This window comes from Lissotriton vulgaris, chromosome 5 (genome assembly GCF_964263255.1).
Source record: "Lissotriton vulgaris chromosome 5, aLisVul1.2, whole genome shotgun sequence".
Classification (NCBI taxonomy): Eukaryota; Metazoa; Chordata; class Amphibia; order Caudata; family Salamandridae; genus Lissotriton; species Lissotriton vulgaris.
In genome coordinates, this window is record NC_141693.1 from 1697103952 (window position 1) to 1697680667 (window position 576716).

At 47.4% G+C, this 576716-nt stretch overlaps 1 protein-coding gene across 1 annotated transcript; it reads left to right on the forward strand.

Annotated features, from left to right (window-relative positions):
* The first annotated feature begins 28043 nt into the window (after positions 1 to 28043).
* Positions 28044 to 441616, forward strand: PSMD11 (proteasome 26S subunit, non-ATPase 11). Its single transcript, XM_086923842.1, has 14 exons — positions 28044 to 28382; positions 80414 to 80515; positions 112441 to 112565; positions 163087 to 163158; positions 163668 to 163725; positions 181202 to 181396; positions 184260 to 184404; positions 202544 to 202604; positions 251527 to 251589; positions 291240 to 291365; positions 331570 to 331605; positions 364063 to 364114; positions 395608 to 395750; positions 439895 to 441616. Exons 1-13 carry the CDS (start codon positions 28292 to 28294, stop codon positions 395748 to 395750), a joined length of 1269 nt encoding a protein of 422 aa, XP_086779968.1. The 5' UTR covers positions 28044 to 28291; the 3' UTR covers positions 439895 to 441616.
* Positions 441617 to 576716: the final 135100 nt, after the last annotated feature.

Here is a 576716-nt window from a genome sequence, read left to right on the forward strand (position 1 = left end):
TCGGCATTGCCATGATCAGTACCAGGTCTATGTTCCACTGTGAAGTCCATCCCCTGTAGGGAAATGGACCACCTAAGCAGTTTGGGGTTTTCACCCTTCATCTGATTTAGCCACAAGAGGGGCTTATGGTCGGTCTGAATCTTGAAGTGAGTGCCAAACAAGTATGGCCTCAGCTTCTTCAGGGCCCAAACCACAGCAAAGGCCTCCCTCTCAATAGCTGACCAATTCTTCTCTCTAGGGGTCAGCCGTCTACTTATAAAAGCAATGGGCTGGTCTTGACCATCAAAATTCAGTTGAGAAAGAACAGCTCCCACACCCAACTCAGAAGCATCTGTTTGGACAATGAATGGTTTGGAGTAGTCCGGACTCTTGAGGATAGGCGCCGTGCACATGGCCTGCTTTAGGTCATCGAATGCTTTTTGACAGCTCGCTGTCCACTGAACCTTTTTTGGCATTTTCTTACTTGTCAGTTCATTTAACGGTGTCACGATGGACCCATAGTTCCTGACAAACTTCCGGTAGTATCCAGTCAGGCCCAAGAAAGCTCGAACCTGAGTCTGGGTGGTTGGAGGAGCCCAGTCCCTGATTGACTGTATCTTGCTCTCCAGTGGCTGAACCTGACCTCCACCTACAAGGTGGCCCAGGTATACAACCTGTGTCTGCCCTATCTGGCACTTGGTGGCCTTGATAGTGAGACCTGCTGCTTGCAGTGCCTCTAACGTCTTCCGCAGGTGGACCAGGTGATCCTCCCAGGTGGAGCTAAAGACAGCAATATCGTCAAGATACGCCGCACAGAAGTCATCCAGCCCAGTAAGGACATGATTCACCAACCGTTGGAAGGTGGCAGGTGCATTTTTCAGACCAAAGGGCATCACCACGAACTGATAATGCCCACCAGGGGTTGAAAATGCTGTCTTAGGCTTGGCGTCCTCAGCTAACCTGATTTGCCAATACCCAGCTGTCAGGTCAAACGTACTTAAGTAGTTGGCCGAAGCCAGCCTATCAATAAGCTCGTCTGCCCTTGGTATTGGGTGGGCGTCAGTCTTAGTGACTGCATTGAGACCCCTGTAGTCTACGCAGAACCTCATCTCTCTCTTACCACCCTGGGTGTGAGGTTTCGGCACTAGAACTACGGGACTAGCCCAAGGGCTATCCGAGGGTTCAATGACTCCCAGCTCCAACATTTTCTGCACTTCACTTTTGATGCAGTCTCTGACGTGATCGGGCTGCCTGTAGATTTTACTCTTTACGGGCAGGCTGTCACCAGTGTCGACCTCATGGGTGCACCAATCGGTCTGACTGGGTGTCAGAGAAAACAGATGTCGGAACGACTGAAGAACCTGTTTACAGTCGCTCTGTTGATGGTCGGAGAGGCTGCCGCAAAAGACAACACCATCTACCGAGCCATCGTCAGGATTCTGAGAGAGCAGGTCGGGGAGAGGATCACTCTCCTCCTCCTGTCCCTCATCTATGGCCATGAGCAAACTCATGTCCTTCCTGTCGACATATGCTTTTAGCCTGTTGACATGAAGCACCCTGTGGGGGCTCCGGGGAGTTCCCAGGTCGACCAGGTAGGTGACCTCTCCCTTTTTCTCCAGGATGGTGTGGGGCCCGGACCATTTGTCCTTGAGTGCTGCTGGGGCCACTGGCTCCAACACCCACACCTTCTGTCCGGGCTGATAAACAGTCAAGACAGCCTTTTGGTCATGCCAAGCTTTTTGGAGTTCTTGGCTGGCCTTAAGGTTTTCAGATGCCTTTTCCATGTACTCAGCCATCCGCGAGCGGAGGCCGAGCACATAGTCCACTATGTTGGCTGCAGGCTTTTTGAGAGGTCTCTCCCATCCTTCCTTCACCAAACACAGGGGTCCTCTTACAGGATGCCCGTACAAAAGTTCAAAAGGGCTGTAGCCAACCCCCTTCTGTGGGACTTCTCTGTAGGCGAACAAGAGGCAGGGGATCAGGACGTCCCATCGACGCCGAAGCTTTTCCGGTAGTCCATGAATCATCCCTTTTAGGGTCCTGTTGAATCTCTCAACAAGCCCATTGCATTGTGGATGATAGGGGGTAGTGAACTTGTAGTTAACACCACATTCCTTCCACATAGCAGTTAAGTAGCTCGACATAAAGTTTGCACCTCTGTCGGAGACGACCTCCTTAGGGAAGCCCACTCTGGAGAATACTCCAACTAGGGCTCTTGTCACAACAGGTGCTGTAGTGGTCCTAAGGGGAATAGCTTCAGGATACCTGGTGGCATGATCCACTACCACCAGTATAAACTTGTGCCCTGATGCTGTCGGTGGTTCCATGGGACCGACGATGTCGATCCCCACCCGTTCAAAGGGCACCCCCACCACAGGCATTGGTATAAGGGGGGCCTTTGTCGTGCCACCTGACTTACCACTGGCTTGGCAAGTGACACAGGAGCGGCAAAACTCCTTGGTATCCTCGTTCATGTGAGGCCAGTGAAAGTGCGAGACAAGCCTGTCCCACGTTTTCGTCTGGCCTAAGTGACCTGCTAAGGGAATCTCATGGGCCAAGGTAAGTAGGAAACCACGCTGAGACAAGGGGACGACCAGCCTCCTGGTCATGCCAGGCTTGGGGTCTCTTGCCTCAGTGTACAGGAGTCCATCTTCCCAGTATACCTTGTGGGTACCTGTGGCGTTCCCAGCAGCCTCAGCAGCAGCCTGCTGTCTGAGGGGTTCAAGAGAAGGGCAGTCTAATTGGTCCTTCCCCAGATCTTCCCTTGAGGGTCCCCCTGAACCCAAGAATTCAACTTGATCAAGTTCGAACTCTCTCGGCTCAGTTTCCCTCAATTCCTGTAGGTCAGCCTCCTCTGAGACTTGATCCTCGACCTGGGGCAAGGGGGAAGGCGCAGCCTTAACCCTACTGCTCTTTTTCTTGGGAGGTGTCTGGTCCGTTGTTCCAGGATCCAGCACCTGTTCAGTGGGGCATTTCCTGACCTGCGACCTAGTCACAGCGAACACATGTGCTGGCAAACCTAACATTTCCATGTGAGTCCGGTGCTCCACTTCTGACCATTGTGACGACTCCAAATCATTGCCCAACAAACAATCCACTGGGAGGTCTGGACTAACTACAACCTTCTTTTGGCCAGTTACCCCTCCCCAGGAGAAAGCTACAATTGCCATACTGTGATTGGTAGTGACATTGCTTGCATTGGTCACCAGGAATTCTGTACCTGGCATGATCTGTCCAGGGTCCACGAAGTTAGGCGTCACCATGGTGACGCTGGCACAAGTGTCCCTATAGGCCTGAGCCATCTTTCCATTTATGAAAGGCGTCTGTCTGTATTTGCCCAGCGTATTGGGGCTTACGTCAGGGGATACGTCCGCGTCCCCTGTACTGACAAGGACAGCCTGAGTGAGTGTGCCAACTAAGTTGTCACGCCCCTCAGAACCCAGGGTTAACCCTACTAAACCCTTGGGAGGCGCACTACCACTGCTGACTGTACTAGGGGGCACAGGTGCCTTAGGGGCTGCAGTGGCAGGAGTCTGCCCTCCTCCTTTCTTGGTGCACTCACTAAACCAGTGAGACTTACTTTTACAGTACTGGCACCAACGTTTGGATTGGCCTTCTTTCTTCTTTTGGGGAGCCTGACCCCCACCCTCTTTGGGTTGTTGGGGACCTGTCGAAGACTTCTGGTCATTTTGTTCCCCCTTAGAATCTTTACCCTTCTGGTCTGCTTTCTTCTGACCACCTTGATTCTGGCCCTGGTTCTGTTTAACTCTCGTGCGAACCCATTTGTCCGCCTTCTGCCCCAATTCTTGAGGAGAGGTCAGATCCGAGTCGACAAGATGCTGATGCAACAACTGGTTCTGACAATTGTTTAAAATTTGTTCTCTCATCATCAAATTATACAATCCTTTGTAATCAGTAACCTTACTGCCCAGCAACCAGCCCTCAAAAGCCTTAGTGGCACAATCGACAAAATCAGACCAGTCTTGAGACTGCGTTTTCTGGGTATCCCTGAACAGCACCCTGTACTGCTCAGTGGTTAGGCCGAACCCTTCAACGAGTGTATTCTTCAAGACTTGGTAATTGTTAGCGTCCTCTACCCTTGTGGTGAGGAGCTTGTCTCTTCCTTTACCTTCAAAGGAGAGCCACAAGATAGCTGCCCACTGACTCTGGGGTACGCCTTGCACAGTGCAGGCCCTCTCCAAAGCAGTAATCCATTTGTGGATGTCGTCCCCTTGCTTAAAGGGGGGCACTATCTTCCCAAGGTGTTTCGTATCGAAACTCTTTTCCCTATTACTAGGTACATTGCTGCCACCAGTGGGGACTGCCCCACTTAACTGTTGCTCTCTAGCGAAAGCAAGCTTTTCTTTGGCCAGGGCAAGTTCTTCCCTTTCGATCCGCAGATTAGCTGCCCTTTCCTTCGCTTCGTACACTCTCCTCTGAGGGGACGTCATCCCTCTTTGAGAAGAGTTGTGAGAGCCGTTGGTATGAAGGGATCTGCCAGAGCCTCTTGATAGAGATCTGGCTCGTCCATTCCCCATGTTAAGCTGACCTGATAGTGGCCCCAGGGGTCCCCCAGTACCGCTATCATGTCTGCTTAAGTTGGACCTGCTTAGTCTGACGACTTCTACCTGTCCCTTATCTGCCTCGTCCCCAGAGAGATCCTCATCCTCATCCTCCTCCACATCCTCGTTCTCGGTTGCGAGATGAATGAGGTCAGGATCGTCTCGGGTTCCCTCGAGGGGAGGCATGTCTCCTTCTGGATTAGAAGAGCTACGAAGTTTCTCAGCTCTCCTGGCATCATAAGTCTCCAAGAGACCAATCAGAAAGGACGTTGTGGGGTTAGACCCCTGCTGAATCTTCCGGGAGTGACACAATCGTCTTAACTCCTTGAAGCTCAGCACAGTATATCCTGAAGGGATGACCTGTGGAGGGTCAACTGACACAAGGGGAGACTCAGAGTTTCCTCCTTGGCCCGACATACTGTTTCTAGTGTGGTGTAAGTGATGCACCTACCTACACTATGTGTTTTCCTACTTTTCCCTTGCTAAGAGCTGTAGCCAAGGTGTGCTAAGCCTTGAGGAGCTACAACAGCTGGTTCAGTAGAACTCAGAGTATTCTAAGCTTTAGTTATATGTACTAACAGTACTTGTGCGATCTTTCAACAAGATATTCTTAGGATACGTGTGGTAAAACAACAGCAAGCTCAAATCCCAACCGCTGCTCACCAATGTGAGAAGTTGGCCCGATATGCAACGTTCGCTATTCTAGCGACCGCTATGTATCGTTCCAACGACCCTTATGGTGTTTGGTTGTAAGTCAACCTATAGACCAGCTATCCTAGTAGCATGGATACGAGCAGTCTAAGGCTAAAGACTCGAGAGGGCGCGTTAAGCCAGCTGTTTACCACACATGTACCCCTTGAACACCCAGTGAAAGGACACCACACAAGTGTTATGAAAATAAACAGTATATTTATTAAGAATCACAACAGCCCTGTACTCTTTATGAGGACAGGGTACTAAGCACAAACCAAATCTCTTTAGCAAATACTTCAAGTGCACAGTTTAAAGACAAGTGTCCTAGGACACGGAAAGGTTAAGGCAAGTCGGAAGCGAGGGACTCGGGACCCTAGAGTAAGGAGGCTATGCAGGCACCGAAATGCCGAGTTACCTAGCCACGAGGGCTGCGGCTGCACAAGTCTTACAGGCGTCGGGGTCTTCGCTGACGAGCCAGGAGCCGGAAGAAAAGGAGTTGCTGGCCGGCGACCAGTGCTGAATAGTTCGTAGAGATCCAAGCCTGGATCGGAGATTGATAAAACCTGAAAGCAGAGGGGACCAAGTTCGTACTACTAGCCAGTAGTCAGAGGGTGCCAGGAAGGCACCGGTTGGCCGTCACCTCGACCAGGTGAGTGGGCGACGCTAGGCTCTGCAGTCTCTCGGACCAGGAGGCGTTGTCGGCGACCACGGTGGAGGTGCGAGCTGTCCCACGACGGATGTCGCTGTCGGCGTCTTGGGTGGACCAGGAGGGTCCGGGGTGCCTCTCAAAAGATGGAAGCAGGGGCCAGTCTGGAGCAACCAGACCGGCAGTGATGATTCTTGGTCGTCGTCACAGAAGGGCACGAGCCAGCGGCAAGTGACCAGACAACGTGCTGAGCAGCGAGCAGAAGGGCCCCACGCAGATCGTGGAGATGCTGGGAGACTGCACTTCGGTGCTGGAGCGGCTCAGGGTCGGGGCTTCTCGGACCCCAGAGCACTCACCAGAGAGTTACCTCGATGGTCGTGCTGGTTTTTAAGAGCGTGCAGGTTCTGATGATGGCCGGTCCCTCGAGGTCTCGTCGCACCCACAGATCACAGCTGAGCTGATGACGTGGGTAGAGGTCAGAGGTGCCAGGGAAGCCGGTTCTCGTCGAGCTGGGCCGTCGGATTCCTTGAGGAAGGACTTACAGCAAACCGCAGAGTTCTTAGATGGTGCCCGCTGATGCAGGGTGACTACTCCTTAGCCACAAGGGAGAAATCTTGAGAAGAGTCTTGAAGTCCTTTCGTAGAAAGTATTCTTGATTCAAAGATGATCTAATTTGGAAGGGTCCCCGCTCCGGTCTTTATCCTAAAGAAAGGGGTGGGTACATGACTAGGTCCTGCCCTAAGGGTGGGACCAGGAAGGGGGGTAGTTACGCCCCTCTCCCCTGCCGGACTTTCCCCAGGCCAGGGCTGTCGCCCCTGGAACTGGTTCTAACCGGCAGATGCGTAGTGAGCACCGGGGTGCCACTCCGCAGTCACCTTCTCGCCAAAGCCCTACCTACCCAGAATACACAAACCCTGTCTGGGACGGTGCGAACAGCGCCCTCGACAGGAAACCCTTTGTCCAAGTGCTCCTCGCTGGAAGGACTCCCAGCAGCAGGAGGTCAGACTTGTGTCTGTGGTGGCAGCATCCATTTTGTGGAGCTGAGGCTTTAGTTAACTTTAACCGGGGTTCACAGTTACGTGCATGTCGTGTCCCTCTAGAAGGGCGGAATGCTAACCTCGTCGCCAGGGTTGGTGAGAGGGCAGCATCCCGATTCGTATGACACCTTACTCGACATGCCTTGATAACGCGATACCGGAGTTACCGATATGGTACGCGTTATCATGGAACAGCCATTGGGTCTTGATTCCGCAAGCTGCAACCGGGCTCGGCTCGGGCCAGAGCTTAGTTCACACGAGCCCATGCACTCTGCCTTCAGGATTGTCAAGGCCCGCCATAGGAGTGACTGATAGGGACTCGGGTGTCCACTGTATGGTTAGATATAGAGCTACTATATCTAAAGCAAAGGGTGATTACACGTCTTCGCCCCAGCTGTCATGCAGCCAGTTGTGTCAAATTTAGGAGGCCAGCCAGGGGTGGCATAATACATGCTGCAGCCCCTGGCGGCCCTGGGTACACCTACGCCCTGAGTTACAGGGTCTGATAAGGTGGCCCAGTACCAATTGGTATATGCACCTAGGGTACATCTCGTAATTTAGAAAGAGAACAGCCAGGCTGTGGGTCTGATTGGCAGGCCCACAGCCAGAGAAAGTCGTAAACCAGTGAAACAAAAGCAAAAAATCTGGGTGATCATAGGATTGCAGACCCTACTCTCCTACAGGAAGGACCTTGTACTCGTAACAATGACTGAGCAAGAGGAACTGAAGAAAACGTCTGCGGGCGAAAAAATGGGTACATAGAGATACACGTCTTTCGAATCTAACCAAACTGTCCCACACCTCCATCTTGAAATGACTATAAACAATCCGACCACTGAAATCCTTGAGATTTAGGATCAGACGAGCATTACCCCCTTTCTTCTCCACCATGAAGACGCAACTGAGAAAACCATTCGGTGGGGAATTGATGTCTCTATGGCTCCCTTCTGCAGTAGAGTTTGAACCTCTGAGGAGATGAAATCATGCTCTTGTTGGGTTGAAGACATCATGTGGGGGGAATAACCTGCCTTCTGGAGCTGGAGAACTCCAGTTTGTAAATCTGACTAGCCTGTAGAAGCCAGGGATCCTGTGTAAGATTCTGCCAATTTGGTAGAAATTACTGGACCTTGCCCCCCCCCAGTAACACACAGGAAAACAGAATTTGTCTCACCTTTGGTACCATACTCTTGAGAGAAGCTCTGCGTAGTGACCTCTCTGCAAACGATTCGTGTTTCCTTGGGGACGAGAGGGTTAGAAGTTGGAATTTGTGGAGGCCTCTTGGTAACCACCCTTGGTTTGGTAAACACCACTCTGCAGGCCTTGGTGGTACCCTTGGTCGAACACCTTCCCTCTGACGCGCCCTATACTTCCAAAAAGTGGACAGAAGACTTTGCAAAGGGATCCATGCGCTTTATCAAGATTACTGAATGTAGCTAAAAATTTAGATAACTCTTTGAGAAACGACTGACCAAACTGCAGGCCCTGCACCACTGGACCAGATTCAGAAGATGCAAGCTCTGTGTGTTAAGATAGACTGGCACTGTTCGCTGGAAATAGCTCAATTTGCATTGCCCAATTGGCATAAAGTCCTCTGCGGCCAGCTGACCAACTCATCTGGATCAATGGCCATAGCTGACTCCTTGGCTCTGTAGTCTAACTCTAGTATCTTGATACGGGGTCCTTGCATGTCGAGGAGCTTTTCCTGACAGGAACGCCAAGCTCTATCTATACCCTTCTTTTGGTCCTTAGAATACTATTTGAGATAAATAACGAGGGTCTGATCCACTTCAGGAGTGTCAGTAACTTTGCCCCGGTGATCAGTCTGGGGACACTCAAAGCGCAAGCGCGTTCTTACATCTTTGTCATACGCAAGGCGGATATGCAGATGAACATAGTCCGCCACTTCTTGTTGTTTAAGCCATATAGAGGACTTTGGGTGAACAATTTCAGTTGGCTCAAACGTGAAAACCTTAGCTTGAGGAGAGGATCAACATGACATGACTTGCGTTTATGCTTGCTAAGACCAGGTTCGTCTTCATGATCCTAACGCTGAAATGATAAAGTACTGGAATCATCTGTTGTCAGAATGGGGGCTGAGAGTGTAGTGGAAGTGCTGTTTTCATGATCCATTGCTAAGGAGCTGGCCAATCTCTCGAAATCCATGGCATGTGGTCCTTTAGGGATTGTCCTACTGCCTTTAGCTTTAGAGGATGATTGACCCCCTTTACATCTGAAGTGGAGGTATGCAGCCAACCTTGTTGCTCAGCCTAACCATATAGGTGTTGCTTCAGGGATTCAAGGGCTCTCACCAGGCCCTTGTTCACTGAGTGCTGCACCCCAGCGCCAAGAGCGTCTACAAGGTATTGTTCCAAAGAAGCAGAGGGGTTATTATAATAATAGTCCTTCTCTTAGTACACAGCCATGTTCCAAAAGCCTGCAAATCAGAACAAACAATATCTCTGGAGGGAAAAAGATCAAATCAAAAGGCTAGAGGAAGTGAGTCAGGCTTCTGAAATTGAGAAATCAAGGGGAGTGCTGCAGATTGACCCTATGAGCAGGCCAGCAAGTCATGAGGGCTAATGCTAGAGCTTTCTTAAAACATAGAGGGAGGGCCTGCACTCACTCTAGGCAAAGACTATATCAATTATTCCAACCCTGTGCAAACAGCTACAACAGGGTGTAGACAGGGAGGGAGAGCAAACAAAGAGAAAACGGAGACTAGAGAACTTGTACGCGTCCACCTGTGTTTAATCAAACCTCCAGCAACCGAAGGCAGAAATCCAGCTGTTGGGCATGCCTACTGGACGTTCTCTTGATGTAATATAAAGAGGATTGCGCGACTGAAGTCGTGTGGCCTTACTTCCCTTTCTCTCGCTCCACACAATAAACAAGGGCGGTGAGGCGCCCTGTTGAAGCAAGACCGCACTACCACGCAAGCTCTGGAAGTGTAGAGAACTTTGCTGGTATGAGCAACATGCGGTGATGCCGAGCAGGCGATAGCTCCTTAAAAGCAAGTCATCCAAATTTGAGCATGCGACAACAATAAGGCACAATAAAATCAACAAGCAGGAAATAAGCTTAAAGCATCAGTAGTATAAGCACATAATTGAATAAGGCACATAACTGGCTGAAAAGCAGTACAGAAAGAGGAAGATGGACTGTTACAAAGGGGTAATATGGGGCTGGGTCTATAAGGTTATCATGTGACTGTTATGGATTAATGAGAGAAGTAGTGGTTTTGAAACTTTAATTTGATTGGCTGCTGTTTTGAAGAGTACGAGATAGATACGCACAATCAGAGCCTCCGGTCCTGACATTGAATTTTGTGGACTGATTATTGTGATCGAGGGACTGTTCGGTTATTTTGTTGCAATTCATTTACCCTATGAGTCTTGGGAAATGTAGTGTTTATTACCGATGAGAAAGATACTTGGCAGCAACTGTTTTGAAAAATACAGTGAAGAACGTTATGCATAATCCTCACCTCAGTGTCCTTTCTATACATTCCAATATTTTTAAATGAAAAACAGGAGATTCCGAAAAACAGCCAGGGTAATTAATGTTCCCCATTTCTTAATATTGAAGTGGAGGACATATTAGGCCAGAGTCACATTAAAGTGATTGTTTATACTAGGAACCCAGTCTCCCACCTAAATCAAGTGTGTTAGCATGTATGCACCATTTATAAATGTTCCCTCTCACCAGTTTGAGAATGAAAAATGTCCTAGCTTACGAGAAGGAAAGTTTCAATTCTATTAAGGACTAGGAGGCGAGGATTCTGCATATCTTCCTCCACTTTATTGTGCACAGCAGTTTTTAAAGAACATCTTGAAAACACGATCAAATACAGTAAAACACAAAAGAAAACTACACCACCCATGAACACAGGGGTAGTCTCTATGACAATAGTCCCAAATAGTCCACAATATATCTTTTGATAACGTCCCTTCCTTTTCCTCTTCTTCACTGCAGGATGTTAAGCTGGCATTACTGCATTATTCAAACTTTTGGTCATTCCCTGTAATAAAGAAACAATTCCGTTATCCAGCTCTTGTAAACCAAAACATCATTAAATTATCCAGCTCTCGTATACAGAAACATCATCAAATGTCTGGCAACCGAATTACAGCAAAACACCAAGGCAAAGCATCAAATGCAATGACATAGGCGGCGGGAAAAAAACAATACATGATAGAATTGATTGAGCAGAAATGGAAACATATACTTACAAATAACGACAGTCTCCAGGGCAGGAGAATAATGAAATTAATCCCAGGGGGGGATAATCCTCGCCTCCTAGTCCTTAATAGAATTGAAACTTTCCTTCTCGAAAGCTAGGACATTTTTCATTCTATGGCAGGACCGAGGCGAGGCTTATGCAAGTTCAAAGCTTGCTTACTACCAGCGACGCTGCCTCTGAGATAGGTTTGAAATAAAACCTCTTGAAGGTAGAGTCGGAAGACCAGTCAGCTGCATTCATAATATCTTCCAACCTACCCCCCACCTGAATCGCCTTAGATGCCAAGGCCCCCCTCGTGAAATGCGCACCAAACCTATTCACATACACAACTGCCTCTGACATAACCCATCGTACCCACCTGGCGATGGAAGGGGAAGAGACCGCTTTAAAAGTTTTCTGAAGGGCAATAAGCAACTGTCTCTCCCCCGGGGGCCGGAGTTCCGAGGTCATCTCCTCATAAACCTTAATGCATCTCACAACAAATAACTTAGACTGATCCGGAAAAGAAGGATAAGATACCGAGCTGGTATTAGTTTTGGTCCTCCGAGCAATGGTAAATGTAACTCCTTCCGGAGTAAAAACCCGAGCCGTAACGTCCAGAGCTCCGATATCCGACACTCGTTTACATTAAATAAGACAAGGGAGGATGGCTAATTTAGCCGACAATTCCTTGCGGGAGAGATATTGATTATCCCACCAATCCAATAAGAGCCTCAAGACCCGGTTGACATCCCACAGGCCCGAGTATCTAGGTTCAGGAGGTTTGGACAACCGAATACCACGCATTAGTTTGCAGACCCAGGGATGTTCCCCCACTGGCCTGCCATCAATCTCACTTTGTCCCGCGGAGATGGCTGAGCGGAAGGAGTTAACCGTCCGGTAGGCCAGCCCCTCTCGGGAAAGTTCTGCCAAGAAGTTCAAAATATGGGCAACTCGTGCCCCCATGGATTCCACGTGTCTCTCCAGACACCAACAATGCCATTGTCGCCAAGCTGAGCGATAACGCTTGATTGTTCCTGACGCCCATGCTTGCTGGATGAGTTGCGCAGCGTCCGAAGAAAGTTGGTCGTCCTTCCAACGTCCCCTGAAATCTTCCACGCCATGAGTTGCAGATGGCCCTGAAGAACCAGGGGATGAAGATTCCCTTGGGGATCCTTTAGAATAGAAGGGAATGAGTGCAGAAGACGTGGGCAATCGCACAACAGCTCCAGCAGAGTCGGGAACCATGCCTGAGCCCTCCAAACCAGAGTGACCAACACCACTGACGCTGCCTGACGACGAACCTGAGCTGCCACTCTGGGTATCATCATGAATGGAGGGAACACATAAGGGTATTCCGTCGTCCAAGCCAGATTGGATAAGTCCAGTGATCGAGGACTTCTTAGGCGATTGATATACTGCACCGCTGAAACATTGTCCATCCTCAGGAGGATGCAACAAGAGATCCTGTCCTTGGTCAGCGACTTCACAGCAAAAGATCCCGCCAGCAGCTCCAGACAGTTGATATGCAGGCGGAGTTCCTCCTCTGACCATCTACCGCCCATGGAGATGTCTCCGCACAGGGCTCCCCAGCCCGATCTGCTGGCATCCGACTCGATCACTAAATCTGGGGCCGACCCGAAAATCGCCCGGCCGTTCCAGGCCGCCATTTGGTCGATCCACCACCGAAGTTCGTTCCTGGCTTCCTCCGACAACGAGACGATCTCCGAGTAAGTCAACCCCCTCCGAAGATGCTGAGCCTTCAATCTCTGAAGGGCCCTGTAATGCAACGGGCCGGGGAAAATGGCCTGGATCGACTTTGAGAGCAATCTCACTATTCTGGCAAGTTTGCGCAGTGAGATCCTGTCCTTCCGTAGAACCTGGGGGAGTTCCTTCCGTATCTTGGTGACCTTCGGTTCTGGTAGACTCAAAGACGCCGAGACCGAGTCTATGAGAAAACCCAGAAAGACCATCTGTTGCGCTGGACGAAGATCCAACTTCTGCGCGTTGATCAAAAAACCCAGATCTTGGAGTAATGCGATAGTCATGGTCATGTTGCAGGTGAAATGTGCCAGGGACTGATCCATGATTAGGATATCGTCCAGGTAAATTATCATCCTCACCCCTCTTTGATGGAGAACCTCCACCACCGGGCGCAACAGCTTCGTGAAGCACCACGGTGTGGAAGAAAGGCCGAAAGGTAGTGCCCGAAATTCAAAATCTGTCCTTTCCAAGCGAACAGGAGAAAGCGCCTGTGAGGGGTAAAAATGGGTATCGTCAGGTACGCATACTTCAGGTCGATTCTTACCATCCAATCCCCCGGAAGAAGGAGATCTCGGAGCAAGTGTATCCCATCCATTTTGAAGTGACGGTAAACCACCCACTCGTTGAACTCCCTTAAGTTGATCACCGGCCTGAAGCCCTTGTCCTTTTTCTCCACTAGAAAGAGATTGCTTTGAAAACCATTCGGATGAAGTACTGACCTGCAAACAACCCCTTTCCGTAAGAGATCCAAGATCTCGGCCTCTATCAAACTCTCCTCCTCTGCCGAGAAGTGTAGGGGCCTTGGGCGCAGAGACTGAACGGGGGTGCCGTAAAATCCCTGTCCTCGTCGGAGAAGGCATCACCCTCCGACACAACCTCCCCATCTAGGGACAGACCACCATCGGGGTCCGAATTTGGGGCGACAGCGTCACCAGTTTCTCCGGGTGCATCCTCCTCCCGGCAGGGTGCCTCTTTAAGCATTCGCGCACTTTTCAGGAAGGATTCGTGCAGTCTGTTGAACCCTTCCAAGTGCCTCGCGTGATGCTTCCTGGCCTTCTTAACGTCCCCTTGAGAGCCACTAGGACCTGCCACTACCAAACTAGGGTCACTGAACACCCCCGGGATACTTTTGGCTAACTGGTCCACCATATCCTGCTAGGGGGCCAGCGCCGTAGAGATGGCCTGTGAAAGGGCCTGGTTCAGGGCCGGAGGGAGACTCTGGGGTTGCCATACAACTTCCGCCCCTTGCGTAGAGGCATAAATATGTTCTTCAGAGGAAGACATAACTAGCAGAGGGTGAGAGCACAAACGCCTAAGACTCTAACAGGCAGCCTCCTCTCCAGTGCTCAATACAACCAGTAAATAAAAAACACCCCAAGCCTGCAACTCGGGAAGAAAAAACCAACAGACGCCACTAGATGGCAATGCTACTGCAGATATAGTGATAGGTCTGTGAGTCGGTTTTTGAGTGTTCAGAAAATTGTCGCGCAACTTGTTACGGTAGGATAGTGGTTGATAGATTTGTTACAAGTATATTCTGGTAGGTGCTTCTTGGTCAGAGGACAAACCTTAACCTCTGTAGTGAAAAGAAGATCAGAGACCTCCTTTTCGGTGAATTAGGCAACAAGGTCCAGAGCACACAATATGTATATATAAGTTAGTTTGTCTTAGACTAGTGTTAGTAGGGATAGACCGGACAAAGTGTATGATTTTCAAGGTTTTATTCACCAACAGTGTCCCCACCTGGGAATCACTGCAAATATCAATCAAGCCGACACGTGTTTCGTCACACCACGTGGCTGTGACTCTTCAGGGCTGATTTAAATAATCAAATGGCGGGGTCGGTGAACCGGTGATAATGCATTCGGCAACCGACTGACATCGACGCCAGTACTCAGGCTCCACACGGCCTCCGCTCCCCAGAATTTTGTAGATTGAACAAAATTCCCCACCCACAGCTCGGCATTAGCAACCCGACTGGTGCCGTCCTCTTTAAAATGAAAAACCACCCGATTAGGACCGGGTTGGAATTATCACCGGTTCACCGACCCCGCCATTTGATTGTTTAAATCAGCCCTGAAGAGTCACAGCCACATGGTGTGACGAAACACATGTCGGCTTGATTGATATTTGCAGTGATTCCCAGGTGGGGACACTGTTGGTGAATAAAACCTTGAAAATCATACACTTTGTCCGGTCTATCCCTACTAACACTAGTCTAAGACAAACTAACTTATATATTGTGTGCTCTGGACCTTGTTGCCTACTGCAGATATAGAACAAGCACCGTGAACGGTGTCAGGGAGAGGGTTGGTAGGGACGCGGGCTGGCGAAGAGCTCAGCGCCCGGGTTCCTAATCGCGCTTCCAAGGCCCACGGTAGCACTGTCACAAATCTACCACCCGCGTGAGGAAGCACCTGAAGGAGTCCCCGGAGCACGCCCAGCGCACACCGCGAGGCCCGCGAAACGGGAAACCAATGCGCTCAGCAAAGCCGCTGCGCGAAATAAACACCCCTGAAAAGGCACAGTAAACACGCAGCAGAACCGCTAGGCAACAAACACCAGTGGAAATAGTATCACGCGACAAAACCACTATGCAACAATACAATACCTGTCAGAAAGCGAGAAGAGAAATGAAGCCACTTAACTGACAAGCAGTGAAGAAAGTGGAAAATGAAGGGACATCTGCAAGAGATATATTGTGGACTGTTTAGGACTATTGTCATAGAGACTACCCCTATGTTCATGGGTGGTGTAGTTTTCTTTTGTGTTTTACTGTATTTTGATTGAGTTTTCAAGATGTTCTTTAAAAACTGCTACGCACAATAAAGTGGAGGAACCCTGAAGCATTTCCAGAGTTGTTCTATGCATAGATCTGAGGAGTGATGACAGCAATGGGTTCAGATTCCTGCACTTAAGGTTGACTCGCACCACTCATGTGTTTGTAAATGAACTCCATGGTGGAATCCTCCGATAGAAGCACCCCCGGGTGGCGGATGATGTGTGGCGTGAGCAGGGAGTGAATCGCTGCCCCGGGAGAGTCTGCACTCGGAGTTTTCGATTGCGGCTGGCTTCAGCGAGAATCAAAATGACGGGTGGAGCTCCTACGTCCCCAGAGCAGAGATAAACATCGGGAGTGGCGTTGTGACTATGGCGGACGAGTGGCATCATTGAAGCCTAGAGGATTTTTGGGATGAGTCCCGCGAGTGGCTTTGAAGGTCCCTATCAGCGGCGAGCACTGCCACCACTGCAGCCTCCAGGGGAGCCCGCACCATGAGCCGCTAGCGCGGGGCAGCCGCAGCGATCGGCAGCAAACGGCGTGCCGAGAGGGGCATTGGGGAGCGGGAAGCCCGCCAGCCTGGCGTCCAACCCGTTAACCAACAACAGCGGCTCCGCCGGCCCGCTCTGAAGCGGTTCCCGGGCTCCCCGCGCCGCACCCCCGGGGGCCAGAGCAGCGCCGGAGGCTCTTCTCCACACCAGGGATTTATGATTCTCCTAAACCTGCAGGATCACCATGCAGCCCCAGCCAAGACAGGAGAGCCCTGGCCACGCTCCCTCCCCGGCCACTCCACGTCTGCGGCAGCCCCCGCAATTCTGGGCCAGTAGAGAGGGCCCGTGCAGAGCGGCCCTCTGGGCACACACAACCCTCCGCAAACCAAAGCAGCGGACAGTGAAAACGCCAGATGCAGGCAGCAGCCCTGCAGCCACATTCGAATGAAAAAAACTACGCCACGGACTCTCCTGGACTTCTTTATACTTTTTCTTTTGTCCTGGACACAATTTTGCTGCTGCTCTCGGCTGCTTTTCTCTAGACCCTGACCTGCCACCTTGCCCATTCCCTTGTCCTTTAACCCTCTCCCTCATTTCCCCCTTGACGATCCTCAAATGTTTCCTCCCTTTTCTGATTTGCCTTTTCTCCATACCCGTGATTCCCTCCCACCCTCCCTTGTGTAATGTCAGCGCTCCAGCTGACTCACGTTGCGTGATGACGCAAAGCGCCCCCCTGCCATTTTGTGGATGCGCGCGCATCCCAGTTGGTAGAAGCGCGAGTGCCGGAGCCGGGAGTGAATCGGCTTGGCGCTCTCTGATTCCCACATTAGTTAAATAAATCCCTGCAACTACAAAGCGGTGTCCTGTCGTCATTACAGATAGGGCTAACATTACAGTGGCGACGAGGTCGGATTAAGAAAAAAAAAACTGAAAAAAAAACCCGGAAAAAATCGAGCAGTGGACCCAAGCAGGTGCAACCATCAGACCATCACAAGGTGACTGAGAGAGCCACAGCCAAGCCACAAAAAAGAGGTCCAGAGGCAGGACAACGACAGCTTAGCCACACTAAAGGGCACCAGGGACATCAGAGAGCACGGCAGAGCCTACAACTCCCCACTCCACGAAGGAGCCATAGGAAACCAGGTACGAGGAGCCCCCTGCGCAAACACCCACAGAGGGAGCCAGACAGGGCACATAGGAGGACAGAGAGGGCACGTAGCAGTGAAGGAACGCAAGGGGCACCCCCACTGCAAATACACACCCGAGGGGCAGGAGCACTGGCGACTTCAGGGTGGAGCGAAGGAGAAGAGACAAAGAGTCCCCAACTTCAACCAAAGAAGCAGGAGGAAGACAGCGCACCACGCAATCCTAAGGGCCAAAGTGGGAGTGCGAAACCATGTGTGCGCAGGCGTCTTGTGCGACGGCGCCCGTACCGTTCCTGCCCAAGCCAGGAGAACCCCTCATGAAGTGGGAAGACTGGAGAGATTATATAGATAACTTTATTGAAGTACTAGAGGATGAAAACGAGGAGAAATTTACAAATAAGAGGAAGAAACGGATACTGCTACACAACTTGGGTGCGGAGGGACTCAGAGTATTCAAAAACCTAGTACCTAAACAACGTGATGATACCGACGACGATGTCTATGCCCACACAATTGAGGAATTAAATGAGCACTACAGGCCAGCAGTATGTGTCTAAATTGACCAATACAATTTTCAACAGAAAAAGCAGGAAGCTGGGGAATCGGTTGAAGAGTATGTAGCGGCATTAAGGAAACTAGCATCCATGTGTAGATACGCCGCATTTCAAGAAGAGTTCAAAAAAGACCAAATAGTGATGCACACCACAAGTAAGGCTGTGCAGGATAAATTATGGGCAAGCGGGGAGGCCACGCTGAAGAAAGTCATGGCAATAGTTAAGAAAGCGGAGTTGGCACGACGATGCGCGGAGGCGGCGAAGAAAGAGACGTTGGCCAGACCTATGGTGAACAGAATAGAAGAGGAGGAGCCCCGAAGAGACAGCAGGAACAAGGGAACCCCTCAGAAAGGCCCGAACAGGTGGCGGGGAAATCCACGCCCACCGGGAAAACAAACGGGAGGCGGCAAGAATGCCTGCTACCGATGTGGAAGCACGGCACACGAGGCCTATGACAGCAAATGTCCAGCGTTTTGCGCCAAATGTATGTTATGCGGGATTGTAGGGCATTACGAGAAGGTGTGCCGTAAGAAGTCAGCCAGGAGTGTGGTGAAATATGTCGACCAAGGACAAGAAGACCCAGAGGAGAGCAACCACGAGGAAGAGGACACGGTACTCTGCATTTATGACCAGGTGCTATGCGTGGATACCAAGAAATCGAGCAAGCCGGTGCTGGACATGACGATTGGTGGAATGCCAATAAACATAGTGGCAGATACGGGTTCGCCCTACACGATAGTCCAGAGGGCGGTGTGGAACGAGACATTTAGACCACATTTGGGCTCAGAGTTAGAGAGGTTGGACATAAGGCCCGTCTCATAAAATGGAGACCGCAAACCCATGGTGGGGTACAGACTATTAAAATTTGAATTTAAAGGACACAGCGCGAACTGCAAGCTCTACATCTCGGAAAAAGGACCATCGGTACTGGGGTGGATGGACCAGGGTGACCTGGGCATCAAACTGGACCCGGGAGGAGAGGTTCAGGTTTTGCTCACCGAACCAGAACGATGGCCAGACCTGGACAGATGGAAAAGGGAATACCCTAGGGTGTTCGGAGGGAAGGTGGGAAAACTAGAGAAGTTTGCGCCCAAGATTTTACTCAAAGCAAGAGCAGAACCAGTGTCCCACAGAGTGAGGAATGTGCCCCTCGCTCTGAGAGACGCGGTGCAGGTAGAACTGCAGGAGTTGGGGAAAAAGGGCATAATCGAACCAATCACGTGTGCCGAATGGCTGGCACCACTGGTGGTGGTGATGAAACCCAGTGGAAAGGTCAGGCTATGCGTAGACCTGCGTGAGTTAAACAAGAACATCGTAGTGGAGAAGTTCCCCTTGCCACGGATTGAAGAGATGTTGGCCAAAACAAGAGGAATCAAGTGATTCTCCGCCATTGACCTAACCTCAGCATACCACCAGATCGCGTTGCACCCGGAGAGTAGGAGGCTAACGTCATTCATCACCCCCTTCGGATGCTACCAGTTCCGCCGTATGCCGTTTGGGCTGGCGTCAGCGTCAGCGTCAGCGGTATTTCAAAAACTGATGCACCAATTGTTTAAGAACATGGACGGCATCCAGTAATTTCAGGATGATATCCTAGTGATGGGACGAGACAAGATAGACCACAACGCGAAACTTGCTAAAGTGCTAAGGGTGCTGGAGGAAAAAGGCCTCACTGCAGAGTGGGAGAAGTGCCGCCTAGGTATGGAGTCAGTGACCTACTTGGGACACGAAATTGGGGTGCAAGGAATCACGCCCAAGACTGAGAACGTGAAAGCGATTTGCAACGCGCCACTCCCCACCAGCAAGGAGGACGTCAGGTCCTTTTTAGGCATGGCAGAATATTATAGTAAATTAGTTCAACATTTCGCAACAAAAACTCAGCACATAAGACAATTAACAAATGAAAAATCGATCTTCAATTGGACGGAAGAGGCACAAAGGGAGTTTGAAAGCATAAAGATGTATGTGGTAAGCGCCGTACCCCTGCAAGGTTACGACCCCCAAGGGAGAACAGTGCTCACGACAGATGCCAGTGACAAGGGACTAGGTGCCGTGTTGATGCAGGACAGAGGACAAGGAGTAGTCGAGACATTGAGCTTTGCATCTCGCACACTGAGTGACACGGAGAAAAAGTTCAGCATCATAGAAAAGGAGATGTTGGCTGTGGTGTGGGGAATGACAAGGTTCTGACAATTTCTATGGGGTACACGTTTCCAGTTGAAGACTGATAACAAACCGTTGGTGAAAGTACTCACCTCAAGTGGTCATGCCAGTGCCACACCCAGAATTTCAAAGATGACTCTGAAACTTTTGGAGTACAGATACGATGTGGAGTATATCCCGGGCAGTTGGAATAAAGTGGCAGACTACTTGAGCAGGGCGGCAGCCATGGAGACAGAAGAAGAAGACACGGAAGCTGGAGAGAAAATGGTAGCCTTGATGGATGACCAGGAGAGGGTCCTTAGCAACCAAGAGTGGGATGAAGCCTATAAGGAAGATCAGGACATACAGGAGGTGAAGGAGTGCATGGTGAATGGTTGGCCAGAAAAGAAACACCTTAGCGAGAATCTACGGAAGTATTATGAGGTCAGGGAGGAACTGTCAGTGGATGATAAGGGAGTGTTCGTATACAGGGGAGACAAGGTCATTCCCCCAGCAGGAATTGTTCCGAGATTACTAGCGATACTCCACGAAGGACATCTGGGGATCGGGAAAAAGAAACTACGGACAAAACAGGGATACTGGTGGCCAGGCATGGACTTCCAAGCTGAACGATACGTCAGGTAATGCATCCAGTGCCAAGGAGCGGACAAACCGCTTAAGCCTTTAAGACCTGCGCTGGGAAAATTTGACTCCCCGAAGAACCCGTGGGAAGAGCTGTCTATTGATATCTTGGGCCCGATCTTAGATGGACAAGGAACCCAGAAATATGTGTGTGTTCTCATAGACAGGTACTCCAAGTGGCCAGAAGTGAAGGTGGAAGAAGTAATGGACACAGAGACAATTCTAAGGTTTCTGAATGATACGTTCGTGAGAGAAGGCATTCCCAAATCCATACTGAGCGACAATGGGCCTCAGTTCACCTCAGAAAAATGGACAAAATTCATGGAGAGAAATTGCATCCTATCCAAACACACCTCCATATATCACCCGGCTGGGAATGGTTTAGTCGAGCGCTTTAACCGAGTGGTGATGGGATCGGTACAGGCGGCTATAATGAGTGACAAGGATTGGGAGAAAGAAATATGGCAAATGATCTGGGCGTACCGAATCACCCCCACTGGAACAGGGTATAGCCCCTTCCAAATTCTGAGGGGCCGTGATCCTTTCAAGAAGGACAACCGAGTGTGGAAGGAGAAAACAGTGACCAGCAAATGGTCCCCAGCAGTGGTTCAGGCGAACTTGGAGAGAGCACAGGCTGTCTACGCCAAGTACTATAACTTACGAAGGAATGTGAGAGACACTGGATTAGAGGAAGGCGAATGGGTGAGAGTCAAGTTGGCGGTAATGCAAAGGAAGGGGGACAGCAAATATAGTAGACCCCTTCAGGTCAAGGAGGTGTATGATAGAGCTGCCCTATTAAGCGATGGCAATGTATGGTCGCAAGACCGCATGGCAAGATGCAATAAAATATTACAGTGGAACTCTGGTGAGCAGGAGCAGGAAGGGGCAGCGGAGCCCAATGAAGGAAATTAACTCTCCAACTTGGAGGTGGACACGGAAGATGGAGACTCGAGCGAGGAGCAGGGCAGCAGAGGTACCCCCAGAATAGAGATGGAGAGGAGTGCAAGGAGGTCGATGGGGAGCCCAGCTGAACCGAGCCAGAGAGGAAGTATTGGAGAGACTCAGGAGAGAGAAGCTACAGCCACCGGTAAGACATACAGAGGGGGGAGAGTGGTGGTGAGACGTTCCAGGACTATGATATGAGTGATGGACTATAAAGTTTCATGTTTGTTTCAGTGGTGGAAAAAAGGGGAGATATGTAATGTCAGCGCTCTAGCTGACTCACGTTGCGTGATGACGCAACACGCCCCCCCGCCATTTTGTGGATGTGCGTGCATCCCAGTTGGTAGAAGCGCGAGTGCCGGAGCCGGGAGTGAATCAGCTCGGCGCTCTCTGATTCCCACATTAGTTAAATAAATCCCTGCAACTACAAATCAGTGTCCTGTCGTCATTACAGATAGGGCTAACATTACACCTTGGTGCTGTGACTGCATCCCCCCTCCGACCCAACTTAATGGAACTCTGCTTTTCTGTATATAGAGATAACTCTAATCACTAGTATATGCAGTAGACCTTTGTACTCTCTACCATTCCTATGTGACTCTTAGAGTATATCCATTTGTATCTCTCCCTTGAGTGACTTTACTATTTGTGCATTTGCAATTTTTCTTTCTGTTTGTATCTCGTCCTTGTGTGACTTTACATCTTGTACATTTGCAATTTTTAGGGCTCGCCCCTTTCCTATTCCGCAGGAATAGGAAAAGAGCCCTAATGCAGGCAAACCATACTTAAGGCCAAGGGCTCTCCAGCGGATTTTGGGAAGTGCACGCCTCGTGCACGAGCTTGCCTGAGCCTTCTGCCTATCAGCCTGCCAGTTCTCCTCCCCTAATTATTCACTTCACTCACTCTGGCTCTTCAAAGGCTCTGCTCCCCGCCCCCCCGCCTGCACTTCACGGGCGCTTGCCTTCTGTCCCTTAATCTCCCCGTGACTCCCCCCTCACCTCTCCCACTCCACTGCTTCAGGCCCCCACCATTTGCTCAGGACATTGCTTGTTTTTATTACTTTCAGCCACTGGCTGCCCTCGCCAAAGAATGTCTTTTAATCACAAATTGATTGTTTTCTTAGATAATCAATTAGTTTGTTTTAAGAATTGACTTGCTTTGTAACATATGGATTTTTTAAGAACCAGTTTATTTTTTAATAAAACGATTCATGTTTGACATTTTAAAGGGGTTTTATGAACAAAATTAGGTTGTGGATAGAATTGTTTGCCCAAAATGTACCCGATCTGCTTTTGGGCAGTTTAATTCATTGAGCCCTGTCTCGTTATTCGGCGGCATTTTGCAAAAATCAATTACCTCTTCCAGTGCTGAACTTTAGTTAAAATAAGCTTTATTTTAACTAAAATCTGCACCAGTGCCAATTTGATTGTTTCCCTGTTTCTCGGGATCTGCAGGGAAATCCCATGGCGGAAGGAGGTGGCATCATTTTGTGTTCCGCCACTGTCTAGCGCCTTTAGTCATACAGTTATAATGTGATGTGCAAAACCACAAGTACCAAACAGCTAAAAAAATACTAAAAACCTCGATAAGCTAGAGTTTGACAGGAGGGCTTTGTGGCCTTCATCTGTTATGTTTGTAGCCCACGGATCTACCCAGAGCATTTCAACGAATCAGACCTTAAGGAACGTGCATCAAATGAAAGTGTCACGTGTAGCTTTTATATCCAAGTACTTGACGTCGTGTTTTGCAAGCAAGCCACATGTCCCCGTAAATACAAGTAGTGACAAAGAGACTACCACACGCCCTGCCCCCTCGCCTGCCCGTGTTAGGAGGCATTCGCCACACACAGGAGCTATTGTTATTCCATTGTTTTAAACACGCCGCGTAACAAGCCGCTTCCAGGGCAGCGTTGAATGGCGGCTGTGGTGACTAAACACATTAGGCCAGATGTGCTACAATGGGAGCTAAGCACCCCGGGGGCTCCTTATGTACACAGGGCGCAGCGCTGCCCCGGGCACCGCGTGCAAAGCACGCACCTTGTAGAAAAGAGACCTCATTTGAATGCTTACCGAGGAGGAAAGGAGCCCATTCCAAAGCATTATGCAGACTTCGTGTTTTGAATGTTTGCAAGCAGTAGGGGTCTATTCTCTGCGCGCCCGGGAATACCTGCACTAAGCTACTAATGTGTCTTAACTCTTCGACCTGTATGAGTGTCCACTCGGGCTTTAATGCCGTTGAAATTACAATAACACCAATTAAATATCCACAGATCCTGGATAGATTAAAGATCTGATTAGGGACTAATGACAGTAAACATCCCCACCTTTGACCCGTCCAATAAACGCTGCAGCATGACCTCTGACTCCCTCTTAAAGGAAATATGCCCTCGAATGAAAGGGGCAATCAATAGCAATATGTAATAATATGCTACATAATTACACTGCACTCAATGCAACATACACTCCACACAATACCACTCAGTGCCACATAATTATATGCTACATAATTACACTGCGCTCAACGAAACATACACTCCAAATACCACTCAGTGCCACATAATTACACACCACATAATTACACTCTATTTAATACAACACACACTCCAAACAATATCACTCAGTGCCACAATTATATGCTACATAATTACAATGGAACAAACACTCCAAACAATACCTGTGAGTGCCACATAATTACACACCACACAATGACACTCTACTGAATACAACATACACTCCTCATAATAGCACTCAGTGCTACATAATTATATGCTACATAATTACACTGCGCTCAACGCAACATACACTCCAAATACCACTCAGTGCCACATAATTACAAGCCACATAATTACACTGCAGTCAATGCAACATACACTCCAAATACCACTCAGTGCCACATAATTATAGGCTACATCTTTAGACTGCGCTCAACGCAACATACACTCCAAATACCACTCAGTGCCACATAATTACATGCCACATAATTACACTATATATCTATCTATCGCCCTCACTCTATCTATCACCCTCACTCTATCTACCACCCTCACTCTATCTATCGCCCCTCACTCTATCAATCTATCGCCCCCACTCTATCACCCTCACTCTATCTATCTATCTATCGCCCTCACTTTATCTATCGCCCCTCACTTTATCTATCGCCCCTCACTCTATCAATCTATCGCCCCTCACTCTATCAATCTATCGCCCTCACTCTATCGCCCTCACTCTATCTATCTATCTATCTATCGCCCTCACTTTATCTATCGCCCTCACTTTATCTATCGCCTCTCACTTTATCTATCGCCCCTCACTTTATCTATCGCCCCTCACTCTATCAATCTATCGCCCTCACTCTATCACCCTCACTCTATCTATCTATCTATCTATCTATCTATCTATCTATCTATCTATCTATCTATCTATCTATCACCCTCACATTATCTATCGCCCTCACTTTATCTATCGCCCTCACTTTATCTATCGCCCTCACTTTATCTATCGCCCCTCATTTTATCTATCGCCCCTCACTCTATCAATCTATCGCCCTCACTCTAGCTATCGCCCTCACTCTAGCTATCGCCCTCACTCTATCTATCGCCCTCACTTTATCTATCGCCCTCACTTTATCTATCGCCCCTCACTTTATCTATCGCCCCTCACTCTATCAATCTATCGCCCTCACTATAACTATCGCCCTCACTCTATCTATCGCCCTCACTTTATCTATCGCCCCTCACTCTATCAATCTATCGCCCTCACTCTAGCTATCGCCCTCACTCTATCTATCGCCCTCACTTTATCTATCGCCCTCACTTTATGTATCGCCCCTCACTCTATCAATCTATCGCCCTCACTCTAGCTATCGCCCTCACTCTAGCTATCGCCCTCATTCTATCTATCGCCCTCACTCTATCACCCTCACTCTATCTATCTATCTATCGCCCTCACTTTATCTATCGCCTCTCACTTTATCTAACGCCCCTCACTTTATCTATCGCCCCTCACTCTATCAATCTATCGCCCTCACTCTATCACCCTCACTCTATCTATCTATCTATCAATCTATCACCCTCACTTTATCTATCGCCCTCACTTTATCTATCGCCCTCACTTTATCTATCGCCCCTCATTTTATCTATCGCCCCTCACTCTATCAATCTATCGCCCTCACTCTAGCTATCGCCTCACTCTAGCTATCGCCCTCACTCTAGCTATCGCCCTCACTCTATCTATCGCCCTCACTTTCTCTATCGCCCTCACTTTATCTATCGCCCCTCACTTTATCTATCGCCCCTCACTCTATCAATCTATCGCCCTCACTATAACTATCGCCCTCACTCTAGCTATCGCCCTCACTGTAGCTATCGCCCTCACTGTAGCTATCGCCCTCACTCTAGCTATCGCCCTCACTCTAGCTATCGCGCTCACTCTATCTATCGCCCTCACTCTATCTATCGCCCTCACTTTATCTATCGCCCTCACTTTATCTATCGCCCCTCACTTTATCTATCGCCCCTCACTCTATCAATCTATCGCCCTCACTCTAGCTATCGCCCTCACTCTATCTATCGCCCTCACTCTATCTATCGCCCTCACTCTATCTATCGCCCTCACTTTATCTATCGCCCCTCACTCTATCAATCTATCGCCCTCACTCTAGCTATCGCCCTCACTCTAGCTATCGCCCTCACTCTATCTATCGCCCTCACTTTATCTATCGCCCTCACTTTATGTAGCGCCCCTCACTCTATCAATCTATCGCCCTCACTCTAGCTATCGCCCTCACTCTAGCTATCGCCCTCACTCTATCTATCGCCCTCACTTTATCTATTTATCGCCCTCACTCTATCTATTGCCCTCACACTATCTAACGCCCTCACACTATCTAACGCCCTCACACTATCTATTGTCCTCACACTATCTATCTATCGCCCTGTATCTATCACCTTCTATCTATCGCCCTCTATCTATCGATCTAACGCCCTCTGTCTATCTATCGCCCTCACTCTGTCTATCTATCTATCGCTATCACTTTATCTGTCTATCTATCTATCGCCCTCACTCTATCTGTCTATCTATCTATTGCCCTCACCCTGTCTATCTATCTATCGCCCTCACTCTATCTGTCTAACTATCTATCGCCCTCACTCTATCTATTGCATTCACTCTATCACCATCACTCTATCTATCTATCGCCCTCACTCTATCTATCTATCTATCTATCTATCTATCTATCTATCGCCCTCACTCTATCTATCTATCTATCTATCTATCTATCTATCTATCTATCGCCCTCTATCTATCTATCTATCTATCTATCTATCTATCTATCTATCTATCTATCGCCCTCACTCTATCTATCACGCCCTCACTCTACCGCCTTCACTCCATCTATCTATCTATCTATCTACCTCACTCTATCTATCTATCTATCTATCGCCCTCACTCTATCGCCCTCACTCTATCGCCCTACCACCCTCCGTCTATCTATCACCCTCCCTCTATCTATAGCACTCACTCTATCGCACTCACTCTATCTATCGCATCACCCCAGCATCACTGAGCACCACCACAGCATCACTCAGGGGCACCACCGCATCACTCAGCGGCACCACAACATCACGATGCGCTACCACAGCATCACTGAACGCCACAGCATCCCTTGTCGCCACCACAACATCACTCAGCGCCACCATAGCATCAATCTGTGCAACCATTCAACAACAACTGGTTCAAATATGTTCTCTCAATGTTTCAAGCTTTATTACAAATGTCACAAAAAGATGTTAATATTTCACTTCTGTTCTTGGATTTTCGTCAAAATAAAATACACTGAACATAATCTTCACAAAAGTTATTTACAAAAGTTTAAGCTATTGCCATTATAAATTACAATAACTTATTTAAGTATTAATTATAAAAAAAATAAAAGCCAATATTATTTGTAATATCAATACATATAAGTCAGTAAATACAACAGATATTGCATTACAAATGCTATAGGTGTCACATTTGCAAAAGTTATAACTATTGGCATTGTAAATGACAAAACTATTAATTTCTCTATTTTCAAAACCAACACATAAATAAAAAATGTGTCATTTACAATACCAATAGCTCAAACTTTCCTAATGCGAGACCTATTGCATTGTAAATGCTTGTTTCTGTTTGTATCTTTTATGTAACGCATGTAATCCTTAGTCCTTATGTTTTGTAACTGTTTTTTATGTAAAGCGCTCTGACAGCTTCGGGTAAAGTTCGTGCTATATAAATCGCATAAAATAAAAATAATAAAAAAATGCATAATACTCGCCTCTGTCCGGCCATAGAATAATTCACTCGTACTCGGATGCTTTGGCGTGGTAGTCCTATTTTACTGTCTATCGGTTTTCAAACCATTTCAAAGACTAGATCGAAAACCAATAAGCGTTGGCGACCATCTTGTGCGTGAAAAAAGCACTAAGTTTCTGATTTCCACACTTGTGGAAGGAATGAGGATAAACACTCTCGCAGGCCGACCACGGGAGATGCCCGTCGATTGGGCGGTCTAATTGTTTCAGATCTTTGTGCAACCTTAGATTGCTGCAGGACTACGATTCCCAGCGCGCCGCGCTTGACAAGCCGGCGTCGGTACTTTCGGCACGCATTTCCGGTCGCCTGGCTGTGCGGAGGCTGGTGCTGCTGAGTTGAGTGGAAGATGGCGGCCGCGGCGGTAGTGGAGTTTCAGCGGGCGCAGACCCTGCTCAGCACGGACCGGGACGCGAGCATCGACATCCTGCATTCTATCGGTGAGAGGCCATGGTGGGCTTATGCTGGGACTATCTTGTGAGTGGTTAGCGAGGGTGAAGGGCTTCACTGTCACACGCTGCTGACTCACCGTGCCGGCTAGGCCGGGGCAGGTATTGAAAACTGGCGAGGCTGAGACTTACTTCGACTAGACTCGTTATAGTCCTGCCAGTGGTAAGTTGTGTGTTTGTCTGCCCTCCACATCCTCTGATCAGGCACGATTAGTGACGGAACGCCTGACTTCGGGGCATGCTGAAGGGACCAACTGTGCTTAAGTCATTGGAGAGCACACCTGTGAGTACATATTAATTTTAGTGGCTGCTGGGTAGCTTAACCGTCTGGATAGGGGTGGGTTTCAGAATGCATTTATATGAGTTTATATAAGAGCCCGAGTACAGCTGTCTGAATGGAGCCACAACCTGTTCCCGATTCTAGGAGTAGTAGCTAGGTGTGGCTGTCATACCGGTGTTATAGGACACTGCCCCTGTGCCCCATCCAAGGAATATGCCTGCAGCGATAGTCTCGGTTGCAGGAGAATGTGTTGAAGGCTGATAAAAAATGAGCATAGCACAGTTGCTTTTCTGTGGTATTTAAGGAACTATGTTCGCGAGGTGGTTTAGTGTATAGAGATACTGGTCAGCCAGCTGGGGCCACCACTACAACGCCGCATGTGGTCAGGTGTCATAGCTGTGGCACCTATTCTTTTGAGGTTTTTTTTATCTAAAAACTAGTGCTCCTATCTGCTCGGAATGTACATTTGTTAGAGGTAATTCCAGTGGATTGCCTCTGCAGCCAGTTTGAAGTTGGGATCACGGTTTTCTATTCCGGATACCTAGTTGTACAGTGAGACGCCTTTCCGAGACTCGCTCTTATAAACAGTAAAATACATGTCCAGCTGGGCGAGGGGTGGAGCTGGTATGTTGGGTGTATGGGAGTGGGTATGAAACGTGGTCTTAACTTTCTTTATAGACGATATTCTGAGAACACAGGAATGTTCATGTGTTTTTGAGGGAGGCCTGTGCTGCCGACAGTAAGCTGGACCACCAGACTACTCCATTGGGCGCAGAGTACCTTCGCATTTTTTGATTCTTGCTCGAACCATGATAGCTTGCCATCAAATCAAATACCCAGGTTGTCATAAAAATGAACCCTGGACAGAACACTACCATATATTTTAAAGGTAGACCCAAAGGGGTTCCTGCAGTTCAAAATCCTGAATCTTGTTTTCGTTGTGTTTATCACAAAGATTTTTCTTGGTACGGGAGGTCTCAAAGTAGCCCAATAATTTATGCATTGCCAGTTTGGTGTAGGAAAGGAGGACTGCATTGTCTGCGTAGAGTATTATTGGAATGTTGTCACCCCCCGATTTGGGAAACCTCCAGATATAAGCGTTGGAGCACTGAGCCCACGTTTATGAAAAGATGAAATAGTAAGGGCGCCAAGACCTGCTGTTGTCTTATCCGGCTTTCTATTGCAAAGTTAGATGTCAGTTCTCGCAAGTCAAATGTTGTCTTAAGATCTGTAAACATCATATCAAATGATGCATTTTTTATGACCGTTTGTTTAAGACATACGGTATATCATCTCAATGCTTGTTGATTGTGCTGTGGTATTTCCTGAAACCGGTCTGGAGCGTTGATAGATTATCCTTAATACCCCTGGTAAAACTTCCTAGCACTGTCAAGCAGTTAAATTGAGCGATAAGTTGCTGGGTCATTCCGTGCGCCCTTTTTAGGCCTCGGCCTGACATAAGCAGCGTATACGCTACTCTCATCATACAAGGCTTCTTGGAATCAATACGATTCCAGAAGCCTCGTCCCAGCTCCGCCTTCAGTTTTTATTGGTGCACATCGTTTGGCGTCACAAATTATGACAAAGGCAGTGCAATGATTGCACCGAAGGCATGTCAATCACTGCTTGTTGCCAACCTGTCTCCTTTTATCCAGGCTTAGCGGGATTGGATCTCTTACTGCTGTCGGGAGAAAGTGTCTCCTAATTAGAAGCTACACACTTTTTTGTTAGCATTCACCTTTGGCAAATGGAGCCACGTGTTTGTCTCTGCCAGATGTAAGCAGCGCATTCGCTTCTCTCATCATACAAGGCTTCTTGTAATCAATATGATTCCAGAAACCTCGTCCCCAGCTCCTCCTTCAGTTTTGAATCGTGCGCATCGTTTGGTGTCACAAATTATGCCAAAGGCAGTGCAGTGATTGCACTGAAAGCATGTCAATTCGCTTCTTGTTGCCACCCTGTCTCCTTTTATTCATGTCAACAAAAAGAGAGAAGACCCCACATGTTCCAGGGAACAGGGTACTGCAGACAATGAAAAGTCAAAGAACTATCCCTGCAAAGGATGTCTTTATGGGAAGTTCTCACTCACTCACACTTAATACTACAGGTAATATTTAGGTCCCTGGTCATAAACTAGTTTATACCGTTCAGTCTTTTAATTAAAAAAACATATAGATAAAAAATTCATTACAAAATCAATTCAATAATACATGTAAAATAAAAACATTTCATATTGTACAATAAATTAAAAAGAATGTTAAAACATAATCATTTTTATACAGTGATCAAGCAGAGAAAGAGAATACAAATTCTAAAGTGTCAACATAATCCTATCATAAATTGTAGAAAACATTATTGAGGAAGACCAAGGAATGACAAATACTTTCTACGATGAGATAAAAAGAAACGAAACCCCTACTCTAAAACACCTCTTTTTGTTACAGATTTTGAGATTCACCAGCCCTTACAATACTTCAAATAGGTTTCCCGTATTGCAATATGCCAAGTATCGAGAATTTCCTGGGCTTGAATTCTACTCAGGAATGGCACCCAGGATCTGGAACTCACTCCCTCCTGAAACCAGGCTCATCTCCTCCTTCACACTCTTTAAGAAAGAAGTAAAAGCTATTTTTATGGCCAAATACACTTGACCTATTAGCTTGGATTTGGAAAGACCCTACTCTGACCTGTATTACTTTGTTCGATCTCTATGACTATGTATTTCACCTTGAGCCATTTTGTGTTGGAGTAACACCGCGATTATGTATTTCACCTGAATTATTGTCGCTACTAACTATCTACGCACACATTTAATTCGCTGTCCGAACTCTATGAATATGTATCTTACCTGTATGATTCATGCCACTGACTATCTATGCACACATTTAACTGTTATACTTGTACTATTGATTTGCTGTACTACTTATGTGTAACCCCTCTCTTGCTGGCATTCCCAGCCGTGTAAAGCGCTCTGATATCTGCAAAGATCCTGTTCGCGCTATATAAAACTTTCTAAATAAAATAAATAAATGAGACAAAAAGCGTCGACGCGTTTCAGTGTATCGGCCCTTGGATATGGTCACACCTTCCTCAGGACAGTCCAGAATCGTTTGGGGTTATATCAAATATCCTTCCTGTGTATTAGAAAAGGATCAATCAATATATGGTAACTTTTGTGGCTCAATGTCATTTTCTTATCTAGGCTAATGTCAATCCTAAGCAGATTGTACACATGCGTTACAGACATTTCTGCAATCAGAGAGACATTGTATGTCCTGATGCTACACAATTAATTAGAGATTTCCCTTCATGATTTAGTCTTTGGCATACAATGTCTCTCTGAATGCAGAAATGTCCGTAACACGTGTACAATCTTATGCTTAGGATTGACATTAGCCTAGATAAGAAAATGACATTGACCCACAAAGGTTACCGTATATTGCTTGATCCTTTTCTAAATCACAGGAAGAATATTTGATATAACCCCAAACGATTCTGAACTGTCCTGAGGAAGGTGTGACCATATCCAAGGGCCGATACACCGAAACGTGTCGACGCTTTTTGTCTCATAGAATTCAAGCCCAGGAAATTCTCGGTACTTGGCATATTGCAATACGGGAAACCTATTTGAAGTATTGTAAGGGCTGGTGAATCTCAAAATCCGTAACAAAAAGATGTGGTGTTTTAGAGAAGGGGTTTCGTTTCTTTCTATCTCATCGTAGAAAGTATTTGTCATTCCTTTGTCTTCCTCAATAATGTTTTCTACAATTTATGATAGGATTATGTTGACACTTTAGAATTTGTATTCTCTTTCTCTGCTTGATCACTGTATAAAAATGAATGTTTTAACATTATTTTTAATTTATTGTACAATATGAAATGTTTTTATTTTACATGTATTATTGAATTGATTTTGTAATGAATTTTTTATCTATGTTTTTTAATAAAAAGACTGTGAACGGTATAAACTAGTTAGTGACCTAAATATTACCTGTAATATTAAGTGTGAGTGAGTGAGATAACTTCCCATAAAGTCATCCTTTCCAGGGATAGTTCTTTGACTTTTCCTTTTATCCATGGACATCGGGATTGGATCTCTTACTGGCGGCGAGAGACTGTCTCCTAATTAGCCACTACGCTCTTTTTTGTTGGTATTCGCCTTTGGCAAAGGCAGCTGCGTGTTTATTTTTGCACCGCGCTTTCACTTAAAGTGAAAGTGCGGTGCAATTTAAACAAGCGGCTCTGCCTTAGCCAAAGCAGAGAGCTTGTTTTCTTTGAAATTGTCACAAGAAAGGAACGAATCATTCAGGCTGAGGATTATTTGTGTTTTTTTGGTCGGAGGGAGCGGAGGCAGATAGCACGCTTTTAGTTGCGTGGGGGAATTTTTTGAACACCGACAAAATACAGCTGCTCCCATGCCAATATTGTTTCACCTTCCTGAATGCCGCCAGAGCAGTGTTAACCCTGCACAGCATAGTAATTGCAAGTCCAGAAAGGCACCTGTTAGTTACTTTTGCAGGCATTTCCTTTGAGGTTTGAGTGAGTTTTCGTCATCTGCTGTCAGCAACCCCCACTTTTTTTTTTTTTTTTTTTGCATTAGTCTCAAGTGCTTGCCGCTTGATGATTGCTCATTCTACCCATGCATACAGTGTGATCGGCGGCCCTTCGGGCAAGCATTTATGATACCATTCAAATTTCTGTACTGTTTCAGAGCTCCGTGCGCCTGATGTCTACTGTTGCTATATCCGCAGTGGCAGATTTGATTCAATGTCATAGGAGCCATCATCACACTATTCACTCCAAGTTTCAAGTTGTGGAGGTTACTGTACGTTGATACAACAACTTGAAATCACCTATGCGGTAGTGACGGAGACTTTGTATTTACACGTTGAGGGACAAGGCTCAAAAGTGTCTCAAAAAGAATTCTGCTACATTCAGATGATTAAAGACGTTTTTTTGGAATGCAGTAAATACGTTTTAAAGTTTACTAATTGTAGTATCCTCCCCAGTACAGGACCGTCTCCAATGACTACGCCACACTCTGAGAGTTATTCACTCTTTAATCTTAAGCATGTAAAGCAAGACCCAAACGTTCTAAACCTGCATTCACCTTATTACCTAACAGCGCTTACATCACAGGTCTACGGAGTCCACCCTGAACCAAAGTTCAATCATTCTTTATTTACACAGCGCTACACCTCCCCCTTTGTTAAATAAAGTTGCAACTTATTTACAATAAATAAACCAATAATTACAAATGCAAATGCACTCATCTTTTCAATGAGCCCTAGTGGCGCTTGGACTACCCGTCCTGAGCGTGTCATTGGGAGCTGGCAGTCGAAGTGTAAGTGATATGCATAGGTGAGGTGGAAACACCAGCAGTTGCAAAATTATAACAAGCACTGAAAATACAATAGGTCTCGCCTTTGATTAAGTTAAAGCCATTTGCTTTGCTAACGGCATTGTATAGAAAAGCAAATGGCTTTAACTTGATGAAAGGCTAGACCTATTGTATTTTTAATGCTTGTTATGAAGAGGCACTATGACTGCTGTTGCCCAAGAAGCTGGGACCTTCTGTTTCATTCTTTATCTTTGCGCCTTGACCACTATGTCTAATACACTCGTTTGTTTTTACGAAGCACATTTCTATCGAGCTTGGTGAGCCTAACGTGTCTTCTTGAATGCATGCCATATTTTCACTGATTATGCCCAATTTGAGCACTATATAGCATGCCACCTACCTCACATTCAGGGTGCCTTTAACCTTTTTTGCGACTTGGAATTTTGGTTACTATTCACTTAGTTAATGATTATAAGGCTGGTTGGCCTTCTTGGTATTTTATTTAAGGCTATATTTTGTATTGTAGAGCTCCCAGATGAAGGGTTCCTTAGCTCGAAATGCATTGGAGCATTTAAGAACATTGATACACTTCCACAAGTGAAATTTAACTGTATGGAATTTATGCGAATTGAACTTTGATAACGTTATGAATCAAAAAGAAGGAATTGGAAATAAAAAGTGCAAACTGACTGCTCATAAATAATTGGAGTCTTGGTCTTTCAAGAACATAAGGTGTGCCCTGCCTCAGGGATGCATCCATTGATACGTGGGTGCACTTATTCATGTGTATTAGCATTGACGTGTTAGGACGGACACGCCACCTGAAGGAGCACCAAACCACTATACATTTGGATTACTTGATATATGAATTGTGATAAACTTTAGGCTGTGCATTCTCCTACTTGCTAATTTGGTCACCTTCTCTGTTGTCCAATCTTCATTAAATACTGCTGTAATACATGATCCCTTAGAGATACGTTATTGTGAAAGGTATTGCTTGGCATACCGTTGGGGCCTAGTTTTAGAATGTAGGTTGGGTTTTAACACATTTTCTCTTTCTGGGGATTGGTCAGGTTATGGCGCTGGCTTTTCAGAGCTGCCAGCAACCACATCTCCTTTATTGCCTAAAAGTATGTCTGCTTCACTGGATTGGCACCCTGAGCAGGAAAGGAACTAGATGGGAACTGGCTGTGATGTTGATCTGAGGAAGGCTGCACTGCCGTGTGTAGTGACTTCTTACACTCCGTGATGATTGAATAGATTACTTTCGGAACTACTCCTAATTTGGCTAAAATCTCAGAGCAATTGGAGGGTTCTTGCAGTGGGCTTCTTTTCCCAAAGCGGTCTAGCACTGCAGGTTTCATAGCGCATTCTTCCTTCGGTTGCTACAAAATTAGCTGCTAGGTCACGCATAATATCAATTTGCATTTTCAACTTAGAAAACTGAGCAGTTGGAGCCCTAGCAATAATATCTGATGTGCAGCATGTGGCTCTCGTGATAGCAAGAATAGATTACGCAGCTTAAGTTACTGAAATGTTTGAGAGGAAGTTACACTGCTCCTGCAGTGACTGCTGGTAATCCCAGATACAGGCTTCGTGACAGATTTACAGATTGTGATTAAGGGACTGTCCCCTGTGGATTGTAAAAATCGACCAAATCCAAGACGTCCTCATCCAATTCAAAGGCAGAACTTTTTTGTCATTCTTTTGGGTTAAGCCATCTGATGAACAAGGTGCTCGTGTAGCAGCTGGATTAGTTTGATGGTTTTGTCTCACATCCACAGATATGGAGGAATAGAATGTGGGACTGAAGGGGATAGAAGAATTCTCGGGGTCTGGGTCTCTATGTACCATATCGTTTGCAGTTATATCATGTGCCCAAACTGGCAGGCATAATTTCCGTTGGTAGGTCCGAGATATTATGTTGTTGAGGCCGTAGGTGGAGCTACTGAGGGAATTGCTAATTTGATTTGAATACCAGGTTTTACTCCTGAAGTAGCTCATTTCACTAAAGTGTGGGATTGTGTGGGTAGGCTAAAAGTGCTGAGCTGCTTAAGTTTGTTTTCATAACCCGTTAGAGGCTCCCTGGACAGGATGTGAAAGTGCAGGGGGTTGCGTATGTTGCAAGAGGTAGTAAAATCGTTCATTCATAGTGACTTTGCTGGATCATTCCTTAAATTCCCTATTTAACGCAGTAGGCAAAACATTTTATGAAGATGTTTGATCCTGTTTGATATTGGTGTACGGGCTGGAACAGATCTTGATCTAAGTCTGCCCCCTGAAACATTTGCTGTCTGGTTGAGAGGGTGCAAAAGTGCTGAAGGCCCCCACTGCGACTTTGCAACCTCCTACTTCCTCCACGCTATACGAAGAGAAAAAAGTAATATTTAATGTAGCTCTCCTAATCAACTGATATCCAGGTGCTATCATGTCCTGGGAGGCTTATTCCAACATCCAGGCCTTAAGGACCCTTTGGAATTCCAGAAGTGAAGTAATGTTCTGGAGCTGCATTGGGAGGCAATTCCAGGTTTTTGCAGCGACGTAGGCAAAGAAGCGTCCTTCACTTCTTCTTCGTTGAATGCGGGTAGTGTGGGCAAATGAACTGGAGGAAGAGTGTAGTGTTCTCGGCGTTAGGCGGAATTCAAGAGGTGGTAATATAGGCAGATCCTTGCTTGTGTAGAGCCTTGTGTGGGTGGTTCAGCAGCTTGAATTGGCATGTCTTCTGGATGGAGAGCCAGCAGTTGCCTGAGGTGTGGTGTGATTGTAATGTGGGCTCGTCGAGGAGTCTGGCTGTGGCGTTCTGTATGGTTTGAAGTCTCTAGGAGGTGTTCAGCGCTATCTACATAGAGGACATTGCCATCGTAGAGTCAGCTTGCGATGTGGGCCTTTGTCACAGTGCGTCTCGTGTGCAAGGGTAGTCACTTGAACATCTTATGTAGCATATGAAGAGTGAAGAAGCAGGCGAAGACATCGTTGATTTGTAATTTCATAGAGAGCTTCTTATTAATGATGTATGATTATCAATAAGGACTAGCTATGTTTGTGGTTAGAGACTCAAGAAAGGGTACGTGTGCAGGCAAACCATTAGGTTTGATCATGAAGCCCTCACCCACCAACCTAGTTGGTGGCATGCTTCATCATCGGGCCCACCACAGTGAGACCGAATGTGTCCCGGGTGTGCTTCGACCTCAGATTACTGCGGAGCTGGTATTGTTGCTGAGTGTGAGTGAGTTAGTGATAATTAAAAGCTATACAGTGGTACCCAGTACCCGAGGGTAAATGGATAAACTTTCATCACTGGGCCCCTGTTAGTAGCTAAAAGGCAGACGGACGCGCTGGAGTGCGGATTATGACCTCCTGCGTACTGTGTGGTCTACATGTTTCAGCCAGGCCTTTAACTTTGAAACTGGCTTTCCTCAGGACCAATGAGTATGTGAAAAGTGCAAATAAATACTTGATTTTAAGTGATTGTGTTTGTTTAATTTATGTGTCGCACTTGCTAAGGTGCGTTTTATGTCAGATGGGGATTCCCTCTTGCTTTAACTGGCTACTTGCTGTTAAAGCCTCCTTGGGTCACTTGGCAGAGAAAAAGACCAAAATTGCCGGTCTAGATCCTCCTTGGACCTGTCGTCCTTCTGCGGTGCCCCGAATGAATATTAATGATTCAGAGGTTTTGGCCTGGTCTACTGGTATGAATCTGCATTCCAGGTCTGAGGGCCACCAGGAGTCAGTAGTTCCAGGCGTTGCTGTTAAGGAAAGGTTCTAAGCTGTGCGTAACTTGAAGAGTCACTAAAAATGAAAATTTCCTTTTTGATATTGTTACTACTCCTACAAAGAAATTGTGTACATATTACAGTGAACCAAAGAAAAAGAGCAAAAAAGTCCCCATATATAGCAACACGTAATCTAGACTTATATTATGCTTGGTATTTTTATTATTTGTATCTTTATCAAAACATCCAACAATGTTGTATTATACTTAAAAACATTTTATATTTCATTTCATAGAACACATTTGTATAAGATTAAAAATAAACATTAGAAAGATGATATCTTTTACAATCATTTTTTCAACAATGACTAATAGTCAAGTAGATTTTATATACTTCCTAGTACATATCACAGTATTAAAAACATAAACAATTTTTATTAAAACAAAATGACTGTGTCCTCTTGTCGACGCGTTTCGGTGTGTCATGTAGTTAAAAACACCTTCAGGATCCACAACATATAATCACAAAGTGCTCAATGTTATTAAACCAAAACATGTAAAAATAAGATATTAATTAAATTAATTAATTAATTGTGTACTTGTATAGCGCAGGAATAACTCCCGAAGGGGTACCTCCGCGCTTCGACCGCTGCGAAACCCTTCCTGGCTTCCCTGAGAGATGGTCCCTTAATGGGTATCTCCAGGGTGAGACCAGGCATCCCCGGCGGTCTGGTGGGGCCGTTAGTGAAGATGAGGCAAGCTAGTGCCCAGAGTTGCCGAGTGTGATCGCTGATCAGAGTGGGCACCGAGGCGAGAGAATTATCGAGTCTGCTGACCCTGGTCCAGAAACCTGCCGCGTCGGGAATCGAACCCTGGTCCCGGGCCGTCCTCTGCTCTCGGGTCTGCCGCCTCTAACCAGTGAGCCACACTACTTCACGATACATACAGTTAGATGCAGGACGTGTGCTCAGATTTAATTTTCTTTGGTCCATTGTATTACACTATAATGTGACAATTCACTAGTACTGAATAGTGCAATCGCTTGATTGCAAATCTTAGCATTATTTTATCGCTATTATTCAACCTTCTGAGGCAAATATATTTCTTTTGTCAATAAAGTCACTAGTACCAAATAGTGCACTCGCTTTATTTCAATTCTAAGCATTATTTTCTGCCTACTAGTCAACCATCTAAGGCAAATATTTCTCTTGTCAATAAAGTTATCGCCCATTGCTATGGATTATTATTGTCTAGCGGTAACCAACCATTGTATAGGTCCCCACAAACTCCATAGCTTACCCTTATTCGGGATTCGGTAGGGAGTACGTTGTGAAATTATCGTACTATTTCTAAAGTCCCACTGTGTGGAACTTCATCGAATCTAGGGAAATTTACAATTTGAGTAGTTTTAATTTAGCTCAAAGGCAAAAAAATAAAGATAGTGACATAATTTTGTCGTGATATACTCACAATTAATATATAAATTCCTTTTCTTATTTCTTTAAAGGAATGGTGGAGGTATGGACATCGCTTCCCCCTATTGGGTCAAAGAGTATATGATATCAATGTGTCAATTTCATCTAGGCCTATTGTTTAGTGTAAGATTTACATTAATTTACTCACCCTTTGGAGGCCGATATTTTTATTAATTTTCTAAATCGTTGCCTTTTCCTAATAGGAAGACAGAGCTGGCGAATAACGGAATACAGTTTTCTTCACCCTATTTGATTAATAGATGAATACATGGTTTCAGTAAGTGCATTACATTCTGATTTAGACCTATTCATTAGTATGAGGTTTGCATCAAATAACTCACCCTTGAGAGGCCTGTATTCTCACTGTATTTCTTTTAAACATTAGCCTTTTGTTGAATGCCGGTGCAATGTTCCACCGTTGAAAATACTCCTGCCTTTTTTTCAATTGGGTCCGAGATAGATTCCTATAGTTAAAGCCAAACACAACAAAGAGGATGATTTTAATTACTCAATTAATTCCAATAGTCTCCTTATTATACTTCTAGCTTTTAGATAGCGGTTCCCCACCTACTTAGGCCCTATTAACATAGATACTGTAGAGAAGGGTTAAAACACCTTCATCATTCGGTTTATCATATTCGCCAATCACAGATTAAACTAGAGTAACATGTTTCATAAATGTGTTAAATTGGTCAAAGTGCCTAAATATCGTTTTTCAATTGTTACAAACGCCCTTCTTTATTTCTTCTTTGGCAGGCCTTATTGTCTTTTATTCCATCAGATCGAACCCCACCAAGGGTCTATGGGTTCAATAATGTTTTGTATATGGAGCATTGCTTTTTAGCCCCCTTTCCTATGTTTTAGTCAAAGAAAGTACATTTACTTCCTCCGTATAGTAACCACTCCCAAGGGCCTTTTTTAAAAATGATTTTAAAATGGATATGTTTACAGCCTTCGTACATTCAAATACCTGACAACCACTGGGGAGCTGTTAAAACTCCTTACCGTGTTAGACGCCTCGCATCTGCTGACTGGATTCTTGTTTGATGAGCGGAAAAAACTGCACCGTAGTATTGCTCGCGCTTAAATGCAATGCGCATGCGTTAATCTACGCGTTGACGCTCCGTTCGGTCATTTTTGTAGTTTTAGATCAGTAACAAGTTGAGTGCTAATCATTTAAATCACTACTCAAACTTTATTACACCCATTTCGTCCCGCGTTCAGACATGCTGTTTTCAGTGTCCTTACTACTAAGTCTAATGTACATTCAAATACCGGACAACAACTAGGGAGCTGTTAGAACTACTTAGTGTTAGACGCCTCACGTCTCTGCTGACTGGGTTCTTGTTTGACGAGCGGAAAAACTGCACCGCTGTATTGCTCGCGTTTAAATGCTATGCGCGTGCGTCAATCTACGTGTTGGCGCTCCGTGCGGCCATTTTTGTAGTTTTAGATCCGTAGCAAGTAGTGTGCTAGTCATTTAAATCACTACTCAAACTTTATTGAACCAATCTCGTCCCGCGTTCAGACATGCTGTTTTCAGTATCATTACTACTAATTCTAATATATAACTTTGCTGCAAGCTATTCCCAATAGTTAGCGTAACTTGGAGAGCATATTACTATGGGGCAATAATTTTGGCAAACACTCTTTTCCTCTGTGCACTCTTAAATAACTGGAATTGAGCCTTGGATACAGAGCGCTGTAGTGAAGCCACAGACAGTTAAGTAAATGCAGTGTGTGGAAGGGAACCCAACTTCATATCTATATCCTTAGGTGGGCATTTGTCTGGGCAGACCACGGAGGCTGGAGTCTCATTTTTGCTCTGAGATTAGTGTTTCTGATTCCAGGTGTGTTAAATTTAGGATTACAGGAGGAAAGCTCTAAAATATAGGAAGAAGTGGGGGGGGGGGGGTAGCAGCTGGCTCACTCGGGTACTGACTGCTCTAACACCAATTCGCCAGTCTTAAGTTTTTTGGTGTTGATTGTAGTTTACATAGACGCTTACGTGGGTTTTCACCCAGCTCATTCAGTTAGTACTTCCTTTTGTTTTAGCCTATAAGCCATATGGTGTGGGCTTCGGGTGGTACAAGGCTGTCAATGTAACCAAACTGGGCACACAAACACTCCTGATACTCTCTTCCTCTCTGCCAAGAGAATGGAGGAAGCAGGAGAATACAACCATGCACAAAGATGACTCTGGTGCCAGAACTGCTGAAATTACTAAAACAACTACAATTATTGCGGTCTCTTTCAAGAAAATAGGCAGCAATTGAGAGGGTGGGTGGTCAAAAGGAAGCAGCAACAGTCCGATAGCAGTGGGCAGCCGAAGTGGCCAAAAAAAGCCATATATAACTGACAGACTGGAGTTAAGTAGTTAGGCCGTTAGTTAGGCAAACCGAGCTGAGACCGTATCCGCATGGGTGTCCAGACTCCTGAGAGGCACTGGCTGTGCTGGTCACCTCCACGTGAAGAGCATGCGGCCTAGAGCCCTTACCATCACGACGCTAGAGAGACTGCTGTATGCTTCCTTGATTACACCTTAGTAACGTCGCTTTCGCTTCCGGCTGTCCCAAGTGCTTTCCCCGCCCTTCCTTTGAGAGGTGGGCAACGCAGCTTGCTAGCGGCCGGTAGCGGGGCCACCCTGCCGAGCTGCTGTGAACTCTCCACTTTGCCACACCCAATGACATCTGCGTTAGTATCTGGGATACTGTTGCAAGTCATTCTGGCTCCTTACCCTCTACTCAGTGGTGCTGGGAGTCCAGGGTCACGGACTTGTATGGAAAAAAGTTGTGGCACAACAGTATGTTTTCTTTTTTATTAGTGAACTTATATTTTTTTGTGCTCCTAATAGGTTATGTGGATTTTTATTATGATATGGATATTAAAACTCATACCAATTGGTGGTCTACCCAAGATATGCGACAATATCTGTTTGCAGGTTTTACTGGCGTCACACCTGCTTGTTTATATAATGATTTTTGCCCTTGTTTTATACCAATATAAATAAGTTGTCTCTTAAGCAACTTAATGGTAGTTTCTGAGGAATTTAGCCACAATTTGGTAATCGAGCTCACAGGTGCTGGGCACATAGAAGTGAATAAAAGTTCTGGGCAGGCTTGTCATTTGCTATGAAATGTTTTTCAGGTTTGCTGTCTATTTACTGTATGTGCTCCAAAATGTTAAAAGGCCTATACAGAGTTCACTGCAGTACACACTTTTAGACAATGAACCATTCAGTAAAGAAGTATCTTTTTGCACTGTTTCACTGAACACCGGTAATTGAAAGTGCAGAACAAGCACAAATAATGACGTTGCCCATCCGACATCTATTTAATTGGGCGAAAATTGAAGTCTTTGATTTAAGACTACAATTAAAGGAGTACACTGAAGCAGATGACCTGCGTGAGCTTGGTGTGATGTATGAGAGACTAATGAATGACTAACGCACTCTAGGACTGCTTCACATTGAATGATATGGCTGGCGATATCAGAGAAGCATGCAAGCATACTTGACTGCTGGAGGGTGTATTCTGACAAACGGACCAAAGTACTCTGACTTTAAAGCTTTTTTAGAAAAGGATGCTGAGAGAATAACTTTGAAAATTATGCAATGCACGGTGAACTTGTGTTTGCTGTAATTAACTAAAGTAAAATTGATTTCAAGGAAATAAATACATTTGTTTTGACGTAACTTTGTATATTCTTTTTCGAGTATATTGTTCTTCTTGACCTTACTTTTATGTTTGACATTTTTTTTTCCAGGTATCTTTTCTTATGTATTGTGATACATAATAGCTTGCTGCCTTGTAAATTTGTTATATAGGTTTTGTCAGTGGATTACTTTTTGTATAAGCTCAATCAAAAAGAAATTATTGAGCTATGTTCAATTGAAAACTGACTAATGTGTTTGCGTACAAGGAAGTGCAACGCGCCTTTTATGATTTAATGTTGGTCATTCGTGGTATGCTTTATCAGTGTGTTAAGTTTACATTACTTGTGATCTGCCCATGGCTGAAAGTAAATAGCATAACAAAGTCCTGCTTGATATGGCCCTAAAAAGACCATACAATGTTGATGACAAACCCTTTGAAATTTGCACAATTTGTGGATGTGGGAGTGCGGGTTCCAGCCAGGGGCATTTTTTTTAACAAAGAGCTCGGTTCTACTCTTTCGAAGTTCACTACACATGGGTGTAGTAGCAATGTTGTGTGTAGACTACAGTATAACAGATATGTCTCATCGGTCCATATACGAGTGTGCACGTTAGTATGACTGAAGTTCTTTAAAGTCACTGCCTTTCGGGCTCAAGCTTGTGGCCTCTTTTCAAGGTGTAATGTTCACTCCTAATGCTTTACTGTAGCATGCAAATGTGACCCTGTCCAGTGTACAAGCACTGCTCTGATGCTAAAACACTAATGCCCTACGGGTTGAAAGTTCTGTTTTAAAGTATTGTAGATGATTGTGTGTGGGGTTGGGGTGTTCCATTCATATCCCATAAAGAAAAAAATCCCTTCATTTCGGACCAGATATTCCCTTTTATAATGCAAATTGATTTTATTTACTTTATTTTGTAGGTTTTATATAGCGCGGACAAGACCCTGGCGGGTATCGGAGCGCTTTACAAGCAGATAAAGCAAATAAAATTCAAATTCTAGACGGAATCGAAAAATAGTTTTGATACAAACACATCATACAAAGACTGACGGCATGTAAACATAGTTCATGTGAACTTGGTCAGGAGAATATCTTTCACTTATTTTTTGAACGATAGAGTGGAGGGATTCTGTCTGGTTTCAAGAGGTAATGCATTCCAAATCCTAGGGGCAATCCCATAGAAGGCCCGATTGTATGTTTTCTTCTTAGAAAATCGTTGTGGTTTTAGTAGAAAGTTATTAGCGCTTCTAGAGTATCTATTGCCACAAGAGTACCAGTTTTTGTGCCAGGTAGTTCGAAGCCTTGCGTGTCATGCATGCGATTTTCAGTTGAACTCTTGCTTCTAAAGGTAACCAATTGAGGGCTCTTAAGTCTAGGGAGATACAGCAGTTTCTTTTGGAGCCAGTGATGAGTCTGGCAGCTGAGTTGATTGAGGCTCTTAGGGGGGGGCAGTCTATCTTGTTTGCCCACAAAGGTTAGCACTCATATTCAATTCTATTATGAAATGCTTAGCTGGACACATGCGTTGGTCGTCATAGCTTTCTTTTGCTTTGTTTAATGATGGGCATGGAGGTAAGCTGAGTTTGTCATCCAGCAACAAGAATGTGGGAGCCTGTTTGGGTTAGCGAGGATTTGGAAATGTTTAACCTTAAGACACAAGTACTTCACCAGTGGGATATTCTGTTCTTGGGACAGAGTTTCCATAACCCAGCTCAAGAGAGAGCCGAGAGAAGAGGCATACATTTAGCGTCAGAATTGTTATGAAGACCATTGCAGTGGATTAAGGCTGTGAAATCTGAAAGATGCTGCGGTCTGACCAATACCCCTTGCCTGTAAATACTGTGTAGGAGGAAATTCCATACTCCTTTACAAAGTGTCAGGTTGGGGCTTGGGTGGGCAGGAGAACGTTTGCCATAGACGTTAAGCAAATTAATTGACCTGGCTGTGTCCATAGATGGCAAAGAGAATAAAATTATTACAAATGAAACCGTAATTGAAAGATGCACAAAAGGCTGTGTAAAAGTCCAAGCAATATTTTTTTTGCTGATGGCAAGATGTGAGAAGGCTGGGTATTCCATCTCCACTGATGGCGCATATAAATATGTGAACTCTGTTTAGTCTTGCTTTAAATTAAACTTCTCCTTCCGAGGCTATCTAGGCCTAAATGGAGAGTAATCTTTCCATTTTACCTAATCAAATGTATTGACATCTTGTTGAAGACCGCCAAGCTGCTGGGCGGACATTCTGGTCAGGTTAATGTGAAAGTATTTTCTGTCTTTGATCTCATCAGACTAAGGCTTTGAAATGGTCGAGTCACTCTTTTGTGCTTTAAAGGCGTGGTGACAAGACATCCCGGATTAGCACGGACAGTGCGTGTTTTTCGATTACTAGCCCATCACTGTGATGTGAAGGTGCATGTTCACCCCAGTCCTCTCATGACACTAGGGAGAGTTTGTTTAAAAGAGTCTCCTACTGTGCTGCCTGACTTAATTCAGGCAACACAGCAAGATTTAATGAGGGGTGAATCCATCCCCCTGTAGAGCCCATCACCCGAGGAGAATCACAGCTCTACTTGCAACACCCCCCCAGCATGGCAGAGGAAGTATTAAAAAAAATGTTATATATATATTTCAACCAAATTGCCCTGCCGCTTGAGAAGGCACTCAACAGCGTTCCCGTGAGATGCAGCTTGTCTCCTTGTTCCAACTTTAAATTGTTCGTGCTGACGCGTTTCAAGTAAGCATGGGCGATTTTTTTTTTTTCTTCTTTTTTTTCTGTTCGCAAGGGTTTTGTGCCAGTTCGCAAACACGAACTTACTTGTCGGGTCGCAACTATGTTGTTTTTGCGTCTGGTACATCACTGCCACCCTCTGGTTCATCACTGCCACCCTCTGGTTCATCACTGTAGAGTATGGGGGGAAAAGGCAGCACACCTGCCCTGCTTCAACTGACATGAATTAATTTGGGGTTGATTAATGTCACGGAGTCCGACACCTGCTTCCTTATCTGTAAATGCTTTCTGTTGTAGTGCAATTTTTTTCACAGGACCTTTGTGGTCTACTTGTAGCTATTCTCTGAGCCTGCTGTGAGGGTCAGAGCAGGGTCATAGAATAGTTGCAAGTAGGCAACTGAACTCTTGAGGGGGCCCTCAGGAAGCACTACAGGGAATGGTTACTAATGATGAGGTTGCACTTTTGCCCCTTCTGAGAGCTTTGTTTTGCAAAAATCGTTTTTTCTGCAATTTCCCGGGTTCGCGGGGCGCGAATTTGCGCGAGATCTAATTCGGAAGCAGCAAATTCGTGCGAATATGCGTTTTGTTTTTTGCGGCGTGTTAGTTCGCAAGGTTTTGTGCGTTTTAGCGAGCCGCTTGTAGCGCACCGGCGCAAAGTTACCCTCACGGTCGTTCACGGGCTCGGCCATTTTGTTAGCGTGACGTATTTCTGTTTCCGGGCGCTTAGTGTAATCTCGCAAAGTGTGCGGCTCGCTAGTACAAGTTCGCATGTGATCGCAAGGAAAATCTCGTGCGAACTTACCCACGCGGTCGTGAGCGGGCGCGGCCATCTTGTTTTTCATTCATTGCTATGGTTCTGGGCATGCTTTCTGTATCCTCCTGTCAATCTCTGCCATCCTTTGCTTGTTTGAAGTTTTTTTTTGGATTTATTTTACTCATCATCTATCCCTCTATTTTTCTAGCTCTATATTTTTGTTTTCTGCTACTTTTGGTTAATTTTAAACTACTTTATCAAACTCTTTTCTTTTCCCCTATTCTATTTCTTCTTTATTATTTACCTTCCTTTCTGCCCAGACCATGGTAAAGGGAGCCGAGAAGCAGCCTGAGAAGGGGATGGGTCCCGCACCCCGTGCCCGGCTCCCGTGCGGGCGTTTGAGGGGGGTGACAGTCACAGCCCGGGAGATCTTTAGCGCGGAGGAGGTGGCCGCACTAGTCTTTTATGTCCAGCGCCGCCTCCCCAGGACAATCATGGCAGGCAGCAAGATCGCTAGCGGCTACGGGATCTGGAAGCGGTGGGAGGTGTGCCGGGCCATGTACCAACACTCTCGGGTTGCTATTTCGCCAAAATATTTTTGTTATTGTTCTTTGTAATGTTTGATTTGGTTGACAACAATCATCCATGTTTTCGGGTCTTTCTTTCTTTCATGTTGTACATCAGCTCCCCCAAGTGGCAAGAGGACATAGGAGGAGGCTGCTGCTGAACAAGGCCAGGATCGGTCAGGCGAGGGCTCCTTTGCTGGCCCCGGTAAGTTTTAATTTTAATATAGAGTACCTATTTTTTCCTAGCGTTCCTCATTCGATTTTTTCGAAATCGTCTTTGATCTTCTTGTAGACTGCATCTAAATTCTTATCCTGCGTAGACTATGACTCCCTGTGGTATTACTAGATTATTCTTATTAGTCTGTCTGTGTAGCTAACTAAGATTGCACATTTGGCAAAAGGTGTTAAACGAAACTCCCATTCTAGTCCGCAATAGCTCTCTATGCACTGAGTGCAGTCCTCTGGGATTGTCCATAATGTCTTTTCAAGTCTTCTAAATGTTTATGCTTTGACAATTACCAACAATAAAAAGGTGAATGACCACCAAGAAAGAATAAGATACTACTTTACTTTTGGTTTGGATAGGAGGACAATCCATACTACTACTGTTGCAGGGACAAATCTGCACAAACAACTATGGACACTAAATAGTGCATTGTTTATCAATTAGAATAGGCGCAGGTAGACTTTCCACATACCTCAGTGATATCAGTCTTTGAAGAACCCCAAATCTCCTTACTGACTAGATAGTGTGGTAGTCATTTAGCTCTCGAATTCATCGATGATTGATCCCCAATGATGATTATCCAACGCAGGACAAGAGTACGGAGTCTGAGTCCAGAAATGTCAGAGGCATGGCCTCATGCTTGCAAATTGCAAAACCTTTTGCTCATTCACTCTTGACCAAAAACCAGAGTCTATTTAAGTTTTAAAGCTTTAATAAAAGTAAAAATATTTATTAAAATCAAGCTTGTCATAAAACATAAACGGTTGATTAAAAATGGAAAAGTGCTTATAGTGATTTATTTCACACATTTATTGTGGGCGAGCCGAGCACTCACCTGGTATGAACTTTAATTTTTCTTTTTGGTGCTGAATCGTTGGTCCCTCTGTCCTAGTGGTGGTGATGATTTGTTCTTAGAAGTGAAGCTTCTGTCTGTTATGAGAAAAATGGTGAGTGTTAAAAAGCAAGCATTCATCAGTTGTGCCAAAAAGTGCAGCAAGACAACACCCTTGCCTGGAAAAGGGACATTTTTACTTTAGAGTAGACAGTCACAAATTATTAGATTGGTTTCTGTATTCACATTTCTTCATTCCTAGACAAAATACTAGTGAGTGGTGTATGTCTATGGCATCTAACGTTCTTAAATGTACTTTGTAGGTGGAACATCTGGTGCTGGGCCCAGCGCGGAGGTGGAGGAGGAAAGCTCTGGGGAGGAGGCGGTGCAAGTGCCGGACCAAACTGCTGTGCGGGTTGCCATGGTAGTGGCGGGCAGTGGTAAGCTCTTATATTCCTTACTTACAAGTCTGTCTCACTCATCATGGCGGGCGTTTGTTTTTCTCGGGTGCAAGTTGACTGCGCTGGCATTATGCCGGCTTGCAGAAGTTAACGCACCAATTTTGCTAAACAGGAGAGAAGAAGAATAAGACTGGTGTACTGTCATAGTCGACTCTAATGGAGTGAGTCCATAGTGCTCGTAGAATTGATTCCTTAAACTCCCACTAATGTTAGAGCAAGTATGAAGAAGTGGGAGGTTAGATAGATACTTGCCACAATAGTTATGTACTGCGCTTGCAAGTTGCTAGTTCTACTGTGACACAACTTTCTGCTGAATCATTTTGTGTTAATCTTAAAGAGCATTGGTTACAGACTGGCTTTCTTTCTTCATATAGATGCTCCTTCCAAACCAACACGGAAGGAGCTGGCTAAAAGGGCCCGGCAACGGAGGCTGGAGGCCACTGTCTCCGAATATCGGCGGCTGGTGGCCCAGGAGGAGGAGGAGGACACGCAGACTAGTACGTCAACAACATCCACGGCGACACCTGCATCTTCCTCCGCGCTCCCTGGGCCAGCCAGTCAGCGCAGCAGGTCTCCAGCGGTACAGAGCCGGGGTACCGCAGCCACCAGCCAACGCCGAGCAGCAAAGAATCAGCTGCACCCACAGCAGTTGCAAAAAAAGGATGCACTGCCTTTCCCTGAGGGTTTCCTACCTCGAGCAGGAGCTCCTCAACACCAAAACACTGCTCGAGACCCTCCGCAAGGAGCATGCCGACCTGATCCGAAAAGTCAACAGCAGCCAGCAGTAGGAGGAGACTGTCCCTTGCCCTTCTGGGGGGTGGGAATTGGGTGTTGGGTTTTCTACTTTTTTGGACTTCGTTTTCAGGGACATTCGTTTGGGTTCGGGGGGGGGTTGGGTTGGGTCTTGCGGTAGATTAATTATGTTAGGGATATATAAATATACTTTAAACTTTATCTTAGCATACATGTTTTTTTACTGCTTTTGAGGCTGGTGGGTGGGGGTTTAACAGTCCAGAAACTTAAGTGGCATCTTGATTCAAGTTGTGTAAGTACTAATGGCCCAAATGTTTTCAAAACTAAGTGCCTCTCAGAGTAAGTGAATTCAATAGTCCTAGGACCGTCAGTCTCTTGTCTCTCCTAATACTCCATTATACTACCTCCCCCCAAACTCTTTACTTATCTGTAATTTGTGTTTGGAAATAGGGCTAGTCACAGGGCTGGCTGCACGCGAAATGGCGATTAAGGTTGGCAATCCTGGGCGGATGAAATGTCATTATTCCGGTGGTACTTGTGGTGTTACACAGAGGCAGTTGCAGCATCTGAAAAAAAAGAAAATTAAACCTGGTTTGTCCTTACCGTAGCAATAGAACGGTACGATAGAGAATATAGCAGGTGACAGTACACTAGAACAGTGCCACAATGTAGCCTAACAAATGGTAAAGTATTGAAAGTATAACTAGTACTTGCGTTGAAATTCTTTGACATTGGCTACTACTACAAGAAATAGTACTGAAGGTGAAGGACACAGCAGCGTAATAATTTGCCACGTCTAGGAGGAGGATGTTCTTGATGACCAATCAAGTTGATGGCGCACATGAAAATCTGCTTTAATTTGCCAATAGTGACTGAGTGTCAAGCTGAGTAAGAATAGAATATATGCTCTGATTCCTTCACCAGCCTGTTGCTATGACCTTATCCTCCCCAGCAAGTGTGTGGAATTATTGCTGTCATTTAGTCACCCATCAATCAAAACCACACAGCCTGGGGGAAGAGGGTTAGGGTTTGGAAAATGGATGGGAATGGGGGATTTTGGGAAAGTTTTGTTGAGAGAAGAAAAAAAAAGCACAGCATGGACAAACAACTTGCAAGCAAGCAAAAGTATCCATACCCAGCATCGCTCAAAGACTCGCAAACCCCCCCACAAACAGCCCCTCCGCCCAAACACATGCAATACAATACTGCTATCCCTAACGAGCCCTAAGTTAAGAATAGTGGCAAACGCTTTCTTTAACTAGGCCAAATCCCCTCTTTCCCACCATGGATTTTCTTCAAACCACTTGCAACCAAAATTACACATTCCCACGAGTCCTCTAAGACCCCAGAACTCAGTTGCAAAAATGTAGAACACCCCGAAACACATGCAATCCTGCTGCTAGTGCTAACACTAACGAGCCCTAAGTTAATGTGCCAAAACGCTTTTCAGCATGGATTTTCTCCAACCCACTTTTATCCGGTATTAGACTTTCTCAGCAATGCCCCAAGACCTGCCAACCCACCCACAAAAAAGCAGAATACCCTCATACAGGCAAAAATGGAAAATCTCATCCTTAGAATATTTTCGCCTTCTTTCAATTCTGTCCAAACGCGCTGTGCAGCTAGGCCCCAACTCCCCTTTTCCACCATGGATTTCCTGAAAAACAAATGCAATCCACATTAGACTGCAGCAGTGCTCCCAGACCCCAAAACCCACCCACAACAACCTAAAAGCCCGCCAAACCGCACCCCAAAGACAGGCAAGTGATCAAAAGTGCAAAATCTTTTTCTGCTCCGATTTTATCCAAACCACTTTTATCCGGTATTAGACCTTCCCAGCAATGGCCCCAGAGCCGCCAACCCAGGCGGAAACAAGTAGAAGACCCCCCAAACAGCCAAAAAGCACAACTACAAAAATGGGGACTTAGTAATTTTCAGGCAAATTTCCAAAATAACTCGGCGCACGCTCTGCAGCTAGACCCTAACTCCCCTTTGCCAGCATTGATTTGCTTCAAACCTCTTGCAATCATAAGTATCCATACCCAACAGTGCTCCCAGACCCCAAAACCCACCCACAAACACCAGGAAGCCCCCCAAACAGGCCCCCGAAAACATGATAGTGAGCAAAAAGGCAAAAACTTTTTCAACTCTGATTTTCTCCAAAACATTTTTATCCGGTATTAGACCTTCCCAGCAATGCCCCAAGACCCGCCAACCCACCCGCAAAAAAGCACAACACCCCCAAACAGGCAAAAAGCAAAAATGGAAAATCTCATACTTACAATATTTTTTGGCCTTCAGTCCAAACTCGCTGTGCAGCTAGGTCATAACTCCACTTTTCCACCATGGATGTCCAGGAAAACAAATGCAATCAACATTAGACTGTGCCAGCAGTGCTCCCAGACCCATAAACCCACCCCCAAACACCAGGAACCCACCCAAACAGGCCCCCGAATAGTGAGCAAAAAGTTTTTCAACTCTGATTTTCTCCAAAACACTTTTATCCGGTATTAGACCTTCCCACCAATGGCCCCAGACCCGTCGACTCACCCGCAAAGAAGTAGAACACCCTCACAAGTACAGAGTCTTTCTTCATTGGGAGTAATCCAGCCATCTGCTTTGAGGGAAATAGGAGTCTGGAGGAGGAGGATAGAGGAGCATGTTCTTGTGAACCTGAGGAATGCAGACTGCGGCACCTTCAAATCAATAAGCAAATAAGTGAAGACCGTTCTGCTGATGGGCTTGTTTTTGTGACTAGGTGATTAAAGTTTTTTTATATAGATTTTGCAAAACAAAGAAAGACAGACACACAGGAATAAAAGTGAATAAGGACGAAAAAGAAAGTTATTGATTCATTGGCTCCTTTTCAGGGCTCGGTGTCAGGGAAGAAGAGTTCGTCCTCATACTCTGCGAATTCAGGTGGGAGTAGGTCACCTAACGGAGAAGAACTTCCCTCATCTAAGTTGGTGTCCTCCTCGTCGTCTTCCTGCGTGTATTCTCGTATTTTGTAATCTGGTGGTATGAGGTGCTGATTCATCTTGATCATTGTTAACCTCCACATTTTTGGGCGAGAGGCGGGTCCTTTTGCAAGTTACAATGCCACCAGCAGCACTGAAAACACGTTCAGAAGACACGCTTGCGAGTGGGCAAGACAAGTAATTTATAGCCAGGTTGGAGATCTCTGGCCACAATTCTTTTTTCCCATGCCAATACGCCAATGGGTCATCATGAACATAGACCTCTGTTGAGTCATTCAGATAGTCCTGCACCATCGACTCCAGGTTCTCCACGGTTCCTCCACTTTGCTTACTTTTTGCTGGGACCTTTTTGAGAAGCAAACCCAAACTGAGTTAGCCAATCCTCTTCTTCACACAATGTTACTGTTGTGTCTGGTGCAGATGATCCGGTTGCTGGTGTCTTTAACGACTGAGAGGGAAAATCACTCACTTCTGCCACAGCCACAAGTGCAGAAGTGGATTCTTTTGACTCCGGATGGCCTGCTGATGCTGATGTACTGCCTTTTCCTTCAATTTCCTGCCGTTCTCTTTCAAACAGAGTGGCTGACATAGCTAGCCAACGTTTGTACTTTGTAACGTCTGCGTCATCAAAAGGAAAGAATACTCTGCCTGCCAGTGCCTTTTTGTACCGTGGATCCAGAATAGTAGCACAAATGTAATGCTGTTCTGTGTGGATCTTTTGAAGACGTTCATCGCAAAGTAGGCGCTCCAATAATTTCTCCGCCAAATCAAAAGCTTCTTGCTTTTTTTCATCTTTTCGAAACGTAGAAGACACCGCCTTCAGTTGGTGCACTAGCATGCGCAACAATGGGATAGCTTTTCCCAAATTACAGTCCTCTCTGCTGACTGCACGTGTGAAGACCTCAAAAGGACGAAGCATGTCTGTCAGGCTTTGAACTAACTTCCATTGCTCCGCCTGTATCCTCTTGTCCTTCATAGCTGCACCCTGTGTAAAGAAATACTGATCGACTACCGCACACTGCTCATACAGACGCTCAAGCATTTAGAAGGTTGAGTTCCAACGTGTTGCCACCTCCTGGATGAGTGCTTTCACTGGCAGTTTACGTTCATGCAGCAGGCCCCTCGGATGCTTCCGGGCCTTAAAAGAATGATTGAAATGTGTGCACATTCTTCGGCAGGTGGTCAGTAACTCGCACACTGGACTTTCTTCACTCAAGAATTTTTTAACAACCAGGTTTATACAGTGCGCCAAACACAGCACTCTGAAATAGTTACCCATATTCATGGCCTTAACTACATTGGCGCCATTATCCGTGGAAACATAACCAATCATGCGTTTTCTTGGGGACAGCCATTGAAAGACCTTTGTGTTAAACTCATGCAAAATGTTTTCTCCTGTATCACTTTTCTCCATGCCAAACATGGCTAGTGTTGCATGTTTCGGAGCAGCTTTAAAAATGTTGTCCGGGTCAACACCTGCCCTTAGCTTTGCTGTAACCCCTAAAAAAGAGACCAAGTGTGCAGTGATGCACATGTAATCAGTGGCTGCGCAACTGGTCCACATGTCTGTTGTCAGATGTATAGTGTGAACAGCACTCTTCTGCAAAGCTGCCCCAATCATCTCCAGCACATCTTCATGTAGTGCTGGAACCGCAACTCTGGCAAAATAGAACCAGCTTGGAACCTTCCATTTAGGTTTAGCGTTGCCACTAATTCAAGAAAACCAACTCCTTCCACAATAGAAAAAGGGAGAAGGTCCAGAGCTAGCATTTTAGCCAGCTTAGTGTTATACAGACACGTCATTGGGTGGTTGCGTTCAAATGGCGCATCTGTAAACAACATGCTTCTAATGGTGGGCTGGACCATTTTACGGGATGATGATGATGACTTCTTCGACCCAGTTACGCTCGGTGATGTTGTTGAACTTTTTCGCATTGGTGTCTCACTCTCTCCCACACTCTTAGTGTGGCTCATATATCTTGCAGGGGGTGTGCTGCTGACAGGGGTACTGGGTGTAACTGAAGGAATGTTTGACCCTTCTTCCTCCTCGTCATCATCAGATGAAACATCAATGGATACATTTTGTTGACTTGCAATTCGGGCTTCCTTGATCTCCTTTAGGTGCGCATGCCATTTGACAGTGTGCTGTCTCTCAAGATGACCTCTCTGGCCTCCGGTACCATAGTTGGTACCAAGCTTACCACGACTAACTTCAAGCTTACAAATGGCTATGTTTTCCCTTGTTGTGCTAACACTAAAGAAGTCCCAAACTGCGGACTTCAAATGTCTGTGGGGGGCGGAGGAGGCGATACTGGTCATGCTAATGCCAGATGAAGTGGAGGATGTGTGTTGCCGAACTTTACTACGTTGTGCACTTGCAGCACCATTAATTGAGGAAATGGAGGTCGAGGTGGATGGAGGTCCCTTCTGGCGAGAAAATATGGAAGCGGTAGGTGGTGGTGTACTAGTTAACTGCATTGGTGGTGGTCCCATTCCCACGTCGCCAACATCACGCTCAGCAGCATTTCGGGCTAGGGTAAAAATGTCTGTTTGCATGCCCGCTGAGCCTGGAGTGACGTTTATGATGACTGCGTCGTCGTCGAGAGTCTTCATCAGCAGGAGTATACGCCACTTCTTCAGCGTCTCTCATCACACTCCATAAGTACGAGACTTTCGGGGACCTTCCTCTTACGCTTAGCTACCTTTGTCAGATCATGGTGTGCCTCACTCTGACGGCTGTGGTGGTTCCCAATTTAGATCCATATCATCAGAAGGATGGGGGCTTGAAGAAGATGTAGACACCATCCTTTATCTTTTACTTGCTAGGGATCTGGAAGACAATGAATGATCAGGAGGAGTGGATTCCTCAAATGATACCTCGGCTTGAATGTAGATTCCCTGATGTGCCCCTACTTCGGGAGGAACAACTATTGTGGGCACTTGTGCCGCTCCATGCACCTCTGCCTGCGCATCTCCTTGCTCTGCCTCTCCTTCCACATGTACTTGCACATGTGGTTGTTGTTGCGGCTGTGGTTGTTGAACACTCGTCAGATGAGTTACAACAACCTGTGTTGATTGAGGGATGCTGCTACTTTCTTGCGATGAGCCAACATCACTGGTCGATGGTGATTGAACAACTAGACTGGCTGCCTCTAAAGCACTCAAGGGCTTGGACTTAAGTTGGTGTGGTGGTGGCAGTACTGAGCCCAATGGAGCGGGGGTGCTGCTCCCAGCTTGGTCCCCAGCAGATCCCGCTGCTGCAGCAGGCGTACTTTTTTTTTTTTATTCCCAAAAAATGTAGCGGGCGGCACACCAGTCTCCTTGGTAAGTGGCGCCACTTGCTTCTTCTGCTCCTTACTGGCAACTTTCTTGCTAGAGGAGCTACGGGGAACTTTTTTGGGGCCATCTTCAGATGTCAGAACAGCAGGCCGCAGTTGCACGAGTTGCAGAGTTGTCTTGAATGTGGCCACACGTGACGTCGCGTGACGTTATGCTGCACACACCGCTGCAGGACTTCTTCCTGGCACTGGTGGTTCTCTTGTGCACCTAAAAGCAATGGAAGACAGAGGAACATCAGTTATACACCCCAAAAAGTCGAAAAACACACAAAAATCAGCACAATCCCATGCCCTCCATGCCCTCAATGATGTTTATCAAGACACCCCACAGAAAGACTAGGCCCATGTACCACTCACTACCCCTGGGCATAAAGGATGAAAGCTAGGCAAAATGGGTGCCAGCCTGAGAACACTGCCTGCCTTCAAAATGGCCCCTTGCCCCCCCCAGCACATAGCCAAGGCCTGCCTGTACCAGTACTCCAAATGGCCCCCACCCACATGGCCAGTCCCCATCAACACCCCAAAAAATCGAAAAGCACACAAAAATCAGCACAATCCCCTGCCATCTATGTCCTCCATGATGTTTACATTAAAGAGACCCCACAGAAAGACTCAGTCCATGCACCACTCACTACCCCGGGCAAAAGGCCCCAACAGCAGCCAAAAAAATCAAAAAACACACAAAAATCAGCACAATCCCATGCAATCCATGCCCTCTATGATGTTTACATTGAAGAGACCCCACCTAAAGACTCAGTCCATGCACCAATCACTACCCCTGGGAAAAAGGTCCCAACAACAGCCCAAAAATCGAAAATTGTAGTTGCAGCACTGTAATGCCCCAAACAAACTTACTTGTGAAATTTCTAATCCAAAAGTGATCCAAAGAAAGTCAAAAAGGCCTCCAATATCCAGCAGCATCCACAAAAAGTAATCCTTCAAGGTCAAGATCCAAATGAAAGTGACCAGCACATGAAGAAAGCACTGGGAGGAGCCTGCTGGACAGGAACAGGAAGTTGGAGACTGTGGGGCACCCCCCCCCCCCCCCACACCCCATGGACTCCTTGCAAAAACAAGCACTGGCGTTGCCAATAGGTCTCGCATTAGGAAAGTGTGAGCTATTGGTATTGTAAATGACAATTATTTTTTTAATGTGTTGGCATTGAAAATATATACATTAATAGCATTGTTAGTCCAACACATCAACTGATGCGTGGCTAAACACTTGCAAAGTCCCAAAGGAGAGACCTATTGGCTATGGCAATGCTTGGTGTGTATGTGTGTGTGGTTGTGTGTGTGTGTGGGGGTGTGGTTGTGTGTGGGTGTGGGTGCAATGCAATAGGTCTCGCATTAAGAAAGTTTGAGCTATTGGTATTGTTAATGACACATTTTTATTTATGTGTTGGTTTTGAAAATAGTGAATTGAATAGCTTTGTCATTTACAATGCCAATAGTTTTAACTTTCGCAAATGTGTCACCTATAGCATTTGTAATGCAATATGTGTTGTATTTACGTGACTTAGATGTATTGATATTAAAAATAAAAATGGCTTTTATTTTTTTAATAATTAATACTTAAGTTATTGTAATTTATAATGGCAATAGCTTTTGTAAATAACTTTTGATAATACAAGCAGTAATGGCAACTCCCTTTACTTGGGAGCCCCAAAAGCAACAATAAGGAAACTCTAGGTGGTACAGAACTCTGCCGCCCGGTTACTGTACAACATACCAAGATACCAATCCACCCAACAAGCCCAGAACTACCTACACTGGTTCCCTATAACTGAGAGGATCAAATTTAAATCTCTCTGTATTGCCCACAGGGAGCATTCAGATAAAGGGTCATTGATCTCCCGTTCTCTGCTCTCCTCCTATTCCCCTGGAAGAAACTTGGGATCTCTAATGCACACCTGGCCAATGTACCCAAGATCAGAAGGGAAAGATTCAGAGGGCGCTTCTTTTCATAAAGTGCAGCTAGTCTGTGGACCAGCAGTCCTCTATCTACGTTATGTAAATAAGCTAACCCCCTTCCGGAAAATGCTCAAAACATGGCTCTTTCAAAAACTCCCTTCTATAGTGGAAAACAAAAACTAAAAACTTGTCTAATTATTCTGTGCCGCACTCTCAGCACGGGGATGCCAATGGGTAGCTATGTACTTTATAAGTGCTTTATAGAATAGAATAGGGGAGCAGAGAAAGTTACAGTGAAGAGTGAAGTCATGGGGAGAAGCAAACACAGTGAGACTTAGCCTTTATGAGGCAAAGAAAGACACAGTGAAGAAAGTTAGAGGAAGCAGTGAAGGTAAGTGGCTACACCTTGCTACCGAAAGTCCTTGATATGGGCCTTCTGCCTGACCCGGGCTGCAAGTGCCGTGTCCACCCTCTGCTGACCCCATGCTGACCTGTAGCATGCCCCCTGTGCCCCTTCGTAAGGCATTCCACAGGCACATGATAGAGCTGCTCCTCTTGGCTATTGCGCTCTGTCTACCGACCTTTGTGCTGTCTCCGCCTCGCTCGAGCCCCTCTCCTGCGGCTGCGACGCCTGCTTCCTGGTGTGGGTGGGTCAAAAGCGAAGGCAACTATTACCTGGCCCACTTGCTAACCTAGTGCAGAGGGGGACACACCCCTTGGTATCAGGACATTGTATATTTATAGAGCAAATTACTTTTTTTCTTCCATGTACGCAAAAGAAGCCACCCATTGACTCCCCCCCCCCCCCCCCCCCCCTCCCCACCCCAAACGCCACTCGGCCTTTACTGTAACATGGGCCCAGGTCTGAAAAAAAGCGGGAGAGAAACCATCCTGCGAGTGGTGACGATGAAAGGAGGCATGACTGTAAATGGCTTGAAAAATACTATTTCCAGATTAGGAACAACAAAGAGAAAACAGGCAGAACGTTCCAGTTTGTAAGAAAAGAGCCGTTTAGCCTGAAGGTGGAGGCCGTGGCAGCAGGCCCGGAGTCGGGCGCGTACAGAGGGAAACATGTCCTCTCTGGCGGCCACGAGCCAGACCACTGAAGGCGGCCTCCGAGGAAGGCAGTGGACACCGGCCAGGTCTGTTTGGGGACGGTTAAAAAAAAAAAAAAGACAGCGCATATTGCTGTGCTTCGGGGAGAGAGGGCCTTCCTATGTTTTCTTAGTTTCAGATGGTGGCGGTACGAAACACATATAAGAGATTTTCTCTGCAATAAGCACTGGAGCGAAGGCAAGCTTTGAAATATATCTTGAGGATGTGGTTAGACAGCGAGTTTCACTTCACGTACACACGCATGCGCGTGTCTGAAGGAGGGCGCGCTCGCGCCTGCCTCAGTGCACCGGGCGTGTTCACTCTAATAAACAGACCTGCATAAAACACACGCACACCACAAGGACTGCACCACACTGGCTCCCATGGGCTAGTGCACAGAGGGGCAGATTCTAAAAAACGCATAGAAAATGCAATACTACGAGGGGCCTTACCATTCTCAGGTTGAATTCACAGGGGTAGAAATTCACCTGCATAGTTGTACTTCTGCAGTCAAACTTCGGGGTAGTGTCGAGTATGTGGTTGATCCTGGCTAGACTCCCCCGTAAAACGTTGGTGAACCCCTCTTTTAGCCATCGCTATAAAGCAAAGCAGACTTGACGGTTGTGAGCCTGCACTTACAATGGAAAAGCAATCTACAAGTTCCAGCATGATCTGTGCTGTTATGCCGGAAAAGAGGCACAGGGCATGGAGGCTACTCGGCAACAAAGGGCTTCAACATGTTACAAAATGAAGATATCTGCAATAGGCCAGCAGGCTTGCACAAGTTTGTCTGTCCAAGTGGTACAGTTTGCCAGCTAAACTGCATTCTATAGCGCCATCTGCGTTTTTCACAGGGTGAAAAACAAGACGGAGGGAAGGCAGAGAAGGGGAGGGGGGAGGAGAAATGCGACACGGTGTGAAGCAGCAGGGGCCTTTGAAGTGAAGCTAAGCTTTACTTCAAAGGTGTGGGAGGAGTGCTGCTACGGCCTGGGGGAAGCTGGCTGGGGAGGGGGAGGAGAAATGCAAGTAAGGCTGTGTTTGCGGGGAGAGAGAGGGGAGGTGCTGGAGCTGGGGAACAGAGTTTATGGCCCAAAAGCGCGTGCCTGTGGCCACGTGAACTCAAAGAAAACCACAGCAAAAAGCACTTGAATTCTCGCTCCGCTCAATGCGCTTGCGCGCATTGATAGGTCGCGAGACCTAAAAAATGCAGGCAAATGTCAACCTGAGGAGTTATTCTGATAAAAATCATCATTTTCAGAAGGTTTATGCTGCTTGCTGGTGGATTTCTTGTGCAGAATTGCTAATTTTGTAATTTCGCGAGATTGTTGCTGCCCGTTGCATTTACGTGTTCGCAATTGCGAACTCTCGCGATGCGTGCTGTGCAAGGTGGCAAACCGCGATGACGTAATCGCGGTCGCCAAACTCCCACGGGATCCCGCAGCAAGATCCAAAATGGCGCAGCACACGCAAAATATGGAGAAAAACAACTCTGCAAACGCTGAATGACGGTAAGTGAACGCCCCGTGCCGCAATATTGTATCACCAAGCAAAAAAATCCGCTGCGTGCGAATTTTCGGCAAATTCGCGAGAGTTCGCGGATTGCGAATTTGCCGAAAATCTGCAAATTCCGTGAGCGGAACTGATTTAACACCCATGCTTAGTTTCAAGGCTTCTAGCCTCTTCTTCTTGGGCTGCTGGAGCGTACCATTAGCGGCTCATGTTTGTTAATTTCCGGTATTCCTCATTTAAGTTTTCGGCCCCCAGTGGGCGTGTCGCTCATTATGATCTTGTTTAGTTGCATGAAGTCTCAAACGTGAGCTTGTAAGTTTACTTCGGTAAGTCTAATGTGCGTTCCAATTTTAAAGCAGTTTTAATCCTTAGTAGGTTTCAGAACATAGAGGCATGCTCAATTAGCATATTGAACGCTGTGCTCTAGTGATGCAAAGCAGTGTACTTTGAAGTGCTATTGTAATTTGCGGCAAACTCAGATTTTGAATCTGTTTAATATGCCAGTCTGTGCCTTGCTGTAACTGTACCACTATTTTTACTTTGTACTTGATAATCAAAATAAATTTAATAAAAAAACTAAAAAAACGTGTAGGTGGTGGTTTCATACACTCTGGTCAAAATGGGCAAACACACTCACACAATGAGGGTTATGTCGTCCCCTCCTCGAGAGAACCACTGAGATAAACTACAACATTTTTAGTGGCGTTTGGAAGTGAAATTGAAATTTTGTAAATTAACCCGGCGGAGGGGGGGGGGATGGGAATAATAACCTGTTCATATGATTGACAGCCTGAGAGCCAGTACTCGTGTAATCCATTGGAGATCTTCACCAACGACCATACCCCATCTCATGTGCCTCGGGAGTGAGGACTTGGAGTTGGTCGTTCGGTTTATAAACCCTCCATCCTGCCCCAACTGCTGACAGGTGGTCCATATCAAGTGGTTAATTGCTGATCAAAGGTCAGCAGTGATGGGCTGGGGATCGTGGGCGCCATCTTGTAGTGGGTTAGGAGCCCATGTATCACATGGATTGTTGCTAAAAATGTGTGACTGGGTTCAAAATCATTGGGTGCTCCCATTGAATTAGGGCGTGTATGCGCCTATGTTGGAATCCGATTGTGGAAAGGCAGGCGGTGCGTTAATTGATGATCAAAGGTAAGCTGTGATGGGTTGGGATATTGGGAGCCATCTTTTATCGGGTTAGGAGCCCATGTGTCACATGTATTGTTGCTTGCAGTTAATGTGACGGGGTTGAAAATCGTTGGAGCGCTCCAATTAAATGAGGGCATGTATGCAGTAGAGAATTGACTGGGACAAACAGACCTAACTCTCACTGAAGTAATGTAGTCCAGTATTAATCATGCGGTATCTTAAGAGTCTGATTACACAGTGGGCTCTGGCCATTAGCCAGAGGTTGAACCTGTGTCATGGGTACTCCCATGGCAGAGATGGAATATGGTGCCAGTAAGGAGGACACATGTAATGTTTGAAATAGCATATTGCCAAATAGAGATTATTGAAAGATTAGTGAAGGCTACCAGTTGATCTCTCCCCTTGGTATATATTTATTCAATCCCTGAATATGTGTGGACAGACGGAAAATCCAGTGTTTCCTTTTAAAGGGTGCACCTTTTCTCAAAATGGAAGCCGCTTCCGTCACCTTCCATCGTAAATCATCAGCTCTGTAGCCTAGGTCAATAAAGTGTGTGCACATTTTAGTGCTAGTACTTTTACACCTAATATTGCTGCGTTGCCCAGAAATGCGTGTCTTGACTGGTCTGTTAGTCACCCCTAAGTGTCTTTTATCACAGGGGCATGTGATTGTGTAAATACAGTTGTTAGGTCGAGGACCGAAGGCTGCGCCTGCGCAGTCTCCGGGAGGAGATTTAATGATTTTGAGTATGGGGGCTTGAACCCGCCTCTCTCCTCCATTGGCTGGCTTCCTAAACGGAGGCCAGCCATTGGAGGAGAGGGGAATCACTCCGGTCGAGCCCTGTCTCTTTCGGATTCGGGGGCGTGTTTTTTTGCGTTCTTTCGACTGTGACGTCATCAGTCACTCAGAACGGCAAAAACACGCCCCCGAATCCGAAATTTTCGGATGTTTGCGCCAGTCATTTCTTTTCTTGTTTTTTTTTTTTTTCTCAGCCTTGTAACTCCTGGTTCTGGGAACCCTTGCCAGGAATAACCCCTTGTCTGTGTCTGCAGATCTGCAAGTCACAGACACCGCTTGGTCGAAAAACCATGCCTTCGGCCCGCAGCCGGGAGAGCAGATGCAGCCTCAGAGCTCTCTTGTGAACCTCCTGCCTGGCTTTTTTTATTTCATTCATGAACACTCATTTCTTTAAACGTCCGGAATAAATGAAAATAAATACTGACTGGCTCGCCTCAGTGGATTTAGGTAGGAAAAGGGGAATTCCGAGCTGCAGCCAGCTGTCACCTCATCACAACACGCTGGTGCCAGTGAGCAGCAACAGACCGGGGTTTCCTGCTGCCGGACCCTCCTGGGGACTGTACAGGTGAGTGCTGCTGAATCTGCAACCGCACCCCCGGTGGAGAGATGAGCCCTGCCTGTCACAACGCTCGCATCCAACCCCACTACCAATGTCATCAGATCAGACGCCTGCTGCACTGAGCCCTGTGACACCCCGATTATGTGCCCTCCACACTGTGCCCTCATGCACAACCGTTCATTGATAACCTAAAGGATGTTTTGGGCAGACCAGCTCCCAAACTGCACGTCCCTTCATGCATTCAAGTATTCCCATTTGATTGTTTAAACAGCCTTTATATCATCATCTGAAGTTGTCGTCATATTTAGTATTGTCAACCTCTAACCCTGGTGATTATTTTCGATGTAATAATGCCCAGTCTTTTTTCGATTGTTATTTTATTTGAAAAAAAGGATGTTCCACTCTTTTTTTCCCTTAAAAAATATTTTCCCTTCTGTATTATTTATGTCCGTGAATGTGTAGTGATGGTTTCTAAATTCCTCAGCAGGAGTGAGGGAGTGCAATTAGGGTACTTGAACTATCCTGGTGGGGTGTCTTTTTTTTATAGGTAAAGCCAGAATTTTCAGAAATACACTCGGCAGTAGAATTATGTTTTCAATTTGCATTAAAGGTGGTTACATATACTTCAGTTTTTCACGGTCTGCTTCAGACAAGCAGTTGGGGTTTACAGGGGTAAGCGACGTCTGGTCCTCTGTGGTTTAGCGAGGATCCTTGCCGAGGAGTCACCATGCAGTTTTCTCTGTTGGTTCAGTCATTGATAACTGTCACCGGTGATTACCTGTTGAAGGCTGGGGTCCCTAGTGAGAAGCAACTTTGTCAATAGCAGGGATGACTGGCAGAGGGTTGATATCCACGCTGTTCTGGGGCATGAGTTGGTGGAGTTCTGGGATCTGGGTGTATACAGCGGATGAAGGGGGTGGGAAAGTCTGAGGTTGACAGGCTGGGCCGGTGGTCTTGTTGGCAGAGGTGATCATTAAGGGTGCTTCTGTGAGGGAGTATACCAGGCGCACTGAGCTGCTGCTCTTTCAGCTTTGGGGGTTTTAGTACCGGGATCAAAAGGAAAGACTTGATGGTAAACGCCAAGGTGAAATAAGATATCATGAAAAGCTGGTTTGAAATATTATTGCGTGCCATATGATCTGTAATTCTTTCACACAACTCTATTAGTGTTGTTCTTTTTCTCGATCTGTTTCCAGTGCTGTATTAGATGTAAGCACTCCTGGTTTTTAATACACAATATGAGTTTATCTAACTCAGTTCCTGTTTCTTTCTTGTGCACACATCGCTTCTTTCCATTGGCACATGACTGTATTCCCTTCAGTTTCTTGTTTCTGCTGCCCGCAGCCATTATCTTCCTTGCTTGACATTGTGTCCTTCTCGCTGCCCCCCTTCCTCGTTCTCTTTTTTATGAATGCTCGACATGTGCAGCCAGCTTTTGCCACCTTGAGTGCTCGCCCCCTTCTCAAGCTCTCTCTATTCACCCGCTCTTTCCTGTTATTGGCTGCCTCTGTCACTCTGTCTGCTTTCATCCACTTCCGATCCACCTGTCTGGCTGCCTCTGTTATATCAAGCGCCTGTCTTGGTCTGCTCCCTGTCCTCCCCGTTTGCATCCCTGCTTGCCACCTGTGTCGCTGTCCCTCTGTACTGGCCATTCCATTTACGATCGATAATCTTCCTTAGTTTTTCACTGACTCACCCCACAACCCACCCGTTCTAACCCTCAGCCTGTGTTTATCACTCTTTGCCCATCTCTCTCATCCGGTTTCTGTACATTTCGTCCATTTATTTTATGCGATTTTCTGTAGCTCAAACATTACCCGAAAGGAATCCTGAGCAAATCTACTATTTGTATATATATGTATATAGAGATCACTCTAACCACTAGTATATGTAGTAGGCATTTGTACTCACTACCATTCCTATGTGATTCTTAGAGTTTATCCATTTGTATCTCTTCCTTTAGTGACTTTACAACTTGTACATTTGCAATTTGTTCTATTTGCATCTCTTCCCTGTTGCCTGTTACTTCGCTATGAGTCTCTGCATCATGTTCACAGCGGTCAGTGCATCTCACCGCACTCCTGACTTTGACTTTCTCCTCTGCTCCTGTGGTGCTTGTTTCTGGTGCTGTGTTTGCACGCCTGTCTTGAACCCTCTGTACATGCGTCCGTCTCCCTGCCTCTGGCCTGTCATTTCCATATTCCTTCGACAACCCTTCCCCCCCCCCTCTGCCCCTGCTGTCTCTGCCTCCCCCTTGTCTGCAGAGGGTCCCCTTGAAGCTGCCCGTTTGTCTCAGGTTAACATCGCGGACTGTCATGTCCATGGCTAGAGAAGGGCTGCGGGGACTCTGCCGTCAGAATCCCGCAGTGTGAGAGAGCCCCGCAACGGAAGCAAGAAAGAGAGACGAGCCCTCGACTGCAGAGACCCGGTGAGTGCAAGACCCGGGTTGTTGGTTTCAGGGAGGTGCGGGACTCATCGCACCCATCCCCAAGCGGCCCCGACTGGCAGTGGGCCGCTCCAACGAAGCTCCCACGTTATTTCCAACCTCGGGGGCAGCAGGCATTCCGCATTTCGAACCTGAAGGGCTCCGGGGGCATTTTACAATTTCGGATACATCTGTCAGGCTACTGTAGTCTTCACATCATTTGCTTTTCCCTCCTCCTCATCCCCAGCTAACAAAGAATCTGTAGAAAGTCTTACCTCAGCTTCTCACCAAAGGTAAAGGAATATCTGCATTTTATCACACATGCCTACTACCAACTTCTGTACAGTCTTTATTTTTCACCTGTATGAACACATGTATTTTGACTTATGTCATTTTTTGTAAGTGTCCATTATCATAATTGAAGCTCCCTGCCTCTCACCCCAGTAAAGGGAAGAGGCTGCAAGTGGCCTTTACCATCAAAGAGGGAATGCACCTCCTCTAGTGAAAACTGGCTCTGTGTGTGTGTGGGGCTCTGTGTGTGTGTGGGGCTCTGTGTGTGTTTGGGGCTCTGTGTGTGTGTGGGGCTCTGTGTGTGTGTGGGGCTCTGTGTGTGTGTGGGGCTCTGTGTGTGTGTGGGGCTCTGTGTGTGTGTGGGGCTCTGTGTGTGTGTGGGGCTCTGTGTGTGTGTGGGGCTCTGTGTGTGTGTGGGGCTCTGTGTGTGTGTGGGGGGCTCTGTGTGTGGGGGGCTCTGTGTGTGTGTGTGGGGGGCTCTGTGTGTGTGTGTGGGGGGCTCTGTGTGTGTGTGTGGGGCTCTGTGTGTGTGTGGGGCTCTGTGTGTGTGTGGGGCTCTGTGTGTGTGTGGGGCTCTGTGTGTGTGTGGGGCTCTGTGTGTGTGTGGGGCTCTGTGTGTGTGTGGGGCTCTGTGTGTGTGTGGGGCTCTGTGTGTGTGTGGGGCTCTGTGTGTGTGTGGGGCTCTGTGTGTGTGTGGGGCTCTGTGTGTGTGTGGGGCTCTGTGTGTGTGTGGGGCTCTGTGTGTGTGTGGGGCTCTGTGTGTGTGGGGGGGGCTCTGTGTGTGTGGGGGGGGCTCTGTGTGTGTGTGGGGGGGGGGCTCTGTGTGTGTGTGTGTGGGGGGGGGGCTCTGTGTGTGTGTGTGGGGGCTCTGTGTGTGTGTGTGGGGGGCTCTGTGTGTGTGGGGGGGGGGCTCTGTGTGTGTGTGTGGGGGGCTCTGTGTGTGTGGGGGGGGGGCTCTGTGTGTGTGTGGGGGGCTCTGTGTGTGTGGGGGGGCTCTGTGTGTGTGTGGGGGGCTCTGTGTGGGGGGGCTCTGTGTGGGGGGGCTCTGTGTGGGGGGGCTCTGTGTGGGGGGGCTCTGTGTGGGGGGGCTCTGTGTGGGGGGGGGCTCTGTGTGTGTGTGGGGGGGCTCTGTGTGTGTGGGGGGGCTCTGTGTGTGTGGGGGGGGGCTCTGTGTGTGTGGGGGGGGGGCTCTGTGTGGGGGGGCTCTGTGTGGGGGGGGTGTGTGTGGGGGGGGGCTCTGTGTGTGTGGGGGGGGGGCTCTGTGTGGGGGGGCTCTGTGTGGGGGGGCTCTGTGTGGGGGGGGGGGCTCTGTGTGTTTAGGGGGGCTCTGTGTGTGTGTGCGTGGGGGGCTCTGTGTGTGTGGGGGGGGGCTCTGTGTGTGTGTGGGGGGGCTCTGTGTGTGTGGGGGGGGCTCTGTGTGTGGGGGGGGCTCTGTGTGTGGGGGGGGCTCTGTGTGTGGGGGGGGCTCTGTGTGTGTGGGGGGCTGTGTGTGTGTGTGTGGGGGGGGCTCTGTGTGTGTGGGGGGGGCTCTGTGTGTGTGTGTGTGGGGCTCTGTGTGTGTGTGTGTGGGGCTCTGTGTGTGTGTGTGGGGGGCTCTGTGTGTGTGTGTGGGGGGCTGTGTGTGTGTGGGGGGGCTCTGTGTGTGGGGGGGGCTCTGTGTGTGGGGGGGGCTCTGTGTGTGGGGGGGATCTGTGTGTGTGTGTGGGGGGGGGCTCTGTGTCTGTGTGGGGGCTCTGTGTCTGTGTGGGGGCTCTGTGTGTGTGTGTGGGGGGCTCTGTGTGTGTGTGTGGGGGGCTCTGTGTCTGTGTGGGGGGGCTCTGTGTGTGTGGGGGGGGCTCTGTGTGTGGGGGGGCTCTGTGTGTGTGGGGGGGGCTCTGTGTGTGTGGGGGGGCTCTGTGTGTGTGTGGGGGGGGGCTCTGTGTGTGTGGGGCTCTGTGTGTGTGTGGGGGGGCTCTGTGTGTGTGTGTGTGGGGGGGGGCTCTGTGTGTGTGTGGCTCTGTGTGTGTGTGTGTGGGGGGGCTCTGTGTGTGTGGGGGGGCTCTGTGTGTGTGGGGGGCTCTGTGTGTGTGGGGGGGCTCTGTGTGTGTGTGAGGGGCTCTGTGTGTGTGGGGGGCTCTGTGTGTGTGTGTGGGGGGGGCTCTGTGTGTGTGTGTGGGGGGGGGGCTCTGTGTGTGTGTGGGGGGGCTCTGTGTGTGTGTGGGGGGGGGCTCTGTGTGTGTGTGTGTGTGAGGGGGGCTCTGTGTGTGTGGGGCTCTGTGTGTGTGTGTGGGGGGGCTCTGTGTGTGTGGGGCTCTGTGTGTGTGTGTGGGGCTCTGTGTGTGTGTGTGGGGCTCTGTGTGTGTGTGTGGGGCTCTGTGTGTGTGTGTGGGGCTCTGTGTGTGTGTGTGTGTGTGTGTGTGGCGCTCTGTGTGTGTGTGTGTGGGGGGCTCTGTGTGTGTGGGGGGCTCTGTGTGTGTGGGGGGCTCTGTGTGTGTGGGGGGCTCTGTGTGTGTGGGGGGCTCTGTGTGTGTGGGGGGGCTCTGTGTGTGTGGGGGGGCTCTGTGTGTGGGGGGGGGCTCTGTGTGTGTGGGGGGGCTCTGTGTGTGGGGGGGGCTCTGTGTGTGGGGGGGGCTCTGTGTGTGGGGGGGCTCTGTGTGTGGGGGGGCTCTGTGTGTGTGGGGGGGGCTCTGTGTGTGTGGGGCTCTGTGTGTGGGGGGGCTCTGTGTGTGTGTGGGCTCTGTGTGTGTGTGGGCTCTGTGTGTGTGTGGGGGGCTCTGTGTGTGTGTGGGGGGCTCTGTGTGTGTGTGGGGGGCTCTGTGTGTGTGGGGGAGCTCTGTGTGTGTGTGGGGGGGGCTCTGTGTGTGTGGGGGGGGCTCTGTGTGTGGGGGGGGGCTCTGTGTGTGTGTGTGTGAGGGGGGCTGTGTGTGTGGGGCTCTGTGTGTGTGTGGGGGGGGGGCTCTGTGTGTGTGAGGCTCTGTGTGTGTGTGTGGGGCTCTGTGTGTGTGGGGGGGGGGCTCTGTGTGTGGGGGGGCTCTGTGTGTGTGTGTGGCTCTGTGTGTGTGTGTGTGGGGGCTCTGTGTGTGTGTGGCTCTGTGTGTGTGTGTGTGGCTCTGTGTGTGTGTGGGGGGCTCTGTGTGTGTGTGTGGGGGGCTCTGTGTGTGTGTGTGGGGGGCTCTGTGTGTGTGTGTGGGGGGCTCTGTGTGTGTGTGTGGGGGGCTCTGTGTGTGTGTGGGGGGCTCTGTGTGTGTGTGTGTGGGGGGCTCTGTGTGTGTGTGTGGGGGGCTCTGTGTGTGTGTGGGGGGCTCTGTGTGTGTGTGGGGGGCTCTGTGTGTGTGGGGGGCTCTGTGTGTGTGGGGGGCTCTGTGTGTGTGTGGGGGGGCTCTGTGTGTGTGGGGGGCTCTGTGTGTGTGTGTGGGGGGGGGCTCTGTGTGTGTGTGGGGGGCTCTGTGTGTGGGGGGGGGGGCTCTGTGTGTGGGGGGGGGCTCTGTGTGTGTGTGTGAGGGGGGCTCTGTGTGTGTGGGGCTCTGTGTGTGTGTGTGGGGCTCTGTGCGTGTGTGTGGGGCTCTGTGCGTGTGGGGGGGGGCTCTGTGCGTGTGTGGGGGGGCTCTGTGTGTGTGTGGGGGGCTCTGTGTGTGTGGGGGGGGGCTCTGTGTGTGTGTGGGGGGGCTCTGTGTGTGTGTGTGTGGCTCTGTGTGTGTGTGTGTGGGGGGGGGGCTCTGTGTGTGTGGGTGGGGCTGTGTGTGTGTGTGGGGCTCTGTGTGTGTATGTGGGGCTCTGTGTGTGTGGGGCTCTGTGTGTGTGTGTGGGGCTCTGTGTGTGTGTGTGGGGCTCTGTGTGTGTGTGTGTGTGTGGCGCTCTGTGTGTGTGTGTGGGGGGGCTCTGTGTGTGTGGGGGGGCTCTGTGTGTGTGGGGGGCTCTGTGTGTGTGTGGGGCTCTGTGTGTGTGGGGGGGCTCTGTGTGTGGGGGGGGGGCTCTGTGTGTGTGGGGGGGCTCTGTGTGTGTGGGGGGGGGCTCTGTGTGTGTGGGGGGGGCTCTGTGTGTGTGGGGGGGGCTCTGTGTGTGTGGGGCTCTGTGTGTGGGGGGGCTCTGTGTGTGGGGGGGCTCTGTGTGTGTGTGGGCTCTGTGTGTGTGTGGGCTCTGTGTGTGTGGGGGGCTCTGTGTGTGTGTGGGGGGCTCTGTGTGTGTGTGGGGGGCTCTGTGTGTGTGGGGGGGGCTCTGTGTGTGTGTGGGGGGGGCTCTGTGTGTGTGGGGGGGGCTCTGTGTGTGTGGGGGGCTCTGTGTGTGGGGGGGGGCTCTGTGTGTGTGGGGGCTCTGTGTGTGTGTGGGGGGGCTGTGTGTGTGTGTGGGGCTCTGTGTGTGTGTGGGGGCTCTGTGTGTGTGTGGGGGCTCTGTGTGTGTGGGGGGGGGCTCTGTGTGTGTGGGGGGCTCTGTGTGTGTGTGTGGGGGGCTCTGTGTGTGTGTGTGGGGTGCTCTGTGTGTGGGGGGGGGCTCTGTGTGTGTGTGTGGGGGGGCTCTGTGTGTGTGTGGGGGGGCTCTGTGTGTGTGTGGGGGGGCTCTGTGTGTGTGTGTGGGGGGCTCTGTGTGTGTGTGGGGCTCTGTGTGTGTGTGTGGGGGGCTCTGTGTGTGTGTGTGTGTGGGGGGCTCGGTGTGTGTGGGGGGCTGTGTGTGTGGGGGGGGCTGTGTGTGTGGGGGGGGCTGTGTGTGTGTGTGGGGGGGGCTCTGTGTGTGTGTGGGGGGGCTCTGTGTGTGTGTGGGGGGGCTCTGTGTGTGTGTGGGGGGCTCTGTGTGTGTGTGGGGGGCTCTGTGTGTGTGTGGGGGGCTCTGTGTGTGTGTGGGGGGCTCTGTGTGTGTGGGGGGGGCTCTGTGTGTGTGGGGGGGGCTCTGTGTGTGTGTGGGGGGGGCTCTGTGTGTGTGTGGGGGGGGCTCTGTGTGTGTGGGGGGGGGCTCTGTGTGTGTGTGTGGGGGGCTCTGTGTGTGTGTGTGGGGGGCTCTGTGTGTGTGTGTGTGGGGGGCTCTGTGTGTGTGTGGGGGGCTCTGTGTGTGTGTGGGGGGCTCTGTGTGTGTGTGGGGGGGGCTCTGTGTGTGTGTGGGGGGCTCTGTGTGTGTGTGGGGGGCTCTGTGTGTGTGTGGGGGGCTCTGTGTGTGTGTGGGGGGCTCTGTGTGTGTGGGGGGCTCTGTGTGTGTGGGGGGCTCTGTGTGTGTGGGGGGCTCTGTGTGTGTGGGGGGCTCTGTGTGTGTGGGGGGCTCTGTGTGTGTGTGGGGGGCTCTGTGTGTGTGTGTGGGGGGCTCTGTGTGTGTGTGTGGCGGGCTCTGTGTGTGTGTGGGGAGCTCTGTGTGTGTGTGGGGAGCTCTGTGTGTGTGTGTGTGTGGGGGGCTCTGTGTGTGTGTGTGGGGCTCTGTGTGTGTGTTGGGGGGGGCTCTGTGTGTGTGTGTGGGGGGCTCTGTGTGTGTGTGTGGGGGGCTCTGTGTGTGTGTGTGGCGGGCTCTGTGTGTGTGTGGGGAGCTCTGTGTGTGTGTGGGGAGCTCTGTGTGTGTGTGTGTGTGGGGGGCTCTGTGTGTGTGTGTGGGGCTCTGTGTGTGTGTTGGGGGGGGCTCTGTGTGTGTGTGGGGGGGGGCTCTGTGTGTGTGTGTGTGGGGGGCTCTGTGTGTGTGTGTGTGGGGGGCTCTGTGTGTGTGGGGGGGCTCTGTGTGTGTGGGGGGGGCTCTGTGTGTGTGGGGGGGCTCTGTGTGTGTGGGGGGGCTCTGTGTGTGTGTGGGGGGGGCTCTGTGTGTGTGTGTGGGGGGGCTCTGTGTGTGTGTGGGGAGGGGCTCTGTGTGTGTGTGTGTGGGGGGGGCTCTGTCCACTTCCCTGGCTGTACTTGCTCTCCTGCCCCCGGGCTGTGCTTGCTCTCCTGCCCCCGGGGCTGTGTGTGTGTGTGGGGGGCTCTGTGTGGGCGCAAATGCAATAGGTCATGCATTTGCGAGCGATTAAGCTATTGGCATTGTAAATGAAAATGCCATTTATTTAACGATTAAGCTATTGGCAATTTTAAGTTGGAGGGCTTGTTTGTCATAGTCAGAAACTGAGCTAAAATTACGGCGCAATTGTAAATTGTCCCTACGGGACGTTGTCTAATAGTACCCTGGGGTAGTGGCTACAGTATAATAGCAGGCTGCTGCTATCTGTTTTTTTTTTTTTTTAGGTCTCGCCTAGCGATGCAGCGTAGCTTCGCCTTGGCGAGAGCTAGTGTCGTCGGTTTGTGTTCTGAAGGGAGACAGAAGCTGTGAACGCGCCCGGACAGGCTATGTGCACGTGATCGTCTCCAAGCGTTTCAGCAGAACGCGCGCATGGCGCTTTCACTTTCTCAGGTTCCTGCATGGACACGGATCTGCTGTGTCTGTTCTAAAACGCTCTTCGGCTGCGCTTCGCCCTACTAGTGCGAATAACATTGAGCTCAGAACATTTGAATACATTACTAGAAAGTGAAGATTCCTAATTTAAGCAGTGTAGTTAGATTACGGTTTCACCACACAAAGTGCACATTAATTTGACAAGATACTGTTAATATATTATTGCTAAAAGAGACATTGGTGATGGAGGTTGCATCTGCAACTTTTTGTATTAAACCTATTATAGTGGAGGGAGCTCTGCAGAGAACTTTTAACTGCTGAGGTGGTCGAGAGCGATCAACATAGTTCAGATGCGAGTGATGGTGGGTCAGAGAGCAGGAGTTCGTGATGTAACTGTATCAAGTCCCTTGGTATGATTGTTGGCCCCCAAATTGTTCTGACCTTACTGTCATTATGTTTTGCGTTGTCTTGTGCTTGAATTTCCGTGGGCTGTTTGTTCGCACCTGTACACCCACCATGTTGTTGTGAAATGAAAAATAAAGGTTTTGGAGAAAAAAAAACATTTTATAAAATAATTTTAGGAGCTGTATGGAGGCTGTTTCTAAATGAATGGTGGAGAACTACCTGAAATTGAATGGTGACAAACCAGAGGTACTGATTTTTGTGACTAACCAGGAAATTAGGTCTAGTGAGTGGTGGCCGCCCTCGCTTGGGGTATGCCCCTGTTCAGTCCTTCATGGGAAGAACCTGGGGGTGATAATGGACACTGCTCTCCTTTGATCTTCAGGCAAACAGGACTGTCTCCACCTGTTTCGGGATCATTAGGGGCCTCAGAAAGATCTCCCACTACCTCTTCCCAGACTCTCGGAAGCAGCCATTCTGGCCTTGGTATCCTCTAGGCTGGACTATTGTAACAACCTCTATATGGGCATTAACAAGAGACTCATTCATCGACTCCAAATGGTCCAGAATGCCGCAGTGAGGATGGTGTTGAATCATTCCAGATACAGCTCAGCCTCAGCCGCACTCAAGAGCTTGCATTGGCTTCCAATTGACCGTAGGATCTCCTTTAAGATCCTGTGTCTGACTCATGAAGCCTTCTATGACGCTGGTCCGGAGGGCATCAAGTCACTTGTTCATCACTATACTCCCAGAAGATCTCTTCGACCCTCGAACAAAAATCTCCTTGCTGTCCCTAGGTTCTCTACAACCACATCCCAAAGCCTTGTCTGCCTAAGGCCCACCAATAAATTAAGCCCCTGGGATCTCTAGAACAGCCTTTTAACCTCACTCAAAACATCTTCACTACACACTCACTTCACAAAACCAGCTCCGCTGTAACCAGGCATCGTAGCACACCTGAGTTACACTTGGTGGGGCCCGATGATGAAGAATGCCACCAACTAGGTTGATGGGTGAGGGCCTTCATAAAAACCAATTGGTTTTTCCTCAGACACATACAACATCACACTATCAAGGTAGCCAGCTCCTTTTGATTACCACATATCCCTCGGGGAAGCGAACTAGCTACTCTAGTTCCTCGCTCTCCTTTTGATCCTCAACAATAATTTTTTTTTAAAAGCACAGCTTTCCCAGACACACAATGTTAGACCTGTCTGTTTCTGGGAAGACTCTAACCACCATGATTTATTTTTGTCCCCCTTAGCCTCCCAGACTTTCTATTTTTATTTTACATGTGTCCATCAGGAGGATTTTTTATGCTGTCAGGGGGCTAGGTGTTCCTTGGCGATGACGCCATTTTTCCCTCATCACTTGTGAGGCCTAGTCACCCCCCTTGAAACCTAAGGGATCTCCAGAGACCTAAAATGGTGTCCACCAACTGCCATAACGGACACTACTGGAGAACAGGTCCATAGGATAGCATTAAGGAACTTTCTGGAACCTACTAGAGACTTCTGCAGGTCTCAGGCCAACCTATATAAGGCCAGTGACCAGCAGCCATTTTGTGCTGACCCCAGAGTAGAGGAGTGAGGCAGTGGTGAGAGGAGGTGGACACACTGAGAGCAGCTAGTTTGTCACTGAGGCTGACAGTTACTTCAGAGGATTGTTCCCCCTTCAGCCTTTGACCGATCCCTCTCTCAAAATATCCACTATTGGTAAAGAAATCGAGCTACTTGAGGAAGCAGCCACTCACAACTTGGAATCCCAATAAATCCACTCAGGAAACCCCTGACTGAAGATATTCCTGACTACCCCTAATCAGCGCTAAGCTTACCGGGGACGTGGAGTAGCTGTAGTGAGCGCGGGGGTCTGTGGCACCCTGGTGACCTGTGGAGCGAGGGCGCTGTGTATGGACATCCTTCCTGTGAAGCCCAAGTGAGTGGTGACTGGAGGGAAGCAGCGACGCTGCTTTGATCGGCATCGGGACCCCGGGGGCACCGGCCGCGTCAAAAGCGAAGAAATCGGCGCTTCCGCGCATGACCAACAATCAGACGCTTCTCGTGTGGCAGGAGGGGCCTATGATCGGGCAGGCCCAGGAGATCAGCGTCGACGTGAGGAGCAGCGTCCTTCCTGGGAGCCAGCGCGCAGAAACGGAAGGAGAGTGAGCGCGATCGCGCATGCCCAGCTGAGGAGTGTCGTTTGAGGAGACCCGATCGCGTCGGAGCACCGGTAGCCGTTTTCCCCGTCCAAAGGAGGCAGAAGCGCCACAGCGGACGCCACTGCGAGGTGCCTGGGGGCCAGGGAAGCCGTCCTCGTCCTTCCTCGACCGCCGTCTGCTGCCAGGTTTCAGCGCGAGGGGAGAGAGCCCTCGAATCACCCCCAGAAGCCTACAAGTAAGCTGGGTAGTGTGGGGACGGGAGGCAGCAGCACCAGGGAAAAGATACAAGACAGGTTGAGGCTACAACTGAGACTTGAACTGAACTGCACCAGGAAGCCTAAGTGAAGAAAACGGGCTTGTGTTCAGCTTAATAATAACTTCAGAGTCCCAAAAGTAACTGGAGTAAAGAGGAGAAACCCTTGTAGTTTCTTAATAAATGGGAGGGAAAGATCTCCTGTTAGCCAATGGAGCCTTTAAATTAGAGTGAGAGGAATCTAGCTAAAATTGTTGTGTCTCTCCCTTTAGCCACATTGCGGATTGGGTATGCAGAGAGGAACTATACCCAGGTCATTCTGTGAGTTGAGCAGAGCTTAGGAGCTGTGGGGTAATGTACCTGCTAATGAATCTTTAAATATATATTGCACTGTCAGGCTGCATTTTCCTTTCTGTAAAGTTCTAGTGAAGCATATTGTGTCCTGAATAACCCTAAACCTTAAATGTACCATTGATTCTTAAATTCTGAACAGGAAAAATATTGAAGTGTGATTTGTATTTCATGTAAAAGGTGTAATGTGATGGACTTCATCCCTGACTAAAAAGCATAACAAGAAGAGCATATTATTTTTATAAAAAGGTAACGGTATTTTTCCAAACAGAGGTGTTGTGTCTTTATTTTGGTGGTTCATCACTGTGTTACTGTGGGTAAGATTTGTAAGTACTTAGCCAACGCCTGGAGTTAGCTGTAGACCACTACTGTGCCAAGCTACCATATGTAGGCTTGGGTAATCTAGGTCCAACACACAATGTCTCTTTTTTATTTTTCGATGTCAAGTGTAAATGACAAGTGATGCAAGCCAGCACATATTGAAAACTCATTCTAAGCCAAGTCTCAGTTGCTGGCTGTTAGTCAGCTGTTCTAAGACGAACCATGGGACATGTACATCTGTGACCAGAGCACTCTAGCTAACGAAGCAATATAATATGTTCACGTCTGGAAGTCCATGAAAAAGTAAAGATGATCGCAGTGACCACAATTAGCGCACAAACTGACACAGCCCACTGAACGGGACAAAAGCAACTCCAAACAAAGATGGCGTCAGCGTGCAGTCTACTATTGGAAAGCATCGGTCATGGAAGAGTCTGTCCGTTGTCAGGCAACCAGGATACAAAAGCTGTGTTATCAGAAACGAGAGCTTGCACTCATTAAAGTAAAACAAGATGGCGTAGGGCCGTCCACATGGGCTGTCCTAAAAGTGGACAAGGCGGTAACCCAAAAGCCCGGTTTCCAATCACACGCTCTCGTTTAACATAAACGAGGACGTGAGCCAATTGAAAAGAAGGGCGTGGCTTTAAGCCCCTTTCTAAAATCGTATTGATTCCAAAACCCCGCGCATGCGCGCTGATAACGCCAGGCGAGACCTAAAAATGCTTTGCTTTTATGGCACTAACACACCAAATTAAAACTGCTTCAAGGTGTGTGAAATTCACGTTACTTGTTTTTGTGCAATTGCTCAAACTTATGTGAAATGCAATCCCATCATTTTGTGTTACTTTTTAGTGTGAGGGTGTATTTAAAGAAGAGCATTGCAAACAGCTTTGTTCATGTGTTTTTGTGGTAAATTTTTACAGAGAGCAGTGCAGAATTGCTCGGAGTGACTTAATGGCATTATTTAGTGGAATTCCCAAAAATGCGTCTATTTTAATTTGAAAAAATACTGGGGCAATAAAGGAATAGTTATGGTTGCTGTGAGCTGACTGCACACCCTAGATTACCACAGCATCATAATGATTTGCCAAAATTAACATTAACACACATATGTATATCTATCTATATATCTCTATATCTATATCCCTGTCCATCAGGGCAGTCGTATACCTCAACTGTTGTACTCCTAAGAGCCCTCTCCAGTGTCTGATGTAGCCCTGGTTGTATCTCTCTCTGCCACTTCTCATCTCATCCATTACTGCCTGTTGAGTTGCGGGCTGTTTGAATTTTGTTTTTAGGGCTCGCGCCCTGCGTTGCACTGCGTAGCAGTGCTTCGCAGCGCGAGGCATTTTGTAATGGAAAAACACAGTATGTAAGCTGCCCTAGGAATCACACAAGCTTGTGCATGTGCTTTTCCTTCTGTGGGCAGCTATTGGCCTTTGCGTGCATCTTTTAATGAAAGGCTGACCGCAATGGGCCACAGGCGGGCGCATTGCTCCACCCATGGCCTATTGGTGTCTATTACGCGCTTGGTGCGCGTAATAGACACCAATAGGCCGTCATGTGTGTCGCAGAGGCGCGTGCGCACCACTCTCACCATTCGCTGACTTGTTTAAAGGTAGAGTGCATTCCGAGTCTGTGGTTTTAATTGTTGGACCTGGTGTTTTGATTCGTTTAGTTGTATCGCTTTATTGTTGCTTGTTGTTATTTTATAGTGTGGCGTTTAATTTCAGTTACGACCACCACGCTTTAACACAGCATGTGCACCTTTATTTCTTCACGGTGCCCGCACCCTTCACCTCATCCCAGCAAGCAGGCGCGGCGCAAACAGAGCAGGTTGACTAAAACAGCTTCCTTCCTCTTAGAGCCCACAGCCCCTTCCACCTTTCTCCACCACCACAAAAGCTGCAGCACAGTGCCCACAGTCTCTTCCACCTCTTCTCGCTGCTACGAATCCCACCAAAGACAGGCAGGGCGTAACCAGAGCAGGCGGCCTCAGATAGCTTCTGCCCGCTGCCGGAAAACGCGTTCAATTTAAATTAATGAGCCTCGGAGCAGCTGTCTTTGTTTATAGGTATTAGTCTACAAACAATTGGGGGATATATTATGTGACGTCAAACTAATTAATTGGGTTTATGCTACTTTAGGCGCAATTACACAATTGTATTCATGAGCATTTTACATTTGCAAGTAAAGTGCCATGGATCCCGCTCAGATGATACCACTTTCATTTAGACAGTGTTTTTATACGAAGTCGGGCTTTCAATCACCACTGTTTTGAGCACTTCCCACAACTGATTTGAGTTTTGCTGGAGGGCGCGGGGTAGAGCCGGGCAGCTCTGTGGGCTTATTTTCCACCTACCATGCTCAGCTTTTTACAAAACAGTAAAATGTAAACAAATAGCTGTATTTAGTTCTATCTTTTATTTGCATGCCTTCAAGCTGTGTGTTAATCAGTTGCTAGCCGGTGTCTAGTCGAGACCCTCCACCCTTCCCCCAGAGGGCCCCTGTTGAAGCTGAATCAGATTGGTAAAACTCGGAGTATATTTTCTTGTAAGTTATTTGTTGCAAGAACAGTCTTCTGTGTGCTCCCATTCATTTGCTTCCAAAATAAGTAAGGTCATGGCGGCAATTAGTTCACTTAACTACAAAAAAAGCTTGCCTCACGGCTTAGAAGAGTGCTCTCTGTTTGGTTCTATGGCAGAAGGAAACAGTGGTTGAGGGGGAAGTGACATGCCAGACCTCTGTGCTATGGCAGCGCTACCAGTTAATTCTGTAAACAACCTCGCGTTTCCTACGTGACCTAATGTTACAGCTAAGCAGAATCGCCCTCCTTTGAAAGAAATGATTATTTATTTACTGGAGAAACGCCTCATAGACCCTTGGATGATTCTAAATCACAAACTAATGCATACGTTATTCCACACTACACAACTTTATTTGCAAACCGTAACAAAAAATAAGGTTTCGCAATACAATAGGTCTCGCATTTGCGAGATTTTGATCTATTGGCATTGTAAATGACAATGCCTTTTATTTGTGTTTAAAAAAACCTGCAATAATAAAAGGCATTATCATTCACAATACCAATAGGTCAAAGTTTCGAAAATGCGAGACCTATTGCATTGCAAATGCTTGTGTTTTTTGGAACAACTGTTAACGCAAGCTAATGTTACAAGGCACTGTATTACTTCAAGCGCTCACCCTAACAATAAAGGCTTTGCCTTAATAAACCATTTACACTAATTTTAATGTAATGATGCATAAGCTGCCTCAGCAGCAGAGGAGTCTCCTTCCTGCATTCCACACTGTGACACTAAACTGGCAGCCACACAGGCTGCTCTGCAGGCTGAGTCTTCTTGTTACATGGATTATATGCAGACTTTTTGTCCTTAACTTCAAAATAAATTTTCACACCTCTGCCCAAGTCAGTTTTTAGGTCGAGCCAAGGACATTTCTTCCGAACATCGGTATTTGTAACTATGATTCCGTTTCGACTCTCCATTGTTTCTTTAATTGTATTCATTCCAATTTGTATTTTTTGTAGGCAGGCCATTGTTTGTTTAATTTGATTGGTTTTGATTAACTTTTAGGCACGGGAGAGCCAACACCAGAACTGACAGTTTCAAGTCCCAAAGTTGGCACCTCTATACGTTACATACACCATGCCCTCTCAGGCCCCTTACTTGTTTCTTTCCATGTGGCTGGGAATACCTGTTAAAATGAGATGTGCTATGCAAATTATACGCATCTAATCTAATGTCCAAAATAAGAAAAAACTAATTTTGTGTACAGAAAATGTTTTCAGTGTACACCAAATGAGCATTATTTAATTTGAGACCGTAACATATACGTGCCACGTATAGGACTTATATGTTCAAAGTATATTCATAATAAACTATCCCCTTCTCTTCTCTAATCGCACCAGTGGAATACCGTTCTCTGTGCTGTATGGTGTCCATATCGACATCCTGCAGTGGCTGTGTAGGTCAACTGAAAAGGGTGGCGCAGCCAGGTGGTGAGCACTGTGCAGTTTTCAGGAAGAGACATATATTGGGGCAGCTTGGCCCACACTGGTGTAGAGCAATATGCTGTGTGTCAACCCATGCAGTGTTCCCTATGATGTGTTTCGCCCTCCTCTGATGAGCCGACTGTGAGCGCATTGCTCCTAGAGTTAAGCGGCTCCTCCTGAGTGGTGCACGGGGGAACCAGGCTATTCCCTGCATGGTACATTTAAAGTAGGCAATGACGTTAAATGTATTTCTTTCTGGCGATAACAGTAAATGTATTGCTTTCTATTGGCATTTCTTGTGGTGTGACTTGATCCTTGTTAGATCCAAAGACCTTCCTTAATGTGATGTCTATAATAATCCCACCATAAAGAGACCAAGCATTTGCAATGCAATAGGTCTCATTACTGGAGCTATTTTCGTTGCAAATGTTAATGTTTGTCAGTTTTTCTTTTGTTTTTTAACAAATGTCCCAGCAGTAGCAGCAGTAAGCTGCAGTACCTTGTATGACTAATAGATGTACCTGTACAACTCCACAGGGACACCTAGTAACAGCCTGAAGTACTGCACTCTTGCTTTTTATTATTTATGCTACTGCTTAGATATTTTTTAACACAAAAAGCCAACAAACATTAACATTTGCAACGCCAATATCTCAAACTTTCAGTAATGCGAGACCTGTTGCATTGCAAATGCTTGTTTCTTAATGAGGTTTGTCTTTATATATGTTGCCTTTCCCCATATACTTTCAAATTAAAATTAGTCATTCTGAAGTCTTACTGGGTCACGTTGTTACTGTTAACTGTTTTGTAACCATTTCCATATCTCAGTACACAAGCTTGTTTGAATCATCTAGTACAAAGGGTAGTGTTACTCGGGGGCGTGGCGCAATTGAGAGGCCCCATTTGGTGTTGCCTCGAATGTTGACTTATCAGTGTTGATGTACTCTGGTGAACATGTATTGGATTCACTTTCATTATTTTCAGAAGAGGCCAGTGACTTTGAAGATTTGATCACTCATTTATCCTTCTGTTTTGGACCACAAAAGAAAAATTAGAAACACATTAGCAGGGGAGCATAAGGGAGAACTGTCATTCTATTGCTCACTTTGTACCAGTTCTGTGAATGAATTTTGGGGGAGGAGTTAACTAGTAGTATTGCATGCCTAAGCTTTGTTGTTGAGTTGTTTGAGAATGATTCTGCAAACAAAATACCGGGATTCTAACTATGCAACTGTATGCTTAATTGTCATTGATCTTGATTCAGAAGTACGATTAAGGCGTATATATGCTCATTTCAAACATAGTGTGACTTAACTCAGAGTTTTAATTGATAATCTTCAAAAAAGTATATTTTATTTATTATTTCTAGTAAAGCGAGATATCCAGGACAGTGATGAAGAAGCGGTGCGGGTCAAAGAGCAGAGCATACTGGAGCTTGGGGGACTCCTGGCCAAAACTGGGCAGGCTGCAGGTAACAAAGACCCATTTCGTGGCAAATGTGCATAACCATGTGTGCCTGGTCAGAAGAATTATAACAAAATCTGCAGGTTTGAAGGTGTAAAGATAAAGATGCACTTTATGTAGACGTGCGATTTTGAGTTATGGCTGTTTGGCCTTTGATGCCAAAATGGATTGTTACATATATAGGTTATTTTTACAGTGATGAGAAACCAAATTTAAGTTTGTCTGCTAAATGTACATTTCCACCTTTCCAGTGTTTTGGGAGTTAATAAGTAGCAGAATGTTATTGTCTTTCTTTCCTGAACGATGTAAATGCAACTATAAATAATTACCTCAGTGGTCTTTATTTTGCAATTTTGGTGGTCTATTGCAAGTGGTCAGTGACACTGACAATATAATGGTCTTCAGTGCTCTTGTTGTAGCACAAGTGCAATTGTTTCTGCTTCACACGAATAGAAAGAACGCTGAACATTCTTCAGTGGGGGCAAAACAAACAATATATATATTTTGAGGAAGTATAAGAAATAATGAAACAATTTTGAGACTATAGCTGCTGAGCAACACCCAAAAATTCGGAGTCACGCTGAGACAGACAATATTTGTACACAGCGCTAGTATGCCTCATGACCAGCAGCAGAATGGTATGCTTCTCTCAATCCTCAAATTAATCTAGCATAAATTCATGCTTTGTGGGATCATAGACTTGTATTCAGCAGTGCCTCTCCCTTATAAATGAGGCCAGCCTGTTCCGTTCTCTTTTACAAGTATGGTATACAGCTAGGGCAAGAAAAATGTTCCTACTGCTTCATGGTCTAAATACTGACACCTTTGCAGCTCAAAGAATAATAATCTTCTTTGCTCTATTTTTCTATATCTGGTTACTGACATTTTTAAGAGATGGAAAGAGCCATTACTTTAACAAGCATTGGAAATGAAATAGGGCTCGCATTCGGAAAGTTTGAACTATTGGTCTTATAAATGATTTTTTTTATTTATGTTATTTTTTAAAATGGCTAAATTAATAGCTTTGTCATTTACAATGGCAATAGTTATAACTTTCGCAAATGTGACACCTATAGCATCTGTATTGCAACATGTTTTGTATTTACGTGACTTAGATGTATTGATATTACAAATAACAATGGCTTTTAATTTTTTTGAATAATTAATACTTAAATAATTTATTTAATTTGTAATGGCAATAGCTTAAACTTTTGTAAATAACTTTTGTGAAGATTATGTTCAGTGTTTTTTATTGTGACGAAAATCCAAGAACAGAAGTAAAATATCATCTTTTTGTGATTTGTAATAAAGCGTGAAAGCTTGAAAACAGCTTGAAACATTGAAAGAACATATTTGAACCAGTGATGCTGTGGTTGCGCTGAGTGATGCTGTGGTTGCGCTGAGTGATGCTGTGGTTGCGCTGAGTGATGCTGTGGTTGCGCTGAGGGGAGCGGGACGAGAGGAGAGAGGTAAGAGGGTAGAGAGTAGATAGGAGAAGAGAGGTGAGAGAGAATGGGAGAGGGTTGAGTGAGGAGAGGGTTGAGTGAGGAAGAGGGGGTTGAGTGGGGAAGAGGGGGTTGAGTGGGGAAGAGGGGGTTGAGTGGGGAAGAGGGGGTTGAGTGGGGAAGAGGGGGTTGAGTGGGGAAGAGGGGGTTGGGTGGGGAATAGGGGGGAGGTGGGGGGAGTAGGGGGCAGTAGGGGGAAGAGGGGGTTGAGCGGGGAAGAGGGAGGAGTAGGGGGGAGAGTGGAGAGATAAGAGGGTCCGCGAATCCCTCATTTCAGTTCTTCTGTTGTGGGCAGTGGAGTATCTTTACTCGAAGCGTTTCTGCGCAGAAGATTTTACGCCTCTGGAGAAACTTCTACCCTTATACATGCACCGATATGGTGGTATTTCCTGCCCATTGCTCCGGGAAAGGTGATTTAATTCAGCCTTGAACTTGAGGTACAACTCCAGCCGAGTGGAAATGGGTGGTGTTTGTGAATAACCGGAAACAAGTTACCTTGGGTATGTCTACAAACGTTCATGGTATTCCTGTCCCGAAACGCTCACTCCCCATCCATGGCAGTGGACTTACTCTCAAAAAATCCTCTTGTGTCTAAGTACCCAATTCATAAAGCCATTTGCGCTCGTATCACACGTTTACATGCAAAATGAGCAGGCCTTACGACTGCTAAGCATTCACTAAAGGTAATCTAATGCTTGCAAATTCCACTACCCTTACCTAGTATCATCTCACATTAAAATCATCAAAATATGACGCTGAAGTTAATCACATGCACCGATGGGGAATGTGCGTTCAATTCCGCTCTGAGGAAATGCCAATACAAAGCACAGAAAAACTGTAAATGTGAATTCCCCGAGTTCATAGCATGACTAAATCACAACCATTGTAGGAAGAGAACAAGAGAATGCAGGGCGCTGTGCGAAAACAGGATGCATATAGAATTAAACTAACTGGTAACGATTATTTGTAAAGCATAAAAGAATCAGAAATATAGCCTTTTGAGCCAGAAAAGGAAGGGAAAAAAAAGATGCCATGTTAAAATAAACGCGAGACACGGCCTGGCGGCCGTGTAAAGTGAAAGTACGGCCGGCCTGGGCAGTGAAAGGGGAGGAGGGAGGAGAAATGCGAGTCACGGCAGCAGCAGCCTTTGATGTGCCGGCCAGCCGTGCAGTGAATAAGTAGGGGAGGAGAAATGCCGGCTGGGGGAAGCTTGAGATGCCTGAGGAGGCTGGTGGCTTTGATGTGCACGCGCTTTTTGCCAATGCGCTTGCGCATTGATCTTGTTTTTCTCGGGCACTGCAACAAATTGCCAAGATGGTTAAGCTATGTTTAAGCCACAATATAGCTCGCAGCTATGAGCAAGCGCATCAGCAGGCGAGCCCTAAAAAGTAGAGAGGCAGTTTTGCCCTGTGCCACCGAATCCCTTATACTCTCATTGCCATGCAGTGCTAAACTCTATTATTTTGGCAACAGTCCGAACGTGCTCTAGCATGCCCTACAACATTTTCTAATGGGGGAGACGCAAGGTGGAGACCTAGTCGGACACATAACAGAACATTGGCTATTCCAACACCTAAATAGATATTTTCAGCAACAATGGAAGGACATTGAAGAACTCCTAATGCATTTACCTCGCTGCTCTAAAGATACATTGCAAATTAAGGTATATTGTTGGTTAATATCTGCCTTCAAAGTTTTCTCATTTTAGGTATCCAGGCCTCTGACCACTGGTTTAGCTATTTGCATATGCTTGTGATGGCACTTTTTTGTGGATTTCGCTTAAATGTCAAAAGCTAAGTCATTAACATGCTGTTTAATACAAATACTTGTTTTGGTAAGTGGAAGGGGAATAGATTGGACATAATTTGCAAGCATTGGCATAGCCAGTAGATCTGACTTCTAATTTAAAAAGACATTCTTTTTATTTGTTAAGTAGTTTGTGAAAAGAACAGCTCCTTCTTGTAACCAGTGGACAGTGTGAGATATGAGAGGGTAGAAGTAGGGAGTAATATTTCCAGACTAAACTTTGCAGAGAGCCCCTGCTAGTGCTTTTAAAATTGATTTACATTTGTAAGTGCTTGGATGCACCCACACATTCATCTGCCCATGCACTCACACATCGTTCATGCACTCAGTCCCATTCTTACACTCCTGCAACTAGTCAGCCATTCATTTGCTCATTCTTGCATTCACCCACTTGCCCATCCACATTAACACCGAAATTAATCAGTGATGAATCATTTTCCAGACCCTTTTTCTTTGCTGCTTGTTTGTTTGAAGAGAGTAAGTACTTCTGGTAGCATGACTACTATAAGCAGTGTGAGTGCACAGTCATCATTTAGATTGTTTTAGTTTCCAACCATAAAGGCTTCTTGACTGATGCTGTTATCCATGCAGCAGCGACAAAGCCACTTCAGCCTTTTATACGCACGGCACATTTGCAAATGGCAAGCTTGACTGGAGCAACTATTGTACCGCACTGTGTGCGCTTAAAGTTCTGTACTTTTGCACTTGATAAACTAACATAGCAAAGCTTCAAAACCACCTACTGCTGGTATCACCCAGTGAGATGGAGTAGTAGCAACTTTGCTTAATGCAACAAACTTCAATAATCTAGAACAAATCTTCTTAACCCGTGGTCTGGGGGTCCACAAATCCTACTCTGGGCCCGCAACTCCTTAGAAAATAACTGATTAATGAAATGTATATAAAGAAGCAAAATGTCCAGTTGAAAATTTTAAAACATACTTTGAATGTTTAGCAATTTGAAATTGGAAACTAAAGATTCCAGGTATGTTTAGCCTATATTCTCGAAATGAAAACAGTTGCACGCTGGTAACAAAACTAATAATTAAAAACTGCAGTATGTTCATTTTTAAAGTGCACAATCTTTAGCTAAAAAATCAGTTCACTTTAAAACTTGCTCGTTCATACAGTTGAAGTAAAGGGTTGACTCTTCATCAATAATCTTTATTCGGTTTCCATACTTTTCTAGGCAACCATAAAAGCACATAATAAAAACGTTGCCCAATATATAAAAATATAAAAAAGACTGAATCAATTCTAAGTGCAGAAATTTAAACAGTACATAAAAGTTAATATTTTGTGCGGTTGTAAAATTCACAAAAGTGCTAGTGCGTCTCGAGTTAATCATAATTCTTACGGTATTTAATAAAAGCCTTTAAAAAACAAGCAATTGATTTGGCACAGAGTTCAGTATCTAGGCATTGTAAAGCAAGGAAAGCCGTACGACAAGATCGCAGGCCCATGAGTTTCAGCAAGGGTATAATCCACCTCCTTCGTGGGAACACGTAATAGCTGCAGAAAAATACTTCGTGCAGTGAAGATTGTTCTGAAATTTAACTCAAATGTGTAATGGTAGGTTGTTCCAAATGATATTAGTGACTAGGTAGAGAACATATTACTGTGGTAAGCATGGCGATAGCTGTGCGACTGAACACAATCCGCTCTCTTCTGCTTTAGATGGGCTTGACTCCAGTGGTGTGGTAAACCCTTATTCCAAAAGTAAAATTAATAATGCTCAGATTGACTATAGCATAGAAAATGAGTGGCCCTAATTTAATTTAGTGAAGCTCCAAGCTTCCTGTTAAAATTTAGATTAGTTTATAATGCTTATTTCTGTATTTTGTCATTCAAATTATTGAAAATGATTGGGCCTGGATGCCCAACTTCCAGTAACAACTCAGTGGGCGTCCCCAGTTTTAAATAAGCGGAAGTCCACAGAAGTCAAGCCTAAGAACCACTGATCTAGAATGTACATAGAGTATCACCAACCTGCCATACCTTCTGACTATACCATCTAAAACAGACAACTCAGACCATGCTGGTTTTTTTTAATCACAATTCAGGGCATCCCACATTAGTTCACCCTTTGGACTTGGATAAGCAAGGTATAACTAAATGTGGAGTTTCACCTGCAGCTAATGCCTGCCTCCACTCTTGCTCAGAAACGACACCCCTGCATGATTCCTCCACAGAGGACACTAACGTGTGTGGGAAGGACGATGAATGGGTAAAGTTCTGCACACCTTACCAACATGCTCATTCCCCTTTTCTATTGTAGAATATGTGCCTTTAGCATTCTTGATGCGAATGCAATTCTCTTGTTTATCACCCTTCCTTTGCATCAACACAGCCCTGAGAAGATAAGCACTAGTATCCCTAACTACTATGAACTTTCTTGAGGCGCACAGCCTTGACAATGGCTTGCTTAACAATTTCGAACACAAGTAGACTCTCGAGCACCCCCTTTTTCATCAATAGACGTAACACACTTTGGCAGAGAAGTGTTCCATAAACTTGGAATAGTATTCAGCCAGACCCAGGAAAGAGCAAAGTTGGTCTTTATGAGCTAACGAAGGTGCCTTCTCAATGGCTACTACCAATTTCATTTTAGGTTTGATCCATCCCAAGATAATGCGTGTCCCAGGTAATCCACTTGACATACTCCAAACTTGCACTTCTCAATGCTGTTGGACCTGCATGTTCTAACCTTTATAGTACTCCATTTAAGACACATTATGTTCTATTTTGGAATCCCACACCAGAATGTTGACCTGGAAAACACATTAGTTATGCCCTTTAACATGTTTTTCATCACTGTTTGGAACACAGACTATAAGGCACAAAACGGATTGCCTTAGGCTTCATAGCGCCATTAGATTGAAAATACATGAAAAGACAGCGCACCCTCAGACAAGCCACTTAACAGAATAGACATGTTTAATGCCCATCAGACATGGGGTTATACATTTGGAAAGGGGAGGGGGTCAGCTCAGTTAACACACTTTGGTTAGGTTTAACCACAGTTGTGCGAGAATCTCTGCTTAACCTCTTGTAGCTATAGCACAAACAGCCGACACTCTCCAGAGAGGTACATACTAACTTTAAACAGTACCAACAGTTTTAAAGTAAAGAACACATTGCAATAACATTCTGAACCCAATTTAGAAAAATTTGAAAAATGTAAAGAGCTAAAAGGCACCATGATCATAAAAAGAGCTATTTGGGGGGGGGGGGGGGAATGGCAATATAGTTTTAATTTTATTGTTTATGGCAAAAAGCTCCCAGAAGTTCAAAACTACAGAAAAGAGTTTTGGGTGGACTGGGACTTATGTGTAATTTCAGGCTAACTGTGATGGAACGGAGGTCGGATACACCAAGCAGGTTGTTCCAGTCAAAGGATTTACCGTTAGATTTGGTGTTCAACTACTGGAAGGGATTCTTAGGGGACCTCCTAATTCCTCAGAATAGTCTTCTGAGCAGCATGTCTCTCTCCAGACAGGTCACCAACAGGGTCTAGCCCTGTTTAGTCAGTTGGGCCCTCTTGGAGTCAGGAGGAATCTTACTTTTAGTGTCATTGAAACATTTTACCATGAGTCCACCTCCTTGACTGTTGGGGCCCAATTTCAGCACAATTAAGTAGCCCTTGAGTTCTTGTGTGAATACTCTACCTCCAGCCAGGGCTTCTTCTACAGGTGGAGTCTTCCCGGGTTCAAGAATGTTCTAAAAAGGTGGTAGGTGTGCCACATTTAACCTGTGCACTAGAAGGTAAGTGGAGGCAGGGTTGTGGAATGTAGTTAATATCTATTTGTCCATGGGGCAAGTTGCTTCATAAATCTACTCGTCCTGGATTATATGTATTATTTACATATAATCCAATGAATATTCGACCAATACTTCATATCATGTTTCAACTTTTTACATGTGCGACCTTAATGATTTCAATAATTTCTCGTGCGCAGATATGCCGATCCGGGCCTTTTTCTCACGCATGATGAATCAATGATGAATCAATAGGCATCCAGAAGATCTTAATTTTACCCAATGCATTTCGGGCTCATAATAGCCCTTCTTCAGGGGTTTGCCTTCCGCATGTCACAGCATAAACCTCCTTCTCCCCTCTAACTTAACTCAAACTTAACTCATGGAGTTCAGTCCAACGTTGAAAAGTGGATGAAATTGTTGGTGTAGTGAATAACAATCATGTGAAAAGCTGTGCAACCGGCGGTGGAGTGTAACTTCACTCCATCTTCTCTTCCAATCCTGCCAGAATCTGCAACATTGAAACTATTTTCCCAGTTCCACCCTCAACACTCATTGCCAGCTCGAGTGTTCATGCAGTTACTAGGAATGATGGCGCCAGTGGAATAAGTCTCCGGGTCAGTTATCAGATCTAGAATTGGTGGACAGCCACACATTGCTCTCTGCAGTGGTGGAATCCACAAAAGCTTTCCAAAGGGCAGCCCTTCTTTGACCCAGTTCCACAGACCGTGCTAACAGCAGACACATTGCTTACTGATTGGGGAGCTCATCTCATACAATTCAGGGCATTTGGAGACCCATCAAAAGCATCTTCACATACATCTAGAGCTTCTAGCGATATGCTCGAGGCATATGAGCTGCAGATAGTACACTGCATTAGATCGCCACCTGGTGTTGGGCTAGGATGATTGCTAGTCCTGATAGGTGACTCCTCCCTTGAACAGTACTGCGCATGGGCATCGGCTCCATCCTCAGATTGTTTTTTTCCGCCACTGGGTTCGGATGAAAGTTTCTCCACTCCGGCCAGGAACAGTTTTTCTGCAATTTCGACGCGCAGAACTTCATAAAACAATTACTACCTGCCTTCGACACAGACGGCGGCACCTTTCGATGCCTAAGTTTCCATCCTGGTCATCCAAGAGGGCCTCTGGGCCTATCGTTTGCGTGCGGCCTACACCATAAGGAAAGGACTCCATTCTGAAAATGCCCGAAATGTCAAGCAAAGTTTCCACATAGCGACCACCACGAGGTCTGTAACCTCTGTCTGTCGCCGGACCACAACGAGTCGACCTGCACAGCCTGTACCTCCTTCCGCTCGCAGAAAACCATCCGAGACCGGAGGGCCCGTCGACACGAGAGGAGATCAGCCCCAGCACCGGAAGACATCTTAGACGACGAGGCTCCACTTGTTCCCGAAGAAGACTCACCAGATCTCCAGATAGTCTCTGAGGCAGATGACTCAGACGACTCCATTCCATCGGGTCAGCGCGTGAGTACTATTGCCCCTGCACCACATACGCCCAAGATCTACTTCGAAAGTCTCGCCTTCCAGCTCGACTCCGAAGAAATCTTCCGGTGCCTCGACACCGACCAAGAGTCTTCCCTTGGCTCCGAAACAAGATCCTCCGCCTTCCGGTGCCTCATCACCGAGCAAGACTCCGTCGACACCGAAGCCAAAACACCCTTCGGCTCCGACACCGAAAGAAGTGCTGCCACCGAAACATGTCGGCCCCAAAACCGAAACCAAAAGACGCACCTGCTCTGAAGCCGCACACTGTGTCGAAAAGCTACAAAGCCTGTTTCTGAGGCCGCCGAACCCCGAACATGCCTTCCAAGCCAAAATCAACGCCTTCGTGCCGAAACCTAAGCCACAGGACCCTCTAATACCTCCTAAGGCTAAAGACACTCGACAACCTTCGCCGGCACCGGAAAAATACGCGCCGAAGAAGGTTGCGCCTCGAGGACCTTTTTCTACCAGATCCTCAACAGAAAAAGATCTTCGTCGACCCGAAAACAGTCAAGTTGGTGTCACACCACTCCAGAAGAGACCTGTAGCTACACCACCTACACCGGTGGTTCCTGCCAAGAAGGACTGTGCAACCTCTCCTCTGCACTTTTCCTTTCTTGTCTCTCCTCCTTCTCCCGCTCCTCCCTATGTTTCACCTCAAAACTCTCCCATACAATGAGAATTTGCCTAGCTTTAGTGCTGGTAAGTTCCAATTCTATTAAGGACTCGGAGGCGAGGATTATGCCTTACTTTCTTCACATTATTTTTTACAGCAGCAAGAAAAAACGTATAAAACTACTTTTCCCATGAACACTTGGGAAAGAAACAGGAAACTGAACCATAAGTCCTTTGTTAGTCTCCGTACTCCGGCAGCACCCATCATGCCTTGCAACCGCTTCCTCTTTCTTCGCGCGAAGCCCATGTTCCGGCAGTCTCACGCATCCTGTTTTGGACCATCATTCCCTGCAAGAAACCTCAGTCAGACACAGATCGTCTTAAGAATAACAAGGTACGTAACATCGATTGCATACAGATTAACAGCATTTCAACACCTTGAATTCCGTGAACAGGTTACTTACATTCTGTACGGGGAGGGTCCACTTCGAGGGAGTCCTTGGGGGGGGGGGGGGGGGGGGGAGTAGTCCTTCATAGAATTGGAACTTACCAACACTAAAGCTAGGCAAATTCTCATTCTATGGCAGGACCGGAGGCTTCGGATTATGCCAGTTCAAAGCTGATCGACGACTAGCCGAGCCACTTCTGTTACTGGCTTGAAATAGAACCTCTTAAACGTGGAGTCCGCGGACCAATCTGCGGCCCTCATCAGGTCCTCCAACCGAGCCCCTAGGGCAAAAGCTTTCGAGGCCATAGCTCCACTTGCTGAGTGAGCACCAAATTTCTTTGTATCAATCCCCGCCTCCTGCATCACCCAACGCACCCATCTGGCTCACTGTAAAGGACACCCCTTCCGGGGAAAACACCCTGGCCGTAACATCAAGCGCTCGTACATCCGAGACCCGCCTGCAGGAAATCAGGCACATTGCTAACTTAGCCGTAAGCTCTTTTCGAGACAGAAACTTGTTTGGCTGCCAAGAAAGAAATAAATTCAGAACCCTGTTCACGTCCCACAGGACAGAATACCGCGGTTCGGGTGGTAGCGAGAGGCGAATCCCCCTCAAAAGCCTGCAAACCAAAGGGTGCTCTCCAATCGGGGAACCCTGCACCAGGTCATGTCCCGCCGAGATGGCCGAGTGGAAGGTATTGATCGACCGATAGGCTAAGCCGTCCTCCGCCAAGGAGGCCTGGAAGTTGAGAACATGGACTACATCCGCCCCCACGGGATTGAAACCCCGTCGCACACACCAGCGACGCCATCTGTGCCACGCTGAACGGTATCTCCGGGTGGTGCTATCCGCCCAGGCCTTAGAGAGCAGGTCCTCTGCCTTTCCCAAAAGGCCTGGGAGAGACCAGCGACACCGGAGATCCTCCATGCCATCAGTCTCAACGAGCCCTCCTGCACCAACCGGTGGGGATTCCCGTCCGGATTCAGGAGAATGTGAGGAGAGTGGGGGAGTAGGATTGGAAAATCCCAGGAAAGTTCCAGAAGAACCGGAAACCAAACTTGAGACCTCCACCACTGCGTGATCATCCCCACCTGCGCCGATTGGCGGCGCAGCAACGCTGATACCCGCGTTATCATTGAAAATGGTGGAAACTCATAACCTTGCTCGCCCGACCAGTCCTGGAGGAACGCATCTGTCGCCTCCGCCGACTGGTCTGGGCGCCAACTGAAGTACCTCGGTAACTGGTGGTCCAGGCGGGAGACGAACAGGTCCACTGAAAACGGACCCCAACGGTCCATCAGCTGGGAGAACACCAGCGGATCCAGCTTCCATACGCTGGCATCCAGGAGGTGCCGGGAGTGCCAGTCGGCCACCTCGTTCTGACGGCCCGGCAAATACTCCGCCGTGACTGAAACCTGACGGTCCAGGCAGAAGTGCCAAAAGTCCCTCGCGAGATCCGCCGGCATCTTGGATCTGGTGCCGCCCAGATGGTTGATGTAGCGGACCGCGGATACGTTGTCCATCCGCAGGAGGAGACACGACTGGACACGATCCTTGGTCCAACACTGGACCGCAAAGGAACCCGCCAGCAACTCCAAGCAGTTGATATGTAACGACTGCTCGAGGGCAGACCAGGCGCCGCCCGTGGAGAACTCTCCGCACCTGGCTCCCCAACCCGAAGGACTGGCGTCCGACTCTTTATCACGATGTCTGGGGCGGAGCCAAATATCGCACGACCATTCCAGGCCTCCATGTGCGTCAGCCACCAATGCATTTCGTCCCTCACTTCTTCCGACAGCGGAATCAGGTGAGAGTATGTCAGACCTTTCCTGAGATGCAACGCTTTTAAGCGTTGCATGGCTCGGTAGTGTAGCGGGCCCGGGAAGATGGCCTGTATCGAGGACGATAACAGGCCCACCAACCTCGCCAGATGACGTAGCGATATTAGCGGTTTCGCCAGGGTTTGGTGCAACACGCGCCGAATTTTCGACATCTTCCTGGCTGGGGGACTTAAAGAGGCTGTTACTGAGTCGATGCTGAACCCGAGAAAGGGTGCGCACTGAGTCGGAAGTAGGAGAGACTTTTTCTTGTTGATAACGAATCCTAGACCCTGCAACAGGTTCACCGCGAACTGCAGCTGGGATACTAGGCGCTTCGGACACTGGTCCATGAAGAGCATATCGTCCAAGTACACTATCATTCTGACACCGCGCGCTCGCAAATCCTCCACGGCCGGGCACAACACCTTTGTGAAACACCACGGCGCTGAGGAGAGCCCGAAGGGCAGCGTGGTGAACTCGTAAACCTGCCCGTCCCACCTGAACTGGAGGAAACGACGGTGCGGAGGGAAGATAGGGACCGCCAGATAGGCGTCTTTTAAGTCGAGCCTGGCCATCCAGTCGGACGGCCGTAGCACGTCCCTCAGGAGAGGAATTCCCTCCATCTTGAAGTGGCGGTAAACCAGTCACTCGTTGAATTCCTTCAGATTGATAACCGGACAGCGGCCTCCGTCGACCTTGTCGACCAAAAAGATATTGCTGAGCGAACCGTCCGGATGCTCGCATGCGCAACAAATCGGCCCTTTGTGAAGGAGGGCGGAAACCTCTTCGCGCACCAATTCTGCATCGCGCTGAGAGAACGTAATGGGACGCGGACGCTGGGGCTGCTGCGGACAGCCATGGAACTCCAGCTGGAAGCCCCTGAACCGTCTGTAGTACCCAGGCGTCGTTGGTAAGGGAAATCCATGCTGGGAGAAACTGAGCCAGGCGCCCCCCTACCCGCAAACTCGCAGAGGGTAGCACACTCACCTCATCCACCCTGTTGCTGACCTCGATGTCCCCCACGGCCTCGGAACTTCTGACCTCTGGTGGGGTAGAAATTATGGAAGCGGGAGGTGTTCTGTCCAGGAGCCTTGTCCCCTGTCAGAGGGGTTGCCTCGACCGAACGAGTGGCCCCTGCCTCATCCGGCCCCTTCAAAAACCAGAGGGGCAAAAACTTTCTTATTAGATTGGGCCCTGTCCAAGGACGTGAACGTTGCCACAAATCTACCGAGCTCCTTAATAAAAGGATCCCCGGATAAACCACCATGCGCCACCGCGCCAGCCTCCGAAGAGGCGCGGTCACCCAATTTAGGGTCAATTTTAATTAGCAATGACCTCCTTCTCTCCGTGGAGAGGGCACAGTTGACGTTGCCTAGGAAGATAATGGCGCGCTGCTCCCAATTAGACAAGACTTCCGGGGAAATTAGGTCCCCTGACACCTTGGCCTTCTCCGCCATGTCGAGGATTTTGGTCATGGGGCCCACTGCGTCCAGAAGCTTGTCCTGGCAGGTGCGCCCGGACCGATCTATACCCTTCCGGGGATCTTTAACAAACTTAGCCAGGAAAGTGGCCATTTCCAGGGAGGGGCGGGGGCACTCCGCCCGAAGGCGGCTACGCGCGTCCTTGTCCACCGGTCTCCGGAGACGGTTCGCCACATAGAGGGCCACCTTATCTCCCGGGACCCATTCTGAGGACCGGGGGTGTACAATGTTGTTAGAACTGGCTATTTCTGGTAGGCTAAGGCTGACGCCAAAGCCAGGCAGAAACCACCATTCTAGTCAGGGCAAGGAAGTCACACGCCAAGATAACCCCTGCTCACCCCCTTGGTAGCTTGGCACGAGCAGTAAGGCTAAACTCGGAGGCAATGTGTAAAGCATTTGCGCCAGCACACAACAGCAACAACATACTAGGCACACCACAAAAGGAACTCCACACAAGGTTATTATAAAATAACTTTTGTATTGTCAAAACACATATCAGATAAAAATCACACATGTACATTGTGCCAACTGGCACGGGCAACATTCATAAGGGATTATTTACAAGACAGGGCCACATGGGCCACTGTCAGTCAGATATAGTACTTTTAGAATAAGACATACTAAACATAAAATGGTAATCAAAAAAAAGATCACAACCAGTATCCACGGGTAACAGGAACCAGGACCTTACTAGGACCACCTGTACTAAAAAGGACAACCACCTAAGAATAAAGTACATTTAGTGGTATACCAGAACACATTACCCATGATGCTTGAACCACATTCAGAGGAGTAATAAAGAGAAACACATGATGCCTAAACATTCAGAGGTGTTAAGAATAAAGCACATGATGCAATAAAATACATTCAGGGGTGCAGCGCAAGAAGACACATGATGCCTAAAACATTCAGAGGTGCAGCGCATGGAAAGAAAGACACATGATGAATAAACCTACACATTCAGAGGTGCCAGAACATAAGTCAATAGCGCAAAAACACACAGTAGGCAATTACTATTAAAAACATAGGAATCACATTGCGCATAACTTACATAAGCCACCACTTGTGGCAGTCCCTAGGCCTACTGGCCTTGTTGGGGCTAAGACGCCCTGAATCTCAATGTCAGGGTGCGCTGCCATGCAGCGCCAGTCGGGGTGCGCCACTGGCGCAAAACCTAAACGGTGCAGGTGCCCACTACTTGCTGGGCACCTGGAAATACTCACAAAATCTAAACGGTGCAGCTGCCCACTAATTGCTGGGCAGCTGGGGAATCATGAAGGAAACTGCGACAGGGTCCTCACTGACCCTTGGGCGCAAACCGCACCCACTGTGGGAGCCACACAGGCTCCAAAAACAAATTCCTCGCAGGTAGGAGAGGGCGGGCACCGGCAATGTGCCCCGACGCCCCCCCTAACTAAATATAGCCAAACGCTGGAGCCAAACAGGCTCTTAAACAAAATATGGCCCCTCTGAGCCACACAGGCTCTGTACACAACTTAGGGCCGTTGGAGTCCCTCACGGGGGGCTCGAGTCAAGAAAACGCCCTTCTGAGCCTCAACAGGCTCACTAAACAACCTGCGGGCACGAGCCTCTCACAGGGCTCCAAGTAATATGCCCCGCGATCGTCGGGCGGCCTCTGCCAAGTGGGGCCGCCCAAAGCATCCTCGCTCCGTTGGAGTCCCTCACGGGGGACTCTGACACAAATACTGCCCCCGGGTTGTGGGAGCCTCCACAGGCTCTGCGCGACGTTGGGGCGGCCCACTGCCATCTGGAGCCGCCCTTGAAGCCTTCATGGCTTCATACTGCCAAGGAGCGCGGGCTCGCACTACTGGGGGGGGGGCGGACACCGTCAATGTGTCCCGGCGCCCCTCCCCTTTGACTGCCTCACTCACTGGTGGCTCCTCAGTGCAGGCGGGCCGCCAGTCGGGCATCTCTCTTCGGTTGCGGTAGGGGCAGGCACCGACCATGTGCCTCGCGCCCCCGCCGCTCTTCTCACTCGGGGCTCCCTCCGCACACGGGAGCCCCAGCAGCCATTCTTCGGCACGCCTTCCTCGGCGCAGCAGCTCCGGTCTACCTCTCCTCATGGGAGACCGGACAAGGACACCATGGCTTCCCCCCGGCCGGGGGAGGCGAGAACGACTTCCTCCTCTCTTTCCCGGGCCGGCCTCGACATCTGCAGCAGCTCCTCACCGAGGGGCCAATCCGGTCGCGGCTCGGGCGGCTCGCCTCCATACTCGTCACGAAGCGTCCAGGAGTCAGCCAATTGCAGCGCGGCTCCTGGACCAGGCCCCCTTCAAAGGGCCAATCAGGTCGCGGCCCCTTCGTGGTTCTCCCCGCTGCTTCTGGTCACCTTCAGGCCCCCGGGCCGCAGCGGTGACAACACGGGGCAATGACGGGTGGGCACCGGCCTCCATTAAATGCAAATAAAAGTGCTACTAAGCGCTTGGGCCAGATAAATCGCTCCAAGGCGCTAAAAGGGCAAGAACACGCGCCCTCCAGCCCAAGAGTAAAAATAAAGCGCTAACAGCGCTAAGAATCAAACCACAACGCCTCCAGCGCTACAAGGACATTCAAAGTCCAGTAAAGTTCTCCAGGGGTCCAGGACATCAGCAGTCCATCCAGGGTAAAGCAAAGTCTCCCATCAGCCCAGGCAAGGCAGAGGGGTCCCCCAGAAGTCCTGGAAAGTCCATCAGAGGTCCAGGGGCTGGGCAGAGCCCAGGGATTCCCCTGAGCCCCAGCAGCAGCATGCCCCTGGCAGATTCAAGTTAGAAACAAGAACATTTTGGAAGGGGACACAGCCCCTTCTTATGCAGTGAAAAGTCTTTGAAGTCCTTTGAAGTCCTTTGAAGCAGGCAGTGTGAGAACCTGCTAGAACTGGTTACAGGGAAGTCCCTTCAGTATCAGGGACAGAGGTGAAAGTCGCCCAGCGGGAGGTGGAGCCAGCTTTGTAGTCAGGCAGGCACAGCCCTTCACTATCAGGTGCCATCTCCTCCCACTTCCCTGGCAGCAGATGCTGCCTTTCATCCATGGGCTGACTCAGACAACCTCCTGGGCTCTCCAGCCCCTGTCACCCTCAAACCAGACAGTCAATCCACAAGCAGGCCCAGGCACTCTGGGCCAGGCTCACCAGCCAATCACACGCTAGACACAAATTACACAAATATGCCAACTTCTAAAAGAGGCACTTCTAGACTAGACACACTCATGCCGCATATACCATTTTGCAGCATTCAGTCTCACGAGTTCGTACATATGAAACTCGACCCTGCACTCCCCACACATCAGGAACTACCATGGGCATACATATTCCCCATTCATTCCTATGGGAGGGCAGGTCACTCACCACTCATTCACAGAGAGCTCAAGCACTTTACACTGTACCACAGTGAAAAAGTGCGCAGAGGCCTAAAATCACCACAACCAGGTTCCAGAAACAGGCTAGGAAAAAGCAAAAAGTCTCGGGGTGAACCTGCCCAAAGGGCCGGGTCCAACAAATGTCATCCGGGTCCAACATGTCCAAAGGACCCGCAGAGGTGGACGGCTGGGATGGGAGCCACGACGTAGAAGAGCAGGCCTCCTCCTCTGAATCCGGGGAGTCTTCATCCTGCTGTGGCTCCGGGGACATAGTGCGGGGAGTAGGAGGTGGGACTCCTCCGGTAAGGGATGGATCGGGTAAGGGTTCCTCAGTCGCTTAAAGGCGTGCCTAACCTTATCAAAGGCCACCGGGTCAATCCCCTCAGTACATGGTTTTTTAGGTGGGGGTGGGACTGAAGACTGGGAAGCATCAGGGGCCGGGGCAGGCGCTGGAATGAGGGCCGCGATCTTCGCGTACGCCTCCTCCAAACGCGCCGAGAGGCGTGCTCCAGGGGCGCTATCGCCTGATCCACCGCCTTGTAGATGGAATCATCCACCGCCTGGTAGAAATAGTCATCCGATGAGGCATAATTCAGAGGGTCCTCCTCCGTGTACTGGCCTGACTCTCTGCATACTGAGGTAAATTGGGCTCTACAGGAAGGGAGGTACAGCACAGCCGTTTTCAAACCACCCAAGGGGCACACTGTGGGACTGGGGCAACCCAGAGGATATGGCGGCACAGAGGCACTGATGTCGGGACTAGCCCAGGGGACGCAGTAGCCCTCTATGTACTAGGGCACCACCCAGTCAAGCGTCCCCTTGCGCCACACCAGCGCTTATTTCAACCCCTTCGGGGTGTTCGCCACGAAAATACAACCCACTCTGGGCGTCCACAAATTTGGGAAACCTAAATTACGACCCCGCAGGGTGTCATTACTGGGTGGCCAGGGTCGGTGTGCAAAACTGCGCAAACGCGGTAAAAAACGCGTTTAAAACAAGAGTTCTAGCGCATTTACTGACAGAGAACACTGCCCCCTTGCGGCGCCAGAGGCACACCGCACTCTGCTGGGTCAAAAATCGCGTTCGGATCGCCAAAGCGTCCCGAGATTATCAGGGGAACCTGTAGGGGTGTAAAATCACCAGCGCTAAGCCACAATGTCAAACGCTACCCACAGACACCCCCAAAACACAGGAGAGAGTGAAAAAAGCACTTAACTTGCTGCTGAGCAGCGAAGGAAGAGGAAGCGGTTGCAAGGCATGATGGGTGCTGCCGGAGTACAGAACTAACAAAGGACTTATGGTTCAGTTTCCTGTTTCTTTCCCAAGTGTTCTTGGGAAAAGTAGTTTTATACGTTTTTTCTTGCTGCTGTAAAAAATAAAGTGAAGAAAGTAAGGCATAATCCAAAGCCTCCGGTCCTGCCATAGAATCTCCATTATCATCACATTCACCATAGAATGATAATGAATACGATTTAGGTGGAGGGGACGGGGAAGGAGACACTACATACCCTGAAGGTGAGGGCACATGGACTTTTCCATACACAAAACCTGTGCCTAGGTGGGAGTTTCCATACCCTGCAGATGAACCTGATGTCCCTGAGGCACCCCCATACCCATCTAAACCTTCCCCTCCTGAGGATACTATTGGGTTTGGCCAGCTAATCAACAGAGCTGCTACATACCATGGTGTCCCCATGCATTCTGAGGCCATTGAGGAAGATTTTCTCTTAGATACCTTTGAGCAGTCTCAGAGATCCGCTCACATTCTTCCCATGATCAAAGGGGTGGTTAAGCATGCTACTGAGGTCTTTAAAGATCCGGTGCGTACCAGAATTTTAAACCTCAGAATTGAAAAAAAATATAGACCTGCACCCTCAGACCCAGTCTATATTAAAGGACACCTACCACTAGACTCATTAGTGGTGTCCAATGCACGTAAAATGGCCAATTCTCAGACTTCTGGTGAAGCACCCCCGCCTGACAAAGAATCCAAGATTATTGATGCGTCAGGCAAGAGAATAGCTGCGCAGGCTTCCAATATATGGCGCATAGCTAATACGCAAGCCCTCCTCTCCCGTTATGATAGGGCTCACTACGACCAATTGGAGAAATTGCTTGAACACCTCCCAGAACAGTACAAAGATCAAGCTACTGACCTCATACAGGAAGGCAAGTTAATATCTAACGCTTCCATCAAATGCGCACTAGATGCCGCAGGCACAGCATCTAGAGCTATTAATACCAGTGTCATCATTAGGGGACGGGCGTGGCTACGCGTTTCGGGGTTCAAACAGGAAGTACAAACCAGCCTTTTAACCAAACCCAGTTATTTGGTCCGGAGGTACACTACCCTCGAAAAAAATGAAAAAAGACACTGCCAAGTCTATGGGGGCCTTACAGTCTACCCCAGCTCGAGGCTCCTTTCGTCGCTCCTTTTACAGAGGCTGCTCCAAACAAACAGGAACTGACACCAACACGTCGTTCAAGACACAAACCTCCTCTACCAAGAGTTACTATAGAGTAGGATACAGAGGCAATAATACCAAGGGCAGAGGTAGAGGCAATAACACTCGAGCCTCTTCCGCCACTAAGCAATGACTTCCCTACTCTCCCCCCGCAGCATTCCACTCCTGTAGGGGGCAGACTAACACAGTTCCTGCCTGTCTGGAACTCTATTACAACAGACAAGTGGGTAAGACAGATTATCCAACATGGCTACTGCCTAGAACTTGCAACCTTTCCACACATCCCTCCCAGACAGCGTCTAATGTCTACCGATCATCTAGCTCTGCTCCGGCAGGAGGTTCTATTCCTTCTGCAGAAGGGTGCGATTCAGATAGTTCCTTTACAGGACCATGGGACGGGGTTTACTCGTTGTTTTTTTTATTTCCCAAAAAAGATGGAACCTTGAGACCTAGACGATTGGCTCATAAAAGCTAAATCGGCCAGCCAGTGCGTTGCACGCGCGCGCGCACACACACACCCCAAACGATCCAGACACTGCACAACCTAGGGTTTACAATAAACGACACCAAGTCGCACCTAGAGCCTTTGCACGTACACCAGTATCTAGGGGCTACAGTAGACAAGTCTACAGCTCTAGCTTATCCCAGTCCAGCCAGAATACAGAGAATTCAAAACTTAGTTGCTGTTTTTCAACACCAACAATCTCTCCCAGTCAGAGTGTTCATGAAACTCATAGGCATGATGGCATCTTGCATCTTCATAGTTCCACACGCAAGATTGCAAATACGTCCGCTACAAGAGTGTCTAGCACAACAGTGGAACCAAGCTCACGGTCAATTAACAGACCTGGTGTTGGTGGACAGCCGCACACATCGCTCTCTGCAGTGGTGGAACACCAAAAACCTGACAAAGGGGCGGCCGTTCCTAGAGCCAGTTCCACAAGTAGTGCTCACAACAGACTCATCCCTCACAGGATGGGGAGCCCATCTCCTACGACATACCACTCGGGGTCAATGGACTTAACAGCGGCTACTCCATATCCACCATCTCGAGCTGCTAGCAATATTCCTAGCACTCAAGTCCTTCCAACTTCATGTGCAAGGCTGTCCTCATCCGGACGGACAATATGACAGCCATGTACTACATTCAAAAACAGGGGGGGGACACACTGTCTGCAACTGTCCCAGCTTGCACAAGACATTCGGAGATGGGCCATTCCCCAAAACATACCTCTGTTAGCAGAACACCTTCCAGGAGTTCACAATCAGATAGCAGATCTGTTGAGTCGACAGTCGCAACAGATTCACGAATTGGAATTGCATCCACAAGTTCTTCAGCCATTCTTCCAACAGTGGGGTTATCCACACAGACCTGTTCGCCACCCACGAAAACACAAAATGCCCAGCCTTAGTCGCCAGGTTTCCACACCCACTGTCCGAAGGCAATGCAATATGGATGAACTGGTCAGGCAGATTTGCATACGCTTTTCCGCCTCTCCCACTAATTCCATTAGTGGTGCGCAAGCTCAGACAACAGTCTCTCAAACTAATCCTTGTAGCTCCCACGTGGGGACGCCAACCGTGGTTCACCACGCTGTTGGAACTATCTCTAGTTCCACACCAAAAGCTGCGGCTCACTCCATCTGTTAACACAGAACCATGGCGAAATCAGGCACCCAGACCCGCACCAACTGAATCTAGCGATCTGGCTCCTGAAGTCCTAGAGTTTGGTTACTTAAACCTACGACCAGATTGTATGGCCATTCTTAAACAAGCCAGGAAACCCACTACCAGAGCGTGTTACGCTGCTAAATGGAAGAGATTCGCAATTTATTGCACGAATGATCAAATTGACCCCCTAGATGCTTCCTCCAGAATATCATTTGTTACCTTCTACATCTTCAAAGATCTAATTTGGCATATTCTTCCATACGACTGCACCTTGCAGCAATTGCAGCTTATTTGCAGAACAGACAACATCTGTCTCTCTTCAGAGTTCCAGCGATTAAAGCGTTCATGGAAGGCTTAGAAAGGATAATCCCACCCATGTTGCCTCCTTCTCCTGTGTGGAACCTAAATCTTGTCCTTACCAGACTTATGGGACCCCCTTTCGTGCCCCTACATAGATGCGAGCTGCAATTCCTAACATGGAAAACTGCTTTCCTTGTTGCTATCGCCTCTCTCAGAAGAGTAAGTGAAATACAAGCTTTCAATATACAAGAACCATTTTTTCAGATACATCCCAACAAAGTGGTTCTTAGGCCTAATCCAACATTTCTCCCAAAAGTCGTCACACCTTTTCACCACAATCAGTCTGTCGAGCTACCTGTGTTTTTCCAAAACCCAGACTCAGTAGCAGAAAGGGCTTTACACACCCTAGATGTTAAAAGAGCTCTACTCTACTACACCGACAGGACTAAATCATTTAGAAAAACTAAACAACTGTTTGTTTCTTTCTCTCCTCTGCACAAAGGCAACCCCATCTCCAAAGGCGGGATTGCACGGTGGATTGTAAAGTGTATACAAATATGCTATATAAAAGCTAAACGTACACTAACAGTTCCTCCTAGAGCGCACTCCACCCGCAAAATAGGAGCCTCTATGGCTTTCTTAGGAAATATACCACTAGAGGACATATGCAAAGCAGCAACATGCTCTACATCACACACCTTCACTAAACACTATTGTGTTGATGTTCATGCCAAGCAGCAAGCTGCGGTAGGCCAAGCTGTCCTTAGAACTCTTTCAAACTACTGCAACGGATACAAGTGACCACCGATAGAGGGGATACTGCTGCACAATCGATGCACAGTGTACTATCTGCAGCTCATATGCCTCAAACGGAAAATGCTACTTACCAGTATGCATCTGTTCTTGGCATGTAGAGCTGCAGAGTAGTACACGCCCTCCCGCCTCCCCGGCCTTGTATCCGTTCCAGTTCTCATCTTACTTAGATGCATACGCATGGACTTCCTTCTTTTCTTTACTTCCACTGACTCCATCATTTCCCATCATGGCGAAAAATAATCTGAGGATGGAGCTGATGCCCATGCGCAGTATTGTCCAAGAGAGGAGCCACCTATCGGGACTAGCAAAGACTTCTTCCAAGAAGACAACAACCTGCAATCATCCGACGCCAACACCAGGTGGCGATCTAATGCACATTGTACTACTCTGCAGCTCTACATGCCAAGAACAGATGCATACTGGTAAGTAGCATTTTCCTTCTAGCACTCAAAGCCTTTCAAATCCACCTGGTACGCAAATCTGTGCGACAACATGACCGCAATGTATTGCATACAGAAACAGGGGTGGGGGAGACACGCTCTCCAATGGTCACAATTAGCACAGACCATCTGGAGGTGGGCCATACGTTACAAAATGTATCTTCTCGCAGAACACCTTCCAGGAGTGGACTATCAAATTGTGGATCTGCTCTGCACAGTCAACAGATCCACGAGTGGGAACTCCACCCTTCAGTTCTCCTCCCGTTTTTTCAAATGTGAGACATCCACCACACACAAACTCAAAATGCCCAAGCTTCTCATCTAGGTATCCTCACCCATTGTCCAGAGGCAATGCACTATGGATAAACTGGTCAGGGATATTTGCCTATGCTTTTCCGTGCCGAAGCTCAAGCAAGCGTCCATGACACAAGGACCATTCAACAGTGGTTCACCACCCTGTTGGAGCTCTCAGTAGTCCTCACCAAAAACTACATCTTACACCCAATCTCCTCGTGCAGAGCCGTGGAGAGATAAGACATCCAGATCCCGGTTGTTAGACTCGGGACCCCGGGCTGGCCAAGGCTCACGCCAAAGTCAGTCAGAGATCACCATGTCTAAGTCGGGGCAAGGGAGTTACACACCAAGATAACCCCTGCTCACCCTCTAGGTAACGTGGTGCGAGCAGCAAGGCTAATCTCAGAGGCGATGTGTAAAGCGTTTGCGCGCGCACCCAGCAACAACACCCAAGGCCCACCACAAAGAAAATTCCACACAAGGTTATATAAAAAAATAGACTTTGTATTATAGTAAAAACACATTAGATAACACACAAACTTTACAATGTGCCAACAGGCACGGGCAGAATTTACATGGGATTATGTACAGGACAGGGGCACGTGGACCACTGTCAGGGGTAGGCACTTGTTAGAAATAATACTTGTAGGTATAACACTTAGCACATAAACATATAATGACTGTAGCACTAAGATAGTGAATGCAGCACACAACCAGTACTCACTGGTAAAGAGTAAATACCTCCTACGCAACCCTAAACACTGTAGGAAAATCACGCAGGGAACTAGGACCTTATCATCAGGACCTATAGAAGGAAAACCATCACCTAAGCAGGTCACTTTTAGCAAAGGGAAGGAAACCTAAACAATCACCTAAGCAGGTCACATTTAGCAAAGGTAATAACATAAACAATCCTAAGCAGGTCACTTTTAGCAAAGGGGATAAAACATAAAATACCTAAGCAGGTCACTTTTAGCAAAGGTAATGGAACATAAACAATCCTCTAAGCAGGTCACTCTTAGCAAAGGGGATAAAACATAAAGCACATTGCACATGAGGCATTAAAACACATTCAGAGGTGCAGGTAGAACACTTGCGCAGGAATCAAATAAGCAGTAAATCACAATGCGCAGGGTGCACATAGCACAACACTAGAACTGTCCCACAGGCCAACTGGCCTCGCAAGGGCTGGAATGCCCGGAGTCCAAATTGTCAGGGAAGGCTGCGCAGGCAGCACAGAACACCAGCCTAAACGTAGCAACTGTCCACTAAGTGCTGGACAGTTGTAAATCACAGATGATGCCAACGTTGGAGCCACGTGGGCTCAAGAACACAGGTGAGGGCAAGTACTGTGTGGGAGCCTCGGGGCTCTGACCACACTCGTGTCCCCTAAGAGCCTCTCAGGGCTTGCAAAACAAATATGCAGGCACTTCGAGCCTCTCTGGGCTCGTAAATCAAATAAATACGGGCTGTGAGCCTCTCTGGGCTCGAAGAACAACTGCGGGGCCCTGGAGCCTCTCTGGGCTCTTCACAACAAATGCCCCCTCGAGCCTCGCAGGCTCGCCAACAAATATGGCCATTGTTGGAGCCTCGCTGGGCTCAAAACACTGAGATGCCGCCTCGAGCCTCACAGGCTCGTAAATACAACTGCCCCCGGGATCGGTGGAGCCTCTCAGGCTCTCTGCACCGTTGGAGCGGCCCGCTGTCAACCGGGGCCACTCTTAGTACGAAAGGAAACTGGTGGAGCCTCTCAGGGGCTCAAGGCAGTGACACCCTGCCACACGGAGCCTCCCCTAGCCCTCCTCACTTACCGGGCTACTCTGGCGGGGGCTTCCTGCGGGTTTCTCGCTGCTCCTCTCTGTTCCGGGGCTTCCCTCTGACTCGGGAGCCTCGGCAAGACGCGGCAGGCTGCTTCCTGCTTCTCGGCTCCTCCCAGCCAATCCGAGCGCGGCGCTGGCGCCAATCCCAGCGCGGAGTTCTCGTGACGCTGCAGGCAGGCTTTCCCGAGGCTGGGGAGATCCGGGCTTGCGGCGGTAATACACAGGGCAATGACTGGTGGGCTCCGGCTTCCAATAATTAAAATAATACGGGGCAATGCCGGGTAGGCACCGGCCTTTGCAATTACAGCACTCACGAGCGCAGTAAGTAAAATAAAGCGCTCCTCAGCGCTGAAGGCAGGTAAAGCGCTCCCCAAGCGCTGTAAGCAAAGAAAAGCGCTCTCAGCGCTAGGCAGGCAGGGAACAGCGCTCACAGTGCTAAAAGGCACAAATAAAGCGCTCCCAGCTCTGGGGACAAGGGTAGAGCGCTTCCAGGCGCTCCAAGCAAAAAGTCAAGCTCCAGCAGGGTCTGGAGGCAGGCAGGGGGCAAGGCTGGGCCCAGAGCCAGCTCACTGGGTCTCCAGGCAGGGAGACAATCCAAGTGGCGGTCCTCCTGGCCCCAGCAATAGCAGCAGCCCCCTCTGGCAAGGATCCAAAAGCAGAACATGATGTATGGGGACACAGCCCCTTCTTATGCTGTAAATTCCTTTGTCTGTAGGTGCAGGGTGGGGGAGAAACCAGTCGCAGCTGGTTTTGAAGCACCCTGGATAGCTCAACCACCCATTTCATTCACTGGCAGGGCTAGGGTCATCAGTCGCACTACAGGGGGTGGAGCCAGCATTGTGTGGGGAAAGTCCAGGCCCATCAGGGACCAGGTGCACTCCTCCCCAGCCATCAACATGCTAATCTCACACTCACCACCGGACAGACCCATCCAGCCTTCCTGGAGCCAGGCTCACCAGCCGGCTCCAGCCAATCACACGCCAGGCATATTTTACATTAATATGCCAAGTCCTAGAAGTGTTTAAAGCAGAAAATGCCAGCAAGGGATTTATTTAAAGATCAAAGTTTTACAGTGTAGTTGACTTCTTTTAAAAATAATAAATAGAAAGTCAAGTGCAGGATGTAGACATGCATCAGTCCATGTCTACATCCTGCACTTGACTTTCTATTCATTATTTTTAAAAGAAGTCAATTTTTTATATATATTTTGTTAGACTGGATTGTTTTCTTATGTACTAATGGATTGTTTTGTCATCTCCATTTACTTAAGACATATGCAATTACTATTGACTGTGTACCCTTGAAAATTTGATAATCTGAACTCCAAAGAATATAAATAATAATTTTCTTTGAAGAACAAACCTTTCCGTGTTGCTTTACCTTCTTTCTTGTTTCTAATAGTCCATTCATTGAGCAAAATCACAAAAAGTGTTGTTAATCTGTTTAATTTGTTTGACTTATATGGGGCTAGTGTGGTAGCTTCTATAGGGTCCAGAAACCGATAATAAATACGAAGAACAGTTGCTGTTCTGCTCAGCTGATAAGTCTAAATAATATAGACTTCACTACACTGTAAAACTTTGATCTGTAAATAAATCCCTTGCTGGCATTTTCTGCTTTAAACACATTGATTGCCCAAGCCCGCAAGGGTATATTGGGTTACCCACCCCTTTAACAAGTCCTAGAAGTGGCATTTCTACACATGCATCATTGCGAAGCATTCATTCTCACGAGCTCGCACATACCAAATTCGAGTCTGCACTCCCCACTCATCAGGAACTACCAGGGACACAGACATTGTTATGCATCCCTATGGGAGAGCAGGCCAGCCTAACTACATGCACGCACTTTACTCTGGGACACAGGGAAAAAGTGCGCACAGAGCAAAAAACATTAACACAGATCTTAGATTAAAAATCAAAAAGATTAGGGGTGAACCTGCCAGAAGGGCCAAGTCCAACACCGGTCATCTCAACTTTGCGATCTGGCACCTGAAGTCATAGTTCGGCTACCTCAATCTTCCGCCAGACTGCATGAACATTATCAAAGATGCTAGATTTTCTATTACAAGAGCTTGATATGCAGCAAAGTGGAAGTGGTTTGTGATTTTTTTTTTTTTTGTAGTAACAATCAAATCAACCCGCTTAATGCTTCCGTTCAAACCATCTATTTACTGCTTCTACAGTGATCAAATTTAGCGTACACACTCATATGCTTGCATCTTGCTGCAATAACCTTTTCAGAGTACCTGTTAAGACATTAATGGAATGACTCCAGAGTCATTCCCCCAAAACTTCCACCTGCCCCAGTGTGGACTCTCAATATTGTCCTCACCAGACTGATGGGTCCACCCTTTGAGCCATTATACAAAGGTGAGCTGCAATTTCTCACATGAAAAGTTGCTTTCCCTATAGCTATTACATCACTGAGGAGAGTAGAAGAGCTTCAGGCACGAACTATACAGGAACAATTTTTACAAGTACACCAAAACAGTGTTTCTTCGGACTAATTCTACATTTTTACCCAAGGTGATTTCTGCCTTCCATATCAGCCAATCAGTTGAGTTGCCTGTGTTCTTCCCTTAACCATATTTTGTGGTTGAACGGGCTCTACATAGCTTAGATGTTAAAAGAGCATTACTCTACTACATAGAAAGGACAAAACTTGTCCGTAAAACGAAACCGCTCTTTGTGGCTTTTGCTCCACCTCATAAAGTCAATCCCATCTCAAAATAGGGTATTGCATGGTGTATAGTTAAATGCATTCAAACATGCTATGCAAAAGCAAAACTAACATTAACGATTCCCCCTAGAGTGCACTCCACTCGCAAACTAGGGGCTTCTATGTCTTTCTTAGGAAACATCCTCATAGAAGACATCAGCAAAGCTGCTACATGGCCTACACCTCACACATTCATTAAACACTATTGTGTAGATCTTAGCAAGACAGCAAGCTAGTGTGGGCCAGGCAGTTCTACGTACACTTTCAAACCACTGCAACAGCTACATGTTAGCCACCGCTTTGGGAGATTACTGCTATATAGTGTTTGCAAAGCATGTGATCTACAGCTCACATGCCTCGAACGGAAAATGCTACTTACCCAGTATGCATCTCTTCTTGGCATGTAGAGCTGTAGATTCACATGCGCCCACCCGCCTCCCCGGGTACCTATACCTGTTGCAATGATATCTTACTTAGATGCATAAACATGGATATTTCTATTCTACTACTCTTACTAACACCGTTTCCACCCTCTGCGAGAAAACAATCTACAATGGAGTCGATCCCCATACGCACTTTACATGCCAAGAACAGATGCATACTGGGTAAGTAGCTTTTTCCTTCAACTGGACAAACTGGTATAGACTTAACAGAGCTGGCATAAGAAAATACAATGCTTTCACTTCTGCTCTACTCCAAAAACCCTCTGAATGAATAGTATTGGTAAACTGTCGGATCTAAGGGACTTCCGGAAGGGCTATCTAGGAAGCAGATTTCAACTTTTATCTTTTAGATGAAATCGTTAACAGTAGTGCTTCTAAATGAATCTGCTTTTCTGAGGATAACCAGTGAAAAGCGCTTCAGGCCTCCGATACATGATCAGATTTCTAAAGATTGGAAATAAACATTGTCTGAGTCTGGATCGTTTGAAGAGATTTAGTTTGGCGTCCTTAATAACAATCATTGACTTAATCCAGTGTTCCGGTAATAGCAGAATTGAGCACCATTTCCTTATATTAGTCATGAATCAACTGCATGAAAAAAGTAGTTTCCAGAATTAGAGCTAGAAGTCGTCCACTCAGAAGGATGGTAAAGAAGCTCTACTCCATAGGAGGACAAATGCAAGTTGAGTAAGGAAAGCCGTCTAATAAGAATCAAGCAAATTATATTGGAATGCACTCCAGCCAGTGGTAAGCAATGAGCTGAATCATAAGCCCACTAAGTTTTTGGTATGATCCACAAAGATCTTTTGCAAACACTGGCATATGCGGTCTGCAGGTGAGATTTATTGAAGGCCAACAACATCCTTCGCCTGTTGAATGAGGCAAAGGTGCTCCTGAACAGAGATGGTGCCATTAAAGTTACCTGCCACGAAAGAGTAAAGGAGTTTAGTCAGTTTATTTTTAATTGCAAAAAGTGCAGTATTTTGTTTCCACGCGTTAATGGCTGCTGAATAGTTAAACATTTCCTCTGGCACAAGATGTTAACTTTGCAGTATGTTGTTTCCATGTTTCAAGAATGCGTCTGCTTGGTTGCAATTTACTTGCCTAACACTTATTTCCATATTCTGATGTTTTCAAAACGATGGTAATGCCTTCACTCTGTCATATGTAGCTGATGTCATCAGTTTTCTATACTACTGTTAAGAATAGGCTCCTTGATGATTCTTTACAAAATGTTTGTTGGTAGCTCGGCATATTACGTGTACCCTCCCTAGATGGTTGCTTGTTGGAAGAGGGTTAATTTAATCAAATCCAGGATGATGCTGATCTAACATAAAACTAATGTATTTGTTATGCTTTGCAGTAATGACATGCACAACAGAATAACTTACTTTCTAGGATTTGAACTGATATAATCCCTCATTTAAATTGTCACAAAGTTCAGAAGTTTCCGTTAATGCAGATGAATCTAGAATTAAGGACCATTCAAAATAGGTGTAGGACATCGAAACCTAGGACCATAGTGAAAAATGTTGGACAAATAGATAATGTATGAGAAATACTCTCAACCAATAAGCTAGTTTGCTTTGGTATCCTATTCTTGTTCTCGGAGTATTGCACCAGAAAGAGTTTGAGGCAAGAGGTTAAAGTTGGAGGATTTGCAGAGGATACAGTCACACCTGTTAATAAAATGTAAAGCCCAGCTTCCAGTCTCTTGAAAACAATCCTTCAATTACCCTCCTTCCTGTGTTAAAATTGTTGGAGATTCTAGTGCCTATAGAAACGCTCAGATCTTCTATAATGTAAGGGGTAGGCTAATTTATTGAACAAGCATTTGCAATGCAATAGGTCTCGCATTAGGAAAGTTTACCTATTAGTATTGTAAATGACAAGTTTTTTATTTAGGTGTTGGTTTTGAAAAATAGTGAAATTAATAGCTTTGTCAGTTACAATGCCAATAGTTTTAACTTTTGCAAATGTGACACCTGACATTAGTTGTGTAAGAAACGCTTGCAAGCAGGATTGGAGTCTTGATGTTTTATACTGTGTTAATCTCATTGTCTGTTTACATGGATCCTGCAGTTAGTTTGAAGTGCATGCATGTTCACCCAGTTAGCATACCTTGTATTGTTTGATGCTCTGTATTTAGCGTCTCTGGTGCTCTGCAGGCAATGCTCTGCATTTCATCTGTATTTTGGCTTCACCTACTAGGAGCAGCGCCTCATCCCGCGCAGTGCAGCAGGCTCCGCTTCCGTGGATGGGCCGGCATCCCACAACCCTCCTCCCGGCCTTGATTTGCCTAGAGCCCGCATCAGCGAGAGTCCTGATGGATGGGAGGGAGGTGGAAGGGACGGCTGGGATCGAAGCAGCGCCGGGAGCTGAGTGAGGGCGGGGGGAGACAACTAGACACTGCTGCAGCACGGCATGGATTCCACCAGGACAATCCTGCACGAGATCATCTGCCTGAAAAGTAGGGGGCTTTGAGGGAGGGGCTGGGGCGAGGTCATGGACCTGAACTTATACTGCGAATGGCATTCCCTGCACTCAGCCTGGGGCGTTTAACAACCCGGTGTCCTGCCCCAGTTGTATGTCCCCGCCCCCTTGTTTGGGGTCTTGGTGGTGGGAGGGGGTTCATGAGTGGTGGGGGCTGGGCGGTCCTTTCTTTCATGTAGCGTCTCAACTTTCCCTGCCATATGTCTGGGACCCCGAGCATGCTGCCACGAGGCTGGGCAGATAATGGATGTTCGATGGCCGGGACATGAAATGTGCACCGCAGAATGGGGGTGGAGAGAACGTACTTCAGGGAAACGTTGGTTGCTCGAGGTCAGGGGTGAGTGGGTCACCCGTCCCTGTGACAGTGGGAATTCTCCATTTTATGACCATCTCGGATATGCCCAGTGTACAGCAATCAGCCATCCATCTTATTTTTTACAGTTGCATGACAAGCTCTAACATGAACAGTACAAGTTTTACATCAGTTCTACTCTGCCTCACACCATTACCTTTTCGTAGGTCCCAAGCATTGATGTCCGGTTTGTTGAAGTACGTAACCCACTGAGCATCAAACTCTTCATCTGATTCATGCTTTGCATGGGAATAACAGCGAGCAGCTGCTGCAGCTGTGAAGGATCAAGCGCTTGGGAGCGCTCCATGTGCCTTGGCCGGTGCCCACCCGGCAATTGACACCCCGTGACGTGGCCGAGCGGCGCGGGTGCCACCCCGCCCATTGCCGTCCTCAGTTGCCACGTTACGAATTCACTCGAGAGAGCCTTCCCCTCTGTGAGTTCAACCCCCGCCTACAATGCCCGGCCGGCCGGCCAATTGCATCGCGGCTCGGCCGGAAGTCCCACCTCCTCGAGCACCCGAGAAAGGAGAGGAAAAGTCCGCCTGCTGCCCGGGGCTCCCGTGAGCTGTGGAGAGCCCCGGAGCCGCCTGCGCAGAGGAGTAGCCTTTTGTCCCGCGGCCCCGGAGAAGAGCTGCAGAGCCGAGGAGTCACACTGGGAGCAAAGAGAAGTGCTGCGGAAAGAGCCCCGAGGAGCGAGAGCTCTCGTGTAGCCCCCGCCAGCAGAGCCCGGTGAGTGTTGTCAGGTGGGGGGGGGGGGGAGAGCTCCGGACCTTGCCACAGTGCCACCGAGCGGCCCCACCTGGTCAGCAGGGCCGCTCCAACGAGACCCCCAAGAAAACACTGTATTGCCCTTGCAGGCCGGTCCTGCACTGCAAGGCATTATGGGCTGCGCCGCATATTAAATGAGCGGCTCTCCCGCTGCTCCGGGGAGAGCTGCTCTGGCGCTTCGCCGCTTCCTGGGCCCTAGGTGGGGGGTCCGGGTGGGGTGATTGACTGAATATAGAGAGACGCCGCACGTTCAAGACGCGTTGACGCCAGCCCCTTTGAAGAAGAAAAAAAAAAAAGAAACTGACGATGTAGCGCGCGCACCGCCAAGCAGCTAAGGCGCCAAAGCGCGTCCACGAGGTCAAATCTCCGGCAGGAGAAGCGCGTGACAGTCTGCTGTCCACATTCCCCCAAAAGTGATAACGTAAGTAGTCTCGCCCTAGACAGCAAAAGCTTCGCTTTTGCTTTCGTCTAGGCGAGACCTAAAAATGCATCAACTACTTAATCGAAATCTTTCCACTGAGGAGACGGTAGAATTACTGTAGGTGGTTTAAACAGTATAATGGGTTCACTTCCGGTTAACTTTCAACTTATACAGTCCTCAAAACCAGCAAAAAAAATAGAAGACTAGCTCCTCCTAAACATTCCAGATATGTTTAAGCTTTATTCTCAAAATGAAAACAGTTGGACAGTTAACTGCGCCATTAATTAAATGCTGTAGAATGTGACTTTTTAAAATGCCCAATCCTTAGCCAGAATTCACCTTGAAATATGCCCCGTTAGAACGTTGAAGTAAAGGCATGAATTAAATTTGTAATGGTATGCGGTTTCAAAAGCCTTTAGTGACAATATAGAGAGCATATGTTATGGCAAGCATGGTGATAGCTGTGTGGCTGGAAACAATCAACTCTTTTCTGTTTTAAAGTTATGCCTGATTCCATTAGTGCAGAGAACCCTTATTGCCAAAGTGAAATTAATATGAGCAAACTAGATGTCTCTTTTCAGTTCTTCTACTGTTTGGTTGTGTACAGTTAAATTGTAGATCTTTATTTGCAGAGCTCGGGGGTCTCCTGAAGTATGTCCGACCTTTCCTGAACTCCATCAGTAAAGCAAAAGCTGCCCGGCTTGTCAGGTCTTTGCTCGACCTCTTTCTGGACATGGAAGCAGCCACAGGACAAGAGGTAAGCCTGGACTAAAGGTGAAGGATTACCTAAACAGCATGTCGTCTTTAACTCATGATAATGGAGACTAAGGTGTTTGCTTTAACCAATGATCTGTGAGAGAGAAACTGAGCTGATGAGTTTTCAGCACTTGACTGACTGAAGATCTCTTGGTTTTGATAGAAATTTAAATTCATGTAAGTTGATGTGTATCAGCAGTTTACACAATTACACCTCTGAGAATTTTTTTCATATAAATCTGCTTATTTAGAAATGAGGGTAATATAGATGTACTGAGCATAGTATACAAGCAAAGAATGTTATACTATCAAGAGCTTGACAGTGGGGATGTGATAGAACTGACTAATATGCGTATAGTGCCATTGTTTGCCATCATTCGAAGTGTTCTTAGTCAATAGAAAGCATTAACTTGTGAGCGGTATCCAGCTGTGTATCCTCCCGACATTGTGAAGAAATGATTTTTTGAATAATTGTTTGCATTCATTTTTTTGAAGCATGTATGTACAGGGTGTGCTTTTTTCACAACCGATATCCACTTTCAAAAGGAAGTTACTTTTATCAAGCATAATTCTTTAGAAGCCGCTGTTCTGGAGCTTTTGTGCATTGTGTAGTTTTAGTACTGTTTGTATTGGGATGGCAGCGTCGAGATGCCCTAGGGTGAGTTGTGCAGAATAATAAATGTAATTAACTTAACATGGATTCTGCAAAATATATTTTGCACGGTTGTCTTTATTCTTTATTCTGTCTGGATCCTTCTCTGTGGATATATTTGTAAATGTGTTCCACCTGACTGAATATTCTTAGATTAAGAGGGGCCTGCAGCATCCTCTGGAGCAGATTTGGTGCATCTAGAGTTGCTGCTCCGTGTACCATGTAAAAATGCTCCTAGGTTCTGGGGGACATAGGTGTAGTTGTCTTAACCAGAATCTAATAGGCAAAACTATGGTATAGAGCAATAAATAAGCTGGGTCTTAGTTGAGTCTTGTCTTTGTTCAATTGTTTGTTCTGCCTTCACTCATTATGGGAGGCCTAGTCTCCGTAGAGAAGGCCTGGACTCTTAACATATTTTGCTCTACTGTTTCCAAAACTTGTGCGAGAGGTGTGGCGCTGCAGCCAGAGCTGCTGACTTCGGAGTGCAGGGTTCATGGTTCGATATCCAGCGGCAGCTGAGCATCATGTTGCTCTAGACAATAGGCCACTTAAAATCCCTGAAGGCCCCCTGCTGCTTGAGATTCGTAAGGGGGTGTTATGTTCGTGCTTTACAAATAGGAATTAATAATAACGTGGTAGATGCCTTGCATGTTTTCAGCCATTGTTGTGGGAATGGGAGACTCCCATCTGTGGTACTGAATCTTCATATTAATAATACTTCCCAGACCTAGTTATGGGTTTTAGTGACAGAACCGTACAACCCCTTCATTCCCTCTTTATTTTCTAACACACAATCCTTTCATGTTACCCTAAAAATACTGGGGTCACAGCCAGTAGATTGCCTAAGCTCCTAAGGAAAATGTAATCTTTTCAAAGAAAAACTAAGATATAGCTCTCGCTGCTTCCTTAATGTTTTTATGGGTAGTGGTGTGGAAGAAAGAGGGTTCAGCTCGCCCTCTGCCTCTGTTTTGCTACACAATGCTTCTGTTAAACGTAGGGAGTACACAGAAACCTACTGCTGTGGTTTTCTGACCTTCCTTCACAATGGAATGGTGATTTCTCCCTGCAGCCATATAGCAGATACCATATCTATTAAAGTCCTTTGGACAATGGAAAAATCCCTTCTCTGGCCGTTTAATACACATCTCATAAAGACAGCTGGGTACATATTTTGTTAGTCTTCTCAAGTTAAATGGCTTTTGTTAGAAATTTACGTAAACATTGTTTTCTACACTGCCAAGACTGACAGTCTACCAAAATGGAGAACGTCGAAGAATACACACACAGTAATGCTACCTAAAGAAGCACCTGTGCCTGACTGGGAGTAAGAACTCGCACCCAGAAAAACATCCCGGGCGAAGTACAGATCCAGTGGCAGAAAGGCATAGACCAGAGCCTCTCCTTGAGAACTAAGAATGTGCACAGGACAGGAAGGGACAAACCAGACCTCGTGTCCTGCCAGAAACAAGGAACCGGAGACCGTGCCAGGGAAGACGTGTCCCCCACCCCCCTGGTGCTCTTGTCCACAGATATAGGCAAGACGTGCACAGTGAGGTTGCAGAAACACGCCAGTTTGACACAACACCTTACTGAGGCGGGGATGTATTACAGACCAACCGTAGACCACCAATTGTAGCCCTTGGAGAGAAACTAATCCCATGGATCTCATCAGAGGAGACCTCCTACAACAGTAGGAAGAGTCAACGTGCATCAATAGTTCCTGGGCAAGGAAGAGTAGCCATGAGTGCCAACAAATACCCCACATAGGGTAAGGTACAACTCTACAAAAGAAGGGTCCCTCTTGAGACAAGCTCGAAGGCAGAGGCTCAAAAGAAAGGCGAACCCAGCTTAACCAGCTGTACCAGAATAAGTAAACAACACAGCTGATCAGCCACACAACCCAGAACATCTGCGGCCCACAACGGGTAACCGCAAAGAGATACATATACAGGAGGTCCTGGACTGCAGAATCAGCACGGGCGTCAGTGACCCCATAAATGGTATACCTTTAAGCCGCTCCTGAACATGCTCTTGGAAAACGCCATCACTCAACCACGCATGGCGGCGTATGGCAACCGACCTGGCCATAGTACGACCCACAGTGTCCGTGGTGTCCATGGCAGACCGAATTGAAAAGTGCGCCACATCATAGCCATCACTGATCAGGCGGGCCAGATCGGCACGAGAGATCCCTGGGAAGGAGGGGTGGAGCTGGTCAACAGCGTACAAAAGTGCAAATGCAGCCCGAGTAAATACACACGTGTGGAGGGACCCTTGGCCCGAGCTAGCGGATGCAAACACATCGCGGCCATATGACTCCAACCATCGAGACTCCCGAGTGGGAGGATGCAACGGAACAGGACTCAGAGAGCTGCTCAAGCACAAGCTCTCCAGCTCCCCTCCAGGATGGAGGGACAAGCAGTCTGGGCCAGTGGGAGCCGGACGATGTGCCACAGCCCGATCCACAGGGTCCCCAGAGGAGGGTCGTGCCCACGTTCCGAAAGGGATGTTGAACAATGACCCGCAAAAGGTAACTATGGTTCCCCGCGCCCTGGTGGAGAATATCCTGCAAAGGCTCTGAAGGACTAGAGGCTGAGGGCGACTCCATCCTTAAAATGGCCACTTAATAGAGGCTCAGCAGCAGGATGAGTAGGCCAATACTCTACTGGCGCCTGCTCTGGAGAGCAGTGAAATGACTGACGGGGTGGAGAACCCACCGGGACCACATCCTCTACCACTAAAGCTGGAGACAGTACCGGCGGCGACACCGAGCCGGCGTCTGAGGCCTCTGAAAAGGCCCGACTGGCGGAGTGGGGCAAGCGTCAGCGACCTCCGAAAAGGCCTCGACCACCCAAGTTGAGCCGGTGACCTCCGAAAAGACCTCGACCCTTCGAGTCAAGCCGGCGTCGGCGACTTCCGAAAAGGACTAGACCGCTCGGAGTCCGACCGGCGTAGACTCAACATTCCCCGCGGTGGAAACCTGCGGGAGATAGTGCGCCAAAGCGGTGTTTTGCACTGTGCCGCAGCCACCTCCAGCGATGCTGCAGGGAGCCTCACAAGGCTGTACAACAGCGCTATGGAAAGGCTAGATGTCGTTGGATGCCCCTAAGGGACTTTGTCCTGACGTTGCAGCGACTCTGGTGGCAGTCAGGGCACTCTGTTGGAGCTGAGGGTAAACCCGCCGGTGGTGTCCCAACCGGAGTTCCTACCCTTCTGTGGGGCGAGGAGGGTAAGTGGGGGGGGGCAATGCTTACCTGAGGTAGGCGAAGGACGGCGATGGTGCTGGGACCGGCCGCATGGGCGACTCTGCTGGAGATGGACCCAGCATCACGAGGGGTTCGTTCGGGACATCCGGGCAGACAGCAGCGTCATGCGGCATTCCCGCAGTATTTGCTGCTGCTGCTGGCGGCAAACATTGCACTTCACGGGGTCATGGTGCTCTCCCAAGCACCATATAAGATTTCGTTAGTCAGTCTCTGACCTCTGTTGCAAGCAGGACTGGCAAGGTTTGAAGCCCACAAAGGGCATTAAACACACTGTACCTGGACACGAAAGGGCGTAGAAAAGGCCTGTAATAAAGCAATAACAGGCACGAGGTATTACTTTCCTGGATGGAAAAGAAGAAAACTGACGTCAGCACGCCACATCACTTCCGTGGACGACATCAGGATGGAGCTGGGCGTGAGTTAAAGAATCTGCGGCTAGATGTCTCTATCAGATAAATATTCTTGTACACAGGCCAAACTATGTGTAGTCTTGTTTACTGAACATTTTCTACAAATCAATACTATGAGGTATATAGTTGAGGTTTTTTTTACATACAAAATCTCTCAAGCACAAAACTGCTCCAAAACACTTTTCAAGGTGGTAAAAACTATCAGGCTCAGAAACCCAGACTACTCCCCTTGCTCTTACTGCTACCCAATGTGAAGAACACTCCCTATACGTTACGGATAAAGTTGAACAAATACACACTGCGCTGCCAAGTACAAATTCTCAAAATATTCCACCTGAGACCAAGACCACGGCTAATGCTACACCAGATTTTATGGTAACCGGGCCCCTCAATAACATGTTCGAGGCATGTGGGCTGCTGAATTCATATCTGTGCATAGGTCCGGATGATTGCACATTGTTGTTGTGATATACACCAGTTCCGGGACCGCAGGGGGTTCCTCCATGTCGGGGCCCAGCAGCTCCAGCAGGGCGCTACGGACCCGGTGATACTGAAAGCGTTGGAGCAGTGTGGGGCTCTCCCTCCGATGTGAGATCTGTGCCCACGTCTTCACCTGGCCATGCTCGAATAGGTCCCCCAGAGTAAGAGCACCCAATTCTTGAAGGGCCCTATGGACTCCCGGTTCCGCCAAGGTTGGTAGCCAGAGCGCCCAGTGTAGGGGCATGTTGGGAGCGTACATTAGCACTTTGTTTTGCCTCTGCAGTAGAGAATGCCAAGCATGGTTGGTAGACAGGAGGGAGTCTAGTACGCCAACTCTGCGGTCTTGTGGGCCACAAATGGTAGCCGGAAGCGGAGTAGGGTCCGCGAACAGCCGCTCCAGTATCACGTGCGGAACGTCACGGCTGCCATGTATCCAGGTGTGGAGGTGGGAGGCCTGCGCTATCCTGTAGTAGCGTTCCAGGTCCGGGGCAGCTAAGCCCCCCTGCTCATACGGTAATTGCAGTACCTTCCACTGCACCCTAGGTTGTTTTCCGGCCCACCAGATTTTATGGTAACCGGGCCCCTCAATAACATGTTCGAGGCATGTGGGCTGCTGAATTCATATCTGTGCATAGGTCCGGATGATTGCACATTGTTGTCCTGGAAGAGTCTTCGAAGTATCACGAGATAGGTGGCTCCTCTCCTGGACTACAGTGCGCATGGGCATCCTCTCCCTCCTTAGATTGTTTTTTTTTTTCTTTTTTTTTTTATTGTATTTATTATGTAAAAGCACAGCACAATGTATACTCAGTCACTTGCCTACAACCCATCCCGGGCCGGCAACAGGTATCCAAGCAACAGCAAGTACAAATATCATGACACATTAACATCATAGAGTCCAGAGTGAGAGTTCGTTGGTGGTCTGCCGGGGACAGGCCTCCTCTGTAGGCTCGTGCCATCTGCATAGTAGTGTGCAATTCAGACAATATTGGCAAAGCAAAAAACAGTTTTATATTTTTTCCCCCCCCCCAACCAACCCCAACCCTCCTAACGCCCCCCTCCCCTCAACCGGTCCCTCATTTGTGCTCCCCAAGTCGCCTATAGACGTCTCTATCACCTGTAGTAGCCAGTGCGGCCTGCCGCCCTCCCCCTGCCCGGAGTGCCTCCCCCCTGGTCTCACTTCTAGTAGAATGGAGAAATCTCTACCGTTTACAGTACATTAGTCGTGCGGAGGAGCACCCTAGTCGTGTGTATCCGATGGCTCTGGCACGTCACTCCCTCTGTCTCCCCCCTCCCCCTCCTCCGAGACTTCCCCGTCCAGCTTGGAGGACAAGTAGGTCTGGTACAGCCCCCAGAAGTTCTTGGGGCGACTCCCGGGCGGCAGGAGCTCACTGTATGTGTCCGACTGCGTGTTGCAGTATTTCATGTCGCTAACCCATCGCTTGAGCGTAGGTAATGGCCCCCTCATCCAGCATAATGCGACTACCCTCTTCGCCAGGAGCAGTCCCACGCTCACCAGTTTCCTAATCGCGACTGGGATTGATTTTGTGTATCCCAGTAGAGCAAGGGCTGGATCCATTGCTAGATCCAATTCCACTATGGCGCTTAATTCAGCGAATACGCTGGCCCAATACTTCTGGACTCCCGGGCAGCCCCAGGCCATGTGCAGGAAGTCCGCAACCCGAGCCCGGCACCTCTCGCAGTGTGGGGTGTCACGAAGACCGTACCTGTGGAGCCGCTCTGGTGTGTGGTACACCCTTTGTAAGAATTTAAAGTGGATCAACCGGTGCCTCCCATTCAGGGAAAGGCGCCTGGTGGCCGCACAGCAGTAGGCCCACATGCCGTCATCGACGTGCGTATCCAGGTCAGTCTGCCAGGCCAGCCTCGCCCTAGTGTAGAGCAGGGCCGTGTGCTCGTGCCCTATCCTGTACAATCTAGTAATCAGCTTCTTCGGTGAGACGGTGTCAATGATATACACCAGTTCCGGGACCGCAGGGGGTTCCTCCATGTCGGGGCCCAGCAGCTCCAGCAGGGCGCTACGGACCCGGTGATACTGAAAGCGTTGGAGCAGTGTGGGGCTCTCCCTCCGATGTGAGATCTGTGCCCACGTCTTCACCTGGCCATGCTCGAATAGGTCCCCCAGAGTAAGAGCACCCAATTCTTGAAGGGCCCTATGGACTCCCGGTTCCGCCAAGGTTGGTAGCCAGAGCGCCCAGTGTAGGGGCATGTTGGGAGCGTACATTAGCACTTTGTTTTGCCTCTGCAGTAGAGAATGCCAAGCATGGTTGGTAGACAGGAGGGAGTCTAGTACGCCAACTCTGCGGTCTTGTGGGCCACAAATGGTAGCCGGAAGCGGAGTAGGGTCCGCGAACAGCCGCTCCAGTATCACGTGCGGAACGTCACGGCTGCCATGTATCCAGGTGTGGAGGTGGGAGGCCTGCGCTATCCTGTAGTAGCGTTCCAGGTCCGGGGCAGCTAAGCCCCCCTGCTCATACGGTAATTGCAGTACCTTCCACTGCACCCTAGGTTGTTTTCCGGCCCACGCTAGTCGCACCAAGAGTTTGTTCAGGGTTGCAAAGAAGGCTTTCGAGAGAACAATCGGGAGATTATTGAACAGGAACAGAAACCTCGGGAGAATGACCATTTTCATTAAGGCAATCCTCCCCATCAGAGATAACGGGAGTTTAATCCAGAGCTCTACGTCATCCGCTAATTTGCTGTATGCAACCCCGTAGTTTTCCCTCAGCATAACTTCAGGGTCCGTGTGGAGCATGATGCCCAGATACCGTATCGGTTCAGTGGACCATTGGAGCGGGTAGTCCATCTCGAAGGGGACAGTGATAGGGGTTAGTGGGAAGGCAACTGATTTCGCCCAGTTAACCTTCAGTCCGGAGAGCGCGCCGAACCTCACCACTTCTCTCAGCACCGACGCGAGGTTATTGGCCGGGTCCCTGACATAAAGCAGGGTGTCGTCCGCATATGTGGAAATGCCCATTTTGTAGGTGGGGTAGTTGATGGCTTCATACGAGTGGTATTCCCGAATCGCACACGCCAGTGGCTCTGCCACAAGGGCGTAGAGTAGCGGGGAAAGGGGGCACCCCTGTCTCGTGCCTCTGGTGATGGAGATCGGCTCCGAGACTGCATCCCCCAATCTGACTCTGGCCGTGGGCTCGTGATAGAGGGCACCCAGCAGTTGGAGGAAAAGTTCTCCTAGCCCCAACTTTTGCAGCACCTTGCGCATGAAGGGCCACTCCACAGAGTCAAAGGCCTTCTCCATGTCAAGAAAGACCGCAATGGCCTTAGTGTCATGCCTAGTGTGCTGCATGGCTCCCATGACCGTGCGGATATTGTAAGTGAGGTTCCTGGTCGGGATGAACCCAGCCTGCTCCGGGGCTACCAACCCCGGCGCCACGAGTGCCAGCCTGGTAGCTAGTACTTTTGCATAGAGCTTAGCGTCAACATTAAGAAGGGACAGTGGACGGTACGAGCCTGGCTGGTCGCTGGGCTTACCAGGTTTGAGTATGGTGACAATCAGCGCCTCCCGCATGGAGTGTGGCATAGCGCCGTTCTCGCAGATTTCGTCAGAGGGTGGAGAGGTGGGGTAGCAACCTATCCTTATACGCCTTGTAAAAGGCCACCGTCAGACCATCCATCCCGGGGGCACTATCCGCTCTCATGGTGGCCAGTGCATCAGATATCTCCTCACGGTGTATGGGGGACATCAGGAATTCCCTCTGCCAATTCTCAAGGAATGGCATCCTGATATAGTCGAGGTAGTTGTCAATTTGGTCCTCGACCCCGGAGAATTTAGTGGTGTAGAGCTCCTCATAGAATCTCCTGAATTCCGCCAGAATGTGTGTCTCCTCCGTGAGCGTCTCCCCCCCTGAGGTACGCATTTCCGCGATGGTCTGTTTGCGCCTAGTGCCTTTCATGATCCTGGCCAGCAGAGCACCCGGGCGGTCCCCTTCGCCATACGCACGCGCTGCCGCGTATTTCCCTAAATGTCGCACTTCCCTGTCCGCCTCCTCGTGGAACTCACTCAAAAGGTCCTGCAGGGTCCCGTCCCCAGGCAGGTTCGGGTCAAGCCGCTGGCGGCGTTCGTAGTCCGCTATCTGCCCCTCCAAATATTTCAGCCTGTGTCTAATTGCTTTTAGTACCCCTGAGTGTTTCGCCATGACCACCCCCCGCACGTACACCTTAAATGTCTCCCAAATCGTCCCAAAGCTGTCCACTGATCCCAGATTGGTGTCGAAGAAGGTGTCTATGTCCTCCCCCAGGTCAGCCCTGAAAGCCTCATCCAGCAGCGAGTAGGGTGGAAAGCGCCACGTGAATGGCGGGATTCTCTGCTGGGGAGTACGCAGTGCCAACAGCACCGGTGAGTGGTCCGACAGAGTGCGGGGAAGCACACTGCAGCCCCTGACCATGGTGAGCAGGTGGTGTGAAGCCAGCCAGTAGTCAATCCTGGTATGGATATTGTGGTAAGCTGAGTAATGCGTGTACCCCCCCTTGGCGCTATTTCTATCCCTCCACACATCTACCAGCCCCAATCTCAACATTTCTGCCTGCATGCGCTGCGCCGCCGCCGCCGGGCAGGGCCCGCAGACCTATCTAGCTCAGGGCTAAAGGTGAAATTGAAGTCCCCGCCCCAGATCATAGCTCCAGCGGCCCATTCAGTACAATGTTCCGCAACCGTTGTATAAAATTCAGGGGAGTCATAGTTCGGGCCATAGACATTCATGACCAGCAGGTTGAGTCCCTTGCCCGTGCACTTGCTTAACAAAAACCTCCCCTCTGGATCCGCCTTTACTAGGGCGAGGGACAGCTTGGATTGTGGATTGACCCAGGTGAGGACCCCTCTGGCATGGGTGGTGAAGCCTGCGTAAGTGGAGTGACCCTGGATCCCTCTGTGCATTAGCATCTTACTGGTGTTGGGCAGATGCGTTTCCTGCAGCAGGGCCAGGTCTATGTGGTGTCTCTGTAGATAGTGTAGCACCTTACGGAGTTTCCGATAATCATTCAAACCCCTCACATTCCAGGTAAGAGCCCTGAGGGACTCGGTATCGCTCAGAGTGTCTGCCTGTGGTGTGTCAGCCATTAACAGTGAAGGAGTACAACAATAGTAGTGCAGTGTCAGGGACCCCCCCGCACCAGTGGCAGCAGCCGCCCACCCATCCTATAGCATAAGACATTTTGGAGCACATGTCGGACCTTTCCCCAAACATCCCAAACTTCCCCGAACTCAGAACCCCCCTCGCCCCCCACCGCCCACAGTCAACCAACCCCAACCTGGTGTGACCGAAATTCCCACATTCACCCCCCCCACCCATCTTCAAACTCTCCCAAGCAGTCCCAAGAAGAGCCGCAAGCACTATGAGCGCCAGGGCAGAGGTAGCACGCTCAATGTCTCAATCGACCCACGTCCGGTCGTCGCCTCTGCGCAATGTCTTTTGGCCGCCCCTACGCCAGCGCCCCCAGCTGCCAGTGCGGCTTTTAGGTAACAAGAACAATACCGTATCCGCCTTACCACTCTCCCCCCCCCCCCCCCCCCCCCCCCAGACCCCATCGAACTCTCCCTGTCGTGGGCCGTTATCAACGCCGCCCCCTGGCAGGCTAGTTGAGTCATGGATAGTATCGCCCACCACCTTAACCCATGTGGCCCGTGCAGATCTCACCCGTGATGCCATGTCCGGATGTCCGCTCACTGCAGTGGAGAGCCCAGATTGGGCAACCTCCGGGCCAAGAGTCTGTGGTCATGGCTAGGCCTCAAGTGGCCAGGTCCTCAGGAGAGACCACTGCGCCCCTCCGTCACACTAGTCCTGCTCTTCCAGATCCTCGTTGTCAGCGCCCTCCTCCGCAGGCGCCGTCCGGCTGCCCTTATGCTCCTTGATCCATTGCTTCAGGGATTTCTGCAGCTCCTTCGGGTCGGTGAAGAAATGTGAGTGGCCCTGCCTATTGATGCGCAGCCGTGCCGGATACAACATGGCATAGTCCAAGCCCAGGTCTCTGAGCTGCTGCTTATATGGGACAAATCTCCGCCTCTCCTCCTGTACCTTGGAGGTAAAGTCAGGGTATAGCGAAATGTTCATTCCCTCGAACTGCAGCTCCCCCTTCTCTCGAGCAGCGCGGAGGGCAGCATCCCTGTCCCTGTAGTTGAGGAGTTTTGCTATTATCGGCCGAGGGTTCGCCCCCGGAGCGGGCCTCGGGCCCAGGGTACGGTGGGCTCGCTCCACTATGAACATGGGAGAGAAGGTGTCGTCCCCCAATAGAGTTTTAAGGAGTTTCTCAACAAATAGCTCCATTTTCCCTGTCTGGGTCGACTCCGCCACGCCCGTGATGCGTATGTTGGACCGCCTGGAGCGAGCCTCTAAGTCCTCCGACTTTTCTTGTATCACCTGTAGTAGCCTCCCAAACTGCTTACGGTCAGCGTCCCACGTCGTCTGCGCCTCCTCCGCCTCCGTCAGCCTGCGCTCTGCCATGTCCAGCCTCTCTGCATGCTTATCCACCCTCTCCGTCATGCGATCCATTCGATACGCCAGGGCGTCAATCTTGGTGCCGATTGCCGTCATGCCCTCTTGCAGGCCTTTCTCCATTGTGTTGAGCATGCCTCTGATTTCTGTGCACAGCGCAGTGTTCGTGTCCGCCGTTGCATCCGGGGACTGGGCCGCCGGTGTCTCCGGTGCCTTCTGTCTCCTCTGGTCGAACAAAAGTTTCGTTTGCGTCCTATCGTTCTTGCCCATCGTCGCTGCTGACAGGGAGGCCAGCGTTCACAGACCTTACAATGTCAATGGGTCCCAATGGGACGATGCAGGAGCTGACCTCGTGCACAGACCGGCACCAGAGGCCACGCGGTCAGGCCGCTGCCGCGTGTAGTCCTGCGTGCCCAGTAAAGCCTCAAGTCGGGGTAGGCACTCGCCTCTTGTTGTCTTCCTCCAGGTGCCTCAGTGTCTGGACACCCCCAGTCAGCTCGGGGGTGCAGTGCTCTTGTGTGCTAGGCTCGTGTTGGGTGGCCTCCGTCCTAAAGCTGCCCGCTGCTCCGCGGGGCTCCTTCTGAGCGTTCAGGCCGTCAGGCGGGTCCCCACCGCAGCCTGCAATGGCGCCCGTGAGAGCGCCACGTGTGTGTTCCCAGCCGGGCCGTTTCGCCACGGGCTCTCACTCAGCGCCTCCGCACCTCTCCAGGGGTTCAGGCGTCACAGCAGTGGTCCGCAGCTCAATCGCGGAACGTTGGTTGGGCCTCGGCTCCCGCCGGTCACGCCGCCCGCACCACAGCGGATCTTCCTCTCGCCGGGGCCGCACGTCGGGTGACGCAGAGCGGCCTCGGCTTTCAGGGCAGAGCGGGGATCCCGGCCTGGTCCGCGGCTCTTCGGTCGGCGACGGCGCCGGGGGAACCGGTGCTCGCAGCCCCTCGAGAGTCACACCGGAGGTCCGCAGGGGGTAGGGGAGGCAGCCCCCGCCGGAATTTCGCAGGTTTTGCCGCTTTTGCAGGATATTGGACGGATTGTCGGCAGCGCTAGCGCAGAGCTCCGCACTTAAGCGTCCACCATGAACGCCGGCTAGCTCCGCCCCCCTTAGATTGTTTTTTTTTACGCCTTTGGGTTCTGATGTACTTTCCTTTACTCGAAGTTCGGAATCAAAACTACGCTTTCTAGAGGCCAAAAGGCCTTCGGTATCGTCGGTATTGTCTCGAATCGGTGCCGACAGCTTCTTTACAAACTTTAATCACCTTGGGACGTCGAATCGGGCCGCGGGCCTTCTCGGCGCCACACGACCAGTCGTTGATGGAACGGAGCCCATTTAAAAGATGTCCCCTTTGTAACTCTAAATACCCACATATCGATAAACACCCCGTTTGTAACAAGTGTTTATCTCCAGAACATAATGAATCCGACTACCTAGCCTGTGCCCAATTTCGATCAAAAAAGACACTTCGGACTCGACGGGCCGCTAGACTAATCATGCAGAAACAAGCGCCAGTGCCAGACAATATCCTCGGCGACGAAGAAGATCTTGTAGAGGCCGAAGAATACGAACAACTGTCGGATCAAGAATCGGAGCATGACTCCGACTACTACATCGAAGAGGAAGAAGACATCGTCGAGGTAGGGGACGACTAACAAGGGATGGGAGCCGTAGAGGACGACTCCAGTGATGAACCGGGTACAAGCGTGAGTATGGGAGCCTATACCTTTACCTCCATGGTTCCATAGGCTCAGGTCGAGGCATCGCCACAAGGCCTTAGCCAAGACCTCGAAAGACATTCTATAGCCCCGCAATACAACCCGGCTAAGAATATTCACAAAGAGCCATCGGATCAACGTACCCCGAGATTGGGGATATCGAAACCAAAAATGGTGGAACACAAAACGAAACTGAAACTGATCGACTACACGGTCTTCGGACCACACTACGTCGAGCCATCGGAGTCGACACCAAAGAAACTTTTCGACAATACAGTCTTCGGCCCGAACTACATCGAACCATCGGCGTCGAATACAAGGGTCGTCGAGCCTAAAACCAGCGACCCTATATCTACTCCAAAACCAATGTCCGTTGAACCGAAAACTTCGGCGTCGACGGCAGACAACACAAAAAAGCGACTCGATCCAAAGAAGGTTGTCGACCCCAAACTAAAAGGCGACAAACCATTGGCTCCGCTAAAGAAAACAATCGAGCCCAAGAAAATCGAGCAAAAAAAGGCCATCGAACCAACACCAAAGTGCGTCGATCCGAAACCATCGGTTCCGAAATCGACACAAGGACACAAGACCATAATTGAACCGAAGAAAACGGTCGACACTGGAAAAACTTGCTCCAAAGACACAAGCGCTACAGAAACAAACTGTAGTGCCACAAAAAAACATCGGACCGATTAAGTTTGGCCTCCCACCTTCCTCAAAAACAAAGGCGGGCGACCCAAAAAGCAGCATCGAACCAAAACAAACTAAACAAAGGACATTGGCTAAAACAACCACAACTGCTGAACAGGAAGTCCTACATCCAGACCCTGAATCAGTTGAACAGTCAAAACTTTACATTGACCCAAACTCTGGGAAGGTCACTCTCTACAAGAGGAAAATCAGACCAGAGACTGTGAAAGAGACTTATACTATACCACTCAAAAAGAAAAGGGACTGTTCTACCTCACCTATTCTATTTGAGCCTATTCAGCCAACTAGGCCTAACCAATACTCATATACACCCATACACTCAGATGAAGAGGTGGATGAGGAATATGATCAGGAATACAGCTACCGAGTAGACACTGACCAAGACAGTCACACTCAACTATGGGCTTACCCAGTACATCCTAGTGACTCAACCCATTCCTGATGCACCTGCATACCCTGCTAGGCCTTCTCCTACAGAGGACACAGCTGCTTTTAATTCATTAATCGAAAGGGCAGCCCGCCATCACAATGTGGACATGCATGCAGACCCTGTGGAGGAAGATTTCCTCTTTGACACTTTTGCCACATCAGAAAGAACGGCTAAAACACTACCTATGTTGAAAGGGGTACTTAAACATGCAGGAGACATCTTCAAAGATACCACTAGGGCAAGGGTCATTAACCCAAGAATAGAGAGAAAATACAGGCCAGCGCCACTAGAGCCTACATATATTAAGGGACAACTGCCTTTAGATTCTCTAGTGGTGGCAAATGCACGTAAACGTGCAAACTCTCAAACTACTGGGGAAGCTCCACCTCCCGACAAAGAATCAAAAATCTTTGAGGCTTCGGGAAAAAGGGTAGCCGCACAGGCAGCTAACATATGGAGAATATCTAACACGCAAGCCCTGTTAGCTAGGTATGACCGGGCACACTATGATACCTTAGAAACACTTCTCCAGCATTCACCTGATGCCTACAAAGAACAGGCTGACAATTAGTACAGGAGGGAAAGCTAATCTCCAACTCCTCCATTAAATGTGCCTTAGATGTAGCAGATACAGCTGCCAGGTCTATTAACACCAGTGTTATGATCAGGAGACATGTGTGGCTACGAATTTCTGGTTTTAAAAACGAAGTCCAGTTCACTTTGTTAAACCAGCCAGTCAACCCTGACTACTTATTTGGTCCAGGAGCAGATACAATACTGGACTAAATGAAAAAAGACAGACGGCTAAGCCTATGGGAGCCCTGCAGTTACAGCAACATAGAGGCTCCTTTCGTCGCTCAAGTTACAGGGGGGGCTGCAAGAGGCAACTCATCACAGCAGACAACAAGCTACAAAGGAAGCACACAAACCACCTACATAAAAACAATAGAGGTGGATACCGAGGCAATAACAACAAAGGCAGAGGACGAGGGAACAACACCACCAGATCCTCTACCAATACTAAACAGTGACTCCTTAGTGCTACCCCCAGACCATATAACACCGGTCGGGGGACGATTACAACAATTCTTACCAGTCTGGGAAAACATCACTACAGACCAGCGGGTAAGGCAAATTATCCAAATTGGCTACTGCCTAGAGCTAACCTCCACACCACCCAACATACCTCCAAAAAACCGTCCAATGTCTGTAGAACACCTCAACTTATTGCAGCAAGAAGTCATCACTATGCTGCAAAAAGGGGCCATAGAACTAGTGCCATTAAAGCATCAAGGTACAGGAGTATATTCACTATACTTCCTCATTCCCAAAAAGGACGGGTCTCTCACACCAATATTGGACCTCAGACCCCTAAATCATTACATCTTATCAGAACATTTTCATATGCTCACTCTACAACAAGTGTTACCACTGTTGCAGCAAGGAGACTTTCTCGCAACCTTAGATCTCAAAGACGCATATTTCCATATCCTGATACATCCAGCTCACAGGAAGTATCTCAGGTGCACGCTATTAAATCAACAGTTCGAGGCATGTGGGCTGCTGAATTCATATCTGTGCATAGATCGCCGCCTAGTGTTGGGTCCGGATGATTGGACATTGTTGTCCTGGAAGAGTCTTCGCAGTATCACGAGATAGGTGGCTCCTCCCCTGGACTACAGTGCACATGGGCATCGACTCCATCCTCAGATTGTTTTTTTCCGCCATTGGGTTCGGATGTCTTTGGGTTCCCTCTAGTCGGAATCGATAAACGTTCTTAAGACCAAAAGGTCTTTAGTTTTCTTCGTCGGTATAGTCTTGCGTTCGGTCTTAGTTCTTCCAGCTCGGTTCCGAGCCGGATCCAATACACCCGCGTGCTTTCGGCGCGGAAGGCCCAGTCGACGCATCAGACCCTATCGACTGTTCATCAGGGACCGAAGTCCATTCAAGAGATGTCCCGTCTGCAACTCGAAGTATCCCCACATCGACGTCCACCCGGTGTGCAACAAGTGTCTGTCGCCGGACCATGATGAAGCCAAGTGCATGGCTTGGTCCCGCTTCAGGTCCAAGAAGACGCTTAAACTTCGACGCGCTGCGCGCCAGGAGGCCCAGCAAGCTGCACCGGCGCCTGCGGACATTTTCGATACTGGGGATGTCGAGGAAGAATCTACCAGGGACATCAGTGAGTCGAATCCCGCGTCGGACGTCGAGTACGACTACGACGCCGAAATGTTCGAAGCTGAAGAAGTTGTCGACTAGGTATGAGACGACGACGGGGCACTCTGGGCCATGGAGGATAGCTCGGACGAAGAGCTACCTCAAACTGACACTGGGGCCGTACCAATTCATGAGGCTCAGGTCGAGGATTCGCCACTAGGCCTTACCCAAGATCTTACAATGGGTTCTACGGCCCCGCCTTCGGGCTCGGCCACAGACCTTGCTATTGAGCCACACCCTGGAAAATCGAAACCAAAAGTGAAACCTACGGTCTCGACACAAGAGACAGCGCAGGTGCACACCTCGAAACCGAAAGTGCGCATCGCTTTAGTCGGATCCAAGGCCTCGGGGCCCTCGGCGCCGAAGAAGCAGAAGGGTGCTGTCGAGCCGAAGGCTCAAGTCAAGGGCGTTGAGACGAAGTCTGCCGCGCCGAAGACTAAAGTCAAGGTGGTCGAGCCGAGTACGTCGGCGCCGAAGGCGGTCGACACCAGCAAAGGACTCGGTGACCCGAAGAAAGGCCTCGGTGACCCAAAGGTTCTCGAGACTCCGCGTCAACAGGACAGGGCCAAGAGCGGCGCACCCCGAGAGTCCACTCCTGGTGAGGCCTCGAAGGATCCCGTCGACTCGGTGCGCCCGTCCGCCGCGTTCACCAAGAAGGTGACGTACTCCCTACAGCGCATCAGTGAGAAGGCCTCGACGGTCGGACCAAAAGATCCTCCACCTCCGAAGCCGGTCGAGAGACCTCACAAGACGTCGACCCCCATTCACTTTACGTTGCCGCCGAAGGTGGCGCCGAAGGCTTTCACTCCTAAAGCAGTCGCCAGCGTCCCCGAGAAGGTTTCCTCGGTGCCGAAGTCGTCGACGGTGGTCCCCACCCTGAAGCCTCGACAACCTTCAGTAGACGAGCAACAAGAACACTTTATTGATGCCGAAACGGGCAGGCTTTCCCCCCACAAGCGGAAAATTGACCCAGAACAACCAATCGAGTCCTACAAGATTCCTCTGAAGAAAAATCACTCTGATTCCACTCCTGTCCTGGTGGAACCACTTTCTCCACAGACTCATGATGTCTCGCCCACTTACTCTGATGTGGACGCTGGGGAGGGTGATGATGAGGATGAGTACAGCTATCCCGTCTATACAGACCCTGATGATACCAATGAACCCTGGGCTGCTGGTGCTGACCCGGGTGATCCTCATTCAGGACAAGACACTCCACTCTATTCTGTGAAGACGTCTCCCACAGAAGATTCTGCAGCATTCAATGCCCTCATTGAACGGGCAGCTAAAAATCACAACGTCCAGCTCCATGCTGACCCTATTGACGTCGATTTCCTTTTTGATACCTTCTCAGTCTCGGAGAGGACTGTCAAGACTCTACTTATGTTAAAAGGTGTCTTAAAACATGCTGGAGAGATCTTTAAAGAGCCTACCAGGGCGAGGGTGATAAACCCTAGGATTGAGAAAGTATAAGCCAGCGCCTACTGATCCTACCTACATCAAAGGACAGTTGCCTCTGGACTCTCTTGTCGTCTCGAATGCCCGGAAGAGGGCTAATTCTCAGACTACGGGTGATGCTCCTCCCCCAGACAAGGAATCTAAGGTCTTTGAGGCATCAGGGAAAAGGGTGGCAGCACAAGCGGCCAACATCTGGCGCATTTCCAATACGCAAGCGCTTCTAGCGAGGTATGACAGGGCACACTATGACACACTGGAGACCCTTTTGCAGCATGTGCCTGATGAATACAAGGAGGCAGCTGATATGCTTATTCAGGAGGGGAAGCTGATCTCTAATGCTTCCATTAAGTGCGCTCTGGACGCGGCTGACACCGCAGCCAGGGCTGTCAACACTAGCGTCCTGCTGAGACGACATGCCTGGCTGAGAATCTCTGGATTTAAGCCAGAGATACAAACCACCATCCTTAATCAAACGGTCAATCCAGATCACCTGTTTGGCCCAGAGGTTGACACCACCTTAGAAAAGATCAAGAAGGACACTGAAACTGCTAAATCCATGGGTGCCTTACAGTCCCAGCAGTTTCGGGGTGGGTCTTTTCGTCGCTCAAGCACTAGAGGCGTTTCCAGGGGCCAGCTCTCCCAATCCACGCAGTACTACAAAGGCAGCACGCAGTCCACATACACCAACAAAAGTCGAGGTGGATATCGTGGTAACAGCGCCAAGGGCAGGGGTCGTGGAAACAACAACTCCAGATCCTCTGCCACCAACAAACAGTGACGCCTTGACACTGCCCCCCGACCATGCAACACCGGTCGGGGGGAGACTTCAGCAGTTCCTGCCGGTCTGGAGAACCATCACCACAGACAGGTGGGTCAGAAAACTTATACAATACGGTTATTGTCTGGAGTTAACATCCACTCCACCCAACATACCGCCAAGACACCGTCCTATGTCGGCCGAGCATTTGCACTTATTGCAGCAGGAGGTCCTCGTCATGCTGCAAAAAGGAGCAATAGACCTCGTGCCTGTGCAGGAAAGAGGCACAGGGGTCTACTCCCTGTTCTTCTTAATACCAAAAAAGGACGGATCCCTCAGGCCCATCCTGGACCTCAGGCCCCTCAACCAGTACATCCTGTCGGAGCACTTCCATATGCTGACCCTGCAGCAAGTGCTCCCGTTTCTCAGTCAGGGGGATTTTCTCGCAACTTTAGACCTAAAGGATGCGTATTTTCACATTCCACTGCACCCGTCACACAGAAAATACCTCCGGTTCACCATCCAAAACCAACACTACCAGTTCAAGGTTTTGCCTTTCGGAGTCACCACGGCACCCAGGGTGTTCACAAAGTGCCTGGCGACAGTGGCGGTGCACCTAAGGAGACGGAACATTCACGTCTACCCTTATCTGGACGACTGGCTCATCCAGGCGAGGTCCGCCCAGCAGTGTGCCGCTCACGTGTCCCACACTATTCACCTCCTTCACGACCTGGGATTCTCACTGAATTACCCAAAATCCCACCTCCAGCCCGCCCACATACGGCAGTATCTGGGTGCGACGATAAACACTCTGGCAGCCACAGCACAGCCAAATTCAGTGAGGGTCAGCAGCATTCAATCGCTGATACGATTCAAACCCCAACACTCGCTTCCAGCGAGAGTATTCATGCAGTTGATAGGCATGATGGCCTCCTGCATCTCCATAGGCCCGCACGCGAGACTACATATGCGTCCGCTTCAGGAGTGCCTAGCACGTCAGTGGACTCAGGCTCACCGGCAGTTGAAAGACTTAGTGTTGGTGAGCGGTCGGGCATACAACTCTCTGCATTGGTGGAATCCACGAAACCTTTGCAAGGGACGACCGTTCCAAGAGCCTGTGCCACAGATCATCCTGAAAACAGACGCTTCTCTCCAGGGATGGGGAGCTCATGTACTCCATTACACTGTGCAGGGACTATGGACGCAACAGCAACGGAAGATGCACATCAATGTTCTGGAACTGATGGCAATCTTCATGGCACTTAAGCTTTCAAAGTAGATCGTGTTGATCCGGACGGACAACATGACAGCCATGTACTACATTCAGAAACAGGGAGGTACCCACTCTCCGCAGCTGTCTCATCTGGCTCAGAGCATGTGGAAGTGGGCCATTCAGAGTAACATCTTCCTCATGGCAGAACACCTCTCGGGCGAGGACAATCAGATGGCGGACCTGCTCAGCAGGTTCAGCCACCAAATGCATGAGTGGGAGTTGCATCCATCAGTACTCCACCCGTACTTCCAAAAGTGGGGTCATCCAGAGATAGACCTGTTCGCCACAAGGGAGAACGCAAAATGCCAAATCTTCGCCGCCAGGTTTCCACACCCACAGTCGCAGGGCAATGCGATATGGATGAACTGGTCAGGCAGATTTGCGTACGCTTTTCCCCCAGCACCTCTGATACCGCTGGTGGCACGCAAACTCAGGCAGCACTCGATGACTCTCATCCTGGTTGCTCCAACGTGGGCTCGCCAACCATGGTACACCACGTTTCTGGAACTGTCTGTGGTACCGCATCAGAGGCTACGCCTCACACCCAGCCTTCTGACGCAGAGCCATGGCGACATTCAGCATCCAGATCCGCAACAGCTCAACCTGGCGATTTGGCTCCTGAGGTCTTAGTTTGGCTACCTAAACTTGCCTCCAGACTGCATGGACATCATCCGGGAGGCAAGAAAGCCCACCACTAGAGAATGCTACGAGGCGAAGTGGAAGCGGTATGTCATTTACTGTGCAGACCACAACATTAACCCGCTAGATGCATCTATTCAGAACATCATTTATCTTTTCCATCTTTACAAATGTAATTTGGCCTATGCTTCCATTCGCATACATCTATCTGCGATGGCTGCTTATCTCCAAAACAGGCAGCACCTCTCACTTTTCAGGGTGCCTGCTATTAAAGCCTTTCTAGAAGGGCTCAAGCGAGTTATTCCTCCGCGGACTCCGCCAGCTCTGGAGTGGAACCTCAATGTGGTCCTCATCAGGCTGATGGGTCCCCCCTTTGAACCGCTGTTTTCCTGCGAGATTCAGTTCTTGATATGGAAAGTGGCTTTCCTTATTACAATTACATCGCTGCGACGAGTTAGTGAGCTCCAGGCACTAACTATACAAGAGCCATTTATTCAAATTCATTCCAACAGGGTGGTGCTTCGCACTAATCCTAAATTCCTTCCTTAAGTAGTGTCTCAATTCCATATTAACCAAACTATTGAATTACCTGTGTTCTTCCAAAATCCTGAGTCATTGGCGGAGAGAATGCTCCACACCCTTGACGTCAAAAGGGCCTTGATGTATTACATTGATAGGACCAAGGATTTTAGGAAAACTAAACAACGCTTTGTTGCCTTTGCGCCACAATACAAAGGTAACCCCATTTCCAAAGCTGGTATAGATAGGTGGATAGTTAAATGTATTCAGATCTGCTATCTGAAAGCCAAACGTACTCACCATTCCACCGCGGGCCCACTCCACCAGAAAGTTGGGGGCCTCCATGGCTTTCCTTGGAAATATCCCTTTGGAAGACATATGTAGAGCAGCCACATGGTCTACCACACACACATTTACAAAGCATTATTGTGTTGATGTGCACTCCAAACAGCAGGCAGCTGTAGGGCAGGCTGTTCTAAAAACACTTTTCCAGACTGCTGCAGCTGGCACGGGCCACCGCCGCTAATGGAGGGACTGCTATGTATTCTATGCACAGATATGAATTCAGCAGCCCACATGCCTCGAACCGACTATGCTACTTACCAGTATGCATCTGTTCTTGGCATGTAGGGCTGCTGACATTCATATTGCCCGCCCTCCTCCCCGGCGCCTGTAGCAGCTGCAGAATTCACACATACTTCTAGCATGGTCATCATTCACTTAGTTTCACTCCATCTTGGTCACAATGGCTAAAAATAATCTGAGGATGGAGTCGATGCCCATGCGCACTGAAGTCCAGGGGAGGAGCCACCTATCTCGTGATACTTCGAAGACTCTTCCAGGACAACAATGTACAATCATCCGGACCCAACACTAGGCGGCGATCTATGCACAGATTTGAATGTCAGCAGCCCTGCATGCCAAGAACAGATGCATACTGGTAAGTAGCATATTCGTTACCAGTTCAAAGTCCTTCCATTTGGTGTAACAGCCCAGAGGGTGTTCACAAAATGCCTAGCGACAGTAGCTGCACATTTGAGAAGACAACATATTCACGTCTATCCGTACCTGGACGACTGGCTAATACAAGCAAAGTCGACCCAGCAATGTGCCAGCCACATGTCCCGCACCGCTCTAAAGTCTTTTTTTTTCCTCTTCCAATTACTGTTGTATGGTTTTTAACACAAGTTAAAAAATTGTGTTTGCCTAAGTCTTGTTCGGCTGCCAACCAGTGGGAATGCTTGCAAATTACAGATTCAGAAATTTCTCTAAGTCGCAAAGCTGTCAGTATATGGGGGCATGAAATTTATGCTGAGGAGCTGCATACTTCTCTTCCAGGGGATCCTCATCAATAGTAGTTCAAGTGTATTTTGCCATGAGGATAGCTTTTACTTCATTTTTAAAGAGTGTAGTGGAAGAGATAAGCCTGGTTTCGGGAGGGAGTGAGTTCCAGATCCTAGGCACCATTCCTGAGAAGGAGTGCTTATAAGTTTTTTCCTTCCGGAATCTTCGAGGTTTCAGCAGAAGATTGTGTGTGCCTCTAGTGTTTCTAGCTCCGCCAGAGATTGTCAGCTTCTGAGCGAGGTAGCCGGGTGAGTTTAGGTGTACCGCCTTGTGTGTCATGCAGGCGGTTTTCAGATGTATTCTGGCTTCAAAAGGCAGCCAGTTCAGGGATTTCAAGTCAGGGGTAATGTGGGAGTGCTTTCTTGACCCAGTGATGAGTCTCGCTGCAGCGTTTAGAGAAGCTCTTAGGGGTGCGGTTGTAGTTAGGGGGAGTCCGCAGAGGGCGGTGCTGCCGTATTCTATTCGAGGGATGACTATTGCTTGTACTGCGGTTTGGAAGTCTTTTGCTGGGAGGAAGGGTTTAAGTTTCCTCAGCTTATTGATTTGGAAGTTCGCTCCCTTTGATGCCTTGCTGACATGTTGCTGCATGTTGAGATTGGTGTCGAGTGTTATGCCTAAAGATTTTGCTGAGTCCACGATGGTGGGTTGGACATGGAGTGCGGTTAGGAGTTTAAGCCAAATTTGAGTGGTGGATATCTTCGCTGGAGGTGAGATCAGAAGGAACTCTGTTTTCAGGGCATTGAGTTTGAGATGATTATCGGCAAGCCAGGATTGGGTGCCTCTGATCGTTGAGTTCAGGAGCAGGATGTCTTTTGGGGATTGTAATTTGAGATAGTTGGGTGTCATCGGCGTACATGTGAAAGTGCACATTGGATGCTTGTAGCAAGGTGGTCAGAGGTTCCATAACTAGGTTGAACAGAGTTGGGGATAGAGAGGATCCTTGGGGGATGCCTAGCATTACAGGTATTGGCGAGGACATCCGGTTGTTGCTCTTGAATTTCTGAGACCTGTTGTGAAGAAGAGGTGAACCACTTGAGAACAGTTCCAGATAAACCCATTCTTGTGTTAAGTAGTTCTAGTAAATTCTCATGTTTAACGGTGTCGAATGCTGAAGAGAGATCAAGAAGGATGAGGAGGCAGGTGTCGTTTTGGTCTAGCATTTGAAGTGCGTCGTCAATTATGTGAGTCATAGCAGTTTCTGTACTGTGTCCTGCTCGGAAGCCTGACTGGTGAGGATTGAGGAGATCAAATTGTTCAATGTGTTTAGGCAATTGTAGTTGTGCGCATTTTTCCAGCAGTTTGGCGAGAGTGGGAATATTAGTAATGGGACGGTAATTGTTGAGATCAGAGGGGTCGGCTGTAGGTTTCTTTAGAAGAGGTGTGACTTGTCCGACTTTGAGGGAGTCAGGTATGCGTCCTTGTTGGAGAGAGCTGTTGATAATTTTAGTCCAGAGAGGGAGAAGCAAAGGGGTAAAGTCTTTTACTGCGGTAGCAGGAAGGGGGTCTGTGAGGTGATTGGATGGTTTCAGGGTGCTGAGTAGTTTGCCAATTTCTTCTTCCGAGTATGTGCCAAAGGTTGACCATGTAGCATTGTTTTTTGGTTCAATGGGTGCTAAGCGCTGGGGTTTGGAGTATAGGCTTGCGTCAATGAGGAGATCGCTCTTTATGTTGTCAGTTTTTTGGATAAAGAAAGCAGCGAAGTCTTCACAGGAGGGTGCTTCACGCCCAGTGTTGAGTGGTTGGGGTTGATCCTTGGATTGTGATCTGATTAGCTCAAACAGTTTTCTAGGGCGGTTTTTTGCTTGGTCGAGCTGGAGGCTGAAGAAGACTGATTTTGAGCGTTTTATTTTCTTGAAGTAGGCGTTTCTCCTTTTCTTCAGAGCTTTTAGGTGCAGTGCAGATGGTGCTGATCTCCAGGTGCGTTCTGCCATTCGCATGTCTCGTCTATCCTCATTGAGACTCCCGTCGTACCATGGATTGGAGATTTTAGAGGAGACTCTTTTTAGCTGCATAGGTGCAGCCGCATTAATTGAGGTCATAGCGTTGAGATAGTGGTCAGTCAGGGTTTGAACGTCCGTAGCGCCTGTCGGTGGGAGTAGGAGATTGCAACTGTTAGGGGGCAGAGAGCCTGGGTTGAGTTTTTTCATGTCTCTTTTCCAGACTTTGGGCTTGGAGAGTTGAGCCGGGTTAATTTTAACTTTTTCATTGATGAAGAATGTGACAATATGATGATCTGACCAGTCACAGGGTTGGATGGACTCAAGTTGGATAGATTCCTCTTTGGAGATGATCAGGTCGAGGATAGATCCTTTCTCGTGGGTCGGGCTGTTGCATATTTGGGTGAGGTTAAGGGCATCGAGGAAATTTTTAAGACTATTTACCACCGCGTCATTGCGAGCGTTCCAGTGGAGGTTGAAGTCACCAAGGTATATTTGGGTGAGCTGCCGTCCGGAATTGGTTGAGATCATATCCATGATTTGTTTGGAAAAGGTGAGGTTGTCCCTGGGAGGGTGGTAAATGCTGTGAAGAGAGAAAATCGGTTTGCCCTCACTAATAATGTCGAGGCAGATGTATTCCCAGGATGTTGGGTATGGTAGGAAGGTGGAATTGACTTTCAGAACAGAAAGGTTGTTCCTGTAGATGCATGCGATTCCACCACCTATTTTGCCTTTTCTGTCGAGCCTGATAATGTGGTAGTTGGAAGGAACCAGAATGTCCATTATAGGTGACGAAGATTCAGTTAGCCAGGTTTCAGTCAGGATGATTAGGTCAAGGTCCAACGATAAGAGTAAATCAGCAATGGCGGCGGAATGTTTCGAGGCCGATCTGCATTTGAGGAGAGTGCATTTGAGTCTGGGTGTGTTGAGGGTGGTAGAGGGTTCTAGAGAGAGAGGGACTTTTCTAAGGTTATTGGGGATGGAGAATCTGCTGTTTAGTGTGGGGGGTCTAAGGGGATTTGAGTGTATCGCGGGAATGGTGAGGTGGTTGTGTGATTTTGGGGGGCTGGGTCATAGGAGCGGAGAAGGGTGAGTTTGTCGAGGTGAGAAGTAGGGTTGTGGGTGCGACGAGGGCGGTTATTGCGATTGCGATCTGGGATTGAGGTCCGGTGCGGGGAGAGTTGAGTGAGAGAGTTAATCGGAAGGGTGGGGGGCAAGTCGGGCGGGGAGGTGTAGGTGTGTGAGGGGTTGCAGGGGCGCCGAGGGGGACAAAGGCGGTTGCTGCGAATATGAGCAGGGATTGACGCCCGGTGTGGGGCGAGTTTCGTGAGGGAGTCAGCCGGAGGGGTAGGGGACAAGTTGGGAGGGGAGGCGGAGGTGGGTGAGGGGTGTATGGGGTGTGTGGAGAGTAGTTCTTTGATGATGTGTATGTCTTCTTTGATCTGGGTGAGGGTGGCCATGACGTTGTCCATCGTGGGGTAGGTGGTGGAGGTGGCGGTGGCGGTCAGAGGTAAATGACTGACCAGGGAATTCGCATGCAGGTGGGAGAGTGGGCGGGTGTTCGAGCAGGGCTGCGTTGTTAGTGTACGGTATGGTGTTAGGGCGGAGAGAGCTTTTGGGCGGGAGGGGTGTGGATGAGGTACGGAGGATGTTGGTGGTATGAGTGAGGGCATTGATGATGGGCAGGGGCTTCAAGGTGTAGGCTGGGAGACTGATAGTAGTGGTGGGGGTGCAGGAAGGGTAATGGGGGCTGAGAGTAGGAGGGGAAATGGGATTGGAGATGGTCCTGTTGTGAGGAGGGGGAGTTAAATTAAGAGAGGAGGTGTGTTCTGCGTAGTTAGTTAGAGGGTAATGGGGACTGAGCATGGGGGGGGGATAAAGGGAGGGATTTGTCGATGTGCGTGTCGTTCTGGTGCAGAACTGGGTTAGGTGTGTTGTGGATGGGAGCTGTGCTGTCGGGGGCGAGAAGAGTGTTAATGACAACTGTAGGTGTGAGGGGAGTGTTGATGTGTGGAGGTCCGAGGGTTGGTGGAAGGGGTGGGGGTGTGAGTGGTGTATGAGGGGGAGCGATCTGTGTCTGTGTTTGTGTCGTGTGTGGCAACTGCCTGGTGCTGAACTGGGATAGTGGGGTTGTGGGTGGGAGATGAGGTCAGGGGTGGTAGGTGTGTCCCTGATTGATGAGTATGTAGTAGAACTATTATATCGAACTCTGTTAATACTCTGCACCAATATGTACTACATGTTTGACCCCTTTGCTTATTTGTATTAGTTGTCTTATTACTCACATGATTGGCTTGCAGCCACCTATTTGTACTGTTTGTTCTAATGATTTATCTGTCTGACTATGCTCCCTCATGTACCCCTCCTATGTAAAGCGCTCTGATATCTGCAAAGATCTTGTTTGCGCTATATAAAACTGTCAAAATAAATAAATTCACCTCCAGCACAGTCTAGGCTTCACGTTGAACTACCCAAAATCTCATCTTCAGCCGTCCCATGTACAGACGTACCTGGGAGCAACAATAGATACTCTAGCAGCAAAAGCATACCCAACACTGCAAGAATCAACAGTATGCAACTACTGATCTAAAAGTTCAAGCCCCAACACTCGCTCTCTGCCCGAGTGTTTATGCAACTCATAGGCATGATGGCTTTGTGCATCTTCATAGTCCCTCACGCAAGACTACACATGCGTCCGCTACAAGAGTGCTTAGCACGGCAGTGGAACCAGGCTCAAGGACAAAATAAAAGACCTAGTGTTGGTGACCAGTCGTGCATTCAACTCTCTGCATTGGTGGAATCCACAAAACCTTTGCAAGGGACGACTGTTCCAAGAGCCTGTACCACAAATAGTGTTGACGACAGACTCATCCCTGATAGGATGGGGAGCCCATGTCCTTCAGTACACAGTGCAGGGCCTATGGACAACACAACAAAAGAAAATGCACATCAACTTGCTAGAGCTGATGGCAATTTTTCTGGCAATGAAAGCGTTCAAAGTACATTTATGCAACAAACCTGTGTTGATCCGGACGGACAACATGACAGCAATGTACTACATACAGAAACAGGGAGGAACACACACTCCACAGCTATCACATCTAGCCCAAAGCATGTGGAAGTGGGCCATTCAGAGAAACATTTTTCTCATGGCGGAACACCTCCCAGGCAAGGACAACCAAATAGCGGATCTGCAGACCCAGCCAACAGATGCACGAGTGGGAGATTCACCCCACAGTGCTCCAACCATACTTCCAACAGTGGGGACATCCAGAGATAGACCTGTTCTCCACAAAGGAAAACGCAAAATGCCAGTACTTTGCCGCCAGGTTTCCACATCCGCAATTGCAGGGCAATGCGATATGGATGAACTGGTCAGGCAGATTTGCGTACGCTTTCCCCCCAGCACCGTTAATATATCTGTAACTTCAGTTATCCAGTATTGGAGAATACTGGATAACTGAAGTTACAGGTAAGTAACTTGTTTTCTTTGGTCCTAGCAGTACCATGTTGTGGCCTTTGGTGGAGGCTCGCACAAACACTAGTGGGCTGACTTGGTTATATGTTTGACTCAAAGAAAAATATTCTGAGCCTGCTTTCTTGCAACAAATTCTGAAGCTAGAAAGAGTACAAGCTCTGATGTGCTGCCACTGGTTTCTGTATGCAACTCTTTCAGGTCATTCTTTGAGAAGGCATTAATAAGCCTGCAGGGATCACAGTGTCTTTATGGTGAGTGCCACAGGTGGGCTCCGGGGCATCCACAATAAAAAAAAAAAAATGGCCAGCGCTGCCAGCACCTGCAATGTCCTGCAGCGCCTAAATATGCATAAAATGTCTCTCGTAGGTGGGACAGGGACACCAAATACATTTTTTTTAAAAAAATGAGCGTCCTGAGGTGCTCGGTCATTGCTCTAGTTAGAGTGCAAGGGATTTTAAATGATATTTTTTGATCCTGCTAGTGCACCTGGAAGGTTAAGATGGCACCACCAAGCATTTTTTAATGTTTTGGAGACTTGCAGGGAGCAGAGCAACCCCCCAGCAACATTTAAAAAAACCACATTAAGTATTCTGTAGTAGGTGATCTCTGTTTATAGTCATAATCTAGTGAATAGTCCCGCCCATGTGCGTGGACCCCGGAACAATCAAAAATAATCTCTTAAGGTGTCTTCAGTGCAGTCCTGTATAGACACTTAAGGGAAAATTAAAGACAGTAATGCAGCCTATATCCACATTGCTACACTGTCTAGTACTTCAACTAGAAATGCAAAGGATATTCCACCAATATCACATTTAACACAGTCTGCTAAGTTTCACCAATAGAGAAACTTCCCCTTCACAAAATCCTTGGAATAATAGAGAGGAAGGGATGGACAGACAAGCCCCATATGCTGCTATTATGAGTCTGCAAAAGGGATACCGTGCCTTTAAGGAACTCTCCAGAGACCCTCAGTATCCCAGGATGCACAGCAATAGTCCTTTTACTTTGTTTTTTCCGGCTCCTGCTAGCAGGAACCTGGAGCATTGAGCTCTCCCTTTTTGGGTTTAATTCAAATTTTTTGACACTTCAAGTGTTTAGAGTGTTTCCCTCGACGTCTGCCTACTCCGTCTTCCATTTGCTGGGGTTTTTTGCCAGTTTTGTGCCAATTGTCTGTCGAAAATACCTGCATTGTTCGACAGGTGCCCTGAATGTGCCAGGAAGAAGGCCAAATCAGACATCCACAGAGTGTGTATCCTCTGTCTCACTTCATCCCATGTATGTCCCTGAAGATTGCGAGATCTGTAAGTCCTTTTCCAAGAGGACCCTGAGGGACAGAGAGGGGATCCGGCTCCAAGGCCTGGAGCTAAGGAAACTTCAGGATCAAGGTGGGTTTGGGCATGGGAGGACTGGATCCGAGTCCTCTGCCCGTGCTGTGGCCTCTGGGGGGGCTCTCCAGTCAAGAGCAGGCCAGAAAACCGCACAGACCTGTCGACGTCGAGTGGATTGACCGTGTGCTCCCCCACGACATCGAGGGGGCTGACGTCGTGATCTTAAACGAGGTCGACGTCAAGAACTACATCAACGTCGAGGAGTCATCGACGTCGTGATGAGTCCAGGCGCCGGCGCTCGCCGTTGAGGCGACACCACCGTTCACCGTCTAGGTCTACTCTGCATTCGACGTCTAGGAGCAGGCACTCGACGTCTAGGAAAAGGAGGTCGGCGTCGAGGGATGTGTCGGCGTCGAGGAAGAAGTCGATGTCTAGGAAGGAGAAGTCTACCTCCAGGAGGCGATCCAGGACAAGGACGGCGTCCCCTGGCTCGGTGGTCAGCCTGTCCTTTGCTTCTACGAGCCCCCGGTGGCGCCGGCACTAGTGTAGTAGAAGGTCTGCCTCTAGGACTTCATCACGAAGGCCTGCAAAGAAGAAGAGTGGTTAGATCTTCCCACTCTGAGTACTCTCAAATTTACTCACCTTCTCAGCCAAGGTAGCCTACGCCTCCGTTGCCGCAGAAGAATCCCACTCTTCCACCTCTTCCTCCACTTCGAGGACTCCTCCTTCTCGTCCTCCTCTTCCGAAGACTACTCCTCCTCCGCCTCCACCACCTCCTCAAGGTCCTCCAGCTCTTCTGCCACGGCCTCCTCCAAGGTCTGTCTCGATGCTGCACTTGCCTTCACCACCTAAGGGGACGCCACAGCCGAAGACTCCGGCTCTGACCCCCTAAGCTTCCACTCCCGACCAGGCCGGGGGAGCGTCCAAGGCCTCGGAGGTCCAGATCACGCTCTCGACCCCTGTTGCCCTTGGTGCCGGGGCTGGAAGAACCGGCAATGGAATTGTTTCTAACGCCGGCATCAACAAGATCCTCCCCCTCACGGCTGCAAAAGAGACCACCTGACTCTGATCCAGCTTTTCTCAGATGAGACTCGGTCCCAGATTCGGTGATAGTCACAGCAGCCAGGAAACACGCTACTACTCCATCATCCACTGTACCCCGTGATAAAGAGAGTAGGCAGATTGATTCTGCGGGTAGTAAGGTCTGCAGTATGGCGGCTACGTCCATGAAAGCCGCTAGTGCTATGGCTCTCCCAGGACGATACGACCGGTCGTTGTGAGACTCCCTAGAGCAGTTTCTGGAGCATCTCCCTAGGGACAAGAGGGAGGATTTTCAGGAGATCATCGAGGGCATGTTGGTGTCCAATCAAGTGATCAGTGCGGCGGCGCATTCCTCGCTCTTGGCTGCCCATGGCTACTGCCATGTGATACATTTGAGACGTCATGCCTTGTTGCGCCTGACGTCCCTGAAACCAGAGGCCCAGCAGAGGTTAGCTAACCTGCCATTCTCTAAAGCGACATTGTTTGGGAAACACACCGATGAGGGGATGGCCCGCATGAAGGCGGAGGCTGAAACCCTGACGGCCGTCTGGTTAGAAAAGCTGAAGGAGCAGAAGAAAGACTTTCCGCCTCTTCCAGAGGCGTTTTGGTGCACAGGGCAGGGGGCAGGGTCGTCAAACTGGCCAGCAGCAATAGCAGCAGCAGTACCAGAGGCGGCCTTTCCAGAAGCAACAGAGGGGCAGAGGCGGCCAGCAGTCCTCCTCGATGCCCAAAGGCCCAGCTGGGTCTAGGCCCTGAAGTGCTACTTCCTCCTCATCTGTTACCTGCTCCGGTGGGGGGAAGCATCCAACATTACCTGGCAGAGTGGAGAAAAATTACTCCGGACAAGTGGGTGCTGAATATTGTTTGCAATGGATAGTCTTCGTTTCTCCAGCCCGCCTCCAACAATTCACTGGTTTGCTCGCAGTTCCAACTGCGCGAGCTCCAGGTGGAGGCTGATATCCTAATAAGAAAAAGGGCGATAGAAGACGTCCCTCTGTTTCAAAGGGGAAAGGGTCTTTACTCACGTTTCTTCCTAGTGCAGAAGAAGGACAAGAGCGAGTTCAGGCCCATTCTGTATTTGCGACATGCAAATAAATGGATTCGCAGGGAAAAGTTTTGAATGCTGTCTTTGCACCAGATCTATCCTCAGCTACAGAGGGGAGACTGGCTTTGCGCGATAGATCTGCAAGATGCGTACTTCCATGTGCCCATTGCACAGAAACACCAGAAATTCCTGCGCTTCCTCGTTGGCACCAGTCTCTATCAGTACACCGTACTACCATTTGGACTAAAGTCTGCACCCAGGACTTTTTCGAAATGCATGGCTGTGGTGGCAGCTCACCTGCGCAAGACCAAGGTGTTTGTCTACCCTTACCTTGACGACTGGTTGATCAAGGCCTCCACCTTCCAGGAAGCACAATTGCACTTCAACAGGACGGCCGTCCTGTTGAACCAGCTGGGGTTGCACATAAATTTGTCCAAGTCTGTCCCGATTCCTGTCCAGTGCCTCCAGTACTTGGGAGCCTCCATCAATACGCCGTCAGCAAGCGTGTCTCCTTCGAAGGAGAGACGCTTATCGATCCTTCGGAAGGCTCAGGTTCTCATAGCTGCTCCATCTACAACAGTGACGACGGTGTCTTCGCTACTGGGGTCGAGGGCCTCTTGCATCTTCCTCACTCCACATACGCACCTACACATGAGGCCGCTGCAGGAATGTTTGGAGGATCAGTGGGACCAGAAGAGAGGGTGCTGGGGCGACAGGGTCCGGTTGTCGCTTCATGCCCGACAGTCCCTGAGATTGTGGTGCTCAGTGGAGAATCTCCTCAGAGGGGTTCCTTTCCACAAGGACATTCCCACTCAGACTATCGTGACAGATTTGTATCTCCAGGGATGGGGAGTGCATTCAGACATCTACAGATCCGGGGAACGTGGTCTCCGGCGGAGTCCTTATATCACATCAATTTCCTGGAACTCGGAGCTGTTCACTTGGCACTGAAGGCCTTTCATCCGTCCTTCCAGACCAACTCTTTGCTTGTGCAGACGGACAATACGACCACTATGTATTACCTCAACAATCAGGGGGGTCTCAAGATCGCTCACCCTGTCACAAGAAGAGCAGGCGATATGGCACTGGCAGCTAGCCAGAGGATTGACGATAACGGCGACTCATCTGCCAGGTGAGTAGAATGTTCAGGCGGACGCCCTCAGCAGGTTGATCCAAGAAAACCACGAAGAGGTCATAAACGACGAGGTGCTAGACGACATCTTCGCCATGTGGGGCACTCCAGACTTAAATCTGTTCGCCACCGCTGAAAACAGAAAATGCCGCGACTTCGCCAGGAGGTATTACCAACCGGGGACTCTGGGGAACACGTTATGGATCAGCTGGTCGAACAGCTTTCTGTATGCTTTTCCACCCATTTCCCTGATTCCGGCGGTGCTCATCAAGCTGTCCCAGTCCAGGGCGCGAATGATCCTCATTGCTCCGGAATGGCCCAGACAGTGGTGGTTCACGGACCTGCTTCACTGGTCGCTCCTACCTCACCGGCGGCTGCCGTGTCGGCCGGACCTCCTCACGAAGTTCGGGGGGCAGATGGTGCACCCCAACCTCTCAACGTTGAGTTTGGCGGCATGGCTGCTGAGATGGTGCAATATGGCCACTTGAATCTTCCTGAGGATTGCATAGACATATTGAAGGAGGCTAAGGGGCCTTCCACTAGGACTTCTTACGCTTACAAGTGGAAGAGATTCTGCATCTGGTGCACGTCTAAGAACTATGATCCGACGACCTGCAAGGAGGCTGTCATCCATCCATACCTTCTGCATCTATCTCATTCTGGCCTTAATTTCCATTCCATTAAGGTTCACCTCGCTGCATTGACTGCATACAGGAAATGCCCATCGCAAACATCCTTCTTCCAGATTCCTGTGATTAAGGATTTTTTGGAAGGGTTGAAGGTGTTCCCTGCTGTTTGGCTTCCTTCACCTTCATGGGAACTGAATGTGGTGCAGTCAAGGTTGATGAAGGAAACTTTCAAGCCTATTCAGAAGGCTTCACTGCAGCACCTGTTGTGGAAGGCGGCGTTCCTCGTGGCCATTACATCGGCCCGCTGGGCGAGTGAAATTCAGGCATTGTGTTGCCAGGAACCTTATACTGTATTGCATGCTGCTAAGGTTTTCATGCGTACTCACCCTAAGTTCCTTCCTAAGATGATCTCTGATTTTCATGTTAATCAGACTATAACTTTACCAACGTTTTTTCAGAACCCTTCCACTCCAGGGGAACGGTCTCTTCATTCCCTGGATGTCAGAAGGTTGTTAAAATTCTACCTGGATAAGACCAAGGAGATTCGTAGGTCTGTCCAATTGTTTAACTATGGGTCGGTCAGGACTGGTCTGGCTACTTCTAAACAGTCCATCTCTAGAACGCAAGGTACTACTGTTTGGGCATGATTGCAAGGTGCTGGGATTTGCGCTAGAAGCATTGCCGAACATAGTGTTTTTAAATATTTTTATAGCGTTTTTGTCTGGGATCCTGTCCTCATTTCTTTTGTGTTACTCGCACTTTAGAATCAAACGACACTCTCCTGCTGTTTGAGCGGGGTCATTCAGCTTTCCCCCTGACTTCACAGCCATCTTAGGCGAAGACTTGCCATTTTCGGGCACCATCTTGGGAGCGCTCTAGTGGTGAGGTCGACCATATTTCTTAACCATTTAAGCCAGAACAATGCAAGCGCGCAGGGCGTGCGGCCGAGGCGTGCCAGAGGCAAGCCCGTCTGCGCCCAGCCGGGACCAGGGGCCATAACCCCTGGGACCTAACATTTTGTATTCCAGGCTAGAGGTCCTATCACTAAACTTGGGCGACCTACAGCTAAGCCACCATATCACTAATGAACTACGGCGTGAAGGGTTCCTGAAACCTTCACTCTCTGCCCCTGAATGTAAGGTTAAGAGAAGTTCAGTTAAAAAGGCAATGCCTATTAGGTATAGCTTTGCACTACTTAACACCCGCTCCCTTCAAAACCTTAACTTGGAGGTTTTTTGGCTACTCCAGGAAGGTGGTTTAGATATTCTGGGGGGTCACCGAAACCTGGCTCTAAGAATTTTCTACCCCATATCTGGTGGCATCCCTACCTCCAAACTACGTGGCCATTCATAAAAATCGGTCAGGCACTCCGAGGGGGAGGGGGGGGGGGGGGGGGGGTGTTGCTTTTCTATATAACAGTTCCTTCAAATCGGAAATCTGTACAGAAAAGTCTGGAGGGTGCAGACGTTCTCTGGGTCAAGTTCTACTCTACGACCTAATGTTTGGTAATACTCCTATTCCATCGTCCCCCACCTACACCACCAGGTTTCGTTGATACTTTTCTGGAACGATTTCATGACTTTCGGTCGCGGTATGAAGGACTGGTGGTAATGGGAGATTTTAACTTACATTGGGAAAAATCTCCCAAAGATGGTCAGGCAAAACAGTTGGGTGAGACTATGACCTTATTAGGCCTTGGTCAACGGGTGGTGGGCCCGACACAGAACGGTCACACTAGATTTAATCTGGATGACTGGCCCATGGGTTAGCCCACTTGTCATCTCCCCTTGTTCGTGGTCAGATCACCATTTATTGCGGGGCCATCTTGCGTTTCCAGGCGAGTGGGAAAGCCACCAGTTATTAGAAGCTGGAATAAGATTGGAGCATAGGAATTGATAGCTACCTTAAAGACTCCTGTTTCACTCAAACGGAGGGCGATGTAGAGGCTGTTTGCCTCAATCTGACATCAAAACTCGTAAGGGCCATTGATGCTATCGCACTGGCCCGTAGGGTGAGAATTGAGAATAAGGGTACAGGGGCTCCATGGTTCAATAACACCCTTAGGTCATGGAAGCGAGCCCTGCGCAAAAGCAAGCGAGCATGGCGTAAAGAGTACGAACCTAGTGCACGGGTTACGTATGTGCAGGAATTCGCTATCTATAAACAGGCAATTATTTCTAGGAAAGCGGAATTCTCTGAGGGTTGAAAGCGAAAAGCAGAAGCGAGAAGTGAAAAGCAAAAAGTGCAAAGCAAGAGCGAGAAGCGGAGAGCGAAAAGCGAAAACTAAAAGGAAGAGCGAGAAGCGAAAGCGAGAAGCGAAATAAAATATTGGACCTTTTGACAGAAATACATCACAATCCGAGATTGGCCTGCTCTGTTCAAACTCCTTTGATAGCTCCTTTGATCACCCATTCTCTTAGCATGTTGCCCCCAATTACTAAGGAGATGTTGTCAGGTCTGATGGGGCTAGTAAAGTCAGGGTCTTCAGCGGACCCTTGTCCTCCGAGGATATTCAAGCTAGCACTACCAGGAATAGAGGACGATGTTCTCTCCCTCCTTAACAGCTCCTTGAATACAGGACTGGTTCCTACCAATTTCAAGGAGGCTCGTATGATCCCGCTTTTGAAGAAGCCGGGGGCAGATGTTAAGATCCTGAAAAACTTTAGGCCCATTTCACAGCTACCTTTTTTAGCTAAAATACTGGAACATGTGCTTACACATCTGTCATGCCACCTTAAAAATAATCAGTTGTTAGAACAGAATCAGGCTGTCTTTAGGGCTCACCATAGTACGGAATTGGTCATGCTTTCCGTACTTTATGATCTGAGATGTAGAGCAGATAATTAGATCCCATGCGCCCTGGTGCCGCTAGACCTCACCGCGGCATTTGACACGGTTAACCATGACCATTTACTGTTGCGGTTGAGGGACTGCGGCATCCAGGGAACTGCACACGCCTGGCTCACTTAATTTCTTCGAAATCGCTCCCAGAGAGTCCAATTGGCAGACCTGGTTTCGTTGCCAGACGGTATTACCTGTGGAGTTCCCCAAGGCTCTGCACTTTCACCTCTCCTCTTTAACGTCTATTTGCAAACTCTGATCTCTGCATTAAACCAGATGGAATGCCAGATTTATAACTATGCTGATGATACACAAATAATCATTCAAATTGATAGTTCATCCTCGGCATATGTTAGGCTGCAAAATATTCTGTAATTTACTGTAAATTGGATGTCTGCAATTTAATTAAAGATAAATCCGGACAAAACAGAGATGTTGCCAATCGCCATAATATCCAGCCCTTGGAATGATCTATTCTAGCCGAATGAACTAGGGCCTTTCCCAGAATCAGCAGTGGTGGTAAAAAGTTTGGGCATCTATATAGATGTTAAGCTGTCTATGATAAAACACGTTTCATCATTTGTGTAGGCCTGCTGAGACAACTGCGGAGAATATCCGGACTCCTGACTTCGGCCACCCTTAGACGCGCGGTATCCTGTCACGGACTATGGCAACTCGCTGTATGCTGGCCTCCCCCAACAATCGCTGACTAGATTGCAAACTGTTATGAATGATGCAGCTAGATTAATTTTTCAAAAACCAGACGGGCGCAGGCTACACCTCTGCTTCGTGAGCTCCACTGGTTGCCAATTAGGCAGAGAATAATGTTCAAAGGCCTCTGCATCACACACAAAGCTTTGTACGGACTAGCGCCAAGATACGTCAAGGAGCGCTTAGTTCCGTATGTCCCCAGTGGGACACTCCGATCGGCAGATGCTGATCTCCTGGTTTGCCCCCGTTTTAGACTATCTGCTACAGGAGGGCGTGCTTTCTCTAATGCAATTCCGGTGGCCTGGATCAAACTGCCAATGTATCTGCGTAAGGAACCGAACCTCCTATCCTTCAGGAAGATGTTTAAAGCCGTGCTCTTCCGGGAACGTGGGGCTCTTTCTAATAGCTTCTTACCCCATGATCAAACTAGTATGTGGCTCTGGACAAGCGCTTAGAGACCTGGGTGATGAGGCGCTTTATAAATCTAAATAAATAAATAAATCTCTAGGTGGATTGTGTCATGTATCCAGCTATGTTATCAGAAAGCGAACAAGACCTTAGGGGGTAAGCCTAAGGCTCATTCTACCAGGGGCAAAGCAGCTACAACAGCTTTGCTTCGAAATGTTGCCATTGCAGAGATCTGCGGGCTGCCACTTGGAAGTCGGTCCATACCTTTGCTAAGCACTACTGTCTGGACTCTGATGCCAGGGCAGATGCTCAGGTTGGGCAGGCTTCGTTGCGAAATCTGTTTGCACAGTAGTGGTGTTGTCTTTTTCCTCCACCGCCGGGTTGTTTGTGGGGATGGGCTTGCCATTCTATTCACTAGATTACGACTATACACAGAGATCCCCTACTACAGAAGGATTCGTTTCTTAACTGTAACTCAAGTTCTGTAGTAGGGGTATCTCTGTTATAGTCATAAGCACCCGCCCTCCTCCCCGGTGGAGAAAATGGTACTGTAAGGCATGCTACAGGCCTTGCTTTATACACCTTCAAAAAGAACTGAAAGTAAAAGGACTATTGCTGTGCATCCTGGGATACCGAGGGTCTCTGGAGAGTTCCCTAAAGGCAACAAGTATATAAAGGATCCCTGGAAAGCACAGTTCATTCACTCACAGTTCATTCACTCCTTCCCACTAGAGATAATCATTGGTCATAAACTACTTTATACCGTTCACAGACTTTTTTTATTAAAACAAAAGAAAACCTACATAAATAGATAAAATTCAGTGCATTACAGAATTTATGTTGTTAATTAAAAACACAGGAAAAACAATCCATACAGTAGATAAAAAAATCATAGTAACAAATTAATTCACCAATGTATATGTGTAAATCAGTGTAAGGCCTAACATATGACAAAGTATCAACAGATCCTAACCTCAAGTGTAACCATTTCCTATAAAGAAACAATGTCAACAGTGTGAATTCAAAAGCAACCGTTACAATTATTACTTGTAAGATTCATACAGCCCTGTTGATGGTTTTTGAACAAATCTCTTTTTTCTTTTTTTATACCAGAGATTTACTGGGCTTGAATTCTATGTGCAAAGAAAAAAGCATTGACGCGTTTCGGTGTCACAGCCCTTGGATATCGGCACACCTTCCTCAGGACAATAATTCAAGTCCCTTGGGGTAAAACTCACGTATCCTCCTTAAAGAGGTATATTTCTTAAAAGGCAGTCTCTATCTTCATGGATTATAGAGACAGCACATCCACATTACGGAGACATCAGATCGACATTAGGTTCGGTATCTTTACAACTTGTGGTCGTAAATATGGAGGATATTCTCTTATATTTTCTTCTCTTGCCTTCTGATTAGGAATCAGATCGCATGTCGTTCCCACTGGATATGGGGATATACCTTTTTAATGTGAGGCCCTGTGTTTTTATAAGGAGCCTTGTCCCCGTGGCGTCACTCGCCCTTTTGAAGAATATTCCCGCGCTTTTAATTGGCGGTGAGTGGCTCGTCGAGGGTGATGCCTGACCTTTGTTTACGGATGACTCTGGACTGGCCACGGGTACGTCTGCTTCTCTGTCTAGTTCCCTAAAGGCACAGTATCCCTTTTCCAGACACATAATGGCAGCCTATGGGGCTTGTCTGTCCATCCCTTCCTCTCTATCATTCCAAGGATTTTGTGAAGGGGAAGTTGCTCTGCTGGTGAAATTTAGCAGACTGTGTTAAATGTGATATTGGTGTAATATCCTTTGCATTTCTAGTTGAAGTACTGGACAGTGTAGCCTTGTGAATATAGGCTGCATTATTGTCTTTAATTTTCTCTTAAGTGTATGCAGGACTGCACTGAAGACAGCTTAAGAGATTATTTTTGATTGCTCTGGGGTCCACGCACATGGGCGGGACTATTCACTAGATTATGACTATAACTGAGATACCCCTACTACAGAACTGGAGTTATAGGTAAGAAACTACTCCTTCTGGGTCATTGAATCTGACCCCTGGAGAGCTTACCATTATTTTCAAAACACTCTCAGCTGGAGCTGTATGCTGTTCAGCTGGAGTGTAGGGGGAACCCTGTGGTGGGGTCTGTAGTTACATTTTGTGGCCTGGAAAATGTGTTTAAATAAAGGTACAAAGTCCTGTTATTTTTTTGTTTTAATGTTTTTTTTAATAGATTTTGTTTTGTGGTAATCACTAAAACATTGCAGTGTGGGAATTAATAAAGTATACATTTGTTTAGTTATTGGTGACTTTTTATCAAAGACAATTCGTCTGCTTTACCTATGTTCATGCACTGATCCCTTGATAAAGCCACAAGGCCTACTTTTTATATTTGTATTTTGTGACCCTTTGGAAAAGTCCGGTCTATCTGCCTTACTTAAAATGTCACATTTTATATTGTCACATGAGTTAGCCATGTGCTGCAGTAGGGGTAGGGATTGAACACCTTTGGGTGCCTGCACGCTGATAGGCATCTGGCTTGACGTTAAAGAACATAGAAATTCACTGTAAAAACCAAATATTTAGTAGACGGTATAGTTGGGAATTGAAATAATGTTTTAAGTTTAAAAAAATAGTTATCCTTAGAAAAGCACTCAAAAACATAGGTTAAGGGTGCGTTCTGGTTAGGTGGAAATCTCAATCAAAATGTAATGTTTGAAACTAACAAAACCACTGAAGGTCACCAGTTATCTCAAGTAAATAGAACTATTGGCCTAAATTAACTATAACGCGCGGCCGCACTGCTGATCGCCTTACATATTGCATCACAAATGACCTGTTCTTTGACTTGATTGATAAAATCACTGCAACATCTGAATTGACATCATTGATAACACTGTACATGATTGGGGCTAGAGGTATAGTTGTGTTGTGCATTATGCACTTTCACAAAGTAGTCCCCTTGTACAGTTAAAAAAAAAAACTGTCACAAACATTGGTAATGCAGAAAGGTGGCAGACTGCGCTAGACCTACTTACTTTGCCAATGCACGTTTAAATAAAATATTCCTAATAAAGATATAAGAATAAGTATAATAGTTGTAATCCAGTTTGGCACCGTGCCCTTAACATTGCTATGCAGGTATAAATGAGCATAAATAAGGGAAGCGTGTACACAATTACTTTAGTGGCTAGCAAAGTTGGGAAAAGAGCGAAAGTAGAATAGCAAAGAAGAATAAATAGTGCGGGAAACTGAGCAGAAGATTGTTGATCAGCGAATAATTCATTTACTTTTGCAACGTGAATCTTTCTGGATTCACTATGCTGTGCATATTCCGCAATGTGGTGGTTGGGTCCGGAATCGTAGTTTTTTTTTTTTTTTTTTTCCGTAGCCCAGGTGGGCTTCGACTTCTCACCATTTGGTGTACCTTCCGTGACGTCGGCATCATTATTCCTGCGGAAGCTCCCACCCTTGGGCGCCATCTTCAGATTCTTTTTTCCGCCGTTTGGTCTGGATCGTCGCGTGAAGCTCCAGAAGTTTTGGAGGAGAAAAGAAGATAAAACCAATTTTCTACAGAAAAGGACTTGAGAAGACTAGTAGAAGACCATCAAAGCCGGGATGACTAAGTAGGAGAAGTAACTCGAGATCTTCGACGTCCGATGGGGAATGCGCGCAAAGGGGCCCCCTTAGCGCAGTAATGGTCAATACACACTTTAAATTCTGCCGTAACTGCCACCACAAGTATGCGCAGAAGGACCAGCACTCGGTCTGCAACCTCTGTCTGCCTGTCGACCATGGGAGCAAGGACTGCAACGCCTGCTCCCACAGGCTGCATGACAAGGGCCAGGCACTGTCACTGTATGAACTAATGTTTCACAAAAAGTGAGAACCCAAATATACCCTTGAGGGCTTGGGTAGTTAAATGAAAAGGTAGGGAGGCCTTCAAGGGATTTGATTTAAAGCAAAAGTATGTGGTTCAATTAACTCTGAGGTTAAAATTAAATAACTCAATGTATAAATCGTGTAATTAAATACATTCAATAAATTCATAAAACACAAAAAAACATATAAACATATAAACAACAAAACACAAAGGTGTATCAGAAAAGAGCTTTATCCAAAATTCATTAAGTCAGCAAAAAATCAAAGAAGCAGGTAAGGAAATGCTGGTATGAAGAGCCTAATAGCAAATAATCAATAATACAGCAAAACCTAGAAAAAACATCTATCTCAACAAAAGAAGTGAATAAAACACTGTGGAGATAAGATGAAGGTCGACGTTTCGGTCTCTCTACAACAGAATTATCGAGACCATCTTCAGGACTGTTGTCATTCAAACACTGCTATAAACTGTGCTGAGATCCAAATGTAGAACCACACTGTTGGTCTTGCGGCAAAAGTCACGCTTAGGAAGCCTGGACAGGAGTCCTATGTGAGAAAACGCAGTGGTCCCACAGGAGAGGGTGACTCGAATGCCTTGCTTAGTTAGTCTAGAAATGAATGACTCAAACCATGGGGGAGCTTGCACAATCTCTCTACAACGTGGCTTGGTAGACAAGGGACCGTTTTGTTAGCACACGGTATTTTCGTCCATGAATATGAAATCTTGTGGATTGGAGCTGTTGTCCAAACGAGGGTGGAGTACGCGCTTGTCAGCTTCACTTCGAATTTAACTTTGAGCACGAAAAAGCGGGTCAAAATCAATCTGACTGCATACACGGGGAGAAGAACAGCCTACCTACCAGAGCATTTCCAACAGAGAGCCACACACCTCGTGGAAGAGGGAAAAAAACATTGCAAACTTGTGCCTGAAGACTGCTGTGGACGGAGCAGAAACCTCCAGCAGACTGATGGCTATAGGGATCACAGAGAGAAGGCAAGCCTGGCTCAAAATCTCAGGCTTCAAGACGGAGGTTCAGAACAACATCCTGAACACTCCATTCAACGGAGAATCGCTGTTCAGCGACCCAGTTGATGAGAAGCTCACCCTACTGAAGAAGGATAACGAGACCGCAAGGTCCATGGGGGCCCTGCAATTCAGAGGTATGAGAAGAGGCACTCTGGCAAGGAGGCCAAACTGAAGAGGTGGTAACCAGACTGGAACATCGCACCATGCATTCCACCAAGGTCACCAGGGTGACAATCAGGGCCCGCAGTGGCAGCAGAAGCAGAACTGGCACTCCAGAACAGGGGCCGAGGCTGTTCTTCTCCCCGTGTATGCAGTCAGATTGATTTTGACCCGCTTTTTCGTGCTCAAAGTTAAATTCGAAGTGAAGCTGACAAGCGCGTACTCCACCCTCGTTTGGACAACAGCTCCAATCCACAAGATTTCATATTCATGGACGAAAATACCGTGTGCTAACAAAACGGTCCCTTGTCTACCAAGCCACGTTGTAGAGAGATTGTGCAAGCTCCCCCATGGTTTGAGTCATTCATTTCTAGACTAACTAAGCAAGGCATTCGAGTCACCCTCTCCTGTGGGACCACTGCGTTTTCTCACATAGGACTCCTGTCCAGGCTTCCTAAGCGTGACTTTTGCCGCAAGACCAACAGTGTGGTTCTACATTTGGATCTCAGCACAGTTTATAGCAGTGTTTGAATGACAACAGTCCTGAAGATGGTCTCGATAATTCTGTTGTAGAGAGACCGAAACGTCGACCTTCATCTTATCTCCACAGTGTTTTATTCACTTCTTTTGTTGAGATAGATGTTTTTTCTAGGTTTTGCTGTATTATTGATTATTTGCTATTAGGCTCTTCATACCAGCATTTCCTTACCTGCTTCTTTGATTTTTTGCTGACTTAATGAATTTTGGATAAAGCTCTTTTCTGATACACCTTTGTGTTTTGTTGTTTATATGTTTATATGTTTTTTTGTGTTTTATGAATTTATTGAATGTATTTAATTACACGATTTATACATTGGGTTATTTAATTTTAACCTCAGAGTTAATTGAACCACATACTTTTGCTTTAAATCAAATCCCTTGAAGGCCCCCCTACCTTTTCATTCACTGTATGAACTAGGCCTCTCCACCGACTACTAGGACAACATCGCCGAAGGTCCAGATGTCTCTACGGTCGCAGAGACCGACAAGAAAACATCAGACAAGGTAGGAGTCTACGACCCCGAAACCCTCAACAGGGCCTCGAAGGCCTGAGGCAGATTCTCGAAGGGAGCACCGGCGCCAAAAACCTCGACGACCAAAGCTGCATCCTCCGAAAAACAGCCTAGTGGACCTTCGAAAAGGACTCCCAGACGGCGAAGACCGGCGAAAAGCCAAGGTCGTCGAAGCAGGTCCCCGAAAGAGGAACCTCAACTTCGAGGGAGAAGGAGCCGAAAACCACTTAGACGTCGACGATGCCGTCGAAGAGGGATGCCGAAACGCTAGACGCCGAGCATGCCGCGCAGATGGAGAGGAAGAAAAGAAGGCTCGAGGCCGAGATGGAGAACATCCTCCAGAGGAAGAAAGACTTTGAAGAAAAGATGAGAAGCTACAGGATCCCCTCGAAGCCCGCGACGGCAGTCGCCGAGGTAGAGTAGCACGAGGAGTTCGACGCCGAAGAGCCGCCGAAAACTCCGGAGCCCTCGGAGCAGGGAGAAGAGGAAGACCTCTATTACACAGAGGGGGACTATGGGAGATCAGCGTTCGAGCTACGACTCTGGATCCTTTATGGCTAAAGACCTGGACTGGCAGGACATCGATGCCGTAGGAGGCTGTGGAGAAATACCCCTTGAGGTCTTCGCCGCCAGATGACATTAAGGTCATCAAGAAGGCAGCAGCAGCTTAAGGGTTAAATTGGAAGAAGAGCAGCCTAAAGCAGATTTCTTGCTGGAAACCTTGCTCCTCACACAGACAAGAAGCCAGTTCCTGCCCATGCTGAAGTGTCGTGGACCAAGGGAAGGAAGCGTTCAAGGACCCAGCGACTTGCAGATCCGTCACGCCAAGGACGGAGAAGAAGTACAAGTTCTCCTCCCAGGACCCTCCCTACATCAAAGGGTCCGTCACAGCAGACTCGATTATCGCTGCAACGGCAAGGAGAAGGGCCAATGTCCCGACAACATCTGGGCCACCACCTGACAAGGAGAGCAGGAGGATTGACCTGACAGGCAGAAAATTCAAAAGAAACGCTGCAATGCACTGGCGGATGGCAAACTCAAATGCCCTCCTGAACAGGCACCAATATCAACATTGGGACGAGGTGGGGCAATTGCTCAAACACCTACCAGAGCATTTCCAACAGAGAGCCACACACCTCGTGGAAGAGGGAAAAAAACATTGCAAACTTGTGCCTGAAGACTGCTGTGGACGGAGCAGAAACCTCCAGCAGACTGATGGCTATAGGGATCACAGAGAGAAGGCAAGCCTGGCTCAAAATCTCAGGCTTCAAGACGGAGGTTCAGAACAACATCCTGAACACTCCATTCAACGGAGAATCGCTGTTCAGCGACCCAGTTGATGAGAAGCTCACCCTACTGAAGAAGGATAACGAGACCGCAAGGTCCATGGGGGCCCTGCAATTCAGAGGTATGAGAAGAGGCACTCTGGCAAGGAGGCCAAACTGAAGAGGTGGTAACCAGACTGGAACATCGCACCATGCATTCCACCAAGGTCACCAGGGTGACAATCAGGGCCCGCAGTGGCAGCAGAAGCAGACCTGGCACTCCAGAACAGGGGCCAGTCCTTTCGCGGGAGAGGTAACGGGCGAGGCCAGAGAAGGAGAGACGGTGAGCAACCCCCCTGTAAGTGACTTCGCACGGAAGGATGTGTTCCCCCACTCAAGCCCTCCAAGGGAAGAGCACAAAAAAGCAAAGGGGAGAGGGTTACACGGACAAGACACAAAAGAACATGTAACACCAGTGGGTGGCAGACTAAGAAGTTTCCTCCAGGAATGGAGAAAAATAACCAGACTAGTGGATACTCAACATCATATAGTTTGGATACTGCATAGAGTTGGAAAAGAGGCAGCCAAGCAGAAGACCAAAGAAAAAAGAGCACTCTGGAAGCACTCTGGAAGGGAGCTAATGCTGCTCCGAGAAGAAGCTCAGGAACTCCTCCGGAAGGAAGCCATCGAGCCGGTCCCATTTAGAGAAAGGAACAGGGGAGTATACTCAAACTACTTCCTGGTACCAAAAGTGGACGAAAGCCTAAGACCCATCCTGAACCTACGCTTCCTAAACAAACATATAAAGACTCAAAAATTCAAGATGACGTCCCTACAGGAGGTCATCCCACAAATAAGAGACAGTGATTTCATGTCCACCGTGGACCTCAAAGATGCATACCTGCACATACCAGTGAACAGACAGCACTAGCACATGCTAAGATTCACAGTAAACCAGGATCACTACCAATTCACAACCCTGGCATTCGGTCTAAAGCCCGCTCCAAGGGTGTTCACAAAATGCCTCGCAGCAGTGGCCGCACATCTGCGAAGAGCGGGGATCCACGTGTACCCCTCCCTCGACGATTGGCTGATAAAGGCGAACTCTCGCAAAACATGCGCGGAACATGCACAGCGAGTCAAAAAAACGCTGCTGGACCTGGGATCCTCCATACACTGGGGAAAATCATCAATGGAGAAGGAGCAGGTGAAGATCTTCCTGGGGGCTCAGATCAACACAATTCAATGCAGGGTGTTACCCAGCGAAAAGGCAAGCTCTGACAGTGAGGACAGCGAGCAAGATCATGGGGATGATGGCCTCATGCATACACCTGGTCCCCAATGTACGCCTACACATGAGGCCACTCCAAGAATGGCTGCAACAACAATGGTCATAAGCTACAGGAAGTTGGTGGTAGTGGTTGTAACGCATGAAGTGCAGGAAGAGTTGAGGTGGTAGACCAAGGAGAACATTACAATAGGGAAGCCTCTAACTCCACCAAACCCAACAGTGACCATCACCACAGACTCATCCCAGAAGGGATGGGGCGCACACATGAACAGGCTCAGAGTGAGGGGTCTGTGGACACCAGTGGATGCGGTCAGACACATCACTTACCTGGAACTGAAGACTGTTACTCGCCCTGAAGGCCTTCCAGAAACAGCTGTACAAACAGAAGGTGTTGATACAAACGGACAACACAACGATGTTCTACATCAACAAGCAAGGAGGGACTCAGTCATTCCCTCTGTCCAGCCTAGCGCAAGAAATATGGAGATGGGCAATACCACTCAAAATAGACCTGCTGGCCATACACCTGCCAGGGAAGGACAATGTGGAGGCAGATTGGCGCAGCAGGCAGACTTCAGCATCCCACGAGTGGGAACTCAACAATCCGGAAACAGACTATTCAGGAGATGGGGCACCCCAACAATAGACCTGTTTGCAACACGCCAGAATGCAAAATGCATCCAGACAACCAGAGGAACAATCCCAGGGGAATGCCCTATGGATAAGCTGGTCAAAAACATTTGCCTATGCTTTTCCCCTGATACCATTGATCCCCAGGGTGCTCAACAAGTGCAGGATAAGCAACATGACACTGATCCTGGTGACACCTAATGGGCCAGGCTGGACCTGGTATTCACAGATTATGGAGATGACGCAGTGTCCACCCCATCCACCCCACAAGTTTGCAAAAAGAAAGGACCTACTCTCCATGCAGAAAGGAGAAATTCTACACCCAGAGGGCCTCAGCTTAGTGGCTTGGCTCCTGAGGACTTAGAGTTCGCACACCTAAAGCTCCCAGAGAGCACCCTGCGGGTGTTGTGAGAGGCAAGGAGGCCCTTCACACGCAAATGCTATGGGGCAAATGGAAAAGATTGACTCAATGATGCAGCAAGAAAAATCTGCAGAGGAAGCTGACCAAGGAATCAACGGTGCTAAGATACCTTACGCACCTACTCAAAGCCAAACTAAGCTCCTCCTCGCTGAGGGTACACCTGGCAGCAATTGTGGCATACACAAGGGGAGAGACTGGGAGAAGCTTCTTCACATCGCAGGTAGTAAAAAGATTCCTGGAAGGGGCAAAGAGAATAGCGCCACCAAAAAGAATGCCGCCGCCGGCATGGAACCTGAATGTGGTGCTGACAGAGTTCATGAAAGCACCTTTCGAACACATCCACAAGGCATCACTGCAAATGCTGACAATGAAGGCGGCCTTTCTGGTAGCGATCACCTTGCTACGCAGGGTGAGCGAGCTGCGGGCATTGACACTACAAGAACCCTATATCCAGATACACAGTGACAGGGTCGTAATGAGAACAGACCCGCACTTCATGCCAAAGGTGGTGTCAAGGTTTCACATGAATCAGAGTATTCAAATTCCTAGCTTCTTCCAGAAGCCCACGACAAGCGCTGAGAGGGCGCTCCATACTCTAGACGCAAAAAGGGCAGTAATTCACTACATTGAAAGGACGAAGGAACACAGGAAGACAAAACAGTTCTTTGTGTCCTTCGCAAACAGTTTCCTGGGTGGACCAGTGACTAAGAACACCATCGCTCGATGGATCGCACAAACGATACAATTCTGCCACAAGCAAGCGGGGCAGGAGCTAACAGGAGGGGCACAGGCCCACTCGACCAGGAAGAAAAGAGTAACAATTGCCTTTCTGGCCAACACACCAATTCAGGACATATGCCTGGCGGCAACATTGGCTTCGGTGCACAAGTTCACTAAGCACTATTGCGTGGATGTACAGATGAACAAGGAAGCAAAAGTAGGACAGAGTGCTTCAACATATATTCAACAACCAACGCTCATCTTCCACCCAGCCGCCACAAAGTAACAAAACCGCTACAAAATCTATGCACAGCATAGTGAATCCAGAAAGATTCATGCTGCAAAACGAATAGTTTCTTACCTATCGGTGTAGTTTTGCAGCTTGAAGATCTTTCTGGATTCACTAGCGAACCCACCCGCCTCCACCAGAAAGATGAGGCTGGAGAAGAAGGTGTAAACACATGGAATAGAAAGCAAGTTGAAGCTTACAAGATATGTGAAAAGAATTACGTTGGAAAAAGTATTAACAAACATAGCCATGGATTCGCTCCGAGAACACAAAAGAAAAAAGAATCCGAAGATGGTGCCCAAGGGTGGGAGCTTCCGACGCAAGAATGCCGACGTCACGGAAGGTGCACCAAATGGTGGGACGTCGACGCCCACCTGGGCTACGAAAGAAAAAGAGAAAAGACTACGATTCCGGACCCAACCACCAGATTGCGGAATATGCACAGCATAGTGAATCCAGAAAGATCTTCAAGCTGCAACACTACACTGACAGGTAAGAAACTATTCGTTATCTTTCACCACCAGCTCTGGATATCTGTGGATTGCAGACTAGTACATTGTAGATTGCAAAACGACTGTAACTCAAACACCCTGCTATATTAACAAAGTCGTGGTGCTCGTGGCATTTATAGGAAACTCACTGTTGTACATAATAAACAGACGATGCAAATACACTGGCCACAGAGGTAATTAAAATAGCATGGTGCATCGTAAATACATGACGGTAATAGACAGCAAGTACAGACATAATTAGAGTTGAAACATAAGATCTAACATCGTCCAGTAACCAGGATGAATAAAATTGTGGAACAGAGTTCAGGCTAAAAATGTAGATAACTCAGGAAAAAGAACCATTTCTTGGAGTGATGATGTAACTATATGTACATTCCGTTAAATCCCCTAGAAAATCCTGAGGCCTTACATGAGGGTCTAATAACACTTGGGAAGCTGAAAGAGAAACTGAATACTATATTTCCCTGTGAGTCTTATTTGCCAATACCTTTCAAAATGTCATTCTGAATGTTTGCGGAAAGGGGGTGAGGGTAAATTCCCTAGTTTGTAAGATGGAGGTGTCACGTTCTGAAACGACAACTGATGAGTGGGTTGTTGATGGATCGAGGTTATGAAAAGACAAAGCTAGTCAAGAAGGAGCAGTGCAGGAGAAGTGGAAATGAGGTATGGAAACCTTCAACCAACGCTTACCCAATAATCCATTACTAAGGAACCATTCCTTCCTTTAGCATTGAATGCTGCTTCTAACAGATTTTGTGAATCTGGGTTTATGCAGGACCCCATGACCAACCCGTGCTGCTTATTGCCGTAGGCTATGTACTTTGAGGTTGGGCCTTTGCAGTGGGTTTGGTGCACAGGTGTGCCACAGGCTACTCCTGCTCCAATCAACTTCTTTTGCAACTTTTTCTCCGGTTGCTTGGCAACCCGTAGTAGTTTAAATGCATGTGGGATAAGATCAAAAAAACCTTTGAAGTTCACTTAAAAACAAAAAAAGCGAAGTCATAGTTGCAAATTATATCTGAATAATCACTGAAATTTGCAAGTAATGGTTGATAGAAAATCCATAGCTCTCAACAGACATTGCAAACCATGACTAGCGCACCAAATACAGCATTACAATATTTATTTTGTCATGTATTAACAATTAAATTACAATACATACTTAAACCAATACTACATTCACAGTAATGTGTTTTGTAGTGTTATGGGTAGTATATGTAAACTCATCTTTAATATTATTTTCAACGTTTATAATTGCATTTGTCAAATCGTGTTGAAGCCATTAGCATTGGTGTTCCTGTCTTTTTTTGTTATGAATAGATTGTGCTCCTAACCATAACTTAGAATTTCATTGTTTTTTTTTTGTTGTTGCAATTTTAATTCGCAGCCATAGCACCTCCTTGACTTAACTTGATCTTGGAGCTTTTTTGGCTAGCCCAATTATCGCTAATAGCCAGGTCACATAGTGTGCAGTTGCTTGTTTGGCATGGTATTCTTTGGCTACTTGTGGTTCACCTGTTGCCATGCAGAAAGTGCTATAAAGTACTGAAAAGAAAGACCAATCAGTAAATATGCCAACCACAAAATATGTATGCCTGCTAAAATCGCCTAGTGGCAATAAGTTAGCTTGTCCTCACTGGATGCTGCATTTAAGTAGGGCCTTTTTAGGAACTGATAGCACAGCAGAGTAATTTTTGGAATCTTTGAATACCTGCACCTTTCTCACAGTGCACAGATCATCTCCATGAATATAAAGCATTTCTTCTGCATCCTACTGTTACTCTGGTATCTCCAGGGCAGGAGCAGTGGGTCATAAGTTATCATTCTTAGGCTCATGGTCATAATCATGGTTTTGCCGTTGTGCGTGCTCCCTTCCAGTTCTATGTGCACCCTGCAGTGAGCATACATTTATTGAGGAATGAGATTATTATTCCCCACCACATTACAGTACCAGTAGATAAGAGAATTGGCTAAGCAGCCTCATCATTTGTGCCATTTTCTTGATAAATATCACAACTTGCTCTGCTGCATACCTTGATCCACAGATGGTGAAGAGGTAAAGCAAGCGTGCAGGCTTCCTGTAAATGTTTCACTGACCTGACCCCTAGAGAATACTGAATGTCTGTTAGAAACAAGAATGAATATTCTTCGAAGGAAATCCCTGCTGGCTACTGCACACTCGTGTATAAATGTTACAAGAGCATTATTCAAAGGTTCACATTTATGTTGAAGAAAAGGATTTGAAAATAAGAGCAAAAACCGGCCATTGACCGTTTTCAGCTCCGTGGTAGCACCTGAGCCATGTTACAGTTGATGTGACCTTGTGTCGATCTGAGCAATTACAACCATACTAAGTTGTCTGTCCCTTTCTGACTGGTGCATTCTTTTGTTTTTTTTAAGGTCGAGTTGTGTTTAGAGTGCATTGAGTGGGCCAAATCAGAGAAGCGAACCTTTCTCCGCCAGGCATTGGAGGTAAGAGCTCTCATCCATTCCTTTGTTTCAGATCAATGAGATACTTTTGTTTCTAAGAGAGGGTAATGGCATAGTTGGCCTTAAACCATTCTGTTTTCCCATAATGTTGAGATCTGCACGTAACTTTAGTTGTCCGTTTTCCCCCCTAGCCTTGATAGTTTGCTTTTCTGCCTATGCTTTTAAGATCCCTGTGTACTCCCAAACACTCATAATGCCTTTGCTGTTACCAGCTTATTTGACTTTTCTTAGTTAGGTTTAAAAATGCTGTTTTAGTTGGTCTGACTGTACACACAAAACTGATGTGGGCTTTGTTCTGTACAGTTGAAATTCTCTTATTGTATGTAATACTCTCAAAAGCACGTGCGTATTTCGGACCACAATGTTTTCCAGAAAATGTTCATTGCAGGCAAAACAATTTTGCTGCAGTCTATTGAGTTGGTTGTGTGTTTTTCTTCTAAGGGCTCGGCTGAGAACCTCCATGCTCAGTCTATTCCGTCTTTCTCTTGCAGGCACGGCTTGTATCTTTATACTTCGACACAAAGCGATATCAGGAGGCATTGCACCTTGGTGAGTCTGCATGTTATTTGCAAATTGGAATATGCAGTGTCTGCGTCAAAGGTCATATAAGTGTGCAATTGTGGCCAGTGCTGTTTCATCCTTTGCATGATATTACTCTTAATTGGCTGTGTGCTGTATTTGCTTCTGATTTTGGGTGCTCTTTCATTAATCCACTAGAGGCTGGGGAGAAAAGCAGCTGCCCAGCAGGGCTCTACTCTGGGCACTCTAAAGGGCTACCTCTCTGCCATTTCCCTTATCTGCCCTCTTTGTTCAAGTCCCCAGTTGTAAATAGGTTTTTGAAGGGCATCACTCATATGTTTCCTCCTGTTCCTTTCGTGATGCCTCAGTGGGACTTCAACCTTGTTCTGACTTATCTGATGTGTGCTCTCTTCGAGCCACTTCATAACTGTCCTCTTCGCCTCCTTACTCTTAAGACTGCTCTTGGTTGCCATCACCTCTGCCAGGAGAGTAAGTGAGCTCCAGGCCCCTTATTCTAAACCTCCTTTCTTTTCTGTCCATCCGGACAAAGTTATGTTGCGGACGCGACCCTCGTTCCTGCCCAAGATAGTCACAGCCTTCCACATCGGGCAGTCCATCACCTTGCCCACCTTCTGTCCGCCTCCGCATCCCTCGAAAGAGGAAGAGAGGCTCCACCGTCTGGACCCAAAACTTGCGCTCTCATTCTATCTGGATCGCACACGCCAGTTCCTGGTGGATGACCAACTCTGTCGGTTACGTGGGCGCTAAGAAGCGACGGGCGGTGCACAAACAGACCATTTCTCGATGTGCAACAAGGCTTGTTACTCTCTGGCTAGAAAGGAGCCTCCTGTGGGGCTACGTGCCCATTCTACTCGGGCCACGGCGGCTACTACTGCCCTGGGTCGGGGAGTCCCCTTGCAGGACATCTGTCAGGCAGCTACGTGGGCCTCGCTGTACATGTTCGCAAGACACTACTGCCTGGACAGCCAAGTCCGGAGGGATGGCTTTTTCGGCCGTTCCGTTCTCCAGAACATTCTGGTGTGATCATTGGTTCGCAGACCCACCACCGAGGTTGGTATTGCTGGGGTATCTATTCTAAGGTAAGGAATCTAATACTAACTGGTTTCTTTCACATGCACAAGTTACTTACCTTCGGTAACGATACTTACTGTAAGAAACAGTAGTTAGTATTATATTCCGTACCCCCCCACCCACCCTCCCCGTACTGCGAACAGATATCTAGGGTTAAGGTCATCCCCTTACAGGGCCCTAGTTTTATGGCACTAGTGTTGGTTTTTATCATGGCTTTGCGTTTCTGGTGCGGAAAAGCTGTGTATAACAACGGACGTCAGCGCGTGAGGGCGGCGTCTAAGTACTCTGGCGACGTCATCCCGGCGTCGTCATCCTGGCGCCAACGATGCCGACGACTGACGCGGAGCCACAGACGCCTACCGATGCGCAAGGGCACTGCTACGCAGGTTTCCGGATCCAGTCTGACGCCTGGAGATATTCTAAGGTAAGGAATCTAATATTAACTACTGTTAAAGATATACCGTTACCGAAGGCAAGTAATTGTGCTTTGTTTTTAGGGAGATTGCTAGTGCTAGACCATAGTGCCTTATGCTGTTCTTCGGTGCCACAAAGTGGCCGCCTGTATCCAGCTTCACGCCTAGGTATTTGCACTCAGTTGTGTCCTCTATTCTGGTCTCTCAACAGAACCAGGCAGCGGTTTGTCGCCTTTTTTCCCCGACTGTCATTGTTCTCGTCTTGTCCAAGTTAATTGTTAGATCATTAGCTTGGGAGAAATCCAGCGATGTTTGAGATATTGTAGCCCTACTTTTGCTTTGCTGATCAGGACTATGTCTCCTGCGTAGAGGAGACGGAGTAGTGAGATGTCTCCTAATTTCGGGGTGTGTGAGTTACAGCTGGTCGTGGGGTGGAGTAGTTCTCCAGTATTAGGGGTGTCTTTCATAGATTCACATGCTTGAATATTCCCCGTCGTCGAAGTGGGAGTCCCACAGTACATAAAATAGCAATAAATGCTAAAATATACATATATGTGAGAACATAACATAAGAAAAAACTACAAGTAAAAACATAACTAAACTCTAAAACAATTCCTCCATAGGAATGCATGGTAGAGAAAGAAAACACTTGTAACATATCATTGTCATTATGTTAGTCCAAACTACAGCCAATCAGGCGCCAGCACCCTCTAGAACCTTCTCCTCAGAAGCTCAAGTCCTCAGATTTTCTACCGCACGTCGTGTGAAGGGAGTCTCCCTGAGCTCTGCTCAGTTTTTTCCTCAACTGCTTCTTGTTCCTGAACTTTCATCATGTCAAGTAAGACGTCTTTATTCCGACCTTGCTCTTCTTTTGGGAAGTTGCGTCTTTTTAATTAGGACCCCCACAAGAAATGTATTTATTGTCTCTACCCTGAGCATGAAGTTGGCAGCTGCAAGTTTTGTAGAACCTTTTCTAACAAGTTGTCTCCTCCTTTGGCTCCAACGTCTTAAAGACCAGGATTCTGCTCTGTCTGATGCCGAGAGTTTTCAATTTAGACCCTCATCCTCCGCCTTTAAGCGTGGTAGTGCGCAGGATATGCCTTCTCCTTTTCTAAAGAAGAAACTGGCCCTGCCTTTGGCCTCCGTGGTGTCCCCACCAGCTCCTACTACTGCTTCGCCCACGAGACTTGGTTCTCAGGTGTCTTCTGCTGCCTCACAGCGTGTTTCCACACCTAAACATGCTTCGTCATCGACCGGAGCGCCTATGAGCGTTCCGACGACGAGATCTGCAGTCTATTCATCATCGACGACGACACTAACAACGGCATCTGCTTTTAGCTTGTCGATGATGAGCTCGTCGACTGCCTCTACATCGACGAGAGTTTCTTTGGCTTTTCAGACTGTCTCGTCGACTATTCCTATCACCTCGTCGGCGAAGAAACCAACATCGTCTACGAAATCCATCAAAAAGTCTTCGTCGTCGACGAAGACTCCGACTAAACCATCGTCGGCGAGGGCTCCGTCTTCAGGAGTGACTACTGCGTCGACTACTTCGGCGGCTTTGACATCTAAGAAAGTTCCGTCGACGACAGGACCGTCTACGACAGCACCGTCGACGACATCACAGTAGATGCGCCTACCGTTGATGCTGGATTCATTAGTCATTTTCGACGACGGCCATTTCAGCACCGTCAACGATAACGTCGACAGTCGACGGTGACACCATCTTCTTTTGCCTCGTTGCCTCTTGTGCCTCTATCTACTTCAGTTTCTGCATCCGTTGGCACTGATTCGTCACACCATCGCCGTCCACTGCCATGCCACCAGTTGTCTGCTCCAGATCTGCAGCCTCCTTCACCTATGTTTGCCACTACCTCTGAGCCTGACTCGGACTCTGGTAATGATGTGGATGACTCTTTCGGGGCGGCTCACAATCCGTCTGATCCCATCATCAAATGTCAAGATTCCGGCAGTGATTACGAAGGCGGCGACCAGGAGTCTCATGCTGAAGACCAGTTCGTCCAGGTTCCAATGGCTACTTTGCCTTTGTCTTTGATTTCAAATCCCCAGCATATGCTGGACGACTACAACTGGCGATTTCCACCAACGCCTCAAGGTACTCCTAGACCGTTACCTGCTGCAACTGCGACAGCTCCGCCAACTGTTCCCCCGCCTTTGCCGTCGAAGCCTTCTCCTCAGGTTCAAACGTCGGTCAAGATTCACACTGCTCTGTATCCTCAGGATGCGGATGATGAGGCAATTCCAGAATGGGAGGATGGAGAGGTCCACGTTGACACGGATAATGATGACGCCTCAACCGACATGGCAAAGTGGGACAACTAACAAATGCAGACGCCCTCCCCTCAACCAGGAGAAACTGGAGATTCCCCTCCAGTCGATATTGCCAGTTGACATCTTTTGATGGATCGAGCGCCTCGGAGCTTTAAATTGCCAAGGACACAGAGAGGAGGACTGTTTCCTCTACGACTTCAAAAATCAGCCTTTCAAAGTTCACACGATTTCAATAATAGATTTCATATGGAAGGAGGAAGTTAAGCTCATGCAGGCTCCAAACTCGTTACCTGCCCAAGTACTGCGCCTTGAGAAGAAATATAAGGCCCCAACTGGTTCACCAGCATGCCTGGTCTCTCACCCTAAGCCGGATTCGGTTGTAACTCAAGCCGCACAGCGTCTGGCCCGTAACACAGCGTCTCCAATCACCGCGCCTCCAGATAGAGGGTCGGCGCCTAGACGCCATTGGATGGAAATTCTCGACCATGGCTTCCACTATAGTACGGGCGGCGAATGCCTTAGCCATCTTGGGCTGCTACGACCCGCAGATGTGGTCGGACATATCTGCCCTGGTCAACCTCATTCCGGACGCTTCCAAGGCTGACTCTCTGCAACTGAAGAGATGATTGACTGCGCAGTCAATATTGCGGGCACTGGTGTCCGCCAGCTTGCTAGTGCGGCTGCCTTACGACGCCATGGTTGGTTGAAGTCCACCTCCTTCCGGCAGGAAGTTCAGTCCAAGATCCTGGATATGCCTTATGATGGTGAATCGCTATTTGGTTCCCACATTGACGAAGCTTTGGAGTCCATTAAAAAGGACACTGATACGGCTAAATCACTGGGCACTTTGCAATTTCGGAAACAGTCATTTCGAGGTGCACGCGGACGCAGCACTTCAACTTTTCGAGGAGGACAATCTCAATATTGCTCCTACAATCAGAGCAATCCACGTTACTCTTCCAATCACCAGCAATCCAATCGACAGCAGTCCTCAAACCCTTATAGGGGAAAGTCATCCTATCTGGGATCCATCCCCAAACGCCAATGACTTTTGTCATCCCCAAAGTGTTGGAGGTCGAATCTCAGTGATCCTCCATCACCACGGACCGCTGGGTTTTGGACATTGTGATAAAAGGTCATACCTTAGAGTTCGTCAAGATTCCTCCTCATACCCCACCGTCTGGCTGGCCACCTCCCCATCTCGAGGAGCTTTACCATCAAGTCCGTCTTCTTGTTCAGAAAGGTGCAGTCGAAGTGGTTCCAGTGTCTCAGAGAGGAGAGGGTTTTTACTCTTGATTCTTCCTCATACTCAAGAAGACGGGAGATTGGCGTCCAATTCTGGATTTGGGAGCTCTCAACAGATACCTAAAGTCAATATTTCCGCATGCTGACACTACTGGAGATCCTGCGTCTTATGGCCAGCGGGGATTTTATGACCACCATAGACCTTCAAGACGCATATTTTCATGTCCCAATTCTCCAACAGCATCGCAGGTACCTGCGCTTCAAGGTGGGGCAGACGCATTATCAGTTCAAGGTGTTTCCTTTCGGACTCCGCTCCGCCCCTCGTGTGTTCACGAAGGTGTTGGCTCCTGTGGTGGCTCACCTACGCCTCCGAGGCGTCCAAATTTTTCCATGCTTGGACGATTGCCTCCTCAAGTCTCAATCACGTCATCTTCTGAGCCAAGACACTAGTCTTTGTCAGGAGGTGTCTCAATCCCTCGGCTTGGCCATCAATGTCGACAAGTCACAGCTTGCACCAGCGCAAACCAGGACTTTCTTGGGAGTGATCTTGGACACTATGCTTTCAAAGGCATTCGTTGCCCACGAACGACAACAGAAAATCCTCCGCCTAGTGTCTCTCATTCGATCAAGGCAGTCTGTTTTTGTCCGGACGTTAGTCATTTCTGTAAATGGCATCATCTTGTATTGCACTGATCCCACATTGTAGACTGCGGACCCGTCCCATTCAAGAGGAACTGGACGTACAGTGGCGTCAGGTCTCCGGATCTTTCAACGACCAAGTGGGTGTGGACCCGAGCCTGGATCCCTGCTACGGCCGCCTGGGAGGCTCCGGACGGACGACTGAAACCCACTGCCACGTGAGTACGGAGGTGTCCTGCCTGCCTGCAATCACCGCCTGCAATTCACCCCCTCTCTGCCCGGGGACCCGAGACTGGACGTCTGTGTGCCTGTCCCGGCGATCTGTGTGCCTGTCTGCTCGTGGCTGGACCTATGTGTCCCGGCGATCTGGGTGCCTGTCTGCTCGTTCCTGGGCTGGTTCCCTCGCACCCCAGTGACGCCCGGAGGAGGTGGCGCCCTGCTGCCACGGAGGGTTCGGCGTACCCCGCCTACCCCCCCCACCCCAAACCGTGTCATTGGAGCCGCCGGGGCGGGAGTCAAGAGGACGGGAGTTGGTGCGAACCGACCCGGCGCGGGTGATCGAGAGTGTCCAAGCTGGATGCCGAACCCCCCCACACCCCCTCCTCCTCCCAAAGGATCAGCGAGAACGGAGCAGGTGGCATTCAGGGCGTCTCCGGTGTGCCCTGGTTGTGTGATCGGGCAGCCAAAGCGCAGCTCTGCTTTGGAGGTGCCTGATTTGAGCAGTGTCGGTGCAGCCTGACGACCCGGAAGGTATCTGCACGCAAAATTATTACTTTGAATATTCATGCCGGTTTGCACTCTCTGCCCGGAATCTTAAACTGGTATCGGCATGCTATTTATTTGCGCGGACAATGCGGTATTTTCACTTTCCATTGTCCAAAATGGCGGGGGCCATAAATCGGATCCATACATCACCCCCTCTGCCCACCAGATGACCATGAGGCTACATACCAACGCGGTCATGGGTCATCTAAACAGAGATAAGCCTCTCTCCTCACCACCCAGCAGCATAGAAGCTGAACTCTCCTCCCCATCAAGCAACATAGAAGCTGGACTAATTCGACCTGCCCCAGAGTAGAAAGGGAAACGAAACTCTGTAAATCACTACAACAATAGACCAAGTACTACTACTCTTGTCCCTCTATATGCTATTTTGGCGGCCATCTTTGACTAGTCCTCCACTTTGGCGGCCATCTTAGACTAGTCATCCTCATCAACTGCCCACACCTAAGGCTATCCTCAATTTTTCTTTCTCTTCATTCTTACTGCCCTGTAACTTCTCTCAATCACCCACGCACACCCCCCCCCTCTTCTACCTGCACCTCTTCCACCATGGAACGCATGGGCAAGCACACATACAAAATTAACTACCCACTCGAGCTCACCCAAAAAAACGCCAAACGCAACTTCCTGAAGGCCCAACCTGAAAGCCTGTTTGTGGACACCTACTTTTCACTGATCAATGGAGCCACGAGCACCGATATCATTCTCTACACTCTACGTAGAGCACAGTGGGGGAAAGCGTTCCTCTCCATTCTCACTATCTCCTCCACCAGAAAATCCGCTCATGGCCTATCGCTTTCTGTCACACCATCCCAAGTTTTCCCAGGCAGAGCCACCATCACCATCTACAACGGGACCAGCCTATTCCAATCCACTGATAGGACCCTTGACCTACTCGACAACCTGTTCCCCACCTTCATAGAACACATCTCCAACCGGCGGACCTCCGTTCCTAACATCTCAGACTACACAACACCTTCCACTTTCAATCTTCAATCTAACATGCCATACCTATCACAACAGCTGAACGACTCGCACCTCTCCCATCCCCCCAGCGCTGTAGTCGGTCACCCACCCGATGTAACCTGTCCACACCCCTCACTCACTGGCGAAGATCACTCCCCCTCTTACATCCTCCATACCCCCCCTTCTCCACCCCCCACCTCACACCTCCTACGAGTCTCTCAGAACCCACCACCGCCCTGAACTTATCCCCCCCGCCCCGTGGCAGGTCCATCTCCCACCCTATCTCCCCCCCACTCTCTCTCCCCACTACCACACTCTCCCAACTAGACTCACAGAACACACCACCTCCCTTACCTTAACCCCCCTTCCTCCCCTCCCATTCTCAGCCCCCACTACCTTCCTTGCACCCCCACCGTCTCCAGCCTACACATCCCTCAACCCACCTGCGCCGCCTCCCACCAGAGTCCTCACTTATGACTCCAACATTCATCCACACCCTTCACCCACAATTTCTCCCACCCATCGAATGTCACCCCACTTACTATTACCGCAGAGCCCTGCACTTACGCTAGCATTTCCCAATTCCCCCCCCCCATCCCAATTCCCTTTCCAGCTCCCTACTCAACCACTCGCCCACGGTTCTCATCCCCAACTCCATCCCCAATCCAACTCTGGACATGATTATATCCACCCTCCTACAAGTCAAAGATCTCCACACCATCAAAGAACTTCTATTCACACACCCCCTACCTACCACCACCTGCTCATCCAACAAGTCGCCCACCCGCCCCACAGACCCTCTCAATCAATACTCCCAGCGTTGGCCCTCTATCCCCGCTCGCAATCACACCTACCGCCCTTCGCCCCCTCAACACCCTTTCGGACCACGACTTATGCACCCTCCTTCGCTCATTTGGCCCAGGTCCCTTAAAACACACAACCACCACACACCACCCCATACCCACAATTCTCACAATCCCCTTAGGCCCCCCACTCTAAGCAACAGAAGTTCCGTCCCCAATAATCTCAGAAAAGTCCCCCTCTCTTTAGAACACTCGACCACCCTTCTCACCCCCAGACTCAAATGCATCCTACTCAATTGCAGATCGGCCCGAGACACTCCTCTGACATCGCCCATCTCATCATATCAATGGATCTTGACCTAGCCATTCTGACTGAAACGTGGCTAACTGAAACTTCTACACCTATAATGGACATACTAGTCCCTCCCAACTACCACATCATTAGACTCTACAGGACCGGCAAGACGGGCGGGGGAATCGCATGCATTTTTAGGAGCAACCTCTGTTACCAAAGTCACCTCCCCCTCCCTCACTTCCTGTGAACTCTTCTGCCTCGATATCTCTATCGAGGGCAAACCTGTATGCTCTTTACATGTCATCTACCACCCGCCCGGGGACAACCTCACCTTCACCCAACAACTCATGGACACGATCTCATCCAACGCCGGTCGGCAGATCACTCAAATCTACCTGGGTGACTTCAGTCTCCACTGGAACGATCAGAAAGACGCAGTGGTGAATAGTCTCAAATCTTTCCTTAATGCGCTTGACCTCGCCCAAATCTGCAACAGCCTGACACACGACAAAGGCTCGATCCTCGACCTTATCGCCAAAGAGGACACTACCCAACTGGGGGCGATCCAACCCTGTGACTCGTCAGACCACCACATTATCACTTTTTTCAGGGGCAGGGGTCTATCAAGCACAATTGACTTTATTCTCTGTTCACAGAATCTAAGGGGCCAACTGCAAAAAATTTCTACTGGCACAGACATCAGTAGCGACCATTTCCCAAACAAAATTTTAATCCAGCCAAAAACCGTTTCATTACATACAAATACCAGAAGCCTTTTAACACAAGAAACCCTAAAAATGGACAAAGTGAACGGGTTTTCAGTAAAGTGGGCAAAAATAGATCCTGACGCAGTGACAGAACAGGTTCTCAAAAAAGCTAACCTTTCCGTAATTGATTGCCTAAATCCAAGCTCTTCGCCCCAATCAGTTCTGAACAGCTTTGACAGGATCTTGAGAACAATAAAAGAGAAACTAACGCGCACAAACCTATGTAAACCATCGGCTGAGGGTTGGTTTAATCCTGGATGCCGCAAAGCACTTTCAAATCTTAAGACGGCTCTGCGGATAACTCCAAGGAACCTCCCCGAGATTGCCAGGTTGAGAAAACTCTATAAGGACGAAAGGGCAAAACGCATCAAAGAAATTAAGGCGAATCTGTGGCTACAACTCCATGACAGTTGCCGAGCAAGGGATAGCGGTCACTTCTGGCGAGTCATAAAATCCCCCTTTTTGTCAGACTCGCTGTCTGTCCAACATCTCGACGTCGCAGTGACAGCTGAAGAATGGGTTGCCCACTTTTCGGGAATCTTTGGCGGCTCCCAACCTAATCCAACAGAGGGGGATCCTTCTTCACCCACAACATCGGTTTCAAAGACGTAACCATTAAATATTTGCTTTGAACACGGTGAAGTAGTCAGCTCTAAAGGCCTCCAAATCAGGTAAGGCCCCTGGGCCGGACCGGGTGCCGGTAGACAATTTTACTCACATCGAGCTCTGGTCTCCACTTCTCACCCAAGTCCTGGCAGCAGTAACAACAGTAGGCCTTATTGATTCATGGTCATCATCTATTCTCCTCCCTATCTTCAAAAAGGGCGACCGAAACGATCCGGTCTGCTACAGACCTATCTCCCTCCTGGACTCCATTGGAAAGGTAGTAGGTCGAATACTACTGGTGCGTCTTCAAGAGTGGGCAACATCTAAGAAAATTATGACTGACCTCCAATTTGGGTTCCAGGCGGGTCTCGGGACCGTGGAACAGACTTTAAATCTTGTTCTCCTGACCGGAAAGTATGTGAACGCCAAAAAGGGCCATCTATTTGTTGTCTACGTTGACTTAAGTGCAGCGTTTGACTGTGTACAGCATTCTAAACTCTGGGCCCTGCTTGAGGAAATGGGAGTCGATCCCGCCCTTATTGTATTCCTGCGCGAACTGTACTCGAACGCAACGGCGAGAGTAAGGTATGGGATCAACGGAGAACTTACCTCCCACTTTCAAATCAGACAGGGGGTCAGACAGGGCTGTGTACTGGCTCCCTTCTTGTTTAACCTGTACACCAATGGCTTGGAGGCAGTGTTGTTAGAAGGGAGCCAGGATCTCCCACAAATCAATCACCGTCCCATACCAACACTTCTATATGCCGATGATTGTTATTTTTGCCAGGACCCTGACCCAGTTGCAGGTACAACTTAACAAATACTGTTCGTATATGGACTCTTTGGGCCTCAAAGTTAACATTAAAAAGACTTTTGTAATGCATTTTGGCCCAAGACTAAAAAACCCTAAACCCATCTTTGTTAATAAAACTAAGCTGGAACGAACTGGTGCTTATCCCTATCTCGGAATTCTGGTGGACGTATCTTTGAGGTGGCGGCAGACGGTGGCAAGCAAAAAACTGCTCTTCCAGAGAACTACATCAGCCCTAGTTTCTTTTTCTAGGAAACTGGGAAAACCAGCTCCTCCGGAACTACTTAAAATATATTATGCTAAATGCCACAGTGTGGCCACGTATGGTGCAGGTGTTTGGGGTTATGGCCCAATCAACTCACTACAAACAGTAGAAAACGGGTTTGCCAAATACCTGTTGTCCTTACCATCTAGCGCCCCAACCTATGCTTCACTAGCCGAATTAGGTATGGACTACATCACGAACACTATTCGCTGCCATCCTATGCTTTTGTGGCACCGCATATGGACCAAAGAGGAGTGCCACCTAACACGATCTCTAATTCTGGATTGCACTGCCCTTGACAACTGGGAAAAAATATCCTGGCTAGTATACATAAGGAATTTTAGCCGGGATATGGACCGTAGCAATTTCTTTTTGGACCCTCCCTCAATGGGTGACATTTCAAGAAAAGAGCTAAAAAAACTGTGCTTGAGTCACCTCAGAGCCCTCCGAAGTGCAATAGAACTGGCAAAACCTACAAACTCTCAAATTATTGCTGTCCAGACCCATCTGGGTATACAACCATATTTGACTTTTCATTTAAACAATTATGAAAAGTATCTCCTTACTAGGTTTCGTTTTAATTTCCTTTTCAGGTTAGTTACTTTCCCCAACACTCAAGACTGGTCTCATACACTTATTCCCTGTCCCTGTGACAACTCTTCATCCCAATCGACAATGCATATTTTATTTTTTTGCAAATTTTATTCTTTTCCCAGAAAGGCCTGGATTTTGCCTGTTGTTAAATTACTAGGTCTCAGATCACGTAAACCTGCATTCCTGTCCCTGCAATCCCTGGAGTCAAGCTTTATTGCAAAGTTCATAGCTAGCTTTTTAAAAACCTGTATTATATATGGATGCAATCATGAGTAATTATCATTCTCTAGTCAATGTTAATACTTGTTCTTTTTTTAATTTTTTTATACCTTCCTTAAATCATGACTGATTTACTCTGCAAACGTCTTTTTAAAATGTATAAAATATTTTTAACTGCTTTTGTACTTTTTATGGTCGCAAAAACAAATGGCAATCGAATAAAAGATTATGAAACTTTTTTTTATCAACGAAAAAGTTAAACTTAACCCGGCTCAACCCACCAAATCCAAGATCTGGATATGTTGGTGTAGGCTGCGCACCCCAATGCTTCGCTAGATTGCATTTCGCAATCATCATGCCTAGTGTCGCCCAGTCCTGTTTGCGATGAAGGTCCGTGATTTCCCTGATATTGAGAAGACCTCTTTTGGGATTAGGTATTATAGGGGCCACACAAACCTGTGTAATTGTGTTCATGATTGTTTCCCAGTAATTCCTAATTTCCAGGCAATCTCACAGGATGTGGTACAATTTGCCTGTTCCCCACACTATTGCAAAAAGGGCTGGGAGTCTATTTTACCATTTTAACTAAGGTTCCCCTATGTAAATATGTTCTGTGGAGCACCTTGAGTTGTACCAATCGCAGTGTAGTGGGTATTGCCTCTGCCCGTGGGGACATGCTTCCTGCCAGTTGGTGTCTAGTTCCCCTAGGTCTTTTTCCCATTCCTCCAAAGGCCCTGCATTGGATCTGGCAAGTTATTAATGAACTTTTGGTACGTTTGAGAGATTGTCCTCTAGTCCATCCGGTACCTCAGTAACCTGTCCTCCAGTGGTGATGCTTCTGGGAGGGTTGTCTGCCGGGATAACGGCCATGAGCGCATGCTGATCTGCAAGTAATGAATGTTTCTGTTGATGCCATAATATATTGTTGTAACACTTCAAATGGGATAACTCTCCCCTTATCCCAAAGATCTCCCACCCTTGAGATTCCTATTAGATCCAATTTTTGGAATCCTTTGCAACTAATCAGTCTGCCCAGTTTCTCGTTCTCCCAAAGCGGGGTGGACTGCGTCCTTCGGTTATGCCAACCCAGCTTCTTGTGTATTGTGTGCCATAGATGGATTGTTTGTGCTGTGGGTCCCGTGAGATTTGTAATATTTGCTTTGGTGTATAATGCTTGCACGCGTCCTCCTTTGCCCATGGTGTGTCTATCCATTCTGAATGCGGGGTCCGTCTGAGGGGAGTATGCCCAGTAGTTAAGGACTATGAGTTGCGAGGCCCACTAATATGCCCGTTGGAGTGTGATTCCACCATCGTACCGCCCTTTAGTTAGTTAATGGCTTTGTGGGGCGGTTTCCCATACCAATGCAGGTTTCGCACTTTGGTCTTTATTGCTTCAAAGTATGTCTATGTGGGACGATAAATGCTGTGTTCTGGAGGGCCTATAAGAATCTAGGTAGTGCAATCAACTTAAAAGATGCCGCTCGCCCTAGTAACGTTTATGGGAGTGATCGCCAATGTTTGACATCATTTCGTAGATGTCTCCGGCGTTCCTGAGTGTTCCTGTTCATGAAATTCCTCCAGGTTTGCTGTAATGAAGATACCCAGGTAGCCAAAGCCATCCTCCACCAGTCTCACTTCGCACCCTCTGGGCATCTTTCTTTCTAGATACAGACTTGATTTATTCCAATTTATCATGTATCCCGAATACTTCCCAAAGTTCGAGAACATATTCATTATTCTAGCCAGGGAGCGCATTGGTGATGCCATGTACAGCAGTATGTCAGCATATGATAATATCCGGTCCTCCGTCCAATGAAGTCCCCGTATAAGGGGATCCCTCCTCACCCACGCTGCGAGAGGTTCTAATACTAAAGCAAAAAGGATTAGCGCCTGTCGAGTCCTTCGCCCCAGGGGAAATGTCGTGGACAGTCTAGCGTCTACCACTACTGTGCTAGTGGCTTTGTGTACAATAACCGGACTCAGCACCTCAATTTGGGGCCAAGCCCCATATGTTCTAGCACTGCGAAAAGAAATGACCATTCGATAGTGTCAAAAGCCATGCAGACGTCTAGGGAAGAGGATTGCTGCTTCCACCCGGATAGTATTTTTACGCCCCAGTACCCCATAAAGACGCCATCAATTAAGAGGAGTGTTCCTGCCGGGCATGAAGCCAGATTGGTCTTGGTTTACAAGCTTGGTGAGATATGGAGTCCGTCTGTTCGAGTGTTTGTGCCAGAATTTTAGCTTCTGCTTTAAACAGTGAGATAGGTCGGTATGATGTACATTCGTCCTCTGGCTTGCCTGCTTTACGGATTGCGACAATTGTCAGACGTTGGTCCCCGGGGAGCTCCCTGGCCTCCAAACTGACCTGGTACGTGATTTGTGTTAGCGTTGGAGGGGTCTTGGCAATGAATTGTCTCTAAATCCTGCATTTCCTGTTCTAGGGCCTCAGTCGCTCGTTTTTTTTTTGTGGCCTGAAATTAAGAAGATTGTGTGTCTCCTGATAACTGGCATGTATGCTTCACAAAGTGTGATTATGGATGTGACTGACTTTTCTATGAAATATTGTTGTGTGGTCCTGGCAAGGCCTTTCTGAATTTTGGGGTTTTTCAGGTACCCTGGGTATATAGGGAACATGCGCGTTGGCTTTAGGTCTCTACGGCATAGCAGGCTAGGATAGGAGAATGGTTCTACATGCCTCTCGCTAGGTGGTGTACTCCCTTGAATCTAGCTACTCTGTCCGCTAGTGTGATCACATCATCTATTTGTGATAGGCTATTGTGTGTTCCTGAGTGGAACTTTTATTGTCGAAGTTGTGGATTTAGTGTATTAGAGCATTAATTTATTTTTTTGTGAGGCACAGGGAGATTAAGTGATTTGCCCAGGATGTTGAGCGTTGTTGCTGAGACTCTAACCCGGTTCCCAGACTTCGACTTTGACCGCTCTAGCCGTAAGGCTACACCCTCTCCCATTACATTTTCAAAGACATAGTTTCACTGATAACAGAATACAGCGTGCAAACAATTGTGGAAATGGCATCACCGGCTGTATTGATTTGGTTAGATAGTTTTAAAATAGGTTTACACCACACTTAAAATTTTTACCCAAAATTTTGCTTCATTTGGGCTTTTCTAATCCTGAAATATCAGCACAGTTCATTTACAGACATTTTAAATTTTAGTCATTGTACAGCCTTCCTCAAGTACTCCCCCAGAGCCAGCATACTTGTGTGATAAATCCTCTCACTTTGAAGTCCGAGAAAGAAAAGTAAACACCAAGCTCTCTGGTAGACAGAGCCTGACATTTGACCTCTGTCTTTGAATGCACAGCAAATGTGACCAGATAAGAACAAGATTAAAAGACTTGTTTACAAAAATCGAGCACTGGTGGAGGAATAAAATAAATAGGGTTTGGGCTGGGGTAAGGACGAACTCTAGCTGTACAGCCTAAAACCAATACATCCAGCAAATAGAAAGCAAGCAAATGTGAGTTAAAAGCCACAAAGTCAATGGTAAATAACAGGCGGACTGTATTCCCAGGGAAGCTTTCCGAATGTCCCCAAGATGATAGCAACCTAGAAACTGTGCGGTCTGGGAGGTTTAAACCTAAAAAAGTGAGATTATTCTCAAGTTTATGAGCAGGGGAAGGGTGAATGACAGGTAGGTTCATCCATACTAATATAATAGAGAGAGCCCAAACCTTTGAGGCGGGTAATCTCAGGAACCACAGCACCAATCACAACACCCAATACAGCGTTGTAAAGGGAAGTTGCAGCAGAAGGCCATAGGCTATGCAGACGCCCACCATATACATTTAAAAGGTAAAAGAACCGTGCCAGCAAAGTAGTCCCTTGTGGGCGTGTCTGCGTTGTGCTGTGGGCGTGTGGTAAGTTCTGCCCTTCATGCCATGTCTCATATCGTGTGCTAATCCCACCATGCTCCCTTTAAATACCCCTGCACCCCATAATCATAACCCACCCATACTCCTTAAAATACCCCAACACCCTTAAACACTAACCCATCTTAACCCTATAAATATACCCTGTACCCCAAAACCCAAACCTATCCCTAAACCCTAAAAATACCCCTGTACCCCAAAATGCAAACCTAGCCCTGAACCCTATAAATACCCCTGTACCTCAAAATCCAAACCTACCCCTGAACCCTAAAAATACCACTGTCCCCAAACCCCAAACCTACCCCTGAACCCTAAAATTACCCCTGTACCCCAAAACCCACCCCTGAACCCTAAAAATACCCCTGTACCCCAAAACCAAACCTAGCCCTGAACCCTTAAAATACCCATGTACCCTAAAACCACCCCTAAACACTAAAAATACCCCTATACCCCAAACCCAAAGCTAGACCTGAACCCTAAAAATACCCCTTTACCCCAAAACCCATACCTATCCCTAAAACTACCCATGTACCCCATAACCCCAAACTATATCTGAACCCTTAAAATACCCAAACACCCCAAAACATATACCTTAGTACCCCAAAACACATACCCCCATACCCATACTTACCTTATCCAAACATTAAAAAAAATATATATGCTTTTACCACGCATACATTTACAACGAATTTCGTTGTAAATGTATGCGTGGTAAAAGCATATAAAATGTAATGCCATGCGTTATAATGGCATTTCGGAGTCATGGTGCTTTCGTAATGAAAGTATGCGGAGTGATGGTATGCGGAAAGAAAGTTGCGGAATAATGGGTGTTTACCCTCCCCTGGTAAGTACATTGGTGGCACGGCAGCCCACATCTCAAGCAACATACTCATATTTTTTCACCACCCATTTGAAAAATGCACAGGTCTCTCTCATTGATGGCCAGCACCGACATACACATTTAGACACACCTCCCGCCACAAGTTCTAGAATTGCGAACTTTAGAGCTGGGGAGCTACGTTTGAATTTTGGCATCAGCTCAACATCGTGTGATTCCAGGCAAATCGCTTTGTCTCCCCGTGCCTACCACAAATGAATGTGTTCATCTGTAATGTAAATTGCGCTCATGCCATGTTGTCGAGTTCGTGCTATATATTATTGCAAGAAAATATAAAGTAGGGAAACTAGAGTTCACACACTACTGAACGTGCACTCTTAAGTGCATCAGCAGTGCACTGTGAATCGGAGTGTTTCACAGCCCTGTCACAGATAGGAAATGCTATCAAAACGAAATCCTACAAAACCTTTTACTACTGGCCGGCAGCAATTCATACCCGGACAACGTCTGGACGGGCTGCTAGTATAATACAAAAATAAAATGGAGTTTCCGTACAAAAGTGAAACAATGGCTTTTCATAGCTGCATGTACATTGTATTCCATTAACAGGATGCATGGGCTCTGGGGAAACCAGAATTTTCAGCAAGGCATGTTTCATATGGTGCAATTGAATTCTGGTGAAATATTTAGGGGACAGTCAATGTGAAACTCTAATTAAATCCTAATTCTAGAGATTGGTTGTCTAGTATAATTTATTTTCTTAATATATGATGCAAGAAAAGGAGGCTGGATTACAATGATGTAGCACTTGTTGGCGTGTTGTAACTGTTTTTTGATCGTCTGATTGAAATGCATAGGCATTGTGGACTAGTAACTATGTTGACTCTGAAATGTATGTCAGGGCTTGGCTTTTTTTGTGCCTTATGATAAATGTTGTCTGACTTCATTATTGGAACCAACCCTGACCCCTTTCTCATTTAGGTTCTCAGCTTCTGCGGGAGCTGAAGAAGATGGACGATAAGGCCCTGCTGGTGGAAGTGCAGCTTCTAGAGAGTAAGACGTATCATGCCCTGAGCAATCTGCCAAAAGCAAGAGCCGCCTTAACGTCTGCAAGAACCACTGCCAATGCCATCTACTGTCCGCCCAAACTTCAGGCAGCACTTGACATGCAGTCAGGTATGCATCTGCCAATTTATATCGAAAATGGCAACTGCGCATTCAAGCATGAAGTGTCAGTCAACATAATTAGTTCAGTCACCTGCTTATTCACAGTCCCAAATTACTACACTTAATTTGTGTCTAAAGTCCCTGTACATAGTCTTTCATGCCCACTGATAGCCAATACCAAGCAATTGTTAGTGCCCACTATTGCTTTATTGTACGCCAGCTGAATCAGATGATGAATGTTCACTGCCCACAGACAGAACTGGTATGACTCCTTTGAACCCAAGCTTCAATTCTTAATATTTTAGTACAGTGTTTTCCAACGTTCAGTGGGGCATCACATTACCAGCAAAGCAGAATCTAAAAATATATGTTACCTTGATTAAAAGAACAAGGAATGCAAGAGGTATAAACATACAAACTTAAAAAGTTGGTATTTTACAACTTTCTGACCCAGTGATAGTTGATGTGCATATTTATTTATTTATAGAGTTTTATATAGCGCTGGCTAGACCAGAAGGTATCCGAGCGCTTTACATGAGAATCAACAATGTAACAGAAAGACATCAACAATTACACAATACCTCAAAAAATAGGGAATACATTAGGAGAGGAAGAAAGGAGAGAGAAAAGTAGTGGAGGGGGCAGGGGAGGTGAGAAAGGGAGGATAAGGGAAGAGACAGCAAGGAGCGATGAAAGGAAGTCTGTCTAAAGACCGACTGGGTAGGCGATGACCAAGGAGGGAATCCACGGCCCATCTCCCCTATAGCTAAACTAGGTAGCTCCATCGGGCATCAGACAAAATAGTTCAGTCTCAATACATTGAGAGAGGAGAGACTTAAATAGAGAGAGGATGCGGGAAGAGACGACAGGAGAGATAAAAGGAAGTCTGTCTAACGATCGACTGGGTAGGTGACATTCAAGGAGGAAATCCCTGACCTGTTTCCCCTATATCTAAACCAGGTAGCTCCATCAGGCACATCTTTTAAATATTTGCAAATTTCATTTGCTCCTCACCCTCCCCCTGAACACCACAATAGACCTAAGATTGAAATCAAAGGAGGACATAAGAGTAATGAGCTATCTACTCTACTGTGCTTGCGTCTCTCCGAAGAATGAATGTTCGTGCTGATATTTTCTTCAAAGTTGGCTTACAGTGTCCATTCACAACTTTCTCTATTTGGTTTGCTGCCACTAAGTAGTTGGATATAAAAAAGCCTTGAAATAGGAGCAAGAAGATGTCGTCCTGTTGACTTCCCAATTCTGCAGTTCCAGTAATGACGCATTGGATCAGTACATTGATGCCCGCCACATAATCTATGGGTCAAGACCAGTAATCTGCTGGGCGGGAGAGGTGACTAATTGCATTGTCATTCTTGCCCAAAGTGAATATGGTAGTTTTGAACAGGAACTCACTTTAGATAGCATTGGGAAAAGAACTGAGAAAAGTAATTCGGTGACTCAGAATAGCCTGTGTAGTGGTGGAATGTCTTACATTTTGCATGGTATAGGTGCTAGAAAGGAGGGCGATTGTGCACTTCTGGCAAATCTAGGTCTGAATCAATCTCTCCTCTATGGGTGAGTCACTTGGTGAGTAGTATTTAGGGCCTTAGCCTAGCAATGAAATGGATATGGAAGAGGGCTCAGAGCAAATTGCAGTGGCACTGTTGGTCAGCACCCACTTTTTTCCCAGGTTTAATTCTGTTAATGGTCATTGGACCGTTATTAAACATTGGGGAAGTTGTTAAAAACATGTAAATGAAGGATCCCATTTATAAGTGTACACACATTAAAGCAACAGTATACTCAATTTTAATACTGTTTCAAAAGCTGTGTAAATCAATGGGCCAAGTTTCCTATCATTAGTATCCAGACGTACCCAGGTGGTTAGAATTGTAGCCTGCATTATGTTTTGATGCCATGAAGGTAATTATTTGTGGACGATATTAGTTTAAAGCTCTTATAGCTACACTAATATAGGTCAGAATTCTTTTTTATGCACTCTGTAGGGTACCTGTCCTGAGGTAATTATGCATTGTATAAACACTATCTGGAGTAAGTGTGCATCCTCTGTTAAATTTAGAATACATTTTAAATAATGCAATTTTAAAGATCAAGACTGCTTCGTCTACCCCGAGTGATGATCACTGCTGTTCCACGAGGCTTAGAGCTATTCCAGATTACCAGAAGGTCCATGGGACAAAATGATATGCAATTAATCTTAACAGCTGGCATATACTTTCTGGTTATCCTGTCTGTTGGATTGCCACAACACTGATGTGCAACATTGGACACCACTATAGTGATTCCATGGATTCTCAGTGCGTTTTACTAGAGAAGAAAACATTGTTGATGAAACTTGTTTGCCAATTATTTTCCCCTCTTGAAATATTGAAGAGATTACCATATTATGCCCCCCTGCACCACTCAGTGTGAGGCTTGCTGCTTTCTGCACCCGAGTAAAATCGGGATTGCCTCAGGAGAGCTGAAGATTTTATGGCCTTGGGCATGCTTCATTATAGTGTACGTGTTAAAGGACTTTACTCTTAATATGCTGGTATTCAAATTGTTTGAAAGATGGCAGTGTTGGAGAAGCATTGTTAGTAGAACAGTCTTCTCATTTTCCTTCAAAATTGTGTGCTGTTTACACAAAAGTAGCCTTCCCTGAGCACCTGCCTAGCATTCAATCCTCCAAGCTTGGATTTCTGCTCTTTGCTTGAAGAAGCAGCCGTAACATGCTGCAATTGTCCATGATCTGCCTCTCCTTCAGTAAGACAGTATCCACAGTTTGCTGTAATATTCTCCTTTTCCAGCCTGATCTACTTTTCAATGTTTTCACCCGCACACAAACTGTTTATGCTGTTTCCCTTCACAGGTATCATTCATGCTGCAGAAGAGAAAGACTGGAAGACAGCCTACTCCTATTTCTATGAAGCCTTCGAGGGTTATGATTCCATTGACAATCCAAAAGCCATCACCGCGTTAAAGTACATGCTGCTCTGTAAAATCATGCTCAACACGTAAGGAACACTGCACACATGGCATGTTTTTTGTGATGGTATATAATGGTTGTTGGGCATAATGGAGCTGCTGTTGCTCTAAGGGCTATTATAATCTATAATTCCCCAAACCTAAGAGAAGTATTATTCTCTTCCAGGGGATCCTCATCAATAGTCATAAGCATTAGAATATTCCCGCCCATGCGCGGGACCCCGGAAACACTATATTATATGTGCCCCACATACATATACATATATAAATAAACATATATATATAAAAACATGCAATAGCAGCCAAATAACATCAGAGCTGAAATATGCTGTGAAGAATTTCCACCATACATGAATAATAAGCATTAGAAACATGAGAAACAACACCAAAGATTGTTTAGAAACTGTTTTAATGTCAGAAAGCAGTAGAAATTCTCATATCTCACTGGAAGTATAGGAAGCTCCCAGGCTGCATTGCAAACACAGTCTAAAAAGACTGAAAAGCTAACCTGTAGCTGAATAGCAATAAACTGACACCGTGCCTTTAAGGCACTCATGACCCCCTGTATCCCATCATGCCCCAGGGGTGACAGTTAGGTCAGTTGTTCTTTCCTGCTCCTTCAGGAACGATCCTGGTTACACAGCTCCACTAATTTTCTGTTTTCTGACAGAAAATTGCTCACTTTGAACAACTTTTTTCACTTACTTTGACATTTTTCATCTTGTCAAGTAAGGACCTGCCTTTTTTAAGTCAGTTTACTGGGCTTTTTCAGTGAAAATGCCTTCACTTTTTGATAAGTGTCCTTCTTGTGGTAACAAGAAAGCAAAATCAGACAACCACGATGTTTATATCCTGTGTCTGCCTGAAGAACATGATCCAGGCACCTGTCCTCACTGCGAGCACCTGTCAGGAAGAACTCTCAAAGACAGGGAGAGAATTCGCATCTATGGCCTGGCTCATAGGTCATCCAGAGGAAGGTCTCTGGGGAAGAAGGGTTCCAAGAAGACTAAAACACCTTCAAAACACAGGTCTTCCATCCCTTCAGCCTCCGCGTCGGGCTTGGCGCTGAGGAAAGAACCACCGGTGGATCGTTTGGCGTCAAAAAGGCCGGCGATGGCGGGCTTGCCGTCGAAAAGAACGTCGACGACGTCGAAGGATCCAATTCCGTCGTCGAGATCCCCTCCGCCGTCGTCAACCGGGTGACAATCGGCATCGAGAAATGTGACTCCGAAGCCGTCAACCGGGCGACGGTCGGCGTCGAGATCAAAGGCCCCTCCGCTGTCGTCAACCAGGCGACGATCGGCGTCGAGGGAGGTCACCCCTCCGCCGTCGTCATCCAGGCGGCGACCGGCGTCGAGGTGTGACCCCTCCGCCGTCGTCCAAGAAGCGGCGTTCGGCATCTAGGACCAAGACCCCTCCGCCGTCGACAGTAACTCGTCGATCGCCGTCGAGGGTGCCCAATACCCCTCCGCCATTGTCGCACAGGCACTCTATGTCAAGACAGAAGACTCCGTCGACGGCCGGTCATCGCCGTTCGACGTCGAGGCAGAGAGCTCCGTCGACGACTGGACATCGTCCGACGTCGAGAGAGAAGCCTCCGTCGACGACTGGACATAATCGGTCGACGCCGAGAGAGAGGGCTCCGTCGACGGCTGGGCATCGCCGTTCGACGTCGAGGCAGAGAGCTCAGTCGGCGGCCGGTCATCTCCGTTCGACGTCGAGACAGAGGACTCTGTCGACGGCTGGTCATCGCCGCTCGATGTCGAGAGAACATAGATCCTCACATAGACATTCGAAGTCGAGATTGTTTGACACGCCGACTACCCGAAGGCGTTCGGCCGCGAGGGAAGAACACTCGACGTCGAGTCATTCAGATGTGTTCATGGTAACGGAGTCTGCTTCCCGTCATTCCTCTGCACGGTCCTCTGGCTCCTCAACTGAATCTTCAAGGTCCAGAAGTCCTGTGCGCAGATCTCCTGAGCGTCGGCCAGATCCTTCGGCAGAGCAAGTCAGACTGTCATCTAGATGGTACAAGTCTTTGGACCATTGGCGAAATTCTGGGGCTATCAAATGTATGCAAGAATATGCCAGCCCACAACACAGGTCTCCTCTTCAGAATCTGGTAGAGGAGATGGACAAGCGTAGTCCTCCCAGGCGCAAATCACCTGTGAGAACACCAACCAGATCTCCCAGAAGATCCCGATCTCCCAGAAGACGACCTCGGTCAGAAGATCGGATCAGATCTCGCTCTCCTAGACGGGAGGAGCGTTCAAAAAGATCGCGGGAGCGGAGGCACAGTGCTCACCGTAGACGTCGACGAACTCAGTCTACTTCATCTATCTCTTCTACTAGGTCGTCCCAGAGGGACTACTCCCCTACGTTGACGGACAGTCCTACGTCCAGATCCTCCCCAGTGGATGACATTGGCACGTAGCTGGATGTCCTGCAAAGAGGAGCACTGAAACTGAACATTGAAATGTCTGTTGCTCAGGTAACGACAGTCATTTTTGAGACTTTACACAGAAAGCCATCTCCCGTCCACTGCTGCCTTTAGTCCTGGGGATTATGGATCCTGTCAAAGAGGTTTTCCTAACTCCAGCGGCTATCAGAGCGATGCCAGCCCGCATTCAGAAAAAATACAAACCGGCCTCATCTGACCCGGATTTTGTAAAATCGGACCCTCCAGCAGATTCTGTAATTGTGGCAGCGGCGAGGAAGACGCACGCAGTCGCTGGTTCCTTTTCAGTCCCCCCAGACAAGGACAGCAAATCTCAAGACTCCTGGGGTTGCAAGGTTTGCAACTCAGCTGCATCCACTCTTAAGGTTTCTAGTGCGGCTGCGCTTCTGGGTCGATACGACAGAGCCTTATGGGACTCCATGGAAAGGTTCAAATCCAAACTGCCAAAGGAGGACCAGCAGGATTTTGAAGAGACTGTGACAGAAGGATGTCTGGTGGCGAATCTGATGATAAGCACGGCTGCGGATGGTGCAGTACTAGCAGCACATTCCTATTCACATGGGGTTTGTGCCAGAAGGTTGGCCTGGTTGCGCCGTACAGGTCTGAAGCCGGATGCTCCGCATCGCATCCTTAATCTCCCCTTTTCGGGTTCCGCTCTCTTCGGGGAACATGCTGATGAAGAGATGACCCGAATGAAGACGGAACTAGATACAGTGAAAGCGGTGGGTTTGGAGAAGAAAAAAGAATTCAAACGCCACTTCAAGACCAACAGGGGGAGAGGGGCTCAACAGAGGGTTCAAACCCCTCAGTGGTCCCAAAGTAAGAACCAGGGGAAATCCCAGTTTCGAGGCAAACCCAGCAGAGGTAGAGGAGGTCACCAACAATCCTCTAACACCACAAGAGGAGGAAGGGCCTGAGCAGTGGCTTCCTCTGGCGCCGTTACCCACTCCAGTGGGAGGAAGTGCTTCACAACACCTGGCAGAGTGGGTCAGCATCTCAAAGGATCAGTGGGTGCTGAATATACGGCGCAATGGATACAAGATACGTTTCCGTGCGCTTCCGAAGTGCATTCCTCCAAAGAGCTCTTGCCCTCACCAGCTAAGCTTGCTCCGAAGAGAGGTGAAAGTCCTACTGCAAAAAAGAGCGATAGAGGAAGTTCCTCCCGCTCAAAGAGGAAAGGGAGTTTACTCCAGATATTTTCTTGTCCCCAAAAAAGATCAGGAGGACAAGTTCAGACCAATACCCGATCTGCGACTCTTAAACAAAGTCATCGTCAGAGAAAAGTTCCGCATGCTAGCTCTTCACCAAATATCCCCACATCTTCAAGCCGGAGATTGGATGTGTTCGGTGGATCTGCAAGATGCGTACCTCACATCCCTATTGCTCAACAACATCGCAAGTACTTGAGGTTTGTCGTAGGGAACAAACACTACCAGTACAAGGTGTTACCCTTCGGTCTCAAGTCCGCACTATTCCCACTCCAGAGAGTTCAAAAGTAGGGAAAGCATTGGATAGCGTAGGGGTAAAAGTTACTATTCCCGCTCCAGCGAGTGCAACAGTAGGGAAAACATTGGATAGCGTAGTGGTAAAAATTACTATTACCACTAGAGTCTTCACCAAATGCATGGCAGTGGTGGCGGCTTTTCTTCACAAAAAGGGTCTCTTCATCTACCCATACCTGGACGACTGGCTCCTAAAAGGCCCATCTCCGGTACAGGTAACGCACGACCTACAACTGTGCCTGCACCAGCTAGACAGGCTCGGCCTCCATGTGAACCTGGAGAAGTCAGTCCAGCGGCCTACACAGTCCATCCACTGCCTAGGCTCCGTTCTGGACACATGCTTGGGAAAAGCGTTTCCTTCGGAGGAGAGACTTTTTTCCATGAGTCAGAAATGTGGGATTCTGCTAGAGTCTCGGCTTCCAACAGCCCGACAAGTAGCATCCCTGCTGGGTTCCATGGAGTCCTGCATTTTTCTAATCCCAAACGCCAGGCTAAGAATGCGCCCTCTACAACAGGCTCTAGAGGACCAGTGGGACCAAGCAACAGGACGTTGGGAAGATCGTATCACTCTTTCCCAAGCGACGAAAGATGCCATCAAATGGTGGACTTGGAGAAAGAATGTACTGGTGGGGGTACCATTTCACCAACCCTTTCCATCCCAGTCTATAGTGACGGATGCCTCCCTGCAAGGCTGGGGAGCACAAATGGGCCCGCTTCAAGTTCAAGGCCAGTGGTCTGCGCAGGAGCAGACATACCACATCAACATGCTGGAGTTCAGAGCGGTATTCCTGGCTCTCAAAGCTTTCTTTCCAGCGATAGAGTCCAACTCGGTCCTAGTTCAGACGGACAATACGACCACCATGTTCTATCTTAACAAACAAGGAGGCACAAGATCTCGCACACTCTCTCAATCTGGCATTGGCTTCTCTCTCGAGGCCTCACAGTAGTGGCAGTGCACCTTCTGGGCGAGTTGAACGTAAAAGCAGACGCACTCAGCAGGCACTGCGAAGATCAGCCAGACTGGGTGCTAAACGACAAAGTAGTAGAAGAGCTTTTTCGCTGCTGGGGTCGTCCATCCATAGACTTATTTGCAGACGACAAAAACGCCAAATGCCACGCCTTCGCGTCCAGGTTCCACTGGCCAGGAACGCAGGGGAATGCTCTACTGATGGATTGGTCAGGGACATTCGCATACGCGTTTCCTCCCCTGGCTCTGATTCCGAGAGTAGTTTCCAAGCTCCTCAGGTGGAACATGGAAATTATCCTGATAGCTCCGGATTGGCCACGGCAGTGGTGGTACCCGGACCTTCTACATCTGTCTGTGTGTCCACACAAACGACTCCCTTGCAGGCCGGACCAGTTGAGCAAGATGAACAGGAGGGTAATGCATCCCAACCTCCCATCACTGAACCTAACAGCATGGCTCCTGAGGTCCTGCAATATGGACATTTGAACTTGCCTCCCGAATGCATGAACATTTTAAAGGAGGCTAAGAGGCCTTCCACGAGGGAGTCCTATGCGTTCAAGTGGAAAAGGTTCTACATATGGTGTAGGGATCATCACTTGGATCCGACTAAAGGGCAGGAGGCGCCATCTTGCCATACCTCCTTTCCCTGGCAATGGCTGGTTTAAAGTACACTTCTATTAGGGTGCATTTGTCAGCCATAGTAGCATACAGAAAGTCTCCTGATCAGATTTCTTTCTTTCAGGTTCCAGTAGTTAAGGACTTCCTCCAGGGGTTGAAAAAAGTGTATCCCCCTGTGCGAAACCCATCTGCTCCATGGGAGTTGAACCTGGTTCTATCCAGATTAATGTTGCCTCCTTTCGAACCCATCCACAAGGCCTCCTTGCAACATCTCTTGGAAGGCGGCCTTTTTGGTGGCAATTACCTCTGCGCGCAGAGTAAGCGAGATACAAGCGCTCTGTGCGAAAGAACCATATACTGTCTTCCACCACAATACAGTAGTCCTAAGGGCTCATCCATCTTTCTTGCCTAAAGTCATTTCTGATTTTCATATAAATCAGTCCATTTCCCTCCCTTTGTTTTTTCCAAATCCAACGACCCCGGCCGAGCGGTCACTTCACTCCTTAGATCTTAAGAGAGTGCTCAAGTTCTATTTGGAAATTCCTAATCCCTTTAGTCAAACAGATCAACTGTTTGTGAACTATGGTTCAATGCGAACAGGTTTTCCAGCGGCCAAGAGATCCATCTCCAGATGGATTGTCTCTTGCATTAAATTGGCCTATCAGCTTGCAGGCAAGCCTTTGTTGGGGTTACCCAAAGCGCATTCCACTAGAGGGAAAGCCGCGACAGTAGCTTTCGTGCATGACATTCCAATGTCACAAATATGCAAGGCGGCAACCTGGAAATCGGTTCATACCTTTACGAGGCATTACTGTCTCGAATCTGATTCCAGGGCCGATACTCAAGTAGGGCAAGCCTCCTTGAGAAATCTGTTTGGGTAGTCTATAGCCTACTCCGACTTGTTGATGAGATTACTGTCTTATCATTACTTTGCCCGCAGGGAAGAGGAGACGCTCGCTATTCTATTCTAATGCTTATGACTATTGATGAGGATCCCCTGGAAGAGAAGGATTAGTTACTTACCTGTAATCCTAGTTCTCTGCCAGGGGTATCCTCATCAAAGTCATAAGCAACCCTCCCGCCTCCCCGGGCAAAGGATACTCTTTAATAAGGAGATATTGTTAACCTATTTGTTACTGGGTTTATTTTCAGTCTCCGAAAAGAACGGACCTAATTGTCACCCCTGGGGCATGATGGGATACAGGGGGTCATGAGTGCCTTAAAGGCACGGTGTCAGTTTATTGCTATTCAGCTACAGGTTAGCTTTTCAGTTTTTTTAGACTGTGTTTGCAATGCAGCCTGGGAGCTTCCTATTCTTCCAGTGAGTTATGAGAATTTCTACTGCTTTCTGAGCATTAAAACAGTTTCTAAACAATCTTTGGTGTTGTTTCTCATGTTTCTAATGCTTATTATTCATGTATGGTGGAAATTCTTCACAGCATATTTCAGCTCGGATGTTATTTGGCTGCCATTGCATGTTTTTATACCTATCCTACGCGGACGATACTCAGCTGGTGGTCTCCTTGGCACAGGCAGGGGGATCTTCGGCGTGTGTAGATCTTGCTGGTTGCCTGGAGATGGTCAAGAGCTGGATTACCAAGTCTTGTCTCAAACTCAACGGAGACAAGCCTGAGCTCATGCTCTTAGGTCACACTGCACCATCTACCATAGACACTCTTTGGCCATCCAGTTTAGGTCCTGCCCCTGTTCCCAAAGACGCCATTAAGAGTCTCGGTGTCTAGCTGGATAGGTCCCTGTCATTCGATCAACAGGCAATAAAACTTTCTGCCATCTGTTTCGGCATCCTGAGAGTCATCAGGAAGATTCTAGCTTTACTCCCTTTCGAAGCGAGAAAAACCGTGGTTCTGGGCCTGATCCAATCACGGCTGGATTATGGGAATGCGTTATATCTCGGAGCTCCTGACTTTATTTTGCGCAAACTGCAATTGATACAGAACTGCGCAGCACGAACGCTTCTACAAATCCCCCGCAGATCCTCAGTAAAGTCCGGACTAAGGAAACTGCATTGGCTTCCCGTAAGGGAAAGAGTAAAATTCAAATCACTATGCATTGCACACCAGGCCTTCTGGTCTTTAGGTCCGGCAATTAATCTCCCTCTTATCACACCCTATCTTCCCACCAGACAGCTGCGCTCTGCCTCTGCTAATCTAGCCATTGTGCCGCAAATAAAGAAATCAAGATCTGGAGGCCGCTCCTTTTCTTATAATATAGCCAAGTTGTGGAATGCCCTTCCCCAGCATCTAAGATCTAAACCCAACATCCTCTCCTTTCGTAAACAACTGAAAACGCTCCTGTTCACCACGTAAATAGTGGAGCTGACACTCCTCCTTCCTTATTATAGCTTCAGTTGGTATTCTTAGCGCTTGGTTGCCTCTGGGCAGCTATGTGCGCTCTAGAAATCTAAATTCATTCATTCATTCAAATGTTTATTTAAATATATATATTCCACCAAAACGCCCTTGCGCTCAAGCGTGCACTCTCGATGTCCTCATATTCTCCTCGGGGCAACACACATTCCCACAGCATAGTGTTCACCATGTCCGACGCGTTTCGAGGACTCCGCCTCTTAATCATGCACTGCTTGCAAGAACATGGAAGGCTCACCGGTGATTTTGTATCGTAGTTGTTTACGATCAACTCCCACAATGGGCGTGGCTAGCATGGTTTTCCACAGGTGCATGCTGGTACTTGCAGTCAGTTTCCGGTGAGTACAGTGTTCCACCTCTAGTAGGCTCCATGTTCCTGTGAATTAAAAGCATTTGAAAACCTTTAGTAGGAAGGCTGCTTGCTCTGTGTGTCTTCTTTAGCCTAGGACATCGTTCTTATGGAAAGGAATTAGTGTTCTTCCCAGACTTTCACCTTTGAAATGGTGCACAGGCTTGTTAGACGCGGCTCGGGCAGCCGCGCAATTTCTATTCCACCAAAACGCCCTTGCGCTCAAGCGTGCACTCTCGATGTCCTCATATTGTTCTCCATATATATATATATATGTATATATATGTGGGGCACATATAATAGTGTTTCCGGGGTCCCGCGCATGGGCGGGAATATTCTAATGCTTATGACTTTGATGAGGATACCCCTGGAAGAGAACTAGGATTACAGGTAAGTAACTAATCTGTCTGGTCATTTACAGTGTATGGTAAAATGCAAGAGATTGTGATTCAAGTGCATCTACTAATACTACCTTCATGTATCCTTTTTATATATTTATGCTTTAAATCCCCAAGTTTTTATGCTCATGCCTTTTTTGCAGTGCGCAGCAAGAGCCCTTTTGTATGGGGTTCTGAAAGCTGCTCAGATGCTCGTGCGTGAGCATGCTTTCGCTGGCTGCCATTGGGTTTAGCTTGCTTAAAAAAAAAAAATGCATGCAATTGGGCAAAGGCGGGCGCATATCCCGCCTTTGCTCCCTCTATTCCCACCGGTGGCCAGCGTTCGCCTTGCTGCAGCGCTCCCTCCCCCCTCCCCTCACCAATGACCCCAGCACCGCCAAAACTAACCTACACGAAGGAATGAAAGAAGTTGCCGAATGGATGAAACAAAGCAGTCTGAAACTGAACTCAGACAAAACAGAAGTCCTCATCTTAGGTACATCCCCCTCTGCATGGGACGACTCTTGGTGCCCGGAAGCCCTCGGAAAAGCACCCATCCCGACAGACCACGCACGGAACCTAGGCGTCATCCTCGATTCTTCACTCTCAATGAACAAACAAGTCAGCGCCGTATCCTCTTCCTGCTTCAACATTCTTCGCATGCTCGGAAAAACATTTCGCTGGATCCCCACCGAAACAAGGAAAACTGTCACCCATGCTCTGGTCACGAGCCGCCTGGACTACGGAAACACCCTCTACGCAGGCACTACCGCTAAACTCCAGAAGAAACTCCAACGAATCCAAAACGCCTCAGCCAGGATCATATTAGACATCCCACGCAACGAACACATCTCTGGTCACCTTAAAGACCTCCACTGGCTACCCGTCAATAAGAGGATCTCTTTCCGACTGCTAACCCACGCACACAAATCACTCTACAACATCGGTCCAGAATGCCTCAACTCACGACTATCCTTCTACACCCCCTCCCGCCAACTACGTTCTTCCAGCCAAGCCCTCGCCACTGTACCTCGCATCAACAAGACCACCATGGGAGGCAGATCCTTCTCATACCTGGCTGCTAAAACATGGAACTCACTCCCCGCTTACCTTCGCCTTACCCAGAATCACCTAGCATTCAGAAAGCAACTTAAAACGTGGATATTTGACAAATAATCCTCCTCCCCTTTCTAAGCGCCTTGAGACCCTCTGGGTATGTAGTGCGCTATATAAATCCTCTGACTTGACTTGACTTGGTGGGCACGCACCACTACTTTCGATTCCCGGCCCTGCTCGTCTGTGGTGCATGCGCACCACTGGTTTATCTTTAGTTTGCACGTATTCTGAATGTTGTACTTCATGCAGCCACTTGTTAAAAAGTTTGTTACATAGTAACAAATGCATATATAAATACATTTTTACCTCCACTTTCTGCATGTTCATGACCCTATCTGCTGAGCAAACAGCCTGATGAGGGCGAATGGGGATGCACTGCATTACTTTTGCAGAATAGATGTTCAAGGCACCTCGTTAAGCGTTGATGGGGGTTTTGCTAGAGTGCGTCTGGGAATGCAGCTGGAGGATGCTTTTTAACCTCCAAGGCGTAGGAATCCGACTTCGCTAGCAGCCCAGAACATGACTCTTGGTACTGGTGGAGGCTGTCATTTACCAGCGTGGACACTGCTATCAAGTGCGGGTGAGATGGAACTGTAACAGCTGCTCTTCATTTCCATACTTCAAGGAACGTGTAAAGGGATTGAGGGGGGCGTGAATGTGACTGGAATGTGCTTAAGAAAATACTCTAACTCACACAGCTCCACAGCACTGTTAGGGAGCTTCCGGGCGCGCTCTAAAACAAAACTGAAAAAAAGAAAGAAAGCCAAATTAAATAGTCTTTTGTTTGTAGATAAAGTAAAGTATTATATGTGTAATTCCAGTTGTTCCTGGCACTAAAGGGGCCTACTTTTTATGTTTCGCTTGTACAGTGCTTGTTCTTATTTACTACAACCTGCAACAGTAAAAACACAATTCTAACGACATTTAAGAAAAGCCCAAATGACATCATTGACTGCCCTCCAGTCCACTCTTCCCTCCTTCTCCAAGGAGTGACCACACCCACCACAAAACTCAAAGAGCCGGGTTCACCCGCCTCAACAGTCCTACTGCTTTCCGTGTGTTTCAGCAATAAATCAGTGTACTGTGAATTATCTACGAAAGGGCACGCAATGGTTCCGCTTTATTTGAAAGTAGATTATACTTAAACAAATTGTACCAGAACAGTTGAGGATCTTTTGAATAGGCTCAGCCCCCTCCTGAACCTCCATTGAATGAGCAATATTGTTGCTAATTCTGGCAATTTTAATGTGATGGTTATCTTTATGTAGTTCTTTTTTGGGTGTCAGCACATCACGGATCTTTAATAATATAGACGCACAGGATAAGCAGTAGTGCATCAAATGCAGACAGATGCATCAGACAAAGTGCACTGTGTAACAGAAGCAGTGAGCGGGGTTCGAGACGAGCTCATGATCCCTTGAATACTGTAACCCGTGTTGAATTTACCAGGAAACATGTGTGATGTGACCTTTGGGGCTCCGAATGGGTTCGGCCATTCTTGCTCGCCGAGAGCCACACATATGGTGTCACTTTCCCTAAGCCTGCCATTCGGTTCCCTGTCTGAGCGGGAGCTTTGCAGATGTAGGCATGCATCTAGTGGGCCATGGCATCTTCCTTCTTAAAAATAAAAAAAAGGAAACCAAGACTGAACCAGGTGAATTCAGGCTACACTCCCATCCCTCTTAGTCAGGGATTGCAACACACCAACTCCACAATAAATGGCGGTCTCTTCAAGGTCCCACAACCACCCAGGCTCTGCGTGTGCTTACATGCGTTTTCCACATGTAAGACGGATGTACCCCCTCCACTGTCACATTTATATGTACTGTGTTCAAAAAAGCATGTTGCCCTTGACAATCTTGAATAAAGTTCATATTTATATGTACAGCGCACATATGTTTTGACTTGTTACGATGGGTTAAGGGAGTCCAGCATGTACCTCAGTTTTTCTTCGGTTTGCAAACTCTGCTTGTTGTAAAAATAAACTCGTAATTTAAAAAATGCAATAATTATCCCTAGTAGTAACATGCCAACTTGCAGTAAATGGAAGAGTCGCCCCAGTACGTAGACCACCTAGGGCGATGTTCTCCACTATGTTTGATCTTGTGCATGTTTGCCAGACAGAGGCGTGTTTTGTCTTTGCCAGCGGGCAAGCTCGCCACCGCCCACATTTTGCAGTCATGCTCACCAGCAGCATTGAGGGTCCCCGCTGCAACACACACATATGCAAATTAGCCATGCAGTGGCACACAGCGGTCTCCCAGAATCCGGGCGTAAACAATAAATGTAGCGTACTTTGTCGTCCGTTATGGGTTTTGTGATTAGCAGAACTAGGGCGCTTCAAGCAGTGCAGTTTATAGTTTGAGGTGAAGGATATGGTCGTATGACGGTGCTGCCAGTTTAAAGGGGAACCCTGAAACCCTCTTAAAGGAGCTAGGCGGGAGAGGCCATAGCACCATAAACATACACAACAGATACTGGGCACACGTATAGTAAGTGGTTCTGATACTACAACAGTAAAAGACGAGATCGATTGACACCGGTAATATGGTAAAAACAACACGTTGGCTTTATGTAGATTTTTCTACAGTTTTGACAACGCCAGCCGACACGTGTTTCGTCAACAGGGCGATACCTGTGACTCATCAGGGCTGTGCAAACACATCATGGTTTAAATATGACAGTAGGTGAATACAGTCAAAATATGTATAACTGAGGTGGATTGGAAACGGCAACTCCGAGGGGAAATATAAGTTGACCCTACAAAAAGATAAATAGTCGAGATGTGGGGTGGGGGAGTGACAGGATAGGTTTAGTGAGGAAAAGGCTCCAAAATTTACGTGTGGCGATCTGACAAGGCTAGGAGATCTGTCAGGTGAGAAAGGCGTGGGCAGGGTGAGGAAAGAAGAAACAGTGTTAGGTTCACGGCGAATTTATTGTGCTTAAGAGCCGGTTCTAGTGTGCCAATGGTACTGTGGCTTGCATGCAATGGTAACACGAGCTAGTGTATGGTAACAGATCTTTTTACGCGCGTGTATTTTGTTTGGGTTTTCCACCCATTATGTATTGTTTTTACCATATTACCGGTGTCAATCGATCTTGTCTTTTACTGTTGTAGTATCAGAACCACTTACTATACGTGTGCCCAGTACCTGTTGTGTAAATAAATGTAGCGTAACCAAATGTTTACGTTAGAGGAGCAAAAGCTACCGCGCTCTGCCCAGATGAGTGGGTGAAAATGACTTCATTTGTACTTAACACTGTGTTGATGTGAGTGTGAAACATGCGATTCGGTTTAAAGTGAGCAGACAGAAAAATGTGCCTCTGTTACAGAACCAGTCCTGAAAATGAAATACTTCATGCATGACTGTTTCAACTGAAAAATAACGTATGCACCGGAATGTCATACTCACTTGCAAGTCTGCAGGCGCAGATGCAGAACAGACATCGTCCTGTGGTCTCCCACACTCACTGACTTGACAGTGTAGTTAGACGTGTTTCTGATTAATTTTTTATGGTTTGTTTTTCAATGTGTGCATATATGTGCGCAAGGGTGCACAGTTGATATACAAATCGCAGTCACATTCAACAGCAGATAATGCTTCGGCTGATGTAATATTCACTCCGTGTGTGCAGTACAGAAGTACGGCTCATTAGTAAGGGATGACGTGTCGTTCCAAGTTGAGAAACTGTGCTCTTCAGGGCTGCATGTGAGAGTGACCTAAGGACCCAGCTCAGCTGAAGGATTTTCTACCGTGCTAACTGCGAGCATTTAAAGACCAGAAGCGAGCACAGAGAGATGGTATTAGAATGGGACTTTTTGTCGGAAGAGCACACACTTATAACTACCAGTGGCTTTGGATACAATGAAGTGGGCATAACAGGGGAGCAGCCTTTGGCAGTGGTGTCCTGTTACAGGGCATGGCTGAGCTAAGGTGGGGGGATGGAATGCCAAAACGCCTGGGTAGCCCACCGCTGTAGGCGGTATGTTGTGTCAGCACTGTGTCAGCACTATTCATCTGATCTCGTGGGAAGGAACGAGCACAGGAAGTTAAACAAGCATTTGCAATGCAATAGGTCTCGCATTATTAAAGTTTGAGCTATTGGCGTTGCATTATTTAGCAATGCCATTAGCTCAAACTTTAATGATGCGAGACCTATTGTGAGAAAGTGCCATATGTCTTGCATTGGTATGCCCCCACTTTTTGCTGAACTTCTGATGTGCTTTGACTGAGTGTGCCCTGGGCTCCTGCCAACCAGGTGCTCAGGGCCTGTGTTCCTTCCCTTAAAACTGTGTTGAAACTCAAACCCAATTGGCATCTCTGGCCACCTGTCAGCCCCTAGTAAATGGTACCCAGGGCATGGTGACCAGAGAAGACTCTTAAGTGTTACAGCACTTATTGTGCCACCCTTAGGGGTCCTGTACCCTGACGTCCACACACTGCCTTTGCAGACTGAGTGTCTAAGTACAGAACTAAACAAAGAGTCGACATGGCACACATCCCTGTGTGCTATGCCCACAAAACCCACTGCCCTGGCATTCCTCAGTCCCCCCCTCTAGCTGGGTGCCCTATGCCAGTGGTGTCGGCACAGGTGCATGAGCCCTGTGCCCCTACAGTACCCAGGGCCATTCCTCTGCACTATAAGTGCAGTGATGCCATCAAGAGTATATGGTGCTGGGAAGTTAACATTACGAACTCCACAGCACCATAATGGCTACACTGAAGACTGGCAAGTTTGATATCAAACTTCTCAGCACATTAAACCCACACTGATGCCAGTGGGGGATTTAATGTAAAATGCACTAAATTACAGGTAATTTATCCTTCCAGTCTTTGGGACCAAAGGTCAGCAAGGGGGTCAGGTGAGTACCAAAAGTGCACCACCAGCGGCACATGGGCGGCCAGGTGCAGAGGACTAAATCTGAATTCGGACAAATGCGCTTCAAAGGAGACTGGGGGTGCTTGAAGATACGCTGCTTTGGGGTCTATAGCAAGCACAGGGGGCCACAAAGCAGCACTAAACATACACCACCAACAGGCTGAGGTGGGACACCACCTATTAAGTTTTCCTGCTGGGTTTCCTACCCAAAGTGGGAGTGTAAATTGGGGGCTGCCATCTGCTGTTAGTAGCAGAGGCTGGGGGTTGCATTACAAAGGTGGCAAGCCTTAGGAACTTACCTCCCTGTGCTGATTCCAGGGGAGGAGGTGTGACACCTCTGCCCAGGATGTGCATTGTTCCGGGTCTCAGAGAGCAGTCTCTCTCGACACAGGGCCCAGAGACATGTCTGGTGGTGGCAGGCTGCCTACAGCCAGTCTGTGACAACACCAGGGTTGGTAGGTTTTCAGGGGCACCTCACAGGTGTCCTCTGACTACATGATACAATAAATCCCCACACTGGCATCAGAGTGGGTTTATTGGAAGGAGTGTTCAGAGAAGCCATCATGGTGCTGGAAAACTCAGGTTGTTGAGTTTTCAGCCTGTGTACTCTGTGGCTTTCCTCGCACTTACATTGTCTAAGAATGGCCTTACATATTGTTGGGGCATATCTGCTCATATAGCTATACCCACACCTGTGGTATAATGCACCCTACCATAGGGCTGCAATGCCTGTTGGAGGGTTGACTTACCTATACTTTAGGCAGTGCCAGTTGGCACGGCACGCAAGAAGTGTTCCATGTTGACTTAGTGGTCTTTGTCTGCACCAGGCCAAGCATACTGCAGTAGCAGTCTGCATGGCTAGGGTGAGTTTGTCCCTCTTCAGTCCCAATGTCCTAGCTACACAGGTACTATTTACTAGGGACTAACAGGGGGGCCGGAAAGGCCAATTATAGAATAGTTTTTAAGGGAAGAAGCACTGGCACAGGGAAACTGGCTGGCAGGGACCTTGAGCACTACAATCAAAACCACATCCAGTCCAGGCAAAAAGTTGGGGTTAACCATGTCAAAAGAGGCATTCTCTCACATTGTTCTACTGGACTTAAAGTAACTATGGGGCAGGGTCTAAGGCAGCACTAACAGGTCACATTGGTCGGCTCTGGGGCAGCTGGGTTCAGAGGCGTCTATCGGAAACAACCGTGCTGCAAGTGTAGACTCGGGGGTGAGGGGGCGGGTGCAGTCCAGTTGATCCCACAGAGGGAGCTTCAGGTCTTGAAGGTCTTGGGCATGCAGGGGCACCATCATTCCACTCTAACTCAGGCTGGAGGAGGGGGGAGGGGGCGGGGGGCTTGTGTGCAGTGGGGCTTTTTTTCTGGTGGGTTGCATTGCAGAAGACTTGTGGTTCTGTCCCTGCTGCAGGTGGCGACTGGGGGACCAATCTGGCTAAACCCAAGGGTGGGCTCGGCTCTTGAGGGTCTAAGGAGCATGTTGGCTTTGTCACCCTGTGGATTGCAGGTGCAGGGGTGCTCTGAGGTGTCCAGCGTGGTCAGTAAGGCTCACTCTGTCTTGGTAAGATCCACTGTGAACCGGCAGATGGTTTGCTGTGCTTGCAGGTGAGCAGCTCCTCTACTCCAATGGAGGTCTTTCCTGGTTGTTGAGGTGCTGGGCAGTCCAAGGGTTTGGGGAGGGTGTCCAGCTCTTGGCGAAGTAAGTCCAAACGATAGTCGAAGTGCAAGCAGCCTTGGAGGGTTTTGCACCACTCTTGGGTGCAGGTCTTAGATGCTCACTCTCTTCGGTCCTTCTTTCTTTCTCACTTCCCAGTAGTCTTATCTGATTTCCAGGTGTTGATGGGCCCCATACAGATAAATTTAGTGATGTTAGGGAGAGTAAAGGGTAATAGCAAATGGGCTCCTTACCCCCGTGGCCACTACACCCTCTAGATGACCACTTCCAGTGGGAAGTGGACCATCCTGTCCCAGAGTTTCTAATTCCACTGCACACAGATGGTGGGATCTCCCTGGTCTGGGGTAAGCCATGCTCCATATCAAAGACAGTGTGCTCTTTGAAGCTTCCTGCCTTGACACGCTAATTTCCTAGTTATCCTGCCAGAGCAGATATTGTTTCTGACCTTTGAGAGCTCACCTGCAGGTGTTTGGGGGGGGGTGGTGGTGAGGAGGAATTGAAAATAAACTTGTCAGGCTACACAGGACTAGTTGGCGAGCACACTACAGGGCTTGTAGGGTTCAGGGGTACCTCTAAGGTACTCTCTGGGTGCATGTAATAATAAATCCATCACCGGAATCCGTGTGGTTTCATTAATACGAGGTGGTTGAAACCAAACACCACAGATTTCAGTGAGGCAATAATGTAGCTGGTAAACTCGTTTTGACCAGTGCCCAGTACAGACCTTAAAATGGCTTCCCTGCTCATTTGTAATATCCAACTATGGGACTAGACATTACAGGGGCATATCTGCTCATGCTGGTATGTCCTCACGTGCTATAATACCCCCTGCCTTAGAGCTGAAATCCTGCTGTAGGGGGAAATTACGTATAGCCCATGGAGTGTCATGTCATGTTTTCAAACATGGTTTACACCATGTCATGCTGCCTGCAGTGGCAGTCTGTGTGGAATTTGTGTGTTTATTATCTTAGGGTGGCATAAGATGTACTTCAGCCATTAGGGGACCCTCTGTAGTAACCATGCCCTTGGTACCTGCAGTACCTATTACTAGGGACTTACAGGTGTGCTAAAGTCCTTAGCCAATTGTGAAAATATCAGACATCACTTTGTTTTAAGGAAGGAGCACTGGCACTGTGGTCTGGTTAGCAGGCCCCGGTGTTCTGTATGAGTCGAAAATAGGCATCTAGCAGCTAAAAAGAGGGCAACAAGTTGAGGGGCCACTGGAACATAAAAAGCAGTTTCCTATACTGTTTCACTGTCTTCAGTAGAGGATTGGTACCAGCCATCTTTGTTTTCTTAGCCATGTGTCTTTGAGGGTAAAGTTGATGTCCAGGATGAAATCCAAGTGCCTTGGTGCTGGGTAAAAAGTGGGGGGTTGAAGCTATATAGAGGGTTAGGTAATTGAGTCAAGGTTGTATATTTTCTGTGTTTTTATTCTCAGTAAATAGGAAATCTTTAATGGGATTGAGCTTCAGGTAGGTGCTGGATATCAAGTTCTTGCTAATGTTCAGGCAGTGTTTGAGGGGTTGAATGTCTGTAGAAGGGTAGACTTTCAGGGGGGGGGATCTTCAAGTTATAATCTTCTGGGACTTCGGAGATGCTCACATAAAGAAGCAATTTTAAATATTTAGCCTTTTATTGTATAATCCAATATCCACTTTTAGCTTAATTTTATGGAGTAGTATTTCTGTTTTATAGCAGTTAAAGATAATAGATCACATCTAATCCTTGTAGTTGACAGTGCCTCAATGCAATATTCTATGTCAAGACAGTGGTGATTATTCTAGACACTTTCCATTTATTGGTAGTAAATGTCAATTACACTTTTTACAGCCCAGAGGATGTGCAGACGTTGGTGAGTGGGAAGCTTGCCCTCCGGTATGCTGGAAGACAGGTATTTCACTTTTGAATTTGTGTACATTAATACTTGTGGGGTGTAAGGGTGAAACCTTACTAGCAAATTGATAGTGTTGTTTCATATATTTCCCTTTATATAAAAGGTGCATCACTGATGTAAAATTAGAGATCACTTCTATTTTCCTATTCTGCTCAATTACTTCGCTTAACCCGTTTTCTTTATCCTTTAAAGTCCTTTACCAAAAATTACTGCTGGTTGCTTCGAAATATAACATGAAAGTAATAATGACTACACAAAATCATTGGTCATACTGAAGATCTTGAGTTCACATCCAACTCACTTCCACCCTATTCTTTCATTGGATCAGGTCATTCAGAATTCCTGTTTACAGTAGCCAACTCTTGTCCAGTTCTGTGCACTTTTTAAAACATTTTTATGTTCTTTTTTTTGTTGTTGTAATAAACATGCCATGAAACAAGTGGTCAAGATCATAAAGGCTGTTATTCATGAGACCTAAAAAGCGACCAATATCGATCATCTGCCCAAATCTGATAGTTAGAATAGGCCTTTTAATATGTCCATGGGCACCCACTGGTGCTCTGGCCATATAATTTTAAATTGTCATTTGAAGTATCAAGATGCAAAACAGTTTAGTCACAGGAACCAAATCTTGACCAGTTTTTTTCTGACTATCCCTGCCCTCTTTTTAGGTCCCGGACTAGCTTCCCACGCAGTGGGAGGAGTCCGAGATTTTATGTTTGCAGTATGGGGGCTTGAACCCGCCCCTCTTCTCCATTGGCTGGCCTCGTAAATGCTGGCCAGCCATTGGAGGAGAGGGGCGTCACTCAGTTCTAGCCCCGTCTTGAGCAGATTCGGGGGCGTTTTTCTCTTTTTTTAAGCCCCGGCCCTTTTCTAGTGGTGGGCGTCTGTTCCCTCCCTTTCCGCCCCCTCCTCGTAGCCATTTCTGCCCTTGTTTTTTTTTATTTTTACAATCTGATCGCTTTCGCGATCCGTTGAAGTGCCGCTTTTTTTCTGCACCAATTCATTTTCCCCATCCATGTTTGTTTCATGTGTTGTGGAAGATCTTACCACTCACGGCTGTATCCTTTCAAGCAAACAGCTGTCCTAGGTAGAAATTGTAAGTTATGTTTGAGGATGTTACAATCTCCCCATACACCCAACATAGCTGTATGAGGTAAAATTATTCCACCATTTAGTGATTGGGTTGAGAATAATGGCTTGTTTTTCAAAGAAATAATGGCTTGTTGAAAGATTTTACTTTGTGTCGACCACAAGTCATGATGACTGACACCAACCATAATCTCACAATGCCCCAATATGCAACCACTACTTTAGATATTTTTTTTCCAGTAGTTTATTTGGTAGTTCAAGAAAAAGTTAAAATTCTTTCCCTGCTTCTGAGCACACTGTACGAGCTGTAAGGGAGATGGCAGGGAGAGAGGCCAAGGGGATGAATTTCTAAAATGGTATTGGGACAATTTTGTCTTATGGTCAATGTCCTAGTAAATCAAATAACTCTGCCTGCAATCGAAGCCCAAAGTAAAGCTTTGAAAAGCCGGATGCAATTCTAAACGCAGCTGCTGGATGGCAAAATAAGGATTATTGCACAGCATTAGAATTCAGAACAGAACAAGCTGCCACGTTTTTGTAAATAATAAACTGTGTATTACTCTCCCCATATTTGGTCTTAATCTCAGCAAAATCATGTGTAAGAACATTCTTATCTCTTGTGAAAGCAAGCTGGTTATGTAATCTGCACCATAGCAAAGAGTTTGGAACTCTGATAATATACTTCAGATTTGTGTGTTTTGGGCTTGAATGTATGGCCACTTTGGGTGCATCAAAGCTTTCTCCCAGTCTTTGTCCTGGAGTAAAACTAAATCAAATTTCCACCTCCTCCTCATTCCTGCAATATTGTGTACAATAAGGACATCAAGGCTAGACTGCAGCAAATGAATATAGGAACCAGGACTCCATCCTTCTTGTATTGACCAAAAGGTATTTTTCAGACCGATTAAGAAGATGCCTTTTGAAGAATTGATAATGGCCAGTGCTCAATAGCCCAAGGGGCAAAACAAGTTTTGGCTGCAAATTTATCTTGAGTAAAATGTACTGAAACATGCAACATGCAAAATGTAACCCTTGAGGCACAAGTATTTAATTTGAAAAGCACAACAGCCTGAATGCTTTATTTGCTTCAGATATTTACAGCTCAATACTCACCTGTGAAAAGGCTTGCCTGTATTTTTTTTTTTTTTTTGAAAACCTTTATTGAAAAATCAGGATATACATGCGCAAGCCCACAACCACCATGGCCGGCTGCAAAGACGATCAATAAAAACAGGAGAGTAGCATGCAATAGGCAAATAAACTAACAGGATACATCAAAGTATAGTATACGGACTGTGGGGTATGCGACATAGGATATGTGGTTTTCTTTTTTAAAATTTAGAAGAGAGGGGGCCGCAACAACCAGGACTACACACCTTACGTAAAGACATAGAAGAAGCAGGGGGGATAACCCCAGTGGTATTCGGTGGTGGGCTATACGTAAAGCAACTCTACAGTCAAGCGGCCGTAGCGTCAGAACCTAAACAGTAGCGACGATATAGAGGGCAACTTTACCAAGTCCGATCCCCGAAAGCCCACCCCTAAAAAGCGAGGAATAGAGAATCATGGAGATGCCAAGTATAGAAAAAGAACAAAGGTGTGAGACCCCGTGACGCCAGCCCCACTAAAGAGGAAGACCCTCCCAAAGCCGGAAAAGAGCGATAGGGACCATAGAACAAAACAAACTAAAAAAACAAACCCCCCCCGCACCCACCACCCTGCACCCCTGTAATGGCTACGGCCTAACCCACTAACAGTGTGCCTGTCGCCCCGGAACTGCCCCACAGTAGGGAATTGTAAAGAGTGGAGGAGGAGAGGAGCGGACCCGCTCCTGGGCACCCAGTGCCCCCTAGCCGGCAATTGACCATCTCAGAGCAAGGGGCAATCATTGAGCAACGTATACATAGTAAGGAAAACTACTAGCAGTGCGTGAGAATTAACACATCGTAATCAGGATTAATCGCAAGGCAGTACAGTTTACATTCCCAAAGCATTAAAACCCACTATAGTAGCAATAGCATGATGCATTACCCCCTGCAACCAAAAGCACAAGCAAGAATAGAAGCCAGCCTATAGCAGTCCCTCGGCCCTTCTCGTACGTGAAATTATGAGCACAGTACATGAACCAAGGCAGCAAGAACCAGGTCAGAGTAAAATATTCAGGAACAGAGTCAACTCAGCGCAGCATCAAGGAGGTCAACGTGTCGCGCAGCCCTCAAAGTAGTAGCACAGAGGACGGCGACCCGGAGGGGGGATAGTTATCCTTGTCCAGTCTTGCGTGAAATACCAGAGTCAGCGACAGTACCAATCTCCAGAAAGTGCGGCATGTGAAACCAGTCAGTGATACAGCCCTCCCAGACTCCATGGAACAAAGCAATACAGGAGAGCCCCAGTTCAATGTTAAAACACAGCAGGAACAGCGTAAAAGCAGTCAGCAGCAGGTCGTTGAGGAAGGATATTGCAGCCAGATCCAGAATAGCATGTCCAAAACGCCCGGTGCATCCAACCGCGTACATATGGTAAATCCGAAGACGCCGTGCTTTCGACCATCCAGCTGCGGTGAAAGGCGCCATCTTGAAACCTCCTGGCGCTGAAGACGGCGTCTCGCTGTACACAAGCGGGCTAGATGAACTCAATGGCTCCAACGCTAGGATCATGATATCCAACTTGCCCCCCAACAATAGGGCGCCCTGCACCAAGGTGTCACGGAGGGCAGCCAAAGATGCAAGTAGTGCGTCGAGGCGCAAACCAGTTCTGTATGTCCCGTGTGGTGCGGTCTCTTCCACCATAGTAGCACGGGCAAAGCGGGGGCACAGCTGGGCCGATACGGAGCTGGGGCGCGGGCTGTAAGGCGGCGAACAATGTAGTCCCCTCGGCAAGGCCATCAAGAGCAGTTCAAATGTGCCGCTGGAGTTAGTGCAGGTGGAGGGTGGCCCACAAGAAAATAGGGAGCCTGCCGCGACACTCGGAATATTAAGTAAATACCTGTCAGCGGAGTGTACACAATGTTGCACTGTCCGGGGACGCAGGGGCACAGGGAGAGTCCCGATCTTCGCTTAGAGTCAGGAGAATCACCGTCACACGCCCCCTTAGAGCTGATCGATCCCTCCAGGTCAGCAGCGGCCGCTGTTGTTTACTCGGGGTCCAGCCTCGCAAGATGGCCGAGTCCCCGGTCTTAGAGCTGCTGCGGGCCGCTGGAATCGCCGACGTTTTCTAGCCTCCAGAGGCAAGCACGGACCTCGGGATTGCACCCTCGATGGTCGGATACTTTCAGGACTCCGTACCCTCCGTCTTGCCGCGGCGGTGCGCGCAGGATGTACGTTCGTCAGGAGACGATGATCGGAGCCGAGGGACTAGGCGGCCATCGCGGTCGCCGGCTTGGCTCCTCCCGTTTTGAGGCTTGCCTGTATTAATGAAATTGTAGTTGGGTGGGTTGTATAAATGAAGTATGTCAAAAATCAAACACCTAAGGGTAATTCTTTAAAGCTTAATTGACCCAAGTTGCAGTTTAACATATAGGTGTTTACTAATTAAATATGAATCACACATGCCCAATGCTCCTCTGTGTAATATCAGGTGATAAAACTGTGATGCATGCTGTATAACAACCACAGGAAGAGAAAATTAAGAGATGTATTTTAAAAAAAATTGAAAAGTAGAGTGGAAGAAAAAAATTAAGACTTGAATTGGGTGTTCCTTTTGAAAATGCATAGCAGACTGTGAATATTGAGTCTCCTCAGTAATCTCTTTAATTCTGGCTGGAGTTCAGATCTTAGGTGTTTTTCTGTGCTGTAGGAAGGGCCTTTTTTGGTCTCGCCTGAGCCAGTGCATGCGTTGCGCTGGGGAGACATTTAGTAACTGTGTTTTCAAAGTGCTACCCAAAGGCTTTTGCCGGCCTCCAGCGTGCTGTTACGCACGCATGGACGTGCACAGGCCAATTGGCTTTCTGTAATGGGTCATTAAGTCTTACAGGGTGTGAATCCCCTCCCCTAGCCCCTCCCTTCTCCCACTCCCTCCTCATCCGCTTCTCTTATTACAAGCTTCCTGTGTCGTGCGGCCAATGCTTGTTGGATCCATTTCACAGGGAAGCAACTAATTGAAAGAAGGAAAGAGGTGGGCTGCTCGCACGCACCACTCACGGGTTTGTTTCTTTTTGTTTAAGCACTATACAAGAGTGCATGTGTTCTTCAGCTTTCGCCCTCGCTTTCTTCTCCCCCTCCGTATTTCTCTTGTCTCCCTCTGCTTTTCTCCCCATGCTGCTGTCTCATTTATTTTTGGTTAAGTACTCCACAAGTGTATGTTTTCTCAATTTATCTCTGCTGTGTGCTACTCCCCCTAGTGTTTTCCTCTCGCCCATGTGATTGTCGCCTCACCCTGCTCTCTGTGCTTCTCTCCATTGCCTGTATATTTGTGTTTTTCCTAACTTCCTCCGTGTGCAGCTTTTCCCTCCCTACCCCCCCCCCCCCCCTCATAGCGTCCTTCTGTTATGCTCCACCCACACCTTTGGTCCTTTTTAGGTCGAGCCTGGCGTTCGCAGCGCGAAGCGCTGTCGCCAGCGAGCTCTATTGTTAGGGACTTGCCTCGGAAGTGGGACAGGAGATGGGCACGCGCAGAGCTTTTGGCGATTTGCGCAGGTGGTACGCGCACGTACAGCCACGCGCCGTGCACATCTCCTGTCCCACTTCCGAGGCAAGTCAGCCTCCTGCATTAGCATCATTGTAATGCTCTCTCACGGAGACAGACAGACACTACCCACCACCCGCTCCCCCCAGCAGCCTAGACAAGCAAGTGGTGAACGCGTACACAAACACACACGCGTTACCTGGCACACGCGGGGCTTCCCTCACTCATGGGAGCCCTGCACTTGCATCGACAGCCTCAGCCGCCACTACTGACCCAGGGCTTCTTACTTCTACAGCCACCGTGGGGCTCTCCCTCTGGCATGGGAGCCCCGCGTCACCACTGCTACTCTGGGCCAGCCACTCCGTGGGCGCGGGCTTTCCGCATAAGGTGGAAGTCCCACCCCACGACAGGTGTGACGCTCCCGAACATAAGGTTTTAGCGCTGAATCGGGCCGGCAGAGGTGATACCTTCACTTATAGCATAATGAGGGGTAGGCTCCCTCATTGATTACAGGATCCCTTTCCCTTGTTTTTGTACTCGTTTACACTATTTGGGCAAAGATTTCCCTTCAGAGTGGGGTCAGCTTGACACCCACGTACAGCAATCCCGAACGCACATAAATACCTTGTTGCTCATGGATCGCAATTACAAGGGGAGCAGAACTGGCCTCATTTAGAAATTACAGGGCGCGGTAAAGTCTGCACCCCTGGATTTCCCTTACTTTAAATACTGGTAGGTCAAACCTGGTGACATTTAACAGGTGAAAAGACCCCATTTGAGATGGAGAAACTCTTCTTTAGAGATAAATATCGCGCCTGGCAGATTCCAAAGCAGATGAATTTGAATTTAAAATTATTTATATAACGCACGTTCACCAGCGGATTCATGGCGCTGCAACTGACAGATATCAGAGCGGGAGTGGCAGAAACTAAGTTAAGAAGGAATCAGGACTGCTGGTAGACTAATTAAAAAATTTAGAAAACAAATGAGCTTTGAGCTGTTTCCGGAATTGCGCATAGAGAGTTAAAGCTCTAAGCTCTGGAGGCAGGGAATTCCAAAAGAGTGGAGCAAGGGTCGCAAATTTCGATCCTCCCCATTTCTTCCTCCGGAACCGCGGGACTGTGAGAAGGGATTGAGTGGATGAACGCAGTTCCCTAGTAGGAACATAGGGGATGATCTCAGATGAGATAAAAGCCGGTGCCGTGCCCAGTCGTGCTTGGAAGGTGATAGAGGCAAGCTTAAACTGGACACGTTCACGGACTGGGAGCCAATGTAGAGACTTAAGGAGGGGAGTGACGTGGTGGGACTTTGGTAATTTAAACACCAGGCGCGCCGCCTGGTTCTGGATTCAGATGCTGTGTGTATCACATAATCAACTTAGTGAGGGCTGGTCGCACTAAACCTAGCACTGCCAGAACCACATCCTTATGGCTTATGATTGCAGAATTATAGTGTTTTGAAGATTCATGAAATTCACAAGTCCTCCTCCTCCTCCACCCCAAACACACTGAAACCCCCCCACCCCCGCGCTTGTTAATATTACTGGGTGACCCTAGAACAATTGAGGTTCCTGCCATCAAAAAATGTTGCTCAAAGCCATCTGTTGTCGACATGCAGACTCCAGCTAGCGTACTATCCTTGAGTGCCAACAGACCTCCCTTGCCGACAGGAACTATGCCCAGTGACCCCTCTCCTCAGCTCCACTGCTCAGTTCCCCTGTGCACCAGAGTTCCAGGTACATCGAACCGGGCCCGTTTCCTCGTAGCCCCCTCTCCCAGTGACTCGGTATCTCAGTTCGCTTTTGCGAGATACATTAGCAAGTTCTAAGCACACCGCTACAGCACTGACTCGTACCAGCTGAGCTATCTTCCTTGGCCCTGAGCAGCAGCTGGCTGTCGCGCAGAGTCACTGCCTCTTCGCTGCTCCGCCCCGGACCCTTCATTGGCTGGGCTGCAATTGATGCATCTGATAGCAAGCCCCAGGCTTAGAGAGCGCCACTCAGTGCGGGGCGGGTGGAAGGGGCAGGGTGGGCAGGCAACAGCATGCCTTGTACAGTGTGCGAAGTATGGACCCGTGCCTGCAGCAGAGAGCGCCTCCTGCGCACCTCCATGTTTGTAAGCCCTCGCCACTGATGTTGTAACCACACAGCCCCCAAATAAGCCGCCTTAGAAATATTCATTACATGCAGCATCTCTGATGGGCAGGAAGATGGTAGGAGTAGATTTCTACAAGTCCTGACCCAAGTGATTGGCGAATTAATTGATTCAGCACATCCCTTAAGAAACACGGCGGCGTCCTCAATCTGCCAAGAAAAAAGGACTCTATCAGACTTGATACCTGAGGAGATCCCAAGAGTATAATATACAAAGGGTTAGCTGTCTCTATTCCAGGCACTGCTGTCTTTCAGAGCCGATTCAGAAAAGGGGGTGGTGATGAACAGAGTGTCTGAATTAAGCAGACCACTCTTACCCAGTCCAAAGATCAGGGCTTGATCCATCACTGTTTTTTAGCTCACTGCACCATCACAGCTCAGAACCTGGCTACATGCAAATTAGTCCTACCCTGGCCCAGTGCATCATGGGAACAGGGCAGACCAAACTACCAGTTTGGTCTGCCCTGTTCCCATGATGCACTGGGCCAGGGACAGACTAATTTGCATATAGCCAGGTTCTGAGCTGGGATGGTGCAGTGAGCTAAATAACGGTGATGGATCAAGCCCTGATCTTTGGACTGGGTAAGAGTGGTCTGCTTAATTCAGACACTCTGTTCATCACCACCCCCTTTTCTGAATCGTTTTTGGCCACTATAGGTGTGGCAGGGTATACTCAGACATGAGTCCCTTGCTCACTGCACCATCAGGATTCAAGCAAGCCGGGCCGACGACGGCTGAAATGCCAGAAACCGGTCCCCGGAAGCTTGTCTCCTTTCTGGTGAAGAATTGGCTTGGTAGTTTGGTCTGCCCTGTTCCCATGATGCACTGGGCCAGGGACAGACTAATTTGCATATAGCCAGGTTCTGAGCTGGGATGGTGCAGTGAGCTAAATAACGGTGATGGATCAAGCCCTGATCTTTGGACTGGGTAAGAGTGGTCTGCTTATTTGACACTCTGTTCATCACCACCCCCTTTTCTGAATCGTCTTTCAGAGCAGCATCTGGTACGTAAAGATTTTTTACTTTATTTCGTGCGGTATTATTTTTAACAAGAGTTTTATATAGTGCAAACTTGACCCCAATCGGGTATCGGAGCGCTTTACATAACACCTGTTGCATTACATGAGAACACATTCATTTTTGTCAGGCATTGGGAGATTAAGTGATTAAACCAGAATCACAGGATGTTCCGCGTCATTGCTGTGACTCGAACCCAGTTCCCCAGATTCGAGGTCGACCACCCTAGCCGTAAGGCCAACGCCTTTCCCCATGAACTTAGCTGTTATATGCTTGATAAATTGCACCCTTTTGTTCCTGCTCTGCGGCCATACGCCAGCCAGGAGTCAGTCTGGATGATATACCGACTGTCTCGCTATAAAGGAACAAGACCTATTGCATTGCCCTCCTTGAACCCCATATTTAAGCACGTGATTTTTCTCCTTTTGCATCCTCCAGTTTTAGGGATTGTGACCCTCGCTTTAGAACAAGAAGCAGCACACATATACTATTTACACACAGAACAAACAAGGAGCACATAAACTAGTTACACACAGGACGAGTAACAGCACAAACACACAAACCCTCACTAGGTAGACCTAGAATAGCAGAAGACACACCAACTCACACTAGGTGCATACAGAACAGCAGCACAAACACACACACTAGGTGCACATAGAATAGCAGCACCGAGACACCAACTCCCACTATGTGCACAGAAAAGAGCAGCACAGACACACAACACTTAGTATACATAGTAGTGATAGTGGCACCGCCCCCTGTTCCTACAGCATACACATCGGCGCCAGACCTCCAGTCGCTGTTACTCACATTGTCCAGTGCTGCCGCTAGAGCCCATGCTGTCTCTGAGCAGGCCTCCCTCTCGAACGGTTGCTTGAGGGGGAGGCTTGAGCTTGGGAGCGGTAGCAGGTTTAGAACTCGGTGCTGAATGACCCTATAATCCAGACCAGTGATCGTGCAAAGGTCTGGTAGGTAGAACGAGGCGCTACGCAGAGCGCCAGGAGTTGCTAGCACCTGCTGGGACCCAGATATGGTCACACATGTTTTTCGAGCATGTATACATTCTATGATACTTTACACTGATTGTGATCAGCCACACAACCCCACACCCTCTGCCCCACACCCTCTGCCCCACACCCTCTGCCCCACACCCTCTGCCCCACACCCTCTGCCCCACACCCTCTGCCCCACACCCTCTGCCCCACACCCTCTGCCCCACACCCTCTGCCCCACACCCTCTGCCCCCACACCCTCTGCCCCCACACCCTCTGCCCCCACACCCTCTGCCCCCACACCCTCTGCCCCCACACCCTCTGCCCCCACACCCTCTGCCCCCACACCCTCTGCCCCCACACCCTCTGCCCCCACTCCCTCTGCCCCCACACCCTCTGCCCCCACACCCTCTGCCCCCACACCCTCTGCCCCCACACCCTCTGCCCCCACACTATATCGCCCTCACATCATCAATCTGTGAAACCATTCAACAACTGGTTCAAATATGTTCTCTCAATGTTTCAAGCTTTATTACAAATGTCACAAAAAGATGTTAATATTTCACTTCTGTTCTTGGATTTTCGTCACAATAAAATACACTGAACATAATCTTCACAAAAGTTATTTACAAAAGTTTAATCTATTGCCATTATAAATTACAATAACGTTTATAAAAAAATAAGCCATTGTTAGTTGTAATATCAATACATCTAAGTCACACAAATACAACACATATTGCATTACAAATGCTATAGGTGTCACATTTACGAAAGTTATAACTATTGACATTGTAAATGACAAAGCTATTAATTTCGCTATTTTCAAAACCAACACATAAATAAAAAAAATTGTCATTTACAATACCAATAGCTCAAACTTTCCCAATGCAAGACCTATTGCATTGCAAATGCTTGTTGTAAATGTAATTGACGCTTTGGCACCAGAAAATAGAATTTTTTTTATTTACCAACACAAGTCGTGTCCGCCAGATAGGATCGACAAATGAAAAAGTAAAGAAAATGGCACATGAATAATTCCGCTGGCATGCACATGCGCCTCCCCACCACAGAGCGCGTCTCGCAGCTTGTTTTAAACTTTCAACACGCGCTGGTTATATCCAGCAGTCCGGTTCATTCCACAGCTTCGAGTCTGGATATTTTTCATCTCAAAATTGTCCAGCTCTGTCCTTCATTTCCTATGCATGCATAACTCCCTGCGTAGCCAGGAGCAACGTATGACCACCCGCTCATTTTCCCCAGGCCCCCTAGAAATATCTGATGGCTAAAAGCTTTTGTGCCCATTCAGCCAACAAATTGTTGGAATAGCAACTAATAGATGAAAGAACTTGTCAGCATCGGTAAAATATGTATGACCTTGAAGCTGCTCATTGAAATTCTAGTACAGTTAACTGATTTATCTAAATTCGATTTTTTTCGCCTTAATTAAACACACGTTTTCTATTATATAGAAGTGCGTTTGCTTAAAACTACTAAAATCATTGTAAGATTTACTTCTTCAAATGAGCGCACTCTGGTCTGGGGAAGTCATAGGGGAAGGGCCAGATCATATTTGATTTTATTATTATTCCTTTATGTTCACGTTTCAAAATGAGGTGCGGGTGGTCAGCCAGAGCGAGTGATTCACCAGGCAATCCCTGCAAATGAACAGGCTTCTGGATCGAGGGATTTAGGTACTAAAAAATATGACTCAGTGCATGTTTCACATCATTTTAGGCACAGATATTTTACAACCACGTCTGCTTTACCAAACATTACATTTGATGTTTGCAGGCGCCTCATTTGAGCCAGTGGTTTCCGGTGTTCGGCACTGTACTTCATTGTTACCACCGGCACTTATCACAGTCTGCCCTGGTGGAGTTGTGTGTAATTTAGAGATAATCACAACCGCTATTTAGTAATTCTAATGACTAATGCATGCCCCCCTAATGCATTCTTATAGCTTTTGAGGCCTGGAATAGTCTGTGGGCCTTACTTATGAAGCCCTTACAACACTTTTGCGCTGCCGTTGTCACTTTTCGTTACGCAGTTGCGGCGAAACAATGCACCACTTTGTGCCATATTTACAAGATGAGTATCTAGGCAGATGTGTCATCTTGTAAAGCCTGCGCCACATTACACCTGTATCGGGAATAATGTATGCAGGGTGGCGTTACCATGTAAACCAAGCATTGGCACAGCCAATAGGTCTCGCCTTGGGGACCTTATAAGTGTTTAGCCATGTAACAGGTGATGTTGTTGCACAAAGGATATTGTGCTGCATAACTAAATACTTATGAGGTCCCATAAGCGAGACCCATTGGCTATGCCAATGCTTGTTTGACATGGTCACCTGCTCTTCCTTTTTTTAGGTCTCGCCTGAGCCAGTGCATGCGCTGCTCTGGCAAGATTTTTAGTAAGGGGACTTCAAAAAGCGGACCACATGCTTTTTGTGTGGTCTAAAGCGCAAGGTTACGTGCACTGTTACGCGCACAGGCGCCATCTGGCTTTCCTCTCATGGCTCATTTAGTGTATCGCTCGCTGTCACTCTTACTGCGCATCCACATCGCACACCACTTGCCAGGCGTGCCTCCTTGTTTGGTATGTTTTACGCCCAACATTTACCTCTCGTCTCCGTCTTGTTCTTAAATCCTCTTTCCCTAGCAGAGTTTGGTTTGTTTTCTGCCAACCACCGTCGTGGCTTAACATGCTACTTCTCCCCCAACCACCCTGCAGGGCTACTGCTCCGTCGCCCTTGCCCCGCTTGAGTCTAATATATATTCCACCCTCGGCAGACTGCTGCTTGGTTCAGCTCTCCTAGCCTCCTGGTCCCACCCTCCAAACCTTTCGAGGCTCGGCCACTTTCCCCCAGTCTGCCTGCTGTGCTGAAGTTACTCTGCCCCACGCCCTGAGCTGAGCGCTTTGTTTACCTTTCCAAATGAATATTTGTTTATCATGCAGCATGAATATGGAGTTTTGTGTAAGTCTTCGACAGCAGTGAATTCTGCTGCGCATTTGGACTTCACAATATACTGTACGCTTACTTCCTATATACACGCTCCTCTGCAGTAGACCGATTTTGGCGTTTGCAAATATATGAAATTACTGCACATTACTGCACATCACTAAACGTGTTGACCAGTGGTGAATACGTTTATCGGAAACCGAACGTGAAACGTCCACTTAAGCATGTGCGCGCTTAGCTGTGCGTAGAGTGCACTGATTGTAAATCAGGCTCAGGTTGTCTCCGAACGTTTCTCGCTTTGCGTGCGAATATATGTATTTAGGAGTTTACATTGTACGGCAAGTCATCAAAACAAGGTAGGATTGCGGCTGCAGAGGTAGTAAAAGCTCTTACAGCCTGAGGGGTCCAAAACCTAGGGTGAACTAGGCAGTCTGAAATCACTCACCATGATGGTGTTAAACTAATACACAAGCACAGTTGCTATTACTAACAGTCTTCTCAGGACCTGGCTTCCCTGGCGTATACAAGTTTTTTGTTTGCAGTTTTCTCTTGCGCAAACTAGACCTGAAGGTATTTCAGCGTTCGAGGTATGTGGGCTGCTGAATTCATATCTGTGCATAGATCGCCGCCTAGTGTTGGGTCCGGATGATTGCACCTTGTTGTCCTGGGAGAGTCTTCGAAGTATCACGAGATAGGTGGCTCCTCCCCTGGACTACAGTGCGCATGGGCATCGACTCCATCCCCAGATTGTTTTTTTCCGCCATTGGGTTCGGATCCCGCATGTCGGAATCGATAGATATTAACTTCACTTTGCTTAAGACCAAAAGGTCTTTAGGACTTGCGTCGGTATTGTCTTTCGTTCGGGTTCGTAAGTTCTCGGCTCCGAACCGCCATTACTCTTCCGCGTGCTTTCGCCGCGGAGGGGCCTACTCGACGCTCCAGACTCTTCATCCATTATGGAACGAAGTCCATTCAAGCGATGCCCGGTGTGTGCCTTGAAGTACCCACATATCGATGTACACCCGGTGTGTAACAAGTGCTTGTCACCGGACCACGACGAGGCCAAGTGTATGGCCTGTTACAAATTCCGGTCCAAGAAAACGCTCAAGCTCCGTCGAGCTGCGCGCCTGGAGGCCCAGCGAGCAGCCCCACCACCTACGGACATCTTCGATGCTGGGGATGTCTAGGACGACGATATCCAGGAGATCATGGAATCTAACCCCGCGTCGGAGGTCGAGGACGACTACGACCCGGAGGACGAGGATTTCGATGAAGTCGTCGAGGAGGTAGGGGACGACGACGGGGCCCTTGCCACTGTAGAGGATAGCTCGGACGAGGAGCTTCCTCAGACTGACTCCGGGGCCGTCCAAACTCATGAGGCCCAGGTCGAGGGATCGCCTTCGGGCCTTACCCGAGACCTTGATGTACGTTCCACGGCTCCGCCTTCCGGCCCGGCCACGGACATGGATACAGAATCACTCCCGGTACCTCCAACACCGAAAGTGAAACAAACGGTCTCGAAGCCAGAAAAATCGAAACCGAAAGTGCAGGTCGCACTGGTCGGGTCGTAGACTTCGGAGGCCTCGGCGCCGAAGAAATCAAAGATGTCCGTCGAGCCGAAGAGCCATGTCAAAATGGCCGACCCGAAGGCCACTGCATCGAAGCCTGAGGCTAAGCTGTCCGACACAGCCGCATCGGCGCCGAAGACGGTCGACACCGCCAAGGGTCGACTCGAAGGCAAAAAAATGGTCAACGACCCCAAAAGGTCCACTCTCGATCCAAAGAAGCGGCAGGACGACCCGAGGTCCCTCTCTGCCTCGCCGAGTGCGTCGACTCCGAAGAGTGCTTCCTCGGTCTCCGCTCCAAAGCTAGTCGCTAAAGACTCTGTCGAACCGGCGCGTCCATCCGCCTCGTTCACTAAAAAGGTTACGGAGTCCCTGCAACGAATCAGGGAAGGGGACGCAGTAGTCGAGCCGAAGGACCCTGTGCCGCCCAAGCCTCTGGAGAAACCGGCGAAGGCGCCTACGCCGATACTTTTCACCTTGCCGCCTAAGACGGCGCCGAAGGCTTTCGCAGCTAAACCAAGGGCCGCCGTGCCCGAGAAGGTGTCTTCGACGCCGAAACAGTCGTTGGTGGTCCCCGGCCCACGGCACCCACCACTTGCAGAGGAGGAGCCTCAGGAGCATTTTATCGACGCCAACACGGGCAGACTTTCCCTCCTAAAAAGAAAAATCACCCCTGAACCACTATTGGAGTCATACAAGATTCCACTTAAAAGGAAGATGGACTCTGCTGGTACTCCTGCCTTGGTGGAGCCCATTTCGCCACAGGCTCAAGAACTCTCGCCCACTCATTCCAATGTCGAGGCAGGTGAAGGCGACGACTAGGATGAGTACAGCTATCCCATCTACACAGACCCAGAGGATGTGACTGAACCATGGTCTGCTAGTGGCGATCCAGGGGACCCGCATTCTGGACAGGAGCCTCAGCTTTTCTCAGCCAAAACTTCCCCCACTGAGGACTCTGCGGCCTTCAATGCCCTCCTTGAGAGGGCAGCAGCCAATCACAACGTCCAGCTCCATGCTGACCCAGTGGACGTCGACTTCCTCTTTGACACCTTTTCGGTCTCTGAAAAGACTGTAAAGACTCTGCCAATGCTGAAGGGTGTTTTGAAGCACGCAGCTGAGGTGTTCAAAGAGCCCACCCGGGCCAGGGTCATCAACCCAAGAATTGACAAGAAATACAGGGCAGCGCCCACTGATCCAACTTATATCAAGGGACAGTTGCCTCTGGATTCCCTGGTTGTCTCCAATGCCTGCAAAAGAGCCAACTCACAGACTACGGGTGATGCTCCTCCCCCAGACAAGGAATCAAAAGTCTTTGAGGCTTCAGGGAAAATGGTGGCAGCGCAGGCAGCCAATATGTGGCGTATATCCAACACGCAGGCGCTACTGGCAATTTATGACAGGGCACGCTATGATACTCTAGAGACCCTTTTACAGCATTTGCCAGATCAGTACAAGGAACTAGCAGAAATGTTGATACAGGAGGGGAAGCTTATCTCCAATGCTTCCTATAAAGAGCGCGCTAGGCGTGTCTGACACCGCCGCACGCGCTATTAACACTAGCGTTATGCTTCGTAGACATGCATGGCTAAGGATATCTGGGTTCAACCCGGACATTCAAACTACCATCTTGAACCAAACGGTCAACCCTGATCACCTGTTTGGCCCTGAGGTTGATACCACCCTTGAAAAGATGAAGGACACTGACACCGCAAAATCGGGTGCCTTGCAATCCCAGAAGTTTCGGAGTGGGTCCTTTCGTCGCTCCAATACTAGGGGCACCTCAAGGGGTCAACTCTCGCAGTCAGCGCAGTTCTACAAAAGCAACACCCAAACTTCATATTCCAACAAGGGTAGAGGTGGTTACCGCAGTAACAACACCAAGGGCAGAGGACGTGGCAACAACAGTTCCAGGTCCTCCACCGCCAACTAACAGTGACGCCTTGTCGCTGCCCCCCCGACCACGCAACACCGGTCGGGGGGAGACTCCAGCAGTTCCTGCCCGTGTGGAAGTCCATCACCACGGACCGGTGGGTCAGGACACTTGTCCAATTCGGTTATTGTCTGGAGCTCACATCCACTCCACCCAACATACTCCCAAAGCACCGTCCTATGTTCGGCGAGCACTTGCACTTATTGCAGCAGGAGGTTGCAGTCATGCTGCAAAAAGGGGCAATAGAGCTCGTGCCCTTGCCAGAAAGGGGTACGGGAGTTTACTCCCTGTACTTTCTTATTCCAAAGAAGGACGGATCCCTCAGACCCATCCTGGATCTCAGGCCCCTCAACTTTTACATCCTATCGGAGCATTTCCACATGCTCACACTGCAGCAGGTTCTCCCACTGCTTCAGCAGGGGGACTTCCTGGCAACTCTGGACCTGAAGGATGCCTACTTCCACATTCCACTACATCCTTCACACAGAAAATACCTCAGGTTCACCATACTAGACCAGCACTACCAGTTCAAGGTTTTGCCTTTTGGGGTCACCACGGCACCCAGGGTTTTCACAAAGTGCCTGGCGATGGTGGCGGCACATCTCAGACGTCAAAACATTCACGTCTACCCCTATCTGGACGACTGGCTCATTCAGGCGAAGTCAGCCCAGCAGTGTGCCGACCACGTGTCCCACACCATTCACCTTCTGCACGATCTGGGTTTCTCACTGAATTACCCAAAGTCCCATCTCCAGCCCGCCCACATACGGCAGAATCTGGATGCGTCTATAGATACTCTGGCGGCCACAGCACAGCTGAATTCAGTGAGAGTCAACAACATTCAGTCGCTGATCCACAGATTCAGACCTCAACACTCGCTTCCAGCGAGGGTGTTCATGCAGTTGATGGCCTCCTGCATCTCCATTGTCCCGCACGCGAGACTACATATGCGTCCGCTTCAAGAGTGCTTAGCACGTCAGTGGACTCAGGCTCACAACCAGTTGACAGACCTAGTGTTGGTGAGCGGTCGGGCGTACAACTCTCTGCATTGGTGGAATCCACAAAACCTTTGCAAGGGCCGACCGTTTCAGGAGCCTGTGCCACAGATTATCCTGACGACGGACGCTTCTCTCCAGGGATGGGGAGCGCATGTACTCCAATACACTGTGCAGGGACTATGGACGCAGCAACAGGGGAAGATGCACATCCATGTTCTGGAACTGATGGCAATCTTCATGGCACTGAAGGCCTTCAAAGTACATCTATGCAACAAGGTCGTGTTGATCCGGACGGACAACATGACGGCAATGTACTACATTCAGAAGCAGGGAGGCACGCACTCTCCGCAGCTGTCTCATCTGGCTCAGAGCATGTGGAAGTGGGCCATTCAGAGGAACATCTTCCTCATGGCAGAGCATGTCCCAGGCAAAGACAATCAGATGGCGGACCTGCTCAGCAGGCACAGCCACCAAATGCACGAGTGGGAGATACATCCATCAGTACTCCAGCCGTACTTCCAAAGGTGGGGTCATCCAGAGATCGACCTGTTCGCCACTCAGGAGAACGCAAAATGCCAAAGCTTCGCCGCCAGATTCCCACACCGGCTGTCGCAGGGCAATGCGATATGGATGAACTGGTCAGGCAAATTTGCGTACGCTTTTCCCCCAGCACCACTGATACCGCTGGTGGCACGCAAACTCAGGCAACACTCGATGACTCTCATCCTGGTTGCTCCAACATGGGCTCGCCAGCCATGGTACACCACGTTTCTGGAATTGTCCGTGGTACCACATCAAAGGCTACGTCTCACCCCCAGCCTTCTGACGCAGAGCCATGGCGACATTCAGCACCCAGATCCGCAACAGCTCAACCTGGCGATCTGGCTCCTGAAGTCCTAGAGTTTGGCTACCTAAACCTACCTCCCAATTGCATGGACGTCATTCGGGAGGCAAGGAAGCCTACTACTAGAGCCTGCTACGCGACAAAATGGAAGCGGTTTGCCATTTATTGTGCGAACCACAACATTAACCCGCTTGATGCTTCCCTTCAAGACATCATCTGTTACCTGTTCCATCTGTACAAGTGTAATCTGGCCTATACTTCCATTCGCATTCATCTGTCTGCGATGGCCGCGTATCTCCAAAATAGACAACACCTTTCGCTATTCAAGGTGCCGGCCATCAAAGCTTTTTTGGAAGGCCTCAAACGAGTTATTCCGCCACGGACTCCACCAGCTCCTGAGTGGAACCTCAATGTGGTTCTTACCAGACTGATGGGTCCTCCCTTTGAACCACAGCATTCCTGCGAGATTCAGTTCTTGACGTGGAAAGTGGCTTTCCTCGTAGCAATTACATCGCTACGGAGGGTCAGTGAATTGCAAGCCCTCACAATCCAAGAGCCATTTATCCAAATTCATTCCAACAGGGTGGTGCTCCGCACTAACCCTAAGTTCCTGCCCAAGGTTGTGTCTCAGTTCCACATCAACCAAACAATCGAATTACCTGTTTTCTTTCAAAATCCTGAGTCACTGGCGGAGTGGATGCTCCACACCCTTGACGTTAAGCGGGCCCTATTGTATTACATTGATAGGACCAAGGATTTTAGAAAGACTAAGCAACTCTTTGTCGCCTTTGCGCCACACCACAAAGGTAACCCTATTTCCAAGGCTGGTATTGCTCTGTGGATTGTTAAATGTATCCAGATCTGCTATGCAAAAGCAAAACGCACTCTTACCATTCCGCCAAGAGCCCACTCCACCAGGAAGTTGGGGGCCTCTATGGCCTTCCTTGGAAACATTCCCTTAGAGGACATATGTAGAGCAGCAACGTGGTCTACCACACACACATTTACTAAACATTACTGTGTTGATGTGCACTCCAAACAGCAGGCATCTGTAGGGCAGGCTGTTCTCAAAACACTTTTCCAAACTGCTGCAGCTGGCACGAGCGGCCACCGTTAATGGAGGGACTGCTATGTATTCTATGCACAGATATGAATTCAGCAGCCCACATGCCGCGAACTGAATATGCTACTTACTAGTATGCATCTGTTCTTGGCATGTAGGGCTGCTGACATTCATATCGCCCGCCCTCCTCCCCGGCGCCTGTAGCAGCTGCAGTATTCACATATTTACTCATAGCATGGTCATCATTCACTGAGTTTCACTCCATCTTGGTCACAATGGCTAAAAACAATCTGGGGATGGAGTCGATGCCCATGCGCACTGTAGTCCAGGGGAGGAGCCACCTATCTCGTGATACTTCGAAGACTCTCCCAGGAAAACAAGGTGCAATCATCCGGACCCAACACTAGGCGGCGATCTATGCACAGATGTGAATGTCAGCAGCCCTACATTCCAAGAACAGATGCATACTAGTAAGTAGCATATTCAGCTTTACATAAGCACCAGTTACATTACACAAGGAAACATTAATTTTTGTAGTAAGCATGGTGAGATCAAGTGATTTACCCAAAACCCAAGATGTTGCACTGACGCGTTCCCCAGGGTAAAAGCCGGCAGCTCTGGTCCTTACACCACATCCTCTCTACATGTAAGGTTGTTGTAATTTATGTGGTATCCGCCATAATAGTGAACTTTGAGCCATTTATCATTTGTGTCGCAGATGGGCACAAACTCAGCCCATACCTCTAGCGTAGATTAGAAGTCCACACAGCGAGCAAATATGTACTTTCTGTGGTTCTAGACTTCAGGGCCTCGTTCATCACATCCTTATCACGTCATTATGACCATGAAATGTTGACCTGTGTGCAGTGTCCTCGTTACACAGGCGTTTACTGAGTAATAAAATATAATGACACACGTTACTCTAGGTAGCATGGCTACATCACAAACAGGTAGGTGCCTACTCATGCGCAGTTGCATCTTTGCCAAAGACACTCATTACTTCAAAGAAGGTCACATTGACAAAAGCAAGAGGCCTGGCTTTTTTATTGTGAAAAGCTTCTGGATGTTGTACGCAGAATACATTGTGTAAGGTAGCTGTGTGCAGGGAACAGTTTTGTAAAAGAGGCTGAGCAATTAACACCGAAAGAATAGGAGATGTTTGGTAAGAGTTTGAGAGTGAAGCAGGTTTAGTGGAAGAGCAAAAAAAAAACAAGCATTGGCATAGCCAATAGGTCTCGGCTTTGGAACCATCTAAGTGGTTAGCCATGCAACAGTTGATGTTGTTGCACCAAGGATATTGTGCTGCATAACTAAACACTTATAAGGTCCCAAAAGCGAGACCTATTGGCTTTGTCAATACTTGTTTACCCTGGTATTTATTGTGATTTCAACTGGAAGTGCACTGGGTACCTGCCAACCAGATGCTCAGTGCCAGACCTTTAGTACCCCTCTGTATGACCAGAGTAAATAATAACCCTGGTACCTATGGCCTGAGGTACTAAGGAGGGACCCTAAGGGCTGCAGCACAAATTGTGCCACCTTTCAAGACTCCTCACCCAAGTCATGCAAAACTGCAGTTGCAGGCTGCGTGGTTTTGTGCAGTCCAAAGTGAAAACTCAACATGGCACACATCCCTGTGTGCCATGTCCCCTACTACTGCATGTAATATTTGTTAGTCACCCCTATTACATATGAAGACTTATATGCATGAGCAGATATGCCCCTGTGCTGGTCAGTTCCATTACTGCCAGTGCAAGTGATTATGGAAGCCATTTCAAAAGCATGTGCTCGACACTGGTGAAAATGAGTTCCCCAGCTACAGGATGGCTTCACTGAAGAGGGGGATGTTTTTTATCAAACATCTCGTACTAATAAACGCACACTGATTCCATTGTTGGATTTATTAATACTTGTACACAGAGGGCGCCTTAGAGGTGCCCCTGAAAACTTACCAGCTACTGGCGTGGTGACTGATTGGTGTTCGCCAGCCTGTCACCAGAGACTAGTTTTTGACCCCCCAAGGGTGAGGGTCTTTACTCTCAGGAGGTCAGAAACAAAGCATGCTTGGGCAGAAGGAGTTCACACCCCTTCCCATAGGATGACTTACAAATTAGCATTTGAAGGTAGGGGGCTTCAAAGAGCCCACCACCTTTGGTATGCAAGTCTGGTTCCGTCGAAGTAGAGGATGCTGCCCTCCCTTTGTCCATAGCCTTTTGATACCTGGACACGTAGGAAAATTAGCTAGACAGATAGGCATGTCCACCCTCCGGCTAGTACCACCGGGTTATGCCCACTTCCCACAGGAAATGGTCATACAGGTGTCATAGTGAACCGAGGGGTTAGTATCCCTTTGGTTACCAACTTACACTCTCCTAATACACTTAAATCTAGCATTTAGGGGGAGCCAATGGCACCAGAAAAACAGATCTGCTGACAAACTAGTACACTGAAGAGCCACAAAAGCCAAGATGAAAGAAGAGCAACTGACTTGGTACCAGACCCGCCAGACGTCTGCTGTTCCCTGTGGAATTCCGCCAAAGATGTCTCGTCCTGAAAGCTGTTGCCTCCAAAGTCTGGGAGGACTGCCTGCCTTCAGTAAATATTCAAGGACTCCCTTGGAGCAGCAGAGCTGCTCTCCTGCAACCTGCAGACACCCCAAGAAGAACCGCTAGGACACCGAAACTACCAAAACCCAATACCGCCAAGCATCACTGCACCGGAGCCCCCCAGCCCGACTTGAAGTAGGCCAAGTGGGTCATCATGGTTCCCCAGCCATCGAGATAGTGTCCACTTTGGTTTCACCTCTTGTGAACTCCCCGACGCTGCCTGCAGCCTCTTGAGTGCAGGCTCACTCAACCACGAGTGCTCCCTGGCGAAACACGACACCTCAGAGGTCCACCGGTGTCCCCATGGCCCAAAGCATTGCAAGACTTGAACCCACTGGTGGGTTCAGCCTGACTGGCCTCCCAATCTGAACCTACAGCCTCTGTTCGCAAAGACCGATCCCCATTGACTAATATTGGGCACCGACAACTGTTTTGCACCGCTGCACTTGACTCTCTAGAGGCACTGGAGATGACCTGCTGGTGCTGCCTTTGACCTTGCCCCATACTCTCCTTCAGTCCAGGAGGTTGGTCGCATAAGTCGCTGCAGAGAACTTGTATGCTGTATTTGTTTTTCCTCCTATAGGATACCATTACAGCCTCTGCAAAATGCACTTTTTTAAAAAAAAAAAGGGTTTCTCTTCAAAAACATACTTACCTGATCAAATTGATTCTGGTGCCTAAACATATATAACGATATGTTACTTCTACAAATTGGTGTGCATCTCCTTGAGTTGTGTGCATCATTTATTGACTACTTATTTCTATTTGTAGATGTCGAACGCTCCTCTCTGATAAGCCTAAGGCTGCTCGACCACACTACCCCCTAGAAGAGCACCTTTGGATTGCTAAAGCAAGCCCCTGTCCACTTATGAGGGAATACCTGGACTCTTTGCACAGTATATCTCCTTTTGATATACGATATAAAGAGCCAGCTTCCTACATGTGCCTCCTTAGTAGTAATCCTCCGATCCTCATGTGTTTCCTAATAGTCTATTACCTTTCTTTTCTCCAGCTGATCTGTACTGAGTATTATATTGTTAACACATGCTCAGATCTATAGACCTGACGTTTTTGTTTTGTGTGCAGTACTGTAGCCACAGGTAAACTTCTACCCTATGCATTTAGCCTCATACAGTACCATAGAATTGTCCCCAAGTGTCAGACTTGGATCTGGAATTTTTCAAGCAGTTCTCCTGCCCGTCGGTAGGTTGCATTTGGCATAGCTTTGCTAACTTTGGAAATTACATAAGCTGTACCTATATAGGTGCCCACCTGGCACGCTGACATCAGTACTTTCCTTTCTGCACCAGATATGGCAGATCTGTGAAGAGCTACCCCTCAGTCACTTTAAAACTAGCTTTTCTCGATGTTTTGTCGAACGTTTTTGAGAGAAAATCCTTTCTCCTGGTGAGACTGGGTTGTCTCAAGAAACAATCTGGTTTCAAACCATGTGGCACCTGTCACATACAGGTGTTTGTAACAGATTCTCCATCCCCCTCCGCCCTTGTCTGTGGTTCTTGAGTAAGACCATGACTCGAAGGGCTGCGAAGATTGCCGTACCACACACCAGAAGCGCTCCTTCAAGCTCCTCACCACCCACTGTTGGATGAGCCACATAGCAATCAAGATCCCAGTCGTTTCAAAGGTCCCAGAACTGCTCGCAGAGCTGCACCTGACGGTTGATGTCACATTTGAAGTAGTGTCTAATACAAAGCCTAACAAGTCAAAGATCTTTGAATTGTCTGCGTCAGTCTCAATTTTCGGATGAGTCAAGAGAGGTCTCACTCCTTCATGGAGCCCCAACCAGGCTTGGTTCCGCAATCCCCCGAATTTCCAGGAGCAAACCCCACCCAACTACGTGAGTTCTATGTGGCAAAGTACCTGATTTTGGGCGGCCTGATTCTTCGGGCAGCCTTTGGGCCCTATGGGTTCAGGTGGTGCCCCCCAGATTTTGCCATTGGGTACCTCTTCAGCACCAGTTGGGGCCCATGCATTGTGTTGGAACCGGAGCAGCACCACCAGTCCAGGGTTCCTGTCTTCACATACCTAGACAATTGACTGTTAAAGGTGGGTTCGCCCCAGGTGGTCTTCTCTCCACTTCAACCAATGGCGAACCTCCTGAAAATTGCAATGTGCTGAACGCACACCTGACTCCTCAGGTGTCAGGCTATGACACTGACGTTTCAGCCTCTATCCTGTATTTGGCAAGACAGATTCTGATGCTGCTGCACCTCATAGGCTCCTGCATCCGGTCGGTAACATATGCCCATTGGCAAATGCTGGCTTTGCAGTGGAGCTTGTAGTTCCAATGGACGCAGCATCAGGGGAATCTCTCTGATGTGGTGTAGGAAGCTGGCTCTGTCTATCCTATACCAAAATGAGGCGCAGTGTGCAGAGTCCAGTGGAACCCCAAAGGTAGCCAGAGGTAAAACTAGTCTCTATTAGTCGTAGTGCGGGCGAGCAGTAAGGCTTTATCAGAGGGTAATGTTAAACACTTGTACACACTAAGGCAGCAAATGATGTCACACACTCAGTAACTGAACTCAGACCAATTGTACCAAAAATATTTAGTTATTTTATTTCTACAACCAAGTCAAGCCTGGTGCAGGTAAGTGAAATAAATGCTTTGCAACCCAATTGAATGCAGGTTCGAATGCATTTGATTTGAAATACAGGTTTGTCAAAATGTCAATTACTGTTCAGATTACTTTTTAGCTTCTTTTCAGATTCGTTTTTTAGTTACTTTTTCTACTTATTGTGATATGCCTAGATATCACACTAGGACATTTCCTAGGGGTGCAGAGTGCTGAGGCCCAATGTTATTTGATGGGGGCATCCGGTTGATGGCTGCTCGCGCTAAGGATCCACGAGGTCCGGTAGTAGGAGACGCTAGGTGCCGCGCGGGTTCTAGGTGTTGCGGGCGGTGTGCCATTGTCGCCTCCACCCCCCTCCCGAGACCTATGGGGTGTGGATCTTTTAACTTACAAACTACACAGGTTCCTCTAAACTGAGGCAAAACCCACAACTTGATGGTTTGTTGTTTGCACCCTTTAAATTTTACACCTGATTTTAACTTTCACGTCCTCTGGTAAGGGTGGGCCTTAGCGCGCCCACACCGCCGAGGTACACTACGAACGGTCCTGAAGAAAGCCCAGTAAAATTACACATAAACGGGCAGAAACTTGTCAACCCCACTCTAAGTGGAAATATCCAAAACATTATTTGGTAGATTTCCCAACACATACTTTTATTCATGTCAGGCTGACCATTGAATAAAACTTTTGTGTGGTACAGCCTTTTGACATTTTTAAATCACATTCTTTTGACACTATTGCCACGAATAACCAGCTCCGCAGTATCCTGGCGTTGTAGCACACCAGGGAGGCATTCAGCTTCTCCTGGTGGGCCCGATGATGAAGCATGTCACCAGCTATCAATAGAGTTGTACAGAGTTCCCCAAGGGGAGCTTAAAGAATTTTAGCTCAGCCTTTCTTCTCTCTCACTCACTAAAAAAGTGGGGGTTAAGTGCATGGTGTAGACCCTTGTCAGAATGTAAGGATACCTCACACAGGCTATCGGCAGGACCACAACTGTTGCCCCAGCCGATGACCGTCCAGCGTCATCATCGGTATCCTGCTCCTACGGCAGGCTGGCGGTGCAATGCCCGTCGGGCAGCTAGAAAAGCTGCACTTTGGCGGAGATCTTCTATTCCGTGCCAACGGGTGTGTGGGTGTGAGGGGCCTGTAAAAAGGTGCAATAGTGAGCGTGGTGGTGTGTTTTTAAAAAAAGTCAGTAGAGTCCTAAAATAGAGAGAATTTTATTGGTCAGGCTCACTGCTTTATTAAAAAAGTGAAGGGGTATTAAGGAGTGGTGAACAATGAGACCAAACCTTTATTCAACCCTTGTTGTGAAAACGGTCAACATGTTTCTCGCCCTAAGGGCGATTCATCAGGACCTTGTGCTCATATAATTGCTAGCATCCCCCGGGATTTTGGAGGACACTGGTATACGACCTGTATGGTGTCGCTCGCGGATGTTTCCTTATAACAGGACTCCCAGAGGAATTCCTGTATAAGGCCTCACAAGCTGTCCAGGTGGGGCCAGCAGCGATTAGGGAATTCCTCGGACGTCGCTGGTGGCAGGCTGCTCTACACCTACCCCTCCCACTGGAACTCCGGTGACTGGAAGCATGTCACCACCCAGGGTGGTGAGTGAGGGCTTCCTAAGAAATCCCTAATGATTTCCAATGCGATTCATTTTGGTTGATTCTTCCTTCTGTTTTCTGTGCCTACACATATGTTTTTCACACACTCTTTTGTTGTTTGACAAAGATTGACTAAGGGGGACTAAGAGTGTCCCTTACTCTTCCCTCTCTCTCAAATTGTTAATAAAAATTGGCTTAGACACAGTAGGGGTACAGGGCTCATGTACAAGTACCCTCACCACTGGTATAGTCACCCAGCTAGAGGGGTGGCTGACCTATGCCAGGGCAGTGGGTTGTATGCATGGCACACCGGGATGTGTGCCATGTCGAGTCTTCACTATGTTCTGCACCAAAGCAGCCAGCAGAGTGTACAGGGCCTCTAAGGGTGACACAATAAGTGCTGCAGCCCTTAGAGGCCTTCTGTGCCCTTTTGTACCCATGGTACCTTTTACAAGGGACTGACATGTGGCCAGAGAGGTGGCAGTTGGGGGTGCAAGGTACAGTTTTTGGGACAGAACACAGGCTCTCGGAACCTGATTGGCAGGACCATGGGCACATCAAGTCAAAGTGCATCAGTGGTCTGTCAAAAAGTTTTTTTTTTTTTTTGTGGGGGAGTGGGGTTACTGCATCAGAAACCCAGCTTCCTAAACATGGTCCCGATTTCGGAGGATACTGAAAAATCTGCGGTGGTGCCTTACGAACCACGAGTGGGTCACTGACAGACCCCTCTCCTTTCTCCATCCAGAACTGATTAGTTGCTAATTAACCACTTCTGGGCTAGGGTGGCCACCTGGGAGAAGTGGAGGTCAGGTAAATGGTCACTGGCATAGTCTGGACTCCACTTATACTTGTGCTTTAGGCAATTCGCTTGGCGTTGGAAACCTTTCTACCCTCTGGAGGATGCTGCTTCTTTATATAATATACCAAAAATAGGTATACTGTCCAAAGAGTTCAGGTATCCCTATTAAGTGGACAGGGGCTTGCTCTAGCAATCTCAACGTGTACTCTCTAGGGAGGTGGTGTGGTCAAGCCTCCTTACGAGTGTTGGACATCTGCAATACCCACGCAATCAATAAATGGTACACATGACTCAATAAGGAGTTCCATAACTATTTGTAAAATGACACTTATCTTTATATAACTTTTTTGTACTTCAAGATCAGGCTTAGATGCAATGGTGCTTACTGGTGTATGGTTTTGGTGGTCCGGAGTCCTCACTGGTCTCATAGAGTGCCTGCAGGGTGCCGGGAAGCAGCTCAACTACTCCACAGGAGTTCTTGGGTATTTGGAGAAAGGCTGGAAGTTCTCCTGGGCCTTTGGAGTTACAACAGTTTCAGGACCATTCAACCTTGGTGCAATGTTGCAGGACAGCAGGAAGGCCTGCAGGGTTAGTGTTATGTCAGTAGCTGCCCTCTGTTTTCCATTGCAGCTCTTCAGGGTCGGTTTTCTTTCAGGTTGGCAGTACTGATTTCTGGTGCCAGGGGCTAACCTAAATATATAATATAGGGGAAGCCCCTGGGGAGTGTAGGGTCGTAGCCAATTGCTACTTACCCATGGGGTCACTATGCCCCAATATGACCTCTTCCTGTGGGAACTGGGCATAATCCTTCCCAGAGTTCTTAATTCTGCCATCACCACAATGACACTTTGAAATGTCACCTCCACGTTAGGTAGCCCACCTTAGGGGCGGAACTAGCATGAGAGTGGACATACCTCTCGGACTACTAATTTTCCAAATGCCCACCCAAGAGCATGGCTTTCACCTGGGGGTCAGAATCTAGTATGTGGTAGCAGACTGGTCTGGACCAGTCAGCCAGCACACTACAAGTTAGGTTTTTACATGGAACCTCGATGGTGCCTTCTGGGTGCTTGTATTTATAAATCCACCACTATAATCATTGTGGATTTATTAAACAAGATGTCTGATACCCAACATATTTAGTTTGAGTGAAGCTATCATGTAACTGGGAAACTCATTTTTGATCAGTGTTCAGCAAATGTACTTAAAATGGCTTCTCTGGTCACTTATACTGGTAGTAATCGAACTGGCAGGTACAGGGGCATATCTTAGGCAGTTATGCACTTGCACGCAGTATAGTGCACACTACCTTACGGCTGTAAGGCCTTCAGTAGGGGTGACTTACCTATACTACAGCTGTGTGCTGTCGTGTTTTCACATTTGTCTGCACCAAGACACACAGCACCAAGACACAGCCTGCAATTAGTCTGTATCGTTTTGGTGTGGGGTCGTTTAGGGTGGCACTTTGCATGCTGCAGCCCTAAGCCTCTTTAGTACCCCATGCCTTAGGTACTAGGAGTACCATTTACAGGGGGTGCTAAAGGTTTTGCGAATTGGAGAAACAGTTGCACCGTTTAGGGAGCCTGGTTAGCAGGAATCCAGTGCACTTTCTGTCCAATTGCACCGAATACCAGGCCAAAAGTGGGAGTGACATATCAAAAAGAGGCACTTTCCTAGATCCTTCATCAAGGGAAGGCTAGTGCAGGTGTTCACAGACAACACCATGCCATGTGGTACTGCAACAAGCAGGGCAGGGTGGGGGTCATGGACTCTTTAAGAAGGCCTGTTTCTTTAGATATGGCTAGAATACCAAGACTGATAGTGCAACACCTGGCAGGCTCTTTGAATGCCAGGGCAGACAAACTCCGCCGTCAATGCCTAGCGTATCAAGTGGCATTGTGTATTGGGCTAAGGCTTCATCTGTAGTTGGGTAAGGCCTCCTCCAAGATGGGGGACAACCTTGGTTAGATCTGTTCGCCACCCCCAAGAATGAGCAATGTCAGCAGTTGTGCGCAATGGGTCAGACTGTTTTGCATATGGCCATGTCTGAAATGGGGTGGCAGAGTGGGCTAAAGAACGGTGATGGATTAAACCCAGATCTGTTGACTGGGTGTGAGTGTTTGATTGGTTCAGATGCTCCGTCCATCACCACCCCCTTTTGTACCGCTGGAATTTCCATGGCGGCTCTCGCTTAGAGACTTTGTATCCAGTGGAGCTCTGGCATCCTTTACACATTTCTGTCAATACCTCCCCTGCTCAAAGTACTCGAAGATCAGGAACGACTGGGCCCAAGTCATTCTTGTGGCTCCGAACTGGGCACATAGTCTGGTATTCCGAGCTGATGTGTATGATAATTGGCTTTCGGGTCAAGCTGCCTCTGTGGTAGGTACTTATATCGCAGCAACAGGGGAGTGTCTACACCCAAACCTGTACGCTATCTGCCTCCATGCATGGAGATTGAACAGCAACAGTTGTTAACCTTTGTCCTTCCTCCCTATGTCAGTTATGTTATTCTTGCAGGCAGGCCAATTCTGCGTTTTTGCGGTTGCCAGACCAGTCTATTTTTTTAAGTCTCCTTTTGTGATGAGATTTCTGAAAGGTTAGCAACATATATTCTCTCACCCCTCCCCCAAGGGCATTCATCATGCTCCAGTGGGACATGAACCTGTTCCTTACTTTTCTGATGTGTGCTTCTTTCGAGCCTTTATGCAACTGCCCTTTTCAGTTATTAAAAATCAAAACCGCCTCTCTGGAAGTCATTACATCGGCCAGGAGAATCAGCGAGTTGTAGGCTCTCTGTGCACCTGCCTTATACTACTTTTTATCCTCCTAAACTGGCGCTTTGGATATGTGCCTCCTTCCTCCCAAAGATAGTCACCCCATTCCATGTAGGCCAGTTACACTTTCTACCTTTTTTGCTCCACCTCATCCTTCTAAGGAAAAAGAGACCCCACCATCTGGTTCCAAAAAGAGTATTGCCGTTCTACCTTGACTGCACAAAAGAATTATGGGTGGCTGAGCAACTCCTTGTAGGATGTGTTGGGACCAAGAAAGAGAAGACTGTGCAGAAATGTACCATTTCCTGATGGATTGTGCCCTGCATAAAAATCACCTCAGCATTGGCCAAATAACAACCACTTTAATACTTAGGGGTTCATTCTACCGGAGGCAAAGCTGCCCCCACTGTGTTAGATGTCCAGTACGGACTGTCAGGCTGCAACGTGGGCTTCACTACACACGTTCACAAAGCATTACTGTCGGGTCTTTCAGGATGGGCATTTTGCCTGTTCTGTCCAGCAGGACTTTCTGGTTTGTTAGATTTGCACACGCCTCCAGGGAGGTATCTCTTGGGTATCTGTTGTAAGGTAAGGAATCTTCAGCTAGAAGTCTCTAATAGATGAACAAGTTACTTATATTCGGTAACTCCTTACCTGGTAGAGACTTTATCTAGCTGCTGAATCCTTACTGCCTTTCCCATCCTCCCTGCTTTGCGACCTGATTAACAGATAAGAGCTTCCCCCTACGAAGGCTCCTCGCAGCTCACACCAGTGATCAATCTTCATCGGCCAGTCCATCACTTGTCATGTGTTCCTACCCATCGCACTAAGGAGAAGAGTGCATAGACTGGAACCAGAAGTGTGGTTTCTTCCTTCATGAAACACACAAGACAGTTGATGATCAGCTCTTTTTTTGTGATAAGCAAGCGCATACAGATTGAGCTCTATCAATTCCAGTTACAAGAGGCTTAATTAAGCCTCAGTTGCTCTTATCAGGACAGTGGTAGAGGTTGATATAGTCTTGGCTGTCAACTTGTGGTCTTTCCATACATATGCAAAACTTGATGTGTCATGGCTCATGCTTGAAATGAATGGCTATGTTGCATCAGTACCGTAGTAAACTGTCACAACGTACTCTCTCTTTCTAGGAGTGAGGTATTGCTTCGGGACCCAGTCATAAGGTGAGTAATCTATATCCATTAGAACAAAGGTCCTCTCACCCCAATAAGTTAGTGCCATGATTAAGGGCCTAAGGTATGGAAACTTACTCTGTGCAATGTCATAAGTGCGGTTCATTTCCCCTCCTCTCACCTTTAGTTGCAAGGAAAATGTTATATGTACTGACGCCAGTGCACCATCAATTTGTCTCATAAGGTTGTGAATGACACCATGGCTTAAGCTGCATGATTGCACTGGTCAGCGGTTGAGTTATTGCTGTGGAATAAGTATATGAATCCACCCAGTTGCCTGGGGAATATTCATAAAGTGAGGAATCTGTGAGTTGATCAAATATATAACAGAACAAGCATTTGCAATTGAATAGGGCCCCCATTTGCAAAACTTGGAGTAATTGCTTTTGTAAATAGGAATGCGAGCGCAGTTCTCAAAGAATGGCTCCTGTGCATATAAAAGGTATGTGCATGACCCCCCATGAAGCGGTACCATGGTATTAAAAACAGAAAAAAATTAATGTATTTTTTGGGCATAAAACATTCCAGTAGTAAACAGCATGCAGTGTTGTGAGGGTGCAGTACCACAGGTTGTCTCTAGGTGTCCCGCAGCCTCTTTTGGCTACATAGGGTACTGCACCCTGCAACATGACCATGAAAAGGATATGGCCCAACGGTAAGAGCTGACAACTGGGGAGCTGGTGATCTGTGTTAGATTATGGTGTCAGCCTGATTGTTTTTTGTTTTTTTGTTTTGTTTTTTTGGAAAACCTTTATTGATGATTCAAAGCACACAGCTATTCAGCCTTACATCCCTGAGGCTAGGCAGCATTATAAAAGCGGAGGAAAAGTGTGCACAAAACAATTAGAGGAGCAATCAGGTTTAATTTTATAATATAAATATGAACCTAAGGAACAAGATAGAAACCTAAAAGGAAAAGGAGAAGAAGGGGGGAGGGGAAAAAGGAAAGGTGGCAAGGCAAAACATAGGAGCAGTAAAGCACAAATCCAGGGGGCGAGTGGGACCTGTCGGCATTTTGAACGAAACATATCGAGGAGAGCATACAAGTGTGGGGGGAAGAAAGAACAGGATTATGTTAAAATGGAACATTGAGTGGAGGGAATGGCTAGGGTGAAAGACGAGCCTCCAGCGGACCTACATCCGGGGGCACACAAATATCGCCCCTGTAAGCATTCCATGCCCCCCAGACCATCCCCCACATCTTGGGCTTACCCCTAGCTAGGTACAGTTTTCTCACGGAGCATGCACCAGTCCATATTAGTTTTCCAGAGGCTCACAGAGGGGGGGGTCGGGGCGCCCCACTTTTGAGCAATATCTCGCTTGGCCACCATGTTCCCTAGCTTGACCCAACGAGTTTGTGCAGTATTGTAGTCAGTCGGACCCCACACGTTCAACAAACAACGTCGAGCTTCCGCAGACAAATCAACGCCAGTCACGTCACGCATAACCGCATGCACCCGTTCCCAATAGGAGGCAATGGACTGGCATTCCCAAATGGTATGCATAAAGGTGGCCAGTGCATCGCATCCTCGCCTACAAAGGCCATCCTGGGAAAGCCCCATGTGAATCAACCTGGGGCCAGTAACGTAAACCCTGTGGAGAATTCTAAGCTGAACTAAGCGCAGCCTGGCAGAGATCGCTACTTCCTTGGGGGAGGACACCGCACACTGCCAATCTTCATCATCCAACTCAATCCCATCACGCACCCACTGATCACGCACTTTCAACAACAGGTCCGTCCGAACGTTTATTAGTTTTTTATAAGTTAGGGAAATGGCGCTATCCGGCATATGGCCGTCCAGCACCCTGTCCTCCAGCGGGGACGACTCGGGGACCTTCACACCAACAGGCAGGGTAGACGTAAGGGCATGTCTCAACTGTGCATATCTCAAATATTCCGTGGCACCCAGTTGGAATTCAGTCTGCAGAGTCTCAAAAGATTTAATTTCACCTCTGGCCATCACATCAGCTACCTTGGAAATACCAATGAGGTCCCACCGGTCACACCCCTTCGAGTGCCACAACCTACCCAACAAGTCGGAGTCATAGAGGGGAGTGGCCATAGTGAGCCTACCCTTCCACCCCAGTGCCTTCGTAATGGCCCTCCATATCCGTACAGCGGTCTTGGTGGGACCAGTTAATCTTCCGTCCAGAGATCTAGAGTACAACGCCCTGTAATACATCCCGTCATTCATGAGCCAGCGATCCATGGCGTACCCCGGGCTTTCCGCTGGGCCATAAAAGCCATGATTAAGAGCAGCCAATTGGGAGGCCCAGTAGTACCGGCGGACATCAGGTAAGGCAATACCGCCGTCGTACCACGGAATGGTCAGCTTAACTACGGCTATACGCGGCCTACCCTCCCACAAAAGGGCCGCTGTAGACCTTCAATTACCCTGAAATACTTCGAAGGGACGGGGTCCTGCGTATTTTGAAGCGCGTATAAGAATCTCGGCAGGGACATCATCTTGAATAATGCCGCGCGGCCCAACAGGGACAGCGGCAATCTTTTCCATCCCTCCACATCGCGCCTAAGGCGCGCAAGAGGGGGAAGCAAGTAGTTGGCGTATCGCGCCCGGGCATCCTTTGATACGTAGATACCCAGGTACTTGAATCCCCGCTGCAAGACCTGTATCGCACAGCCCCTGGGAAGACGTGGAGTGTCTCCGCTAAGCACATAGAGGTAAGATTTGGACCAGTTGATAACCAGGCCCGAGTACCCACCAAAGGTGCACAGTACGTCAAACATAACAATCAAAGACCGACAGGGGAAGGTAAGGTAGAGCAGAATATCGTCCGCATACAGCGAGACTCGATCCTCAAAGCCAGGCGACCACTTGATCCCACAGATGTCAGGGTGAGTGCGGATCCAAGCAGCCAGCGGTTCAAGCGCCAGGGCAAAAAGGAGCGGTGATAGCGGACATCCCTGTCTAGTACCCCTGTGCAAGGCAAAGGAAGCAGACATCCGGCCGTTGACCGTTACATTGGCCAACGGGGAGGCATAGAGAAGCCGGACCCATTTTATGAAGTCGGGGCCGAACCCAAACTTGGACAGTACCGCCCAGAGATAATTCCATTTGAGGGAATCAAATGCCATTGTTGCGTCCAGTGAAGCCAGGACCGTCGGCTCGCAAAGCTTGTGCACCCGCGCCATGACAGCGTGAAGCCTCTGCAGGTTAAGGGCGGTATTGCGGTGGGGTATAAAGCCCGACTGGTCTGGATGGACCAAGTCTGCGATCACACCCACGAGCCAATTAGCCAGCAACTTAGCCAGGATCTTGGGTTCGGCATTCAGCAGAGAGATTGGGCGTTATGATCTACAAAGGTCTCTAGGCTTCCCCTCCTTATGAATGACCACAATAGTGGCAAGGCGCTGATCAAGTGGGAGCTCACCAACCTCCCGGGCCTCCAAGAACATACGCCGCAGGGGCACTGCGACGGTATCTGCTTTAATCTTGTAGAGTTCCACCGGAAGACCATTAGGACCGGGAGCCTTGCCAGATCGCAGGGACCGTATCGCAAGCGCCACTTCATCTGCCGTAATACCCCGGTCCATGTCGTCACGCTCGGTGTCTGACAGGCAAGGAAGCTCAACCCCTTCCAGGAAAGAGGCCGAGTCCGACTCAGTCAAGGTGGAGACTGAGGTGTAAACCGTCTCGAAGTAGTCGGCAAAGGCCGAGGCGATATCACTGGGGTCAGTAACAATCACCCCGTCTTCGCCCAGAATCTCAGGCACTACACGGGAAGCCAACTCCCTCCTATCCAACCAGGCAAGGAGCTTGCCCGCCTTGTCCCCAGCATCGTAGATTCTCCCTTGCTGTTCCCTGCCCATCGCCTTGGCAGCGTCAGTGGCAGTGGCTCGATATTCCGACTGCTTTAGGGAGAGAGCGTGCAGCAGTTCGGGCGTCGGGTCTAATGCCAACTGGGAATCCAGGCCCGCAATATCCGACTCCAACCGCACCATTTCTTCATCCCTTCGTCTGCGCACCTCGGCTATCAGGGAGAAAGCTTCTCCTCTCAGGACAGTCTTAAAGGCCTCCCAGAGGGATAAGGCCGACGTTACCGAACCCGTATTCCCAGTGAAATACAGGTCGATGGCTTTAGCTAGGATGTCTCGAGTCTTGGGGTTGCGGAAGTACCATGGGTTGACCGGCGCCACCCTGGTCCTCGCCCGAGTACCAAAGTCAAAGGACACCCAGACAGGGGAGTGGTCGGATATACCTCTGGCCATAAGGCGGGCTCCAGAGACGGTCGATGCCTGGACCGCCGGAGTCAAGATGTAGTCAATCCTGGAAAGGCTACCGTGTGCGCCCGAGTGAAAGGTGTACTGCCGCTGGGCAGGGTGTAAAAGCCGCCAACAGTCAATAAGGCCCATAGTACTCATGAAATTCGGGAGCCATGATTGCGCACTGCGAAGATCTCTGGACGGAAAACGGTCAAGGGTCCCCGAAACCACGGAATTGAAATCCCCACCAAGGACAAGCAATCCCTCCGGGAGGCCCAAAATGGCACCCCGAGATCCTGAAAGGTAGTCGTCTGCAAACCCGGGGGGACGTAAACTGAAACCAAAACCAGGGTGCGCCCCTCCCACCTGCCCACCACAACAACATATCGGCCCCTATCATCAATCACGGTGGACTCCACCTCCAGGGGGAGAGACATGCGCACCATGATTCCAACCCCTCGGGACCCCGAAGAGAACCCGGAATGAGCCACCATTTTAAACCCCTTTCTGTTAAGTGCGTGACAAGTATTGCCAATGAGATGCGTCTCCTGCAGGAGGATAACATCGGGTACACAACGCGTAAACATTTGTAACACAACCCCATGTTTAATGCGATCCCCCAGCCCATTCACGTTCCAACTCAACACATTTAAAGTCCCCCCATCATCAAAGATGCACCGTCCCACCCACCACCCCCAGAAAACAGCCACTGCAACGTTGCAACCAGAACAATAGTAGCCTTGCCATAGTAAGAGAGAAAAAGGAAAAGCAAAGGAGAAACACACAAACCAACCACCCCCCACCCTGCACCCCTGCATTAGACTAAGAAGCCCCCCCCACTAGCAGTGTGCCTGTCGCCCCTAGTAAACTAACCTACGAAAAGCCCCCAGAGGAGAAAGGAGACATCCTATCACCCCCCGTTACCCTCCAAAGTTGAAAAACAGCAGAAATGAGAAAAGAAAACAAAAGTCAGCAACTGCTTGCATCCGCAGGGTCCTCCACCGAAAGAGATCCGGAGAAGCACAGTTCATTCCTGAGAGTCAGGACCACCCAACGCCTCTTCCGACTGATCCTCAGGGGTAGACCGACGTTGAGGCAAAGTGTCCAGCCAGTCCCCAGCTGCCTCTGGCAAGTCAAAAACCACCGCTCGAGCGCCATGTTCTATACGAAGCTTCGCTGGGTAAAGCATGGAGTACTTCAGCCCCATCTCCCTCAATCTCCGTTTAACACCCATGAAGCTCTGTCGACGCTTCTGTACCGCTTGAGTTAAGTCAGGGAAGAAGTTCACATCAGTGTTTTGAAATTTCAACGGGCCTCCTCTCCTTGATGCCTGCAGGATCGCATCACGGTCTCTGTAGTTAAAAAGTCTGGCAATGATGGGGCGCGGAGACGCTCCCAATTTCGGCTGGCCTCCAGGCAGTCTATGCGCTCGCTCCACCGAGAAAAACGTACTCAGGCCACCTGGAGCCAAGTGCTTCGGCAGCGTCCTCTTCCGCACCCTCCGGTACACCTATAATGCGGACGTTCTGGCGCCGTGCCCGTCCCTCAAAATCATCGAGCCGGCGGGCAAGCATCGAATTGGCGGCCTTAAAGTCCCGAACCTCCGACTGCACATCAGACATGTCCGTAGTCAAGCTCGACGTCTTGATGTCGAGCGACTTGACCCTGTCATTCGTTTTCCCGAGGTCGGCTCTGATTAGGTTGAGTTCAATCGTGAGGGTATCGACCTTGTGCGACAACACTTTGTGCTGCTTATGCATTTCAGCCTTAACGCCCGCAATGGCTCCCATTACGTCCCGGAGGGTGGGTTCAACATCTTCCGGAGACACATCTCGGTGTGAGTCCTTGGTGCGGCCCGAAGCACCAGGCGAGCCCTTAGGAAGGGAGAAGCGCTCAGAAATGGTGGTCTGCGAGAGGGAAGGTTTCCTGCTGACTCTCGGTGGCTTCCCCTTGTCCTGGTCTCCTCTGCCCGCCATGATGGGCGACGGGGATCGTGCGGCCCAAGGCGGTGTCAAGCCAACACTACCACCACCAGACGGTCGAAGTCAACAATCACCTCCACCGTCCCAGCGGAACTCCAGGCCTCCAGGCAGGCCAGTCAGGTCACCGGTACTGAGCAAGGCAGCTCATACCCTCTCGAACTGCCACCGTGTAGAAGCACCGCCGTTCCCCTCACAATGCCAGACCAGTATGGCGTCGCCGTCACCAAACTTCACGACGGTGTAACTCTGCACAGGAAGCCCGGATCTTCAATCGGAGAACGGGCCCCGCATCCGCAACAGCACCGCAACTGATTCCCACCACCGTGGGACAGGATAGATAACAGGATCAATGCGGAGGATCGGAGGGTCTTTGGAGCTCCGAGCTCACGCGGCCATCTTGGTTGCCCGCGAAGCTCCTCCTCCGTCAGCCTTATTGTTTAATTTTCCCCGAGTGCATGGATAGGTGTGCTATATAAATACAAGTTAGAAATGTAAAATAACTTAAGTATTCAATGCTTGGGAAAGGGTAAGTAGTGTCAAGAGCAAAACAGCAGTGGCCTCGGAAGGGACGTGGGGGCATGGAGCATTGTCGGGGGAGGCACAGGCAAGCAACATCTGTGGTTGCGGGGGGGGTGGTTGGTGTGGGAAGTTGGCCCGATGTATGATGCTCACTAGTTCTAGTGATCACCTTGTATCATTCCAAACAACCCTTATGGTGATTGGTTGTAAGTCAACCTTATAGACCAGCAATCCTAATGGTAGCATGGACAAAGCAGTCTTAGGCTAAACTCGTTCGGGGCATGTGGGCTGCTGAATTCATATCTGTGCATAGATCGCCGCCTAGTGTTGGGTCCGGATGATCGCACATTGTTGTCCTGGAAGAGTCTTCGAAGTATCACGAGATAGGTGGCTCCTCCCCTGGACTACAGTGCGCATGGGCATCGACTCAATCCTCAGATTGTTTTTTTTTGCCATTGGGTTCGGATGTATATTGGTTCGCTCTAGTCGGAATCGATATAAAACTTTCTTAAGGCCAAAAGGCCTTTAGTTTTTTCGTCGGTATAGTTTTGCGTTCGGTGCCCGATTCTTCCAGCTCAGTTCCGAGCCGGATTCCAGAGACGCTGAAGGCCCAGTCGACGCCGAAGACCTTATCGACGGACCATCATAGACCGGAGTCCTTTCAAGAGATGTCCCGTGTGCAACTCAAAGTATCCCCACATCGATGTCCACCCGGTGTGCAACAAGTGTCTGTCGCCGGATCATGACGAAGCCAGCTGCATGGCTTGTTCACGATTTCAATCCAAGAAGACTCTTGTGCATCGTCGCGCTGCGCGCCAGGAGGTCCAGCAGACTGCACCGGCGCTTGTGAACATATTCGATGCCGGGGATGATGAGGGAGCTGACCGGGAAGTTAGTGAGAACCTGTCTAATCCCGCGTCGGAGGTCGACTACAACTACGACGCGGACGTTGAAATGCTCGAAGCAGAAGAAGTCGTCGACTAGGTAGGAGACGACGATGGGGCCTTTGGGGCCATGGAAGATAGCTCGAGCGAAGAGCTAACTCAAACTGACATTGGGGCCGAAACGCTTCAAACCGCTCAGGTCGAGGGATCGCCACTAGGCCTTACCCAAGATCTTCCACTGGGTTCTACGGCCCCACCTTCGGGCTCGGCTACGGACATTGTTATTGAGCCGCACCCTGCGAAATCGAAACCGAAAGTGAAGACACCGGTCGCGACGCAAGTGAAAGCACTGGTGCCCCCCTCGAAACCAAAAGTGCGTATTGCTTTGGTCGGATCAAAGCCCTCGGACCTGTCGGCACCGACAAAGCAAAAGGGCGTTGTCGATCCGAAGAAACAGCTCAAGGGTGTCGAGACGAAGCCTGGCACGCCGAAGACAAAAGTCAAGGCGGTCGAGCCGAGCACATTGGCGCCGAAGACGGTAGACACCAACAAAGGGCTCGGTGATCCGAAGGTTCTCGAGACTCCGCGTCGACAAGACAAGGCCAAGAGCGGCCCAACTCACGAGTCCACGTCTGGTGGTGCCTCGAAGGATTCCGTCGACTCGATGCAGCCGTCCGCCTCTTTCTCCAAGCAAGTGGCAGACTCCCTGAAGCGCATCAAGGACAAGGCCTCAAATGTCGGGCCAAAAGATCCTCCACCTTCGAAGCCTGTCGATAAACCTCAGAAAGCGTCGACGCCCATTCACTTAACGTTGCCGCTGAAAGTGGCGCCGAAGGCTTTCACCCCTAGGATGGTCACCAACGTGCCCGAGAAGGTATCCTCTGTGCCGAAGTCTACGACGGTGGACCCGGCCGTAAAGCATCGACAATCTTCGTTGGAAGAACAGCAAGAACATTTTATCGATGCCGAAACAGGCAGACTTTCCCTTCATAAGCGGAAAATTGCCCCGGAACAGCCAATGGAGTCCTATAAAATTCCACTGAAGAAAAAGAAGGATTCCTCTTAGACTCCTGTTCTTGTGGAACCAATTTCTCCACGAGGCCATGATGTCTCACCCACTTATTCAGATGTGAACACTGGGGAAGGTGATGTTGATGAGTACAGCTATCCTGTCTACACTGAGCCAGATGATACCAATGAACCCTGGGCAGCTGGTGCTGACCCAGGTGATCCTCACTCTACCCCAAACACTCCGATGTATGCTGTAAAAACGTCTCCTACAGAGGATTCAGCTGCGTTTAATGCCCTCATTGAAAGGGCAGCTAAGAATCATGACGTCCAGCTCCATGCTGACCCCATTGAAGTGGACTTTTTTTTGGACACCTTTTCCGTCTCAGAGAGGACTGTCAAGACTCTGCCTATGTTGAAGGGTGTCTTGAAGCATGCTGGGGAGATCTTTAAAGAGCCTACGAGAGCCAGGGTGATAAACCCTAGAATTGAGAAGTATAAACCGGCACCTAGTGACCCTACTTACATCAAGGGACAGTTGCCTTTGGACTCTTGTTGTTTCTAATGCCCGAAAGAGGGCTAATTCACAAACAACGGGTGATGCTCCTCCCCCAGATAAGGAATCTAAGGTGTTTGAGGCATCAGGGAAAAAGGTGGCAGCTCAAGCGGCCAATATCTGGCGCATTTCAAATACACAAGCACTTCTAGCAAGTTATGACAGGGCACACTATGACACACTGGAGACCCTGTTGCAGCACCTGCCAGACGAATACAAAGAGGCAGCTGAGATGCTCATCCAAGAGGGGAAGCTGATATCCAATGCTTCTATTAAATATGCACTAGACGCAGCTGACACCACGGCCAGAGCTATCAACACTAGTGTCATGCTGAGACGACATGCCTGGCTCAGAATCTCAGGATTTAAGCCGGAGATACAGACCACCATTCTTAATCAGACAGTAAACCCGGATCATCTATTTGGCCCAGAGGTGGACACCACCTTGGAGAAGTTCAAAAAGGACACTGAACCGGCTAAGTCCATGGGGGCTCTGCAGTCCCAGCAGTTCAGGGGTGGTTCTTTTCGTCGCTCAAGCACTAGAGGTGTTTCCAGAGGCCAGCTCTCCCAAACCACACAGTACTATAAGGGCAACACGCAGACCACATACGCCAAACAAAGTCGAGGTGGATATCGTGGAAACAGCGCCAAGGGCAGGGGTCGTGGAAACAACAACTCCAGATCCTCCGCCACTAGCAAACAGTGACGCCTTGTCACTGCCCCCGACCACGCAACACCGGTTGGGGGGAGACTTACACAGTTCCTGCCAGTCTGGAAGTCCATCACCACAGACAGGTGGGTCACACAGCTTATACAGTACGGTTATTGTCTGGAGTTAACATCCACTCCACCCAACATACCCCCAAGACACCGTCCTATGTCCGCCGAGCACTTGCGCTTATTGCAGCAGGAGGTCCTCGTCATGCTGCAAAAAGTGGCAATCGAGCTCGTGCCTGTGCAAGAAAGAGGCACAGGGGTTTACTCCCTGTACTTCTTAATACCAAAGGAGGACGGGTCCCTCAGACCCATACTGGACCTCAGACCCCTCAATCAGCACATGCTGACCCTGCAGCAAGTCCTACCGTTGCTCAATCAGGGGGATTTTCTCGCAACACTAGATCTGAAGGATGCGTATTTTCATATTCCGCTACACCCGTCACACAAAAAATACCTACAGTTCACCATCCACAACCAACATTACCAGTTCAAGGTTCTGCCTTTTGGGGTCACCACGGCACCCAGGGTGTTTATGAAGTGCCTGGTGACAGTGGCAGCACACCTAAGGAGACAAAGCATTCACGTCTACCCTTATCTGGACTACTGGCTCATCCAGGCAAGGTCGGCCCAGCAGTGTGCCGCCCACATGTCCCACACCATTCACCTTCTTCACGTTCTTGGATTCTCACTGAATTACCCAAAGTCCCACCTGCAACCCGCCCACATACGGCAGTATCTGGGTGCGACAATAAACACTCTGGCAGCCACAGCACAGCCGAATTCAGTGAGGGTCAGCAGCATTCAATCGCTGATACAAAGATTCAGACCTCAACACTCGCTTCCAGCACGAGTGTCCATGCAGTTGATAGGCATGATGGCCACCTGCATCTCCATAGTCCCGCACGCGAGACTACATATGCATCCGGTTCAGGAGTGCTTAGCACGTCAGTGGAATCAGGCTCACGGACAGATGAAGGACCTAGTGTTGGTGAGCGGTCGGGCATACAACTCTCTGCATTGGTGGAATCCACAAAACCTTTGCAAGGAACAACCGTTCCAAGAGCCTGTGCCACAGATCATCTTGACGGACGCTTCTCTCCAGGGATGGGGAGCTCATGTACTCCATTACACTGTGCAGGGACTATGGACACCGCAGCAAAGGAAGATGCACATCAATGTTCTAGAACTGATGGCGATCTTCATGGCACTAAAAGCCTTCAAAGTACATCTGTGCAACAAGGTCATTTTGATCCGTACGGACAACATGACGGCCATGTACTACATTCAGAAGCAGGGAGGTACACACTCTCCACAGCTGTCTCATCTGGCTCAGAGCATGTGGAAGTGGGCCAAACAGAGAAACATCTTCCTCATGGCAGAACACCTCCCGGGCAAGGACAATCAGATGGCGGACCTGCTCAGCAGGTACAGCCACCAAATGCACGAGTGAGAGATACATCCATCAGCACTCCACCCGTACTTCCAAAGGTGGGGGTCATCTAGAGAGAGACCTGTTCGCCACAAAGGAGAACGCAAAATGCCGAAGCTTTGCCGCCAGGTTTCCACACCCACAATCACAAGGCAATGCGATATGGATGAACTGGTCAGGCAAATTTGCGTACGCTTTTCCCCCAGCACCTCTAATACCGCTGGTGGCACGCAAGCTGAAGTAGCACTCGATGACTCTCATCCTGGTTGCTACGACGTAGGCTCGCCAACCATGGTACACCACGTTTCTGGAACTGTCCGTGGTACTGCATCAAAGGCTGCGCTTCACACCCAGGCTTTTGACGCAGATCCATGGCGACATTCAGCATCCAGATCCGCAACAGCTCAACCTGGCGATGTGGCTCCTGAAGTCTTAGAGTTTGGCTACATCAACTCACCTCCGAACTGTATGGACATCATCCGGGAGGCAAGAAAGCCCACCACCAGAGCATGCTATGCGGCGAAGTGGAAGCGGTTTGTTATTTATTGTGCAGACCACAACATTAACCCGCTGGATGCATCTATTCAAAACATCATTTGTTATCTCTTACATCTGTCCAAATGTATTCTGGCCTATGCTTCCATTCGTATACATTTATCCGCAATGGCTGCTGATCTCCGGAACAGACAGCACCTATCACTTTTCAGGGTGCCTACCATTAAGGCCTTTCTGGAAGGACTCAAACGTGTCATTCCTCCACGGACGCCACCAGCTCCAGAGTGGAACCTCAATGTGGTCCTCACCAGGCTGATGGGTCCCCCTTTTGAACCACTGCATTCCTGCGAGATTTAATTCCTGACATGGAAAGTGGCTTTCCTTATAGCCATTGCGTCGCTACGACGACTTATTGAACTCCAGGCACTAACTATCCAGGAGCCATTTATTCAAATTCATTCTAACAGGGTGGTGCTTCGCACTAACCCTAAATTCCTTCCTAAGGTAGTGTCTCAGTTCCATATCAACCAGACTATAGAACTACCGGTGTTCTTCCAAAATCCAGAGTCACTTGCGGAGAGAATGCTCCACACACTTGACGTCAAAAGGGCCCTAATGTACTACATTGATAGGACCTAAGATTTTAGGAAGACTAAACATCTGTTTGTTGCCTTTGTGACACAACACAAAGGTAACCCCATTTCCAAGGCTGGTATAGCCAGGTGGATCGTTAAATGTATTCAGATCTGCTACCAGTAAGCCAAGCGCACTCTCACCATTCCACCAAGGGCCCACTCCACCAGAAAGTTGGGGGCCTCCATGGCTTTCCTTGGAAATATTCCTTTGGAAGACATATGTAGAGCAGCCACATGGTCTACCACACACATTTACAAAACATTACTGTGTTGATGTGCACTCCAAACAGCAGGCACCTGTAGGGCAGGCTTTTCTAAAAACACTTTTCCAAACTGCTGCAGCTGGCAAGGGCGGCCGCCGTTAATGGAGGGACTGCTATGTATTCTATGCACAGATATGAATTCAGCAGCGCACATGCCTTGAACCGAATATGCTACTTACCAGTATGCATCTGTTTTTGGCATGTAGGGCGGCTGACATTCATATCGCCCGCCCTCCTCCCTGGCGCCTGTAGCGGCTGCAGCATTCACACATACTTCTAGCATGGTCATCATTCACTTAGTTTCACTCCATCTTGGCCACAATGGCTAAAAGCAATCTGAGGATGGAGTCGATGCCCATGCGCACTGTAGTCCAGGGGAGGAGCCACCTATCTCGTGATACTTCGAAGACTCTTCCAGGACAACAATGTGCGATTATCCGGACCCAACACTAGGCGGCGATCTATGCACAGATATGAATGTCAGCAGCCCTACATGCCAAGAACAGATGCATACTGGTAAGTAGCATATTCGTTCTGGCATGTGAAGCCAGCTGTTTTACCACATATAACCCATTGAATACCAAATGAAAGGACACCACACAGGTTGTTATGAAAATAAACAAGATATTTATTACTAACAAAACACCTCTGAACTCTTTGAGATCAGAGGGCTAAGCACATGACAAGCCTCTTAAAAAAAAATACGTTAAGTTGCACAAATTACAATGGTGCCCTAGGGGCACGACAAACCATATACTAAGTAAATGGTATAAGGAAATCGATAGAAGGAATAGAGCTGTCCAGAGGCTGTAGGATCGCTGGGACTACACTACCCTAACCTTAGGTAAGGGGCAGGAGGCCCATGGGACCCGTGTGCAGAGTCTGAACTCGAGATGCGCAACAAAGTCAATGGACACTACAAATTACGAAAAGGTAAGTAATAGACAGTTCCGACTGGTTAAGACTAAAACGACTGGATACCTGGACACTAGGAGAGTCAATTTTTTATTTATTTTGTTTAAGAGGTTTTATATAGCGCTGGCTGGAACCAGGAGTATCAGAGCGCTTTACAAGGTGTTTCCATACAGGTATAGTGTGAATAAGCACACACAATGGCATAATAAAAGAGCAAGTCCACATAGGATTCATGACATCTAGATAAAGTAAAAAACTATTGCTAGACACTATGAGTAATACAAAGTAGCGGTCACAGTTTGGCGGGAAGCCTCACTTAAGTATACAAAAAACATGCAAGAGAACTGAGGGTCCAGAGGAGGGGAGGTAAGGTGATCAGATAGAAGGAAAGGGAGTTGGCCAGGCGGGTGGTCACAAGTCATATGCGGAGCAGCTAGGTGGGGTGATGCAGAGGGGCGAGGCTACCAGGGAGGTATTAAAAACCCCAGTATTTATTAAGGAGAAGAAGTTTGAGTTCTTTTTTGAAGCTGGGGTAGGACTGGTTACAGTGGAGGTCTTTTGGGAGGGCATTCCAAATAAGTGAGGCATTGCCTGAAAAGGAGCGTGACTGAGTGGAATTCTTTTTCTGAAGGGGGGGGATAAGTAGGAGGGTGTTGGAGCTTCTCAGTGATCGCGTGCAGCCTGCTTTGGTTAGTTTGTTGGAGAGGTATGTCGGTGTGTTTTGGTGGAAGATTTTGTGCGTAATGCAGGCGGTTTTATATGTGGATCGAACTTCAAAGGGCAGCCATTTAAGGGATTTAAGGGCGGGAGAGATGTGGTCAAATCGTTTGCAGTCCGTGATAAGCCTAGCCGCGAGGTTGAGCACAGATTTAAGAGGTGCCAGGTGGGTTTTTGGAATTCTGGTGAGGATGGCATTGCCATAATCCATGCGCGATAGAGCAAGCGATTGGACTGCCAGTTTAAAGTCATCAATGGGGATGAAGGGCTTAATTTTCTTATGGTTACGGAGGGTAAAGAGGGCTCCTTTGGCAGAGTTGATGTGTACGTTGAGAGTTAGGCGGTTGTCAAGGGAGATGCCCAAGGATTTGACTGAGGTGGCTAGGGACAAGGAGCAGTTGAGGGCGTTAAGGTCTGTGATCCACTTTTGAATTGGGAGCTGGTTGTTTTTTGGGGAGAAAAGAATAATTTCGTTTTTTTTTGGGTTAAGTTTGAGATGGTTCGAGTGGAACCAGGCTTGAATTTTGATGAGGGTGTTGTTGAGGTGGAGGATGTCAGCATGGGTTTTTATCTTATGGTAGAGTTGTGTATCATCAGCGTAGAGGTGATAGTTGATCCCTGCTTGTTTGAGAATGAGGGTGAGAGGTTCCATGAAGAGGTTAAAGAGAGAGGGAGATAGTATGGATCCTTGTGGAACTCCTAGAGAGATGGGGGAGGGGTTTGAAAGGCAATTGTGGATTTTAATTTGCTGAGCGCGATGCTGCAGGTATGACACAAACCAATTGAGTCATGCCATTAAGGCCGAATCGTTCTTTAAGGACTTTGAGAAGAACAGAGTGGTTAACGGTATCGAACGCTGCGGAGAGATCGAGGAGTGGTGAATGTCATCTATAATGTTATGCATGGCGGTTTCGGTGCTGCAGCCTTTCCTGAAGCCTGTTTGAAGGGGGTCAAGTAAGTTAAAAAGTTCAATGTGTCTGTCAAGCTGAAGGACACATTTTTCAAGGGCTTGCGATAGGAGGGGCAAGTTGGAGATTGGACGGAGGTTGTTGAGGTCGTTATGGTCAGCCATAGGGTTTTTAGGTCTCGCTTAGAGAGACCTAATGCCGTCCATCCACAAAGCTGACTTTTACAATCCGGATTTTCGAAAGTGCACGCCTCGTGCATGAGCTTCTGCCTATCAGCCTTTCACTGACTGGCTCTTCAAAGGCTCTGCTCCCCGCCCCCCGCCTGCACTTCAAGGCCGCTAGCCTTCTGTCCCTTAATCTCCCCGTGACTCCCCCCCTCACCTCTCCCACCATTTGCTCGCTCGCACATCAAAGGCTTTCACACATCAAAGGCTTTTTCTCACTTGTTTTTATTTCGGCCCTCTCCTCGCCGCAGCCACAGCGCTGCTTACACTTTATTTCATCAACCCCTGCCTTCCACCAACACCCTCTCCCGCCCGGAATGTGCATCTCATGGTGAAATAGCCGCAGCCGTGTCCAGTTGATTGTGTAAAGGTTGCCAGCTACATGCTACGGCTAAGTAAATTACCTATTAAATAAAAGAACTGCTCTTAAGCATATTTATTTTTATATCACCCTTTCCTCGCCAGGGAGCTGCTTCCAATTCACTTCATCTTCCTGTGCCTTCCCCCACCACCACCTCCCACCCCAGAGTATGCACACATTACTTTTATTTTATTTGGCAGCATTCCTAACTCTCAATCCTGCACGGCACTAATTCTCATCCACCAAGTCTAAAATACATTCTCTATTATAAGCAGCACGCGCTCTCCGTTGCAGTCCTTTCCCCTTGTTGTGCTTTGCGAGCTTTTCCGTTTGTCCGGAAATCGCAAATTAGGGTTGGTCAAAGATTGTTTACAACATAGGGTCTTTCAAATTATAGACGGCTAGGTCAACTTGGTTAAACATAGTGTACAACACATAGCCATTCAACTCGATGCCACGCCGCACCTCTGACTGACTCTGCCCCAGCCCCTCCTTACAATGCAAGTGGCATCCACAGTGGCACATCGCCTACAAAACTCGTCAGGTACCCTCCCAGTGGACAAGCATCGAAGCCAGTACCGCAGGATCCTGGCAGAGAACCCCTCCACTCCTTCCTCTGGCCGGATCTAAGATTTCTAAGATTGAAAAAGGTAAGTATAGAAAAGAAGCTGCCCACGTCCATACCCGCATCACCCGCCCCCACTCCTCTCTCGCACCATCATTCTTAACCAACCCTCCCTTCACATGCTTGCCTATCCGTCCCCATAACCCCTCCCCCCCGACCTAATGTCAATTTTAACGTACAAATTCACCTTCACTTTACCACTATGGCTCTTTTCTCGCTACCCCTCACCCAGCCCATCTCACTGTGTTCACTATGTCTCTCCCCCTCCCCACCCCCCCACACACAAACCCTTCCTGCACACATTTAAATCTCCCATCACCCTTGGGAGAAGCCAGCATCCTGCTCGGCTCCGAGCTAGCAGGCGGCCATAAGCTAATATGAGGCATGTAGTAAAAGTGAAATTTTTATCTTAAATTCAAGTAAACCAAAAGAACTTTCCTGGAATGTGATGTTTTGAAACGTCTTGCCCCTTACACCTGGCATGCACACATAACTGTGCCCCGCAGACAGTACGCTGAAGGCACTATTTGTTTAATCCTTTCTAACTGACCCCCTTGCCCCCCGGGAGAAGGGAACTACAAATATTCTAACTTCTCACCAGCCCTGCCCCCACCCAACCTCAGTGTCTACCTGACTTGCCATTCTACGAGAAATCTCACCAGCCCCGATGAAAGTCCATCCTAGCCCGACCAATCACCTCAGTTATGATCGGTAGAATGCAGCACTGCCATCACAGGAAACCACAGGCCACTGCCGAGGCCCCTCAGCCTTGGAATGCAGTGTTGGCAGACTGATACAACTGAGACCTCACACAGCTCTGTTAATGTATATTTCATAGCGGAAAACTGCAAAACAGAAATTATACACGGGCTGCACATATGTTCTCAACCTTCAATTGATGCATGGATGGGTAATGGATGTGTAGGTGGATAATGCAGGTTCAGGGGTGGTTAAATGAATGCACAAATGATTAAATCAGTGATTAACAGGATGGTTTAATGAATACATGGTTGTTGGTGCATGGACGGATACCTGGATTGTTCATGTGGAAGTGTGTTGGCAGACATGAAGATTATAAGTAGAATCTATAGCGCAACATTAGGCATACCAAAAAGATATTTCCTTGAATTGAGATATAGTGGACAAAATAGAGATGTTGCCTTGAATCTTTTGCTTCTGCTGGTTATGTTAATTTTAGAAAAAAAGATTAGAAGACTACTAGTTCAGTACTAATTTTCTTTGTTTAAACTGCAGCCGGATTGTAATTCTGCTCTGACTTTTACCTTGGCTACTGGCATTCACTTCTCAACTGTAACATTATTTTTGAGCAGCAGCATCATTTCTTTTCACTGCTAACGAGGCGCCAGAAGAAAACTGCATTAAGAAAATTAGAGACATGCTTCTAATAGGGATTACAAGCTCCAATGTAATATCTGATTCAGTGCAGAGTGCAGTAAAATGTTGTCACTAACCAAAATGTGACGTATCAGCTGTTTGATCACACATGGTAATAACTTGCTTGGATAAAAATCAATAAAGATATTTTGTTCTGGTGTTTAATCAGAGTAGACACAATGGGCTTGCTATGAAAATAAATGGCAGTTGTGAGTAAAGAAATAGTAAGAGCTCTTTTCTTTCAGACAGAAGCATTGAAGTGTGTGGCGCAAGCAAGCAAGAACAGATCGCTGGCGGATTTTGAGAAGGTGAGCAATGTTTCGTTTTTTAATCTCTAAACTGTTGTACAGTGTTCAGTTAAAGGAGAGCAGTACAATGGGATTCCTGTAGACCAAAGAAACCAACCGTATACGCTTTGGCAAGATAAGTTGATTTGCATGCATCTGTCATATCCAAGCGCAATATTAAATATAAACAAACTGAGATGTATTTGTCCGTTTTTGACATTGCTAAATGTGCTAGGTTTTACAATCACACCTAGTTCTTATTGAAGTACTTGCATTAAGTCCTTGGAGCAAACCAAAGGAAATGTTCTTAAATTTGAACACTTACCTGCCTGACAATTGCTTCAGAGCTCAAGATGAGTGCCACAGAACCCAAAGCAGGGTACACGAGTGACTGCATCTTCATTGTAGGATATTTATTGGTAGTTAGAAATTTTTTACTAATTTTGCTCTATATGCATGGGCCAAACACATTTACATTCAATGTAAACACAGGGTGGTAGTGTCCATATGTCTGTGATTTACAGTACCTTTCAACGACCTTTCTGAGGTGAAATTATTTCCTGAATTTAGCCTTTAAGACTGAAAAAAACCTGCATTACAGGATCTTCGCAGCAAAAATGGCCGTGAAAGTGTATTACACGAAGAAATAAATGTAGCTTTTTTTTTTTTAGTTCACAAAAATTTTTATTGAGAGATATACAGAGAGCATTACAGTCAAGAGCATATATCAAGCATGGTTCAAATGTTAACGAAAGCATAGCATAAAGGGAACATAAGGGGGATAAAGTAAATATAAACAATAAGGAAATTAGACATTGCATCAGTACACATTACAGGTGTCACAACAACAAGAGGTGCGAGACAATCGTACATTCTAGTAAGATCAGTATCTTGCAAAAAGGCGCAAGACGTTCTGTGAAAAGGTAGGTGTCAGCAATTAAGCTGATAGGTATTGAAAGGGCTCTATCAAGAGAAGTACATGTGGCTATCAGGCAATCATGGCGGCTTGAACAGGTCGAAGTGAGTGTCGAGCAAGGACCATAGTGTCCTATGTGGGGGACGCCATGGTGTAGAGGCCAGCGCTATATTGTCGGCTCCTCTAAGATTTGAGATCGAGTTGAGCCAATGGGGGAAAGAGGCTTTGCCTGTGTCCTTCCAATTATTCAATATGATTTTAACCACCGCCGTCAGAAGCAGGTCAAGTAGGGCTTTGTCATTTTCATTGAGGGTGACGGCTTTGGTAAATCCCAAGACTAAGGTTGCAAATTTTCTCGGGAGAGAAATATGTAGTACTTTGGCTATGAACTCGAAAATTCTATCCCAGTATGTGGTGACACGAGGGCATTTAAATATTAGGTGTTCAAGGTCCCCACCCTCCGCCATACAGTTCCAGCAGGAATCATCTTCTTTGATGTTGTGCAAGAAGAGTCTCCTGGGCGTCCAGAAGGCTTTGTGGAGTAGCCAGAATTTGGTTTGGGATAGTGTAGGGCTAATTTTGTGTCGTGTGGTTGACTCCCATATTCTGGCCCACTCTACTTCGGAAGTTGGTGTGGAGGAGTATGAATCCCAGAATGCCTGTGTGGAGTTAGTCAGGTTGGACCTCTGTGGACGGATTATTTTGTATATTCTGGACACCTGATGGCCAAGTCTATTGAGTGTGTGTAGGTAGCCAGGAAGGGAGGGGGTGATGTCGTTCAGATCTGCTTTTGTGAGTGCCACCTTGAGGTGCAAGAAATAGTAGAAGTCTATGTGTTGGAGTTGAAATCTACTTTGTAATTCGCAGAAAGGGAGTGGCGACGAACCTTCAAATAGTTGGTGAGGGAAGTATATTCCTCTCTCTATCCAAGTAAGGTTATTTAGTGGTTTCCCTTTGTATAATAGTTTGTTGTTGTGCCACAACGACTCCAATTTCGAGTTACGGAATTGGTGAGGTAAAAATTTGCTTACATGCAGGAGGGCTGCCTTCGTGTGTTTGAAGATGGTTCCTGAATTTACAGTGGGTTGTAGTTTGGTTGTAAGAAGGGCGGAGGGGTCAAGGCTTCGAAGAAGGGATTTTTCCACCGACAGCCACACCGGGGTGTAGTCTGTGTGTGGAGTTAGCCAGAATGACCCCTGTCTGGCCAAAAAAGCAGTTTGATAGAGCTTAAAGTCAGCCAGATTGACGCCTCCCAAGGATTTATCAAGACGTAATTTTTTCAGGCTAATTCTGTCCTTTTTTCCTTGCCAAAGGAAGGAGGAAAGCAGTTTATCAAGCTTGGAAAGGAATTCTTTGGAGAAGGTAAGTGGTAGCATTGTGCTCAGGTAGTTGATTAGAGGGGATATCATCATTTTTATAGTTTCCACCCTACACCACCAGGTGATAAATCGTGGGGACCAGCCATCAAGGATTCTTTTAACTTTTGTCAGTGTCGCCGTCTCGTTGTGCTTGAGTGTACTCAACAGTTTATCGGTGAATTCTATCCCTAAGTATTTTATAACTTCTGTTTGCCAAGCTAGACCCGAGCTACCAAGGACGACTTTGGTGGTGAGGATGTTTAGTGGTTTGACTTCGGATTTGTCCTTGTTTAGCTTATATCCAGACAGGGCCGAGTATTTGCTGATAGAGGTCATGAGTCCCTCGATTGATTTGGCCGGATTTTCTGTAGCGATCGTCATCATCAGCATATGCTGCTAATTTTATCTGAGAGTCTCCGAAGGAGACTCCCTGAATGTCTTCATTTTGTTTGATGTCCGTTAGAAGTGGTTCAAGGGCCAGAAGGAAGAGTGCCGGTGAAAGTGGGCAACCTTGTCTAGTGCCTTGGTAGAGGCGAAATGGATTGGAAAGGGTGCCGTTGAGTGCTATTCGAGCTGAGGGGGAGGAGTATAGGGCCATCACCATTGTGATGGAGTGACCGAGGTTGAATGAGTGCATACAGTGTTGAAGAAAGGACCATGAAACCTTATCGAAAGCTTTTTCAGCGTCCAGGGTGATCGCGACCATTGGAGATTGGCAATTGTTAGCTTTCTCTAGTATATGGCACAGGAGTCTGGTATTGTCGTTCGACATCCTGTGCTTCAGGAAGCCAACTTGCGATGGGCTTATCAGATTGGGGAGAACATTGTTTAATCGATTTGCTAAGATCTTGGCATATATCTTGCAATCAAGATTTATTAGAGAGATGGGGCGGTAGTTTTTGGTTTGGAGAGGGTCTTTCCCTTCTTTAGGGATTACAATTATTGTAGCCTCACTCATTGAGGGTGAAATACACCCACTGGACGCGGTAGAATTGAAAACAGTATGGAGCGTCGGGGTAAGTTGGTTTTCAAAGGCTTTATAAAAAGATGCAGTGAAGCCGTCCGGGCTGGGGGCTTTGTTGTTTTTCAGAGATTTGATGGCCACTGAGATCTCGGTTTTACTGATGGGGGAACCTAATTTTAGTTTGTCAGCTTCTGATAATTTAGGGAGGTCGAGAGACTCAAGGTAGTCGGTGCAAGTTGCTATGTCCAGCGGTTTGTCATTCTTGTAAAGCTCTTCATAGAAGGTTTTAAATGTGTCTAGGATTTTGGTCTGGTTGGTGTGGGTGATATTTGCGGAGTCTTTTATTGAGGATATGGTTGATAGCTTTTGTTTGTGTTTGAGGTATGAAGCTAGCAATTTACCCGCTTTATTCCCTTCGCACAACTTTAAGGCTTTGAAACGGTTGATCCATACACCCGCTCTTTTGCTAGTGATGGCATTGTATTCATATTTCTTTTTAGTTAGGAGGTCGAGGGGCTTGGGATCTTGGGGGTTGACTTTATGTTGGCTTCTAGGGTTCTGATTTCTATTTCCAGTTGTTCCAGGTCTTTGTTTAAAGCTTTGTTGGCTTTGGCTCTAATATTTATAATGACTCCACGGATCGTGCTTTCAGAGCGTCCCATAGGGTGTTAGGCGTGATATTCGGGGTATTATTTAGCAGTAAGTATTCCTCAATGGCGTTAGCTATTATGAGTTTGTCGTCAGGGTTAGTTAGGGTTTCCTTGTTAAAGCGCCATCTTCTAGGTGGACGGATCGAGCGGGAGCCGGCAAGCTTGGTGTGGATACATGCATGATCAGAAACCAGTTTGGGGGCAATGTCTGTTTCTTCAATCAGATGTGTGAATGAGGTGGATATTAGGATAAAATCAATACGCGAATAGGAGTTGTGCGGAGCAGAGTAAAAGGTGTAGTCTCTCCCATCGGAGTTCTGGAGCCGCCATGAGTCCTTAAGGCAGTACCGCTCACAGAGGCGTAGAAGGGCCTCATGCGAACGTGAGGGGTGGAATGAGCATTTGGACTGTCTGTCTAATATGGGGTCAAGGGGCAGGTTAAAATCGCCCCCCACTATCAGAAGATCGTCTTGTGGGATATGCTCCATAGACCGAGAGACTGAGTCCCAGAATGCGGGGTCATCGGAATTAGGGCCGTAAATATTCACTACGTGTATGGGATCATCCTCTCTGCGAAGATGGGCCACTAATAATCTGCCTTCTGTGTCGTGAGTGTGTGATAGTAGTGTCAAATTGGCTTTTTTCGATAACAGTGTGATTACTCCACCCTTTTTGTGTGGCGCAGGAGAGGACAAGACATGGGACGACCAGTGTATGTTAAGGAAGCGCAAGTCATACTCTGATAGCTTGGTTTCCTGCAGAAGGACAAAATCCCCTTTTGTTTTAGCAAGATAATCAAACACTTTCCGCCTTTTCACAGGATGATTAAGTCCTTTGACGTTTAAGGAGATTGTTAAGATCGTCTGTTATTGAATTGGTGTTAGACATTGGTGTTACATTTTACCGCTAGATGGAGAGCTGGCGGCGATACGTGAGTAGATCGAGTCGTCGTGACCTATTCATGCGCATTACATTGGAAATATTGGTTAAGTTTTAATGTGAAAGTTGGTAATAGGTTGTAAACGTTGGAGCGTTGAGATGCAAGCCTACAGACAGGGAAGGGGAAACAATAAGGAAGCCAGCGGACTTGGAGTGTTGGGTTGTGAGTGGTATCTCTGCGTAGTTCAGACACCCCTAAAAACAGAATACAATACAAAATGAGGTGAAAAATTCTTAAACTCTGACGTGTTCTTGCTCCTACATACTCTCTCTTTTCCCATTCCCCCAGGTGAACCCTCCCCCCCCCCCCCCCCCCCCCAAATACGTACGTAGGTAGTACGACGACAGTACCGTGCTACGCAAAACAGGAGTAACAATAACAGTGGTAAGTACATAGTAGCAATCCCAAAGTTGAACGTACTTGGATAGTATATCAAACAAGTAAGTGTCTCAGAATAAACATTTTAGCAAACATACTATTAAGCAAGCCTTCCTTAGATAATGACCTATTATTGAAAAATAAGTAGGCAAGGAACTGTTTTACTATTAAGCAAGCCAGGTTTAGGTATTGCTCTAATTTTGAAAATGAGTAGGCAAGGAACTGTTTTTCAAGGCAATGGCTCTATGCAGGTATCTCGCACCTGGTGCACCTTTTGGGTTAACCTACCCACATCAAAGACCCACAACAAAGACGAAGTCAGAGTATTAGATCTAGGAGTGTGGGAGCTACCTGGAAGTGAGCATGTTGTATTAATTGTACTAATTGCACTAATTGTAACAAGCTACACAGAGCAAGGTTCATTAAGAAACGCAAGTAGTCTTACATTACAAGAAGTCACTGATTTGGCCTAGGAGGCCTAGACTATAAACTCACGGTACTGAGGACTCGGTGAGACTGAATGTCGGTTTTTATGGCCGGAAGTCATGAGTCGAATAAAGTACTTCGAAGAAAGGTCCATCATGAGGCAACCGCTGCAATTCTTCTGTAGAAATAACAAAAAACAATGAAACTAACTGACTTCGTCTTGTTGGTTCGGACATGTGGACTTTCTTTTGTTGGACAGACCAATTGATTGGTCCATTTCTTGAGTCGGGCAGTCTTCGAGGTGGTGTGCCAGGTCTCTCGGGTCCGTGAAGAATCTTGGACGTCCATTTACCGTGATTTTGAATTTGGCGGGCCCTGCGAAAGAGAAGCGGATGTTCATGGACCTAAGCTTGGGTCGGAGGTCCAGGAAGCCCTTGCGCACATCTAACGTATCCTTGGAGAAGTCCTGCGTGAAGATGATCTTATGGCCTTCCCAGATAATGGAGTGATTTTTCCTTGCATATTGGAGAATCAGTTCAGCGTGCTGAAATCTAAGCGGTTTGCATATCATTGGTCTGGGCCCTTTAGCATGATTGTTCGTGAAGGTAGGGATCCTATGCGCCCTGTCTAATTCGAGGCCATGTTGGAATTCAGTCTTGGTGATCATGGGGATCAACGATTCTAAGAAAGCCACGCAAGAATCAGCATCTTTTTCTGCGTTTTCTGGTATGCCGAAAATTCTAATGTTTCCCCGTCTGTTGCGGTCCTCCAACTCAGCATTATGGCGTCTGAGGGTGTCGGTGACATTTTCCAGGCGTTGGATTCTGGTTGCCGACTGGCGCAATAGATCTTCTACTTCGCTAATGCGTTGCTCTGCTGCTCCCAGGCCTTATTTTAGAGTGCTCATGTCGGCCCTGATCGCCGTCAGTTCGAGTTGCATTGAGTCAGTGTTAGCCTTGGTTGATTTGGAGATATCCGTAAGGTCTGACAGTTTCTTTAAGATCATCTCCATCGTTGTCGCCATGTCCGCTTTGCTTTTAATGGGAGAGTCGGAAATCAAAGGCTCTGGTTTCACCTTCTTTGGATTGGTTCTGTCTTCCCTGTTCGCCATTATGGTAAGGTATGTTGGCACTAGTAGTAGCCGCAGAAGGAGATCGATACAGGAGGGCCCAGGTGGTCAGTGGCCGATGCGTGGGCGAGAGCGGGTGGTCACGGTACCAAGGTCTCAAGGATGAGAGGGAGGTACGAGCCAGTCACCAGAAGCACAGGAGCGTGGGCAGACTATCACTTTCGTTAGCGGTGGATTTGTGTTGGGCAGTACATTTTATAGGAAAGAATAGTACTATAAGACCTTACTTGCAGGAGTTCGCCTCCACGTGGCTTGAAAAACAACATCAAAGCGCTCTTTCCTCATGCCGGAAGTAATGAGGGTTATTGCTGGGCGGAGGGCATATGCTGGCATAGGTTTCTGTCTTCTGTCCGATTCCGACGATTTGGTAGAGGTTCGAGGGCTCTGGTGGCGTTCTCCCTGCTTACAGTGTATGGGTTCGTGGTGGGTGTAGATTCCCTCTTTTCGCTGGCATTAGTGAGATTTTAGCCCAGAAAAGATCTTGATCAAGGGCTGGGTAGAGTGCCTCGTTTAGTGTTGGGGAAAGTCGTTTGTTACACTTTTCCCTCGCTTATTTGGTTGACAGGCGATTTATAAAGGAGATCGCGTAATAAAAGGAGCCGCCATTTTGGGGTCAGGCAGGCTGTGCCGGTCACTGTGTTGCCGCGGTTGAGTTTGGTAGTGATCCTCACCTTATAAGGAGATTGCCGAAGGTCTGGATGAGTGCTCGTTCCCCCGGTCACGTCTGCCTCGAAAGGTGGTGATGGAGAGCGGAACCATCGCGCTCCATCAGGCAAATCTATTGTGACAGTGCGGCGCCATTTTAGGAGACTTCTGATGTCGGCGCATGGAGGGCTGAAAAACCTGCTTTAAGACCACAGGTGCGGGACCACAGAACCCATTCAGGCATCCGGAGGGTTCCACATTTCATGAGACAACGTAGTCCTCGAGTTCCAATCGAATCGTGTTCCGAATACAGTGGGAAAGGGTCGTAGTCGCTCTCCTGTGATGCGGAGCTCCAGGTTAGGCGGCCATTCCCACTGCCGTGTAGCTTTATAGGTCTATATTGAAAGCTATGATAAAGGTATCCTGTTCCTTTAAGATTCCCTAAACTTTTTGTGCCCATGATGCAGTGTACTGGCAGTTGCCTCACGGAGCAATTTAATTTTTTATGATCTGTTAACAAACTGGTCAGGTGTTTCTTTTTCATACGCCTTTCCTTTCATACCTTTAATCCCCTCTAAAATCATGAAAATCTGAGTCCCTGGACAAAATGATTGTGAACACCGCAGATCAGGTGAGTCAATGGTGGGACCCAGATCTTCTTCAGTTGTGTGTCAGGTCGCCCAGGATATTCCCTTGTCAGCCCAGCTAATTAAATATTCCAACCTAGCATTGTTGAACTTACTTGCATGGCTCTTGAGGTCAGACAATGGAGGTGGATATTGGAGTTTTTATTAAACTTTTCAAAGGCAAAACGCCCTTGCACAGAAACATGTTCTATGAAATTGAAACAGTTTTGTACCCCGTTACAGAATGACAGGATCTAATTTCATGTAAAGATAACATTGTCTGTCTGCTGCATTTAACTCAGTCCTAGATATTTTCTTATCTTGTTTTCTGCAATGTAGCATTTCAAGAATTACTTGGCCCATTGTTATTGTTGGTTTGTTGCAGAAGTTTACAAATTGTGGATTTGAAAGTTGGAACAGATTTCATGAGTCTAGTCCCCTCAGAGTTCCATGAAGTTAGAAAGGAACTCTGCCTTTGGCCTTTTTCCTCTCTGGGCACAAAGCGCCTCAATCACTTTAATCCCGGAGAACGTTATCCCATATATTGCAGGTCATAAAGTAGCTCAGTGACTTTATTAAGTAACAAGGCAGAAGGCATGGTTCCTTTATAAGCTCATCAAACCGAGGTGCCTTAACCCCTTCCACACTCATGACGAGCTGGGCTCGTCATGGTGTAGCCTCCTCATACACTGATGACGAGCCCAGCTCGTCATAAAACAATGAAAATAGCAATTTCCCAGCACAGGAGGGGAATTGCCTTAGCAGCCATGGAGTTAAAATATTCTTTTACAATGCAGCAGAGGGTTTAACAGTTGGGTAAACTATCACCCTTTCAACAAAACACTTAATTGCTTGGCATCTTGCTCTCATGTGGAAGTATGTTGGCAGACATGAAGATTCTAAGTAAAATCTATAGTGCAACATTAGGAATACCAAAAAGATATTTCCTGAATTGAGATATAGTCGACAAAATAGAGCTGTTGCCATGAATCTTTTGCTTCTGCTGGTCATGTTAATTTTAGAAAAAAAGATTAGAAGACTACTAGTTCAGTACTCATTTTCTTTGTTTTAAACTGCAGCCGGGTTCATTTAGTAGCGATTGTAACATACAAAAAATCTCTGAACCAGGTGTTTGTTTCATAATTGATTAGTGTTTTTTAGGACTCTGGGAAAGTATTTCCGTTAGTCAAGCATCCTTCTCCTCCATGGGAGTTTAATCTTGTTTTATCAAAGTGAACAGACCACCTTATTGAGCCGACCCGCAAGACTACATTACAGCATCTTTCATGGAAAACAGCTTTTCTGGTGACCTTCACCTCTGCCTCGAGATTGAGCCAATTAAAGGCTTTATCTACCATAAAGCCCACCCAGTATTTCATTCTAATAGGGTAGTAATGAGCACACATTCTTCATTCCTTAATGAGGTTTTTTAGATTTTTATATTAACCAAATTATTATGCTTCCCACATTCTTTCCCAATCCATCCACTGCAATAGAGCATTCTTTTCATTCCTTATTCTTTAGAAGGGTGTTTAGTTTCTATCTAGATAAAACCAAGGATCTAAAATGGCTAAATAGCTCTGTGAATATAAGTTCTGGAGCTAGGTTTACCATCCTCTAATCAGATAAGTAGATAGTAAGTTGTACTACTACTTGGTATCAACTAGCTGCCAAACTCCTTGGATGTGAGTATACATATTCAGTAGACATTTTTGTCTAGACTTAGACACTCAAGGGGATGTGAGGATGTGTCAGGAAGCACTTAAAACCTGTTCAAGTGACACATCTCGTTACATCCAGAAACTCTGTTACCCGTACTTGTTATCCTGATCGCTGCCATCTTTTCTATGATTTCATCTACATTACTACTCTATTCAAACATTTGACCATGAATGTAGAACCTATGATGCAGAAGAAAGGGTTTATTTTAATGGTTCTGCATCATAGGAATAGTCAAGTCATAAATGAACCACCTGCCGCCCTCCCAGGCGGTTAGGGCTGGGGACTGTCAATTTCTAATGATATATTTTTTCCTCAAAAGGAAAGGGTTCTGTGAGGCCACTGCTAATGCAGTGAATCATGGGTAGGGGCAGCTCATTGTTTGTTGCAGGTACAGAATACCCTTTTCACAGATTTTAGTATAGGCCTAGGCTGTGGTGATTCTTCTGCCATACACTTTTGACCTACCCCCTATTTTTTCCAACTAAAATGCTGGAATTCAGGATAGAAATAAATGGTTTCAGTCTTAAAGCCTACATTCACCTCCACTAAGACTCTGAAGGGTGCTTCATCATATGAGCAGTAGCACCCTGTGTTTTTATTCATAGAAAGTGTATACATATGGACAAGTAATCCTAGGTCCACATGTAGTTATTCAAGCATTTATAACTTTAGTGAAGATTCCATCAATGCAGAACTGCAGGCACAAGTAAATAACCTTGTCTTATCCAGGGATAGTAACCTACTGCCCTGGGATGCATACTACTTAGTCATGTTTAAGCCTAGCTGGTTGGTGCAAGGAAGTGACTGGCCAGACTGATTGTTGAAAGATGTCATGGCAGTCAAAAAAAATAAATCTTAACTGTCACATACAGGGTTTTTGATCAACAGATAGATATCATTCTTTTTGTAAACACACTGACCTTGATTAAAGATTGTTAGAAGGTTACAACTGTTAGAAGCTACAGAAACGCCAATGTATATCTCTGTTGGCAGGGTCATACGGATTGTGCTATTCTGAATGGCATTGTGCTACTGCATCTGGGATTAGTGGATATGGGAGCACTGTGCTTGGTTTGCCACAGAGTCCATAGACTGTTTTCACCTGCTCAGAGTAGGTGAAACATTTTCAGTGGAAGGTACTGGATATTGGAAACACCTGCATTATTTTCCTGCAAATGATTCACCATTCTGTAACCTTCAAATCATAATGGCTGAAAACTAGTGTATCAGAGCAGGTAGAAGAGAATTACACAAGGGAGTGGAGATGTGTGGCTCAATGGTTAGACCGGCAGACCCTGATGCAGAGGTCTAGCCCGGGACCAGGGTTCAATTCCCCAACTCGGTGGGTCTTGGGCTCAAAATTCCACGGACCTGATAATTCTCGCCTCTGTGCCTATTCCAATCATGGAGTCCCACTCTGCAACTCTGGGCAATAGCTTGCTTAATCTCCACAACGGCCCCCACAACGCTAAGGATGCCTGGCCTCCACCTTGGGGGTGCCCAGGAGTGGACGCCTCACAGGGAAAGCCAGGATGGGTTCCACAGCGGTATTCGTACAAGCGCCTTGAGACCCTCGCGGGTGAGTAGTGCGCTATACAAGTATCAATTTAGAAGGGATAATTAGAAATAGATGCATTTACCAATAAAACAAATCGCCCGCAATCTTACCCTGCAATGGAGAGATTTTGATAGCTTGAAATAGATTTGAGGGATCAGAAAAACTACTGTGGCTCCAGTTAAAATTAATACTTAAAAGAATAGCTATACCGCCACAGCATGATCCCTACAACTACCCATTGAGCTTTAAGTCTTTTGAACACCAGTTTTCCTGATTGCAAATCACGCCTGCGTTAAACCATTTGAAAAAATTAATGTTATCGGGGTAATTCAATACACCAGCCGCATTCCAGGAACCCACTTTTAAGCTATTAACTATGCCGATAATTCATTGGTTCCGGTCCCCAATTACTGTTGAGAGGGATTGGCAAACTCGGTATTCTCAGTTCATCTTCGAGTGCGGTATGAACACTTATCTCCTCTGGAACGGGCAGACCTCTCCTTCTGTCCCCCAGGAATACTAATAGATGTTTACCACTCTTTTAAGAGTGGTATTATTCTTATTACATTGCTTGCATTCAGGTTTACAAATTTGCATATCAATATCTCTTATCAGGGGCTTGGTCCACAGGCTTTAGTATGGAGAACATGTACTAGTCCTGTTGGCTATCCAAACCCACCCTTTTAACATCAAAGTGCACAACTGTGCCTTTTATACTCTTCTTCCCTTATTTTTGTCCACCAATAAATTGAGAATGTTCGAAGCATGTGGGCTGCTGAATTCATATCTGTGCATATATCGCCGCCTAGTGTTGGGTCCGGATGATCGCACATTGTTGTCCTGGAAGAGTCTTCGAAGTATCGCAAGATAGGTGGCTCCTCCCCTGGACTACAGTGCGCATGGGCATCGACTCAATCCTCAGATTGTTTTTTTCCGTCATTGGGTTCGGATGCATATTGGTTCACTCAAGTTCGAAATCGATATAAAACTTTCTTTTGGCCAAAAGGCCTTTCGTTTTTCGTTGGTATTGTCTTGCGATCGGTGCCCAGTTCTGTTCCAGCTCAGTTCCCGAGCCGGATATCCAGAAGAGCCGCGTGCTTTTCGGCGCTGAAGGCCCGGTCGACGCCAGAGGCCTTAATGACGATCCCCAGCAGACGGCCCCTTGAACCGGCGAACATCTTCGATGCCGGGGATGATGAAGGAGCAAAGCGGGAGGTTCGAGAACCTGTAGGATCCCGCATCGGAGGTCGACTCCAGCTACGACGCTGATGTTGAGATGCTCGATGCGGAAGACGTCGTCGACGAGGTAGGAGACGACAATGGGGCCTTTGGGGCCATGGAAGATAGCTCGAGCTAGGCCCACAAACTGATACTGGGGCCAAAACACTTCATAAGGCTCAGGTCGAGGGATCGCCACAGGGCCTTACCCAAGATCTTCCATTAAGTTCTACGGCCCCGCCTTCGGCTCGGCTGCAGACATGTCTAAGGAGCCGCAAGTTGCAAAACCGAAAGAGAAATCTTCGGTGTCAACGCAACCCAAAGCACTTGAGGCAAAATCGAAACCGAAAGTGCGTATTGCTTTGGTCGGCTCTAAGTCCTCTGAATTGTCGGCACCGACAAAGCATAAAAGTGTTATCGACCCGAAGAGGCCGCTAAAGGGCGTCGAGCCAAAGTCTGGCACGCCGAAGGCAAAGGTCAAGGACGTCGACCTGAAAAAATCAGCGCTGAAGACAGTCGACACCGACAAATGACTCGGTGATCAGAAGGTTCTCGAGCCTAAGCGTCAACCGGACAAGGCTAAAAGTGGTACAACCCCCGAGTACACGCCTGGCGGTGCCTCGAAGGATTCTGTCGAGTCAACGCAGCCGTCCGCCTCCTTCTCGAAGCAGGTGGCGGAATCACTGAAGCGCATCAAGGACAAGGCTTCGGCTGTCGGACCAAAAGATCCTCCACCATCGAAGCCTGCCGATAAGCCTCAAAAGACGTCGGCGCCCATCCACTTCACGCTGCCACCGAAAGTGGTGCCGAAGGCCTTCGTCCCTAAAATGGCTGTCGAAGTGCCCAAGAAGGTGTACACGGGGCCGAAGCCCACAACTGTGGTCCCGGCCACAAAGCATCGACAGCACTCGCTTGAAGAGCAACAGGAACAGTTTATCGATGGCGATACAGGCAGACTTTCTATTTATAAACGAAAGATCGCCCCGGAACAGCCAATGGAGTTGTATAGAATCCCACTGAAAAAGAATGATTCTACTACAACACCTGTTCTTGTAGAACCTGTATCTCCACGTGGCCAAGATGTCTCGCCCACTTATTCAGATGTAGAAACTGAAGGTGACCATGACTAATACAACTATCCTTTGGACACTGATGCAGAAGATACTAATGAACCCTGGGCAGATGCTGCTGACCCTGGGGATCCACACACTGCCCCGTACCCTCATGTGTATACTGTAAAAACATTGCCTACCGAGGATTCGGCGACGTTTAATGCACTTATTGAAAGGGCAGCCAAGAATCATGACGTCCAGCTCCATGCTGACCCTATTGAAGTAGACTTTCTGTTCGACACCTTTTCCACCTCAGAGAGGACTGTCAAGACTCTGCCTATGCTGAAGGGTGTCTTGAAACATGCTGGGAAGATATTTAAGGAGCCTACAAGAGCCAGGGTGCTAAACCCCAGGATTGAAAAGAAGTACAAACCGGCGCCTGGGGACCCTACCTACATTAATAGACAGTTGCCGTTGGACTCTCTTGTTGTTTCTAATGCCCGGAAGAGGGCTAATTCACAAACAACGGGTGATGCTCCTCCCCCAGATAAGGAATCTAAGGTGCTAGAGGCATCAGGGAAAAAGGGTGGCGGCTCAAGCGGCCAACATCTGGCGCATTTCAAACACTCAGGCACTCTTAGCCAGGTATGACAGGGCCCATTATGACACACTGGAGACCCTGTTGCAGCACCTGCCAGATGAATATAAGGAGGCAGCTGAGATGCTCATACAGGAAGGGAAGCTCAAATCAAATGCTACTATCAAATTTGCACTGGACGCAGCAGACACCGCGGCCAGAGCCATTAACACAAGTGTCATGTTGAGGCGACATGCCTGGCTCAGAATCTCCGGGTTGAAGCCAGAGATACAGTCCACCATTCTCAATCAACCAGTAAACCCTGATCATTTATTTGGTCCAGAGGTAGACACCACCTTAGAGAAAATCAAGAAGGACACAGACTGCAAAGTCTATGGGGGCTCTCCAGTCCCAGCAGTTCAGGGGTCGTTCTTTTCGTCGCTCAAGCAGTAGAGGTGTTTCCAGAGGCCAGCTGTCCCAGCAAACACAGTACAATAAAGGTGGCGCGCAAAACACCTATGCCAAACAGAGTAGAGGTGGCTATCGTGGAAACAGCGCCAAGGGCAGAGGTCGTGGAAACAGCTCCAGGTCCTCCGCCACTAACAGTGACGCCTTGTCACTGCCCCCGACCATATTACACCGGTCGAGGGGAGACTCCAACAGTTCCTGCCAGTCTGGAAGTCCATCACCACAGACAGGTGGTCAAAGCTTATCCAGTACGGTTATTGTCTGGAGTTAACATCCACTTCACCCAACATACCCACAAGACACCGTCCTATGTCCACAGAGCATTTGCACTTATTGCAGCAGGAGGTGCTCGTCATGCTGCAAAAAGGAGCAATCGAGCTCGTGCCTGTGGAAGAAAGAGGCACAGGAGTTTACTCTCTGAACTTCTTGATCCCAAAAAAGGACGGGTCCCTCAGACCCATACTGGACCTCAGACCCCTCAATCAGATGGCGGACTTGCTCAGCAGGTACAGCCACCAAATGCACGAGTGGGAGATGCATCCATCAGTACTCCACCCGTACTTCCAACGGTGGGGTCATCCAGAGATAGACCTGTTCGCCACAAAGGAAAACACCAAATGCCGAAGCTTTGCCGCCAGGTTTCCACACCCACAGTCGCAGGGCAATGCGATATGGATGAACTGGTCAGGCATATTTGCGTACGCTTTTCCCCCAGCACCTCTAATACCGCTGGTGGCACGCAAGCTGAAGCGACACTCGATGACTCTCATCCTAGTTGCTCCAACGTGGGCACGCCAACCATGGTACACCACGTTTCTGGAACTATCCGTGGTACCGCATCAAAGGCTGCGCCTCACACCCAGGCTTTTGGCGCAGAGCCATGGCGACATTCAGCATCCAGATCCGCAACAGCTCAACCTGGCGATCTGGCTCCTGAGGTCTTAAAATTTGGCTACCTCAACTTGTCTCCAGACTGTATGGACATCATCAGGGAGGCAAGGAAGCCCACCACGAGAGCATGCTATGTGGCAAAATGGAAGCGGTTTGTCATTTATTGTGCAGACCACAACATCAACCCTCTGGACGCATCTTCTCAAAACATCATTTGTTATCTGTTACATCTATACAAATGTAATCTGGCCTATGCTTCCATTCGTATACATTTATCCGCAATAGCTGCTTATCTCCAAAACAGGCAGCATCTCTCCCTTTTCAGAGTGCCTGCCATCAAAGCTTTTCTGGAAGGACTCAAACGAGTCATTCCTCCCCGGACCCCACCAGCTCCTGAATGGAACCTGAATGTGGTCCTCACAAGACTGATGGGTCCACCTTTTGAGCCACTGCATTCATGCGAGATTCAGTTCTTAACATGGAAAGTGGCTTTCCTGATCACTACGACGCGTTGGTGAACTCCAGGCACTAACCATCCAAGAGCCATTCATACAGATTCACTCCAACAGGGTGGTGCTTCGCACTAACCCTAAGTTTCTCCCTAAGGTGGTTTCACAGTTCCATATCAACCAGACTATAGAACTGCCTGTGTTCTTTCAAAATCAGTCAGTTGCGGAGAGAATGCTCCACACGCTTGACGTCAAGAGAGCCTTGATGTACTACATTGATAGGACCAAAGATTTTCGGATGACTAAACAACTATTTGTTGCCTTTTCGCCACAACACAAAGGCAATCCCATTTCCAAGGCTGGTATAGCCAGGTGGATCGTTAAGTGTATTCAGATCTGCTATCAGAAAGCCAAGCGCACTCGAACGATCCCCCACGGGCCCACTCCACCCGGAAGTTGGGGGCCTCCATGGCTTTCCTTGGAAATATTCCTTTAGAGGACATATGTAGAGCAGCCACATGGTCTACCACACACACATTTACAAAACACTACTGTGTAGATGTGCACTCAAAACAGCAGGCAGCTGTAGGGCAGGCTGTTCTAAAAACACTTCTCCAGACTGCTGCAGCTGGCACAGGCGGCCGCCGCTAATGGAGGGACTGCTATGTATTCTATGCACAGATATGAATTCAGCAGCCCACATGCCTCGAACCGAATATGCTACTTACCAGTATGCATCTGTTCTTGGCATGTAGGGCTGCTGACATTCATATCGCCCGCACTCCTCCCCGGCGCCTGTAGCGGCTGCAACACTCACGAATACTCTTAGCATGGTCATCACTCACAGAGTTGCACTCCATCTTTGCCTTAATGGCTAAAAACAATCGGAGGATGGAGTCGATGCCCATGCGCACTGTAGTCCAGGGGAGGAGCCACCTATCTCGTGATACTTCGAAGACTCTTCCAGGACAACAATGTGCGATCTGGACCCAACACTAGGCGGCGAACTATGCACAGATATGAATGTCTGCAACCCTACATGCCAAGAACAGATGCATACTGGTAAGTAGCATATTCGTTCCAAGAGAGAATCTTGTACATGGTCCGAGTGCTTTACTGATTTTGGAAGAAAGGACAATAGGATCCTTTCCAAACATTTGAGTGATTCAAAGAATTGCACAGAAGTTACTGGCAAATTGCAGGAGTTTAAGGGAAATTATAGTTCAAGGGGGACCAAAGTATCCAGTACTTATAAGTAAGTTCTCACTAGGAGTGCTACGAAAGAGCTTTAACACATTGTTAGTATTTCACGTAGGGATTCCAAGTGTTGCATAAGAGTTTTACTGCACTCAATTTATCCTCTTACTATCCACATCTGGTAGTGTGAAATCTCCATAAGAGTAGGGATATCCTTTCCATCAGCTGGCTATGGTGACTCTCCTTGGGACAGCACCAGAGTAGTGTAAAGGACAGTCTTTGCAGGCTCTGTACCTGAATATTTGATAGACCTCCTGTTTGCATGAATATGAACAGAAGTGGTGTCCACAGCGTCATCCTTAAAAAAAGAAAAAAAGCTGAAATGAGATTACAACCCTTGATAGCATTTAGGTGCATAGAATTTTCTCAACGGCTGGATTTAACTTAGACTCTTGTGTGAATCATTCTCTCAGACCTACGTTTCAGTATTGTCATATATGACCTCAAGGGTTATGCTGCCAGACAACAATAAAAGCAGCCCTACAGAGAACCTTGAAATCCAGTTAAGCAGGCACCAAGGAAACCCTTGCATAAGGTTTACATATTCAAGTGATCAGTGGAGCAGAATCAGCCATATCCACTGGAAACCTTAATGGAATGCTTCTTAGTTCTCCAAGCAGCCAACTTCCCAATCAATTATAATGCTATTTCTTATGCAAGAGACTGTGGCATAGCAACAAAATGGTTTCTTGAACAAAATGCCACAAGAGAGCCTTACCTGGATTGCAAGCCGAACCAGACCTGGTCAGCCCGCTTCTGCAATAAATACTCGGCTGGACTCAACCCTTTGACCTGGGTCTAATACCACGAACTAGCTCCTACAAAAGGGCAACAAAGCACACACTGCCAACTTGTACCAGTTGCGAAACCGTGCTCCAACAATGGAGCTTAAGAACTCAGAAGAACCTTGCCACTTCCTTGCTTTCTGCTTCTCTGTTTCTTCAAGTGCCCCTCAGTCACCCAGCAACGAAACGGTAAGCGGTTGGTGAGGGGTCATGAGAACATGGGCCAAGATTCAAACAGCAGAGGGAATAATCTATGCTTGTTGCAAAAAAGGTGACGATCAAAGCAAGGCACTAGTAGAAACCTCCAGCACTCTCCAGTTACCCCACGGAGTTGACTGGTGGGGCAGAGTACTAACAGAGCTATATGCACGGTTGTGTACAGCACTGAGACAAGGTTCCCACCTATGACTGAAGTGTTGGATCTGCAGGCACTGACAACAGCGCCAATCGCTACTATGTCTTCTACCCGACGCCGAGGTGTCACCTCTTCGACACTGGGGCGGTGGGGGCGCCTCGGCAGAACAGTTATTTTTGGGCTGCCTGCCTCTGCATTCAGAGGAACCCCTCCTATTTACCCCTCAGAAGACTAGTAATTCTGGTCATGTACATGATTACATAATTAACACTATCCCCATTCTCCGAGGTTTCATTGGGTGTCTGACCTTCGTCCTCTGGCTTGCTTTCTCCTCCTCACCTAGTACTAAAGGTGGCACTGCTTTTGCTGAGCTTCTGCTAACAGTTGCTGTGGTTCTTGAGTTGCAGTTCCCTTCTGTAGAGGTGGCCATTGATCCCCTAATTCAGGGGTCCCCAAACCGGTACTGGAGGGCCGGATCCATGCCAGATTTTTGAAATTACTACATGTATCTCAATGGGTATATCTCAAAAATCTGGCATGGATCCGGCCCTCCAGGACCGGTTTGGGGACCCCTGCCCTAATTGGAGTCCTTCATTTTGTATTTCATTTTACAGAGTTTAATATAGCGCAAACTTGACCCGAATCTGGTATCAGAGCGCTTTACATAACACCAGTTACATTACATGAGGACACATTTATTTTTGTTAGGCCCAGGGAGATTAAGTGATTTGCCCAGAATCACAGGACGTTCAGCGTCATTGCCAAGACTCTAACCCAGCTCCCCTGATTCGATTTCGACCGAACTATCAGTTCGGCCAACTCCTCTCCTCGTCATCAGGGCTATATGGTAGCTGAACCTCTGTGAAGCCCTTTTTTATATTCTGTTAGGCTCTGAGGCTAAACCCATTTCAAGGGACTTAGTGGATTGTCTATAGCTCATAGGCACCGTCCTGCCCCTAGAGACTTGATCTGCCACTTCCGATGGCCTGCTCCACGCACCTTTGTGGTTCAGGGTGCTAGAGCCTCCCCAGACATCGGTACCCTGCCTGATGTCCCTCCAGACAGGGAGTCTAATAGCCTTGATGCTCTTAGTCGATATGGCTTTTCTTTTTTTTATTTTAAATTTGTTTTTATTGTTGTATCACATTGCAATAATCAGTCATATTCTTCCGTTGGCTGCAGCGTCAACATTCTGCTGCAGTCAACCAATAGCGCAACTTTTTCTTTTTTAATAAACAACTCTTAACTTTAAGGTCATCGATTGGATAGTTGGTACATTTTAGATAGATTAGTAGAGCATTCAAATCAACCATTACAATGGGCAAAGCCTTTAATACCACAATTTGCAGAACTATTATGCCAACCCTACGAGCCCGGCAGACCCTGGGGCTACCCTGTCTGAACCCCTCTCCACATTCCATACTCCCCTACTCAGTTTCCTCCTCATCCCCTGAACTATCCATGTCTTCCTCTTCCGGCAGCGGCTCACACAGCTCCCCCCTATAAGTGTTCCAAGGTGTCCATATTTTGTTCCATTTACGTGGGTTGGCTCTTTGTTGGTACACTGCCCGTTCCACCACCATAAGCATGTCCATATTCCGGCACCACTGTGCCAGGGTCGATGTCTCGGATGATCCCCATTTCTGCGCTATATTTCGCTTTGCTAACATCGTTCCAATGACCACCCATTGCCTTCCATATGATGTTAAGTTGTTTGGGCCCCACACATTCAATAGACAAACTCGGGGGTCAGGTGTGATCGGGATTTGTAAGGTTTGGGCCATCGTGCGTGTTACTCTCCGCCAATAGTCCACCATGCTGGGACAGGACCATAGGGTGTGGTACAACGTGCCCTCCTCTCCACAATGCCTCAGGCAGTAGGGGTGATCTGCTCTTTGGATTTTGTGCAGAGTGGTGCGTGTATAGTATACTCGGTGCAATATTTTAAACTGCACCAACCTAAATCTTGATGAGATGCTAGCTTCTTTAGGCGACGCCAGCGCTGCATTCCAGTCTGTCTCATCTAGTTCTCCTATTTCCCCCTCCCATTTTCCTTCAATTTCTGCAACGGGTCAGGTAAGTTGTTTATGAGTTTACGGTACGTGAGGGAAGTAGCACTGGCCTCCATGTAGTCTGTAAGTAGTTGGTCCTCCAACGGGGCCGATTCTGGGACATTAGTGCCTGGTTCTATTGCTGACAGTAATGCGTGACGAATCTGTATGTAACAGTATGTTTCAGTAATGCCCAATTCGTACTGTTCCCTCAGGGTCTCAAACGAAACCACCCCATCCTTCGTCCACATATCACCCACCGTGGAGATCCGGATATTGTCCCACTGTTCGAAGCCTTTACTGTGTCTCAGATTCCCCAAAATTCTGGAGTCCCACAGGGGTGTAAGTAGTGTAACTACTCCCTCCCATTTTAGTCGGGTTTGGGCTTTATGCCATAGTGTCACAGTGTGTTTAGTTGGGCCGCTGAGTTTTGCCATCAATCCTTTATTGTAGAGTGGGGCCAGAAGCATATTTGTCCCTAGCTGCCTCCTATCCGCCATATATGCCGGATCGTCCTGCGGCCTGTGTATCCACTGGTTAATCACTTTGAGGTGGGGGCTGCCCAGTAATATAGTTCCAAATTTGGGAGCGCTATCCCCCCACTATACCAGTCTCGAATCAATTTCACATGCGCCACCCTGGCTGGTCTGTTCCCCCACAATAAGCTGGACAGTTGAGTCGATAGTTGTCGGAAGAACGATGATGGGTCCAACACTGGCGTATTTTCCAGGACGTATAGGAAACTGGGTAGCTCCATCTTGAAAAGTGCGGCTCTGCCCAACAGTGTTAATGGGAGGGTTTTCCAGTGACGCACGTCTGATTTTAGTCTGTCGAGCAGCGGCCTGAGATTTAAGTCCTGAAAGGTCGCATGCTCCCGTGTAATTTGGATCCCTAGATATTTAAAGGAAGTGGATTCTAATAATAATGGGCAGTCCGCACTTAGGATCAGCGGCGTGCCGTGAAGCATATAGAGCACAGATTTCGTCTAATTTATTTTGTACCCGGAGGCTGTGCCATGCCTCTCACACAAGGCCAGCAGTACCGGAATACCAGTTGCTAAGTCTGTTAGGTAGATCAACATGTCATCGGCATATAGTGACACCCTGTCTTCCCAGTCGCCTCCCCACCGTATGCCCTTCAATAACTGGGTGGTCCTGATGATGGTGGCTAAGGGTTCCAGGACCAGTGCGAACCGGAGCGGCGAGAGTGGGCACCCTTGTCTCGTTCCCCTCGCTAGTGGTATTTCTCTCGATGTGGCCATTTGCTGTCACTCGGGCTACTGGGTTTTTATACAAAAGTTTAATCCTCGCTACAAATTTTGGGCCGAAACCCATATGCTCCAGAACCGCAAAGAGATAGCGCCATTCCACCAGGTCAAACGCCATTTTGGCGTCAAGTGACAGGATAGCTGCTGGTTCTGACAGTAATGGAGCCCGTGCCATCACGCCGTGTAGGCGCCTAAGATTCATCGCCGTACTCCTGTGCGGCATGAATCCGGATTGATCAGGATGTATTAGGTGCACCAGATGGGGTATCAGTCTGTTGGCTAGTAGTTTCGCTAAGATCTTACTCTCGGCATTAAGTAGAGATATTGGGCGGTATGACCCGCAGTCCTCAGGTGGCTTTCCGGGTTTTGGTATTGCTATTATAGTCGCCGCGCGTTGATCAGGCGGCAACTGTCCCTGTTCCAGACTGGCCTTAAACATATTTAGTAGGGGGGTCGCAAGCGTTTCCCCCCTGGTTTTATACCATTCAATCGGTATCCCATTGGGACCTAACGCTTTTCCTGAGTGTAACTCAGTGTTGGCTATCTGTAACTCTTCAGCAGTCAGGTCCATTTCCAACTCGTCTTTGTCCTGTGACAAGGTGCGAGTGGGTACTCCTACGAGAGACGCCTCCGCCATCTCTCGAGTAACATCAAATTCAGGGGAGTATACTGTTTGAAAGTGGTCAGCCAGGAGCTCTACAATCAATGAGGGACGGGTTTGTAGTACCCCTGCAGGATCTCTCAAGTGTAGGATAGCCCTCTGCCCCTCCCGTTTTTTCTCTAACCAGGCAATAAGCCTACCGGCTTTGTCACCTACATCGTAAATTCTGTGTGCTGTCGTCGCTATATTGTCCACTACCTTGCGGCGTATGTGGTCGGTATGACGCTGCTGACACAGTCGAAGTCTGTGCAGCGTGTCCCTCGTCGGGCCAGTCTCATGATCTCTGTTGGCCTTGGCGAGCCTGTCTTCTAGGTCTAGGAGCTCTTGTTTTTGCGTTTGTTTGTATCTCGTGATAGTGGAAATAGCCTGCCCCCGGAGAACCGTTTTGTACGCTTCCCATAGGATAATGGGGGACTTAACGGACCCTACGTTCTCAGCGAAATATGTCCTTGTCTCCCTCGTTAGTGCTTTTGCTACTAATGGTACTTTAAGGTATCCCGGGTAGATCGGGTAGATGCGTGTCCGGGCCCGTCCAGGGTTGGAGAGACTCAGTGTCAGGGGAGAGTGATCCGAAACACCCCTTGGTTTGATTTGTACGTCTTCTATAGTGAGGGTGCCGTGTCCCAGTGTTAGGAAATAGTTGATCCGTGACAAACTATCATGGACTGCTGAATGAAATGTGTATTGCTGGTCGTCTGGGTGGAATCGCCGCCAGAGGTCCACCAAGCCCTGTGCTTCCATAAAATCATGTAGTCGGGAGGGCCCGGGAGACTGAGTTCTCACCGGGAATCTGTCTTGTGTGTTGTGTGCTACTGCGTTGAAGTCCCCACCCACAATGAGATCTGCCTCTGGAAGGTCTAGCAGGAATTTCCCCAATTCTGGTAGTGCGACTGAATGCAGTGCCGGCGGGATATAGACCGAGACCACATTGAGCGGTCTTCCTTCCCACTGCCCATTTGCCGCCGCAAAACGTCCCTGTGTGTCTGATTTCGTGGATTGGAGTATGAATCTCGATGAGCGGTGCATCAGAATCCCTGTACCACGGGACCCTCTAGTGAACTCTGAGTGTACGATCATACTGTAGCCCTTCCTATCAAGTGCTTTGGTTGCTGTGCCTGTTAAGTGTGTTTCTTGGAGTAGGCCCAGGGCTGGGTTTAGTCGTTTTATGCTCTGTAACACTAAGCCTCTTTTAACTTTATCCCCCAGACCCCTAACATTCCATGTCATAAGGCACAGTGGTGTCACCTGCCCCGTCCTGGCTACCTCCCTTTCTACGTCAACCCGCGTGGTGTGTGCCATAATATCTGTGGTGGCCGACCTTAGTGTGTCGTGGTGATTGTGTGCGAGCGCATTTCCAATGCGTCGCCTTTCGGTTGGTGTGTACCATATAGTTCCAATCTTGACCGGTAGAACAATTTAAACAATGCAAAACCTCCCGCCCCCCCAACACCCCCTCACCCTGCCCCCCTGCTAAACGGACCTAAAACTGCCCACCCCCCCCAACTCAGCAGAGTGCCTGATCCCAACCCAAAACACAGTACTTGCTCGCCGGCGTGAAGGACTCTCCGGAGTCGGTGGCCCCCCTCCTTAACCACGGAGGATCTCTGCCCAGTGTCCATGGCAGCACCCCCGGTCAGCGACACAATTGGCCCAGGTAGGCCGCATCGGGAAGTCATTGGTCTTCATTGTCTTCTGTTTCTGGTACGTCGTTCAGAGGTGAGTGTGAGTCTGCTTCTCCCCCAGATGACTGGGATCCCGTTCGGGGTCCGTTATTGCGATGCTTGTTCGACCTGTTGGAACGGCGAGGCAGGCCTGCTGGTCTCCATCCCTCCAGCCAATCCTGAGCTGCCTCCGGAGTGTCGAAGAACCATGTTTTATTATCCGCCACTATCCTCAGTCTGGCTGGAAAAAGCATCGAGTAGGGAATCTCCCTCGTTCTTTTTTTACTTCGAAAAAAGTTCTCCTTCTACGTGCGACTTCCGCCGTATAGTCAGGGAAGAATGCCAGAGTGGAGTTTTGTATTCTGATGGGGGGTGAAGTTCTTGCTGCCTGTAGGATCGCATCCCTGTCTCTGAAATTGAAGGGCTGAGCAATGATCGGCCTTGGTTTAGCCCCGGTTTTCGGGCGTCCCCCGGGAACTCGGTGCGCTCTTTCCACTGTAAAGAAAGCGGAGAGACCCTTGGGCTGAAGGCTTTGCGTGATCAAATCTTCAACATACAGGTCCATCGCCCTTGTGTCCTCCAAATCCGGAACCCCTATGATACGAATGTTGTTCCATCTTGAGCGCCCTTCCTGGTCATCCAGCTTGTCCCGCAGCTCCTTGTTTTTTTTTGTGATCCGCTCCACACTTATCTGCAGTTCGGAGACATCTTCCACCAACGATTTGGTCACTACTTCCATTGCATTCACTTTTTCTGTCATTTTATGGAAGTCTGCACGTATGAGAGTTATTTCTGCTGAGATCGATCCCACTGTTGCCTGTACCTGGGTGAGGGCCCGCATCACGTCGTCCAAGGTCGCTTTTTTGCCTGCCGCTGTGTCCGCGGTTTTGCCCGCCTGCTGTTTCGCGTCTGGCGGGGAGGAGGTAGACTTATCGTAGGCATATCTTTCAAGTCGGGCTTGCGCCGCTCCGCTTTTCGGCCCTTTACAGGCCATCCTGGCGGTCCCTTCCGCTGCGGTCCGCAGAGGTCGCTCGTTATGAAATCAGTTCCCGAATGGTGTTGCGACCGTTAAGGTGAAACCCCTGCGGCGGCCTTCTGTTCACTTTACGCTCACCGAAGTTGGGCCGATCGATCTCAAGGGCCACTGACCGATGGGGTTTGCTCCCCTCCGTGCCACCAAGTCTGTCGCGGAAGCGGCTCGCACTTCCTGCTAAGCACAAGTCGCCGCCCAATCTCTGTATGTAGGTCCTAGTCTTAGTACAATGCCTCTACGGACCGATTATCTCGGAGCATATCGTTGCATGAGGGGGTACGGGGCCCCGAGAGGTTGAGTCTGTGCCCTGGGGCCTGCGTGGTGGTTGAGTCCGGATATGCGCCTGCTTGCCTCCGCCTCCGGTCGCGCCACTATGCGACAGATTTTGCACACTTTTTCACCGGGCAGCAGGGGTCTGTAGGATGAGTTCTGTTGTCCACCAAAACTGTCGGCTCTCGGGGAGCGCGGTCTTTTCGCTGTGTCGCACCCCGGGCTCACCCGTGCTCCGTGTCCAAGATGGCGGCCTCGGCCCGGAGGTCGCAGGGATTTTTGCTTCCGTATGTTCGCTGGGAGCTTCTGAACCACCACGGAACTACCGATCAGGATGTTTGGTCCTCCGGACCCCAGCCCCTCAAGTTCGGCGATGGCGCTGTTCCGCTGTTCCTTCCTGCGGCACTAGCTCGTCCACGAGCGGGCGCTTCCGGTGTTGTCTCGCCCTGATTGTAGCACTTCCTGTCGGCTCGCCGCTTCAGTCTGCGGCCCGGCTGTAGCCCTTCTCTGCTGCCCGCACGGGCGTCTCTCGGAACTGTACTTCCCGATTTCGGATTTTCGTTCCGATTGTTTCGATTTGTGCCGCCCGGTCCTGGGCGTCGATCCTTTCCCGTAGGAGATATTTGTGTGACGGATCAGTGGTCGGATCGTCGAGGAGGCCGCTTCAACCGTGGAGCTCGCCTTCTATGCTGCCGCCATCTTCGGCTGCTAGCCACGCCCCCGTCGATATGACTTTTCTGTTACCAGTTCTGCTTTGCGGTCTCTTATTACTGCTTGCGTTCTGGTCTAATTTTTTTTTGCGTGTTGTGGGGTTCGGTCTTGCGCCTTCTCCCCTCTGTCCCTGATGACACCTGTTGTGCTCTAACCCAGCTGCTTCAGGATGTCTGTCGGCTGATTTGCTGTGGCATGAATACTACAATCTTTCGGGTGAGCCGTGGCTCTTTCGTTTGCTCTTCACCGGCGTGCCTGGCTACATACCTTTGGTTTTTCAGAAGCTGTTCAATCCACCTTGGTGGACATGCCTTTCGATGGTCAACATCTGTTTGGAGCTCAAGTTGACTCTGCCGTACACTGTTTTCAGGATAGTCTGTTTGGAGCAAATCCTAACCCTGCTTGCTATACTGCACGCTCCTCTTTTTCCCCTGTACTGAGCTTGTACAGGGTATGGTCACCTGGTTTCTCTTTTATGTATGAGCCATTTTGGAGTGCCATTGGCTTTTTCTTTCACTCTTCTTCTGAGTGGCACCTGGTGAGGTGCTCATGTGTCCTGCAGGTATTTATTTCTTCCTGACCTGTCAGACTAGTTATTGTCCCTGTTATTGAGGCACATTTTATTTTATGGCCCTTTTGGCTTTCACTCATGTTGATGCAAGGTGTCATTTTGTTTTTTTTCTACCAGTGTTCCTTTGAGTTATTCTGCTCGTCTTGTGCGGATGCACTGTTGCCTTTGTCCCTGACCTCCAGGGTACATCGTCTGTATTCCCTACGGGCATTCCTTCATATGTTTCTGGCACTTTGGTACCCCTTACAGGGGATTTCACATTGAGTCTTGTCATTTCTGTTTCGCTCAAGGTTCCTTGTGGATGTTCTTTTTTACATTTCATGGCATGTGTGGTCTACTCTGCCGACTTTTGCTTCTATGCCACCGCATGGTCTCTTTTTACTCTGCTTCTTTCCTGCACTAAGCTGCTATTGCTTTTTGCTTTTGGGCAATGTTTTTGTACTTTGTTGGAAATATTTCCATGACTCTTCCAATACCAACACCAACATTTATTTACTGAACTGGTTGTTTTTCTCTAATGTGTGTTCCTTGACACCTTTTCCTGGGTTGGTTCATACGGATGTTTGGTTCTCCTTTCTGATTCTTCTGGGGACTTTCCTTCCCTTCCCTGCTCGTGAGCGAGGATAAAAAAAACTCCTTGGGGGGGTTCGTTATCCCTTAGACTTATGAATGGGAAAATAATGCTTTTTGGTAACCGAGATCCTCTCTTTTGATGTGTCGGGAACAGTTGGCTGGATACAAGTAGTCCTGTGGACACTTTTGCTCATGGAATTTTCTCTTCCTCCCTTTTCTAACACTGGAAGAAGAGAAGGTCTTTTTCCTCCGTAGTCATGGTATACTATGAGTTTCTTACTGATTTTCTGTTTAACATTCTGACCCTTTTATGGCTCCTGTCTCCTATGAACACTTTTGTTGTTGCCACAGCACTTGTTATGCTGTGTGTGCTGCCACTCTGTTACTTCAGTTAGTCTACTGATCTGTTGATTGTGAACCCCCACTTGTGGTGTTGGTATTCCAACACTTATTATTCTGTCTTTCTCTGCAGCTTCAACCAGCCCTCCCCTCTTTTCTGTCTGTTTTTAGGTCCAGCCTAGCATTGCAGTGCATGTGCTGCTCGCTCTGCGGGGCATGCTGTAGTAGGGTTTGTTGTGGAACTGCTGTGGAAGACTCTACCATATTTTTCATTGGCTGGTGTCATTGCCTTTGATAAATGCTGGCTTCCGATTCAATATGAGGCCTCTTACTTTCTCCTTGTTACCGCCCTGTCCTCTTTTGTGACAGCCCATCAGGACTGGATCCTTTACTTGTGGCGTTACATGGTCTCCTTCATTAGTCTGTAAGCCCTATGTTTTTTCAGCCAACTTTGGCAATGGCGGCTGCGTGTTTATTTTTGCAATTGCATTTTCACTTTAACAATAGCTTCCGCCCCATCACACGAGTGCTGTGTGGGGCGGCAGCTATTGTTAAAGTGAAGGCGCAATGCAAATCTAAATAAGCAGCTGCCTTTACGCAATGCAGACAGCTTGTTTTTTACTTTCGATCTCAGTACAGCTGGAGAGATGGGGCATGCCCATCTATTCTGCGGGTTTCACCCGCCTGAGAGCAGCGCAGAGCTGCTGAACTCATTAGACGAGTCTGCCCTGATCTCGCCATCTAACCATGGGGCAGAGAGGAGCGTGACGACCTATGTGATAGGTCCCACCAGGATAGGATGGTTTTAAGTTTCTCACTTGGGTGACACCCTCTTACGCTTTGCAGTATTAGTGCGCCAGAAATGACATGTTGCTCCAGTTATTTTGTGAGGTTTACCTGCCTCTCGCCAGAGAAGCACAGAGCTGCTGAACTAATTAGACAAGTCTGTCCGAATATTTCACCATGGAGCAGGGAGGAGGCCCCAACAACCAAAATGCCAGGTCAGCGACCATCCCGAAGCAGTGACCCAACGGTTCCCTATTTGAGGATTCTGTGTTGGCCCCTTGGAATCTGCCTGAGAAGGCCCCAGAGCCAGGCCTGCACTGCTATAAGTACACCCCACCCCGCCTAAGGATTCTACCCCCTTATTGTGTGCGCCTCTGGAGGGGCTGTACTGACCGTTATTTCTCTTATCAAGAAAATGAATATTTTTGGGATAACAAGGCCTTTGCTTAAAAGCATCATTCTACTTACAATTGATCGTAATTCACACGTTTTACTGCACCCTTGTGAGACATAGCGTATTACATGTAAATATTTTAAAAGTGCCTGTTCCTATTTAGACCTACGTTTACTTTTTTGGCAGTTTTATATCCTGGAGCGATTCTTTTTCATTTCTTTTTTTCACAGTTTAAACTCAGCCTGTGTTTAGCTGGAATTCCATGCACCTGTTGGCCTGGTTATTGAATTGCTTTCTGTCTTCAAAAATAACACTCGGCAAGACCTTTTCACCGTTGCTTTTAAATTCTTCATATTTTATAGAAAATTTGTGGTTTGAGGTTAACCAGGTTTTAGCTTAGAAGCATCATTCTGATTTCAATTGACTGTGATTCACTTGTTTATTGGCATTTGCGATATGCTAAGTATTATATGTAAATGCGTGATAAGTTCATGTTAGCCCTACATCTAAAAAATGTTATGCAGTTTTATATCCCGTATACTTGCACACAAGGTATTGGAGCGCATTAGATAAGCACCAGTTACCCTCCACAAGGATACATTTAATTATGGTGGGCACAGGGAGATTAAATAATTTGCCCAAAATAACAATATTTTAAGCCAACACTAAAACTGAATTCCAAAGTTCCAGCATCAGCTGCTCTGACTCTTACACCACAATTTATTCTGTCCCAGCCTTATAGTTGCCTGCGACATCCCCAGCTCTACCTAACCTGCAATATGCTTATTAGTTTTTTTTTTACAAATCTTTTTATTAACATTGCTCATATCATCGAACAAAACAGGGTAATCATGATGGTGCATGTGGTAGAATCGCAGTCTACAGTACAGCATAGAATCTCCAATGGTACAGGTAAGGCAAGCAATAATTGGCATCACACTCCTGATCCCCACTCCGTCTCTCTGTACTTCCTCCATGGCCCCCAAATTTTCTGCCATTTCTTAGTGCATCCCCTGCTTTTATAAATAGTTTCCTCGGCCCTTTGACACCAGTCCAGGTCACGCACCCATTGGTCCCATTGTGGCGGCGTCGGCGAACCCGAGCCCCTTGCAATGTTTCTTTTGGCCACACCTGCCGCCAATGTCAGCCATATTTCCTTATATCTAGTCCAATCCGAATCCTGCCGAATCAGCAGTAGCCATCTGGGTTCAAGCTGGACCAGCAGGGAGCCCACCACGGCTGACATAGTCAACCACCTTAGTCCAAAAAGTCACGATCTCCGGGCAGTCCCATAAGATATGATAGGTGCCCTCCATCTGGCACCCCTGTGCACAGATGGCCGACCCACTGCGCCCCCAGGCGAAGAGGTGAGTGCGGGGGTAGTACACCCAGTGCAAGATCTTAAGCTGCAGCAAACGGAACCTGCACCGTATAGCTATCTCTCGTGTGCTTTGTAGGGCGTCCTGCCAGTCGTCGCCCTCTAATTCGCTTATGTTTTCCACCCACCGTGCCCTCAATGACGTCAGCGGATCCGGCATATTATTGATGAGTTTGCGATATATTGTAGAGGTGGGTTTCTCTAGTATCTGATTCAGGAGCAACCTATCCTCCAAAAGAGAGTACTCCGGGATTGACAAACCATGTTTAATGTGGGCCTGCAGGGCATGGGAAAGGCATATGTAGTGGTAATGTTGTGAGTCGTGAAGATCGTATTCTTGTTGAAGATAGGCAAAGGATCGTGGGGCATCCCCCCCTCCAGAAATCCCCCAAGTATTCAATGCCTATAAGCTTCCAACCTCTGAACCCAGTCAAATGGGACACCTCCTTTAGTAGATCTCCATGCCACAAGGGGGTTCTACAGTCAAGGAACCGGACCATCCCAAGAATCTATTCGCCTCCCTCCAACACTGGACCACCACCCCTTTGTGAGACGGCCAATCTTTCCCTGGCCTACGAGCATAGAGAAGCGGTTCACAACTGCCAGCTGGCATAATCAGCCGGTCTACTCTATTCGCCAGTTCGGACTCATCCGTGTAAACCCAATCATTCACCACTTGCAACTACGATGCCCAGTAATAAAGCTTGATGTCTGGGAGGGCCAGCCCCCTATCGTAAACTCTTGTCAACTTGCGGAGTGCTATCCTAGGGTTGCCCCATCCCAGAGGAGTGTCCACTGAGCTTGTTGTATTCGAGCAAATATTTTTTGGGGAATCAAGTATGGTGAGTTTTGCAGGATGTAGAGCTAACGTGGCAGAGCCAGCATCTTAAACAATGCTTCCCGGCCCATGAGGGAGAGCAGCAGCTTCCTCCAATGGTCGACGTCCGTACAGAGGCTCGCCAATTGCAGTCCTATATTCCTGGCGAAGAACTCCGCCCTGTCCCTCGTGATGTATACCCCAAGCCATGTAAGGCGCTGGAAGCGGGACACCCGGTCGGAATCCGCGGGGGAGATTCTGAGAGGGGAAAGATTACTGACTTTGCCTAATTAATGGTGTTGCCAGAATAGCTGCCAAAGAATTCAAAAAGGTGCAGGGCCCGGGCTATCGACTGGTACTTCCTGGCCATATACAGTACAATATCGTCCGCATATAAGGAAATGCGCTACTCCCAGTCATCGTTCAACGCCAAGCCCCAAAACGACACGTCCCTCCTTATCCAGTGAGCCAACGGCTCCAGGGCTAGTGCAAATTAGGGGGGGGGGGCAAAGGGCACCCCTGTCTCGTGCCCCTCCTCAGGGGAAAGAACCTGGACACTGCACCATTGACTCGCACTCTTGCCACCGGTTGCTCATATAAAAGCTGCACCCAGCTGCAGAACTTCGTACTGAACCCCAGTCGCTGAAGCACCATGAATAAATAGGGCCACTCGATACATCAGTGCCGTCTGGGCGGAACCCAAATCCTCAGTCATATATAGCACGCCATAGAGGCGGCGTAAATTGTGTTGTGTGCTCCTACGCTGCATAAACTCAGACTGATCAACGTGGACCAAGTCGGGCAGGACCACTAACAGTCTGTCTGCTAATGCCTTCGCTAGGACCTTTGCCTCAATGTTAAGTAACGAGATTGGGCGATAGGACGAGCATTGATCAGCAGGCTTCCCTGCTTTGTGAATCACGACTATCGTGGCCTCCCTTTGGTCAGGTGAAAGCCGTCCTATTTCCCGCGCCTCAAGATACATCTGGAGGAGAGGGTCGTTAACAATGTTGGCCTGGCGCTTGAAGAGCTCCACCTGCAGCCCGTTCGGCCCCTGCACCTTTCCAGACTGGAGGGAATTAAGGGCCTTTCTTATGTCGCGCCCTGTAAGGTCTACCTCCAGACAGTCTCTTTGTTATTGGGATAGGGTAGGCAGCGTGAAATCCCGTAAAAATTCTGCAGTCTTGTTCCGAACGGGTGTTGACCGGGGTATAAACCTCTTCATAGTAGGACGCGAAGGCTTCCGCTATATCTGTACTACGTGAGGCTAATGAGCCTGCCTTGTCCCTTACTTTAGCCACCCATTAGAGCTCCCTGTCGCGCCGCTAGAGCCACGCCAGGAGCTTGAGGGCCTTATCCCCCAAGTCATAGAGCCTATGTTGGGTGGTAATTGAATAAGCGCACACTTCGCTCTCAGCCAGGGCCTTGAGCTCCTTCTGCTTAAGTGCCAATGAATGCCGGAGATCGTCGGACGGCTCAATCCCAGCTTCTCATTCCCTATCTCATCCTCCAATTGAGTGATCTAAAAAGACTCTGCTTTCTTTTGGCCCCAATCAGGGCCTGAGCCTGCCCCCTCAGCAACATCTTAAAAGCCTCCCAAAGAATATTAGAGTTCACCGCGCCCCTGTTCTCAGTAAAGTACAACTCTGAACTCTCCAAGAGCTTATCACCTATGATATAGTCCCGAAGTCACCATGGATCAATCTCTGCAAGGATGCCCTGTACGTCACCTGGCCCTTGAGCGTAACACCGACCGAGGAATGTTCTGAAATACCCCGGGCCAGGATATGAGATTTTACATAATCGCCCAGTTGATCAGTACGCGAGGAGAAGTGATCCAGGTGGGAAAAGGAGCCCTGTCTTGCTGAGTAGAAGGTGTAGTGTCGCTGCGAAGGATGGTGCGTATGCCAAATGTCACTCAATCCCAGGGCTGAAACGAAGTCCTGCAGCCCATGCTCCCCCTGGATCCCCGCCCCCTTCCCGACCGGTCCAAATCAGCGTTCATCACAGCCTTTACGTCCCCACCCAACAGGAGGGTACCCCATTGAAGTTCAGTCGGGAAGGACCCCAGCCGAGTGAAGACCTGGTGGAATATAGCGAGAGCCCAGAACTATGTTCCGCCCTTACCACCTACCGGCTGCCGCTACCATACAGCCAGTTTCATCAGTCCATGTGCGGGAGACTACTGTCGGCACAGAGTTGCAGATTAAAATGCCCATCCCCCTGGAGCCCGATGTAAACCCCAAACCTGTCACCATTTTGTACCCAAATCTGTCAAGGGCCCTACACCTGTTAACCTGCAAATGTGTCTCCTGGAGCAGGAACACCTCAGGGGAGTGTCTCTTCAGATATTGTAGCATCAGTGTGCGCTTAATCTTGTTGCCTAACCCATTCACATTCCACATCCATATTTTAATGCTTGTCTGGTCCCCCATCCTGTAGATCTTGCCTCCCACACCTCTGCTTATCGGCGCCACGTTGCTCTCCTTCCGTCCCACCCCCACATGCAAAAATACAATAATGATAATGAGCAGAACGTACCCCCACTTTAACCCCCCCCCCCTCCCCCCAGCCAGCTCCCCCCTTCCTGCGTGGTGGGTCCCCAACCTCCCACTTTCCAAACATGCAGAGTGCCTGTCGTCCCATTCATCCCATATCAACCTGAAAAAAGCGTGGGCTAGCAGTCAGCAAAAGATGGTATCCATATCTGACGGAAGTCCAACCCATTACAATAGAAGCAGTCAAGCAACACACCATCAAACCCACTAGCCCCTTCTCCCCCCCTCAAACAGTAACAGATCGACTATGAGAACTGTGGCCGAGGATTGACGTCAAGCCCAACATAGACCCCAGGGTCCAATGACTCATGGCTTCCAAGGGCAGCCATATGCAGCTGTCAGTCCCAGGGGACCCCGCTGGTCATTCGGTCTCTCCGGACAAATCACACGGCCGACTCTCATGACCTGGATCCATTCTGAACACTTCCCTGACTTTCTGAAGCACGTCTGTCCACTTCCTCTGTCTCTCTCGTCCTGGAGGGCGCTGTTCTGATCTGCGTGTGCCTCCAGACTTGCCCACTGTACGCCATCCCTCCAGCCAGTCGTTGGCCTCCGGTGATTCAAAAAAGTAAGACTTGCTTCCGTCCAGGATCTTCAGACGGGCCGGAAAGAGCATCATGTATTCCACACCTTGTTCTCAGACTGCCCTCTTTACCCCTTCAAAGGATCTGCGTTGCCTCTGCACATGAAGAGTAAAGTCCGGGAAAAATCGGATGGTAGCATTGTCAAGCTGGAGATCCCCAGCTACCCTAGACACCTGTAATATGGCATCACGATCTCGGTAGTTCAAGATCTGGACAATGATAAAACGTGGGGGTGCCCCAGGCCTAGGTTTCCCCCCCAGCGTACAGTGGGCTCTTTAGACCGAGAAGATATTTGATAGACGCTTCGGCTCCAGGTGGTTAAGAATCCAGTCCTCCACAAACCAGTCTGTGGATAGCCCCTCCATGCCTTCCGGGACCCCCACTATGCGGATGTTGTGATGCCTGGCCCGCCCCTCTTTGTCCTCAAGCCGGGCATAGATCTCCGTCTGATTTTTCATTAGGGCGGCCACTTGCTCCTCAAGCCTCTTTGTTTTGGACTGGAGACTGCCAATACCGGTCTCCGCCACCGCCACCTTCTCGGACATCTTCCGGAAGTCGGCACGTAGGAGGTTGAATTCCTCAGTCACGGAGTCCAACTTGGGCTCCAGGGTTCTGCGCAGATCTCTGATGGCCCCCATGAAGTCTCTAAGCGACCGGTCCGGATCACTGTCAACTAGCTCCCCTTATTGGCTGCCCGATGTAGGCCCATCACCTCTCCCCATGGCCGCAGTGTACTTGTCTATGTGGCTGGTCTGGCTCTGTCCTGGCGGCTTGTTGCGGCCCATATCTAAATGAGCAGGCCTTGTCTGTGCGATATACGGGGCGCCCGCGGCCCCATCTCCGCGCACCAATCCCGGGGGATCGCTTCCACCGCTACTCTCAGGTCTATCGTGACGCTGCTCATGCCAGTCTGAGCTGATCTCCGAAGCTCCCTTGTAAGTCTATCTTACCACTTCACAAGGACTGCACCCTCCTCACTGAAGAAACTCGCTGTAGCGTCCCAATTAGTGCACTCCCGGTGTGCAGACCCCCGGGGGGCGCCCTCACCCTTGATCACAGATCCGGGGCGACTGCTCCCAAGCCAGTCCAAGCTGATCTCCTAAGGTCCTTTGTTGGTCTCACACTGGTGTAGTGTAGTTCCTATTTTCCCAATAGGCCCTGCGCATTGGAATAACATAAACAGCAGTATAGACGTAGAAGTGCGGTCTTCCAGGTCTCTACTGACTATGCTAAACTTAATTGGGTTTGTTACCAACTAGCTCAGAGGTCACTGGAAACTTTCTTGACTGAATAGGAAGTGATCAGCTTCCCTGTTTTCCAACAACCGCATAAACATGACAACTTTGCTCCTTAGAATAAGAGTCAATCTCTAGAGTCGTGTGAAACAATAGACAGTTATTTTACTCAGTCAGTTGTGCAGATTACTTTCACCAAGATGCAGAGAATAGAGAGACGGGCGCTTTCAATAAAAAGGTATTTATTGAACAGTCTTTCTTCTCGTGCAAGAGAAATGAATTGCCACAATTGCAAGACTAGGTATTATAAAAAGTGCGTACAGTAAAATGAGGATTGCGAAATAATACTGTGAAAGCATTGATATGGTTTCTTAGCCATACAATGGTTAAAATGAATAAATATATACATTTATATATACATTTGTCTCACGTACTCAACTGGTGCTTCTAACTACGCCTACCCCAGTGTACCTGACCTAAGCCTAATACTTGGAAGGGAGTAAGTAAGTAGCAGTTTTAGTTAAGTTGGTTTTGCCAAAGTTTGCTTCAAGAATTCTCTCTAAGGGTTTAGTCAACACCATACCTCTGAAATAGAATGTTGGAGGTCTTGTATCTCCTTCCAGGACTCGATATCCCAGTCACTCGCAAGAGTAGGCTGGAAACGCCGGAGCTGGATTTTCTTGGCAGGAGAAAAGACAGCGTCTCTCTCAGCGCGTCAAGGAGGAGGAGGGGCAGCGTCCGTGAGCAGCTTGCATCTGCTGGGTTCTGCAGGGGACAGCTGTTCTGCTCCTATGTTCACCACACCATTGCTATCATCGATGTCGTTGAGGCAGCGTTTGCATAAGGCAACGTTGGTAATATTTATACCTAAAAGGTGCCTTGTTTGACGTAAGTTTTTGGACATAAGACGTCAATAAAGATGTCACTAGGTAGTGATCGTCTCTCAGTGCTCATTAGAGTTCTATTACTAATCAAAACATAGCAAGTGGGGTTTTCCCAGGTTGCTGAGTTTTATCTTGTTGAAGAACTCGGAGTGTAATCTAGGAATCTTAGATAGTGGCTTCTGCTGTGTCATTTGCTCTAATGAGCTGCAGAGGAAGAGATTTCTGAAATGTGGCTCTGATCGTGTTAGGCCAGAGACGAGTTTCTGAAATATCACTCTTGATCGTTTATGCCATTATAGGGGTACAAATGGTTTATAGCTGTATAGGGGCATAAGGTCACAGTATTGATCGGGGTCCTAGATTAGAACGCGACACTGTCAACCGCGTGATCTGCTCTCTCCTCACATAGGCCTATCGGCACGCTCTTATTAATGCACACAGTGTGCAAATCCCCGCCACACCACCTCACAGGCCCCCCGTCCTTGATAAGTCCGCTGGAAGCAGGAGGCCGCAAGGCGAGCCGCAACGGATCCGTGGCCCGTCCTGCCCCCCGCTAATCTGGAGGGCACATGCTCCCGGGCCTGCGCCCGACACTTGCTGCCTGGGCCCACAAAGTCTTTGGTCCGGGCAGATTCCGGTCCCGATTGCCCTTCACAGAAACTTAGGCAGGGGACGCGTCACCAGGGGACCACACAGACGGGGCTCTACTGCTGGGTGCACTTCGGCCGATGCCGCACTCTCCTCAGGCAGCAACAGGACCACACGGAGCTCACGGTCCGCGGCGTCTCCCACACCGCCGAAACCATCACTCACGGAGGTCAGCAGAGAACACCCTCCGCACAGCACACAGCTCTCCGGTCTCGGGCCCGCTATCTTCGGCCCTCATGCTGGCTGCATTTTGCCGTGCCGGCAAGATGGATCACAGCACAGAAAACGAGCGTTAAAGTGCTCCGGGGGGGGTCTCTTCAGGGCTCTATTGGACTCCACCAACTTCCGATGTCCTCCTACACCGATGGCTGCAGTGGTTGCTCAGGATAAGTATGGATGTGGGTGAGTAATAGCCGACTGTTAGCGCTGCTCGCCTAGAGTGGGCCATCTTCGGTGGCTGCAAGCCATGCCCCACAAATGCTGATTTTTAATTAATATTTCACTAGTATACAATTGGCTTCATCCCAACCCTTTTAAGATGCTGCATATCTCACATCTCCAGCCCTACTGGCTGTTCAGAAGTGGTGGTTTCTAATATGTAATTGCCTTATCTTGCCCAGTCTGCACCATATCGGCCCATCCAAAGCACTATTCCGCTTACAATTTGGCACAGGGAGATTAATTGATTTGCCCAAAAACAAGACCTGTTTAAAACCAACATCCAACGTGAATATTTACTTGTTGTATTAACATTTAGCTTTTTCGTTATTTTAAGCTCCGTCCATATTGAGCTGGGACCACTGCATACAAAAAAGCATAAAACATTGTCTTTTTCAACACCAAAAGCTCTGACTTTCACAAATGCGAGACCTATTGCATTGCAAATAATTTTCTTCTGAGATTTAGAATCTTCATTGCTCTATTCTAGGTTGTTTTTCCCTGCTGTTTTCCCTTTCGGTCATCTCTCAGCTGCCTGATTGTCGCCATTCAGTTGGTAGTGTTTTATGTCCTTTTGCTTTTCTTTTTCTGAGATTCTTTTGTGGTACCCTATGGCTGTTGCTGGCCCACCGCTATCACATCTCGGGCAATGTTCACTGCTGTGCACATTTCTATGTATCCTTCTTGGGTATATTTTACACAGTGTGTATGGTGCATTTCTATGTAATTTATATATTATACATATATGTCCATATATATTATTCTGTTGTCTGTAGTCCTACATCTTATTGGTATTTCTATAGACAGTCCTGTATTGCAACCTGTCTAGGAGGGAGCGCATTTTTGCTTGCGTTGCTGTATTTTTCCTCCTGTCCCCACAGTGTCTTCACTTGTTTGTTGCTTTGCAGTCGCAAACATTGCTCCTCTATGGTTCTCTGTTGCATGGTACCACAGGGCTCGCTCTTCTCTGGGAGTGTTGCTTTTGGCTGCAGATTTTCTATGGCCAGCCTTGTTGTTTGCCATGCTTTCTAATGGCTTTGGGTGGTGCTTTTTGCATCTTTGGCAGGGAGCCTGAGCTCGGTGATATTAGCAATTATCCTTAGCTTTCGGCCCTGTCTGCTAATGTTCTGGTTACCATTGAGGGTGATCTATGGTGCTGTAATGATCTGAAGTGTTCCTTCAACCCATCCTTTTTGTTCTGCAATGGGTGTCTTTTCCCAGATTTTCTATGATATTTTTCATGGTGTCTGCTCCCTCACCTACCTTTCCAACAGCTGCTCTCTGTCTTATAAAGGCTGGCTAGTCCTAGTCCTAGTCCTTTCATGGACTAGTTCACAGACCCTCCGGGGATTATATTGCTTGGGTTCGTATTTCAAAGGTAAGGAATCTGGCATAGATGTCCCTATAAAATGAATGTTACTTACCTTCGGTAACGCCTTATCTGGGAGAGATAATATCTAGCTGCAGATTCCTTACCGACCCACCCTCCTCCCTGCTCTGCGAACTGTCCTTTACATCCCCAGATCCCTTTTGACATTCTTTTGCAATCAAGTCAAAAGCACATAATATAACAAATGAGTTACAAAAATAAAATTATTTTTTGACAGTCTGTTTCCAAGCAGTTTCTATAAGATTCTCCAAATTTTAGTGCGGAAAGTAGTCACCAAAGAAACTGACAGCAGGGAGGGCTTGAATGTAATCTGTTGATGTCTCATCCGGTGGACGATGTTGCTACAGAGTCATAGGACTTAATCTATCAATGTACAGAGGTACTGCTGTAGAAAAGTTTCCGGATCCAGTCTGGCACCTGGGGATAATGAAAGGTAAGGAATCTGTGGCTAGATCCTGTCTCTATCAGATAAGTCATTACAGAGGGTTAGTAACTTATTCATCACCGCTACAAGAATTGTGACTGAGCTATAAGTAACAGGAGAAACTGCTCACTTAATTCAAAAAGCCCCAAGCAGTCTTAGGTTTTTCCTGCAAGGCTGGGAGCACTCTTGGAGTGGCCAGCAGGGTTGGAACCAGCACTGATTAATCCCTTCTCTCAAAGCTCCCTCTTCATTATTCCTTTCCTCCCCTCCTCCCGAGCTGTAATGTTGCTGCTGGGAAATGACACTTTTGCCAGGAGCTTTCAACTTTGCTTCCTTGTTCCCGCTCCTCCCATTCCTCCATTCCGCACCTCACTTTCCCACAGGGCGCAAACCAGGGCCGCCAAAAAACGGAAACTAGTGTAGATACCAGCCCATATTGTTAATCGAATATTCCCAATATTGCCACATGCCAGCTATCTTGTAATGAATTCTAAAGTGATAAGAAAACATTAGTTTATGGATGAAGGACCCAAGTCAATCAGTACATGCACTGGAGTTGTTGCACATGGGAAGGACTTTTTGGATGGTCTTGATATCTTCTTTTCTTTCTCTGCCCCACTGCCATTCTTCACAGGCACTGACCGATTACAAAGGGGAGCTCAGGGATGATCCTATCATCAACACGCACTTGGCCAAACTCTACGATAATTTATTGGAACAGAATCTCATCCGAGTTATCGAGCCCTTCTCCAGAGTTCAGGTGAGGATTTGATCATTCTTTTACTGAATGTGTTTGGTTCCAAATGTTAAGTGAGTGAAAACCCAATAGGTACAACCAGTGGGCTCTAGTTTTGAATGTATGTGATCTTTCCTACACCAAGTTTCATTCAGATATTCATTTGCGATGTCCCCTTTTTAGGTCTCAGCCTGCGATGGCTGCACACATGCGCAGTCTCGCTGGAAAGATTTAATGAGAGAGCGCATATCACTAGCGAGGTTAAGCCCCGACCCTCTTCTCCATTGGCTGGCCTCCTAAACGGTGGCCAGACATCGGAGAAGAGTCCTAGTGACGTTCTTCTTTCTCTTTAAACCCGTCCTTTTCAGATTGGATTCCTTGACTTACTGCTGAAGTAAAAGGTTTCGTATCTTCTTTATGGATCCAGATGGCCCCATAAAGAATATAAGGAACCTTTTATGCCAGCAGGAAGTCCGGGCGCCCAGTCTGAAAAGGACCGAGCTTAGAGACAAATGGCGAGCGCTTCTTAGGACTTGTGCCCTGCGAGGGTTAGTGACTGCCCCGTCCCCCTGGGGGCATTGGTGACCCCTGAGCAGCGTGACGTTGCAATAGAAATAGATATTACTTTGGTAGCGTTGACATTTGAAGGATTGTTTTAAAATGACCTATTTCTGGTTTTTCAATCCATGTCTCTGCCCTTCTACTGTTGCCCTAGTCTTTGTGGCCATCCTGCGGGCACGTCTTCCCTGCTGACCACTGCTGGCATCTCTTCTTCCCCCTGCAAATGTCACTTCCTCCCATGCCCCTCTTCAGGTGTCCTCGTCCCAGCTTCCTTTTCCCTCAGTGTGTGATCTTGGCGTGTGAAGAATGCATTTCTCTTTGTCTTCCACAATCTGGTGTTATTTGCATGGACACTTCCCATTAGTGAGGTGAGAGCAGGACATGGTATCTTTTCGACCCACCCACACCTGAGGGAGCGCCCTCCCCCAGCCCCCCGCCCTCTGTTCAATAACTGACTCGCCCTCTTCCTTTTCGGGGTGGACGAGATCTTCAGCCCCTGTGCCGTCCGTGCCCAGGAGATACGATGTGAGATAGCGCTTCATCTATTGTATCCATTGTGATGCTCTACACAAACTGTTCTGTTTGCCGGCCGCCTCTAGGCGCTGGATGCTCGGGGCGCAGCTCACGGAGTCGTGGTGCGGGTGGAGGATTGAAGGCGGGCGTCAGTGTGCGGGAATCTGCGTGGATGTGGCCGTGGCACTCGGACAGGTGGTGGGATTGAGTGGGGTGCACGACCCCCCAGTGCCCAAGACCAAAGTCAGCGCGAAGTGCATATGTAGCACCAACATTTACAGCTCCAAGATCTCGGGGCGAACTACGGAGTGCCGAGAAGCGAGGACGCGAGGCGCCCAAACGGCAAGAGGCTTATTTACAAGCCCCCTGCGCGGCCAGTGCGTCTCTTTTAACATGGGAAGAAGTGAGGTATCGACGGCGCAAGGGGCTTGCAAATAAGCCCCAAACGGTCTTTGAATTGTAGAATGTTTACTTTTCCAGACCCCAAAAATAGTAACGCAAATGCAGAGCGTGGGCCTGTCCCAGCGCGGCGCCTGTCCGTGGGTCGAGCCTTAAGCGCTCTCATGGAGATGTATTTGTTTTATTTTACGTGCTTATAAAGCACTGCGTGACCGCGAGGAGTGTTAACACAACACTTTGAGAGTATCTCTATTAAAATAAAATGCTATTAACGGAGGAAATAAATGAAAGACCTTGCAACCTTGGGGACAACTTCGAAAATTTTAAGATCAGATTCTGCATGCCGAGCTGCCGTCTGTGCCTTTCAAGGACCTCAACTCTGAAGGGCCCTGGGAGCATGAAAGACCGAGTCATCCCTGCGATCAGCAGCTTACACACACACACACACATCTCCGCAGCAGGCACGTGAACCCACAGAATTCACAGAAATAAAATCTCGCTGCACAAGCTTTCCTTTAAAATAGCCCCGTCTGTTTCACGTGTAATTGGAAAGGCTACATTCGGGGTTTATTTCTCGTGTAGGATTGTAGAAAACTATTTACGCATCAAACCCACCTCAGCTGTTGGCAAGAAAATAAAAAGAAAGTGTTAGAAAACAAATAGCTATAAATTTTGTACTAGCCACAAAGAGTGAGGATTTGCCAAATGCCCGTGGAGCTGCCCTTGAACAACATTGCGGGGGGCACTCTTGCTTCGGGGAAGGGAGGCAGGGAGGCCCGCGGCAGGTGCCGGTCAGCCAGCTGTGTCGTCCTGGCTCCATTCCCGAGAGTCCAGTGCCGGGATTTGTGCGCAGCCCGCTGCTCGGTGTATTTGAATGTAGAGACCGGTTGTGGCGGTTGATTGTGTCCACGTTATGCTCTGGCGCCGCACATTCTGCAGCCACCTGTAAACACTCACCCGCCAGCTTGGAGTTTGGTTTTGCCAACACATCAGAGGCGGGTCATCTGACGAAGGCTGAAGGTAAGGAACATCCGGGACGAGGGGAGGTGGTGGTCACCGGGTCTGGAGCTTGACGGACACGGTGCGGACGGGGGAGGGGGAGGACGGGGTTGCGCATCCTACTTTAGAGACACCGGCTTTGTGCAGTGTGTTCCTGGAATGTTAGACAGAACTTGCTGCGGGGACTGCTTTTTAATAAAATAGCGCCTTTTCCCCTCAAGTTACTCAAACTGCACTGAATTGGGTGGCCACTGGTTTCGTTTCTCTTTGCCTTGTCTTTTGTTTGGGATGAAGGCGAGTAGCATCTTTGAGTTTGCTTAGGACTCCCCTCCATATTTTTCAACGCGGTCTTCCTACTTAAGTGCAACATTTCTACTTTCCGTGAATGCTTACTACTTTTCCCTCTTGCTCACAAAATGCCCCTGGGTGCAACAGAAGTCAATTAAGAAACACACAAATTTCTCTGCCATTTTATAGCCATCTCGTCCGCTTCCCCCTACGTTTTATTTCTACAATTGAATTCTCTCAGACACCTGACTGGTGCTGAAGATATATTCAAATATGGAGCTGGTCACCTGCTGCGGAGTTCATAACTCTGAAACAGGCGGCAGAGAGAAGCGTGCCCTCTGCCTGCACCTTTACAGCCCTCCCCCCCCTCCTTGGAGTCTCGGACGGCCCTTTGTGTCTCTGGCTCTCGTCATGTGACCTCTCTCCTCACAGCCAGACAGCAGCCCTCCCCCGGCCCTCCAGAGATTGTTTGCAGTGGGGTGGATAACTCCAACCAGAGCCGAATAATAATAACAACGTAATTTTATAAAGCGCGCAGCTGCCCCAGCAAAGGGGCGTCCTGGCGCTAGAAGCAAAAAGCAGAACAAAGGCAGCGGCACAGTCTAGGCAGGAAACAGGAGGGTTTTGATGGCCTTATGGAAGGGGAGCAGACCATCCAAATGGCGAACATAGGCAGGGAGGGAATTCCACAGCCTAGCCGCCAAAAGGCAGAAAGACTTCCCCCCGGCTCTGGCCAGCTTCACACGGGGAACACACATTTCCCAACTTCTCAAGGCGCTTGTTTCATTAAACCTACAGACACATGCCCCCTTCTTTGGACTTTATCGTCTCTGCCCAGGCGAAGAGGCTTTTGTTTCTCCCTGTATGAGTTGTCCGGATTAAACCGCTTCTATTTTTTTGTTTATTTTGTTGTTGCCATCTTTTCTACTACTGCCTGGTGTTCCTCTCTCATAATGCATTTTCAGCTCTGTGTGCGACAAATATTGTGTCCTTAAATTTTCTTGAAAGAACTCTCATGGGAAAGAAATAACTACTTGTGATTGCGAAACACAGTGTTAATATTTACTTTTGGGTTTTGACTAGGAATCCAATTACTTGGCTCACTCTATTAGTATTTGGCAGGGAAATGCAGCTGTCAACCATGTGTTGGTCCTACCAGGGCTTTTAGTGTTTTTAGGTCTCGACTATTCTATCACGTAAGTGATAAATAGAAAGGAGTATTGAGGACCAACCAAGGTCTGAAACCACCAGGCGGATTACGTCGACTGCATGTGCCCGTGCACGTGCTTGCCGTTTGCTCCCCCGAGCCGCCTCGCATCACCGCATTAATCAGCTCTCCTCTAAAGACTTGTTTTTATTGTGGCTGCTATTTTCCACCTAACACTCCATCTAGGGACCAGCAGTAGTATTGCAAGCTTTACAGCAGCTTTCAGAAGAAGCATCCATCTTCGTACACACTGAGCACACTTCGTCAGCTCCAGTTTTTAAGCAAAACTCAGTCTACAGTGCACCTCCCAATCGGTGTGTGTGTGTGCACATTATCGTCTACAATGCCAATAGCTCTAACTGTTCCACATGCGAGACCTATTGCATTGCAAATCCTGTACTGTGAATATTTCATGCTTTCACAGTTCTTACTGTGCTCTGAAAACTGTCGGAACGTGCTGCCTCCATCTCCAGAAGTTGTAGCGTTGCCATTTCAAACTACTACTTTAAATTGTAAAACTCGTGACTCCAACTCCATTTCTACCCCTTTACATACAGTTTATGGTCCGATGGTGAAATTAATAAAGAAAATTGCGGCTGCTATTTTCCACCTAACACTCCATCTAGGGACCAGCAGTAGTATTGCAAGCTTTACAGCAGCTTTCAGAAGGGGCATCTATATTCGTACACTGAGCACACTTCGTCAGCTCCAGTATTTTTGTGTATTTCCAGCGTGATTCATATTGTGGTGCAGGTTTTGGGAATTACACATTTTTATGGTCTACAGTTGTGGTATGTTAGAAAGTTTAATAACCTCAAATTCATTGGTATGAAGATGGTGCACATGTGGAATAACAAAGATGGAGGATGGTTGACTAGTGAGATCAGAGAGTGGCAGCAGCAACTGGCAGCAAACAGCCTCACCCATAACTTGTTTTCTCTCACTGCCTCTCGTATTCAGCCTTCCATACTACCACACCCACCACCACCACAACATCCACCACCGCCACAATATCCACCACCACATCCTTCTGATAGATACATCTGCCGTGTGGATTCCTCACCTTGTGAATATCCCCCTTGCGTCAGCAACATTCGGAAATTCTTTTTGTAGCTTTGCGCCGACGTGGACGCGGACGTCAGAGTCACGGCTCCGCTCGCGACTCCGCTGACGTCACCGACACCTATAACAGGCCCACGCCGGCGTGATGACATCAGTTCCCTTTTTTCCGCGTCGTCGACGCTAATGGTTTTCAGGGATCGTACTGTAGCTTTACAGTAACTTTGTTACTATTTACCTGTTATTCTGTTTATCTTTATATTGTTCGGGATGTCGTCGAAGAAGACTGGTTTTAAGGCTTGTGGCGAATGTGGCAAGACTATGTCTATCACCGATCCACATGACTGCTGTGTCTGGTGTTTAAGCTCCGACCATGATGTCGAGGACTGTGCTTGCTGCAAGAAGATGACTTCGAAGGCGTTAAGAGAAAGAGAGGCGAAACTCCTTGTGGCTAAGCTAAAGAGTAAGAAGGAAAAGAAATCTTCGAAGTCTCGAACTCGTCGGTCGAGGTCTCGATGGAGGTCACGCTCGGAGTCGTCTTCAGCTCACGCTTCGAAGTCATCGAGGAAGAAGCACAAGAAGAGGAGCCATGAGTCACGTCATCGCTCCGGAAAAGACTCTGGTTCGAGACCGAAGTCCCAGGTCAAGCTCCTGAGTAAAGAGGTGGTGGTTTCGGAGTCGGAGCATGTCTCTGTTGGTGAGGCTTCACAACCAGGTTCACCCGATTCACAGGAGCAGGTCCATTCTCCAGTTCCATCCAATCCTTCTGGTCAGGAGGATGAAGGTGAGGAGCAGGGGGCTGGTGAAGTCGAGGTTCCGGTGCCTGCGGGTTCGTCGACCCCGGTTCCAGGACTCGTTGAAGAGGTCGACGTCGTCTCGACTCCGCCTCCTCAGGAACGACCCAGAGAATCTTATCCTGAGTTTCCAGCTCCAGGTCAGGATCCATCTCAGTTTCTGAACGCCATGTTTGGTGTCTATTCTAGGGCAATGTTCCCGTCTGGTGCACCTGTTGGTCCCACGGGTCCTATGGCTTTCAACTTGGGTGTTCCCCAGGCTTACGCCCCTGCGCCCTTCATGCCTTTTATGCCGGCTATTCCACCGCATTGGCATTTTCCGACACCTCCGGTGTCGTCGACGCCGAAGCGCTCGAAGCCGACTCAGTCGACGCCAGTCACATCGACGCCGATGCCTACGACTCCGAGGCAGGATTCTGTCCGACCTCGAGCTGAGAAGCCTCGTCCGACGTCGGGTTCGGCGCCGGCTCCGGCGCCGTCTGAGTCGATTCCGAACCCGTTGGCTTCGGTTGTGAAGGAAAGGTCTCGGAGAAAGGCTCAGACTTCTGGCAGAGGATAGGTATCAATATTCAGATACTGAAGGAGAGTTACGGGATTCTGAGGATCCTTTTGAAGATGTGTGAGGCCAGTGGGCTTGAACTGTCACCTGAGTGGGAGTTGGCTTCAGTTTCCAATGTGCCATCAAAGGATGTGGTGCCTTATCACACTGTTATTAAAAAAGCAGCGAGTCTGTTGAATATTACTCTTCCTAATGCTGACTATAAGCCTAACATCTTGACTGAGGTTCTTCACTCTCACTCGTCAGTAGTTGAGCCTGTGTTACCCTTCAACGAGGCCTTGACTGAGCCCATCTATGAAGTCTGGAAAAAGCCTTTGTCTGCTCCTGCAGTTTCAAGAACAGTTGCGAGGAGGTACAGAGTGGCACCTGAGGACCCTGCGTTTTTATCGATTCATCCCTTGCCTGAGAGTTTGGTGGTGCAGGCTGCTTGCTCTAAGAAATCTCCTGGAGCTTTCCCACAGGTTCCTGGGGACAAGGAATTCAGGAAGCAAGATCAGGGTCCCAGGAAGGTCTTCATCAGCCAGTATGGCTTTAAAGTCAACCAACGCAACATGCCTGATGGGGAGGTATATCCATGCCTTGATGGATTCTGTCAAGCAGCTAGTTCCGAAAATTCCTGAAGATGACCGGAAGGATTTTCAGGAGGTGATTTCAGACACTCAAGCAGCTGCGAGACAGGTAATTCAAAGTGGCCTGGACACTGCTGATTCGGTGGCAAGAGTCATGGGTTCATCTGTGGCCACCAGGAGGGCTGCCTGGCTTAAGTCATCAGAGTTCTCTGCGGACGTCCAGTCTGCTTTGTTGGACTTGCCTTTTGATGGCTCAGGATTGTTTGGCAAGAAGGCTGATGCTGCCTTGGAACGTTTTAAGGACAGTAGGGCCACAGCAAAGTCCTTGGGTCTTCAGTCCAGGGGATCTACTGGTAGACGCTTCAGGGGGTTTGGAAGATCTTCCTTTCGCTCTTACAGACCTTCCCAGCAGCAGCCTCAGCAGCAACAAAATACGCTGTACAAGTCGTACAGGGGCAGACAAAGATCCCGCCCTAGAGGTCGTCAATCCTCCTCCTCCTCCTCCTCTCCTTCCCAACCCCCAGCCAACGCAGCAAAGCAGCCCTAGATCCGCCATTCCGGATCATGTGGGCCCAGTGGGGGGTCGGCTTACTCATTTTCTACAAGATTGGGAATTAATAACATCGGATCTTTGGGTTCTCAATCTTGTAGAGAATGGGTATGCACTTCCTTTCCAGGAATTTCCTCCCAATTACCCTCCTTGCCAGGGTTATTGTTCGGAGGACCACCTGCTTCGCCTGCAGGAAGAAGTCCTGGCTCTTTTCAAAAAAGGTGCGATAGAGGTGGTTCCAGAGCAGGAAAGAGGTCGGGGGTGCTACTCCCGGTATTTCCTGATCCCCAAGAAAGATGGCATTCTTCGGCCTATCCTGGATCTCAGGATCTTGAACCTTTACCTGAAACAGGAAAGGTTCAAGATGCTCACTCTTGCGCAGGTTCTTCAAGCGCTGCTGGAAGAAGACTGGATGGTGTCAATCGACTTGCAGGATGCGTATTTTCATATTCCCATCTTGAAGTCGCACAGAAAGTATCTCCGTTTTACGGTTGGGTCACAACATTACCAGTTTGTGGTCCTTCCGTTTGGACTTACTACTGCGCCTCGAGTCTTCACCGAGGTGATGGCGGTGGTGGCGGCTCATCTCAGAAGAACGGGGATACATGTGTTTCCGTATCTAGACGACTGGCTGATCAAAGCGGAGTCGCCGGAGAAGGTGTTCCATCATCTGCAAGAGACAACTCAGTTGTTGCACAGGTTGGGTTTTTCGATAAATGTACCCAAGTCTCACCTGGTGCCCTCACAGCGCAACCTGTTCATAGGTGCGGTACTGGACACTACTGTATGTGGCGCATTCCCTCCCCCTCAAAGGATTCGCGACATTCAGGAGATGATTCCTTTGTTTTTCCCTGGAGCGGTTGTTCCAGTCCTGAAGGTCCTTCGCCTGCTCGTCCTTTGTTTTTCCCTGGAGCGGTTGTTCCAGTCCTGAAGGTCCTTCGCCTGCTCGGTCTGATGGCTTCATGCATCCTGTTGGTCAACCATGCACGCTGGCACATGAGGGCACTCCAGTGGTGCCTCCGCAAGCAGTGGTATCAGCACAACGGAGATCTCAGGGAATCAGTGAAGATCTCCAGAGAAACTCCAGCGGATCTGTCTTGGTGGAGTGTGGAAGGCAATCTGTCTCAAGGGAAGCCTTTTCAGATTCCTCCATCGGTGGCCACAGTAATAGCGGACGCGTCCACCCTCGGGTGGGGTGCTCATCTGGGGGACCTGGAGGTCAAAGGTCTTTGGTCTCCAGAGGAAAGGTTGCTTCACATCAACCTTCTGGAATTGCGGGCTATACGTCTGGCGCTCAAGGCCTTCCTCCCTTCCCTTCGCGGGCGGTCAGTTCAAGTCCTGACGGACAACACGACCGCGATGTGGTACATCAACAAACCGGGAGGAGTAGGGTCGCAGTGTCTCTGCAGAGAGGCTCTGCATCTCTGGTCCTGGGTTCAGGACCATCAGATTTGTCTGATGGCAAATCATCTGGCCGGAGTTCAGAACGTTCGTGCAGACAGTCTCAGTCGGCAGTTCTCTGCCGATCACGAGTGGAGGCTCCATCCAGAGGTAGTTCTCGACATCTTTCGGATGTGGGGGACTCCTCGGGTGGATCTGTTTGCCACTCACGAGAATGCTCACTTCCTGTCATTCTGCAGCCTCCAGTTTCCGATGCAGGGAGGCTTGGGGGATGCGTTTCAGTTGAGTTGGAGCTCGCAACTCCTTTACGCGTTTCCTCCCATACCTTTGATTCCTCGGGTTCTGAGGAAAATTCGCCAAGACCGGGCCTGAGTCATATTGATTGCCCCGGATTGGCCAAGAAGGGTGTGGTATTCAGACCTTCTCCACCTCTCCTCTCACCTGCCGCTCCGTCTCCCTTGCAGGGCAGATCTCCTCTCTCAGATGGGGGGGCAGGTTCTACACCCCCACCTCCAGAACTTACACCTTCATGCCTGGAGATTGAACGGGGCAACCTGATGTCTTTTTCTCTCCCTCACGATGTGGTGGATGTCATTTTGTCAGCCAGGCGTGACTCCACTAAGTCCATCTATTCTTATAGGCGGTCTAAGTTTGTTGTTTGGTGCATGGAGAAGTCCATAGACCCTATGAGGGCCCATTTATCTGATGTTCTCCAGTTTGCCCTTTCCCTAGCGCAGCAGGGTCTTGCTGTTGCCACGGTAAAGGGTTATCTGTCAGCGCTGTCGGCGTTTATCTGTTTGCCTGACCAGCCTTCTCTGTTTAAATCTCCTATAGTTTTGAGGTTTTTGAAGGGCCTCATTAATAAGTTCCCTCCTTCACCTTTTATTGTGCCTCAGTGGGATTTGAATCTAGTTCTGACATTTTTAATGGGTGCTCCTTTTGAGCCTCTTCATAAATGTCCCATGAGGCTCCTGACTTTCAAAACTGTTTTCCTCGTTGCAATAGCCTCGGCAAGGAGGGTTAGTGAGCTTCAAGCTCTTAGTTCCAAGCCCCCATTCCTGTCCATTCATGCTGATCGAATGGTTCTTAGGACCAGGGCTGCTTTTCTGCCAAAGGTGGTGACTCCTTTCCACCTTGGTCAATCCGTTACCCTTCCTACCTTTTATCCTCCCCCACACCCTTCCAAGGAGGAGGAGAGGTTACACCGCCTTGACCCCAAGAGGGCGGTGTTTTTTTATTTGGACAGAACTAGAGACTGTCGCATGGATGACCAGCTCTTTATTGGCTTTGCTGGCTGCAAGAAGGGAAGAGCGGTCCATAAGAGGACTTTGTCGAGATGGATCGTCCTCTGCATTAAGATCTGCTACTCTTTGGCCGGTAAGGAACCACCAGAGGGCATAAGGGCTCATTCAACTAGAGCTAAGTCTTCGACCTCTGCATTGGCTAGAGGTGTGCCTGTAGAGGATATTTGTAGATCGGCAACTTGGTCTTCCCTCCACACTTTCGCGAAGCACTACTGCTTGGATTCTGAAGTGAGGAGGGACGGTCATTTTGCGCGCTCTGTCCTTCAGGATTTCCTGGTCTAGAAGAGTGGACACCCTCCTCCGGGAGTGGGGACTGCTGTGGGACTCTATTCACAAGGTGAGGAATCCACACGGCAGATGTATCTATCAGAAGAACAAGTTACTTACCTTCGGTAACGCTTTTTCTGGCAGATACAATATCTGCTTGTGGATTCCTCACTGACCCACCCGCCTCCCCGTTGTCCACTCTTCTGTGCCAGAGTATCTCTAATGGATTGTTTTATTGTAAAATGTTTTATTGCATTTACTTCACACTGTGTGTGTTACTTTGATTTCTATACTGTGTATATTGTGTACATTTCTACTGTCATCGGTCCGTCCGTGTGCCTCGAAGGCACGGAAAAAAGGGCGGAACTGATGTCATCACGCCAGCGTGGGCCTGGTATAGGCGCTGGTGACGTCAGCGGAGTCGCGAGCGGAGCCGTGACTCTGTGACGTCGGCGCGAAGCTACAAAAAGAATTTCCAAATGTTGCTGACGCAAGGGGGATATTCACAAGGTGAGGAATCCACAGGCAGATATTGTATCTACCAGAAAAAGCGTTACCGAAGGTAAGTAACTTGTTCATCACCACCATGTCCACAACGACCACGTCCTCCACCACCACCACCACACCCACCACATCCACCACCACTGTGTCCACCAATTCCATGTCCACCACCACACCCACCTCCACCATGTCCACCACCACCACACCCACCACCACGAGGCCACTACCACGTCCACCACCACATCTACCTCCACCACCACCACATCCACTACCACTACCACCACCACATCCACCACTACATCCACCACCACCATGTCCACCACATTCACCACCACGTCCACCACCACGAGCCCACTACCACGTCCACCACCACATCTACCTCCACCACCAAGTCCACCACCAAGTCCACCACCCTCTATCTGTCTATCTAACGCCCTCACTCTATCGCCATCACTATAGCTATCGCCCTCACTCTATCTATCGCATCACCACAGCATCACTCAGGGGCACCACAACATCACTCGGGGGCACCACAACATCACTCGGGGGCACCACAACATCACTCGGGGGCACCACAACATCACTCGGGGGCACCACAACATCACTCGGGGGCACCACAACATCACTCGGGGGCACCACAACATCACTCGGGGGCACCACAACATCACTCGGGGGCACCACAACATCACTCGGGGGCACCACAACATCACTCGGGGGCACCACAACATCACTCGGGGGCACCACAACATCACTCGGGGGCACCACAACATCACTCGGGGGCACCACAACATCACTCGGGGGCACCACAACATCACTCGGGGGCACCACAACATCACTCGGGGGCACCACCACATCACTCAGCGCCACCCCATCACTCAGCGCCACCCCATCACTAAGCGCCACCCCATCACTCAGCGCCACCCCATCACTCAGCACCACCACAGCATCAATCTGTGCAACTATTCAACGACAACTGGTTCAAATATGTTCTCTCAATGTTTCAAGCTTTATTACAAATGTCACAAAAAGATGTTAATATTTCACTTCTGTTCTTGTATTAAGTCACAATAAAATACACTGAACATAATCTTCACAAAAGTTATTTACAAAAGTTTAAGCTATTGCCATTATAAATTACAATAGCTTTTATTTTAGTATTAATTATTTTAAAAAATAAAAGCCATTGTTATTTGTAATATCAACACATCTAAGTCGCGTAAATACAACACATATTGCATTACAAATGCTATAGGTGTCACATTTGCGAAAGTCAAAACTATTGGCATTGTAAATGACAAAGCTATTAATTTCGCTTTTTTCAAAACCAACACATAAATAAAAAAATGTGTCTAAAGGCCCCCGACTCCCATGGTCCGGAGCTGAAAAAGGCCTCGGAAATGAAAAAACACCACGTTCCGACCAAGGACACTGCAAAAAGTCACGGTTCTAAGCCAAAAGACGCTAAAACAGCTACTGAGTCGGTGCCGAAAAACCCCCAGAACCAAGAACTTCGACACCAAACGATCTACCTTCCAACAGAAGAGCTTTTTACCCCAGATCCAACTCAAAACACTCTTATAAAGGATCCTAAGACTGGACAATTGGCTCTTGGTTCCAAAAAGAGACCACTAGAGGCACCTGCACAATTAAGGATCCCTTCTCCACCTCCTCCCCCTACTCCTCCTACTCCACCTCCTCAACCACTACATCACTCTCCTACACCAGCCCTTATTCCAGATGATGTAGAAACAGATTCTGATGATACAGGTGGGGGTGCAGATGAGCCATCAGGGAACAATAGTCCCCCTCAGTCACCTAACCCATGGGATGAGTATAACACCCTCCCCCCCCAAAGGACACGATAGGTTTTAATCTACTTGTCCATAGGGCTGCCCAATACCATGGGGTTGACCTACACACATACTGTGGAGGAAGATTTCTTAATGGACACGTTCGACACCATACAAAGGTCCACTTCAATTCTGCCAATGCTTAAGGGGGTCATTAAGTATGCACCAGAGGTATTTAAAGATCCAGTCAGGGCTCAAGTCCTCAACCCCCGAATTGAAGAAAAAATACAAAGCTGCATCTACAGATCCAGCCTATATTAGAGGGCCCGCACCGCTAGACTCCCTCGAGTGCAGGGAAACGGGACAATTCTTAAACATCAGGTGAGACCCCCAATAACAAAGAGGCAAAACTAACAACTCCCACTCTGCATCCACCCCTACCCAATGACTTTCCTCCCCTTCCCCCTCACCATTCCACTCCAGTGTGTGAAGACTGCAACAATTCCTTCCTGTCTGAACCAACATCACCTCAGACAGGTGGGTGTGACAAATTATTCAATCAGGTTTCTGTCTCGAACTAACCTCTACCCCCCAACATACCACCAAGGCAGCGTCCATTGTCACAAGAGCATCTATTACTGCTAAAGCAAAAAGTAATATCCCTACTAGAAAAAAGTGCAATAGAACCAGTTCCTCTGCACCAACAAAACAAGGGAGTTTACTCCCTATACTTTCTTATCCTAAAGGAGGACGGTTCTCTGAAGCCTATTCTAGACCTCAGACCCCTAAACGTATACATATAGTCTGACAATTTTCACATGGTCACAAACCAACAGGTCCTTCCTCTTCTTTCACAAAACTACTTCCTTGATACTCTAGATCTCAAGGACGCATACTTTCCCATTCACAATGCTCACAGGGAGTATCTCAGATTTGTAATAGAAGTCTGCACTATCAATTCAAAGTACTCCCATTCGAAGTCACAACAGCACCAAGAGTATTCACCAAGTGCCTAGCAGTAGTGGCAGCACACTTAAGAAGACAGCACATTCACGTCTTCCCATATCTAGACCACTGGCTCATAAAAGCCAGCTCCTACAACCAGTGTGTACAACACTCTCCTGCCCCTATCCAACTGCTTCACGACTTGGGGTTCACAATAAACTACATCAAGTCCCATCTGCAACTGTCCCACATACAACAATACCTAGGTGCCACAATAAACATCTCAACAGCGCTAGCTTATCCCTCTCCGGTTCAAATCACCTTCAACGGTGTGGAATTTGAACATTGTTCTCACACGGCTAATGGGACCTCCCTCCGTACCCTTTACATAAATGTGAACTACAATTTTTAACATGGAAGGTTGCGTTCCTAGTAGATATTACTTCTCTACGGAGAGTTGGTGAACTACAAGCACTAACCATTCAAGAACCTTTCCTGCAAATGCATCATAATAAGGTCGTTCTCCGTACTAATCCTAAAGTCAGTAACTCCCTTCCACCTCAACCAATCTGTGGAACTGCCCGTTTTCTTCTCGCAGCCACAAACACTCGCAGAAAGAGCTCTTCATACACTAGATGTCAAAAGAGCATTGCTATACTACATTGAGCAAACACAACCCTTTCGCAAGACCAAACAACTTTTCGTGTCTTTCTCACCCCCACACAAGGGCAACCCTATATCAAAATCTGGGATAGCTAGATGGATTGTCAAATTTATACAAATTTGCTACCACAAAGCTAAACGTATGTTATCTGTTCCACCTAAAGCCCACTCTAAAAGAAAAATAGGGGCTTCAATGGCATTTTTAGGGAACATTCTCTTAGATATCTGCAAAGCAGCTACATGATCTACACCGCACACATTCACAAAACTTTATTGTGTAGATGTGCAAACTAAACAACAAGCTACTGTGGGCCAGGCTGTACTCAAAACACTATTTCAAACTACTGCAATAGATACAGGTGGTCTCTGCTAAGAGTGGGTACTGCTGTATAATCTATGCAACAGTGTGTAATCTGCGGCACATATGCCTCGAACGGAAAATGCTACTTACCAGTATGCGTCTGTTCTTGGCATGTAGAGCTGCAGAGTTACACACGCCCACCCACCTCCCCGGCTACCTTTATCTGTTCCAGTATTATCTTAGAGACAGCTTACATGGACATCATTCCTTTTCTTGCAAAGCTCCATTTCCCTAATGGCGAAAAACAATCTGAGGATGGAGCCAATGCCCATGTGATCCGAAGGAGGAGGCACCCATCTTGTGACTTCCATAGAACTTTACAGGACAAAAACAAGTGCAAACATCCGGGCCCAACACTGGATGGTGATCTATGCAACAGTGTGTAACTCTGCAGCTCTACATGCCAAGAACAGATGAATACTGGTAAGTAGCATTTTCCTTTTAGCTGATTCTGCATTGAACAGCCCCACAAGTGAAGTATCATATTATTTGGGAGATCAAGGGGAACGCTAGGTGGTGGACATTTGTGCCGGCACAGGTATCCCAAACTAAAATGTGGAAACTGTGCTAAATTTGAGGTTTGCAGGAGATCTGGCTATGGAAACGTTGGGGGATCCACGCAAGCCATACCTCACTGGACTCCCCATGGTGTCTAGTTTTTAGAAATGTGTGTTTGGTAAGATTCCCTAGATGGCCGTTGGGCCCAGTGCCAAACCCCCAAACCACACTGCAAAAGTAGGTCGTTTTGTGATGGGGAATATTGATGTCTCCACAATAAGACACACCCACACAAGTGAGGTATAATTTTTATCGGAAGACTTTCGGAAATGCGGGGTGGGTGGATCTATGCAGGTTCCAGAACTTTCCACCATAGAAATGTGAGGAAAATGTGGATTTATTTGACAAAGTTTGAGGTTTGCAAGGTATTGCGGGTAGGAGAACCTGGTGAGAGCCACGCCAGTCATCCCATCATGGACTTCCCTGGGTGTCTAGTTTTCAAAAATGTATAGCTTTGCTAGGTTTCCCTAGATGCCGGCAGAGCTATGGTTCAAAATCTACAGCTAGGCACTTTGCCAAACAAGGGTCAGTTTTCACTGTAAAAATTCTGTGTCCATGTTGCGGTTTGGGCCGTTTCCTGTTGCTGGCACTACACCGCCCCACACAAGTGAGGTATCATTTTTATCAGACAACTTTGTGGAATGCAAGTCGGGTGGAAGTTTGTGGATCTGCGCAGATTCCAGAACTTTCCATCACAGAAATATGAGGGAAATGTTTTTCTTTTTTGTTTTTTTAAGTTTGAGGTATGCAAGGGATTCTGGGTAACAGAAACGAGTGAGCCAGACAAGTCACCCCATCCTGGATTCCTCTGGGTGGCTAGTTTAAAAAAAATGTATACGTTTGCTAGGTTTCCTTGGGTGCCAGCTGCGCTAGGACCCAAAATCCACAGGTAGGCACTTTCTGAAAAAAGTATCTGCCTAGGGGACTTTCTGCTGCCCTAGGGAGGGGGGAAATCGGGGGCTATTGCCCCGAAATGCCCATTTTTTTGGGGGGTGGGTGGGGACATTGGGATGCCTATTCTGGCCAGCACCCCCCTACGTAAAGAAAAAAGCCAGCATAATCTTGTGGGCTCTCTTCCCCCTCTAAGGGCAGATCAGGAGCTACTGCTCCATCTGCCTCCTGGGAGAGAGGGGGGGGGGAGGACGGACACAGAAAGACTGTGGCATCTTTTTATAGGGGGGGGGGATTGGCATACCCATTCTGGTGAACCCCCACCCCTGAATTTAGATTTTATTTTACCCCTGGTGGCTAGTGGGCTTTCTGCCTCACCCCACCCCTACGTTTAGAAAACAACCAAATCCCTGCTGCCCAGTGGGCTCTCTGCCCCCCCTGTCCTTAATGTGACTGAGGACTTCTTTCCGGATCAGCTGGCGGGGGCAGATCCACCAAATATGAATAAAATCTCCTATTGCAGTTTGGCATCTCCAACATATCTGGGAAAGGTTTGGGCATATCTTCTGGAGGTGGGCAGTCAGTTCTTCTGGATTGCGTCATTAGTTTGTAGGCTGATTCGTTTGGGGAATGCTTCTGTACATTTTTTGAATATCGCACCAGAGCTGTTCCCAGCTCTCTAGTGTGACCTCCTCTTCAGCATCCGTCTTTCATTGTTTCTGGTATGTGTGGAGTTGGTTCTGGTGTGAGTGTTGTATTACCTTGTTTGTGCGGGAGTTTGAGCCCCGTGAATCCTCAAAGGCCATGGACCGGGGCTTCGAAGGGGGTAAGTGATCTAGTTGCTCCCTGTATGTAGTTGGGGGCGAGCAGCCAGAGACTAAGTTGGTAGTATTGTAGCCTCATGGATTCTGTAATATGAAATACATGTTTACATTGTTGAAATGTTTTAAAGGTCTTCCCTTCAAATAGGTCCTGAATTGGGTGGCATTCACCGTCCTATCACGATAGGAAGACGTGAGGTTGCACGACTTTATTTTTTATTTATTTTCAAAGTTTTATATAGCGCGAACAAGATCTTTGCAGATATCAGAGCGCTTTACAGAAAGAAGGGGTAAGGGAAACAAGAGGGTGATTGAGCAGACTTTTTGTTACAATAATGGTAATAAGTAGTACGTGAGTAACAAAATAAGATCGCAGTCAGATAAAAGCATAATACATGTAGATAATCAAATAAACAGCTAATACAGAGTCGGTGAAGGAAGATGTGATTGGGTGCTATTGGGATATTGGGAGATGGGAATATTAGGCCTCCAGAGACCGCAAGTTTATCCCAAATGTCACGTACTGGTTTTGTAGGGGTAGCTATATATTCACTGAGGCAGCGCGGCAATCTGGAGAGCCAAGCTAGGTCCCACTGGGGCCTGCAGAAGACCACATTGTCCATTTGGAGCCAGTATTTTTCGCTTTCCCGAACAGCCCATTCTGATATGTAGTGTAGGTGACATGACCAGTAGTAGTCTAGAAGATTAGGACAGGCAAGGCCTCTGCGGTCTCGGGAAGCGTAAGTAATTTATTTGAGAAGCGCAGGTGACCTTTGCCCCATATAAAGGCATTTAGATCTCGTTGGAGGGTCTGGATGTGTACCTGTGGTATCTGGGAGCGCATTTGTGGAAGAAGGGAAATTTTCTATCGTGTTGAGGTGCCCCAACCAAGAAAGCAAGAGGTTCTTCCACCGGCATATGTTCTCCCGTATGTCACGTCTGCACAATGGCCAGTTAGCCTGGGTCCAAGAGGACAGTGAGGGAGTCGGGTTGAGGCCCAAATATCGTATTGAGTGATCAGCCCAGTGTAGAGGAACCAGGGCCTGTAGTCATTGCACCTCTTGGGTTGATAGGATAAGATTCAGGGTGTGGGATTTGGTTGTATTAATTTCGAAGTCTGAGGCTCTTACAAAAGAGTGAAGAAGCAAAACAAATGCTGGTAGGGAGGAGTCTGGGGCCGTTAAGGAAAGAAGGCCATTGGCATAGGGAGATACCTTGTGCTCGTAGCCTCCAAAGGGGATACCGGATATGTCTGGCGATTGGCATATTGTGATCGCCAGAGGTTCCACTGCCAAGTCAAAAAGGAGTGGAGAGTGGACTGCCTTGCCTGGGACCCCTGTGCATGGGCATGGGGTGTGAGTCAGCCATTGATGCATATTAGCATGCACTGGTAAACATAAGGAGCCATCAATTTAGAGATCATGACCGGGCCTGGGCCTATTTTGTGTAGATCCACTCTTAGAAAGCACCAGACCAAAAGCCTTCTCCACATTCAGGGACACCAGGCAGGCTGGGATGTTGCTACGTTGGACGTTTTCAATGAAATGGGCTATGCTGCGCATATTTTCCGCCCGTTAGCCATGTCTGATAAATGCTACCTGGTTCGGGTCTATTATACCAGGGGGATAGGATTCAAGGAGGTTTGCGAGGACCTTGGTGTAGATCTTCACATCCGTGATCAGGAGAGTTATAGGCCAGTTCGAGGCATGTGGGCCGCTAAATTCATATCTTGTGAATAGATCGCCGCCTAGTGTTGGGTCCGGATGATTGCACCTTATTGTCTTTGAAGTATCACGAGATAGGTGGCTCCTCCCCTGGACTACAGTGCGCATGGGCATCCTCTCCATCCGCAGATTGTTTTGTTCCGCCATTGGGTTCGGATGTGTTCCGTGACTCTCGTTCGGAACCTATAGGAAAAACTTGTTTTCTTCAGGCCAAAAGGCCTCTTTAAGTGTCGGTATTGTACTTCGTTCGGTCTGAGTTAACTTATCCGGTTCCCGGATACTTGAGCACGTGTGCTCCCAGCTTTTAGGCCCAATCGAAGATTGACATCGATGATGGAATTCCAGGCCCCGTTTAAGCGTTGCCCGGTCTGTAACGCGAAGTATCCTCTCTCAGACGTGCACCCTGTGTGCAGCAGATGTCTGTCTCCAGACCACGACGAGGAGAGTTGCTTGGCCTGTTCGACATTCAGGTCGGAAGAGGCGCTCGCTCTTCGACGTGAGGCGAGACTACCGGCGCACAGAACGTCGGATGTGGAGGATATCTTCGAGGCTGGGGACGACGAGGGCGTCCAAGGGGAGGAACCGGAGCACTTCTCCAACCCTGCCTCCTGTCAAGAATCTTACTACAGAGAAGAGGTAGACGATGAGAACATCGAAGCCAATGAAGCCGTCGAGGTAAGAGACGACGGTATGGCCATTGGAACCGCAGAGGGCGGCTCCAGCGATGATCAAGACCCAATCGAACCTTCGGGGGTCGAAAGTGACACTGTCTTGTCAAAGGCTCAGGTCGAAGCATCGCCGGAAGGCTTAACCAAGATCTTTCTACTCATTCTACAGCCCCGCAATCTGGCCCGGCTAAGAATATTTCAGAGCCTTCGGTGGGTACGCCTTTGAAAACGAAACCGAAGCTGACTAAAGACAAATCGAAACTGAAACTGGTCAAACCAGTATACGTTTCGCAAAGCCTCGTTCCGTCGGATCCTAAGAAGGCTCGGAGTGTCATTGCCCCTTCGGGGTCACAAAAGGGTGCCAACCCGAAGATCGGTACATCCAAGAAGGTGCCAAAGGCCCAAAGAGACGGAGCGACGTCATCTAAGGCTGCCCTCGGGGGTGTGGACACTGAAGACGGACTTGAGTCGCAGCCGCCCCTCAGTCCGAATGCATACAAGTTGATGCTGGTGAAGGTTCTCGAAGACAAGCACAAAATGGCCGCGTTGGAACGTGACGCATCAAGCCGCGGCCATTTTGGGAATCCCAGCGCAACACCTGGCTCGAAGTTGGCGATGGCCGTGAAAAAAGTCAAACGGCCATCGGAGCCTCAACCTATAGTTTTTGGACTGCCTCCGACTGCAAGACCTAAAGCGTCTAAGACTGCACCGGGCACCGACCCTGGTACAATAATACTGTCAAACCTTGGGGGAACGACCGCCACTCCTGAAGGAGTCGGTTCCACTCCACCTTCTTCTGAAAGCTCAAAGATGTTGTACATTGACTCTGCAACCGGAAGACTCACCCTTTTCAAACGGAAGGTCTTGCCGGAGAAGCCAATGGAATCCTATCAAATTCCACTCAAAAGGAAAAGACTCTGCTTCCTCGCCAGTTCTTTTCGAGTCAGTAAGGCCTTATGGACAAGCCTTTACTCATTCCCCCACACACACTGAGGATGGTGGGGGGGATGACAAGAATGACGAGCAATTCAACTATCCTGATGAATGTACTCAGGATGACTCGCAGGATGTGCTCGACGATCAAGGCATGGCGGACACCCAGTCTTACCAAGTAAAGACAGCCCCCGCGGAGGATACTGCGGCGTTCAACGCTCTAATTGAAAGGGCAGCGAGCGTTGAACCATGATGTTGTCATGCATGCAGACCCGGTTGAGGATGGCTTTCTTTTTGATACCTTCTCTACGTCGGACAGATCAGTGAAGACGCTGCCGATGCTGAAGGGTGTCCTTAAGCATGCCAATGACATTTTTAAGGACCCAACCAGAGCAAGGGTGGTGAACCCACGTATTGAAAAGAAATACAGGCCTGCTCCTGTGGACCCTACAGGGTAATTGCTCATTGGGTCAATTGCCATTGGACTTTTTGGTGGTTTCCAATGCCCGGAAGAGGGCGAACTCACAAACAAGTGGTGATGCTCCTCCCCCAGACAAAGAATCCAAAGTATTAGAAGCCTCTGGGAAGTGGGTTGCTGCGCAAACAGCGAATATTTGGAGAATTGCCAATACGCAAGCTCTACTGGCTAGATACGATAGGGTTCACTATGATACCCTAGAGCAATTGTTGCAACACTTGCCTGATGCATATAGAGAGGGGGCGGAGATGTTGATTCAGGAAGGGAAACTGATATCAAACGCTTCTATCAAGTGTGCCCTAGATTCAGCAGACACTGCAGCCAGGGCCATTAATACTAGTGTAATTCTAAGGAGGCAGGCATGGTTACGAATTTCAGGGTTTAAGCCAGAAATACAAACAAGTTTGCTCAATCACCCGTCAACCCAGATTTCTTGTTTGGGCCTGACGTTGACACGATTCTTGAAAAGACCAAGAAGGACACCGAGACGGCTAAGTCTATGGGGGCCTTGCAGTCTCAACAGTTGAGGGGGTTCTTTTCGTCGCTCAGGTAGTAGAGGGCCGTCAAGGGGGCAAACGTCCCAGCAAACACAATACAATAAAGGTGGTGCACAGACCACCTTTAACAAAAACAATAGAGGTGGTAACAGCACCAAAGGCAGAGGACTTGGAAACAATAACACCAGGTCCTCAGCAAATACAAAACAGTGACGTCTTGTCACTGCCCCCGGACCATATAACACCGGTTGGGGGACGACTCCAGCAGTTCCTGCCAGTCTGGGAAGGCATTACCACAGACAGGTGGGTGAGGCAACTTATCCAGTACGGGTATTGTTTAGAACTGACATCCACTCCACCCGACATACCACCAAGACACCATCCTATGTCCGCAGAGCACTTAACCTTATTACAGCAGGAAGTGGCCAGCATGCTGCAAAAAGGGGCCATAGAACTGGTGCCTCTAGAGGAGCACGGAAAAGGGGTGTACTCTCTCTATTTCTTAGTCCCAAAAAGAGACTTGTCTCTCAGACCCATTCTGGATCTGAGACCCTTGAACCTATACATCCTTTCAGAACATTTCCACATGCTGACTCTGCAGCAGGTCCTGCCATTGCTCAGTCAGGGGGATTTCCTGGCAACTCTGGATCTGAAGGATGCATATTTCCATATACCCATACAGCAGGCACACAGGAAATACCTCAGGTTCACTATACAGAACAAGCATTACCAGTTCAAGGTGCTACCCTTTGGAGTGACCACTGCTCCCAGAGAGTTCACCAAGTGCTTGGCGACTGTGGCGGCACACCTTCGGAGACAACACATTCATGTCTACCCTTACCTGGACGACTGGCTTGTGCAAGCGAAGTCGGCCCAGCAGTGCGCCAGCACGTGTCCCGTACAATTCATCTAATGCACAGTTTGGGGTTTTCTCTGAACTATCCCAAGTCGCATCTTCAACTAGCTCAAGTACAGCAATACTTGGGAGTGACGTTGGACACTGTGACGGCCACAGCCCAGCCAAACTCAGTGCGAATCGACAGCATGCAGCTGCTGATTCGCAAATTCAGACTACAACACTCACTACAGGCGCAAGTGTTACTGCAGTTGATAGGCATGATGGCCTCCTGCATCTTCATAGTCCCGCACGCGAGACTACCTATGCGTCCACTCCAAGAGTGTTTAGCACAACAGTGGAATCAGGTGACCGGTCGTGCGTACAACTCTCTGCATTGGTGGAATCCACGCAACCTTTGCAAGGGACGACCGTTCCAAGAGCCTGTATCACAAGTAGTGCTCACGACGGACGCATCCCTCCTGGGGTGGGGGGCGCATCTCCTTCATTATACAGTGCAGAGACTATGGTCGGATCAACAGAAGAGGATGCACATCAATCTGCTAGAATTGATGGCGATTTTCATGGCACTCAAGGCTTTCAAGATAAATCTGTGCAACAAGGTCGTGTTGATCCGGACGGACAACATGACGGCTATGTATTACATTCAGAAGCAGGGAGGTACTCACTCTCCACAGTTGTCACACTTGGCTCAGAGCATGTGGAAGTTGGCCATTCAGAGAAACATTTTCCTCATGGCGGAGCACCTCCCGGGCCAGGACAACCAGATGGCGGATCTGCTCAGCAGACACAGCCATCAGGTGCACGAGTGGGAGATTCATCCCTCGGTGCTGCAACCGTACTTCCAGCAGTGGAGACATCCAGACATCGACCTGTTCGCCACAAACGAGAACGCAAAATGCCCAAACTTTGCCGCCAGCTTCCCACACCCGCGGTCTCAGGGCAATGCGATATGGATGAACTGGTCAGGCAGATTTGCGTACGCTTTTCCGCCGGCCCCGCTCATACCTTTGGTGGCACGGAAACTCAGACAGCACTCGATGACTCTCGTCCTGGTTGCTCCAACGTGGGCGAGGCAAGCATGGTACACCACGTTCCTAGAACTTTCCATTGTGCCTCATCAACGACTGCGTCTTACACCCAGTCTTCTCACCCAGAGCCGTGGCGCATTTCAGCACCCATATCCGCAACAGTTGAACCTTGCGATATGGCTCCTGAAGTCATAGAATTTGGGTATCTGAATCTGCCTCCTGATTGTATGGACATCATTAACATCAACATCCACATCAGTATTGGTTTTGCTGTCTCACATATTAGATGAGTGTCTAAAAAGGATGCAAGATACATGCTTGAGCATTATATAATTCTATGAGGTTGGATTTTTATACCTTAGGGTACTCTGCTCCTCTACCTGTGTAGTTGTAGTACGGGTAGAATGTTCTAAATTAAAGAGACAAACATACCAGCCATTATAAGCTTGGAGCTACTCCTCTGTCTTCAGTGGAGCTCTCAACACTCCAATGTGCTAAATAGAAATATAGACGTGATGGTACTGGCTACCCAGAGACCCTACCTGTTTGGTCTTCAGAAGTGCTGGTAGTCTCCCATTAAAAATATTGTAGCTGGGAGTCCCTTTCAAATTAAATATGAGGCGGCATTCAGTACCAGACAGGACCTGCCCATTTCAAGCATTGCCAACACATATGTCAGGCTAGATTAGTTGCAGTGACATTCAAGTGTTTCCAATCACAAAGGGACTGAATGGGAGGCAGAGGTGATCTGTGAAAGGGTTAAATCCTTGGACTCTGCTGCCATTTAGTAGCCAGCTCTCCTTCTGCAGGTGTGCCCAGCGAGATGGAGCAGGACAAGCTGGGACCTGGCAAACAAAAGGGCTTCCCTTTCTGGGTGTTAGCTTTGGTTACCAGAGCCAGACAATGGCGCCAGTGGCGTGTAAGGAACAAAATGGCCGCCGCCAGCTGTGCCGTTCAGTCAGTTGATCTCGGTGCAGCTCCAAAGGCACTGGCCTGTTGTGGCCTGAGGCAGGATGGTGGATGATCTACACACAGAGCCCAGGTCCGAAGAAAGGCAGAAGTTCAGTTCAGGGTTGTTAAAATGCTAATGTGGGCAGGCCAACAAAAGACTAATGGGTTAAAAAAAAAGTTAGAGAAGTAAACACACACCACACATGTGAAACCGTGATTTTGTTCCCTTGGATTACACAAACATATGATGTTCAGAAGTGAGTGAGACAATTTAGCAAAGCTTCTCACTTGAATACAAAAGAAGCAACCGTTAGCATACAACATGCTGTAATTATTCCCTGTGCTTGTGGAGGCAAACCAGGCCAATTGGGGAGTGGGGGCTCTCTGAAATGGGGTATAGAGAGGCAGCCGAAATAACTCCCAGTCCTTCCATTTAGCAGTTCTTCCGCGTGACACTAGAACACGCCAGAGAGAACTTTCTTCCTCCTGAACTTTAAAGTTTCAACTGGTAGCCAGCTTCGTTGCAGGACGAGTAAAAACGTAACAACGTGCCTTATGAGGATTTTCCATATAACCGCGGCGGCTTATCCAGGGCATTAGCGCCAGCTCATCTCTCCCTTCAGCAGTTCTGATAAAAAAGGCACCTTTTCAGCTGTTAATTGCTTGTGCTGTTCTAAATATACACAATCAACCATGGGTAAATATTGCACTTTCTGCGCATTGTTAAACACTCCGGGAGCACACCATTAATCCGGGCGCGGGAGGGGCGTGTGTTTACCCTCTTATAGGAACAGGTAAAAGGTGTGCTCAGCGAGTGGAGACCTGAATTCAGCTCGCCTTTGTTTTTCCCCGAGCTACCGGGGAAGAGCTAACTCTCCTACGCCCACTACCCCTCCCTTTCCACCTGGAATACAAAAATCAAGGGACTGAAATACGACACGACCAATCACCTGGGATCCTGCCTGTGCCCCGGCACGGTAGTGAAATAATCTCTCTCTTCCGGAGGTGCTTTAAAGTCAAACGCCCAAACAATATCAATGCTAAATACTTCAATGGTATAATGACCAAGCTTCGTGCAGGAGTTTGTGAAGTTTTAAGGTATTTTTGTTTATATCGAGACCAACGTGACCTGTGTACCAAAGCCCTACAGTAACATCGTTTGTAATACATGAAAAATGTGTTTATTTCATTTATGTGTTGCCTTTCATGGAGTACCGAGTGGATTTACAACTAAAAAGGGTCTGTAAATCCAAGTCTATGCATCAGTTATAACAGCTCCTTACAAATAAACATTTTCATAAAATTTACTTTAAACCCTCATCAGAAGGCGTGTCTCCGAGCGCTATCCACATACTTTGGGCAAAGGAGTAACCAAAACGCGAAAAATCAGGCTCCCACATTTTATTTACTACTGTTTCGTTTGTTTAAAATAAACCGGACTAGAATAAGCATTGATAAAATTCACTCTAAGAAAAAAACTACATTTAAGCAAAAGTAAGATTTTAAAACGGCCATCGGATACGGACTAAATCCACATATTCGTCGAGTTTTAACAGTATAAACACATCGCAGGAAATGACAAAAATGTCCAGCGCCAAAGGAAAGGGCGAACAGCAGGCAAAAAAGCATACGTTTTTTTAAAAAAAAACTGTTTCCATGACAACTATAACAAACATAAAACCCTACTCTGCTTTGATATTTTGTCACGGTGAACTTGAAATCAGTGCAGGGAAGTCGTCCGTACTCAAAAAGCTGGAGTTGTCTGTACACCAGAGATAGGCAGGAAAGGCGGCTGCTAGCTCACACACCTCTATCTCAGTGGGTCGGGACCTCGGTGGCTGACACACACTGCTGCTACAAGCACGCCTTTAAAAAAGACAGCACTTTCATTGCTAGCAGGCATCTTGGGGCGCAAAAAGGGGAGGGGCGAGGCATGCAGCCAAACATGCAGACAAAGGGTGCACATCCTGACACAACAGGGGCTGTAGTTTTCCGCCAGGTTTCATCTATACCGCTTCCAAAGCCGGGACTCTGATGCGGCCGGCAGCTGAAAGGGGCGCAGGAAGTTTCGTGTTCTGCCACTGGAGCAGCCAGGCTGGGGCTGCGGTTTCTTTTCGGAAAACTGGAGCAAATGTTTGTGATAAATTGGAGCAAACCTAACACCCATGGCAATAAACCCAGCCCCCCTCGGACGCAAGCGCCATGTACGGAATTAAAGGCAAACCACCAAGGCCGTGTTTAGATAGGAAGAAAGGAGTGCCTGTTCTCTCCCAGCACAAGGGGGACAGCACGGCCTCATACAGAGAGCCCTGTGAGCTGCACGAGAAAGACTAGCAACAAATCACCTTCTTCCAGAAACCATGCTCACCCAACGCGTAATTACGCAGGCCTTTGCACCAGTCACGTTGAAGAAAATGAATGTGATGATAGGTGGAGGTCTCAGTATAGCGCTTAAAGCTTCAGTCTAGCCCGTTTCAAAGAGCTGTAGAAGACAACTGATATTGTAACCCAACTTTACGGATATCGATGCATCGACCTCGCGAGGGGAGAGGCTTCGGGGGAGGAGGCGGTTTGTTGTGTCGGCGTGAGTAGTAAGCAGGTCAGGTCTGTGTCCTCACATGGAGAGCAGTCCGGCTGGTGTGAGGAAGGATGCCGCAGAAAGAAAGAAAAAAATAAACACGCCCACCACCGCGATGACTATCAGGAGAGGGAAGAAATCGCGGGAACGCCCACGAATCTGGTCCGGCCATGACGGACAGATCTCTGTTCCAATGGCTAGCCTCCATTTATGGAGCTAGCCAATGGAACAGAGGGGCGGATTCCAACACACTCTTTTCTAACATTAGATTTCGCCTGCGCCGAAAAGCTGCGCAGAGCGCAGCATTCGGCGAGGCGAAACCTAAACAATAAAAAGGGGTATACAAGCCACCACTGGAACTGTTTTGCCTCAAAAGAGTCATTCCACCACAGACTCCACCAGCTCCTGAATGGAACCTCAATGTGGTTCTTACAAAACTGATGGGTCCTCCCTTTGAGCCACTACATTCCTGCGAGATTCAATTCTTAACGTGGAAAGTGGCTTTCCTTGTAGCAATTACATCGCTACGGAGGGTTAGTGAACTGCAAGCCCTCACAATCCAAGAGCCTTTCTTCCAAGTTCATTCGAACAGGGTAGTGCTCCGCACTAACCCTAAATTTCTACCCAAGGTTGTGTCTCAGTTCCACATCAACCAAACCATTGAGTTGCCGGTTTTCTTTCAAAATCCAGAGTCACTGGCGGAGCGGATGCTCCACAACCTTGACGTTACACGGGCCCTAATGTATTACATTGATAGGACCAGGGATTTTAGGAAAACTAAGCAGCTTTTTGTTGCCTTTTCACCACATCACAAAGGTAACCCTATTTCCAAGGCTGGTATTGCTAGGTGGATTGTGAAATGTATTCAAATCTGCTATGCAAAGGCAAAACGCACTCTTAGCATTCCACCAAGAGCCCACTCCACCAGAAAGTTGGGGGCCTCTATGGCTTTCCTTGGAAACATTCCCTTAGAGGACATATGTAGAGCAGCCACATGGTCTACCACACACACTTTTACCAAGCATTACTGTGTAGACGTGCACTCCAAACAGCAGGCAGCTGTAGGGCAGGCTGTTCTCAAGACGCTTTTCCAGACTGCTACAGCTGGCACAGGCGGCCGCCGCTAATGGAGGGACTGCTATGTATTCTATGCACAGATATGAATTCAGCAGCCCACATGCCTCGAACTGCAAATGCTACTTACCAGTATGCATCTGTTCTTGGCATGTAGGGCTGCTGACATTCATATCGCCCGCCCTCCTCCCCGGCGCCTGTAGCAGCTGCAGTGTTCACATATAATTTCATGGCATGGTCATCATTCACTGAGTTTCACTCCATCTTGGCCACAATGGCTAAAAACAATCTGGGGATGGAGTTGATGCCCATGTGCACTGTAGTCCAGGGGAGGAGCCACCTATCTCGTGATACTTCGAAGACTCTTCCAGGACAACAATGTGCAATCATCCGGACCCAACACTAGGCGGCGATCTATGCACAGATATGAATGTCAGCAGCCCTACATGCCAAGAACAGATGCATACTGGTAAGTAGCATTTGCATTCCTCTGCTTGGTTGAGTGCATAAATATTGAGGTGGGTCAGGGGTTGGGTGCCAAGATGCGCTTGGATCTTTAGATGACAACCTTCGATGTTCCGGGCTACACAGGGGTGGGGGGCCCTCGAAGCATGCCTTTCATTATTATTGCAGCCCCCACCGATTTAGAGGAATAATGACATGGATATTTGGAAAAGAAAGAATTGATGGACGAAATATTAGACAATGCAGACATTCATCCCCAGTCACAAGGATCTGGGTGTAATCCATCATTCTTTTGCTCACCACACCACCCCAGATTGGACCAAGCCATAGGCAAATCAGTCTTGACCCTGTTCCTTGTGGGAACAGTCCAGCCTGAGCTGCCAAGCCAGGTCCTCCCTGAACCGGAAGCAAGCATCCTGGGACCAGCTTTAGGGCATCACCCTTCATCAGCCAGGCTAGCTTGAATCCAGTAGTGTAGTGAGCACGGGACCCATGTCTGGGCATACCCTTCCCACTTCGGGCGATATATGCAAAAGAAAGAATTGATGGACGGAATACTGGACAAGGCAGACACTGACCCCTAGTCACAATGATCTCGGTTTAATCCATCATTATTTTACTCCCTCACCACCCCAGATTGGACCCCGCCATATGCAACTCAGTCTTGACCCTGTTCCTTGGGAGAACAGTCCTGCCCGAACTGCCAAGCCAGGTCCTCCCTGGACCGGAAACGAGCATCCTGGGACCGGTTTCAGGGCAACACTTTTCGCCCTAAGTCGGATGGGTATGCCCTGACGTAAGTCTCTTGCTCACTGTGCCTGCCACTGGATTCAAGCTAGCCTGGCTGAAGGGTGACCTAACCCGAAACAGATCCCAGGATGCTTGTTTCTCTTTTGACTTGATGTGCCCTTGGTCCCTGCCAATCAGGTTCCCAGGCCTGTGTTCTTCCCAAAAACTGTACCTTGGACCCCCAATTGGCACCTTTCTGGCCCCCCAATTGGCACCTTTCTGGCCATATGTCAGTCCCTTGTAAAAGGTACCATTGTGAAGAGTTAATATGGCACACATACCGGTGTGCCATGCCTACAAACCACTGACATGGCATAGGTCAGCCACCCCTCTAGCTCGGTGCTCTATAACAGAGGTGAGGGTACATGTGCATGAGCCCTGTGCCCCTACAGTGTCCAGACCAACTCTTAGACATTGTAAGTGAATTAATGCCATTAAGCGTATCTGGAGCTGGGAGTTTGTCATTACGAACTCTACAGCACCATAATGGTTTTACTGAAAACTGGGATATTTGGTATCAAACTTCTCAGCAAATGGAATCCACACTGATGCCTGTGTGGGATTTATTGAAAAATACATTCAGAGGATATCTTAGAGAAGCCCTCTGAAAAACGGCCAGCCTGAGTTACCTGACTGGTACACACCAACCTGCCACCGCAAGACATGTTTCTGGACCCCTGGGGAGAGAGCATTTGCTCCCTGAGCTCAGAAACAAAGCCTTTCCTGGGCGGAGGTGTTCACACGTTCCCCAGGTCAGACAGAGCCATCTGTGGCAGGGGAGCTTCAAAGGCCTTACCATGCCTTTGTAACACGATCCCTAGCCTCTCCTGATATCAGGAGCAGGCCCCCTTGCTGCCTCCCCACATTTTCGGCAGGAAGTCAGCAGGAACAAATAACACACACCAGAAGGTGTGCCCACCTCTGCCAACCCCACCCCTCAGATGGGGAGGTGAGGTGAAGCACACTCTTCAGTTCCCGTTATCTTGCAGATTGCATGCACACACTAATCTGGATTAGGGATTGTGCCCACTACCCCACGTAGGGTGAGAACACAAAGGGTGTAGTCACCCTAAGGTCAGTAGCCCTTTGGCTACGGACCTCGAGACCCCTAAATACAGTATTTAGGGGGCAGCCCTGAACCAAGAAGACAGATTCCCGCAAACTGCGACTTAGAAGAACGAAAGAAGACGCCCAGCAGAGGAGACTGCTGAGAAGAATTGACTTGGCCTATGCCCTACCGGCCTGTCTGCAGTTTCCAGAAATCCTACGCCAAAAGTCGCCTTGTCCTGCAGCCAGCGACCTGCGACCTCCAGAACCCTGGGAGAATTGACAACCTTAAACAAAGACTGGATCTGCTGTGAACAGCATCTCTGTTCAAAAGAAACTCCCAAGACAGATTCTGAGCCTGCTGAGGACAAAGAAACCAGACGCCTGGAACCAACACTGTACCCGTCGCCTACGGCCCGAGTTTGAGTGGGCCACCGGTCCCTGCGAGGTTCACCAGTGCTCCAGATTCCGAGTCCACCGTGGGCTGCCCCCTCCAGGACTCCCTGATGTCGCCTGCAGCCTCTGCATGGAGACGCTTCACATTTGGCCTCAACAGTCTGCACCCGGCTGCCATAGTGCCGCTGAGGGTGCTTGAAGAAAGCATCCTTGACCCTGGGGGAAACCCTGGTTCGAACACCAGAATACCAACTTCCACAAACTTGTACGTGCCTGCAAACCGTTAAATTCATTTTCCTCCATAGGAATACATTGACTGTTTTTCCTTGGAAATTGTTTTAAGTGTGGAGGTGGTTTGTATGAGAATCTGAAACTGCAAATGTACAAAAACTGATCTGCTTACCTTTTGTCTAGGAAATGCCCCAGTGTGATATCTAGGCATATCACACCGAGTAGAAGTAATGTACAAGGTAATCTGTAAAGTAACTGAAAAGTAATTTAAAAAACTTGACTTGCCTGTAATTGTCAACTGCATTTGAACCTGCATTCAACTGTAAATCATTGCATACGATTTTACAAAGCATTTATTTCACTTACCTGCACATGGCTTGGTTCTGGAAATAAGATAACTTAATATTTGTTATACAAACAAATTGGTCTGAGTTCAGTCTTTGTGTGTGTCACATAATTTGCTACCAGAGTGTGTACAACAAATACTTAACACTACCCTCTGATAAAGCCTTACCTGTCGCCCACACTACCACAAACAGAGAGTAAGGTGCGATCTACTTTTAATATCTGCTTAGCTTTGGGGTTCCACTGGACTCTGTGCACACTATACCTCATTTTGGTATAGTATATATAGAACCAGCTTCCTACATCAGGTCCCCACGATGTTGGTGGTAGAGCGCGGGAAGCACAAAGAAGTGAGACCGCTACCCGGGCTGCAGCTCTGGCAATGTGGCCCCACAGATCTCATAGTGCGGATCCGCCGTCTGGGCCTGGCACGCCTTCAGTTGTGCTCATCTTCAGGCAGGCAACAGTCCCGGGATAGTCAGATGGGTCTGAGGCAACCCCCTAGGCGTATGGGGCCTGGTGCTGGGAGGCGAGGGTGGAGCGGGGCTTGGTCCCTCCGCAGGCCCAAGTTGGTGGTCGTGGGCGAAGCAGTGCTCCTGCCCCTAGAAGGTAAAGGGCCTGCTGCGCAAGCTCCCAGACAAATGATCCCACCTTGATTAGCCCTGGCTGACGAGCACTGGTCTGGCATGCGGCGTCGATGTGGAAGATGGGGAGCTCCATTACCTGCGTCATTCACCTGGAAATATTCTAGGTTAGCTCAAGAGGGCCTCTCTATCTCAGCTGCCCTGTAATGGGCGCAGCAGGATCCACAGGGAAGGGGGCTTGCCGTTAGGCCCGACAGACCCCTAGCTGGCCCTTACTTCAGGCAGGTCACGATCCCGGTCTGGCAGTAGTCCTAGGAGAGTCCGCAGTCGGGCCGGCCCTCCAGGCCAGGTGTGGCCCGGTGCTCGGGGTTGAAGGAAGGGGGGACGTAGGTCCCTCCAATAGGCCTAAGATGGCAGCTGCGGTGGCGAGACTCTCGCCTCCTGGCACCAAAAGTGTTAGGTAGCCCAAGGCGGCGTCCGGTCCCTGGTAGGGTCCAGGATTCTATTCCCAGGTCATATGCCCACAGCAAAGCTCCGGAACAGGTGGGCAAGCTTTAGCAGGTTACGATGGAGCGTAGACCCATCAAGTCACGTCTCACTCCTTTTGCAGCTTGGCCACTCCCCAAGTGTTTTAAAGCTTTGATCATATCAAAAGGGAAGTAAAATTGACTTTGCCAGTGCTAGTGTTTTAAAGATATATATGTTCGAGGCATGTGGGCTGCTGAATTCATATCTGTGCATAGATCACCGCCTAGTGTTGGGTCAGGATGATTGCACATTGTTGTCCTGGAAGAGTCTTCGAAGTATCACGAGATAGGTGGCTCCTCCCCCCGACTACAGTGTTCATGGGCATCCTCAGATTGTTTTTTTCCGCCATTGGGTTCGGATGTACTTTTCTTAACTCAAGTTTGGAAACTCTTTAAAGGCCAAAAGGCCTTCAGGCGTCTGTATAGTTTCGATCGGTGCCGAGTTTTTGTTCCAGTTTTCTTGAAGCAGGACGTCGTAGAGCGCTGCGTGGCCTTTTTGACACCGGAGGCCCGATCGTCGATAGAACGGAGCCCGTTCAAACGATGCCCCCTTTGCAACTCTAAGTACCCGCACATCTTTGTACACCCTGTGTGCAACAAGTGCTTATCACCAGAGCACGATGAGAACAACTGTCTAGCTTGTGCTCGGTTCAGGTCGAAGAAGCCGCTAAGACTCCGACGCGCAGCGAGGCAAACTATGTTGAAGCCAGCGCCGACCCGGTGAATATTTTTGACGAGGACGACTATGAGGTCGTCGAGACCGAGGATCCAGAACACCAGTCGGATCCCGGTTCGGAGCATGACTCCACCTATTATGAAGACGAGTACAACGTCGAAGAAGAAAACGTCGACGAGGTAAGGGACGACTTATGCCCCATCGGAGCCGTTGTTCATCGCTCAAGTCGTCATCCAGGCCTAACAGTCGGTACTGGGCCCAAAACAGACACTCAAAGGCTTTCAATGGCTCAGGTCGAGGCATCGCCGGAAGGCCTTAGCCAAGATCATCAAGAACATTCTATAGCCCCGCGTCAAGGCCCGGATAAGAATACATCACAGGAGCCATGGGTTCAACTGGTCCAAACGAAACCAAAAGCCGTCGAGTGTAAACCGAAACTGCTGAAAACAGTCTTCGTGTCTAAAAGCAAGGACCCATCTGAGTAGACTAAAACAAAAGGTGTTGACGACCCTGCGGGGTCAAAAGTAAAAAGCGTTGAACCGAAGATCGGCGCGCTGAAGTCCGCCATTAAAGCTAAGCACGTCGAACCGAAGAAGTAGATGCCGACGGACGGCGACACAAACAAGGGACTCGAGTCTCGGAAGATTCTCTGTCTGAAGCATCAGGTCGACAGGCGCCAGTTCGTCAAAGGCCTCGAGTCGAAATCCAAAAGCGCCTCGAGGGAACACGTCGAGTCGCAGCAGAAGAGCGCGCCTCCGACGCCACATGCACCGAAGTAGACGCAAAGCCAGAAACCTATTGGCGAGAAGGCCAAGCCGGTCGACCCTACATCGACGCCGGCACCGAAGAAGCCCGGCCTATCTAAGGACATTGTGCCAGCGATAAAATTCTGACTGCCACCAACTGCACTCCCCAGGCGCTCGATCCAAAACCTGGAGTCGAAACACCCAAGCAGGTGTCATTAGGAAAACGGCGTCATCCTTTGGAAGAGGACGTTATGTACCAAGAGCCCTCATATGATGACCAGTCGAAGCTACATATCGACTCCGAATCTGGTAGGCTTACTATTTATCAAAGGAACATTAGGTCGGAAACTCCTCTGGAATCATACAAAATTCCACTCAAAAAGAAAAGGGACTCTGCGACATCACCTGTTCTTTTTGAACCTGTGAGGTACAAAGATATGGCCAAGACACTTCTGCGTACTCACCCACGCCCACTGCTGAGGATATAGGGTATGACGATGAGATGATGAACAATATCATTACCCTGCGGACACTGACCAGGATGACCAGACTCAAGCCTGGACAGACCCTGCTGACCCAGGGGGAATCACAGACTATTCCTGATACTCCCTCTTATCCTGTAAAGACTTCACCAACAGAAGATACAGCTGCGTTCAACGCTTTAATTGAAAGGGCAGAACTAAATCATGATGTGGACATGCATGCTGACACCGTTGAAGAGGACTTCCTGTTTGACACTTTCTCCACTTCAGAGAAGTCTGTTAAAACTTTGCCAATGCTAAAAGGTGTCCTTAAATACGCAGGGGACATTTTCAAGGAAACCACTAGAGCAAGTGTTATTAACCCCAGAATTGAAAGAAAATACAGACCGGTGCCTGTGGACCCTATATATATATATATATTAAGGGACAGCTGCCGTTACTCTCTGGTGGTCTCAAATGCTCTTAAGCGCGCCAACTCACAAACTACGGGTGATGCTCCTCCTCCAGACAAAGAATCGAAAGTGTTAAAAGCTTCTGGGAAAAGGGTGGCTGCTCAAGCAGCTAATATCTGGAGGATTTCTAAAACACAAGCCCTATTAGCCAGATACGATAGGGCGCATTATGAAACTCTAGAGCAACTGCTACAACATTTGCCTGAGGCCTACAAGGAAGGAGCTGAGATGCTAATACAGGAGGGTAAACTCATTTCCAACGCATCCATCAAATGTGCTCTAGATGCAGCAGACACTGAGCCAGGGCCATCAACCCAAGTGGCATGCTCCGGAGACATGCTTGGTTGTGCATATCTGGGTTCAAGCCAGAGATTCAAACTTCATTACTGAATCAGCCTGTGAACCCTGATTTCTTTTTTGGCCCTGATGTTGACACAATTTTAGAAAAAATTAAAAAAGACACAGACAGCCAAATCTATGGGTGCCTTGCAGTCCCAACAGTTCAGAGGCGGTTCCTTTCGTCGCTCCAGTAACAGAGGAGCTACACGAGGCCAGGCAACACAACAGATTCAATACAATAAAGGGAGCACACAAACCACCTATAATAAAAATAATAGAGGTGGATACCGTGGCAACAGCAGCAAAGGCAGAGATCGAGGGAATAACAACACCAGTTCCTCCGCCAATACTAAACAGTTACGCCTTGTTACTGCCCCCGGACCATGTAACACCAGTCGGGGCGATTACAACAGTTCCTGCCAGTCTGGGAGAGCATTACCACAGACAGGTGGGTGAGACAACTTATTCAGTACGGCTATTGTCTAGAGCTAACTTCCACTCCACCCAACATACCCCCAAGGCACCGTCCTATGTCCGCAGAGCACATAGACTTATTGCAGCAAGAAGTTGTCTGCATGCTGCAAAAAGGGGCCATAGAACTCGTCCCCATACAGGTACAGGGGTATACTCTCTGTACTTCTTAATCCCCAAAAAGGACCGGTCTCTCAGGCCAATACTGGACCTCAGGCCCCTAAACCAATACATCTTGTCAGAACATTTCCACATGCTCACTCTACAGCAGGATCTACCATTGCTCAGCCAGGGAGATTTCCTCGCAACACTAGACCTAAAGGACGCATATTTCCACATCCCGATACATCCAGCACACAGGAAGTATCTCAGGTTTACCATACAAAATCAGAACTACCAGTTCAAGGTACTGCCTTTCGGGGTGACAACAGCCCCCAGGGTGTTTACCAAGTGTCTAGCGACAGTAGCTGCGCACCTATGGAGGAACCATATTCACGTCTACCCCTAACTGGACGACTGGCTTATCCAAGCAAAGTCGGCCCAGCAATGTGCCAGCCACATGTCCCGCACTAGTCACCTCCTACACAGCCTCAGATTCTCATTAAACTAGTCATCTCCAACCCGCCCACGTACAACAGTACGTGGGGGCGACTATAGACACTCTGGCAGCAAAGGCACAGCCAAACCTAGCGAGAGTCAACAGCATTCAATTGCTGATTCACAAATTCAGACCCCAACATTCGCTACCAGCACAGGTGTTTATGCAGTTGATAGGCATGATGGCCTCCTGCATCTTCATAGTCCCTCAAGCGAGACTACACATGCGTCCACTTCAAGAGTGCTTAACACGGCAGTGGAACCAGGCTCAAGGACAATTATAAGACCTAGTGTTGGTGACCGGTGGCGCATACAACTCTCTGCATTGGTGGAATCCACAAAACCTTTGCAGGGGACGACCGTTCCAAGAGCCTGTACCACAAATAGTGCTGACGACGGACGCATCTCTCCTGGGCTGGGGAGCGCATGTCCTCTATTACACAGTGCAGGGCCTATGGACGACACAGCAAAAGAAGATGCACATCAACCTGCTGGAACTGATAGCAATCTTCATGGCACTGAAGGCGTTCAAGGTACATTTGTGCAACAGTCGTGTTGATCCGGACGGACAACATGACTGCCATGTACTACATACAGAAGCAGGGAGGGACACACTCTCCGCAGTTGTCACATCTAGCGCAAAGTATGTGGAAGTGGGCCATTCAGAGGAACATATTCCTCATGGCGGAACACCTCCCAGGCATGGACAACCAGATGGCGGATCTGCTCAGCAGGCATAGCCACCAAATGCACGAGTGGGAGATACATCCCTCCGTGCTCCTACCGTACTTCCAGCAGTGGGGCCACCCACAGATAGACCTGTTCGCCACAAGGGAAAACGCAAAATGCCAAAACTTCGCCGCCAGGTTTCCACATCCGCAGTATCAGGGCAATGCGATATGGATGAACTGGTCAGGCAGGTTTGCGTACGCTTTTCCCCCAGCCCCGCTCATACCACTAGTGGCACGCATACTGCGACAACACTCCATGACACTCATCCTAGTTGCTCCAACGTGGGCGAGGGAACCGTGGTACACCACGTTCCTCGAGCTTTCCGTGGTGCCTCAACAAAGGCTGCGATTAACACCCAGTCTTTTAACGCAGAGCCATGGAGACATTCAGCACCCAGATCCGCAACAGTTGACCCTTGCGATCTGGCTCCTGAAGTCCTAGTTTGGTTACCTGAACTTGTCTCCTGACTATATGAATATTATCAAAAAGGCAAGAAGACCTACAACGAGAGCATGCTATGCGGTGAAGTGGAAACGATTTGTCATCTATAGTACCAATAATGACATCAATCCGCTAAATACATCTACTCAAAACATCATATGTTACCTCCTACATTTACATAGATGCAATCTAGCCTACAGTTCCATACGTATACATTTAGCTGCAGTGGCTGCAGTGCCAGGAGGCAAGGAACTTAGGGGTCTGGCTGGACTCTGGCCTGACCTTTGATACACATGTGGGCCGTGTGGCTGGGGTATGCGTCGGCGTCCTGAGGACCTTAAAAAAGGTGTTAGATCTTCTCCCCCTTGCGGCCCGCAGAACATTGGTGCATGCCCTGGTGCCTTCCCGCCTCGATTATGGCAACCTATTATATCTGGGTGCCTCCAGCAGGGCCATCGGGCGACTTCAGGTGCTGCAAAATGCGGCTGCCCGTTTGGTGTTGAGGCTCCCCAGGAGATCCCCCTCCAAACCCGCGCTCCACGCACTTCACTGGCTTCCAGTTGCCAGTCGGGTTGAATTTAAAACTCTCTCCACATGCCATCGTATTGTGAATGGCAAGGCTCCTGCGTTGCTCAGGAACTTGGTGACCGTGTATGAACCCACACGTAGCCTTCGATCCTCCTGCACAGGGCTCCTAACGATACCAAGAGTAAGGAAAGCCCGCAAGGGGGGTAGATCTTTTAGGCATCTGGCGGCCATACACTGGAATGCTCTTCCTTCAAGCCTGCGTTTGGAGCCATCAGAATTGATTTTCAGAAAAAAACTCAAGACCATTCTGTTTAGCAGGTAGTCGGCGGGGAGGGTGGGTGGAACCTCAGCTTCTCACTTATCACAGCGCGGGGACACGCCGGTGGGCGTACTTCCAAGCGCTTTATAAATGTCCAAAATGAAAATGAAATGAAAATGGCAGCTTATCTTCAGAACAGGCCTCACATTTCCCTCTTCAGAGTACCTGCTATTAAAGCTTTTATGGAGGGACTCAAACGAGTGATTCCTCCAAGACACCCTCCTTCACCTGTCTGGAATCTGAACGTGGTGCTAACCAGACTTATGGGACCACCTTTTGAACCTCTACACTCGTGTGAGATACAATTCCTAACGTGGAAAGTGGCTTTCCTAGTGGCAATTACAACACTTAGAAGAGTTAGTGAGCTACAAGCCCTAACTATTCAGGAACCATTCATACAAATTCATGCAAATAGGGTAGTGCTACGTACAAACCCAAAAGTTATGCCAAAGGTGGTATCCCAGTTTCACATCAATCAGACTATCGAACTGCCAGTGTTCTTCCCAAATCCAGATTCAGTGGCCGAAAGAGCTCTACATACACTGGACGTTAAGAGCTCTCCTGTATATATAGACAGGACAAAACCTTTCAGAAAGACCAAGCAACTGTTTGTTGCTCTTTCACCACAGCACAAAAGGCAACCCCATTTCAAAATCAGGTATAGCCAGATAGATTAAGTGCATACAAGTTTTCAGAAAGCTAAACGCACATTAACAGTTCCCCCAAGAGCACATTCCACACGCAAGTTAGGGGCATCCATGGCTTTCCTAGAAAACATTCCTCTAGAAGACAGATGTAGAGCAGCCACATGGACTACCATACATACATTTACCAAACACTACTGCGTAGATGTACACTCCAAACAGCAGGCAGCTGTAGGACAGGCTGTACTCAAAATTCTTTTTCACGCTGCTGCAGCTGGCACAGGCAACCACCGCTATGCCTCCAGCATTGACACTGCTATACATTCTATGCACAGATATGAATTCAGCAGCCCACATGCCTCGAACGGAATATGCTACTTACCAGTATGCATCTGTTCTTGGCATGTAGGGCTGCTGACATTCATATCGCCCTTCCTCCTCCCTGGTGCCTGTCGCAGCTGTAGCACTAAGATTTATTCTTAGCATGGACATCACTTACTGTATTATACTCCATCCCTGCCACAATGGCGAAAAACAATCTAAGGATGGAGAGGATACCCATGGGCACTGTAGTCCGGGGTCCGGGAAAGGAGCCACCTATCTCGTGATACTTCGAAGACTCTTCCAGGACAACAATGTGCAATCATCCGGACCCAACACTAGGCGGCGATCTATGCACAGATATGAATGTCAGCAGCCCTACATGCCAAGAACAGATGCATACTCATAAGTAGCATATTCCTTTTAAAATATATATCCGCATTAAGATTTGCTGATGAAGAAACCTGCGTTTTTGGTTTGCAAAAACGTGTGTGGGGGTGCGTGATAAGTAGACTGAAGAAAATAAAAACTAGAATGGGAAAAAAAGTTGTGGCTAAAAAATTGAAAATTGTTGTGCCTTATAGGTTAACTGTAACGGGAGCAAGGACAAAGAGGCATTCCTCTGCTGAAGTAGAGGTTAACATTTACAGTGAAGAGGGGAATGGACTGAGTGTATACTACTGGGGTTTTCAAGATTCATTGAATAGTTAAGGGGATTTCAGAGTTCACGGAAGGCTAGTGTATTTTTGTGCTTATGGGTTAATAGAAGGGTAATGTTAAGTGGTTCCAAGTTTGTACTTTTTGTTTCTAGTCCGAGGAGTAGTTCAAGGTTTTAAGGGTTCACGGATGAGGAGCATTAGTTGTTACTAAGTGATTACTAGGGTGCAATTGAATAAATTAAAGGCTGCATGTGAACAAGATTTTAAATACTAGTTGCAGCTGAATGCAACACCTTTCTGGAGCACATGTATAACTTATACCACCGAAGCAACTTCTCAGTAGTCTATTGTGCATAGGGTCTAGTCATGGATTGAACATTTTAGGAGTCTTAATCTGAAAAATATGACCAAGGCAAGGAGCTAATTCTTCCAGGTCGTTACAACTTGAACCTGTTGGGTTATTTTTTTTGTATACAAGAACGTACATCATGTTTAGTCACATGTCCAAGCCCTCCACTTCCTTGAGTCACTTGCACAGATGCCAGACACACCCCAGTGGCTTCTGCTGCTATTATATTTTATTATTTAGAGGTTTACTAAAGCACTGACCCCTTTTCTCCATTCTGATATATTGTTTCTCTTTCCAGATTGAACACATATCAAGTTTGATCAAGCTGTCAAAGGTAAGAATCTACACTACATGGTTATTGGGCCAGTTCATTGTCACTTCCAACCAGATGGTTTACAAAGCAGTCAATTGCCAACTCTAGAAAACACCCACATTTCATTTTACTTGTAAAAGTGTCCAGAGTGTCATGTTTATATAGCAAGCCAACCTAAAGAGCGCTCCTACATAAAGCACTGTTTGAGTGTGAGGATCCTCTAGATTGATAAGCTGTGCATGTATCCTGCCACCTAATAGTTGAAGTTTTTGCTTGTTGAAAAGTCCCAAAACAGAAAGGGACCTTGTCTCTTTTAAGAGATGCTGGATCCTTTCATGGGTTCGAATCTAAAATTCAATTTGACGATGTATAAATGTGAGCTCGGTACTTTTTGCATTGGGTCCACTTGGCTTCAAAAACTGTTCCTGGAGGCGAAGCATTGGCAGGAGTAAACTTTTATGCCTCTCATTACCTTAGGGGTCATGGGATACATTGAGTCTCTGGGTGCCAGGCAGAGGCCTCCAGCATTGTCCAGTGCAAGTTCTAGTTGCCACTAGTCCACTGGAAATTGTAGGGAAAGTCCTCTTGCTGTTTTTTGTGTCCTTATAGCCACACAGGTCAGCCCACTAGCTCATGGAGCCCACTTCCCGGTTACAAGATGGAGTAGATCCAGTCCTTCAGGGCTCTTCTCATGTCAAAATTTTAAACAATGGAGGAGTACCCCCTTGGGAGGAAAATACAAAGAAGGATTTCTTCTGTATCTGGAGCTTAAGGCTCAGATTAGCACTAGGTGCCCCAACCCTTTACCGGACAGTAATTGTCCTTGAAGAAGACCCCTCACTCACCAACCTGGTTGGTGACATGCTTCATCATCGGGGTCCCACCCCATAGGCCGAGTGCCCATAGGGTGTGCTGCGACACCTGATTACAGTGGAGCGGGTTTCTTGTTTTTTTTTATATGTGCAGAAGAATATTGTGATACGTGTATTAAAAAGGGCCAAGACTACTCACTCCAAGACTTTATTCTTGAGTGCTTGAACCCTGCTAAAAACAATGTGGCACCTGTGCCTATTTAGGAAGGCTTTGGTGTCTCGAGAAGTGTGATAAATTAAAAATAGCGTAGTGTGCTATGTGATTTAGTTAAAAATAGGTCTACATGTTTCAACCATATGGAAAAATTATTTGGTTTTCGTCAGGACCGTGTGTTTTGAGCGGGGTGGTCCGCACACGCTAAGGCGCGTCCAGCCCTCGTTCAAACAAACCTACTTGGTTGTTACTCGTGAATGCCACTCAAGATGAGCAGAAGCCGCAAGTGACGGATACTTGCCGTCTTGGATAACTCGATGCCCATGAAGCGATAGTTACTGCTTCAAGTGTTTTCTCCTGAACCAGGAAAAGACACTTTTTGTACACCAGACCACAATTTGTGGTCTTCATTTGAACGAGGGCTGGACGCGCCTTAGCGTGTGCGGACCACCCCGCTCAAAACACACGGTCCTTACGAAAACCAAATAAAACAGTCTTTGAGTGAGTAGTCTTGGCCCTTTTTAATACACGTATCACAATATTCTTCTGCACATATAAAAAAAAAAGAAACCCGCTCCACTGTAACCCAGCTAGAGGGGTGACTGATCGATGCCAGGGCATTGAGCGTGTGGGCATGTCACACAGGGAAGTGTGCCATGTTGACTCTGTTTACTTCTGTACTTAGACACTCAGCCTGCAAAGGCAGTGTGTGGGTGTCAGGGCACAGTGTAACAAATTGAAGTCCTTAAGTCCAGTATATAAAACAGATTAGGTTTATTGAAGATAAGATTCAGGACAGGTAGATAACATAGAATAAAGTAGATCCAATAATAGAAACCCCACCAGGAGCAGATGGACTCCAGCTCAGCCTCAGATGTAACTGTCCCTTCTTTCAAGCATACACAATTAGAACACTATGTGACATCATATATGCCTGCTGAGCAAGTAATGAGAAACACTAAAGGACTGCGAAGAAATGAAAGCAGGATGCAACACATCTCCCCCCTTGACAAAATAAAACAAGAGAAGAAAAGTAGATAATAGAACATACAGCACATACACAGTAAATGTTACTGGTGAAATAAAAGAAAGAGATAGAACATCACCCACAAAATACAAAATACATAAGAATAGAAATGAAGGGATTTGATAAATTAAATGTGAATTTCTCTAAAACAGACATATAAATAATTCATATCAATGAGCAATCACAGCTCTTTAAACACCCAACAATTTGAACACCTCTAAACCTTAGAGCACTTTGTGGTTCAATAAATAGATAAAAGATAGCGAACACGAGTGGTTCTACAAATGAGCAACCAGCGGCTCTCTAGGCATGAAAGATAGCGAACCCCTGTGGTTCTACAAATTAAACATAGCGAACTGCTGTGGTTCTAAACATCAAACATAGCTAACACCTGTGGTTCTACAAATCAAACATAGCGAACACTTGTGGTTCTTTAAACATTCAACAAACTGAACTCCTCTAAAAACATTAGAGCACGTAAGTGGTCCGGAAATGCACTAAACTCTTCAAACAGTGAAATTTGTAAAACAAGGTTCATCATTAGATGCAAACCGTAAACACATAAAATCGAGAAGCACCAAGAACGCCTCACAACGTTCACATTCAATAAGTCCCATGAACAACTAAATGAATGTAACTGCAAACACACATCTTGAATTGAAAACTTATCACCTCAAACTTAGTTGAGCATATGAATGGCTCATTCCAATAAAGAAACTAACTCACCAGAAATTTGAATTAAAAACAGAGCACCTCAACCAACGTTGAGCATAAAAATGGCTCCCTCCATTAAAGATACTATCTCACTGTAGTATTATCAGCTCCAATACACACATGCAAAATTAAAATGACTAAACACCTCAACCATTAAAGATACTGTAGTATTATCAGTTCCAGTACATACATTAAAAACAACTGAACACCTCGACCATTAAAGATACTATCTCACTGTAGTATTATCAGTTCCATTACCCACATATACCAATCATAAATCACAACATAAATAATATGGACTCCTTCCCAAAAAACATATATGAGACTCTACCACCTCTTTCATAAAACTAAATACAATAAAATGTTAATATTCCCTTAAGCAATAAAATGAGTAAACAAACTCCGGTGAGCGATCTCTCACCCGAGTTCTCTGTCTTTGAATAAAATGAACATAAATACCATAATTTCGTACATGTGACATAAAATAGAAGAAGCTCTGGTCCGAAATGTTGATCCGATGCCTTGCAGAGGTGTTGTCATGGTGATATTATCTAAAATGGCCGCAGTCGTCGTAATTACGTCCTTTTCACAGAAAGTTGGACTTGTAGAAGCAACGTGAATGACGTGATGCAAGCATTGTTTCTATCGGGGGATCAAACAGTCATTGATGTAAGACTTAGCTCGAGATCGCTCCAAGTAACAGTTCGCTTGAGCCAGTTCTGAAGGTAACGGTAATTTGGCTTAACTGTAGAAATACTTCAATTTTGTGACATCCGATGAGGATTGAAATATTGTTTAAATAGTTACTAAAATGCTGTAATAACACTGCCAGACATCCCAACTGACTTTGAAAAAAAAGATGATTAAAATCTCCCTATACTCGTAGGTGTTGTATTCCTCCTCCGCCTCCTGGATTACATCAGTAGGAAAGCAGGAAACTAAGCACCCAAACAGTTCCACTAGATGGCGCTTGATCCTCACACAGTCAAACAGTCAAGTGTAAAACGATCTTCTTCAATTCCCGTTGGAAGACAGCCAGTTTAAGTGCAAAAAGATTGGCATTCCCCACATTGTCAAACAATCTAAATCATTTCTCAAGTAATCTTTTGGGTGGCAGGAAACTTTAGTGTGAATAAATGTCACAGCTTTACACATTACTTGCAGACGACAAGTTTGAAAAGACAGTTTCCTTTCCAGCTTCAGTGTAAATATTGCCACTTGCTCCTCACGCTGTCATCACAGTTTAAATCTAGATCAATAAACGATCTCTTATACTTGTAGTAAGGCAGGAGGCTTCAGTGTGAATATTACCGGTTGCAAGTGACACAATCACAATTATGGTAAATGTTAACCATTGAAACACACTGATTTTACTTCACCTCTTCACCTCTTCTTAACGGTGCTTTGCTATGCTAACAATGTCATTAGTCCAGTCATTTCTTCGCGCATAGGCCCATCCTCTTCGCCAAAATTGTATCAAATTGAAGTCCTTAAGTCCAGTATATAAAACAGATTAGGTTTATTGAAGATAAGATTCAGGTCAGGTAGATAAAATAGAATAAAGTAGATCCAATAATAGAAACCCCACCAGGAGCAGATGACTCCAGCTCAGCCTCAGATGTAACTGTCCCTGCTTTCAAGCATACACAATTAGAACACTATGTGACATCATAGATGCCTGCTGAGCAAGTAATGAGAAACACTAAAGGACTGAGGAAATGAAAGCAGAATGCAACACACAGGGCCCCTAAGGGTGGCACAATAAGTTCTGCAACCAGTAGGGGTCTTCTCTGGTAACCATGCCCTGGGTACCTAGGGTACCATTTACTAGGGGCTGACAGGTGGCCAGAGATGCCGATTTGGTTTTAGTTTCAACTCCGTTTTAGGGAAGGAACACAGGCCCTGGGCACCTGGTTGGCAGGACCCCAGGGCACACTCAGTCAAAGCACATCAGCCATTCAGCAAAAAGTGGAGGCATGCCCATGCAAGAAAGATGGCACTTTCTCACAATGCCCATGCGCACTATCGTCCTAAGGAGTAGTCGCCTACCTCGTGACTACAAAGACATTTTACCAAGACAAAAACAAAGTGTAAACATCTGAGCACCAAGTGGCGATCTATGCACAAGTATACGAATCTACAGCACTACATGCCAAGAACAGATGCATTCTGGTAAGTATCATTTATTTTCCTTTTGCATCGTGAATCCTTTTGGTATTCACATTGTGTGCATTATTCTGCCATCTAGTGGTCAGCTTGAATGCTCTTAGTCCTTTTTCTCTTTTCAGTTACTTTTCCTGGTGGGACTATGACTGGTGTGCGCCCATTTTCAGATGATTTATTCTGGCATTGGGTCTGTAAGCATCAGCCAAAGCAATGCGAATGCTGGCGTACTAAGAAAGGACCTCTTTAACACCTTGGGTTATTATTATATATGAGTTTATTCAGCGCGCAGCTACCCGTAGGTTTACCGGTGCTAGGAAAGCAGAAGCAGAGGAGTGTGAAGGAAAAAGGTTACAAAGAAAACAGCCAGGTCTTCACTCCTTTGCGGAACTTGAGATAACAAGTTTCCGACCGCAAAGGGACGGGTAGCGAATTCCAGAGTGAGGGCGCCACGTAGGAGAACGACCACCCACCAACTCTAGCCCGCTTGAAACGGGGAACACAGAATCTGCTTTGAGTTGAGGATCTAACAGTGCGTGAGGGACAGTAGAGATGGACTAAGGAGGATAGATAGTGAGGGGATTTTCCAGCTTTGATGCGATGCATGAAGCATAGTGCTTTAAATTTGGACCTAGACTCTATGCGCAACCAATGCAGGCTGCGCAGGGAAGCAGAGACTGGGGCAGTTCTAGGCAGATTGCAGAGTAATCGGGCAGCCATGTTCTGGACCACTTGGAGCTTGCGGGTGAGCCTCTTTTCAGGCACCTAGTAGAAGTACATTCCCGTAGTCCAGCCGAGATGTCACTAAGGCCTGGACTACTGACCTCTGGGTGCCTGAGGGAAGCATCCATGTGATCTTCCTCAGCCACCTGATGACGGTAGTACAGGTGGCTGAGACTTTGACCACATGTTGCCTCATAGATAACCGAGATTGCGTGCTGTTGTTGCTGGGACTGGCAGCGGTCCCATTTGCTGAGGCCAATGTTGTGGGCCCCAGAGAGCGGAGTCCGGCCCAAACAAGAGCAGCTCCGTTTTATCGCCGTTCAGCTTCAGTTAGTTAGTCAGCATCCAATTGGCGATATCAATAAGCCCAGAACGAAGAGAAGATGAGGGAGAGTTGGTTGGAAGAGAGAGAAAAGATGATTTGAGTATCATCTGCGTAAGAAAAAATAGATAACCCAGATTGTTCAGCAAGAAAAGCAAGAGGTCTAACATAAAGGTTGAAAAACAAAGGACTAAGAATAGAACCTTGGGGAACACCATGAGGGGAATTATGAACAGATTACACAGAGGAGGGGGAGAAAACCTGAAAAGTGCGATCTGAAAGAAAATTGGAAATCCAGGCAAGTGCGGAGCCACAGATACCAACAGACTTCAGGGCAGAAAGAAGGATGGAGTGGGAGACGGTGTCGAAAGCGGCACTCGGGTCCAAAAGGATGAGTGCCACCGTCTCCCCTCCATCTACCTGGCGTCTGACAGTCTCCGTGACTCCCAAGAGGGTGGACTCCGTGGAGAAGCCCACCCTGAAACCTGACTGGGAAGGATGAAGGACGTTCGCCGATTCAATGTGAGATGTTAAGTGACGATTGATATGTTTCTCCAGCACTTTCGAGAGGCAGGGAAGCAAGGAGATGGGTCGAAAGTTGGCTGGGTTGCTGGGATCAGCATTAGCTTTTTTTAAGAGCGGAACCACCATCGCATGCTTCCAAACATTAGGGACAATAGCCTCAATGAGAGAGGCATTCAAGAGAGCCAAAATGGGATAGAGTGAGGAGGTGGCTAGGGTACAGAGAATCTGGGGGGGCATAGGATCCATGGGAGAACCGGATTTGATCCCCGCCAGCAGATTCAGAAAAGAAGGCATAAAGATGAGTTCCCATTTATTTACCAGAGGAAATAAGGACCGTGCAGAGTCTTCCTGAAAAGGAAGTTGGTCTAGGCTCTGCATGGAGGAGCTGGATGAAACAGGTGGTATAGCTCCAAAGCCAGCGTAGATTTTGTCAATTTTCTCCGTAAAGAAGTCAGCCAAGGAATTACATTGCGTGGTGTCCAAGCAGGGGGCTTTGGGAGCGCATGACATTCCGGAAAGTTCCTGTACTGCTTTAAATAGGGCTTTGGGACGATTCTGGGCTTTCAGTGGAGTTGACATGATTGGCCCTGGCGGTGTTGCATAAAGAATGGTATTTACGTAGTGCAAGTTTATAGTTTTCTTTATCTGTAGTGGAGTAGTTAGCCCTCCAAATACGTTCCAATCTTTTGCAGCAAGATTTCTCTATTTTTAGCTGTTCGTTGAACCAGGGGGCAGCGGGGTGGAGAAAGTTTTGTTTACATTTACGTGCCGGGAGACAACAGTAGATTGCAGAGGTAAGCCAGGCACCAATCGTGCCCACATCATCAGTAGTGATGTCTAAGAGAGGAGGCAAGGTCTTCTCCAAACAGTTATTAAGTTGCTCCGGATTAAGTTTTTTCCGGTTTCTACTGGTTCTAAGGGAGTGTGGATTGCCAGAGGGGCAAGGCGCAGTCTTAATGTGAAACTCCACAATAAAATGGTCAGACCAGGGTGCTAAGGGTTTTCCCCCTCCGGTGCTGCTATTTACATTTTCCCATTGTTTGTGACAGTCAACTCGTCATAAGCACAGGGCAGGTAAAACCCATGACGAGTTGACCTTGTCTCAAGCATGGAAGGGGTTAGAGAGAGGAGAGAAATAACTTAAACTCAGATTACCAAGATGGTAGGTGAAAAGCGTGAACTGACGACCACACATCGAACTGTTGAGGGAAGTGGATAACTCTTCCTTTAAGTTATGAGCCACTGTGTCCCTGTAAGTTCAACCCGAAGGACAGCTATCCTTTCTGCAGCCTCCACTTCTGCAGAGAAACCAGAAGGAGCACAGCCCTGAAGGCTGCAAACTGTACACAGTTACTTCTGAAAGCGCTAAAGACTACAGGGAAGCAGAAGCAGGCAAACTATACCACCATGCAGCACAGAAGAAAGGGATATCGTCAATGAGGGAACATGGGCTGTTGAGTAAAGAGGAGGGCTGTATGACACTGAGGCAGCACATGAGATTAAACCTCGAGGGAGAAGTTTTCGAGTTGGATCCAGAGGTGACACTGAAGAGACACAAGGAGGAAGAACCCTATAAACATCCTTAGGTAGCATTGAAATACCTACGGGTAATCAAATAAGTTGTTGGACCCCAAGTTCTACGAGACTGCCTTGGTGCTGAGAGAATCATCAACTGAAGTGACATTGAAACCCAGCGACCCACACAGACCCTGAAACAAGTATACTAGTAGAGGATATCCCTTGGAAAAACGCTGTCGAAATTTGAGAGGTAGAGGTCAAAAAGAAATTGACCGATGTTGAAGACCCAGCTCTAAGCAGAAGCCTCCGACCACAACCGATGATGGATAGATCTACCTTGGAAGAAAATACGCTTCGTAGCCAAAAATTTGGGGATTCTACACAATAAGAGGTATTTAGACTCCTCTCTTCCAGAATTTCGGTTCCCATCAAAATCTTCGAGGGAGCTGACCCAAGAGGCAGCAGAGCAGGTTTAACTCAAATAGCTTACTACACCACAGCCTCAAGATGAAGAGCAGGATATGTTCTTCGAAGAGCAAGTTCAGGAGGACCATGGAACATTTCAGTAGGGCAACAGCAGTGGCAGTACTCGAAGCTGGCTTGCCAGAGGAGTGAGTCGACTTCTGCCCTTCGAGGCCCTTTCCCCTGGAAGATCTCTTCATGTACAATGTAATGCTGATAAGAGTGGCGGACTGGTATGGGTCCAGCTGGAATAAAAAGTACTTAATTGCTTTCTACTAGAAACCTTCCTACCTTCGCAAAGTAGTTGCCAGTATCTACTGATGCTTCTCAGCATTCTAGTTCCAGAAATAGAGCTTGCAAGGCTGAAACTCAGAGGTTCCAAAAGAAATATAAACACTCTTCCAAGAACCCACTTTACATCTGTGGAAATGCAGTGGCAGACTCAGACATCCTGCTCATTGCAAGAAAGAGGGACAAATGTCCCCCATCTACCAACCTACCACTGGAGAAAGAGCAAGAGAGGTGAAATGGTGGGCCAAAAAATGGAGAAAGGGATAGCAGCACAGTGGAGGATTGTTAACTCCAATGCTCTAGGGAAGAGGTGGGAGAGGTAATAAAGCACTCCGCAGAGCAATCCCAAAGACTGGCAGTTGCAGTCATAGAAGGGGCGAGGACCATTGCCAAAACGTTCTTGAAGTCTTCACTCAATGCCACAGATACAGCCAGCAAGGCAATGGTCACAGGTACAACCCTGAGGAGGTACGTCAAGCTATGGATTTCAGGGTTCAAGAGCGAGGTGCAGGCAAGCATCTTCGACTGTTTGGCTCAGCTGTGGATGACATGCTGAAGCAGGTTAAGAATAACTCGTGGCCAAATCCATGTAGGTGCTGCTGTTTCAAGGTCACCACCTGAGGGGGACAACCCCACAAGAAGTACAACTAGATGGGGAGCTTTCCAGAGCCACTCTTCCAACAAGCTGGACAACAACAGTATGAAATGCATTAGTGGCAGCTCCAAGCAACTGAGCACCAGGCTGCTAGGGGTAGAGAGAGGGACAAGCCAGACCTCCAGCAGAGCAAGCTTATCAAACAAGGGACTCCACATACAAGCCCCACCACAAAACACCAGTGGGGGCAGAAAAGGAGCCTTCGTTCACGAGTGGAGGAGGATTAATTGGGATAAGATGGATAGGTGTGGTGCAGCGGCCAGGAAGCTTACATCTGAGCACAGGGTTCACGGTTCAATCCCCGGTGGCAGCTCAGCACCATGTGACTCTGGTCAATAGCTAACTTAATTTCAATGATGGCCCCCAGCGCCTTGCGACCCAGAAGAGTGAGTAGTTTGCGCTTTACAAATACGGTTTTACATTTATTTATTTTTACAAATGGATCCTAATCATCCAACATGGTTATTGCATAGAACTTATAAAGATCCATCCTGGGATCCGACAAAAAGGAAAAATGTACACTGAAAGGAAGAAATGGGATGCCTGCAATTCGTAGTGCAGGAACTCTTAGAAAAGCAGAAAATAGAGTACCCACAGCCGAAATCAATCAGGAAAACTACTTAGCATACTCCTTAGTTCCAAAACTTGACAATTCTTTAAGACCAATTCTGGACCTTCACTTTTTAAACAAATTTATAAAAACACAAACAATTCAAAATTACAGTCCAGGAGTTCATCCTAAGGCTGCGGGAAAAGGAGTGAGTGTATGGCGACTATAGTCCCAAAGTGCACTTATTTACACATCCCCATGACTCACAAGCACAAAAGGCACCTACGTTTGCATCAACCAGAACTGTTATCAGTTCACAATGCTCTCTTTCAGGATCAAGTCAGCACCCAGAGTGTTTACAACATGCCTAGCTTCTGTGTCAGTATACCTACGAAGGAAAGCAATGCATGTTTATCCTTACCTCAGTCAAGGCAAGCTTGCAATTCAGAGAAGCACGGTCATGGACACCCTTCAAAGAGTAGAGTCCATGATAAACCTAGAAAAGTCACGAAAAAAGTCTTACAGAGAAAAGATCTTTAAAGGAGCAATAATCCACACTGTGGCAGCAAGAGCTTTCCCTACCCTCAAGGGGATTCGAGCCATCCCATAACAGTCTTGCCTCTACCAAAAGGGTCAGTGTCTAACAGTGAGGACCGTGGATAAAATAAAGAGCAATATGGTCAGATTCCCCATGCAAGACTACACATGAGACTACCCAAGGAATAGATCCAAAACCAATGGTCACCGTCAGCAAAAAGCTGGGAATATCTAGTGGCTGGAATACAAAAGTTACATAAAGAGATGACATGGTGGAATGTGGCCAACATAACAGTGGACAGACATTTCATACAACAAACACCAACAGTAAACATCACCACAAATGCATCCAAAAATGGTTGGGGGAGCGCAAATGAGAACTAAAAATCAGAGGGTTATCGAAAGGGGAAAACAATTATCCAACACGTATATGTCCTGGAGCTCGGGTCTATCTTCCTGGTTCTAAATGCCTTCCAGATGCTGGTGTGGGAAAATACAGTGCAAATCCAAATGGACAACACAACCACAATGTTCTGTCTGAACCAACAAGGAGCTACATGGTCTCATTTGCTATCAAAACTAGCCCAGAAGATTTGAAGATGTGCTAATCAGAGAAAAATAACTTCATTAGCTATACTCCTGCCAGGAGTAGATATTGAACAAGCAGACACATTAACCAGACAAGCATCTGTATAACATGAGTTGCAGGCAGGCAAACAAACAAGTGCTTCAAGAGCACTTCCAGCAGTGGGGCATGCCAGAGATCGACCTGTTCCGAACCCCCATAAAACACAAAATGCCAAGACTTTGTATCCAGACACACAGATTTGGGTAGGCTTCTCCACCAATTGCTCTCATACCTCTAGTGATACGTAAAAACAGTTGCAAATGACCCTAATATCAAGTGCTCCACAGTAGGAAAGGTGGATGTAGTTGTCAGACCTACTGGAAATGGCACCTTCTCAACACCAGTTATTAAAAGATTTCTAGAAGGAGCAAACGTGGTAGCTCCACCCAGATGAGCATCTATGCCAATTTGGAACCTAAGCCTGGTGCTACACAGCTAATAAAGGAACCATTTGAACTTCTCCAGAAGGCAGAACTGAGGTTCCTTACCTTAAAAGACTGCCTTCCGAATTGCTATCCCGTTGCTGCACAAGGTGAGCGAGATGCATGTGCAAATACGCAAGGAGAAGGTAGTCCTGTGGACCTCCCTATGGTTCCTTCCATAGAGTGGATGTCCATCCCTCCCACATCAATTAAATAATTAGATCCTAGGCTTCTTCCAACAAGCAAAATCTGTAAGCTAAATACCCTAGATGCACATAAGGCAGTCATATACCTTCTACAAAGGAAATCCAAATAGGAACTTTGGCCTTCATAGCAAACGTTCCAGTGAGCAACATATGTATGGCTGCCACATAGTCATCCGTCCACACCTTCACCAAAGTACAAAGTAGTTTATTGTGATGATTATATAAAATCTTACAACATTACACATCTAAAAGAAAAAAGAAAAAATTTATTTACCAATATAAAATCACATAAAATGGCATTGCGTGGCATTTACAAACAATTAAGTATTTGCAATAATTACGTCTGAGTTTCCTTTTAACTAACAGTAGGAACTTTACAAAGGAAGCATTTAAAACAATATCATTTGAGACCATACACTTAATCACGGCCTGCCTGCATGTCCGTATGCCGCGTGACTTGAGAGGAACCTTAAGCAATGTCTTTCTCTCTTGAAGGAGTTCAGGGCAGGTACACAGAAGATGTTGAATGTCTTCCTCGCCCCTGTTACATAGTCTGCATTTCGTTTGGGTTTCTTGAAATTCCCATGGGGGACGATGACATAGCCCTGGCATGGATCCAAATCTCGCTTTATGGAGCACCCATTGTTTTTTTCCGTCCACGGGGTTTTCAGATATTGTTGTATCTCCTTCTTTTTATAGCCATTTAGCACCGTCCAGGCGTGTTTTCCCTTGATAAGGGTAGCCTTATCCTTTAGAATGGATAGGTGGTCTGCGGTTTTATTAATGATTTTCTTAAATGATGACTTGGTTATATTAATATCCCATATAGACATGACCCCAAACTCATTAATTGCATCTCTAAGGTAAAGAGCTGCACTAGAGTTAGTGTCCTTCTTTATTTCTCTCCATAAGAGCAGCAATATCTCATTTTGTTGGTCATTTTTTATTTGAATCCAGACTTTTATAAAATGGCCTTGGCTTGCGAACTGTTGATTGGTTAGGCCAAACTCCAACCTTACTTGCGCCGGGGAAGCGTTCACTGAGAGATGGAATAGCGCTCGGTATACTCTGGTTATGATTTTGTTCAAAGTATCACTATCTTTACCCATTAAAGCTTCACTATCATATGTAATAGTGGGTAAGAGTTTTGCACCAACAATGCTAAGATGGAGCCCACGAAGGGGGACTTCTGGGGCGCACGTCTGACAACATGGAGGGGCCACAGAGCACCAAATGTCTGCAGACCATGCACAAAAATAGAGGGGAAAAGGGATTAAGAAGAGTATTCCTGATCCAACTACTAGAAGGCAGAGTAATGCACATACTGTGAATCAAGACATACTTTAAGGTGCAAAACTAATGTGTTGAGAGGCATTGTGATCCCCCAGGTCACGTCTTTCGTCAACACCTGGAAACTGCCTAAATAAGTAGAGGGAACTGTCCAGGTTACAGAATGCAACCATGGAGAATGCACTTGAGAAGGGTTATTTAGAGGCTCTCCACTTGAAGATACTGGAAAAACAAGCGTTTACAATGCAAGAGGTCTCGAAATGACGTTGTTTTGAGCTATTGGCATGGAAAATATTCTTTTGTTTTTTTCCCCCTTCGTGAAGCATTAATCAAGTAATGGTGTTGAAAATGACAGTCTTTTACCCCCATTGACCCCCGCTAAGCTCATCAGCAACCTAAAAAGCAGTAATCAACCAAACTAGCTTAAAATAACTCTGTGGTCTGTTACGATTGTGCCTTAGAGCAGGCACACTACCCCTGTGTTATGTGTAAGTGGACTGTCAGGCTCTTCTTTTCAACTGTCACACCTTGGCCCCCATTTTATGGGATCCAGCAGTAATTTTGTTTCGATTTTTATATATAATTGGCTAACGCCAGGCCTGCACATGAACATGGCTGAGAAGCTTAACTAGCAGCCTCAGGGATACCCCTGGTCAGTGACCTCTCCTATGTTTGGCGCCCTGAGGCTCACAGGTCGGCCCCTGGGTTCCGACTGTGGGTGCATTATTCTATCACAGTTACTGCTGTGAGATTCAGCCCTCGCCTGTGTTGCGTTGGGATCGCGTGACGACCCCAACAATATTCACAGTGGGGTCCATATGATTTGCGTCCAGTAAGCACTCCCTGTCTGAGTGAGGCGGCGAGCGTCAGTTATGTTACTTTGCGCTCCGCTGTTTGTGCTGACAGTTCAGTGCCTCACTGTGCCATGCTGCAAGACTTGTCCGCTGCTCTGTCTGTGAGTATTATTCATGGCTGACATGTTGTTCTTGATTTATGTATTAATAAGTTATTTCATTTAGCAGCCTGAGCCTGCAAGTAGAGGTCACCTGCTCACCTCGAGCTAGGGGCTGCTGCGTGCTGGGCTTATGCAACACTAATGATGATCAGCTGAGTTGACCCTGCAGCACCACGGGTGCAGTCTGTAATATGGCCTGGAGTCCCTTGCATCAGTAATCTAAATGAATCCAGGATGGGACATTCCCTGTTGCTGAGTGTTTTTCTGGCGACTCAGGTGCTACCCCCAGTGTCACTTAAGTTGCAGCACTTTCGGCAGCAGGGATTTTGGCATTCTGAATGCCGGAGGATCATTGTGAATTGGCATGGCATGTGTGCAGTTTTTTTATATTCTCCAGCGCAAGAATGGGACAGCTGGTGCCTCTCAAATCTGTCGCCTAGACACACTTGAGTGTCAACAATTAATTATACTGTTTTGGCAATAATGACCCAACATAACAGGTGGCAGGATGATTTTAATTTCCTGTCAGCCCAGACCCCTAGGAATTGTTACTGCTGCCTGCACCAAAATCAAATTAGAACAACACTAATCTGACCTCGACCAGTGCTGCTGCCCTGTCTTTGGATCCGGTTCTTTCCGGTCAATGTGAGTCCGAGAGCAGGTGCACACAGCACAGTTCTCAAAACAGGAGTGTCATCACTAATTCGACTCCCTCCACAAGCAGCTCTTCTCACGGTCCCTCATGTGATACTGACTTCAAGCTCATCTTAACCACAGCAGCTCGGTCTGCAGCAAGTGAGTGTGACAGTGACTCACAGAGACACGTTAGTAAAAAATACAGTAGCAGTAGAATTGTTGTAACTCAGAGACATAGGTAAGTAAAAAACTAAGGCTGCTGTAATTAAATGTTCTTGTTCGAAAGTGGGAGATTTGTGTACTGGCAATTCACTCTGCGTGCTCTATCGCAGAGAGTTAATATCCCTTCTGCAAAGAATGCCACTCTACTATGAAAGAAGCAAAACTATTTATGGGGATCGCTGTGAGTTACTCGATGCCATGTTAGTGCTCTTCCATTTCTAGTGCTGTGCAACAGTTTCAAGGTCCGATGAATAATCGATGGACAGCTAAACTTAGTTCCTCTCAGCCCTTCGATCTCTTATGTTTATGGGGCCATGTGTTTATTAGCCTGGAGCCTGTCCGGATGGGCTGCCTGAAAAAGCAGCGGCCACAAAATCCCATTTCCAATGGCAGGCCACCATTTAGCATAAATGGTGACAGTAGCCAACGGAAATGAGGGGCGGGCCCCTTTCCTAAAACTCCTCTCTAGCTATAAGTCTCGCCGAGCGAGCAGCGCATGCGGTGCAACGCTAGGCGACACCTTATGATGGGAGTTGTTCTAGAATAAATAATTGTGGCAAGTCCTACATAGAAGAGGAGACCAAGATGACAAACTACTGTCATCTTGAAAGGAATCTCGGAGGCCATTAAGGAACTAAACACTCGTAAAACTTTGAGCACTCCTGGCAAAATGGTACGAGGCGTGTACTGGTAGGCTGGCTGGCAGACTGCTGTAGGTATTTCAAGAAGCGGGGATAGGGGCATTTTGCTGAAAACCCCTCAAGAAGCACTGATAGTACTAAGGAAGCAAAGGTTGCAGGACTTCTTATGCCGACCGTAGACTTTCTCTGATCAAAACGAATAAGGTACTGGGCAAACTGCTGGCATTGTGGTAAAAGACTATAATTGGACACTTAGTACATAGTTTTCAATGTGGTTTCGTACGGGGTAGGAGGGCAATTCTCAACATCAAATGCCTGTTGAACTTTGGCAGTACTGAGGAAATGGGTTTGTTCTCACTGACACAGAAGGTGTTTGACACTCATGGCATTATTGGTTTAGCAATAAAACTGTTAGCTAGACAAATGGAATACTGTCAAAGGAATGGAAGCTTGAGAGAAGCACATGTCAGGGATGCCCACTTTTCCAATTTCTGTTCGCTCTGGCAATGGGGTCCCTGATGGGTCAAGTACAACAATCCATGAACAAGTGGGCAGTAAAGATTGGGACCCACACACAATTGGTTTTCCAATAAGCATATCTTCTGCTGTACCTAAGAAAACTGGCAAAGGCAATTTCATCCCTACTGGCAGTACGTAATGAATTCTGCAAACAGTCTGGCCTATAAGTAAACAAAAGTAGTTTATTAGCCAAATAGCCTATCTAAGTTATCATCACAAAATGTACTGATCCTGGATGGTCGGTGACATCCCTAGATGTGTCCTACAAAATCTTGCCTACTTCATGCAATGTATCCAATATGGAGAGATACCCAGTGTATTTCTAGGATATCTGTCATCTTAGGTCTCCTGGTGTTTGCAGATGAGGGACGTGGTATCACTAGATTTTATACTGAACTTGGAGATGACACAAGTAGATAACAGCGGAGGGCACATGCGCAGCGTGAGACGGTTTGTGGGACAGATTTTAATTAAATCCAGTGGGGAGGTATAGTTACACTAGAGGTGTCTGATAATGCAAGATTTTGGCTTCTCCATTTTAATTTTGTGTACACAACCTATGTAACACAAGTTAAGCTACATAAAATTGACCTACCTTTAGCTAGCTACCTTTAGCTAGAGTGATAAATGTATTAGTATCAGTAAACTGGGAGCTTGAGAGGCACACTGCAGTGGTACCCACTTTCCCCATTGTTGCCTCAGATGCATTTAACTTACGACAACTTTTCCATTTGGTATGGAATTACCCTTAGATAACGACTTACTGGGTAAGGGTAACTAACCGATAAAGGAACCCACAACTGCATCACAATACAAATTGCCCTACAGACATGCATAGTAGGCATTGATGCCTTTAAGTTTGTAACACAAAATTAAGAATAGGTTTGTACATTTTACCTTGCTCTTAGCTAAAAGACAAATTGCAATCACATGGATGAGCACCCGGGGACCAACACTAAAAATCTGAATTGAAAAGTTGCTAAATGGTGTCTGGCAGAGCAGATTGCAATGAAAGTTACCACTACAGATGAGAAACTACAGACTTATTTAGATACCCGGAAAGCACTGTCAACAGAATTGGTGTCCTCTCCTGATATGAGGCTCCCATTAATTTATATTTGAACCTACATTTGTACTTAAATGTGGCTGTTTTTATCAGGCTACGTGGTATGTATCTGACTTGCTCAATACATGATTGTTGCTGTGCATTGGAGGAGAATTAACAAAAAGTAAAATAAGAAGGAAAAAGTGCTATTGTAGAAATAACGGTCTCACAAAAAGTATACTTGTGCCGTGAGCCACGAAAAACACGTTTTGTACACAAAATGTGTGTGCTGTTAAGAAAAATCAATAAAACTAATCGATGAAATAATAATTAAATTAAGTAGGAACAAAATCAAAAGGGGACCATCTTCATGTGTAGATTTTTGCCCAGATGGCTTGTTTATAAAATTAATATATTGCTACATCCATCAGACACTTTTGGTCGCAGCGATATATAGTGTTTGTTAGATGTCCTAAAGCACTTGATAGCCAGCGTTAACAGCCGAACTGCTGCTTATGTTTCTTAATTTTGTACCAATCATGCACAAATTCTAGTAAAATGTAGTGATTTTAGATCGAACCTGGGCAGCTCATGTCTGTTAACTAAAAAGCTGCAGGAACTGCTCATGAGCCACCTCCAATAATGTGCTTGCCGCAATGGTGAATCTCTCATTCTAGACGTGTGCTGTGTTGGGGGCACCTTCCACATCTCTGCTGCGCAGAGGCATTAAAGCATTGCGCCTTGACATTTAAATCACATTCTAATCAGGAAGGTACTATGCGTGGATCCAATACTATGCGTGGGACTGCTCTTTAACAGAAAACTGTGTGTAAACCACATCCTATAGTAGGCTGCATTAACCCCTTCCATTCTCATGATGAGCCAGCTCGTATTGAGGCACATTAGAGCTGTTCTCATGACGAGCTGGGCTCGTCGTAATGGCCGCGGCCTGCCCACGTGCGGGAGAATCAATCAGTGGGCGGGGTTGTGACGAGCCCAGCTCGGCATGAGCTCAGCTCCACTGTGCATCAAGCCGAGCTGGGCTCGTCACGAGCACCGGGCGCCATGACCCCCCGGCCCCCTGAACTGTGGGGGAATTACCCCTGCGCCCTAGAGGTTAAGGGTGCAATACCTTATAGAGGTCCCTTTAGAACATCAAAGGGACACCTCATAACAGTCTGTAGTACTGCACCCTGCCCTTGCTTTGTGAATTTCTTTGCTTATGTTACTGCTGGGATAATGTTTACAACAAAACATAACTAAGAAACCTTGTCATTTGCAGCGCCAAGAGATTTAACTTTCACTAATGCAAGACCGCATTTCAAATGCTTGTTTCAAATGTGCCCAATGACCTAAGTGTAGAAATAGTGGTTATTTGTGCAACTCTGAATTTCAGGTTACCCATACTATTATGTGTTCAGAAGGCATTTTGCAAAATGTTTTTTTTGTGCACACTGGCTTTGGAAGCCTATAATGCAGTGTTTATGTAGATTTATAGAGCCACTATTACCTGGGAGGGCTTCCTGGTACTAAGTAGGTGTGAGTCTAGCAAAACCTTGGGCCTAGTGTGACTTTTTGAAAACTCATTAGCTTCTTGCGGAATTCAAGAAGTGAAGCGGAGGCTCTTGTGTAGTGGCAGGTCGTTCCAAGCTTTTGGAGTGATGTAGGAGAATGCTCAACCACTGTATCTGGTTTTCTGTACGTGTGAAATTTGTGGAAGCAGTAGTCCAGACAAGCAGAGGTGTCTGGAAGGTTTGTGATTGCAGATTTGATTGTTGAGGTATGCTAAGCACAGAAGACTTGGCTTCTAAAGACTTTTCTGCTACCCTCCAGAGTTTGAACTTTACATCCCACATCTTGGCCCCCACCCATGCCCAGGGTCATATCCTGGATCAACTCTGGTCATCACGCTGCGACGTCTCACCCCCTTCTATACTCCCTTGCATCTGGTCCGATCACTCCATTATTCCATTTCTCATTTATTCGGCTTCAGCTGACAAGCTGCCTTTACTCAAAAATATTCTGGCTTGCAGTTGGAACCAAACTGACCTTAACTCTCTTTCGCTCTCTCTGGCCTCTTCAGCCCCGGATCTCACTGACCTTTCTTTGGATTCGCAGACGGATGCCATTAGTACCTGGCTCTCCTCTTCCTGCGATCAGGTCGCTCCGCTTAAGAAGGTCAAATCCGTCCGCCCTTACGATGCGCACAAATGGTTCACCAATGAGCTTAAAAATCTCAAACTTGATCTTAGGCGGTCGGAGCGTCATTGGAGACGGAACTACTGCCCTAATCTCCGCGCTAAATACAAACTTCTCTTGGACGACTATAAAAGAGCGATCCTTGCGGCCAAAACCAAATATTTTACCGAGAGTTGCCCTCTCTGCTAACAAATCCCGAGAAATCTTCTCTCTGGTTCACAATTTAGCTACTTCTGACCGTACCAGCACCAGTAGTGTTCCATCTCAGACCCTCTGTGTTTCACTCAATGCCTATTTCATTGATAAAATCACTAACGTTAAGGCCAACATCCCTACGGTGCTCCAAGTTGGCTTCTCCTGCTCCCTCCCTTTGCCCCTCTCCGGATCATTTCCCACCCATTTCTATGGACCGGTTCCTTAACCTGCTTACAAAAGTCAAGTCTGGTTCTCCGGCGGACTGTGCTCCTGCACGGGTCCTCAAAACCCTTTTCACTAGCTGTCCTGACCCCCCCCCCCCCCCCCCCCCCCCCTGCCCTTCTTAACGCCTCTCTAGCTTTGGGCTCTGTCCCTTCATCTTTCAAATCTGCTATAGTTTTCCCCATTCTTAAAAAAACTGGTCTGGATCCCTCTCTTCCCTCTAACTTTAGGCCTATCTCTCTTCTTCCTTACTTGGGTAAGATCCTTGAAAGCTATGTTACATCTTGCCTGTCCAACTACATCGAGGAGAACCACCTCCTGGCCTCCCATCAGGCGGGTTTTCGCCCAGGCTATTCCACGGAATCAGTAGTCATTGCGGTCCTGGACGAACTCAAAGGGAAAGCTGACACCAATCTCCCCCAGGCCCTGGTCCTCCTCGATCTGTCCGCTGGGTTTGACACTGTCGATCATTCCATCCTTCTCGACCGTGTCAGCGCAGCAGGCATCTGGGGCGCTGCCTTTTCCTGGCTTGAGTCCTTTCTTCAGGGCAGGTCCCAAGCGCTTCATCTCTCTGGCTTCTCCGCTCCTCCTCGCTTGGTTACCTGTGGGGTCCCCCAAGGCTCCTCCTTTTCCCCTCTCCTCTTCAATCTTTATATCTACCCTCTTATCACTTCTCTTCTCGAGCTGGGGGTCTCTGTGTACAACTACGCGGATGACCTCCAGCTCGTCTTTGATCTTTCTTCTCCTTCTGTCTCTCTTCCTAAGTTCTGTTCCACCTTAGTCTTTATATCTGAATGGATGAGCATCAATCATTTGAAGCTCAATCCGGACAAGACGGAGCTTGTCTTCACGGGTGGCCCCTCCAATCCCTGGTCCGCGGCTCACTGGCCCCCTTCCTTTGGTTCCCCCCCTTCACCGGTTTCTTCTGTTCGGACCTTGGGCATCAAGGTCAGCCATGATCTGACTATGCATGCCCAAGTCAGCTCCGTAGTATCCTCTTGTTTTCTGTCCCTCCGCCTCATTCGGAAAATCTCTCTGTATTTTTCTGCGGACGCCCTCAAAACCATAGTCACGGCCCTTATCAACTCCCGCCTTGACTATGGGAACGGCTTGTACGTGGGCATACCTGCCTATGAAACCCGCCGTCTTCAGGCCATTCAAAATCAGGCTGCCCGCCTCATTCTTGGCCTTCCCAAATCTTCCCACATCACTCCTGCACTTAAGTCCCTTCATTGGCTTCCTGTGCACCTTAGATCTTTTTTTAAATTGGCTTGTCTGGCCTTTCGCGCTCATACCCACTCAGCTCCCCTCTTCATCGGATCTCATTACTCCTCACGCCCCCAGTCGCACTCTCCGCTCCTCTTCTCTTTCCCTTCTCCACGTCCCCCGCTTCCGTAAATCCAGAACAGGAGGCACCCGTTTTTCGGTTCTGGCCCCCCGGTTCTGGAACAGTCTTCCTCTGTCTATCCGCTCTATTCCCATCTATACCCACTTCCGTAAAGCTCTTAAAACTTTTCTGTTCTCCCAGGCCTTCCCCTGTTAGTCTCTCCTAGCCCCCTCTGTGAATCTGGTCAAAACCCTCAGCGCCAGGAAGCCGCTTGGCCGCAGTGCGCTTAACCAAGTTCTTTTTCATTTCATTTCACTATTATGTAGTGAATTGAATGTGCGGGTGAGGAGTTTGAATAGTGCTTGTTTGTGTATGGAAAGGCAGTGGAGCTCCTTCAGGTGTGGTGTCGTGCGAGTGTGGCTTGCGACGTTGAGTTATTCTGCCGGCTTTGTTCTGAATGGTCTGCAGCCTCTTGAGAGTTGTTTGTTGATCTATGCAAAGTGGATGTTCCCGTTGTTTTGCATGTTTGTAAGGAGGGTGTATATTTTTTTGGGGTGTTAGTTGGGATTAGTTAATAAATCTTTCTCCACATCTTCAGCTTATGGAAGCATGAGCCTGTGACTGCATTGACTTGGGCAGTCATGTTGAGTTTGCTCTTTGACTATCCTGAGGTTCTAGGCGTGGGTGGTAGATTTGTGTTGGGTCTAGTGCGGTTGGCCACCAGGTGAAGTGCTTTTCCTGAAGTTTGCAATTGGTCTTTATCCAGTAGCTGTTTTTGGTTATGCAGGCATTGAACTTGATCTGGGTACCGGGGAAAAGTGGGGGGTGGGGGACTTGTGTGTGAGGGGGAGAATAAGTTGCATACTGTGGGCATAGGCGAGGGCATTGATTTTGCGAGTGGATGATGCTAGCTAGAGGGATCATGTATGCCTTGAAGAGGGTCTGGCTCAGGGAGGATCCTTGTGGAACTCCTCAGATGAGATCCTGCATGTCTGAGGTGTACATGCTAGGACCACTTGGTCCTTCCAGTCAGGAAGCAGCACATCCATCGGAGTGTGTCCTTGGATTCTTATATCGTGCAGTCATTAGGTGGGGGTAGGAGACTGTGTCAAATGCTGCTGAATTGGAGTTGATTGCGCTAATCATCAACAAACACCTCACCGAATACCTTAAAGACCTTGTCTGGGAATGGTAGCACTGAGATCAGTCTGTAGTTGCCATGCATTGATGGGTCCGTGGAGGGTTTCTCCAGCAAACCTAGGCCTGGTGTGTATTTTCAGGCATCTCGAAAGGTCGTTGAAGAGGTGGAGAGTTTCAGAATAGGTGTGAGCTTGGTGATTTTAGGTTGCAGTCCTCTGGAGTAGGCGTAATGGTGGCAGGGGTCCAATCGGGCCCCTCACTGGATGCCCTTCATGGTGGCAGTGGTTTCTTCTGGGACAATGACAGGCCATATGGATAGCATTGATACTCTGGATAACATCGGGAGGCGTTTAGCAAGGTCTGTCTAGTCCAGTTGTGGGTTCAGGTTCCTGTAAACGCAAATAATAATTCCCACACTTTTCTTGCTAAAAACTGTACCCCACTTGGGTGGATGGGCCTATCATGTACTACAGGAAATGCCCCAAAAAGCAATGTACAGACATCACATTTTTACCATGAAAAATGACTCTTATTGACTGTGTGTGGCAGCAGATTTTTGGCCTTCATCTGAGGCGATCCTTCTAAACTCAGATTTCGAAAAACAAGACACCAGGGGAATTCCACAATGTGACTTGCATGGACCTTACTAAGTTTTGTTACCCAGCATGGCCAGCAAAACCCAAACCTTTATAAAAATGTTTTTTTTTTTGCTTTTTGTGAATGGAAATTCCTAAATCTGCAGGATTACACAAGTCCTACCATCCATCGCTCCTACTTTTGTCGATAAAAGATGCCCCACTTTTGTGGCTGGCCCTAAGGCAAGCAATGCATTCGGCCCCAAAACTCAAGGTGCAATCTTGATTTCCTTATCAAATCTAACCTTGTTAGGTTGAGCCTGCCAGGCAGCACATCTGTCTAGTTGAGTAAGGACCTATTGTTAGCTTATCAAGAACGTATAGTAGACTGAAAGCCAGCCCATTGCTTACCATTGGTTTGCTGCGTCACTCTCATGCTTGCTTCTTATTCAGTGGCTTGTTTTGTCCATCAGGTTTGGCCATCTCCTGGATCATATTCTCTTTACAAGTGCCCTTACACTGCTCACTTGGATGAAACTTTTTTCTTTTTCCTTAAATACTCCAGGAGAGAGAATCCCCTCTACTTCATTTCCCCACCAAACTTTTCTTTTATATAAAATGTTATACTTAAAAAAAAAAATGCTTTTGCGTTAATTATTTTTAACAAAATGTATTCATCTTTTTTGGATTGGTGTAAGAGGCATTTGCATCATAATGGAGGCACATGTGTGTAGTAATTCACGTAAGCTTGAGTGAATACACAGGACACATCATTGCGCCTATTTTTACTACTTTTGTTCATGGTTTACAGCATAAGCATTTTTTGCTGATCTTGTACAGCAGAACAAAATGCGTTGACAAAGCAAATATGTCTTGCATGCAAGACTTAATGATTTTTGTGATGTGTTGCTCTGGAAAGTCTGGCTTGTTAGGATCACCGCGCAGTTTTTTTATACCCACAATACCGGCAAATAACATTTTGGCTACAGTGACTCATTTTGAGGAAATGTAAAGAGAATTTGTGATTTTAGTCACACTAATTATTATAAAACTGAACCCATAACTTACTGTTGTAAGCAGTAAAGCTGCATCAAAGCAGCAACCATTTTACTATCCATTTATCTCCTTTTCATGCATCAGCCATGAGGCCAACGCTCTTTTAAAGATCAGTGCTATTCAAGACCCCATCACATTCATATGCCTAAAGGACTGAAATGCACTTGTAATGTGGTGGAAGGAACATCTGCCACCTTTTGATGGAGGATGAAGGTGGTAAGCGGGTCACAATCAAGACCAATGTACCTATTTGCTGGATTCGGTAAAGGCACAGTGCCTCAAATCTACTACCTGAAAATCTACTTTCTCAAGTAGTCTTCCATAATTTCTCCTTTGTGTAATGCAAATTGAAATGTTGGGGTGGCACACTGCAGAATTTGAGCGACACTGAGGTGGTAGTCCTGTCTCTCCACTGACCCTTTTTGGCCCATACTTAACAGATCTGGTAAGGTTGGCATGTGTTCTTTATTGGAGGAAGATGTTCTGGAAAGTGCTGCCAAGCCCACCTTAAAACACACCAACTCAAGGGGAACAGCTCCCATAGAAAAAAAGGTTGCTGATGACTGCTTTCTCCCAGAAACGTAATCTTCTGTCTGAGAAGTGAATGGCAATACACAACATACGCATTGCAGGCTGCCATTTGCATCGGATGTACAGCCAACATCTTGTACCAGGGGCAGGTCTTATGTGCAGTACAGTAAGGCTGAAGCATCTGGTTGTGCTGGGCAAAACTCCTCAGGCTTTTGGACTTCTCCCGTCAAACCGTGCACAGAGACTGTTAATGTGGTCTCATATTGGTGGTCAAAAGATGTCTGTCTGCGATCTTGGAAATTGAGGGCTGATAGTTCCTCACTATGAAAACAACTGCACTGCCTTTTTGCAAGCTTCTTAATAAGCAGCCCCAGAGGAAACTGTATTCTGTTCCTAGTTGTACCACACCCAGGTGTGGCTAGAAATCACTACATGAAAAGTGGATTTCCAGTATAAACTATCTGTATACAAGTGGTGGTTCTTCAATAAGACATATGTAACACACCAAATAATGTTTCCACTGCTACCAATAGACTCTGGCAACTTGGCAGTGGAATGCTGTGTACTGAAGTGAATCTCTGATCTTTTGAACCGCCTCGCTAAAACTCATAAAATGGAAACAATAATGGAAAAATAGATAATTGCCCAAGTGAGCAGAATATCATTAATATGTGTATCTCTATTGTAATAAGAGGAATTTTTTAGGATACACAGCCAGATTGGTCATATGAGTGTTGTTTGAATTTCAGAAGATTCTTTCTTTGCAATTTATACATTTATGTTTGAATAATTAAATAACTTTTGTCCACTAGGGTTGTATGTGTGAACTTGCATTTGGATTGTTTTTTCCACCGACTACATATAGAGGTTTTGGTATGTAGGCTGTTATGTTTTGCAATCGTGACAAAAAGCATCATAATGTTCACTTGGCATTATTATTCTGCTCAAGCACGCCACAAGATGGCACACAGCAATTGTTAGTCCTTCAGTTATTTCTATTCAAGTTAAGGTTGTGCACTTCCAAAGTTTTGCCATGTATGTGAACAAGGCCGCTCTGTGGCACAAACGTATTGAGCCATTTTGTCTAAATTAAGACTTTTTCCATCCCTGTATACACAGCGTGTAATTTTTTCTATAGTGGATATTGATAGATATATATATACATACATATATATTTGTGTGTATGTATTTGTAGCTGGATGCATGATGCATACTGGTAACCATGTAGTATGATTCACTGTTGCCATCGGGGGATTCTGATTAGGTTTGCATATGTTAAACCGATCAAGATGGCAATACTTGAGCGTGTAATTTGTTATGCATTGTGCATTTTTTATGTTGCATGTTTGTGGAGTAAGCTTGAAAAGCTTTTATTCATAGTGAAGTTGATGATGAACACTGATTAGAATTGTAACATTTAGGTTTTGTTTACCGTCATGATTCATCAGTGGGTGGGCTAATCCTCTCCTCTGTACTCTTCATAGAATTTAAACTTCATTATGATAGCTAGGAAATTTTGTATTCTATGTCCATACTCGTAGGCAAGTATTAGGCTATTCTGTAGGTTGTCCACAACCAGAGCCGCAGTGGAGGAGACTAAAGCGATACCAAAGGGGAAGATGTTCGGAGCGCTTGAGCAAATCACTCACCACCAGTCAACTGATCTGGGTTTAATCCATCATCATTCTTTAGCTCACTCCACCCCAGTTCAGACATGGCCATATGCAAATCAGCCTGACCCTGTTCCTCATGGGAACAGTCCAGCCTGAACTGCCAAGCCATGTCTTCCCTGGACCGGAAACAAGCATCCTGGGACCAGTGTCTGGCTAATCAGCTGTCATCAGCCAGGCTAGCTTGAATCCAGTGGCAAAGTGAGCAAGGGACCCACGTCTGGGCGTACACTGCCAACTTGGGGCGAACAAAGCGATACCAAAGGGGACTGGCTTGAAATAAATGATCTTGATCTTGAATCTGAAGGCCAGTCTGCTGCATTCAATATCATTCAAGCAAGGCTTTCGAGGCCATTGCACCCCTAGTAGAGTTTGGGTGTCCATGCCAGCCTCCTGCATTTTCCACCGTACTCCTTGTGCTATGGTCGGGAGGAGACCGCCCTAAAGATCTTCCTCCGGGCAATCAGTAGCTGCTTTTCCCCGTAAAGCCGCAGCTCTACAGTCATGGACACATGCCTTTATGCACCTTACAACACACAACTTGGGTGCTTCCAGAAAAAACAGGTTGGAAATCACCTGAGATTGACATGTGGAATGAGACACCATCTGGAGTGAAGGAACATCCCATAACATCATGGCTTCTAACTTCTGATACCCTCCTGCAAGAGATTAGACTCTGAAGGATTGGCAACTTGGGAGAAAGGTATTTGTTCCTATGCCAAACCGACAACCAGTTCAAAACCTTAACATCTCAAAGAACCGAATACTTGGGCTCCGGCGTAAGGGATAAACTAATCCTGCGAAACAGATACTTGATTAAAGAGTATTCCCCAACTGAAGGCCCGGGACTACCACTGGAACTGCTGAGGTCGCCGACCTAAAGCTATTGACTGAGGGATGAGCCATTCCAGTTGAAGCGAGGGATGCTAGGAAGTTGAGGACGTGACCGTCTGCCACAACAGGATCCAAACTTCATTGTAAACACCAACTTCTCCCCATCGAGCCCAGGCCCAGCAGTACCTTGTGCCAAGGCTCAGAAAGGAGATCTGCAGCGTTTCTCTAAAGACCTGTGACTTGCCATCGAGATCTATAATTCTCCACACCATAAGCAGGACGCTGCCGCTCCTCACCAGGGGCTGAGGTTTCCCAACGAGATTGCTCAGGAGATGAGGATATGGGTGTAGACTGATTGGAGAAACCTAGGAAAGTTCCCTTAGAACTGGAAACCAGACATGCAACTTTAACACCAGAGTGATCACCACCAAATCTACCTTCTGCCGGTGCACCAGAGTCGTCCGCCTCATGATCCTGGCAAAAAGGGGTAAAGGCATAAACTTGCTCCACCGGCCAATCCTGGAGAAATGTTTCAGTGGCTACTGCTCCCGGATCTGATCTCCAGCTGAAGTACCCGGGAAGCTGATGATTGAGGCGTGACGCAAACAAGTAGATTGTGAAGGAGCCCCACAGGGCAAGAAGGTCCACAAACATTGCTGGGAACAGTCTCCAGAGGCTTGCGTTTTGAAGATGGGATCGCCAATCCGCATCTTGGTTGGCTGATCAGAGATGATGATCTGCTGTCACTGAAACAGATTGCTCCAGAAATTCTTGGCCTAACAAGGGCTTTGGACCGCATACCTCTGGATAGTTGATGTAGCGGACCGCTGCCACGTCCATTTTGAGAAGAACACATGACTGCACCCTGTCCCTGGTCCAACACCTGACTGCAAAAAAAAACGCCATCAACACTAGGCCGTTGATATGGAGGGACTGCTTTGCAGTGGACCATCCTCTTCCGGTGGTGGAGTCCACCAACTAGTCCCCCAGCCTGAACTGCTGGCATCTGACTTGATCACTAGATCTGGTTGCGAGCCTAAAATAGCATGATCATTCTGCGCCTCCAGATGGGAGAACCACCAGTTGAGCTACTCCTTTGCTTTGTCGGATAGGGGGAGCATACGGGGAGTACTTGAGGCCGCGATAAAGGTGAGACACCCTGAGACGTTGCTGGGCCCAAAAGTGTAGGGGCACCAGGAAAATGGCCTGGATAGAGGACAATAATAGTCCTACCACCCTGGCGCAGGGAGGTTTGTGGCTTCTTTAGCTTTGTTCACGCTAGATCTTTGTTACATTCCTGGTGGGCAGGCTCAGCGTTGAGTCCACTGAATGGATTACAAAACCCAGAAAGTTGATTGAATGGGAGGCCGAGAGACTGGATGTCGCTCGGTTTATAACTAACCCCAGCAACCAAAGCAGATCCACCGCAGTTCGAAGGGTTCGAAGGTGGTGATAAAGGGTCTGTGGGCATTGGTCCATGAACAACATATCCCCCAAGTACACAATCATCTGCATTCCCCACGCTCTGACATTCTAGCACTATTCCCACTACCTTGGTGAAACACCAAGGGGCCAATGACATGCCGAAAGGAAGAGAGGTGAATCTGAAAGTTTGGTTATGCCATTGGAACTGGAGAAACCGGTGATGCAGTGGGAAAATCTGGACCGGGAGGGACGCATCCTTGACATCCAACGGGACCATCCAATTGTTTGGCCGAAAGATGTGGCAGAGAAGATGAATCCCCTTCCGTCATGAAGTGGCAGTACACCAGCCACTCATTGAATTCACAGAGATTGATCACTGGGTGTTGACCCCATCCGGCTTCTGTACCCAACACAGATTCCTTAAGAACCCTGAAGATGTAGAGTGGTAGGACAAATCGCCCCCTTAGTTAAGAGCTCCTGTACCTCCCGTTCAATGAGTGGCCTCCAGGTCAGAGACCAGGAATGGCCGGGCCGGGGTGGGATGGTATGGGAAGGCTGGAAAGGAGATTCATAGAACTCATGTGGAACCCATGCACCCCCCAGAAGCACCCAGACATAGGTTTTAAGAGCCTGCCAATTGGCTATGAACTGTCCCAGACGACCCCCTCCCCCAAGCGAGTGCATGAGGCAATTGAAAAACTCTGTGTGAGTTAGAGGCTCCTCTGCTACAAAGTCAGTTGCAATAGCTTCTGTGGCATGATCAACCTTTGGTAAGTTAAAATCCCTCAAATCTCGAAGAATCCTCTCATTGGCCTCTCTGGGATGGTTGGCCTCTGCCAGAGGGGGAGTAAGAGAAAAGGCCAGCCGAGCACCCCCTAACACCGACGGCCCCACTGAAAATGTGCATTAAAGATGCACTAGACCGTCGATTAGGCCTTGTCCAGTGAATTGAACGTGGGCACAAGTTTGCCAAGCTTCTTGACGAATTAATCGCCACACAGCCAGCCCTGGGCCACCTGACCTTCCTCAGACGTGGCCAATTCCCCTACCTTGGAATCTAATTGTATATGCTACGACCTGCACCTCTGTGTAAATGGCGCAGTTGGTGTTGCTGATAAATAGGGCTTGTTGGGCCCAACTAGAAAACACATCTTGGGAAATCAACACTCTGACAGCTTTAGCGTCCTCTGCCATGGCACAAAATTTCTTGCCCAAGAGCCTGTAATATCCAAGAGCTTATCTTGGCACCACCACCAGGAGCGCTCGATGCCCTTATTAGGCCAAGAAGGTAGCTGTCGAGAATCTGTCTTGGGCATGACCACCACCTTACCCTCCAAGGATGGCTGAGGGCAATTTGCCATGAGCCGGTAACGGATCTCTTAGTCAAGTGGTTTGCACAGCCTACCGGCCAAATACCTAGCCACTTTATCAAAGGGGACCCTCTCCTAGGAGTAGGGGTGCAAGAGCTCTTCGCCTCAAGAGGTCTGACTGGATTCCCTTGGAGTGTCCTTAGTAGGTAGGGCAGGTTGGTGGAAGGGAGCTAGGTCCGGTCGTGGTCAGAATCCCCACCTGACCCCGCAGGAGAACCATCAGAGGGTGTGTTGGGGGTGTTGGTGGAAGTATTGAGACCATACTTGCCCGCTGTGGCCTCACTGCAGGGGGTGGGGGGGAAGGGGGATGGAAGGCATCTAGGTCCACCCCTGCAGGATTTGAGCTTTGTTTGCTCAGGTTCTCGGAGGAGGAATGGGGATCTAGGGGCCGAAGGGACCAGGAAGGTCTTCCCTCAGTGCGAGGGATTGTAGGCATACTTGTGCCATCTCCATAAGTCCCTTCTCCAGAGGGGCTGTTACGTCCCACTACGCCATAACTATGGAGGCTTTCACCGCATCACAGAAGCCATCCGTGACCAGGAAATACTGGACATCTTCATAATTGTCCCCAAACATTTTCAGTGCTGTAAGTATACCAGCTCGCAACCTGGCTATAGAAAGTATAAATGGGGAATAGTGGCCACTGACCAATTTAGAGGGAGCAATTATGTGGCTGGGCGAGCCCCAGAAGTTAGTAGTAAGAGCCACAGACCTTGTGACGTCTTCTCTAATGTTGTTACTTGCAGCCCTATAAGGGTTATGATAACCCAGGGCCCACGGCCTTAATGGCTCCAGCAGAGAGGTGAAGGGATCTTAACAGGGGATGCTCTAAGAGTCAATGTGGACCTAATAATCCTACTAGGACTGAGGCAGACCAGTCTCGCCCCAGGAGTAAGGCACAGGCACCTCACAGAAATCACACAGCCTGGGCTTTTTCTGCCTACATGCAGGATTGATCATTTTTTTTCCTGCCGGCCCTAACACTAGGGGTGTCACTGCTCCAGGCTGTATGAGCACACAACTCGCCAATACCAAACGCGGGCGGAATCACTCAAGGAAAGCTGGAACAGGCGCGCCCTCCGCTCCTTTCCAAGATGATAGTCTTGAAATTGAAGCAGAAAGTGGATGCCCTCTAGCGGCCGACAGACTGCTGCACACCTCAGCCCCGGTTTCCTGAGGGGAAAAACTGATCAGTGAGCGAGCACATAGGAGTGAGACAGCGTTCCCGCTTAAGCGAAGCAAATACTTTGTGTATACACAGTTACCTGCAAACAGAGCAGTAAACAAGCGCACAAAATAGCACTACTAGAAAAAAAGGAACCAGAGTCCCAGTACTCGTCTGACATGTCTGCAAGCAACAAAGAATGAGGAAGATAGATGGACAACACGACAAACGGAGGCCGGAGGCCTCTGATTAGATGGGCTTGTTTTTCTTGGAACTTCATGGTTTCCCTGGGAACATGGGAAATTAGGTCCTTTGTTATGTTCATTTTTTTGCATAGCAGCCATGTTAACTAATAAAGAATAGCCTAATCCTCGCCTCCGGTTCCTGACATAGTTTTAATGTACCAGTATTTACAAGTTTTGCACTGATGTGCCTTGTACTAGGGTTGGTGTTCTAGACTAGCACCCCTCTCTTTGTGTCCCTGGAAAGTACATGACATGAATGTGGAAAGCCAGCAGATGCTCTAGGCAGCTGAGGTACTTTTTTGATATTTACTGCGGATGCCTTTGGTTGGGCATCCCATGAGTCTGGAAGAATGAAGGGGCAAGATTTTCAATATACGACACAGATATTACCTAGTATTTTCTAACCTAGAGGATGTTAGATTTCATGTTGCTTTTAAGGACTTCAGATATGCATATGAAGCAACTGGCAGATCACCTTATTTTGTATCCCATGTAATGGCCTATCTTATATCGGAAAGCACACTGGAGTACCATAATTGATGTCGGTCCCGACCCAATGGCAGTGTGGTATGCAGCTGCTCGGGTTAATTTGAGTACAGTGTGACCGAACTCGCCACAGAATGTTCTGACTGCCACAGAATGTTCTGACTGCCACAGGTCTGTACAAATGCTGAATATGCATGCCTTACAGAGCCCCCACATAACTCGCTCCTGATGAGGATGCAAATCAATTGTGGACAGACTAACGGGACAGATTATTATTCATGCAAAAGGGTATAGAAAAGCAGATTCCACTCGCTTCTCCCTAGGCTCCGTCAGCTACTGCATCCTGCATTCCTGCTGGGGCCAGACACCAGTTGTGGCAGAGACAGACAGTATTGCGTATTGTTCAGAGACTGCCTTCTAAGGAGCTGCTAGGAGTCCACATTACTGGGATATTAGTACCAATGATCCATATCCAAGATTAGGTCATGAACATAAGCCACCCGAAGAAGAGTACGTACGTAGCTCAAAATGCATTGGGGGGGGACAGTTTCAAGAGAGCTCCTTACTTGGTTTGCTGATCAAGCCTTTCTTTGCGACAGTAATCCATCATTTATCATGGTTTACAATCTTTGCTTTAATTTATGGCTTTTTTACACTATGAGCTGTAACTATCTTTGTACTATAGTCATTTGTTCTCAGCTTCTCAGTCAAGGTGTACTGCGACCCTTCTGACATTGCTTAATCAATTTCTGCGACCAAGAATTAGTTGTTAATCCAGAATGTCAGTTCTATATTGTGACCTCAAACCTAAGTTCAAGGTAGTGTACTATGTTTCATGTCTGCCTTAATTAGTCCTCTCTAGTCTGTTTTGCTTCTTAATGTGAGACTGTACTATGCCTTATTGTTTATTGGCTGTTCCACTCAGTTCTGAACTTGTTTTTATGACGCTTTTTCATGACAGCCTGATGTAGAAAGAAAATTATCGCAGATGATCCTGGACAAAAAGTTTCATGGTGAGTTTCTGTACTTGTCATGGTCTGGTTTGATAGTGCAGCTGTCGCCAGACCATTTTGAGCAACACTAGAGGGTCTGGCCACATGTTGGGAGCGAGGAGTACATATTTTGATTCTGCCGAAGTTGTGTTCTTCCACAAAAAAGTGCTTGCCATCAACGCAGCTATGATCACTCATCTATTTATCCAGATGACCATGCTTTAACTTTCTGGAGCACACACACAAAACATTGGAATGATATAAAAGTGTCTTAAAGAACTAGATAATTGGTGTTGGTCTCTGGCAGCAGCACAGATGGGAGGATGTCCGACATTAACATGAATGGTCTATTAGGTTTGGCTTCACAGTGCGATTGCCACCTTACCTTTTAACCTACACCAATAATATTCTACAGTTCTTTTTGTCCCTACAAAAGTACATCTCTATTCCCATGTTATGTACTTGTTAACTTGTAATGCTCCATATTATCATACTACATTTCTTTATAGCCAGTCCTATTGCCACTACGTTTTGGCTTGGTGGAGTTTTAGCACTAAAGTGGCAAACTATTCCCTCAGTATTCACAGGAATACAAACCAGACTTCTGGAAGTCATAAAAAGTATGATCTATCCTTGATCTTCAAACTGCTTTAATTTCTTTGCATGCTTTGTGTAAGACACAAATTAAGATCCTCTTTGGGTACTCTACAATCTTGGATAACTGTCCACTTTTGTCCATTACAATAACAGTACACGTGTTTTAATTGTAGAGATTCCATTCCATTAGCAAGCACTTTTGTGTGTGTAGCCATGTGTGTTACTGAAAAGTTCATAAACCAGATTTCGATGGAGCATGCTGTGATAGTCTGTGCACGAACCCTGGGTGTCAGAAAAATGCTTATAGTTGATTGTGCTCTGTGATGCATGTTAATGGATACGTGTACTCTTGGGTACCTGCTGATTTGCACCATGCCCACTGACAACCTTAGGCGAAATAGCTGCTCTTTGCGTCTTCGGTGAGGTGCTGCTTGGCCTAAAAGCACTAAACAGCATTTGAGGGAATAGCCCCTTCAAGCTTATCCCAGGCCCTGCACTTTATGGATCTCAAAACTGTCTGATCTTTGACTTTGTACAGTGCCCACCTAAGGTTGCCAATAACCTCTTGTAGTCCTGGGAATACATCCAAGACCTTTTCTGTTATTTGTAGTTTAGTGGCGTTCGGTGGTTATTGGGAATGCAGTTAGTGTATGCCTCTAGTGTCTTATGTCTGTAAAACTGGTATAGACTAATTTAAAATGTTTTAATTGAAGTTGAGTTGGAATGGAGTAAACCTTTGGTTTGCAGCACATGTGGCTGTAGGAACGTGTGCTCTACATACTCCTGCCAACGTATTTTTTGTCTGGACTGTTGCAATTTGTTTTTCATCAAAGTCTTTTGAGTCACAAGGTGACTCCTTGTCTAGTTTGAACGTGCATGGTTACTAACTCCATTTTTAGATTGCTCTTCTGCGATAATGGGTTCGGATAGGTTTCACCATTGCTCCCGGACTTGTGGAGGTAGACGCTGAATGTCGTGGTGTGGGTCACATTACTTCTCTTCCTGTTGCTGAGAAGACTTCATCTCTGGCATTTGTTCTGTTTTCTCCTTTTGGCTTGACCTGCTGGCAATCAGAGCAGCCCCAACCCTTGGGACCTTGCACCTTATCGACTACAGAGAATGAAGAGTTGTAACTACATCTGCCTCAACCCCTGCTGTGCCTTCAGGAACAAGACAATCCTTAGGCAGCAGAGAGAAAGGCTCTAGGCACACAACAAATTGTACCGCCTGTGAGAAGTTGGCCTGGCATATGCTGTGGTACAAAAGGGGGTGGTGATGGACAGAGCATCGAACCAATCATACACTCACACCCAGTCAACAGATCTGGGTTGAATCCATCACCGTTCTTTAGCCCACTCTGCCACCCCAGTTCAGACATGGCCATATGCAAATCAGTCTGACCCTGTGCCTCAAGGGAAAAGTCCAGCCAGAACTGCCAAGCCATGCCTTCCCTGGACCGGAAACAAGCTTCCGAGGACCGGTTTCTGGCATTTCAGCTGTCTTCAGCCCGGCTTGCTTGAATCCAGTGGCAAAGTGAGCAAGGGACTCACGTCTGAGCATACCCTACCAACTTATGGCGAACAAAGTGGTACAAAATGGGGTGGTGATGGACGGAGCATCTGAACCAATCAAACACTCACACCCAGTCAACAGCTCTGGGTTTAATCCATCACCGTTCTTTAGCCCACTCTGCCACCCCAGTTCAGACATGGCCATACGCAAATCAGTCTGACCCTGTGCCTCATGGAAACAGTCCAGCATATTCTGTCCACTATTCTAGTGGGCACCTTGTACCAGTCCAAACGACCCTTATTGATAGGTTTAAAGACAACCTATATAGAAAGCTATCCTAATGGTAGCTGCAGACTCTATATAGGCGCAAGTCCCACATGCAGGTGTCCGTTAATTTCTTTCCATCACCAGGTACGGATATAGAGCTATCTTTCATCGCTTTGATACGTATTATCTCAAAGCTTTAATGTTCAAGGGAAATGTCATCTCCCAAGACAAGTTTTCCGCCCTGTAAGGACTTGTCCTCATTGAGTTTGCCTGTTGTGCCTGGGTTTGAGTCACGACACGAAGGCCTGCAATGACTGTGTGTCGATGAACCTGAAGGCAATACGGGACCATAAGGTGAACTTCTACATCTCCAAACACCGGAAGACTCCTCGGAGTTTGGTCCAAGTCCAAACTTAGATCTTGGTCTTGTGCCCAGTCCAAATGTCGCAGGAGGGGATACACAGGTCATTCATAGGCCCGCTCAAAATATTCAGGTAAGTCGAAGAGAAAACCTAAAAATTCCGAGCAGGACTCTGCCTTCACTCCACTCCTACCCTGAGAAGGCGTGAGGGCTTCCCCATTCTTCCTGATGTCGCTCCCAAGGCAGCCAATTTCATAATGAATCCCATAGATTGTCCCAGCACAACCAGAGTTTCCAGGGTAGTTTGTGACACCTAGGCAGATCCAAGAGGCCATGCTCTGGCTTCAGGTGCCTTCCAACTCCCTCTGGCACAACTGCAGCCCCTAGAGAGCCTAGAGGCCCGCCATCTGGGATACCTCTGGCAGCAGTTGTACACTTTGATACCCAGACTCCACCTCCACACCAATTGCTTTGAGCATTGACACCAATGCATACTCCATCACCGCCCGAGGACAAGATTCCCATTGTGCTCCCCAACTTGAGTCCGCACCGCTACAACCTCGAACGTGTCCTCTCTCTGTTGAACCAAATATTACACTTGGCCTCCCACCTCCACATGCACTGTACTCCTTGTTTGGCGCAGGTTCTGACGCAGGTGACTAATTTGTTCAACACTACAATGAAGAGTTTTTGGATGATGACCTCCAAGAGACCCCTGCCCTTCACACCTCTCTTGATTCTGGTCTGCTTACACTTACTGATCCTGCCACTCAGGAGAGTGCTTCCTTCGTGAAGGTCATGAGGCAGGTGCTGAAGTTCTTGACCTCCTGCGCCCCATCCTTAGAGGTTGAAGTTCTCCAGCCCAATCAAACTGCTAAAGAGCCCCTCCTACCTTTTAATGAGGCACTCCGATACCCTTCTAGGGCCATGGCCAAACCTTGCTCTTGCCCCCCCTGTAAATTGACCTTCCCTGGGCGACCCTGTATTTTTGTCTCTGCGCCACTATCCTAACTGCTTAGTGGTGCAGATGTCTACTAATCAGGCAAACCCAAATACTTTTCTAACTGCTGACCGCACTCCCCCCACCAAATAGGTAGTCAAACAAAGTGGAGTGCTATGAAAATAGGATATTTACTTCTACTGGTTTAGCCTTCAGGTCCATCAATGCCAGTTGCCTGCTGCACCCTGATTCCTACACTCTTTGGAATTCGGTGGGCAAGCCCTCCCAGGTGTTCCATTAGACCTGTTCTGACCCAAGCTATTCAGGACAGAGTTTAGGTGGCCAGCTTTTATCATTCGGTGTGGCCTGGACACCACTGATGCATTTGGCGAAGCTTCGGTACGTGTCTTCATTCCTCACCACGCCTGGCTACACTGAACGAGTTTTTCATTTGATATCCAGTCGTCCCTTATTTGACATAGCCTTTGACTCTCCTTTTTGAGAACCAGGCAGATTTTATTCTGGAACGTTTTTAACCCCTTCCATGCTCATGACGGAACGGTTCCGTCATGAGCATAAGGTGGCCTGTGCTTATGACGGAACCGTTCCGTCATGGTTCCATAGGCCCAATGGAACGTTCAGCATCGTGGGAAAATCCGCGCAGCACAGAAGGGGTTAAGAGAGCAAAGCCACAGCACGCTCCCTGGGCTCATCAGCCCTGACTTGCCAGACACATTACCCCCATTGTTCCTTTCGCAGTTTCAGTAGAGTCTCACCATCCCGGCAGCCACCTCAGCAAGGTGCCCAGCAATTTCAAGGCAGTGGCACCCACTGTCACTCCTGCCCCCCTCCCCTGCCCCTCCCTACCCTCCCACCCCCGCAACCTCCCCAGCCAACTCGCTTTATCATGCCCTTAGTGGAGTACAGCACCCTTTTGGAGGCAGGATCCAGTGATTTCTGCCTGACCGTAACATTGGACATGTGGGTCCTGCAGCTTGTCGAAGAGGGATGCACCCTAACCATTTTCCACACCTTCCATTAACCCAGGGCCAAGTAATAGATGACCACAGGACCATCTTACGGCAGGTAAGTTAAGTGTTTTTGGACAAAGGGGCCATCAAGAGGGTGCCTGCATCAGAAGTGGGTTTTGGTTGTACTTCCTGCTACTTTGAGGCCTTTGTCATATGTTATACTTGTGCACTCTCAGTGCCTTCCTCTGGAAGGACAAATTCAGAATGCTTTCTGGCCCCAGTCTGGTCTACCTTCGACACTGGAGACATCGAAGTGGCATTGGCTCTGCAGGAGTCCTTTATATGTTCAAGCTGTCCAGGCACATTGGCACTGCCTGCAGTTCATGCAGTTTGTGGTTCCCACCTTTGGTCTCCTCAGGTGTTCATGAAAGTGTTGGCCCTTCAGTCTTTCCCTACCTCAGTGACTGGCTGAATGCGGAGTCGCCCCGGGCAGTCGCCATCCACCTCCAGATTATTTAGAATCTCCTGTCCTCTTTGACATTTACCATCAACTTGCTGAAGTCACATCGGACTCCTCAGACACACCCCTTCATTAGATCTACGATGGACACAGTTCGGTTTCATGCATTTCCACTGCAAAGGAGAGCCCATGGCATTAAGGCTGATCCCAATCTTTTAGCCTCTGCCCTGGGTTTCAGTAAATTAGACTGTGAGGCTGCTGGGACAGATGTCCTCCTGAGCATCCCGCTGATCAAACACACCAGGTTATCTATGCAGGCTCTGCAGTAGGATCTGAAGTCTCGGGGCCCCACGTCACTGGGACCTCTCTGACCATGTCCAGATTTCAGAGGAGACTGCAAAATATCTGCAATAACTCTGGCGGAGTCCCAGCTCCACATCAACCTTCTGGAGCTGAGGGTCATCTACTTGAAAGTCTTCCTTCAATTACTCAAGAGTAGGCTGGTACAGGTGCTTGCAGACAACACCACTGCCATGTGGTATTGCAACATCCAGGGTGGGGTGGGACCACAGACCCTGTGCCAGGAGGCCCCGCTCCTCTGGAAACCGGCTGTACCATCAAGGGAGTTTCTTTGTGGCAAAGCATCTTGTAGGATCTCCTTACATGCAAGGGCAGACAAATTCAACTATAGACACTTAGCAGATCACAAATGGCAGTTGCACCTGAGGTAGCAAAAGGTATTTTCTGCAAAAATAGAATAACTTTGCTCCATCTATTCACCAGTGCTGAGAAATCATGTCAGCAGTTCTGCTTGTTGGAGTTTCTAAGGTGTCTCGCTCAAAAACTTGTTCCGCCTAGGGTGGAACTCTGTACTTCTGCTGTATGCCTTCACTCCTATACCTCTTTTGCCCCTAGTTCTAAAGATCAGAACCTACTGGTCCAAACTCATCCTAGTGGCCCTGAATTGGGCATGGAAAGAATGGTTTCTAGAGCTCCTGGGCATAACCATCTGTTCTCTAATAATGCTGCCCCTCTGGTAAAATCTGTTGTTGCAGTGGTCAGGGTTCTCAGTCTGTGCCTTCACAATCTCCATTTTTTTGCTTGGCGATTGAGTGGCTATGAGAAAGTGCCTCATTTGACGTGGTTAGCCCTCACTTTTTGCCTGGAAATTGATGTGGTTTTGATTGTAGTCCACAGGGTCCTTGGCAACCGGGTCCATTTTGCCAATGCTGCGTCTCTAAAACGATTCCTCAGTTGTCCTTCAGGCCCCTGTAAGCCCCTAGTAAATTGTACATAGGGACTCAAGAGGGTCCCCTGGGGACCCCCCACCTAGGCCATTCAGATTGCCGCTGCAACATACATGGCCTGGTGCAGTCAAAACGACAGTTGACATGGCACACGGCCTGTGTGCCATGCCTACTAACACTTTCTCAGGTATAGGTAAGAGCCTCACAGCCCGAATGCAGAGTACACTATACCCCAGGTGTGGACATATCTGCATGAGCAGATATGCCCCTACAATATTTAAGGCAATTCCTAAATAATGTAAGTGCCAGGGAAGTCATGGAGTGTACATGGGCTGGAAACTTGACAATACTACTTCACCAACACCATAATGGCTTCTCTGAAACCAGGAGTGTTTGGTACCCAACTACTCATCTGAGAGCCCACACTGATGCCAGTGTGGGATTTATTGAACTATGTACTCGGAGGGCACCTCAGAGGTGCCTCTTGAAAATCTACCAACCCGGGTGTGGTCATAGACTAGATGTAGGCAGCCTTCCACCACCAGACATGTTTGTGGACCCCTGGGTATCTGGGACCAGAAACCATGCACATCCTGGGAGGAGGTGTCACAGGATGGGCACAGTGCTTGAGAGGGAAGATTCAAAGGCTTGCGCCTTTGTAATGCTACCCCAGCCTCTACTGATAGCAATGGATGGCAGCCCCTGATTTACACCACCACTTTGGGCGGGAACACATAGAAGAATAGGTGTGCCCACCTGTTCCTACTCCACCCCTGAGGTGGGGGAGGCGAGGTGAAGCATATCTTTCAGTTCCTGACATCTTGAAGATGGAGAGACTCCTCCAATCCGCTCAGGCCTACTCCGAGACCTTAAGCAGCACCTGAGCAACGTATCCCAATGCGAATGGGAGTATCAACCCAAAAGGTACGGAGAAGGTGGCTTAATTGAGGGTGTAGGCACGCCAGGTTAGGTGCCCATTGGCCCTACCTGCTACTCGTGTAAAACGCCCCTAAATGGTATGCTTAGGTGACTCCCCCAGACCCGAAAACCATTTCCTTCCAACTAAAAAAGAAAAAGGATGAAGAAGATTCAGCGCTGAGGAAGACTAAAGGCGCGTACGTACTTGGCCCCAGCCCTACTGGCCTGGCTGTAGCCCTCGAGAATCCTGCCAAGATACACCTGGCCAGTAGTCCGCACCTGAAGCCCCTGAACTGACACGACGATGATCCTTAACACCTCAGTCTACCTCTGCTGTCGCTGGCTATCTCTGTGCAGCCCCCAGTTCAACTTCTGCTGACTGTCAATAAGAGATTTCGGATTGAAAAGCATTGGGCACCCTACGCTGTGTGTGCACCCTGCACCCAGTCGCCCCTATTCTGCTGGTGGTGTATGTTTTCTGTTGACTGAAGTCCAGCCGTGCTTGCTCTAACCCTAAAAAGATCTGCCCTTGCAACTGATGTACTTACCTGCAAGCAGTGTGGCTTCGAGCACCCCCAGTCTACATTTAAAAACATTGGACCTTTCTCTGAATTTGACCTCTGTACCAGGCCACCACTGTCCCACTGGTCGTGCAGACTTTGCGCTTACCCTAAACCTTGCTCTCTTTGATCTTAACCCCTGAAAATTGAAACTGTAAGTTGGGTACTTACCCGTTAAACCGCATCGATGTTTTCCTCCATCGGATAACATTGAACTGTTGGAAAATTTCACAGTTTACTTTTGAAAGATTATAGTATTTTTCCTGAAAAACATACTTACCTTTTTGCAAAGACCTTAGTCTTAAAATAAAACTCGGACAAACCTTTTTTTTCAAAAATTGGTGTGGATCTCTTTTTTGTCGTCTCAGTTAGTGGTCAATGTGTGTGCAATAAATGTCTTACACATCCTCTGTGTTAGCCCTAAGGTTGCTCGTCCACACTACTACTGATAGAGCACTTTGGGTTTACATTGAGCCCTGTACACTTTCGGGAGGACTCTCTGAACTACTGTATAACCACTTAGTGATATAAAATATACAGAGCCAGTTTCCTACAGTGATGACAACTGAACACCTTCAACCGTCTACCGGAGGTGGTTGATGTCATCTTGGCAGCCAGGCATCTCTTGACAGATACTTGCCCTAAAAGAGCAGGTTCGCTCCCGGCACTAGTCGGGCCTCTTGGATCAATGAACGTATCCGGACTGGTGCTGTTCAACCCACCTCAACCTTCCCTGGCCCCGCTACCGATGTTCCCAACACAGGCCCCATTCTCATCTTTACTCCAATACAGCCGGATGGGCGTTGGCTGAATGGCTGCATTTCATCTAGGCCGAAACCGGAAGGACCCCCCGAAACCAAACCTGAAAAATGACAGCCCCTAGATATCACAGGGACCTGGGGTGAGGATTTAGCAGATACCAGTGGATTTGACAACTCCTCAGACACTGGCCTGGTCTCTCCTCCTCCAGTGGCTATCGATGAGTAAGCCTCATTTGCTATGGTATTGAGGAGGGTGAGCAAGGTCCTCTAGGATCAGCAGCCCTCCGTGGCTTTCCAGACTAACATCTTAACAGAGGTGCTTCAGCTGAAAGTCACCCCTTCTGAACTGCTCCCCTTTAATGAAGCCCCCATGAAGGTCCTACCTGGGCCTGATCCAAGCCCTGCGCAGGGACTACTGTGAATAGGACTGTTGCCTGCCACCATAATCCTTCCTCGCCTCAGGGTCCCCCCAACGTCCTCCCCCAAAACCCCACCATGGAGAGCTTGGTGGCCTGCACTTCCAGATGTAAATCCAGGCACATTCACTACTACTCCACCAGACAGGGAATCCAAGAGACTGGATACTGCAGTCAGTAAACACAGTGTACCTTTTTGACTAATACTACCTTTCGCTCTGGGACTCTGTTGCTCAAGTGCTGCCTATGGTCTCAGAAGAGGCCAGAGCCATACCCTCCCAAGCTATTGTGGACGGGAGAGGCACAGCAAAGTTCGCCATACACCGTGGCCTAGATACAACCAACTCCTTAGTCAGAGCAGTTTAATTGTTCGTGGCCCTAAGGGCCACGCCTGGTGGAGAACTGGCATTTCAGGGGATGTCCATGTCTTGCTTATGGATATACCCTTTGATGACTCCTGTCTCTTTGGAGACTTGACAGAATCAGCGCTAAAGTCTTTCAAGGCTAACAGAGCTACGTCCAGGTCCTTGGGCCTTGCCATTGCCCCTTGTCTACACCCCAGTCCACCTTTTGTGGTCTCGGATAGGGCTTCCATTTGCGTCTCTACCTGCCCAGCCACCACAACAAACAAGCTTCCCAGTCCCTGCATGTCAGAGGACGTGGTACTCACAGACCTTGTCTGTCAGGTAGCTCGATTTTGGACCAGTCCACTCCTGGCAGCCTCCATCTCCAAGCCTCTTTAGTTTGCCTTCCGACCATCACGGGCACCCAGCAAGAGGCAGGATATGCCATCATCTGCACCACTATGGTCAGCATCCGACAGCTGAGTTCTCAAGATTTTCCAAAGGGGACCCCCCACCCCCTCTTGGTGAGTACCCCTCCAACCATGCCACCCATTTGCAACAGGCTGATGGAGGATTATATTTACCTACTCTGCCAGGAAGTGGTGGCTCTCTTGGCCAAGGGAGCCTCAAAGATGGTGCCGGCATTAGAAGTAGGTTGTGATTACTAATGCTGCTACTTTCTGGTGCCCTGAAGGGCAGAGGCCTTATTCCTATCCTAGACCCTCGCCCTCTCACTTCCTGAAAAAGAGAAATTCAACATGCTCAAGCTCGCTAAATTCCTGTCTGCCCTGGATACTCGATGATACTTCCACATCCCTGTCCTGCTTGCCCACTGATTTTACCTGTAGTTCACGATAGGCCGCAAGCACTTTCATTTCACCACGCTTTCCTTTGGCCTTACCAGTGCCCCTCCGGTGTTCACCAAGGTGATGGCTGTGGTCGTCGCTAGTATGCAGAGATTAGGGGAGCCGGTCTTCCCCTATCTAGACACTGGACTGCTGGAGGTGGGCTTGTCTCAGGCAGTTGTCTCCCACCTCCAAAGTGGTGGGCCTCCTGCACTTGCTGGGTTCACTATCAACGTGCCAAAGTCACACCAGACCCCTTCTCAGATGCTCCCTTTCACCGGATCTGTTTTGGACACAGCTTACTTTCTAGCTTATCCTCCTGAATGGAGGGGCCAGGATATGCAGACTTCTGGGTCTCATTGACTCCTGCATCCTGATTGACACATGCCCACTGGAATGTACGGGCTCTGCAGTTAGACATGAAGTTCCAGTGGATACAGCACCAGGAGAATCTCTCCGACATGGTCCAGATCTCGGAGTGCACTGCAAAAGATCTCTAGTGGTGTTTAATGAACCGTACTTCAGTCAGCGGCAGAACACTCTTTTCCACAGCCGTATCTAACAGTGTTAACAGATGCATCACTCCTGGGCTGGGGCGGCCATCTGGGAGAGGCAGAGATTAGAGGCCTCTGGTCTCCTGCAGAATCTGGGCTCCACATGAACCTATTGAAGCTCAGAGCGATCCGATTGGTTTGAAATCCTTCCTACCCTCCATCAAGGGAAGGCTAGTACAGGTGTTCATGGACAACATCACCGCCATGTCGTATTTCAACAAACAGGCCAGGGTGGGGTTGTTGACCCTTAGTCCAGAGGTCATATACTGTGGACATGAGTGGAGTATCAGGGCATTTCCCTGGTGGTTCATAGATAGCGTGGCAGGAACTCACAATGCCAGAGCGGACAAACTCCGCCAAAGATGCCATGCAGATCAGAAATTAAATTTTTCTGGAAGTGTGCAAGGTATCATTCAGCCTTTGTTAGATCTGTTTGCTACAGTTAAACGCGCAATGACAGTAGTTCTGCAGCCTGGAGATTCCAGTGTGGTTCTTGCTCGGAGACTCTTTTTGTTTCAAGTGGAGCTCAGGCCTCCTGAACGCCTTTCTGCCAATACCACTGCTGTCCAGAGTTCTCAAGAAGATCAAGAATGACCGGACCCAAGTTATTCTTGTTGCTCCGGACTGGGCTCAGAGTCTGGTATCCGACCTATTGAGCATGGCCATTAGTCCCTCCATCAGGCTGCCTCTTTGAGAGGATATTCTTTTGCAGCAGTAGGGAAGGGTTCTCCACTGAACCCGTCAATGCTCCACCTTCATGAGTGGAGATTGAGAAGCAGCAGTTGACAGCTTTCAACCTACTACCCGAATTTCGTAATGTTATCATTGCAGCTTTGCATCCTTTCGCCAAGATGGTATACAGCAGCAATTGGAGCAGGTTTGTGGCTTGGTGTACAGCCAAACAGGTTGATCCTTTATCTGCTCCCCTTCAGGGCTCTGCATTGGACACGTTAAATGGTTATTTGCCATCTCTGCCTTCTTGTAGCTGCCAGTTCAGCCTTCCTCTTCAAGTGTCTATTTTAAATAGTTTCCATAAAGGTTTTCTTTATGCCTCAATGGGACTTGGTTTGAGAAAGTGCCATCTTTCTTGCATGGTATGCCCCACTTTCTGCTGAATGGCTGATGTACTTTGACTGAGTGTGCCCTGGGTTCCTGCCAGCCAGGTACACGGGGGCTGTGTTCCTTCCCTAAAGCTGTGTTGAAACCTGAACCCAATTGGCATCTCTGGCCACAGGTCAGCCTCTGGTAAATGGTACCCTATGTACCCAGGGCACTATGACCAGAGAAGACCCCTAAGGGCTGCAGCACTTATTGTGCCACCCTTAGGGGCCCTGTACACACACACGTACACACACACACGTACACACACACACACACACACACACACACACACACACACACACACACACACACACGTACACACACACACGTTTTGCGCCAGGACGCTCCTTAGCTGGAGCATCTGTGCGCAAAATAAATGATATTAACATAACATAACGTACACACACACACACCCCCGCATACCTCTGTCACCCCTCTAGCTGGGTGCACTATGACAGAGGTATGGGCACAGGTGCATGAGCCCTGTGCCCTTACAGTACCCAGGACCATTCTTGGGCACTGTAACTGCAGTGATCCCATTAAGAGTATATGGTGCTGGGAGGTTGTCATTACGAACTCCACAGCACCATAATGGCTACACTGAAGACTGACCAGTTTGATATCAAACTTCTCAGCACATTAAATCCACACTGATGCCAGTGTGGGATTTAATATAAAATGCATTACAGAGGGCAAGATATCAAACTTCTCAGCACATTAAACCCACAAGGATGCCAGTGTGGGATTTAATATAAAATGCACTACAGAGGGCATCTTAGAGATCCCCGCTGAAACCTAACCTACAATCCACGTCTTGTCTGAGAGTTTGCCTAGGCTGCCACACAGACATGTTGCTGGACCCCTGGGTACAGAGCCCTCCGCTCTCCTGGGCCTGCAACACTGCACAATGCTAGGTTTCCTCCCCCAGGATGGGCAGGGGAAGCTTCAAAGGCATGCCGCCTTTGTGAGCTTCTCCAGACCACTTGCTGTACTCGGGAATTGGCCCCTACCAGTTCTGACCCCCACTCTGGCGGGAAGACTGGTGGCAAACCCTACATGAGGAAAGGGGGTGTCAGCCTGTGCCAACTCCACCCCTCAGGTGGGATAGGCGAGTTGAAGCACAACTCGGGGCACCGGCCATCTTGAGGATGGGGAGCCCTACCCAATCAAAGATGGGCTCCTGACCCCCTCCCACAGGAGAGGAGCAGGATAGGGGGTGTACTCACCCCAGGACAGGGACCCATTGGTCCCTGCCCTTACCCTACCTGTAACGCCCCTACATTTTTGTATTTAGGGGCACCCTGAACCTTCCTTCCTCAGATCCTGATTTGAAAACAAGCAAGAAGATCAATAAACCAGTAGACCTGCCGAGCAGCTGCTCACAAGAGGACAACACCAACTGACTTGGCCCCAGCCCTACCGGCCTGTTGATCCTTGAACCTGCTCCTGCGAAGCTCCGGCGCCTTCAGTGGTCAACAGCGTCCCAAACCCCGGAGGACCTGACTGCCTTGAGACTCTACCAAGACTGGGACTTCCAAGAGCAGTGGTTCTGCTCAAAAAGCAACACCCCTGGTGCCAGCCAGGAACTGTGAATCCAGCACACTCTGGGCCCGGCCTATGCCTGAGTGGAGAAAGACCCTGAGGGCGACCACCCGGCGATTGTGACCTGAAATCTTGTGCCCAAGGACCCTCCTCGACTACCCAGACGACGCCCACAGCCTCACAACCAGGGACCCCTCCAACCGTGACCACCAAAGGGTAAGATTTCCCAACGTCAAAAGACAACCCACTGCCCCCAACTCCGGGTTGCCTACCTATCCTCCAAGATCCCTACTTACCCCTCGAAGTGTTGGTCACTCCTGAAGAATCTCCGTCCACTCCGTCCCTAGCCTGCAGCCTTTGTTCATCTTCCAAGTTCTCCATTGAATAGCATTGAGCGCCCGACGGCTCAAAAGCACCCTGCACCCAGCCGTCCGAGTGCCCCTGGCAGTGCAACCTTTGTCCTAATCTACTTCCCCATTTGCCCTGAGAAAGTGACCATGAGCCCAGCTCCCACAGCGGCGTGGCCTGCTTGCCAGCAGCCACCAACCGAAGACCCCCTGCCTCTCGTAAGATAACATCGGGCCTAACTACATCTGCACCCGGCTGCCCCTGTGCTGCTGAGGGTGTACCAACTGTACCTACCTGACTCTAGGAGACCCCTGAGTCTATGCCCTGAACCTTAACTCTGCCAGTTAAGTACTTGCCGACAAGCCGATAACTCACTTTTCTTCCATAGGGTAACATTGTCTGGTTTCACTTGGAAATTCTAAGTGTGGAGTTTTGCAACTTTAAAATATTCATCTAAAATCAGCCAAACAACGACTTCCGATTTACTCGTTATCAGGAGAGAACCCAGTGCTGCATCTTTTAGCCCAGCACTGACCCTGAAAAGCAATTCTAACCGTACTTACCAGTAACCTGAATTTCCTTCCATAGGAATCCATTGTCTGGTTTTGTCAGAAAAGTTTCTAAGTGTTGATTTTAAAAAACTACAAATATTCCTTAAAAATCGCATGTATAACTTAAACACATTCTTACAATTGTTTACAGGACATACACCAGGGCTTACCTGCTAAGTGAATTCCCTCCCATAGGATAAGATTGGTAATTCCATGTGAAAAAGTTTCCAAGTGTCAACTTTTAAAATACAATAATATTCCTTAAAAATCACTACAGTAACCAAAACGTTTTTACTTAACTGTTTACAGGAGATTTCCCAGGACTGAATTTAGGATCCAGTCCTGTGGTTACAAGAGTAATCTGTAAAGTAACTAATTGCATTTAACTAGATATTCCCATTGAGCTCAGTGTTGCATTGTGTTTGGAATTGTGTTGCCTATTGCAACAACTGTAAGTATTGTTTAAAGTCTATTGCCTATTTGAAAAGTATTTAACTAAAGTAACTCATTCTGAGAAAGTATATGTTGATACCTTGTTGTTTCTAAAATAAAAAACTCTATATTTTGATACTAAACAATTGGCCTAGAGTTCAGTTCTTGACTCTGGGAGACCATTTGCTGACTGAATGTGTACAACAAATGCTTTACACTGTCCTCTGATACTGCCTTACTGCTCGACCAAGCTGCCACTTTAGAGAGTAAGGTTATATCTAACTTTAGCCTCTGCCAAACCTCTGGGGACTGTGGACTCTGTGCACACTGTACTTTACTTTGGTCCAGTATATACAGAGCCACTTTCTTACACTTGGTTCTTACTTTACTAATGTGGACTCCTTTGAGCTGCTTAATACATGCCCTCTTAGGCTTCTTACCATCAGGACAGCTTTTCTGGTGTCAATTGCATCTGCCTGAAGGTTCAGTGACCTGCAGGGGTTGTCATCTCTGCCTCCATACTTCTTTCTTCTGAGACAAACTGGCCCTTCGGACTCGAGCATCCTTCTTGCCAAAGGTCACTCCGTTCAATGTAGTCCAGTACACCATTTTCCCTACTTTTTACACTACGCCTCATCCCTCTAAGGAAGAGGAGAGACTCCACCGTCTGGAAGAAGCAGACTTCAGAGGGTTTGCTTGCTTATTACACCAGAGCAAAGGCTGCAAACACTGCGTTAGCATGTGGAGTTTCTGTCCTGGACATCTGGCAGGCAGCAATATGAACCACACTGCATACAATAATCAAGCACTACTGCCTGGACAGCAAGGTCCATTGGGACTGTACAGAGGAACTGAGGAAATCTCCAGAGCATGGTGAATGGGCACCCCAACCTTGGTTCTCTCCAACAGATCAAAGGACTCAGAGGACACGATCTAGAGAACTATGGGCCTCACTGTGTACATTCACCAAGCACTACTGCCTGCACTTTCAGGTCCATTGGGTTGGGCACTTTGCCTGTTCGGTGTAGGATGGGGAACATCTCTGCGCTCCCCCGTTGATGAGTGATGTTGTGGATGAGTTGAACTGCAATAGTCTTACCATTGGGAGAAGATACAATATTGTGAGAATCTTCAGCAGAGGAACTGAGGATATAGATACTTAACAACACAACGTTGAAAACAACTTTTGATGCCAATAGGTACATCAAGTTAATCTTTGCACTTTTTTGTAGAACGAGTGAGTTAATTGAAAAGAGGGGTCACAGACTCCTCTGATTCGGAGTACTCTCCTGCATGTGTAGTCTGTCAAGAGGCTGCACCAGTGGTGAGTCTCATTGACTCCTGCTTCTCCTTATCAAACTGCTGCAGATCTAGTACCTACTGCAGCTCCACAGTTACCTACCTCTGACTTCCAACCAGTAGATTTATCATCACCATTAGTTTCTCCATACCATGGACAATCTCCTCCACTTAAACACCCCAGAACATCTGACATGCATCGAAATCTAGACGACCTGTTCATCAATTGATATTCAAAAGGCTGTAATGGCTATTTATTTATTTAAACTTATAACGCGCAACAGCTACCCGCAGTGGGTTTCCCGGCGCCAGGAACAGACTCAAGAAGAAAAAGGACAGGTACACTAAACTAGCTTATATGAGCCCTCACAACCTACTGAAAAAGCCAGGTTTTGAGACCCTTACGGAATTGAAACAAGTTTGTCTCCGTCTTTAGGACCCTAGGTAGAGCATTCCAGGATTTGGGACCTAAGTGGGAGAAGGACCCACCGCCCATCTTTACTAGTCTCAATCGCGGAATAATGAAATCACCATTCTCTGAGGATCTTAAGGTGCGACTAGGCTTGTAGGGTTGGACTAGGCTCTGTAAATATTTTGGAGCCGAGCCTAGTCTAAATTTAGCTTTAAATTTAACACGGCTCGGGATCCTGAGCCAGTGTAGATCGCAGAGTGCATGGGAGGCAGATGTTCTCCTCGTAACATTGCAAAGAAGTCGGGCAGCCGCATTTTGTACAACTTGAAGTTTATTAATAGTTGTCGAGTCTGCTCCAAGATAAAGTACATTGCCATAGTCCAGGCGGGAAACAACTAAAGCCTGGACTACAGTTCTCTGGGTGGAAGGGGGCAACATCCATAAAATATTTTGTAGCCATCTGAGTAGCAAAACAAAGTATCACAACCTCGGTCTTGTCCCCGTTTAGTTTGAGGAAATGACTCTGCATCCACTCGGCAACTCGTGTCAAGCCTAGCTTCAAGGCTGACGTTTTATTGCAGTCACTACTAGAGAGGGAGAAAACAATTTGAGTGTCATCGGCGTAAGAGAATAACGAGAGCCCAGCGTCCTCCACAATGGTGGCCAGGGGTCTAACGTAGATGTTGAATAATAAAGGACTAAGTATAGACCCCTGGGGAACGCCTTACGCCGATGGACAAATTGCAGATGCAGTTTTTTCAGAAAACGACCTGGAAGGTGCGCCCACTTAAGGAGGCAATCCAGTCTAGCGCAGGACCATCCACTCCCAGGGACCAAAGAGATGCAAGAAGAATAGAATGGGACATGGTATCGAATGCAGCACTCAAATCCAAAAGGATGACTATAACATTGTTCCTTTGCAAGACTTGGTTTTCGCTCATCCAGGTTTTCCGTGAGACAATGCTCACCTAGTTTATCGGAACTCGCAGCACTCCCCTCAAGCCCCCCCCCCTTTAAAAGAAAGTGTTTGCCCTTAGTGATTTCTTAATTCCACCTTGGATTTTGCAGCCAATGCTTCCTACTGGAGTACGAGGACGGTGCAACAGGTACAAGGCAGGCTCTGACCAGAAAAGCTGGTCAACCCCTTACCGCTTCACTCCTGGAAGCATGGCTGCAAAATCTAAGCGCATATATGAGAAGGGAATCCCCTCTGACACTTGGAGAAACACCTTAGTGAGTGTAACACATAGCCTGGATTACACTCCTTTTTATCCTGCACTACACTCTATTTTAAAAAGGTCCTGTGGAAAGCCAGATTTAGTTTAAGGCACTGGCTGAAACATGTCGACCAACTGATGGATGTAGGAGGTAGTAACTCGCCTCCCTTAAACATCCCCAAGCCTTATTTCAACCGCTGACGGGGGCCCAGTTATTAAAATTTAATTTACCCTCGAGTACTGGGACCCTCGCCAAGCCGTTTTAACTCCCACTTCACTTTACACCTCACACTGCACTCTCAGTAAAATACCTGCTCCGCTGTAATCCGGCGTCGCAGCACACCCGGGACACATTAGGTGTCACTGGGTGGGCCAGATGATGAAGCATGCCACCAACCAAGTTGGTGGGTGATGGCTTCATGAACTCACCAACGAGGTGCCCATGACAAATCTAATCCGAGTCCTAACAATATTGGTCATATTTAAGCTAGTCTCTTTTGATAACACATATCACCAGTTGCCATTACCAGACCCCTCTTCTACCCTAACAAACCTCTTGGCTCTTTTGTGGCTGTGACAGTGGCTGCCAAGGAACAATGTTCAGGGCATTCAGGACAAAGCCCCCGCCCTCGAAGATATCAAAACCACTTTAGTGTGTCCTTTTTGATACACACCCACCCTGTGGGATGCAGGAGGCGAGACATCCATGCAGGCTCATAGGTCCTCCAAATTGTTCATTAAGGCTGTGCACTCCCGTTTCTTCCACCCTGTCACACCATATTACCCACATCAGCGTGGTTGATGCAGAATCACCTGTCTGTTTTGCAGCAGGAATTGCAACCACTTTTGTCCAAAGGAGCCTCACAGGGGGTTCTAGCCCCATAAGTAGGAACAGTGCTACTCCTGCTACTTTCTTGTACCAAAGAAGCATCTGAGCCTTTTTCCTGTTTTAAATCTCCACCCTCTAAACATCTTCCTGCGGAAGGAAAAGCATCAAGATGCTTTTAGTGGGTCAGCATTTATGTGCCCTGAATCATAAGCTGGATGGTAGCATTGGGCCTGCTGGATGCTTTTTTTTTCTTTTTCCCTCTCTTGCAGGTCCACCAGTATTGTCAGGGGTTCACAGTGGGCCAGGATGATTTAAAATGTGCTGTGCTCCCTTTTGTTTTTTCTAGCACCCCTCAGATATTCACAAAAGTGATTGAAGTGACCGTGCACCTTTGATGGTTGTGTGTACCAGTCTTTACCTACCTAGGCGGGCTGGCCCAGGCAGTTGTAGACTAAACTTGGTGGACTGTTAACCTTCTTACATCAACGTACACTATCATTGTGTCAGTCATATTTGACTCTTTTACAGACTCTTCTGCTCATCAGAACCATCTTGGATTTGATGCAGTTTTGTGCCCTATCTGCAGGTTAGAGTGTCATGGACATTCAAGCTATGATCCCATTGTTTCGTCCTCTATCTTGGATCTGTGAGGAAGATGTTGAGGCTGCCGAAACGATTGGCCTTCTACATTCTGCTAGTCAACCACACCAGATGGCACAAGTGGGCTCTGCAGTGGGATCTGAAGTCTGTGGGCACAGTACCTGGGGAACCTAATGGATTCCATCCAGATTTTGGATGAGGCTGCAAAAGATCCTCAGTGGTGGCTACTAGACCGTGATTGGGCCTGTGACAGGCCCCCCATCTTTACCCTACCTAAAGCTCAGACCTCCCCAGGATATTGCGGCATGGATTAGCACATTTTGCGGCACAAATATGGAAATTTAGCTGCAATTTTTAGGCACTTTATTTTACTCATAATCATTCATTTTCAGACTTAAATCAATGGAAACTGTTTTAGCAGAGTATTCAGCTTGTAAAAGGCATATTTAAAGTATCTGCAGCTCTACAGAAGCACAGCTCCAGTACTAACCTTGTGGGATTGTGCTGTATTTCTCACTGGGATGTTCTAGTGCCCATGTATGCATCGTGTCGGGGCACCGCTGCCTCTGAAACTGAGAGGCAGTACACCTCTTCCTCAGGCACCCTCTTTAGCACATTTTTAAAATAGTGCTATATGGGCCCTCAACCATAAGACCAATATTGTCGAGGAAAGCCTCGGTGCCACCAAACAGGTTTTGCCGGAAAATAAGCAGGCTCTACCAGCATCAGAAGTCGCCGGCCCCAGAACTGAATCAAGTAACCTGAGTTGATTAAATACATCTGGGTCCTCCTGATGGAGGAGAGTTAATCCATGTATTACACATGAACTTGTAACTTTTGATTCAGATCCATTTAATGCTGTTAAGCCTTTAACTGATTTTTCCCAACTCACACCCCGGGAAAAGTAAAAAAGGACTCTTTGCGTACTGTGCACCGTAAGGATAAAGTGCTGCCCAATTCAGTTGGCAGTCCAGTGTATGCCACTACTACTGTAGTGAATTTGGAGGTTAGGTCAGTTTCAACATCACAAACGCTGTACATACCCAGCACTCGAGACAATTTGACTTTCCCATGTCTGATCACCTACCCACGTCAATTCGAAGAATTGCGAGTGCCACGGATGCCCCCCAATATTGTGGGACCATACAGCACCTTGATTCAGATAGAATATTTATTTCCTTGGAAATACAGCTAACACTTGTCCCTCAAGCTAATTCTGCTAATTTTCCTGTACTCTCTTACTGACTCTGGATGCAGAGTGCATTGTCACTGTGGGCTGTTCCCATCCGAAAAGGCTGCTGCAGATTTGGAACAGTGTTAGGCAGCGATTGCGTGTTATTAATTCATCTCTGGAGTATGTCAAAGAAGCAACATTAATTTCAAATATAACCTACCCCAAGATCCTTGCTACCACAAACCAGCGTGGCAATGTAACACAGCTCCGTGTTTACTGAATGAGTCACGCTTCCTGCTTTGAATGCTCGATGGCTTGATGGCTTCTGAATGAATCACAGCTCACAGCCCCTTCAGCTTAGACTCTCTGGCCGGCCCTCTTGAAAGTGGTGTAAATCACTCAATCATATCACGGATGCCTTTTTGCAGACACATGCCATAAATAAAAGTGCAAAACAAGAGTATGTTCCCGTGGGCATGCAGCACACCAGGCCTTTAGTAACCTAATGTGTGCATGCAAGCCTGGTGTGCCTGAAACCGGCTATTAAAGGATTACTTTCATGTTGCATTCATCAGGGCAGCAATGATTTTATTTGAGGCAGTCAGCAAGAATACGTGTATTTCGGACCTATCAATCCACTGAACGTGAAGTGTGCGTGCCGATGAAAGATTTTATTCCTGCTTTGGCTATTTCGTGCCACTGTGAAGAGGCTCAACTTAAGCCAAATTTCGGGGAGGAGGAGGGGGTTTCAAATTCCTACAGCAATAGGCAGAGTGGAGGTGCAGGGGGCTCTAAGGGGTGGCAACAGAAAACAGAACAAAGGGGGCGTGGCTTGGACGCCGAAGGAAATGGCGGCGTGAGCCCGGAGATCCGCGCCCATTCCCCACGATCATCCTGCCTAAAGACGCAAGGCGCCCAGGGAAGCCCCGGAGAAGAGGGGATCCGAACGTGGGGGCTCGAGGAGCGTGCGAGGAGCCGCCGACGGGGCTGATTTCCCGAGTGCAGCCGCCGAGGATTGAAACCGCCGGAGCGGAATTCAATATGGCGGCCGTGAGAAGAGGCTGATTGCGCTGCGGCTGGCCCGGCCGTTCATCGGAGCCCGGCTCTGCGGCTGAAAACTGCCGCCGGCTGAGAATCGCCTGGCGGTGTCCCCCGGGAGCTAGGAGACCAACGAGAGTCCCACCCGCGGCTTCGGGGAACGGCTGAACTGACGTGGGCGAAGAAGCCCGGACGGCTGCGCAGACTAGAGGGCCGCCCGAGTGTGCCAGCAATCAGCACCGGAACGGAGGTCAGACCGGTAAGGCAGGGACCCGGAGGACGATTCTGCCCTGAGCCCTTAAACCCCCCCCCCCCCCCCCCCCCCCCCCCCCCAGAGAACAACGGTGAAAGGAGAAGGCGAGCGCTGCACCGGTGAAGAGGGGGGACGAACGGGGGCGGCAAGCGGCCCGGTAAGACCCAAGCACCTCCCGGCACTGAGCGGAAAGCTGGAGGAGGGGAGACCGGGCACGGAGGCTGGAGCTACCGCCGTTAAACACCACGGAGAGCGGCATTGGCAAGCCAAAGAACTGCGGGGGTGCCCAGAATCCACGTAGGGGCGGCTGGCTGGGGCCGATCTGCCCATGCCGGGCGGCCTGCGGAGAACGGGGAGCAGTGACTGATCGCTGGAGATCGGAGGAAGGAAGAAGCAGGCGGGATCCCCCGATAACCCCAGATATAAGCAGCGTAGCCCACAACTGAAGCCGCAGCGAGCACACAGCGGGGCTCCGCCGCCTGCTAATAGGGCCCGTGGGACGACAGGAAGCCTGCGGAGTAGCCGGACACTGGGCAGGGACTTGTGGCGAGACGCTGTGCAGCATGGGGAAACCGAGAGGCAAACAGGAGGGAACGGCGACCTCGGGGGCAGCGGAGGATGACTCTAATGAACCCACTGATCTGCAGCGGCTGCAGGATCGCATCCTGGAGGCCATAACGGCCACGCGGGATACCTTGCAAAATGACATTGCGCAGGTGGCGTCGGGGCTGGGCCTACTCCGAGCGGACCATGATAAGCTGAAAGACAGGGTGAAAGAAGCTGAGATCACCCTGAAGGACCTGGCTCCCGCTCATAAAACTCTGGAGAGTAAGCTTACGGATGCCCTAGACCGAATCCAGGTCTTGGAAAGACGGGCTGAGGATGCAGAAAATAGAAGCCGACGCAGCAACGTGCGAATAGTAGGTGTTCTGGAAAAAGAGGAAGGGAACGATATGGTGACCTTTCTAGATAATAGGCTTAAGACTGTGGTAGCACCTGAGGGCCTATCGCCATTCTTCACCTTGGAGAGAGCACACCGAGTTCCGTCCGGACCGCCTAAACCTGGACTGCCACCGAGACCAATTGTAGCCAAGCTGCTACATTATAAGGACAGGGATCTGCTGCTGCAAAGAGCCCGGGATGCTGGCCCATTTCAAATTGCGAATAACAAAGTCACACTATTTCCTGACTTCACATTTGAAACGCAAAGACTGCGGGCCTCCTTCTTAACGCTTAAAAAGGAGCTGCGAACCGAGGGGATCTCATACTCCTTGCTATTCCCAGCTAGACTCCGGAAAGTGGTGGATAACAAAACGCTATTCTTCAGCTCGGCAGCGGACGCTTGGTACTGGTGGGAAACATACAAGGCGGGAACAGACGGTGCCAAGGTCCGGGAGGAGTGGGAAAAGGAACGATAGCGAGCACCGGTGGGCCTGCGGAAATCGCAGAGACTGCGCAAACGGAGACATGGAGCAAGAAAACCGACTGCCTCAAAAACCGACACTGAGCGCAAGGCGGCCCTGCAAGCGGTGGAAACGATGGCACGAGCGGGGGACTCCCTGTCCAAAAGGGGCACAGATACGGAGACGCTTGCTTCGGCCTCGGATTCGGAATCGGACCTATCAGGGATCCATGATGCCAAAGGCCCATTGGTGACGCCACAGACATCGGAAGAGATCCTGAACATATGACTTGCATCTAGCGGGTAAAGGGAGGGGCACCGGAAGGGAATACCCCGACTAGTAGGTATGGAGAACCGGGGCTGGACACTGGGCATGCAGCTAGGTAGTATCATGGGGGACCGGAGGAAGGGTGCGGAGTTGGGCCACGTGGCTCCCTTCTAGGTAAGGCCACGCTCCATAAGCCCTTAAGACACCCACGGTTACGGCCGTGTATTAGTAACCTGTGTTGGTCAGGTGCGGGAGTTTGGATGGGAACTGATATCTTGGTATTGGGGCCTGTTCTGGGGGGTGGGGGGGTTGCACAGTTGGGGACTGTTTGTATTTCTTGAAGTCGCCGACCCCGGAACGGTTTGGGGTTGGACAGTTGGGAGTTCAAGATTGGTATTGGGGGGGGACCACCATCTGCAGGGGAATGACAATGGAGGGGCGGCATAGCGTTGATCTAAGACAATGGCTAATGTGACTGGATTGAAATGCATAACCTGGAACGTGCGGGGTCTACACACGATGCAGCGCAGACACAAAGTGCACGCCTATTTACTGAGGAGGGGGATACATATTGCGCTCCTACAGGAAACACACATCACGAAGAAGGAAGGGGTGGCACTCTAGGACACCCCCGCGCCGCACGGCCACCAGCTGCTGCGTGTGCCTTCCCTGCCTGACTCGCTGCCGCCGCGTGACCACGCCCCCTGCCCAGAGCGGCGTGGTCCGTGCTCGACTGACCTGCCCCTGCTGTTTTTGCTGTATTTAGATTGTTTTTGTCGTTTAGTATTGCCTGTTTTATTGTAACTGTATTTTCCTTCCTGTTTTTTGCCGCCGTTCGTCCTCCCTCCCCGCTTCCCGCCACCGCCGCTAACCCCGCCCCTTTTGCCTTCTGTACCCTCCCCGCTCCCGCCTCCTAGCTGCTCCGCCCCCCCGCGCACTTCACCATATATGGCGACCGTGCAAACGCGCAGCGGTCACGCGCAGCGGGTGAGCCGTTTGTGCGCCGAAGGCGTGCCAAAGGTAAGCCCGTCTGCGCCCGTCCGCGCCTGGACCGCGCCCAGTGCCAGGTCCCCTGGCCCACGAGGACCCCGGCCAACCCGCCTGACTTACACCGCCGCCGCACTCATCGCACTCAACTCCGGCCGAATCCCAGGATGCTACCGAGCCACCCCACGACGCTCCCACGGACCCTTCAGCTGCCACACCTGCAAGATCACCTGCATCCGGACCTGCCCAGCACCAGCACCTGCCAAGCCGAACACCAGCAGCAAACACCTCAAGTGCATCCTGCTAAACACCCGCTCCGTCCACAGACACACCATCGAACTCTGGAACCTCCTAGACGCCACAGCCCCTGACGTTGCCTTCATCACGGAGACCTGGATGAACGCCTCTTCAGCGCCCGACATCGCCATCGCCATCCCAGAGGGCTACAAGATCACCCGGAGGGACCGCACCGCCAACCAGATGGGAGGAGGCATCGCCTTCATCCACAGGAACACCACCCGAATCACGACTAGCACCGACAACACCCTAACCACCGCCGAACACCTGCATTTCCAGATCCACACCGATCCGAAGACCACCCTCAGAGGCACCCTGATCTACCGACCCCCGGGACCACGCACTCAATTCAGCGAGGACATCACCGACTTCGTCAGCCCGCATGCCCTCCCCTCCACTGACTACATCCTCCTGGGGGACCTCAACTTCCACCTGGAGAACAACAACGACCGCAACACCAGCACCCTGCTCGACAACCTCGCCAACCTTGGACTGAAGCAACTGGTGAGCGCCCCCACCCACCTCGCCGGACACACACTCAACGCCGTCTTCTCATCCAGCAAAGACATCGCCTTCAGCCACGCCACAGAACTCCACTGGACGGACCACAGCTGCGTACACTTCACCTTCAAAAGAACGACGATCCATCAGCAACAGGTTGCCCGTAGAAGCTGGAACAAGATCACAGCCGACCAGCTCGCCGCTTCCCTGAGCCAGCACCCTCCTGCCAGCTCAGCGAACCCCAGCCAGGCCGCCGACAACCTCACGAAGTGGATCAGCAACTGCGCGGACGAACTCGCCCCTCTGAGGACCCCGCCCAGCAGACCCGGCAGAAAGAAAGCCCCATGGTTCACCGACGAACTCAAGAGCTCCAAGAAGAACTGCCGAGCCCTCGAGAAAGTCTGGAGAAAGGAACCCACACCGGACAACAAGACCACCCTCAAACTCGCCACCCGGAAGCACCACCAACTGATCCGAGCCGCCAAGAAAACTGCATTCAAGGACCGGCTGGACAACAACGCACACAACTGCAAGGAACTCTTCAACATCGTCAAAGAGCTCTCCAACCCCAACACCGGAAACAACGACATCACCCCCTCGCAAGATCTCTGCAACTCCCTCGCCTTCTACTTCCACAACAAGATCGCGGACATACACAACAGCTTCAGCACCCAACCGACGCACGCCACGACCACAGCTACGCCGCCCACCACCGCCCTCCGAGCCTGGACTCCGATCAGCACCGAAGACACCGTCCGCATGATGAACTCCGTCCACTCCGGATCTCCGACCGACCCCTGCCCTCACCACGTCTTCAACAAGGCCGACGCTGTCATCGCACCCCACCTGCGGGACATCATCAACACCTTTGACACCGCCACCTTCCCCGAGAGCTGGAAGCACGCCGAACTCAGCGCTCTTCTCAAGAAACCTACAGCAGACCCCACCGAACTCAAGAATTACCACCCAGTCTCGCTCCTCCCGTTTCCAGCCAAAGTCATCGAGAAGACCGTCAACAAACAGCTGGCCGCCTTCCTCGAGACGAACGGATCCCTCGACCCCTCGCAGTCCGGCTTCCGAGCCAACCACAGCACCTGCGACCGCCCTCATCGCCGCCACCGACGACATTCGAGCCCTGATGGACAACGGAGAAACAGCGGCCCTCATCCTCCTAGACCTCTCCGCGGCCTTCGACACTGTCTGCCACCGCACCCTAGTGCAACGCCTCAGCAACGTCGGAATCCAGGAGAAGGCACTGGAATGGGTCGTCTCCTTCCTCGACGGAAGAACACAGAGAGTCCGCCTACCGCCGTACAAGTCAGAAGCCACCGAAGTCATCTGTGGCGTCCCTCAAGGATCCTCGCTGAGCCCTACCCTCTTCAACGTCTACATGAGCCCCCTCGCAGCCATCGCACGCCAACACAACCTCAACATAATCTCCTACGCCGACGACACCCAGCTGATCCTCTCCCTGACCAACGACCCCGCCGCCGCCAGAGCCAACCTGCACGAAGGGATGAAGGAGGTAGCCGAGTGGATGACGACCAGCCGCCTGAAACTGAACTCAGACAAGACGGAGGTCCTCATCCTGGGCTCCACGCCCACCGCCTGGGACGACTCCTGGTGGCCCCCCGCCCTGGGCACCGCACCCAAACCGACTAACCACGCACGCAACCTGGGCTTCATCCTGGACTCCTCCCTCTCCATGACCAAGCAAGTCAACGCCGTCTCCTCGGCGTGCTTCAACATCCTGCGCATGCTACGGAAGATCTTCTGGTGGATCCCCACGGAGACCAGGAAGACCGTCACCCAGGCCCTTGTCACCAGCCGACTGGACTACGGCAACGCCCTCTACGCCGGAACCACCGCCAAGCTCCAGAAGAGACTTTAGCGGATCCAGAACGCCTCAGCCAGATTCATCCTCGACATCCCACGTAACAGCCACATCTCCGGACACCTGAGAGACCTGCATTGGCTCCCCGTCAACAAAAGAATCACCTTCCGTCTCCTCACCCACGCACACAAAGCCCTTCACGATCAAGGCCCGAGCTACCTCAACAACCGAATCAACTTCTACGCTCTCAAACGCCACCTCCGATCAGCCAGCCACGCCCTCGCCGCCGTCCCACGCATCCGTAGAGCGACAACAGGAGGAAGGTCCTTCTCCTACCTGGCCGCCAAGAACTGGAACTCCCTCCCTCCCTCCCTGCGCCTGACCCAAGACCACCTCTCCTTCAGGAAGAAGCTCAAGACCTGGCTGTTCGAGCAGTAACGGCACCCCCCCCCCCTAAGCGCCTTGAGACCCTACGGGTAAGTAGTGCGCTCTATAAATGTCTTTGATTGATTGATTGATTGAGAAGATGGAGAGGGCAGATCTTTCATACTTGTTACTCAGCATACGCTAGGGGAGTCTTGATATGGGTCAGAGCGGGAACACCTTTTCAACCGGCACAGCAGTTGATAGACCTGGAGGGGAGGTATGTAGTGGTGGAGGGTAAGCTGAGAGGTAGAGACATTGTCCTTTGTACTGTATATGCCCCGAATATGGAACAATTGGCCTTTTATGCGGGAATGTCGGGGACACTGGCGCGTTTCCTGGGGGGCCCTATCCTTCTGGGGGCGGACTTTAACTCCATAGCGGACGTGCATTTGGATAGATCTCACCCGCCCTTGAGGGACTCCCCTGTGCACCGAATCACTAAGGGTAGACTGGAGTGGCAGGAGAGCTGGGGGCTGGCCGATATATGGAGAGCGCAACATCCAACCGATCGTGATTACTCGTTCTTTTCCGGGTTACATGACCTCCACGTCCGGCTAGATGCGATTTTATGCTCTCAAGGCGTGTTGCCGGCCGTAACTTGGTCAGAGTATTTAACAAGAACAATCTCGGACCACAACCCGCTCCTGATTCATTTAGACTGGGTGAACGTGACACCCCGGGTACTGACCTGGAAACTCTGGAGGACCCACTTTTTGGGGCGGCCCTGGAGGAGGGCATGGTCCAATATTTTACTGACAATGAGGTGTCAACAGCCTCTAGGGCAACGGAATGGGATGCCTTTAAGGTAGTAATGAGGGGACAATGCATAACAAAGTACGTGGGCACGAGGAAGGTGCTGCTAGCGGATCTGGATAGGGCAGACACTAAATTGCGAGAAGCAGAAAGGAGGCGTCCTGGCCGCCCGGATCTCCAGGAGGCAGTCAGCTCGGCTAGAAAAGCGGTAGCGGTTGAGGTGGAGCGGCTTCGGGCTTTTGACCATCGGGCATATACGCTGCGATCCCATGTGGAGGGGGATAAGTCGGGCACCCTATTGGCTTGGCTTGCAAACCCTTACGAAACGCTGCTCCCCCATTCTACACATCACAGATGAGGAGGGCTATATGCACTGCACCCAGTCGGCCATAGTGGATGTTTTTCAAAAGTATTATGAGGGCCTGTATAAAAGCGACCAGAGCGACCGGGTGGAAGCGGCAGCGACCTTCCTAGACGGTCTTACCCTGCCGCGGCTGGATGAGGAGCAGGCAAAGGAACTGGGGAAAGATATAGAATTGGGGGAGATCAGGGGAGCAGTCAAGAAAATGGCCCGCAACAAGACGCCGGGCATAGATGGGCTGCCCATTGAATTTTTTAGCAAGTATATGGACATCTTGGCGCCGCGACTCCTAACCGTCTACAAGGAGGCCAGAACTGCGGGCCAACTACCTCAGTCAATGTGAGAAGCGATAGTGATACCAATCCTGAAACCCGATAGGGAGAGTAGCAGCCCTGCGTCTTACAGACCGCTCTCCATGCTGACCGCCGACTATAAAATTTTGAGCTCTGTACTGGCGGCGAGGCTCTTACAGAATATGCCTAACTTGATCCAATTAAGATCAGAACGTTTTTTTCCCGGCCCGGAACACGACTCTCTCAATATTAGACACCTCATGGAAGACTCGCAGCAGGAGGACAGAGCCCCACTGGTCCTCTCGGTTGACATCGAAAAGGCGTTCGATAGTTTAGAATGGGACTACCTATACACGGTAATGGAACGCTTTGGTTTAGGCGAAGGTTATATCCGATGGACGCGGGTTCTTTATGCGGCGGCAGTGGCGAGAGTGAGGGTCGGAACCTTTATCTCACCAATACCCGGTGGAGAGGGGCACCCGGCAGGGATGCTCCCTGTCCCCCCTCCTGTTCGCGCTAGCAATCGAGCCGCTGGCGGCTGAGGCCTGAGCGCGGCGGAATTTTGCAGGCATGCCAGCCAGGGAAGGGCGGCAGTTTATCTCACTGTACGCCGACGACCTCCTGCTGTTTCTTGAAAATGACGCAGCAGAGCTGGAGGGCGCAGAAGGAATGCTAGGTCGATTTGGTGAGCTCTCGGGGCTGAAGGTTAATTGGGCCAAGGCGAGCCTGTTCCCGATGCGACAGGGCACCGCCCGGCCTGACCACCGACCAACGCTTACTTGGGAACCGACTTGTCTCCAATATCTCGGAGTTCACATTTATCATTCAGCCGCGGACCTGTTCGAGGGTAACGTAGGGCATTGCGCGCGGGGGCTGAAGGGCAGTTTGGCCTTTTGGGCCACGCTTCCGCTCTCTATTGCTGGCCGGATAGCCCTCTTGAAGATAGTGGCGCTGCCGTGGTTGTTATATTACTTCCGCACGCTTCCGATCTGGATTCCCAGCTCCTTTTTCCGACAACTCGGATCCCAGCTATCCACATTCCTGTGGGGAGCGGGAAGATGCAGGGTGGCATTGACAACGCTCACCCGCCCGAAAGAGGAGGGGGGACTTGCAGTCCCGGACTAAGAGCTCTACTATCTCGCTGCCCAATTGCAGATCTTCACTTAGGAGGTGGCACGAGTGTACCGAGGTCCGTAGGACGACAGGCTGCGAGGCACGCCACAACACGTACTGGCCTATATCGCCTTGCGGCAGAAAATTGCTGTTCGGGACTTAACCCTTGAGCAAAGCACGTTTCGGCAGTGCTGGAATCGGGCGCAGCGGCGAGCCGGAGTACGACACCCATATGCCCCGGAAATACCGCTGGGCATGCTGACGGCGCTGCTGTACGGGGGCGACTGGTCGCGCCTGCAGCAATGGGAGGAGACAGGGATACAAGTAGTAGGAGATCTGTTTGAAAACGGAGCGCTCCTCCCGTTTCCAGCCCTTCAGGAACGCTTCGACCTCTCACTGGGGGGGTTACCTCCTTCACGCAGCGGTAATAAGAGCGATTCAGAAGGATTGGGGAATGGGGTTAGCGGAGCCTGAGATGTCTATGGCTTGCCAATACACCATGATGGCAGCGGGAACATTCAAGGCGGTGACTTGTTTGTATAACAGAATTCTTCGTGAACATTTGCCACCCCTCGAAACGTTGAAGGCAAAGTGGGAAACTGATTTGGGCAAGGACATCCCTGTTATGAAATCTGCTGCGAGACTGTCTATCATATAATACATTACCAAAGGTAAGTAACTTTATCACCTCACCTTATCCATTTACAAATCTGGTCTCCCTCTCATGTAACATTACTCTGAATCCCTGACGTTCTCACATTCTCCCCATAGGTTGCCAACTGCAACTTTCCCCCAAACTTGCAAAGGCTGATTTGCACAACTGCTTTTTTGCTGTCCTTATTCTCTTCAAAACTTCAAAGGAAATGAGCATTTCAGGCAATGCTTGCCTAAGTGTGACTGATGCTTGCTTTCAAAACTTGATCCTCCCTTTGCCTGTAGGAAAGTGTGGTTGATGGCCCAGTGCAGCGGGGTGTAATGGGACTCCCTGCACAGATTAAACACACCCTACTGTGCTTACTCTTCCTCTGTACCATGCATCTGATTGTATGGTATGGACATTTGGGGAAGGAAAGGGTTCATGTCGGACTATTGTATTTACCTTTAATGCAGTGATAAGTGACCAAGATTGGGAAATTGGTTAAGCATCCTGCCTAGGGCGGGGGCCTTATAATGCAACTGTTACTCAGTTTCCTTTCATCCCAGACTACAGCAGCGTTAAAGAGCATAGGCATGGTTTAAATGCTTTGTGCCCTGGTTCACAAGGTCTGCTGGCCTGTTATCCCTGTGCTTCTTACATTCCCCTTTTCTTCCCCTTCACATCTCTTAATCCTTTTGCCCCATTTATGGCAGTTCCTTGAAGGTGAAGTTGTGTAAATCTGGACCAGGTAGATATTGTGTGCAATAGCTTAATTTCTGTTTACTTTGGTACAGTTCCTGGCCATACCCCAAGATGGCACAAGATTGATTCAAAAGCATGCTTGGTTGTATTGGTTAATAAGGTAGTTTTGAGCAAACTTGACTGCTAGATGTTGTCTCAATGGGTTCCGCTTGAATTGTTTTGTTTATTGTGCTTCGCAGTTGTAGTACATAAAATGCCTTGTATCAAGAATGAGCACTGGTCTGTCACGATCTGCATATAGACAGGTCAGTCTGCATTATTTGAAATATGACCAGATTGATTTAAATGTGTACCCCTGATGTAACAGCAGATACCTTTTCTATTTTTCCAGGTATCCTTGACCAAGGGGAGGGAGTCCTGATCATTTTTGACGAACCGCCAGTAGATAAGACTTATGAAGCAGCTCTTGAAACTATACACAATATGAGCAAAGTTGTGGATTCCCTGTACAACAAAGCCAAGAAACTGACATAGGTGAGTAAGGCAGGGGCACAAATAGATCTTGAGGCATTCAAGCTATCTACCCAACTAAGTTTTAAATTAGAACAACGCTCCTTGTGTATTATTGTTGGATAATTTTTATGTTTTTGCTGCTTTTCATGTGACCTCAGGAGTGGCAAATTTGCCCTTGATGCTTTATAGCGGTGATGTTTATCTAGGACAGGAGACTTGTGAACCTAAATGTTAAGTGCTTTGATAATTTGACTCTCTAATTTTGTTTTTCAAGTAGTGAAAATCAATTTAATCTTCAAGACAATTTATGTAAAGGTCATGAACTAAGCAGAATTAAGTGGTAATCTTGCAGTTGCTACCAATGGTGAAGTTTTTTTAATAAGAAGTTGAGGGCTGGTACTTTAGGATAATTATCGTGACTAGTGCTAGATATCAATGGGTATTCAGTGTTACTTACAAAAGCTGGGAACTTGTACTTTTGCCCTAGTCACGGTAATCTGAGCCTTCACTTGGACTTTTAGTAGTGTAGTTCAAGTTTTGCTACATGGTTTTCTACGGACCAGTTAATGTTTATTATGCAGTTTTTCCCTGTGCATTAGGAACTTTAAAAATATGCCGTGACCATCTTAAAAATGCATAACATGTTTCTGCTAGTGGTTTTTTTTAATGATGAGAATTTTAAATGATACTTTAAATTAATGTTTTATATGAAATTGTTGATGTGGACGTCTTATTCAAACATCAGTCCAGTTATGCTATTATCTTGCTTTTTTTATTCCAATCAGTTGGGAACTGCTTGTTTCAGCTACAGGGATTAAAAAAACTACCACTTTGACATTTTTAGAGGCAATCTTCACTCACATGCATATCCTTTCGTGTCTTACTATCACCCAGGAGTGACTGACTGCCTATTTACGATTTATTTTAGGCAGTACTGGCGCTTGCCGTTTTCAGGCACTCGACTTCTATTGCTTTTTATTTTTCTTTGATCGATGTTGTTCCATTATGTTTCTATTCTAAAAGAAAAAACTACTACTCCTGCAATTTATGGCTGGCTTCTATTAATCCACACGTCGCTGCAAGTGTTTTTGAGAGCCTGGGCCATAAAAAATCTGCATTCCCTATTTGGAGAAACTGCATGAATTTTGCCCTTTGTTATATTTTTTTTTAAAAGAGCCCATTTCCAGTCTGGAGATAAAGGGTCCTATACAGGCTGACATTTGTTGCGAGAAAGCTCTAATCTCTGAAAGGTAGGTTTGGGCCTTTCACAATCGCTGATGTACCACAATTTAGGTCCTTCTGCTCTTTTACAGTTGCAACCTTCAGGAGCTTGCATTTGCACTTTTTCTTAGGAACTCACTTATTCATAAGACTTGGGCCCCTTAAATACTACTATTTTATACACATTTACCTCTGAGGGATGGTTTTATCTTGCAGCTGCCAAAGAAAAGGATCAAAGTACCCTGGGAAAAATCTGCTCTTCAAGCAAAAAGAAAGCTAAAAACCACAGAAAGGCTGAGTCCTGGTCACATTTGTTTTTGTGGTTAGAAATTCTTCCCCTTTATCAGTAATAGCTCATCAGTGGCATTGCAACCCTTGAGGGGTAATGCTAAACCAAAAGATCCAAATACTCTTAATTTGTAGTACTACGTATTGTAGCACCACGTTTTGAAGAGAACTGGTAACTAAATGTGTTCTGATCTTAGAGTAGTCTACCATAATGAATGAAGCCATACAAGCATAAAATCAGATCAAATGTGTATTGGTAGTTTGTAGCTTGGTTAGTGCAGATTTCTTGCACACCTTCTGCTATAACCGAGAATATCTTCGGTTTATGAATCCATGAACATGCAGTGACATCCTGGCTTTATTCCATTTACAAGACAGTTGGCATCTGTGCTACCTAGAGCGTGACCTAAAACTGCTTTCATAGCTGTCTTAATACTGAGCTGTATACACCTGTACTGTACACTTGTGGGTGCCATATAGAGAACACCCCATCTCCGCACGTGTGGCCGCCCAGTTCCCTTTTTTTCAAAATCTCCTTCCTCTGATTTCCCGTAGATCTGTTGTAGCCTCAATATAGCAGAACTGTATTCACATATTTTCTCTCCATATGTGTTTTTTTGATTGGGTAGCTTATGCAGCAGTGCTTTATCAGGCTGTGCATGTTTTGCCACCAGCAGTTTGCCATAGCTGACCTGCATAACCTCTACAGCTCATGTTTTGTGAACAATCCTTAAACTCATCCCTTGACTGCTTTTTGCCACTATCAATGTGGTAATAAGGGTATGCCCATCTGTAAGGAGACATTGGGGTTTCTCACCTGGAAGAAGAGTTGAGATGCAAGTAGAAATGCCTTTCCTCCATGCAAGGTACTATGCAGCCATTCTGTCATTAAGGTAGCAAGGCTCCGTTCAAGTGCCTCTTCAAGTTTGGACTATGTGACGTGCCCTGGTGCAGCAGGTGTCAGAGTGTAGACAATATCCTGCTTCAGGTACTGAGGTGTTTGTACCTTCAGTGAATGAGGGCACCTTTCATCTGTCTCTATGGAGATCTGTCCAAGTTCATTTCATAATTTCTCCCAAACCATTAGCTTTTAACAGTTTCATATGCAGCATATCTTAATTTGTATAAGCGCCGAATAAGACATGTACATAATAAGGACGGTTCATGACTTTTAATCGCTTATCATGCCTAAGGGATGCGAGCTGTAAATGTTAATGCCAGACCATAGCAATACGTTCGAGGCATGTGGGCTGCTAAATTCATATCTTAGCATTAGATCGCCGCCTAGTGTTGGGTCCGGATGATCGCACATTGTTGTCCTGGAAGAGTCTTCGAAGTATCCTGAGATAGGTGGCTCCTCCCCTGGACTACAGTGCGCATGGGCATCGGCTCCATCCCCAGATTGTTTTTTTCCGCCATTGGGTTCGGATGCGGTCTCGACGTCCATAGCAATACTTTTTGATGGCTGTTAGTTAAATCTTTTGATGATTTGACCAGTTGGTTTGAGACTAGAAGATCTTCTAGTCCTATGTCTTTTGGATTTTACTATTAAGATTTGTGTACATACTCATATAGGTTGTAACAACCCAAAAAGCTGCAGTGCTGGCAGATTTCACAGTTCTGTAGTAGGGGGATCTCTGTGTATAGTCATAATCTAGTGAATAGTCCCGCCCATGTGCGTGGACCCCGGAGCAATCAAAAATAATCTCTTAAAGTGTCGAAAAAATGCAGAACTGCACAGACACTTTAGAGAGAATTTAAAGACATATAATGCAGCCTATAAACAGGCTACACTGTCCAGTACTTCAACTAGAAATTCCACCAAAAATCCACAAACAGCAAAGCCTGTCCAGATTTCCCTTGCCTTCAGCAAAAACCCTCTGGAATGATAGAGAGGAAGACATGGACAGACAAGCCCCATAGGCTGCCATTATGTGGCTCAAAACAGGATACTGTGCCTTTAAGAGAACATTCCAGAACTTCACAGTATCCCAGAATGCACTGCAGGTCCCTTTTACTTTCAGTTCTTTTTTCCGGCTCCTGCTAGCAGGACCCTGGAGCATTGAGCTCTCCCTTTTTAGGGTTTTTGGTGATTTTTTTTTTTACTGCTTTTTCTCAAGTTAAGTGCTTTGTTGTACTTTGGTGCCTTTCTCCTTGGTTCTTGCACTCTGTTTTTTGTCGAATATGCCTGCTTTATTCGATAAATGCCCGGATTGCTCCAGGAAGAAGGCCAAATTGGATCCCCATGAGGTGTGTATCCTCTGCCTTCCTTCTTCACATATCCCTGAGGAGTGTGTGATATGTCAAGGCTTCTCTGGCAGGACCCTGAAGGACAGGAAGAAGATCAGACTTCAGGGCCTCTAAGAAAGAAGATTGAAGGCACAAGGTGGCTCTGGAGGGGCTTCTTCTGCCCATGCTGAGGCCTCTGGGGGGCTCCCCAGGGGCAGGAAGGCCAACAAACGCCACCATTCTCCGCCTGGGTCCTTTGCGCCCACTAGGGCGTCGAGAGGGATGACTACGGTCTGCTCCCCGTCGTCAGAGACTAAACGACGTCGGGATGTTTCTAGACCTTCGAAGTCCCCGGTGACTGTTTCTTCGTCGTCGACGTCGAGCTTTCGACGTCGACGGGCCCGGCGTTGGCGCTCGCCGTCGAGGCGACACCGCAGTTTGCCGTCGGCGAAGAGGAGGCGTTCGGCGTCGAGGGAGTCCTTGTCGTCAAGGTTGAAGCACGGGTCGACGTCGAAACCCCGATCGCCGTCGAAACCCCGATCGCCGTCGAAACCCCGATCGCCGTCGAGGCATGGCAGATCGCCGTCGAGGCATGGCAGATCGCCGTCGAGGCATGGCAGATCGCCGTCGAGGCATGGCAGATCGCCGTCGAGGCATGGCAGATCGCCGTCGAGGCATGGCAGATCGCCGTCGAGGCATGGCAGATCGCCGTCGAGGCATGGCAGATCGCCGTCGAGGCGCTGACTATCGCCGCCGAGGCGCTGACTATCGCCGTCGAGGCGCTGACTATCGCCGTCGAGGCGCTGACTATCGCCGTCGAGGCGCTGACTATCGCCGTCGAGGCGCTGACTATCGCCGTCGAGGCGCTGACTATCGCCGTCGAGCCGAAAGCGTTCGTCGCCGAAGAGGCACTCAACGTCTGGTCGCCGTTCCTCGACGTCGAAGAGAGGCGCAAAGAGGCCTGACGCTGTGGGAAGTTCGCCGACTTCCCAGGCTGGTAGAGGTGGAGTATGGCCGGGCTCGGTGTACTCCGAGGTGTATACCCCGTCGGGGAAGGTGACTCCCCCTCCTCCGTTACCGAGGGGACTCCCCCAGAGGACCCCTACTCCTCCTCCGTTGCCTCCACCACACCCTGGGCCAGGGTTGCCAGTGAAGCCGCCTCCAGTTCCACCGAGGTCTACTTCGCCGCCTGCTCTTCCTACACCACCCAAGGGTACGCCTAAACCGAAGGCTCCGTCCAAGCCGAAGTCACTCGTTCCGGTGGACCCGGTTGACCGCCCTCGGCCGAGGAGGTCGCGTTCACGCTCCGGAGAGAGAGGAAGATCGAGGAGTCGTCATAGATCCTCCACCAGATCAAGGCGTCGCCATAGGAGGTGGGGGTTGATGTCCCGAACGGACTCTTGCAGGACCCGTTCCTACTCCCCGACCTTGTCGGACTCCCCAGAGACCAGGGTTTCTCCAGTGGATGACATTGCCACTTTCCAGGAGGTCCTCCTGAGGGGGGCTGGGAAGTTGGGTATCGCTGTGACGCCTCCTACACCTTCAACTCCACAAGAGGCATCTGTCTCGCCCTTTGCTTCCGCTAGTGCCTGGATTGAAGGAACCCGCAGAGGAGCTGTTCCTCACACCGGCTGTGGTGAAGGCTGCTCCATCCCGACTTCTAAAGAAGTACAGGGCCCCGGATTCGAACCCTGCCTTTCTGAGAGTTGATCCGGTACCGGATTCGGTGATAGTGATGGCGGCCAGGAAGCTACACTCTACCTCCCCGTCATCCACCGTGCCTCCAGATAAAGAGAGTAGATTCATCGACTCAGCTGGGAGGAAGGCGTGTGGGACCGCTTCCACAGACATGAAGGCGTCCAGTGATACAGCTCTGCTGGGACGTTATGACCGGGCTCTGTGGGACTCCCTGCAACAGTTCGTGGAACTGCTACTGAGAGACAAGAGGGGAGGACTTCCAGGAGATCCTCAAGGAAGGGATGCTGGTGTCCAATCAGAGCAGCTGCGGATGTCTCCTTGTTGGCTGCCCAACTTCAAAGTGTGCCCATGGTTACTGCCATGGAATCAATCAGCGACGACATGCCTGGCTCCGGCTCACGTCACTCAAGCCGGAGGCCCAGCAGCGGGTGGCCAACCTGCCTTTTTCCGGGGATACTTTGTTCGGAAAACACGCCGATGATGAGATGGCCCGCATGAAGGCGGAGGAGGAGACCCTTACGGCTGTGGGCTTGGAGAAGCCCAAAGAGAAGAAATCCTTCAGGCCTTTCCAGAGGCGCTACGGCGCACAAGAGGACGGGGGCAGTCTTCGGGACAGCAGCAGCAACAACAGCAGCAGTTCCGGAGACCCTTCCAGAAACAACAGAAGGGTAGAGGGGGACAGCAGTCCTCTACCGCGAACAAGGGCCCAGCCGGGTCTCGACCCTGAGCGGTTACTTCCCCTTCATCCGTTACTCGCTCCGGTGGGGGGAAGCGTTCAATTTTGTCTGGCAGAGTGGTGAAAAATTACTCCGGACAAGTGGGTGCTGAATATTGTTTGCAATGGATACAGTCTTCGGTTCATCAGCCCTCCTCCAGCGATCCCTCCGGTCAGCTCGCAGTATCAACTGCGCGAGCTCCAGGCGGAGGCCGATATTCTGTTAAGGAAAAGGGCGATAGAAGACGTACCTCTGTCTCAAAGAGGAAGAGGTCTGTACTCCCGGTTCTTCCTGGTTCGCAAGAAGGACAAGAACGAGTTCAGGCCCATTCTGGACTTGCGGCAGGCAAACAAGTGGATTCGCAGAGAAAAGTTTTGCATGCTGTCTTGGCATCAGATTTTTCTTCAGTTGCAACAGGGGGACTGGCTTTGTGCCATAGACATACAGGATGCGTACTTGAATGAATGAATGAATACCCTCTTGTATAGCGCATGGCTACTCTCGAGCATCCCAGCGCTGAAAGACCAGAGGACATAGAAAGACACTATCGGAACAAAAGTGTCTTTAATCGCTTCCTGAAAGCTAGATGGTTGGACTCATGCCTGATGTTGTCTGGGAGTTTGTTCCATTCTTTGGCTGCTTGAACAGAAAGCCGACGGCCACCCATCCGAGCCAGCTTCACCCTGGGTACTACCAGCAGATTACGCTGGTTAGATCTTGGAGATCTCACTGATTGATGGCGACGAAACAGGGGATCAAGAACTTCCACGTGCCCATCACGTACAAACACAGGAAGTTTCTGTGATTTCAAGTCGGCACCAACCATTATCAGTACACAGTGCTGCCATTCGGGCTGAAATGTGCGTCCAGAACGTTTCTCGAAGTGCATGGCAGTGGTAGCGGCACACCCCAGGAAGAACAAGGTGTTTGTCTACCCGTACCTGGACGATTGGTTGATCAAGGCCTCCTTCTCGGAAGCTCAAGTAGACTTCCAGAAGACGTGCGTTCTCTTGAACAAGTTGGGGTTGCACATCAACATGTCCAAGTCTGTCCCGACCCCGGTCCAGTGCATTCAGTACTTGGGATCCACCATCAATACGCTGTCAGCAAGCATGTCTCCCGAGGAGCGACTGCGATCGATCCTTCGGAAGGCTCAGGCTCTTATGACCGCTACATCTACAACAGTGAGGACAGTGTCTTCTCTACTGGGGTCGATGGCCTCTTGTATCTTCCTCACTCCTCATACACGACTACACATGAGACCTCTGCAGGAGTGCTTGGAGGACCAATGGGACCAGAGGAAAGGATCTTGGGACGACAAGATACGACTGTCTCTGCATGCTCTTCAGTCTCTGAAGTGGTGGTGTTCAGCGGAGAATCTCCTCAGAGGGGTTCCCTTCCACAAGGACATTCCTACTCAGACTATCGTGACGGATGCTTCTCTCCACGGCTGGGGAGACTTACAGATTCAAGGAACGTGGTCTCTGATGGAGTCCACCTATCACATCAATTTCCTGGAACTCAGAGCTGTTCACTTGGCACTGAAGGCCTTTCATCCGTCTTTCCAGACCAACTCTCTGCTTGTACAGACGGACAATACGACCACGATGTATTACCTCAACAAGCAGGGGGGTCGAGATCGCGCACCCTGTCTCGGGAGGCGCAGACTATCTGGCACTGGCTCCTGGCCAGAGGATTGACGATAACGGCTACCCATCTACCAGGTGTGCAGAATGTTCAGGCAGACGCACTGAGCAGACTGATTCAGGAAAACCACGATTGGGTCATAAACGACGACCTACTAGGAGAAGTCTTCGAAAGGTGGGGGACTCCTGATGTAGATCTGTTTGCCACTGCCGAAAACCGCAAATGCCGAGACTTCGCCTCCAGGTACTACCAGCAAGGGACGCTGGGGAATGCACTCTGAATCAACTGGTCGAACAGCTTTGTTTACGCTTTTCCGCCCATTCCGCTGGATTTCTAGCGGTGCTCATCAAGCTGTCCCGGTCCAGGGCACGGATGATCCTGATTGCCCCGGAATGGCCTAGGCAGTGGTGGTTTACGGACCTTCTACACCGGTCTCCCCTTCCGCACATACGACTGTCGTGCAGGCCGGACCTTCTCACGAAGTTCGGGGGGCAGTTGTTGCACCCCAACCTCTCGTCCTCGAGTTTGGCGGCATGGCTCCTGAGATAGTGCAATATGGCCATCTGAATCTGCCCGAAGATTGCATGGACATACTGAAGGAGTCTAAGCGACCTTCCACCCGGACATCTTATGCTTACAAGTGGAAGAGGTTTTGTATCTGGTGTGTGTCCAAGAACTTTGACCCTACGACGTGCAAGGAAGATGTCATCCTTCCTTATCTTCTACATTTGGCACTGTCTGGCCTTAATGTTCATTCCATTAAGGTTCATCTCGCTGCATTGACTGCCTACAGGAAAAGCCCTTCACAGACTTCCTTCTTCCAGATCCCTAAGGTTCATCCGCTGCATTGACTGCCTACAGGAAAAGACCTTCACAGACTTCCTTCTTCCAGATCCCTGTGATCAAAGATTTTTTGGAAGGCTTGAAGAAAGTGTTCTCTCCTGTCAGGCTTACTTTGCCTTCATGGGAATTGAATGTGGTGCTGTCCCGATTAATGAAGGAGCCTTTTGGACCCATTCATAAGGCCTCGTTGCAGCACCTGTCCTGGAAGGTGGCGTTCCTCGTGGCCATTACATCGGCCCGCAGGGTGAGTGAAATTCAGGCGTTGTGTTGCCAAGAACCGTATACTGTATTTCATGCTGCTAAGGTTGTTATGCGTACTCACCCTAAATTTCTTCCCAAGGTTATTTCTGATTTTCATGTCAACCAGACTATAACTCTGCCTACGTTTTTTCCGAACCCTTCATCTCCAGCGGAAAGGTCCTTACATTCCCTGGATGTTATGAGGGTGTTATAATTTTACCTGGATAAGACCAAAGGTATTCGTAGGTCAGACCAATTGTTTATCAATTATGGATCGGTCAGGACGGGTCTTGCGACCTCTAAGCAATCCATCTCTAGGTGGATTGTGTCCTGCATACAACTGTGTTACCAGAAAGCTAATAAGACCTTAGGAGGTAAGCCTAAGGCTCATTCCACCAGGGGCAAAGCTGCCACGACAGCCTTGCTCCGTAATGTGCCGATTGCAGAAATTTGCAAGGCCGCCACTTGGAAGTCGGTTCATACCTTTGCTAAGCATTACTGTCTGGACACTGATGCCAGGGCAGATGCCCAGGTTGGACAGGCTTCGCTGTGGAATTTGTTTGCACAATAGTGGTGTTGATTTCTTTTCTCCACCGCCGCTTTGGTGTGGGGATGGGCTTGCCATTCTATTCACTAGATTATGACTATACACGGAGAACCCTTACTACAGAAGGAGTAGTTTCTGTCCTGTAACTCCAGTTCTGTAGTAGGGGTATCTGTTATAGTCATAAGCGCCCGCCCTCTCCCCAGTGGAGAGAGATTCATGTACGGAATGCTACAGGTCTGGCATGTTACGCCTTCAAAAAGAACTGAAAGTAAAAGGGACCTGCAGTGCATTCTGGGATACTGTGAAGTTCTGGAAAGTTCTCTTAAAGGCACAGTATCCCGTTTTGAGCCACATAATGGCAGCCTATGGGGCTTGTCTGTCCATGTCTTCCTCTCTATCATTCCAGAAGGTTTTTGCAGAAGGCAAGGGAAATCTGAACAGGCTTTGCTGTTTGTGGATTTTTGGTGGAATTTCTAGTTGAAGTACTGGACAGTGTAGCCTGTTTATAGGCTGCATTATATGTCTTTAAATTCTCTCTAAAGTGTCTGTGCAGTTCTGCATTTTTTCGACACTTTAAGAGATTATTTTTGATTGCTCCGGGGTCCACGCACATGGGCGGGACTATTCACTAGATTATGACTATAACAGAGATGCCCCTACTACAGAACTGGAGTTACAGGACAGAAACTACTCCTTGCTGCTGTGCACATACCCTGCTTAAGCCTTTTGCTATGTCAATGTGTATGTAGGTCTCCAGAGCAGTGTCATGTCTTTTCCATATTTCCAACGCAATGACAGTCTGTTTTAGGATCATATCATAGAAAGATATGATCTTGCTCCGCAGCCTTACATTTCTTTAGCCGTTTGAGAGCTGATATCTTGATAGTGGCTGCGTCAATCTTGGAAGAGACTCCTAACCAGATGTTATTGAGGTCCTCATGAAGCAATTGGCTATAATGTTTCAATGTTTGAGCTCACAGTTTGAGGGAATTCAAGTGGAGTATTTAGCTTTGTTGCACCTCTTGCCAATACATGATATGTCCATCAGCGAGATCCTCTACTCAGCAGTAATGGAGTTGTGATCCGCTTCCTTTTGCATTTCGGAGGAGTGATATATTTCGGGTCACTAAGATCATAATCCAGTTGAGGTCGTAACTACGCATGGACATGCAGGCTAAAGTGAAGGATGAACTGAGGATCACCACTGGAACATTGCTGAGTAGGCAGAAGCACTTTTTGCTGAGTGTGTACAGACTGGCGATGTAGCTGAGGGAATAGTTACAACCATGAACCTCAAAGAAAGGTCTAAAAGGTGGTGGGAATGAGTACTGTAGGATTCTCAGTTTTGAGAAGAATCAACGAAAAATATAAAAAACCCCAAGAAAAGAACTTTATCGACGTACTGTCCGTCGAGTCGGTGAACCGGGACACAGCAAAAAAAAAAAAGACCAAAGCTTTGACGTCTCACTGAGAATGTGCATACAGGAGGCTCCCTGTGCGCGGTAATGGACAAATACCCATTCAAGTTCTGCGACAATTGTCACCACAAGTACGCACAGAAGGATCAGCATCAGTTATGTAACCTTTACCTACCGATGGATCACCGAAGCGAAGATTGCAATGCATGCTCGCCGTTCACCCCGAAGACATAAAGGGTGAGAGAGGCAGAAAAGAGATAATTACAACATGTAGGGTCATGGGCCACCTACGTATCTTCGAGACCTGGGCCTCTCCAGCGAAGAAGAGGACAACGTCACCAAAGGGCCTGAAGGCGAAGAGGACGTGCATGACCCAGTCGTCGAGGGCAAAAACATACTCCAAAGGAGGTAAGAGAAGCATCGACCCCCAGTCACCTGACCCACGACATAGCGACTCTTAAGTCCTCGAAAGGAGCCTTGGCGTCAAAACATTCGACATCTGCAAGTGCGTCCAAGGACAAAAAGTCCGTCGGTTCCTTTGACAAGGACTCCCAGACAGCGAAAACCCTAGAAAAGAGTCTTCAAAGAGCAGTCATGAAAAAACTCTGTCGAAAAAAGAAAGGGTTAAATAAGCTTAGACGTCGAAACCCTCTCGAAACCACAGAATTATTGGCAACGATAAAAGGTTACAGGAGTTAAATGAATGGTCATAACAGATAAGGGTATACTCCCCAAAGACAACTCGAGAACGGGGCAGTGAAGGTATAACAACAAAGAACCATCAGACTTCCTAAACCTCCTTATCTACATATCCGCAAGATGAGGATACAAAAAAAAAAAGTCGACAAGCTCCAAAAGAAAGGCCGAAAATCTCGATGCCGAAACACAAGCGTTGGAGTTGGAAAGAAAAAGAAAATGCTTGAAGCCGAAATGGCAAGTATCTTGCAGCGCAAGGATTTAGACAAAAAAATAAAACCATTACAAATTCTGCAGAAAATTTCGACCGAAGCCGAAAAAGAACTAGAGCTGCCGACAACACCAGAACCGGCCGAGGAAGAGGAGTACTACTTCAAGGCTGAAGGAGAGGAAGATGACCAAACCTATCACGGTTCGGCGACCTCGGAGGCGCAAGGCATGCAGTGGCAAGATCTCAATGCCGAATCACCAGAAGAAAACAAACCTAACAAAAGAACATGTCCCAAGCAGCAATCTATTCCTCCAACATATAACACCAGTGGGAGGCAGGATAAGAAACTTCTTCCAGGAGTGGAAGAAAATTACATGCGACAAATGGATATTAAACATAATACAGTACGGATATTGCATAGAACTTGCAAAACAACCTCCAACCAAGAGACCATACAACAAGGTTCATTCTGCAAAAGAACTCTCATTTGCTCGAAGAAGCACAAGAGCTTCTGAACAAAAATGCCATTGAAAAGGTACCATACAAGGAAAGGAACAAAGGCATGTATTCCACGTACTTCCTTATTACAAAGGAGGATGGAACCTTATGACCAATACTAGACTGAAGGTTCTTTAATTCATAAAGACTCCAATTCAAAATGACAACCTTACAAGAAGTAAAACCTCAGATACAGGAAGGGGACTTCATGGCAACTATAGACTTAAAAGACGCTTACTTGCACATCCCCATGAACAGCAGACACAGAGGCCTATTGAGATTTGTGATCAACAAAATACACTACCAATTCACAGTGCTAGCATTCGGAATGAAATCCGCTCCAAGAGTCTTCACAAAATGTCTAGCAGCAGTAGCGGCCCACCTAAGAATGCAAGGGATTCATGTTTTTCCATACGTAGACGACTGGTTAGTAAGAGCAAGCTCATACAATGTTTGCAAAGAACACATACAGAAAGTCAGAGACATTGGTCCAACTCTGTTTCTGAATACACTGGGAAAAATAGTCCATAGAACCCAGAACAGGTAAAGATATTCCTAGGGGCAGAAATCAACACAATACTAGGAAAGGTTTTTCCAAGCATGAACGGAACAGTTTTGATACTGAAGGAGACTCTTCTATACCACAAGGGACAAGCTCCGACAGTGAGAACAGTGGGCAAACTGCTAGGGATGATAGATGTAATGCATTCATCTAGTCACAAACATCTGACTACACATGACCATTCCAGGAATGGATTCAACAGCAATGGTCAAAGGCAACAGGGAGTTGGGAGGATCTAGTGGTTGTCACGCAGACAGTTCATCAAAAGATGGCATGGTGGAACAAAAGGAACATAGCACAAGGGAGACTTCTTACACAACCAACTCCAGCGGTGACCTTTACAACCGATCCTTCCCAGCTAGAGTGGGGTGGAATTTGCTCACTTCAGACTACCAGAGACCACAATGGCAGTACTCAGAAAAGCGAGAAAACCTACAAGGTGTTACACAGCCAAATGGAAAAAATTCTCTCAATGGTGCCTTAGACAAAAACTTTCAAAAAAGATCACAAGAGAATCAACAGTACTAAAATACTTAACATATTTACTACAGAATAAACTGAGCTACACATCTATAAGGTACACTTGACAGCAATCATAGCGTACAGAAGGGGAGAAACAGGGAAGATTTTCTTCACATTCCTTGTGGTCAAAACATTCCTAGAAGGAGCAAAAGGAATAGCACCTCCAAAAATGATGCCAAGACCTGCATTGAATCTCAATGTATTACTAGCTCAAATGATGAAAGCACCATTCGAACCAATCCACAAAGCAATGCTACAAATGCTCACACTAAAAACTGTGTTTTTAGTTGCAATTACATCACTACGTAGAGTAAGTGAATTGCACTGCAAGAGCCCTACTTCCAAGTACATGACAGAATCGTCATGAGAACGGATCCACAATTTGTGCCAAAGGTGGTATCAAAGTTCCACGTAAACCAAGCAATAAAAATACCAAGTTTTTTCCAAAAACACAAGCAGAAAGGGTATTGCACACGCTGGACGCCAGAAGGGAGTCATGTACTACATAGAAAGAACCAAAGAATACAGGAAAACTGAACAATTCTTTACATGATTTGCCAACAGTTTTCTTGGACGACCAGTGACCAAGAATACCATCGCAAGATGGATTGCACAAGCCATACAGTTGTGCCACAAACAGGCAGGTCAGACATTACAAAGAGCACCACACGGTCACTCAACAAGGAAGAAAGAAGCAACAGCAGCTTTTCAACAAATACGCCTATTCAAGACATTTGCCAAGCAGCAACATGGTCTTCAGTGCACACGTTCACAAAGGACTACTGCGTGGATATCCGTATGAATGAAGAAGCACAAGTAGGACAAAAGGTCTTACAACATAAATTCACTAACGAACGCTCATCTTCCACCCAACCACCACAAGACTAGCAAACTTCTAGAAAGTCTATGCACAGCATAGTGAATCCAGAAAAGATTCACGCTGCAAAATCTATAGTTTCTTACCTGTCTGTCGTTTTGCAGCTTGAAGAATTTTCGGATTCACTAGTGAACAGACCCTTCTCCGGCAGAAAGATGAGACCGGAGGAAGAAATAAATGAAACAAGAAGAAAAAAGAATCCGAAGATGGTGACCAAAGGTGGTAGCTTCCGGAGGAAGCATGTTAAAGTCCCAGAAGGACATCAAATGGTGGCGTGTCGACGCCCACCTGCCACGAAAAAAAGAGAAGAAATACTACAATTCCAGATCCAACCTCTACATGGCAGATTAACACAGCATAGTGAATCCAGAAAATTCTTCAAGCTGCAAAACTACACTGACCGGTAAGAAACAATACGTTAGTGGTTAGAAACTTGAAGGCTTTAGAGGTGTATGTATGAAGCTGGCTCTTTAATTAGTGGACCAAAAATAGGTACACCATGTTTTACCAATACTAGAAGTAAAAATCTTCTTACTTTCTTGGATGTAGCTATTACGGTAAAAAGGCAATAGATTGATTAGGGATGTGTTTACCAAATCCACTGTCTGAAATAATTTATTACACTATCAAAGTTGTCATCAAAAAGCACTCAAACGGCATTTACCATACTCAGTTAAGAGTTAAAAGAATTTCATCCAGTGAAGAAAACTATTACATTAACTGCAATAAAATGTTCGAAAAATTCAAAGAGGATACCCAACCAATATAGTTGAAACAGCCATTGAAAGAGCCAAGATGAAAGATAGAAACCAACTGTTAACGATTCAAAAATCTGCTAAAAAAAACTGAATGGCTCATCTAAATAAAAAAAAATCCGCCTGGAGGTGTAACGTATCTAGGGCTCTAGTGTAATTTTCCCGATTCATGCCCTTATATAGATATAACTTATCATATCCTTATATTGGCATAAGAATCATAACCATATTTAGACACAGCCAATGCCGCCCAAATACGGCCTGGCTACTTCCACTAAGCTCCCAGAGTACAACGAGTTCTTAAAGACAACCAGTCTTCAGCAGCCCGGGAATTCCCCCTGCTTCAGTATTGATTTGTCCCAGAGCTCCTGGAGTGTGTAAAGAACCTAAAGTTCTTAGTAACGTTAGTATGTCCACCCTTACGTCAAACTCTGCACCTTCCAGGTATAAATATGCCCACATCTGCCCTAACAAACACACAGTGGTTTTGGAGCAGATCGACTACCTGCCCGACGCCCTGCTGTATGCGAGTGCCAAAGGAAGCCGACCCTCCCTGCTGACGTACTGAGAGAGATGCTGTCTTTTCTCCTGCCGAGAAATCCAGCTCCAGTGTTGTACAAGACCTCCTTCATTCTATAACCAAGGTACGGAGCTGATTAGACCCTTAGAGAATTCTTGGATAGATTCTTGGCAGAAACTATTTAACTCAAGCTACACCTCACTTACTACTTCCCTTGTACTAGACTTAGGTTGGGTACACCGGGGTAGGCGTATTTTAGATGCACCAGTTGAGTACTTTTAATCATTATTTATCATTGTATGTATTTGATCTATTTTATGTATCCTATGGCTTAGAAACCATATAAATGCTTTTACAGTATTATTTCATACTACTCCTTTTACTGTACGCACTTTACTTCATAGCAAGTATTACGATTGTAGCAATTCACTTCTCTTGCATGAGAAAGAAGACTGCTCAATAAATAACCTTTTTATTGAAAACGCCCGTCTCTCTATTTCTCTGCACTTCTGGTGAAACGAAGCATGCACGATTGACTGAGTGAAATAGCCATCTATTGTTTCCGCGACTCTGGAGATATATTCCATATTTCAGGGGGAACAAAGTTGTCATGTTATATGGTTGTCAGAAGCTAATCCCTTCTTGTGTATTCGAGAGTTTCTAGTGACCTCTGAGCTAGCTGGCGCACACAATTAAGTCTAACATATTCAATAGAGACCTAGTTGTCATAAGTCCTACGTCTAAACTATCGTTTGTTATTCCAATGCGCAGAGCCTATTAGGAATATAGGAACTACACTACATGGCGCCCAACATTTGGTAAGGCGATAATTTAACGCTAGATACTAGAGTAACTCAGTCGTGCTTTTCACACAGATCCCTTTTTCCGTAAAAACTCCAATAGACATCTGGAGTGGGTAAAAGGTTAGTATCCGCCAGAACTAAGTAGGACGAGAATCCTATGTATTAGTTTATTGGTTTATTCAACGTTGAAGGATACAGTGTTCCAAAATATTGTGCACCTAATCTTTGTTTCCTTGAAACTTGCTCTGCAAACTTTGTCAGCAAAATGACAGAGTGACGACGAAAGGGAGAGAGCTAGAATAGCAACTGACCTATTAGCAGAGGACATAAGTCTTCAGCAAAACATCCTGGATGCAGTAATCATCCCAGTAAATGTAAGAGAGTGTAACTTACAAACTAATAAATAGTGGTATATCATCGAGAGGTGGTACAGTCATATTTGTGGTAGAGGCACATGAATATCGGCAGACAGAGGTATTCTATTCATGGATAACTTTTCCAGCAGCAAATGCTGTAACACACGAGTTCCACTATTACAAAGAAGGGGAAACCCCAGCGGAATACGTTCCTTTCGAGGACGTGGAAATTCCACTAACTTACCAAGAGCATCAGCTCTGGTTTAATGGCGCCCTAAAACATCAAAATCACATTACCAGGCTCGGTCTACTAGGTAGACCAAGAGCCACATGGCTGGTTCTAGCCAGCTATACACCATATCCTGACATTGATGAAATGTCAGACAGAGAACTGTTCAACTAAAACAATTAAAATACATAGACAATTAGTCCAATATGTCATGCGGACTTTAACAGTCCAACCAGCAATAAAAATTCCACAGCACACCCCTCACCAGGGGAACACAAATAAAATTATACCACAGACTATACAATCAGTCATTGGTAAATTACCCGCAAAACGGGAACAAATTCCGTTCAGGCTGGCTCAAAAGTTAACTCAAATACAGGCTGTATTCCCTGATAGTACACCTCATGAAAAACACAGAATTCTGATAATCTGTTTACCAATGGGGATCGCACCACATGTGGAGGACTGTGACACTTGGGGAACATACTTTGCTTCAATCTACACGAAAACACATGGTGTTCCGTCTATGGCGGTTATACCAGACTTACTAAGACAGATTCAAAATGAATACGGTCCAGAGCCTGCTTTAAATCTAGGTATGAAATTACTGAAAGACGTTAGGCAAGTCTCAGCTATACCACTAGCCAACATAAAAGGAGAAGCAGCATCCGTGGCGATCCGCCAAAAATTAAAAGAAACAGAAATAGCAGACCAGCCTTTTGAACTTGCCGGAATAATTGAAAAATCCTATGAAGAATTAGGTAGAGATAGTTTGGGTGGGATACCACTAAAACCACAACTAACAGAAAATCCTGAAAAGACTCATTAAAAATAATTTAATTACTCCAAAAAAAGAAGTGGGAAGGTAATAAACAGACCTCTCCCAGAGAAAAACAGTTTCAGCCCAGAGGAAGGTCTCCCCAACAGAGAGAGAGATCTCCAGACCGGGGGGGGTAGGTCTCTACAACGGGAGCCCTCTGAGAAAAGATATAACCTTAGAAATAGGGATCATTTGAAAAAAACTGACAGATTTCAAGATATTGATACACGTCCCTCTCGATCTTTTCAGAATTCCTCACAGAAATCGGAAAGAAGAGGACAGTCAGAACAGAAGAGCGTGTCAAGTCCAAAGACAAGGAACCCGCTCACCAAGTAAAAAATCTCCATTTCCCAAAAAGAAGATGGCAAGCATAAAGATAAAACATGCCGAGGATCCTGAGGACACAACTCAAGAACGGGGAGTGGGCCCAAACAGTGCTAGACAGCGCAGCAGAAGTAACCATAGCTCGCAAGATCTTTGTGAATCTTCTTGAGACAGTGGACACGAATGAATACATTCAAGTGGAAACTGCAGACACCAGAGTCAGTGTACCTCATAAATTATATGAAATAACATTGCGTATAGAAGGGGACATAACTAGGAAAATAAGAACTCTTTTGGGAGAAGCTATCTAAAGGCTGATATTCTTCTAGCTGAGAGCCTGGCCACCAGAATATTTTAGGGAGTGCCCACATGGCGAAGAAATGATTATGCCTGCCTTCTCAAATCATATTCCAATTCATAAAAAATACACATATGCAAGAAAATGGGCAGTTGCCCAAGCCCCTGCATTATATAAAAATCATGTAGGATGGGATGAGGAATCCCCTCATCATAAAATCCAGTTAAAAAATCAACCTACTGCACAAAGGCAGTATCCTGTTAAGCAAGAAGCTAAAAAACAAGTTGGGGAGATCTTAGATCAACTTGAGTATCAGGGGGTGATTGAAACATGCACCTCACAAATGAACAAACCTTTGTTTCCTGTCTCCAAACCAGACAATTCATATTGTCTAGTATTGGACTACAGACACTTAAACTCTTGTTGCAAAACATTTGCAGTACAAAATTCACACAGTGCAGCTCTGATGAATAACATTGTGCGCAAAAAATATAAAACGACATTAGATATTTCGAATGGTTTCTTCTGTCAAAACATAGCAACAGAAAGCAGGCATTTGACCGCTTTCTCAAGTATGGGGGCCCAGAGGCAATTTTGCCGTCTCTCCCAGGGATTCAAGAATAGCCCAGGATTATTTTCAGCCAGAGTAACAGTTACTACAAATGTCTGATGATGAGGCATTATCTTATGTCGATGACATCTATCTACAGACGATGATTTGGACAGGCACTTGAAAAGAGTGAACACCATTATACTTCGGTTTGCATCTGAAGCATACAAATTCAACTTTAAAAAATCACGGATTGCCCACCTCACTGTCCTATTTCTAGGATATGAGTTATCAAGTGAAGGGAAAAGGCGAGCAGCCAATTTCTTAGAGAAATGTGCGCTGCTCCAAGCACCAAAAACGCTGAAAAACGTACAATCAATTTTAGGTTTCCTGAATTTTGGTAGAACATACGCTCAGAATTACGCAGAAAGGGTTAAACCTCTACGAATTGAAAAAAACCTGATTTCAAACACACTAATTGGACTCAAAAACACACAGAAATTTTACGTTCAATACAAACAGACATGTTAGCTAAAACAAAGCTGCAAACATGCGTAAACGAACGCAATCTTGTAATCCGAGTCATCCCAGGAAGATGCGGATTCACGTACCTGACCTATAACGAAGGTGAAACGGTACCAATAGCTTGCAAATCACACTTGTACACACAAGCTGAAATAAAATTCACTTCAACTGAGAAAATTCTGACAGCGGTTCAAACCGCTATAGCAAAAGAAAGAGCCCACGCACAGGGAAAACGCATATCAATCGTTACACCTGTACCTGCCATGCTAAAGCTTTACATCCACAATGGATATAATGGGTTAATTCTCTTGCTGCAACATCGCTTAAATACGTTTTTGACCCTAGCTTAAAAACTCAAGAATTTCTCCAATAAGAGTACGAATGTCCTCTGCCGACCGAAATTCTGCCTCTTGAACATTACCGCTGTATAATATATACAGACTGATCAGCACAGCCCGCAATAGGGGGTAAAGAAGCCTATAGTGCTGCGTGCGCGATTGTAAAAGGTCGCCGGCGCGAAGTTAAATTCCGACCTATTGTCACAAAAACTCAATCACTCGGAGACTGTACAGCTCAGCGAGCTGAACTACAGGCTTTCAAGATGGCGCTTGAGAATACCGATTGCGAATTCCCCACACTAATAGTGTGCGATTCGTATTACTGTGTCTAGTCTTACAATGAATACTTACAGAACTGGGTTCAAAACGGTTTCAAAGATGCAAAAGGTGGCACAGTGAAGCATAAAATGCTTTTGGAACAAGTAGTTCTTTTACAGAAAGAACTACAAAAAACTTACGTGATTCATACACTGAATCATCAACGTGAAGGCGTTCACGTTGCAGGGAATTCATTGGTTGACGAAGCCGCAAAGGCAGCCGTCCACACAGCTTCCGTTTCTGCAATCACACGTTCAAAAACTAAAATAGACAGCGACATAATGCAAGCTGTCACTGCTTCAGTAAAAAAACTGTGGTAAAACACTCCCAAAAGGCTTTTCAGTAAAGTACTCATATAAAACTGATGCAAACAATGTTCCTTTTGCTCAAATCCCTGGAGTGGGGGATAGGGCAATTCCAAACATGGAGCATAGGTTAGAACTAATCTTAGCAGCGCACGAAGGGCTCGTCTCTGCACATGCAGTTGTTTCCGCCACAGTATCTCTATTAAAAACAGATATTGGTGGCCACGCATGACAGACTAGAAACTATGTTCTAGACTGTGAAATATGCCAAAAAATGAAAATATCAACAGTGAAACGTCCTGCGCAGACCCCCCTGCTGATCTCAGATAAACCATTAGCGTGTGTTTACCTGGACCACTGTGGACACTTACAAAGGTACGGTAACTATAAATATATCATGGTCGCAGTGGATTCCTGCACAAGATTCATTTGGATGTAGCACCAGCGCTAGGCTGACGCCAGAACTGTTATAAAAGATTTGCGAGTCTTTATCGGCACATACGCTATTGGCACTCTACATTCTGACCAGGGTCCTGCGTTTAGATCTCGGGCTTACAAGGAGTTCCTTCCATCCTGAGGGAAATGCGGTAGTGGAAAGAAAAAACCGTGACATAAAGCAATCTATAACAGCGAGGGTATTAGGTTCGGGTGATGGGTGGGTCAAACATCTAATAAGTGTCCAACGTAGTCTAAATAATCTGCCAAGAAATTCTCTGGGTGGAATCACTCCGTATGAACTTGTTTGGTACTAGAATAATTATCGAAGACCTCGATCGTCAAACTTCAGTGGTGGAACAAAAAACCTTTATCAAAGATAGTTTGGCTGTTTTACAGGACTTAAATGAAACAAGAAGAAGTCTGAGTAACGTAAAGCAAAAGCCAACGGCCACTGAAGAAAAACACCTGTCCCAGCAAGACCTGTCTGAATTCCAAAGATCGGGGATCTGGTCAGAGAGAAGATCGCGATGAAGAAGGAATTTGGGCCTTCTTACAGAAAAGCAGTACCTGTCTTAGCAATCAATGGAACAAGATCAGTAGTACTACCGCCCCTTGCTGGTAAAAAGGAGAACAGAGTTGGATCAATCGACCTGGTAAAACCACAACCATGTGGCCAATAATAAGTAGTAGGCACAGTGGACTCCCAAGATGTAGCAGAAGACCAAACGTTGCTACAATTCAAGAGGTTCAAACTGAGAGACTAATCACATTTGATAAACCTGCAGTGAATAAAGGACTATGCAACAAATCCATGGAACTTGTGCCTCTTGAAACCCAAATTGCAACAGTTCGTCAAATACCTGTCTACAATGATGTAGCCTCGGACTATACTAATATGAAAAAGGAAGAAGCAACTACAAAGATTAATAACAATCCTGATGTGATTCAAACAATTGACAAAACTGCCTCTGGCTATTTCATCAATTTCGATGACTTTTCTGAAGATCCTAGTGAACATGAAGAAAAGCCAGCAAACAAGACACTCAAAGAAAAAATAACAGAACTCTTTCATCAGCTTGGAGAAACATATCTTATTTCACCATGGATTGAATTGTGGACTGTGTTAGGTGTACTTTTCCTCCTGCCCTGGCTCATTTTGGTTTTAAGCTTGGGAAGAATGATTGATGTAAAATACAGTACAATGGACACTGCAAGTCAGAACATCAACTTGGACCTGAAACCACACAAGTCATCTCATGTTGAAAAAAGAGAGCTGTTATCAGTAAACATCACAGCCATTCCTATACCTGGTGGTGTAGCTTGGGACGCTACTGATTACAACATCTATGGCCCGGTTGAACTCTTTAAGTATCCACATCAGTACAAGGTTTCATTAAGTGACTGTCTCACCGAGTAGTTTCTCTGATGATTGGGACTTTGAGACTATTAATAATATGATGTCTGATTTAGAAATGTCAGCAAAATTTACAAATCATGATTATTTAGAAGGTTCATCTGATTATGAAGAAATGTATTGCTTTAATCATTTTGGGCACCACTATTTGCATAAATCTGCAAAACCTAAAAATGTTTTTACTTATAATCAATGGGAACATAGTCCAACACCGCCAAAAGGCTGCTCAAACATTTTATGAGAAATTTCCATACTTCTCAGGGTTTAATGTGACCGATCCAGAAACGTTTTATTTCAAAAATGTGAATAAGACCGGAATGAAAAATGTTAACCAATACAAAATTGATTTATTCTGCAAAATTTTATGAAAAACTGTCTACATTTGGTTTTGAATTCTGGAAAGACAACATTGAAACAAAAACAATCTGGGGTTCAAAAGATTGGCAAGTACAGGGATTAGAATCATTATTCAGAGCCTGCAGGATCCCAGAACAAATAATGTTCCTGAATGACCATTCAACAAACAACCTGTCTTGGCCTCGCTAAGATAAGATTTAAACAACCCGAATATACCAAAGCCTATGCCTGATAGAAATAGCACTACAGATGAGGGGTTAGACGTGTCCCATATTTTACACCAAAACAGAACTAATCCTGATTGGAAAAAATGGTTGATCTGGCCCACAGATACTAATAACGGTCAAGATAGATTCCTGGACAAAACACAGGGGTTCAAACAGAACAGGCCAGACCCAAGATATTCCCAGAGACAACATCCAGGGATAATAACATACAGTGTAGGAAAACTATGCCTCGAATAGCTACAGAAATCCACACTACCTGAAATTAAGCAACACTTGACTTTACTTAAAGGAGTTGCTGACTTGCGAGATTTCTTATTGGGACCTCGCAAACAGCGTCAAAAACGTTTCATATACGCCGGTATATATGCTGCTTACAACGAAGGTTTGAAAATAACGCAAATTGAAACTGCTGAAAAAATACAAGAAATTGATCGTATTCATTTGGAAAAATCACTGACAATGGGTTAACGACTCTGTCCTCCTTTATTTATTCTTTGGACAGCATTGTATCATCTGCTATTGATATAATAGAACAGGATATGCTAATGTTACAACATGATTCAGAAAAGGGTATACTCAGATGTGAGTCCCTTGCTCATTGCACCATCAGGATTCAAGCAAGCCGGGCCGAAGACGGCTGAAATGCCAGAAACCGGTCCCCGGTAGCTTGTTTCCTTCCCAGTATAAGAATTGGCTTGGTAGTTTGGTCTGCCCTGTTCCCATGATGCACTGGGCCAGGGTCAGACTAATTTGCATATAGCCAAGTTCTGAGCTGGGATGGTGCAGTGAGCTAAAAAACGGTGATGAATCAAGCCCTGATCTTTGGACTGGGTAAGAGTGGTCTGCTTAGTTCAGACACTCTGTTCATCACCACCCCCTTTTCTGAATCAATGTTACAACATGGCCAGTCCCAATTACGTTCTATTGTACAGTTAGGCTGGACGTTACAAAAATCTGCATTCAGGCTACGTGCCTTGGCGTCTAATCAACACAACGTCATTATTTTCTATCTTTAACCTTACAGATAAACAAATCTCTTTGGCACAAAGGGAGCAGACGATACGGTGCTGAGCATTGAAAACTAGAAAGATTACCATTAACAGTTTCCGAGAAACCTGTCATTGAATGGATAATACATGGTACCATAACAATACCAATAACGAGATTCCAGTTTCAATACTGCCTACAGCATATACCAGCGGGCCTGTATGAAAGGTTGGGTAAAGGATACATCAAGTCGACCTGGAATTTACCTTATACACATAGATGTTGGAGTGGGAGTAACAAAGAGGTGTTTCTTAGTGGAAAAAATTGTGAAAAATCAATAAGTGGTACACTTCTGTGTCAAAAAATTAATTTACATGGAGCCTGTGAGGGTTCATCTAATAATCTTTCTTGCCACTTGCACGGCACTCCAGCAACACAAATAGAACCTGTTTTCAGGCAACTTTCCAACGATAGCTACGTTATATTAAGTGACCACAGCTGTTGTGGCATGTTGCCAGGAACGCCCTATCTCGTCAGTGTTACATCCAGGGTCACTTGTTGTATGCAAGTATTGTATCCAAACAGCAAGCTAGACAAGGAGGCAACAATCTGGCCTTGAATTGATACATTAAACAGAATGAAAGCCATTCTTTTACAAAAAACTGTCCCTTTGATCTCGTCTAGAGAAACGTATGATCTGCAAGTCTCAAAGAGCTCAGCAGAGATACATACATTATCAACAAACTGCCCGTACATTTCGTAGAAATGTTAGGTCAAATTTTAAACATGTTAGATACCAGTGGCATCGCACATGTATTAAAGACACTTTTTTCAGGACTGTTAGCACCCTTTGAAGCAGTCTTGAGCATTTTTCCGAATTTCGTGCACTCTGTGTTCGGCGGCCTGCCTCTCATTTTGGGACTCGTAGCAGGGATTCTGTTTTTGTTCTTCTGCTCAGATATTGACCGAACAGAAGGAGTCAGGTCCTAGGCGGGACTGAGGGGGGCTGGACCGTAATATAATGCAGAATAATAGAGACTGCCCGCACCTCATAGGATTGGAATTATTTCGAAAAGAGGGTATATGTGTAAATCAATGACACGTGTATAGGTACTTTTATTTATACCCACTACATGTAATATTTTAGATCTCTGAAAACTTTAAGAACAAGAAAAAGATGTACCAAAACAATCAACATAATAGTTGTACAATTATAGACAATTATAAAAAACAACAATTCATGAAAAACGTGAGTACACAGAACAAAAATATTGACACATTTAGTGATATATAGTACAAATAAATTCCTGTTTTGAGACAACTAAAGCTAAGTGAAAGAGCAAGAGCTCATACAGCGTTCAATCATTAGCATAGACACACTTAATCTTTTGATTGGCTCTTGCGGAGTGCCGACGCGTTTCAGGTTCGAATCAAACGTGTTCGAACCCTCATCAGGGCTTTGTGAGTTGTCTGTGTAAGGGAAAAGAATGAAAAGATATTGAAAGCCAAGACTCACATGAATAAGTAAAATCCATGAGGTTGTGAAAAAAGGGGGTACCTGTGAATATCAGGGTCCTAAGGACTGATGAGTGGACAGGGGGCGGCACCTCAAAGGTTTGTTTCTAGAACGGATAAAACATGTGTTGTTTAAGGGGTTTCAAAAGATACATTCTCATGTAAAAAATAGGGAGGCATATCATTGAGAGCCTACCTCTCTATGCACCATCCGGCGCCTCTTAGAGGGTGGAGGTAGAGGTTGTGAATCTTTAAATCCAGTTAAATGAAAGCAGAAACTAGTATTGTGTAATCATATGGACCTTGCCGAAAAATTATTACATTATTTCGAGAAGGCCCCGTACCTTGCGTCTTGTATTTGCAGGAAAGAAAAGTTTCCCATCTGGAATAATTTGCGGGGAAAGTCACGAACCTATAAAATTAAAATGAGTGTTACAAAGGCTTAGAGTTGCCGGGAATTGTGTGGATGATTTAATTCAGGCGGACAAGAGCCTACCTGGGTTGGCGGCGTGTGTCTTCGCAGCTCAGGCGTCGTTGAAGGAGTACTTGAATTCGACTCCGTATGCGAGGAACGAAAAAGGAAATAAATGCCGGGACCGGGAACGGTTGGTTTTAAATGCGTGCAAACCAAGAAAGGGAGAAATCTCTTACCTGTCAGAGGACAGTTGATGTCCACAGTGCGAGGCTTCTGGGGGAATGCCTGGCGTTACGTGGGGCCATCTTGAATGGGTTTTAAAGCGGAGGTGATCAGCGTCCCATTGCATTTTGGGATGTGTAGTTCCATGTTAGATGCTAAGCGCGAAAAGTATAAATCAAGTGACTGCATACCTATTGAAAATGCAGGGGAGTGTTAAACGATACTAGAAACACTCAATGGGTAGGCAAAGATGGGGAGAGCCAGTGTTTTAGGGCCCAGTATTAATGAAAGAAAGGGGGTCCACCCTATTTATATAAAGGAAAAGAATGGACGCAAGGCAAATCAGGGGTGAATGGCTATTCAGAAGTGAGCTATTGTTGAAAACATCAGTTAAATTCTTGATAGTTCAGACATGCTGTTGAGACCTGTAAGTGTACTATTAAATTTGAGAATCAGGTATGCTTCCTTTTGGAGTAACACCTTGTCAACGTCAGCCGGGCGCTGTGCTGTACCAATTGTAAACAATACTGACCATTTGAATTCCAATTCTGTGTGGGATTTGTCAATGAAATGGTCGACCATGGGAGCCGTGAGCACTTTTTTTCTTATCCTGGATCTGTGCTGGCTTATGCGGAGATTAACTTGCTGGTTTGTTTTCCCAATATAAATCTTTGGTCATGGACACTGGATGACATAAATGACATTTTTAGTTTGCAATTGGAAAAACCAGAATGCTTCCATTTGATCCCCTGATGTTCAAATTTGTTGCCTTCAATCGTGCTGGAGCACGCTACACAATTGCTGCATCTATGATGCCCCTCAATTGGTTTCATATTCCAGCAAGCCAAGATGTCATGTTTAGATTTTGGCAATGCCACGTCTCCTCTGACAATTTGTTGTCCAATGCTTTTGTTTTTCTTATAAGCAAAAATGGGGCGGGGAAAGGGGCATTCCAGGCCATCTAAAAGATGCCAATTTTTGAGAATTGTTTGTCTCATTTTGTGCGTATCAGGACCAAATGTGGTCACGCACACCAAACGGTCCAGTTCTTTCTTTTCCTTGGTTTGCAACAAGCACTCTCTCGGCGTAAAGCTTGCTCGGTTGTAGGAATGCCTGAGGAGTTTCTTTGGGTACCCCCTGTGTATCATCTCTTCACAGAAAGTTTTTGCATGACGGTCAAAGTCACTGGTCTCCGTGCAATTCCTGCTTATTCGCAGTAGTTGACCATAGGGGAGATTAGTTTTTAAATTTCTCGGATGGTGGCTGCTGTGATGCAAAATAGTATTTTTGTCAGTGGCCTTCCTGTAAAGTGAGGCCTTCAGAGATCCATCCAGGCATGTAACTTCTACGTCCAGGAAAGTCATTTTGGTTTTACTGGCTTCCATGGAGAATTTTATGTCACTGTGTCTCGTATTGATCCATTCGTGGAAGCTATTGAGTTCGGTCTGGCTCCCCCGCCACAGGAGCCAGACGTCATCAATATAACTCCACCATTGAATGATGTTGCCACTGAATGGGTTGTTGTTGTCAACGAACCTCATTTCGTATTGCGCCATGTAGAGCACTGCCATCTCTGGGGCATAAGGACACCCCATGGCAGTGCCCTTCACTTGCATGAAGAATTGATCGTCAAATACAAAGTAGTTCTTCTTGAGGGCAATTTCTGCCAACTTCAAAATGAAGTATGTGGGGACCCTGTGGGGACGCTCTCGCATCTCAAGATACAGCTCGATAACTTCAAGTGCCTCTTCTTGAGGGATCTGTGTGTACAAGGACGTGACGTCCATTGTCACCATCATTTGTGTACAGGGGTCAAAAAGTGTACCTTCTACCTTGGTCAGGAAGTCAGTGGTGTCTCTCAAAAATGACTCTTGATGAAAGGTTTCAAGAAAAAATCTACATATTTAGATATAGGTTCTAGACAGGAGTCCACACCAGACACTATGGGCCTCCCGGGAGGGTCAGCCAAGCTCTTGTGGATCTTTGGTAAAAGATATAGAATTGGGATGCGTGGAAACTTTTTGTTTAGGAAATTAAATTCCTTGGGACCAAGAAATCCTTGTTCCTGGCCCTCAGTGAGTGTCTGTGAGATGAGGCCTTGGATATATTTTGTGGGGTCTTCTTGCAATTTGCGGTACCATGTGGTATTATTGACTTGTTTCATGCCTTCACTTATATATTGGTCCCTGGGCCAGAGGACGACTGCGCCCCCCTTGTCAGCCTGCTTGATTATTAAAGAGGGATCCTCTTTGAGGCTTTGTATTGCCTTGCGTTGGCAAGGACTGATGTTCTGGGGTACATATTTTTTGGTTCTCTCCATTTGGTTAATGGATGCTAATAGTACTTGTTCAAAAGCCAGGACCTGTTTAGGGATATTTTGATGAGGGACTAAACTCGATTTATTCCTTAAACCCGTTGTTTCCTTATCAACTGGTGTGGGTTGATGAAAGAAAAAGGCCCGAAGCCTCAACGTTCTACAAAACTCAAGAGTCTCGATCTTCAATTTGGTAAAGTCAGTCCTCTGACTGGGGACAAACTTGAGCCCGAGATTTAATACGGACTTCTCATGTTGTGTTAGGACTCTGTCAGATAAATTCACAATCACATCAGGTTTCTCTAAGATTTGTAAAACCTGTTTCTTGTTCGCATTTCCCATGCTGGTTTGAATCTGTTTTTTTGTGGCTGGCCCCTGTCTAAAAAAGAGACTTGTTTCCTGGGATTGTTACTTCTTTTGTCTGAATCAGAAGACCCTGATGAAGAGGTTTCTGAAAAAGTGGTAAATCGATTGCGTGATCTGCCTTGGTAGTCGTACAGCGCTCGGCGTGAATCAACAAGGGAATAGTAATCTTCTTTCAAAAAAGGATATACCTGTTCAATTTTGAACGCCTTCGTATCGCGTACGTATTTAGAAGTTTTATTGTTGATGGTGATGTCTTTAAAGACTTGTATGTCTTTCTCAATTTTATCAAGTAATGCTTTGGTATCAGTAATAGCTGGGTTTTCGACAATAGCTTTAGTTAGCTCCTCAATCTCCTCAACCTCCTTGAGGCATAGACGTTGTGCGGTTTCTATGGTATGGACCATAAGGTCCCGACTACATTTCGTATTTATGAAACTGAACCCTTTCTTGTACTCTTCGTCTTCGGTGAAAATGACTGGTATATTTTTCACCTGGAGCCCCCAAGGTATGGTCCCTCCTTTTAAATGTCGAAGGAGAAAGTGGCCATGGAGCTTAGTTCTGACATGCTTTTTGCACAATCTTATGAGTTTTTCGGATTCGTTTTGTTGCTTCGCAGTAGAGCTTAGTGTGATCGAAGCAAATGGTGACGTGGCAATGAGTGATTGAATGTGGCTTTCGCTGAAAGAGAGGGTATCTTTCTGCCATACTATTTGAAGGGAACAAGGCCCTTCACCCAATTAATGGGAATATTTTGTGTCCCTAACACTCTCGCGAGTAACAACCCGCTCTATATTGACAGAACAGAAGGAGTCAGGTCCTAGGCGGGACTGTTTTTGTTCTTCTGCTCCGATATTGCAAGTCCAGTCACCAGCGATACCCAGGTTACCATGGAACAAGCGATCCAGGCACTGCGGTACCGAAATAGGATAACACAGCTTCTCGGCTTGGCTCGTCTAAGAGTTCTGAATACCACATGGTTTTTATCATTCAGACCAATCTGACAAGATTGCATCTTACATGTTCTACGATGCCTGCTCTGCGGAGAAGAATGCGTGTTAGACATCTGTCTCTCACTTCCATCAGCAGTACCTATGGATGTCGATACTTTGCTTGGTTCGGTAACGGCTCATGCAACGTGTTGTCCCCAGCAGCTACCAATTCTGATGACGGCATTCGTTGAGACCTCAGGAGAAGTGTGGCTCAGGGGTTAGAGGCGGCAGACCCGGAAGCTGAGATCGGCCCTGGACCAGGGTTCAATTCCCCGCCTCGGCGGGTCTTGGGCTCAAAAATTCCACGGACTCGATAATTCTCGCTCCGGTGCCTTCTCGACTCACGGGTTCACACTCTGTGACTCTGGGCAATAGCTTGCTTAATCTCCACAACGGCCCCTCGCGGCGGGATGCCTGGCTTTCACCTTGTGGATACCCTGCCGGGGTTATCTCACAGGGGAATACCAGGACGGGTTCCCTAAGCAAGCGCCGGGAAACCCTTTGTGGGTAGCTGTGCGCTATATAAGCTCAAATACATACAAATACATTTACCATTACGACTAGGTGGCGGTGAGGTGGTGAAACGAACAAAGTTGTCATGTTATATGGTTGTCAGAAGCTAATACCTTCTTGTGTATTCGAGAAAGTTTCTAGTGACCTCTGAGCTAGCTGGCACACACGATTAAGTATAACATATTCAATAGAGACCTAGTTGACCTAAGTCCTTCGTCTAAACTATCGTTTATGTTGTTCCAATGTTCAGAGCCTATTGGGAATATAGGAACTACACTACAGAGGAATCAAATCTGGAAGATTGTGTTGAAACATTGGTCAATGTTACAAACTGAAAGTTGACTTCAGATGAATTTTTCAACATCCTCCACTTTTTGCTTACCAAAGGTCGAACAATCTCAGAGAATATCTCCGTAAACCTGTTAAATCCATCAAAACTGTTGGGAGAGAGTACCTAGTTTGAACTGTGGTCATTATAACAACGTCGTTACGGGTAATACCATCATGCCCCCCACTCAAGGCACCAATATTAAACTTTACATGATAGCCTCGTGTGATTCACAAACAGTTGTTTATATGTTAAGATCCCCGTGTGGTTTGCTCTATGTGGGCAAAACTGAGCCAAGATAAAAATATGAATCTCAGAACGCAAAAGCAATATCCATAATCATTACGAGAAAACACTGGTTGCTGTACATTTCTCTAAACACAAGCGCCATGTTATCTAATTGCGTTTTACCATTCTAGAAAATGTCTTTCCCAGATGGAAGAGACCATAAAAAATGGTTGCTTCATCGTGAATCATTTTGGATAAACAAACTTGACTCATTAAATCCGAAAGGTTTAAATGAAAGACTGGATCTAAGTTATTTATCACTCATTACTTCTGAGTATTGTTTCCCTAATGTTTCCCATCTACTATACCCTGTTGCGTTGTATTTTCTTGTGTTTAATGCACCACTAGGGTTGCAAGAAGTCAATTTTTATTAGCTATTTCTGGTTTGATAATTTCAGTTACGGTCGTATCACTTTCTTTTGCTTTTTGCACTTCGTGTACACTTTCATGCACAGTTTGCCTTCTCGAAGATGACTGACACAAGCACTTTCTTTCTGATATGGTTGAGTCGGCTTGCACTAAGTCCACTTTTTATTTCTCTCAAACCGCTCCGTGATGGCTACGACACAGACTTGCATGCCACGGACACTCTAGAAAAACGCTGGTCGGTGTAGCTGGTCGGCTACTGTTTGGGGTGACATTTGTTTTTGAGTTTTTTTCTCACATTCAGTTATTTAATATTGACTTTCACGAATATCTGTAACCACACGGTTTACTTTGGTTTTTCGGTTTTGAATTTTTGTTACTCACTCTGCTCCAGTAATGTAGTTGTTCGTTCTTATTCTTTTCACCTTTTCATCCATGAGATGCTCCCTGAACACACACGGGGTTTGCACATTTTCACTATACACTTTCGGTGAATATTTTTTCCAGTTCTCAATTTTTTTAATTTCTCTATTTTTCCTAATTTAAAATCCTGACTGTTTTACTATTGTATTGTCTGGATCTCTAAAAATTTGCATTTTGTGACGTAAGTTCCGCTGATGAAGGGCTGTGTCCCAAACTGCATTGGGATTGATTTAAAATGAGGAAAAGCAATTTACGGTTCTTTGTGTGATAACTGAACGCGATGAACACAATATGAAAACCATGATTTAATAAAGAGCAAAAATTCAAAAAGCATTAGAAGGAGATGAATTACTGACATTTTTCAGGTGTGCTTAGTGGGGACGGTGATCTTATTCTAGACAATGCTTTTTCTTACCTTGTCACATTTCTTATTAGCCACATTGAAATCTGCTGTGACGCTGTCTGAGGACACCCCCATGATATCTCGAGTTAGAGAGACCATAGGCATTGACCGCAGCGAGGAACAGAGACTAATCTTGTAGAAACTACATTAATCTCAGATTTTATCATTCACAAACAGGCCTCTTATTGCTCCGCACGAGCAGCGAACAGGTCACTTGCTTGGTTGTTTTGTGGTACATTAAGTTTAGTGGTGCCCATTACATGTGTGGTTTGTGTACCTCCTCCCATGTCTCATAAAGCCTGCCACCACCTACCCCTGCTGCTCTCTCTTTCTTCATTATCTTAGAAGCATAAACTACTTCCCAGCCCAGTCTTTTTGCACTAACATTGTACAAACTTATTTAGAGAATTGCAGTTTCTTTGGTTGAGATTCTGCACAGGTGTATTCCCTCTCCCCCTTTAGGAGTAAGCTGCCGAAAACACCACTTGACTAAGCAAATGGAGGTGGATGTCATTCAGGCATTTCATAACAGTACTCTGGAATTCTCATTAACAAAGTCAGGTCCTTCCAAAGCGCGGTTGTTTATGCTGTTCCAGATACTACACGGATGTTATCTACTTTATTTTTGTTTGCCTCTGCTCCGATCAGCATGGTGTCTGTTTCAGGGATGCTGTGCATTGTTTCTGACAGCATTTGCATTTTCCAGTCATTAGTTAGCATTTCAAAACCATGCTTAAAATACAACTCACAGTTGATTTAGACTGATATTTCCCGTGAGTAATGAGAAACGGGCACAAAAACGTATACAAGCACAGCAACACCAGCTCTGGGCCCCACAAGTACATACGTGACTGGCATTGCCTTTTAAATGGGTCCCTCAAAACCACTCAGGCTCTCTTCCTCTTACCTGTCCTCCCACTTGCCCCCACACAGAAGAACTCCATGTTGTCCCCTTAGCGCTTCACTAGGCCTGACTTTAGGGAGTGCTCTATTCTTGGAGTTTCCATATCCGTTTCCCTTCTGCCTTTTTGTCACACTTGCTCTCAGATGGACCCATCTGCCCCCTTTTGTTCCACTGTTACCTGTGTGGTGTCCATGACAACAGGAGCCAGGCTGCACCACTGCTGCTGTAGTGATTAGACTGCCTTGCTCTCTCGCGCTGCTCTTATCCTCCTCGGATATTCCTGAGAATATCTAGTGCAGACTCTAGGACAGGCCTAACTGGGCAGGGTGCACACTACCAGTCTAACACACCAGGGCATGTGCAACCTTTGAGACCCCCACCCCTACCATGGGCTTCTACATTGCCCTCAAGATGATCTACAAATTAACTAGCTCTGCGCCCCCTCCCCGACATCCCAAAAGTGATGCTAGGGGATGGACGCCCAGGACCCAAGCACGCAGCTTGGGGCTTCTTCAGTGCTGTCTAGTCATTTTTAATGGAATGCCAATTGATAGCTCTAACCTTTTTGGTGATAAAGCAGACTGACCATTAACATTTCAGGGAGAGCAGTTCTACAGCACATTTCTTGGGCCTTTTCGTTCCTACTAGGCAATTCCTTAAGCAATTTCTCTCTAAATGGCTGAATTAGGTTTCCCATTTTGTGAACGCCATCCTAGCAACTGTTTGAGCCTTTTCGAAACAGCAATTCTCAGACAAGGACAGCGAGGCCAACATGCAGCTGAGAACCCCTTCTACCTGGGCAGCTGAAAAAACGATTTAGTGTGTCTATGCTGACAGTCTCCCTGTCCGAAACAGGATCCCATATTTCTTCTAGAGGTGGCAGGCCACCACTACAGTAAAGGGAGGTACTACAACTGTCCATCTGGGCTATTCCCTTCCTTTGTACTTGCTGAACCTTTTACCACCTTCAGGGCAGCTAATGAAGGACTCTGTCCATCTTATCGCAAGAAATACAGGTTCCTTTTGCCAAAGGAGGCGTAGAGGGCTTCGGCCTCGGAGTTAGGAACTGGGTGTTACTCCATCCATTTATTTGTGCTGAAGAAGACTAGAGACCCTGGTTCTGTTTTGGATCTTCACCCTGTCAGCGCCTTCTTGTGGAAGGTTAAATCCGAGATGCTCACATTAACCCGGTCATCTCTGCTCTGCAGACTGGATGGTTGCGTTGGACCTGCAGGACATTTACTTCCACATCCCTGTCTTGTCTGGCTGTAGAAAGGTAGGATCCTTTTAAGCATGGTTGCCCCCACTGTTTTTGCCCAGTGTCAGTGTGTTTCGGACTAGTCTGAATGGGATCCTGCTAATCATGCCCCAGTCACTGTGCTTTCTCCTGAAATGTGACAATGGTAAGTACTTTGTACCTTACCAATTGGCTACTGGTGTACCCTTGTAAGTCCCTAGTATTAGGTACTAAGGTACCCAGGGCATAGACACACCAGGATCCTCCCATGGGTTACAGCATGTATTATGCCACCCATGAGAGACCACTCAAACTTTGACTACAGGCCTACCGTTGCATCGTGTGTGAGCTGGTGCTTGCACCCCTCGCAACAGATAAAAATGTCCTTATGTCTGAGTAACCCCACATAAAACCTATAAGCCACCCTTATGGTAGGCCTTTCAATCCTGAAGGCAGGGTGCTGGGTTATAAATGTGAAGGTGCCCTGGCTGAGCAGGGCACCCCCTACAAATCTTGTAGTCGATTCTCCAGACTTTGTAAGTGCGGTCAGCCATTTAATACATATAGTGGGCATGGGATGCTCTCCCAAGGGTGAGCTGTCAACCGGACAATGAGCCGCAGAAATCGCTGAGCGGACCGCATTAATAGAACAATATGCCAATTCTGCCAAATAATTCAGGACGGGAACAACCCCGGCGACCAAGGGATCCAAACCCCGTCGAGGACACCAACGCATTTCGCCCAGGCGGAGCAATAACGTTTAGAGGTGCTGTCTGCCCAAGCCTTGGACAAGAGCTCCTCAGCTGATCTCGAAAGGCCTGGGAGCGTCCAACTTTGCCGGAAAGCCTCCATGCCGTGAGGTGGAGAGTCCCCTCGATGACTAGGTTATGACACTCCCCGCTGGGACTCAGGACATGAGGAAACAGGGGGAGTAGGGTTGGAAAATCCCAAGAAAGTTCCAGAATAACCGGATACCAAACTTGAGACCTCCAGAACGGCGTCACCAGCACCAATTCCGCTCTGTCGACGGATCTGGATGGCCGTCCGCACGATCATGGAAAAGGGCATAAATGCATAAGCCGTTTCCCTGCTCCACTCCTGCAGGAAAGCATCCATGGCTTCTGCGAGAGGGTCCGGTCTCCAACTGAAGAAGTGCGGAACCGGATGGTCCAGACGTGACGTGACGCAAAGAGATCCACCGTAAAAGGTCCCGGACTCTGACCAAATCCGGAACAGAGCCAAAAATCGCTCGACCGTTCCACGTCTCCAATTGGGTGAGCCACCACGTCATCTCTTCCTTTACCTCCGCAGAAATAGGAACCAAATGTTCGTAAGGCAAACCCTTTCGGAGATGAGATGCCTTCAACCGCTGCATGGCTCAATAATACAGGGAAGATTGCCTGTATGACGAGGATAGAAGACCCACCACCCTGGCAATCTGCCTGAGGGAGACATGAGATTTGGAGATCGTTTGACGTAGCTCGTGTCGAATCTTGGCCATTTTCCGGGACAGCAAGCTCAAGGAAGCTTTGACAGAGTCCACGACGAAGCCCCGTAAGACTACTTTCTGAGACGGTGGCAAGGCGGACCTGTCCCCTTTGATCACGAATCCCAGACTTTGCAAAAGCGTGACCGTCTGCTGAAGTTGCATCGACAAAGTCCTGGGACATTGCGCCATTATCAAGATGTCGTCCAAATAAACTATCATCCGGATACCTCGGGCCCTGAGAAATTCCACCACCGGGTGAAGCACCTTCGTAAAGCACCACAGTGCCGAGGAAAGACCGAACGGAAGGGCTGTGAACTCGAATATCTGGTCCTTCCAGCAGAACTGGAGGAAACGCCTGTGTGGTGGATGGATGGGCACCACCAAGTGCGCATCCTAAAGGTCCAGGCGTACCATCCAGTCGGCTGGAAGGAGGATATCCCTGAGCAGATGTATTCCTTCCATCTCAAAATGTCGGTACACCAACCATGTGTTGAATTCTTTAAGGTTGATGACCGGCCGATGGCCTCCATCTGCCTTGTCCACTAGGAATATGTTGCTGCGAAAACTACAAGGGTGAAGCTGCGAAAGACAAATGACTTCTTTTCGGAGCAGGGCGGATACTTCCTCGTCGACCAAGAGGGTATCCGCGGCGGAGAAAGAAATGGTACGAGGTCGTTTTCCTTGGCGCGGGGTATCAAAGAACTCTATATGAAACCCTCGGATAGTTTACAGGACCCACGCATCTGAAGTGATCTCCCCCTGGCGTCTTGGAAGCGTGCCAGCCGCCTCCCAATACAAAGACACGCCTCTGGCAAAAGACTTACAGGAATTATTTCCTCCGTTGGCGTTGTTCTTAAAACCGCAGCCTCTGAACCGTCGCCCTCTCATGGGGTAGAACTCTGAATAGGTGGCGTTGCTGGAATATTGGCCACGTCCGGAGCCTTGTCCCCTACTGGGACTGGATTGCGCTGCAACCGGCACCTTGAGAGACCTGTGGATGAAAAACCCTCTTGATGCTGGTCTGGGCCTTGTCCAGCGAGGTGAAAGTGGACACAAACTTCCCTAATTTTTTTTTACAAAGGGATCTCCAAAGAGCCCCCTTTGTACCACGGCCCCTGCCTCCGAGGTGGCCAGATCCCCTAACTTAGGGTCCAACTTAATTAACAGGGATCGACGACGCTCCGTCGACAGGGCACAGTTTGCATTGCCCAAGAATATAATGGCGTGCTGTGTCCAATTGGACGGGGAAATGGTGGCACCCGAATCTTTGGCCTCCTTCGCCATATCCAATATTTTGGTTAACGGCCCTATGGTGTCCAGCAGTTTATCTTGGCATTAACGCCACGATCGGTCTATTCCCTTCCGTGGGTCTTTTACAAATTTTGCCATAAAGGTCACCATTTTGGAGTCAAGCTCCGGTGTACAGGCCACCTTCCCTTCTAAAGTAGGACGCAGACATTCCGACCACAGGCAACCCCTCACCTCCTTCTCCAGGGGCTTAAGGAGGCGGCCGGCCACAAACTTAGCCACCCTCTCCCCAGGGGTCCAGGCCACCGACCATGGATGAATAATCTCATCTGGGTTCTGCATGCCCGAGCTGTCCCGCGGCAGAGAAGTTTGAAGAACCACCCGGACCCCAAGACCGCGAAGACCCCGTGTCGTCGTCCGAATTCTCCGGGGACTCCCCTATAGTATCGGGGGAGTCCGGCGCAGAAGACGGAACAGACTCAGGGGCCGAAGACTGTCCAAGGAGCAGACGTGGTTGCTCGCGCTAGGAATGCGGTGCGTAAACGCTCAAACGCCCCGTTAGCAACCACTGGGGCGTCCCCGACTCAGCCTCAGGACCGCCCTTTTCGAGGGTGGGGGACCCTCCCCTTCACGGTCAGCACTAGGGGTCCGCGAAGGGGCTTCTGACGGGACCTGCGCAGGGGCCTCGGAACGTGCCTGTTCCAGTTTGGCGCACTCTTGAACAATGCGCTTTGAGGCGCTGTTCCATTGGGCCCATTACTTTGTTGACACACCTATAAATAGATGAGTCCACTGCCTCAAAAAGGCATCATCATAGGGGAGGTATTCTGACTCCTCTTCCACATATACATTGTCCTGCTCTATGGTGAAAATAATAAGTGACAGGAAGAAGCACTTTACTACATCTTGAAAGTTTTGAATTTGGGCAGACGGTAGGACTGCAAGAGTCTTTGTGCAGCAGAAACACTGCTAGTAGGACAAGCAACCTACCCCCAGCACGCCAGGCCCTCCCTCAGGACCAGGCCTCTCTCCGCCTCCCAGCACGCTCGGAATGTGCTCAGAGAACTAATCGGCCCGTAGGAGTCAGACACGGTAAAACCGCAATACGGACCCCCACTGGGGCTTTTAACAAATATTTGCAAAGCAATGCGGGCAGTACAGACCCTTAACCAGGGTGTAGAGGTGAGGCGGGACGCGGACTGTGCATTCCACGCTGTTGTTCTCGCCGGACGGGCTATACGAGGCATATCATAGCCTCTCGTCGCCTCATACGCAAGAAAATGCTTTATTTAAAGAATTATTCTCCCAACTCCTTTTGGACGCATTAGCTCAAAATAGAACGTACAGCGACATATCGATTTAAAAAAAAAAAAAAAAAAATCTTTACACTCTGGGTCTACTACGATCTTCAAATCCTATGTGATCATTGCTTATACCTACAGATTCCTAACAGAACCTTCTGGTGTTAAACGCATCGGAACGTGTACTACAGGCAGGTTTTTTTAAAAATTGGGAGGATTTTGAAATATTAACATAAAATTATGGTTAACTGCCTCGACCGTTAGAATCGCTATTGAAACCGTATTATACCATTGGATCTAATATCCCTTGGAATTTGGGATAAAGCCTTGAGAAAGTCACTTGACGTGACGAAACACGTGTCGGCTGTTGCTCATTGTGGACCAGGATGAAGAGGACATAACCACCATTTCTAGTCTCTTGACTAGCTCTCTAAACTAAGAAATGTGTGCCCTCTTTTGGTCTATGTATCTGAACTCTTTTGTGAAACTGTATTCTTTGGGTACTTTTAAGAACCATCTTGACTTGTAAACATTTATCAATTAAAAACTCATTTGATTTAGAGAACTAAACCTTGTTTGTTGCCAGTAGTATTTTGGTTAATATACAGAACCTTTCTGCTTTGTATTAAGTGTACAGAACATAAATTACTCCAGAGTGCCGGGATATCCGTACTTTAAATTTGTGTTTCATAGTAACTGCTTGTCACTTACTATGAACTATAGCGTCTAGGTAGTAGGGTGCATATTTATCCTGAGTGGCACCAATTCAAAATTGCTATTTTCAGTCCTATTGAAATCAAGACCTATCCCATTTGCTTGACCCCATCTGTTATTACCTGTATGTGAGGTGCGTCTCCTTTACATTGCTACCAAAAAGTTTTGTATAACACCTGAAGTAATCTTGGAGTGAAGGAGTCACTACCCTGCATCTGCAGGCACCGCAACAAAGCTGACTGGTCTGCTGCTCCTGAGGGCCCACGGACTCCGAAAGGCTCAGCAACACAGGTTGTGGTTCTGCAATTTCCTCGAGGCCTGCACTGTCTTCTCGGCAAGTTTGTGGCCAGTATCCCTCGTGGGAACTGTTGGAACAGAAATCCTGTGCACTGTGTCGACTTTCCGTTGCCAAAGCTTGTTGACTGTCCTCCAGGGATTTTCGGGCTACAAGAAGCTCCAGCATCTCTTGCTACCAAGATCTTCATCTTCACCGCATCCTTTACACCATGGGCCAGCATCTTTGGTGAGCTGCTAGAGGTCCTCCTGTGACACCTGTGTCTTCCTGCTGTGGTTCCTCTTGAAGGTCTTCTTTGGATTTAGTGGGCTCACTTGCTTGCTTGGGGCCTGCTCTGAGACTCCTGCACTTGGTGAGTCTCATAGACCTTGCTGGTCCTCACTTGGCAACTTTTTTGCCTGTCTTGTCTGTTACTGCTGCCAAGGCTTGTTGATACTCCCGCCGGACACCGACCCCCTGGGTCTTGACTTCCGACGTGGGACAGTATGTGAATGGTTCCTGGTATTCCAGTGTCGCCTGGTCCTCGCAGCTGCATGGTTACCGTCAACTCTTGTATCTTCCGTCATCGATGGTCATTGGTCTTCCGTGCCTCCTGGTCACTCCAGGGTGGCATTAACTCTGTCCCATCTGTTTGCAGGTACTCCTCTTAAATAATCCATCCTTGGATTTCACTCGACTTTCACCTTCGTCAGCGGCATCTTTACTGAAGTCCTCCATTGTATGACGTTTTCCGACATCACTTCGCACCTATGCACCCGGCTTCTCTGGTGCAGGTATCCTGGTTCCTGGGGTATCCACGGGTGAGGTGACTCCAACATTCCATCTTCCACGGGGTTTCTTCAGAGTCCACTGGGAAGGGTCCTTCTTGAATACGGCTACCGCGACTTTCCTATTGATTTGCCTTGAAAACGCTGGTGTTTCCATTCTGTTAACAGCCTCCATGGGTGGCTACCTTGGGTGGTTCCTTGGGTTCTAAGCTCTTCTGAGTCTTCAGGTTCAAGTCTCGACTTCTGTTGCAGTTCGCATTCTGCCTCTTTAGTATATGGTTTGGTCTCTCCCTGGAGACCACTGCGTATTTGTGCTAACCTGTTTCCATTTCAAATATTGTGCTTTCGCAGTGTAGGAGATATATCAAGGTGCTAGTGAGTGTGTATAATAAAACTATTTTTTTATAACTGCGTTGTGTGGTTCTTTTTAGTTTAACCTACACTATACGATTAGTTCTCGTAACACAAACTGCTTAGCACTCCTTCTTGACTAAGCCTGAAGGTTGCTCTCCACAGCTATTACTTGGAGAGCTTTCTATGGTTTAAGGCCACTAAAATCACCATAAGGGTTGTGTGGATTAGTGCAAGTTTCTTCTCGTAAATAAGTGTGCACCATATACTAAGCCAACCTCGTACAGTTCACTGTGGACCAGGTTCATTATCAGTTTGCAGTACTCCCTTTGCCCTCAGTAGCGCCCCCCAGGTGTTCACAAAAGTGATGTCTGTGATGGCTGCACACCTTCTGAAGTCGGGGTACTAATCTTCCCCTAACTCAATGACTGGCTGCTGTAGGCAGGATTGTCCCAGGAAGTAGTCCACTAATTTCAGACAATGGCTATCCTAAAGTCATTGGGGTTTACTATCCACATGTTGACTTCACACCTTACTCCTTCACAGACCACCCCATTCATCAAAGAAATTCTGGATACAGCACAGTTTTGTACCGTTCTCCCAGAGAGAATTCTGGACGTTCCAGCTATAAATCTTAATGTCTGTCCTTGATCTGAATGTGGAAGGATGACTGATGCCCTTGGTTTGTTGGCCTCCTGAATTCTGCTGCCCCAACACACCAGGTGGCACTGCAGTGGGATCACAAATCCCAGTAGGATCAACACCCGGTAAATCTGTTGACTAAATCCTGGTTTTGGAGGAGGCTGGAAAAGATTTGCAGTGGTTTCTGCTGGAGCCCGATTAGGTCAGTGACAGGTCCCTCTCTTTACACAATACACAGAACTGACTGTGGCACTGATTCAGTATTACTGGGTTGGGCATCAGAAACTCTGATCTCCAGTTGAGACTTCTCATCATTTTGTTAGTGTTGAGGGTGATTAGCTTAGTGTTGAAGGCATTCCTCCCAATCAAAAGAAGACTGGTGCATGTCTTCACAAACAACACCACTGCCATGTGGTAATGCACCAGCATGGTGGGTTAGTGTTGTTGGTCCTGTGCCAGAAGGCTCTGGAAGTGATTGAACTGCCAATTGATTGCTCTAGTTATGAACCACCCAGCAAGGTCTTTAAACGCCATTGTTGTCAAACTCAGCTGTAGGCACCTAGTAGATTGTGAATGGCAACTGCGCCCAGAGGTGGCACAGGTAATCTTCCAGCTATGGTAAGAACCCTCTCTATTTTCATCACTGCTGAGACCACTGCCGAACACGCAATTTCAGCAGTTTCTGCTGGCTGTAGTTTCCAAAACAGGTCTCTCGAACACTAAAATACTAATTCAACGATTGTGATAAGATTAGCTGCACTCAGTGTTATTTCCTTGTGTTGAAGAGAGCTCACACCTAGGGTCAATCGTTCCAAAAAAAAAAAACCCTAGCTTCACTTGCAAACACAGAAAGAAGGAGCACATGTTGACAGTCTAATTACAAACCGTACAATATATAATACATTACAAAGATTGGCAAATAAGAGGTGACTAACACAGCACAAAAACAGTGACTAACATCACATCTGTAATGCTTTGTAAAAAAAATGTCATCTTATTTTTACTTTCGTGTATATGAAAAAGGCACAATAACGCAACCTTCCCTCCTGAGGTCTTTGTAGTTTTGGCAGGAAGGGTCCCTCTACAGTGTACACCAGTAGTTAGGGTGAAAAATATGCAGCACCTGACAAATTGACCCATTACAAGCAAGTTTTCTGACATTTAATTGTTTGTCCCTATCCTAGCAAGGACTTGTTTAAGGCACTGTTTAGTATTATTTATCTGCTCAATCAGTTTTTTCATGTTTATTTTATTTTGTATTGTAGTGTGAATCTTTTCTGGATTCACATGCTATGTGTTATCCCGCCAACTAGTGGTTGGATCTGGAAAATTTCCTTGAAATCCTAATTTTTATGGGCATTGTTAATGATTTGGTCTCAAACCACTCTGTGTCATTAGGTATATGCCTTGGAAATCCCTTGAGGCAATCTCCATCTTTAGATTCTTTTTTCTGCCGCTTAGTCTGGAAGCCTAAGGAGAGTTCCTGAGTCAAGGAAGAAGAAATTGCAGGTAAAAACAATTGTTTCCACCAAAAATTACTGTTGAGGGAAGAGGATTGGCGGACGAAGAGATTGCAGAGACTACGCCAAAAACCACTAAGGAACACTGAGGTGAGATGACCGATTTAAGACAATCACATGGTCTGGGAATGCGAACTTTGTATGAAGCATACCCTCTCAAGGTTCTTCCTCCAGTGCCGCAAAAAATGCACACAAAGACACACACAAGGTCTGTGACCTGTCTCCAAAGTTTCATAGCGCAGAGGACTGCATGGGATGCACAGCGTTTCCTGCCCAAAACCATCAGGGCAATGCCAAAGCAGGAATGGACACACTAGGCGATGGGATTGCCACAGATCAAGCAGGAGTCTCTAAAAGTTCTAGGCCTGTGAAGTGATGACGAAGACAAACTGGAAATAAAGTAGGCCCAAGGGGAAGAGATCGTCGAGCGCCTAACTGGCAAGAGCCACAGTAAAGTTGCGAGAGAGGAATACGGACTAATGGTAACCCCCACCTATTAACAGTTGAGCCGACGACATCTGATTTGAAAAAACTGCCTCAATGCCGAAATCATTGATGCTAAAGGGCAGAGTGGAGCCCTAGGGGTTGCACAGGTCCAAGATCCAGTCTGTTGCCTGGGGAATATTTAGAAAGTGAGGCATCTGCAATTAGAGGATCCACCAGAAAGATGATTACCTAAGGTAAGTAACTGATTATTTTGATTAATATGCCATGGGTATTATTGCCTTCATTATGCATACTGATCATCCAGCTTCATGTATGCAAGTTGGCATATGCCAACCCCCAAATTAACTTCAAAAACTATTTTTGGAAGGTGGTTGACAATGCTTTGCCTAATGCTGGCCTTCTGAAAAACTTGTAAAGAACACACCTAGTTTCCTTTTAACGCAAGTGTTTCCTGTTTTAAGATCTATATTTGTTTCAATTACAGTTTCATTACTCCCCATAATGTTTTCTGTTCATAAGCTACTTAAGAGGTTCTAGAATGTCCCCTTTTTGGCTGTATTTCCAGCTTTATAAAGTTAAAAGGTATCCATCTGTTATTGTAAGTGATCATGTGCATCGACTTACGACCACGATCTAAATCTGTGCATGGATTCATTAATCACTGTAGATTCTTGTACCCAAGTTGATTCTAGGTTTGGTCATTTTAAGTTGTCATGTTTCTATCTCCCCACCACCCATAGATGGGTAATTCTCTTATCATTAAGGATGGAGTGTACCATAAGAATATGGCTGTAGGCAATGATGAGGTTGTTGTCATAGCGTGTACTGTCTCGTCTCAAACTATGCTAGTCATCCCCAAACCTTCCAACTTGCATGTGCTTTTCTTAGTTTGTATGCAGAATTGAAACACTATTTGATATGAAGAGGGCAAATGGTAACTACAATAATGTGGATCTGAAATACTGAACCATTGCTATGGTCTTTTAATTCTAAGGCTTAAGATTGTTGTGCTATTGGAGGTGATAATTAATAAACCTACTATTAAAATAGGCTGATTAGTGTCCCTAGTAACATTTGGAGTAAGACTAGGATACCCTTTTAATCTGCAGAACAGAGTTTGTTAGGGCTTAGTGTAACATCACCTTTAAGTAGTATCTTAAAGTAATTCTGTTATCTTTGCAACAACCACGGCTACACTTAGTCTGTACAATCCAAGTTCAAAGTATTCTTTAGTTTTGTTTTAGTTGCTTAAAGTGATACCATGTGTTGCTTTACCTCTGAGTACATTTCTTGGCATTCTGTTCTAACTCTTAACTTTTTTTTCCCTCTAGAACTGAATGTGGAAGATGACGTTTGGAGAGTGTGTGTGGCCGAAGAGTGAAGCCTTTGGGGGAAAAAGCTAGCTGACTTAATATTTTTCTTTGTTCTACTTTCACTCTGAAAGTTTTTAAAACTCCTCATCAGGTGCATCTTTATATTCCATATGATGCTACGAGTCCCAGTCCCTGTGTAACTTTTCATGGTCCAATTTGATATTGGAAGGGTGAGGGAGGGAAGAAAAGGTAGTTTTTGAATTATTTAAAACAACGTTCAGTATGTTCTGAATAAAGGAAAGACTTACACAACCTAAATGCAAGTTCTCTTCCCAAAGGATGACCAAGATTACATGCTGGCTCTGCCTTTTAAACAGCAGAAACCCCTGAGTATTTTCCCTCTTGTACAGTGTGAACTGAAGATACTCTTAAATACTCCCTTGCAAGGCAATGATCCTTTTAATTTTTTGCAGTTTGGCTCCAGTATTTGGTCTTCAGGGAAACAGATAGAAGATGCACATATGCTGCTGATTTTCTATTAGTAGGTGGCGTCCTTTTGTCTTGGATTGTCCCCACAACTCCTCTCTGATAGTCACACTAAGGTGCTGACTTGGAAAAACCCTTGGGCACAATAGGAGGCATCCCACTGCCCCATCCCCCAAACCTAGCTCTAGTGTATATCTCAAAAAGTAAATACGTTGATTAACAGAGTCCCTCCTTCCTTGCCACTTTCCCAGTATATACACTTGCAAGAGAACAGGAGCATACAGGTTAAATTATGTTTGTACTGGTTAAAAAAGAAAACAAAACTTGTATGTATTGAATGCCATCAATTACATGACCCCCAAACACCTGTGATGCCTCTATACCTATGGTCAAGCAAGAGTTTCTACCGTCTCTGGCATGAGTTACTATAATATAATGCCTTGATCGACTTACCACAGCGATATGAGAGGGGTGGGGGGTGGGGTCAGAGGGGAGGGCCTGTATCAACACTACCCTTAAATTCTGAGGCCAGTTTCTTGTAGCTGAGTTACGAAAGGGAACAAGTCAGCTGTGTGAAGGAGGACTGCACTGCATGTATTTTATTTCTGTACTTCTCTCCTTCAACCAGCATTCAAAATGATGAAATACACATTATGCTCAATATTGTCAAAGCAACCGATCTCCACCCTGATGATTCTGGCAAACTCTGAGCATATTCTGAACAACGCAGGATGTCTGCTTTGGTAATCCCTGCACTGATTGCTTATAAAACTTGTGGAGCACAGTTAATTCTTAAGAATCTGTGTGAAGGGTTATCGGCATATCTGTCGAGAACCAACCGTGTTGGGAGTGTTGATATTGGCATGTTTCATTTTTTTGTTTGCTGAAATTTTCAGCAGTTTTATTCCCCTTTTGGGCAGTGTAAGCTTCTGCGTCCATCCCTTTGACATTTCCTCCTTGCTCTTTCTTCTCTTCTTCCTCCACTGTTTTCTTAATAAATTTATATTTTGTAAAACAGATTCTGTTGTACCAAAAGATGTTTTGCAGTCTCTTTGAATTTCTTAGGCAAGCTATTTGTTTCTTTTCATTTTTTTTAAATTTAATTTATCAGGTATTTTTTTTTTTTATCCCAGTCCCTTTCAGTCCTGTTCTGGTTTTTGGCACCATCAGTATCAAATGTACAAACGGTTCTTGCTAACCAACACCAGGTATATCTGATGTTCAGATGAGTTCCAATAAAATATTTTTTTTTCAGTGTTCTGTCTTTATTCTGGCTTGGTGGTCCGAATACAGCATATTATGCCTGCCTCTGATTTGTTTTTTTTAATATGGGAAGCATACGAGCTAATTTCATTAACTTAGTGGTTTAATTAATGCTGTTTCCATCTTTTCATGCCCTGTGTTCTCCATTAAGCAATTCTTCACTAATATTACTTGGTATGGAATACTTTTGCCCAAGAGCTGGATTCTGGATTGCTTTTGCAGAGAGAAATTCTCCGCTTTCAAAAAAAATAGTATTTTAAAATCATTCCAATTAGACAGCTATGCCTCAGTTGAGAAGCATAGCTAATATGTTTATAGGTTTTATATCCTAAACCAAATGGCCCTCCATTAATAAATCTTAAATGTGTATGTCTGTGTTCGAGGCATGTGAGCTGTAGATCCCATGCTTTGCATACTCCTGCCATCTAGTGTTGGGTCCGGATGTTTGCAGATTGTTTTTCAGTCTTTCCTAGTCGCGAAGTAGGGTGACCCCTCCTTTCGGTGATAGTGCGCATGGGCATCGATTCCATTGTTAGATTGTTTTTTTCTGCCTTCGGGTTCGGATGTGTATTTCTCTGCTCTGGTTCCAAACCGTTATTCAGGTTCCCCTCGTAAATGTATCCCACTCCTCCGCGTATTGTCGTAGAAGAAAATTTCAGTTTCGATCGGAAGACTCCTGGAAGGCCATCGGGCCTAACTGCCTTGGTCCACCTCGCAGTCGATGGAACGGTCTCCATTTAAATTATGTCCTCAGTGCCACGCAAAGTATCCGCGCACCGACTCCCCCACAGTGTGCAAATTGTGCTTATCTCCTGAGCACAGCGAGCAGGACTACGACGTGTGTAGTTAGTTTCAATCCAAGAAAATTCTCAGCGATTGTCTGGCTTGATGTCGTGAAATGCAAAGCCAGTCCTTAGAATACATGCAGGACATCTTCGGTGAAAAATCCGACCAAGAAGAATTCTATGCACAACGGGCCGAAGAGGAACAAGAAGAGCAGGCCTTATCTGTGCCGGAATCTGACTCTGGGATGGAAGAGGACATACCGTAAGGTCAAGGTCCCTTGAGTACCTAACACCCCTTCCCCCCCAAAATCCAAGCCAAACTAAGCATAAGGCTTCGGTTCCACCTCTGTCTCAAGGCAAAGGTCTGCACCGAGATGATGTTTCTGATGCCCCGCTTCGCGGCTCGGCACCAAAACACATCGCTAAGCCTTCCGGCTCGTGTTAAAGTCGGCCAAAGCCACCACGTAGCCAACGCCTTCTGGCTCAAAGCTATAAAATGCATCGGAGCCGGAACCCTCGACGCCGAAATTGAAGCCAGCTTCGGAGCCAAAACCTTCCGCACCGAAAGGCCATTCCATTCTGTTACAGAAGTGGTCGATGCCGAAAAGAAAAGATTCTCCTTCCAAGCCGCAGGATCAGATTTTCAACTTCCCGCCTTCTAAATTGGTTCCTAAACAAAAGGAACTTTACATTAATTTTGATACAGGACATCTTCTTACCAAACGGCTTTGCAAGCGCAAACCCGACCCAGAGGACAGACAATATAAAATTCCCTTAGCGAAGGTCGGTACTAACCATTCTCCTCCTCCTTCCACCATGTCCCCCTACCCACCTTTTTTTAACTGAGTTTCATATAGTGCGAACTTGAAACGAATCGGGTATCGGAGTGCTTTACATAGCACCAGTTGCATTTAATGAGGACACATTAATTTTTGTTAGGCACGGGGAGATTAAGTGATTTGCCCAGAATCACAGGATGTTCAGCGTCATTGTCGAGACCTTCTCCAACATTAGACCTATTACCTATCCCACCACAAATTTCTCCACCCTCACAGCTTGATAATGATGATTGGGATATTAAATTACCTGTGGATCCTTGAAAAGACTACACTATCGATCCACCTACAGATAATGACCCAGACCTTTAGCCTGCAAAACCTTACTCTCCTTACGACAACGTAGGTTATTTAGAACTACTAGCTAGAGCTGCACAATATTGCGGCATACAGCTACACAAAGAATGACTAGATTTCTTGTTTGAAACTTTCAGTAGTACACACAGGTCTAGTTAGACCGTCCCTATGCTCAAAGGTATGATGAGACATGCTGATGACATCTTCAAGGACACAAAAAAAGAGGAAGGTGCTCTCTAAGTAAGGTCACTCGGGAAGCGAGCGTTATCCAAAAATCTTTTCTTTGTTGGTGTAGTTTGGAAAAACCGGCACACAGCCAACATGTTTCGTTCCCTGGTAATTTTCCGGCTTTGTGACGCTCCACACTGACGACCATCAGTGTTGCCTTCGGACTACACACGTCCTGATACTCTACAAACAAGCCCTGATGAAGTTCCTGTGGCACTAGGGAACGAAACCCGTTGGCTGTGTGCCGGTTTGAACCAAACTACACTAATAAAGAGAAGATTTTGGGATAACGCTTGCTTCCCGACTGACCTTACTTAGAGTGCACCGTCCTCTCTTTTTGTGGACTTTCTCTGTAATTGACATCTTGCAGCAGTGGATGCCGGAAGTGGTTGCACTCGTGCAAAAAACATATGAAACTGGTGGGATTTAAAGTGCGTGACCCTGGTCTGCTGCTGTATGCTTTTTTGTATTTTGGCATCAAGGACCCTGTTTGTGCTCATATTCTGACTCCCAGAACAGAGAAAAAAATAAAGGCATACTCCGTCTGATCCAGTCTACCCCTAGACTCCCTTGTTGTCTATAATGCCTGTAAACATGCTAATTCACAAACCTCTGGAGATGCTCCCCTTCTGGACAAGGAGTCAAAATAATAGTCGCCACTGGCAAACGAATAGCTGCCCAGGCTGTGATTCATTGGTCCATTGCCAACACCCAGGCCCTCTTAGCTAGGTATGATAGAGCACACTGGGACGAAGTGGAGCAATCCAATATCTCCCAGATGAGCACAAAGCTAATGCACAGGATTTAATACAGGAAGGAAAGCTCCTCTCTAATTCCTCTATTAGATGTGCCTTAGATGCTGCTGATACCACAGCTCGAGAGATTAACACTAACCTGTTACTTAAGAGTTCCACCTGAAGTCCAGCATTTTACCTTGAACACTCAGTTTGATGAAGAGCATCTTTTCGGGCCTGAACTTGATCAGGCATTAGAGAAAATGAAAAAAAAGACACTGATGTAGCTAAATCTACGGGAGCCTTACAGTCTCCTTCAAACCAGGGCTCCTTTTGTCACTGCTTTGACCGTGGAGGGACCAAGACCACATCCTCAGACACCAATCTTTCCTCGTATAAAGGCAACAATCAATCTTCCTCCACAAGAGGCTTCTTTAGAGGAGGATACAGATACCTACCTTTCCCCCGATCATTTAACACCTGTTGGGGGATGGCTTGTACAATTCCTCCACATTTGGCAATCCATAACAGACAAATGGGTGTTAGGAATTATCCAGCATGGTTCTTGCCTGGAGCTTAACACCAATCTTCCAAACATTCTACCTCGTTCTCACAAACTGTCACTAGAACATTTGCACCAGCTCAAACATGAAGTCCAGTGTCTCTTGCTAAAAGGAGCCATAGAGCCAGTACCATTACAATATCAAGGGTCAGGCGTTAACTCCCAATATTTTCTAATTCCCAAAAAGGACCGCTTATTAAGACCTATTCTGGACCTCCGAAATCGGCACTTTTGTAAAAATGCAGCGATTTTTACAAAAGTGCCTGCCGCGAAATCCAGCCTAATAAAGCAAACTCACTAAACGGTCAGGAATTCATGAATAAATCACTTCACTAAATGGGTCATTTGGGCGGTATTGTACTGGCGCTCAGTGTCGTGTTTTCACAAGGTATGTCTATGAAATCTTGTCTCACTGTATCTAAATTTTTTCAGGAGTGGAGACAACTTCTTCTTGAAATCTTGCTTGTGAACTGCACTCCACAACAGGCTAGTGCTGTGACTTTTTTAGGGAAAGCTTTTATTATGGTTCTCTGCCTGAAATACGGACCAAACAGAGAGGGTCGATCTCCACTCACAAGCAAAGCACTAAATGAACTCCCTATCCAAAAAGTTGTTGTTGTACCTCTGTCTCTGCCCTGTAGCTCCGTTGTAACTGCATACTTTGAGCAAAGCTTTCAAATCAGACCAGGGGTTACTTTCCAAGGGGTCAAAACATGCATGGAAATGTAATGAGCTTTATCTGGAATTTCCTGCCCACAGCACAAAGCATAACTGGAAACTGTATCAATAGTTTTACCATACATTCTCAAACTAGGAATACCATCACTAACCCCAGGCTTTTGGATTCAGGGGCAAGGAAAGCATGGAGCAGAGCTGGTATACTAATGACATCAGAAGGCACGTGTGATGAAGGCAGGGTTTTGGCATCGATTTACCAGTACCATCAAGTGCACGACTGCCAGTAAAATAACCACAAAATAAAGAATGGCGATTTAAAGAAAAAGGCAGGCTGAGGTTAGGGAACTTTACCCCCAATTTGGTTAAAAAAAAAACGATGTGACTTTCAACAGCATTTTCTCTCTAAGCGTGGAATTTCAAACATTAGTTTCAGGTAATTGACATACATAAGTCACAAATTCAGTCATCGGGGAAATATTACCATAAAAAAAAAAAGCCAGCAACAGACTTCCCTTAAAATACATTTTTAACAAAAATCGGGCGATAAACTTGAGAGCTGTCTTTGATACTTATATAAGCAAAGTGAAAGTCCTTTTCTTGTGCGGCTTACCGGATACACTTACACATGCTGGGCTCGGCGAGGGTAATCCAGGGCTGGCTTCAGCAACATGTAAGGAAAAGCAACGTCGTGCAGCGCGAGGAGGAAAAGAGGACAGTCGGTGGGGGGGAGGTGTGAGGAAGAAGAATAAGAGAGCGAGGAGAGAAAGATGGTAGGGAAGGGGGAGGAAATACCAGTGTCATCTTAAAGATTAACACGACAAGCATACAGGTTACGTGGGCATTTATTCATTAACCTGTTTATGTCCTATATGTAGCCTTGAAGCCAAACAGTGTCTACACTGTAAATAAACCAAATATACATAGCTTCATGTTGTTAAATAACTCAAAAACGAAGATATCTGTGTTTGTTGTAGGAAAAACTGCCAAATAAAATGCCGCAAAATTGCCGCTAAATTTCCATATTTGTGCCGCTAAATTTGCTAATCCATGGCGCTATATCCTGGGGGGTCTGACTATATACAAAAACAGGAGGGGACACACTCCAATTGTCACGCCTAGCACAAGCCATTTGCAAATGAGCCATACATCACAACATTTATCTCCTGGCAGAACACCTTCTGGGATTAAATCAGATTGCCAACCTCCTCAGCAGACCGAGGCAGCAAATCCACTAGAGAATTTATCATCCGATTCTCCTCCCCTACTTTCAGGAATGGGAATTTCCTCAGAACTGTTTGCCACAGCAGAAGACTCAAAATGCCAAAGCTTTGCCTCCAGGTTCCCACACCTGCTCTCCAAAGGCAATGTCCTATGGATGAACTGGTCAGGGATATTTGCCTATGCTTTTCTACCTCTCCCACTCATTCCAACGGTAGTCCGGAAGCTCAGGCAAACATCCCTCGCTCTAATTCTCATAGCTCCCACATGAGCCCGTCAACCCTTGTTCACTACCCTGCTGGAGCTGTCAGTAGTTCCACACTAAAAGCTGCATCTCACCCACAGTCTCTTCATTCAGAGCCATGGAGAAATCCAGCATCCAAATTCCTCAACCTGGCGATCTGGCTCCTGAAGTCATAGTTTGGTTATTTACACCTACCACCAGACTGTACGAATATCCTAACATAGGCTAAAAAGCCCACTACCAGGGCATGTAATGCAGCAAAATGGAATCCATTTGTTACCTATTGTAGCAATATTTTTTATGTCTTTATTTTACACAGTTTTATATATCGCAAACTTGACCTGAGAGTATTGGGTATCAGAGCCCTTTACATGTGCACCAGTTGTGTTACATGATGACATATGTACAATGAACATAAAACAATAACAATATCAGTCAAACATCTGTTACCTGCTACATTTACAGCAATCTGTACTAGCCTACATATCCATTGGCATACATCTGGCAGCAGGAGCTGCATACTTACAAAACAGACAACACTCATTTCCATTCACAGCACCAGTGATTAAGCCTTTATGAAAGGATTAAAAAGGTGATAGCACAAAGAGTCTCACCTGCACCAGTCTGTAACCTAAACATAGTCCTTACAAATCTAGTGGGTCCATCATTCGAACCAATGCATTTGTGCCAATTACAATCCTTCTCATGGAAGGTTGCTTTCCTCATTGCAATAACTTCACTGAGGCGAGTAGGTGAACTCCAGGCATTAACTATACAAGAGCCCTTCTTTCAGCTTCACAGAGACAGGGTGGTTCTTCGCACCAATCCTAACTTTCTCCCTAAAGTAGTTTCTGCCTTTCATATCAAGCAATCTGTTAAGTTAGCTGTGTTCTTTCCTCAACCTGACTCTGTAGCAGAATGAGCTCTAAACACCCTTGATGTTAGAAGAGCTCTACTATATTACATTGAAAGAACAAAAGAATTTCGCAAGACAAAGCAACTTTGTTGCTTTTGCTCCACCACACAAAGGCAATCCCAGATCTAAATCTGGCATTGCAAGATGAATTGTAAAATGTATCCAAAGATGCTATACTAAAGCAAAGAGAACTTTGATAATATCCCCTAGCGCATTCCATCCACACAATAGGGGCTACTATGGCCATTTTGGGGGATATTCACCTAGCTGACATCTGGATGTGTTAGCGAGGCAAAAAGCTAATGTAGGCCAGGTAGTACTCAAAACACTGCTTCAAACAACTACAGATTAGCCACTGCTCTGGGAGCATACTTCTTTATAGTCTATTCAAAGCATGTGATCTACAGCTCACATGTCTAGAACGGATAATGTTACTTACCCAGTAAGCATCTGTTCTTGGCATTTTGAGCTGTAGATTCATATGCGCCCACCCGCCTCTGGTCAACTGTAGTTGTTGAAGTTCTCAATTTACATACATACGCATTGACATCTCTGTTCTACACTTACTAACTCCGTTCTCACCCTCTGCGGGAAAATAATCTAGCAATGTAGTCAATGTCCATGCACACGATCACCTTAGGGAGGAGTCACCTTACTTCATGACTAGGAAAGACTTCTTTGATGAAAAACAACTTGCAAACATCCGTACCCAACACTAGATGGCAGGCGTATGCAAAGCATGTGAATCCACACTCATGTCAAGAACAAATGCTTACTGGTAAGTAACATCCTTTTAAAACAGGATTCTTTATACGCTTTTCAAAATAACAATCTTCCTTTAAATATTTTTGCAGTGTTTTTGATGTGATCAGTTATGCATTGCATGGCCAAGCCACGTTCAGTACCCAGTTTTTTCCCCCCTGACCTCACTATACACGACTGTGCACATGTGCGACCACCTTTAGGCACAGGACATGCCCTTTGGCCACATATTGTCTCTGGAACATATGCCCAGGCCCTCCGAATTAGCGGTTTGTGGCATTGCCTGGATTGCTCTGGTTGTAGGGCATGGACTTTCGCTACATTGAAAGCCACTTCCCATTCATGTTGTATGTAGCTGGAATGCTCTGTGTGTAGGACATAGCGTTTCAACATTTCCTGTGCACAGACTGAGGCTGCAAACAATAGACTCAGTACAGGTTATGCCCAGTTCCCAATGATCTTTGGCTACGGCCAGTGTTTACTGGGGATAGTGGTTGACCTTTTAAGAGTTTAATCGATGTGGCCTTTAAGCATTCATTCTTCCTGTGTTCATGGCCTACTCTTGCACGATCTTGCCTTCCATAATCAAGTCCGTGTGTGTGACCTTTTGCTGTGGCATATACCCAGCCTTTGGAGCAGGAAGTGTTTGACCTTTACCCACTCCTGTGGCCGGTTCACCTGCTCCGTGGATTTGCCCTTCTGTCATGCCCGCCACTTCCTTCTGCTCTGCATCATGGCCTTCTGCTTTGTCCAGCAGGCATAGGACATAGTGAGTCTTAATAACCGAGCACCAGGTGTTAGTTGGTGCATGGGTAGCCTTTGGCAGTGCCGAGCTTGTTTTTCCACCCCAACCCTCAGTAACTTGTATGCATGGTTGACTATCTTCAGCTATTTCCTTTGCATTTAAGCTACCCCATTGTTTAATGGGCAAAGGGCACAGCTATTCACTGTACTATGTTCACTGCCCCTCTGCTTGCCATGTATTAGTAGTGCTCAGCATGCAGTAGCAAAGTATATGTGACTTTGGTTACACCAGTCCCAACCTTGCAACATTCTTTAATATTGGAAATCTCTCTTTTCTGTGTGGTCACTCCTGATTTTTCACTTTTTACTGGACCCATTATTTTGTGGGCTTTAGAATTCAGTGCACTTTGCCCCGCTAATCTGTAGTAAAGGGCTCCTCCTTTAACCATAGTTAAATTAGCTTATTCCTGATTGGTGCATTTGGCACATATTTAAGTCCCTAATAACTGGTGTAAAAAGTGCACCCTGTCCACCTGTTGACTGTCGCACCTATTGTGCTATCCACTACATGGCAGTGCAAACATGGCTACAGGCTTACCCTGTTCAGCTTGCCTTTCAGTGTAATCCTGCAAAGCAACATATACAAAAAAAAACTTTTCAAATATTAGTAAGTCACCCCATGTAAATCTTGTATCACAAGAGGTAACGTGCATGGTATTTAAAAGTGGGACTTGTAGACAGTGACCAGGCCCAAAAAGCTATTTTGACTGTGGGAGACAACTGTTCAGTGTAGAAAACCAGAGTGCAGATTAAAATACTAATCCTGCTAACTTGGGAAAGGGACCAGCTAGAAAAAGAAAGCGCTATTTTTCTAAATATTAAGGAAGAATAACCTTTTGAAAGTTACGCTTTACCTGCCTGAACTGTCAGAAGACTTGTCCGCTTAAGCATCTGCCAGCTCGCAGCCTCTGCTCAGCCTTGAATAGGTGTGAAAAAGGCTGGCCTGAATTGGCTGAAATAACTTCTGAACCCTACAGAAATGCAGGGTGGGTGCTCTTGGCTTTTTATGACAGCACAGTGTCAAATCCTTGGACAGGTCTACTGAGCCACATGTAACACTTGTAGCATATTTGATAGGGATTTGATTTATTATTTATAAAATGCAAACAGATGCCAAGTGGCATCTTGGTGCTGCTTAGAACAGGTAAATGATCGAACCGACAACCCTGATCGTGCTGGAAATCCAGGTATTTAAATCTTTCCGAACCTTGCGTTTTTAACTCCAAAAGCAGACACATGATAGAGAACAGCATGTCAGGACTATCCTTGTGCATCTGTCTGGTTGCTGTACCAAAAGGAGGTGCACTGATTTGAGAGTTGAGGTATTCCGTATTAGTGTACAGGGGTTTGCCTTAACAATCCCTTGGTCCTCTATTTGTGGTAATGTAGTCGCGCAGGCGTAGGCTATTCAGTGGTAAGAATTGGGGGTATATTGCATACATAGTCAATAAATGAGACACATGATTCGGAATTTGACACCAATTTGCAAAATTAGCACATTTAATTTAGACACCAAGATCTTCTGGATCAGGTCCTTTTCGAATTAGCGATTTTCAGAAACACAGAAAACACAGCTTTCAGATTTGAGACATGAGCCTTGAACGCGGCAATGTTATCCTTTGAGAGAAACAGACATTGCATATAGGGTCACTTGCAAATGACTTGCAAGACTGTTCTTCTGAACTTGAGGCCCTTGTGAATAGGTGCTTTCATGGTGGTAGCCACGAACGCTATACGTGAAAGTCAATGGAGAAACTTACCTGCAAAGAAAGGCTGCAAGAGGGGTCTGGGAGACCAGTCAGATCGTCCGTTCCTATAGACTCTGGCTGGTGGGGGCTCGGGTGCGTAGGTGTTTTTCCCGTCAGATCTGTGAGTTTGATGCTCTCGTAGTTCTTGGTGCACCTGCAGAAGAGGGAGAAGGTAGTAAGACTACTTCTGGTGTGGAACTGGCCTCTATTGGAGTTCCTCATCTTGCAAGCCGGTTTTGGCAGTGGTGTTCGGACTGAACACAAGGGAGCCTTGGTGCTTGCAGCAGGATCTGGTAACCCAGGTTTTAATGCAGGGAGCCTTCAGGTGGATTAGCATCTCGATGACTGGATGGGTTGACCGGGCTGGCACACTGTGCACTTGGTGACCTCTTCCTGGAACGCTGCTGCATCGGTGAACTTATTGTTCAGCAGATCGATGGCCTGGACTGTACAGTCTGTGCCTGCAGGGAAGTGGCTCCTCCAATTCAAGGGAGATGCTGACTGGTTGGCGAAGTGCTGGCAGCCCTCCAAGGCTTTTTAGAGGATGCACAGCTGCAGGAAGAGTCTGGTCTTTGCAATTGTCTCGACAGGAGCAGGCAGGCTGGGTTTGGCACAAAGTCCACAGCTTGTCCGCAGTGCTTGTGTTCTTTGGCTCTTCTTTGTCCTCCTTTAGTCAGAGGAATCTGAGTTACTGGTGTGATGGGCCCATCTATATACTCCATTCACAGGCTTAAGGGGAGTGAAGGGTAGTAGCCCATGTGCTACTTACCCCTGGGGTTACTACATCCCTTATATGACCACTTCTGGTGAGAATTGAGCATAACCCTGTATCGGAATTTTAATTCCACCAGCCCTCCAAGGCTTTTTAGAGGATGCACAGATGCAGGAAGAGTCTGGTCTTTGCAATTGCAACTTCTGGTGCAAATTGGGCATAACCCTGTATCGGAATTTTAATTCCACCAGCCCTCCAAGGCTTTTTAGAGGATGCACAGGTGCAGGAAGAGTCTGGTCTTTGCAATTGCAACTTCTGGTGCGAATTGGGCATAACCCTGTATCAGAACTTTAATTCCACTAAAAACAAGATGGTGGAATCCTTCTGTGAAGCCCATCAGGTAGCCCACTTTAGGGGTGTGATTAGCCTGATGGTGCAGCAGGCCTACTGTGTAGCTAATTTCCTGCCTGTCCTGGTGCCAAATTGGCCTCAGGGCAGGAGTTCTCATCTCCCTGGTCTGGGGAAAACCAGGGTCCCATATCAAAGGTGGCATGGGCTTTAAAGCTCCTGCCCTGATGTTTTAAATCTCCAGCCATCCTGCTGGGGATTTAGGGTGTGAACTCCTTTCTACGCGGCAGGTATTGTTTCTGGTCTCTGAGCATAGGCCTTCGCCTGCAGGTGTTCGGAAACTTGACTGGGGGGGTACCCAGCCAGCACAGTAGATAATAGTTGTTTTTTCAGGCGTACCTCTAAGGTGCCCTCTGGGTGCCTGTCATAGTAACAGCACAAATTTATTAAGCGAAGGTTATGTTATGTTAAGTGTATTTTTGAGCGCACAGCTGCCCCAGCTAAGGGGCGTCCCGGCGCTACATCTGAAAAGGAACATAACAAACAACAAGATAGGAAGCTAGTAGGGCAGTGGGAAAAGATGAGTTTTCATAGCTTTCCTAAAAGCAAAAAGATTTTCTAATGAGCGAATCTGGACTGGAAGTGCATTCCACAATTTGGCAGCCAGCACCATAAACGATCGACCACCCAATCTGCATTTGCGAAATCGGGGAATAGATGCCAGACTTTGGCCAGCAGAGCGCAGACTGCGGGAGGGAGTGTAGGGGGTCAGGAGGTGCTGAAGGATGGCAGGAGTATCAGACTTCAAAATTTTAAAAGCAAAGCATAGTGCTTTAAATTCAATGCGTCTGATAACTGGCAGCCAATGTAATTTGGCAATTGTACTGCGGGCTGAACAAAACCGTGGAAGGCCCACCAAGGCCCTGGCTGCCGCATTCTGGACCCGTTGGAACCGCAAGATTTCCGCCTGGTTAGCGCCCAAAAGCAATGCGCTTGCGTAGTCAAGTCTAGATAGTACACTCGCTTGAACTACCATCTGGCGAGTAGGGGCATCAAAAAATTTGAGGATAGGCCTCAACCCACGTAAGATGCCGAAGCACACAGATGCCACCTTCTTAGTGTGATATGAGAAGGTAAGTTTGGAATCCAGCCAGACACCCAAGTTCTTTACTTCAGACACCGGTTTTGGGGAGGGTCCTAACTCCTTAGGCCACCAATTTGCACCCCACAGATCTAACTGTTTACCCAGTACCATCACCTCGGTTTTTAGGGCATTGAGCTGCAAGCAGTTCGTCGTTAGCCAGCTAGCAACTGCCCTCAAACCATCCGCAAAGTTGGATGCCAGTTGGTCGGAATCTCCATTGAGGGCCACCGCCAACTGGGTATCATCGGCGTAGGATTCCATTGTGAGACCCCATCTCTTCGCAACCTCCGCTAATGGTTGAACATAAAGGTTGAAGAGAGTGGGGCTCAACGCCGACCCCTGCGGAACTCCTTGGGTGATGGCACGGGGTTTAGATCTGAAAGGTGGAGCAACCACCTGAAAGGAGCGTTCCGACAAGAACGACTGAAACCAGTCTAAAGCACTGCCTGAGATACCAGCCTCCCTAAGCCTCTGGACAAGAATGGAATGGGATACAGTGTCAAAGGCGGCACTAAGGTCCAAAAGGACCAGTGCCGCCGTTTGACCGGCATCCAGTACAGAGCGGAGATGTTCAACCATATACAGGAGTGCCGTCTCTGTACTATGTCCAGGTCTAAAGCCGTTCTGTGTGGGATCCAATATTTGTGCTAAAGTCAGATGTTTCGATAGGAGACTATTCACATGGGACTCTGTGATCTTTGCCACCCATGGAAGGAGAGAGATTGGACGATAACTCTCCGGCTTCGATGGATCCAGTCCTGTTTTTTTTATAATAGGCATAACACAGGCGGCTTTCCAGGCAGGCGGAACTGAGCCGGTAATTAGGGATTGCTCCACAAGATGACGAATGGGAGGAAGGCAAAAGGGCGCTGATTCCACAAATTGGGCAGGTCTTAAAGGGTCATCTGGCGAACCAGATTTAACCTTGGCCACCAAGAGATTAAACTCTGATTCTGATGGTATGGGAAGAGCGGCCATGCCTAAAGAAGTCTGAGATGTTATGATTGAATTATCCGGGTCAACTTTGGGAAAAGAGCGATAAATAGCGCTAACTTTTTCCACAAAGAAACTGGCCAGACCCTCACAGTGATCAAGGGAACAGATCTCGTTCTTGGGGAGTCTGTTCACTGTGAGCTCCTTCAGAACCTTAAAAACCAGCTTAGAAGGGTTGGAGCTAGCCTGAAATTCCCGTGCATAATAATCAGCTCGGGCCCGACAGACAGCTCTATGGTAAGCCTTTACCTTTGCCAGATAGACACCTTTTAGGTCTTTCTCAAATCTCTTCCTCCAAGCTCTTTCGGCTTGGCGACAGGTAGCTTTTAATCTCCTAAGATCCTCTGAGTACCAAGGGTTAGACTGGGAGGTACGATTCCTACTCCAGGTAGCTGGTATCAATAGGTCAAGCACTCGAACAATCCAGGCGCAAAAGATGTGATACCCACTTTCCACGTCATCCGAATAGACTAAGGGTGTACTGGTCAAAGCACGATGGAAATCCTCCAATTTAAGCTTTTTCCAGGGGCGCTTGAAAGTTGTTTTATCAGGCTTCACGGTGGAGCAAACAGCTGTGGTAATAAAAAGCTCAATGAGGTGATGATCACTCCATCCCTTAGGCTTAGGGGGGGATACCTCAGTCAATTGAAGGTTTGTGAAGACCGGATCAAGTATGACCACCCTCATGAGTCGGATGACGGACCAATTGGGTCAATTGTACAGCCTCAAGATCGTCGAGTAGACCAATAACCGCTGGTACTCCCATGTCGTCGAAATGGATATTAAGATCGCCGATAATAGTGAGATTGGAAGTGAGCAGAGAGAGAGAGCTTACCAGCTCAAGAAGAGCTTTCCTAAAGGCACAATCACTCCCAGGAGGGCGGTATATTAATAAGCCAGAAAACGTTTGGTTCAGGCTAGCGCTGATGGAAAATTGAGCACATTCGGCGCCCACCAGGTCTATAGGCTTCCATGTACAAGTAAAACAGGTTTTAAAAGCCATGGCGATGCCTCCGCCTCTCCCCTTACGATTCAAGGTATAGATAGCGTAGCCTGGGGGGAGGGCCAAATTAATAATGGCCGAGTCCTCATCTCCTAGCCAGGTCTCCGTCATAAGGAAGATATCGGGGCCTTCCAGAGAGATAGCTTCATAAATATCTCGATGGTGCTTGGACAGGGACCTGACATTATGGTGCCACAATTTAATGACACTAGGAGGAGGAGGTGCCATATTCCGATGAGACACAATCTGACTAGGGGCCCTTTGCGGAGCCAATAGTTCCCAACGGCCACAAGGACATATGTGGGGACCACGTAAGGGATAAAAACCCACATGAGAACAGGGGGGCAATGTATGTCTGATCAGAAGTAACGACTCAGATGAGTACCGATGGATCATTCTTGCGGGAAGGAATAGAGTCCTATCACAATCCACGCGTCCTGACGCGGACGGGCGCAGACGGGCAGGACTCTGGCTTGACTCCGGCGCGAGTCAGGCGCTGCCGCTGCGCGTCACCGCTGCGCGACTCGAGCGAGCTTTAAGTAGGGCTCACCTGTGGTCATTAACAGCGCTGGAGCGCTGAACCAGTGGCACACTCGACCCTTTCCTCCCCCAAGATGGCGACCAGGCGCCAGACACAAGAAATATAAGGTAAAAGATCCGCTCAAAACGCGGTGGGGGGCCCGATTAACATGCAAGTGTGTGGGCACAACGTAGAGGATTTAAAAGCAGGAAAAAATGCAATTTAGGAAAATAAAATACAAAATGCGGTAATTTTAAAACTAAGCTGCGCTTACACGAAAATTACTGCAGCATAGCGCGCGTGCGTGCTAATACCTTTCCAGAGGCCGAGCAAGAGAAATGCTCGCCTTAAGTAGGGCTCATAACAGACACCCTAGTAGGGTTGATAACAGACACCCTAGGTTTCAGTAAAGCCATCATGTAGCTGGGGAACTGGTAATGACCAGTACATATACTTGAGATGGTTTCCCTGTTCACTTGTACCATCTAGTAATTTGAACTAGACCGCACAGGGGCAAAGCTGCTCATTCAGATATGCTCTCACATGTAATATAATGCACTCACCCATAGGGCTACAGGGCCTACTGTAGGGGTGACTTACATATATTACATGCAGTAACTTTGGCATGGAACACAGTGAGTGTGCCATGTCGTGTATTCACTCATGGTGTGCACAATGACACGCTGTCTGCAATGGCAGGCTGCATGCAATTTGTAGGGGGACCCTTGGTGTGGCATAATACATGCTTCAGTCTTTAGGGACCCTCTTTAGTATCAATGCCCTTATCAGGGGTGCTAAAGTGTGTCCAATTGTGTTACAATTTGTCAATTTTTTTTTAGGGAAAGAGCACTGGCGCCTGGTAAACACAGTCCCCAGTGCACACCAGTCGAAAAGCATCAGTACCAGTGGCAAAAAGTGGGGTAGACCATGACAAAAAGGGGGCCCTTAACTACACAACGAAAAAGGATGATACTAACCTTTCACAAGAGAGACTTTGTCTAAGGGGCAAAGCCTGGAAAAGTCATCTGAATTGGTATGGTCAGTCCTAAGTATGTGTTCCACTGTAAAGTTCATTCCATGTAGGGAGATGGACCACCTAAACAGTTCTGGGGTTTCCCCGTTCATTTGCATCAGCCGTCTGAGGTCTGTGGTCAGTTTTAACAAGAAAGTGGGTCCCAGCTTCTCCAGGGACTAAACCACAGCACAGGCTTCCTGCTCAGCGGCACTCCAACGCTGTTCTGTACAACTTCCTGCTAATGAAAGCAGCGGGTTGGTCCTGGCCATCATCATTGGTCTCAGATAAAACTCCCTATCTCAAGGTTCAGAGGCACCAATCTGTACAATTATCTGCTTTATATAATCTAGATCTTTTAGAATGGGTGTCAAAAGCCTGTTGACAGTTCGCTGTCCAGTTTACTTTATTTGGCTGCTTCTTGAAGGTCAGTTCAGTGAGGGGTGCCACAATGGTGCCATACCCCCTCACAAACCTCCTGTAGTACCCAGTCAAGCCAAAGAATGCCCTGACTTAAATCTGGGTTGTTGTAGTTTCCCAGCTAGATTTTGGGCTTGAAAGTTTGAACTTGGCCTCCACTTAAAAGGTTGCCCAAATATACATGTTGATGGTCCTTTGCCAGTTGGATCAGGTGATCCTCCCATGTGGAACTATAGACCCTAATATCGGGAAGATATGCTGCACCAAATAACTCAAGCGCAGCCAGGTCTTTGTTTTCCAAGATTTGGAAGGTGGCAGGGGCATCCTTTAAGCCCAGTAAACTGATCATGCCCATCTGTTGTGGAGAAAGCTGACCTATTTTGCTCCTGGGGTCAGCCCATTCTGCCAGTAGCCCGATGTTAAAGTACTGAGATTCTTGGCTGTCAATGATCTAATCTGATCTTGAAATGGAGTGCGTATCTGTCTTGGTGACAGGGTTGAGGCCCCCGTAGTCCACACAAACTTTCCTTTGGTTTTCTTCCCTTGGAATAAGGTTTGGGGACTAAGACCACTGAGCTGGCCCAGGGATTCTCGGAGGGTTCAATTACAGCATCTTGTGGACTTTAGCTCAGATGCTTTCTTTGACTTGGTCAGACAGCCTGTATATTTTGTTTTCGGCAGGTAGTCTGACACCAGTGTCCACATCATGTGCGCAGCAGATTGTCTTACCAGGGGTCAAAGAAAAGAGCCCCGCATACTGACTTAGGACTTTCCTGCAGTCAGTGTGTTGTTTAGCAGTGAGGGTGTATAAGAAGACAATTAACTCAACAGACATTGTCATGTAGTTCCTACAAATCTATATAGGATCTGTGCATTTAGACAACAAAAACTAAGGTATTGGTGTCCAGACTGATTCCAGACACCCACAGAGGATATGTTAGTCTGTAGACCAGCTAGCTCACAGTGCCACTATGAGCCCCTCTTACTAAGGAGGGAGCAGTTTCTTGCAACTATCCAACATAACAATCCTGGCGCCTCGGGGATCATGGAAACAGTACAGTACAGTACTTTTCGCTCAGTCGTTCGTGCTCACTTTGTCTCAGAGATGTACATACATAGAATAAACAGTGGGGAAGTTTTCAGTAAGGATTTATTGAACCAGCTCATTCTAGTATCAAATGTGTGCTGCAACAACCATGAGACCGAAACAGATATATACGGTTATAAGCACCAGTAAAGTCAAGAAAAGGTTGACTTCTTCCACAGTTCTAAGACAAGCAATATATGCAGCCATATAGTTACATGACAGTTATGTGTACTCCCATGATGCAAACCCTAACTAGATGTACCTAAGTGTAACATGTATGTATGTAGGTGTATAGCCAAGCCAGCCCCGTTACCTGGTGTGAGACAATGAAGGACCCCGTCCTGGTCTCGAGATTGACACCCTGCATAGGATGCCAGACCACTGCGTGCTGAAGTGTCTGCGTGCAGGAACCTCAGCCAGACAGCATGGAAGTCTTTTTCTGTAGTAGGGGATCTCTGTGTATAGTCCTAATCTAGTGAATAGTCCCGACCATGTGCGTGGACCCCGGCACTCTTAAATTGTCAAATCATGCAGAAACTGCAAAGACACTTAAGAGAGAATTTAAATGCAAATAATGCAGCCTATATCCACAGGCTACACTGTACAGTACTTCAACTAGAAATTCCACCAAACACCACCACACCAACACAGCCTGCCCAGTTTCTACCATAGAGAAACTTGCCTCTACCAGTAAAAGACTCTGGAATGACAGAGAGGAAGGCATGGACAGACAAGCCCTTTAGGCTGCCATTATGTGGCTTAAATAGGATACTGTGCCTTTACCAGAACTTTCCAGAACTTTCTCCCAGTATCCCAGAATGCACAGCAGGTCCCTTTTACTTTCAGTTCTTTTTTCCGGCTCCTGCTAACAGGACCCTGGCATTGAGCTCTCCCTTTTTTCAAGGGTTTATTGGATTTTTTGTCACTTTTTTTGGATAAAAGTGTTCGAGGTTATATTCCTTGATGCTTCTCTTCTCTCCTGTGTGTTTGTTCAGGCTTTTTAGGGCTCTAAAATGCCTGGTCTTTTCGATAAATGCCCAGTATGTGGAAGGAAGAAGGCCAGTGATCGACACAACGTCTGCATTGTCTGTCTCCCTAGGCACATGTCCCTGAAGACTGACATCTGCCAGCAACTTTTTGCAAGGACCCTGAGGGACAGGCTGAAGATTAGGCTTCAAGGCCTTGAAGAGAGACGTCTGCAGGCTGCAGGTGGGTCTGGGCATGCTGGGAAGGTTCCCTCTGCCCCTGCTGAGGCCTCTGGGGGGCTCCCCAGAGGCAGGAAGACCAGCAAACGGTCCCGGTCTCCGTCGATCGACGTCGAGAGGGATGACGACGGTGTGTTCCTCATCTCCCTGGGGCTCCGGGTCGAGACTGCGTGAGGATTCCATGTCAAAGGGCCTGGATAGCCCGCCATCGAGACCACCGTCGACGGCATCTTCATCGTAGTCGACGTCAGCGTCGAGCTATCAACGTTGAAGAAGGAGCGACAGGTGTCGGCGCTCGCCGTCGAGGCGACACCGCCGGTCGCCGTCGAGGGGATCCTCGAGAAAACGGTCGTCGCCGAGAATGGAACGGTCGACGTCGCGGAGGCGGCGTTCGGCGTAGAGGAAGAAGAGGTCGACGTCGCGTAGGCGGCGTTCGGCGTCGAGGAAGAAGAGGTCGACGTCGCGGAGGCGGCGTTCGACACCAGAGTCGCGGAGGCGACATTCGACGCCGGAAAAGCGTCGCTCAGCGTCTAGAAGGAAGAGATCGGCGTCTAGGAGTTGTTCCAACTCTCCTAAACGACGCAGAAGGAGTTCTGGCGCCAGAAGTCAGGCTGGATCTAGTGGAGGGCACAGGAGAAAGCGATCGCCTGCTGGAGGGGCTGGGTCGCAATCCCCTCCCCTAAAGAAGTCACTGGGCTCGGTGTACTCGGTGGTATAAACACCACCTCGGCCTAAGTCGCCCCCTCCTCCTGTACCTAAGGAGGAATCTCCCACCAACCCTCCGCTACCACCGCTTCCACAGCATGGGCCCGCCCCTCGGGCGGAGATACCTCCGGTTCCTCCGCCAAGGTCGGTGTCACTACCTCCTCTTCCTACACCACCTAAGGGGACTCCTAGACCAAGGCCCCAGGATGGACCACGGAAGACACCTCCACGGAAACCTGCGGAGCGTCCACGAACAGGGAGGTCACGCTCTCGCTCCAGGAGGAGGGAGCGATCGCGCAACAGGTCATCCACGCGGCCGAGACGCCACCATAGGAGGCACAGATCTCGCTCTCGCACGAGGTCCTCAGGGACCAGGGACTACTCTCTGACTTTGTCGGGATCGCCGGACCCAAGGGTGTCTCCGGTTGATGACCTGGTGGCGTTTCATGATGTCCTACTGAGTCGCTGTCAAATTGGGCATATCCTTGATGGTGCCCACGCCTAAGACATCCGTCATTTTTGAGACACTGCACCAGAAACACCTGTCTTGTCCACTACTACCTCTGGTGCCGGGCCTGGAGGATCCGGCCATGGACCTTTTCCTCACCCCTGCGGTGGCTAAGGCGGCCCCATCGAGATTGCAGAAAAAATACCGGGCTCCTGACTCGGACCCGGCTTTTCTAAGGGTGGAACCTCCTTCGGATTCTGTGATTGTGACGGCGGCCCGCAAGCAGCATGCCACCGCCCCATCATCCACAGTCCCCCCAGACAGAGTCTAGATGGATGGATTCAACTAGAAGGAAAGTATGTGGAACATCGGCGACCTCTATGAAGGCTGCGAGTGCCACGGCTTTGTTGGGACGCTATGACTGCGCCCTCTGGGACTACCTCCAGCAGTTTGCGGAACACTTGCCTCACCAGAAGCGGGTAGATTTCCAGGAAGTGCTAAACGAAGGGATGCTGGTAGCAAATCAAATTATCAGCGCTGCAGCAGATTCATCCCTCTTGGCGGCACATGGCTTTTGCCATGGGATTAACCAGCGACGACATGCCTGGCTCCGCCTTACGTCACTGAAACCAGACGCGCAGCAAAGGGTAGCCAATCTTCCATTCTCTGGCGGAACCCTATTTGGGAAACATGCGGATGACGAAATGGCCCGCATGAAGGTCGAAACACTCACGGCTGTGGGTGTGGAGAAGCCCAAAGAAGCGAAGAAATCGCACCGCCCGTTCCAACGGCGGTTCGGTGGGCAGGGCAGAGGACGTGGCCAAGCTTCGGGACAGTCGCAGCAACAACAACAGTTCCGTAAGCTGTTCCAGAAACGCCCGAAGGGCAGAGGAGGCCAACAGTCGGTACCAGCGACCAAAGGCCCGGCCGGGTCTAGGCCCTGAGCGCTTACTTCCCCCGGATCTGTTACCCACTCTGGTAGGGGGAAGCATTCAATTTTTTCTGGCAGAGTGGAGAAAAATTACTCAGGACAAGTGGGTGCTGAATATTGTTTGCAATGGATACAGTCTTCGGTTCACCAGCCCGCCTCCTGCAATTCCACCGGTCAGCTCGCAGTTTCAGCTGCGCGAGCTCCAGGCGGAGGCAGATATCCTGTTAAGGAAAAGGGCGATAGAAGATGTACCTCTGTCTCAGAGAGGAAGAGGTCTGTACTCCCGGTTCTTCCTGGTTCGCAAGAAGGACAAGAACGAGTTCAGGCCCATTCTGGACTTGCGACAGGCAAACAGATGGATTCGCAGGGAAAAGTTTTGCATGCTGTCGTTGCATCAGATTTTTCCTCAGTTGCAACAGGGAGACTGGCTATGTGCTATAGACCTAAAGGATGCGTACTTCCATGTGCACATTGCACACAAACACAGGAAGTTCCTGCGGTTCCAAGTCGGCGCCAATCATTATCAATACACAGTACTCCCATTCGGACTGAAGTCTGCGCCGAGAACATTCTCGAAGTGCATGGCGGTGGTAGCAGCACACCAGAGGAAGAACAAGGTGTTTGTCTACCCGTACCTGGACGATTGATTGATCAAGGCATCCTCCTTCTCGGAAGCTTGAGCACACTTCCAGAAGACGTGCGTTCTCTTGAACAAGCTGGGGTTGCACATCAACATGTCAAAGTCTGTCCCGACTCTGGTCCAATGCTTACATTACTTGGGAGCCTCCATCAATACGCTGTCAGCAAGCGTGTCTCCTTCGGAAGAGCGACGATTATCACTCCTTCGGAAGGCTCAGGCTCTTATGACCACTCCATCTACAATAGTTAGGATGGTGTCTTCTCTACTGGGATCGATGGCCTCTTGTATCTTCCTGACGGCACACGCACGGCTGCACATGAGACCGCTGCAGGAGTGCTTGGAGGACCAGTGGGATCAGAGGAAAGGATCTTGGGGCGACAAGATATGACTGTCTCTGCATGCTCTTCAGTCTCTGAAGTGGTGGTGTTCAGCGGAGAATCTCCTCAGAGGGGTTCCCTTCCACAAGGACATTCCCACGCAGACTGTCGTGACGGATGCTTCTCTCCATGGGTGGGGAGCGCACTCCGGAAACCTACAGATTCAAGGAACGTGGTCCCCAATGGAGGTCACGTATCACATCAATTTCCTGGAACTCAGAGCTGTTCACTTGGCACTGACCAACTCTCTGCTTGTACAGACGGACAATACCACCACAATGTATTACCTCAACAAGCAGGGGGGCTCGAGATCATGCACTGTGTCGCAGGAGGCGCAGACGATCTGACACTGGCTTCTGGCCAGAGGACTGACGATAACGGCTACCCATCTGCCAGGTGTGCAGAATGTTCAGGCGGACGCACTGAGCAGACTGATTCAGGAAAACCACGAATGGGTCATAAACGACGAAGTACTAGGAGAAGTCTTCGCAAGATGGTGGACTCCAGACGTAGATCTGTTCGCCACCGCCGAAAACAGCAAATGCCGAGACTTCGCCTCCAGGTACTACCAGCAGGGGACGCTGGGGAATGCGTTATGGATCGACTGGTCGAACAGCTTTGTTTACGCTTTTCCACCCATTCCCCCGATTCCAGCGGTACTCATCAAGCTGGCCCGGTCCAGGGCTCGGATGATACTCATTGCCCCGGAATGGCCCAGACAGTGGTGGTTCACGGACCTGCTTCACCGATCTCTTTCCTCACATTCGGACCTTCTCACGAAGTTTGGGGGGCAGATGTTGCACCTCAACCTCTCGTCTTTGAGTTTGGCGGCATGGCTCCTGAGATAGTGCAATATGGCCATCTAAATCTGCCCGAGGTTTGCATGGACATACTGAAGGAGTCTAAAAGACCTTCCACTCGGACTTCCTATGCTTACAAGTGGAAGAGGTTCTGTATCTGGTGCCAGTCTAAGAACTATGACCCGACGACGTGCAAGGAAGACGTCATCCTTTCTTACCTTCTACATTTGGCGCAGTCTGGCCTTTATGTTCATTCCATTAAGGTTCATCTTGCTGCATTGACTGCCTACAGGAAATGCCCTTCACAGACTTCCTTCTTCCAGATCCCTGTGATTAAAGATTTTTTGGAAGGCTTGAAGAAAGTGTTCCCTCCCGTCAGGCTTCCTTCGCCTTCATGGGAATTGAATGTGGTTCTGTCCAGATTGATGAAGTAGCCTTTTGAACCTATTCATAAGGCTTCGTTGCAGCACCTGTCCTGGAAGGCGGCGTTCCTCGTGGCCATTACATCGGCCCGCAGGGTGAGTGAAATTCAGGCATTGTGTTGCCAAGAACCTTATACTGTATTTCATGCTGCTAAGGTTATGCGTATTCACCCTAAATTTCTTCCCAAGGTTATTTCTGATTTTCATGTCAACCAGACCATAACGTTGCCTACGTTTTTTCAGAATCCTTCATCTCCAGCGGAAAGGTCTCTACATTCCCTGGATGTTAGGAGGGTGTTGAAATTTTATCTGGATAAAACCAAAGATATTCGTAGGTCAGACCAATTATTTGTCAATTATGGATCGGTCAGGATGGGTCTTGCTACCTCTAAGCAGTCCATCTCTAGGTGGATTGTGTCCTGCATACAGTTGTGTTACCAAAAAGCTAATAAGACCTTAGGGGGTAAACCTAAGGCTCATTCCACCAGGGGAAAAGCTGCCACAACAGCTTTACTCCGTAATGTTCCGATTGCAGAGATCTGCAAGGCGGCCACTTGGAAGTCGGTTCATACCTTTGCTAAGCATTACTGTCTGGACACTGATGCCAGGGCAGATGCTCAGGTTGGGCAGGCTTCACTGCGGGATTTGTTCGCACAATAGTGGTGTTAATTTCTTTTCTCCACCGCTGCTTGGTGTGGGGATGGGCTTGCCATTCTATTCACTAGATTATGACTATACACAGAGATCCCCCTACTACAGAAGGAGTAGTTTCTGTCCTGTAACTCCAGTTCTGTAGTAGGGGTATCTCTGTTATAGTCATAAGCGCTCCTCTCGTTTGCCCAGCGAAGATGTGGTGCTTCTATACCTGAAATGTAGAACAATGATAGAACAAATGTAGGTAAAAGGTTGTGCAACTACCTACATTGGGGTTCATAACACCTACTTCTCATCCAACTGGACAACATAATAATAAATGCTTAAATATGCCTGTTTAAAAAGGCATAAAAACATTGCTAAAATGAGTTTAAAAAAACCATGGTATATGTTAAAAAGTTATATCTGGGAAAAATCGCCAAAGTCCTCTAAAAAAGTCAATTTATTGAAATACTGACTGAGCATGACGGAAGCCATAAAGCTCAGTGAGAGCAGAATTAGAAAAATAAAACAAAGTGAGGTTTTCAAATTCCAATTTAGGATGTTTTTGAAAAAGGCTGAATTGTTCCCAGCACAAGGAGACAAATGTTTGTGTCCTGTGAGAGATGCAACATCACTGTTGCCTGCCTTCGCAGAAGACTGATCAATTAACACCTCGTGAATCAGATCACTGGAGCAAAGGTGATCTTCTCCGGTTCCCACAGCCATTACTGAGTAGGCACTTGATACCTGTAAGCCTGGTACAGATCCGGTGTCCATTCCAACAGGAGCTGAAGCATCCAGTGGTGGCTCTAAGAATGCTGATATCAGGATTGGAATAGCCTGAGAACACTGCACTACATGGGCCTTTAGCGGGTCCAGCAGGACAACCACATCCAGAGGCGTAATCAATGGAAGTGTTAAACAGATGTCCAACACGCATTCGTTACCGCAGAATAAGCAGCGGAGTACATGCAAGACGGAGTCTAACCAGACTGCTCTGAATGATGGAAACCAATGCTTGCTTAATTCCTGAAGCAGAGTTGTGCCCATATGGAGTACCATGCGTTCACTACAACGTTGCTCCAAGAGCGCTTTTGCCATCTCCTTGGAATTGGGGACGTCCATTGCGTAGCAGAAATTTTTTAATCCAGAGACCCACTACCATTGGCAGGATCAGTGGAAGCCCTCCGAACATGCTTCCAAATACAGAGTGCATTAAAGATGGAATAACTCTGAAAACCACCTGAAAGGTGCTAAATAGCCCAGAACCTATGGTCTTAAATAGGTGTACTATCCCACTCGTATCAGACATATTAAAGATACGTTGTATCATTTCTCCGAAATGGAGCGGGATTTTAGTTCAGACTGGAGCCTGTATCTCAATTGAAGACTTTGCTGCCTAGAGATCAAAAGTCTATCGAGCTGAGGTTAAGACAACTTCCTTCTGTAAAAGTATGGCTTTCAGTCTGCTCAGAGAATCAAACTGTATTTAGGAAACATTCCACAAAGGGCATAACAGCGTCTTCCTGACTGTACTTGGATACAACAAGTAACCCTGCAACGTACTGTGACCAAATAGTTAATGCATCCTGCAACAACCTTAATCATTCAACATCAAATAACTCCAGTTCAAGAGCAGTTTGAACACCGGATGAATCACGGTGACTGGGGACCCTTTCATGTGACAAGATAGGTTTGCAACCAAAGCTTTGCAAGCTCAGTGAAGCATAATATCCTGATAAATTAAAGACCCACTTAACGAACTCTTGCAGTCCGAACCGAGAACTGCTGAGAAAAACTTCAGTGTCCCCTCATTCCTGCATCTAAATCTGTAAGTTAACTTCCAAGATACAGGGATGTATTCCTTCCCTAAGGCTTTATACCTGCCTACTTGATGGTACTCTAGGAAGTATTGAAATTGGAATGTTACTGGCAATGTTATATGGCCATGGATTAATCATTCTGTGAAAGGTGACTCAGCCACAGTAAAAGGTAACTTTTCAAATTTTTGTGCAGAATTTTATATTTCGCATCTGTGTCATTGTCTTCCTTGTTACAATATAAGCAGAGAACAGACATACGGTTAATATAGCCAGGGCACGTGTCCAGAACGTAATTTTTGTAGCGTCCAGCTTAATAATCGAATGGATCGTAAATGTGATTTCCCTTGTTGTAGGATAGACCGGTCCCGGTCCGTTATATTAATAGCAGAAGACACAATGTTGCCCAGTGAATAAATCCTGGATGTTGGTGTGGTCATGCCATTATCAACCACTGCCAAAGCCTTTTCTAGGTTAACTCTGTAATTTCACGCAATCTCTCTGCAGCCTCCTGTTTGTTGTAAATGGAATATAAGAAACGTTTAATGCGTGGTTTCCGGGGACGTAGCAAAAAGTCCCTCAGATCCATGTTATCTGAAAGCAAGGTCAAGTGTTGTTTTACCTGGGACAGTGTTGAGGTTCCACCCAAACAAGGCATAACTTCCCAAATCTGTAGGATGTCAGGGCCTATGGATAGTAAACCCTTTGGCAGCACCCTTGAATCTTGATTGACACCCATTTGTGTTGATAGACCAAACTACCCATCCCTTCCACTTGGGGTCTGATGAATTGTATGAACCTTCATGTATGTCATTCAGTGTATCCTCACTATGTTGTGTATAGTTTTGCCATCCATCAAAGTGTGAAAGTGAGGGAATCCGAGGTGTGTTCAAGTCCTTAATCTTGGCTAATCCAAGACAATAAACTGTTGCACTGTTTAGTCCAGGAAGATATCCTGCTATGGTTTGAGACATGCTCCAAATAATGTCTCTTTTCCCTGAACTTTACCAATCTTTAGTCCCTTAGACTGATCTTGTGTTGATGGTGTCCCTCCAAAAATTGAAACCTTGTAAAGACAGCTGGGAAATAATTGAAGCAGAGTTTCTCTGTTTCGTGTTAGTGAGCATATTTTTCTTTGAATGTGTAGGTGCAAACCTATAATAGTGAGGTCGAGTCTGAAGTGTTAGAACATAGAAAAATAAGCAAACTTTTGTGAACTACCTTTCTGTGGTGTTGGGCAATGATCCAATAGAAGTAAAAACATCACGTGGAATACTTGTGCAAGAAATAATGACCATACTGTTGTTAACAATACATGGAGTCAAAATCTGATATCTCATACAATTCATTCTTGGAGCAGACGAGCTCAGGTTACGCACCCACGCGCCCTGAGAGGTACTGAACCTGATGACACTGGCAGCCTGCACAGCAAACCCCTGAAAATCTACCTACACTCTGCTGATGAAAGACAATAATCCTGAAACACCGGTGTCCAGAGTTGGTCTGCAACTTTGCATTTATACTTCGGAACTTTTGAAAAGCGCACTCGCTTAAAGAAACTGCATTTACTGTGATGCTCCTGGGGTTACCGCCTGGTTGGTGGAGTGGTGTGCGACCTATCAAACCCTATTTGAGCATAAGGTATATTGTGTGCATTTAACTTGAGGGAGTACTTGAGTGGAAAACCTTTTGTTAAAGCTGTGCTGTTTTGTTACGTGAAGCGATGACTGCTATCATTATCTTTCCATCTACTCTTGTGCAAGAACGAGTGATTGCAGCAATGGCAGCAGTTCACCCTGTTGCCTTGTTTGAGGCTTCATCAGTCAATGAATTCCCTTCAACGTGCATGCCAGCACGTTGATGACTCTGCATAGGAATTGCGCAAGTCAGCGGCAAGTCCTTTTTCAGCTCTGCCACTTATTCCCATAGTAATTTATGCTTTATTGTGCAACCTTCTGAATCTCTGAAACTATTCTGGCCCCAGTAATGAAGATATTCATTGTATGACTGGACACAATAAAATTAATCGCACAAAATTAGTGTTTTTAGTGCCAGTATCAGGGCTTTTAGTTCTGCCAGCTGAGCCGTGCAATCTCCTAGAGACTCCGTCTGCATATTGCTAGGACTGAACTTACCATCCCGCATGAATCCTTTTACAATTGCACAAGCTGCGCTTTATTACTTCCTACAGCTGGCTGAGCTGAACCGTCCGCGTAAAATATGTATTCATAATGAACTAGAGACACTTTTTATTTGGAAGATGATATTCTTGTTCGTACTGTAGAATCAGATTTGTAGTCTACATCTGTTGCATTGAGAAAATTATCCCACTGTATCCATCATGGATGCAGTTCTTTAGCGTTCGGAACGGTTGCTTTAATAACCGCCTCTAAGGTTGGTACTTTAGTCACGACAATTATCTGTTTCCCCTGAGCCAGTGCTCTTTCTCTCACTACAGCAGTCTGTACTGCTGTCAGTAATTTTTCAGTTGTTGCAAATCGCATCTCAACTTTCTTGTACAAATGAGATTTGTATGCAATTGGTCCAGTTTCTCCTTCATGGAAGTAGAGGTGTACGCAGATTGTCCCGCAATTACTCGAATCACCAAATTCATAGTGTTTACACATGTGTGTAAGTGTTTGAAAACTATCATGTCAGCTTGTAGGTAATAAAGTATTTCTGTGTATTCCCGTGTCCTATGTTGAACTGAGAAATCAGGTCTTATTAAGTCTTAGAAAAGTTTCACCTTTTCTGCGTAATCCAAAATGTACGTTCTGCCAAAATTCTAAATGGATTGTAAGTTTTTTGGAGGTTGGAGCAGCACACATTTTTCTAGAAAAAATTGGTGCCAATCACTTCCTTCCATTTTAAAGCTTGTATCCCATAAATAGGACATTGAGGTGGGCAATTTACCTTAGAATTACCCCCAGGTGTCAGACTGAATCCGGATAGTTTTTCGTCCGCTGTACCCCTGCGTGCCGAAAGGTGGTGTTGGTCGGCTCCGTGTTCATTGTTGGCGCCGTGGTCGCTGGGATGACGTTGCAGTAGCTACATAGACGCCGTGCTCACGCGCTGACGACAGGTCTTTCTTTTTCCATGCCAGCTAGCACAGATCCACAGAGAGCGGTACCTCCAGTCCCTTTTTGACAGACCTTTTGCCGACTTTTGTTGACACCATTTTCGAGTCTTCGACTCCTGGTGCACATCAGGGATGCCCGGCTTCAAGGCTTGCGCTTCCTGTAGCCGACTGATTCGTACTGCCTGTGCGACTATGACCCCAAGTCGTGCTCCACCAGTCGGACCATGAATCCGAAGTCTTTGCTGGAGTTGTCCCGAAAGCTTCTCGAGGCCAGGCAGTCTGCTCTGCGTCATTCAAGTACCCGGGTGTAAAGGAGGTCGAGGAACCAGTTGCGGAGTCATCATCATGCTTCTTCCAAGTCTTCGCACTCTGGGTCAGGTACGTCGGAGCACAAGAAGTCGAAGAAGCATTGTCACTCTTCGATTTCTCCCCGTCCGCCGGCCGATGCAACGAGGGATGCTGGTGGTGTCCCTTCCATGGCTCCGCATGCCGAGCCTGAAGGGTCGACTCCTGGTTTCTCTCCCTTCCCAGGACCCGGAGCGACCGCTGCCCAGCTTCGCCAATTGTACGAAGCAATGCATGCTATCTTTGGGCAGCCTGACTCCGCTGGGGGCGCCTTTGGGCCTTGTGGACTCTGCTGCGGGGACTGGGACTTCAGCGGCTGCGGCCCGCAGGGTTCCCTTGGATCCAGATTGGCGCCGGTCAGCCTCAGTACACCTCCCTCAGCGACAACTCCACGGGCACTATGTTCGTAGCCGATGCCGGTTGTGTCCCCAGCCAGCATTGACCCCGGCCTCCACCTCGAGGTAGGCACGGGGCCGGACAGGCATCAACTGACGCCTGATCCGGTGCTGATGGGTACTTTGTGCCCCTGTTTTCTCCTGGCTCGTGGAAACCAGATTGGCACTCCGCGTAGGGTGAGGAGGACTGGGAGAGGTCTGGAGACCCTCTAACTAACCAGTTGGGCGATGAATCGGACTGGAGAGAGGAACAGGGTAAGGCAGTGGTCTGGATAAATCACCAGAATTTGGCATCTTGTCTCCTCCTACCGTGGCTTCGGAGGTGGTAGCGTCTTAAGTCGTGGTGGTGCGTAGGCCGGTCGAGGCTCGCCATCTCGAGCTACCTACGGTGGCAGTCAGGGCTAACCTCCTGACAGAGGTGCTTCAACCGGCAGCGAGCTCCTCAGAGGCCCTGCTACTGTTTAAGGAAGCCCTCAATTACATCCTTTTGGGCACCTGGTCCAGGCCCAACACAGGGGCTCCTGTGGATAGGATGATTGCTCGGCTCCGGGCGATCCCACTTTACTCTCCCAACACCCCACCCCTGAGAGTTTGTTGGTCCAAGCCTCCACCTGCAAAGGCGCATTCCCTAATGCACCTTCTGATGGGAAATTCAAAAAGCTTGACCATCTTGGGAAGATGTTTTCTTCTTCCAGCTTAGGACTGCGGTCAGTAACCACTGCAAGTCTGTTGGGCAGTTACACCCACTCCATGTGGGATACGGTGGCTCAAGTGCTGCCCTAGTGCCTGGAGATGGCCCGGCTGTACTCTCCCGTGCTGTTGCAGAAGGGAGAGACCATGTGCTTGGAGTGCGACCATGACTCAGTCGTGCTCTGACTGCCAGACCATGGTGCCAAAAGCTTTGAGGGAGCAGCCCCTAAAGCCGCGTGCAGCCCGGCGTCTGGTACTGCTGAGGCACCACATCGGTCTTGAGCTCAGACCAGGTCTCGGTCAAGAGGAACGTCCGAGCACCATTCCAGCGAATCGAAGTCCTCTTTGTCGAAATTGTCTAAGTCTGGTAACAGGCACCGCATAAAGCACACTTTGTCGAAGCATGCTTAGACTGCCCGCCCCCTCCCACCCATCTCGTGACGCAACGGAGGAACCTCGGCGTTCGAGGCCCTGATCTGCGGAGCGGGTTCATGGGTTGGCTCGGCGTTCCCCTCCTTTTCCAGGTCCGGGAACAACCCCTGCCCAGCGCAAATAGTTTTACCACACCTTGTCTGCCATATTTCGGTGGCCTAACACTGCCGGTGCGCTTTCGGACCCCGCAAGCTCAGATAATGGAGGAGTCCCCATGGTTTCTGTGCCTGCTGCCTCGGCCTGGATCCGTTCCCATGTCCGGAACAGCGCTGTTTGCACCTACACAGTGACCTTCCCCAGTGCTGCATCTGGCGCCAAGGTCCTCAGTGTCAGCGGTGCCCACCAGTGGCGTCTCCCCAATTCCCATACCAGGCGACATGGAGACGGTCGGGCGTCTTCCTGAGCGAGATCGGTGCAGATTGAGCCGTACGGTGCCATGTTGTTCAACCTGTCCTTTTATGCAGAATTGGGGATGGATAGAGGATTGGGAGGGGGCGTAGGATCCCTTAGAAGTTGCAAGAGGTGGACTGGTATGAGGAACTGAAGATGGCCTCTAGAGGAGAAGCAATGAAGATGACCGCCTGAGGGGACGAGATCGACTTTACCTCGCTACTTGCACTACACCTTCAACAGCAATTTTTACCTTGAGAGGAGAGATGTAGCGGATGAGTAATCGACTTTGTTCTCCTGGAGTCATCTTGGTGCACTGACTAACTCCACCAAGGCAGTTCTGAAATACAGCGATTGAGATGAGGAATCAGTAGGTTGTGCTTCTGGGGATGGGCTGCCCCGGTTTGAGTGTGGTGAGGGTGTTGGGCTGGGACAGAGGGCTGCTGGAGAGCTCTCCTGCCTAGCTGCAGACTTTGACAGTGAGGATCAGAGCGGTTGCGCTACCTGGGGAGGGCTGCTCCTGATCGGAAGACTGAATACATTTCGATCCTGGCCGGTGAGGACCCAGATGCTTCAGCGACCCCTGCCGCAGCATGGGTGCAGTGGTGCGCAGATGGAGCTTAACTGGAAGAGTCCATGAAACTGGGGCTCATTGGCAACCACGTCAGGACGAGGCAGAGCAGCAGAGTCCCCAGCGTTTGAGACCACGCCGGAGCAGGGCGATTGTGCACGAAGTTGGCGAGGAGCCACTGGGGAGCGATGGGGTGGGTGGGGTTGCAACCTACGGATTGCAGGAGGAAAGGAAGGAGAGATGAAGAAATATAGATATGTAAAGGTTGACAAATGATAGAAACAGACTAGAACAACTGTTGGGATTCACCAGGGAACAACCTGGGTTTATTGCCCCAGACCTCTTTTATCCTCACTTTACTCTCAAGAAACAAAACATGGCCTGTGTGAACTGATCAAGGCCATTCCCCTCCCATTTATAGTGATAGAAAGAGGACATATACCCGCAGGGAGCTATGAAAACTGATGAACAAAGAAATAGGACTGCACTGTAAGCTCCTAGTAATGAGGCAGCCATTTTGGAGTAGTTTTCAATCAGTGTTTTTTGTCAATCTGCAATGTTTATTCCCCATCACAGATTATTCACCAGCCCTGGAAAGGGATAGCATAAGGTATGAACAAAAAACATGGCTGCACTGTAAGCTACTAGCAATGAGGCAGACATGTTTGTTAAAATAGGCTTCAATCAGTGGTTTTTATCAATCTGCGACGATAATCCCCCATCACAGATTATTCAACCAGACCAGGAAACGCATAGTACAAGTTATCCTAATTTTCCTCTTACCACAAGACAGACGTAGCAAGAGAGGATAGAATAGATAGGGATTGAATTCATAAAACAAAAATATGACAAGAACCAATCTGAAATCGGCAGGAAGGAATTCCTTTACTACATCATACCCTTTAATCTCTCTAAAAATGCAACCAAAATCTTTAAGCACAATTTACTTTAAAAAAACGAGAAACTTTAATCTCAGACCCCTCCTTTAACATAAAAAGGGCTCCATTATTAACAACCTAATATTTTTCATTACTAAAATGGTGCAATACTTAGACTAAATTGCTAAATCTACAGGAGCTGAGAAACATTCCATATGGCACTAAGATGCTGATAGCACCCTCTTGAAAACTAAGAGCTACACGGAACATAACATGCTACAAAAACGGCACAAGACTTACACAAGCCGCCAACAAAGAGCTAGAACTATTTGACAAATACTTTACAATTTTAAAAGAATGCATTCTTAACATCCCCCTCTCAAAAACCTAGCAAAACAACAACTCGCAAGTTACCTCGCACATGAGTCAATCTGCTAAGGTAAATTCTGTCATTGATAAAGAGCCCCAACAGTCGAAACAGGAGTCCAGAATCCCCAAAGCTAGGATCAACAGCCTGCAACACACTAAAATAGCATTACCTCCCACTAACCCCTGGGCCCGATCCCCAGTCCTAGCCCCAACATCAGACCATACCTTATTTTGGAAAAACACAGTAGGATGGAGTCAGCAGTCATTGCCCAGGACAACTGGAGAGGTAATTATATGGTCGATAATAAGAATCTCGAGATAACCTTAACAAATAGGAAAATATCTTCAGAAAAGACAAAAAGTAGTCTCAATCTCCCAGAGATAGAATTACCCAGCATACTTAACAGGTTCACCCCAACAACCTCCTTCCTGACTGTAGTTAGCTAATCTCAGCTCTCAATCGAAAAAGATTTACAAGGCCTTGCTACTCGCTATCAGAGATATGAAGAGCATGTTACACCTCTCAGAAAAATGTCTCTATAATATGGAGCTTTTTCAAAAATCAGTACACGAACCCCATAGCAAACTAAACACTATCCCAATGTCATCGACAAACGGACTACAACAAACCTCGCAATCAACTTGGGTATCTGACAGATGCTGAGATACAAATCCTATTGCTATCATATGAACTAAAACCTCCTCTCCCCCCTAAGGTAGACAAATATAACATTCAATCAGTCCTATTCAATGCAAATAGAACTGTAAAGACTAACCACAGAAAACCAAACCTCAAAAACCTAAAGAAAAGTGTCTTTAATACCCGAAAAGCAAGACTCAATAGGGTCATCCCTACTACTTAACTGTCGCTCAGCAAAGAAACTTACTGCAGATATAGCCAAACTCATCTTAAACCAGGAAATCGATGTAACTATCCTAGCAGAATCATGGCTATCGGAATCATCCTTGCCATGCCTTGATCTATTAGTCCCCTCAAACTACAGCATTGTGGGACTAGACAGTCCATTCAAAACGGGTGGAGTCATCACCTGTATACATAGATCTAACTGCCATTACGAAAGTACATTCGCAACCCGTCGAGTCATGCGAATACCTCAGTTTGTCCTTAAGATCCATAGATAACCAACTTTGAAAAGTTCACACAATTTACCACCCCCTAGGCAAAAACACCATGTTCATAGACCAGCTTATAGAAATCATCACAGCAAACTCAACATCATCAAAGTCAACCCATCAATATTTTCTTAGGAGACTTCATTCTTCACTGGGAAAGTAAAAATGATACTCAGATCAATTTGCTCAAAGACTTCCTTGAAGATCAATCTTTGGTTCAAGAATGCCAGCTACTAACCCGTACAAAAGGCTCTACATTAGATTGGATCATCGCTAAGGAAAAAGCTGTTGATACAATCAAGATCATCCCTTGTGACTGGTCAGATCATCACATCATTACCTTCCAAATACCCTACATAAAAAGGAAAACATCCCCACAATCAATCAAACCCAGAAAATGGATTTATTAAACCAAGGGGCTCAATATGGAGCATCTTGAAGCATGGTGTGAGAAGATACTGCAACCTCCTAATAACCTGGCAGATGTCAGTGAACTCTCAGAATACTACAACACCACAATGATGATAATAATTGAGGACACAGCCACTTTAAAATTCAAAAGAATACCAGACGAAGATAAAAACCAAGATGGTCACTCAGACTTACAGAACGAAAATAGAGTCAACACCCATCCTCACCCCATCTTAAACAACTAAGACAGGCCAGAAATGCCTACAATAAAAGTATTTTAAAATAAAATAAAAACTTCTTTAGAAGAGAACTGGATAATGCAAAAAACAGACCTAAGAAACTCTTCAACCTGCTAAAAGATCAATCCAACAAACGCCCTTCTACAACCAAAACCGACCATCAGTTGTGAAGAATTCTCTTCCTTTATTATAGCCAAAGCCAAATCCTTGGAGGTGGAGCTCAAAAATGCTGAGGGGATCCCTTTGATCCACAAGAGCACTCCAACTAAGCTTCACCCTCAACCAGTTCTGGTACATAATGCATTAGGGTCAGAATTCAAGTTGTATGACTACAAAGATATTGCTAAATTATTTTGACCATAAAACCAATCAATCATTTCAATGATCCTCTACCCTCAAAATGCTGGTCATAATAAACCATTTGCTCATCCCCTCTTGGACAAAGATAATTAATGCTTCGCTTTCACAAGGCTCTTTACCAGACTGCCTAAAAAGAGGTCAAGTCATTACAATCTTAAAAAAACCTTCTGCGAACCCCTCAGACCTCAAAAACGTTCAACCGGTAACAAAAATTCCCATGCTAGCCAAAGTTATGGAGTGATTCAGCTGACTCCCTGCATCAGATTAGAATACAGGAATGTGTAAAGCACAAACCACACCTAGTCTGCTCTAATAAGTATCCACACAACTTAGATGGCCCGGTAACCTGAAATAACTGTAACTTCTAATGTGAGCCCGAATTAGGGAAGGAGAATAGACAAAACTTTCAAAGACAAGACCTAAATGGTCTACTTTGCAACGAAAGGTCACTAGCCAAGCATGCAATTGAAATATGATCACATCCCACTCTCCGGATATCTGCTTCTTCACAGATACATGGCTAAACCACACTAATCCTCCATCTATCTAGCTAGCCATTCCAGATAACTATAAACTCATCCACCTCGATAGAGAAATAAAAACTGGGGTAGCATCACCGTACCCTTCAAAAATCACTTTAAGATGAACTGGATCTCAACCATAAGCAGAAGCTCTATGGAATTAGGGATCTTTAAGTTAAACATATCCGTAACAGATAGCTGGAACGAAGCACTGATATATCGCCCCCCCCCCCCCCCCCCCGGATCTGAGGTTAATTTTAGTGATCTGCTGATAGAACAAATAGCCATGTATGTCCTAGCATCCAATACATTTCTCTTGCTAGGCGATTTTAACTTTCATGGGGAATAATACATTAACCCCGAAGTTAATAAACTCCTATCTAATCTAGAGCCATTAGGGCTCACTCAAAGAGTTAAAAGCCCGACTCACTCGGCCAGTCATTCCCTCGATCTAATCTTTTCCATTATAGACCAGCTGTTCTGTAAACCCCCCACTCCCTCTTACATGGACAGATCATTTTATAATCACGTTCACTATCCAACACCCTCATTCTTCTGACCACATTGGGAACAAAGGGCGAAGACATGAAGCGCGCAGACCTTGGCATAAACTCACTTGTGAATCTTTTAGTGACACCTTCCACCCTAAGCTACCAGACCGCAATCCTGAAGTATCTGAATTGCTGAAATGTTTCAACTCCGCCTTCACTATAGCACTATATGCAACGATTCCTTTTAAAAACCACGGCCCCTTGCAGCGGCGACCATCAGCCCCATGGTATACGCCAGACTTAAAAGTAGATAAAATCGAATGTAAAACTCTAGAGAGACTCTGGCGGAGAAGGAAAGACCCCTAAGACAGAGAGCTTTTTAAACAGGCTTTGTCCCAATACCACCGGAACATCAAAACTCCCAGGCAAACTTTTATTATCAACCCGATAGAACAAGCCAGTAACACCTCAAAAGCCCTTTTCAGCATTGTACAGGACTTTATCTCCCCGCAAGTATGCAGTTAATTTCCAGAGGAATATCAGGATCTTTGTGATACATTGGCTGCCTACTTTCAGGAAAAGATATCCAGTATCTATGCAAAATTCCCAGCTGTTACACTGCAGGACTTGGAGACCATCACTAAGACAGGAGAGCGAGGAAAAATAACCTGTAGTACTTTGGACTGTTTTCAGCCTGTTACTCTAGAGGAAGTATATAACTCCCTGGCTACAGCTAAACCCGGCTCACCTCGAGATCCATGTGCCCCCAAGACAATGGCTCTTCTAGTCTCTTGTTATGCCCCCTTGATTCAAAAAATTTCAACTGCTCTATACAAATGGGAACTATCCCTATAGAGTGGAAGGAAGCATGTGTAAGGCCCATATTGAAAAAAGCAACTCTGGAACCTTAAGCACCCCGCTACTATCGTCCAATCTCCCTGCTATCTCTCCTGGGTAAGCTATTGGAAGGCCTAATAAATAGCCAGCTGGGGTCTTACCTTGAAACAAGCAATATCCTGGACCCCTCACAATCTGGGTTTCAACAAGGTTTTAGCACAGAGACTGCACTTTTGGCTGTGACTGACTCACTTAGACAGGGGATGGATGTAGGAAGTCCGGTAGTACTGATATTATTGGATCTGTCCGTGGTCTTCGATATCATCTCTCATCTACAGCTCATGAACAGATTGAAGGCCAGTGGCATACAAGGAACAGCCCAGACTATCATGTTAGGCCCATACTCTTCAGGCAAAATGCAGTTGGTCCAGGGTGTTCCTCAGGGATCGTGCCTAAGCCCGATGCTGTTCAATATATATGTGGTCCCGCTGGCAAAGATCGCAGAGCATTTCGGCTTGGAGATCATCTCATACGCTGACGACACCCAGCTTATGTTTACCATGGGCCTAGACCTAGAATCAGAGAAAGAGCGCTTCTCACCCAAGGATGATAGCAATTTCCAACTGGATGATTGAGAATTGTCTCCAGCTTAATCCAGAAAAAACTGAGATTATGCTACTTGGGAAAGCCCCAGCCATCTGGACGGATGACTGTTGGCCCCATCAATTGGGTGCCTTCTCTGTGCCTAAACAAAAGGTAAAGCACTTAGGAATAAAACTTGATCAAGCCCTAACTATGAAAGACCATATTGCTGCCACCACAAGCTCTTGTTATTACAATATGCATCTCCTGCGCAGAATATTTCCCGCCCGTAGAACCCTGGTCCAGGCTATGGTGATCAGTAGACTGGACTATGGGAATGTACTACTGGCCGAAGTGGGTGTTACCCTGCTCACGAAACTACAGGTGGTCCAGAACACCGCAGCTAGACGTATACTTAACCGCCATGCAGGTACCACTTCTGCGCCCCTGCTGAGGGAACTGCATTGGCTCCCAGTGAAGAAGCGGTCCTATTTAAAAATCTGTTGCCTCATATATAATGCCCTGAGAGGCAATAGTCCTCGCTATCTTTTTTTAAATTTTTTATATTGAAATCCATATAACAAAAAGATTTTTTTTAATATCCATACATACATCCAAAACATTCATTAAATATGATGAATAATACAAAATTGTTAAATAACACCAAAGGCCGGAAAACAGTAAGTCTACAGTCGGTAAAAAAGACAATTTTTACATTTAAGCCAATAATTGGAAAATGAAATACATAATATCTTGAAACAGCATCCACTGCCAATGATTAACATATACTAAACAATTGATTAGCCCCTAAAAACCTTTAAGCATTTATAGAAAAACCAGTGAGTATGGCAAATATTGATTAAATAGCTATGTTACAATAAAATATGAGGTGTCGTATAGTAAATGAAAGGTGCTCATATTACCATACATAGGAGTCAAACATGCTGATAATACCTCCTAAGAGATAGGCTAAATGTTGAGATCTTAATCAAAATAGACTGCCCAAACCCTCTCAAACTTCTAAAGCCCGCCAGTTCGCAGTGCATAGGCTCAATCACTTTTTTTTTCCTGCTTCATTTTCCGGACCCATCCATTTTTAGATGGTATAAGATCCGATCGCCATCTCTGAAGCAAAAGTGATCTGGCAACAGCCATTGCAATATATAATAATTTGATCTCCTTATCTGAAATAAGACGGTCTGGGTCATATCCAAACACTATCAGCCGAGTATTCAGATCTAATGTAATTAAGCATTCGGCTGCCAGATAAGGAAACATATCATTCCAGAACCACTGGATCAGGAGGCAATGTAATATGATGTGTGTCCAGTTGACTGAAGGATGGTTATGGCAACGAAAGCACTGCCCAGATTGATTGGGGTACACCTTAGATAGAAAAAGTGGAGTTCTATAAAGTAGCCATTTACTAAAAAGTAGCATCCTTCGCCAATTAGCCCCCCTTAATGAACTAAAATTAAGATTATTCACTGCTGACCACATATTTGCTGTGATTTCCCTCTCCTCATGTTTTCCCCATTTAGTTATAGCCTTCACCTCAAGATCCATACCCTTGATAGAGGATTAACGCGTTTTCCATTCCCCAGGTTTCTTACATCAATATTATCTTCTAGATCATACAGCGCAGCGATGCCCTGGGGTGATACGTGCACTACAGCAAATAACACTAACATAACAAAGATGTGTTCAACAATGTAAATGTATACTTGTATAGCGCACTACTCACCCGCAAGGGTCTCAAGGCGCTTGTACGAATACCGCTGTGGAACCCGTCCTGGCTCTCCCTGTGAGGCGTCCACTCCTGGGCACCCCCAGGGTTAAGGCCAGGCATCCTTAGCGTTGTGGGGGCCGTTGTGGAGATTAAGCAAGCTATTGCCCAGAGTTGCAGAGTGGGACTCCATGATTGGGATAGGCACCGAGGCGAGAATTATCAGGTCCGTGGAATTTTGAGCCCAAGACCCGTTGAGGCGGGGAATTGAACCCTGGTACGGGCTAGACCTCTGCATCAGGGTTGGCCGCTCTAACCATTGAGCCACACTTCTCCACTTGAGCCACACTTCTCCACAGCAAGAGAGCCAACACATTTCAGAGGTCAAACTTCTGAATGACTGCCAATCAGGGTTCAGACCAAATCACAGTACTGAAACAGCAATGCTTCACATAGTGGATGACTCTCTACTTGCCCTAGACTGCAACGAAACCGGTCTTCTAAATGTGCTCGACCTTTCGTCTGCATTCAGCACTGTAAATCATCCCAAAATATTAGAACGACTGGAGGAAAGATGGGTCTTAGTGGGCACAGTCGTAGAGTGGTTTAGATCCTTCTTAGAAAACTGATCACAAAGATTCATGGTGAACGAAACCCTATCAACATCATCCCCAAATCTTATTGGAGTACCACAGGGATCAAAACTACCCCCTGCTCTATTCAATCTATATGTAGAACCACTAAAAGAACATTTACAGCAGGCAAACATCTCCTTCCTCATGTATACAGATGATACACTGCTATACATCAAGATTTTATCGGTGGAAGAGATCGCCATCATGAACCAGGCCTTACAGAAGAACATTCATTCTGATTTCCTCACCAGAAAAGCACTAAGAGTATAATGGAATGGAATAAACTATACTCCGAGTCTAGTCGACTCCACCAAGTCACTTGTAATTGTGCAAGACAATAACCTGAACATGCGAAACCACATTAACTCGATGGCAAAAAATGCCCGCTTCCATTTAAGCTATCTTAGAAAACTGAAACCTTTCATAGCTACTTCAGTCCGCAAAACGGCAGTCCAGGTATTTGTCATCTTGAGGTTTGAATACGGATGCACAACTCTAGCAGGACTACCTAAGATTTCAACAGCCCCACTAAAAGCCTGTCTGAATGCAGCCACAAGACTTCCAACAGGCTCCAGAAACTTTGACCACATCACCCCTCATCTGACAGCGTTTAATTGGCTACCTTACGAAGCAAGAATCCAACTAAAGATGGCATGTATCGCACACAAAGCGATACACTACAAAACACCACTATACCTAGCCCAGAAAATCACATTATCAGGATGCAGTAGTCTCTCTGAGCCATGCAGATCTCTTACTGAAACCTGTCCTCTTCTGAAAGAAGAGAACTTATGACAGAGCATTTTCTGGTGCGGCGCCAAGAATTTGGAACTCGCTCCCCCTGAGCATTAGAAGAATATTGTCCACTTCAGCCTTCAAAAAAAAAGCTAAGACATTTCTTATGAGCAAATTCCTCAAATAATAACAGTAGACTAGACACTGTTAGGTCACTTGCCTGATCACACACCCTGTTAATACAAACCAATCTCTAGTAGTCATTAGGACTTGTATATATGATTATGAAAGCACAACTGTTTCTCTCTCAAATCAATGTATATATACATAAGATCTTGTAGCACAATTGTTTCTCTCAAATTGTTGTAGGCTTGATATTTTTGCTGATGTTCGTGTCAAACCTGCTGTCCTAAGGTTGAGGCTATGTAAATGTGAAGGGCTCTTATACCCTATTAGTGTCTTGTCCGCACTATATAAAACACTGAATATATAAATAATCTGGGTGATGCCAGTGGTTTGGACATCTCCCCAGACTCTGACATGTTGTCTCCACCTACCCTGGCTACGGAGGAGGGAGCATCATTTGCCATGGTGGTGCATAGAGCTGTGAAGGTCCTGAACCTGCAGCTCCCGACAGTGGCAACAAAACTAACATTTTGACAGAGGTCCTGCAGCCTGGGGTCTCCAGCTCGGAACCCTTGCTGCCTTTTAATGAGACCTTGATTGATGTCCTCCTGGGTAACTTGTCCAGGCACAGCACAGGGGCTCCTGTGAATAGGACGATTGTCCTCCGCCATCTCCCTGCACCGTGCGACCCACTTTTGCTCATCACCCACCCACAAAGCTGCCACTTCCTGTGGCGCGTTCCCATCCACACCTCTGGATAGCGCATCCAAGAGGGTGGAGAATTTGAGGACGATTTTTTTTCTGACAGTCTTTCATTGCGTTCGGTGAACACTGCATGCCTTTTGGGCTGTTATTTCCTTTCTATATCAGACACGATTACCCAGGTGTTGCCCAGGGTCTCGGAAGAGGACCGAGCTTTACTCTCCCAAGCTATTTCCAACGGGAGAGATGCAGCAAAGTGCCCCATGAAATGTCGCTTGGACCCAACAGACTCCCTGGGCAGAGCGATTTCTACGTCTATGACCGTCCCTCGCCATACCTGGCTGAGACGTCTGGATTCTCGGGGGATGTCCAAGCTAATCTCATGGACATGCCCTTCAGTGGCTCCCGTGTTTTTGGAGACGAGGCAGATGACGCCCTTAAAAGCTTCAAGGACTCGTGGGCCATGGCCAAGTCCTTGGGCCTTACCCCAGCGTCCCGGCCGGCATCAGATTTTTGCTCCTTTCCTGGCTAAGGAAGGGGCTATAAACTGCGCCAACCGTTTTCCGGTCAGCAGCTGTGGACGCGGTTCACCCCGACCCCGCGGGTCGGGAGGTCTGAGTTCGAGCAAGGCCACAACCCCCTCCTCCATTGCAAAACCCTCCTAGTCTGAACCTCCAGGATCATCAACAGCCAGTTGGTGGCAGAGTACTCCATCATCCCTACCACTGGCAAGATATCACGTCGGACAGGTGGGTGTTGCACAAAGTCCGAAGGGGTTAATCCCTTCCCTTCGTGACTACCCCTCCATCCATGCCTCCAGTATACGATCGGCTGACGGAGGATCACTGTGCCCTACTTCACAAGGAAGTCAAGACTTTTGGCCAAGGGAGTGCTAGAGAGGGTTCCCGGGCCATAAGCAGGCAATGGTAGTTATTCCCGCTACTTTCTGGTCCCAAAGAAGGATGGAGGCCTTCGGCCTATCCTAGGTCTCAGAGCCTTCAACTACTTCCTCAAAAAGAAGTTCAAGATGCTCACCCTAGCTCAGGTCCTGTCTGCCTTGAACCTAGGAGATTGGATGGTAGCGTTGGACTTGCAGGTCGCCAATTTACATATCCCCGTCCTGCCTGCCCATTGTTGCTACCTGCAGTTTACGGTGGGCCACAAGCCTTTTGCAGTGCTCCCTTTTGGCCTCACCATCAACCCTCGGGTATTCACAAAGGGGATGGAGGTGGTTGCAGCCCATCTGCAGAGATCAGGGGTTCCAGTCTTCCTGTATCTCGACGACTGGTTGTTGAAGGCGGGCTCACCCCGCGCAGTTTTCTCCCACCTCCAGTATACGGCAAACCTGCATTCGCTGGGGTTCACTATCAATGTGCGAAGTCTCACCTGACCCCCTCTTAGATGTTTCCTTTCATTGTAGCGGTTCTGGACACGGTGCAGTTTCGGGCCTATCCCCACGAAAGACGAGTCCAGGATATTCAGGCTATGATAACGATGTCTCAGCCTCTATCCTGGGTTTCGGTGAGAGTGACTGAGGCTGTTGGGCCTCATGGCCTCCTGCCACCGAGAGTTTACTGCAATTCCTCTTAGATCAACCGACAGGTTGTTCTGTCCAAAGTAAACCTTTACTATGCCCTACTTGGGGCAATGTGTGCAGGATGTGTCGCCCTCCAGTAGATGACCCCAGTGTAAAACCCATGGAACCTCGTCAAACACAAAAACCATAAGGCACAGCACATCAAACCTTCCTTACATCATGCCACCACGACCAATAGAGCAGGACGCGCAGACTGGTAGCGCGATACAATGTCCTAATAAGACATGATATTTTGATGCCCAGTATTTCAACACTGTCAATTGGGGGCACAATATTTCGGATGATGATGACAGACATTCTGATGGCATACTCTTGGTACACTTAAACTTCGCAGTAGAGCACTTCTACTGTGAAGTTTAAGCGTACCCATATTCATTGTCAAGTCAAGTCAAATTTGCTTTATTCGAGGTTAACTCATAAAAGCATATACAATCTTCAATAAAACCATTAAAAACATTTGTGTTAAAAGTAGGACTTAAAACAGATAAAATACATCAATTTCATTGTGAGATGAGAATTTACAGATAAAATGCAGACACTCTTGCAGTACATCATTTACAAAGTTAAAGAAATAGCTAACTTAAAAGAAACTGCCTAAAAACTTCTGTCTATCTAATAGTCCATGACCAACCAAGATATTTGGCGGTGGCTATTACTAAAGGCAGTAAAGTGCTAGTGCGTATAATTCTTAAAGCTAACACACTACTAGTCTTACCTAAATTCTTACACATTGGGGTAAGCCAGATGCGTCTTGGCTCTGCATAGATCATACAAGCAAATAAAAAATGGCCAATTGTTTCGTTTTGTGCTCCACAAGAGGGGCAATTGGTAATTAATGGACCAACATTACTCCAGCATCACACAGTGTTTCTGCACAAAGGCAGGCTGGTCCATGAATGGAAATATTCAGTGCGTTCTGGCCTCAATGTGTAATAACCAATGAAAAATCCAAAAGGTCTCGCTTTTCAATGGCGTGACCCAGTCTTGACTTTGCCAATGCTTTCTGCTGATTCGCATTTGCAAAAAGGAGAAAAAAAATGTTTGTATGACAATGCAGAACAGCATCGGTAAAAACAAAAATAAGCCCCCGAAGGATGGTAGGCCTACGCATTTGTCACCAATACAGTTAAAGGCTTGTGTGACATCTTGCATCACAGCCCACAAGACCCCCAGCATAACCCTCAACATAGCACCCTGCATGACACTCTTGTGGGTAAGTAGTCAATCGCTCCGCTTGCTTTGCTTCAAGAACATGCACAATAACAATATAAGAACAACTCAAGCATGTCACCTGCACTACCTTTATAGGCCACGATCGATCCACAAAGTGCCTTAGAGTCCCATCAGGGGATGACACTGACACACACACACGCATGTGACTTCATTAGATTTACTTCAATCGTTCAGCACGGTAGGATCCTCAAACATTTAAGCATGACCTAATTGTGAGCAGGTTTGTAAAGACATGGAAACGTTAGATTATATCATTCTGTGTGTAAAATCTTTAAGCAGATGAGCTCGAAATATTTATACTTGAATGTATGGCCAACATTGACTTGAAAAAGTTTCCCCCGTATGTGCACAGTACTATACCAGCAATAAATATAATTACCAATTAACTCAGGTTTTTAAAAAAAAATGCTACATACTTCTGAAATAACCACCCTAACAAGATTTAGGGAACACAAGAGTTTGAGGGCACACTTACTTGATTCACCATTTATGGAGCACAGAGGATTTCTGAGAGTTAAAAAGGGTCATCCACGGAAGAGGAAAATCAACAAAAACAAGCCCGGCAGTGGTGCGTGTGTGCGTGCGCCGTCTGCTCCTTTGGGAAGTACATACTCGTGCTTTTGGCGCGCCCTGCTCGCTCCCACAAGGTGGATGCCGCCGCAAGCACGAGTATGTGCTTGATAATGACCAGAGCGACGGCTAAAGGTCCTCCTATGCAGCGCATGCGCACTGCGTAGGCGAGACCTAAAAAGGGATGTCACCTCCATGAGAGCTAGGATTAGGAAATCAAAGAAATCAAAAAAGCATCATCTCAGCAGCTCACACCAGCTGGGCTGCGAGATAGAAATAGCCAAATAAGACATGTCATTTGATATGGTCTCTTTCCCAGGCCATAGAAGTAAAAAGAGGGCTACCAATAATACTGAAAGGGTTTAAACCTAATAGGAGTGATATAATTTGACCTTTTTAGTGGTACTGCTATTCCTGCAACAATCTAAGAGTTCAAATAGGAACCTGACCTTCGACAAAGCTGCCATAACAATTTTTGAGTAAGTATTCTGAATATGTTCATTGTATCTATTCACTACCTAACTTTTACAAGGTTTGAAGAGTGACCTCCAGAACCCTGGTCCAGGCATAAAGACTCTATTAAGTAGTATACACTTAAAACAAGAGCTCGACCTCGAAAACAGTACAGTCAGAGGACAGCTGCATGTATCCCAGAACATAGCTTCACAAGCCTTATCCAAACTTTTCCCCAGGTAATTGCCAAGCCCTTGCGAGCCACCCCCTGCATCCTAATCAATGCATCATCATACGGCAAGGCTCATCTGTGTTTAGGAAAGGCTAGCCCAACCAACAGTGGTCAGAGGAACATGATCTTTTGCCAGTAATACCACTCTCGCTAGCACCAATATGCCTGAGGATAGACTAGAGTGATGTTGCCTTTCGCATCTTAATTGCCCCCAAGAATCAGCCCCTGTTTTTCAGTTTTATTTATTCCCGTCACACTTTTGTGTATTAACCCATTTCTTCACGGTATTTAGAAATACGTTTTTACCTTTGTACACGAAAGTCTTTGATGACCAATTCAATAAAAGATTGAATTGAACTCACTCCTCAACCAACTGAAAAGTGCGTTGTAACCTCATCAATAGGTAAGAAAGCACTCTAGAACTACTGTGGTATTGTCATCACATCTCTTCGTATTCACTGAACCACATGTATCGGGTACTGGGCTTTTCTTTTACAGAAAACGTTTGTCAAATGTGCTAATCGAAATGGGTTTCATGAAGCAAAAAAAACACTAACTCCAAGAATGCAATGATTTGGTAAAGCAAAACTCAAGACTACAAACAAGATATTTAGTTTATCGGATTATATCTATTAATCCTTGTTGCATATTGCAATTTCCATTTAATAATTTTATTTTCTCCAGTGAACATACACTCTGGAGGTCATTACAATGCCGGGCGGAATCACTTCCGTCCAACACCACATTGGTCAAGGGACCAACCGACACCCGGTTGGCAGTCCCTACCACCTCATTAGGATGCAACTGAACACTGTTCGCCGCATTCTTATATTTTACTATGGCAGCATGCATTCCGGCTGCAATGCATGCTCCCATAGTGAAATGGCAGGTGCGGTTCTCCCCTGCACCCAGTAGCAGGCACTTCAAGGTGCCAACCACAAAGTGCAGGGATCAACTATGGGGCATCACAGGTGCCCCTCGGCCTCCAAACGAAGGCCATGCACCCAAGGGGCTTCTGCTGGGGGCCCCCAAAAATGCTGTCCAACATGATTTCCATGTCGAACAGGCCGGCATGGAAACCATGTCAGAAACCGACATTGTAATCTCAAGGGGGCAAAGGCACGCTTTTGAGATTACAAGCCGTATTCTGACAGGTGGGCTTTCCGAGACCATCGGAAACCAGCCAGAATGACCGGCCGTTTTCCTTTCCGACCGCCTCCATTGTAATGAGGCAGTTGGAAAGGAAACCTAACGGCCTGTTATGAGGTCTCTGTAAAGGCTCCAACCTTTGGTCGGAGCCTTTACGAGCCACATCGTAATCGGCCCATTAGTGTTTACTACGTGGGAATTTTTACTTTGTCTAATTTATTTAGCTTTCTCCAACAAAGTATGTGTTATATCTTAGGTTAGTCCCAATTAATATGATGTGTTTATGTTTAATTGTGACATGAGCCACTTGTACATTGAGGGAGGTTCTGTTCCAGAATCCTGGGACAGAGCAGGGTTGTGCTGCCTAGCTTTGAGGCAGGTACTGTGCTGTCTCGAATAAACTTACATTTCATATATTTAGACACTACTTATTTGGATTGCAACAGTATGTCAACTTTTAATTCTGTTCAGGATGCTTGGCTGTTAAATATTTTAATGTGTGTGTTAAAAGGGGGTTCTGACACTAGGGTCCGCCAGGATTTCTTTGCTTTTTGAGCACCTAATTGTTGAGCTTTTACTGTGGGGGAGCCTCATAATCTGGGACTCACCCACAGTGAACTTATAATGAAGGAGACTGCATGGAGATTTTACTGGTGTCCCCCTGGCTTGACTAGGCCGCTGCACAGCAGCTAGAGTATGGGGCACCTCGCTGGTTACATGCAGACACATGTGTACATGCGTGTGCACACGTGTAGGGGCTGCGCAGGGTAGATTCCTAGCATGCGCAGTCCAGGAGCAGGTACAAACTGAATGGTGTAGCAGGACCTATGTAGAACTAGGTGGTGACATGGAATAGGCGTTATGCACTGGAAAGAAACATGCCAGGGAAAGTCAGTGTATTTTACTGTGTTTTTCACTTTATTATTCCCTTATGGGGAGGTGGAACCCATTGCTAAAGTAACTTCCACAAGGCCTACAGATTCCAGACACGCACTAAAGTCCTGTGTAGCCGATGTGAAAATAAGTATTCTGCAGAGTCCAAAGTCCTATTTGTACTGCTTTTGGGTCGTCCATAAATGTCATATTTCTCTGAGTCCCTGACTGGGGTCTGGCCCTGGCAGGTTAGATTAATGGCCTTTCATCCCAGAGCGAAGATCTTCCCTTCAAGGAGAGAAGATTGGTGGAGCTACAAGCCAATTCATCAACTGCTGTCACTGAGTGCTAGGCACCAAGCTGGACCACGGTAAAGGCAGTGAGGGGGGGAAGGAGTTGGGTTTCAGAGGCCATGTGGCCAGATACACTGGACGATGCCATTTTGAACAACCCAGAGACTGGACAAGAAGGAGGGAGCAGGGGCAGGGAAGTGATCTGTCGCTGTTTGATACGACACACAGACACTTCCTGCCAACCCCCTACTCAACTTTTTAAAAGTACTTGCACGGTAAGAGAAGCTCTTTCTGGGGTGTGGTCTGCTGAGGGAGAAGGTGCTGGGGCCTGGCAATGGGCAGTTGGAAGGAGGACAGCCCTGACTGCCCCCCCGGCCCCTAACAGCATCAGAAGAAGATCCCAGGACCGGTGCGCAGAAGCAGCGGCCTCTGCCCAGGAAGAAGAGAGGTGCGGGGAGCCAGTGAAAACCGCTCCTTGCAGAATGAACCCTTTTGAAGTCACGGAGGGTGCCCGGGACCTGAAGACCGGCTGAAGCTGGAGGGTGGTGGGGGGAGTGCCGTCGCACTCCCCCGAGGTCCGCGGGCACCAGCGGGAACCTCCGTGTTTTTCCGCCGGAGTGGGCAGACCAGAATGAAGGTACCGTCTCCCGCGGCCTCAAACGGAGATGCGGGCTAGCAGGCGGGAGTAGCCGGGGGTTGGCTCCCCGGGCTGCTTGTCTGCATGCTGGCCTCGCATGAGGTCAGGGTGGGACTGGACCTCCCTGAAGTACAGTGGAATGCACTCCCTCGCAGGAGCAGCTGGGGGTGGGCTCCCTTAGCTGCAAGGAAACCCCTGGGGGTCTGGGTGGGACCGGGCCCCCCAATGAGCCGCAGCCAGTCACCTCAGGGTCCAGGTGGGACCGGGCCCCCATCGAGAACGAGAGATGCGGCGAAAGCCACAGCGCAATCGCCACTCCCTCCGAAGCAGCTGGAGAACCGCTACTATAATATGCGCAGGGAAGGAGCCTGAAGCGCCCCATAATGCCTTGCAAGGCATGGGGAAAACATCATTTTGGTAGCCCCAGGAGAACGGGGTCGCCGCCAAATTTGTGCCAAGGTACAGGGGGAGCTGCTTGAAAAGCGCAGTCTCCCCCAGCACGAAACTGGAAGTCCCTCTCAAAGTCACATGGGGACTTAAAATGAATAACCCCTCAAGGGCTCAGCCAACATGTTAACTCCTTTTCGTCTGGAACTTTTGTTCTACAGCTGGAGGAGGATTGAGAAGTGCATCATGGAGTGATCGTGGAGCGAAGGGCTGAGTTGGGGATGTCAGGGAAAGGGCATCCCCTGGAGGTGAAGAGGTGTAATTTCACTGGAAATGCTTTTATAAATGTTATCTCTTATAGAGGGACTGAAGGTTATATGTGTAATGTGAAGCACTGGTGTAAGGTGATGTCATAAGCAAAGTGGATTTAAGTGGCTAGACACTCCTGCTAGGGTGTCTGACCATATGTATTTACTTAATCCTGTGATCATCTGTAATGCCTTAAGGCAGAGGTCTTCAAACTTTTGTAGGTTGAGCCCCCCATGTGATTTTTTTTAGATGTTGGGCCCCCCCACCACCTGACAGAAATTTCTGGAATCTGGTACACTATATAATCTTTGATGGTGCATAATATGCCCATACTTGTGTACAGTGGCGCAACTAGACCCGAACTTCGGGGTGCTAACACTCCCATCCAGGGCTGGCCCTAGCACTGGACGCCCATAGTGCAACGTTCTGTTTTGGCCCCCATTTCCTCCTTCTCCCTGAATTTCCTAACTAACACTCACCAACAATGCACCCCATTTCTCTGTAGCACCTTTCTGGCAGACATTTCCTTTTTTTATAGCACTACACATAGTGTACCCACACTCAGTTCTTTGATCTGCATGGTACACATTCTTTATAGCAGGCACATTAACCCTCTGCACATTTTGGGTGGTAGGAGTGCCCATGTGAGTGCACAGTGAGTTATGCGACAGTGTGAGAAAATGGTAAGGGGAGTGACTGCAGGGTGAGTGAAGTGACCATATGAATTTGGGTGCGGATGTCAGAGTGGAGTGGGACAAATGAATGTATGGTTAGTGATGGTCTTCTTTGAGTGAGTATGCACATTGAGCAGAAAGGGAGACATGTGCGTGAAGTGTTTCATGAGTGCAGGGCGAGTAGTGTGCTTGTGTGACTGCAGGGTGTGGTACAGGGTGAACAGCACAAGTGTATTGTGAGTACAGAGTGATCACTGAGTTCAGGGTGAGCGGGTGATCAGTGTGAGTGCCTGGTTATTAGTGTGAGTGCATTGTGATCGCTGGGAGTGCAGAGTGAGAGGGTGAATGGTGTGAGTGCATGGTGATCAGTGTGAGTGCATTGTGATCGCTATGAGTGCAGGGTGAATGGTGTGAGTGCATGGTGATCAGTGTGTGTGCATTGTGATCGCTGTGATTGCAGGGTGGGAGGGTGAATGGTGTGAGTGCAGGGTGATCAGTGTGAGTGCAGGGTGATCAGTGTGAGTGCAGGGTGATCATTATGAGTGCAGGGTGATCAGTGTGAGTGCAGGGTGATCAGTGTGAGTGCATGGTGATCAGTGTGAGTGCATGGAGATCAGTGTGAGTGCAGGGTGAGCATGAAAGTGAAGGGCGAGAATGAGAGCGAGTTGTCTGAATGCAGGGTGCATTCCCAGACACTTGAACTAACTCAGCAGGTTATTGACAGCAGCGGAGGGTTTCAGATAAGTAAAACTATTGCTATGATGGCATTAACCAGGGATCAGGGTGGACGAAATAAATGTGCTGATCTTCCAACAAACTTCCAGTTTTATGGTTAGGGTTGCCAGCTCATTATTTTGGTGGCCCAGTTGGTACAAAAATAACAGTCACCTGAAGCTGTATTGTCAGCACTTGTCTGTGCATACTTTGAGCAGCAAACATAAATAGTAGCACTTTTAATTGTGTTATATAGCTGCCTGAATCTTCCATTTTATTATCAGTCATGGACCAAAGACAGAAACATCACATTACAAATGTTTGTTTATAAGCATATTTGGTGTCAAGACAAGCAGGCTGTTTAAAAAACACATGGCTCATTTTTCTGTTGGTAACTTGAAGCCCTGTGGGTGTTGCAGCGCCTGCCTGTGTAAATGTAAAAGAAACTTTGTCTCCTTTTTAGGTCGAGCTGGAGTTATTATCCGAAGGATGCGTCCAGTCTCAACAACTTTAGTGATCCGTCTCGGGGGAATGAGGGACAAGAGGGTGCCACGCGCTTCTCTTGTGCTGGATTTGACTGCATGCACGCGCAGCCACACTCACGCATGCGCACATACACAGCCACACGCATACACAGGCACACACACCCCCCCCTGTCGCCGCCGCACCTACACACACTAGCGCACCTACACACACACACAGAGACCCCCCACACACACACCAGCGCACCTACACACATGCACGCACACATACAAAGACCCCCCTCCCCCCGCTGCTGCCGCCATCGCACACATACACACACACACACACAAGCGCACCCCCCTCCCCCCTAGAACTAAGCCCCACTTACCGCCATTCGGGACTTCTGTAGCCGGGGCTCTCCCTCGGGCATGGGAGCCCCGCTCTCAGGCACTCCGTGGGCGCGTGCGCGGGACTTCGGAAGACGGGAGTCCCGCCCAAAGGAACTGGCTCAAACGCGCATGCCCAGTGACCAGACGCTCCAGCCAAAGCAGCTCTGCGCCTCCTCGCACCTGGCCCATACGAAACTTGTCTTTATTGAAGTAAGAGCAAGACAAGAAGATGACTTAACCCCTTCAGCGCTAATGACAAGGGTAACTCGTCATGGAGTTTCCATTGATTTCAATGGAAATTACATTGAAGCAGCAGAAGAAGCATAGCATCCAAGTGGTTAAGAAAGCAAAATAGCATTGTGTGTCATAAACGCACCGCATTGTCTCAATTGTTGCAAAAGTTTTTCTTGTCTCAGGGTTCAGCCGCCTTCTTCCTCCGTTTTGTCGTGGTCGCTGTGAATCGGGATGGGGTAGAGTAGCTTGTCCTGGACCCGGCTTCCTTGTGCCTCGGTGACACTGATCACTGCACACCATTCAGATCTGGGCCGCTGCGCGCGCTGCTCTGGGCTCTGCTTGTGGGAGGTGTCGGTGGGTGAGGCTGTGCTGCCTTCGAGCGAAGGTGCTTTGCTGTAACCTGAGATTTGGAAGTTGGTAACCATGGTCACAGGTACACACACGAGAGGGAGGCGCACAGGTGGTTCACACAAGAGCGCCCCCTGCACAGGTAAAACATACGCCCCCTGCTCGCAGAGACCAGGCAGACAGACCGACAGACGCCATGCATCGGTCCAGGGGCACCGTGGCCTGCCTCTTCCTCCTGCTCCCCTCTCTCGGCTTCGCCCAGACCAGTATCCCCCTCACCCGGCCGGCCACCTGCGACGCCTCGCAGTTCTTTAACACGGCCACCCTGGGGTGCAGCAGCTGTGGGACAAACAGCATCAAGAGTGCTGACGGTGAGTGTGGGAGTGGGGGCGAAGGGGGCTTGGTTCAAGGTTACTGATGTAGGAAACCCGGAAACTAAGCTTTTTTCCGATAATTTGCATTACCTTTGCTTGGAAAAAGGCCGTATGTTTGGATCTGCTTGCAGAATGACAAGTCTGATGAAACTCCAGATTTAAACACAATCGCCATAAAATGCAGTACTGTTGTATATTCCCAACAGCCAGGAATTGCGCCTGCTTCAGAGTCGCCGCCCTCTTCTGAAAGGAGCAACGGTGCAGAACATTCTCCGTTCAATGCTGATAAAGTGATTTATTCACAGCTTGTGTTTCTCCAGTGCTCCCTCTCACCAAGATTAGTGGCGGCTGGTGAAATTTGAAAGTGGTGTGGCATAAACGTTTGGCATGACTTTTATGTAGTGAGCGACGTGGGCAAGCTGTTATGTTAAAAAAATTTATAGAGCGCAGCTAACACCTTAAGGTTTCTTGGCGCTGGTGCTGAGGGCAGTGAAAGAGACGTGAGGGGGAGAACTAATTGTAGGCCTCAATGAAGAGGAAAGTCTTGAGAAGGGATCTGAACCTGGTGTGTGGGGAGGGCAACCTAAGAGGAAGGGGAAGGGTGTTCCAAAAAGAAAGAGCTAAAAATGAAAACCTGAGGCCGCCATGCTTCTTCCTCTTGAATCTTGGAACTGATAGCAGGGCCATCTGAGATGACCGGAGATTGCGAAGAGGAACGTACGGGTGGAGAAGGGAAGAAATGAACAGGGGACCGTGACCTGCAAGGGATTTAGAAATGATGCAGCCTAGCTTGAACTTACAGCGAGCAGAGACCGGAAGCCAATGGAGACTTTTTAAGAGAGGGCGGACATGTTGATCTCTAGGTTGGCGGTAAATCAGGCGAGCGGCCTGATTTTGGATCAACTGGAGTCTCTTGATTTGATAGTCAGGGATGCCTACATACAGTGCATTTGCGTAGTCGAGTCTGGAAATGACTAACGCAAGCAAAGCCAAGGTAAGAGCCTTGGTAGTGAGTAGGCGAGAGATTTTGCGGATTTTTCTGAGCTGGAAGTGGCTAGAGGACACTACTGCGCTGATCTGGGGCATCATAGAAAGATCGCTACTAATGACGACTCCCAGACTTTTGGCTGAGTTGACTGGGCAAGGGGAGCTGCTCAGACTTGCCGGCCAGAAGGATGGTTGCCAAGGGTTGAAGGGTCCCCCGACAAGAACCAACTCGGTCTTGTTGGGGTTGAGCTTCAGATGGTTTGAGCTCATCCAATTACTAATAAAACAAAGCGTGGTTTGAAAAGTGGAGATTGATTCATCCGAGGAATCAATAGTGAAGACCAATTGAATGTCGTCCGCGTAATTGAACGCGGTGACACTCAACCCACGAAGGGAGCGGATTAGAGGAACCAGATATAAATTAAAAAGAAGAGGGGACAAAGAGGAACCCTGCGGGACGCTGCAGGTCAGCCCGACCTGAGTGGCGGAGAACTGGGACAGTCTGACTGCTTGCTGGCGTTTGGGCAGAAAAGACTGAACCCAGTCCAGGGCGGTACCCTGGATGCCAGCCTCTCTGACACGGTCGACCAAAATGCCATGGTCGACCGTGTCAAAGGCGGCCGACAAATCCAGGAGAACCAGGGCCTGACAGATGTTAGCGTCTGCCCCTCTGCGCAATTCCTCCATCACAGAGAGGATGACCGCCTCTGTGGAATGCGCAGGTCTGAACCCGGCCTGCTTTGGGTCGAAAAAGCACGATTCCTCAACAAAAGAGCTGAGAGTTTGGGTTACATGTGACTCCAATACTTTACTGAGGAAAGGGAGAAGGGATATGGGGCGAAAGTTGCTCATGATGGAGGGATCTGCCGAGGGTTTCTTCAAGATGGCAACCACCTCGGCCTGCTTAAAGGAGCAAGGAACCTCCCCCGTGGCAAGAGAGTTGTTCAAAAGGGCCAGGGGGGGTTCAGGGCAGGCGGTAAAAGCTTCCAGAAGGGCCGAGGGGGGGCAACAGTCGCTAGGTGAACCAGAAGAAACTTTGTGCAAGAGGGCAAGAAAATTGTCTTTCGAAATGAGGGGAATCTGAGTTAGGATGTGAGTGTTGGAATGGTGGCAAGAAACAGCAAGCAGAGGAGGGACTGGCGGGGCTTGAACAGAAATACTGTTTTTAATCTTGATAATTTTTTCCACGAAGAATTGGTTCAGGGAGTCACATAGAGACTGAGAAGGAAGGGGTGCAATAGTGACTCTCGCTGGATTGGACAACTCCTCAACGATTGAAAATATATCTTTGGATTTGTTAGATGAATCCAAGATTCTGTTGGAGAAGTAGAGAGATTTAGCCGAGGCTATGGCTAACTTATACTCTCTAAGCAGGGAGGAGAATATCTTTTTGGTCTCAGGGGAGTACCCCCGGCGCCAGCGCCGTTCTGCCTGTCGAAGCCCAAGTTTTTGGGCTTTGAGATCCTCGGTGAACCACCTTTGGGCGTCGTGACAGCGCCTCGCTCTAACTAGTTTTAAAGGTGCCACGGAGTCAGCGGCAGAAGTGAGCCAGTGAGTCAGACCCTGTGTTTGAAAGTCAATAGAAACAAAAGATCCTGTGCTGGGTGGAGTGGATGTGCTAAGAAGGGAGGTGAATTTGTTCAGATCAGCCCTGTTCCAATTACGAGCTAAGAAGTTGGTTTCTCGGACATTGGTTACAGGGGGGGGCATGGCTAGGGTGAAAGTGATTAGAAAATGATCTGACCAGAGGCAGGGGAGAATAAGGGGTGCAGAAATATCCAGGCAGGAAGTCCAAACCTGGTCCAGAATGTGACCCTTAACGTGAGTAGGTGAGTGTATGTGTTGAGTGCAGTTTAAACCTAACATAAGATCCGAAAAGGCCAAAGAACATGGGGACAATGGTCAATATGGACAAACATGAGGTGCAGCGATCCTCTTCATCAGTTACAGCTTCACGATCACTCTGAATCCCCTGAAGGTAGGCATCAGTTACAGCTTCACGATCACTCTGAATCCCCTGAAGGTAGGCATCAGTTACAGCTTCACGATCACTCTGAATCCCCTGCAGGCAGAGCAGCAGCTACATCTTCATATTGACCCTGAATCCCCTGCAGATATGCAGCAGTCCCTTCATTGTCACTCTGAATGCCCTGCAGGTAGGGCACCAGTTACAGCTTCAGATCACTCTGAATGCCCTGCTGGTAGGGCAGCAGTTACATCTGACCCGGAGGACTGGATTGGGTGCTTTACGTGGGCCGTATAAATCATTGTGGAACCTGTCTCTAGTCATCCCCAATTTTTCAAATTTCGCCATAGTATCGTTTTCATGAAACGTCTGTTGAAATTAATATGATGTGAGGTTTTGTAGAACACTTTTCTGGTATAAGAACTGAAGATATAAAGCAAGAGTGCTGGTACGCTAAAGCAAGAGCCACAAACATGTGAGATAGGGTTTGAAATGGAAAAATAGAGGTGCAAGGACCCTATACCACAGTACCTGCTTACTTTTAAAATTACCGGTACCGGGTCTGTGAACTTTTTATTACACCAGCAATCGGCCGATAATTACATTTCACGTGTCTGGTGCTTTCCCCAGTCTCTGCCCCAATATATTTGATCTCTTCTCCCACCAGATGTATGTACTAAGATGAAACGCTTTCCACACATTGAACACACACATTTTTATTTAGAAGAAACTTTTTCATATTTGAACATGATGGTTGTATTATTTACATGGCAACAATTTTTCGGGGCTCGCTCGTTTCATGCCTGGGTTCATAGAGCTGTGTGGCTCTCCCTGTTTGTTGACTCGCCCACATCTACCACGAACGTTTGAGTGTTTGTTGTTTTCAGTAAGGGTTGTTATTTTTTAAAAATATTACATGCACTTCCTGATTGCTGAAAAACCGAAATGGTATTATCATCAAATGTTATGCCGTGTAGTCATTACATGTGTTTCGTTGTTGTTTTTGCCACATTGTCCTTGGAGGTTGGGCTCATAGCAGAACTGAAGTGTCACTGCCTGTCCTACGGCCAAGTTAGGTGCGGAAGACTGAATGGCCATTTTCAGACCTCGAACTGTGATATGGCTTTGAATAAATCGGGTATTTTTCCCGCAGGTGTAAATCTGTACTCGTTCACGGGACTATTTTTCAGCTACAGGAATTGCTGGCTGCCTTTTCATCTCGAATTGAAAATTGTATTGATGCCGTTTACAATAAGACCTAATTAAAGATGTGTTTTTGAATGTGCAGTTAGAGTCTACCTTTACAAAAAATAGACTATACCTTTCGTTTTATAAGACATTTGAGTTTGTCAGACTTTACTAAAACTCCAGTGGGTTATGCCTTCATTCAGCAGTTTAAAGGCACCACATGACTTCAGGAGGTGAACGTGCCTGGGCTTACATTTCGTTTTAGAAAAAAAAGGAAAAAACCCAAAACAAACAAACCATTTGTAGTCACCAACTGCAATAAGCACATCTGCAAACAGTTTTACATGGCAGGCAGGCAAAATCAGTATGTCCCTGAGGTCAGGGCTTCTCAGGTGATTTTCGGCCTGTTCTTAACTGTGTTTATGATTTGACAGCCCTTTTGTTTGGAGATTATTTTCCACCTAGGTTGGGTTTTCTTTGCATGTTTTTTCTTTTTTTTGTTTTTTTGTTCTTCCCTCAATCTCTCGGGCGCCCCGGTCACCACCACAGAACCGACCCCAGGTTTGCTCCTATCTTTTTTCCATTCCAACATGATGGCGATGTATGTTGTGACTCTTGTCTGTCAGTGAAGTGCAATGGTGTTATGTTAAGAGTCTATAAAGCACCTCGTATTTTTAGGTCTCGACCACCACCACAGCATCACTCAGCACCACCACAGCACCACTCAGCACCACCACAGCACTACTCAGCACTACCACAGCACTACTCAGCACCACCACAGCACCACTCAGCACCACCAAAACATCAGTCAGCACCACCAAAGCAAATACACAGCACCACTCAGCACCACAAAAACAAAACTATGCAGCAACACTCAACAAAATGACTACCAGCCCAGCATAAGTCAACACAACAACAGCACCACTCAGCAACACCACAACACCACTCAGCACCACCACAGCACCACTCAGCACCACACCAGCATCAATAAGGGACACACCATCATCACTGTACACCACCACAGCACCACTCAGAAACAGCACAGCAGCAATCAGCCCAACACCAACATCACTCAGCGCAACACCAAAATAAATAAATAACACCTAAACATCACTCATCGCCACACCAGCACCACTCAGCGCCACCACAGCATCACTCGGCACCACCACAGCATCACTCCGCACCACCACATTATCACTCAACACCACCATAGCATCACTCAGCACCACCACAGCATCACTCGGCACCACCACAGCATCACTCAGCACCACTACAGCACCACCCCAGCATCACTCAGCACCATCCTAGTATAACCCAGCACCACCACAGCACCACTCAGCATCACCACATCACCACTCAGCAGCACCACTCAGCACCACCCCAGCACCACTCAGCACCACCCCAGCATCAATCTGCGCAACCATTCAACAACAACTGGTTCAAATATGTTCTCTCAATGTTTCAAACTTTATTACAAATGTCACAAAAAGATGTTAATATTTCACTTCTGTTCTTGGATTTTCGTCACAATAAAATACACTGGACATAATCTTCACAAACGTTTTTTACAAAAGTTTAAGCTATTGCCATTATAAATTAAAATCACTTTTATTTAAGTATTAATTATTTAAAAAAATTAAAAGCCATTGTAATTTGTAATATCAATACAGCTAAATCACGTAAATACAAAACATGTTGCATTACAAATGCTATAGGTGTCACATTTATTTATTTATTTATTTATTTTTTGCACTTATAATGCGCACAGATACCCACAAAGGGTTTCCCGGCGCAAAAGGAGGTGAGAGCTGAGAGAAACACCGACAGCACAGAAAACAACCTATTTAAAGCCTGCAATTATTTATCAAAGAGCCAAGTTTTTACACCTTTCTTAAAACTGGCGAGGTTTACCTCCTTCCGCAGGGCTAAAGGCAAAGAGTTCCAAAGAACTGGACCCAGATGGGAGAAAGACTTTCCCCCCATGCGGGCCAGTTTAAAACATTTGCCACATTTGCGAAAGTTAAAACTATTGGCATTGTAAATGACAAAGCGATTAATCTAACTATTTTCAAAACCAACACATAAATAAAAAAAATTGTCATTTACAAGACCAATAGCTCAAACTTTCCTCAATGCGAGACCTATTGCATTGCAAATGCTTGTTACTAAGAGCTTTCTCCCAGGATGGGGTTAAACTGGAAAAGCTGAAATGCTTCAGGAGGCAGGATGTCTGCTTTGCTAAAACTAAGCAAGGAAAGACCGTGACGCAAAGGAACAGGACTGTCTGTCGTTTTTTAGCAGAGGAGACCCTGCTTCCCACTGCAGCTGAAGCATCCAAGCTCTAACAATTAACCCCCTCCTGGGAAGGTTAACTTGTTAGCTCTTAACGTGACAAAAGCACACGTCCTGCCTTATCTATTTCCCCTCCCTTCCCCCTCCATCGCTCCGTTACGGGAGAATTCCCATTTGAACTTGTGACACCTCGAGACTCTGAAAGGTAAGATCTTTGTGTGGAGGGCGCACCCCCCCTGAGATGGTGTCGCGCCCCCCCGGGGGGGCACGCCCCACTGATTGAAGAACACTGCCTTAAGGGGTTGTAACTGCAATGCATTTTTAATGATATTCAAATGTTATGAGTAATGTCATTCTAAAGTGTGCTTAAACATGTATTCTTGCTGCTGCACTTATGTGAAGAACCCAGACTTTTAGCCCTTAAGATGTAGAGATGCATACTTTATGGTCAGTAGGAGATGCTCAGTCATGGTCATGTGTCACCAAGGCAGGTGACACATGTTTAATGCTTGTTGAGGTTATGGGGGCGACGCCGCTGGTTTGGTGCCATTCCGCAGGGCCCTCACTCCAGGTTATGTTCAACTAATTGCATTGGATGTGCATAAATGGGAGTGGTGGTATTAGACCCCACCCCCCTGCGGGAGGGGTGGAGATGTTATGCAATGTCCCAAAGTAATTCCAACAGCTTATGTATATTTGTAAATTGGTGTATAGTATTGAGTAGTGTGTGTGTTTAATAAATGTACTCTTACTTTTATAAGGAAAGTACAGACTGGACAATCAATTATTGAGTGTTATTTTCGCGCACCTGCAAATGGCGATTACTAGCCCACACCACCTCCCTTGAGTAAGCCTCAGAATGCTCTGCAACGATACCCTCTGAGAGTCAGGCGCTACAATTGGGTGTTTGGTTCCCAGTGAAGGACAAATGTAGTCATGTTATTTGTGCAAGCCTCACAGATGCTGCCTTGTTTTCCAATAGTGTACGTGTTCAAAATCACAATTGAGAACCTGTAGGATTTGGGAAATCTATTTAATGGAATATGAGGCATAGAAGAGAGTTTAACATTGGCCAGGCAAGTACGTTGATAACTATGTTGCTCGGCTGAGGTTGGTTTCCATCAGTGCCAGAGCAGTAAAAACAGTAGAATCCGTTTAAAGAATGTGATGCAATGTCAAAAATAATTGCAGCTGAACCATTCACAATGCCAGCAATTTTACTTGAGTTTGAATTTGAGTTTAAAGCATTTTTAGAGCGCACGCTCACCTGGCGGTTTCATGGCGCTGTAGTGTACAGAACCCAGAGAACAAGAAGATGAGGAGGGAGGCAGAACAGGACAGTTACAGTGGGAAGGCTAGTGCGAAGAGAAAAGTTGAGGAGAGGGGTGACATGGTGGAATTTAGCCAGATTGTAAACCAGGCGGGCAGCCTGGTTTTGTACCAGCTGTAATCGCCGCATATTGTAAGCAGGCATGCCACAATATAGAACGTTGCCATAATCGAGGCGAGAGAAGACCATCGCCAGGACTATGAGTTTTAAGGCTCAAAAAGAAAAGAAACAGGAAACTTTCCGAATGGTGCGGAGTGAAAGAATAGAAGAGGACACCACTAGACTAACCTGGGAGTGCAGAGTGAGTTGGTCGTTCAATTTAATCCCAAGAGTTTTCACAGAGGAAGATGGAGAAGGGGGGGGGGCCCAGGGAGGGAGGCCAATAAAGAGAGGTCCAGGAACTGGAGCAACCACCTGTCAAAAGCAGCTCAGTTTTGTCTGGGTTTAGCTTCAGGTGGTTGTGATTCCTCCAGTCCCGGATAAAAATCATAACAGACTGGAACTTAACCATGGACTCAGGGGATGGGGACAAATTAAAAATAAGCTGAAGGTCGTCCGCATAATTGTAGACGGAGACCTCCATTTGCTGAAGGGCAAAAATAAGAGGGGCAATGTACAATTTAAATAAAAGAGGGGAAAGGGAGGAGCCCTGAGGAACCCCGCATTGTACTTTCCGGAAATTCGCAGAAAAGTCACCCAGGCGCACTGCCTGGGTGCGGTCCCTCGAGAAGGATGACAGCCAGACCAAGGCCGAACCTCCAACCCAGCTGCTCTGACACGGGAAAGTAAGATGGAATAGTCAACCGTGTCAAAGGCGGCGGAGAGGTCGAGGAGGACCAGGGCCTGGGGGTGGTTAGTGTCCATGCCCTCCCTGAGGTTGTCGAGGACCGATAGCATCACGGACTCCGTAGAATGTGCGAGGCGGAAACCAGCCTGACGGGTGGCTAACACACCGTTCTCCTCCACAAAGGTACTGAGCGCTCTGGTCACATGGCGCTCCAAAATCTTCCCCAGAAAGGGCAATAATGAAATGGGGCGGTAGTTGGCAAGAGCGGAAGGGTCAGCGCCAGGTTTTTTGAGGATAGGGACAATGATAGCCGATTTAAGTGGTTGGATAACAATGCCCTGAGACAGTGAACTATTGAGAAATTTGAGAGGGGGCTGCACACAAACCGAGTAGATGTATTTAAGGATGTGGGCAGGACAGGGGTCCAAAGGGGAGCCTGATTTGACCGTAGAAAGGAGGGAGAGGAAAGACTCTTCTGTCAAGAGGGGGAAGGAATCAAGACGTGCCCCAACTGACGGACACTGGGGGTCAACAATGGACAGAGGGGGGAGGGATGTTGGCTTTAATATTAGAAATTTTGTCCAGGAAATAAGTGTTGAGGGAGTCACATAGGTCCTGGGAAGGGGAGGGTTTGAGGGTAGCTCTATTGGAGAAGGCGAGATTGTGTACAATGGAAAAAAATTCTCTAGGCTGATTTTCTGCAGGCAGGATTTTTGAGGAGAAATAAGCAGTCTTAGCAGCCAAAATATATTTTTTGTACTGGGAGAGGAGGATGACATACTCGTTTTTAAGGTTGGGGCAGTAATCTCGTCTCCAGGCCCGCTCAGCGTGGCGCACAGTTAGTTTTATGGCCTTCAATTCCTCATTGAACCCACGGTTCGCATCGTTCACATGCCTGGAGGACACCTGCCTGAGGGGAGCGACCGAATCGCAGCCTGTCAGGAGCCAGGAGTTAATAAAATCAGCTTGTGCGGAAGACGACAGACCGTATCAATCAATCAGGAGTTTGTTAAAGCGCAACTACTCACCCGTAAGGGTCTCAAGTTTCTAGGGGTGGGGGGGTGCAGGTTCCATTCCATCAAGGAGGGGGTCTGTCGAAGAGCCAGGTTTTGAGGTTTCTTGCGAAGATGGGGAGCAATGTTGTCTGTCTGAGGTGGAGCGGAAGGGCGTTCCATGCTTTGGCCGCGAGGAAGGAGAAGGAGCGGCCTCCCTATCTGGTCTTTCTGGTGCGGGGGTCCTCGGCGTAGGAGAGCTGGGCTGATCGTAGGGTCCTTTGGGGTGCGTGGAATTTGAGCCGGCTGTTCACGTATGCTGGTCCGGTGCCATGGAGGGCCTTGTGTGCGTGGGTGAGCATCTTAAAGGTGATTCTCGCCTCGACGGGGAGCCAGTGGAGTGTGCGCAGGTGCTGGGAGATGAGGCAGTGTTTTGGCAGGTTGAGAACCAGTCTTGCGGCGGCGTTTGGATGTTCTGTAGCTTGCGGATGAGGTTTTTGTTTATTCCGGCGTAGAGTGCGTTGCCGTAGTCGAGTCTGCTGGTGACCAGGGCGTGAGTGACTGTCTTTCGGTGTTCGAGGGGGATCCATTTGAAGGTCTTACGAAGGAGGCGGAGGGTGTGGAAGCAGGAAGATGAGACAGAGTTGATCTGGCGGTCCATTTTGAGCTCGGAGTCCAGGATGATTCCCAGGTTGCGTGCGTGGTCTGTGGGGGTTGACGGGTTTCCGAGGGCGGTGGGCCACCAGGTGTCGCTCCAGGCGTCGGGGTTTGGGCCCATGATGAGTACTTCTGTTTTGTTGGTGTTTAGTTGTAGGCAGCTGTTTTTCATCCATTTGGCGACTGCTTCCATGCCTTCTCGAAAGTTGCGTCTGGCGGTGTTGGGCTCGTTGGATAGGGAGAGGATGAGCTGGGTGTCGTCTGCGTATGACACGATGTTGAGTCCGTAGGTTCTGACGATGGGGGCAAGTGGAGCCATGTAGACGTTGAAGAGCGTCAGGCTGAGGGAGGAGCCCTGGGGGACTCCGCAGGTGGTAGGTGTGGGGTCTGAGAGGAAAGGGGGGAGTCTGACCCGTTGCGTCCTGCCGGAGAGGAAGGAGCAGATCCAGTCGAGGGCCTTGTCCTGGATTCCTTCGTCGTAGAGTCTGCGTATTAGGGTGCGGTGGGAGACTGTGTCGAACGCCGCTGATAGGTCTAGGAGGAGGAGGGCTACTGTTTCTCCTTTGTCCAGTAGGGTGCGGATGTCGTCTGTTGCGGCGAGGAGGGCGGTTTCCGTACTGTGGTTTTTTCTGAAGCCAGATTGGGAGAAGTCGAGGATGTTGGGTTCTTCAATGAATGTGGCGAGTTGGCTGTTGATGGCTTTCTTGATGACTTTTGCTGGGAAAGGGAGCAGGGAGATGGGTCTGTAGTTTTTGAGGTCGGTCGGGTCCGCTGAGGGTTTCTTCAGGAGGGGGTTGACCTCGGCGTGTTTCCAGTCGTCGGGGAACGAGGCGGTCGCCAGGGAGCGGTTGATGGTGTGGCAGAGCATGGGTGCGATGGTGTCAGCGGCTCTGTTGAAGATGTGGTGGGGGCAGGGGTCCGTGGGGGCCCCTGAGTGGATTGACTTCATTGTCTTCAGTGTGTCTTTGGTGGTGAGGGCTGTCCAGTCATCAATCGCTGGTTTCTGGGTGTCGGGGGTGGTTGGTGAGGGTTCAGTGTGTTGGTTGTCTTCGTCGAAGTTGTCGTAGATGCCCTTGATTTTGTGGTGGAAAAAGGTGCTGAGTTTGTCGCAGAGGTCTTGTGAGGGAGGGATGTCGGTAGACTCGCTGGTGGGTTGGGCGAACTCCTTGATGATGCTGAAGAGTTCCTTGCTGTTGTGTGCGTGGGTGCAGATTCTGTCTTCAATCGCTTTTTTCCTCGTTTCTCTGATGAGTTGATGGTGAGCGTTGGTGGCGGCTCTGAAGTTGTTGTGGGCTTCTGTGGACTTGGTGTTTCTCCAGGCCTTTTCGAGGCGGCGGCATGTGCGCCTGGACTCTCGAAGTTCGGTGGTAAACCATCTGGCTTTCTTGGCACGGGTATTGTTGTTTTTCTTGAGGGGGCTATGGTGTTGGTGCCGTCCGAGATCCATCTATGCAGGGTTCGGGCTGCGGTGTTGGGGTCGTCGTTTTCCGCGATGGTTGGGGTGGTGTTGTTGAGTGAGGAGATGAGCTGATCATCAGTTATTTTGGTCCAGTTTCTTTGTGGAAGCAGGTTCTGGTGTCTGTGGATGGTGGGTGTTCTGAAGGTGAAGTGGACGCAACGATGGTCGGTCCATGGGAGTTCGGTGGTGTGGCTGAAGGTGATGGAGTTTCCCGTAGTGAAGAGGGGGTCGAGGGTGTGTCCTGCTGAGTGCGTGGGCTCGGTCACGATCTGGCAGAGTCCAATGTTGTGGAGGTTGTCCAGGAGGCATGTGGTGTTGGGGTCCAGTTGATTGTCGAGGTGGAAGTTGAGGATGAGCAGGGTGTAATTGGTGGATGCGATGGCCTGCGGGGAGATAATGCCTGTGATGGAGTTGGCGAAGGGTCCACGGGGTTGGTAGATGAGGGTTCCTCGGAGGGCGGCAGTGGGGCTGGCCAGTATCTTGAAGTGAAGGTGTTCCATCAGTTCTGTGGACTCGTTAGGGAGTGTGCTCAGGCGGAGGCTGGATTTGTGGACAAAGGCGATTCCTCCTCCTGGGTGGGCGGGGCGGTCCTTCCTGTAGATCTTGTATCCTTGGGGGATGGCGATGGCGATGTCCGGTCCTGAGGTGGCGCTGGTCCAGGTTTCGGTGAAAAATGCTACGTTCTGGGTGGTGCTGTCGAGGAGGTCCCAGATTTCTGTGGCGTGTTTGTGGAGGGATCGGACGTTGAGGAGGATGCATTGCAGGGTCTTCGGTTCGGTTTTGTTCTTGTGGGTGGGTTGTGCTGGATCCATGTTCTTGGCGGTGCTGCAGGTGTGCCGGCAGCGGTGACAGCCGAAGGGTCCATGGGTGTCGGCTGGTGATGCTAGCTTGCAGTTGTTGTTGCAGCCTGGGTTGACTGCGTGGAGTGCTGCTGGGTCGTAGCGTTGGCGGGGCGGAGGTCCAGGGTTCCTGGTGCTGATCGCGGACGGGTCGCGGACGGGTCGCGGACGGGCGCAGACGTGCTTGCCTTTGACGCGCCTTCGGTGCACCAGCGGCGCGCCCGCAGCCCGCGGCCGCGCAGTGGCCCCATTAAGTAGGGGTCGGGGAGGGCTGGACAGCTAGGAGGCGGGAGCGGGGAGAGGAGCTGGATTGGGCCGGTCGCGCTGGGGGGGGAGGGGCCGCGGGGGCAGCAGCGGCGGGGAAAGGTAAAGGGAGGAAAGAGGGGATAAAGAAAAAAGGGAAAATAAGCAGAAATAAGGCACAAAAGAGCAGAGATGCAGAAAAGGGCAGAAAGGTGAAAGATGGAAAGGGTAGAAAAACGAGTGAAGGAGCAGAGGGAGAGAAAGGGAAAATGGGCAGAAATAAGGCAAAAAAGAGCAGAGATGCAGAAAGGTGAAAGATAGAAAGGGTAGAAAAACGAGTGAAAACGAGTGAAGGAGCAGAGGGAGAGAAAGGGAAAATGGGCAGAAATAAGGCACAAAAGAGCAGAGATGCAGAAAAGGGCAGAAAGGTGAAAGATGGAAAGGGTAGAAAAACGAGTGAAAACGAGTGAAGGAGCAGAGGGAGAGAAAGGGAAAATGGGCAGAAATAAGGCAAAAAAGAGCAGAGGTGCAGAAAGGCGAAAGATAGAAAGGGTAGAAAAACGAGTGAAGGAGCAGAGGGAGAGAAAGGGAAAATCGGCAAAAATAAGGCACAAAAGAGCAGAGATGCAGAAAGGTGCAGAAGGGTGAAAGATAGAAAGGGTGGAAAAACGAAAGGAGCAGAGTGAGTGAAAGGAGACAGAGGTCCACTGGACCACCAGGGATGAGGCGCAGGGAAACCTGCGGGTGGAGAGGGCCTCGATCACTAACACTCAAGAGTGCAGGGGCAGGGGCACCTCACTTACTGGTGGAGCTGCGAGGGTGGGAGAGCAATTTCACTGACAATGAGTCAGTGGTCTTGCTCGCCTGTCCCCGCAGTGGCCGCCATTAAGTAGGGGTCGGGAGGGCTGGACAGCTGGGAGGCGGGAGCGGGGAGAGGAGCTGGATTGGGCCGGTCGCGCTGGGGGGGGGGGGAGGGGCCGCGGGGGCAGCAGCGGCGGGGAAAGGTAAAGGGAGGAAAGAGGGGATAAAGAAAAAAGGGAAAATAAGCAGAAATAAGACACAAAAGATCAGAGATGCAGAAAAGGGCAGAAAGGTGAAAGATGGAAAGGGTAGACAAACGAGTGAAGGAGCAGAGGGAGAGAAAGGGAAAATGGGCAGAAATAAGGCAAAAAAGAGCAGAGGTGCAGAAAGGTGAAAGATAGAAAGGGTAGAAAAACGAGTGAAAACGAGTGAAGGAGCAGAGGGAGAGAAAGGGAAAATGGGCAGAAATAAGGCACAAAAGAGCAGAGGTGCAGAAGGGTGAAAGATAGAAAGGGTGGAAAAACGAGTGAAAGGAGCAGAGTGAGAGAAAGGAGACAAAGGTCCACTGGACTACCAGGGATGAGGCGCAGGGAAACCTGCGGGTGGAGGAGGGCCTCGATCACTACCACTCAAGAGTGCAGGGGCAGGGGCACCTCACTTAATGGTGGAGCTGCGAGGGTGGGAGAGCAATTTCACTGACAATGAGTCAGTGGTCTTGCTCCGGACTAGATGCAGAGAGTGTGGCAGACAGAGAGGCCATATCCACCTTGTTCCAAGAGCGCGCCCAGATGTTTTTGAGAAGGGGGGGCTTGGTGATTGGACTAAGGTGAAGGGAAAAGGAAATCAAGGAGTGATCGGACCAAGTGCAGGGGGAGATGGACAAGGAGGCTATTGGACAATTAAGGGACCAAACCTGATCAAGGATGTGACCCTGGATGTGAGTGGGGGAATGGACGTGGGAGTCAAACTTGAGGGAACGAAGAGTATCCGAGAATTCTTTAGAAGTCGAGCATTCTGCGGGGTCTGAGGGCCAAAAATTAAAATCTCCCAATACCAAGATGGAGGATTTGTTGACCGCTAAAGTGGCCACCAGATTTTGGAATCCGCAGAGAAAATGTTGAGAAGGTTGGGGGGGGGGCAGATATATAAGCAAGCAGATGAGTGGGACTCTGAAAGACGGTGAACGGACAACTAAAAAGTCTGATGATCCAATAGAGGAAAAAGTTAGAGGCTGAAAGGCGAATTCTGTACGGGCAATCAGAGCGACGACGCCACCAGATTTGCCAGAGGGTCGGTCGGCGCGCAGAGCATAATATGAGACAGGGAGGGCAGCTAAAAGAGAGGGAAGGGAGTTGTCGCAAAACCAGGTCTCTGTAAGAAATAAGAGATCTGGCTTATGCGAATCCAGTAAGAAGAAGAGTTTGTGACAGTGCTTTACTGCTGACCTAGTATTAAGATAGTAAACGGATAGGGTAGCTGGCAAGGGAGTAGCAGGGAAATCGGAAGATGAATCAGGAGGGTGAGAAGAAAGGGAGGGTAAGGACGGGAGATAGGGGAGTGGACACGGGGCTGTCAATCCCAGTCTACCGATGTGCAAGATCACTGAGTCAGCCAAAGGCCATAGGCCTTGAAGGTTGCAGATCTGCGCAGAAGAGTATTGTACAATCTGGGCATGGTGGGGAGCCCCTAGGCCCGGCCGGCCGCGGACGGGCGCAGACGGCTTTCCTTTGGCGCGCCTTTGGCACGCAGATGGTGCGCCCGCTGCGCTCGTCCGCTGCGCTTCCGGAAGATGCACATAATTTATACGGAAATGTTAACGGCAGGGGGCGTGTTGTCTCAAAAAGGGGCATGGCCTGTTGGCTCGGCGAAATGACGACAATGGAGTAAATACTTTCTCCCGTGGCAGCGCTAAGATCCGCTGCACGGGTATTTCAGGAGCATGACAGGTGCCCAGGACAGAGCGCTGGGAGGATATCAGGTACAATTTAAAATTTACAATGAGAGAGTGACACTCAAAATACTAAAATTGACTATGTAGTCGTGCTCCCGGCTTCCGCCTCAGGAGGTTCAGGTACAATTGGGAGACGCTAGCATTCAGCGTCCTTTTGTAGTGACGGCAGGGGGCGTGTTGTTTCAAAAAGGGGCGTGGCCTGTTGGCTCGCCGAAATGGCGGCAATGGAGTAAATACTTTCTCCCGTGGCAGCGCTAAGATCCACTGCACGGGTATTTCAGGAGCGTGACAGGTGCCCAGGACAGAGCGCTCGGAGGATATCAGGTACAATTTAAAATTTACAATGAGAAAGTGACACTCAAAATACTAAAATTGACTATGTAGTCGTGCTCCCGGCTTCCGCCTCAGGAGCTTCAGGTACATTGCTATATTGGAATTCCGTATTCCTATATTTCGAAAGGGAAGTGTCATTCACAAATCAAAACCTACAAATGGGTGAAATTAATGAACATGTTCTCAGCTGTGGAACATATATATCTGGCCTCCTATCCCGGTTCTCCATAGGGCCAAATTTTGTGATATAAGGGATTATTTTTATTATTTGGATTTGGCTACAACAGCTTATGCTCTAAAAGAGTCTTGTGATTCTGTCAAAAACTACTTAGAAACATACGCAGGTGTATACATTTTAGTAAGTAATCAACCATGTCTTTAGTGTCTTCCTGAATCTAACATTTCCCTAATCTTCTTGAAGATCAAGTTGGAGATTATTCCAAGTAACGTCTCCATGACCTCAAAGTTTCTGAGCTGCTCACTGCTGTGCGCTTTACTTAACTACACGTTGCACTCGCTCTTGTTTATTCACTTCCACCCTCAATCCACGTTGCTTTGGCTCCGTTAGCTTACCTCCCAGCACCCTCCAATGTTCCTACCCACCACCCATGCTCTCCGTCTGGCTTCCCACATGCACCTCTTTACTGCTTCTACCGCTCTCTGTTTTGCTTCCGCCGTTCTCCTCCTGTTTCTTCCTCCCTTCTGTGATTCCACCCTGTGTTGCTTTCTCTCACATACTTTCTCCCTCTCTCGTGTTACTTTATTTATTTTTTTTGACAATCCAATTTGGATCGGTAAACAAAAAATCTGATAGAGACATCTACCCGGAGATTCCTTATTTTAGAATCCTTCCCAGCTGCCAAGCTGGATCCGTAAAGTTGTCCAGGCTCTTCTTCTCCTCATTCTCGTTCTCCCCGGTCAACTTCTTTTCCTTCTCCTTCTTCCACTTCTTCTTCTTTCTCTTTTCTTCTTCCCATTCTTCCTACTCCCTTTCTTCCTCCCTTTTTTCTGCCTCTTCTCCTTCACCTTTTCCTTCTTTTTTCTTCTTTTCCTTCCCTCTTCTTTCTTTTTCTTCTTTTCCTTCATGGTGAACTTTCCACATGCTGATATTCTTTGCTTCTCTTGCTACCACCTGCTAGCATCCTTCAATCAATCAATCAATCAATCAGGAGTTTGTTAAAGCGCGACTACTCACCTGTAAGGGTCTCAAGGCGCTAGGGGAGATTGGGGGGGTGCAGGTTCCATTCCATCAAGGAGGGGGTCTGTCGAAGAGCCAGGTTTTGAGGTTTCTTGCGAAGATGGGGAGCGATGTTGTCCGTCTGAGGTGGAGCGGAAGGGCGTTCCATGCTTTGGCCGCGAGGAAGGAGAAGGAGCGGCCTCCCGATCTGGTCTTTCTGGTGCGGGGGACCACGGCGTAGGAAAGCTGGGCTGATCGTAGGGTCCTTTGGGGTGCGTGGAATTTGAGTCGGCTGTTCAGGTATGCTGGTCCGGTGCCGTGGAGGGCCTTGTGTGCGTGGGTGAGCATCTTAAAGGTGATTCTCGCCTCGACGGGGAGCCAGTGGAGTGTGCGCAGGTGCTGGGAGATGTGGCAGTGTTTTGGCAGGTTGAGGACCAGTCTTGCTGCGGCGTTCTGGATGTTCTGTAGCTTGCGGATGAGGTTTTTGTTTATTCCGGCGTAGAGTGCGTTGCCGTAGTCGAGTCTGCTGGTGACCAGGGCGTGAGTGACTGTTTTTCGGTGTTCGAGGGGGATCCATTTGAAGGTCTTACGAAGGAGGCGGAGGGTGTGGAAGCAGGAAGATGAGACAGAGTTGATCTGGCGGTCCATTTTGAGCTCGGAGTCCAGGATGATTCCTCAGCATAAAATAATGGGGTAACCCAATAAGCGTCACAGGACCTGGGTAGAATATGTTATAAAAGGTTGGTCCTTGACTGCCTTTGAGGAGGTTTTAAATAAGGAAAATAATGATTCAAAGATTGCCAGGAGGGTCAACCACGAGTAATGAATACAATGCACAGATTATACATCCTAAAAAGACAATTAAAACCTCAAAATCGTATATACAAAAAATACACCCACACATATTTCACTTAAGAAGGTTCATTGTTTTTTTATGGGGTTTTTTGTAATAAATACAGGCATCAAACAGTAAGTAATGTTATTACCATATGGAGTTGAGAAAAGGTTGCTCAAAGGATCAGAAAAGGAGGCGCTCCTGCAAGGAGAGTGAAAATCAGGAGATTTAAGGGTACACGCTGTTCCTTATTACAGAAGGGCACTGGTCTGTACAAGAGCCAGTATTCATGGGCCTGTCCAAAATCTTTTTATAATTCTATTTGCATTATTCATGGGGGCTTGATTTCAACATCCAGTTTTGTAGGGGATAATATATGGAACAGGCTCTTGCTGGGGAGAGGCATCGGCGTTTCGACCCGTCTTGTGCGAAAAGAGCAAAACAAAGCCTCTGCGTGCGGGTCTTCTTCAGGACCAGGGGGGTGGCAACTTAATAATGATGCCAAGGATAGTGTCAGAATATTTTGTCCAAAGTAGCCAGGAGCCAACATAGGGTAAGCCAGGCATTAATCCAATATGTAGACGGTCCGCGCTGTAGGGACAACCAATAGTGAAGTCCTCATGTGTGGTCTTAATCCAAAATAATGATATTGGAGGATCCAATCCTTAAATAGTTGCAAGAGCGGCCGGCGTGCCTCCCAGGAACTGCTCTGTCAGAATTCCGGGGAAAAAAAGCTTTTTGCCCTTTTCGCACAAGACTGGTTGAAACGTCGACGCATCTCCACAGCAAGGGCCTGTTCCATATATTATCCCCTACAAAACTGTATGCACAAGTTACTACTTGTGTAACGAAATATCTGTAAGAGACATTAGTTCATGATAGATTCCTTACCTTAGAATATCCCCTGGCGTCAGCACCTCTGCACGTTAGTAGGTGGCGTCCTGCAGCTCCGCATCAGTCGCTGGCGTCGTAAGCGCCGAGATGACGTCATGGAGACTACGTAGGCACCACCCATGCATGCTGACGTTAGTTCTGTACATGACTTTCCGCGCCAGGAACGCAGAGCCATGTAAGAAACTGACCACTGGTGCCATTAATCTAGGGCCATGAAAGGGATGTCCTTAACCCTAGTAATCAGTTCGCAGAACGGGGAGGATGGGTGGGGCGGTAAGGAATCTTTCACTAACTAATGTCTCTTATAGATATATCGTTACACAAGTAGTAACTTGTGCATCTGAAAGAGACACGTTAGCGATAGATTCCTTACCTTAGAATAGATGCCACAGCAATACCAACCCCGGTGGTGGGTCTGGAACAAGAATACACCGGAAAGTCACGGAGAACAGAACAGCCAAAGAAGACATCTCTCCAGACGTGACTGTCAAGGCAGTAATGCTAGGTAAGCGTGTGCAACGAGGCCCACGTAGCTGCCTGACAAATGTCTTGCAAGGGAATTCCTCGTCCCAAGGCAGTAGTGGCTGCCGTTGCCCTGGTAGAATGGGCACGCAGCCCCACAGGATGCTCCTTCTTAGCCAGCGAGTAAAAGATGGTTCGTTTGTGCACGGCCGACCTATTTTGGCGCCCACGTAGCCAACAAAGAGCTGGTCATCCACCCGGAACTGCTGTGTGCACTTCAGATAAAACGAAAGCGCACATTTTGGGTCCAGACGGTGGAGCCTCTCCTGCTCTTTCGAAGGATGCGGAGACGTAAAGAAGGTGGGCAAAGTAATGGTCTGCCCGATGTTGAAGGGTGTGACAACCTTTGGCAAGAAAGAAGGACGGGTCCTTAGAACCACCTTGTCCGGATGAACAGAAAGGAAAGGAGGTTTAGAAGAAAGATCCTGGAGCTCACTCACTGTTCTGGCAGAGGTGATAGCTACCTGGAAAGCCGTCTTGAGAGTGAGAATACGTAAAGGACAGTTATGAAGAGGCTCAAACGGAGCACACATCAGATATGTCAAGACAAGATTCAAGTCCAATTGAGGTATTATGAACGGTACGGGAGGAAACGTGTGCGTAATACCTTTCAGAAAATGGTTAACAACCAGAGACTTAAAAAGAGAAGGTTGATCAGGGAGCCTTAGAAAGGCAGAGATGGTCCCCTGCTGCTGTGACACACGATCCTCCCGAAGAGGCAGTGGATCAGGGGATCGATCGCCATGCTGAGTAGCTCAGGATACCAGTATCTTCATGCCCAATCCGGAGCCACAAGGAGGACTTTGGCCCGGTCGCACCAAATCTTCTTCATCACTCTGGGCAGAAGTGGTATAGGGGGAAAGGCATACAATAGACCGCAACTCCTCCCGCTACGAAAAGCGTTGCCGAGCGAGTGCCGCCTTGGAAATTCCAACGCGCAGAACTGATGACATTGCGCGTTCTCTTCGGTGGTGAATAGATCTAACCAAGGCTCTCCCCACTGCAGAAAGAGACCTTGCACTACGTCTGAGTTCAGACGCCATTCGTGATCCATCAAGCACCTGTTGCAATACCACATGGAGGTGGTGTTGTCCGTGAACACCTGCACCACACTTCCCCGGACAGAGGGAAGGAATGCCTTCAGTCCAAGTCGGATCGCCCGAAGCTCCAAAAGGTTGATATGGAGTCGGGGCTCCGCCGGAGACCAGAGGCCTCTGATCGCCGCCTCTCCCAAGTAGCCTCCCCATCCCAGGAGGGACGCATCCGTCACCACTGTGTGCTCCAGTTGGGGAAAGGAGAGGGATCTGCCATTGACTCAATCGCGATTCGTGAGCCACCACTGCAATTGTCGTGCAGTGCCCTCCGAGATCTGGACATGATCAGACAGGTTGCCCCGATGCTGTGCCCACTGAAACCTCAGGTCCCACTGCAGAGCCCACATATGCCATCTGGCATGTGTCACTAGCAGAATGCAGGAGGCCATCAGGCCTAGAAGCCGGAGGGTAATCCTGACTGAAACCCGGGACAGAGGCTAAAAGATCGGAATCATAGCCTGAATATCCCGGACTCGCTGTTCAGGAGTATAAACCCAAAACAGCGTTGAATCCAGAATAAGTATGGGTGGAATTTGCGAATTCGCGATCCGCGAATTCGTGCGAAAGCAAATTCGCAAAATTCGCCAATTCGTGCGAATTTGCTGTTTTTGCCAGTTTGCAAGGGTTTTTACAAGTTCGGGAACGAGAACTTACTTGTGTGGTCGCAACGGTCGCGACCATGTTGTTTCTACGTGTCCAGCCAGTTTGCGAACCCTGGGGTTCATCGCGGCCACCCTCCGGTTCATCACTGCCACCCTCTGGTTCACCAATGCCACCCTCTGGTTTGCCACCGCCACCCTCTGGATCACTGCCACACTCTGGTTCACCAATGCCACCCTCTGGTTCATCACTGCTATCCTCTGGTTCATCACCTTGTGGTTCACCACTGCCATCCTCTGGTTCATTACTGCCACCCTCTGGTTCATTACTGCCACTCTCTGGTTCGCCACTGCCACCCTCTGGATCATCACTGCCACCCTCTGGTTCATCACTGCCACCCTCTGGTTTGCCACTGCCCCCCTCTGGATCATCACTGCCACCCTCTGGTTCACCAGTGCCACCCTCTGGTTCATCACTGCCACCCTCTGGTTCATCACTGCCACACTCTGGTTCAAAACTGCCACCCTCTGGTTCATCACTGCTATCCTCTGGTTCACCAGTGCCACCCTCTGGTTCATCACTGCCATCCTCTGGTTCATTACTGCCACCCTCTGGTTCATTACTGCCACTCTCTGGTTCGCCACTGCCACCCTCTGGATCATCACTGCCACCCTCTGGTTCATCACTGCCACCCTCTGGTTTGCCACTGCCCCCCTCTGGATCATCACTGCCACCCTCTGGTTCACCAGTGCCACCCTCTGGTTCATCACTGCCACCCTCTGGTTGATCACTGCCACACTCTGGTTCAAGGCTGCCACCCTCTGGTTCATCACTGCTATCCTCTGGTTCAACACCTTGTGGTTCACCACTGCCACCCTCTGGTTCATCACTGCCACCCTCTGGTTCATTACTGCCACCCTCTGGTTTGCCACTGCCACCCTCTGGATCATCACTGCCACCCTCTGGTTCATCACTGCCACCCTCTGGTTTGCCACTGCCACCCTCTGGTTCACCAGTCCACCCTCTGGTTCATCACTGCCACCCTCTGGTTCATCACTGCCACCCTCTGGTTCAAGGCTGCCATCCTCTGGTTGATCACTGCCATCCTCTGGTTGATCACTGCCATCCTCTGGTTCATCCCTGCCACCCTCTGGTTCATCACTGCCACCCTCTGGTTCATCACTGCCACCCTCTGGTTCCACACTGCCACCCTCTGGTTCACCATTGCCACCCTCTGGATCATCACTGCCACCCTCTGAATCATCACTGCCACTCTCTGGTTCATCACTGCCACCCTCTGGTTTGCCGCTGCCAACCTCTGGATCATCACTGCCACCCTCTGGTTCATCACTGCCACCCTCTGGTTTGTCACTGCCACCCTCTGGATCATCACTGCCACCCTCTGGATCATCACTGCCACCCTCTGGTTCATCACTGCCACCCTCTGGTTCATCACTGCCACCCTCTGGTTCATCACTGCCACCCTCTGATTCAAGGCTGCCATCCTCTGGTTCATCGCTGCTATCCTCTGGTTCATCACCCTCTGGTTCATCACTGCCACCCTCTGGTTCATCACTGCCACCTTCTGGTTCATCACAGCACCTCTGGTTCACCACTGCCACCCTCTTGTTCACCACTGCCACTCTCTGGTTCACCACTGTCACTCTCTTGTTCACCACTACCACCCTCTGGTTCGCCACTGCCACCCTCTGGTTCATCACTGCCACCCTCTGGTTCACCAGTGCCACCCTCTGGTTGATCACTGCCACCCTTTGGTTCATCACTGCCACCCTCTGGTTGATCACTGCCACCCTCTGGTTCAAGACTGCCACCCTCTGGTTCATCACTGCTATCCCCTGGTTCATAACCCTGTGGTTCACCACTGCCACCCTCTGGTTCATAACCCTCTGGTTCATCACTGCCACCCTCTGGTTCATCACTGCCACCCTCTGGTTCATCACTGCCACCTTCTGGTTCATCACTGCCACCCTCTGGTTTGTCACTGACACCCTCTGGATCATCACTGTCCCCCTCTGGTTTATCACAGCACCCTCTGGTTCACCACTACCACCCTCTTGTTCACCACTGTAGATTATGGGGGGAAAGCAAAGCCACACATTCCCAGCCTCAACTGAGATGAGTTCATTTGGGGCTGGTTAATGTGTCACTGAATTTGAGCTTCAAGTCTGGCACCTGCTTCCTTAGCTGTAAGTGCTTCCCGTTGCAGTTAAATTTTTTTACAGGAGCATTGTGCCATACTTGTAACTATTCTCTGACCCTGCTTTGAGGGTCAGAGCAGGGTCAGAGAATAGTTGCAAGTAGGCAACTGAACTCTGGAGGGGCCCCTCAGGGCGCACTACAGGGAATGGTTAAAATTAGCTTGAACTTTTGCACCTGCTAAGTGCTTTCAGTTTTGCAAAATTTGTTTTTCTGCAATTTCGTGAGATTCGCGGGGCGCGAATTCATGCTAAATTGAACTCGCAATCCGCGAATTCGTGCAAATTTGTGGATTGTTTTTTTGCGTGTTCGCTGTTTTTTTTGCGTCTTCGCAAGCCGCTTGTAGCGCACCGACCGCGAAGTTACCCATGCGGTCTTACATGGGCGTGGCCATCTTGTGCGCATTGCGTATTTCCGGTTCCGGGCGCTATTGGCAATCTCGCGTTGTGTGCGGCGCGCTATTACGAGTTCGCCTGTGTTTTTGCGTGCTCGCGGGGAAAATATCGCGAGAACTTACCCACGCGGTCCTCTATGGACGCGGCCATCTTGTTTTTCATTCATTGCTATGGTTTTTGGGCATGCTACCTTTCTATTCATCCTACATCTTTGTAAAACTTTGGTTTTCTGAACAATTTTTTGCTTTTTTTTGCTTATTATATATCTCTACAATTTCCTAAATCTATATTTTGTTTTTTTAAAACTTTTTGTTACTTTATTACCTACTTTATTTCTTTCGCTCTTTTTTTCACACCTATTCTTCTTTCCTTTTTCTTGTACCCAGGGCCATGGCAAAGGGAGCCGACAAGGGCAAGGGGAAGGGCCCAGCACGCCGTACCCGGCTCCCTTGTGGGCGTTTGAGGGGGGAGCTAGTCCAGGACACGGAGATCTTCTCTGCGGTGGAGGTGGCCGCCTTGATGGTGTTTGTGCAAGTCCACCTCCCTAAGACCGTGGCAGCAGGTGGGCGGATTGCTTCCGGTTACAGCCTCTGGGAGCGTCGCCAGCTGTGGGAGAAGGTGTGCCGGCGCATGTGTAAGGAGTCTGGAGTCTGGCGCACCTACCAGCAAGCGACGCACCGGTGGACTGACATCCTGGACCGGGAGCATGATATGCTCGGCCTGCTAGGATTGGAGATCCCTGGCCTTGGTAAGTAGCTATTTAATAACTACTTTTGTTTCTTTTGCCCTGTTATATTGCTAATCTATTTCTTTCCTGAAGAGTACGAATGCTGCTGATTCGATTACATTGCAGGTAAATTAATCTTTAAATAGCTTCTGTCATTGCAGGTGCTCGCCTGGTTATTGGCATTGCTACTATGCTTACTTGTTTGCAACTTTTTACTCATTTGAGAGCATTACTGCGTAATGGTAGAGACAGTACACTCAAGTCTAGTCCTTCTTTGTACTCCTGCCTGCTGCTGCCACTTTGAAGAGATAGTGGTGGATTGATACGTTGAGTATATTATTTATTACTTGTTATAGGACATTTGTTAGTGGTCTGCAATCATGATGACGGACTGTGTTTGTCACGCGACATCTCATGCTGCTGAGTGATGGTAGTCGTACTAGAACCTTTAAGTTGTTGGTGTAGTTAGTGAATTACATAACTTTCCTATTAGACGGTCTGCGAATCCTGCAATACTGTACTACTATCCTCCTAGTTGACCAGATCAGATGCAATTGTTGTTAATTTGTTTCCCCGACATAATTTTAGATTGTGTTCAAAGAAATCAAATATTTCCCAAAAAACAATCATCCATGTTGTGTTTCTTTATTTCATGTTCAACAGAAGCTCCCAGGGGCAAGGCGGCGACGGCGACTGAGACTTCGGTGGAAGAAGGTGGACAGGATCAGTCCCTTGCAGGCTCTTCTGCTGGCCCCACCCAGTAAGTTGTTCTATTGTTATATTAATACTTATACTTCCCTAACTTTTACAGCTCCTATTCGTTACAAATTGTTTCCTAATAATTCTATGTTTTACAAAATAGTTGTTGATCTTCTTCTAATGTAGACTACTTTCTACATTCTTATCCTGCCTCTATCATCACTCTCTGTGCTACTACTATTTACGATTATGAGTCGGTCTGTGTAGGTAGCTAAGCTTGCCCAGTCGGCAAACGGTGTGAAACAAAACTCTGATCCAGCAATAGCTCTAGGCACTGAGTGCAGTCCTCTGGGTTGCCCTTGCTGTCTATTCCAGTCTTCTTAATGTAAGTGCTTTGACAATTTCCAACAACAAAATGTCATTGTTTACACCAAGTAAAAGGTAGCAGTTGCCTTTTTGATTTGAGAGGAGCACATCCCATACCGCTAGTGTTTCAGGGACTATTCTGCACACAAAGAAGTATGGACAAGTAAAATAGGACATTGGTGATGATAGGTGCAGTTCGACTTTCGACATAGCTCAGTCTGAACAGATGTTGAACCCCCAATCCCCTGACCAACTATCTAGTGTGTCTGACCAATGATTTTACGACCCCGAAGAACAGAAGAAGACTACCGCCGAGTCCCGGCCTATCTGAGTCACTGAAACATGACTGCCAAGTGCAGTAGTTCAAACCCTTCCGCTCACTCACTCGTGAACAAAAACCACACAGTGTTTGTTAGTTTTAAAGTTTTATTTTCAATTAAGAAATGAAAACATGATTTCTTTATTTTTAATAGCGTAGTATTCGGAGCGAGCAATGGTGATGGATGAAGATGACGTTAAAGTTTAAACAACATTCCCATGAATGAAATTAGTATTACTCAAACTTAATAATAGTTAACAGACACATGAAATTATTAGAATAACTGTGCGGGAGCCCCCACCTTCTTCAAAGTACTGCTGGTGATGACTTACTAGTAGTTGGTGAATGGTCTGGCAGAAGGGCAATGGAATCTTCTTTCTGTAATGAGAAAAATGGTGCACGTTAATCAAGCATTCATCAGTTGTCATAAGAAGAAGTGTAGCATTTAATGGAATAAGCGTATAAAAGGTTAACATTTCCTCCCCAAAACCGTTACTTTTTTTCAATCCCAGTAATAAAAAATGTGTTTTGTAACATTTTCTTCCATTACGAGATAAAATAGGGGGGTGTGTATGGCATCTGAAAATATGGCATGTTTTTCCTAGACGTCACAACATCTGATGCGGCACAGATGACCACCAGTGCCGGGGCCAGCAGTGCGGAGGGGTCCACTCTGGATGCGGCGGCGCCAACAGGAGGAGCTGGGGGGGAAGACTCAGTGGCGGCGGACGGTGGTAAGTTATTGTACTCCTTACTCATTGAAATGTTTTTGAGTAGGCTCGCAAAGGAGTGTATGATGTACTGTACAGTAGTACACAGTACACGAGTATAAGTAGACTGTACTGTTAAGAACAGTTACTAATTTAGAACTACTTTTTGGGCTACTATCACGGAGAAGACAGTCAACCTTGACTTGTAATAGCATTAGCTGCGGTACTTCTTGGGTAACCAATGGCCCCCTCTATTTCACTTCAACTCAGCTGGCAAATTTTTATTGTGAAGCCAAGTCATATCAGATGTAGTTTAGGGATGTGAAGAACGAAAAGTTACAGAAGGGTGAAACGAAGGACGAGCGAGTCTTAATATTTATGACTGTAAAGAATGGTTTTGTTGAATGCAATTCAAGATAAGAAGATGGCGGTTTCCAAAATATAATGAAACGGGTGTTAGTTGGTTGTTGACAAAAAGAAATTTTGGTACATTTGAGACATTAAGAAGAATCATAGACGTACTTTGGAAGCCTGGTTGTTATCTTCTTTATCCTCATCGGTAGCACAGGTGTATGATGTAATAGAGCAGACGCTGAGTGGATGAAGTATGGCCAGTGGCAGTGCCACCCCTATAGAAAAGTAAGACATTCCTATCCCCACCGGCATGTACTGCTCAAAGTACTGCGAGTCTGCATCATCATGGCCTGTGTCTGTATTTCTTGGGTGAAAGCTGAGTGAGCTGCCGTTATGGCGGCTACCACAAGTTCACGTACCAGTAATTTCTTTTGCAACACAAGAGAAAAAAGGTAAAAAAGGCCTTTTTTTTTTAGTACTCTCTGACTATGTATGTAGTAGTGAGTCCACCCATTGTGCTGCTAGTGGAATTCCTGAAACTCCCAGTAATGTCACAGGCTTACAAAGACCACGAAAGATACATGCCACAATGTTATACTGTTACAACAGGTATCTGTGCACACGTCATCTTTTACAGAGTAAATGCTGTAGGTAATCAAACAACACAAGCAATAGACAAACAATGTGGAAGTAGTCTTGATGGAAGTTTTCTTCAATTCAGATTTTATTCACCACGTCCAGCCAGCACGTTTTTCGTCAGGGCTAGTAGCCCACGACTTCATCAGGGCTCCCGCGGGCAGCGGTTCCAAAGCTATTGCCACAATGGCTATGTGCTCTCTAAGCATGGGTGGAAAATCCGTTATGCTCGCAGATTTTGCGGATTTTCGGTAAATTCGCAATCCGCGAACGCTCGCGAATTTACCGAAAATCCGCAAATTTGCACGCAGCGGATTTTTTTTTCTTGGTGATACAATTTTGCGGCGTGCGGTGTAAGTTCGCAATTGCGAACATGTAGGTGCAGCGGGCAGCAACAATCTCGCACTCGCGAAATTACAAAAATTGCAATTCTGCACAAGAAATCCACTAGCAAGCAGCATAGACCTTCTGAAAATGATGATTTTTATCAGAATAACTCCTCAGGTTGACATTTGCCTGCACTTTTTTGGATTTGAGGCCTTTTGACTTTCTTTGGATCACTTTTGGATTAGAAATCAACTTTCACAAGTAAGCTTGTTTGGTTGGGGCATTACAGTTGCTGTAATGCTGTTCTGCAGAAAAACGGGTTTTGCAAAAGTGAAAGCATTCAGCAGGTGCAAAAGTTCAAACTCATCATTAGTAACCATTCCCTGTAGTGCTTCCTGACTGGGGCCCCTCCAGAGTTCAGTTGCTAGTTGCAACAATTGTATGACCCTGCTCTGACCCTCACAGCAGGCTCATAGAATAGCTACAAGTAGGCCACAAAGGTCCCGTAAAAAAAATTGCACTGCAACAGAAAGCAAATTACAGATAAGGAAGCAGGTGCCAGACTGGAATTTTAAAACAGTGACACATTAATAAATCAACCCCAAATTAATTCATGTCAGTTGAAGCAGGGCAGATGTGCTTGCTTTTTCCCCCCATAATCTACAGTGATGATGAACCAGAGGGTGGCATTGATGTACCAGAGGGTGGCATGGGTGAAACAGAGGGTGGCAGGGGTGAAACAGAGGGTGCTGGGAACCTGTGATGATGAACCAGACGTAGAAACAACATAATCGCGACCGTTGCGAGCCGACATGTAAGTTCGCAATTGCGAACTGGTACAAAACCCTCGCGAACTGGCAAAAATCCTTGCGAACACAAAAAAAAAAGAATCCGCAAATTCGCGAGAATTCGCAGATTTTGCGGATTGCGAGTTCGCAAATTCACAAAATTCGCGAACGCCAGATTCGCAAAATTCGCCCATGCTTAGTGCTCTCAGCCGGTTCTGATTCCGACCCGGCTACCGGGTATTGTAGAGGTTCTCGCTGATTCGTCTCAGCCGTCTCACCTTTCCAGCGTCTTTGCATGTAAAAAATGACTTCCGCATTTACACGCGGAGACGCTGGAAATCAGTACGGCTTAACCTGCCGCGCACACGGATACACCTATGGTGTGTTGCATCTTTGGTATTAACCATCACACGGACGGCTGAGACGAATCGAAAGGGCGTACTCTGAGTCTCCTTTTGAAGAATAAATAAGTATGGGCGAATTTTGCGGATCTTTCCCCTCAAGCTAGGTGTAGTGTAAACTACGATTTTAGAACAAAATTAGACCTTCCCAGCAGTGCTCCCAGACCCTTAAACACTGACGCTAAAATGTAGAATACCCCCAATCAGACCACAAAAAACGTGCGATACTGCTACCTGTCTGAGGCCTAGTGGAAAATGGTGACAAAACGTACTTTGAAAGTAAAGTAGGCCTAAATCCCCCCTTTCCCACCATGGATTTTCTTCAAACCACTTGCAACCAAAATTAGACATTTCTCGACAAGTGCTCCAAGAGTAGACCACAGAACCCAGTTGCCAAAATCTCGAACACCCCCAAACACATGAAATACTGCTAACCCTAACGAGCCCTAAGTTAAAAATAGTGTCCAACGCTTTCTTCAACTAGGCCCTAACTCCCCTTTGCCACCATGGATTTCTGTCTAACCTCTTGCAATCAAAAGTATCCATACCCAGCGTTGCTCCAAGACCCCCAAACCCACCCACAAACACCAGGAACCCCCCCAAGCAGCCCACCGAAAATGGTAAAGTGAGCGAAATGCCTGAAAATGGAAAACCTTTTTCACCTCCGATTTTCGCCAAACCACTTTTATCCGGTATTAGACCTTCACAGCAATGCCCCCAGACCCGTCAACCCAGGCGGAAACAAGTTTATGCCCCCCAAACAGCCAAAAAGCAAAAACGGAAAAATGGGCACTTTGTCAAATTTCTGCATATTTCCCAGATCACTCCGTGCGCGCTCTGCAGCTAGGCCCTAACTCCCCTTTGCCACCATGGATTTCCGTCAAGCCTCTTGCAATCAAAAGTATCCATACCCAGCGTTGCTCCAAGACCCCAAAACCCACCCACAAACACCATGAACCCCCCAAACAGCCCCCAAAAACGCTAAAGTGAGCGAAATGCCTGAAAATGGAAACACTTTTTCACCTCCGATTTTCTCCAAACCACTTTTATCCGGTATTATACCTTCACAGCAATGCCCCCAGACCCGTCAACCCAGGCGGAAACACGTTTAACACCCCCAAACAGCCAAAAAGCAAAACCGCAAAAAGTGAGACAGCAAATTTCGGGCCTACCTGGAATACAGTCCAAATGCGCTGTGCAGCTAGGCCCTAACTCCACCATGGATTTCCTGAACAACAAATACAATCAACATTAGACTGTGCCAGCAGTGCTCCCAGACCCCAAAACCCACCCACAAAAACCTGGAAGCCCCCCAAACAGCACCCCAAAGACAGCAAGTGAGCAAAAACGCAAACACTTTTTCACCATGGATTTGGTCCAAAACACTTGATTCCGATATTAGACCTTCCGAGCTATGCCCCCAGACCCCTGCAGCCACCCACAAAAAAGCAGAACACCCCCAAACAGGCAAAAAGCAAAAATGGGCCTACCTTCAATTCAGTCCAATTACGCTGTGCAGCTAGGCCCTAACTCCCCTTTTCCACCATGGATTTCCTGAAAAACAAATGCAATCAACATTAGACTGTGCCAGCAGTGCTCCCAGACCCCAAAACCCACCCACAAAAACCTGGAAGCCTCCCAAAAAGCACCCCAAAGACAGGCAAGTGAGCAAAAACGCAAAAACTTTTTCACCAAGGATTTGGTCCAAAACACTTGATTCCGATATTAGACCTTCCGAGCTATGCCCCCAGACCCCTGCAGCCACCCGCAAAAAAGCAGAACACCCCTAAACAGGCAAAAAGCAAAAATGTAATAACTCATACTTATAAAGTTTTCAGCCAACCAGTCAACTTCGGTCCAAACGCGCTCTGCAGCTAGGCCCTAACTCCTCTTTCCCACCATGGATTTTCTTCAAATCACTTCCAATAAAAATTATGCTATCCCAGCAGTGCTCCCAGACCCCCACACCCTCCCCCACAAATCTAGAACACCCCCAAACAGATCCCCAAAAACATACAATACTGGTATATTCAAAACATGGCAAATTGCGCTGTTCACAAAACATTGCTGTTTTCAGCACTTCCACTACTTTGATCCTCTTGAAACTCACCTGGACAGTCACTTGTTCCAGCGATTCACAAGAATCTCAGCAAGGCAGAACAAAATCGAACCACTGCGCTCTTAGAAGAAGAAGAAGGTCTACGACTAGTTTTCACTTCGTTTTCACCCAAACACACGCGCCCGCAAAACACCAGAAAAGGACAAAATTCTGCCAATTCTGGACCAAAGAACACCAAACCCCCCTCAAACATTGCAACATCATTATGAACGAGCCTGCATCGGGCCCTATCCCTAGAATCAGCGTGAACCATACCAACTTAAACCCAAAAACCGTAGTAAAACGCACTGAACCCTAAACCGTAGATATGCTTTGTCTGTCTGTGTCAAAGAGCCTAGGTATGCTACATCAGGAGGATGCTTCACTCAGTGGTGCCTGCCTTGACCATCTGCATGGCCCTGCTGCTAGCATGGCCCAAAAATCCGTTCCGCTCAAGAATTTGCGATTTTTGGGTACTTTCGTGAGATTTGCGAAATACCGAAAAACAGCAAATTTTGCAAACATAACGGATGTTTGGCCCAAGCTTGAGGCAGTGCCATGCAGAGGGTCAAGGCAGGCACCACTGAGTGAAGCAACCTGATGTAGCATACCTAGGCTCTTTGTCAGACAGACAAAGCATATCTAATTGTATGCAGAAAGCCAAATAGCCCCAATTTTACATGAACAGCTGTCTGGAGTGGACTCTGCCTGGCATAACAACAACAGTACACTGCCTCGCCCTCGACCAATACATACCACGAATAGACAGACATGTAGTCCTGCTGTAGTAGTTGTTGTACACTGGTTTACCTGTTTGCCACTCACAAATTGTCCATAGTTCTTCCGTAAATCGACACTGATGATCCATCCATCCCAGTGAGTGACTGTAAAGAAAAAAGATATATTATTTAATCAATCATCATGGTATATTGGCAAGTGAGCCCGCTCCAAGGACATTTTGCATATTTTGTGAAGTGCAATATAGTGGCCCCTGAATTTGAAGTACAATTTTAATTAAACAATGTAAAAAAAAAAGAGTTGTTGACATGAGTTACAATTACTGTGTGAAAGATTAGATAATAACTAAGACAAGACATATGAATCATCATTTCATGCACAGAAAACAAACAGCAATTGGTTTCATCAGAGCCAGACAGCCATTGCTGTCCAGTGCATGCTATCTTCTCAATTATTCATTACCTGTTCTACTTTTTGTCCGCATCTTCTCCGGAAAGTGAGGGCCCACGGGGCAGCCTCTCCTGTCAATATCAAAAGTAACCCTGTCAGCAATCAGCAAGCATGTAGTCAGTCAGTAATTTCAGTCCCACTTGAGGGGACTCGTCGTAATCCATCCATTTGCCTTGAGGGATTTGAATAGGGGGAGTCTGGAGGAGGAGTATAAAGGAGCATGATTGAGTTGTGAACTTGTGAACCTCAGGAATGCAGACTGCGGCACCTTCAAATCAATAAGGAATATAAGATGAAGACAGTGCTGCTGATGGACTTGTTGTGATTAGGTGATTAGAGTTTTGTTGTGGTAAAAGTTGCAAAACAAAGAAAGACACACAGGAATAAAAGAGAATAAGGACGAAAAAAAGCAAGTCATTTTCAGGGCTCGGTGTCAGGGAAGTAGAGCTTGTCCTTCAACTCCATGAATTGAGATGGAAGTAGGTCAGGTAACAGAGAAGAACTTCCGTCAACTAAGTCGGTGTCCTCTTCTTCCTGCATGCATTCACGTACTTTGTAATCTGGTGGTATCAAGTGCTGATTCATCTTGATCAGTGTTAACCTCTCCACATTTTTGGCAGAAAGGCGGGCCCTTTTTGAAGTTACAATGGCACCAGCAGCACTGAAAACACATTGAGAAGACACGCTTGCGAGTGGGCAAGACAAATAATTTAGAGCCAGGTTGGTGATCAGTGGCAATAGAGCCATTTTCCTGTACCAATACAGCAATGGGTTCGTATTAACAAAGACCTGTGTTGGGTCATCCAGATAGGCCTGCACCATCAACTCAAGGTTCTCCACGGTTGCTCCACTTTGCGTACCATCTGTGGCCTTCTCAGCACTGGAACGAACAAACCCTTGATGAGTTAGCCAATCCGCTTCCGACAATATTATGGCTGGGCCTGGTGCAGGTGAGGATGATGATAGGGTTGCTGCTGGTGTCGTTAACGGCTGTGAGTTAAAGTTACTCCCTTCGCCCACAGATTCAGAAGTGGAACATGACGCTGGATCGCCTGCTGATTCAGTTGGACTTCTGATGGCTCCTTGAATTTTCTGCCGATCTTTTTCGAACCGACTGGCTGACACAGCTATCCAATGTTTGTACTTTGAAACATCTGCCTCATCAAAATGAATTAATGCTTTGCTGGCCACTGCCTTTTTGTACCGTGGATCCAGAATACTGGCACAAATGTAATGTTGTTCTGTATGTATCTTTTGAAGCCTTTAATTGGAAACTAGGCAGCTTAATAAGTTCCCTGCCAACAGATATGCAGCTTGCTTTCCACCATCATCTCTCAAAGTTGAAGACACTGCCTTCAGTTGGTGCTCTAGCATGCGCAACAATGGGATAGCTTTGCTCAAAGAACAGTCCTCCCTGCTGACTTCACGCGTGAAGACCTCAAAAGGACGAAGCATGTCTGTCAGGCTTTTAACTAGCTGCCATTCCTCCAACTCTAGCCTCATGTCATTAATAGTAGAACCTACTGTAAAGATATAGTCAATGATTACCATGCACTGCTCAAACAGACGCTCAAGCATGTAAAAGGTTGAGTTCCAACTTGTTGCCACCTCCTGGATGAGTCCTTTGACTGGCACTTTACGTACATGTTGAATGCTCCTCAGCTGCTTCCGGGCCTTACAAGAATGGCTGAAATGTGTGCAGATTCTTCGGCAGGTAGACAGTAACTTCTTGACTTGGTTTTCAGTTTTCAAGAAATCTTGAACAACCAGGTTTATACAGTGCGCCAAACACGGCACTCTGAAATATTCACCGTCCTGCATGGCCTTACCTATATTACTGCCATTATCCGTGGAAACATAACCAACTATGCGATTTGTTGGTTGCAGCCATTCAGAGACCTTACTGTTCAACTCATCCAAAATGTTTTTTGCAGTATGAGTTTTCTCCATGGCAAACATGGCTAATGTTGCATGTTTCCGAGTAGCTTGAAAAACTGTGTCCAGGTCAACAACTGCACTTGACTTGTCTCTAACCCCTGCAAAAGAGACCCAGTGTGCAGTGATGCACATGTAATCAAGGGCTTGGCAACTAGTTCACATGTCTGTTGTCAAGTGGATAGTGTGAACAGCACTCTTCTGCAAAGCTGCCCCAATCACCTCAGCAACCGCTTGGGAAATAGCCTGAATCTCCTCAGGACAATGTGGCAACACCTGAGCAATGGTATCCCACACCGTCTGGGAATAGCAGCCTAATAAGCAGGTGGTGTTCACCGACCGCAGCCCCAAGCTGGCCGAAGAGAACAACCGCTTACCGAACTGTTCCAGCTTCTTAGAGTCCTTATCCGACGGAGCCGTGGGGCAGGTACTCTGCACGTCAAGGCTTGGATGACCAGGCGTTGGATGAGTGGTGAGAAAGGTGGGGTCACCAGGTGCCGGGCGGTGACGCCTGGTGTCATCCTTATCCACAGGGGCCCCGTGGCCGGCCGCGACCAATTGCCCAACAGGACGTCGGTGAGGGCGTCATTGAAGGGAAGCAGCAGCTCCGACGAAGTAGACGCCATGTGGAGCACCTCGGTGAGGAGGTTAGTTTTGAGGGCCACCATAGGAAGGTCAAGGTTGAGGACCTCAGCAGCCCGACGGATAACCATCGTGTAGGAAGCGCCTTCCTCCATCGTAAAACACACAAGATGATGGACGCACAGGGTCAAGACTGATTTGCATATGGCATAACTGTTGTTTTTGCATTTGCCACCCCGAGTGGGATGGATATGCTCAGATGTGAGTCCCGTGCTCTCCATGCCACTGGAATCAAGCTATCCTGGCTGGTGAGGGCTGAAAGCCCGAAACCGGTCCTAGGATGCTTGTTTCCAGTCCAGGGAGCACCTGGCTTGGCAGTTCGGGCTGGACTGTTCCCATGGGGCACAGGGTCAAGACTGATTTGCATATGGCTAGGTTCAAACTGGAATGGAATGGTGAACAAAAAACGATGGATTTAGGCCCAGATATCTGTAGTGGGGTGAATGTATGACATTATTCTGCATTCTGTACATCAACTGTTGTTTTTGCATTTGTCACCCCGAGTGGGACAGGAAGGCTCAGACGTGAGTCCTGTGCTCTCCATGCCACTGGAATCCAGCTATCCTTGCTGATGAGGGCTGAAAGCCCGAAACCGGTCTTAGGATCCTTGTGTCCAGTCCAGGCAGGACCTGGCTTGGCAGTTTGGGCTGGACGGTTCCCATGGGGCACAGGGTCAAGACTGATTTGCGTATAGCTAGGTTCAAACTGGAATGGCATGGTGAGCAAAAAAACGATGGATTCAGGCCCAGATCTCTGTACTGGGGTGAATGTATGACATTGTTCTGCATTCTGTCCATCAACTGTTGTTTTTGCACTCCTCCATCATATGTGGAGGAGAGGCAAACCCCAGGTCAGAAGAGACATCGAGGTCGCATGCGTCCTCCAGATCGTCCAGCCAGTCCTGCTCGGAGTCACACTGATGGGCAAGAGGTTCCTCTGACCCCTCGGAATCATCCTCCACCTCCGTTGCAGGTGGAACTGGCCGCCGCAGCATAGCCAGAGCCGGGACAAACGACGTTGGAAACGGTGCTGTGAATGGCGCCGGCTGGGGTCGGCGCCGTGTCCCAATGCTGTTCCCAGGCAGTGAACAAAATGGTCTTGGAACTGGGGCAAGGGCGGAACGAACGGCACCCACTGTGGCAAAAGTGGCGGAGCCGAGGGCGGCGCTGAGGCCGGCATTGCCGGACCCCGTGGCGCCGGGGCCAAAGCCAACGGCGTAGGATCCTGTGGTGCCGAAGCTGGATCTGCCAGCAGCGCCGGTGGGCCAACAGGATCTGGACACGGGACCATGGGGCCGAAGGCGTGCCGGCGGGAGTCCGAAGCCTAAAAAGGCGGTCCATGGTGGCTAGGAACTCTTGCACCTGTTCAGGAGTCGCTGACCGACCCAGGTAAGGCGGGTAGGCCGCGGGACTCCCAGAGGCCAAGTGAGCCGCAGGGGCAGAACCACTGTCCCCCTCGTCCGCGTCCGAGGACCGACGGGGGGAAGTCGGAGAGCGATGCCCAGCGAGTGGTCCCGGGAGCGATACCTGGACCCGGAGCAGCGTCGGGACTAGTGCCGGGCTTCCAGCAGTTTCCTGCGCCGCTCTCTCAAGGCTTCCGGGCCATAGCTTCTCCCCTGTTTTTAACATTGATGCCCACTTGCCTGCACAATAATTGTAAAGCACCGCGTTTTGCGGGCCCTTGTCCTGGTTGCTCGTATTTGGCAGCCATCTTAGGTGAGTAGGACGCCTGATGGCGCCATTTAGTTTGACGGTCTAGACGTCATAAGGACGCTAGACCGCTACATAAGGAGGGTAAATTTGGGGCCTGGCCACTTGATGACCAACACTTTGAAGACCGCTTAGAGCGCGCTGCGCTTATCACTGTTGCCCTGACGCTGTTCACGCGCTTTTGCGGATTTTAAATATCCCCGTTTTGTATTTCATTTTATTTGCGTTAGCCTTCTCCCCTGTTTTTAACATTGATGCCCACTTGCCTGCACAATAATTGTAATGCACCGCGTTTTGCGGGCCCTTGTCCTGGTTGCTCGTATTTGGCGGCCATCTTAGATGAGTAGGATGCCTGACGGCGCCATTTAGTTTGACGGTCTAGACGTCATAAGGACGCTAGACCTCTACATAAGGAGGTCACGCAGACGCGCAGCGGGATCGCTGGTTTCCTGCCGGTTTTCCACCGGAGTTACGCCAGAGTTCAGCCCGTCCGCGCCCGTCCGCGCCAGAACGGGCCCAGGGGCCATGACTCTTACATATAGCTCGACTGTTCGCACCGCGCCTTCCGAAGTTCACTCATATACCGGTGAGGTTTTGAAATCCTTATGCCCTCTTATACACTCTGACTGTACCTCCTGCTTCCTACCGATTCACAATTTTAAATGCGCTGGTTGTAATTTCCACACTGGTAAAATGTCCAATTGTAAGGCAATGCGTCAGGTTCGTACACAAGGTAGACGGGAGAGAACTAAAAATCCTCTTAGCAACCCTATACTCCAGTTTTAGAGTATTAATTGCAGGTCCCTCCCGCAACATAAACAAAACATCTATGACTTTCTTGTTGATGAGCAGCCCGACGCTTTGTTTCTCACTGAAACTTGGCTTCAGGAAAGCTCAGGCCCTGACATTGCCATGGCAGTTCCTAATAATTATGTTATAGTGAGGCAGGACAGAGACTCCGGGAAAGGGGGGGGCATTGCCATAATTTTCAAGTCTACTTATACCTGTAAGCTTGAAGCCTTTCCCTTGTCCGGATGTGAAGCTGCTCTTTTCAAAATAGCAATTAATCCTCAACTTACCTTGTCGGGCCTTCTGGTCTATCGCCCCCCCCCGGCAATGCCCACACCTGGATATCTTCATTTGTCAAGACCATAGCTCCCCTACTTCTCAGGGCAGCAAATTTCACCATTCTAGGTGATCTTAACTTGCATCTTGAAGATCCTTTATGTACCACCAGCAAGCGCTTCCTATCCGATCTGGAGGTTCTCAACCTTTCGCTGCGTAATTTTGGATCCACTCACTCTGCTGGACATCAACTGGATCCTATTTTTTCCAATCTTCCTTTTGATTGTTCAGAGAGTGCCCGCCCGCTGGAGTGGTCCTACCACTACGCAGTCCACTTCTCTTTACTGCATACTAAGAACTTGGTAAAGAATGGCTGCGGTAAGGGCGAATTAATCCACCGGTGGGGTAAACTTGAAATTACTAAGTTTAACCAGTACCTTTCTAACACTCGCCCTGAGGACAGTGATGTTCCAGTTATGGAATTAAATACTGCTGTATCACACTGGCTCTCCAATGCTGTAACCACCCTTCTTCCTTTAACCCAGAAACATTTTAGGTCTCATCGTTCCCCGGCACCTTGGTTCTCTGCTGATCTGAAGGTCTTGCAAACTAATTGCAAGGCTCTTGAAAGGAAATGGAGGCATTCCTACTCAGTTTCCCGAAAGACTGCCTACAAAGAGGCTCTGAAAGAATACCACTCACAATGTAAAATTGCGAGAGCTGCATACACTGTGGGTACAGTGACGCAAGCACAGAATTGCCCACACACTCTTTTTTCCGTTGTCAAAAAATTGACAGGAGCAGATACTATCCCGATTCCCCCAGCTTTGGAGGAAGCTCAGTGTAACTCCATTGCGGAATTCTTTATTGCCAAAGTTGAGCGCATATACGACTCTATGAGCGCTCCCTTGACAGTAAAAGATCATCATTCGGGACAGGTTGCAGCGATTGAACAACCGCTTCAAATGGCGAAGGTTACAAACTGGCAACTGTTTGATGATACCTCGTTCCTCTCCTGCTTGAGCAGTGTAAGATCTGGTTCACCTCGTGATCCTGTACCTGCGAAAATCCTGAAGTTACTGGACCTCGAACCCCGGCGGGTTCTCATGAGACTCTTGAACGCATCTTTAACTGATTCTCATGTATTACAGGATTGGAAGCATGCAATGGTTGTCACTCTCCTAAAAAAAGGCAGGAGCCGATGTGTCTAATCTCGCCAACTTTAGACCCATATCCTTGTTGCCTGTTCTCTGTAAAGTGCTGGAAAGACATGTTAACACTCAGTTAAACCATCTTGTGGAAAGCTCGGGATTTTTACACTCTTCCCAGTCCCGTTTTCGTGCGCATTATTCCACCGAGACCACGCTACTCGGGGTGACGGAGAGGTTGCGGCACGGTATTGACCGCGGGGAAACATCTGCACTCATCCTTTTGGATTTGAGCGCGGCGTTCGATACCGTGTCCCATTCCATCCTCCTGAATTCTCTCCGGTCCCTGGGAGTAGATGGTCCTGCGCTAGCCTGGATTGCCTCCTTTTTAAACGAGCACACTTTCCAGGTTTTTTCTACGAAAGCCACATCTGCCACATGTCGGTCGGAGTATGGCGTTCTCCAGGGGTCCATACTCAGCCCCCTACTATTCAACATCTGTGTCAGACCCCTGGCTACCATCGTGGAGGACGCTGGGCTGACTTTATTTTCATACGCCGACGACACCCAAATTGTTTTCTCTCTTTCCAGCAGTGAGTGCAATAGTGTATCGATCTTGAAGACCGGATTGTCACGTGTGGCTGAGTGGATGCAGAGGCATCTCCTCAAGTTAAACGGTGACAAGACCGAGATCGTCATTATTGGGAAGCATAAAGATCTTTGGGGCCCGCAACACTGGCCCAGTGACATGGGACCCCTCCCCCAGCCAGCCTCTGTGGTTCGCAACTTCTGATTCCTCATAGACGACAAACTCTCTATGAGGCAGCAGGCCACCAAGGTGGCCGCCATCTGTTTCACCACCTTGAGATGGCTCCAGAAAATTTTATGGATGCTGCTCCATGCCACCAGGAGAACCGTTGTCCAGGCGTTAGTAACTTCTCGCCTGGACTATGGAAACGTCCTCTATCTCGTTGCCGACGCTGCTACCATCAACAAACTCCAGGCTGTACAAAACTCGTCGGCCCGACTTCTATGTAACATCCCGAGGAGAGCATCGGCCTCACAGGCTCTTCGCGACCTACACTGGCTTAGAGTCCCTAGCCGCATTAAATTTAAGGCCCTGTGTTATCTTTTTAAAATTAAGCAGGGCTCGGGCCCAAAATACCTACAGAGTCTTGTCCAATCTTACAAGCCTACTCGCACACTAAGATCTTCTGCCAACTGCGATTTTGTTGTTCCAAGATTCAAACTTGTAAAGATGGGGGGTCGGTCCTTCTCCCATGTAGGCCCCAAATCCTGGAACGCGCTACCTATCGCCTTGAAATCAGAGACCGACCTATTTTGTTTCCGAAAAAAACTGAAAACTCTACTTTTTCAATAGATCTATCTGCCGCTCTAGCCGGTTCATGGTACTGTTGTTGTGTCCTCACTTTCTACTTTAGTCTACCCCTTGCGCCGGGAAACCCACTGCGGGTAGCTGTTGCGCATTATAAGTTCAAATAAATAAATAAATAAATAGCTTGTCAGTCCCGGCAGCCCCGGGTCTAAGCAGTAGAGGCAAAGATCATGGGGGTCCGCCACTGACATATTGCGACAGCAGGCCCCAAAGGACTTAAAACCAGGCATCCCTACATGCACCAGGAGAAAAAAGGGGAGACAAAAGTCTCAAAAGAGTAGTCAAAAAGTGACTAAGGTACGTGCTCTATCCGGACCTGCACTTGCTGGCGCGGAAAAAGAAAGAACTGACGTCAGCTCGCATGGGTGGTGCCTAAGTAGTCTCCGTGACGTCATCACGGCGCTTATGACGCAAGCGACGGACGCGGAGCCGCAGGACGCCACCTACTGACGCGCAGGGGTACTGCTAGCAAAACTTTCCATATCCAGTCTGACGTCTGGGGATATTCTAAGGTAAGGATTCTATCACTAACATGTCTCTTTCAGAGTTGCAATCAAGCACCCATGAATAATACAAATAGAATTATAAAAAGATTTTGGACAGGCCTATGAATACTGGCTCTTGTTCAGACCAGTGCCCTTCTGTAATAAGGAACAGTATGTACCATTAAGTCTCCTGATTTTCACTCTCCTTTCACAAGCACCTCCTTTTCCTATCCTTTGCGCAACCTTTTTTCAACTCCATATGGTAGTAACATTCCTTACTGTTTGACGCATGTATTTTATTACAAAAACATTTTAAAAAAATTAACCTACTTAAGTGAAATGTGTGGGTGTATTTTGTATATACGTTTTCGAGGGTTTAATTATTTTTTTAGCGTGTATAATCTTAAGTGCATTGTATTCATTACTCATGTTTGACCCTCCTGGCAACCCTTGAATCATTATTTTCCTTATTTAAAAACTTCCTCAAAGCCAATCAAGGACGGGCATCCTACCTCAGTCAATGGTGTTGATTCTTGGGCAGTTGCCCTTGTTCTCCTATAGTGGGCACTGCCTTCCACTTCCTATTCTTATGTGGCATTATGTTGCTGTTTCCCAGCCTTGCCTTTCTATCTCCTCATCAGTTACTCTTTTAAACTCTTCTTTTACAATGGTAGGATGTATCATCTCTGTTCTTCCTTGGTTACCTCTGTTCTTGGAGTGTCCTTCATTTCTCCTCTTCTAATCCTCCTACTCTCTGTCGGTGGATGTAGGTTACCTTCTTAGGAGTGCATAAACTTTTGCTGTAACCTGTATGACTTGTGTATCTACAGGGATTTCTATATTTTTCATGTATATAATTTTCCTCGTATGCATTTATCTTTGGACGCCTTTGCATGTATATGCCTAACTCTTGAATGGATCTCTTGTGGATGTTGTAAAGAAGCAGATGTTGATCTTCAAAGTAAGATTTTATTATGGTCAACATGACACATACATCTCCTCCTCCCAACAGAAAACCAACTGCTAACCCTTATATTCTGGAATCATCCCCCATCGCCTTCTGTGCATTCTCATGGCATGCGTAGAAGCACCTCACGCCAGAAGAATGTACGGAAGAACCTAACACATCTTTCCCCTTTACATTTGCACACTCCAAGTGTGCATGACTGCTTGGCCAGTCATCCTGGCCTGGCTAAACAGTCATGCGCACTTTGCAAGTTGCACACCAGCTGCATTAAATAGCCTGGTGGGGAACATACCTAGGCCCCAAGCCCCCATCTGAACACCGATCCACGGCGCTCAGACCAATCACAACGCTGCACTGCAGTGTTGTGAATAGCTATGGGGAGCCTGGGTGCTTCCTGGTTCTGGAGAAGTGGGGTAGCGACTCGGCTGGCGGACTAGGTAAGTGGTATTTTTTTTAAATTATTATTTTGTCCCCCTGCACCCACCTGTCTCTCCACCCTCACTCCCTGTCAGCCACTACTGCTCCCCACTGTGCGAACTAAGGGCCTGCTGTCTTCAAGATCCCCCTTGAATCATACTGCAGTTCTTGTAAGCTGTCCTTGTTGATACAAGATTTTGTCCCTTTCGGCTCACAGTTTCTCGAGATTATTTTCCTAAGTGGCTCTGCGTTGTTGGCACGGAAATAGTCCCAAAGGAAACTGATATCAGCACATTGGGGTTAGCTTATATGGACTCCTTTGATGTCACATTTGAGAGAGACCACTTCGCTGCGGAGTCACTAGATGCCTCCTTCGACACGCCGAGGTACCGCTTGAAAGATTTCTGGATCCAGCATGGATTCTAAGCTAAGGAATCTGTGGCAAGATCTTGTCTCTACCAGATAAGGCATTGCCAAAGGTGAATAACTTGTTCAATAAGCTCTCATCATTTTTAAGGTGCACACATGTTTACTTCTACAAACTGAAGCCCTACTTTTTTTTTCTATGTTTATTAGCCATGCTGCCCAACATTAGCAATATTGTGCAGCATGGCGAAATCCATTTGGCAAAACCAATAGATCCAAAAGATGAGATCTATTCTCTTTGCCTATGCTCGTTTTCATCTGCTACTTCCTGGCCTCGTGTACCACGCCAGTGACCAATACAATGTTTCACTTCATGTGTCTTTGATGCATTTACCACCATTGTTCTAAAGATAGCGCCACTGCCAGACTATGAATTGAGGCAGCTCAGTTACTGAAGGAATAAAATGTTGCAGCAATAATGAGTAGCTTTGCTTTTTAGGTTTCGCCTACACAGCGCTTGCTCTGTACTTGTGAAATCTATTGTTTTTAATATAAACTTACAAGGGACTAACATCCTGCCTCCTCTCTTTCCTGGCTTCTCGTTGGTTCCTGTGCGTGCCACTTACCTTTCCTCCATTTCTTATGTCTGTAGCATATTTTCCTGCATTTACCAATGCTTGTTCCTTGTCTATTTTTCTTATCAGTTTCCCCTCACGAAATACTGTTAACATCCGGTTTGGTTGAACTATATTTTCATAAAGTTTTGTCTTTTACTATTGCAGCATATTTATATAACAATTTATCACACTGAGAGCTTAAGAGATTTTAATAGTCACAAAATGTTGTGGGGGCCCCTGAGACTCGAACCAGGAAACCCAGCTCTCAGATCAACCTCTCTGGCCACTGCACCATATCCTCTCCACTCCTCTTTTATCTGTCAGGGAGCTCTTTCCTTCTCCTGGACAATGATTGATTACTAACCGGGACATGCTTTGCTACTTTAAGAATGCTCAGGAAATTTTTTCCACTGCTTCCTAGAGAGGCTAGGGAAACTGTTGCTCGAGCACTCATTTTAGCAAGGCTGGACTATGCGAACGCCCTGTTCAGCGGCATTCCTGCTTACCTGGTTAAGCGTTTGCTGGTTATTCAGAATGCCGCTGTCCGTCTCCTTTTTAATGTTCCGAGATGGAAGAGCGTTCGGTCTCATCTGTCTAGCCTTCACTGGCTCTCTGTACCACAACGCATTCTTTTCAAAGCTCTAGTGCTCTCATTTAGAGCCACTCACGACCAAGGTCCGGCCTATCTGAAGAAGAGATTTACTCTCTATGCCCCCACAAGAGTACTTAGGTCATCTTCACTGTTTAAAATGACCCTTCCCCGGTTCAAGCGAACCAGGCTAGGTGGCCAATCCATTGCAGTAGTAGCGGCTCGAGCTTGGAACGCCCTTCCTTTTCATCTGCGTTCCAGTCAATGTGTAGCCCAGTTCAAGAAAAATTTAAAAACCCATCTATTTAGAAGTGCGACATAAGTTGATCCTTGTATGTTCTCCTTTGCTCCTTCCCATCGCGCCAGGATACTCCCAAGTAACAGTGCGCGTTACAAAACAATTTATACATACATACATATTATACATACATTAATTACATAGGCGAAAACGATGCATTACCAATGCTTCTTTAATACAAGTCAAGAAAAATAAATATAGGCTGGAAACTCCAGTAGTGACCTGTGAATGTAGGAACTATCATCTTACCTTAGAGGGGTTTTGTGTTGGAGAAGTGGATTACACTAAAATGTATTATGTAAACGCCACAAGCCTGGTGGGTGGTCAAGCGTTGGTTATTTTCAGTACAATTAGATGAGCATACCTCTTCAGCTCCTAGTCTGTTGGCAGTGCGCTATATTGTCTACTCATATGGAGCTACAGAGGGAATACAGTGAACAGGTCGCCCTCCTCTCAATTTATATCGAATACACACAAGACCTGTCACCAAGGGCTCTTAAACGCGTGTAGGTGGATGTGAACATTTCTCTTTTATTCTACACCTGTCACTCCTCACTTTCTTAAGAGGTAGTGCCCTTCCACTTTATTTGCCCTATTTTATAAAATTGTGTTTTTTATCAAGAGACAGTCATATGTATATATCCCAATTAGTGTTAAAAACTGGGAAACAAATAGTGTACCCACCAAAAAAACAGACCTATAGATGTGTTTAAATTACAAAAATTGTGAAAAGACAAAATGGCACCTTACCTGCGCACCAGCAGTCGAGCTTGCTGATTGGTACTCACCAGCTATGCTCACTTTTATCATCATTGGTAGCCATTTTGCTTAAAAAATGTATATCAAGTGTCCAAAAATAGTGCTCAAAAATAATAATTCACTAACACCATATGTGATTTGCGACCACCACATAAACAAGGCCCAGTGAAATATAAAACTTGAAACAAGACGCACAGAATACCAATTTTATTCTTTTCATGTGCGCTTGTTCAAAAGATTAAAACCAGCTGCATGTATGCAGACCACTCCTTTTCTCAGCCGACATGTTTCATTGCCATTCAATCTTTCAGGCAATTTCGTCAGGGCAGGGTCATTCGTCGCTTATATCGGACACTGGTGCAATTTACTTAAAATGACTGTCAAATTAAAAAAAACACACACATAGGCCAGGTTACTGACACATCTCAACTCTTCACTTTAAAAACATACAGCACTGTGGGGCACTTCATAACTCTTCTTTACCATGTGGGAGCCCAAGTCAATCGTACCAGCTCTCCACTTCTTGTCAATCAGCAAGCTCGACTAGTGGTGCGCACGTGAGGTGCCATTATGTCTTTTCACAATTTTTGTACTTTAAACACATCTACAGGTGTGGTTTTTTGGTGGGTACACTATTTGTTTCCCAGTTTTGAACACTAATTGGGATATATGACTGTCTCTTGATAAACACACTATTTTAAAAAATAGGGCAAATAAAGAGGAATGACGCTACCTCTTAAGAAAGTGTCGCGTTCTAATCTAGGACCCCGATCAATACTGTGACCTTATGCCCCTATACGGCTATAATCCATTCATACCCCTATATTGGCATAAACGATCAAATGCAATATTCAGAAACTCGTCTCTGGCCTAACATGATCAGAGCCACATTTCAGAATCTCTTCCTCTGCAGCTCATTAGAGCAAATGACACAGCAGAAGCCACTATCTAAGATTCCTAGATTACACTCCGAGTTCTTCAACAAGATAAAACTCAGCAACCTGGGAAATCCCTGCTTGCTATGTTTTGATTAGTAATAGAACTCTAATGAGCACTGAGAGACGATCACTTCCTAGTGACATCTTTATTGACATCTTATGTCCAAAAACTTACGTCAAACAAGGCACCTTTCAGGTATAAATATTACCAACGTTGCCTTAAGCAAACGCTGCTGTCTCAACGACATCGATGATAGCGATGGTGTGGTGAACATAGGAGCAGAACAGCTGTCCCCTGCAGAGCCCAGCAGATACAAGCTGCCCACGGACGCTGCCCCTCCTCCTCCTCGACGCGCTCAGAGAGACGCTGTCTTTTCTCCTGCCGAGAAAATCCAGCTCCGGCGTTTCCAGCCTACTCTTGCGAGTGACTGGGATATCGAGTCCTGGAAGGAGATACAAGACCTCCAACATTCTATCCCAGAGGTATGGTGTTGACTAAACCCTTAGAGAGAATTCTTGAAGCAAACCTTGGCAAAACCAACTTAACTTAAACTGCTACTTACTCCCTTCCAAGTATTAGGCTTAGGTCAGGTACACTGGGGTAAGCGTAGTTAGAAGCACCAGTTGAGTACGTTAGCCTAATATATATATGAATGTATATATGTTTTATTCATTTTAAACCATTGTATGGCTAAGAAACAATATCAATGCTTTTTACAGTATTATTTCGCAATCCTCATGTTTCTGTACGCACTTTTTATAATAACTAGTCTTGCAATTGTGGCAATTCATTTCTCTTGCATGAGAAGAAAGACTGTTCAATAAATAATACCTTTTAATTGAAAACGCCCGTCTCTCTATTCTCTGCATATTGGTGAAAGTAATCTGCAAAAAACTGACTGAGTAAAATAACTGTCTATTGTTTCACACGACTCTAGAGATTGACTCTTATTCTAAGGAGCAAAGTTGTCATGTTTATGCGGTTGTTGGAAAACTGAATCCCTTCTTGTCTGTACCAGGGAAGCTGATCACTTCCTATTCAGTCAAGAAAGTTTCCAGTGACCTCTGAGCTAGTTGGTAACAAACCCAATTAAGTTTAGCATAGTCAGTGGAGACCTGGAAGATCCGCACTTCTACGTCTATACTACTGTTTATGTTATTCCAATGCGCAGGGCCTATTGGGAAAATAGGAACTACACTACATGGCGCCCAACGTTTGGTAAGGCGATAAAACTAACGCAAGACGTTAGAGTAACTCAGTCGTGCATTTTTCACACAGACCCCTTTCTACCGTAAATACTCCAATAGACGTCTGGAGTGGGTGAAAGGTTAAAATCCGCCCGACCTTAGTAGGAAGAGATTCCTATGTAACGCTCTGGTTTATTCAACGTTGAAGGATACAGTGTTCCAAAATATTGTGCACCTAATCTTTGTCTCCTTGGAGACCTGCTCTGCAAAACCTGCATTTATGAAATGTCAGTAGAAAACAACGGAACTGATGCCGCAGTAAATGCGACTCAGCAGGGTCCCGATAATACAGGGACTACTGAACCGGGTGCGATAATAATCCCGGCACATTTAAGAAAATCTATAACGTCAAAACTTATAGAAAATGGACTGACCACGCAAGGTGGCACAGTCGTCTTCGTGATAGATGCACACGAATATCGGCAGACACAGGTATTCTATTCATGGATTAAATTTCCAGCAGCAAACGCTGCAACACACGAGTTCCACTATTACAAAATAGGGGATCCACCGGAAGAGTACGCTCCTTTTGAGGAGATTGAAATCCCATTAAAATTCCAAGAGCATCTGCTCTGGTTTAAAGGCGCCCTAAAACATAATGATCATATTACCAGGCTCGGTCCACTAGGTAGACCAGGAGCAACGTGGCCAGTTCTAGCCAGCTACACACCACATCCAGACATTGCAAAAATGTCTAGAGAAGAACTTTTAGCACAGCTAAAAACATTAATTAAAATACATAGACAATTAGTCCAATATGTAATGTGGACTGCTACAGTCCAAACAGCTGTTAATACACCACAGCTGACCCCTCATCAGGGGAACACCAATGAAATTACACCACAGAACATACAATCATGTCTTGGTAAAACACCCATAAAACGGGAACAAATTCCTTTCTGGTTAGCGCAGAAAATTACTCAAATAGAGGCAGTATTTCCGAATACTACCTCTATTGAGAAACACAGAATTCTGACCATCTGCCGTCCTATGGGGGTCGCACCACACGTGGAGGACTGTTACACTTGGGGTACAGTCTTTGCTTCCATTTACACAAAAACACATGGTGTTCCGTCTATTGCGGTAATACCACATGTGCTAAAACAGATTCAAAATGAATACGGTCCAGAACCTGTCTTAACTCTTGGTATGAAATTACTGAAAGACTTCAAGCAGGTCTCGGCTATATTACTAGCCAATATAAAAGGAGAAGCAGCATCTGTGGCGATCCGCCAGAAGTTGAAGGAAACAGATATAACAGATCAACCAATTGAGCTTGCCAGAATTATAGAAAAATGTTATGAAGAACTAGGTAGAGACAGCTTGGGTGGAAAACCAGTAAAGCCCCAACTGCTCGAAAATCCTGAAAAATGATTTATTAAAAATAATCCAAACACTCCTAAAAAGAGCTGGGATGGAAATAAACAATCCACTCCCAAGGAAAAAGTTTTCCAGTCCAGAGGAAAGTCTCCTCGACGGAGGGAAAGAACTCCGACCTGAGAACACCAGTCTCCCCAGAGGGAGCCCTCTGAGAAAAGATATAACCTTAGAAATAGGGATAATTTGAAAAAGCCTGATAGATATCAAAGTATTGATACACGTCCCTCTCGATCTTTTTCGCAGAAATCGGAAAGAAGAGGACGGTCAGACCCAGGAGAGCACACCAAGTCCAAAGACAAGGAACCTGCTCAAAGTAAAAAATCTCAATTTCCAAGAAAGAAGGTAGCCAGTATTAGAGTAATCGAACATGCCGAGAATACTGAGGACACAGTTGAAAAACGGGGAGTGGGCACAGACAATGCTAGACAGTGCAGCAGAAATCACCATAGCTCGTAAGATCCTGATGAGTCATCTGGAGACAGTGGACACGAATGAATACATTCAGGTTGAAACTGCCGACACCAGACTTAGCGAGCCCCATAAGATATACGAAATAACACTGCGTATAGAGGGTGATAAGACTAGGAAAATAAAGGGTCTATTTTGGAATAAACTCTCAGAAGGCTATGATATTCTGTTAACTGAAAAAGATTGGCCCCCAGAGTTTGTCAGGGAGTGCCCTCGTGGCGAAGAAATGATTATGCCTGCCTTCTCGAATCACATTCCGATTCACAAAAAATATACATATGCAAGGAAATGGGCAGTAGCCCAGGCACCAGCATTATATAAAAATCATGTAGGGGGGGGAGCCAAGATGGCGACCGGATCGAACGTGTAGTCCCTCGGCTCCGGAGACCATCTCCTTCTTTGTGTCTATCCTGCCGGTGATCCTGTTTTTAGACGGCACACTGCGGAAGCCGTGGTGCTCAGGGGGCCCGCCGGGAAATCCTGAGGCTTGCGATCCCTTGCAAGCGGGTGTAATGTCCGACTGAAGTTTGCGGCCCGCAGCGGACCCGAGACCGGGGCCTCGAGTGGACGCTGGGGCCGGCTGCCGGGTGAACAATACCGGGCGTCAGCAGCTGTTAGGAACCGGTCGGACCACTTCCATTAGACGCGGCCGAATCTGGAACGTGCGCCCCACTGGACTACAGGTACTGAGTTGGATGTGCCTGGCGAGTTTTCCGGGGGGATTGCATGAGTGCAGAAACCCACACTGCGACTGCGGAGGAATGCTTGAACACAGCCCCGCTAGCAGCGGGAGGCTCCCGACCTTTCTACTCCTTCAATATCGAGCGGGGCGGCTTGTTTAAGGGACGATGCCTACGGCCACTCCTCGGACCTGTTTGACGCCTTTCCTTGAGGTGTAAACTTGAGGCCCATTGTCAGCAGCCCTGCATTACTTGAGGTGTTTCCATTGGTGATCGCGCAGTGCATAATGGAGGGCAGCCATGGGGAGCCTGTGTCATGGAGTGATCGTGGACGTGTGGCGCAAGGGGACTCGATCGGAAGGGAGCGTGGAACTGTTCGGGGCTATGGAGACCTATTGGTGGCTATTGACTCCCTTCACTACAATGTGTTGCACTCTGCACAAACCCTGATCGGAAAGGTGGACGCTATACTGAGTGCTCATGGATGCTTGAAAATGGCTGCCTTGCCGGACTGTAGTGGTGTTCTTTGTTCCACGTCTGACTGCGACAAGATGGCGGCTTTGTGCAGCGGTGATGGCTCAGTGACCCCAGGTCCCGGGGTAACTCTTGTTGCTGATGGTTGTTGCCTGGGCTGAAATGAACACCACAGCCTGCACTCACGACGGGAGTTCTCTCCCTGCACCGTGTCTCCCTCTACCCGGAGATCGCTCCAGAAGGGGCCGGACATTGAGACTTTCTTCCCTGGATCGGTTTCGCTCTGTGCCACAGGTGTGGTGTACTTTTGGCCCAGCATGATAACATTGGTCCTGTGTATATGTGACATGGTTGAGTGCTCAAGTCAATGTTCCCCGTTTGGACTATCATGCACGTCTCCCTGGGCTATCTGGGTTTCCATGGTTCGCAGTGGTAGAAGGGAGAGAACGGACCAGGGGTGAACATTTATTCTTATGATTTGGTGGTTTCCTGTTGCTGACCGGGACATGTGGGCGGTGTGTTACTGCCTTCGACTGCGCTGTGTGTCGATTCTGTGCCTCCAATTTACTCTGATTGTACTGCTTCATATCACCGGGCTTCTACTTTGTGTTGTTACTGAACTTGTGGGATGGTGTAGCCGGGGGACGGGTGGTGGGCTCCTCCCCGCCTTTCTTTATTTACTGAGAGTTATAGATTAGGAATCTTTTCTTACTCTCTATATTTCGGGAATCCTTTTACTGGGCGACAGGCACACTGCTAGGGGGCGTCAGGCCGTAGCCAGCTGCAGGGGTGCAGGGTGGGGGGTGGACGGGTTTTTTTTTGTTTTATTCTTTTTAGTTCTATGGGCCTTCTATTCTTTTTCTTTTTCTTTTTCTTTCTTTTCTGGGTTTAGACGTTTCTACAGGTGTGGTAAGCAGCGATTCTGGCATTTTATTACATCTTGTATTTGTCTATCCTGCTCCTACGAGGCCGGAACCAACTCGTTGTTTTGCGATATCCTGCTCCTGTCTATCCTTCAGAAAATATCTTTAAAAATTAGACCTCAGTATCTCTGTACTATATCCTTTGCGCCTTTCTCTGTTGCAATGTACTGTATTTGCGAGCTCTCAAGCTCCTTGCTGGTCTATATGTGCGATTTTCTATCAATAAAGGTCTTCCAAAAATTAAAAAAAAAAAAAAAATCATGTAGGATGGGATGAGGACTCTCCTCCTCACAAAATCCAGTTAAAATTTCAACCGACTGCACAAAGGCAGTATCCCATTAAGCAAGAAGCTAAAAAAACAAGTCAGGGAGATTTTAGATCAACTTGAATACCAGGGGGTGATTGAAACATGCACCTCTCAAATGAACAATCCTTTGTTTCCTGTCTCCAAACCAGACAATTCATATCGTCTAGTTTTGGACTACAGACACCTTAACGCATGTTGCAAAACATTTGCAGTACAAAATTCGCATAGTGCTGCACTAATGAATAACATAGTTAGGAAAAAATATAAAACGACATTAGACATATCTAATGGTTTCTTTTGTCAAAATATTGCACCAGAAAGCAGATATTTGACCGCTTTCTCAGTAATGGGGTCTCAGAAAATTTCTGTGGGCTCCCACAGGGATTCAAGAACAGCCCAGGACTATTTTCAGCCAGAGTAACAGAGTTACTACAAATGTATGATGATGTGGCATTATCTTATGTAGATGATATCTATCTCACAGACGACGACTTGGATACTCACTTGAAAAGAGGGAACACCATTATACTTGGGTTCGCAGCAGACGGTTACAAATTCAACTTTAAAAAGTCTCGAATTGCTCATTTGACAGTATTATTTTTAGGATACGAATTATCAAGTGAAGGAAAAAGCCTAGCGGACAACTTCTTAGAGAAGTGCGCTGTACTCCAAGCTCCAAAAACGCTGAAGAATTTACAATCGATTCTAGGTTTTCTGAATTTCGGAAGAACTTACATTCTAAATTATGCGGAGAGGGTTAAACCGCTCTACGAATTAATTAAACCTGATTTTAAACAAATCAACTGGACTCAAAAACACACAGAAATTTTGAGATCACTGCAAACAGACATGTTAGCAAAAACAAAATTAGATACACGTGACAACACACGCGATCTTGTAATCAAAGTCATCCCAGGAGGATGCGGATTCACGTACCTAACCTCTAATGAGGGAGAAAAGGTACCAATAGCTTACAAATCACAATTGTACACACAAGCAGAAAAAAACATTCATTCCAACAGAAAATACTGTGAAAGCAGTAGAAACTGCATTAGCGAATGAACAAGAACTAGCACATGGCAAAAGGATTAATATCCTCACAGCGGAATCCGCCTTCGAGGCGCTATTCAGCCCAGTAAACCTGCCTACAGTGTCACTGGATCCGAAATGGATACAGTGTATAGATTCTCTTGGAGCGGAAGATGTAAAATACTATTTCACCCCGCAACTCGAAAAACTGAATGGTTTGACTTATGAAGAAGAATATCCTCTGCCAATCGAACTTCTGCCTCTCTCACAGTACGCCTGTATAATCTATACAGATAGATTTGTACAGCATTTCAACGTAGAGAACAAATCCTACGATGCAGCCTGTGCGATTGTTAAAGGTCGTTGGCTGTGTGGTAAATTCAGACCAAAAATAACAAAAACTGAATCAGTTAGAAACTGTTCGGCTCAGAGAGCTGAAATCAGATCTTTAAAGATGGCGCTTGAAAATGCAGAACGTGAATTCCCGACACTAATCGTGTGCGATTCTCATTTCTGTGTCAACTCTTACAATAATAAATTACAGAGCTGGGTTCAAAATGATTACAAAGATGACACAGGTGCCACAGTAAAGCATAAAATGCTTTGGAAACAAGTAGCTCTTTTACAGAAAGAACTACAAAAGACTCACGTGATACACACTCTGAGTCATCAACGTGATGGCGTCAAAACGTCCGTAAAAGGCGACTGTGCAGCACTACCTGTGAACTATCCACTCAATTATGCATACGTAATTGATGCAAACTCCGTTCCTTTTGCTCGAATCCCTGGAGTGGGAGATAGAGTAATTCCAAAAATGAACAGGAGAGGTTTCCTATTACAGGAAGCACATATGGGGTTGGGTCTGAGACACCAAACAATCAGGGACTCTCTAAGAGAATTGCAATCAGAGTACTGGTGGCCGGAAATGAGTGAAGAAATTCATGATTATGCAAAAAATTGTGAAGACTGCAACAGAGATCGCAGTGGAGAACCGGCCAGTGTAGTGTCAGGAACCCTAATAGAAAGCATAAGGCGATCTATCCGCGCAATCAAACAAGAGAAATGCGTCCCATTGTATATTATTAAGACAAAATCCACTTAAAAAAAAATTTGGCCCCAGCGCTCGGCTGACGCCAGAACGGTTATAAAAGATCTGCGAGTCTTTATCGGCACATACGCAATTGCCATGTTCCATTCTGACCAGGGTCCTGCTTTCAGCTCTCAAGCTTATAAGGAGGCCATGGCCAGCATGGGCGTTGGCTTGCGGTATTCTTGTCCGTCACACCCCGAAGGGAACAGTGTGGTAGAAAGAAAAAACCGGGACATAAAGCAATCTATAACAGCGAAGGTATTAGGTTCAGGTGCTGGGTGGGTCAAACATTTAATAAGTGTTCAGTTAAGTCTTAACAATTTGCCAAGAAATTCTCTAAAAGGTTTCAGCCCATACGAACTATTGTTCGGAACTAGAATGCGAATTCAGGACTTAGATAGTCAGGTATCAGTGGTAGAAGATAAGAAAACAGACTTTGACATCAAAGATCGTTTGGCTGTTTTACAGGACTTGAATGAAACAAGAAAATCCTTAAGCAACATAAAGTTAAAGCAACAGCCAACTACCACTGACGAGGCACCACCAGCCCCAGCAAGGCCTGTCTGGATTCCAAAGATTGGGGATCTAGTCAGAGAAAAAATAGCGGTGAAGAAGGAATTTGGGCCTTCTTACAGAAAAGCAGTACCTGTCTTAGCAATCAACGGAACAAGATCAGTAGTACTACCGCCCCTTGCTTGTAAAAAGGAGAACAGAGTTGTATCAATCGACCTGGTAAAACCACAAGCATATGGCCTATAATCAACAGTAGGCCCAGTGGACTCCCGAGAAACAACAGAATACCCAAACTTGCAACAATTCAAGAGGTTCAAACTGAAAGACTAATCACATTCGGTAAGCCCGCAGTGCACAGAGAGGGACTATGCAATAATGCCATGGAACTCGTGCCTCTTGAGACACAGATTGAAACAGTTCGTCAAAAAACACCAGTCTACAATGATGTGGCATCAGAATGTGCTACCGAAAGACAAATTGAAAGAACAATCACAACAATTGACAGAACTGCCTCTGGCTACTTCATCAACTTCGATAACTTTTCTGAAGATCAAACCGACCCCGAAGTAATGCAAGAAACAAAGACTTTTAAAGAAAAAGCAACAGAACTCTTTCAACAAATCAAAGAAGTATATCTGAATGCACCATTGATTGAGCATTGGATTATTTCAGGGGTATTTATACTCCTACTATGCCTAATTTTAGTTTTAATTTTAGGAAACTTTATTACAATACAATGGACACAGCAAGTCAGAACATCAACTTAGTCCTAAAACCACACAAATCATCCCACGTGACGAAAAGAGAACTATTAACAGTAAATGTCACAGCCATTCCAATACCCGGCGGGGTAGTATGGGACAAAACTAACTATGAAATATACGGTCCGGTCGAAATCCTGAAGTATCCTCATCAATTCAAGGTTTCATTAAGTGACTTTGTAAAACCGAGTACATTCTCTGATGATTGGGACTTGAAAGTATTAATAATATGATGTCTGATTTAGTGATGTCAGCTAAATTCACAGAACATGATTATTTACGAGGTTCGTCTAATTATGAAAATATGTATTGCTTTTCACATTATGGTGATCATTACGTACATAAATCTGCACAACCTAGAAATGTTTTTAAGTATAACCAATGGGAACATTGTGCTACTCCACCTAAAAGCAGTTCGAAAACATTCTATGAGAAATTTCAGTACTTCTCAGGGTTTAACACCAGTGATGCAGAAACGTTTTATTATAAACTGTTAGATAAAACAGGATTGAAAACAATGCTGACAAATACTAAATTGATATATTCAGAAGCATTTTATGAAAAAACGATGACATTTGTTTTTGATTATTGGAAAAATAACATCGAAACAAAAACAATCTGGGGTACAAAAGATTGGCAGGTACAAGGCCTAGAAGCATTATTTGGAGCCTGCATGACCCCAGAGCAAATATTGTTCTTAAATGACACAATTCATCAAACATCCTGTCTTGGCCTAGCTAAGATCAAAGACCTTAACAAACCGTCTTTTCCGAAGCCAATACCTGATAATGCAACAACAGATATTGAGATAGACGTATCAAAAATTTTACATCTAAACAGAACACATCCTGATTGGAAAAATTGGTTAATCTGGCCTACTGACACAAATAACTGTCAAGATAGATTCCTGAATAAAACACAGGGGTTAACAATGTCCAGACCAGACCCTAGAGACTCCCAGAGACAACATCAAGGGATAGTAACAACATACAGTGTAGGGAAGCTGTGTCTTGAATGGCTAGAATCATCAACACTGGCTGAAATTAAGCAACACTTGTCTTTACTTAAAGATGGTGTTGATTTGCGCGATTTCATTCTGGGACCACGCAAACAGCGTCAAAGGCGTTTCATAGCGACCAGTATATATGCGGCTTACAACGAGGCTTGGAAAATGACACAAATTGAAACAGCTGAAAAAATACGAGAAATTGATTGTATTAATTTGGAAAAATCACTTTCTGTTGTGGACAATGGGTTAATGACTCTGTCCTCCAGAATATATTCACTGGACAGTATTGTATCATCTGCCATAGATATAATAGCCAAAGACTTGCTAATGTTACAGCATGGCCAGTCGCAATTGCGTTCTATTGTACAGCTAGGCTGGACGCTGCAAAATCTTCGTTCAGGCTATGTGCCTTGGCTTTTAATCAACACAACGTCATTGTTTTCCATCTTTAACCTTACTGATAAACAAATCAGCTTGGCACAGAAAGGAGCAGACTATACAATCCTGAGCATCGAAAAACTTGAGATTACCATTGACAATGTCAGAAAGTCCTGTCATTGAATGGATAATACACAGGATTATCACAATTCCGATAACAACTTTCCGATTTAAAAATTGCCTTGAATACATACCTACTGGCCAGTATGATCGATTGGGTAAAGGATACATTAAGTCAGCATGGAAATTACCATATACACACACATGTTATAGTGACAGCAACAAAAATGTATTTCTTAGTGGAAAAAACTGTAAACATTCACTAAGCGGTATACTTTTGTGCCAAGGTATTAATTTACACGGAGCCTGTGAAGGTAATTCAAACAACCTTTCATGCCACCAGCATGTCACACCTGCAACGCAGATAGAGCCTTTCTTTAAGCAACTCTCGAACGGGAGTTACATTCTAATAACGGATCACAGCTGTTGTGGCCTTTTGCCAGGGAAAGCATATCTCGTACACGTAACTTCCATGGTCACTTGTTGTATGCAAGCATTGTTTCCAAACGGCCCTGGAGACTCCGAGACTCCCTTATGGCCTTGTCTGAATTTCTCTTCTATACAAAATGAAGTCTGTGCTTTTACAGACAACAGTGCCCATCACGTCATCAAAAGAGACGTATGAACTCGAAGTTGCAAGGACAACATCAGAGATTCATGACCTTTTATCAACAAATTGCCCCGTGCATTTCACAGAAATGCTTAGCCAACTCCTTAACATGTCTAGAGCCACAGGCATCCCAGGCATATTTAAGACGATTTTTAAGGGACTGCTAACACCATTCAAAACAATTCTGGAAATCATTCCCAATTTTGTCCATTCAGTCTTTGGCGGCATCCCCCTTATTTTGGGATTTGTAGCAGGGATTTTATTTTTGACCCTCCTGCTCCGATATGGCAAGCCAAAACTCAGACATGACTCCGACAGGAATGGAAGAAACAATCCTAGCAGTACGCTACCGGGACAGAATAACTAGAGTCCTTGGATTGGCCAGGCTGAGAGATCTAAACATGACCTGGTTTCTTTCATTCAGACCTATATGGCAATCCTGCATCTTACCTGTGCTTCGATGTATGCTATGCGGAGATGAGTGCGTGTTGGACATCTGTCTTGCACTTCCATCAGCAGTACCAATGGATATCGATACTTTGCTAAGTCCTAAAACGGCTCACGCATTGTGTTGTCTCCAGCGGCTACCAATCCTGATAACGGCATTCGTTGAGACTCCTGTGCTACGAATAGGTGGTAACAGTGGAGCGAGAAACAAAAGCAACATCACCGAGGTACGACCATCTGTGAGCATTGCTGATCCAGGCTTTGATGATAGCAATCATTCTCACACCTGCCAAGTTACAGCACTATCGAACTTGGTCGAACTGTCACCTGATTTTGTAGACCAATTTTTTGAGAGCCTGTCTGATATGATGTTCTCCCCTCAACAGAAACAATAACTTTTTAAAAGAATTCCGACACACAGCGTTCCCATGAACTCTGAATTCGGCCTTCAGTTTTGATCAACAAAAACTGCTGAAAAGCGTTGCAACTCTATTCCCCCTTACAACAAGAATTTTTTTGAATTGAACACTTAAAAAAATATTTACCTTTTTCTGGCACAAAAATTCTTTGCTTAAAGTAGACCTATTCATAAAGAACAGAAGCTTCTATTTTTAGGTAAATCTAGAGATATAATAACTTTACATCAGCCTCTAGCACATTTTATAACGAATGCATTTATATGTGATGAAATTATCTCGCCCTTCTTTTCTGTATTAAGAGATATTTCATGTGCAATTTTTTCGCAAAATCGTTCATTGATTACATATGCTATAATTTTGAATGATTTCTATGCTTAAAGACGTACAGTACAATCCATGTATTTCAAATACGCCATTTCAAATGCAGATATGTATTTTGGGGTGGGTAATGTTACACATGCATCTTTTTGCTATAGTTTTTAGTAAATTGATGGACATAAATTCGTGGAGTGGGTGTCGCGTTCCAATCTAGGACCCCGATCAATACTGTGACCTTATGCCCCTATAAGGCTATAATCCATTCATACCCCCATATTGGTATAAACGATCAAATGCGATATTCAGAAACTCGTCTCTGGCCTAACACGATCAGAACCACATTTCAGAATCTCTTCCTCTGCAGCTCATTAGAGCAAATGACACAGCAGAAGCCACTATCTAAGATTCCTAGATTACACACCTAGTTCTTCAACAAGATAAAAACTCCGCAACCTGGGAAATCCCCGCTTGCTATGTTTTGATTAGTAATAGAACTCTAATGAGCACTGAGAGACGATCACTTCCTAGTGACATCTTTATTGACGTCTTATGTCCAAAAACTTACGTCAGACAAGGCACCTTTCAGGTATAAATATTACCAACGTTGCCTTAAGCAAACGCTGCTGTCTCAACGACATCGATGATAGCGATGGTGTGGCGAACATAGGAGCAGAACAGCTGTCCCCTGCAGAGCCCAGCAGATACAAGCTGCCCACGGACGCTGCCCCTCCTCCTCGACGCGCTGAGAGAGACGCTGTCTTTTCTCCTGCCGAGAAAATCCAGCTCCGGCGTTTCCAGCCTACTCTTGCGAGTGACTGGGATATCGAGTCCTGGAAGGAGATACAAGACCTCCAACATTCTATCCCAGAGGTATGGGGTTGACTAAACCCTTAGAGAGAATTCTTGAAGCAAACCTTGGCAAAACCAACTTAACTTAAACTGCTACTTACTCCCTTCCAAGTATTAGGCTTAGGTCAGGTACACTGGGGTAGGCGTAGTTAGAAGCACCAGTTGAGTATGTTAGCCTAATGTATATATGAATGTATATATGTTTTATTCATTTTAAACCATTGTATGGCTAAGAAACCATATCAATGCTTTTACAGGGTTATTTCGCAATCCTCATTTTTCTGTACGCACTTTTTACAATAACTAGTCTTGCAATTGTGGCAATTCATTTCTCTTGCATGAGAAGAAAGACTGTTCAATAAATAATACCTTTTTATTGAAAACGCCCGTCTCTCTATTCTCTGCATATTGGTGAAAGTAATCTGCAAAAAACTGACTGAGTAAAATAACTGTCTATTGTTTCACACGACTCTAGAGATTGACTCTTATTCTAAGGAGCAAAGTTGTCATGTTTATGCGGTTGTTGGAAAACTGAATCCCTTCTTGTCTGTACCAGGGAAGCTGATCACTTCCTATTCAGTCAAGAAAGTTTCCAGTGACCTCTGAGCTAGTTGGTAACAAACCCAATTAAGTTTAGCATAGTCAGTGGAGACCTGGAAGATCCGCACTTCTACGTCTATACTACTGTTTATGTTATTCCAATGCGCAGGGCCTATTGGGAAAATAGGAACTACACTACAAAAGTGAGGAGTGACGGGTGTAGAATAAAAGAAAAATGTTCACATCCACCTATACGCATTTAAGAGCCCTTGGTGACAGGTCTTGTGTGAATTTGATATAAATTGAGAGGAGGGCGACCTGTTCACTGTATTCCCTCTGTAGCTCCACATGAGTAGAGTGTATTGAATGGCGGATCAGCCGTGAGAGCTTTTCTAGTGTGTGACAGGCCATTGGTACTATACTCTTATTGCACCAATGGTGCAAGTTGTAAATACATCACTGTGTGGGCATTGTTTTGAGCTTTGAGTTATGGACAAGAATTCCTTAGCTTTTACAGACGACCAGATTGCAGCTATCTTATCAGGACCTTCACTTTTCCCGAATGCCCCTCTACTTAGTGTGACCTCGGCGAGGGAGGAGTGGGAGAAGCTAAGCAACATTAAAAAGAGACAAGTTAGGATAGCCCTTCATGAGGCCTTAATGACCGAATATTTAAGAGCCTGAGCAGCCCCAGCAAGTTTATTGGTATGGATTGAACCGAGAATATTTTTTAGAAGATAAGAACTTTAGGATTGATTGGAGCTACATAGCAAATAAATGTACCTGTGACTGGTTAATCCTGATTATTAACACAGCAAAACGATTAAGTGAAGAGCTGTTAAAAGAGATTTTGGAATTGGAGGAGACCATTAAGAGGGATACCACCCTCCGGGACATCAAAGAACAGCTGCAAAGGATCCAAGAGGATCTTGGTGAATATAGATACTATATGGGCAACCAAAAAATAAAAGGATTAAAACGACACTTAGAACGGTACACACATGAATGGGCATTCCCATATGTAGAAGATAAGCATTATCTACCCAATCAGGAACAACTGCAGTTTGATGGGCCAAGGAAGGGGTGGGAGACAACAAAGGAATAGACGTACCCCCCAGAATTGGACATTTGACAATACCTCTAGCGAAGAGTAGGAAGGTCCACTACTTTTTAATCCTAATAGTGTTAGGTTCAACCAACAAGTAAAACTAACGAAGACCTGGGAGCTCTACTATGTTCTTTTTTTAGGTCAGAATCAAAGGGGTGGCGGGCATATAGGCAGAGGTCGAGGTCAAGGTCGAGGCAACCAGAACAAGACATGGCAAACGTATTCCCCAGAATAACCCGGAGTCGATGACGGAACCAGTCGTCGATGATATAGTGGTCAATTTATCTGACCATACACTTACAAACAGTGAGGTGAAAGTTTTGAATAAGGGTCTGGGATTCGTTCCGAGACCTATTCACAACAGTTTTAAGTGTAAACCATGAGGAAAATCAAACTCAAGAAGTTTTCTGCAAATAAGCCACAGGATGGGAGGTGACTTTGATCAATTTTGGGATGCTGAGCTATATATTCCAGAGGACCACCATCAGTGCCGGTATGGCGGAGGTGGTGCCTTGCTAAGAGTCTTATTTGCAGGGGGTTACAGCATTACTCCATCACAGCATTTCCAAGTCCTGCACTTTCAAGGTCATATGACAATCTTCGACTGGACTTGCCTTCCCTTAAACACCCTTCTAAAACCCTTACCAAGGTCCTCTTTTCAATATGTATGTACAATATGTACAAGCCCCTATCGCCTCCATAACGTCACTTTTTACGACGTTGTGGTGGCAATAGGGGAATTGCCTTATTTACCAGGCAGCGTTAACACACATAACGCAGCTTAACGCTGCCTTGTAAATAAGGCCCCCTTTCAGGCTATGGTTAGCGTGAAAGGAGCGTGAAAGGGTTGTGCAGTGGGTGTTGCGGTGGGCATTCCACCACAACACCCTTTCATTTTAATGCTGCCCCCTATGTACAAGGGTGGCGTATATAGGAGGCATCGACAAAATTAGGACCAGGTGAAACCTGGTCTTAGGTTGACGAAACGAGGAGAAATGCATTATTTCTCCTCATTTTTGTTTTTACCATGTGTGCTGTCTTGTGCAGCACATATCAAAAAAGCAAAATGGCATGATTAGTTTAAGTACAGGAAGATGTTCCTGTACATAAACAAACCTTTATAAAAATGCAATTTTGTGACTTTTATGTGTGCTGCATGAAGCAGCACACAGACAGTGATGGCAATTTAGGATTGTTTATGTGCCGGAAGGGACACCTGCCCTGCAGGCAGACACCCTTGCACTGCAGTGCAAGGGTGCCTGCGTTGGCACTAAGTTGCTCAACTTGGCGCCAACGCCAGGGGAAATTCAAGTCCACACCACATTCTTGTAATTATGGTGCAGCCTTGCATTTCAGAAGTGGAGGAGAGAGGCGTCAAGCCTGGAAGGCTCTCCCCTCTCTCTGCCACTTCCTAGTACATATCCCCCATAACATTTATAATTGTAGGTCCTGCAGTGGGGAAACGCACTGACTTTTATCATAGAGCCGCAGTAGGGGAGCAGAGAACAAATATTAATGCCCCCCTATAAGCACAGGGAACAACTTTGGATGGTTTACTACAGCAGGCTGGGGGGGGGGGGGGTGATCAGCAGGGAGATAGATCTGGCTGAAAGACGGCTGTCTCTCTCATAGCCCACTGGTGTGCAGCTCAAGACAGAGCCCACTCAACAGCCTGCCTTCTTGATTATTCGTCCATCAGAGGGAAATGAGGAAGTAGGTGTAAGTGCTCTTACTCCGGGTCCTCAAGCTATTTCTTCAGGAGATATTGAAATCTTCAGAGCCCCTGGATATTTTGTCGAGGCGTCCTCAGAGGTCTGAGAAAACAGGCTACATCTAATAGGGTTGAGACAAGAGGCCCCCCTCGCCGCCTTCGTCAGACAGCTTTTGCCTCTGACATCAGACGAGCCCCCTCCCTGTACACCTTCAGGAAGACCCTCAAGACCTGGCTCTTCGATCGAACGGAGCTGCTGTCCTCCCACCACCCCCCAGTGCCTTGAGACCCTCCCAGATGAGTAGTGCATTTAAAACCCCCTAATTGATTAATTGTTGACAGATGTGCAAGTGGAAGAGGACTGAGTGTGGGGGCAAATCTAAAAGATGGTTCCCTTGCCTATTGACCCACTGACTCCCTCAAGTGAATGCCCTAGGCATTGGGAAGGGGGAGATAGAGCTGGGGCGGGGATTGAGAATGAGGGACTTGTGTCAAAGGTCTTAGTTGAATAGGTGTGTTCCCATGTTGTATAGGTCATATCAGGCTGGCTCAACCCGTTTTATGCCCAGCTAGAAATTGTTGAGAGAGAGCTAGCAAAACGGAACCGCATCCTAGAGATTTATTAGCCCGTGAAGGCAGCCCCAACTCCAACCCCTTACAGAGACGTAACTTGCAGCATAGCACCCTACCTACAAGTTCGTAGGATTTGGCTGCTGCCTTCCTGCCCGACAAGGAGCAGTGTGTCCAAAGGGAGCAAAGAAGGGTAGCGGAAGCTAAGAATAGGAACAAGCCGTATAGTTGTGAGGTTGGGGAGCGTAATTGCTTATTAGGGGCATGAAAGGTGAAAGAATCCATTAAAAGAAGCACAGAGACCCTAAGGCATGGTTTACCTAACCTTTTTCACCAACTCCCTGTAGAATGCTCATCATATGTCCTAGTTTTTAAAAATGTGCCAGGGCGAGCACTGCATGAAAGGGAAAGGTAAGGGCTTTCCACTTGAAAAATAAAGTGCGGCACTGGCTAAGGTCAAAAACGAGTTGGAGGGTTGATTTTATGAGAGAGATATTAATGATCAGAAGAACACCCTGGATTGACCTAGGAAAGAAGGAATCTCCAAGAGACTATCTAATCATTAACTTTGGGTCACCTCATTTGGTAGATTTGTTATTGCAGCTCTTCTACTTTCATGGCGGGGACATCCAAGTTCTTCCTCTGGGTCGCTTTTTTCGACAACATTCCTTCCCCTCTACATCTAGCATGGGAAATTGCCTTTCACAGGAGGATACATGCCAAGAATTCAGTATTGAAGTCTGGAACTCTTATGAGCCACTTGCATCCCTTGAGGATCTGGATTGACACCAATAATCGGGAGGATGATATACAGACTGGTAACAACCAGGAAACATCTGGGGAAGCTGTTCTGGTGCCCAGGGGATGGGTGGGAATTGAAGAGCCACAAGCTGTGATTCCCAACGTGGATGAAGGGGTCTATGAACCCACTGCGTCTTGTTGAGGTGGAGGGGTACGAGTGTGACTTAGGTTAATATGGAATATAGAGGGTATCCTTAATAGGCTGACAAACCCAGACTGGCATACCGAAATTAGAGAAGCTGATATTATCTTCTTGCTGGAAACTTGATCCTGGAAGGGCTTTAGTGTGGATGGTTATTATTCCCTGTGTAGTAGTGCCATGCCATCAAACTCATGGCAGGCCAAGGGGGCCAAGCCATTCCAATTTCAGTTATTCTTGTGGGCACTTCACCAAGAATTATTGTCCATTCCTCACATTACTAACTTTCTCATTCAGGCCTTCCACTCTTTTGATATGATCTTGATAAACGGTGGCGGCTCCTCCGCTAAGGCGTAGCAGCATTGCCCCATTGCTAGAGCAGAAGAAAAGAAAATTATAATAAGTCTGTTATTATCATTTGATTTTCACTACGGGCTGAGTTAGGGTGAGGCGTGGCTGGTGACACAGGGGTAGGAGTGGTCTGCACACTCCAAGTTTGTATGACTGCTTGGCCAGCCGTCTTGGGCCGGCCAAACAGTCATGCGCACTTTGCATGTTTCCCACCAGGCTGCATTACACATCCTGGTGGGGAACATGCCCATCCTTCCATTGCCCATCTGAGTGCCGAATCACGGCGCTCAGACCAATCACAACACTGCATTGCAGCGTTGTGATTAGCTTAGGGGTGGGAGCCCAGGTACTTCCGGTTTCCAGAAGCTGAGGAGAGACGGTGGTGTCAGAAGGGAACGGAACATCGGCTGGCAAAAGGTAAGTGTTCTTCTTTTATTTTATTTTTTGTCCCCCCCAAACCGCCACACCTATTCCCTGCCAGCGCCCCTGTTGATAAATGAGTACAACACTGTATTTAATGCAGGTATTAGAAGAACTGGAGGCTGCTCTAGACTCCCTTATTGAATGTCACAACAGGGAGACGCTCATCATTTAGGCAGTTGATTTCAACATCAAGCTATTTGAGGGCCACTTATCATATGTGTTGTGGAGCAAAAGATGAGGATGGCAGTGGCTCGCCACATTTTCTTTACTCTGTAATTGGGGACTATATAAATAGGTTTATGGTGCAGAGGAATCTGGTCCTCGCTAAAGATTTTGTGGCGTGCGTTCCTCCCATTCCTACCTATACAGGATCCTCTAAGGAAAGTGTGATTGCCTTTATCATCTCATCAGACTTGGTCAATCTAATACAAAATTATGTGGTTAATGCCTCTTTTATTAGTGATCATAACCCTCTGCTAATGACTCTGGGCACAAACGAGGGGAAGTCCCTCTATTAATGAATCAGGGCATACACCTGGGGGACAAGTAAGTGAGTCGGGTAACCCTGCCAGTGTCAAATTCACAGAATAAGGGGTAAGAGTCCAATGGACTCCCTGGATAAGGGAGTTTTTTTGACCAATTTGATTAAAGATCTTTAGCAATTCTTTTCATTATTCACCTCAGTAGAGGAATCTGCAACGTCGATTATTGACACTTTCCCCTTATTTGGGGCAGTTGATAGTGGCCAGAGTGGGAGCAGAGTGGCAAACCCACCAGCTTCCCTCCACTGGTTTAATTGTGAGTTCACCGAGAATCACAAAAATGAATAACAGTCCTCTCTAACTCTGCGTCAATGAGGAGATAGTACAAGTTTGTAGGGCATACAAAGTTATTTCAGAGGTTAGGAAAGCTGAGCTGAGGGGGCTGACTGGAATGAGTTGGACAAAGCACCTAGGCTGAGGGCAATGCTTCCTGTTGGAAAGGTGTAAACCAACCATTCTTCACCGGCTATGGTAAGCCGAATCTGGATTCGGTAATACCAGCAGAAGCATGGGTTAAGCATTTTGGTAATCATATTAACCCTAGTAATGAAAAAGCCATTAGCCCCCTAAGGCAAGATAGTTGTCACAGAATAGGAACAAAAGAGGTCTTAAGAGACATGATAGACACTACCGGTGTCATTGACGCCATTAGGCGAAGCCCGGGAAGAAGGCCCCTGGGCGTGATGGGGTCCCCGTGGACCTCTTTAAGAAAAGGAAATGCTCTGGGCTCCCAATTTAACCAACGTTTTAAAAGCACAAAAATGAAGAAGACCTAATCCCATCATGGTCCGAAACGGTAGTTGTCTCAATATTTAAGAAAGAGAATCGGATCTCCCCGGCTTGTTATCATCCCATATCCATCCTGGATAACTCCCTAATATTTTGGGAAGGGTTCTTGTTGTAAAACTTGAAGCCTGGCTGGTGGAGAATCAGTCTCTATTAAATGCCCAGTATGGCTTCCGTCCAGGGGGCGGCGCTGCAGAGCAGTGCCTTAACCTGCAATTAACAATAGGAAAATATGTCAAGGCAAGGAGAGGTTCCATCCACCTTGCGTTCCTGGACCTCTCCTCTGCCTTTGACTTGGACAATAGGAGAACGTTGTGGGACTATATGGTGAGGATGGGGATGTTACCAGGTTTAATTGGGCTCCTAAAAAGTATGCATTGGGGCATCATTATCTGAGTTCGATTTTGATAATATGGGTAATTTACAGAAAACATTAGGTCACAATTAGGGGTCAGACAAGAGGGTTTTGTCATCTACGTTTCTCATCTATATCAATGATTTAGGATCCCTCATAACAAAGATAGGGAAGGATCTCCCTAGAATTAAGGCAAGAGCCCTCCTGTGCTGTTGTATGCAAACAGCTATATATTAGAGGCAAGAACCAATAATGGTCTCCAGCTTCTTTTAGATGGATTTTACAATTTTATTGGGGGGTCTCTATCTTAAAACAAACTATAGAAAATCTTTTATAATATGCCTGGGCCATAGAAATGTGAAAACTAGCACTTTCTTTTTTGATTGGGCAGAAATCCATAATGTGAAGTCTTTAAAATGATCTGGGTCTCTCTTTTGATGAAAGCCTAAACTGGCTGAGCCTACATCAATCCGGGCTGCTCTTACTCAAAGAGTTGTGGAGGCGGTGTTCTCCTTTGCAAGAAGACTCGGCCACAAACCGATCAACCAACTGCCGGAGATTTATCTGAGCAAGTGTGTCTCTGTGGGGGCTATGGCGCAGGGCGTTTAAGGCTATAGAGGTCCCCGAGCCAATTCAACAGGTAAAAAATAAGAGGTCGATTGCAATGGCGGTCGGAAAAGCATTCCGACTGCCATAGTAGCGGAAAATTACTGTGTGCAAGTACCGCAGCAAAACCGGCGGTCAGATTAGGATGCACTGCCTAAAACATCCTACTGCGGCGGTCGGATTCCACAGTACACCGCCGGGAACATCTGGAAAAGCTGAAAATCCGTCTGAGGTAGTCTGAATTGCTGCGGAAAACTCACAACCGCCATTTGCCCAGCGGTCAGGAACGCGTGGAGGTGTCCTGGATCCATTTTTTGCTATCCGCAGTAGTGCTTCTGCCATCCCTATATGGCTGGATTCTCCGCTGCGGTGTGATGGGCTGTTTGAGGCATCATGATTTGTCTGGTGGTCGTTACTGCATTCCGCACAGCGGTCCCTCTCTATTGGCTCCATCCGCCACCGTTGTGGAAGGAAATTTCTGGCGGATCCCGCAACTCCGCAGCGGGCGGGAAATGTGCTATCTTTGCCCATCATAATATGGCGGATGCGAGGACTGTGTAAAAGGACATTTTCCGCCAGCACCGTGGATGTGCCTATGACTGCCATCCTAATCAGCACCAAAGTTTGTTTGCAGACTGCTGGCCGCTCCCCAATCATGCCCTGCTTTTATGTGCCTTTCAGAGCTGGGCTTAACATCTGTAGGGGACAAGATAAAGATGGCACGACTACTTTTATGGCTGAGGATTTGGGGAAACCCTGAATGAAAATTCTCAAAGGATGTACTGGAGGATTGTTTTTCTCTGGACAATGCTTTCACCATACCTTGGCTCGAATATATAAAAAAAGAATTCCTAGAGCTGTGCCTGCAGGATTCCGCCGAAAAATCCTGCAAGTTTTGACTCCAGGGCTATCTACTGGGTAAAGGAGGATTATCGGTGAAGGCAAGGTAGGGCCCACCAGGAGACATTTCTTAATATGCTTGTAAGCTGCTCTTACAATCCAATCAACTTGACACTTGGGTGTGACACTTACCTCTCCTAGTTTCTGAATGGGAATCTCAGGTTTTATTTAACAAGACTGTGATTAAGCCTATTGCACCTGATAATTGCTTTTCCTCGGAACCTTGTCTGGGGAGAACCATTGCCCAGATGCCCGTGCAATAACACTGGCACTCAAAGCACATTGCACTTTATTCTATTTTACACTCTGTATTGTTTTGTGTCGATTTAGATACCATATATAGATTTCTCGATTCATGCCCTTATATAGGTATAATTCACATTGCCCTTATTTAGGCATAGAAATCCAGCCCTTATTTAGGCATTGCTCATGCTAACCAAATACAGGCATGGTCAACTACATCCGATCCTCTTCATCACAACGAGTTCTTGGAAAACCAGACTCTTAAGCCTTTAGGACTTCCCCTTGCCTGGATATTGATTTCTCCAAGAACTCCTTTATTATGCATGTAAATCTATTCCTTAGGGGTTAATTCATGATGTTCTTGTGCCAACTTGTACGTCAATACTGCCATTCCTAAACCCCTTCAAGGTATAAATATACCTTCACTTGCTGTGGCAAGGCACAGTGCGGTTCGGCTATCTACTTGCACGACGCGGCTCGCAACAGCAAGTCCCGAAGTAAGTCAAGTTCCTAACTGACGCACTGACCAGACGCTGCCATCCTCCTCACCGAGAACCCAGCTCCAGTGATTCTGACTCCCCTTGCAGGTTTTAGAGATAGAGTCCCAGGAAAGAAATACCAACCTCTCTCATTCTAAGATATGGAGCTGATTAGGACCTAGAGAAACTTTTGGCAATTCTTGGTAAAATGAAACTAAAACGAAACTATAGCTAAAACAGCACCTACATCTTCCCTCGTACTACACTTAGGTTAGGTACATTGGGGTAGGCTTATTTCAGAAGAATCAGTTGAGTATTTTAGCCTGTGTTATTTATGTATGTATTTTTATATATGTCATAGCTACAGACCATGCTATTGCAGTATTATTTCATCTTACTGCTAACGCTGTACGTATTATACTTCGCATTCTGTCTTACGATTGTTGCAGTTCATATCTCTTGCATAAAAAATAAGACTGTTCAATAAACCCTTTTATTGACACACCCATCTCTCTATTTCTATGCAACTCTGTAGAAACGAAGCATGCACGATTGACTGAGTGAAACTGTAATCTATTGTTTCTGTGACTGAAGATATTGTTCCGACACTAAGGGAAACAAAGTTGTCATGTTTATGCAGTTGTCAGAAACTAATCCCTTCTTGTTCATTTGAGAAGTTTCTAGTGATCTCTGAGTTAGCCGGCACATGCAAGTAATTAAGTTTAATGTACTCGATAGATATACTGACCTCAGTCCTATGTCAAAACTATAGTGTATATTATTCTAATGTGCAGAGCCTATCAGGGATATAGGAACTACACTAGATGGTGCTCAACGGTTTGGGAAGGCACTAATTTAACGCTAGATACTGAAGTAACTCAGTTGTGCTTCTCAGAGACCCTCTACTCATAATACTCCATAAGACTTCTGGAGTGGGTAGGGATAACATCCGCCATAGCTGAGTAGGACGAAAAATCCTATGTATTAGCTTTTTGGTTTGTTCAACGTTGAAGGATACAGCGTTCCAAAATATTGTGCACCTTATCTTTGTTCCCTTGAAACGTGCTCTGCATTTTTCATTAAACCATTTCCAATAACAACAATAACACCGAAACCGGTGGAGCTGAAGGCGACAACGCCATACCAGCTTTTAACTTAACAGGTTTTACTGAAACCGATAAGAATGCTGTAATCATTCCTCCAAATTTAAGGAGAGCCATCAATCTAAAACTTATAAAACATGGCCTAACATCAAGAGGTGGTAGAGTAGTTTTTGTGATACAGGCACATGAATATCACCAGACAGAGGTGTTCTATTCATGGATAGTATTCCCAGAATCAAATCCAGTAACACATTTGTTTCACTTCTGCAAAGAAGATGATTTTACCAGATGAATATATTCCTTTCGAGGATATTGAAATTCCACTCCCATACCAGGAGGTTGAGCTCTGGTTTATAGGCACCCTGAAACATTTAAATCACATTACCAGACTCGGTCCACTAGGTAGACCAGGAGCAACATGGCCGGTTTTAGCCAGCTATACGCCACATCCTGGCATTGATGACATGTCAGACATAGAATTACTCACTCAACTCAAAGAGTTAATCAAAATTTATAGACAGTTGGTTCAATTTGTGATGCGGACTCTCGTAGTCCAACCTCCAATAGTTATTCCACAACAAAACTCTCATCAGGGGAATACACAAAAAATTACACCACAGACTTTACTCGCAGTCATGGGTAAATTACCCGCAAAACGTGAACAAGTTCCATTCTGGATAGCTCCGAAAATAACTCAAATCGAAGCGGTATTTCCCAATACCAATCCCTATGACAAACAGAATTCTAACAATCTGTTTACTAATGGGGATAACACCAGATCTGGAAGACTGCACCATTTGAGGCACAGTCTTCGCTGCAATCTACACTAAAACACATGGTGTTCCGTCTATGGCGGTAATACCTGACGTCCTGAAACAGATTCAAAATGAATACTGGGCTGAGCCTGCCCTGAATTTAGGTATGAAACTACTGAAAAATTTCAACCAGGTCTCATCAATAATATTATCTAATATTATAGGAGAAGCAGCATCAGTGGCAATCCGCCAGAAATTAAGGGAATTTGATGTAACAGAACAATCACAAGGACTAGCCAGAATAATTGAAAACTCCTATGAAGAATTAGGCAGAGACAGTTTGGGTGGGAAACCAGTCGAACCACAACTGTCTGAAAGTCTTTACTAAAAACAATCCTACATCTTGTAAAAAGAAGTGAGAAAATAGCAAACAACCTTCCAAGGAGAAGCGTTCTCATTCCCGAGGTAGGTCTCCTCAAAAGGAGCCCTCTGAAAGGAGGTACAACCTCAAGAATAGGGATAATTTGAGAAAACCTGACAGGTATCAAGATACTGATGCACGTTCCTCTCGTACCTTTCAGATATCGTCACAGACATCCCAAAGAAGAGGACGGTCAGAGAACAAGGAAGAACGTGTGCAGTCTAAGGACGATCAACACGTTCAGAAAAGCAAACCAAAACCTCAATAAACCAAAAAGAAGGTAGCAGGTCTAAAAATCAGACGTGCCGAGAATCTTGAGGACACAACTCAAGAACGGAGAATGGGTTCAGACAATGTTGGACAGTGCAGCAGAATTTTCAATAGCTCGCCAGAACCTGAAGGAACTTCTGGAGACAGTGGACTTGAATCAAGACATTGCAGTGGAAACTGCAGGGTCAGTTCTCCACATAGGTTATATGAAATAACACTTCGGATGGAGGGAGATATACCAAGAAAAGTGAAATCGCTCTTTTGGGAGCGACTTTCTAAGGGTTATGATATACTTCTAACTGAAGACGATTGGCCACCAGAATTGGTCAGAGAGTGCCCACGTGGCGAAGGCATCATTATGCCAGCCTTCGCTAACCATATTCCAGTACATTTAAAATATACTTATGCCAGGAAATGGGCAGTTGCCCATGCACCAGCATTATACAAAAATCATGTAGGATGGGATGAGGATTCACCTCACCACAAAATCCAGTTAAAAAATCAACCAACTGCACAAAGGCAGTATCCAGTTAAGCAAGAAGCTAAGAAACAGGTCAGGGAGATTTTAGATCAACTTGAATACTAAGAGGTGATTGAAACATGCACCTCATCAATGAACAATCCTTTGTTTCCTGTCTCCAAACCAGACAATACATATCGTCTAGTTTTGGATTACAGACACTTAAACTCTTGTTGCAAAACATTTGCAGTGCAAAATGCACACAATACAGCATTAATAAATAACATTGCGCGTAAAAAATATAAAACGACATAAGACATATCAAATGGTTTCTTTTGTCAAAACATTACACCTGAAAGTAGGTATTTGACCGCTTTCTCAATAATGGGGACACAGAGTCAATTCTGGTGTTTCCCTCAAGGATTCAAGAATAGTCCTGGGTTTTTCTCAGCAAGAGTAACAGAGTGACCACAAACTTATGATGACGAGGCATTGTCATATACCAATATCTGACAGACAATGACCTGAATAGGCACTTGGACAGGGTGAACACCATTATACTGGGCTTCGCCTCTGAGGGTTATAAATTCAATTAAAAAAACTGAGAATTGCCCATCTCAACGTCCTTTTTCTCGGATATGAACTATCAAGTGAAGGCAAAAGCCTGGCAGCCAACTTTTTAGAAAAGTGTGCACTGCTCCAACCTCCAAAAACGCTGAAAAACGTTGTTGATTTTAGGTTTCCTGAATTTTGGAAGAACTTACATTCTAAACTACGCAGAAAGGGTTAAACCTCTCTACAAATTAATCAAACCTGATTTTAAAACAATAAATTGGACTAAAGAACACAAAGAAATTTTGCGTTCACTTCAAACAGACATGTTAGCAACAAAACATTTACAAACACGCGTAAACATATGCAAATTAGTGATCCGAATCATTCCGGGTCAATGCGGATTCACCTACTTAACTTTTAACGAAAATGAAAAAGTACCAATTGCATACAAATCACATTTGTACACGCAAGCAGAAATGAAATTCACTTCTACAGAAAGAATTCTGACAGAGGTTCAAACTGCTATAGCAAATGAAAGAGCCCCTAGCACAGGGGAAACGCATAATAGTCGTAACTCCTGTTCACAGCCTTAGAGGCAGTGACTAAAGCGAGCATTCCGAATGCTAAAGGTTTACATCCAAGATGGATACAATGGGTTAATTCTCTTGCTTCAACTGATGTTGAATACGTTTTTGATCCTTACTTAAAAACACAAGCATTCCTGCAATATGAACATGAATGTCCTCTGCCTACTGAAATTCTACCTCTAGAAGAATATGAATGTATAATTAATACTGATGGATCTGCACAACCCACTAGGGGGGTAAGCAAGCTTATAGTGCAGCATGCGAGATCGCTAAAGATCATATGCGCGATGGCAAATACAGACCTATGGTCACAAAAATGCAATCTCTAGGAGATTGTACAGCTCAGCGAGCTGAACTACAAGCATTCATAAAGGCACTTAAAAATACGGATTGCGAATTCCCCACACTCATAGTGTGCGATTCCTTTTACTGTGTTCAATCTTACAATGAATATTTACAGAATTGGCTTCAAAATGGTTTCAATGATGCAAAAGGTGGCACAATTAAGCATGAAACTCTTTGGGAACAAGTAGTTCAGTTTCGAGACTGACTACAAAACACTCACGTGATACACGTGCTGAGTCATCAACGTGATGCTGTTCACGTTGTAGGGAATTCATTGGCTGATGAAGCTGCGAAGGGGGCTGTGCAACCGGATTCCGTAGCTGCAATCACTCGTTCAAAAACAAAACTAGACAGTGAAATAATACTGGCTGTCAATGCTTCAAGCAATGGCAGCCGTGCAGCGTTACCTAAAGTGTTTCCACTCAAATACACGTATATAACTGATACAAACAATGTTCCGTTTGTTCGAATCCCTGGAGTTGGGGATAGGGTAATTACAAACATGGAACATAGATTAGGACTAATCCTAGCAGCACATGAAGGGCTCGCCTCTTCTCATGCAGGTGTTTCCGCGATAGTATCTTTATTAAAACAGAAGTACTGGTGGCCAGGCATTAGGAAACAGACCCAGAACTATGTTTTTGACTGTGAAATATGCCAAAAGATGAAAGTCTCTACTGTGAAACGTCCTGCACAGACACCCCTATTAATCTCAGATAAACCGCTAGCGTGTGTCCACATAGGTAGACTGTGGTCCCTTACAAAGGAATGGTAACTATAAATATATCATGGTCGCAGTGGATTTGTGTTCAAGGTTCCTTTGGATGTGGCCTCAGCACTCGGCTGACGCTCGAACTGTTATAAAAGATTTGCGAGTCTTTATCGGCACATACGCAATAGGCACACTACACTCTGACCAGGGCCCTGCTTTTAGCTCTCGAGCTTACAAAGAAGCCATGGCCAGTTTGGGCGTTGAATTGCGGTACTCTTCTCCATTCCATCCTGAGGGAAATTCTGTTGTGGAAAGAAAAAAACGGGACATAAAGCAGTCTATAACAGCTAGGGTATTAGGTTTGGGTGATGGGTGGGTCAAACAACTTATTGAGGTTCAACGCGCACTAAACAATTTGCCATGAAGTTCTCTAGGGGGTGTCACTCCATATGAAGTCCTATTTGGAACAAGAAAGTTGGTTCCAGATCTTGATTGTCATGGAACAGTGGTGGAAAATAAGAAATTTGATATCAAAGATCGTTTGGCTGTTTTACAGGACTTAAATTAAATAAGATCAAAACAAAGCAACGTGTTACTGAAGCCAACCACCACTGGGGAAAAAGGAACCGTCCCTGCAAGGTCTGTCTGGATCCCAAAGCTTGATGATCTAGTCAGGGAAAAGATCGCGGACAAGAAGGAATTTGGGCCTTCTTACAGACAACCAGTACCTGTCCTAGCAATCCATGGAACAAGAACAGTGATACTGCCGCCCATTGCTGGTAAAAAGGAGCATAGATTTGTGTCCATCGACCTGATAAAACCACACTATGTGGCCGATACTAAGCAGTAGGCCAAGTGGACTCCGCCAATGTAGCAGATGCACTCCTCTAGCTACAATCCAAGAGGTTCAAACTGAAAGACTCAACACCTTTGAAGATTCTATAGTGAGAAAAAAAAGGAGTAAGCAATAAAGCTATGGAACTCGTTCCTCTTGAGACCCAAATAACAGTTTGTCCAGACACACCTGTCAACAACGAAGTTACAAGTGATCAAGTTGTTCCAGCAATTTCAACAAATCCTGATGCAATTCCAACCATTGACAGAACTGCCTCTGGCTATTTTATTAACTATGATACATTTTCTGAAGATGCCAGCGAACCTGAAACAGCGCCAGTAAAAAGAACTATCAAAGAACAAGCAACAGACTTTTTTCATCACCTGGAAAAAACTTAGCTGCTTTCACCATGGATTGAACTTTGGATTGTGTTGGGAATATTTTTCTTTCTACTTTGGGTAACTCTGGAAATAACTCTGGGTTTGCTGATAAATGGAAGATATATTCAAATGGACACAGCAAGTAAAAAGCTGAACTTACTTCTCCAGCCACACACATCATCCCATCGTGAACAAAGAGACTTGTCAGCAGTGAAAATCACAGCCGTTCCTATACCGGATTTTATAGTTTGGGACAGAACTGAATATCACATTTTTGGCCCGGCCAAGCTTTTAAAGATTCCACACTTATTCAAGATTTCATTAAGTGACTTTATTACCTCTAGTACCTTTTTCGGATGATTGGGACTTCAAGACTGTTAATAACATGATGTCTGATCGAGAAATGTCTGCAGTATTCACAAATCATGAATATTTAGAGGGTTCATCAGACTATGAACAAATGTATTGTTATAACCATTATGGTCATCATTTCCTGCACAAATCTGCAATGCCTAGAAATGTATATATGTATAACCAATGGGAACACTGTCCTACACCTCCAAAGTGCAGCTCAAAAACATTTGCATTGAAGTTTCCATTTTTTCCAAGGTTCAATTTATCAAATGCTGAATCATTTTACTTTAAAAATTAGAACAAAACTGGATCGAAAAATATGTTGACAAATACAAAACAGATTTATTCTGCACCTTTTATTTCCCAACTGTCTAGACAGGGTTTCGATTTTTGGAAAAACAACATTGAGACAAAAAGTGTTTGGGGTGTACAAAAGATTGGCAAGTGCAGGGGGTGGAAGCTATGTTTAGAGCCTGGATCATCCCTGAGCAAATTATGTTTTTGAATGACACTGTCCATCAAACATCTTGCCTTGGGTTAGCCAAGGTCAAGGACATGAACACACCGACCATACCTGTACCTGCGAGTAATGGCACTACACGGGGGGAGGTCGACGTACATAATATTTTGCATCACAACAGATCAGATCCAGATTGGAAGAAATGGTTGCTCTGGCCAACAGACACAAACAACTGTCAAGATCGATTCCTGAACAAAACACAGGGTTTCACTATCAATAGGCCGGACCCAAGATATGTACAACACCATCCTGGGGTAGTAACAATATACAGTGTGGGGAAACTATGCCTTGATTTGCTATAGACATCTACACTGGAGGATGTAAAACATCACTTATCTTTACTTAAAGATGCTGCAGACCTTAGGGAATTCTTGCTAGGACCAAGAAAACTGTGTCAAAAACGTTTCATATATGCCGGTATATATGCTGCATATAACGAATTATGGGAGATTACCCAAGCAGAGACTGCAGAACGAATACGAGAAATTGATCATATTAATTTAGAGAAATCTCTCTCTGTAGTAGACAATGGGTTAACGACTCTGTCGTCCAGGATATATTCTTTGGACAGCATTGTGTCTTCTGCCATAGACATCATGGAACAAGACTTGGTCATGTTGCAACATGCAAAACAACAATGGGAGAGGTTATGAGAATCAAGGACACTCTCTCAGTCCCCGGTTAGATGCAAGTAAACAAAAAAAGAGAGGTCAAATCAGTCTCAGAACTGCCACAGAGATGGAGCGAGATAGATAAGGATGACACACTCTTTTTGGGTGGATAGGAAGGCCCTCACACACCGACCTAGTCAGTGTCATGCTTCATCAGTGGGCCCCACCAAAGAGGCAGAGTGCCTCTTTGGTGTGCTGTGACGCCAGAAAGACTGCGGAGCTGGTTGTGTGAAGAGGGGCGTGTTGTGAGGGTAATTAAAATTAAAAGTGTCTAAAAGGGTATCAGTAAAAAGAAGTTTAATGAGTGATCCCTAAGACACGGATAAAGAGTATTATGTGTCTGAATTTAGTTGCCAACGTTTAGGATTGGTTAAATTCAGAGAAAATACATTAAGTCAGTCAACATGTTTCTGCCATATGGGTGGTTTCAATTTACCAAGGCATTCATCAGGACTAAACCCCGGCGGTATGGACTCTCTAATCGTCCACCCTGACCTGGGGGCGTGAAAGTGAAAATTATAAAAAGGTGAAAAAAGTGCTTAAGAAAAAATGGAAGAGCGGGTCGCTCATTCCAAAAATGCTCCAAAATCAGGAGTATCTCAGCACCTGTGAAGTGAAGTACACAAACAAACAGACATCAACATAATTAATTAATATATGCCATTGCGTTTGGTCGTAGTGCTCCTTAGTTTGTGGCATAAGTTGTGAGAAAGAGATACCAACCTCTCTCATTGTAAGGTATGGAGCTGATTAGAACCTAGAGAAACTTTTGGCAATTCTTGGCAAAATGAAACTAAAACTAAACTATAGCTAAAACAGCACTCGATAGAGACATACTGACCTCAGTCCTATTTCAAAACTATAGTGTACATTATTACAATGTGCAGAGCCTATCAGGGATATAGGAACTACATTACAGTATGCTCATGCTAGGAAGAGATTAGTGTGCCCTATTTTTCTGCTCTTTTAATACAGACTCCAATAAGGAGGCTTTTAAGAGCCTGCAAAGGCTGGAGAATGAGACAATTTTCATGGCAGTGGGAAACGTGTCCACCTTTCACTGAGGGTTAGAAAAAAATGTCTCAGTGTAACCTCTCTGCTGTCCTTTCATACATTTTTATCACATGTAGTTTATGGCCATGATAGGCCGAATAAAGTTATATGATGGACTAACTGTGACACTACACTCTCTGCCAATGCACTCTACGCCACTACAATCCTTGCTGTGCCACTCCACTCTACACAACTCTATTCTGCACCACTGTACTCTACCCTGCACCACTTCACTTTACTCTGTGCCCTGCACTCTACACCAGTTTATTCAAAACCAGTGCATTCTATGCGACTGCACTCCACACCAATCACCTCTGCACCACTGCACTCTACAAAACTCTACTCTATGCTATTGCACTCTACTCTGCACCACTCTATACCACTTCACTCTTCTCTGATGCAATTTATTCTATATTATTCCACTCTATTCCACTCTACTCCGCGCTGCACCAATCTACTTCACTCTATACCAGTGCAATCTGTGCTGATCCACTGCACTCCACGCCACTCTACCCTGCATCACTCCATGCCACTGGACTCTACGCCAGTCTACTCTGCACCACAGCACTCACGGTCAATTTTCTTTACTCTGTAGCACTCTGTCACTGCACTCTACGCCACTCCACTCTGCAGCACTAGACTCCATTATACTTCACTCTGACACTCCACTCCATTAAACTCTACACCACTCTACGACACTCTACTCCATTAAACTTTACTCCACTCTACTACACTCTACTCTACTCCACTCTACAGCCCTACACTCTACTACAGTCTTTGCCACTCCACTCTAGGCCATTTTACTCCACTCTGCAAACCTCCACAACACTCTACCCCACTCTACAACACTCCACAATAATCTGTGCCTTTCCACTCTATGGCACCCACCTCTACAACACTATGCTACTGCAATCTATGGCACTCTATGCCACTTCACTCCACTCTGTGCCAGTCCATGCTTCACCACTCCACTCTGACCCTTTACCCCATTCTACACTACACTACACCACTCCACTCCATTGCATCCACTGCCCTCTGTGGAACTTTACACCACTCTATGCTACACCACTGTGTGCCCCTACACTTTACATCACTCCACTCAATGACACTCTACTTCACACCACTCTATGCCCCTCCACTCTAAAACTCCACTCTAGTTCACTTCACTCTTTCCCTGTCAACTCTACGCTCCTCTACTCTATGCCCCTCTACTCTACAACACAACACTCTGCTCCACTCTACGCCATTCCACAGCACTCTACTCAACTCTATACCACTCCACTCTAATTCACAACACTGCGCTCTACTCCACAACACTGCACTCTGACACTTCATTCTATGCCACTCCACTCCACTTTACGCCACTCCGCTCTGACACTCCACGCCTTTCTACTCAATGTCACTCCACTCTACGCCTCTCTACTTCATGTGTCTATACACCACTCTAATCAAGTTAAATTCACAACTCTGCACTCTACTCCACTCTGACACTCCACTCCACTCTACGCCACCCCACTCTACATGACTCTACTATATGCCACACTACTCCACTCCATGACACTCTACTATATTCCACAACACTCTACTCAACTCCACAACACTCCACTCCACACCACTCTAGTCCACTCCACTCCCAAACACCCTACTCCACTCTGCAACACTTTATTCCACTTTACAACACTCTGCTCTATTCCACAACACTCCATGAAACTCTCCCCTACACCAAAATTTAGATTTCTGTAAATGAAATGTACAGATATATCAGAATTAGGAATGCTCAAATGAACCAAATTTTGTTGTCATTCTGAGATGTGGTGGAAACATATATTTTAATGTGATAAAAACAAATGAATATTCTAGATGGTACAATTTCCACACATTACAGTTTGTGTGCTGTATAGTTTTATCAATATAACTGTATGTCTATGCAAATGTAATGGTTATTCATATTGAAATAGTGCTGTCTGTAATGGCAGTGTGCTACCAAACCATGCATATTCTACATTACACCACCCCACTCTACACCACTCCACAAAACTCTATGCCACTTTACACCCATCAAATCTATGTTGCACTACTCTACTTTACGAAATGCCATTCCACTCTCTGACACTCCACTCTATGCCACTCCACTCCCTTTCACTCTACAACACACCATAGTACGCCAATCCCCGCAACACCACTCCACACCACGCCACCCTACGACATGACACTCCCCTCTACGACATACCATTTCATTCAACACCACACCATGCCACTCCATGCCTCTCCACTCTAACACATGACTCGACTCTACAACATGCCTTTCCACTCTACCTCATGACAAGATACACCACACCACTATGACACGCAACTCCACTCTATGCCATTCTTCTCTACGACATGCACTCCACCCCCTCTACTATATGTCCCTCCACTCTACTCCACATTGTGCCACGTCACTCTATGAGGCTTTACTTCACTCTAAGCTATGCTAACCACACTCTACTCCACTCCACTCTGTGCCACTCTACTCAAGTCTAAGCCACTCCACTCTACTTCACTCCAGGCCACTCCACTCTATCCCACTCTGCAACACTTTATGCCACTCTATCCCCTCCACTCTACCTCCTCAACTCTGTTCACTCCACTTTACGCCCCTCCACTCAATGCCACTCCACAACACTATACTCCAATATATGCCATTTTACAACACTCTTCTCTTCGCGGCTCTACGCAACTATCTCTATGCCACTCCATGCCACTCTTATACCACACCACTCTACGTCACTCCACTGTCGACAGTCACAAGCATTCTACTTCACTCCATGCCATTCCACTCTACTACACAACACCACTCTATGACGCTCCACTCTACGACAATCTACTCCGCTCTATGCCCCTCTATGCAACTCGCTCTTGCCACTTCTTGTTACTTTACTCCACTATATGCCACTCCACTGTATGCCATTCTACTCTGCCACACTGTATGTCAATCCATTCTATGGCACTCTACTCCACTCTATGCCCTACCACTCTACAACACTATCCTCCCTCCACAACACACTATGGCACTCCACGCCACACTTCATGCCAAACCACTCTACCCATGTCCACTCCACACCACCTTCCTTTATTTCACTAACATTTAGCCATACTGGACAGTATCCACAGTGGTGTATAACATGGCTAAAACATATAGGCAAAGCCAGTGAATAGCTCTTACATAGGCGAGACCTATTGGTTTTGCCAGTGCCTGTTAGAATGGAGGCTAAAGTATCAGTGTCTACCTCGCGTGCTACATGCTCAGCCTATACACAAGGAGATATTTTGTTTCATTGTACTGTTGCTTACAGTGTAGATTTATCGTGAAACCATTTCTGGCCTGGTTGCCATGCTTGGGTAAGATGACCGGGATTGCATTCCTTGCTACCAGCATTTAATGCTCTATAATGAGGGCATTTTGGCTGAGAAAGAAAATTAACATTGCTGTAGCACTAATTATGGCATATATCCAGGGCTTTAAGTGGGCCGGGTCTCAAGGGTGCTGAGCACCGGCAGTTTTTTAAAGGGGGCCTCGAAACAGGTATCTATCTGGCTCTGTTTTGTGCCCTGGCACAGGCTGTCCGTGTTTTTTCCGGGCTGCAGTGACAGCAGCACATGGATGTACGCTGCCCACACTGCTCACTTCTCCCTAGTGGAGAAGTTATGGCATGAGGTCATGAGGCGAGCGTTGTAGGGAAGGGAAGTCCTTTAAAGAGTCATTTTCTTTCTGGATTTCCCTTCTCTTTTTGAAACTCAGGAGCAGCAACATCGTCGTGGTGTCACCAGGGTTTAAGTGGAAATCTTTTCAATATTATGTACAAGCCATATTTGCTGCTTATTTATCCTTTGCAACTAACAACCAGTGACAAAGCCAATAGTCCTGACTTGTAGTAGGTATGATGATACTTATTGTATCATGTAGCTGGATGTAATGAAAGAAACACAAGTCGGGCAGCACACTGTGCTAAGTACAGATTTTTAGCTTATGCGTTTTAAGCCACTCCCTTAATTACTTTGGCCACGCTCCTTTGAGAGACACCCCCCCAAGTTTTTTTCATCCCACTTAAAGCCCTGTATATATCACTTGATCCATTTTGTTCGTCAGCATTAAAATGTGCATATACCGTACCCCCACATGCATCATTGTTCCATTTTGCGATTCCTTAATTGCCAAAATTAAGGAATCGCAATTAAGGAATTGCAAAATGCAAATCATTAACAGCCTAATTCATGAAGCTGAATTCGGCTCGCAAAGGGCCAGATTCTGAGAATCTGGCCCTTTGCGAGAGAGATTTTTGCATTTGGGATTCATCATCCCAAATGCAAAAATCGGTAATTGCGTTTTCGCAAATTTGCGATGGATTACATTTAAGGAATCTCTATTTGAGATTCCTTAAATGCAATTCATCATCCATTTAAAAATTGCGAAATCGCAATTTCGGGCCGCTATTTACCTCGAGGTCAAACCTCGTGGTAAATAGCGATAACTCAGAAAAATGCTTTTAAAAGCATTTTTCGGAGTTGCATGTTGCACACACACATGTCCTTTGGACATGTGTGTGCGCAACCCCTGTTCATATTAGCATTTAAGGGGTGCTACAGGGTGTCCTTTGGACACCCCTGGCACCCTTTCAATCGCTATCTTATTTGCGATTAGCTAATTGCTAATCGCAAATAAGGAATACTCCCCATTCATTCCTATGGGCCTTTTGGCCCATAGGAATGAATGGGGAGTTATTCCTTATTTGCGATTAGCAATTTGCTAATCGCAAATAAGGAATTAGTAGGAATCGCATTTTTTTTTGCATATTCCTGCATGAATCCCGTTTTGCGAGTCCTTAATAGCGATTCGCTATGAATCGCTATTAGGGGCTCGCAAAACGGGAGTATGATGAATCAGGCTGCTGATTCATCAAGCCGAAATCGGCTCGCAAAGGGCCAGATTCTGAGAATCTGGCCTTTTGCGAGTTCTATTTTTGCATTTGGGATTCATCATCCCAAATGCAAAAATCGGTAATAGCGATGTCGCAATTTTGCGAGGAATTACATTTAAGGAATCTCTATTTGAGATTCCTTAAATGCAATTCATCATCCATTAAAAAATTGCGAATTCGCAATTTCGGCCCGCTATTTACCGCGAGGTCAAACCTCGTGGTAAAAAGCGAAAACTTAGAAAAATGCTTTTAAAAGCATTTTTCTAAGTTGCATGTTCCACACACACATGTCCTTTGGACATGTGTGTGCGCAACACCTGTTTGAATTTTCATTTAAGGGGTGCTACAGGGTGTCCTTTGGACACCCCTGGCACCCTTTAAATTGCTATCCTATTTGCGATTAGCAAATTGCTAATCGCAAATAAGGAATATGTAGGAATCGCATTTCATTTTGCGATTCCTACATGAATCCCGTTTTGCGAGCCTGTAATAGCGATTCCTTATGAATCGCTATTACAGACTCGCAAAACGGGTCTGTCATGAATCAGGCTGCAGGAAATTCGCAAAAAAAATTGCGATTTCTTAAAATTCCTTATTTGCGATTCTCTAATTGAGAATCGCAATTAAGGAATTTCTACCCATTCATTCCTATGGGCCTAGAGGCCCATAGGAATGAATGGGAGGGCATTCTCAATTTGCAATTCATCATTGGGAATTCGCAAATTGAGAATGCAATTTCAAGGGTGCAGGGGTGTCCAAATGACACCCTGTTGCACCCCTGAAATTTGCTTTTGGATGCATCTTACACACACACATGCCCCAAGGGCATGTGTGTAACATGTGACAAAGAAAAATGCATTTAAAAGCATTTTTCTAGATTTTCGCAAATTACCATGAAGGTCAACTTCATGGTAATTTGCGAATTCGCAATTTCTAAAAGTATGATGAATTGCATTTAAGGAATCTCAAACTGAGATTCCTTAAATGCATTCGCAATTTAAGAAATCGCAATTGTGCAATTCCTTAAATTGCGAATTTCTGAAAACGGTTGGTGCATCCCAAATCAGGAAATTGCATTCGCAAACGGCCGAAAAATGCGATTCGCACCGTTTGCGAATGCAATTTATCTTGATGCATGTGGGCATAATAGCTTCGAATAAGACTACCACCGGAAATAGTAACAAATCAAAAGGGTATAACAGGGCGATGGGCATGCCTTGTGGGCAATGTATCGTGCTCCATGTTACAGTTTCTCTTGGAAGTATCTTCAGAATGAAAAAGTGCATATGTGAGCTATTGTTGCTCGCATCAATGGTCATGTCTCCCCGTTTTGGTGGCCAAATGTAATTTTCAAGGCCTGTCATTTATCACGGTGACAGCATGCTTTGTAGAAGGCCATCCCTGTTTGCTGCCAGTCATAC

Bases quoted from the DNA above. Each gene is read 5' to 3' on its own strand.
- PSMD11 (XM_086923842.1), top strand. From the start codon at position 28,292: ATGGCGGCCGCGGCGGTAGTGGAGTTTCAGCGGGCGCAGACCCTGCTC. The intron at 163,726-181,201 runs GTGAGTCTGCAT...TTTCTCATTTAG, and splicing joins TCAGGAGGCATTGCACCTTG to GTTCTCAGCTTCTGCGGGAG. The intron at 251,590-291,239 runs GTGAGCAATGTT...CATTCTTCACAG, and splicing joins CGCTGGCGGATTTTGAGAAG to GCACTGACCGATTACAAAGG.